This window comes from Fusarium falciforme, chromosome 4 (genome assembly GCF_026873545.1).
Source record: "Fusarium falciforme chromosome 4, complete sequence".
In the NCBI taxonomy this organism is placed as follows: domain Eukaryota; kingdom Fungi; phylum Ascomycota; class Sordariomycetes; order Hypocreales; family Nectriaceae; genus Fusarium; species Fusarium falciforme.
Genome location: NC_070547.1, coordinates 1081529 through 1549955, shown reverse-complemented (window position 1 = coordinate 1549955; position 468427 = coordinate 1081529). Strand labels below are relative to the sequence as shown.

Here is a 468427-nt window from a genome sequence, read left to right as displayed (position 1 = left end):
CAAATAAAAAAGGGGGTGTCGTCGGGCAACAACAAAAAGAAACCTCGAGAGCCTCGCTTCACTTCTTCCATCTGGCGTGAGCCTTTCCGTGCGCCGGGCAGTTGTGGAAAAGAAAGCCAAACCGAACCCCTCCACGTTTTGCTTTTGTCTTGTCCAAATGGCCAATGTCGAGAGAGAAAAAGAAGGAGAAAGAAAAAATGGGGTAAAGAGGCCATCTCGAATAAATCCATCTCGCTTGGTGCTGTTGTAGTCGTTCAAAGGGCTTGCTCATTTTCTCCCCTGTGTCGTGTAGATGCTACTTGGTTTACCGAAGCCTCCTGAAGATGAAATAAAGGCCGCGAATGGATGTGTGATATGTGTGAGTCGACCGGGATAAGAGGCAAGGAGAGAGGCAACGATGCCAGCTTTCGAATGACAGCCGCCATATTTGGGGGTATGAGAAATGTTTGAGAGTAAGTAAATAGATGCAGGGGAAAATAATACATGATTATTGTGGATCAAAGAGAAGCTCGATGGGATTTGCACGCTCTCTTGTCTTGTTGGTTTCGCTGTCAGATAACATGGCCTGCCACATCCATCTCCATAGAATGGACAGATGGATGGACTAAACTGAGCACACATCGTATGCAAGGTTGCGAGCAAAAGTGTCTTGGTAAACAAACGCCCTCTCTCCTCCATGATGCGAGTTACCGGAAGCCCTGCTTGGCCTACTGTGCAATGCTCTCCGGGCTCATCATGCCGATGGTGTCGTCCTTGTCCGTCTGGCTGGCGTTGCCCTGGCTCTGAGTGCTGTCCCGCCTTTCCATGCTGGGGGCGAGGGCGAGCACCGCAGGGTTGGGCGCTGTGCCGGTTGTCACCGTCATCGACTTCTTCTTGCCGGGAGTATTGGAGGCTGCCCCCTTGTCGGGCGAGGCATTGGCCTTGGCCTCGGCTGCTGCCGCCTCCATCTTCTTCTTCTTCTTGGCGAGCGCCATCTGCTCCTTTGGAGACCGCTTCTGGGCCGTGACGATCTTTCCGCTTGCACCCAGACGAGGGCGAGGCTTCTTCTGCTTGGTTGGAAGGTCTTCATCCTCCACGAGAGGCTGATCGCCATTAGCGTGCAGCTTAGCCAGGAAGAAGTTCTTGACCAGTCCGATCTGGTCCTGAATGTTCTCCTTGGTGACTGGGTCTGAAGCCGACAATGGATCAAAGAGATCGGTTGTTGCCTCGCCAGTCGTCTGGGTTTGCATCTGGTACTGGTTGCGCACCCGGGTCTGCAGTAGGTGCAGGGGCACAGAGATCATATCAAGTCCCATCTCCTTGTCCAGACCCAGAGCTCGGAAGCCAAAGAAGTCTTCGCCCAGATCTTCAGCAAAGTCGCCGCTAACGAATTGCTCACTGCCATCCTTGAAGGCACCCACTCCGTCAGCGCCCGCATCCTGAGATAGGGCGGGGCGGAGTAGATCTGTGAGATGAATCTTCATCCTCTCGTGAAGACCGCCTAGCTTGGAGCTGAGTCTATCGATATCATCCCTGGCGTAGGCTTCCAAGGAGGCGATGTCGTGGCCGTTCTCATCCAAGGTGTGCAGGATCACCTCCTCTGGGGTGAACCGGGGTTGGAATTTGGACCCTTCTGCGGCCGATGCTGCCTTCTTCTCTGACTGGTTATAGACGTTGAATGTTCGGATCAGCTTTTGGAAGTAATCAGATGCGACCCCAGTGAAGGTGTCAATGGCAGAAGGTTGGAGCTCCTCGAAGCCAGTGTGGTAAAGAATCTTGGCAATGGAACGCTTGAGTGCATTCTGGCAAGTCTCGGGCGCCATTACAGGACCATCGTCAGATATGAAATGCGGTTCAATGTCCTGCTCGACAAAGGGGTCCGAGTTGGACTTGGGGAATTGGTTCGTGTACACCTAAGCGTCATTAGTAGAGCCCATTGTTGCAAGTCAGAAGGATCTTACCTGAGTCTGGACTTGCATCTGCTTGATCACCGAAATCCTTGTTGCCAGTTTTCTTGTTTCCTGGATTTGGTGGATGTTCTCGTCCATCTTCTTGGTTAAGCGACTCTGCGGCGCAACGAAACCCCCAGCGGGAACCAGGCGGAGGAAGTCCTCGTGTTGATTAATGACTTGCCCTTCTCCATCCTCAATCCACTGGAGTTTTGGGTGAATGTCGGGGATGTTGCTCTGGGCATCGTAATAGTCTGGGATCACCTTCTCCGCCTCCTCCTCAATCTCCTCAGCTAGGGTCTCGGTTGGTTTCGTCGCCCCGTCCTTTGTGGCCACGGCGGCTGAGTTTGCTTGGGCATTTGTGATGATGCCCTGTGCCTCCGCCTCTCTCTGGCGCTTCAGGAACCGTCGCATCCCATTCTTGGTACGGACCAATGCAGGAGCCTCGACGTTGAACTTGTTGTCCTTGAAGAGTTGGTATCGCTCCTTGGCCACCAGAGCTCGGTCTTTCTTAGTCGTTTGTTTCCAGACCTTGTACTCTTCGTCCTCGTATGCTTGCTCAGCAGCCTCTCCAAACGCCGAGTTCAAAGCCATTCCGTTGAGACTCGGCCCGTCAATATCCATGGCATCGGCGTTGCTTGCGATTCCCGAGTGGCCGTTAATACCGCCTGGTGTGATTGATCCAGCGATAGGAGTGGCGAACCCGTTACTTCCGTCTACTTCAGAGCCCTCCCTGACCTTTCCGAGAAGACCGTTCACTTGTAATATGGGTTTTTGATCAATGGCTGGTGTATCTTCCTTCTCGTTGTGTGCTTTTCGGGCCTTGGTTGTCCCCTTTGAGCCGGCTTTGCGGCCGCGCGATGACATGATGGGCTCATCGTCAGAGTCGTCTCCGCCGTCGTCATCACCGCCGTTCTGTTTTCGCCGCTCCTCAGCTTCAACTTCGGCCCGGGAGCGGATGACAAGGTCGGGAATTAGGGGGATGAGCTTCTCTGCCTCCTTTCTCATTCCATTCGCCATACGTCGTAACGGGTGGTTCATGTCCTGATTGAACTTCAGGCAGTTGTCCCAGATCAGGTTAAGATCCACGACGAATTCGGCCTTGGACTTGTATGTTAGACTCTTCAACTTCTTGGTCATGGTACCGAGGTCCATGGGGTTCTTGATGACTGGAAAACGTTAGCGGCGCGGGGGCGTGGTTGGGCTTGGTGCCTCACAGTTGTAGTAGTTTGGGGCATCTCGCTTGTTGACCCTGTTCAGGAAGGGAGTTGAGTATTCGGTATGCGCCTTGAGCTCCGTCAAGACCTTTTCTAGGGCCTCGTAGAGCTCTTCCTGGTTCACATTCTCCTCACTAGCCCATTTACTCCGATTCTTGCGGACCTCATTCATGAGAAGTCTCAATTCTGCATCAGAGGCTCGAACTTGGTCTCGCTTCATATCTATCCGGGCGATGAGATGCTTCAGGGTGAGACTGGAAGCGCCGAGATTCGCGCTGCTGAGGGAACCTTGATTCGGGGCATGGTTGTGGCTGTGATTTGGGTGGTGGTTGTGATCCATTTCAGCTTGGAGTTGCTTCTCGGAGTCTTCCAGTTGCTGCTGCTCAAGCATAGCCGCACGGTCATTTTCGAGAGTATGAAATATGGTGTGGAAGCTCCTCCTCGCTGCCTCTTCGGTGGCTGTGCGAGCCTCTTCCAATTTCTTGATGGCATCTTCGCCGGGCTTATCTTTGGACTTGTCGCCCTGCTTGCCGGGTGATGTCACCGAGTGAACTGGCGAGCTCCCTGATTTCGAGGGGGAGAGCAGCGTGTTGGCGGCGGCGGCGGAAGACTGCGGCTTGGGCGCGGGTTGCGCGGGCTCATCCTCGTCTTCGTCATCGTCCTCGTAGTCATCCTCATCGATGGCTCGCTTTGCCTTCTTGAGCGGAGGCTCTTTGATGGGCTCGTGATCGGTCGCGGGAGGGATAATGGTGGCGGAGGCGGCCGGCAGGCGGCGGAGAGCGTTGATCGCGGCATAGTTGTATGAGCCATCTTCGCCAAAGAGCAGCGCGACCTTGTCCTCGGTCTTGCGATACAGATCGGCGAAGAGGGCGCGTCGATTCTCTTCCTCGATATCAAGTGGTGCCTCAGGCATCAATGTGACCGAGTTATCGACGGGGGTCTGCGTGCGCGCAGGAACATCATCGAGATGCGGTAGACTTCTATTGCTGTTTGCATGTTGTAAGGAGGGAGGATGCCAGACGGACTGGCCGTTGGGGAGCGACATGATGGGCCCGGGGCGATGGAAGCGACGACGGGGCGCGAGTCGCCATGCGCAACGAGATGCGCTCGCGTGCGGCCGGACCGAGGGCGATTGGGAGGATCAAGACTGCATGGGACAAAAGAGCGACATCGACAGAGATGGCGGGCCGAGTTTCGCGACGAATAGTCAAGGGGAAGGCGTTGTTTTGATGGATCGCGATGGGCCGTTTTGTCGTCTGTTCAAGAGGTGAGGTTGAGGATTTGGGGGGAGGCTTGCACCTTTCCCGAAGCGGAGACTTTTCCTTGACTGAGCTGGCCGCTGGCGCGCGCTGGACTGGTAGGCTGCTAGGCCTCTTCAGGCGGGCTTCCAGGGCGGTTGTGCTGACTTTCGCGGGGGCTCGCGGGGGAAAGGTACTGGTACCGAGGACCTGGAGAGGCCGATTCAGGAGGACGCCTGCCAAGACACACTGCTGTAGGGCGATTGACGCTGTGAAAACAGACCTCGGCCTGTTGAATCACTGCTCCGTATCTGTTTCTTGACGCGTTTAAACGACACTCGGCACGGTCTCCCCTCAGGTCCTTTGTCCGGGACGTACCCCGTCTTCCGTGACTGGGGCTCCGTTTCGGGGCCGATGATGTACAAGGACCTCCGCTGTCTTTGTCATCTGGGTCATTGGAACAATCACGTGAGACGCGCACAGGGTCTGCTCTTCCAGCACCTTGTTGGTATTGATGGTGAAGACTGTTTGGGTTGCCCAGCGTCCATTTATCCTATCCTGGATAATTTGGGTTCAACACTACCTATTGTCTTCATTCATGCTTCTCCAAACAATCAACTATGCTCGATTCTCAACGTCTTCCCCCCGGATGCAGCCCACATACGCAGCAGCTTGACCCCAAGAAACCAAGCCAGCTTTCTTCCACCCCAGATCATCTTCAACCAGTCACACACGAGATTGGGAGCATGGGGAAGTGCCTTGCAGTGGGATGGGGTCAATGAGATCACCAGCACCAGTATGAAAAGGCACCAAATTGCCAAGTAAAAACGGAGCTACTGCGCCTGGGGCTGCCACGGCTTGCATCAAGTTCCCGCGTTGTCGACCCCATTTGTTACCTTTCAATTGGTACCTTTGTTGCGATCCCTGTCGTTCTGGACCTGCACCGCCACATGGCCTGACGCAAGCCACACATACAATGTGGCAGCTCCCTTGTTCTGTGCCTGGTCACAGCTCCTGATCCCAGCCTCTCCGCCAACGGAATAGCTGTCGTAACCTCGCCCTTACGTCCCTCCACCTTCATTCTCGAAGAGTTGCTTCAGTCAACCACGCGCTACCTATCCAGTCGGGCGTCAACTTCAATCAGAACACTTTTCAGTGCACAAGACTGACGTGCTCCAACGTCACGCCTCGGCTTTGCTCAAACTCTACCTTCTTCAGCTCCAGTTACCCACCATGAGAATACGACTTCCCTTTGCAGGTACGTCATCACCACATGTTCGTGCTGATTCTCTGCTGGGGTTGGGCTCGATTGTCCTCTCCCGATCGTGAATCCGGCGTGGACTAGGAATGGCTTGTATGAAACTGACAGCCCCCTAGGCGCATTCGTGTTGCTATTATTTATCGCCGCCTACGCCGGCTTGACAACGGTTCAGCTCGGCCAATATGTCAACGACAAAGTGCTCCATTTTTTCACTCTATTCCTCCTCACGACCGTTTTCTACTGGGTTGTCGACACCAGCCGCCGGCGTACCTTGAACATGACTCTGGTCGTATGCACTCTCGTGCTCGGCGTCGGCTCCGAATTTGTACAGGGCTTCCTTGACAATGGCCGGGAATTCGACTTGTATGGTATTGTTGCAAATATCTTTGGAAGCTTTGCTGGTCTTGGTCTCTGCACCTGGTACCATAAGCGCATGCTCGAGCGAAAGAGACAACGCAGACGGTACACTGCCGTCCCAGGCGAGGACCAGGGTGATGTCGAGCTTGGGGAGGGCCACGAGACTGGCGTCGTCGAGGCCCCTAGCCGGTCTCGAACTTTGGAGGAGGAGGTTGACAACTGGGATGAGAACCAGATTGATGATGACTGGGGTGAGGAGGAGAGCCCCGAGGCCCACACTGCCGCCCAAGGTGGTGATAAAAGCGCTGAAACTGGCGACTTAGGAGAAGGGAAGAAGCGGACGGACTAAAGTGGTTACTTCCTTGATGATTTAGTCCTGGTGGATGCGCTTTTACTCATGATTGCGCTGGATCATGCTACACGAGTTTATGTCGATTGGGTCGCACGTCATCTGCTTGTTTGAAGACTTTCTTGACAGGCGTTGGTGGTAGCTCATAAGAAATAGCGGGTTTATTTTCGGTTAGGGGAATGGGCTGAGAATGGAGCTTCATTGCATTCATCTATTGTTACCAACATTGAATCATTTGGCGAAGAACGTCGAGAGACAATACTCTAGAGACAGGGGTGGAAAACCACCTCTCGGAGACTGTAGGCCTGACAATCGTTGCTCACAAGCCTGCTGAATCGTTTCCCAATAATCCATCCCATGAAGTGAAGCTGTTTTCTATTCCCAGCTGGGGCACGGGAGCGGGTATTTGGCGCAGTAGACTTGCTATGTGGTATTGAGGATATTCAACAAACTCTCTGTCGTTATCGATCCAAAAATTGAACAATGAAATATTGAGATAGAAGAATAGAATACGAGTAGAGTGTAGCTAGGCACCCAGAAACAGACCCATGAGCTCCATGAGAATACCCCTCCTCACCGCTCACCCCGGTGAACCCCACCTCGGTCAATCCCCCACTGACGAAATGTCACCTTGTCGCAAAACCCACCTGTGCTCGCCCAACAACAGCTTTCCATACCTCGTCCTGTTCTCGACGGGTCCATACCAGCAACATGGCGACACAAGGCAAGGCGGCGGCGTCAAGGTGAGCGCACAAAGGAGCTGCATGTCTTGATTCCCCCGCAACCGCTGACTCTGAACAGTAAAGATGCTACGCCCACCAATCCGCGGGGCATCCCCTACGCCCCGTTCGTCGATAAGGTCGAGGACTACGTCACCACCCGAGAAGACGTCGAACCTACCCTGCGAAGCTTCCAAGAAATGATCTCGTAAGTTCTCGACGATCCGGACGGACAGAGAAGCCAGAGGGCACTCGCAGGTCTTGGGGGGCCCAGGCGTGGAGATGGGACAGGTGCTGACGGTGGACGGCGGGCAGCAAGTACCAGTTTATGGAGATGAACCTGCAGAAGCGGATGGGGGGCCTCAAGGAGAAAATTCCCGACATTCAGAAGACTCTCGACTCAGTCAAATTCCTCAAGCTAAGAAAGGTTTGGACTGCGCGACTGCTTCAAGATACCCCCAACTGACAGGCGGCGTAGGAGGATGATGAGCCGATAGAGACGACATTTGAGCTTAACGACACGCTGTATTCGAAGGCGAATATCCCCGCGACTGAGGAGGTCTACATCTGGCTTGGGGTACAGTTACACATGTGATAGGTGTGCGTGAATGAGGCTGACTCGGTTTAGGCCAACGTGATGCTGTCATATCCTATAGATGAGGCTGAGACGCTGCTGGGCTCGAAGCTGTCGACGGCGAAGCTGAGCTTGTCGAACTGCGAGGAGGATTTGGACTTTCTTCGTGAACAGATCACGGTACGTATATTTACACATGCACTTCTAGATTCCACAGTACAGTTGCTAATTAAGTACTTGTAGACCATGGAGGTCGCCATTGCTAGAGTATACAACTGGGAGGTGGTCCAGAAACGAAAGGACAAGGCCGAGGAGGAAAAGGAGAGCAAGAAGAACAAGGAGTCGCAAGATAACTGAGAGAGAAAAGCACTCAAGGCTGGTCCCTGGTGTATCTACGGAAAGCCATATCATACAAAAGTAGAAGCAAAAAAGGAAAAGGAAAAGTGACTTTACCTTGTTTCTTTTGGACTGGGGAGCTATGAGATGAATTGGAAGAGGTCTGCAAATGAAAAGGCAGGTTTCTGGTGAATCTATATGAAACCAACACATAAACGAACATAAAACCTGAACCCCAATAAAGGAACTCTACTTATTCCCTGTTTCACCCTTCTCAGCCGAGGGCCGTCTCGTGAGGTCGAGTGATGGAGCTTGACTTCCATCGTCAGGATTGGTTGGCAATTAAAGTTGGGACCTGGTAATCCAATAACCCCGATTGGCGCATGCAAATTGTTCAACATCCCGCCGCCGACTTGTTTCCGTCAATAGATCCCGGATTACACGAACAGACAGCCCGGTCTCGCTCGTCCTATCCCCTCCGATACAAAATTTCCGGCTTCGGAGACATGAGGGAGAAATGCTGAGAAGCGCCACTCGGGAGTTGAGGCGAGGGTGGCAGGTGTCGCAAAATGTGACAATCCACGCCAAGGTACGTCCGAGATCCTTGCTCGGTAGAGCGTTGCGCTGATAGGAATTGCTCGTAGATTGCTTGTTCCCTACATCCGAATGCGACTCGCCGATATGTGTCGACGTCGGAAAGTATCGAGTCTGAGATACTCAGCGGCCGTCGAACTTGGGATCACCGCCCCATCGCTGGGTTGAGGCAACAGCTCGCCGCCGAGAAGAAGCGCGAAGGTATCGATCAACTGGAAGACCAGGAGCACCATGAATCAAACCGAGCGCAGAGGACTCGTCGAACCGGGCCGGTATTCGAGCAGAACTACCTGCGTCACAAAGTCGAACGGAGACTGAAGATGCAGAAAGGATGGAGCGATCAGAGTCCAGCTGTTCTCCTCCGTCAGTATCTTGCTGCCGAACGACCGAACCGGAGCATGCAGCGACAAGTTGCCGTGATCCGCAGCATGCGCCTACCGATTGTCCTGATTCAGATGGACCTGTATCAACAGGTCGAGGCCGATCCAGAAAACAACGAGGACATTGCCGACTTACTGCCTCCGAAGGAACAATGGGACAATTTGATGAGCGTCCTTCATCACAACGGGCATACAGAAGAGAATCTGAACAAGTATATGAACATTCTCTTTGCCGAGAGTGATGAAGAGAGGTGCCGGCTATTCTTGGAGGATGATCAGCCGAAGCCCACCTTTATCCTCAGCTATCTCTTGAGGCTGAGCTCCTCTTTCACTGAAATTTCGACTCTGGACGGCATTATTCAATACGTCAAGAAGCGATTAAGGGACACAACCGACAAGATTGAGCCCACATCTGCCGTGAAGAAGTACGCTGGCCGGGCAGCGACGGCCATGAGGAAGTTTGCACCAGAGGACTTCACGCAGATTATGGAAAGGTTGGCTTTTCACTGTCGACGAATAGAGCCGAGGCGGTTGATGGAATTGGCCGATGCCGCGGCGGATTTCATCATGCGTTACGAAGCCAAGTCTGGAAACCCCAAAGAGACGTATCACGCTCAATGCAAGTTTTTCAACATGGCGCTCAATGCTGTGGCTGGACGTACGGGCTCTGGGCCACAGCGTAAGTCAATACCCTACGCTTACATTTGGGAGGCCCAGCGGATTCTATTGGGCATGTCCGGGGGCCTCCCGGCCGCCCTGTTGGTGGACAGGACGGGATTCAAGGCAATCAGAGCGGTGCTGGCCGGAATGCCCAAGAACAGGGACGAGGTTCACAGCGCAAGACGTCATTCACAGGCTTGGCCGCCTTATCTACAACCGGGAGACGGTATGGACGAGGTGATGGAGCCAGATGACAGCTGGACCCGAGTGGTTCGGGCAGGAATGATGATGCAGGAAGCTGGTTTTCCTAAGGGCGAAGTTGATTTTGCACTCGATGTTCTGCAAGGCATGGCCCATGATGGGACACCTACAATCCAGCAGCGGAGGCAGCTTGCCCCAGATCGCGACCTCGCTGCCTGGGCGGCCTCTATCAAGGCAACACGAAACGCACATGAGGCATGGGAGAGATTCAGACACCCCCCAAAGCCTGATATGAAACCAGGTCTGGACGAATACGCTGCCATGTTTCAGAGGCTCTTTGCTCGCGAAGCCGACCCTGATTCAAGTAGTCTACCAGGAGACACTACGCTCAACTATCCCACGCAAGAGGAAGCCAACTTGACGGAGCTCGAAAAGTCTCGGCTGCAACCCCCGACACCAGCGGAGCTTTACGGGATGATGAGACGTCAGAAGCTCAGGCCAGACGAACAGTGTCTCACGGTTCTGGTGGCGAATGCTCACAGTCTCGATGAGGCCCATGAGTATCTGCTTGATGCCAGCACTCCACAACAGAACTATGCGAACCTGACATCGCCCAGCCCGATAGCTGATGCACTCAAGACCATTCCCCTCCCCGTCTTCTCGGCATACATTGATGTCTGCTCCAAAAATGCCAGCTACAGAGGTCGGAATATGCTACGTGCCATCAGATTGGCAGAGGCCCGTCTCAGTCGTAAAAACCAGAACTGGGCCTCGTATATTTGGGCGCCAATCCTGAAGAACTTGGGTCAGCATCACTATGGCCTGAAGCTTAGCCTCGAAGCCCAGCTTCGATTGCTGCTGCACCTTGTGGATCGCATTGAATCTACGCATGGCATGACGCTTCTCCTGTTCAACCGGTTCACGCTAACCCTGCGCAAGATCTTGCGACGGGAGGTGGAGAATCTGTCGGCGGCTGTGGAAACAAATAGTGCTGACCTGAGCGCGCTCGCCGTTCTCTACGACATTGGCGCTGAGGAGGCGGGCGTTGCGCCTAGAAAGGTGAGCCCGGTGTGGGATGACTCGGCACTGTCCCTGATCAGGTCGGCTGGTTCACGAATAAAGGCCTTCTTCTACGGCCTAGTGCTCCAGGAGCAAGACAGGGTGCGGCAGGGGGAGATTACCGATGTGTCGCTTCTCGATGGCATGAGAGCACGTCGAGATCCCGTGATGGCGCCGTACGCCCACGACCTGATGCTGGCGCTGGCCTTTGCGGGAGAGTTTGAGGAGATGGCCGAGGTGATGAAATGGCTCATCCGAGAATGGAGCCCTACAAGGCTGCGGGAGGAAATGGAAGATCTGGACGAGATGCCCCGCGATCTGGATATGCTCGAGACGCTGTGTGTGTTCCGCGCGTTTGCGGAGCCCATGATAACACAGACGAAGCTAGACGCGGTACTAACCGACTTCAACGCACACGGGGTGTATTGGGAGTGGCCGGACGATGCAACGGTGGAAGGGTACCTAGACGGACGGCATCACAGCAACTCTAATCGGGAGCTGAGTGAGGTTCTCCGATGGATACGGCGAAGAAGGACGACGCGGCGGGCGGAGAATGAGGGCTGGGCCATGGACATTGGCGACCTAGAGGTGGACTGGACAGAGACCAAGCGAGAGGCTCTGGATCCACAGCACCTGAAAGACCTTGGGAAAAAGGCCTATAGGTCTGATTAGGCGACATGGTGGAGGCGCAATCGGTGCAGACGGTGTGGCTGTTACTAGAATACCTGGAGAACTGTACGCTGGGAGCATCTGAACGGTGGCATATAGACGCGGGTGGCGTTTCTGACGTGTAAAAATACTGTACGAAATGAACTGAACTGAAATGAGCATGAGGAAAGCAAGCAGTGCATCCATGGAATGGAACCAAGCAAGGGCTGAAACAACGGCAGAGCAGAAGAAGAAACGACATGTTCGTGTCTTTAGTAGCTTCAATGCTAAAAGACTCAGCCTCGACTGGGTAATTTGGGTCGACGGTGAAGGGCCTCGGGCGGCTATGGCAGTTTGCGGCGACGGATGGAGTCAGGCCAAGCTTTTCGGGGACGACAAGCTCGACATCCGTAACCATTCAGGGTATGCATCCAGGATCAGGGAACCAAAAGGGGAATTGATTGGGTTGATCCGGTCCAGACCGTGCAGGCCAGCGTGTTAGCCACAGAGCCACAAATGGGTCGACTGGCCCGAATAAGGCCTGACCTTTCTTCTTTTCTGGCTAATGTTTGAGGGGCCATCGTATCTGCTCGGGTGAGGGCATCATCAGGCATGCGACAGGTGGGAGTAATCGATTGGGCTGGGGTTGTGCAGAGCCGCCCGCAACGCAGGTACAGTGGGGAAGGCATGATTGGCCGACAGCGCACGCCGACCGCTGGCCGCTACCGGAAGGGCCCTAATGTAGGTACCCTGGTACCTGGTAAAACCCACGCTAGCGGCAGGGGTGCCAATTATAGCGAGCCGCGCGTGTGGGGTCAGGGAAGTTGCGAAACAGCGCGCTTAAGCTTTCAAGGCAGGAGCCCTACACGTGATTGGCCCAGAGTCGTCGGACAGTTTCATTGTTGTCCCTAGGAACCCCAGGCTCTCCCTGGCTCTGTTTTGGGTTGGGCGCCTCGTGAGACTGGCGACTGGACGGGCGAGATGGACTGGCCACCAAGTGGCATGGGGGAAGCTTCTCGCTGCACGATACGATGAGATGGTATCCGACGCCCCATGAGACGAGTTTTGCTGCCGCCGTTGTCGTGATGCTGGGCGATGTGTCTTGGCCCGGGGGGTCAGGGCCAGGTCACAGCGCAGGGCAGGGCAGCAGAGCGGGCATACATACCTCACTAACACCTCGAGATATTCTCTGAATGGTTTCCTTTCAATCTTCTTTTTCCTCTGTTTCCTTTTGTGTCATTATTTCCTATCTCTCTGTGCAACTCTCTTTCATCTATCTCTTGTTCAACATCTCTCTTTCACGACCCGTTGACATCATCAATCTCTCTTTCACGGCTGTTTCGAAAAAAAGTTTCCTTTCTTTGGTGTATCAGCTTCCTTTGTCATCCGCTGTGACAAGTTGTCCTCCTTTGATCGATTCGAGAACAAAACCGTTTTACACTTAATTGGCCCCGGGGAAGGAGGAAGCAAAAAAGAGGTCGAAAAGGCCTTTGGTGTCACTTGCGAATCTTGGATCTTATACCCTCCGAAACGAAACGAAACTTGACCTCACGATCGAACGAACTACACGGCCGAACCTTTTTTTCGATTTGACCAATACGTTCCTTTTCTTTTTTACACACTCTCTCATATCTTCCCCCCGACTGTCCGTATAATACTCTACGAAATGCGGTACAACAGGAATGGGCTCGTGGTAGCCCTGTCCTTTCTTCTAGCTGCTCAGTCCACCCAGGCTGGCCCTATCTGGACTGGCAGAATGTACGTGGAACTCGTTTGTTGAGAACACTGCGTTTCTAACTACATCGGCAGAGCCCGAAGAGCTCCTGGAGCTTTCCTAGATATTCGAAATGAAAACACACAAGCTGCCCCTACTGCGGCTGACCATGGGTATGTATTCATTGCTGTGAAAGTGTGGAGCATCATGACTTACACGAGGTTTCTAGCTCCGATGGCTCAGGCCAAGACAGCGAGTCGACCCCGCGACCCATCTTCTCGACTCTGGACTCAGATGTAAACATCCCTCAGTCCTTCGTCTCTCAGTCTCCGAACGGCGAGAAGGATGCCGAGGGCCCTGCCGAGCCTGTCGAGGTTATCCCCATCGACCAGACCACCGACGCTCCCGCGCCTACGACAGTTGCTGAGGAGACTTCAGAAAAGTCTGTGGAGCAGCCTGCTTTTACTCAGAACCCCTCCGAGGCCATCGTGACGACTTCTATTGTTCCCAAGGAGCCCGCGTCCGACCCACAGACGTCTTATGCCCCAGCGGTAACGTCTTCTGCTGCGCCTGAGGAGCCCGCCAGTAGCGCACAGGAATCTTCTCCGGCGATTCTGACGACTTCTATTGTACCTCAGGAGCCTGCATCCGACTCACAAGAGTCTTCTGCCCCGGCTGTGACTTCTTCGGCCGTGGTTGAGGAGCCAGCTGGCAACACGCAAGAGTCTTCCCCTGCGATCGTGACAACCTCTATTGTGCCCAAGCAGCCCGAGTCGGAATCTCAACAGCCTTCCGCTCCCGCCGAGACGACTTCAGCAGCGCCTGAGGAGCCTGTGTCCAACACACAAGCCTCTTCTGTCCCGATCCTGACAACCTCGATCGTGCCCAAGGAGCCCATCAACACTCAGCCCGCCTCTTCTTCTGCCGAGGAGCCTAACTATACCACATCTGTCCCGGCCGAGAATGAAACGACGAGCAAGGCTGAGACTTCCAGCCAAATGGCTCCTGGCTCTGAGCCCGCTGTGGGTGAGACCACCGCAGCCGCAGAGGTTCCCACCATGTCTGCCCAGAAGCCCGAGGCCACAGGCACCGAGAGCCTTCAGTCGAGCATCGACCTCGGAGACATGAAGCCCTCGTCTGAAGTCAAGACTGAGTCTGCTCCAGCTGAGAAGACAACAGCCCCTGAGGTGCCTTCCGCTCCTGCTACCTCGAGCGCACCAGCCAAGGAGCAAACCGAATCGGAGCCGCTGTTTAACACGGTGCCTCCTCCTGAGCAGGCAACTTCTGCCGCCGAGACGTCTCAGGCTTATGCTCCCAGCTCTACTGCCGCAGCCTCTACTGAGTCCATCGCCAAGCCCAGCGAGCCCACCCCTGCCTTCTCCACGGTCGTGCCCCCTGGAAGCTCGGCAGTTGAGTCTGAGCCCGCTACTGCTACTACTAGTGTTGTTTCCGTGGTTGAGCCCAAGGAACCCGGTGTTCCAACTTCATCTGCCGCTCCAGCTCAGCCCGAAACACCTGCCACTACTTCTGAAGCAGCCCAGCCCAGCAGCCAAGCCCCCACGTCTCAGCCGGCGGAACCCAACAACCCTGTCCCAACTTCTGAGGCCAAGGCTTCAACTGCTCCGGCTGAGACCTCGGTGGTTCAGCAGCCTGACACTCCAGCTCCGAGCTCGCAGCCAGCACAGCCCGAGAACCCTGCTCCGACTTCTGAGGCTCAACAGCCTAGTGCTCCAGTCCCTACCTCTGTTGCTCAGGAGCAACCTGATGCCCCGGCTTCATCCTCGGTGGCCGCTCAGCCTGGAGTTCCTGATTCCAACACTCAGCCCGCCGCTGCTCCTCCTACCAGCACCGTGGTCGTCTCGGACCCATCCTCCCCCGAGACTTCATCGGCGAACAAGATCGTTCCTACTGGCGAGCCTGACCCAGCGGTGCCGACCGTTAACCCCGGTGGTATCCCCACGGGAACCAGTACCATCCCCGCCGCTGCCTACGCCAGCAACGTAGTCAAGGCACGGGAGTACAATGAGAACTTCGCCGGTCTGACCCCTGAGTCCGCCTGTATGGCTGGCCAGGCTGCTTGCATTAACGGTCAGATCGCCGTCTGCAACAGCGCCGGTGCCTACGACCTCCGGGCCTGCGGAAATGCCGAGGAGAAGTGCTTTGCTCTGCCCATGTCCAACGTCCCTGATGGTGTCAGAATCGCCTGCGAGGACCCGACTCTAGCGGGAAAGATCCTGGGTGGAAGCCCCAGCACTGGTGGCGGTAACAGTGAGAACGGCCAGCCGAGTAATGGAAACGACGAGGGGCTGCCAGCAACTACATCGGCGGCTCAGCAGAAGCCTAACCCTCCCGTGGTGACGGTCACTACTATCGTCACTATCGACGATGGCGCTCCCCAGCCGACCACTGAGCCTGCCGCCCAGCAGCCTTCTCAGCCCGCTCAGGAACAGCCAAGCCAGCCTGCCAACGAGCAACCTGCTCAGCCTGCTCCCGTACAGACGGAGTTTCCTATCAACCATGTGTCAAACCAGCCTGTTCAGGAGCAACCTGCTCAGCCAACTCAACCTGTTCAGGAACAGCCTAGCCAGCCCGTTCAAGAGCAGCCCGTCTCTCAACAACCTACACAGCCTGCCCAGGAACAACCGGCTCAACCCACTCAACCCGTTGCTGAGCAGCCGTCCCAGCCTGCCCAGCCAGCCCCTGAGCAGCCCAGTCAGCCATCTCAAGAACAGCCTGTCTCCCAGCAGCCCACTCAGCCGGCTCAAGAGCAACCTGTTCAACAGCCAACGCAACCCGTTGCTGAGCAGCCTTCTCAGCCAGCTCAAGAACAGCCGGCCCAGCCGGAGCAGCCAACTCAACCTGCTCAGGAACAACCTGTTCAACCCACCCAACCAGTTGCTGAACAGCCGACTCAGCCGGCCCAGGAGCAGCCCGTTCAACCTACTCAGCCAGCTCAGGAACAACCAGTTCAGCCTACTCAGCCGATCCCTGAGCAGCCGACCCAGCCCGCTCAAGAACAACCACCCACCTCTGCTCCCGTTGTTGAGCAGCCCACTGCCGCCCCCTTGCCCGGCACGACCCTCACAAAGTCTATCAAGAAGCCCGGCGACACCCAGCCAACCTCTGCTCCCTCCAGCGATGAGCCCACGCCCATCGAACTCATCCCCATCGACGGCCTGGAAAGTAGCGCAGCTCCGGCCCCGGCGGCCACGGAAGCAGCTAATGCCGGCGATGCTCAAGAGAAGGACAAGAGCAAGAGCAAGAGCCCCGAGAAGGGCCAGGAGAAGGTCGCCATCACCAGGACCGGCGACGACGCCCACGCCACCACCATCATGGTCGACGGCGTCCCCACCGTGTCCGTGTACTTTACCGTGACGGTGACGGAAAAGGACCAGCCTACTGCCACGGTCACCGAGAAGGAGACGGTGACGCTGGTGATTAGCGCATAGACGAGTGGAACAATCTCTGGAAGATTGTTCTCTCTTTTTAGGTATTGTGGTAATGAAGTTGAAAGTTGCAATGTTTTGATATATATCTCAGCGGCTTTAGGTTTGGTTCTTTGTATAATTGAGGAGGTTTGAAATAGTATTGAACAAGAAGAAAAAAAAATTAACAAAAGAACAACGACTCGGTCTATTCCTTCCGAAGCTGAAATAATTAGTTTGTACCTTACTCTGCAAGGAAGCGAAGAAAAAAGCATCGACTAGAATTCTTGATCACATCGCAAACAGCTTAATACATATCCTTGACCTGTTCACACACTCGTTCTTTGTCAATATCAATGATATTAACGGGCAAAACATGTTTGATTCCAATCTTTGCATCATGGAGACCTCCAGTACGAGATGGTAATTCTATGCTAATCGTCATGAACCCGTGAACCTCGGTTCCTGTACAATCTCCTCGCCTATTCCTACAAAATAACCCATCACCTCTTCCCAGAAGAGGCCTTCTTCTATAAGCGCAATGCGGCAAGATGGGAAACCGTTGCGCCCGCTGCGATACATATATATATGTTAAAAAAGACCAGAGACCTCCCAAGCATGCAACACCGAAGATATCATGATTCAAGGACCAGCTCAAACTGGATCATCATCCCACAACTCCTGCTAATTACCGCAATAAACCCCAGACCGTATAACGCCTGCCGCCCTCGAAGCCAAGTTTGGCCACCCTTCAGCTACTTGGCAACCCCAATCGCCAGGTTGTTGCTGCTTTGCTTGGGGTCCGGTAGTGAATCATCGATGAACGGATCGCCTACCTCGAGCCTCTTAGCTGCGGGCTCATTGCCCTCATCATCAACGCCGTATTTGTCCTGCCATAGCTTCCGCATGACCTGATAGATGAACAAGAACTGAGGCTTGCCCTGAACCATTCCCACACGTTGTTCTCGGAGGCTATCAACCGTTTCATAAACTAGATCAGGCCCTTCAGTGGGCTCATCGTAATTTTGAAACGTGCCCAGTTCGAGTTCGCGCATGAGGTGTTCGAGGGTGATGAAAGTACCGGTTCGGCCCACACCAGCACTGCAATGAATGATGCGCGGGTTGGTGGGTGCGCTGAGCTCCCGAGATAGCCGCATGAGCTCAAAGAAGCCGTCGAGATCTTCAAGTTCGGGCACGCCAAAGTCAGGCCATAACCGGTAGAGCAGGTGCCATACGACTCGGGGCTCATCTTCGTCCTTCAGCTGCAAGAGTAGCTTGCGCTTCTCAATGGCACCATCCGCAAGCTCTTCATATGAGTCGTACGTAACCTCGCCCTGCCAGTCATCGCCCCATGCATCATGCTCGTTCAGAATCAAAGTTGGCTGGTCTTCGTTGTCGGGAAAGTATGGGTGACACTTGATGACTCCGCCCTCGCACATGGTGGTCAGCTGCACGATCACGGCAGGCGACGCCATCTGCTCAGCGATCATACGCCAGACGTATTCGATGGATGGCGGGGTCGGACCCTGCATGGCGATATAGCGGAGTGGCTCCCGGCTCGGGTCCGAGGGTGAGGTGAGGACGATCTCGGAGGCATTGACGTAGTCGAGCTCGTTCGCAGGGACTTGCAACCTAATACGGTTGTGATTCCACGGTTTGATGTTGATGTAACGGTCCATGACACCCTTCTCTTCCACATCGAGTTGCTTGAAGTGTCCCCATTTGAAATCCTCGTCCGCTTCGTTTCTGCTGCCTTCAAGCACTCGATCACGTTCGGCCCACGTCAATTCCTGGAACTTGAAATCGATATCTGACAAGGTTCAGTACTTGTATCAATGCGTATAACACCAAAAATTACATACCCTGCATCGAAGAATCCAAGAAGGCAGGAATCCGGGGCCCGGTGCCATCCTGCTTGCTCAGCACAACACCTTCCGCCGTGGCGGGCCGGCTCTTTATGCCGTCGTGGTTGACGACGGCCGGAGGAGGACTGGAAGGCAACTCGACGGGAGGACTATCGCGGGCTCGCTTGGTCGAGCCGCGCAGACGGAAATTTCGGAAGGCAGCCCTCTTGGAGAGCTTTGCTGGCGGCTTCTGGGTCTGAATCTGCAGTCCTTGCTGTTGCAGCTGAAGGTTTGCGGCCTGAAGCTCGGAACTGGCGATGCTATCGACGGTATCGCTGCTTGAGCGCTCGACGGCAGTCTCGATCGTGGGGTTCTTGGGTTTGCGCCGGAACTTGGGAATCCTGTCCATGGCGCCGAGAGTCGGAGCGGACGGATGCGACGTCCTTGATGAAAAGGTGCGCAAGACGCCAGGAGCAGGACTTGACAATGTCGCGAATCGGAGTCTGGGTCGGGGTCGAGATGATCGAGGTGCCGGGAGCAAAGGAGAAGAAGATTTGCGCGCAAGAAGGGGAAAAGCGTCGGGTCCCTCTCGCCGGTGGAGGTCGGGCAGGGATCGGATCCGCGTCAATGAGGAGGGGGCAAAGACGGTGCTTGAGTAGTAATCTTGAACTTGGGCCGAACGTTTGATAGTGGCGTAATCGTCGGCGAAACGGAGGTGGGCGAGCAGAGAATCAAACGTGATTAAGGAACGGAGAGGAAGGGCAAGGGAGGAAACAAGAGGGGGGAGAAGAGGGAGAAGAAGGAGAGGAGAAGAAAGGGAAGAAAAAGAAGAACAAGAATGACAGCGGCGGAACGGACGAGGTGAGTCGCGATGGTGGTCGAGATTCTCACTGCCCGATGCGGCGCCAACGAAGACGGGCCCACGAACAGCAGAAGCAGCAGCAGCAGCACCAACAGTCACAGCGGCGGCAACACCTGCAACAGAAACGTGACCGTGGCCGCGACCGTGAACGTGGGGAAGGAGTCGTCTGTGCCTTTGCCTACACCCGTCCCTGCGCCTGTTCCAAGAATACATCCGATCCTCGCCTCTTGTGGAGACCAGGTTACCGGGCGAATCTGGTCATGGGTAAGGTTGGGCCTGTAGATGATGTGTTCTGCAGAAAATGACTTCCTGTTTATTGTTCTGCGTACTACTATGTCTCGCGGCACGTGCCCTGCCACCCGATCCCGTGGTTCTGGGCAGGCACGACTTGTCTGATCATGCAGACCAGACCAACATGATGAGAGGCAAGAGCGCCTTCCGAAACTGATGCCGTCTTCGGGAATTGGGATAGGTACGAAATACCGAAGGTACGTTGGTAGAATTATTTGTGGCTCCTGCTTGCCTGTTTTGCTGCTGTACCACCGTAGGGCAGGGCCGGGGATAATTTTAGGCGCGAGCTGTCTAAAAGTAGTTCTATTTTAGGCTCGGGGGACCCTTTCTCATCATTTCCGATTCTTATTAACGTGGATATCCAAGACTTCAAGTGGCCTCTTACTAAACGACTCGACTCCTTTCTTGCCGATTACATGATATTCGCGATCCCGTCGCCACCTGCGCATCACGTCCACCTGAACTTGGCCACTCGTGCTTGCGTGGCCAGTGAGACTCGTGTTGGCCCAAGTTCCCTTGGAAATGTCGGATCACCCCCCTGTTTAACTTTCGGTTCGCTGGCCCTCGCGGCAGTTTCAAGAGGTTGCGTGCGCGGGGTGATCAAAAATAGGTGCAGACGTGCGGAATCCTATCGATCTGGATCCTTGATGGCGTTCTCTTTCTCAACCGTGCTGGCTGCATTCCCTTGATAGGTTCGTAGTGTCCACCACGGATCAGGTCCATCTATGGTGAGACATGTCAACGGGTGCCTCGTGACCATTCCTTCAACATGCGTGCATCACGAATGTCCAATATCCATACTCAGATGAGCTGGTGTGTCAATTTCAAGGCATATTGTGCCAAGTTTTGTACAGAAGAGTTGGATCGTTGCAAATCCGTCCCCAACGCCCCATTCGTGTCCTCAGCCCAGGACTTACAAGTACATGATTAGATATCTTAAAATACAACAGATCGATCCTTCTCGTCAGCAGGATCTCATAGCCTCCTCGCCACAGACTGTTTTGCTTTCTTAGACAGCAGAGTACACACCAGTCACATACTTGCCACACTCAATCTTCTGCTCCAGAGACACCTTGCGGCCCTTGCCTCCATCCAGGCGAATCGTCGTTCGAGGTGTTACGCACAGTCGGTGGAAGTCAGGGCTGTTGTCCTTGCGTGCCTCTGGCGCGCTGTCCAACGCCCCGATATACGCGGGTGCGTTCAAATTGGTTCGCTTGCCCGTGCCCAGCTGATAGTGTTCGTTTCCGCCCCAGAACATGACGTCGGATCCCCAGTTGGTTGCGTTGGCGCTCGCTGAGCCTGAAACGGACGTCTCGGTGACGTTGTCCATGGTGACTGAACAGTGCGTAGAGCCCACGGATAGAGACTTGAGTTTGATGGGGCTCATCTTGTTCGTCTTCTCGTCAAACTCGAACAAGGACGAGAGGCTCTTCACCTTGGTCGGCTTAGCTGACACATGCGACCACCGTCCTGTACCTAATGTGCCATAAACTCCCTGGCCACAAGCCCACAGGTCTGCAGTCAACAAGGGAAGCCTCTTGCTCGGGGCGAGGGCTTTCAAGTTGGTAGGCGTCTCTGTTGCCTTTGCGTCCACAGTGAAGAAGGTGTTGTTTCCGCCTGCAGCGATACTCTTGACTGTTGGGACAAGTCCACTGCTGCTGTAGAGTGTGTTGACAGGCATCATGACTGGCGTGTCGGAAATCAAGAGTCCATGGTCGGTATCAATTCCAAGCTGCCCAAAGGAGTTGTCACCAAATGTGAAGATGCGCCCAAGTTTGTCCAGAATGACCGAATGGTAATCGCCAGTGGCAACCTGAGCCACATCAAAACCTCTCAGAGTGATAACTTCATGGGGTTGATCATATGGACCCTTGGGTCGGTTGCCCCAGCTCAATCCAGGGACACCCATCTGACCTTTGGAAGGAAACTCGAGAGCACTGGACGCAGCAGAGAAGACACGGCCCTTGGATGTGAGCATAAGGCAGTGCTCCAGACCGCTGCTAATGTCGGTCACGGACTCTCCGTAAGAAAGACCAGATGGCGTCAGATTTCGAAAGTTGATTCTCTCCTTTCCACCACTGGATCCCCAGATGGACCAAGAACTCTTCTGCTGTTCCTCCTTGAGACCACCTTCCTGGTCATCACGAGAAGAGGGAATAGAGTAGACCTTGCCATTGCGAGATAGGGCAATGATTCGATCCAAAGAGACGTCGATCTTGACAAGGTCCTTTCCTGTGAGGGTAGGAACAGGAGAGGGGTCCTCTTTGTTGTAACCCAGTCCCCATTGAACTAGATCACCCTTCTCCGTGACAGCCGCGCCGAAAGCTGAGGTGAGCTTCAGATCCCGGAGTACTTGGTCATCGAAATAGGCAATTCGGTGAGGTAGCTTCACATATTTATCATTCGACTTGGGGTCGATGACCTTGCCGATGTTGGAACCCCATGCGTAGACGCCAGGATGTTCCCAGCTATGCTTGACTTGGAGGTGCTGCGAGCTAATGAGATCTCGGTTCTCCTCCTTGGAACGGGCCTTCTTGCGAGGCTTTTCAAACTCGACATCGGCTTTGGTGGGAACCTTCTTAACCGGAGTCTCGGAAGGCGAAGCAAATTGCTCCTTGAGCTTGGGATAGTAGTAAGCTCCGGCAGCTGCCGCACCAAAGATGGCTGCGAATCCAACAAATTTACCTCCACGGCGCCGAGGACCCCGGGGGACATTGCTGGTGTGACGAACCCATTGGTGTTGAGTTGTGGCGATGGACTGGGGACGAAGGGCAGCTCGCCGAAGAGCAGTCTGAGAAGCGTTCATGTTGGGAACGCTTAACAATAGACGATCAACTCAATGCAACTCGTGAACTCTTTTCGTGAAAGGGACAAGTTGCACTGAAATTGTCGTCAGTGAAATCGACTGTTAATCGAAGGGTAAAAAGGTTGTGAGGTCATAGAGCTGAAGCTCTAACCGTACTGGAGGTCAGCAAAATTCTGTGGACTGTGGCAGGTCGAGGTCATCGAAGCCACAAGGGGCTTCAGCCACAGATTCAAGCACGCGCCACTGCAGGGACTAGCGGGGCGCACGGACATCCCCACGCCGTCCCGCCATGCCATGCCATCGGCGCCTCGGAGCTCACGCCTCCGACTTGAACTCCAACGCCTGCTGCGTGGCTTCTAGAAGACCCCAGCGAATCTCGACGTTTGAGCTCAAGGGAGCTCTATCGACACCATGTACGAGGATTCGTGGTACAGTATCATGCCCGACCTCGGCGGTCGGGGTCATTCGAGTAGCCACAGTCAGAGTCATGGACACCGTCGAAAGGAGTCGCTGCTCCAACAGCCCAATGTACGTCTCCCTCGTATCGGATTCGCACCCCCACCATGTTGGTGAAGCTCACAAGATGGTTACAGGAACCTGGACAGATATCCGAGGTCGTAGCGCCAATGCCCAATGTTTACGAAGAGATCGAGAACACCAACACGCCCCCAGAACCTACCGTCATCCGTCGAGCGAGCTCGTACTCGGACTTATATCGAGTGGCGCAAGAACAACTGTCCAAGGATGGAAGGCCACGACACAAGAAGACGAATAAAAATAATCGAGCATGGGAGGCTTTGCTGCTCCCCGACTCTAGTGTCGAGGCAGAATTGCATGAGCCAAAAGGTCTCGAGTCATACGATGAACAATTACTCGACGCCAGCCAACAAGAATACCTGTATGGAATTGCGTTACGACCGCACCTTGACCTAGACTGTTCTGACTGCGTTTAGGTTGTATCGCGATCAGCTTACCTTGACGGAACGACACTTGGACGGACTCATCGAAGATGCCAATGCGACACTCAAGCTCCTTACCTCCCTCTCGAACTCGTTTGGATCCGTCGAGGCTCAAACGTCAACGTTCCAAGCACAATGTGAAGATCTCCTAAAAGAACAACGAAGATTGGAGGAATTGGCTGATGAAGTCGGAACCGATCTGCATTACTATGCCTACCTCGATGATGCGACAAGGCGCCTCAATGCCCCCGGCGCCAGTCGGCTGGTGGATGATGCCTCATTTGGTGAGATGGTTGAGAACATTGACGCGTGCATTGTCTTTATGGAGAAACATGTAAGGGTTTTATATCTAAGTTGAATCGCCGAAACTAACACGCCTTCAGGAGACATACCGCGATCGCGATACCTACCTTGCCCGATACACTGCGCTTCTCACAAAGGCACTTCACCTGCTCGAACACGGCTACAAGAACACATTGGAAAGGGTCTCGTCTGAGATTGGCCGCCAAATTACTGGTACAAAATCCGAGTCTGCTCGCCATGCTCTCGCCTATGGTCGTTTCCAAGAGATGATGCTCGACTCTTTCGGCTTGATTCCTAATGTGCGACAAATTGTGCGGCGCGCATATGATTTCTACGGCCAGCGGAATGAATCTTGCACCCACTTTGAGACGTATGCGAATACTGCCAACAACATATTCTACACGCATCTGGTGACCAGAGATCGTGATCTCAAAGCAATGGCGCAGTCTGATATTGAGGAATTTCACAAAGAGGTCAAGGACCTCTCAGCTGAGACGGCATCACGCAACTTCATCAAACAATGCTTTGAGCGCATGTACAACGAGGAGAGTCTGTTTATGAAACTCTTTGACGTGGAACCTATGTGGAACCAAGCAACGGACTCGGTTTTCCAGTCCATCAAGACCACCAACACATCCATCATGCATCCCGGCAATTTGACGCCATTGGTGACGAACCTTCAAACGGTGCTACAGACAGCACCACTGGAGACTACCTGCAATGTGGTTGGGTTGCTTGCTAATGAATACTTTGGAGCCGATTTGGATGATATCGAATCTCCCTACTTCATCAAATGCAAACAGTACACTTCGCAACTCCTGGCGCATCATCTCTGGACATTAACAGACAATGCTTTTGAAGCAGAGGTTACAAAATCAATCACAAGGGCTCCAGTTCAGGATGCCTCGCTGAAGATTGGCCCTGTAGTGGGCGGTGTGGCGTCTTCAAACGCCCACCCCTTGGTGAAGCAGGCCATTAAGCTTCTTGGCATGTATGAACATTGCATGCCCAAGGAGAGAGCGGTATGTTTTTCAGCTGATACCTCTTGGACCCGACTAACAATGCTATAGGCTAAGAACAGCTCAGTTGTCTTCAAGATTGTGCGAGAGACGATCCAGGTGCTCCAACGCGCGGAGACCAGGATAAAGTCTTTAAAGTCAGGCACCGATCCTGACCTATTCATGGTCAAGAACTTGCTCATTATAAAGAATGAACTTGTTTCTCTAGAGATTGGCGATATCAGGAATCATGCTTCTTCTATGCAGCACTTCACCCATATCTGGGACACACTCAGCCCTCAAAATTGGGTTGGATTCATTTCAAACATTATCGGTGGTGGTCTGTGGTCACGGGGTACTCCCTCGGTAACTGCCAAGACATTGACAGCTGAGGACATGAACGAGCAGCTGGATGAGTTGTTGCGACATTCAATCTATGCCTTCACACAGCGCTGGGGTACTTTGATGAGCGACTCACAGAACCGGAAACCTGGAGTCAAGCCGATCGCCAAGGTGGAGACTGAGCTGGAGAACATCCTCCAGACGGCATTCAGCAACCAGCCCGAGGTGGTAGGCAAGCTGATGGAGGCGATTGAGCAGCATGCGCAGGCGCAGAATGATGCGAGAGACGAGAAGCAGGGCGTGAGACGGTACTAAAAGAGATGGGGGAGCTGTGATGAGCATAGAAGCGAGTGCTGCTTATTCTACGAATCTAGACCAGCAATGTATTGGGTTTCATGGAGGATCAACCTCGACGATCTCGAATTATAAAGAAGAGCTCCGTGATATTCTCAGTACAACGGCTTGCAACGGAGCCGTCCCGGCTGCATGCGGCTCTGTCAGGATAAGGCCCCGAGATCCGGTCTTAAACCCCGATTTCGGGGCCACCTTCCTAATTCGCCAGTGCCGACTTCCAGCCCTCCTTCCCCACCATCTCCATCTGGAAGAAGAAACGTTAGGAAGGTACCTCGAGCGCGGGGGCGCCAATGAACTGGATGCATCCCGGAGCAGACTCCGATAGAGTGTAGAAACAGACAAGAAGAAGTTCTAGACCACGGCCTCGCTCCGAGATCTGCTTGTACCACGGTATCTGGTCGCCGAGACCTGCAACAACTCGGGGCCCGATAGTCCGGTCGCCGGTAACGGGGCTTTGTAATCCTAGCACGTCATTTGCCGGGCGCCCTCCGCAACAACCCCAGATTGTGTCCCGTCGCTATCAGCGCCTTCTCGCTATCTTTTCTCCTCCTTTTTCGCAATCTCTTCAGGGTCCTACAAGCTTACTGTCCTTTTCTCACGTCTCTCTTGTTGATTTTCCCCTCTTGCGATTGCCAATTGCTTCCGAGAAAAGTCCCTGCGCAAAGAGGTCGGCATTTAAGGCCGGAGTTGTTCTTTTTTTCTCCGTGTGCGACCGCAAAGATGGACGCCCTCGAGTTGGAGGTGGCCAAGCAGAGCAGCGGCATTCAGACGGCCAAGGACCTGTTCTCTGGTGCCGTGGGAGGAATTGCGCAGGTCTTGATCGGTGAGTCTCTTATCAATGCAGCCGCGAACATGCTGCGAACTGCGCACCACATGGGCCAGAAGCTGGCTCGAGCGAGAGATGCGATCTGAGATGCCCAAGAGATGCATTGTCAAGTTCAATCGCTAACGGGTGCGTTAAACAGGCCAGCCCTTTGACATTGTCAAGGTCCGACTCCAAACCACAACTCAGTACTCGTCCGCCCTCAACGCCGCCACCTCCATCTACCGCAATGAGGGCGCCCTCGCCTTCTACAAGGGCACGCTGACCCCGCTCATCGGTATCGGCGCCTGCGTGTCGGTCCAGTTCGGAGCCTTCAACGGCGCCAAGCGCTGGTTCCAAGAACGCAACGGCGGCGCTGACCTGTCCTACGGCCAGTACGGCGCTGCGGGTGCTTTCGCCGGCGTTGCGAACTCGGTCCTCTCAGGCCCTATCGAGCACATTCGTATTCGTCTCCAGAGCCAGCCCCACGGAGCTGGTCGCCTGTACGATGGCCCCGGCGACTGCATCCGAAAGGTCGGCGCCCACGACGGTGTCCTGCGCGGCATCTACCGCGGCCAGGCCGTCACCATCTGGCGAGAGGCCTTTGCCTACGGCGCCTGGTTCACTGCCTTCGAGTACATGATGAACAAGGACGCCGCCCGCAACAAGATCGACCGCAAGGACATCCCCGCCTACAAGATCGCCTTTTACGGTGGCCTCGCCGGTGAGGTCCTCTGGCTCGCCAGCTACCCCTTCGACGTGATCAAGAGCAAGATGCAGACCGATGGCTTCGGCCCCAACCAGCGCTACACCACTATGCGCGACTGCTTCTCCAATACATGGCGCGCCGAGGGTGCTCGCGGCTTCTGGAAGGGTATTGGACCTACCCTGCTGAGGGCCATGCCTGTGAGCGCGGGTACCTTTGCTGTTGTCGAGATGACCATGCGGGCTCTCAACTAAAAAAGGAGACGTGTAAAAAAGGAGTAGGATTCTGCTTGGTGACTTTTAATGCGACAAAATGGGACAGGAAACGGCGATTAGATCAACATTGACGAGCGCTGGTGAGATATCATAGAGGGTTTTCAACATGACCAGTTGGCGATACGGAACGGTAGATGATGACCTAGGCAAACGGGTTCAAGCCTTTGCTTTTATTTCAACGTTTTGGACAAGTTGTATGGAGCGGCTAGGTTGACTTTCGATATCTGGGATAAAGATATAATGACAAGTCTAGCATGATGACCCTTCGAGAATCTATTGAAGAATCGGTATTGTCTGTTATACCCAATTAATCTATTCATCACCATCCTACATTCTCATTGTTCTCGACACGCCGCTGCAGGATGTTTCTTGCGTTGTGTGGTGTCAACTCGTTGAGTCCAAGTTCTTCGAGCACCTTACGTGCCTCGTCACTATCTGTGAAGACGCGATCGCTGGCTTCCTTGAGCGTGAGACCGCCTCCTTCGCTGGCCTCGACGGGGAGACTCAACAGCCTCATTCCCTCTGTCAAGCTGTCGAGAGTAGATGAACCACCGGGAATGTACCGCTCAACAACGGCAACCAAGGCATCGCCATCACGACGGAACTGGGTTGCTCCATAGGTGGTGAAGTTCTGTCGAAGAAGGACACTCTGCCACAGGTGATCTTGGATCTTGTTGAGAGCGTCACGCCAAACGCGGCGGAAGGCAGCAGCGGAGAGGGGCTTAGCCAAGAAGTCCAAGTTTCGTTGGAGGATACGAAGTGGTTCGTCGAGTTCCTGAGTGATGGCCATCTCGTCTATGCCGTGTTAGATGGGCTTCAAAGCGAGATTGAGAAAAACATACCAAGAATAGCCGCCTCACCGACGGTTGTCCATTGAACACGAGTCGTGTAGGCCCGGAACGCCTTCCCGTGAGACTCGGCCAGAGCGCCGACGAGAAGTTCCTCGGCAGCCTTGCGGCGCATGCTATACGCTGCGACTGTCTCGTCAAACAGGGCCCCGTCCTCATTATTCTGTCCTACAGCCGTAGAGGTGCGGTCCTTAACATCTTCATAGCTCATAGTGCTTGTGATGTTGCTCTTTCGTTGAGCCGCGCGAGTCTGCAGTTCATCCCACAATGAGACGAAGAACTAGATTTGTTAGAACCACATGGTAGCAAGGGTGGTGTTGCAGCCTACCTCTTCATTACTCCAGTCTTTCAATGTGTTGACAATATGATCGGCACTACCAATCACCTTGCAGAGCACCTCAAAACTACCCGTTCCTTCAAGAACTGCAAGATCCTCCTTATTCCCACCAAGAGTTCGGCCAAGGGTCGAAGACATGGTCTGGTATGCTTGAAGAGCGTCCCTGAGACGGCTATGGTAGCCGTCTAGAATTTCAAGCTGTATGCCGATCAAGAAGCGGATTTTGTGCTTGAAGCTGCGCACCCTCTCGTACTGACTGGTCACGGATCGCAGAAGGTCTGTGACTTGCACAGAAGCGTATGTTGGCTTCATCTTCCCTTGAACCGCATAGTCGTAGTCAATATTTCGGGCGTCTTGTGATTCCATGATAGTATGGAATCGTTCCAGAGCAAAGTCCTTCTCAGCATTGAACCAGGTGTCAAAGTGCTCATCCAAGATGTGCGCCGACAGGCCAGGCCAACCGTTCTCCGCATCATCACCATCATAGTTGAACTTGGAACGAACGCTATCGTCAAAGTTCATCAGTTGGGATATGAAGCTGCTCAAAAAGGCCGGGCTTTTGACAGCCTCAGCTGCCACAACAGACGTCTTTTCCTTCAACACAGGCAGCACCGATGTAATGAGTGCAGAAACAGGATCGATATAGGCCAGGTTGGTGGCCACTGAAGTATCCTGAAACTTGGCCGTGAGTAGATATCCAAGATTGTCCCGGAAAAAGTCTTCCCATTTTTCAATAAGGGCGAGGAACCAAGGTAGACAGTGTGTGCCGAACGCCTGGGGGCTGCTCGTAGCCTTGTCGCTGAGAAAGTGGAAACGAAACTCGGAGACAAAGATGGATGTCATGGTATCGAACGGCAATAGCGACACAAGACCCTTGCTATACTCAATCTCGGGAAGTTGAAGATCCAGGAGCTTCTCGAAGCAGTTGATCCACTCGTCATCCATCTCGGACTGGGGATCAACCTTGGGCCATTTCCTCTGTTTCAGGATAGCCTCGAGCTCTGCTGACATGGTACTCTTCATCTCGTTCCAGAGAGATTCGGTTACCTTCTCGACATAGTCGACGAGGTGCAATCCCTCCTGACCAGGTAGGCCTCGCAACTTGTGCGCAAGCTGCTTTAGGTTGATGTATGGCCCCAATGCAGCCTTGGGACTTTGAGGCAGATGAGACCGTGCTTCGGAACGGAACTTTTCGACATCTTGGAGGAGGTAAAGATACTTCTGTGCCAGCTCAACCATCTGAAGCTTTTTCATGGGCGCTTGAAGCCGGCCAATAGCCTGATTCGGAGCATCCGAGGCAGCGGTGATCTTGACACGGACATCGATGCTGTCTTGAAGTTGCTGAAATTCTTCAATGCGGGCGAGAAGAGAGCTCTGGCGGTCATCGGCTGTGCGTCGAGTTTCCTCAAGCTCCTTAACGGCGGTGTCCAGCTGGGATTGCAACTGGTTGCGCTGTAGCTCCACGTTGGCCAGTAGTGTATCGAGGTTTTCCAGGTCCGTGGTTGACTGAAGCTTATCGTCCAGGAAGTCCTCGACTCGTATGTCGAGCGACGTGCCCTGGTTATTTGCAGCTGCGGTGGCCATTTTGATCATGCATGTGTCGTATTCATGAAGTCCATTCATCGCGCGACGTTGCTACTACAGAGGATGACGTGGGGAGAGCTAGCCCCGCGGTACCCGATAACTACATGTGGCGGATAAACGCATCTCAGCATCTTGTTTCTTGTGGAAGCTGTCAAGCAACCAGCATGAACTGTTTCATTTTTTTTTTAAAAGGAAGGGATGGACAATTGATTAGATGCGATGGCGATCGATGTGGAAATCAACTGGTTTCACTCGTCGAAATCGGGTAATGAGGTGGAAGCAAGTAGATTGCGAGATCGGGGCGTGGCTGATAGACTTTTTGTTCGGTGGCTGGGGCGTTGTGCCATGAGAGCTGTCATGATGACTTGCATCTCAGCTCACTCATTACTCGATCTCGAACCGGTTGAGCCGGAGAAAAAGAGTTGCACATCTCGCCGATCTTGTCAATTTTCTGTAGCACAAGCTCGTCACGAATAGATCTCCAATATCAGAAGGCGGTCTGGAAAAGGAGCCGCCATGAAGGACTCGTCATCTCGTCAACGGCTTCGCGGCTTCGGGAGGCAGCAGCCAAGCAGCAGCCAAAGCTACTAGACTGCTACGGCGGAGATTTTTTCAAGCCTCGCTTACTTGGAGCAAACGGGGCAAATGAATCAGGCACATTAGCAAGGGACACGGAGTGCCGAGGTAGATATACAGGCGCAGGGAGGCCCAAGAGGAAACAGACAGCGAATCAATGCTCAGCACGCACGTCGACACCAGGTGCATGAGGCCCTCCCCCTCTCTCCCCGTATCCAGAGAGCTCGAATCTGCAGCAGCAGTAATTAATTACACGGGTGAGGCAGAGCTCGCCAGCCAGGCCCGAAACGGCGCCAAATCGTCATGACAACCGCATAGAGATCAAGACCCGCTGCTGCTGGCCGTAATCCTTGGCCAACATAGGAAGGAAGCTGGGCAGTCTCTGGGCGCGGCCAGGACCTCCAGGGGGGCCAAGGAGCAAACAAGGTGGTAGACGAGCCGAAGCGACTACGTAAGATCAGAGATGGTAAGGGGTCCAGGGATCAAGCCTCCATCCAGGGACGAAGCGCCCCAGGCAGGGACGAACACCATTGATTGAAGACCGAGCTTGGGAGGGGGGGCAGCTCAGCAGGCTTCTGCAGGTCCAGCTTCTGCTCCGGAGGCTCCAGGGTCTCGGGGACTAAAAAAACGTGAAGCCTTGCCTGAAGCAGCATGACCCCGGCCTCTACGGCGCCGGTGTGCGGGTTGCCCGGTGCCCGTAGATGTCCGCACGGACCTTGAAGTGGCCCCACCTCGTCGCGACGTCACGTCACCCTGCCAACGAGGGCCCGTAAATACGTGGCGGGAAAGAGCTCCCATCTGACTCGTCGACTTCCCCAAAAAGTCAAGAGGTTGGTCAAAACCTACTGCATACCCAACCTCACCCAATTCCTCTCTCCCAGCCATCGCATATTCGCCCAATTCCTCGGTACCATACTATACTGACTAGGACTGGAACTAACTGACTGACTCTCCTTTCTTTCTCCCTTTTCTCCCAAAGGGATCGCATCACCTTTGGAGAGGATTAAGAAACTTCCAAGTATTGACCCTCGTTTGCAGAAAGTGTGAACTGATCTCAAGGCTCTTATTTGTGTTGCTCACCGAAAGGCAACTCTCTTTTAACAAAAAAAACCTACTTCCCCCAACGAACGTCTCACCTCTAGGGCCCGACTTTCGCTCGCTGTTTCTTCCATCGTCGTCTCAGCCCTCTCGCGCATTCCAGCGTCGACACTTCGAAAGACATCGACCCGTCGCTCCCGCATTCCACCATCGACAGCATCTCGCCTGCTCTCCCGAGACAGCTCGAACTTCGCCGGTACTGACCCAGTGGAGGAAGTTGACGGAATAGAGGACCAGCGGCAGACTGTCCTGGCAGAAAGAGCAAGGAAACCACAGGGACCTCAGATTCTCGCGCTGAAAGGCGGCTCTTGCGCGACTTAAACATCGTTCCCTAATCGGGGACGAAGAGCTATCTCCGTTTTGACTTGCAAGACACACCATCTTGAGGGAGGAACGGTACATCACCACAAACAATGGGCTCCAGCAGCGAGACGAGCACCAGCTCGTCCTCGGCGCCGCCCAAGGTGCGAGTTGGCTGGTATAGTGAGTGATTTCCATCCCCAGACAGACACCAGCCCGGCTGGAATGTCGGTGTCTCGCAAGCACATGGCTAACTGAACCTCGCTAGGTGCACTGCCATTTCTCGGCTACCATCATGTTTTGATGATTCTCATCGCCATCGCCATTATCCTACTATGTGAGTCTCACCAGCGTTAGAATCCAAGACAACGCTAACCGTGCATAGCACTACTACTCGCCGGCTGTTCATCATCGTCTCCGCTCATCCCTGACATCTTCCTACTATCCATCTACTACAAGTCCTATACCGCAAAGCCCGACACAGCTCAAGTCGACTACAACGTGCACACAGCTATCGAGAACATCGCCGGTGACGCCCGACTCCAAGCGCGAGTTGGCTACTTTGGTATCTGCATCAACCCCGATGGCGGTTCATGGCTGTGCAGCAACAATGCGACTGCTCTTGCGAAGGAGGTCGATGTCGATCAAGACCCTCTCAACCTTATCTGGCTGGCTGCTCAGTTCAAGGACATGATTGTCTTTCCCTACCTGATGTGAGTTTTTAACCTGGTATTCTTCAGAAGTCGTAAACTGACTGGTTCTCAGTATTATCGCCATCATCTTCGCCTTTGTCTGCCTCCTGCTCCTCGCCACTTTCCCCGGCTGGCATGAGGAGGTCGACTCCGAGGGCTCTGATCGCGAAGTCAAGCCCTTCCCGTCTCGCCCTGTCTCGCAGATCGCGCTCGCTTTGATCTTTATCGCCGCCATCTTCGTCCTCGTTTCCGTGCTATGGCAGCACACAGCATCCGTTGCCGCATCAGTCATCGCACAAGACTTTGGTAACGGCGCGGTGAAGAGTGGCGTTGGAACCAGTGCCATGGTACTGGGCTGGTTCTCATTCGCACTCCTCATCGTGGTAACAATCGGTCTACTCATCATGATCCTCAGTATCAGCGTCCTGAGTTCGATGGTATAGGATACATCGCATAGTGTGGAATCAACGCGAACGATTGAGGATTGAGTGGCCTAAAGAGGAACGAACGAACGAATGTACATAGGTCGACAGTACATCATCTGGCACGACTACCCACGGTAAGATCAAAGACGGGTAAACGGGCGAACGGCATCGGCATCGGCGTTTCAGGAAATGATTTGTTTTCGAAAATGATAAGCGATCGGTGGTAATATTTGGTCTTTCAACCTCGGCTTGGGCGGTATATACACGGCACCGCACCATGACGCTTTGCTCGGTTGGCAGGGACTCGTTTTCGGATTAATCGAAGGATGGTCCTTGAAAACAAGGGCCCTATGGCCGAGACTTGTCATTTTTATACCTGTCCTCCGAGCAGACGAAGCGAACGAGACATGGATTTTTGTTCGCATATAGACCGCACCATACAGAGAAGAAGGATGGATCTTGGAGACAAGAGACGACGGAGATGAACGCGCCATGAGAAATTTTTAACTATCGGGGACCACGACAAGGCAAGGATGCGACACGAATCAACAAGAGACATGTATCTCGACGCGCCAGGACAGGAGGATGGGAAACGTTCATAAGCATGTATTATCAAGACAGTGTTTGACGCGCGTGCGAAATTGAGAATTGGGTCTGATTTGATGATTTGGTGTGTTCTTTAAACATGCATTGAGTTTCAATGTGAAGAATCTAGAGATGACGTGATGTGATGTTGTGTTGAAGGTATTCAGGAGGATTAATGGGATGAAGCGTGAAAGTTGAAGAGTCAGTTCTTAGATAGATGGTTAGTTCCAAATTGTCAAAATGTTTATCAATATAGGTATCCAACTTGTCCAAGGACTATCACATCATCATTAGTTCGTCGTGACATGAAATCATGTACCCACCCACAACCTCTTGATACTTAGACCCGCAGCTCTCAAGCTCATCCATATAGCATTTCATTCGTGATGCATCCTCAGGATTCAACAACTCTTGCTAAATACCAGCATGAGTTAACACACAAAAGATTGACTGTCTGTACAGTCCTGAACGCCTCCCCCCCTCATATTACTATCAGGGCCGTTCTATAGAAAAGGAATTGTTTGTCCTACTAGGTTGGTTAACATTTGTCGATTCCTGGTCGAATCCTCTGGGCTGTGTCATGGGTTGTTCTTTATACTGTTCCGAAGGCAGTCCCCTTGACTGACTAGCTGTTCGACCATGCCTATTCTCAGATGGTGCAGATTGCCTCCGCAGAGATGTCTTGGGGAACGAATCTGTAGTCGCCGAGAGTTCGATGGGTATCGTATTCAGCTGCTTCACGAATTGAACAACTCGGTTCTTGCCGTCGCTCGCGGGCCTGACGACAGGTACTATCTGATACGGCGAACTGTCCAGCTCGGCTATCGGCTGCTGCCCCCAGCCGGTGCCGTCCATGGACATGGTGGATCTTGTGCATGTCTGAGGGGGGGAGGATACAGTTGTTGAGGAGGAGTTGGCCCATGCGAAGCGTGCTGGGAGGGTTGTTGAAGATGTGTTTTGGTGTTGTGTGACGCCGTAGGTGTATACGGGGAGCGTAGACGCTGATGCTCTGTTGTTCAAGGGCGGCGGCGGGCTTTGAGAGGCAAAGGAGGAAACTGAAGGTGTGTAGCCGATGCTCGCCCGTTGGCTGCGATCAGGGCCCATGTCTGATATGCCATCGTTGGTGTTGTAGAACGAAGGACGATGGTTCGACCCAGCCTGTACTGGTGTAATCGCCCCTGGACGTGTTGTCCTGTCCATGGGGTTAGAAGATGCTGTAACTGGTCGATTGGGCGGGGCTGCCGTGTAGGGATATCGTGGAGATGTTATATCGGGAGAGACTAATGTGTCTCTGAGGAGGTTCGCCAAACCGGTCATGTCCTCAGAGATGTATCGGGGGCCCGAGATTTGCTGCGGTCTTGATGAAGCCGAGTGGTTCATACCCATGGGGAGAATCTCTGGCGCTGAAGAGTCAGGGGCGAGGCCAATCCTGCGTGTTGAGGGCATGGGCGAACTCGGTGGCTCAGTCTGATACCCTTGGTGCTGGTCGAGAGTCATGGGAGGCGGCGAGGCTGGTACTGGGGTTAGGCTTTGGGGAATCGGGGGTAGAGGCTTTGCTTCTGTCGCGAGTTAGATTGAGTCGTTCGTGGTGTTTCCGTCTTCAACTCACCAACTGATTTATCCCCAAGTATATCCCCCAGGAGCGCAATATTGTCAAACACGGGAGCCTCCTTCTGCACAACACATCTTTCCCTTTCCTTTGAAACTTCAGGAACAGGAGAAAGCATGGCGATATTCCTCAAAAAGTTGAGCTCCGCGAGCACAGCGTCATGATGCCGACTAACAATAGGTTCCAAGTTCCTAAACTCGCCCGAGTCGACAAGCAACCACGCAACACGACTCGCCAGCGGCGTCCTCCCGCTGTGAGCTTCAGGTCTGCACCTCTCGACGATGGTGCATGCCTCCTCGAGCCCCGCCTGGGCAGCCTCGATGATGGAGTGGACGCGGGCGAGGACGAGGGGGCGACGCTCCAGACGGGGGAGGCACTCGTTTCGTAGCTCAATTAGATGCTGGAGGTCTTTGTTACAGGTCCGCACGAGCTCGAGGCTTCTGCGGACGTCGCTGGGGACCTGGCCTTGGTCGAGGGTCCAGGCGACAAAGTTGTATGTTGCGTGGAAGGGGTTCGGCATTGTTGGGTTCAAAGCCAGGGGGGATAGCCCCTTGTTAGGTTCAAGTTCTAATTTTCTGGCTTGATGTGAGACAGGTATGTAGATGGAGAGTATTGTCACTTTCAAAGATTCGAGTATATTTGATTTGAGTGCTTATACTTGACGGACGCAAGCATCTAGTCTACGCTCTCCCATTTCCACCAAGTGAGAACTGTAAAGACGACAGCGGAAGGGGGGAATGGGCTAGTCCGTGAAAAAAGAGCGAGACTTTGCACATTTACCATCCAATACAAGAAAAGAAACAAGGCGGTGGCTGAGTTGCATATACATGAGTACATGTATATCCCAGAAATTAGAATCAGTCCTACGAGGTGGGACCCCGTTTTTCAACAGAGTTTTGAGTGGTCATAAGACTGTCAACAGAGTATTGAGAGACGAACAGAGTGTCAACAGACTGTTGGTCACTCAAATCTCTGTTGAAAAACGGGGTCCCACCTCGTAGGCAGACTCAGGATCGGGGAGAGTCACCCGGCATTGGTGATTCGGCAGCTCAGCTCGAGGACAAGCTCTCGAGTCTAACGTAGTATTTCCTGCAGTCGAATCACCCTACTTTCAACTCACCTAGGTAGAGTGACATGGGGAGATAGACGTTGGTGGCGGCGGTCAGGTAGGTATGCATCCATGGGATAGCGCCCAGGGCTGAAAAGACCAAGACAACATCAGTGGAGACAACACGGGATAACCCATTGGGCGTCTGTGTTACATGACTAGGCTTTTTTCTACAGTGCGCAGTTGTGACTGTTCAGCTCATTGGTTGACGTTGAAGCTATCACCAAATCACAGTACCCGCATTAGGAAAGACAGTATTAGTTAGTTAGATACAGCCAGAGCCCTACAGCAACAATCTGGAAACAAGTCAAGGGCTACCCCTCTCATATCGGCATGGTGACAACTGCCACAACCTCCCTTGGAGACCTGTACCTAGTTCCATCACTATGACTCAATTTCTCCAGCCCGGGACACACCACAACCCTGCGGCTCTGCTTGTCACTAAAGACAAACCTCCAGTCACTAGGCTGAGACAACAAAATGTAGCCGAGCTTGGTGCATTCTAAAATCACAGCCTGCAGATGACTTGTCTGCTCCTGGCTCCCCGCGGCGTCCTGGGGCGCAAAGAAACGCAGGAAGCTGTTAAGCTCATTGGCCAGACCGCCAGCCTGCTGTGAAGCCTCCGCCACCGGCACGGGGAGAGGCGTTCGGTCTGCGGGGGTAGGGTGAAGGAGCAAGGTTGACAGGCTGCGCCATTTGGACAGCGCGAGGGATGTCGCTGAAGGAAGACAATGCGTCAGCCACTTACTACAGATCACACCAGAGGGAGGGCTCTTCTTACCTGGAGCTGTGCCGTTGCTTTCGGCTGAGGGGATCGTGCTGAGGAATTCTCTAACGACTGGTGGTAGCATCGCCATGTTACTTCCCGAGCTGAAGTCGAGACTACTGAAGATGACATGTGACAAAACATGGCGTAAACCAACCGGGCGGCTGCTAGGCTCCAGACACAACGCAACAACAGTCATTTCATCGAGACCTGAGGCGGCTGGGGAGTAACCGATGTGAACGAGGCTCTGGGCCAGTGTTTGCGCGTCGAGATGAACTGGAGAGCGATGGTAGTGGCTCTCGACGTGCTGGTAGAGAAGCTCTGACAGGGCGTGCAGTTCTCCTTCAATCTGCTTGTCGGGAATCGTGTCCAGGAGGAACTGGTTGAGGTCGACGTCGTTCTTGGAGGGCGTAACGGTCACCATCACGTCCTTCTTTGGCTCAATGCCTCCATTGCTGACCTGGTGGAAGTTTGCCTGAGACTGTCTCCGGCGTCGTCGGAAGAGGAGGAACATCGCAGCGGCACCAAGAGCGATGCCGGCGACGATGCAGGCTATAGCGATGCCCGCAACCGCACCGCCAGCGAGTCTGTTGTCGTTCCCATCTTTTGCCGGGGCTGATGTCGATGTTGATGTTGGATTACTCGCGGAGTTCGTTTCCAAGCTCGTCTTGGGCGGAACTCCGTCTGCATCAGCTTCTGAAGATGATGTAGCTATCGACGACTCCGTTGACGACACTTTCGCGCTTGCATCGCTTTGGCTTGCTGGTGTCGAAGTATCTGCTGGAGCGCTAGAGAGGAATACCCATATGGTTTCTATTGCTGTAAGGGTTGTTGTCTGAATCTGGTTATCTTCAGTGTGCCATTCCTGTGCTGTCTGGCCCGAAGACACCACGGTGTACCCCCAGACCACTCCACTGGAAGTGGTCTGGGCACCAACAGTCGGGCTTGCAGCCTCTGGTTTCTTTTCTGAAGATGATCTCTTCTCTAAAAACACCATTGTTAAGTTAAGGCCGATTCACGAAACCAGAATCTGGAGGAGGAAGAGATTCGAACGTGTTCAGGAAGAGATGAGAGAAACAGGAGTAAACTTGAAACGAATGGACTGTATGGAATCTCTGCCACAAAAGGGGCTTGATGGGATAGGATATAAGTAAGAAAGCAAAGAACAGCGGGAAGAGACTGAAGACAACCCGGGCCTCTACCAATCTTAACAAACAGCAACAAGCAGCCCTCGCATGAAAATCCAAACTCTGCCCCGTCTCCTCATGGAGCTGAAAAGCCCCCTTGCAAGCCACCACACCGGCAAACAAATGCAATGCGAGTCTCGACACCAGGCTGAGCAAGGGTTGTCTCACCATGATAATGCCGCTGGTCACTGCCAAGCCATCCCGCAAGAGGGGGTGTGAGTGTGTGTGTGGTAAGGCCCGCCAGCCTCGTTAGGCTTCTCGTCAAGGAACTCGGCTGTGAGCTTCTCCTTCGTCCTCTGACTCTTTTGTCAGGACAAGCAGACCTGACAGAGTCGTGCAAAGATGGAGGAGCAACCAGACTTGGCCATCTCGGTCGATCTGGGAACCACCTTCACAGGTAACTCCCCAATGTCTCCCCCATGAGGTCAACTCAAGCTCACTGTCCAAGGTGTTGCCTGGATGAGGCGAGGAGCTCCCATCCAGATCGTCAGCGACTGGCCCGGTAGCGACGACCGAGGTGATCGCAAGGTGCCGACGACGCTGATATACAACGCCGACGGGAGCATATCATCCTGGGGCTTCATGTGCGCCGACGACGACGACACTTCACCGGCCAAGACGCGCCGCGACTTCTTCAAGATCTTCCTCGATCCGGACATGCTCGCCGGTGCTCAGCAGCAGGGTCTGTCCAACGCGCCTCGCAGCGTCGACGAGGCTCGCCAATTCGTAAGCGACTACCTCGGAAAGGTATACGCTCATCTCAAGGACAGCATTGAGATGCGCATGGGTATCAAACACGTTGGGGGTTGGAAGCCAATGGCTGTGACCTTTCTGTTCAGTGTACCGACCACTTGGACGAGCATGGCCATCACCAATGTCTTCAAGGGCGCCATCCACGACGCCGGCTTTGGTATCGAGGGTCCGCGACACTCGGCTCTTGTAGATCTCACAGAATCCGAGGCCGCAGCCGTTGCGACTCTCAAGACCGGCGCCATCGACCTCAAAACAAACAACATCTTCCTAACCGTAGACGCAGGTGGTGGAACAACAGACCTAGCCCTCATGCGCGTCACTTCGACAGATGCCAACTTCCCGCGAATGTCCCCAGTTGCCGCTGTCAGCGGCGTGGGCGTAGGCTCATCCCTCATCGACCGTGCCTTTGCCAGACTCGTAGCCCAGCGGCTAGCTGCAAATCCAGACTTCAAACTACCCGTCGACTTTGCAGTGCGAATGGCCCGAAGCCCCGGCTTCAAGAGTGTCAAGCACAAGTTTGGCGAGCGGGTGTACATGCAGCAGGTATACAAGATCCTCATGGAGGGCGTGGGATTTGACGTCAACCATGCTGGTCTCCAAATCGAGAATGGACGGATGCTATTTTCCTTGTCAGGTCTCCTTTCAATGAGGGACGAGTTGGTGGCTAATACGAACCAGTCAAGAAATCCAGGCCCTATTTGACGTCCAAATCGAAGCCATCACCAGGCGGATAAGAGAGCGGCTCGACTGGCTTGCAGAAAAGGGGCATAGGGAACAAGTGGTAAGACCCATATATCTAGCTCTCAACCATAGTTGACACCATAATAGGAGTATATCATCCTCTCGGGAGGCCTAGGGAGCTCAGCGTACGTGCGCGAGATGCTCCAACAACATCTAACAAGCCTCCAACACCCGAACGCCCGCAACATCATAGTTATCCCCTCACAAGAGCCACAACTCGCCGTTGCCCGTGGCGTCCTTGAAAACAAGAGGCAGATGATGGAACCGGGCAACAAGTCTGTCCTCTCAAATTGGATTGCCCGCGCAAGTTACGGCGTCATAGTCCAAGAGGTGTACTCGCCAGCCAAGCACTTTGACGAGGACGTCCGGGTAGATCCTTTTGAAAGAGGCAAGAAGTGGGCAATAAATCAGATCCAGTGGTTGATCAAGAAGGTATGTGCAGCCTGCTCGACTGCTTCCAAGACTTGACATGTTGACATATATCAGGGGGACAAGGTCAGCCCTGATACTCCCATAGTCCATAGCTTCGAGATCAGGTTGAAGGAGGGAGACACGACAAGAGCTTGGAACGCCGAAATTGTCGTCTCTAACAACGAATCAGACTGGCTACCCCGAAGCCTCAGGCAAGGTACGTCGACTCATAGCCAAGAGGCCAAAGTCTGTCCGCAACTGACATGTGCAGCCGGGGCAATGAGGCTCTGCTCGGTAAGGAGTAACCTCGCCGGTATCCAACAGCACCAGCTCGTTCTCAAGGAGAAGCGAGGAACCTGCTTCCGTCGTGGTGTCAAGTTCTACATCTGCCGCTTCGACGTCCGTGTTATCGTAGCCCCAGCAGATCTCAGGTTCGAGCTATGGTTTGGCGGCACAAAGTTCTCGGGCAATCATCAGCCCATCGCTGTCCAGTGGAACGCTGCAGGGGAGCAAATGTAGAGCGGTTGAAGTTGTAACAGGCACACAAGAGAGGTCATTCCCATCAATGATAGACAGGTTGCTGACACGACACTCCCCGGCTGCCTTCGAATAAATGACATTACTATACCCAGTTCGGTTGCCTTTCTAACCATACTATAACATCCCATCCATTTTCCTAAACGCCGTGGTGCTTGGTCATATGGTACCTTTCCCAGTAATTAGTACAACCTGTCAGCACTCCCCTTCCTCGCAATCATGACGGCAACACCTCCAAAAACATGGCATTCATTCCTCCCAACAAGTTTCCAAAAACACGCATCGAGCGCTTAGGATGGCCTCTTGAAAGGATGGGCCTCGGTGTTGAGCACCCACTCGTCAAGGCTGATGAGACTGGGCTCGGAGAAGAGGAGTAGGTAATACTTGAGAGTTTCGGAAATCCAGAAGCTCTCCATCTCGTCCTTCAAGCCGGGCTCTGAATTGTTCAGCACGTCCTCAATAGCACTGTTGGCAAACTCGGTCCGAGTCGCCGTGACCGTGGCCTGGAACATCTTCCAACCCTTGTCCATCCACGTAGTGTCGCCTGTAATACGGTACATATACCAAACAGACTCGATTGCCTCAGGTCTGCATCAATGTTAGTCACATGTCAAACAAGCTGAAAGCGAACTATAACTTACCGGAGGATATACGACTTGTTGATAATGTCGGTGTATCCTGGGGGAAGCTTCTCCCTCTCGAGCTTGGCCTTGACGAACTCCTCGTGAGACAGGGGCTTCTCTGGTGGTTGGTTGTTAGGGGCTGCGACTTGCTCGGCATGCCTGTTCGCAAAGCTGTCTGGCACGCTAGGGGGTTGTCCACCCGTGGTGCTCGCTCCTTCTTGCGCGGCCTCCGGCTTCTTGTCTGATTCGGCCTGGCTTGGTTCCTTCTTTTCAGTCTGTTCCGTCTCGTCTTTGTTCAGACCCAACTTCGCCTTAAGAGAGTCGGGAAGCTCTGATCCAAACTCCGAGTCGTCCTCTTCCATTGATCGGTCCAGCTCAGGCATGGGGATACCAGCTCTCTTGACGGGCTTCGAGGGTCCCTCCCCAGCAGCTGGAGCACCCTCGGCCTTGACAACGGGCTCAGAGCCAGTGCTCAGGTCATCCGGTCTGTGTGGCTGCTCTTCCGGCTTCTCAGCTACCGCATTCTCCTTGGGCTGGGGAACCAGGGGATCAGTAGCCTTCTTGACTTCCTTAGGCTGGGGAATCAAGGGCTCAGCTCCAATACTGAGGTCAACCGACTCCTCAGCTGCCTTGGCCTTGGGGACCACGGCCTCAGAGTCAGCTGCTTTAGCACCCTCGGGTGCAGCCTTGCCTGGGATCAGGGGCTCTGGGACAACCTCTTTAGCAACTTCAGGGGCAGCCTTCTCAACGAGCTTTTGCTGCTCCTCACCCTTCTCCCACTTGGTGAGTTGGTTCTGGCGCCATTCCAAGGACGGGTCAAGGTCCTCATACCATGTCGATTCATTGAATGGACACTTCTCCAGCGCGGGGCATGCAACCAGGTGAGCGTATTCGGGCATGAGGCCAGTAGGAGTGGACTGGTAAGCCCATACGCAGCCATCAGTCAGCTTCTTGGCCTTGTCGATGTCGCCATCACGTCCAAAAATCTTGCCACCCAGTCCGTACATGCCACCGATGAAGCATGTAAGATGCGTCATTTCATATGACTTGGACCACTCGCTGTCGCCCTTCTTAGAAGTGGTCATCTTTCCAGTGAAGAAGACGTCCCAACCATCCTCCTTGACCATGGGGCGGTAAAGTAGCCACTCATTGATCGCATCAATGGTATCCTCATAGAGCTTGCGGTACTTGGGCTCAAGGCCGTTCAGGAGAAGATATTGCTATCTCCAGTCAGCTTATAGTTGTTACAGCTTAAATATGCCGCTTACCTTGGCGAAGTACTCGTAAGCCGAGTCCTGTGCGCCTCCCATGTGAAATTGGCCATATGCATAGGAACCAGGAACAAGACCTTGAGGCTCGCACTCCCAGTTCAATGAAGTCCCGTCGGCAGCGAGAGGCGGGGGCTGGTTAGTAACAGGCTTGGACTCCTCCTGCTCCTCGGCCTTGTATGGCTCACCAAGCACAGGGAGCGCGGGGGGCGCATCACGGCGACGCAGCTTATCTTCCCAGCGGCTATCCGCCTGGGGCAGTTGTGCGGGGGTTACTGCATCAGCCTGCTGCTTATCATCCCCAGGGATGAAGCCTTGAGGTTGCTTGGTCAGGTCGGCACCCTCAACTTGCCCCTGTGCCTCCTTACTGAGTGTCTGCTTCAGAGTAGCCGCTGTCTTGTTGCATCCCGAGGCATTGATTTTCTCGGGGAAAAGACCCGGAATCTCGGTGCCGTCCTCCTGCATCTTGACGAGGGCGTTGGTAATGCGGGCAACGGCATCATAGTATTTGGCCTCGCCCGTGAGTTGGGCGAGACGTGTGAACTCCATCGAGAGTGATGCAAGCTCTGCAATGCTGACGGCGCTGGCGCGGTGAGGCTGAGACGAGTAAGGAGCACGCCACCGGTAATAGAGAAGAGGCATGCGGTTGGGTGTGTCAAAGGCGCCCATGAGAATTTCGGCAAGCTCAACGGCCTTGTCAAGCAAGATCTTGTAGTTGCCGTTCGGACCGCCGCTGACATCGTAGGCGCCGATAAGTCCTCCTAGGTAACGAATTGTGGTCTCGAAAACGGGGATATCGTTGCGATCGGTGTAAGTGAAGTCAATCTTGGCAACGGCATTGGCGGCCTCATCAAACTCCTCCTTCATATCGGCGATCCAGAGGGTATCGAGCGAGTCAACGAGGGTTGCACCCCAACCACCAAAGGTCTCACGGAACCCCATGGACAGAGGCAAGAGCTCATCATGCATAAAGGCATACTTGCGATAACCGGCCCAAGCACGCACCAGTTCCGCCTTGACACGCTGTCTTCGCTCGAGACGGACCTTCCTGGTTCCTTCATCCTCGAGTTGGAAGTCAAACTGGATCCTGTGCATGTCGGGGGCTGTGCCAGTCGGAATGGGGATGATGGACTCGGCGGGGAGAGGGAAGTTCTCCTTGGGCTTGGTCCAGTGAATCTTGGAACCATCAACGTTGACGCGAGGCTGGTCTGGGTTATCGGCTGTAACGGGCGGGTCCTTGACCTGTAAGGTAGGTATCTCAGGAGCGGTCTGTTCCTCAGGCTTCTTGACTCCTTCGGTGCCGGCATTGGCTTGACCTTGGGCGTTTTCTTGGGCAGGCTTCTCGGTATCGGGAACGGTCTTTTCAGCTTCGGGAAGAGTCTTGCCAGCAGCCTCGACCTTTTCGTTGATAGCCTCAATGCTCTCGGGGATAGTCTTGTCCGTCTCAACCTTTTCAGGCAGGTTGCTATCTCCCTGGGGCACGGCGGGCTTCGGGATAGAATCCGAGTCCTTGCCCTCAGAGTTTGGCAGCTCTACCACCGGCGGTACAACGGCGGGCTCAAAAGCTTCTTTAGAGCCTTCAACTGGCGGTGGCTGAGCGACTGGAGGCGGCACTGGAGGCTGTTGTATCGCATTGTATTCGGCCGATCGTGCCCACGAATTCTGGAGGAATCGATAGAGGATGAAAACCAGGAAGATGGAGATTATGGTGTAGAAGCGACCACGTCGACGTAGCGGAAGCATTGCGGCGGATCGCGGCTCGCCGAGGCGAGGCTTTTCGAGGCTTGTGTCGACGTGGGAGAGAAGAGTCGAGATGGGGTGTCTCGAGGGTAGAGAAGGGGTTCGTTGGTCGGAAGTTCGTGTATTACACTGGGAGCAGCATGCCGTAGCTATAGGTCCTCAATATGCTTCCCCCCTGTACTATAAGCAAGCAAAGATGCAACAAGACAGAGACTAGCTAGAGACCTCGAAAGAATGATGGCAGAAAGAGGCTAAAGCGAAGATGAAGGAACGGCGCAAGGGACAGAGAGGGAGAGTGGTCGCGTCTGCTGCAGGACGGTTAAGTCAGATTGGATCTAGAGCCAACGAGGGAAGGCAGTTGATTCTTGGCAAAAGAGGGACGGACGTCTTTTTGCAGGCGCTGGTTGGTTGAATGGCCCGAAGCAGCCCCCTATTCCTGCGCTAGCATTAGCATCCTCTAGCAGGGGCTTCCCGTGCCTGGGACGTTTAGGGGGGTCGCAGATGGATCAGCAAACGTTTTTGCAGCAGCAGAAACGCTAAACCTAGCAAAAGGATAAATTTAGAGGTGGTATTCCGTTGTTATGGTTATTTGAAAGGAATGAGGTCGCAGCCAGGTACGGACGGATAATTGACAAGTATTTGATCCGGTTACGATACTTGCAAGTAGTACACGTGCACAGGACTCGAGCACCTCGTGTTACACCAAGGAACACCAGAGGTCAATGTGTTAGCCAAACAACAAACAATAAAGTGAATAAGCGGGCATTTTGTGTTTCTGTTTCCTCTAGGTGCCTCATAGTCTATTCACAACCGTCTCGACTCCATATTATCGTCCACAAACGCATCATGTTCCTGCAGACGCGCAACCTCTCCACTCTCAAGTGCTGCAGTCCCCTATTCCCGACGTCAACTTGGACCTCAAACTCCACTCGCTGCCAGCAATCCAGGGGGTCTGAATCTCTGGCCCTGGAGCCATGCCTAAACGGGCATTCCGACCATTTAGTCCGTGCCTCTTTGTCGACGCCATTGCCGCGCAGTTCTTGGCGCGTGCCTCTGTTGAAGATGCTTCTGAAGGTTCTGAATCAACGCTGTGCCGGTAGACCGAGACATTCGTCGAGTTCATGGTGAGGCTTGAGAGGCTGAGATATAGGGGTCTTCGCAACCTATCAAGAACCTATCTGCCGCAAGGAGAGAATGCTATCATCCGATCTTGGCCAATGAATACAGCCATCCCGCAACCGATGCAAATGTCTAAGCCTCAACTCCCTCTGCCAAGCCCAGGAGGACCACTGCTGTAGACCAGTCTATGACATCCAAATATGGTCTTCGACACAAGTCATGACAACTACATATAACCGTTGGAACAAGCCAGCAAAGAGGATGGGCAAAGCTCCTCTTTCCCATTACTGCTCCACCGCCAGCAACATAGGCCTGTACTAGTGGGCCTCGGACCTCAACAACAACAACAGCCTAAATCATCTCCCCTGTGGCTTAGTTGGCTAAAGCGTCCGACTGTTATTACCAGACAATCGGGAGATCGGAAGTTCGAGCCTTCCCGGGGGAGTTATTCAGCTCAAGTTCATTTTTTGCGGATGGCCACTATTTTTGGTGTTTTGCCTCGAGCCTCCAGATGCTGTTCACCATCGCCAGAGCTTGCGCGAGCCAGCACTAGGCAGCTGGCAAGTCTAAACTTTTGCCCTAGTCTAGCACAGTCGACCGTTAGCTTGGTCAATGCGGGCAGGATGTCGCCTAAGCTGTTGATGTGCGTTCGTCTTGGGTGTGTTGAGTACCCTATACTGAAACGGAGTCCCATTGCAACTCGACATATCAACCCATAGGATAAAGAGCCAATCGTGTAATGCCTGGGTTGCCATGCTCTGAAATCAGGCGGAATTTGTGCCGGTACTTGGCAGAACAGGTGGTACATTGCAGAGTCGAGATGGCATGAGAAACGGGGGGTTCAATAGGTGAGAAACGAGACAAAGCACTACCCGCATGGCAATAACATGAAATGGAGACGACAGCAAACAGGTCTCTACGACATTCAACATTCAATTAGCTTCGTTTCATTCAAGCACACGGGGAATCGGTGTTAGGCCAGCTCAGCGAATACTTGGCTGAAGCAACGACCTGAGCCCGAATGTCAACATGTAGACTGAGATTCACCTGGGAGCATCAGGGACGAATGTCTCGCATATATGAAAGGCAAGTCAGCCATCCCTCGTGTGACCATGGGATTGACACGACCATTGAGTAAGATGGGTTGCTTATGAACTGTCTTGGTGGCGTCTTGGTGAGAAGTCTAGTTTCAACAGGACTTTTTGTTTGCAGCCAAACGCCGTCCAAACACTGTCCAAACACAGACCAGAAAACCCTTTCATCTGCTCAAGGCTTGCCTGTTGTCAGTTCGGTCAATTGTCCAACCTGGTTGACGCAGCATGTTGCCTGTCCCGGCTCCGAAACTCAGCGCGACAACCAACCTACCTCGCAAGGCTTCATCTTCTCAGCCATGGCAAACGCAGAGGAACACTGTGTAAAACAAGAACTAGGCTGCGTCTCTAAAGTCTCTACGGAAAAGTGTAATTAGACTGTCTCTGGCAAAAAGGAATCAGTCTACGAGAACTGCAAAAATCAACTCCCCGAGGTGGGCTCGAACCACCAACCTCCTGATTAACAGTCAGACGCGCTAGCCAATTGCGCCATCGGGGAGATGCTTTATTTGTTGTTGAAGGGTGGTGTGTTACCAGGGGCTATGATGTGTGTGTGTGTGTGTGTGGGGAGACAGGGCGATCTGACCGCAACTCACACATCTGGTTTGAAACCTTCTGCAGTGGATTATGCATTATGTAGGGCATAAAATCATTTCATAAACTCTTAAGTCGTCTGGGCAATTGGTAAAGTCTAACTTTGTTCCGCCCAACGTCGCGATTGGCTTTGATCAGAACTCAATAGTGTCGGATAGTTCTGTTTTAGCCAGGTAAACTCATACGAAGCCAGTGAACCCGTTTGCGTCTTCGCAAATGAGAGCCCAGTTGTTTCGTTATGGTCATGGCTGGTTCGCTCTGTTAACCAAATTGAGATGATCCCCGGATTTGCGAGAGCGGAGCTGGCAATTGTAACGTTTCTCTGCATGCCAAGCTAAGAAACAATCGCCATTGAGAAAATGGAGAGAGCTGTAATTAAAGAGACGTGCCAAACAGCTAGAAAAGGAGATAAAGGATCATGTTACTGCTTGATTTGCTTATACCATGATAAAAGATTGTCCACCCTCTCGGGCCCGTCTCTGGTCTGGCTGGCTGAAACTGACAAAAGCTGAGCTGAGCTGAGTGCTAAAATGGTGACATGGAGAATGGCGCACACGCTACGGAAATAACCCTGCGAGAGCCCCCAGTCTTGACCTTCGATCCGAAAGGATTGCCGAATTGCGTGGCCCATGGGAATTTGGTGGTTTTAATGTCACCCTGTAGTTAGCACCCAGATCCATTATCATGTCACATTCTTTTTCCGAGTTATTCCTCTTTTCCGTCCTTATCAACCATCTCTCACGTCAATTTCGGTAGCGCTGTTGCCCTCTTGAAGCCAGCTTGAGCCATGGCAACCTCGAGCCCCCAGGAGCAGAGGGTTGCAGTCATTGGCCTTGGTGCGTACAGATCGTCGTCTTTATCGAACCCCCACTGATTTTTGAGTTCTCGCTTCCCAGGGGCCATGGGGATCGTCACTGTCAAGAACCTGCTAGAGGAAGGGTTCAACGTCACTGGCTTCGACCGCAATGGCTATGTTGGAGGGCTTTGGCATTTTACTGAGGATGAAGACACATTGAGTGTGCTTGAATGTAAGTTTACCACCCAATTGCAAGCTGTGGTGGAGGTTCTGAAAGATTCTAGCAACTATTGTAAACGTCTCTATCGCTCGGGTTAGTAACGCCGCCTGTTCTTATGGTAGTCCAAGCAGAGATCTTACAATGCCTAGGGTTGCTATACAGATTTTCCCTTTCAAAAGGGCATGTATTATTCTGCATGTACATACAAGTCTCTCTTGGGCTGACTTTTCTAGGAACACCTCCCTTCTGCTCCGCAAAACAGGTCAACGAGTATCTCGAGAATTATGTCGACCATTTCAACCTACAACCTCATTTGCGGCTGAACACAGCAGTCAAGTACGTCGCAAGAGAGGAAGAATCCAACAGATGGCGACTAGACTTTGAACTTGCGCCCTCAGAGCACTTCGACAAAGTCGTCATCGCCACAGGGCCGCATCTGAACCCTGTCATGCCTGAGATCAATGGATCGAGCTTGTTCGCGGGAATGATCCTTCACTCAAAATCATTCAAGAGGTAAGCATAAACTCACCACTTTTCAGTATTGAAAAACCTCGATATCTAATGACATATAGGCCTGAAGCATTTACTGGCAAAAAAGTCGTTGTTCTGGGACTTGGCAACACGGGAAGCGATATCGCTGACATATTGGTCGGACACGCCTCGAGCATATACATCTCCCATAACCATGGTGCCATCGTCGTAAGTCCTCTACTCTTTCATCCCTCAAGCTCAGCTCTTACATACTGCCAAGCTTCCCCGTGATATCGACAAGGTCACCGGATCCAAAGGCTTCACTCATCGATTCTCAATCATTGTCGGCTTCCTCGAGAGATGGTGTCCATCCCTTTCGGAAGCTCTCTTTAACCGCAAGGCCAAGTCAATTATGAGCAAAGCCTTTGGCGATGTTGATCCCGCTTGGAGACTAGACCCAGCACCCTCCGTCAAAGTGACAAACCCAGTAGTCTCGGACACATTGATCAACAGACTACGTGCTGGGGATATCCAAACAATTCCTGGAATCAAGAAGGTCACAGGTCCAAAGGAGTTGGAGCTGACAGATGGGCAAGTGGTGGAAGCTGATGCCATCATTTGCTGCACGGGATACAAGTACGGCTTCGACATTCTGGACCCTCAGGTAGACCCCTCCGACAAGCCGGCCATAGCCTGGCTCAAGGCTTGGGGATCCAAGGGCCGTCCCTTGCCGCGTCTGTACCAAAACGTGTTCTCCCTCAAGCAACCGGACTCTCTCGCGTTCCTTGGTTGTGCTTGGTTCATCACTAGCGCATTCTGTCTGGCTGACTTGACGAGCATGTGTATTGCTCAGGTATGGGCCGGACACTCCAAGTTACCACCGCAGCCTGAAATGCATCGCTGGATGGACCAACAAGAACAGCGTATCAGTAGGCTCGCGCAACGAGGGACAGTTATCCCAGCCTCGGTGCCTGCACGGGAGTGGCTAGTTTGGGCTGACCGAACAGCCGGCATGGGTGTGGAGGAGCATCTTGGATGGGGATGGAAGGGATGGTTGTTCTGGTGGAGGGAAAGGCCTCTCTGGAAGATGCTAATGGATGGACCGCAGACCGCAGCAGCATGGAGACTCTTTGATGGGAAGCGGAAGAAGTGGGTTGGAGCAAGGGCTGAAATTGAGAGGGCAAACGAGGTTGGTGAGTTTGACAAGGAGAAATAGACATGATGTGTGCGGCTGTCACTTGTTGCATGAGATAGCATGGCATCAGTTCTGGCTACGCTTAGCTTTTGAAGCTTGATCGCCTTGGCCGGATAATGAACTATTTAATATTGCGGCGTCGCTTTTTGTCGAAGACATTGGCATCTGATCTGATCACTTATGGAAGTCCTTATGTTGTTCACTTTGCTTCTAGCTGATGAGTAGATTTCAACCTTGAAAACCTACCGAATTCATGCTAACATTGAAGTATCGAATTCTTGTAGTGCCATAACTCTGGAATTGGAAGAGCTGAAATTGAGTCATGTGCGTCGTCGACCTCAGGCTTCGTCTCCGCCAAACCACCATAGGACACATCTTGACGACAGGATCCCAACCAATGAGATCACAGAATTGGCTCAATCCCCTGTGGCTTAGTTGGCTAAAGCGTCCGACTGTTACTTGCAGACAATCGGGAGATCGGAAGTTCGAGCCTTCCCGGGGGAGCACATGTGCTCAAATCATATTTTTGCATGGCGATACAAAGTGTTACTCGCTCATTCGTCCGAGCTGTTCCTCTGCTCCTTTCCGTGACCATTGATCCAGGACACAATGTTTAGTTGCGTTGGGTGGATTTGGTGGACATTCTTTTTGTGCTCCCCGTTTGGTGTGGATGCCCTCACGCCCCGCTGGAATTGCCGCAAGCCCTGAATTGGTGAATAATGAACCCTCCAAAGATGAAGTCTAGTTAGTCGAGTTCAGCGATGGCTTCGACCTAGTTTAAAAGAATTTGATTCTGGTCTGCTTTGACAGAAATTAGCTTCTTCGTAAGAGCAAGACTGGAACGAGTCCATATCGGTATACTCAGGGACGACTACCGCAGCTTAGAAAAGGTATGGAAAACTTGTATAGCATCTGAATAACAACTTGGTCTCAAAATATAAATCGACCGACCCTTTACAACATACAGTCAACCGTTGCAGCGTTTAACCGCGAACCCTGCCATGAATCCTGTGTAGGTGTGTGCTCAAGGCTTTACCAGGGCGGGCTCTTAGATAGAATCGTAAGAGGTTCACTACTTATCAAGGAGTTGCCAGAAACTTTTGCATCAATGTGTACGAGAAATGATATGGGTTAAGCTCTCGCCCTGCATATCCATGTTCAACGTGTTCCCGCCTAAAGCTTATGTGGAAGTTATGGGATGTGAACTTTCCCGTCTGATTTATGCTGTAAAGTCCAAGAGGGACTGGTATAAACTGACGGCTTCCGTCACGGTTGCCATTGTTTACTTTGCGCCCAACACTTCAACCTCTCATCTTGAGGCCAACCTCAGAAACAACTACGGCATATTCCTATCACAACTACTCACACCACTGCTCATTTAGAGGTCTTAAAACCAGACATCATGCCTTGCTCTCAGGTTCCTCACGGATTATTTCTTGACAACGAAATCGAGGCTCATGATCCAGTCTGTGAGCCCCGAATGTTCCAGTCATGGATGGAATGCCGGCAGGCTGAAGGACCCTTAACCCCCTATCCTCCCGAGATTCGTTTTGCTCAGAGCTTTGGAGATCCAGTTCGACAATGGGCTAGGTACATCACCTGTACCGAACTCATCAAGTTCCTGGACCGCTCACGAAGCAGCCGTCGGAGTGCATGCGATTGTCTCAACACATGTAACTGCTGTAACCACCAAAAGAAGCGAGGCACCGAATTCTACATCCGAAGCAACGAAGCCGAGTTTGTGAGGATCCAAGGTTCCCCCAAGCTGCTATCTATCAAGTCCCAGGTCGAGATCCCTGGGCATGGGAGTTTTGTCCGCCAACAGAGCTGGATAGACCCGCCAGCCGAACCCCCCTCGATTAATGGATGGAAGAGAGTCAACCGGGAGATATCTCCCATATACAAGATTTGGTTTCCCATTTCTATCACCATGGTCGAAAAGGCGCCTAAGCGCGGATACTTGGAAGAGATTTGGTTTTCTTCGATTGGAAAACCACGGTCTATGTGTGGCTCTGTCATTCGCAAGACGAGTCACTATGGGATATGCATCATTCGCCGCGATCGAGATCTTGACCTTGGCAAGCTGGTATTGGTTATCGAGAACCCAGGTGGCCGTCTCTGGGCATGCTGTTGCACCTTGGTCTGTCATGGATTCGAGAGAGGCAAGTCAGCCATGAAGGGTCTTCTCTGGGGCAATCAGATTGTTAAAAAGCTGTCGGAAGAGCTTAATTAGACATATTTGAATGCACGATGACATCAACCACTGCTTCCACCTGTCGAGCTTACACGAGCTAGAATGATGAGCATGGGACCTGTTCTTCAAAAATATCATGCTACTATGGATAACCTGGGGGCACCCCGAGTTCTAGCGAAGGATCAACTGGCTACTTGCTCATACGATATTTCTAGAAAAGATCGGCATCAACCTAAAGCATCAAAAGACCCTGAATCATTCCTCATGCAGCCGGCCCACATGGCTGTTGGAGTAGGGTGGACCCCTGAAGGGGTTTTTCGTATTCAGGATAAGTTTTCGGAACGACGATCTTCTTGTTGGTTGGAGGCGTTAGCTTCTAGAAAATGAAGGCCTTTTAAAATAGAAAGGTTGCGCGTCATGACGGAAGATGCGGTTGTGGGTTTGAGGGTGGACGGGTATATCAGTGAGTCCCTTGTCGTCCATTTTGATCTCTCATCTATGCTCGACATCAACACACAAGACTCCTCTCTCATCTCACAACTTGGATAACCTATTTCATAAAAACTCTATTTATCATTGCATTGTCAGTCACCAGAATGACCCGCCAATGGCATCCCAGAGCTGTCGCTCAAGCCACCCTCCGCGGCCTCCAATTTATCTTCGCCGTCATCAGCGCAGCACTCTACGGCGCCGACCTTGCCAACTGGTCCGCAACCAACACACATGCCCACGCAAGCTGGATCTATGCCGAGGTTGCCGCAGTTCTAGCTGCCCTCAGTTCAATGGCTCAGTGGTGGCTCGCCCTTCCCCGTCCTGGAGCCGTGGCCTGGGACTGTGTGATCAGCCTCCTTTGGCTTGTCACTATCGTAGTGTTTGCCCAAAACATCTCCAACAGTGCGGATATTGAGCAAAAGTTTTCGATCAACAGAATCAAAGCCGCCGTAATGATTGATGCTGTCAATTTGGCCCTCTGGCTGGCTTCAGTCGTGGAAGCTTGTTGGTGTTGTGGTAGACGACAACAGCAGAAACAACCCACAACCGAGGAAGCCATGGAAGAGATGGATATTTCCGAGAAGAAGGATACCAACGATGAACAGAATGTCACCAAAGAGAGGGATGCGAAAGCGGCACTTGATCCGCCACCATATGTCAAAGTATGATATTGGATCAACGTGATAGGGACGCAAGATGTTGCAGGGGACGGAGCCAAAATACAAGCAGAAGTGGAATCCTGATATTTAAGTCTGTTCTGTTTAACTTGTTTATACGCTGGTGTGAAACTCCAATGATTACATGACTTTATGCCCTTTGCTTGGACACTTCTAGAGGCCATTCTAGCCACCCGAACAAGTCTGGACTGAGTAATCCCCGTATTGCATCAAGAAGATGCGCCGCCCACCCATCCATATACCAAGATCGTGTCATCGTGTTAAACAAAGGGACGTAGTACGCCAATAAGAGAAGAGCCGGCGGTGCTTTCCGCTGAAGACACCCAACAAAGAGATCCTGCAGGCGGTAGAACCACCCAAATACAAGCTTATTTGTCATTGGGCCGTTATAGCCTCCATCCACATCACCATAGTTGGCTTCGTAAATTTCGCAGAGTGACTTGTGGGCCCTCAGAAATAAGACGGTATCCGGTGTTTCGTTGGATGCAATCCATACCCGCAGCTTCTCGAGAGGCTCGATCCACTGGAGGTGAGGGAATCCTTTGACGAGATACTCGGGTCTTGGGTCCTCCGGTTCTGGATCAGCGCCGCCGCCAAGGGGGGACATAAGCCCCGTGAATAATGTCGCGGGCTCAATGGATTGTCGAATCAATCTCACGCCGTGTATTAATGGTAACCACCGCTGTGCGGCGACATCTCCCACGCTGCAGAGGAGGAGGTCTTCAGGGCCAGTAGGTCCTGCTGCAAAGGTACAATAACAAACAAGTACGGAAGCGACATATAGGGCACCGCAGTTTGTCTCGTTTAGGTTGGACAAAGTCTTGTTGAGCTCGGTCAATCCCAGCTCCGCGTGTTGCGCGGCGAGGGTGCGATTCCGAGCATGGCGTTCTGTCCCCTTGGGTTCTAGATAACCAAGGTGGTAGCCGGCTAGAGAATACGCAAGATGGAGAACAAAGTGGTATGATAGACCGATCTGGGGAACATTCCGTGCCCAGAAAACAGCAATGCTCTTCTGAGGGTCATCAGAATCGTGCAGCGTCCCAGCGGTGTGGGTAATGAAGTGGAATAGGAATTCAGCATCGGCAACGTTCAAAGGACACGCTATTGACGTTGAAGCTGTTGAAGACGACGCCGAAGTCGCGGCGGCGGATGGGGGAGAAGTCCCGGCTCGCTCCGGTGGATGTGGGAGCGGTCTCGTCAGGGCGGCCCAATCTTTTCGTGGCCGGCCCGGACCACGGCGTGGCGTCGTGGAGGACTCTCCTTGGACGGCACTGGAGTCGGGAGGCGACCTTGACGATGACGGATCCTCGCCAGCTGGTGGCAAGGGAGCGAAATCGCAAGGGATACCGAAGCGCACGCAGTTGGCGCAAGCGGGCTTCACCTCGTCACACTGGCTTGGTCAGCATCGAACTGTAGTTGGATGGCTCGGAAGTCGTGGGTGGGTGCCAAACCGAAGGAGACGAACCTTTACTTTCCTCCTTTTACAGTTGAAGCAGCCATTTCTCGACTTGCGGTGAGGTCTTCTAGCCAGCTTAGAGACCCTTGCAGAGGAGAGGCTCTCGGGACCAGACGGTTGAGGCGTCATGGGCTCCCGCGCGACACCCTGAAGGATGTATCGGTGAATGATAGCTTCAGGAGATGCAGCCAAGGCTACCGAGATGCCTGATGCTGATACACCGGCCCTCTGGTATGCTGTTTGGCCAGATTTCGTGATTTGAGTATCTTCCCGAGAAGCCGGGGATGTCTCAGAGGTGCCCGGCGGAAGCGCCGGACTGCTTCACCTTGGCGACCCCGAGAGATCAAGACAAAGAGTCGATATCTTTTGGCTCCAGGATGATACTGACAACTCAAGACTCGGGATCAGAGTGCCGAAGACGGGCGTCGTGAGATGCAGGGGATGGTCGGGTTGTCTGTCTGTTAGTTCAGCCACGACCGGCACCTCGGGTATTCCAGAACAAAGACCGAAGGTGTGGGTCAGATATTGAGGATCTTGCGAGATCTATGATACAGCGTAATGCAGATCCTATCAAGGGCAAGCGTAAAGAGGACGAGACAGGCTCTTGTCAAGTTATGAGGCCGGTCAGTTTATGTGAAAGTGAAATGAAATGGGGATTGGTTGAGCGAGGGGAGTACTAAGTCGGCGGAGTTAACGGGCGTGGGTTTTTCGGATTTGCTGGAGCGAAAAATGTCCGATTTGCGACGGGAGCGCGCTAATCCTCATTCAGCGACGGCTACGACGATGCCAGTGAGATGGAAGCCGATGATGGGCTGCAAGCACGCGACGAGGGTTGTGGGGTTTAAATGAGCTTACGAAGCGATTCGCAAGCTGCTTGTTTTCCGCTTCCGACCGTCGTCATGTAAATCGCGACCCTTTTCCCCCCCGTACCTATAAATGACCACTGCCCCTGATTCTGCAAGACAAGACGACTATCCCATCTATTTTAGAACTCGAAGTCAAGAATGCTTACACACCAATTACCGCTGACTAACGATGAACTGCATGTTAGCGCCAGATTCATCAAACAAAGCCCCATCGCATGACGAATATTCTTATTAATTCTCCGACACTCGTTTTTTTTTTCGTCCTGAGGTTATTTTCCCCTTGAGTTCGGAGGTTTGGAACCTGGTTCGAAGACGTGATGAACTCTTTATGCGTTTTCTCGGTTCCGGCGCCCCGCTGCTCTTGACAAGATGGTTCTTCAACTCAAACTGTCCACGATCGCTTAGAGATTTACCCAATTCCGCATGACGACTGAACAGATCAAAGCTCAATTTCATTCTGTCACCCTCTCGAATGGCATGTCGCTCTCGCATTCGAATTCGGAACCACGGACCGCATCGGCTGATGTTCGGGTTCTTGGGAAACCCCGGGGCCGGAAGGTGGGGGAGTCGAGACGAGACCGCTCATCGCGCCCTCATGACCTTTGTTAGAGAAGGTACCTAAACGACTTGGAGTGGCAGTTGTCTTCTCATTCTTCCAACTCTCGAGACTCACGTAGATCCAACTGTTCTTATCGCAGATTTTTGTGCAGAAATACTCCCACTTATTGGGTTCGACCTATATCCGGCTGACTAACAAGGATCCAAGTATCCCTGTCATTCATCTAGACTAAATGGTCACAGTGCCTTGAACGTCATCGTCAAGCATTGCCCCAGCTAGCTTGGTTTGTCCCCCAAATTCCCCCCTTCGACTTGCCCAACCTCCCTCTCTCGCTCTCGACAAAGCGGTCGATACTGGACGAGCCATGTCTTCGTTCCGTTTACTCATCGAGGACGGTCAGTTCCGCGATAGCCATGGCCGTCAAGTCGTGCTTCGCGGCATCAACGTTGCTGGCGATTCGAAGCTCCCCAGCGAACCCGATCAACCTTCTCACGTCGGCACCGACTTCTTCGACGGCGATAATGTCACCTTTCACCAGCGGCCGTTCCCAAAGGAGGACGCGCGAATGCATTTTGCGCGACTGAAGCGCTACGGCTTCAATACCATTCGCTACATCTTCACGTGGGAGGCGATCGAGGCGGCTGGGCCTGGACACTACGATGAGGAGTTTATCCAGCACACGATTGATATCCTGAGGATAGCCAAAGAGTATGGGTTCTACATATTCATGGATCCCCATCAAGATGTCTGGTCTCGATTTACAGGCGGCTCCGGCGCTCCCTTGTGGACTCTCTACGCTTGTGGACTCAACCCCCAGAGCTTTGCTGCGACCGAGGCGGCTATCGTTCAAAACACGTATCCCAACCCCGACGAGTTCCCCAAGATGATTTGGTCGACAAACTACTACCGACTTGCTGCCGGCACCATCTTCACATTGTACTTTGCTGGCAAAGACTTTGCTCCGAAGTGCATCATCGATGGCGTCAACATTCAGGATTATCTCCAGAATCATTTCATGAATGCCTGCGGCCATCTGGCGCAACGGATACACGAGGCTGGTGATCTTGAGAATGATGTTGTCATTGGTTGGGAGAGCATGAACGAGCCCAACAAGGGTATGACGGGCTATCAGGATCTCAGCGTGATCCCCAAGGAGCATCCATTAAAGAAGGGAACTTGCCCAACGATGTGGCAGACCTTCCTCACTGGCATGGGCCGTGCTTGCGAGGTTGACACATGGGACATGGGAGGACTTGGCCCTTACAAGACTGGAACCAAGCTCGTTGATCCTCACGGCGAGATTGCGTGGCTGCCCGCCGACTATGACGACTCAAGATACGGATGGAAGCGTGATCCAGGCTGGAAACTCGGCGAATGTATCTGGGCGCAGCATGGCGTTTGGGATATGGAGACAGACACGCTTCTCCGGAAAGATTACTTTGCCAAGAACCCACGTAGCGGCAAGACCATTGACTATCCCGAGTTTACCAACACCTACTTTATGGATTGTTGGCGCAGATATGTCAAGACATGCCGAGGAATCCACAAGGACTGCATAATGCTCATGCAGTTCCCCACCCTGGAGCTGCCACCTGAGATCAAGGGAACTGAGGACGACGACCCGAGAATGGCCTTTACTCCTCACTATTACGATGGTATCACCCTCATGACGAAGCATTGGAATAGTACCTGGAACGTCGACGTGGTGGGTGTGTTGCGAGGCAAGTATTGGCATCCAGCACTGGCTATCAGAATCGGAGAGACGGCAATTCGCAATTGTCTCAAGGAGCAACTTGCGACACTCAGGAAAGAGGGTCTTGACCGCACTGGAAATCATCCTTGTGTGTTGACAGAGTTTGGCATTCCATATGATATGGACGATAAGAAGGCATACAAGACCGGTGACTACTCTAGCCAGTCAGCAGCTCTGGATGCCAACTACTTTGCCGTTGAGGGGGCAGGGCTTGAGGGCCATTGCCTGTGGGTGTACTGTGCGAGGAACGAACACCAGCGAGGAGATTTCTGGAACGGCGAGGACTTGTCGATCCTGTCGTTAGACGACAAACCTCTGCCGGAATCACCTGTACCAGACTTTTCTCAGTCATCGTTGAACCTCGTCAAAACGGCGACCACAAACGCCACCAACAATGCCAGCAAAGACGTGGCTGACGACCGGACTGTCACACCTGATAACCTCAAGCGAACACTCACAAACCCGTCAATCAGCTCGGCGCCTTCTACAAAGGATCCTCAGCTGACCAATGCCCCCGGATACCGTGCCGCCGAAGCTTTTGTGCGCCCTACCCCTACAGTAGTTTATGGCGATGTTCTCTCGTCTGGGTTCAATCTGCGACAATGCACATATGAGCTCAAGTTGAAGGCACCAAAGGATGCGCCCGATGAGGCGCCCACTGTTGTGTTCCTGCCGGAGTATCACTTCCCCAAGGACCAATGTGAGGTGGCTGTGTCATCTGGCAAGTGGGAGTTGAGCACGGATGATGATGAAGGAACAACGTTACAGAGGCTCAAGTGGTGGCACGCAGAGGGAGAGCAGAGCCTCAAGATCTCAGGCCTGGTGCGAAAGCACAATGTTCCTGTGGGCTCTGATGAGGAGGCAGGGTATCTGGAACAGTGCCAGCAGGGCTATGGATACAATTTTGGAAGCTGTAGCGTTATGTAACGCTTTAAGAGGAGGAGCAAAGGGTTGGTTACCGCAATTCGGGCTTGGGCATAGGTAATTGATAGCATCTTGAGATGCATATGGAGTTTGGGTTTGAACAAGAGGAGGAATTACACATGACTACACAGGTTGATAAAGCAACGTTAGAGATACTGTTCCTCAGATGCAATCCACTAAGACATTGGGAAATTAGCGATACGATTTCAAGACCGGATACGAAGAGAGATGCCGATCCATGGGTTAACGATGGAGGGCGCCAGCAAGGTCTGAAGTGTATGTAGCCAGCCCACTACAGTACTGTATCTCGGTCTACATCACGGACTTGGCCCTCGGTAGACTCCCTGCTTATGTTGCGGACCTCCTAGTGTGACGCCACCACGAATTGCAAACCAATTGCTCGGTCGGCGGGCAATGGCATGGTCATGGTCTGTGGAGAAGGCCAGGACCCAATGTCTTGGGTTGCAGAGTGGCCCCCCGGCTTTGAGACGACTTGAATCTGGGTCAGCGGCCCCTCGTATTTGTCTGACTTGACTTTGTGCCCTGGAACCGATCCAGGGGGGCTTGCGTCAGTTAAGGGTTAAAGGCTGAGCCGAGCCTGGGCTGAGAACTGCTGGAGGCGACGCGGAGCAAGGGGCTCGCTGCCTTATCTAGGCTGTGTCGGAGTCGGACAATGAATGGCGAGGTTGAGTTCATAGTTAAAACGTCACACCCGAGGCTTTGCTCACATGTGTGCGTTCCTCTCCTGCGGAGCACCTCACGATCCCATCTGTTGTATGCCTCTCAACCTCGAGCAACCCCCGTCAGCAAACGGCCGTACAACTGGCGGCCCCCCTCTGAGAGACAGTTGGACGGACCCGATTCGCCAGGGACCCCCCCCTCCACCAAGTCGCACAGCTAGCACACGTCTGCGAGTGCTCTCTATCACACCCTGCCCACGCACCATCCCAACTGTCGCCAAGCGCTAGGCGCCTGCGGGCGAGCGAGACGGAGCAGTGGCCGAGTTCCTTTGAGGGGACGTGAGGAGGAGGATAAGGGCTTGAAAGAATCGCCAATGCCACGGGGCCGAGCGCCCTCGCCCTCCATTCTGTCGGTGGTACAGCACATTGGGCTCTTGAGTTTGCGACTTATATCCAAGCCATTACACGGGGTGACTCGGAGGATAAGCAGGCCGGCCGCAGATCTGCTGCTACTGTGCGGTAGGTAAGGCATCCATCCATCTCTTGGTATCGATCCTTATCCCCGTCCGCCGAGCAACACCAACACACCATCAACACCCGACTCAATCAACAACAAAAAACAACAATCCTCAATCCACTCCTCCAGCGCCTATCCTGGCCAGGCCCGGCCCAGCCCTGGTATCCTTGTCTATCCGACCCACTCAACTCCACGCCATGTTACTCCACCGCAGGCACAAGCCATGAATAGCGATAGCTTGCGACGGGTTTCCCGTCCCGCTGCCAATTTCGACCTGCCACCGGCTCCGGGTCAGGCTCAGGCACAGGCACAGGCACAGGCACAGGCCCTTCATCCTCAACCTCCAGCGACGACGACGACACCAGCGGCTACAGCAGCAGCGTCTCACCAGGCTCTGGCAAAGGCCAGACTCCAGTCCTTCTCGCGGCCCAGCCTTCAGGACCTCGCCCTCGTCGACGGCTCCTCCACCGACCATACTCCCGCCTATGCCCTCTCGTCGACGGCTCCGTCCTCCTTCTCGTACCCTCCCGCTGTCGCCCCGGCCGTGAGCTCGACCCCCCGGCCGCTGGGCTCATCCTCCTCCGAGCTGCCGACGACCTCCGCACCCGCCCACTTCCTCCACCCCGTCTCATCTGCCTCGAGCTTACGTCCCCGAGCGTCGACCGCCAGCGCTTCCTCCTCCTTGCATACGCCTCCGTCTCTGCCACGAATTCACACGTCGCCGTCCCTCTTTGATCCTCAGATCTCTGCCCATTTTGTTCCTCGAGGCGGGCTGCCCCCCGCGCCGCCCAACATGTATCCGGCTGGCCAGAGACATGTCTCGGGCGCCGATCCCACGAGGCCATTCCAGGTCCCTCCGCCGCCGCCGCCCATGGGAGGTCCGAATGCCGGCCAGATGGGAACCATGATGAACCTGCCGCCTCCGCCGCCTCGCTATCCCGCCGCGCCAGGCGCCTCCGGCGTAATGATCCCCCCACCTCCCGGTCCGCCTCCGGCGAGTGCCCTCGGCCAGCAGCCCCCGTGGCACGGCGCATTTGGGCGCATGTACGACGGGCGGCCTGGCTTCAACATCCCGCCGCCGCCGCCTGGCCAGCACCAGCCGTACAACCCCAAGTTGCACGCCCAGATCGCCGCTGGGCAGACGGTTTCTATCCCTCCTCCGCCCCCGCCGACTGAGGCCATGAGTGCGACCTACATTCCGCAAGGCGACACGTACGGAGAGGGCGTTGGTATCCCCGCCTTTGGTCTGGAAGACGGAACCCTGACTGCCAACTCGCAGACATCATGGCCAGTCACGACGCCTCAAAGCGGAACTGACACAAATGCCACTACCCCCATGGATGGCCTGCACTCGGCCACCAACTCGCAGCCGCGTGGTGCTTCCAACTCGTCCAACGCGACTGCCATCCCACCGGAGGTTGCTTCCCAGTGGCCCCTCGATACCGTCCTGATCTGGCTGGCCAAGAACCAGTTCTCCAAGGACTGGCAGGAGACCTTCAAGGCCCTCAACTTGCAGGGGACACAATTCCTTGAGCTCGGCAGCGGTCACGGCGGCCGCGGCAACTTTGGCATGATGCATCAGCAAGTATATCCTAGACTCGCCCAGGAGTGCACCAACAGCGGCACCGGCTGGGACCAGCCCCGTGAGCGCGAAGAGGGCAAGAGAATGCGACGGCTCATCAGGAGCATTGTGACGGGCCGACCAGCTGATACGTCAAAGATTTCGAGCTCCCACGGCCACAAAGAGTCCCTCAATGGCGGACATGGGAACAACTTACCAAGTGCTGGAACTGACCCCATGGACTCGCCCAACGTTTGTTCCCCTGATTGGCTTGTAATTGTTCCGTACTGACTTCTTTGCAGACGCCTCTTACGGCACCTGGCCCTGGCTTTAGCACTCGGCGCTTCTCGCAGACGAGGGCGACGACAATGCCTAATAGCATTAGCAGCACCAATATCGCCGCAGATTCAAATCATCGAAATATTCTAAAGCATGTCGATACAGACGGTGCTCGTCGCCACAGCCCCAACGTCAGCGAGTCGGGCGAGGGAGCAACATTCCGTGGAGCTGCCGCACGATCAGCGAGCCCCAATGGCAGTCCTGGCATTCCACCGGCGCTATTCACATCTTCAACTACACCCGTACTCTCACAGTCCCCGAACACAATCAAAGCAGGGCATCGATCGCGGAGCAGTCTGGATTCTGTTTCGTCAAGTGCCGCCATCTATGGATCGGGAGTCCCCCCCGATGCTGCGACCATGCTTAGCCGAGGCATGAATTTGGGAGATATGGTTCATGGTGGTCGAAGTCACGATATTCGGTCTCGTCAGTCTCCTCTGGAAGCAGGAGAGAGGTCAGCAGGCGGTGAGACACCAGCTTCAGCCAAAGACTCCAAGAGCTTCCTCAGTTTCCTGTCAAGAAAGAAGAGGCAAAATCCCGAAGAGATGGACTCTCCAACTTCGCCTCAAGGTACCATGAAGCCCATGGGATTGGGGGTCCGAGGAATGAATGGCAGCGATACCAACCTAGATCATCCAGGGACGGGCTTTGGGCCTGATGATAGAAACGGCCACATGGTACATCAACGACCAAGACGAATTAACCCCGTCAGAACGTATGTTTTGGCTACTATGGACTATTGGAACTTCAGAATGTGCGACATTACTGAGGCGGAGTCGGCTGCAGAGGTCCGACAAGTCATCTGCATGCATCTGGGTCTGGGCGACTTTGAGAACTCTTATATCTACCTCACTGAAGTTGGAAAGTTTGACCACATGGATCCTCTGGACGATCAGAGTCTTCTGACGGTGAAGAGAGTCAAGGGTGATCCTCTTGGAACACTAAAGTTTTTCGTTACTCCGCCTGGAGTACCCCCTGCTAACAGCCTGAATGTGGCCGCAGATGTTCCAGCCTCGCTGGCCCCTGGCTACCTTGCCCCAGGAACATCACCCGATGATACGCAACGAAATAGCAGGCAGCGATCTAGCTCATCACCGCCGACGTCTCGGTCCAACACGCTGACAGATGACAAGATCGACGAGAAGACTGAGAAGACTCTCGCACAGGAGGCAAGCACCTACAGGGCTGAGATGGAGAGGAAGCAGCGTGAGTATCTCGCCAAGAGGAAGTTGGCTGCAAAGGGCAGCCCATCTGAGTCGATTGGTCCAGGTATTGTCGGCAGAAATGTCGACTTTGACCAACCTCGAGAATCGCCGTACGAAGACAAGCGCCCTGATCAACTATTCCCTCAAAGAAGACCCCCGGCGCCGCCCAGCGACCCATCTGCCACACTAATTAAGGCCAATTCCTTGAGTAAGAAGACAGGCCAGGGCCTACGATCATCCAGCAGCAGCCTCGAGGGCTATCCTACGCCTAGACACCCGCCGATGGTCACTGGAGAGAGCGAGATGACGGAGAAGGGCAAAAAGGCCAAGCTTGTGCCCCAAGCGACCGCTGGCATTGGCATTGGAGCAGCGCTCGCAGGTATGGGAAGGAACCTGAGCGCGATTGGACAGTCCAATGTCAAGAATAATCGTGGTGTATCTCCCAACCGGATGTCGACACAGCCAATCCCCGGAGGTAAGGATAACAACTCTAGCGTTGATTTCTTTCAGCACAACATGGGTCGAAGCAGTCGTGGTTCGGTAGCGACGCCAGGTTCTGTAACCTGGAGCAAGGGGAACATGCCTTTTGTCGTACCAGACTACTCACCCAGCGAAACGCCCCCGCCCGGCGATAAGCCAGCAGGTGTATCAGAAGCTAAGTTATATGAAACAGTGCCAAGGGCATCATCCCCGGCAGAGATGAGCCCCAGCTCGATGCGGACGAGGACGACATTCCCCCAGAGGTCACCGCCGCAGCCGCAGCAACCACAGCGACGCCCGTCGCATGGCCCTGACACAGAGTTTGAGGACTCTGACGTTCAATTCTCCAAGCCTGCAGCACCGCCACCACCGGCTGATGACGACAGTGGAGACGACTCTGATGATGGTCTCTTTGCGATCCCTCTGGCCAGCAGAAATAAGGGCAAACCTGCTGGTAATGGCGCTGTAAACGGCCATAGTCAGAAGCCCAGCCTAACCGTGGAAACATCGCGTGCAAAGAAGCACCGGTCTGTGACCATTTTGTCCCCCACAGTCTCTTACGGCCCAACATCAGAAGGCAGCGAAGACCGTGGCCGCAAGCCCACAACCCCTCGATCTGAGGGCTGGGAATCTGAGGAGAAGGAAAGCAAACTCGGTCGGCGGAAGTCGTTCATTGAGAAGGACGTCTGGGCTAACCGCCCTCCGACGGATGCCCTTATCAACAACCTCGACGACTTCTTCCCCAACCTTGATCTCGATCAACCCGTACTGGAGGATGGCGCCGAGGGAGGGATGCCCCCGTCGCCTATCGCTGAGGGAACTGAGAGTAGTGACCCAGGCACAGCTCAAGCTCCGTTGCCAGGAGCACCAGAACCCCCAACACAACCACCGCCTGCCATACCCCCGGCCCGACAGCCATCCCTATACAACGAGAACGACACGTTGGGCTCTGACGAATCAACCCTCAAGGCCTTGGATCAGCAGCGACCGACATCGGTGGCACAGAGGAGTCTCCGACGGTCTGGTGGCCTCGGCCGCATGAAGTCTATCCGAGAAGTAGCTCGTGGAGCTCACGAAGCTAACAAGAGGTCCAACTCGACAAACCTGGGACAGGCGTCAGGCAACATTATGCGCCGGAAGAGTACAAAGATGTTCAACGCCAACATTGTGCAAATTCGACCAGACAGGCGTGGCAGCGTAATCATGCCGCAGATCCCCCAGGAGACGGCACCAAAGCGACAAACAACGTTTAGGTGGTTCAAGGGTCAGCTTATTGGAAAGGGTACCTATGGTCGCGTGTACCTCGGTATGAATGCCACCACTGGAGAGTTCTTGGCTGTCAAGGAAGTTGAGGTGAATCCCAAGGCCGCTGCAGGAGACAAGAACAGGATGAAGGAGCTTGTCGCAGCTCTTGACCAGGAAATCGACACCATGCAACATCTGGATCACGTCAACATTGTGCAGTATCTTGGTTGCGAGCGCAAGGAGACAAGCATCAGCATCTTCCTTGAGTATATTTCTGGTGGCAGCATTGGATCGTGTCTTCGCAAGCACGGCAAGTTTGAGGAGTCTGTTGTGTCTTCACTGACGCGGCAGACACTGTCCGGTCTGGCATATCTGCATCGCGAAGGTATTTTGCATCGCGATTTGAAGGCCGACAACATCTTGCTGGACTTGGACGGAACGTGCAAGATCAGTGACTTTGGTATCTCGAAGAAGACGGACAACATCTATGGCAACGACAAGACAAACTCGATGCAGGGCTCAGTCTTCTGGATGGCGCCCGAGGTGATCCAGTCTCAAGGCGAGGGCTACAGTGCCAAGGTCGACATTTGGAGTCTGGGCTGTGTGGTGTTGGAGATGTTTGCGGGCAAACGGCCATGGGCCAAAGAAGAGGCGGTTGGTGCCATTTACAAGCTTGCCAACGGCGAGAGGCCACCAATTCCCGAGGACATTCAGGATACTCTTGGCCCATTGGCCGTGGCATTCATGATGGATTGTTTCCAAGTGTGAGTACTCTTTGGCAAATACGGGAAGCGTCAGCTAACAATTTTACCAGAAATCCTTTTGATCGTCCTACAGCGGATGTGCTCCTATCTCAACATCCCTTCTGCGAACTGGATCCCAATTACAATTTCTACGACACGGTGTTGTATGCCAAGATCAAGTCATTCAAGTGAGCTAGTCATAGACTTGCCGGCCTGTTTCAAAGATGGGTTTTTGCCAGTCTCGAAGCATTGGTTGTTTCCTGCTGCTACTGCTACTGCTTTGCACTGTATGTATGTGTTTGACGGTGGAATTGGATTGATTGTACGCTTTTCAAGAGAGCGACGGCGCACGCATGGGGAAATGGGCTTGAATTCTGGCCGGTGGCGTTGTTTATTTTGTCAAGATAGCTACAACTGGGGGGTAATGAAATGAATTGATTGTATGACTTGTCATGATGGTGAAGCTCTTTTAAGTCTTCTGTGGCCAACTTTGTGACGAGAAGGTGAACTTGTGTTTCTGAGATCCAACGTGAATTCATTACTAGCTTCCATAATATGCATGGTAGAAGCTTAACCAAGGCCAATGTAAATCCGCATGGGGCCAATAGACTTAATTCTATCCCAACCATGTTATCTGTCTCGTGATACTTGTGACGGAGGTTAATGGTGTTTGTGGTTGTGCTGGTGGGGGTGGAGCTGGCTGGAAACGGTGTATCTTCGGTTATCGATATGCAGCAAAATGACATAATACTCTCAGCTGTAGGGCGATGCCAACCGTTGTCCACCTTCAACAGCATCTCATATCCTGCCCTTTCACTTTCAGTCCCTCCCTTCAACCTCTGTTACAAACTGTTATAAAGAATATTAAATCCCGTGGAAATATCGCCTATGAGACTCATCATTAGATAAGCACGCCTGCCTGATCATCACACCCTGAACCTCACGAATCGACCGTGGTGGGGTTACTCCCACAGACAACACAGCCTGGGCAATCATGTCGGGAACCAAGGCAGCTCTCAAAGCAATCAACGATGCTATTCGCCAGCAAAAGTTTGAAGATGCTGTGACCAAGGCCCGAGAGCTTATAGAGAAGGACTCGAAGAATTATCAAGGGTGAGCGAGGACCTAATAGCTACCCCGCCATGAGTAGCGTACGCTGACCTCTATTTCAAGGCACATCTTCCTGGCATTTGCTTTGGACAAGAAGGACAGACTCGATGAGGCTCAAGAGACCTATCGCTCTGCGACATGGCTTCGTCCCCAGGAGGCACAAGCTTGGCAGGGCCTGATCAAGCTGTTTGAGAAGCAGAACGCCAAGAAGCTGGTCGATTACCAGCAGGCTGTCGTCAACCTGGCCCAGATCTACCACGGTGCCGATGATCTGTACAAGGCCCAAGACGTGGTGGACAAGTTTGTCGACTTTGCTCGTGTTCACGGCGACGAGCTGCAGTACGCCGACGCTCTCTGGATACAGCTTCCCGAGAGCCCCCTCTACGGCATTCTCGAGGGCCGATTCCCGCATCCCGCAAAGACTTACGAGACCATTGCGCACCTGATCGAAAAGTTCGAGAAGCATCGGATAAACACCCTCATTGGAGAACGCCGGACAAAACTGGGCGCAAAGCTATCCGAGGTCACCATCGAGGCCAAGCGAGAGGTCTACAGCCAGAGCAAGCTCGAACACGTCTACCGTCAGCTTATCAACTGGACAAGCGACGATGATCTCAGAAGGACGTATGAGGAGAAGCTCTTGCAGCTTTGCTACGACCGACTGCTCGTTGCGCCAGCTGGTGCTGAAAAGGACCAAGAGCGCGAGAAGGTGGTTGACATTGCCAATGGCATGGTTGCTATTAAGCACCCCTACAGACTTGCCTGGGATATCGCGATAGAGTGGCAGGACAAGAAGGAGACCAAGGAGTGGGATGTTGACATCCTGAGGGCGTATTGCTCATTCTTCCCCGAGAGCGACCTTTACAAGGTTATCACGAGCTTCCTGACGAGTCCCATCTCGCCTTTTCCTCCAGAAAAGCCCCAGGAGAAAGCAGCACCAGATGGTACCGGGTCCGATGAGAGCGAAGATGACGAGGATGGCGGAGTGCCTACCCTTGTTGTTCCCCTGACCGATGAGGACCGTCTGAACATGATGACAGAAGGCATCACCACTGCCGACTCTGTTTTTGCCTATCGGCTAGTTGGCCAGTATTTGCTTCACATTGGAGAATATGAGAGTACTGTCGAACTGATGCGAAAGGCGCTGGCCCTCCTTGTCAAGGAGCGCAAGAAGACAGGGCTATCGTTTACCCACACTGAAGATGCCTATTACCTCTCGCTTGGTACAGCCTTGGTGTACTACCAATCCCCGCGGCATCATCAGGAAGCAAAGAACCTCTTCGACAAGGTTCTCGAGCGAGACACTACTTCTACTTCTGCCCTGATTGGTGTTGGCCTCATTTACGAAGAAGAGGAGGAATACGACCAGGCCATTGACTTCCTTAGTCGTGCATTGAAACGCGATGAGGCCAACATTCGAGTCAAGTCGGAAGCCGCCTGGGTCAAGGCGCTCAAGGGAGATTGGCAAACAGCGAAAGAAGAGCTGCAGGAGTGTCTTGAGCCCCTAGAAAAGCAAGGAACGGCCTCGAAGGAGTTGCTGGGCGAGACTCAGCATCGTCTGGGAGTTTGTATTTGGAACATCGACCCAAGCAAGGCGGCGCGGAAACAACGCAAGGGGGAGTGCGCGTATGCCTACTGGCTGAGTGCACTCAACAATAACCTCAGCCACGCGCCATCATACACATATCTCGGTGTCTTTTACGCCGACTATGCCAAGGACAAGAACAGATCGCGGCGGTGTTTCCAAAAGGCACTGGAGCTTTCACACGCCGAGGTGGTTGCAGCTGAGCGATTGGCTCGGTCCTTTGCGGATGACGGAGACTGGGATAGAGTTGAACTGGTCGCTCGCCGCATTGTTGAATCGGGCAAGGTGAAGCCACCGCCTGGATCTAAGAGAAAGGGTATCAGTTGGCCATTTGCGGCCCTGGGAGTGGCCGAGCTGAACAAGCAAGACTTTCACAAGGCCATTGTGTCATTCCAGGCGGCGCTTCGTATCACCCCCGAGGACTACCACTCTTGGGTTGGTCTTGGAGAGAGTTATCACAACTCTGGTCGTCATATCGCTGCCACCAAGGCCATTCTGAACGCCCAGAGGCTCGAGGAGGAGACTGAGGCGGACATCTCAGGGGACACCTGGTTCACAAAGTACATGCTTGCCAACATCAAGCGAGAACTCGGCGAATACGACGAGTCCATCTCTCTGTACAAGGCGGTTATAGAGACACATCCCGACGAGGAGGGTGTCATTATTGCTCTGATGCAGACAATGGTGGACAATGCTCTTACGTCAGTTGAGAAGGGGTTGTTTGGAAAGGCAACTCAACTTGCTATTGACACAATCGAGTTTGCCAAGGCGACCGAGGGCGGCGTGCTCGAGACGTTCAACTTTTGGAAGGCCGTGGCTGATGCTTGCTCGGTCTTTTCGTTAGTACAGAGCCGTACCAAGGACTTTCCCACTCAGTCTATCCGAGAACTGCTTGAAGGCAGCTCGCAAGAGGCTTACGAGATCTTTGCGAGCGTGGACAAGGTGGGCACTGAGGTGGTGTTTGCCAAGGGCCTGTATGCAGATGATGAGCAACCAGGTGTCGACCTCACTCGATGCATCCACGCTACAATCTTGTGCCACAAGCAAGGCGTGCACATCTCATCCAACGACCGTCACGCTCAGGCAGTGGCCTACTACAACCTTGGATGGGCAGAGCACCGTGCCCACGTCTGCCTCCCCTCAGAACTTAGGAAGAAGTCTAGCAACTACGTCAAGGCTGCGGTGAGGTGCTTCAAGCGCGCCATCGAACTGGAGGCTGGAAACTCGGAGTTCTGGAATGCTTTGGGTGTTGTGACGAGTGAGATCAACCCTTCGGTGTCTCAGCATGCCTTTGCGAGAAGTCTCTATCTCAATGAGAGGAGCCCTGTGGCCTGGACAAACCTGGGAACATTGGCTCTCTTGTCTGGGGATATTCAACTGGCCAATGAGGTCTTTACACGAGCTCAGTCAACAGATCCTGACTACGCACATGCTTGGCTGGGACAGGGTTTCGTGGCTCTCTTACATGGCGATGCGAAGGAAGCTCGAGGACTATTCACTCATGCCATGGAGATTGCCGACTCATCCTCTGAACCGACTCGACGGCATTACTCGAGCTCCATGTTTGACCACATCCTCACGGTGACTCCCAACGACCTCAACGTGGCGAACCTCATCCAGCCCCTCTTTGCGCTCAACCAGTTCCAGAGCCTCAAACCGCAGGACTTGGCCTTTGGACACCTAGCAACCCTCCTTCAGGAACGTACACACGAGAGTGGACGGGCTGTCGACACGCTTGAAAAGATCTCTTCGACTATCGAGGCTGACTATGAGAGCACCGAGTCGTCTGAGAGCCTTGCTAAGTTTGCTCTGGCCAAGACTGATCTGGCGAGAGCTTACCTTGCGGCTGGCTCTTATGAAAAGGCTATCGAGTGTGGTGAGCTGGCGCTTGGTCTTAGCAGCGAGGAGGCAGAGAACGAGCTTTCCAGTGAGCAGCGTAAAAAGGCACGACTTTCTGCTCACTTGACAGTTGGTCTCGCGCAGTACTTTGACAGTCAGTTCGACGAGGCTGTCTTGTGCTTCGAGTCTGCTCTGGAAGAGTCAGATGGGAACCCTGACGCAGTTTGTCTGTTGGCCCAGGTTCTCTGGGCTCAAGGATCCGAGGCCTCGCGAGATAGGGCACGGGAAGCATTGTTTGAGGTGATTGAGAGCCGGCCTGATCATGTTCAGTCGGTGCTCCTCCTTGGTGTCATTGCCCTGCTCGACAATGATGAGGATAGTCTCGAGGCAGTTGTGGAAGAACTACATGGCCTCCGCACAAACGACAAGGTGACGGCTTCAGAGCAGTCCAAGATTGGCCAAGTACTACGTGCAATCGCCACGCTCGGTGAGGGCAAGACAGAAGACGACATGAAGACTCAGATCCAGACGGACATTATGCTGTACCCTGACCTGCCCCACGGCTGGGCTGCTCTGGCAGAATCTGCGGGAGACGAACACGCGGCGCAGATGGCGCTCAAGGTCGCAGCCAGGGGTATTCCTCCATGGGGCCTACTCGAGGCCCAGGATCTAGCCGAGGCGTATGCTGGAACTGAAACTGCTGGTGATGCTCAGACGGCCGCGGCGCTGGCGCCTTGGGAGCAAAGTGGATGGAACTCGCTGGCCGTCGCAACTGAAGGAATCTAAAGAAAGGAGTTGGTCTAGATGGTGTACGAAGAAACGATGATGAAAGATGTTATGGATAGCGGGAAAGAGTCATGTCTTGTCATGTAGGAAAGGGGTTATCTACCTGTATAACGCCAAACACATCGTCCCAAGACCTTTCATGACGGTTGTGGTTGCTCATTTTGTCTGATCTCCTCCTTCAGCCTCGCCAATCTTCCATCCGCCCACGTCTTTTGCCATGCTTCGATCTTGCCGCCTAGCAAGACGCATTTCTCGGGCTCGAGCAGGACAACTCCACGAGCGAGTACCGTTCCAGCCTTGAGGAGCATCTTTTCGCCAATTTGTGTCTTTCCAACGCCGATTCCGTCGATACGCTTCAGTTCAAGGGCGTATAGCTTGACACCCTTGCAATCCTGCAACACGAGTCTATGCGTCGCCTTCTTACTCGCAGTCCTCGCGTTGGCGACTGCTGCTGTCGTTGGACGCTGCTGAGTCTGCTGAGTCTCAGGGTTATCGTCGTCTTCTGCAGTGACGCGCACAACCTCTCTCCCGCGCGTCGTCTCTCCCCTCGCAATAGCCTCTATCTCCTCGACCTGCTCCCACCGACTCAGCGAGATGTTCTCCACGTCTAGAACCTGCACGTGCACAGGCCTCGGGAGACGACGCTCGCGTGATTCCGGCAAGTCTGCATCTTGTGGTAGACTCTGTAATGAGGCCGTGTTTATGAGGGTGCTGTTGGTGATGTCTGCTGCTAGGAGGCGGGCCTTTGCCGTAGCTACAAGAGAAGGCAGTGGAGGTGGAGGAGACCTTGCTGTGATGAGGGAGTTTAGAAAGGTTGTAGATGGGTATGGGAGATTCTGAGCCAGTATAGAAGCTCTAAGCTGCCCGTTGAGGTCCATTTTTAACGCTGTCGAGACTCGAGGTTGCACCATCGCCAAGTTAATCTGTGGTGTTTTTGCAGCCTCGCTGAACAATGACGTTCCAGGCGGCTGAAAGTGGACCCGCCCCTATAACTTAGCGCCTCGACCCCCTGCATCGTCCACTGAAGGCCTCCACCGTGTCCCCCCAAGCATCTCAGCCTCAGCCTTGTCCCGTACATCCCCCTCGAACGTTTAGATCTAGACAGCTTCAAAGTGAGGGCATCGCCAACTATCGATTCATTCACCGTCAGTCAAAAATGTCCACCATCGCTTCTCCCCGCGAACCTCCCCGCAGGACACCTACATCATCTACACGTCCATCCTTCGAGACAACCCGGTCGGCCATCGCATCCCCCGTCCTCGGCCAGGCGCCCGCGTTCACTCCTCAACCGCGCAAGACCTCCTCCAACCGAGCTGCCCTTAGAGAGTACTACAATCTAAGGGCACAGGCCCCACGAATCGAGATACCAGACTCGGAAGTGCCGGCCAGCGAACTCGACGGACCCGACTTTGACCCCGAGGAGCATGTCAGCAAGGTTGTCGCAGGAAGCAGTCTCGAGGAGCTGCTGAGGCTGTACACGCGCGTCGTAGGCGAGGTGCGGGCGCTCGATGCGGAGAAGAAGGCGCTGGTCTATGATAATTACAGCAAGCTGATTACAGCGACCGAGACTATCCGCAAGGCACATCTCCCCGTTACCATTGCGATACTGCAGGCATGCTGACTTGGACCCCTTAGATGCGAGCGAATATGGACCCCTTAAACCCAATGGCATCAACTCTCGACCCGGCCATTGCCCAGATCTACAGCCAAGCATCCTCCATACGAGATGCCCTCCGCGAGACAGTCCCAGCACCAGATTCGGATCAAGGCAAGAAGCGTGAGACAGAGGCGAGGCAGCAGCGCACAAGGGAGCTGGCAGCACAGGTCCTAGCGACGCCAGAGAGGATACGCAATCTAGTCAAGGAGGGCAAGATTGCGCAGGCGCGGAGAGAATGGGTCATGCCGAGAAAGTTGCTAGAGTCATGGAAAGAGAAGGGAATCGGCGGGAGCGACGTCGACGAGTGCATCCGAGAAGGCGATGAAGCCCTGAAGCAACCAGAGCTCAAGAGCAGCACCCCGAGTCCGAGGATATCAAGAGACGAGCACCTGTCCAGGGACGGACGACTATCGAGGGACAGTCGAGCTTCCAGGGATGAACGGTGATATATGACGGATCGAATATACCCAATGCTTTTAATAGTAATCTTCGCATCACCTAACGCCCAACCATGAGATGTCAACTCCAACCGCCTCGCCTCTAATATGACACAACGCATGGTATCTTGAGAACCGCCTCTCGCATCACTTTGATTCAAGATCGTTCACGTCCAGAATGGTAAACGGATCCTTGTCATACTCGCTCGTCACCACTTCGGCTTCGGGCACTGATTTCCTCAACTGCTCCTCCAGCAAGGGCCCAAGTACCTCCTTAAGGTATCCGCGCTCGGAATTGCTGTGGAACACCTGGACGAGGGTGCGGCCCTGCTGGATGGCCCGCAGCGCAGAGTGATGGCTCGTCTCACCCGTCACCAGCAGGTCAACGTCGGCCTTCTTTAGAACGTCATAGCCGCTACCGGCACAAACGCCGAAACTCTTGACCTTGGTGGAGTTGGCTTCGGCACCCACGGGCGAGGCCACCATCAAGTGCTGGAGGCCGCCGAGCTTATCGGCAAGGCGGATGAGGATCTCGGGGAGTGCCACCTCCTTCTCGAAGCGGCCGATGGCACCGTAACCCGCGCCCTCATGGGTCTGGGGCGCAGTCTTGCAGGGGATGGCAACGGACCGCTCTGAGTTGTGTGGCCCAGCGACGATGTTAGCGAGCCACGTGTTGAGGCCCTCGGGAGCGGCATCGACTGCCGTGTGGGGGCAGTAGACGGCGATGCCAGCCTTGGCCAGGTGGAGGAGGGTCGCCTGCTGAGGGTCGTTGTTGGTGATGGACTTGAGACCGCCGAAAATGAAGGGGTCTGCGCAGTGTTAACAAGGTTCAGAAACATGGAGAGGTAGCGTACGGTAGCTGACAATGACGCTCACGCTCTGGGCAATGGCATCAACGGCAACTTGAAAGGTCAAGTCGTTTGTCACCAAGACACGGGGACTCCTTTTCTTGGCGTCTGTCTCCGAGTTGCCAACAAGTAGGCCAACATTGTCCCAAGCTCCGTCAGCCAGCTCTTCGGGGTACCTGATATCTATCAGTATGTCGAACCTTGACGGTGAAGAGAGGGGCCCTACAGCTTCTGCATGGAATCCACAACAAGCTTAGTGAAGGTGGATGGCTCAACCTGCCAAGCACCCCAAGCTCTAGAGTCAGGCATTTTGGGTAAGGGTGAGTCGGGATGTTGGTGAGATGAAGTTGGATCACGGCAAGAGGAGCAGGATCTGCTCAAGGTCTTCAGAGGCGTGAACCGGGTTGAGAATACGGGTCTAGCAGATGCTGAAGATGAAGATGTTGAGCGGAGAAGAAGCAGTTGACGATTCAATCTCAGAACAGAGCCTCTCATAGTAGAACAAGCTCGTGAACAGCAGAGAGAAGGTGTTACTGGTCAGTATATCAGCTCCTGCCTCATGCAGCTTGCACCAAAAAGCAAAGGGTCCAATGAGCTCATACCGTGCCAATTGGTGAGAAACACACACTGTTCGATCAAGTGGTCGGTGCACCCGTCCCAGGTGCCGAGAAACTCTACCTTACCCCACGATGATATCTAATCAATCAATCTTTCATCGCCAACAGCTCTGACTCCTCTCTCCCACACGCTCCTTTTTTAAACCCTTCAACTCTCAAACACATATACAAACATGTCGCAAATCACAGACGAGACTATGCGTGAGGCTATCAAGGAGCGCCTCGGTGCTGTCCACGTTGAAGTTACAGACATGTCTGGTTAGTAAACCTGCCCAAGCAACCCCTCCATGGTTTACCCCTCCACGCGCCTCTCCCAACGTCGCATCGATAGCCCGATCCCGGAGGATTCAAGTTAACCCGAAAGACAGGCGGCTGCGGACAAGCCTTCAACTCGCTCATCGTCTCCTCCCAGTTCCAGGGCCTCAACTCCCTCAAGCGCCATCGCCTCGTCAATGCCGCCCTAAAGGAAGAGATCGCCAACATCCACGCCTGGACCGCAAAGTGTCAGACCCCGGACGAGTACGCCAAGACCAACGAGGCCAACGACGTCGAGATGCAGTGATATACCAAATATGGACTTGGGCTTTACGAGGAAAAAAAGAAAAAAGGGCTCGCGACACGAATGAGCAAGAATCACACGAGGTTGAGGTAACGAGATATCCGTACAGGGGGGGCCGTCTTAAGGCATGCCGCCGTACACACTACGAGGAGGAACAAATTCATCGACTTGATAATTAGAGGCTCTTTATTTGGCAAGCGTTCAACGCGATAACAAGACGATTTGGCTGGTCATCTCATCTCTTTTGCGCCAGCACCATGTGTCAATGTTCTTTTCCCACCCAAGGGCTTCTCCAACTCCTTTATGAACTAACAGACAGACGTCTCCGACATACCACTCTTCTACAGGAGGCCTAGCAAATCATCGCTGTCCTTCTTGGGCTGCTGCGGCGCCCCGCCGTGGGCCTGCTGCAGCTGCATCGCTGCCGGAAGAGGCTCGCTGGTGGCGGCACCTCCAAAGTTCAAGCCCTCGAATCCGTTCATCAGATCGTTCATGCCGGTGCTCGGTCCAGCAGCAGGCGCGGCGCCGCTGCTTGAAGGTGCTGGTGCATCAAACATGCTCATCATGTCTGCCATAGCACCAGAGGGACCACCAGATGCTGGGCTTGCCACACGGTCAGGGGTTGCAGATGCGCTGTTCTGTTCCTGAGACGCAGGCGCCGCGCCGTCAAAATCGATATCCAGTAGGTTCTCAATGTTGTTCTGAGATGCGCCGCTGCCAGAGCCATTGGCCGCAGCAGCAGCAACGGATGCCGCGATGGGGTTATCGGCGGCGTTTTGCCGTTGCTCCTGGATGGCAGCCCGCTGGATTTCGTCGGCGCCGAAACGGCCCTTGCCAACAAATGACTCGGGAGGCTTGTGGTATACTGAGGCGAGAGTCGATAGCTCAGTGAGAAGCTGCTCCAACAGAGCAGGGGGGAGGGTGGTCATGGTGGTTGTGATGGTGGGCTTCTGAGACAAAACGATGTTCTAACAGTTATTAGCAATTGCACAAACTCTTCACTCCTCAAGTCCCTTACCTTGGCAATCTCTGGGTCCGAAGACAGCAGACGCCAGTACACATACGCTCTGTCGCGGATATCGGGGTTATCGTTCTCCGCTGTAGCCGCCTGGAGCACCTTTTGCACAAGAGCTTGGTTGCTGCCAGGCTTCTTCAGGAAGAGCTTGACCACAGCTGTCAATATTTGGAGTTGTGTCTGCGTGCTCAGTCAGCGTCTGTCTCTAGGCTTTCTAGTCAACGTTACTCACCTGTGTGAACTCCTCCATGAACGACTCGACGAAGCTCTCTAGGATCTCGTCGGCATTGTTGATCTTCTCAGCATATTCACCAACAATCCAGATCAGCGAACCACGGGCGTTGGGCTCATCCAGCTCATCAATGTACTGGCACAGCGTGGGGATCACACCCTCGTAGCCAGGGTACTTGCGCAGGATATCCTTAATGACGACAACGACCTCCTGAACCACATAGTTGACCTTGGTTGAGATGAGGTCCTCGAGAGCGGCCACGCACTTCTCGCTGGCGCTCTCGATCTTGATGGCCACCTGACCGATAGCCTTGACGGCTCTTCGGACAAAGTCCATGTCAACTTCCAGGGCATACTCCTTCAACTCGGCAAGCAGCTGCTCGTAGTTGCTCTCGTTTGCTATCCTCACCATAATCTCCAGCTTCTGGAGCTTGACATATGGTGGGTCAGTGTACTTGCAGAAGAAGACACGCATCTCCTTGCTCAGGATATCGGGCTTGGCTTGGAGGAGGAGATCGATATTTCGCAGAGCGACATACTGAACCTCGGGTGCCGAAGCAACCAGGGTGACTATACATATGTCAGTCAAAATTCCAATAGGGCATTGCGGTAGACATACCCAGTGGAGGGGCCATCTTCTTGAGGTATGACCTCACGAGCTCAGGGTTAAGCGCCTGCATATGGATGAAAACAACCTTGACCGCAGCAAGAACCACACTAGGGTTGACATGCTGGAACTGAGGTGCCACACGCTCACAGATGTGCTCCGACTCCTTCTGGTCCGTCGCCCCGTAGTTGGCCAGAGTAGTCAGGATGGTAACTCGTCCCCATTCGGTACATTCGTTAAGAGCCATGAGCAGCTTCTTCAGGGTCACAGGTGTAACGACCAATGCCCTCGTCTCGGGCGCTGTCTCGGTGATCTCAGACAGGGCCGTCACCGAGTTTGCGACGACCATGGGGTTGGGGTCACCAATCAGCTCCTGGAGCATCTCCAAAAAGCCGTTTTCGATGCACATCTGCGGGTTGAGATCGAAGAGCTTGGCGACGCAGATGGCGGCCGTCTTGCGCACGTATGGTGATTCGTCCCGTAGCGTCTTCCTCAGGGGCTCCTCCATGTAATCCACCATCTTGTCTACTCTGATGCATCCCATCGTTCGGATCGCCAATGCTCGTATCAGTGGATTCGGATCTTCAGAGTCTTGGACAAAGGTATTAACGGCGAGAATGCATAGGTCGGGATGCGACTTGGCGTAGTTCCTAAGTCCTCCTGTTAGCTCCTAACCCCACGAACACAATCCCAACGAAGCTCAAGCAAGGCCCAGCAGTTGAGTTGTCAAGATTCATCCACCTACATCAAATAGAGATATACAAGCTTCTTCTGGTCGAGGTCGCCCGTTGCAATGTTCTTGAGCACGTCGGGGAAGAGAGCCGAAACATCCTTGCCAAGCGTCATGGCCATGATGGTCTTTTGGATCGACTCCTTGCGCTCGTAGGCATACTGCGAGACCAGGCCGGCGCGCAGCTCAAAGGTCTCGCCCTTGCGAGGCACGGCAAAGGCGCCGCGGATGCGATTCACCGCCATCGTCGAGGGAGTTCAAGGATCGTCGAGGGGCACGTGGCGGAAGAGATAGCTGGGGGAGGACGGGGTTCTGACGTCCAGAAGGCGGCGGTGACAACGGGGGTCGAATTCGATAAGGCGAGTGTTTCCTTTTAGCTGTCCTGAAGCGCAAAAGGCCGCATCCGCCGACGATGCTGCGTATCGGAGGATGCGTAAAAGATGGGAGGCGTCGTCGTCGGGGAAAGGCGACGTAAGAAAGGAGTTCGATGACCGGGTATGGTTGAGGCAGACGCAACTGTCACTGAAGATGGACGCCAAGGCCACGACGGGAGGATGTGGACGGGCTGCCACCCACTGAGTCGCAGCCTGGGCCCTGCCGCTCAGTGGACATAGTGGCACTGCCAACTCAGGTTCCCCCTAACTCTAAATTGCCGCCTGATTTCCGTTCCCGTGCAGCGTGGCTTCTATCGCTAACAATTATTTTTAGCCGCACACGGCTTAGTCACCTCCCGACATCGCCAACTCGAGAATCCAGTATCTACATCATCACAAGAGACCCTTGGCTGGGCTCTCCATGTGTTGATAGAAAAATAAACGGCCTTGGTTAGCTCCCGGTAACAGTCTCGAGTTCTCTTTAGTTCTGTCCGAGAAGATGCAGATGCGCTGAAGCAACACACCCCCTAAAATGGTGAGCAACCTCTGTTCACACTCCAGCTTGCACCTCTCACAGCTCAATAGGCCAGTCTACCAAACCTCCGTCGCCTCTTCATCGAGGCTCGAACTGATGATGAGGAGAGAGAAATCTCTCGAAAGGCGGTGAGTTGAGCTGAAAATTATGATGGAAAGGCACTCACATTAACAGTTCTACAACGCTGTCCTCTTCATGGGATCAGTCGCCATCTTTAGTCTGATTGCTCAAAAGCTCAATGCTGGCAAATAGCCTTACATATGGCACTCATCGAGGTATATAAAATTGCATGGTTGGGGCAGCCATCATGGTCAATTCAAGACTTCTTTGTCGCTCACTCTTCAACCTCGTCTGCCTCTTCCACTTCCTCAGCCCCGTTATTATTCTCTTTCGTTGACGAAGCCTTTGCTTCCTGTTTCCGAAACAGTCCAGCCAAGAAATCATTTGTGCTCGCCTCCTCCAGGCTCTTGTCCTCTCTCTTTTTCAAGAACCTCGGAAACCGCAGACTCAGCCCTCTCTCTTCACTGACTAAACCAATTGCTGCTGTATAAGTCGGACTGAGCGTGATATCTGCAAACGCCATCTCCCATACCTCCTGAGGCTCAAACCAGACATCTGGTCTTGGGCCTGAGTACTCCACAAAGCTCGGTTGTTGTGATCTTGTATTCTTTGGCTCCCCGCTCTCCTCTCCATCATCGTAAAACTCTCTGTTGGCCTTGTAAAAGGCATCCGTGAAACCAGACATGCACTTGCATACGGCTTCCAAGGCTCCCGTCTCCTCATTGCGACAAGCCATGAGAATAGGCGACCACCACTTCGATTTGCGACCCTGTCCATGCCAAGCAGCAACGGGGATGAGGTCAAGAGTGTCGAAACTGGAACTGTAGTCCTTTTTGACCTTGAGCCACGAATCAAGTCGCTTGTCTGGTTCATACGTAGCCAATAGTGGCTTTCGGCGAGACTTTGTCTTTGTTTCCCCTCCGTTCTCACCAGAAGTGTTCTTTGGTTTGGCCTTTCCCTTCGCTTTAACTTTTGATGCCGGCTTCTCAGCTTTTTCGGGCTCCTGCTCCTCAGCATCTCCAGCATATGGTAATGCAAGCAGGTTATCCAAAATCTTGACCATTATTCCCTCACACTTGTTCTCCGTTGCAGATTTGAAGAAATCGAGGACAGTTTCTGAGTCTACTGACGTAGCATCAAGGCTCTTTACCCAAGTAAAGTGGTGAGGAACCTCTTTGAAGAGTGACCGCAGAAGCTCCCGTCGTTCTCGAAATGGACGGTCCAGCAATGGCTGACCATTCAGATACATGAGATCAAACGAAAACAGACACACGTCAATAGTGATGCTCCCGATGGCAACTTCCTTCCTGGCTCGGTTGGTTAGAGTCTGGAAGTTCTTGAGCTCCCCGGTTGCTCGATCGACAGCCACCACTTCGCCTTCCATAATAAAGCTGTCGACACCCTCACCACGGATCTTTGGCATCAACTCAACCAAGTCGGGGTACTTGTCTGTCATCAGCTCCAGATGCCGAGAGAAAATTGTGACTTTTCCATGTTCGTCGCAGTGAATCTGAGCTCGCTGTCCATCATATTTGTATTCACAAGCAAAATCTCTTCCCTGTAGTTTTGTGAGCATCTCAGCCAGGTCCCGTGTGATGCTTCCCAGCATAGGTCTGAGTGGGATGTGTAGAGCAATGCCACAACGAATCAACAGCTCTTCTGAGATGCCAATCTCGAGGAGAACTGGTACTAGGTCATCGTAGTTGGGACGCCTGGCGAAGCAAGCCTTGACGAGTTCTTCACCTCGGCCCCAGATCTCAGCCAATTCCTCCTTCTTGAGCTTTGACAACTCAGATGCTGATCTGAGGGGGAAATCTGTTTCCGGAGGGCGCGAAAGAAGAAAGGCCCTTGAGAGGGCGATAAGCATTGTTGTTTTGACTGCCCCAATACGCAACTGGACTCTTGTTAACAAACGCGGTAATGCTAGCAGCTCTGGATTCGTGCTCTTACATGCTGACATAGAGTTCGCACAATGAATCGGCTCTCTTCTCCGCCACGGGCATCCTGGAGCAGCCGATCCACCAGTCTTTGCTTTACTTCTCCGCTACCTTGCCCTTGGCTGTTGGCGATCTTGACCAGAGACTGATACACAGCCTTGATTGTTAACGGCTTTGGCTTCCTTAGAGTGAAACTCTGTTTCCTCTTTGCTTCGAAAGCCACGTCTCCAGCGTCGCCGTGTTTGTCATAGATGGCTTTGAGCGACTTGCTATCAAGTCCGCAAACGTTCCGCAACGCTTTCGATATGGCGGACCCGCCCAAGCCCAGCTCTAGGGAGATGTATGGAGGCGATATTGAATTAGTCGCCAGCCAGACCTATGGGAGTGAGCGATATTCTGAAATCGGGGCTATTTGAGCTTACCGCTGGCAGTAGGCTTGTCGGATCCCCTTCTATCAGCACTCTCAGACAATTGACCAGCGTGTCCACGATCTTTATGCGGCTTGTTGTTCCGCTAATCAAGACGAAGCAGCGAGTAAGCAGAGCGTAGGAGGCGTTGCCGCCTTCTGATGCCCAATGTTCTTTGAGCTGGGGGATATACTTGGATGGCTCAAAAGTGAGAGGGGACTCGTCTAGGGGGATCGATGTTGAAACTGTATCCTCGGCCATGCCAGCAGACTGCAGACCGAGTGTAGGTTTCTTCGGGTCTCCGGATGCACTGGGCTTGAGCATTGTCGGAAGTGCTTTTGGTGGCTTCAACTCTGAAACAGCAGGACTTTCGTCTCTGGATCTTGACCCATTCTGTTCGCTTGGTGTTGAACGAGTTCCCGTCTGGTCAGCCTGTCGTTCATTCGCAACTTCTTGATCCCATTCAGCCTGAAGTTTTCTGGCCAGTTCCTCGTCCGTAAGATTCTCTGGGGCATCTCTCGCTGCCTCATCTTTATCCTGAGCCTCTGGGGTTTTATCAGAAGCAGAACCATTCTGTCTTTGCTTGGAAAAGAAGTATTCCAGCCCTCGTGCAGGCACAGCTGACTGAGTGCCATTGTTCAACTTGCGCTTCTTGGTCGGGCTCGGCATGGTGATTATCAGCGCTCGATATTAAAGATTAAATAGTAAATATCTTGGCCAGCGGAAGAAACAACCAAAGATCGTCCAAGATGCATCCATTCACGTTCATCAACTCCAACGCCAGGCACGCGCACCTCTATGACGACGGCACACGCGAAGCCACGTGACGTCCACTCCCGCTCCTCGAATCTCAGGAACCAGCCCCGCGACTCGACGCTAAACCCTTTTGGCACCCACAAACGAGTCCCTCACACAAACCATCGAAATCTTTCCTCTGCCCCACCATCGCGAGAACCTCCCCCCGACATCCCCCTCTTAACGACCCCCCCTCTTCACTCGCCCATCATGAACGGAGAAGACCCGCCTGAGCGACCCAACGAGATCGCCGACATCATCAACGGCCTCGAGCGATACAACCCCGAGGCTGTCGGCGCTCTCGAGACGTACCTGCAGGACCAATGCGAGCAAAAGTTCACTGACTGCAATGCCAACCGGACGCTGCTGAAGCTGTGAGTGCCCGACTTTGATATGTGTTTGCCCTGGGTTATATGATGACTGCTTTGTCAACGTTTCCTATTACCTGACTTATGGCGGGTTGAATCAACTTGGCCACAAATGAAGTCACCTATAGTGTATCTGAATATCCAACGCCTCATCCCCAGCTGTCACTCTCACCCCTGCCAAATTGAGGCTAACCTCTATCTCAGCTACCAGCTCAACCCCGACCGCATCAAGGATGAGGTCATCACCAACATCCTGGTCAAGACCATGACCCAGTTCCCCTCGTCGCAGTTCTCTCTCGCCCTCCACCTCATCAACCCCTCATCCGTCGTCACTGGCGACCTCGGCGAGGCCATCACCAAGCTCCGCTCCCTCAACGGCGAGCTCGAGGGTGCTCAGTACGCCCGCTTCTGGGCCGACCTCGACGACGACATGGTTGCCGACCTGATCGCCGACATCCCCGACTTTGAGGACCTCATCCGCCACCGCATCGCCCACCTCGTCTCACAAGCCTTCCGCGAGCTCAAGCTCAGCCACCTCGAGTCGTGGCTGGGTCTCGATAACGAGGAGGCGACTAAGAAGTTCGTCACCGAGGTTGCTGGCTGGTCTGTTGAGGACGACGGTACCGTCAAGGTGCCCTCGAACCCTGACAATGAGGCCAAGAAGGCCGAGATCCGCGAGGACGTGTCCGTGGAGCAGTTCTCCAGGGTGCTCCGGCGGGCATGGGAAGACACCGTTTAGGGTTTCGGTTGCAGCGTGTGTGAAAGGGTTCCTGCGCACCTCCTCGTCGATGGACCTGGCATGAACTAACGATTTCATGATGCGGGATGGCAGGAAGGGCAGGCAGGAATGGCTTGGCTAGGCTAGCATGGCAGCATGGAGGGGGTTACAAAATCTAGGCGTTTAATCGGACATGAACATGTTATTGCTAAGCATCCAAGGATCTAGAGCATCCATAGAACTTTGCGATCTGTTGGAATACCCTTGCTCGGGCTCACATACGAAACGAAAGTGGCTACCGCCGTCTATTGTGCTTTTGATCCCTTGGCTTACTCACTAGGCATATCCAAACATTTACTTGCCCTTGGACAACTCCTCCCACTGTACGCCAGCCCACTCTTCTACATATCCAGGCTCTCCCACCGGTGTGCCACGCGGCGAGCAGTCCTTCTCGCACACGCCCACGATAATAGTCCCCCATTCCATACCCTCCAGGCTCAGATCATCCGCCTCCAGCTCAGCGATGGCATTCGGTGTCAGTTGGACTTCAAACACCCTCCTGGCGGTACAGTTGTTGCACCGAGGAATAGCACCCTTTGTCAGAGCCTCGCCAACAGCGTCCTTCTTGGAGTAAAGCAGCGGCGTGCCCGCAAACTCATAACGGATAACCTGATCCGGGTTCTGCGCCAGACGGTCCGCAAACTTCTGGAAGGTGGCGTCCATGGAGGACTCGAAGGCCTCACGATCCAGCACAGAGGGCTCCGCAGCGTCAGCATCCTCAAGTCGAGCGTTGGTCGGGACCTTGCTAGGCGTGGGGTCGAGTGTCTCGTAATCTGCGTCGGCGAGGTAGAGGGTGGGATAAGGCTTTGTCCGGGCGTCCAGCGCGGGCCAGGGTTCAGCGGCGGGAGGAGGTGTTGCCGGTGCGTCCTTGATGTTGAGGGACTCGGCAAAGGTCTTTGTGAGTGTGGTGGTGGCTGGTTCTGGTGATGCAGGCTTTGCGGGCTGTGAAGAAGAGGAAGAGAAAGGGTTCGCTGGCGCCCCGGAACTAAAGGGGTTGCTTGAGGAGCTGAAGGGATTCGCGCCGCCGCTGGAGAAGGGGTTTGCGCCAGAGGCACTTCCAAGGCCCTTGGCTCCAAACAGCGTCTCTCCCAAGCCGGGACCCTTGTTCTCCGGTTCCTTTGTCTCTTCCTTCTTCTCCTCCTTGGGCTCTTGCTTAGGTGCTTCCTCCTTCCATACTCTCACACCGCGCAAGGCGCGAATGCTGCCCTCCTTGCGCCGACAGGTCTCTCGACGACAGGCAAAGACATAAAGACGTCGCTCGTGCTCGGGGAATCGCTCAGGTAGTTCGCCGTTAAGCTGAAGGATCAGGGCCATGAGGTCCTTGCAGACCTTGCATCGTGCATAGGCTGCGCTGGGTGCGCTCTCGGGGTTTAGCCATTCCTAGCTACCAGTTAGTCTGGCAAAGGTATACACATCTATTACACGGCGCCCAAGTACGTACAGGATGGCCACCGAGTTTGCTGATGGTGTCTTCCTCGGCATCCTTGGAGGCATACCCCAGGAGGACATTCGTCTCCTCAAACTCGCCGCCGTCCGAGGAATCGGAATCGTATGAAGCCATAGTTGTGATATTGGGTTGTTGCTGGGCTGTGATGGCGGGGTCAAGATTTTTTTTTCTTGGAGTTGACGTTGAATGCGGGGCTTAGCGTGGTGTACATACAACCCCTGATAACAGACATACACGCACTCTTGCAAGAGAGATATTGGATCACGGCAGTTGAAATATTAAGGACGCAAGTCGTAATCATGTCAATTACGCCCCAGAGCCTTTTGTCTAGCCTCTTTTTAACGTGGTATCTCCTACATGTGATCACTAGGTCCATCCATGCCAGGCCCCGGTCCACCTGCTCTGCCCATCTGTCGAGCCTTCAACAACTCGTCGCACAGAAGAAGGTTGGATGCGATACTAGAGCTGGAGGCGATGCAGTTTCGGAGGACTCGGTAGGAATCAAAGACGCCGGCCAGCTCGGGGTCCATGGGCGCTCCAGTCTCAAGGTCCAGGCCAACGACGGCGCCGTCAGCGTGCTCGTCCTGCATATCCGCAACTATAATACCATTAGCCACTATTCATGCCTCAATAAAAGACAAGCACTTACGAGCATCCTGAATGTCAAGACCGGCGTTGGCAGCCAGGGTCTTGGGAATAATAAGGAGAGCATCAGCGAAAGCCTCGACTCCCCACTTGGCCTTGCCCTTGACTGACTTGCCAAAGGCATCGCTCTTCAGGTGGGCAGCGCAGGCAACCTGGAAGGCACCAGCTCCGGGAACAACCGACTTGTCAACAATCATGTTGTAAACACTTCGCAGACCATCTCTCACGGCGTCTGTCACCTGGGCGATGGTGTGCTGGTTGGGTCCCTTGATCATGAGGGTCACCGACTTGGGATCCTTGACCTCCTCGACAAAGGTGTACTTCTCCTCTCCAAGGGTCTGCTCGTAGACGAGACCGGCCCAGCCCAGAACATCCTCAGACAGGTCGTCAACGCTGTTCTGAGCAACACCACCGCACACGAGCTGAAGACGCTCCATGTTCCTTCGCTTGGCTCGTCGAAGAGCAAGAATGTTGTTCTTGGCGAGTACGTCGAGAGACAAGGGGTCAATGCCCTTCTGGTTGATAACGACAAAGTTCTTTGAGCCGTCGGTACCGCACAGCTCCTGCTTGAGCTCGACAATCTTCTTCAGCTTGGCATCGACGAATCGGCGCTCGCTCTCGACAAGCTTGTCGCGCTGCTCAGCGCTCGAGTAGAAGAATCCAGAGTTAATCTCGGACTTCTCGTACTCCAGGCTGACGTTGAGGGTCAGGATGTAGCAGTTCTCGAGTCGCTTCGGCATATCGGGGTGTCGGGCACCGTGGTCGAGGGCCAATCCACGGATCAGCCGGGTGTCGGAGGCTGTTCGGTGCTGCATCTTCATAATCTCAACCATGTGCAGATCGGGCTTCGCGGGCTCCTGGTAGATGGCGAGGACGGCGTCGACGATATCGTAAGTGAGCTTGGCGGCCAGGGTGGCGTTGAGCTTAGTGGCGAGCGATGTTCGCGCGACGCTGATGAGGAGTTCTCGGTCAACCTCCTTGGGGAGCTTGAAGGAATCGAGGAACTGCGACGTTGAGCTACAGTCTTGAGAGTGCGATCGCAGGACTCACCTTCAAGGCCTCGATCTTGGCAACCTCAAAACCATCGGTGATAATACGAGGGTGCAGTCCCTCAGAGATGTATCGGTCTGCCTGCTTCAGGAGCTCGCCCACCAACATCACGACAGAGGTGGTTCCGTCACCGCAAATGTCGTCCTGCGCAGTCGCTGCTCGGGCAATCATGACGGCGGTGGGATTTTGTATTTGCATCTCTCGGAGAAGAACGTTGCCATCCTTGGTCAGCTTGATCTGTGGCTATCGGTGAGTAAAGGGGTCGTTTTTGAGGGGCACTTGGATAGGCAACGGTACCTGTCCCGCACCGTCGACAAGCCTGCAAAGGAGTCAGCCAGAGCGCAGAAAAAGTGACATGAGTGGCGCTCACATCTTGATGGTGCCCCGGGGGCCCAGGTTAGACTTGAGGACATCTTGAAGACCTTCACCGGCACTGATGTTGACCTTGAGAGCTTCGCCCCTCCTCTGCGACAACGGGGTTAGCAGGCGGCGAGGCCACTTGTCTGCGGGGGGTATAACAGGAACGCACTCGGGACTCGGCCTTGGGGTTGAGAAGCTGCGCAGCCGACATAGTTGAGATCGGGGCGCTCGATGCACGCGGATACTATGTCGAGAAGTACGAGGTCGGGGGGAGAGGTTGAGATAGTGGGAGGTTTGCGATTTCGTAATCCCACAAGCTGGAGCGAGCAGCTGTGCTATTGCCTGTGCGTGCTAGGCTGGACATTTTTTCTGCCCCTCCAGAGGGTGAAGGCGGTGTAAGGTGAAGGCACCGAGGGGCACGGGCTCGGTGAGGGGCCAATCATATAGGAGTATTTGGCTTGCTCCAGACTCACCGAGGGTGTATAGGAACTTACAAGAGCATTGCACCTGGTAACATCCATGGGAGTCTAATACTCTTCTTCATCTACATGTACATTTATCGCAAGTGAACTAGCTATACAAGCATTACAAACAGCAATTACACGGAATAAAGGACTCTGGACCTCAGTACCCATCATAGGAGCAGGCAGCTTTGGAGACACTGGTGCCACCCTGCTGGATAGCTTCATTCTATGGGTTCATCATTGGCGCGACTATTTTCGTGTACAAATGATGTGAACAAACTGCCCGCTCATATCAGATCAGAGTGAAAGAGAAGAAAAAGAAGGAGCCAAAAGTTGAGAAACGCCGAGCTTATATACCCAGAAAAATCAAGCTTTCAAGGTGCTACTGCAGCAAGTATCAACGGTCCTAACAGTGGCGGGTGTTAAACTCAATGCCCAGCAAAGGACGTGGAAATGGAGACATCAAGAGACTCGTGCTCAATACACCCACTACCTATTCACACTTCACTCCAATTGCTCCTATCATCTCGATACAATATCACTCCCATACTCCATGCTTTTCACATCATATCTCATCACGAGTACCCCTCCCCCTCAACACCATCTCACAACCACCGCAACTCCTAAGACTCATCACACTCCCCACGGTGCTTCCTCCAGTCCTTCTTCTGGCACTCTCCTGAACAATACTTGACCCTCTGGCAGCGCATACACTTCTTCAGCGTCACGCTATCACTCTCGGGCTTTCCGCAGTTTCTGCATCGCTCCTTTGGCGAAGTTACTTGTTCCATGCTGGGCATCTCAGAAGCATCAATGACCTCTTCAACGAAAGGAACCGCATACGTCGGACTGATTGCAACACGGACGGCATTGGGAGCCGCGCTGTCCCACTCAGGGAGAGACATAAAGTCCTTGGGGAGGCGACCGTTACCGCACGAGCAGATGACCTGCTCGCCATCCTTCAGGCTCAACGGGATGGTGGCCCCCTTTCTCTTGTACTCGCACTTACGGCCGTGGGGCCAAGTTCGGCATCGCTCCACGAACGACGGCAGAACATTCTTCCAAAGGGCCAGCTCAGCGTCATTCACAGTGATTGAGGCACACTCGAGCGTTCGAAGTATCAAAAGGAAGGCTTCCATCCGACCAGACTCAACGAGGTCCATGGTGAAGGGGATGATGGCAGCATCGAGAACGACCGAAGCAGCGTCTCCATCGAGCCTAATGGCGGACACAAAGACCAACATGTGAATGCCTCCTCGATCGGGGTGGGTGATGGCAAACAGACCTGTCTGGCCTCCCTGAAGACCCGAGGCGAGCATGAACATGGTAAAGATTGATTCCTTCAGGTTGACAACTGGGTTATCCGAAATTCCGCTGTCGTCTCTAACCTCGCGCAGATGCTTCTCTCGGGTCGAGAATTGCAGAGAGGTGAGCGTGGTCATCCAACGTGTCTTCTCCTTGTTCCGCAGATCAATGATTGGAAGATTGTCGAGGTTGAAATGCGGTGTGTTGAGGGTAGCTGGGACACCAGAGGAAGATATTTCCACAGGGTAGACAAGATTAAAGAGCTCTTCAGATACCGCAGGCTCAGCCAACGGTGCAATCACTTCGATGTAGCCCGTGGTTCGAGCTACGCGTGACCTGATACCCGTCTTGGTTACGGGCACTGGGAACTTCACAGGGCACACCAGCTTGTTCTTCCCAAAGACGATGTCGATGACGAAAGGGTTCTCCTGGAGCAGCTCAATAGGAACCTTTTCCTTCAGGAGCGTCTTACCCTTGGTCGATGTGATGTCCAAGTGGCCAGTAATAGTGGTGATCTTAGACTCGGAAGGTGCAACATCAACCATGAGCTTCGTCGTCTTATCATTCTGGCCCGGGTTCGCTTCCTTGTCAAGAGGCTTGAGAGCACTGCAAATCAATGGGTAACCGGTTTGTCCAGGCAGGTACTTCGTCACAAAGACTTGAGATCTGTCATCCAGCTGCGTCTCAAAGACAGTCATGTTCATGCCGAGAATTGGTCCAAAGATCACGGAGTTCTGACCGGTCGGTGGGACACAGACGCCAGCCAAGGCTGTGTTGGGCTCATTTTGCAGCGTCGACGTGGGTACGTAGAAGGATGCGATCAAAGGGGAGTCGCCTGCCCAGCCATCCTTGTCTGGTTCGACAGTGACCTGGAAGTCATCCTCGTTGGGCAGCTTAGACGTCTTGATGTTCCCAAACACAATATGGATGTCTCCAAAGATGTTCTGCCATGCCTCGGGCGCGTCATGACTCGACCTAACCGATCCGACAAGTGGTGGCGACGCGAGTCTAAGCTGTTCGTTGTCGTGCTTATACAGCCGAGCAATTTGGCTTCTCGGGACCACCACGGTGACGGCAACCGCTGGAGGAAGAGACTTCCAGAGGTTGAATGTTCCGTTCTCTGGCAGCTTCCTGTTTTCCTGTAGCATCCAGGGCTCGGTGTTGACTCCGTGAAGGTGAAGCTGAAGGCACAGGTCCTGCATGCCGTTGCTGGCCAGGTAGAATCTGTGATCCTGGGCAATCGTGTCGACCAAAGTTGAACACATAGTCGGCCAGTCTGTAGCAACTCGGTTCATCACAACCTTGATAAAGGCAGCAAAGCTTGTACGGATAAAGTGCGTGTAAGTACTGATCCGACTCTGGGCGTTCTCCAGGGCCTTGGAGACATTCTCGGCCTCAAACATGTAGTCGTACAGCGGTGATAGAAGCTTGACAAGCTGCTTCGCTTCGATGTGCAGCTTACCATGACGCACCTGGCCAGAGAACTGGGTATCGCGCTTCCAGGCAAGTCGACTTCGGACCTGGGTATCCCTCTGAGCCCCTTTGTTCATGAGACCCAGGAATACCTCATCGACGTGCGATTCGGCCTTGGCGTTGGTCCAGTACTGAACCGGGCTGAAGCCAAGCAGAAGCGAGATAGTAGGTGCATGTCCACAGATGAGCTGCTGAAAGGCATTTTGAAGGGTGCCTTGTCGCTTGATCAACAACTCAGTGAATAGGGTCGCCCACGGCTCATCCTTGAGCAGAGGGCCCGCTGCGATGAGAAGATTCAGGGCACCGATATGATCACTCAGGTTCGAGGTGTCGATCATATCGAAGGTCTTGGGTCCTGGGCCAGCTTTGCCATATTCCTTGATATCCAAGGTCAACGGACGGGCGTCCCAGACTCGTCGGTAGAGGTTAGCCGACTTTCCAGCTGCAGCTGCGGTCTGCAAGCTGTGGCAGAGAGTCAGGGCATCCGAAATAGCAAAGCGAATAACAACGTTCTTCCTAAAGTCAGACTTGAACGCGGCGATCCACTCGTTGAACTGAGTTCGGGCAGCAGCCGTAGCAGGGAACCCCTCGACGGGGTTCTGAGGCTTTAGCGGCGATGACTCGGTGAGAGGAGCATAGCCCGTAGCTAGGTGGAAGCCCAGAATCGGGTCAGTCCCGTAATGCAAGAGCTGGTCCTCTGAAAGGAGCGAGGCAAGCAGCGGGTTCGGAGTATTCTCATCGGCTCCTTTGGGCGTAACAGTGCCGTCCTTCCAATACTGCTGAGACATCTCCCAGAGCTTGGGTCCAGCCTGCAGAGAGAGGGGAGCAGCAGAACGCATAGCGGTGATGTTTATGCCCTCCTCACCGAGCATCCCATCACGACAGTCCCGAGAGGGCTGGACCTTCTCCTCAAACGCCTTCCAGTAGGTGCCGGCCTGGCACTTCTCTGCAGCATCTTTGATGACGATCCATACGCGGCGGGCATCCCTGAGAGTGTCGGCATCGCAAAACTTGATGGCTCTGCCGTAGATGTTCTTGTTCCAGTCCTCGAGGTTCTTCGACATGGAGACCAACTTGGTGGCTTGCTGGAGCACAGAAGCAGCCGTCTCACTATCCACGAAGAGATGATAATAAGCATCCCATAGCTTGTCACTGCTCAATTTACAATCTCCGTCAAGGAGAAAGGAAAGAAGAAAGACATTGCGAGCTGTGTGTTGTCAGCGGCTGCCATGTGTCATGATACAGGGTAGCCAACTCACCGACGATCTTGTCATCATAATCACAGCAAGTAAAGTCGAGCTTTCTCGATGCTAGCTTCTATCAGTACGACTAGGATCTCATGGATCTCGAATAATACTCACGAAGCCCTTTCTCCGTGTATGCGGTATACAAGATGTTGCGCAAGTCACCGCAGCCTAAGGACAAGATGGTGGCATCTTGGCCTTGGGGCACACATCTCGTCAGGCTGGTTGCCGGGGTGTTGCCAGCGGCGTAAAAGAAGCCGATCTTGTTGGCGACGGTAGGAGTCAGCATGATGTGTGTTTCTTAGAGCCCTGCCATGCCAATCTGAAAAGGAAGCTAAAGATAGGATGTGCAATGTGGTTCTAGGTGTGAGTGATTGTTGTTGTGGAGAGAGGCGTTCAAAGCTGCTTCATGGTGGAGAAGTGTAGGCTACTTACTAGTCAGCTTGATGAGCGGCAACACGCCTTGCATATGAGAGCAAACAGATAAATAAACGTCCGGTTTTAATGAAAGGGGAACAGATAGTGAGTGAGTAGTTTGTATATTGACAATTGATAAAGGCTCGGAATTATCGCAAAGTATTCACATTCATATTCACATATGCAATTGACAAAAGATGAATAGCAGAATTACGCGTCTCTTGAACTATAACCAAGTCTTCACTTGTTCAAATCAAATCATTGTCGTCAATAATGTTTCCATTCAAATGCCATTTACCCAAGAGCATTCACCAATCAACTCCATTCTCGGCCGTGTCGAGACCATATTTTCCCTTTGAAACCCAATGATTCCCATGACACCCAATTAACTCCATCCGTCCTCCCATTTCTATACCTTATTCCTTTCCCTTCCCCTCCTCATCCTCCTCCGTTCAGATTACTCCTCCTAGTGTACAAGAGGCACGTAGGCCATGTCCAAAAACTCCGTTTTATGTCCTCCCGTGATGAACCCCAGATATGATGACCAGACCAGTACATGAGCGTCGTCAACACATGGTGTAGATGAAAAGTGAAAAGTACAGGGCGAATTAGCTTGAGAAGAAGAAAAGACGCACGTGACAAGACGGGTTATGAAGTGCCAAAGAAGTCATCGCCATTGTTCATAAACAGGTCGTTGTTGTCAAGGTCTTCCTCAAGCTTGCTCATCATCAGCATCTCCGGGTCGCGGTATAGCGACACGCAGTCGTTGTCGTCGTTGGAGAACTGAAGGAGCGCATCGTGGTCTTGCTCGCTCATGACCAGGGGAAGGGTGTCGGCCATGGCAGCCGATGTCATCAGGGTGCTGGTTCCGGAGAGTGTGGACAGGTCATCCGTGTTGAGAGTGTTGTCGACATCAAAGAAGCCCTGCGACTGCAGTGGCGGTGATGAGGACTGCGACAGTGCAGGGGGTGTGTTGGATCGGCTTGCGTTGCTCTTGGCAGGAGATCCCCCGTTCGCTGGGGTGCTCTCCATGACTTCTCCAGGGGAGACGTAGTTGTTCGGGGGGGTGTTTTCCATCAGGGCTTCGGGGGAGACGTAAGAGTGTGCGCTGACGGCCGAGGGAGAAGAGGCATAGTCGTTCACGTTCATCGTCGCGGTGGGGAGGGAGGACATGGGGGCTGAGGACATGGAAGCAGACGACATGTGAGCAAGGGTCTGGGTTTGCGAGCTCATTCCAATGTCCATCATGGCGTCGTCAAGCATGTCCAGGTCGTTCTCGGGCGAGTTGACAACAGAGCTGTCAGAGTAGGCCGAGAACGACGATGTTGAGCTGATGGACATGTTCTTCTTGCGAGTTCGGGTCGACTTCTCGATACGGGCCTCCATATCGGGGCGGCGGTTCTTGGGGGGCCTGCCTCGCTTGGCGCTCTTTCGCACGATGCCATCAAAGGCACCAATGCACATGCCTCGTTGGCGATGTCGAGTCAGGGCGTCGTGGCGGGCAAATGTGTTGCCGCACTCGCAAGGGTAGGGCTTGATGCCCGTGTGAATCTTGGCGTGCCGCTTGAGATCGTGCTGGCGAACGAAGCACTTCTTGCAGGTCGGGCACTGGTATTGGCGATCGTTGAGATGAGTCTGGACGTGCGACTTGATGTTCTCCTTGCGACCAAAGTCCTTGCCGCATCCCTCAAACAGACAGTACCATCGGCCATTCTTGGCGTCAGGGCCGCTGATGTGCTGGCTGATTTCTTCTTGGCTGACTCCTGTCTCCGTCTTGGTATCCTCAATGTTGATACTGGCGATGCTGGCGGCGCTTGCTTGGCTTGCCACGGAGTCTGTTCGGCGATGATGAGGGGATTGGCGGCGGGATGGCGTCTGCATGGGAATGGCGGAGAGAGTGTGAGCGTTGAGAGGGTAGGGTCGCAAGTCAGGCTTGTTGTCAAGAGACGTGTTGTCAAATGGCATAAAGTGTGTCGTCTGGGGAGTGTTGGGGGTGGTTCGCTGGGGGAACTGCTGGTCCACGGGGAGGCCGTTGGGCGCATCCCTATCGAACGAAGCCTCAATCTTCAAGAACTCGTCATTGAAGTTGCTCATGCTCATCAAGTCGCGCGAGTTGAGAGGAATCGAGAAGGAATCAGCCCCGGAAATGGGGTTCGGCTGTGCCGAACGAGACGGAGTCTGCTCAGACTGTTGTCTTATGTCCTGGAAGATGTTCTGGACTCTGGGATTTCCTCCTCGATTCCTCACGGGCTTGACCGTCTCCTCCATCGACTCATCATAGCCGTTGGCGAAGCGGTTGGGGCGGGGCTCGTCCTTGACGGTCGGGTCCTGGGGGGTTTCGATCGGTGTCGGGGGGAGGTAGCCTTCCTCCATGTCAGCCTCGTTGCGCAGTGGCATTGCCCAGCCGAGAGACTGACTCTGTAGGTTCTGGTTCGGGGGAGTCATGGGCCGCGGGAGGCCGTCTACGTTCAAGTCGAACCTGTCGGCGCGGTCCATGAGGTCATTGCTCATGCGCCTCGAGTTCCTCCGCGTGCTCGAGGTGTCTCCCTCCGAGACCCAGCCCGGGGCCGAGGGGCTTTCGGCAAAGTTGGCAAAGGTGGGAGTGGAAAAGGCACTGCTATTGTCAAAGACATCAAAACCCTTACCTGCTGACATATTGTCGGCGTAGGCCGCTTGGCCCCTGCCCAATAGCGCATCGAGTTCTGGGTTGTAGGACTGGAAGGACATGGAGCTGGGGTCAAACGGTTCAAACGACTGGGCCTGCTGCGAGGTGAGGTAACTTTCACTTGCATTTGCTGCTGCTGTCAGGTTTGTGTAGGGGTTCTGATGGGAGCCAGCGCGGGCTCGGAACTGTTCTTGAGTATAGTTCACTAGTCCTGCATTGTTAGTATTTGTACTCACGTAGGCTTGCCGTGTTGCCGGCGATGCCATGTTGTGATGTCCTCGGATATCGAGGCTGAGGCCCCGTCGGTGGCCTTGGGTTGCTTGTCGGACGTTTCGCGGGAGTCTGTTTGGGACGTTGGCGCCTTCGAAGCCATTGGGCGTTGAGTTCTGACGACGGTGCTGCCTTATCTGGGCGTGACACGCCGAGTGATCGGACCGCATATTGTCGAAAGGAATGGATTCGGATCAAAGATCTCGTTGGTCGGAACGTGTCCGTTGGGAACCTGGAGGTTCGAAGCTGGGCATTGTTAGATGACCCCTTTTCAGTTCCCTCTGCAACTTACTTTACTTCACGCAAGCAAGCAATGAATGCCGAGCTTGGGAAAGCGTTTGGTCGTGCTCGGTCGAGTGAATAGCCTCGGTCGACTTGTATATCGATGAAATGCGTTGCAACACCGTTTTCAGGTGATGGATTGTTTGTAGATGGATCTCTTTTTGCTCTTGCTCGCGATGAGATGGGATATGAGAAGCTTTGCTTCCCTCGATGTGGTAGCTGTGATGCTAGAGATGGAGATGGAGAGCAAGAGTGGGTTCGTAGGCCAGAGTAGTAGGCCAGGAAGCTCTGGGAGGGATAAGAGACCATGTTGAATGTTTTGACGGTTTCCACGGTAACAAGTCCATCGGACGACCTACTGTCAGCAGGGATCCATTGGTAGCCCAACATGGAAGCTGTGAGACAGGAGTGACCAATCAGAAGCCTTGTCCAACTTGTGCTGTAGTGGATTTGTGCAGCTGAGGACCCCTGTAATGGGGATCAGGACTGGAGCTCTTCCCTGTATAAACTTGAGGAGAACATCTAAATGCACAGTACGGAGTATAGCACTCAATCTATCTGCATCACCGGGAGTACCAAGCAGTTTGCTTCATCGCACAAAGACTCGAGCTTTCACGACGGGCGGGAAGCTCCCAAGCGCGTGCGTGGCGCTCAACACCAAGGTGCTATTCACTACCTAACTAACGGACACGGGAAGCAGGGATCTCTTTACTGCGCTAAAATGAAATGGAACCCTCATCACAATCACTTATCCTATGGCATCTAACAAAGCTCAGCTGGTCATCTTGAAACCCCAGACGCTTCCCATCCGCGGCAGCCATCGCTCGACCGCTCATCCAAGCGCCGTCCCCCCATGACACGGCGCTTGCTGAAGATGCCCTGCCCTGCGCTGCCCCGTGAGAAGCTAACATTCCAGTGCCGCTCGGAAGAGGCATCCACGGATCCTTGCGTCCCTCTTATCCATGGATATCGTGACGACTTGTTTCAGGCTCGTCATCGCTACCTAGTCAGGGTGTCTCAGCTGCGGGAGCCCCTCTTGTTGCATGCCAGGCAATCTCGCATGGTGGGCAAGGATGTTGCTGCCCAGAGGCCTGCCGCCTGCATTCCATATCGCTCTTCGCCTGCCACGTTGGACGGGTACTGCCCGCCTGAACTCGTTGTCTGGGTTTCCATCTCTTGGCGATGCGCCTAGGTAGCTGAGACCTGACGTCTTGTTCTCGCCCGAGTTGGCTAAACGCTAATTGACAAAGAGTGTTGCTGGGTGTTAAGATAATCGCCCGCCTATGTATACGAAACAGATATGTGCCACCCGTTCTCGCACGTGTTCTATGTATTCTTGTGAAATGTATCTTACATCATCCTCAAGAGCTGTCGGCTGTAGATTGTATTTACTCTCCGAGATGCAATCTGAGTTTTGTTTACTTTCTTTTCCACACACTAAACTTAGCTTTCGTCATCTTTTCCCCTTCCCGAGCTTCCGCTACTGCCTGAGAAACTTTGCTCCTCTCTTCAGGTAGCGTGGGGATTCGGCAACGAGTTTGTGGATCTCATGTAACAGCCACTGCCGAACCATATTTCGGTTGATGCCGGCGATGCCGTTGATAGTCACATGATTGAACAGGAAGACTTCTATATCTAGATCCATGTGCAGTCGTTCATCACCGTATGGCTCTTTTTGCTGGTTTTGGTGGATGATGAGAGCATCAATCAGCGGTAGAAGGTCGAGGACGTTGCCCCTCTGGTATTCTTACATTGGATGGATCCATCTTGACACCCATGTGTCAAGTTATTCGTTACACTAGGGTTTATAAACACCTCGTTCATTGTATCTGTTGAATCTAGGCAGACACGCTCTGGGGTCTGCTTTCGGTTGTTGTTATTGAGTGCTCTCAAGCGTCTGGTTTACACGATAGGAGGTGGCTTGGGGGCTCACGTTGTGTGTCTGTCTCGGTAACATTCCTCATCTCGGTGAGCCTCGACACAACTCGACGTCAATACTCGGCAATCCTAGGCAGCAACGAATCGGCCTGGGAGGGAAGAGTCTTCAATTCTCTGATGACCTCCATCGACTGCCTCGCCGTCACGAAGTTTTTGTTTCTATGGGGTTGCAATTTAGAGAGAGACTGGCGAACCAATATTTGGAAGCTTGTGCCTCTTCAAGACATCTCTTTGTGGTCTGTAGTTAATGAAGCTTTGTTGTATTGCAGTTGGCTTATGTCAGAATGAGAGGTTCCACATGGACGCTTCTGACGTTCTCGTTACCTAGACGAGAAATACTACGGGAGATCGCATAAGAGACTTTGCGAAATGAGACGATGCTGGGGTTAAGACGAAGGCAAGAAAGTCACCATCCGAGCCTCTGGTGTTTGGTGCTGTGGCCGTAGGTGACGGCGCGGCGTGTGATAGCAGTGCCGTTTAGGCTCTATCACTACACTCATCTGTCTAAGCATGGCTAAAGAGACCAGGAAGCTCACAACACAGCTAACATCCATAACAAACTATCTAGATGAGGAGGTCGTGCTGTGGGATGGCATTGATGAGGAGAGGGGAGTAGCCAAGAACCCATCCGAACTTCTCAGCTGTGTGCCGAGCTCGGGTAAGTCTAGTCTGGCCCTGATCGCATGAACTCTTCGCTGGCTGATATGCACAGCTAGACTGCCCGCATGTTATGGGATCTCTACTATTGCCGTCTGAACAGACCTGTAGTTCATCGGGGAGGGCCCATCATGTCAAGCCAAGATTCATGCAAACCAGGGCCCGTGCTATATTGCGTCGACTCTTATAAGACGGAATGGGATGGACGACGAATGGGCTTGCAGGACAAGAGTGACAAGGGCTGACCCACAAGAAGCGATATGCGGGATAAGCTGCACCAACATTAAAAACTTTTTGATGGAAGGGCATGAAGAACAAGGAAACAACTGCCTGTAGTGATGTTTCCTGTAGTGACCTATACTTGCCGGTGATACTGATACCTGAGGAGCGAATGGTGCGGGCACGTGCTTGGCCAATGATCAGCCAAAGTCAATAAAGCTCACCGGACAACCAAGACCAGGGGTCGGTGAACTGGGCCTACCAGGTTCTAGGTTATCCATCCAGTCTTGACATTTCCAACCCGAGGGTCACCCCATTTCACGCCCGCCCGCACAATATCTCTGGTGCTGCGATTGGCCAGGCGCCTTTATAATTTTCTCTTTCTCGACTGCCGCCTCCGCCTGGCAGAGAGATATCCGAATACATCGTTAGGTGCCCCTTCGTCTGCCGCCCGCCGACCCCTCCGCATCGAGCCACTCCCGGCCGTGACAACGAGCCCGACTCCTTGTTGACCACCCTCGACTCACCCGTCGCCATGTCGGGAAACACATACAGAGGCACTCCCACCCGCAACCAGGGCCGCGGATCCGCGCCTTTCGGCAACAGCCCCGGCGGTTCCAGCATTCCTCGTCCCGTCCTCGAAACTGCTCAGGCCGAGACAAGCTCTTCCCTCAGTGCGAGTCGCCAGAAGCAGTCCAAGCGTGATGAGGTGCGTCACCATATATACCTCTTTGCCAGGATACTATGTGATGGTCGATTCAATGGCACGATCCCACTTTCGAGCCCGTCTTTGGAGCGCTCCTGCTGCCCACGAGCTCGAGGGTTGCCCGAGCCAAATACACCTCACTTCACCGTAACTTGCATCTGCACCACCGATCTCTAACCTCCAGTACAGGCGATCCGAAAAAAGCTCGAAAATGACCTGTCCAAGAAGAAGCACCTCACGAGCCGAGCTCGACACACCCGAAAAGCTCCCCCGGGAACCGTCCTCGCACTCAAGCCCAGCCCCGCCCTCCAGATCAAGCCCGCGACCACTGTATCTGAGGCCGCTCAGTTGATGGCCGCCAAGCGAGAGGACTGCGTTTTGGTTACCGACGATGACGACCGAATTGCCGGTATCTTCACTGCCAAGGATCTTGCCTTCCGTGTTGTGGGAGCTGGTGCAAAGGCCTCGGCCATCACCATCGCCGAGATCATGACCAAGAACCCTCTGTGCGCTCGAACCGACACTAGCGCCACCGATGCCCTGGACCTCATGGTTCGCAAGGGTTTCCGACATCTGCCAGTTATGGACGAGAACCAGGACATTTCGGGTGTGCTGGACATCACCAAGTGCTTCTACGATGCCATGGAGAAGCTTGAGCGCGCTTACTCGTCCTCGCGAAAACTCTACGATGCCCTCGAGGGTGTTCAGTCTGAGCTGGGTTCTACTCAACCCCAGCAGATTATCCAATACGTTGAGGCTCTGCGCAGCAAGATGTCCGGGCCTACTCTGGAGACGGTCCTCAACGGCGTCCCCCCCACCACCGTCAGCGTGCGAACCTCGGTCAAGGAAGCTGCTCAGCTCATGAAGGAGAACCGCACCACCGCCGTGCTGGTCCAAGATCAGGGTGCCATTACCGGCATCTTCACCAGCAAGGATGTCGTGCTTCGAGTTATCGCGCCTGGTCTGGACCCGGCCAATTGCAGTGTTGTGCGTGTCATGACTCCTCACCCCGATTTTGCCCCAATGGACATGACCCTCCAGGCGGCGCTGCGGAAGATGCACGGTAAGTCGCTCAAACAGGGGTATGAAGCATAAACTGACGGTTTCATAGATGGCCACTACCTGAACTTGCCAGTCATGAACGATGGAGGCGAGATTGTCGGTATGGTCGACGTTCTCAAGCTCACCTACGCCACTCTGGACCAGATCAATGCCATGTCGAATACCAACGATGAGGGGCCTGCGTGGAACAAGTTTTGGCTTTCGCTCGACGCTGAGACCGAATCTATGATGTCCGGAGAGGGTAGCGCCAGCCTTCAGCACACAAATCTGGGCTCGCGCCTCACTTCGCCTGACGTAGCCCGGGATCGCATCGGCGATAGCCTCGCCCCAGGAGACTCGGCATCTCACATTGGCCTCGAGTCGCCTCCTCGCTCGCTTCTGCATGACGGTGTCGAGACTCGACTCCCCGAGGAGCGCCCATTCCCCTTCAAGTTCAAGGCTCCCTCTGGCCGGGTGCACCGTGTCAAGGTCATCGCTACGGAGGGCATGGATGCCTTTGTTGCGGCTGTGGCTGCAAAGCTAGGCGCCGAGGCGGACGGCATTGGTGGTGTCCCTCCTGTGGAGGAGGGAAAGATTACCGGTCCGGGCTTTGCGCTCAGCTTTATCGACGACGACGGAGACTCGATTTCCATCACTACTGACAACGACCTGCTGGAGGCGGTTCTTCTCACTCGCCAAGCCCACCGAGACAAGGTTGACCTCTTCGTTCATGACCCTGAGAAGCCCCCAGTTTCGGAACCCGCCGAGGTGCCCACACCTTCGATTTCCACTGGTGCCGGCCTTCGAGAACGTCGCAAGTGGTGGCCTGATGAGGACGAGGACGAGGAGGATGAGGAGGATGAGGATGATGACGCCGGATCTACCGTGCGGAGACCACGGAGAGCCCGGACGGCTCCGGCGCCATCTATCCAGGAACAGGTCATCGCTGGCGTGCCCAACGAGTTACTTTTGCCCGGTGCTATCGCCATGTTGGCCGTTGCTATCGTGGGCGTCTTTACCATCTCTAGGCTCACCAGCCGGTAAAGAGATCCGGTGCACGCACTCTCCTAACGACATGATGAAGATGGGGGCTGAAGACTGTAGATATTTAGTAGAGATTACCCTTGCAAGTCTAATCCAGAACATTCCCTTTGTAAATTACTTAAATGTCTCCATTGATTGGACGATGCTGTAACGTCCAATTCTTGCCGAGGTGGTGGTTGTGAGTTGAGATGGCAGGGGTTTGGTTGTTGGAGTGCGGGCTCGGAAAATCTCGCACGCCGGACCTTAAGCCATGGCCAAATTTTGGCTGTCGTCGAACGACCATCACGACTACCGAGTAACCTCTAATCCGTCGCCATGATCCTGAGAAACGCCGCCGTGCGGCAGGGTGAGCCAATTGGCCTCTGCGGACCTCAAGTAACCATCTGACATGCTCTAGGCCGCCGCACATTGGCTTCTCCCATCTCCAGGTCCCTCCTGCGGCAGTTGTCGACCGATGTTACGACCGAGACTCAGACGGACCAGACCTGGAAGATCCCCCAGTCTGCCACCGGACCTCCCAAGATTGTCTCGGCCGCACGAAAGAAGCAGAGGGTTGTGCAGGATGGCATCATGTCTCTCGGAACAGACTCTGCGCATGAGCACAAGGGCGCCGTGTGGACGACACCCCACAAGAACTCGAACTCAGCGACACCTGCCCCGCCGGCTCAGCAGTACGCCGAATTCAAACGTATACAGGCCAACACGCGGAGCCTGGGATCGAGGGTTGAGAAGCGGTACATCCCGTCTGAGCTGGTCAACAACCCCCCCGGACCTGAGGATATTACTCTGGAGCTGCTGATGGCCTCGCAAACGCACATGGGTCACAGCACTTCTCTTTGGAACCCCGCCAACTCGCGATACATCTACGGCGTACGTCAGGGCATTCACATTATTTCCCTCGAGACGACTGCGGCGCACCTTCGTCGAGCGGCTCGTGTGGTGGATGAGGTTGCGTACCAAGGCGGCCTGATCCTCTTCGTGGGCACCCGCAAGGGACAGATGGAGATTGTCACCAAGGCCGCCGAGATGGCTGGTGCCTGCCACCTGTTTACCAAGTGGACGCCTGGAGCCATCACGAACCGAGATGTGATTCTGAAGATGGCCGGAACCAAGGTGGTGGACGAGAAGGACCAGGAGCTTGACGGCTTTGAGAAGTATAGAGGTTCGGCTCGCCCGCTGATGCCGGATCTGGTTGTGTGCTTGAACCCCCTGGAGAACTACACGCTTCTTTACGAGTGCGGTCTGAAGAGCATCCCCACGATTGGTGTTATTGACACCAACGCGGACCCCTCATGGGTGACTTATACCATTCCCGCCAACGACGACAGGTAACGTTTCTTTTAATCCGGCCATCCGATGATACTAACAGTGCATAGTCTGCGAGCCATGGCTGTTGTTGGTGGTGTTCTGGGCCGAGCCGGCCAGAGGGGACAGCAGCGACGTGTCGAGGACGCCAAGAAGGGCAGAGTCCCCTGGCACAACCCTCATGATATCGTCCAGTACATGCAGCGGGAGAACAAGGCGGCTATTGCTGAGCGCAAGTCCGTCATGGGCCGGATGCAGCACAACATTGAGGGATTCAGCGAGGAGGAACAGAAGATTCTGCGCGAGCAGTTCTACGAGGAGGACATTCAGGTTTCTGAGGAGGACATGGTCGACATGATGGGCGAGGCTGCTCTAGGAAGCCCCAAGGAGGCCGAGTCGACGCACGGCGCCAGACTGGAAAGCATTGAGCAGCAGCTAGCGAGTCTCAAGGAGGAGGCGACGGCGATCGAGTCTGCTGTCAAGATTCCTGCTGAGGCCAAGGTCGAGTCAACACACGGCGCGAGGTTGGCAGACATTGAGCAGCAATTGGCAGGTCTCAAGGAGGAGGCGACAACCATTGAGTCCTTTGTAAAGACAGCTCCCGTCGAGACTGCGGCCGAGCCGACGCACGGCGTCAAGCTAGCGGGCATCGAGGAGCAGTTGGCGGGAGTCAAGCAGGCTGCCACGGCTATCGAGGCTGAGATCACGGGCAGCAAGAAGGAGTAAAGTAGAAAAGCTGTGTACAATATTTCAGATGTATAATAGCGTATGAGTGGGCATGTATACAAAATGATGTAAGCTGATGTGAAATGCACGTACGAATGATAGCTTTGCTCCAACCCATGGCGTAAGTGATGGACGACCTTGGTGGGATGTCTTGAAGGGAGGCCGATGACGGCGGGCAACTCGGATAAACGACGGGCCTGGCACCTTGACAACAACGGGCAGGAGCGGGTTTCGGTGGCTTCCTGCAGGTGCCCCGCGATTGGATTCTGGAGGCAGGCGGGGTCCGGGAGGTACCTGCCAATGCCAATCCATGCCAAATCTCGGCCTCCACTGCCTGGGCTGGGCTGGCCGCGCATTTCCCCTCACCAAAGAACATTTCAGCACAGTCACGTCGGATTCACAGCACATCACAGCACGCACCGCGCAGCGACGACGGGCACAATCCAGCACAGGCACAGGCGCAGTCACGGTCACGGGCACAGCGGAGCACCCAACGGCTGCAGGCAACGCCCAGCGAATACCAGGGCAGCCAAGGTCCATAGCGATAGCGGAAACACGCCCACAACGAGAACCCCCCCCAGCCGATAAGCAGCGGGGGCAGGTCCAGCGCTAGAAAGCCAAAGCATACAGCGCACCACAGTGGGCACCCTTGGCCGTTGCTGGCTGCTCTACGGGCACCTGGAGCGTGAGATAGCGTTCGGTGCGAAATCGGGGTCTGGGGCTCGCAGTGCCGACTCATATCCACCGAGTCGCCCATAGTGGCTTGGCCTTGAGGTTGGAATATTAAATTGGGCTGGCCTTGCTCTCACTGCAGTTGGTATGTGCTTTGTCCTTTGCTTTCTGCACTTTCAGTTTGGTTGGTGGGTGTTTGTGTAAAGCGACAGCGGCTCTGAGCAGCACAAGCGATAGTGAACGATTCTCAGAATTGATATGCTAACTGATCATCCCTAGGACAACAAGGGAATTTCCTCTTTCCAACTGCATTCTCACTCTTCTCTTTGGTTTTCTCACTGGTACACAAGGGCTGTGACCCTCCCACCACCAAAATGCCGGCCATGCTCGATGATCCGGCGAGCCCCACTATCTACCGGGTCTCAGGCCAACCCCCGTACCCGGATCCGAACAGTCCCGGCTTCCCGGCCGATATCGTGCCCCGGCAGGTCACCCTCCGAGACCGTCAGACCGTCGCCACCATTGTCCCCTTTGCGTCAAGGCACCAGGTCCCGGAGTCGCTGCTCGCGTACTTGTGTGACCAGATCAACAAGGAGATTGAGGGCGGCGATACGTACCCCATGATGGAGCCGTTCGCCGCCGACAAGTTCGCTGCTTACTGGTTCCAGAACTTTGGTGCCATTATGCTTCTTGGAAACGTCGAGCGGGCCGAGGATGTAGTCGAGGGCAAGGACTGGTCCCGGGAATGCCTGGGAAGCTTCTACATCAAGCCCAACTACCCTGGCCGCAGCAGCCATGTGTGCAATGCTGGCTTCCTCGTCACTGACGCTTCGCGTAACCGTGGTGTCGGTCGTCTGATGGGTGAGGCGTACTTGGACTGGGCTCCACGCCTCGGCTACACCTACAGCGTCTTCAATCTCGTCTACGAGACCAATGTGGCCTCGTGCCGCATCTGGGACGCCCTGGGCTTCAAGCGCATCGGACGGGTCAAGGGGTGCGGCAACCTGAGGAGCTATCCGGGACAGCTCATCGACGCCATCATCTACGGGCGGGATCTGGCTCCGCGTGAAAGCGAGGAACTCGTGAGTGAAGAGCGTTTCGACAAGATCAAGTTCTACCTCAAGTACGGCGAGTACCCGAACGGCGCTGACCGAGCCGAAAAAAGCAGGCTCCGCAGCGCGGCGACGCACTATAAGCTCCTCGACGGCGACAAGCTCATGCTCAAGGATAAGGAGGTGATATCCGACCCGGCCCGCCAGTTTGAGATTGCCCGTCGTGTTCATAACCAGCAACACGGGGGCATCAACAAGACCACCGCCACCATTGCTGAGAAGTACCACTGGAGCCGCATCAAGGAGACGGTTAGCGACGTCATCCGAAGTTGCGTCGATTGCAAGGAGTTGGGCAAGACACCTAATCCAGGTGGTGCAAGGAAGTCTGCGTCTGCGAATAACCATGGTGCTGGACGAAGATCGGGTGCCGGCGCAGTTGGTGGGAGTGATCCTCAAATACAAGCAGCGAGTCCGCCGAGTCAAGTGCTGCCGCTACAAGATCATAGCATGATGTCGACGCTATCACAGCAACCAAGTCCAGATCATACTCCAAGTCCTTATGCTAACCCTGCCGACATCTCTCTCATCGCGCCCCCTCACTCTCTACAGGGCAACTCGATCGACCATACGCTTCACTCACACCAGCATCATCATACACTTCCTCAACAGCATCATCCTGCTCACCATCAACATAATCCACATCAACATCCGCACCATAACCCCATGCTACAGGATCCTCCCGGCCACCACTCTCACGACCACTCCGTCTACCAGCCCATCGACCCGCAAATCATCAACCAGGCCTCACCGCATGACCTCGCGCCTTTTGACCAGTACCACTCACCAGCTGACTTTCAAGCCTTGCTCAACGCTACCGAGGACGTCGTACCTACCGAACCTGACGCAGTCGATCGTGATCTTGAGATGCTGATAGAGCACCAGGATGACGACGACGTTGTGGACGGGACGGTGAGCATGAGTGGCATAGGCATGGGTGTCGGGACAGGGACGGATGATAGGCTGGAACACAAGGAGAGGAGCTTGTATGATGTTGGGTTTGGGGGAACAGGGGGTTAAGACAATGAATGGGTTTGCGGTGTTATTCGTCAAGGCATAAAACGGAGCGGGCGAGTTTTGGATATCTTCTTTTCTCATGAGCATGATTTTTGTACGCCAGAGGTATTAAGAAAAAAAGCGAAATACCCTTTGACACGACTATGCACTGCTCAGTCACGCAGGCAGGAAATGACAGGTTATCAAGGACTTTTGGGTATCCATTCCCTTCAAGTGTCATGATGCTTCTGCAATGCTGTCAGATGGAGGACAGTCAATTTTCCAGAGGTCAGATATCGTAAGTCTAGGTATCATACAGATCCTCCAACCCCCAGCCACGACAACACCACCAAACCCGCTTTCCATTTCTATGTTCCAGGATTGTTTTTATGTTCCCCTCATGACTGTCCTATGTTTCTCTTTAGGGCCTTGAGCAGGTTTACCTTCTAGGCATTCCCCGTCCACGGCCCCTGAGAGCTCGCTGCGCGGCACCGGGCGGTAGCTGACCAGGAGCCTGGGGCTTGGCGCTCTCCTCGTTGCGGATGGTCTCGTCGACTCCGAGGATGAGGCAGCTGGCCTCGGTGGCGGCCTGGATGGCGTTGATCTTGACCAGGGCGGGCTCCCACACGAAGCGCTCCATCATGTCGGCAACACCCTCGTTCTGGAAATCGACACCAGCCCATGTCTTGCCCTTTCGGTGCTCCACGCGGAGCTTGTTGAGGATGTCGGTAGCATCGAAGCCAGCGTTGTCGCAGAGCTGGCGGGGGATAATCTCGAGGGCCTTGGCAAAGGACTTGATGATGGCTTGTTGCTTGTGGGGGATGTTCTTGTCGGCAAACTGGTGAAGGTAGGCTGACACCTCCATCTCGGCGGCACCACCACCACCGACAATCAGGTGGTTTCGGATCGCTCGCTTGACAATCATGATGGCGTCGTGCAGAGATCGCTCAACCTCGGCGATGAACTGCTCCGCACCACCACGGAGGACCAGAGTGCAGGTCTTGGCCTCGGGGCAATCCTCGAAGAAGTTGAAGCGCTCACCGCCGATCTGGCGCTCCTCAAACTTGCCGCAGGTTCCCAGATGCTCAGGCAGAATGTCAGAGCATGTCGACTGAACCACAGCGCCGGTAGCCTGCACCACGCGCTCCATATCCTCAGCAGCGACACGACCGGCGCAGAAGATATCTCGGTCGGCAAAGAACTGGGTAGCCAAGTCACCAATGGGCAGCTTGCTCAGCACCACCTTGGCACCCGTCTGGTGAACCGCCTCGAGCTTCTTGTAGATAATCTGCCACTCCGCGTCCACGATAGCCTGGTATTCGGAAACCTGCTCCACACGGACCTCGGCGTTGTCCTTCTCGGCCTTGAGCTCCAGCTCGACGTTGAGGCAGACGATCTTGGGTTGCTCGAAGGACTTTGGTTGTTGCTCGAAACCGGCGTAGGAAAAGGTCTTCTTGAAGGCGACACCGTTGATGAAGAGGGAGTCAGTAAGCGAACCACCGGGGATCTTCTTGATGCCGATAAGCTTCTCGTTAAGGTCGTCTTGGTCGAGGGACAGGACGGCGTCGACAACCACTGTAGCCACATTAGCCTGATATTCGAACCTGCAGCCTCATATTCGTACTCTTGGTGAAGAAAGGAGTATTCCGCTTGATCAGCTTGCTAGTCATGGCAGTCGAGGCCAGCTTGGCCAAGGTATCGCGGCGGTTGCCCTCGTTGGTGCTAACAGCAACCTCCTTGACCTTGTTGACGGCCATCTGCGACGCTCTCCGCAGACCCTTGATGATGATCTGAGAGCTGACACCCTGCTCGACGTGCTCCTTGACCTCCTTGAGGATCTCACCGGCGAGAACCACGACTGAGGTGGTTCCGTCGCCCACCTCAGCGTCTTGCGATCGGGCGATATCGACGAGAATTCGAGCGGCGGGGTGGACAATGTCGAGGAGCTTTGCGGTGTCAGTCAGGGCTTGGTGTATCATGGAGCGCATCGCACCTTCATGACGGTCGCGCCATCGTTGGTAATGGTCTGCCTGCCATTCTCATCAACCATCAACAGGTCGCCTCCGTAGGGACCCAAAGTGGACTTGATGGTGGCCTGGACAGCGAGACAGGCATTAATGTTGGAGACGATCTGTCCCTTGCCCTGGGAGGTATCGGTTCCTGTTGCAAAGCGCCATAGTCAGCGAACTATCCGTGTATTGCGTGGCGGTCTGGCATCTCCTCTCGGGGGTGCTTCTCCCCTGGATTTCGACTTCGAGGGGTGAATGTCCCTGAAGCGGGCGGGCGGTGGGGTAAAACGGACCTTCCTTGAGGACGATGATCGTCGGCGTTTGGCCTCCGAAAGACATTTTGGAGGATGGGATGCGGTCGGAATCGGTAGATGATGGTTCTTCTCCGTCCAAGAAATTATAGAGGACTGCAGGAGAGGGTTTTGGGGTGGAGGAGGTCGACGGGGTTCAGAGTGGGAAGGAGCTGTGATGGAAGCTTCCAAAAAAATGTGGCAGCCTTCTTTCTCATCATGTCCTTGCCCCAGTCGTGCACGGGCCATCTTTATAGGAGTCAAGGGTCCCGTCGTGTGTCCAATCAACCACTTCAACCAGAACTTCAACTCGACAATAAAAGAGACTTGTAACTCGAAAATGAGAACATTTTCTTGAAAGTCGGTCTTGCTGAATATTGGCGGCTTTGTTATATGATTTTGAAAGTTCACTGGCCTGCGAATGAAAGGACCAGTGTATGCCCTCACATCCACGGAGCGAGTATGTGTACCTACACGGTTCTCAAAGCCAATACCAATGAAGGCTCAGTGCCACTCCTAAAGACAATGAGATAAGTTATCAATAGCTTAACGTGCCTACAGCTGCCTTGAAGTGGATTTGCAGATTACAACTGCTGTACAATGACGCCCCTGACACCTCGTTGATTGGTGGAGTGCAGCATCTACAATTCAATGATGAGAGCAAAGAAAACGTTTCATTTTCTTTCTCACCTGCACCCATTTTCAGACACATCTATACCTCACTACGAAGACCCTTGGCCCGGTTTCTATTGTGTATCAACACTTGTGAGCATCTTAGGCCCGGCCCTCGACACTCGGCACTTGAGGTACAGGGTTGCCAACTTGGTAGCACCCCATGTAAGTCTCGACCAGGATAGACTTGCCCATTCATCAAGTGACAAGTGAAAATTCTGAATATTGAATCAGGAACCAAGATTGGGATTGCTCTGATTTAGGCTAGCCATCTCGTCCATTGTGGAGAATGGGTTTTGGACGTTCATGAGAGCAGTGTGCTCGAAGTCTGCAGCAAGATCGTCCGCTTTTCCTGTTGCATTTGTATAAATTATACATTATTTCATTACTGCCAGTATCCATGATATACTGTAGATTGGTAACCCAACCCGGCCCGATTCAACCCCATGTCCCTCAACCCCATGTCCTGTTAAGCCTTATTCTCTCGAGATCGTCCTTTATCTGCCTGTCCCTTGCCAGGCGCAGCATCAAACTTGCTCTTCCACACATCCTCTTGGTTAAACATGGCAACGCACTCGGCGGCGCTCGGCTTGCCGTATTCGGGGTCAGCACCTCCGTCCAGTAACACCTGGACACAATGGAGTCAACAAAATTCCCTTGATCAAATGCATTCAAAACTTGGATCAGATGACATTAGACTTACTTGAATGACTTCGTCTTCCTTCTTGAATACTGCACCGGCAAGAGGACTCTGGCCTCGGTCGTTCAAACGGTTCGGATCGGCACCGTGCTGGATGAGAAGGTGAACGAGGTCAGCGTGACCGTGGTATGCTGCAAGCATGAGCTAATATTGTTAGTCTTGAATATTGTCTGTGCTTCTCAGGGAATATGAGCTTGGCTGTCCTACCAGGGTGTCGCCTTTGTCGTTGGTGAGGTTCGGGGGCAGTCCTGCCGGTAGAGCTTGCTGGAAGACTGCCACATCGCCTATCCGAGCCGAGTCATACATCTTGGTCGCAAACTCGATCATATCCGGGGTGAGGGGATCTGAACGAGCGGGCTGGTTCGAAGGATCGCTCATCGTTGCGGTTGGGGTTATAGGAAAGCTGCTTGGTGTGTTCACTCGACCAACGTCGGGTTTCTGAGTCGAGAGTGAGGTGGCGAACTTTGATATAGCAAAGGTATGCTGGTCTCTTTATCCTTTCAAGCCTTTGCCGACTTGAGTGTCATCGGTTTGAACGGAAGTGAGATGGAGTTGAGAAGTTCAAGTATGACGTACGTGAAGTAGCCACGAAGGGTCGGCCCGGCATCTTCATCCGTGCGTTGGGACATTTATCACTTATGACCATCAAGAAATACATGTCAAATACTTTAAAAAAAAATGATCAATTCAGTTGTATCGGCTGTGCTAAGATCAATTTCCAGCCATTTGGAACGCTTGAATGCAGACTTCCATCATGTTACGCCAGTCCCAACCTTTCTCGGAGAGTGACCCCAAACCAAGCTCTTACAGAGAGAAAGCACAAATTTACCAAAGAAATCGTAAATCCATCTATCAACACAATTTCTTCGAATCGAATGCCCCAGATAAAACCCCATAGAAGAGTCGACATAAAATGAAAGGGTCGCCGCGGCATATCATTGTACAGTGGGCAATTCATGGCTCAAGGGCCGCTTGGTATCATCATCTCCCCCGCCCTCACCGAAAACGCCGTGGAAAAAAAAGAGGTAGCATCGATCTCATCCTTTCTGCATACTCTCATCAGCCGACAGATGAAGCTGCGCCGCCGAGAACCTACCGTGAAACAATCTGCCGTGTCGGAAATACTCGTATTTGTTTAGTTGCCTTCAGCGTAGATAGTCGGTGATTCCATCGCCCTCACCATTGTCGGGCTCGTTTGGGACTGGCGGGTCCGGTTTGGGTGTCTCAGGGCGATGGGGGATATCGAAGCTCGGGCGCATAATGATTGTGTCAATCTCTTTTTGTGAAACCTTTTTCAATCTCTATTTTTTTCTCGAATCTTTTTTTTCGATCTGAATGATTATTATTAAAGATGCAAACAGACAGATTCCCGACCGTGGGTGGGAGCGAGGCGTGGACGGATTATATGTAAGTCTGCCGGTGGCGGGAGCGCGTTACGTCAGGCTTCCGTGGGCTGCTCAACTCGACGTCTCGGTATTGGATGGGGGCGAAGGGATGAGCGTCGAGTGAGGGATCGTTGGATTGATACAGAGGCACAACATGTGGTTTTTGGAGGGGAAGCATTCCATCTCCACGCTGTCTGTGAAGGGAAAGGGTTGCTGTTGGGCAGCGCAGGTGCCGATCAGGCGATTCTAGAACTGCATCGTGGGATACGACCATCAGGGTTACAGCAGCAGCAGCAACGAGAAGACAGAGACATGGTTGCGTGCGTTGTGATAGATGCTGTACTGGCAGCTGTGGCCTTGTGGGGATAGATTGTGCTTTTTCTAGATCTGTTATGCTTGTTTTGAACCGACGTCAAGGTAGGTTACGTAGGTACGCGACAGAGATCTTGGCGATGGGGAAACACGATCTGGCTGAATCTCGCCTAACTTACTGCTGTCGACGCAGATGAGGCGGAGAAGGGCATTGATGATGCATGATGGATGATACATGTCCAACCTAGGTTGACACGAGATATATCATCAGAGGCGACGTACAAGGTCCGTTAAAGTAAACGTGTCCTACCGTTATCGGTCCTCCTCGTCGAGTCGTGCTACTTTTGCCGTATAGTACCCATCACGGTCTATCCATTCTTACAACGCCGTGAGCCATCCAAGGAGGAAGCGAGCCGCAAATTCCCCATCCAGAAACCAGAACCGCACAAGTCAAAGTTTCGAGAGCAGGGATGAAGGGTCCTCGCAACCCTGGCGTCTTGTCACCAAGGATTGGCGCTTGAGAGGATTCAAGTTAGGTTTTTAGGTGCAGAAGGCGGATCGGCATCTTCAACGGTCGCAGAACCCCCGACACCGACAGACAGCACGGGCTTTCAGCTGTCACGACCGCTCCACACCAGAGTGGCGGCGGCGCCTGGGGGAGGACATGGAAGAGCGCGTGCATGGCATGGCATGGCTGACGTCTGCGGGCTGGGGGCTTTTTTTCAAAACACCGCATTCGGCAGGGGAAGAGGAAACAAAGAAATGGGGTTTGGGGAATTGCCCATGGCTACGGTTCCGCGTCTGGGGAGTGGGCTTGTTCTGCTCTGCTGTTGGTGGCTGGGCGTGGGATGGAGGGTGTGATGGATGGGATGGAATGCTTCCAAGATTCTGCTTCTGCTGTTGCTGCGAGACCGAGCATAGCATCCATGAGTGAGGGGTAGCTACTTTCCTACCACGTAAGTATCTACCACGTTACGGACAGCCCTCTCGCACATGGGTATTCCGGATGGATCGCATCGAATTTTGCCTCGAGAGCTCTGCCGCCGGTCGTGTTTCCCTCCAAGGGAAGCTCTGCTGCCCCTCATCGGGGATCGGAGCGCCGAAAGACGTAATATCAGATCAGGGCTGGACGTGGAACTAGAACTAGACCTGTAGAGCCCCCGTCCCGTCATCATTGCTCTAGCTGCTGGTGCTGCAGCATCAGACAAGCGAGCGAGGGTTTAACGGCGGATAAAAAGGCCAGAACCCAAAGGTTCCCCCCCTCAACCCCTGGAGGGTGTGCATGAAGAGTGTTCACTCGTATGAGGATGTACAACTGTATCTACATAGGTTACTACCCCGGGAAGCTCGGGGCCCATGTTGATCGTTTCCCGAGACATGAGATGTGATGTCTGAGCTTTGCAGAGCAACTGCCAGAAAAAAACAGTAAAAAACGAATGACGGCGTCATCGTGGCTTAGAGTCAATTGGGATTGCTCCCAGTAAGAGGAGAAGGAAACAAAAGAGACTCGAGACACGGTCCCGGAAATCGAGGAGAGGGTGTCATTGACCCGAAGAATGCAACCTGGGTGAGGCATTGGGCTGAAGCAGCAACAATCTGGTGGCACAGCTAACATATCATATTTCACAAGCTGGGCCACGCTCGTTCCGTCCTCTCTTGGGAGACCGAATCCAATCGGCTGGTCAACGGCCAATTCTGTCTCAGACCAGCCCACCCACAGAGAGATTTGACCAAGGAGAAGGGCGACTGGCTATCTGTTCATAGAAAAAAAAGTGAGATGATGAATTGAAAGATAGCAATAAAAAAAAAACAGGCTCGTACAGTCAAAGCTAGGGTCAAAGTATCATGACGCCGCCTTCACCTCGGGCTGAGCATCAGATGTTGGATCATGGCGAGCCGCTAGGGCGCTGGTCGATGGGTACCTGGCGGGGAGTTGCGCGCGTTAGCGGGGTACCCGGTCCGCAAGGCAGAATTGTGTGCTCGGGGTAGGTACCGCGCTGACTTCGACCAAGTAGCGCCGGCATTGACAGCCGGCAAAACCGCAAGCGGGTCTCCACCTCCGTCGGCGGCCGGCCGTCGCCGCCTCAGGCAAGGCAGGCAAGGCCCCCAATCACGACAAGCTTGACCAGCTTGGGGATGGGTTTGTCAGATGTCAACCATCCGAACGTCTTCTCACGCTGCTTCCTTGATGAAAAAAAATCAATCGACGGCGACGGACGACATCGAATAAGGCCCGACTAGGGTTCAACATGCCACCTCCCCCTACAGTAGCGCGCCCAACCACGGGCGAGACAACGGCCATGCGCCGCGCCGCACCGACCGCAGAGCACCGAAGCGCAACGCATCATGACAATTACTCTGACTCTGATGCTATGCAGGCCCTCGTTTCCCCTAGCTAGCCAAGGGAAGACGTCGCCCGTCGACCCGTCGATTCGACATCGGTGTCGGGCCTCTCCCTCTTGGACACGGACGGCAGGCAGTGGGGCATGGCGTTCGTCCTTGAAAGACTATCTGGATCAGACCACCTCTGTCAACCACCATCGCCAACCAAGCAGCTGCCAGCAAGCTCCCCTAGCTACCCACCACACGCAATGCCGTCCTTCTTCTCCCAGAGTGACGACCACTTGCAGCCCACCTGCCGCCCATTGTCCGGCCCGTCTTCCTGGACGGCCGACGTCCTCCCCGTCCGTCGGTAGGGTAGGGTACGGTACGTTGCTCTGACGAGCCTCCCCCACGCACGCCACCATCTCGCTTTCGGCCAGGAGAGCATAACTCGTCACAATTGCACGCCGATGGGCAATTACATACACGCCCTGTTGACTTCCAAAGCTTCTCGTTCCAACCAATGCAACCCGTCTGCTGATCCATCATCCTGCCAACGGCCGCTGTTGTTCCTTGTCTGTTTCTGCTGCCCGTACCCAGCCCAGACCCAGACCCAGGCTTGCGGCAGAAGCCCTGTGTGTGCCTCACTCTACCCTTCTCTGTTCACCGCACTCCCCGTTATACTCTGTAGACCTCTCCTCCTCCTGGTGATTCCTTGGCAACCCCTCCAGCTCCTGCTCCCGTATAAGAAGTCTCCGGAGCCTGTTGAGCTCTCGACCCTTTCCTTTGTTCTCTTCTCTTCTCATCTCTTATGCAAGAGTTCAACCATAACCACAACTTCAACAATTGTCTCTTACAACAACTTCCCAATGGCTGAGGTCAAGTCTATCCAGCCCTTTGGCATCGCCCGCTCTACTATCAAGGGCACCCCGCTCTCCGAGGAGGAGATTTCCCAGTACAATGACTTCTTCAAGGCCAGTTGCTACCTGTCCCTGGGTATGATCTACCTGAAGGAGAACCCCCTCCTGCGAGAACCTCTCAAGCCTGAGCACCTCAAGCTTCGACTGCTCGGTCACTTTGGCTCTGCTCCCGGCCAGATCTTCACATGGATGCACTTCAACCGTCTTATCAAGAAGTACGATCTTGACAGCATCTTCATCTCTGGCCCTGGCCACGGTGCCCCCGCTGTCCTCTCTCAGTCCTATCTCGAGGGCGTCTACACCGAGGTGTACCCCGACAAGACCCTCGACACCGAGGGTCTCCAGAAGTTCTTCAAGAGCTTCTCCTTCCCCGGCGGCATTGGCTCTCATGCTACCCCCGAAACCCCAGGATCCCTCCACGAGGGTGGCGAGCTGGGTTACTCAGTGTCCCACGCGTTCGGTGCTGTCTACGACAACCCCGACCTGATTGCTCTTACCATGGTCGGTGATGGTGAGGCTGAGACTGGTCCCCTTGCCACTGCCTGGCACAGCAACAAGTTCCTCAACCCCATTGTCGATGGTGCTGTCCTCCCTGTCCTTCACCTTAACGGCTACAAGATCAACAACCCCACTGTCCTTGCCCGAATTTCTCACAAGGAGCTTGAGAACCTCTTCCTCGGCTACGGCTGGCAGCCATACTTTGTCGAGGGTGACGATATCGAGTCCATGCACCAGGCCATGGCCACTACTCTCGAGCACTGTGTCAACGAGATCAAGAAGTTCCAGAAGCAGGCCCGTGACAGCGGCGAGGCCTTCCGCCCCATGTGGCCCATGATCGTCCTCCGAAGCCCCAAGGGCTGGACCGCCCCCCGCAAGGTTGACGAGAACTACCTCGAGGGTTACTGGCGTGCTCACCAGGTCCCCATCACCGACCCCGCCACCAACCCTGCTCACCTCAAGCTTCTTGAGGACTGGATGCGGAGCTACGAGCCCGAGCGTCTCTTTGACGAGGCTGGTGCTCCTATTCCTGCTCTCCGCGCGCTCACCCCCGTGGGCAACCGACGAATGAGCGCCAACCCGGTTGCCAACGGCGGTCTGCTCAGGAAGCCCCTGAGGATGCCCGACTTCCGGGACTATGCCATCAAGGTCGACAGCCCCGGCAATGTCAACAACGCAAGCATGACCAACATGGCCGTGTTCCTCAGGGACGTTATCGCCCAGAACCAGAACAACTTCCGTCTGTTTGGCCCTGATGAGACTGAGTCCAACAAGCTCGGAGGCGTCTACGCTGCCGGCAAGAAGGTCTGGATGGGTGAGTACTTTGAGGAGGATGAGAACGGCGGCAACCTGGCCAAGTCCGGCCGTGTCATGGAGATGCTCTCTGAGCACAACTGCGAGGGTTGGCTCGAGGGTTACATCCTGAGTGGTCGCCACGGTCTGCTCAACAGCTACGAGCCTTTCATCCATGTCATTGACTCCATGGTCAACCAGGTATGTGAACATGACGTCCATGTATAGATTCTCACTAACAACATGTGCAGCACTGCAAATGGATCGAGAAGTGTCTTGAGGTTGAGTGGCGCGCCAAGGTCGCCTCTCTTAACATTCTCCTGACTGCCGTCGTCTGGCGTCAGGACCACAACGGTTTCACTCACCAAGATCCTGGCTTCCTCGATGTTGTTGCCAACAAGAGCCCCGAGGTTGTCCGCATCTACCTGCCCCCTGATGGAAACTGTCTGCTTTCCGGTACGTGTTGACTCGCCCTTGATATTGGATCCCCCCTTCTAACACGCTATAGTCATGGACCACTGCCTGCGCTCCGTCAACTATGTCAACGTTGTCGTCTCTGATAAGCAGGAGCATCTCCAGTATCTGCCCATGGACCAGGCCATCGAGCACTGCACCAAGGGTATTGGCATCTGGCCTCAGTTCTCTACCGATGCCGGCCACGAGCCCGACCTCGTCATGGCTTCTTGCGGTGACATCAGCACACACGAGTCCCTGGCCGCCATCGACCTGCTGCTCGAGCACTTCCCCGAGCTCAAGATCCGATGCGTCAACGTCGTGGATCTGTTCAAGCTGATCCACCACACCGACCACCCCCACGGCCTGCCCGACGCGGAGTGGACCAGCCTCTTCACCGATGACAAGCCTGTCATCTTCAACTTCCACAGCTACCCCTGGATGGTGCACCGTCTGACCTACAAGCGTCCCGGCAGCCTCAACCTGCACGTCCGCGGCTACAAGGAGAAGGGCAACATCGACACCCCTCTCGAGCTGGCCATCCGCAACCAGACCGACCGCTTCAGCTTGGCCATCGATGCCATCGACCGCATGCCCCAGCTGAAGAACCGCGGTGCTGCTGCCCGCCAGTCCCTCCTCAACGCCCAGATCCAGGCCCGCAACGAGGCCTTCGAGACGGGCATGGACCCCCCCTTCCTCAAGAACTGGACCTGGAAGCGCAACGGTCTGTGGAAGAAGATTGGCGACGGCCTCGCCTCACGATAGATGGGGATATTACATTGGTCTAGAGAAAACAAGGCAGCGATCATTCGCTGAAACTTAGACATTCTAGAATTTTGGTGGGATAGACCAGGAGGATGGATTCTAACTGAGACGAACGGTGGAGGAACAGGGCGTTTGTTATGAGGGCGGTTTATCGTGTCACGAAGAGTTTCTTTTGATGTCATTTTCTTTTCCCTCTTTTAAGGAATCTCTATTATATATAAATGAAGCGTGAATGAATTTTCCTCTCTTTTTTTTAACGAAATGGTCCAATCATGAACTTGACCTTGCCGCTCTCTTCATATGATACTGCACGATATTGAGTTCTGGAATCTCAGACTCGTCGACAACTTGGAACCCAAACTTTTCGTATAACCCCTTGCCTTCAGGGGAGCTGTTGAGATATGCCATCCATCCTTCCTCGTCTGCCTTATCAACACCAAACTGCATCAGCGCTGATCCAACGCCACGTCGCTGTGCTTCCTTGGCCGTGGCGATAGTACTCAGAAACCAGTACGACTCTCCCGCCGCGTGCTTGTATGTAGCGTCGGCATTGGCCTGGAACAAACGCACAGCAAGGGCCGGGTCTCCTGAGGAAGGGTAGTCAGACTCGGAGAGGATTGCCCTTGTGGACGGAGCGGCGGGCCGGCGGACCCAACGGGCCCAGCCGAGGACGGAGCCGGAGTCAGACTCGGCGATGACGACGTGATTGCCCGGGGCCCCGATTTGGGACCGGAGCTTGTCGGCGGTCCAGGCTTGGACGTCTGGTGATGTGGACGGGAAGCAGCGTTGGGAGAAGAGGCTGGGGGAAAAGGCGGAGAAGTAGACTGATAGCATAGAGGAGAGGTCTTCTTCGGTGGCCGGGCGGATAGTGATGGAGGCCATGATTGCGTCTTGAGTTTGGCGTTGAGAGGTTTAGATTGCGATGTTGTAAGTGGATTGTCAGAGTTGAAGATCAGCCATTCAGTGTTGGATGAGTCATGCCGAGAGAAGGAGTATCAAGTATTCATCACGAACCTACACGATATCTCACGTCCAAGAATGTTGAAGTTGTAAACTTGCAGGCACAAAGACCCTAGAATAGACACGGCTTGTATCTCACATTGATTCTCACATCTGTAGTACCGACATATATCTCGACTATGCCAGGCTTCTGCCTGACAGACGCCCTCAAATTATTCCCATAGTTGAACCCAAGCCCCGAACGCCTATCCCTTTACCCTTCCAATTCCATTTCCCTAAGTCGTCCCTAGTATCGACGCACATTACAGAGCCTTGACCGACTGAAAGAACGGGTTGGCCTGAAGATCTGCATTCGCTCCGACGAGCTCCTTGAGCGCCGCCACTTGCTCCTCGCGGCTCATGTTGCCCTGCTTCACCTTGTCCTTCCACTCCACCAGCACCCGCTTCAGCATAGCACTACCCTGTTCCACGTCCTCCTTGCTGTACTGCAGCGCAAGGTCCTCGTGCTTGGTCGTAAAGTCCTCGAGCTCATCCGCCTTGCGCTTCGCCATACGCACCACCTTGTCCGGGAATCTCACCAGCTCGGCGACGTGGATGCCGAAGCTCTGGTCGCACACGCCCGGAGCCACCTTGTACAGCAGCGTCACCTCCCGTTTAGCGTCAGCCTCGGAGACTGCACCGTCAGTGCCGCCGATGTGCGCTGTCACATGGAGGTTCTGTACCTGGGGGTACTGGTCCGCCAGGGCTGTGAGTTCGTGGAAATGTGTGGCAAACATGGCCGAGCAGCCAATCTCCTTAACAATGTGCTCCGAGATGGCCCATGCCAGACCAAATCCGTCGTACGTCGACGTACCACGGCCGAGCTCATCGATAATGATCAGGGAGTCCGCGGTGGCCGACTTGAGGATGTTGGCCGTCTCCAGCATCTCGGCCATGAATGTCGAGACGCCCTTGAGCTGTGAATCACTGGCACCAACACGAGCCAAGATTGAGTCATAGATGGTAAGTTCGGCCTCACTACAGGGCACGAAGCATCCCACTTGAGCCATGAGAGCAATGACGCCCGTTTGTCGGATGTATGTCGACTTGCCACCCATGTTGGGGCCAGTGATGATAAGGAACGACGACTTGTCGCGAGTAAGCTCGATATCATTGGTGATAAACTGGACATCATCCTGCAGCTCCATGCAGGGGTGTCGGGCTTCCTTCAAAATTGTTTGGCCCTCGCCGCGGGCATGAATCTTGGGTCGCACATACGATTCAGGGGCATGAACCGCAGCGTGTCCGAGCGAGACGATAACGTCGAGGTGAGCAAGTACACCGGCAAGGCGCTCTAGAACTGGGCAGTACGATGAGGCGACCTGGACTACCTCGTGAACAAGACTGCTCTGGGTCCTGTTGTAGTTTTGTGATAGTTGGTCATGCTCCCGGCGGTATGCCTGCATCTTCTTGGTGGTAAAGTAGACGCCGTTCTTCTGTGTAGAGCACTCCTGGTAGCCGGACTTGTTTCGAATGCAGCCAGCCTCCTGTCGGGTGAGGCGCATGCATACACCGTGGACCTTGTGGTTGGTCTCAAGGAAGATCTTCTTGTCAGGCTCCTGACCGAGGTCCCTTGCTGAGGACAAAAACTCAGCCCGGATATCCGAGTCGAGTTGATCGAGCTTCTTGCGGATGATGCGCAAGCCCTTGTCAAAGTCGGCCTTGATGATGTACTCATGGCGATCCAGAGCATCCAGGTCGACTGTCTGCTCAACCATGTCTTGCAACTTGCCCAGACTATCTGACAGGTCACGAAGCTTGGTGGTGTAAGCCTCATCAAGAGGATCCTTGTAGTTTTCGTCCATGACACCTTCGAATGTACCAATGAAGCCAGGGAGACGGATCACAACCTGATACGCACGGACAACGTCTTCCAAGTTTGCCTTGCCGCGCTGGAATCGCTTGGACAGTCGGTAGAGATCGGGGATGGAGCGCAGATGCTCCTCTTGTAGGGTCTGGCGGAGCTCGGTGTCGACGTAGAAGGCCTCCACCAGTTGCTGACGCTTCTCGATTTCTTGCTTGCTCATCAGGGGCTGCTTCAGCCATTGGGCCAAAAGCCGGCTGCCCACCGGGGTCTTGCAGTGGTTGAGAACGCCATAGACGCTCATGGTTTTAGAGCCATCCCGCGGGCCTGGCATGAGATTGAGAGCCTTGAGAGCAGCAGCATCCAACTTCATGAACTGAGCCAGATCATGCTGGTAGAGCTGGTACTGGCCAAAGTTGGATGGATCTTGGAGTACGCCGAGGTACTTGATAAGAGAAGCGGCTGAACCCATGGCCAGCTTGAGGTCTGTCTGGGGGAGGAGAGTAGCTGATCGCTCGTCTTTCAGTAGACGAGCGAGATCCTGCTCGATATCTCGGGTGCCAAAGTCGCCGCTTGGCCGCTCAGCAATGGCCACACCGCAGTTATCAATGATCTTCTTCAACTTGGCCAGCTCGGGGTCCTTCTCCTTTTCACTCTTGTCGATTTGAACCAGGCACTCCCGGACACCAAGCTGGATAAGGAGAGCCTCAAAGTTGGAGTACAGGTCGTTGTCAAGGAACTCGCTGACTCCCAACTCTCGAACACTAGCATCGGCAAAGCAGACACCAATGTTGCGGGCTTCAGAAGCCTTGGCTGAGATCTTGACCGCGAGAATCATTGGTGCAGACTCAATTTGTCCACCCAAGTCATCCTCGACATCTTGCAGGTTGCCAGGGGATGCTTGCTTGACACACTTCCAGTTCATTCGTCCACTGGCGCTCTGCCAGATTTCTATCCGCTTGCCCAGTTTGAGCAAGGCTTCTCGGAGGAATTGTCGGAACACGGTCATGGTCATTGTTACTGAGGGGAGTCCAGTGTGATCGTTTCGGCCGAGCTGTCGTACAACGGAGGTGGTCTTGTATACCTGTGATTGTCGAGTTAGAAGGGTCGAGAATAGTGGCAGTGTCGGCGTACGGTTTTGGCAATAAACATGGCATCTTCGCCGTGGGAAGTGTACCAGTCACCTCGATCAAAAATACGGATTGTATCATCGTTGACTGATGGTAGTGACTTGAAGAAGCGGATGAAGCCGCCTTCGTCGTCGAGCTAGGCACCGATGGATTAGCAAGAGAACGGCCATGATGATCAAGACAGAACCAACCTTCAATTCAGGTCGCGAAGCCATGATGATATCGTCGCCGGCTGCACGGAAATGGATCGAATCAAGTGTAAAACTCCTGGTCAAGATGTAGAGATGAAGCAACGAGCTAAAGGACTTAACGACGTTGATCGAGTGGCGCTTGTCGCGTCGCTAGCTCCTGACATTGGCCGGGAGACGCGTTTTTGGCGCCTCTCAATTAAAGTCCTGACGCGAAAATGCGCTAACGGATTTGTGCATGAACTGCATAAGTTGTGGTATCTGCATAAAGGTGCCGCGGGGTCACCTGACAGTCTTGTGCCCCCTCAAGATGCAAGCCATCGGGAGGCTTGCGAGGCTGCATCGTCGTTAACACTCGTGTGCATTTCTATGTCTTCCACGATGAATTGATGATATTACTTGAGGACAGCACTCAGCCTCCTGACCGTCTCCTCGAGCCATCATGCGTCCGTCGGGGGAAGCAAAGCAAAAAAGTTGAACAATGCCAGACATAAAGTTACGACTTGGCACAAACGAGGCTGATGACAGGAATGAGGATGTGTAATGAAACACAGAAATATTCGACTCTGGATCATGGCGCCCAATAGAAGGCAAAATCATCCTCAACTATCATCAGCCTCTCCCTCATCAGCCAGCCACGACTCTCCGCGCGGGATACGTACAGGACATCGAGATCTCATTTGACTAGCGCCCGACGGCCCGTGAGATTCGAGTCTTTCCTGGAGCACCGACATTTCCCCGATGCCGTCAACATACCTGGGCAAGGATGTGGAGGACAGGATAGGATGGGACGAGATGATATGGGGGATGGGGAATCTCGTATGCTTCCACGATACTTTGCCCTTTGTCCGTGGGCGGACATGTTCTAACGAGTGGTTTAGCTGGCATCCCACGCTGCATGAATCCCTCTCGAGTGGGAGGATAGACTCTCATCCTCGAACTATGCCGTTCAAACGTTGTCTAGCGCGACCGCCTTCGATCGACGCCGCACACACACAAAGACGGCATTTTTTTAACCTTGTTTTTGGCATATACCATGTGGGGTTAAACTCGAGTTTCTGCTGACAGTAGCTGGAGTTCCTTATCAAATAAAGAGTCCATGGGTATGGGCACGCGCCATTTTAATCACAAAGATGTGCCTCACAACAAGAGATACGACCGACGAGATATTACGACACAAAGAAACTAGCAGAGCGGGAGAGCGCGGGAAACATGCTTAATCCTTGAAAGACAATGAGCACGCCGTGGGAGAATGCTTGAATTACAGAGGCTCTTCTTGGTCAGCGCCCTAGCAAGCGTCTTGGCGACAGGGTTTCTTCTGTCCATCAAGGTCCTCAAACAAAGGCCGGTCTTGCCCAGAAAGGAAACCTCCCGCCCGCCCTCAGCGATCCACGGACATGCGCAGGGTGTCTACGGTGCGCAGGCCCATCCCGTAGGCCACGCTCGAGGCCATCAAGGTCCTCAACAACGCCTCACAGCCTTCTAACCACCCCCCGGCTTAGCACCACTATCCACTCTTTTCGCACGTTTGGGCTATTGGCAATGAGACGACCCTCACTGAAAGAAAAGTCTGAGACAATGTCTCTTTTCCCTCTCTCTCTCCGTCTTTCTCAAAACCACCTACTCGCCCAGGACGGCTCGACAACCCTTTTGGCCTCCCTTCCCTTCCAGATCCTCCAACCACCAGGCCCTGCTCGCTCTCTCGGATCTTGCTTGCCGACCAGACCAGATCCTTCAACCCTAACGCATCTAGAAGCCGTTTCAAGTTCTTCGTCCCATAGGAGCCGTCGCCTTCACTCTGCAACTCGTCCGCATACGCAACCACACGCTACGCAACCTTGCTGCAGAAGAATTAAGCTTAATTATTGCTTCTTCAGTTGGCTCATCCATTCCTTCCACGCGTCTTTCGCTTCTACCCCCCTTGTGGCCGGATCCTATCTCGTCTCGTCTACTGAGAACCTCTTTGGCACTTCCTCTCCCACGACATGTACACTCCCGTGTCGTCCCTCGCCAAATGGGGCATACTCGTCTCTACTGCAGCATCTGCCGCTGCCAACCTGGCCCCCAGAGCTACCAGTGCCCCTACGACAACTGCAAGCGAGCCTAAGGTCACTGCCATTACCGGCTGTCATCTCCACGCATCTGATCTGTTGGTCCCCCTGCTCTCAGACATAGTGCCCCTGGCTCGGAACTAACACAACTCGTGCAGTTACTGCTTCGCTGGTGAGACAGAGTACCTCGTGGACATCAAGGTCACCGCTACCACGGATGTCCCCTCCAAGTACACAGACTGCCATAGCCATGGCTCTGAAATGTAAGCATCAAAGCGTGTCATCCTATTGGACTATACTAATCCTTGTTCCCATAGGTACTGCGTAGACTCTGATGGAGAAGATGTTGCTGTCCAGGCCGAGGGTGCTGAGTCTGAAGAGGACCATGATCATGAGGAGGAAGGCCATGAGCACACCGAAGAAGAGGGCCATGATCACGAAGAGACTGAGGAGGGTCACGAACATGAGGAAGAGGAGACCGCTGAGGCCGACGAGAACGAGCACTGCCATTTCCATGCTGGCGTTGAGTAAGTCAACTCTAACATTTGATCCGCGGCATGGCTAACAACTCCTTCCAGGCACTGCACAGGCGGCAGCCACAGTGAATCCGAGTCTAGCGAAGCTGGATCTTCATCTTCGTCCTCGTCTTCATGCCAGCCTCGCCGGAGAGACTACAACATTGGCCTGCGTGTCGGTCTGCTCTTTGTCATCCTTGCCACGAGCGCCATTGGTGTCTTTGGTCCTATCCTGCTACACAAGATGATGCCCACCAAGCTCAACCTAGTGCTTATTGTCCTGAAGCAGTTTGGCACGGGAATCATCATCTCGACTGCCTTTGTTCACGTACGTTACTTCAGCCTCGTTAATTGACTTGTAATCAGCAAACTAACGTTGGCTCTAGCTCTTCACCCACGCGTTCCTCATGTTCAGCAATGAGTGTATCGGCGAGCTCGGCTATGAGGCCACCACTTCCGCCATTGTCATGGCCGGTCTGTTCCTATCCTTCCTCGTTGAGTACATTGGTCATCGCGTCGTCCTCGCCAAGGCCAAGGCGTCAGCCGCACTCTCCTCGACTGAGAGGAAGAGTGTCTTTCTCTCGACCGAAGTGCTCAGCATCCTTGTCATGGAGGCTGGTATCATCTTCCACTCTCTTTGTAAGTTGATCGTCATCCCATACATCTGACATGCCGGCTTATAAGCTCCAGTGATTGGTTTGACTCTCGTTGTGTCTGGCGACGAGTACTTCATCACCCTCTTCATCGTCATTCTCTTCCACCAAATGTTCGAAGGCATTGCCCTGGGAAGCCGTATCGCCACCATCGGAACAGCAGCCGATGCCCAAGTCGTCACAGCCGCTCGTCCCTCCCAGGAGACCTCTTCCGCTCAGGACTCGGACAAGGCTCCCTGCCCTGCCGAAACTACCTCTTGCGAAGAAGTGGCTCCCCCTACTGGTCTCACTCTGAGGAAGAAGCTTGGTCTCGCTGCCCTCTTCGCCTTCACCACTCCCATCGGAATGGCCATTGGCATTGGTGTTTTGCAGCAGTTCAACGGAAATGACAAGTCTACTATCATCGCCATTGGCACCCTCGACGCCCTCTCTGCTGGTATCCTTGTCTGGGTCGGCCTTGTCGAGATGTGGGCCGCCGACTGGATGACGGGCAACCATGGCCAAAAGGCTGAGCTTGCTGATGCCGACATCCTCACCACCGTCCTTGCCTTCACTGGCTTGGTCGCTGGTCTGGTGGTGATGAGCCTTCTCGGCAAGTGGGCATAGACGGGAGAAATATATGGTGTGTTTCAAGAATGCATGATAATGAACAACATGTCTGGTTTCAGGCGTTTTGGTTGGGGGTTCATGGGCATCACGGAGTTTAGGTTTCAAGAGTCAGCTAGGGGCTGCTCAAGGTGTGCAAAATCGGTTTTAACGACGGTTTCAATCGCTTGTCGCAAGCGGGCTCCAAGGTTTAGAAAGGAGTTGTTGACATGAAATACACACACACACATATATATATGATATGATGAATCGTTCACTCAAGCGTTCAGCATTACTGTAGTCATCAGTGATAATTGTGGAATGATCAAATATTAATACGAATACTAGACTTTTTCCAGCCTCCATCCCTATCTTCTCTTCGTCGAGGGCCTTTAATGCGTCCCCAAGCCCAGTCTCCCCGTGTCTCAACGTCTGGGTCGTCGGTAGATCTGGGTCGAGTTGCTCGTGCCATTGTATGGCAGCACCTGTATGTTATCCACCTCTCTATACATGATGTCCCAGTGGTCCGAGATGTTGGGGTTTCCGTATGGTCTCAGAGCCGCGAACCGCATCCTTCATCATTCGTTAGCTCATGGCCTTGGTCGATCCACGGATCGTAGGGACGTAAAAGACTCACGTGTAGTTTCCAGGGGAAATGCGTGTCCCGTTGGCGAGCTTACCAAACCACCAGAAGATACGAAATCCTCGAGGCTCGCGTCGTAGAGGAAATGCGACTGTGTCATCTGGGTCGTTGACATCAGGGTCATAGAACCAGAACTGCTCAGCGTCGCGCATGGTCGTCGCGGAACCGACATATCCACGCTCGCCAACCACCGGCGGATAGTGCCAGAAAGACTCTGACCAGTCCCTTTCAAATATCTATGCTGGTATTAGCATCGCCATGGTACGAGGTCTCTCAAGATACATACATCCCAGCGGAGGTTGTCGCAGGCGTATGAGAGCCTGGCTCCTAGCTCGACAAAATCGTTCGGGTTTTTGTCAATGTTGAATGACCATCTAGCGAGCTTTCATCAGCAAAGTAAGGTGTCAGAGGGGAATAAACATACGCCCAATCTCTATCCATGTCAGTGATGAAGGGTTCTCTGATAAACATGTTATCAAAAGCCTTTTCAGTATCGTATGCTGCCCCTATCCAAACCAGCAGGTCAGTTCAGCTCAGTCAGGTCGAGAGCCAAAACAAACCTCCATATGGAATAGACAACTTCTCTCCGTGATCAGACGTAATGCAGACTTTGCCGCTATACAGAGGAAGGTAGTCGTCGTCGACGTCAGGGAGCGCAAAAGATACACTAGATATTGTCAGAACATGCGCCTAGTCGTTGGTTTCAGTAGTTACCTCAACTCTCTCGTCTCGCCAGGCTCGACAAACACCGCATGAGGAAGCCTCACTGGCGGCACAATGTTGCGAGGCTCGACAGCATAGAGAAGCGCAATCCCATAGTCTCTGTCAAGAATGTTGAACCCAGCTTGTGGCTCCAGTTTGAACGTGTACCTGTGTCCCTTCTTGTCGTTATTGGTAATGTTGAAGGTCCATCGGGGTTTGAACAGTTCGGTATCCCTGAGCGCAAACGGTTCATAATCGAGTTGGGTGTCGTAGTGTAGAACCTTCCATGCATCAACCAGTCCGGTGCCGACTTGGAATGGCGATGCCCTGAACTTGGGGATCAGGCGGTTGTTGACGAAAGGGAGGCTGCTTCCACTCGAAGCGATGCGATCATGGAGCATCTTGGCGAAGCCTGCTCCATGAAACTCACGGCCGCCATACTCTCCGATGTACAAGGCCGCAAGTCCGGCGATGTATGGTGCCGCCATGGATGTTCCACTCAACTCATCATAGCTATGGTCCAACACTGTGCTCACAATCGTGAAGCCCGGGGCAGTAATGTCAGGCTTGATGAGGAGCTCATTGGTCGGCCCCCATGTCGTAAAGTAGACAGGTACCGGGCCGTAGTCGTCACCACTTCGGTTGCTGTTTGGCTGAGTTGAAACATGAGCAGCTGCAACGGCGAGAACACCATGACCCGTAGCTCCGCTACTAGCGTAAAAAGGGCCAATCTCTCCTTCGTTTCCAGCTGAGGCTACCACGACGATGCCCTTGTCCACCAGCCGGCTTGCCAGCACAGCCCATGGGTTGTCACTCCAGCCATTGGGCTTTCCAATGCTTGAGGTAATAATATCGGCCTTGAAAGTTGTCAGCGAAGCACTCGGTTGAGATCAAACAAGACTCACACCAGCACTGTAGGCATCACACAAGGCCTGCATGATTGTCTCCTCGTCGGTCTCCCAAGGGTCCTATAACAAGTCAGTCACAGGCTCAACAGTGCCGTCGAAAAGGAGATTCACGTCAGAGAAGACTTTGTAGATGAGAAGCTCAGCATCAGGGGCAACTCCAGTGAGCCTATGAAAAGAATCAGTATGACTAAATGCTTGCGATTTGCGTCGATAGCAAACTGAAGCTTACCACTCATTGTCAGCAGCAATGATGCCAGCCACATGAGTTCCATGACCTTCGTAATCCATGGGATCGGTGTCGGGCACTTTCGGATACTTCTTCTGGTTGTGAGTGTCCCCTAATTGCATCATCAGCGCCTATCAACAAAAACTCGGTCCATCCTCAAACTTACAATCAGCTCCGACCAAGTCATAGCCTCCTCTGATCTTGCATCCAGGGCCAAAACAGCCTCCAAGCTAGGACTTGTCAGCGCATGGCAGACGGGGGGTGAAGATGAGACAAGCCATACCGCTTTGTGTGTGTAGTCGATGCCAGTGTCGATTATCGCGACAGTGGCTCCTTTGCCTCGTATGCCAGCAGCATGGAGTTTGTCGACACCTGTTGAATAATGGACCGTGTAGTTTTTCCTGAGTTTGGACGGTCCATAGGTTGACTTCTCGACTCGGGGTCTTTGCATTGTACGGGCAGCCCACACGTTCACAACTCCCTCCATCCGGCGCAAAGAGTCGACATTGTCAGAATCAGTCTCGATTACCATACCGCTAAAGACATCACTACACTCGAACTCCTTGAAAGCATGCCTTCCTGGGCCAGCTTTCGATAGAAATTGGTGCGTCAATGTGGAGAGGCCTCGATGCTGGTAGCAGTGTGAGCTTCAACTTGACCAGAAGGATGGAATGAAATACAGGCTCAACTTCAACGATGAACTTCTGAGTTCCACCAGTCCTCACTCGGCCGGTTGCATTGGGGTCAGGGGCAGGTCCCGGAAGTCTGTGGGCATTGACAACAGCTGAGGCGGCAAAGAACGCCTGCAACAGGATAGAAGACTTCATGGTAGCCAGCGTCTGTCGATGAGATGATCAGTCAACATGACCATAGGGGCTCGCGTCTTTTATGTAGGTCATCCGTCCCATCCCGGATTCTTAGGCTTGGTGCATCCCCGGAGGATTGATCAACGCGGATAAGTCCCGGAGAACTGCATCGTAAATGGTACAACTCGTGTCCGGTTAGCAGGACGGCAAGAGACATCCGTGCAATTTTGCTGGGTACGGTTAAGCTGTGTACGAGTTTGAGGCTCTTGTGAGACAGTTTTGGGTCTTGTTACCGTCCTCTCACAATGTGCATGATGCACTTGCATCTTGTCAGGGGTAGCATAGTGAACCGGACCTCGACTGCTCTGTGTTTTCCACCGCGGACAGAAAGAGAATAGCCGACAACAGAGTTGTTTTCCCGATACAATTTGTTTTCCCGGAGATCCCCTGAGCCAAGATCAGGAAAGGGGCAGGTCTATCCGAGCAGTGGATCAAGAAACAGTGAGAGGCCGTCGGATTATTTAGCAAACTCAGTTTGATATAAATCAAGACATCCGGCTTGCCGTTGTCGGTTCATAGGCGTGTGACGCAAACCACTCCTTGAGCCTTGCCGCTCAATGTAGCAAGCCGCCTACAATGACGAGCCGAGAACGATGCCGTTACAATCTCAAATCTGTGCAACCAGGATAGCGACACTCGCGGAGATTCGGTAGTCAACGGAATGGGGTCCTTTTGGCATCCCAGGACGGTAAAGGTCTCGCCTGTTGGAGCACGGAAATGGTGCACATCAAAGGGAAGCCGTGATCCAAGGTACAGGGAGAGATGATAAAGTACAGTATGATCAAGAGGACGACATATTTGTGCCTTTCTTGGCTAGCGGCAGTTCTCATCCCGAAACGCTTGGCAATGTTGTAGAGGACTAACTGAAATAGAATCATGGAGATATCAAGAATGAGGTGATCAAGTCTAGGTATCCATTCATTGTGCCTGCCCAGAGTCGTTGGATCTCACATCTCACATTGATCTCACGTCAATGCAGTGCCGATGCAGGCACGGGACATATTGGGAAGGGACGAAGGACGTTGTCTGCGTCGTCTCATGTGACACGACCACTCGGCCAGTTGATCTGTTTGACGACATGACATATTGGGCATCAGGGTCAGATCGGCATTGAGAAACGTGACAAGCAGGTACGGATGCATTTGCATTTGCACTTGCAGCAATTAAAGACGGCGTCCGCGCGGACGTGTCAGGCCACCAGCCGTACCGCTAGCTCTATGACGGCTTGTTGGCCCAGCATCTGAGTGCAATCAATGCATGGCCGTTGGATTCGCGAATTGTGATGGTGATGGACAGCCCTGGTTAATGAGGTCGACGCGATAGCGCGTCCAACATGCGCTGAAGAGAAGCTAACAGGTGATAGTCTTTATTAGCCAGAAGCAGGTTCGGTTCGAGTCGTTAGTGGACGGAGGACGAGCCGGGTCCATGTCCGTGCCTGGCGATCTCTCAGCCGATGACCTGACTCGCACTGCAGGGAGCGAGTGGTATCCAGGCCAGCCACAAAGAAGATCTTGTGAGTGACAGGCAGCTCATCTGCAGCGCACTGTTGCCCCCTTCGGAAATAGTCAGAGAGTAGACTGTCTGTAGAGCGAGAAACAGAGTTTAAAGCAAGGGCATCAGTCAGTCATGCTAGCTCATGGCTTGACCCCGTTATGGAAGCCGGCCGTCTTCTAGCAAAACAGCCAAGGCTGCAAGGCTCCTCTCTCGGTAGGCTCATGTCATGGACAGACACAGAGGGATCGGATAACTTACTCGAGATTTGAAAGAGGGGAAAGATGGTCAGTGTTGCACGTGGGAGGCTGGGATCGCCTGACTCTGGAAAGGGAAAGGGTCTCTTCTGCAAGAGCATGAGCCATGGTTGCAGCACGCAAGTGAGGCCATACCCGATGCAGCATGTGCGATGAACCATGCGCTGGCCGCTGGGGGGACAAGGGGCCCCGGGGGCCAGAGGGAAAAGCTACCAGCATCATGTATTATTATTCCCTGAGGATGAGATTCCTCGACGGTGGAAGGCCAGAGCGTCTGTGCGTTCAAGGGGTAAAGAGGGGGAGAAGAAACTTGTCTGCCCGTTGAAGACATCTGCTTGGTAACCATGATCAAGCTGGAACGTAAATAGCATTGCTTCGTGTTCAGAGTTTTGACAGCTCTCGCCTGACGTAATGAGACTGTGTGGCAGATGGAAGACAAATCTTGATTGATCCATCTAAAATCTCATATTGACTCGACAGCAGCAGCCACAGCCACGACACGACACATCTCGTGAATTATTTCTGGCAGCAGACAAACCATCCATCGTCTCATCTCATCCGCTGACGGGGGATCACCATACAGTTGGAGGCTTCTGTGGGTACTGACTCGCCGTAACCATGTGGTCTTTTTTTTCCCTCTCTCGCGTGGAAGCCCTCAAGCCCTCCTCCCGCTGTCCATTCCTCCTCCCAGGAACCAACAGACCCTTCCGCAGACTCCATGGGAGATGGAACCTTGGAACTTTTCAGTTGGTGTGCCCCCTGCGTCAACCCGCCAACGCCAAAACATGGCGGCGTCCCAATTAGCGCTTCCGGGCGCTGGGCCTCAGGGGTGGCTCCAGCTTGCGCCGGCTGGTGGGTAGCGTTAGGTGGGCGCTATCCCGAATACGGCCCGTGGTCGCCACGCTTTCGTGAGCTGTGGAGAGTGAGAAAAGCTTCTCAGCGATTACGAGTTGAGCAGAGGAGGATGGATCCTTGACAGATGGGACGAACGAACGAGAGTGAGCTGGGACACGCGCGCGCGAGGCAATGCAGGTTTTATTTTATTTTAATTATTTGTCTGCTGAGTGCAGGTTTTGCAGCGTGGCATCGTCAGAGAGGGCTGATGGTTGTAATTATAGCAATAGACTCGTATACTCAGTAGCGAGTTCTGACTGTTGTATGCTTGCACTCTGGTGATGGATTGATTCCATCTTTGCACCAATGCTGGGTAAGCCTCTTCTAGACCTCCAGGCCTTCCTTGCCCTTTCCTCTCTGGTCCAATACCCCGACATCCACTGCTCCGGGCCCAGGTTCCTCCCAGCCTCACTACGGCTTCCATCCCTATGTAGGTTGCATCTTCCACGCACGCACGCACTCTTCCTCTGCCCACGATGCATCCCATGGACGCATCCTCAACGGGCGGGTCCCACGTTTTGGTTGCAGAAATTCCGAGCCTCTCAGCGACTGCTCGACTCAACGCATGGAACGTCCTGCAGCTCGACTCGCATGGCACCCATGACACCCCATGGATGAGAAGACCCAGCCTAGCCTCTCAAGGCCCAGTCAGCGGCCCCCGTAACCCATCGAGGATCCCACCCGAACCCACCTTCCGGGTCTCCCCCTGCTTGGCCTCATGCCCTCCTCCCCGGCGCCGACCCAAGAAGCCAACCTCGCGGCCGCGGACGCGGAGAGAGGCTAGCAGGAGTTGTCTGTAGCGCCTAAAGAGCCTGAAGATGGATGGACGGGACCTGGACCGTCTCCTCTCCAGTTGCCCCCCGGGCCCCATGCCCCCTAACCTGCTACTGCACTCGGTAGGTCACTGACCCCCTGGCCCCCTGCCTTCCATGCCCTGCACTGGCTTGCCTTGCCCCCAGCACGTCTTATCATCCATTCCACTTCCTCCCTCTCGTCTCGACCTCTCACTCTCTCCTCGCAACCCTTCTTCTACCCCCCGTCGCCCACTCCCGTCCACTCATTCATTTGATCTGATCTCCTTCTTGGACCTCGACAAGGAAACAACATTCCAGGCGATTTGCTTCCTTTTGCTCAAGACGTCCTCCCCATACTTTCTTTTTAATACTGCACCCTCCCAGCCAACCAATCACCAATAACAAGTCGCTTGTCGCAACGCAACAAAACAAAAGCCAGTCAAAGCGCTCTCGTCAACGCGAAAGCATCCATCAGCTCAAAACCGGCCCGCCCCCTTTCCGGACAAGGTCAAGACAAGACAATTCAAGACACCTGTCCCGAGACGAAACATACCTGCAAAGAAATCGACACGAAACGCACGCACTGCACTGCACGGCATTGACTTGGTCTGCGGTACTTGGTCTCTAATCTCCACATATTCCTCAGCGACGATCCCCCCAACCTCCCTCGACGCGCACGCCTTGACCGAGATATCCGATATCTTGAAACAGTCGCCCAGTCATTAACACGGGCTCTCTCTCGACATTGAACTCAACCTCTTCAACTTACACCTTTTCAAACCAACCGCAACAATGGGCAAGAGTCTTATGGACAAGATCCAGGCCAAGCTGGAGCTCTTCCGTCTGGAGCAACGCTACACCCGCCGCCGTCACCGACGTTCCACCTTTGTCTCCAACGCCGTCTACGTTGACGGCGAGTACGTCTACCAGACTCCCAACAGCACTGGCTCCTCGTCGGGGTCCTCCAACATGGACGCTCTCCACGGCGACAAGGCCGGCAACAGCTCCTCGTCCACGCCCACCACTGGCACCCTCGAGGGCGGCCACTTCCCTTCGGAGTTCCAAGCGCCCCAGCAGCAGCAACCACAGCCGACGAGCGCTGAGCGCAAGCGTCTAAACCGCTTCAGCTCCATCCCACACTTTGGCGGATCATCCTTCAACAAGGAGATGCCCAGCATCCAAGAGCGAAGGAGCAGCATGATCCGATGAACGAGTCACGGACAATAAAGATGAAAAAAAGAAAAGAAACCACAAAAAAACATATCATCAAATTCATGCAACCCTCTCTGTACGACTGACGGGATCTGGCGCAAAGCAAACGATGAGGAGCTTAGGCGTGATTCAGGCGCAGGCGTAGCATGGAAGGCGCAACAAAAGCGTGAGCATGGACGCGACATGAGATGAGATGGACGGATGGAACTTGACGGATACCCCCTTTCTTTGAGGCTTCTTGACGGCGACAGGAGAGTCGTCGACGTCTTTGGTCTCGAGAAACCATTTTTACCACTTTTTTTTTTTTTGGATCAGCAGAAACGTTTCAGCTGGTCCTTTTAACGACTTGACACCTTGGTTACAATTTTTTTCCCCAGTCCCGCCTGCTTCTCCCTCTCCCTCCAGCTGAGCACTCTGATGAGACAACTTGCTGGACATTCAGAAGAGGAACAGCAGAGCTTTACAGTTGGACGTGCCGACGGTATCACCGAACCTACTTAATTTTCCTTGTGGGCGTTGTTTTTTATCTTTGTCTTATTCTACCTACCTACCATACCATTCTTGCTCCGTTTCCCCATGGATGTAGGGAAACGGCATGGCTTGGGTATCTATCTATCTTAGAGCTGACGGGCAACTGTCGGGCGCTGCTGCAAACCTGTACATAGCATCAAAAATGCACATGCAGGCGGGGGTTCGGGTTGGGGTTCATGAGGAAATGGACTTTGGCTGTGTGTGGACATTTCCACCCAATGAATTACAAGAACCATCATGTTCAACCTTGTTTTCACGGATATGTGCTGTCACCGAAGTGATGTGATGCGTCTGAGTCGAAGAGGTATGACGTGCTTGACAGTACGGTGATACAGTAGATGATTTCCCCGTCCACGATAAAGTCAAATTGGTGGTTGTCGTCGATACGAGATTCCATCGAGATTTCTCCAACGGCGTGGTCTTGTCCCGTCTGATCAACGCCACCGACCGTTGGACCCGAGCCTTGTTTACAGTACAATATCCGGGATCCAGCCACCCAGTGCGTTGTGGTGGGTGTGAAATGAAAGTCAAAGTCACTTGTGATCCAGGGCAGACATGCGTCGTCAGCGTACATGACGTACCTACCAGTCGTGTCTAGCTTGGTCCAAGGGCACCCAGAAGGATACTGCTAGTGAGTAACTTGAGCCTTCACCGGAGCTTGCAGGTTCATCATTTTTGTAAGTGAATGACTAGATACCTTTTCCACTTTTCTGTAAATGAATAGAAACGTATAGGCAGCTTGTTGTAAATTAAGTAATATTACGTCTTTCAATATTAAAATTGCTTCTATACAGAAGACTTGAGCCCCTTCGCTTTGACACAAAGAAGCAAACCTAATCAAGCTCAAGTAATTAGGTAGCTCACCACCTGAGGTCTATTCAAGATTGCGTGGGTCCGAGTGACGATCTCATCCTGCCTTGCATCTTTCGGGTCAGCAAAAGAAAACATGATCACGACACACGAGACAACGGGGGAAAATCTCACTTCATCACTCCACACACACAGAGAGAGACAAGTCATCGGCGACTTTTTCATCCTTGGAACCAACAAGGCTCGGCAGTCATGGGAGCTAAAAATAACGGGCCGCAGTCTTTGTTGTATTTTGTATGCAAGTCATTGGTGAGCTCATCCTCCAACCCTATAGCATGGATGCCAAGCCATGGATCACAGATTATGAGCTGACAATCCTACATAGTCAAGATACGAGTTACACAGCTTTCTACGATTTACAAGGAATTCATTCCGATGCATCCACGCAGTGCGACCTTTCAGATGGGAATCCGAATAAAGCATTAAACACCTATATCGACGGCTGCATACAACAGCCGTCATGCAACCACCCAGTATACAAAATCAACCTCAACAAGCAAAACTCCTCAAAACGCCCTGCCATGCATGCCGCTCGCTTTCCAATGCACCAGTCCAACCGAACAGGGTATACGGTATCAAACCAGAAGCATCAATCCATCCCCTAGACGCCGCACCACGCCTAAGCCACCAATCCCTCGTACGCCCTCTCGACAGTCCGGCTTCCCATGCCTGGCACTGTCCTCAGCTGCGCAAGACTCTCGATCCGGCCACCGGCCTCGTCTCCGTCCACCAGGTCGAGGTAGTCTACCAGGTCACGGGCCTTCTTGGCACCGAAGCCGACGAGGCTTCGGATCTGGGTGAGGTCGCGCGAGTTGACAATGTCAAGGAGCTGCTGCGTGCGAGGAGACGCAGGGCCTTCATCGTCACCAGAGAGGAGGGACTTTGTGTTCAGAGCCTTCACCTTGAGCTTGCGAGACTTGGACTTGGTGCGGGCAACCTCCTCCTCGTCCACATCAGCCTCGGCCGTCTCATAGTCGCCATCGGCATCATCGTAGACCGGCCTTCGCTTCCTGCGAGGAGACTCTCGATGCTCAGAACCCGAGTGAGAACCCCCATTCAACCGTGTCCGTAGCCTCTCAATCTTGCCGATGAGCTTCGCCTGTCCTGGGAAGAAGGGCAGAGCCATCTCGTACATCTTGAGGGCGGCCGCATCCTCACCCCGTTCCTTGTGCTGCCGGGCAGCCAGCAGGAACCTCAGTCCATCCGACTTGGCGTCGTCCCGCCACTCCTCGCTGTCAATTCGCCTCTCCAAAGCCTCCAGACGCTTTTGAACCGCCTCGCTAATCTCAGGCTGGACTTGAGGTGGCGGTTGAGCATCCTTTTCAGCCGCGACACGGGCGGCGAGGATCTCGCTGACCTTCTTCTCAACCATGGCCTCGATCTGAGCCGCAGACACCGTGATGGATGCCGGGGCTGTTGGCCTTGAGATCTTACTAGGCCTTACGAGAGTCTCATTCTCAGAGGGTCGCTTGGTTGGGTTGGTCCGGCGAGACAGGTTGGAGCTCACCAGAGGACGAGTGGCAGGTGCCGGCTTCGTCTTGTCCGTGTAGACACTAAAGGCCTTGACGGGCTTGTTGGCCTCAGCAGCCTTGTTGGCCTCGGCGGTCTTGGTAGCGATATTCCCATTGTGAACGTTGTGGACATTGGCAAGAGGTCGCAACGGCTGACGCTGAACATTGGAGCCAGACAAGTTGGAGTTCGTCCTAGGAACTTGCTTGTAGACAATCTCGTTCTCGATCTCCCGGACTTCGATGCGCTTCGCGCGGGAGCTGACGTTGAGGCTGCTAAGGGTATCGAGGTGGTAGCTTCGCAGAGGGGCGAGGTTCAGAATCATGACTGTGATGCCATTGTTCTGACCCAAGGACAAGATGCGCGTCATCTTGGACTCCCGGTACGGAATTCTTCGGTCACCGCGTCCGATGGCATCGATGCACTGGCTCAGAACGAAGAGACTCTTGTTGATGGCGGCGGATTCCACCAGCCTCTCCTTTCCATTGTCAGTGCGACGGTTGTCCTCAGATCCAGCCAAGTCAATGGCTGACGCCGTGCTCTCCCGAACCATGTCTCCGGTCGTCTGCGTCAGCTTGACGCGGAGGATAGCGTGGCTACGACTGCTGTGGGCATTGAGCTTGGTGGCCGCCGTGACGCGGTTGTTGTTGGCCTCGATGTACATCTTCTCAAAGTCCTTGAGGTCCTCGCATGCTCGCTCCGACAGACCGACAACGACCGTCCTGCCATTGGCCTCAGCTCGCAGCGGCAGCCCAGTAGGCGTCCGCTTCTCAGGAGGCTCCAGGAGGTCGTAGACCTTGTCGTTGTAGATCTCGTAGTACGACAGGGCAACCTGGACGGTTGTCTCACCCTGCGAGTCCTTCATGATCTTCTTGCCTCTCCTGAACACATTGCTGAGCAGCCGGGGAATCACCCCTCGGTCGGCCAGCTTCAGACCGCCTCGCATCGTGTGCGTCTTTCCCGTTCCGGTGACACCGTAGGCGAATATCGTGACATCGTAGCCTTGGAAAAGGGACTTGAGGTGTGGCGCCACTGCTCAAGTCAACACACGACACGATACAAGCAAAAACAAACTGTGAAACTTTTTAGAGCGCACCTTCGGCAGTAAACAGACCCTCCTGGTTGACGTTCTGGTCGTAGACGCCATTGAAGGCGAACGAGAACTCCTCGCCATTGTTCTTTGGGTTGGGGATCTTGACAATGGTGTTTGGCGCGCCAGGCTCCGCGCTGTCTGCCCTGACAATGATCTCCTTCTCGAGCTCCTTCTCGAGGAGCGGCCGTATCCTGGCTACAACGCGGACACTCATGGCTTCGGGTGGATTGGTCGACAGGGACGGGTGCGGGTGGGTGATAGCGTAAGGTGGTATAAGGAAGCAAGGAAGAAGCAGAGCTTGTTTTGAGATGGGCGGTTGTCAGCCTACGGATCTGGCCGCATGGGAAGATTAGTGAAGATTGCTATTGCTAGGATCCTTCGCACGTCCGTTGCGGTCAGCGTTGACATGCTGGGGTAGCAACCTCGCTTGCAATATACACTACGGTTGGCACGACAACATGTTCACGTGACGCGGGAAAAGCCGCTAGCATCATTCAGAGTTGGGCATGGGATATGCTTCACATGAGATATACCCAGCTCTTGCGAGCTCATATCCCACCACAATGCGAGGCCAATTGCCGCTGCTAAGGACGGCGCGCGGCCTGCGACTCCTGCGGCCGACGCTGCCACCGCCGTCGTACGTCTGCACCCAGTGCCGGGCGATCCAGATCAGGGCCGCACCGAGCACCGAGACGCCCAAGGCCGGCGCTGATGCTTTCGGAGCTCTGGAGACGAGGGATCCTGCCGGTATGCCACGCCATTGAGGTGCTATGCAGTAAAATTTCTAACCGGAATCGGCTGCAGATGCTCGATTCGAGGTTCTCGGCGCTCCATATTCGCTGCTGTCGGTGACGCTGTCGGCGTCGCAGAAGCTGTACACTCGGAGGGGCACACTGGTTGCTGTCGCCGGCAAGCCTGATAGTGTAGGCAATTACCTCCCGGGAAGAGAGTAGAATGGCTGCTAACTATCCCCAGGCTCAATCCACGCTGTCAATTCTGAATCCCGCTACACGAGCCTTCCTCGGAGTCCCGTTCCTTTATCAGCGCATCTCGGCTACGACGCCCATCACGGCATTGATCGCAACCAAGTCGCCCACGACCACTTTTACGGTTCTTCACCTCGATGGAACGACAGACTGGATGGTTTCTCAGCGGAATGCGCTACTCGCCTGGACCGGACACACACTCTCTCCCTCGGCGCGCCTCCAGACCGGACTCACGCTGGCGCATTGGGGTAACACCCATTTGACCGGACGAGGACTCGCCGCCCTGTCAGCGCCGGGACAGATCTACGAGCTCACGTTGAAGGAGGGCGAGGAGTTTGTGGCGCATCCCGGCAGTGTTGTTGCCTACACGGTGGGAAGACACCCCCCGCAGCCTTTCCGGTTCAAGAGCAACAGCCTGAGGATCCAGGTCCCTTCGCTGTCGAGGTGGATCCCGGAAGCCGAGTGGATGAAGACTGTCCGCAGCTCGGAGGCTTACAAGTTCTTGGCACGGGCGCTCTACAGCTTGCGCACGGCGACTCGGAGGACCATCTGGGGCGACCGGCTGTTTCTGCAGTTCCACGGGCCGAGCCGGATCCTCATGTCGAGCCGAGGGGTACGCGCCTCTGACGTGCTCACCAATAGACAGGTGGATGAGATTGCTGATGCTCCTGCCGGTGTGCTTGCGCAGGCGTTGGAGCTGACCAACAAGCCGAAGCTGTCAGACGGATCTGCGTCCAAGACTTCTTCTGTCGAGTCTGCCAAGCAGGGTGAGGCGACAGGTATTCATGTTACACCAGCTGAGAAGGATGGCAGGGTCAAGTTTGAGGATGACAAGGACCTCAAGGAGTTTATCCGATGAGAGGAAGAGAGAGTAGAAAAGTAACAAGTGATATTGAGGGTACGAGAAAGGAGGCAGGCATACAAGCAAGGCCTTTGATATCATCTGCCATGTACCATTACCGATTCATAGAGAATAAGCCCATTGCATGTGTATCAATATCAAAAGGTCATGATGACTTGCGGATTAGGGTAAATGGACTGTCTTGCAGCTTTGGGGATCCTGGTTGATGCAGCTGCAGTTTTGATGACGTTATCTTGTTACCCACTCGAGGATAAGAAGAAAAGTCTCCAAGGAGATAAAAAGTTGCCGAAATTATTAATCTGCAAGTGAGAGAGAGAAGACAATCAGTGAGAGTGAGGATGGCCTTTGAAGCATTCGGCGTATTCAGGTTCCCCACTCGGATCCGAGCGGGCTATTTCGCCCGGAACACGGATACGTACCTACCACGTTCATGACCGACTCCTGTATCAAAAAGAAAGACAAGCGTAGTTTTTTTTATTGTTTTGTAAGCTTCAGAGATTATGCAATGGAGCATCTCTTTGCGTGAGGCATTCTATTGGTTGATCTTCGCACGTTTCTGGCCTAGTTTCCTTCTTCGCGACTCGGCCTTTCGCTCTTTGCTGTTGGAGCCGAGAGTTGTTTTCAGCCCTACAGAGGATTTTCTGGCATGTAGTTTTTGGTGGTAAAGAGCTCTGGTCTGAGTGCTCAGAGCCTCTGTTCGATGATTGCTTTGTGTTTATTCGTCAATAAAGAGCCTTTGTCTGTACACTTGACCACGTATCTACTCTTCTCCCCGGGCTTTAAACACACCACGTCCTTAAACCCGAAGCCATGAAGCGGAATTACACCCATCACTTCATCAAGTAAACCCGATCGAGTCATAGATGGGGGGTGGAGAGAACCCAGGAGACGATTCCCCGGCCCTTGGAGTTAACTTCTGGCCGAGCCGAGCGGGAGATGGGTGTCCCACTACCCACCCCCGGCTCCACGGCGATCCTGGGGTCTGGGTCCTCGCGTAAGGTGTGCGAGACCGAGAGTTGGATTGTGAATTGTTGATATATATCTTTGTTTCGCCTCGTCAAGGCTTGGTTTGGTGTGTTGATCTCATGCCATCTCATCTCATCACTGGCATCTCGAGTTGACATCTGCCAGACTAATCGGATTATAAACAACAAACACAACCAAATTCAGCTCCTCCAACTACACATTGACTCCTTCTTCTCTCCTTACAAAATAGCAGCCATGCCCGGCTCGACAATCTCATCGTCCTCCGAGACGGTCAACGAAAAATCCTCTGTCAAAAACACCGAAAAGCCAGACCCCCAACCCTACGCCAGCACATCCCTCCAAATCATCCCCTCCCAAAATGACGACGCCAACGCAAACGTCCACCCAGAGCCCTCCAACGCGGCCGAGGCCGACATCGAAAAGGCCCAGAAAGCTCCTCCAGGTCCACCTCCCGGCATGGCACCCGCCGACTTCCCGGATGGCGGACTAGAGGCTTGGCTTGTCGTCTTTGGAGGGTGGTGTTCGCTGTTTTGCACGTTTGGACTTATCAACTGTGTTGGCGTCTTTCAAAAGTATTACCTTTCTGGTCCTCTCAGGGGTTACAGTAGCTCTACCGTGAGCTGGATTCTATCAGTCGAGGTCTTTTTCATGATCTTTTGTGGTGCAATTGTATGACCTCCTCTCCCCTTGCTCTTATATCTTGCTAACTCTTTCAGTTCGGCCGTCTCTTCGATGTCTATGGCCCCAAGTACCTCCTCTACCTTGGTACCATCGCCTACGTCTTCGGCCTCATGATGGTATCCCTCTCGACGTCGTATTACCAAATATTTCTCTCGCAGTCCATCATGGCCGCTATCGGCTCCAGCGCCGTCTTCAACGCCAGCATGTCGTCCCTCGTCACTTGGTTCTTCCGTCGTCGCGCCGCCGCCTTTGGCATCATGGTCTCTGGCTCGTCCCTTGGTGGTGTCGTCCTGCCCATCATGATGGACAAGATGATCAAGGAGGTTGGATTCCCTTGGATGATGCGCACCATGGCCTTCATGTTCCTCTTCCTGCTCGGCATCTCGTGTCTCACTGTCAAGTCCCGTCTGCCGCCTCGTCCGAAGCCATTCGTTTTTATGGAGTACATCAACGGCCTTCGAGAGCCTCGCATGGCCATTACAGTCATTGGATTCTTCTTCTTCATGTGGGGAATGTTCCTCCCCTTCAACTATGTGCTCCTCCAGGCTGAGGCTGCGGGAATGTCTCCGACCCTGATCCCCTACCTGCTGCCTATCCTGAACGCTGTGAGGTGAGTTGTCCTGAGTGCTATCGACTGTAAGCCTTTACTAACTCAATCTTAGCATCCTGGGCCGAATCATTCCTGGCATCATCGCCGACAAGCTTGGTCGATACAACGTCATGATCTTCATTACCTTCATCTCGGGTCTCTTCTGTCTCTGCATCTGGATCCCCGTTAAGGACACTGCTGGCATCCTCGTCTTTGCCATCATCTTTGGCTTCTCTTCTGGTGGTTACATCAGCTTGGCGCCTACACTCATCGCTCAAATCTCCGACATTCGTCAGATTGGCACACGCGTTGGTGCTGCTTTCGCCCTCCAGTCTTTCGGTGCTTTGACGGGTAGCCCCATTGGTGGCGCCATCGTCTCGGCCCAGAATGGCGACTATCTGGGTCTGCAGCTGTTTTGCGGAGTTGCCATGCTCATCGGCTGTGTTGCGGTTGTCGCTGCTCGCTACGTGCAGGTCGGCCTCAAGATGGTCAAGATTTGATCACTCCTCATTTCTTGGACATACACAAAATGGAGAAGTCTTTAATGGTCATTGTTGGACGGAGGAATAGGTTGTATATGGTTCGGAAGAACACAGCACGGCGCTGGTTTTGGTTACACATGTGTCATGAAAACAAAATAGGCTTGGAAAGGGAGGGCTAGATACCCAGTACAGGATAGAGACGGGCAAGTTGATTCTTGCATATAATATGATGGAATACATGTTAGAATATGAGTGCACCAGTGACTATGCTTTTGGTTGTTGTAGCTGGACAGACAGGAGGTTGATATGGCATTTAACATGTTGAAGCTATCATCAAAGTCAGCAAAGAACTACAAAGAGTTGCTGATGTAAATGGATAGAGCAAGAAATGAATTCTCAGGATGTAGATATTGTGAGCGTTGGAATCATTAAAATTCATAAACAGCCTCTGACTCGGTAGATCATCACAGAACAGGGGGAAGTGAAAGGGAACAAGGAATCAAGTTAATACATACCAATTCACGAGACCAGGGCAGCTTATGACTGCAGATAGAAAACTAGAGAAACTTTACTGGTCAGCAACAAAGACAACCATAATGATGAACATTTCAAGTGTTGGGGTGGGGGTAGGTGATCAGGATGTAGATATTGTGAGCGTTGTAATCATTAATTCATAAACAGCCTCTGACTCGATGAATCATCATAACAAGGGGATGTAAATAGAAAAGAATAAAGATGGAACATACCATGATCCAAGAGTTCAGACTCTTGTAGCTGCGAGTGTACAGTCAAGAAAGACACCTGAACTGGGTCAGCAACTGCCAAAGACAGCAATCAAAACGGCTAATTGGAAGTGTGGGTGCTCAGGATGTAGATATTGACGAGTGTTGTAATCATTAAGATCATAAACAGCCTCTGACTCCTTGAATCATCATAGCAGGGAGGGGAATGGTAATGTTGAAGGGGGTGTCGGGATATGTAAACGTACCTTGGAAGCAACCTGTCTTGTCCAAGCGTGAGCAGGCACAGTCTCAGAGCCGCACATGGAACAAAACAAAACTCCAATTCTCTAGTGTAGCACCTCTTCTTCGCCCAGAAGAGTTATGTACAATCGCTTCCGTCCCGCTCGCCCGCTTGCCGTGTTCATTGGCTACCGGCAATAGTCGCGTTGACGGGGTTAACCTCGAATCCGTACTTCTCCTTGAGGCGCTCTGCCCTCCGCTCGTCGTATCCGGGGGGTTGGATACCTGCTGCTGTGAGAATGGGACCATGGCTACCGTCGTGCGCGACTTACCTCGGCCCTCGCCAATCTCCGAGATGGTCTGCTCAAGCGGCAATCGAGTTGTTCGTCGGGCCGTCTCCTTGCGCTCGAAAGTATTGTCCTCCTTCTTGAAGGTGTCGTATCGGTTGCCAAGGTAGTAGAACATGCCCTGGAAAACACCAATGGACGCACCCAGGCCCATGACGACGGGCATTCGCCTCGCTGCTGCGTGTCAGATGTAACTCCTCGTATGAATTGAATATTGAGAACCGTACAGGGAAGACCCAGGACAGCACCCATCATGAAACCACCAAAGCCGGCCGACCAGGGATCGTTCTCCTCGCGGAGGTTCATGGCGGTTCGGGAAAAGAAGACGTAGGCGGCGGGAGCGGCAGCTAGACGACCCAATTAGCACCCCAGATGGACCAATTGACAGGCTCAAGGCGTGGAATGCATACTGGCGAGGCCAATGATGGGGGCGCCGCGGGTAAAGACGCTCAGGGCGCCGACGTTTGTCTTTGCCAGGGCGTTGCGGATCGAGGCGATGAAGAGACCACTGGCACCGCCGATGAGGCCGGCCTTGGCGGTGTCGTCGAGGACATCGTAGGGCTTGAAGACGGTGGAGGGCTCGAAGTGAGCCCGGGGAGTCGCGCTCTTCGGGTGCTCCATGGCGGTTCTGGCAGGCGTCGCTGGCGTCGCTGAGGGGATGCGGGAGCTGTTTTGGTTCTTTGGCCTGAGGTTGAAGCCGAGCTCCCAAGTCTGGAGGATTCAAGAGTGCCTCCACTGAAACACGTGATGTTGGTCATTCAATTGCCTTGTCATGATTGGTCAGATGTCAAGGAGCGAATTTGCAGAGGCCCGTCGGTACGTACCTATGACAGTGCCCCACCATCAACGACCTCAGTGAGAAAAATCCGCCATCAAGACAGACTCACTGAGTTTGTCTCTTGCTAAATTCAAATCGAGTTTTCTGACTCGTTTATCAAGGTCTTTATATATGCTTTGAAAGACTGTAACTTTTTTCAAACGTTTCATATGTTTTTTTTTTTCGCGAAAGAAACCCCCTGAACTCCAACATACGACAATTGCAGCCTTTGAAAAGCTCCCGTCTAAGAGGATTGATTGTAGCTCTTACACGTCACTCAAGCTGCCGAACCTACTTCAGGCCTCGCAAACCCAGAACATCAGATTCCTCAGCTTGAGCTTGTTTTCTCTACGGAAACTTGCTCAATCTTTTATAAACTCCCCTGGAGCCTTTGGACGATATTCGACTTGAACAGTATTTCAGGCTTGTTTCTCACTTGGAGGATATAAAATATCTGCCATGGACACAGATTCAACAGAGAGGCCTCTCATGGATCAAGATGCCAAGGAAGTGAGCGACGACACCAAGACCGCCGCACCCTCAGAAGCCTCAGTCCTTCCTCAAAAGCGACCGGCCGAAGATGACACTCCCCCCATGTCCAAGAACGCCCTCAAGCGCCTGAGGAAACAGCAAGAATGGGAGGCCGGCAAGGAGGACCGCAAGCAGAAGCGCAAGGAGAACCGCCAGGCCCGCCGCGTCCGCAAGCGCGAGGAAAAGGCCGCCCTCGTCGCCCAGGGCATCGACCCGGACGCCCAGAAGACCCAGAAGCCCCCCTCGGTCAGCGTCCCCGTCTCGCTCATCTTTGACTGCGACTTTGAGCAGTACATGATGGACAAAGAGCTCGTGTCGCTCGGGAGCCAGATCACCAGGTCGTACTCGGAGAACAAGAATGCTCGCTTCCGCACGCACATGTTTGTTTCTGGGTGGAACGGGAAGCTGGCTGCGCGTTTCCATGAGGTGCTTGAGGACAAGCACAAGAACTGGAAGGGCATTGACTTCCTCGAAGGGGATTTTATTGCTTGCGCCGAAGAGGCGCGTAAGAAGATGCAAGAAAACGGCGGCAAGATGATCGACCCCCTGCAAAAGAGCCTTGACGAAAAGGTCCCCTGGGAGAGGGACGAGAGGGACCCCTTCCCCATGCCCGACCCTGAGCCTGAGCCGCGAGAAGAGTACAAGGACATTGTGTACCTGTCCTCCGACTCTCCGTACACGCTCGAGCGGCTCGAGCCCAACACGAGCTACGTCATCGGCGGGCTCGTCGACAAGAACCGCGAAAAGGGACTGTGCTACAAGCGGGCGCGGCAGCTTGGCATCCGGACCGCTCGGCTGCCCATCGGCCAGTACATGGTGATGGCGAGCCGGCAGGTGCTCGCGACGAACCACGTCGTCGAGATCATGCTCAAGTGGCTCGAGTACGAGAACTGGGGTGATGCATTCCTTAGTGTCATCCCCAAACGGAAGGGAGGACAGCTGAGGCAGCAGGAGGGTGCTTCAGGGGAGGTGGACGAAGATGAGGGCGAGGAGGGTGAGGGTGAAGCTCAAGAGCCTGTCCCTGAAGTTGAGACCGAAGAAGCTGCTTCAAAACCATAGAGCCTATATTATACCATGTGCGCCAGCCAATTTACATAAATACCAAGTCTACCGCATGTGTATAGCGTCATGACGTCCATCCAGCCATTCATATCTGCTCAAAACTCCATACTGGTATCCTCGCGCTCCCGCTTCACCTTGACATCCTTCTCATCCTTCATTAGCCCATTGACAAAATGTCTAAACTGCTCGATATACGGCTTCAAGCTTGTCTTTTCCCAATCCGCCGTGCTTTTGTTGGCCTCCTCATCCTCATCACCCTTCCAGGCGTCAATCTCTGCCAGAAGGCCTTGAACCGTAGGTACGCCTAGGGGATCAAAGTCCTCGAGGTTCTTGGTGTTGATGGGTACACAAACGCGACCGGTGCCGGGGTGAACGACAAAGGGACTCTTGAGCAAATGGTTGAGTTTCTTGCTGACTTCGATATCCAGTCGAGGATAGGTGTACTCCAGGACAATGTCCTGCTTGGCTTCCAGGAGTTGCCTGGCGTCGAGGTTCTTGCTGGCGCCCGACTTGGCCACGGCATCAATGTCGGCCCATTTTGACGCCGAGGCACGGCCAGGGGCAGCGTCCCACTTTCTTCGGAGAGACTCGTTGAGGTTTTGGTTGGGGAGGAGTTGTAGCAACTTCTCGGCTTGTTCAGTAGAAGCCCAAGGGTCTTGCACATCCAGGACATCCTCTTGGAAGTGAGTCTTGAGAATCTCCAAACTTCGCCTAAAAGGTGTCAGTAGACATTCTTCCAGTGGTCAAGGTTAGACTTACGCCAAGTGAGGGTGTAGCGGCCTCCTCACATTAACCTTCTTCCCACTCTGAGCACCTCCCTTGACCACCTCGAGATAACCTGCAATCGCCCTCCTCTTCTGATCATCCATGCTCCGAACCTTCTTGTCGCACACCCAAGCGTGGGCACCTCTTCGACCAGAGTACACCCACATGATGTGCTTGAAGCCAAAGTCCTCCCGCAGCGCGGCGTCGAGGACCTTGATCGCCATGGTCATGAACTGCCAGCACTTGTTGCAGATGTTGGCCTTGTCGCAGCACGTTCGCACATCGTCGTAGTCTGTCAAATCGATATCGAAGCAGAGTTCCTTGGCGAGGGGTTTGAAACCAGACGACTTGACGAGGGTCTTGCGGTCGCGGGGGTTGGTGGTGTAGACGGGGCCGATTTCGAAACGTGAGGGCATCAACCGTAGGACGTCCTTGCGAAGCCTGCCGATACAGCGTTAGAGCAGAAGTCTCAGTGGTAGTAGATAACATACATGTCGGCTGTAGGGAAAGATTGGTATCGAAGATAGGCATCGTTCGAAAGGGTAAAGGCGAATTCTCGGTTGCCAAAGTCGTTGGTAGGTGTCGGGCTGTGGTTGAGCCACTGAAAGAGGTATCGCCAGGGGAATAGTCGCTGGTAGAAACTGCGCATGACTTCTGGGTCTGAAGCCCTCATGGACATGACATCACTGGCCAACAGTTAGTATGCCTCGTCAGGGCTTAAGAACATTGATGCGCTCACGCTGGCCCTGAAGCAACCTGGGAGCTCTCCTGTGGAGGCGCAGAGCTAGGGAACTCATCATCCGAATCCACATCTTCAAACAGATCCTCGAGCTGCTTGACATCCTTCTTGGTGTCTTCAGCATCGGCCATGTTGGCATCAGCTTCCGGTGCTGGCGGCGCTGTTCCATTGGAGATACCCGCCTCCTCCACCGGCTCGTCCTTAACGTTGGCTGGAGATGACATGGCAGGCTGCTTGGATAAATTGAGATCTCGGCTCCTCTTCGACGTCTTTCGCTGTCCGAGTCGACCAATATCGTACCAAATTGAGATTCCAGGCGGCGTTGCTCGTCGTCGTAGTGATGCTAGGAAGATTATGTGGGCGAGGGGTGGAACGCGCCGGGACGCGTCTTTTCGCGTAAAGCGATTTCCACATTGGGCATAGGTACGTACCTCGCGCTTCCATTGATCTGCCACAACATGGAACGTTCAACTCGCCATCTTTTGGAGTTGACAAGTTGAATTAGTGTCTCTCTGACCTACGGCAGGTTAGAAGCTTTGGTAGCTTTGGATCAAATTACATAGTATTACGGATTGTCTAGAGCAACTCGATTGTACAGGGGATTCAGCTTGAGAAGGAACAGCTCGGGCAGCAGATCAACTACATTCATTTATCAAAGGTCCAAGGCTTTTGTCCAGTCTATTCACGGGTATTGTCCAATTATGTAAATCCGCTTCTCTATATATCTACTCAACCTCCTCGATCTTCTTGATCACTTCGCCACCCAATCTCGCAATCTCCAATAGCACCGCCTTGCGGTTTACCTCGACAACGTCGTCATCCTCACCGGCAACCTTGTTAAAGTTGTATGGCAGACCAACGCGGAACTTTTGCTGTTGCAGCTTCGGGTTCCAGATGGCGCCAATGACAGCGTCGTCATCCTCGCCATTGTTCGTCCCCCGGAAGAACACGAGTGTGTCCTCGTACGCACGCTGTAGCTCCTGTATGAGAACATCGACGGGATGAGCTCGGATAGGTAGAGGTGCGCGACCCGTGCGATCATCGAGGTTCTTGAATTGGGAGTGGCGGCGGGCAGATGGGTCAGAAGCAGCTTCCCGGAGAATGGAGCGAATGGCCTTGCGGGAGAGGTGTAAGAGAACATCATAGTCCTCAAGGGAGGTGTCAAAGAGCTGAGAGACATCAAGATGGTATCCCTCATCCTTAACAAGTTTGCAAGCAGCCTTGGCAAGGCGTGTCATGCGCGAGGCGATGAGCTTGGAGGGGCCGTTGCGAGTGTACGCAAGGCCAGAAGGATCATTGGAGGTGGCGACGATCATGACGGTGTGGTTCATGTTAGGGTCTCGCTTCCGCCATGTTTCAAGCTCTTTGTGAATCGTGGAACGATCATCGTTGGTCAGCTCCTCAGCCGAGTCGACAATCAAGGGCTCATCACGCCAGTCCCAGCGGGAGAGGAAGGTCAGAGTTCGTAGGAAGCCAGTCGAAACACTTGAGGGTGCCCGCCAGGGGTAAGGCTGGAGGAAGACGTGCAGAACAAAGAGTTCAATAAGCTCCTCACTGATGTGACCCGAAAGCTTGTGGCAGTTGAACCAGTGCTTAACCAAGCGAATGGTCTGCGATAGAGAGTGAAGTCTTGTGCAGAAAGTCGAGATGGTTTGCGTATGAATAGGCAGGGTTGTGAAAAGCCAGTTAAACCTGGCGAAAGCAGCTTCTGACTCTTCGCGAACATGCTGGTCCAGAGTCTTGTTCTTGATCTGGCGCTCCAACAGGGTCTCCTCCAGGTCGCAGTGAATTCTCAGCCGGAAGGATGCGCCAGAGTCATACACGATATCGAGGTAAGCCAGGTTTTCAATGCCGATCTCCTGGTTCTCTCTACCGAGATAGGTCGTAATGTTGTCTTTGGCAGCAGTGAGTCGCCTGTCAAAGTCTAGAAGGAACTCAATCTTAGCCTCCTGGATCGCGATGAGGTTCTCTGGCCATCGGCTTGAGGCCTCGAAATAGAGGTTCACATCGATAGGCTCAATAGTTCCCTGGTGGAACCCAGGCATCGGGGCGTCGATCGAGGCATAGCGGGCGGCTGGCGAAACTGGTGAAAGCTGCCGAATCTGCAGTGGCAGGTCCTCTAGATTCCGGATATCGTGCTCGAGGGTCTGGAACGCCCGTCGAGCAGCATCAAATGCCTCCTTATCCATGTGAGACAAGGTTATGACGTTGGAGAAGCCGGCGCCAAAGGGAGTAATCTCTTCCTTGACAATCTTGAGGTATCGCTTCAAGATATGGGCAGTAATCTCCTCACAAATCTGAAAAGGAACCTTGCTTGTCCATTCAATACACTCAAGGATACTTCCATCTTTGAACCTGCGCAGCTCAGCCTTCTCACCCCAGAATTGCCGGAATCGCGCAGCTTCCTTTTGCTCCTCTGCGGGAGGACCATGCTCCATTTGGCGAGACATCTGAGCAAATTCAAACATGACCCCAAAAAGGACCTTGTCCGAATCTGAAGGGTGGAAGGAGTTCAGTGACCAGCCCTTTCTCGAGGGCAGCTGGAAATGCACGAGCTGGGCCCGAGTGCCATAGGCCTTCTTGAGAATCTTGTGCGCCTCCAGGCTGAAATCCCAGGCAGGCCCTCTTCGGTCAGGGGACTTGGAGGCCGTGGAAATATCCTGAGCCTTGATCTCGAATATGGCGTCAAAGGTCTGTAGAGGTGCATCCGACTTGACAATAAATGTCGGCTCAAACTTGTCGGCAGCTTCGTCGGCGAGAAGATCGGTGGTCGACTTGGCGTGCATCTGCAAAAGACTTGCTGACCAGGGGCTCATCTTGGACAGAACATTAAGCTCTCGTACCGGGTCGTACATGACCGGGCCAGACTCTTTGACAGTATCGGGGCTTATCTTGGAAGATCCAAAAACAAAGGCCTTCTTGTTGAAGTCGGTGGTTGAAAGGAACTGAACAGCAGCCTTGAACAACTCGGTGCTGCTCAACGACGTCGACAGTGCTGCTTGACCGTTTCGCCCGCCCATTTGAAGCAAGAGAGCGATCATTACCGACCACTCAAAATGTCCAAAGCCACCCTGAGATACGGAGCTTCCAAAACCTCTTTGCTGCAGCCAGATCCTGCCGAGGACACAGGCATCAGGGAACGCTGGGCACTCGTTCTTGGCGTGTGTGAGAACTCGCAGGTATGAGATGAATGTCTCCTCTGCCTTGAGGGTAGAGTTGTAGAAGGGGGTGCTCAATTGGGTCTTCTTGTCGTCGATTTCGCCGCTCTTGTTGTTGTTCGAGGCCGGGAGGAGCTTTGACTTGGGGAAGAGTCCATCAGGGGCGCAAGGAATAACTCGAATGACATAGGGTGACTTTGGTGCCTTTGCCTTTTTCTTAGAAGCCTTGCCCTTTGATTCCTTGGGCTCCTCCTCTTCCTCGGGCTTGGGTCGGAGAGTGAGCACGGGCAGGAGAGGATTCTCATTGAGAAGTTCAAAACCAAGGTCCATCTCTGTACCCAACTCTTTCTTGACGTGCGCAGCGACATAGGCAATGTAGTAGGCTCGGCGGTAAAAGTATCGCATGCTTGTGTAGTCCTTTTCCTGGAACATGGCCTTGGGCATCTGGATGACCATGTCGATGCCGAATTGGGCCTGGGTCTTGATCATGGTCTTTGCGACGTAGCTGCCGACGACATTGTACTGAGCCGGTTTGGCAAATGATAGCTTGTAAGGCGCATCCTTGGCGGGTCTCGGCTCGGGATAGGGAACGACGACGCGGTGTTTCTTCTCGAAGCTGGCTGTAGCTTCAGCAATCTGGAAAATGTGTTAGTTCTAAACCCGTCAATAGGTTTGAGTGAACGAACAGGCACAGCATCGTGAGGAGGTGCAGAGTCGATAACCTCCTTCAAGCGATGCAGATGCGCATCAACACCCTTCAATGCCTTGGCATAGTCGAGTTTTGCTTCCTTGAGAAGCTCATCGGTTTGGAGGACGAAGGTGCTGGTAGTTGAGACTCGCGCCGAGCTCCTGGCCTCAAAGTCGATGAGACCATCGTGTCTCAGACCGGAGCCGGAATGATCGAGCTTACGCCGTTTCGAACTAGACTCCATGATGAAGGAGGTTGTTGCGCCGGCCGAATAAGGCGGTTTCCGTCAAAGAATCGTTGGTGTTGAGACTGCCACTATTTGTCTGCTTGGGTCTGGCAGGTAATTTTTTTTCCTCCGTCTCGCGCATGCGGGGCGATAAGATCCCAATCGGGCTTATCAGAGTGCTTATCGACGATAGGCAGGTACGTACCGCAACGCAACCAGAAAGGAAAGTGCCTGAGAGTCCCTGCAGCCACAGCCAAGGATGGGATGGGAACCTCTCACGGCGCGTCATTTCTTAGAAAAACGCTGATCTCCATCGGAACCGAAACTAGGATTATTATCGTCGAGTCTCAAAGTCCCTTACTTTACGGATCCGATTATCACCTCTTCTGCTCAGAGTAAATACGCGACCGGCGTCTGCCCCTGCGCTTGCAATATGCAGCTACCGGCTCCTGGAATCACATGAGCCATCACATCAAGCAGCCCTTGCTTCCATTAGCTAAACTGTCAAACATAGACGTGCAACGCCTTGCAGCACGCTCAGGCCCAGTCGTGATCCACCTGAAGGCCGCTTCTGTGCCGTCCTCGTCTCGATTGGGAGGGATCGCCAGCCGTGGGAGCCATTTGGGACCTGAGACATTGTCAGCCTGGGCTATTCACAACCAGACAAGTTCATTTTCACAAGCAACCGACCTCGTCTAAACAATGCGGGTAAATTAGATACAGTCGTCTGTTGAGACAGCGGCTGGGTCATCTTGCGGGTCGCCGGGGACTTTTCCCTTTGTTTACCATTCCAGCAAAAAGTGATAAAGCTCTCACCGGCATCGATAACAACAACTACACGAGGACAGGCAGCAGAACTAGGAAGCGGGATAGAACAGCTCCCCCAGACATACATGCAGATGGCGTCAAGGCTCAGAAAGCAAAGAAAAGAAGAGAGGAGAAAAAGCACGCAGCTGTCGCGTCAGTTTCCTACATACATGTGCCTGGCCTAGCCTGCTGCAGGTTTCTTCCGCCCTTGACGTCTTTGGCTCTTGAATCGGCCCTGACGCAGAACCACTTCGCGTTTTGGGTTCTTGTGTGTGTTTTGATGTCTCGCCCTCTCCTTGCTTCAACCTCCATACCACTTACCCGGAGTTGGCCTGGATGCACAGACGCCAAGGTTCCGCTTCCTGAGTCTCAGTCTCCAAGTTCTTTGCTTTTGGCAGCACGCGGGCTGTAGGGAGGAAGCTGGCAACACCCTGGCTCCGGCTATAAGAGCAAGGCGGTCCTTACCAGGATCCGTGGTGAGGCTTCTCAGCTGAAGTCACCTTTCGGCCACGGACTGGTTCGGCTTTGCTTGTTCTCAGCTCGCCTTGTCACGTCACTTACTTATCTTGAAGTTTGTCTTAGACTGTTGCCTCACGGCCTTTCGCCTTGCCTCTTTGACGGCTACTCGAGATATTCATCGATAGAGTCCTGAGTTTCAGACAAGTCAGCATTATTTCGTTGGTGTCATTTCTTCTTCATCAACTCAACCATGGACTCCTTCACGAACCAGCCATCGCCATTTTCTCTATCATCATCAGCCATGGATGTAGATGCCTCTCGAAGGACACCCTCGCCAGTACCATCTCTAGGCCACGATTCGCTCAACACCCCCACAGCAGAGATGACCACGCCACCAACCTTTTCCTCCGCTTTTGCAGTCGTCAAGGGTAGTGAGCCAGCAGGCAGACTATCCATCATGGAGCAACCAGATATGAGGAACCCTGTAAATGGCTGGGCATCCCCTTCGTTCCCAAGAGAGCCGTTCTGTGGGATCGACTCCAATGACAGTTATTATGGGTTCGATGAGTCTCGGGAGTTGACCGACTTGGACACTGAGCCTCAGTACCTTCCCACACCACCTCGTCAGAAGCCTAGACTCCCGGTCATCGGCGGTACCCCAGACTTTCTCATCCTGTACTGCTTCAACATTCAACGGGCAGTAGACTTCTACTCCCGTTGCTTCGGATGGAAGTTCTATGGCGACATGAACGCAAGAGAGATTGATGACCCCAGCAAGCGACAGTGGGGGTCATCCTTCTTCGACGTGCAGCCCATGAACTTTTTCAACTCGAGCGAAGACAAGGGCCATCTCAAGATCACGGGTGCCTTGGTCCAAATGAGAACCACGCCCGACAGCCAAGCCCGGCTCGAGCATAAGCGGCAGATGGCCAGGTTTGGCGCCGCTACACCGACGTGCCACCTCCGGGTCCCCGATCTCGGCGCCGCTGAGGAGTTGATCGAGCAGAACTTTGGCGAGGTCAAGCACTTGCGATATGGCATCCGACAGTTCATCATGGACGTTGGAGAGTTTATCGACACGGAGGGAAACCTGGTAGGGCTTATTTCTCTACACCCGGAAAATGCCAATGCCGCTTAGACGGTGGCAGGTTGAGTTGACAGTGGGGGATAAAGGAATACCCGGTGTTTTGTTTTGTTTTCTCGTGACGTTCAGAACGAACGATCATTTTGCCAAAATTGTATCGACACGGAGTCATTGCGTAAAAGCATCTGGGGGTTGGGGAGTTAACTGGCGTTTTGGAAATATCATGGTCACATGGGAGAAAGGCGTTGACGCGGAAGTTGAACAAACCACACACACACACAAGGATTATTCGGTTCGGAAAGCGGACGGAACGGGGAACGGACATTACACAGAGTGTCAGTTGAGAGAAATAGTACTAATAGGACTTGATTTCCGCCGAGATCAACGGTGACTGAAGACCGAGCTGCTTGACCTCCGAAACACGTCCAACTAGTCATTTCCAGCAAAGTGCTCTGTCGAAAACCATCATGAGAACTCCCGAAACGAATAGCCGGCCAGTGCGGAAAACCCATTACCCGCCAAGAACAGCGGTCCGATCCCCCACCAACAGCTTGCCCCGGACTTGAACCCCCGCTGGCCGCTAGTTGAATGGGCGTCCAGCCCATCGGCATCATTCAATCATCCTCGGGCTGGACAGTTGGTTGGAGAGAGGTGCATCCACTTCCCGCTGCACAAGCTGGCCACTACCCGGCAGCCGTTGCGTCGACGGGGACGTTTTGGCAGTCGACGGAAGCGGCCCCGAATGCCGAGTTTCGCTTCCGAAGTTTCCATGCCGTGCGGATGCGAGAGGGGAGCGGAATCCATGCTCCTGCCCAGGTAGCCTAGGTCCCTGGTTGTATGTTTAAAACTCCGTGAAAGCTGCGGCCAGCGCCGGCCTTAATAAACGGGAATCCCCCGCCAACGGCCCGCGTCCATCCATTACCATCGTCATTGTCGGCTTAAGCTTGTCAAGGGTCTTGTCTCGTCTTATTACTTCCTTGCTGTTGCTGCTCGCGAAGTGAATACCGGTGCATGAAGCGCAATTGATCGCTCATAGCTGTAATTGCTGTTCGAGACGACTACGACCCATAGCCGACAGCAGGGATTCATCCTGAAGCTATTCCCGCCTTACCCTTGACCTCTACCCCTCCATCCTCATCCTCTCATAAACTCACAAGATGCCTTCCGCCGCTTTCCGGTTAAGGACTCTCCGAGCTTTTGCTCGAAATGCTTCTAATGTAGGTTTTCCCATGCCTATGTGAATTGTGAGCTCCTGAAGCAGTACTGACACCTTCAAGCCCAATGCTGTCCTCACGCGATCCTTCTCGGCCACCGCTCGCCGCGCCGAGATCAACAAGGTCTTCCCCTCCGCGAAGGAGGCCCTCAAGGACATGAAGCCCAACACGACACTCCTCTGCGGTGGCTTCGGTCTCTGCGGTGTGCCCGACTCGCTCATCAACGAGGTCATGAACAAGCCCGAGATCACTGGCCTCACAGCTGTGTCAAACAACGCCGGTACCGACAACTCGGGTCTCGGCCAGCTTCTGAAGACGAAGCAGATCCGCAAGATGATTGCCAGCTACATTGGCGAGAACAAGACTTTTGAGACCATGTACCTCACCGGCGATGTCGAGCTTGAGCTGACCCCCCAGGGTACCCTCGCTGAGCGATGCGCCGCTGGTGGTAAGGGAGTGCCCGCCTTCTATACCCCCGCCGCTTTTGGAACCGTTGTCCAGACTGGCGATCTTCCCCTCCGAAACAATCCCGATGGCTCCCCCGCCGAGTACTCGTACCCCAAGGACGTCAAGGTCTTCAAGGGCAAGTCATACCTCCTCGAGCACAGCATTGACGGCGACTATGCCTTCGTCAAGGCTTACAAGGCCGACAAGCTCGGCAACTGCCAGTTCCGCCTCGCTGCGCACAACTTTAACGGTGCCATGGGCCGCAACGCCAAGATGACCATTGTCGAGGCCGAGCACATCGTTGAGCCCGGCGAGATCCCTCCCGAGGCCGTCCACCTGCCCGGTATCTACGTCAAGCGTGTCATCCAGAGCACCGAGGAGAAGGCTATTGAGAAGTACACCTGGGCCAAGGACGAGAACGACCCTGCGGCCGCAAAGGCCCTCGGCACCGGCGACACTGCGGCCAAGCGAGAGCGCATCGTGCGTCGCGCTGCCAAGGAGTTCAAGAACGGCATGTACGCCAACCTGGGTATCGGTATGCCCATGCTCGCTCCCGGCTTTGTCGGCCCCGAGGTCGAGGTGCAGCTCCAGTCCGAGAACGGTATCCTGGGCTTGGGTCCCTACCCCAAGAAGGGTGATGAGGACGCCGACCTGATCAACGCTGGCAAGGAGACTGTGACGCTCAAGCCTGGTGCGGCCGTGTTTGGCAGCGAGGAGAGCTTCGGCATGATCCGCAGCGGACGCATCAACCTCACCATCCTGGGTGCCATGCAGGTCAGCAGTACTGGTGATCTCGCCAACTGGATGCTTCCAGGCAAGGTCAAGGGCTTCGGCGGTGCCATGGATCTCGTCAGCAACCCCAGCGAGACCAAGGTTGTGGTAACGATGGAGCACACAGACAAGAAGGGTAACCCCAAGATTGTCAAGCAGTGCGCATTCCCCTTGACTGGCCGGGCGTGCGTGTCGAGAATCATCACCGAGCTTGTAAGTGAACCCGGGTCTGCGTTTACTGTGACACGATGCTAACTGTGACCCAGGGTGTCTTTGATGTCGACTTTGCCCACGGCCTGACCCTTATCGAGATTGCCGATGGCGTCACCGTCGACGAGATCAAGAGCAAGACGGAAGCTCCCTTCACCGTGGCCGAGGACCTCAAGCCCATGCTGTAGAGGGTGTATATGAGTAGAGACGTTGCAATTGGATACCACGAGCATGTTTTTGGATAAATGCCAGCTGAAGAAGAATTACCCGGGTGCATTAAAAATATTGGAAGCTTCAGCGTTGAGATGAGGTGAATGGCTTGAAACCATGGCATCACAGGGCGGCCGTTGTTGAATGGCGTCGGTTGTTCCTGCATGAGGCTCCTAAAAAAGGAAATGGAAGGAACCGACGTTTATAGTCAAAGTCGGGATCTCCGCCATGGATGAGATCAATTAGACGAGTAAAATGAACAAAAATGAGAAAAAATTGGCAATGTGATTGATTGATCTGTTCAAGTATCATCTATTATAAATCAAGGCCGACGTGGTCGTGGCAGTGATGCTGCAAGGGCCTGACTGAGACTGATAATCAATCCACCACCTCAGCACCAAATAATCCGACCACTTGCACCTCCTCATTCACCATCTTTCTAACCCAGCTCCGCCCATCTCCCTCGGCATAATCCCATGGTTTCTTGAAATACCTTATTCCATCATGGCTGCTACGTTTGACCAAGAAACAGGCCAGGTCTTCAAGGAATGGGTTCTGTCGCGCGACTCGCTCACTGAGGCGGATCGAGACGCGGCAGACTGGAGCCGTCGCCGCCGGTATCCCGCCGTTACCGCCCGCGGCGTCCGGGGGCCTCGGTCCTTGGCAAACATGGTCATCAAGGTCGTTGCCGATAACATCGGCTCAGTGGGTTCGGTGGCAGACCTCGAGGATCTTCCACCGCGTCTGTTGTGGCGCATATGGCGGTTCCTCGAGGCGAGGTGAGTGGCGGATATCTCGGGACAGCCAAGATATGGAAGAAACTGACAGTTTATCAGAGGTGAATGCCTTCACGCCTGGAAACTCTTCTCCAAGCTGTTTCTAGAGGCAGAAGATGACAAGACTCTAAGTCTTTATCGCTTCCGTCAACATATCTGCCGTCCTGGGAATGACCTCACCCGCTACACTGTGCCCTTGACGGCACCACCCACCGACTTCGTCACCCACCTCGTTCTTACAGGCGGATGCTCCTTCAACACACATGACTTGCTTTGCCTTGCCGATATGCCCAATCTCGGCGCCCTTGAGCTCATCCAACCCGCTGATGAGCTCCGCACCATCTTTCCGCAAGTCTCGGACCGCCTGGTCCGGGGGTGGACCGAGAAGTCCGACCCGTTCCCGTTGCTGCGCATACTCCGCATATGGGGCGATCAGTCCACTACCAAGAAGTCGTTGCAGTGGGTGTCGCAATTCCCTTCGCTCGCGCTGTACGATGTCATGGGTGCAAGGGAGGACTGGAAACAGAGCGAAGAGGCTGCGTTGGAGCATGGCTGGGAGCAGGCCCCAAAGGTGTCTGGGCTGGAGGACTCGCTATTACGTTACCTGATGCTATTTGCGCCGTTGGAGGAGACGCGGACGCATCGTCTCAGTGACCTTGCTGCAAGGATCGACAACGACCTCGTCTCGCTATGTGGCGATTCTAGATGTGCCGTAAAGTTCGTTCAAGACCGTCAAGCACCGCCGCTTCTCGACTACCTCACCGACATGGCAAAGGTGAGAACACCTTCGTGGGATACTCATGCTGCATCTAGTGAGGCTCGGGCATGTCATGGCGTGGCCTTTGAGCCTTGGGCGTTCTGGCTCTACTCATTTCTCGGTCAGCTCAGCTCAGACCGAGACCTACACGCTCGCGGCGCCCTACCACCCCAAAAAGCTGTTGCTGGCCCCTTCATTCTGCCTTCGCGGCCGTTCGCGTGTCTTCACCTAGGACATAGCACTCGCGGATCCGGTATCAACACTCGACCGTCATATGTAAGCCGGGGGTTGTTCGCGACGGGGCAGTACACATTCACACGAGACTCTGTTATCCGAGGAGATAATCCAAAGCCAAAGCCGATTCCTAAGAAGGGTCCAAGCCTGGTCGCCTCGGAGCGAGCGGCTCCTGTGCTGGCGCTGCGGAAGCATAAGAAGAGGAGACTGGAAGATGTCTTGCAAGCCATGTCGAAGTAAGAGAGGACAGAGGTGTTTTCAAATTGATATTTGTATGACGTGACAAATATTGGGCTTACGAGGAGTTGGTTATACTTTGTCGGTACGGACCCTGATTGCAGATGACTCTAATCTAATCCATCCGCTGACAATCACGAACGACATAGGCTCGGCAGTGTTTCTGTTGGAAACTCGATGAATGTCTCATCCAAAGACTGCCACGTCCAGGTGTATTTCGATGTCGTTCATGGGTATACCCATTCCTGTTGGTTGTGAATATGAGAACGAGGTTCATTCCCAGGATCTTTGGATGGAGGTCTATCTCAACTCTGACTCTGAAACTCAGTTTGAGTTATAACACGAACAGAAATCATTGAGATTAAGCACTCCTGCGCCTCACTGCGCATGACCGACAGAGGAAAAGCTTAACAACGGGCTGTTCTCAGATGGATCTGAGTTGATGGTCGTTTCCTCGTAAACAGATCCAACACTTCGATTACAACAAGGCACTGCTCGAAACATCCTTCCCCAACAGATACAGACACCTTTATAAAGGCAGGAACCTTGGAACTCCTTCTTACCTACTCTTTCTTGCACCCTTCGCCCACCGAGCCACCAAGACTTGGATCTTCACACAGAACTGAGGAACTATACATTCCATCACGTCTTTTACACAATCACCATCTATTCCTTGCCGCATTATATTCCGGGATATAGCTACCTACACCATGGCAAACAATACCGACTCCAATAACGACGAACCTCTCGCCAGCATCGTCTTCCCTGGCCCTTATGCTGCAACATTCTACTTCAACAATGATTTGGCTGAAGAGCCTGACTACTTCTTATCGAGTGACGGTGGCTACTTGACGGACGAGTCCGATATATCTGAAGAAGAAGAACTTCCCCCGGCGAGTTATATGTCGGAATTTCCGGCCGTGGAGGGCAACCCATGGCCCGCCTTGAGCCCCGCGAGCACCCCTAGCTTGACCTCGTCCATGCAGACACAGATATCCTCGGAGGATCATGAACAGTCCCCAAAAAATCAAACCGACATTTCTGAGCCTCGCTTTACTCACGTGGGATCCGCAAGTCCGGAAATAGAGGTGAACACTGACGGGTATGTCCCGTTGGCCGAACCATCGGAGGGCGTTGTCGACGACGGGACAAACCAGACTTTTGGGGCATCCGAAACCCAATCAACTACCGAAAAGCGTTCACTAGCACACTTTATCAATTTTGTTGACTGGAAAAACCCAGTAACTTTTGAAGATTTCGTCAAGCTCAGCCCGCAACACAGGTCCGAGATCAGGGCAATCCAGTGGGATTCGCAACTCTGGTTCAATACCATATTTGAGAGAGGCACTCCAAAGTACAATCAGGAGCTGGCAAAGTGGCGAGCCGCACGTCTCCGTCACATCACTGGCGTGCCGATGGATCAGGACCAGGCCGACGAGGTCGGTTATGTCATGTTCCGAGTATCTGAGATTGCAGCTGCGAGAGAGAGAGAAAGACGACGACGGGAGCGACAAGCGGTCGAGCCAAAGTAGGAGAGTGCTTCGATTGAATTTTGAATATGGAAGAGAGCATATGATTGTTTCAGTAGAGGGTTTACTTTTGGGCTGGAGGATAGGTTGTGTTGATTGAGTGTTTGACTACCTAATCGTGTACACCATGACGATGGAGGCAATAGGATTGCCTTTGCCTATGGATATGCGTTGGGTTGGAATGACTGAATTCTTGGACCAAGACTAGGATTACAGGGCAGAATTTGAGTTGTCATTGCTTCTCGGTCTTGTTGAAAAATGGTTGGATGTTGAACAAGACAATGTATCCGTGACGATGAATTCCGATTAGAAACCCATGTTCGCGACAAGTCGTGTGGATCTTGGTGACAGCACCATGGTGGAAGAACATCAAGAGAGAACATCCATGGAAGTCAACCGACGCGACATGGGCTGGAGACGGATGCCCAGTAGCTCATGAGTTGGGAATATTGTTCAAGACGCGCCGAGGCGCGTGACTAAGAAAGTCTGCATCACACAGCCTTGATGCCGTGTCGTGGCAAGGCCCACGAGCTTTGCTTAGAGGCAAGCAAACAGACAGTAGGCGGCAATCAGCCATCTACGAGTGAATTCTACGTTGGACATTGCCTCCAAACCAAGGTCATTGGCGAAAGGCATGTGCCGCATCAAAATTTCTCCCCCCCAACGCGCAGCCGAAGCCGCAAAACAGGGCAGAGGGTAAGTCAGCGACGTAATATTCTCTTTCCTCCAGTTTCCCCTCCGTTGCATCCATTGAAATGAAAGCCAGAGTGAATTTGAAGGATTTCAGTTTTCTAGTAGGTTGAAGAAGAAAGGAAAGAAAAGTTCAAAAGAGAGGTCGGTTCGTGGTGGTTTTGTTCTGTGCGGCGGGTGGGGTGCGGCGGAGCGCGGAGAATTGATATGCCGTGATTGCTTGGGGGTGGGTTTGCTGAGGAAGCGAAATGGGGGAGAGATCATGAAGTTGCATAGCATACATTCTAACAATGTCATGAACTTGATCTTTAACTAGAATTATTAATTTCATCATTTATGCTTCAAAATGGATAGTTTCACTGACTATTCCCCAAAATACCGCCATGAACGGACTGCCAGTGTTTCAATTGCAGCATGAAACCACCAAATGAATGGTTCCAACAGAGTCCAACAGCGACAGAACTTGGCTCTTCCAGGAAGGTACTTATCTATGCGCCAGCGGTGAGTCAAGGATCCAGGTTTCTTCTTGTGCTCTGCAGCACATCACGTCTCGTGTCGTGTGCCTGATGGACAGGAATGGCACATCGACATTCGTTGAAAGCACGCATGCCCCTCTCCAGAGCGGATCAAACCACGACAAACAGGGGCACTCCCATTCGCGCAGCGGCTCTGGAGATGGTGGATTTTCCATTGATGGTCCCTACCGGACCTCTTACGGGGCTTGTTCACAGTGGGCTCGTTAGGCTGCTCTGCCTCTGCCAACAGTCAGCTCACATCCATTAGGGGTTCCGTGATGCTCTTTGGCTCAGGTTGCATCTGAGTTGAGTCACACTCTGGGTTCACATTGCTTTTAGGAGGTTTCTCCGGACTGGGTTTCTTTCGTGTTTCTTTCACATTGTGTATGTCTCTTGGCCTGCCTATCTTGTGATACCTATCCAACTGTTTTCTTCCACCATCGACCTTTTCACCTCCTCGCGAATCTCTCCCATCCCTGTCACACCTGCTTTATCAAGTGACGCATTGTCACTCCCGACCCTGATCAATCCCTGATCGGCAAACATCCGACCCCTTGATCTTGCCTCCTTTCACGCACATCCGTCCATAGGTATTAAAACTGGAAGCTGCCGTCATTAGCTACCCCGCTACCCCGCCTCCAGTCAACTTTGATCAGCAAACAAACACCAACATCGACACCCAACAACTCCAAGAACAATAGACTTGGCGCTTTCATTAGCAACTGACGTCGCCGTTTAAAGCTTCGTACACGACTACAAGTTATCGATACTAGCACCCGACACTCTCTCATCCTTCACCTATATCATTCGAATTGCCTAAGATGGCTGGTGGTCCTGGAACGAGCTCTCGCGGTCGCGGAGGAAAGTTTCGAAAGCCCGCTCGAGGAGGTGAGTTTGTTTGGCCTTTCCTCCTTCACTGTCTACTTCTCTTGACCTAGCGAATCTAACCACGATCCAGGTGGCAAGAAATTTTCGCGAGACATTCGTCCCGTTGACGCCGATGGCAACGAGATCAGCATGTGGAGCGTTGACGCCAAACGCAAGGACGACGATGACGACGACGACGACGACAGCGAAGATGACGAGACCACCGAAGACGAGACTACCGAAGAAGAGGATAGCGACGATGACGACGACGCTCCTGGTCCTTCTGCGGCACCAGCCCAGGAACTATCACGCGAAGACCGCAAGGCTGAGAAAAAGGCCCGCAAAGAGGCAGCCATAGCCAAGCAGAGAGCTAAGACTGTCGAGGTTGGCGACATGCCTTCGAGCGACGACGATGACGACGACGACAGCGAAGAGGATAGTGAGGACGATGACGATATGCCCGCCAACCCCAATCACTCTAAGAAGGCTCGCAACCAGACCAAGGCGGGTGTCGAAGAGATCACAGAGGGGGTCAGTAACATGGCTGCCCCGAGTCGACGTGAGCGCGAGGCTCTGGAGGCGGCTGCCGCAAAGGAGAGACATATGCGCCTGACAGCTCAGGGCAAGACAGACGAGGCCAAGGCTGATCTGGCCCGTCTCAAGGCCATTCGCGAGCAGCGCGCTCTCGATGCTGCCCGAAGACAGGTGAGTCTTTTAATCCCGCCATTTTGGCCTCATCAGCCTACCTACGATTCATTACTAACTTGGTGATAGGCTGAGCGTGAAGAGAAGGAAGCACTGGAAAAGGCCAAGAAGGCCGAGTTCGAGGCCAAGGAAGCTCGTCGGAAGGAAACGGCCGCCAAGAAGGGAAAGAAGAAATGAAGCACGGCCTGAAAGCTGCGATGGCGATGATGCGTGACTGAAGAAGGCCTTTTGGTTGGTTATCAGCTGGTTCCCGTTTGGCATTGCGTTGCATTGGATTGCGGCATTCATGGCATTGATGCATGGGTTGCCGATGCTACATGGTGATCGGCTCGCTTTTCTAAAAGCGTATAGCGACATGAAATGATGACTATCTTTTTTCTCGCATGATTTTGGTTGCTGAAAGGTGACATATGAGACTAATTATAAGATGATGGAAGTTGGCGAATGCTTGGCACAAATACCAGAGTTGGAAGAGTTGACGTTGTTACTCTTCTCCCTTAACGCCAATATGGAAAGGTTTGCAGATAACCACTAACAAGCGTCTATCTTGATTTTGGGGAGAGGTCTTAGACTGGTTCAATAGAGCCATCATAGTCAATGTTCCAGTCTTGGTGGTGCTCTGATATGTCCACTCAGGGTGAGATGCATAGAGGCGGCACGAATTGGTAGCAAGGGCATAAAGATGCTTGTAGTCTTTAATACCCATAGCAAATATTATTATAATATTATTATTCCGGCTAGGTATTAAGACATTATTGATGTATTTCCGTCTTAACATATACTCATTTCAATGTCGTTAATGTTGGCGATTGGTTTAAGCGCTTGGGATGGATGACTTGACAGTTGGATGTCAGCGGTTGCTATGGAAGAGATCCTCATACCTAGGTATACCGGAAAGAACAGTAGTCATCGGCCCTCGCCATCTTCCATGATTGTAACCATCATAGATCTTCTGCTCAAGACCCCTGAAGGCTATCCCCGTCTGTGTCGAGGCGGAGGCGGCAGTAAGCTAAAGTACAGGGGTGGAGTAGGCGGCTGTGGTTCCCCACAAAGCCCGTTTGGACCAAAGCGGAAGGGACTGGACAGAGAAAAAAAAATCACTACAGTCCCCAAAAAAATCGACGTCGGCCAAATCGCCTTCCGAGCTTTCTCTCCAACCTCACGAACCACCACGACGAGCATCGCAGGGACCCAACCAGGATACCCTCACCGCTCTATCGTCTCCTCCAAAAATACAGTCGACATAGCGGATACACGTCCTCACCATGGCCGAATCTTCGCTGCAGGTCCGTCCTCACAGTTGCCCTCGTGCCCCGCCTGTCGCCAGCCAAACATGAAGGCACGGCAAGCATGGCAATAGGAAGCCGTGAAGCTGACCCAAGCTCTATAGGATCGCCTGCGCGACCATGCAAAGGCCTTTGATGGCCTCTTGAGTCTTATCCCGGCCAAGATGTACTATGGCGAAGACACAAGTGTACGTTTCTGACTTCGGAACCAACCTCTCCCCGCCCCCAGACTAGAGAAAACCACACCACCTGTCATCCACTGCGCAGCCTGCGGACGAGGCTAATTCATCTCCTCTAGAACCAATGGAGCAAGAAGAAGCAGACAAAGCAAGAGGCCGCCGCCGCTCGTCGCGGAAAGCTGGACCCTGACAGCGAGCTTAACAGAAACGCTAAGGAAGTTATGGATGAGCGCGCAAAGAACAAGCGCAAGCTACGCGAGATGCAACAAGAAGACGATGGCGATGACGAAGGTGAGTGGGAGGACTACGATCCCGTCCCCGGCGTCGACAGCGAGAAGCCCGGCGAGGGCCTCAAGACAAAGACCGAAGGCAACAAGAAGCAGAAGCTCGACGACGACGACGACGACGTAGATGCCAAGACCGCTCCCGAGGCGACATCCTCCAAGCTTTCAAGAAAAGAGGAAAAGAAGGCTGCCAAGAAGGAAAAGAAGAAGGAGAAGAAGGCTGAGAAGAAGTCCAAGAAGTCAGAAGCCACCGACGCAGACAATGAGGCGCCCGCCCCTACGCCCAAATCACAGAAGCAAGCCAAGAAGCAAGCGAAGAGTCCTGCCGCCAAGGCCCAGAAACAAAAGGAGGTGGACGAGACATCAGTTCAAGGTGACGGTGAGGTTGAGCCCATGGATATCTCGGGGCTGGAAAAAGACGACGAGGCTACCGACAACTCCATGCCCGAATCTGAGCCACACTCTCCCACTTTTGACTCCTCGACAACTGCCCCCGGGGCTCCTGCTGAGCCTGTCAGCGCAACCACATCCGTCTCATCCACCATCCCTCCCTCCGAGAAGCCCAAGCACATCAAGATCCCCGCCGACACCGAGGCCCTCCGCGCACGGCTAGCGGCCAAAATTGAGGCCCTTCGCGCCGCCCGAAAAGCTGACGGCCCTGACGGCAAGCCCATCCGCACACGCCAGGAACTCATCGAGTCGCGGCGGAGGAAGCAGGAGCTTCGCAAGGCCCATAAGCAGGAGCTGCGCAAGCAGGCTAGGCTGGAGGAACAGCGGAAGCGCGAGGAGGCTCTGGCGTCCAGCTCCCCCGGTGTCCGAAGCCCTGCTGTTGAGCTCGACGAGAACTCCAGCAACTTTACCTTTGGCCGCGTGGCCTTTGGCGATGGCGCCAAGCTCTCGCACGACCTCAGCTACGTCCTCAACCAGGGCAAGAAGAAGGGCCCTTCAGATGCCAAGACGGCCCTTATCAAGGTGCAGAACCAGAAGAAGCGCCTTCAGGAGCTTGACCCCGAGAAGCGTGCCGACATTGAGGAGAAGGATGCTTGGCTGACGGCCCGCCGCCGTGCCGAGGGCGAGAAGATCCGCGACGATGAGGCGCTTCTGAAGCGCGCTGTCAAGCGCAAGGAGACGGCCAAGAAGAAGAGTGAGAAGGCCTGGCGCGAGCGGTCTGACGGTGTCAAGCTTGCGCAGAAGGAGCGCCAGCGCAAGCGAGAGGACAACCTGCGTAAACGTCGTGACGACAAGCTTCTTGGAAAGGCTGGCAAGAAGAAGAAGAAGCCTGCTGTCGGAGCCAAGAAGAAGGGTCGTCCTGGATTTGAGGGAAGCCTGGGCGTCGGTGGACGAAAGAAGTGAAGCTCAGGGATGACAAGTCAAAACATAATGCCAACGAGAAGGACGAAAGGGGTTGAAGAAAAGCAAGATTGATTATGCTTTGTTTATTCTCAAGACACGGCGCTGGAGGAGTCCCGGTCGGCAAAAAGCAAAAAAGGGGACGGATTGATGCATCAAAGGAGCGGCGCGCAGAGATTCATCTTTGTAAGGCAAGGCCTTGCATATAGCACATAGTGGACGTTTTCCCCTTTGATCAACATGAATGAGAGAGCGTGCCTTGAACGCGCCGTTTAATGCAGAATGAATCTTTGCCTTGGTGTGCAAACTCCCTCTTCTCAAGATCCCATCCATCCATCATCCCATGTTCTCATATCTCTCGCTCACACCCCGTCTCGAAACATCACAATCACCACTGAAAAGAAAGACACCACAGAATCCACTCTTTCAGACAAAAGACGCCCGTGTTCCATGAGAGAGAGAGCATATCTGCCCCCTTTTGTTTTTCTTCTCATTACAACAGTTTACCAGCGGAAACCCCCTCCTCCCTCCCTCCTCCTCCCACCACCCCCCAAAAAAAATCAACGGCAAACAACACGGCTTTGGCTTTAGTACGCTTCACGTATCGTATCAACCTATGGGCTCCCCTTCCTTTGCCTTCCTGAAACACACATACATACACAAACACTGTCATTTCCGTCCCTCTTCTTTTTGTTTCCCAAAAACAACGGAAGAATAGATGAGTCTCGACCAAGATAAAAAAAAAAAAGAAGAACAAAAAAAGACATTAAAAAAAAAGGGCATGGGGGCCGGGAGTATGCGGGCCACCACCAACACCACCAGTAAAACATCCATGACAGGCCCTTCAGCAATGAATGGCAGAGCAGTTGAGCCGAGTCCTCGGCGTGCCCTGGTCAAGAGAAAGCTGCGCCCTGGTCCCGTTGCGCCAAAGTCAAGACCCCGGAATTTCCTTCGATTGCTCCATATGGTAGGTGATGTAGGTTCGTGGGTCCTCGCCATACTCCCCCTGACAGGAGTGGCGAGGCTGTTGTCGTCAATTCGTGAGAACGATAGAGGCGGGTGAGGTCGGCGGAACGGAGGCCTCGAGAGAAAGGGTTTGGCTTGGCCTGAGCGCAAATCGGAAGTTGGTTGGGTGTTACCAAGGCGTGATGCTCAATGATGGCGACACGCATGTGGCCTAGATGAGCACGTCTATAGGAGGGAATCGAGTCGGGTGAAGACGCTCAAACAGGCCGCAACAACCTCGAGTTGAAGCTCCTTGTCCTTGCCGCTGTTGACCTCCTGTGACAGTGTTAGCTCTGCGGTGCGTGCGAGTCAAGAATAACCTACATCTGCAATCGCCTGGGGTAGGTTGGCTCCAATGCCATTCTGTACAGCCTTCTTGCCAAACGGCCACTGGCTGTAGTCAGCAAGCAGATCATCTGTCTGCGCAAAGGCCCTCTCGCGGGCCTCGTGGCCAAGGGTTGACAAGGCGTTCTCGAGGACGTTAGCGGCGTAGGCGGCGCAAACCATGGCGATGCTGCGTGTGTAACGGAACTCGAGCGACTCGGGGAGGAACTGGCTACCGTTGAGGACGACGGTTCGTTGGGTGAGGATGTTGCGGACGCGGCGACGGATCTCCTCCTTGGCGCCACCATCGGCAACGGGGTGGGTGGCCATGTCAAAGAGCAGGAAGTTGCGCTTCTCGGTGCGAAGGATTCCCTTGTCGACGAGGCCCTTGGCAAGGCGCTCTCGGACCTGCTTGAGCTGGTATCCGATCTTCATCAGGTTCCATGTCTCGCCTGCATGGCAAAGAAAGGGGTCGTTAGCGAGGAGAATTCGAGACTCGTCAGCCAGGGCAGGGCTATTTACCGCTCATCAGGTCAATCCAGGTTGCGACGCTCATCTTTTCGCTCTGCTTCATCATCTTGAGGGCTTCGTCGAGGAGGACCTCGCCGGTGAGGGTGTCATCTATGACTTCAATGTTGCGGTCTGCGAGAGGGAATCGTCGCCTGGAAGCATCCTTCTCCATTGCGATGCGACCACGGAAGGCGAGCTCGATGACGATGCATCCTCGGAGGGCGTAGGAAATGTTGTCGTTCCAGAAAGAGAGGTAGCCCTAAAGAATTGTGGTCAGGGTTTTGTTTCCGAGGCAAAACAGGACAGCTGCCCTGAAGCATTTTTGGTGCATGTGCCTACCTGCTTATCCTTGAGACCAAGCAGCAGAACCTCCTCCATAAGGGTGAGCTTGGGCTGCTTGCTTCGCTCAGCGCTCTCGCTAATATCTCGAGGGTCGAATGCGATCTTGTGGCCATTCTCGGTGTTCTCGTAGCTCGTCTCGGGGCCGCTGTCCCTGGTGTTGGGGGTGCTCGTTCTGGGGCCAGAACCGTTGCTGGCGTCTCCCTCAGCTGAGGGACCTGCGCCGCCCGCACCACGGCGTCGCGTCAATCCCGATGACATGTCGAAGAGGATGGATGGATGGGGTATTTGACAGTGGGAGGAAGAGGAACCGAGCCGAGTCGAGTCGGAGCGAGCGAGGCTATTCGGGAGAAGTGGTTTGTCGAGGCGACGTTGAAGGGGCAATCTGATGGCCGGGAACTTGATTGACTGGCCTGGGCTGGGCTGAATGGGGTGGGTTGGCGCGCCCAAGAATTAGGGGTTTTGGACTGGGTCTGTCTGTTAGCTCTGGAAGCCACCCAGCCAGTGACAGTTAAGCAGGTAGACAAAGGGGGCCCTAGCACAGCACGAAACGGCAAGCCGAGGGCAGAGGAGGAAGCTGTTTTGGCCTGTCTCGTCTTGTTTGAATGCTCCTTGCCTTGCCAATGTCAATGTCGCGGCGAGAAAAATACTGACTGACCTGGCTTCTTGGGGGACGCTAGAGCAGGGGTTGGTTGGTTGATTGTCGCTTCTCAGCCGACGATGATCCGTAGTAACGGGACAAGCTTCAACGGCTTCTAACGGGTTGGGCGAGTGCTAGTAAGAGGAAGAACAGCAGGCTTGGCGGTGGTGAGCAAAAAAAGAGTACAGAGTGCACCTCGGTCTAGAAGCTGAAGCCTGATGAGATGGTGTATTTGCTCAAGGCAGAGCCAAGGTACATACACGCTGGCGGCCGGCGAGGGGGATTTTCCGCATCAGCGCAGGGCGTGATAGGACGCCTGCCTGTGAGTGACATCTTGAAGGAAGGGAGCAGGAACGAGGCCGAGGATAATGCAGGGAAGGAGACGAGGGAATACGAGATATTGAGTCTTTTTTGAGCCGTCTATCAACTTTAAACACGAATGCCCTCATTTACACGATTTTTTACACCATTCCCAAGGCATCTCACAAGGCCAAGAGCTTGAATCTTAAGTCGCGTGAAGGGATCTAGACTGTGACAGCTCGCACACGACTCTACCTGTAACATCCAGGAACAGCAATCGCCGAGTCCAGACCAGGCTGCGGATAGATTGATTGACCTTGCGCAGGATTCTCCTCTCAGAGGGAGGGCACAGTCAGCATTCCCCCTCTGCGTAAATAGTCGGCTCCCCACCTACAGCTCCAAGCCTCCCTTTATCTCAGCCTCATTCCCCAATACATCCTGCCAGCTTGGCTCTCCGGAGCTCTCTCATGTTCCCCTCTAAACGCAAGCTGTTTCACCGCCCTACGTGCACGGTACGTACCTCAGCACGTAGCATGGCCCCATCAGGAAAGGACTGGAGCCAGGATTCTCCGCACGTGCCACCCACTCGCCGCAATGCGCTAATCTGAGCTCTTAGAAAGCCACGAAGCCAAGAAACACCACCACACACAATTTCAACTTCATCTCATCAAATTCACCTCAAGCCATCCATTGACCTCACTGAGATGGTGACCAGGACATGTTCAGCATGCTTCAAATGCCCTAATTTCTAATCCCTAGGTATAATACGGTGCTCACTACTAGAAAACCTCCTCCAATGTCCACCCTGTCGACCGATATTCTCTACAAACCTTGATTCAACGATTCGAGGCCCTAAACCAATTCGCGAGCCACATCCGCCGTTACTACATCGAATTATCCTTCCATCGACATGACGGAGTAATTCCAAGGGTGTAAATGGAACTCTTGGCTCCCGTCATTGCCCCTGATCGCGCTTAGCCCTGCCTCCTGAAGTCAGGGGTGCCTGGGCAGATTGGGTTATTTGGATATCAAGTTGTGGCATGACACACCACATCGGAATCATGTCAAGTGACCATGTCTCCTCGCGCTCATGATGATCCTATCAAGCCTATCAGACATATTAACTGGTTGGAATTACTCGGAAAAGGTCGGCGTGCCTCCTGGTATGGTCATTGACTTGAGATCCTGTCGTCTGTCCATTTTAAATGGCCGATCAAGGACAGTACGTTGTCGAGTTTGGCCTGGACTGACACCCCTTCCCCTTTGGGCAGCTTTCGCTTCGAGTACGGGTCATCCGCTGTGGCGCCTTGGGCATAGGCGGTGATGCCGCCCGTGTGTTGGTCGACAGGGTGCGCAACTGTCAGCCAGCTGCCCGCCAGCCAACCCCGCTCCAACGCAGCTACCTTTATCATTCAAAACCCCGGAGCATCTGACAACAGCGGACAGGTCGGTCGGTAACTGGCCTAGCAGTAGAGCTTGTGGTTTGGAACCAGCTACCCGACGGGGTAGGCTGCCCAAGTCATGAGTTCGAACCTAGGTCGGAGCCGGGCGCCGTTCTCATAAACACCGCCAGCCCCTGGACTGAGCCGGCTAAGGACCACCGGGGACGCCCGCCTTAGACGGACAGCTTTCGAGGCTGGACTCCGGTGAAAACAAATACTTCGCGAAAGCAAGGGCGCGCTGTAGTCTCGACGCTGAGTGAGAGCGGGAGCAGGGCGAATAATTTCTTTTTTGGTGTTTTCATCAAACCTGATATTCGCATTTTGTTTCCCTTCTCCTTTTTGTATTTACCAGCTTTGCGCCTGTCTCCTTTTCGGCTGCTTTTCGATATCCATGCCGCCCTGTTTTGGCGATATTCTCTACATAGTTGGATAGTGTATAATACAATGCGACTCCGCCTGCCACCCTCGCTCAAGATGGAATTGGTCCAACGCTCTTCTTCCAAAGCTCATCAAAGTTAATGTTCTGGGCCTCAAACAGCTCCCGGATTCTCTTGGCCGCAGCCTCCTGCTTCTCAGGTCCAAAGCCGCCAGGCTGCGTCGCCTCGTATTGCACAATCTCAATCCAGCGATAGAACAAATCCTCCTTCCCAAGCTCCACAAGCGCATCCCTAAAGGCGAAGACCTGGCGGCGTCGCTCGTCCTCGCTCGAGGCAGCGGGACCTCGCGGATCGTAGGACATCCAGCCAAAGTCGGGGTGGTGCACCAGAACAACGCTCTTGAAGGCATCCAGGGCGATTTCCTTCTTGTCGACCATACGGTGAGCCAGGATCATGCGCGCCCAGTCGAGGTCCCACTGGCCGTTCATGAGGAGGTAGCCAGTCTTTTGCTCCTGGAGCATGGGAGATGTCGCCTGTTGGATGTAGGCAAAGAGGATCTTCTGAGAATCCTCATCGGCGAAGAGATCCTTGATGACCTGGTCCCATTCCCTGCTGCGGCGCACGTAGATCTCCTTTGCGCGGAAGCCCACCTGCCATCTCCACTGGCAAGGATTTCCACGAACCTGTCCGGCGACGAACTCGACGGGCCAGGGCCAGACGAAAATAAGGAGGATAAAGTCGACCATCATGGTAAAGGCGCGTCTACCAATCTCCCAAGAAATCTCGGACCATGTCGAGTCAGCCGTATTCAAGGTCGTCTCATTGTCATGACCAAGGCCCGTCATGATGAGCTTCCAGTACCAGGGGACGATCCAGTACATGCGCAGGACAAAGAGCAAGACGACGACGATGTTCATGCCGACAGGAACCATAAAGATCTTGCGCTTCAGGTCGGCGGGCTTGGAGTCGACGTGGGTGATGTAGACATGCTTCTCCGAGAGGGAGCTGATGAAGGGCTCCAGGACTTCCGGGGGCCTCTTGAAAGGAGAAGGGGGTGCGCCATCCTTTGGCGAGGAATTGGCGGGTTTTGACTTGGCCGCTCTCTTATTCGGAGCCATATTGGATGGTCTTTGGCTCTGGACTGAGCGTTGGAGGTTGGAGTTGTTTGGAGTTAAAGAGAGTGTGGGTGTTAAAGAGTTGTGAGATGTGTTGTCTAGAGATGAGCGATGGTGGTCCACAAAAATGTCAGGACAGACCTTGTCATGTCCAACAGGTGTCTCTTGCCCATGCGCGCATCAATTGAGCCGGGCCAAGTTTCAAAAACTGCATACCACATATATGAACCTGTATAGCTCAAAAACATTTAATTTTGTAATTTTACCTCTTGTTTTGACCAATTCATTACCATCCATCGAAATCACCTGCTCGCTATTGGTGTCGTGGATGTGGCGGACAATCCCAACGCCGACGCCGCTGGGTGTGGCTGAAAAAAAGCCGGGTCTGCTTCTGCCGAGCCGATGATGAATGGCACTCGAGCTCGAGATCTGAGCACTACCCACCATCACGCCAAATGTCGAGACAGACTTGCCCCCAGTCTGTCAATCCCTTATCGTGGCAATGTTAAGAGCCCGTGCCTTGCAGGTGAATACATTGGATGGTCTCTCAATTGCCAATTGTCTAATTCAGTTCTAGGGACGCGGTAATTCCTTCGTTTGCGCCTACTGCCGTCTCAAGCTTTCGCCGAGGGAAGCACAGCTTAGAGATCGCCATGTATCAACTTCTATAATACCAGCCGGGGCACCGGGGCTATTACCATGCCATTCTACGCAGTCTCTGGGCGTGCGAGCCCTCTCAACGAGCTCCCCGCTTCATCGGCCGGACGATAAAGGATCCCCTCCCAAGCCGGGAGCCTTCCCGGGCAGTGGTTTTCCTGGAGGATTCGGGGCTGGGGTAGGGTCTTTTGGCTCTTTTGGAGTCGCCAAATCAACACCAGACACTGCCAAACCCACCTCGCTTCTCCCCCATGAGCTCGAGGCTCGTAGCAAGATGGGACTCACCCCCAAGAAGCCGGCTCCCGTCGCAAAGATCCCTGATCCTCCCCAGACAGCCTTGGCAAGCCAGGAGCATGACAGCAAGAAGAAGAAGAAGAAGAACAAGAAGCAGAAGCGCCAAAACAAAGCTGAAGACAGGGCAGAGAATAGGGCTGCCCTTTCGTCGGCTCTTGCAGAGGCTTTCAAGACGGACCGTACCCCCGCTCCAGTGGCGACGCCCAAGGCTTGGTCCAGCAACGAGCCTGAAAAACCAGCTGCTCCAGCTACGCCTGCAGCCCCTGCCTGGGGGGCTTTCAGCTCTCGCAAGATTGACACGCGATTACCAACTCGCGAGCCACAGTCACAGGCCAAGCCAGTAGAGAAGCAACTGCCAAAGGCACCTGTAACGCCTGAGAGGCCCACCGGGGAGGCCGCTTGGGGGGAGATGAAGCGTGCCGCGCGAACGACAAGCGACAGCACTGAGGAGAAAGGAGGCGATTTCTGGGACGCACTCGAGACTAGAGTCAGCGGCTTCCGTGGCAAGCCCAGCACTGCCTCTAAATCTAGCAGCCAGCAGGCTTCGCCTGATGCAGTCCAGGATTTCTGGTCCCAGGATCTTCAAACGCCGCAGGAGCAGCAACCGAGGCGCAAGTCCCGTTTCGAGGTCGAGGATGAGGTTGATGATCGACGAGGCAAGAAGGGCAAGCGTCCTAAGAATGTGCGACAGCAGCAGGATGATGACGATGACTGGGACGAGGATTCCATTCGCCGATGGGAGTTGAGGCAGCGAAAGAAGGCTGAAAAGGACGCCAAGAAGCGTCTCGAGGAAGAAGCCAATAATGCGCCAGTGCCCATCTTCCTCCCCGAGTACATCAGCGTGGCCAACCTAGCCCAGGCACTCCAGATTCGAAATGCAGATTTTCTGCATGACCTCGAGACCATGGGCTTTGAGGAGCTCACCAACGACACCATCATGACTGGTGACACGGCAGCTCTCGTTGCGCAGGAGTATGGATTTGATCCCACCGTCGACACTGGTTCTCAGCGAGATCTACGGCCTCGGCCTGCGGCAGAGGACCCATCCTCGTTACCTAGTCGTCCTCCTGTGGTCACCATCATGGGCCACGTCGATCACGGAAAGACAACTCTCCTTGACTGGTTACGCAAGTCGTCAATTGCTGCTCAGGAACATGGTGGCATCACACAGCACATTGGTGCCTTTGTGGTTCAGATGTCCTCTGGAAAGCAAATCACATTCCTCGACACTCCAGGTCACGCAGCTTTCTTGTCCATGCGTCAACGAGGTGCCAATGTCACCGATATCGTTGTGTTGGTTGTAGCCGCTGACGATAGTGTCATGCCTCAGACGATCGAGGCCCTGAAGCACGCTACAGCTGCCAAGGTACCCATCATTGTCGCCATCAACAAGATCGACAAGGAGGACGCCCGGGTCGAACAGGTCAAGCTCGATCTCTCCCGCAATGGAGTCGAGCTTGAGGAGTTTGGAGGCGATGTTCAGGTCGTCCCAGTCAGTGGCAAGACCGGTAAGGGTATGGAAGATCTTGAGGAGAACATTGTCACACTGTCCGAAATCCTCGACGTTCGCGCAGAGACCGACGGTATGGCTGAGGGTTGGATCCTCGAGTCCAGCGTCAAGCAGACTGGCAAGGTCGCTTCGGTGCTCGTCAAGCGAGGAACATTGCGTCTTGGTGACTACATTGTAGCCGGTAAGACGTGGGCCAAGGTTCGTGGCCTTCGCAACGAAGCTGGTGTTGAGATACCTGAGGCACCGCCCGGAACCCCTGTCCAGGTCCTCGGCTGGCGTGATCTTCCTGAGGCTGGTGAACAGGTCATTCAGGCTCCTGATGAGGGCAAGGCCAAGACGGCGGTCGAATATCGCCAGGAGATGGCCGAGAGAGAGGAGAGCTCCCAGCAGCTCGCTGAGCAGGAGCATCGCCAGCGCGAGAAGGCCGCTGCGGAGGAGGCAGCCGCTGCAGCAGAGGCCGAGGGCATCGAGGCGGAACCTAGCGAGTCAGAGCCTGGCATCATATTCCAGAACTTCATCGTCAAGGCCGACGTGGCCGGCTCAGTGGAGGCGGTATGCGGCACCGTTCAGGAGCTGGGCAGCAACGAAGTCCAGTCCAAGATCCTACGATCCTCTGTCGGCCTCATCTCCGAGTACGACGTCGACCACGCGGCCGCGTCCAAGAGTATCATTATCAACTTCAACAACACCATCCTCCCCCACATCCGCCACCGCGCAGACGAGGCGGGCGTGCGCATCATCGACCACAGCGTCATCTACCACGTGGTGGACGACGTCAAGGCCGCCCTCTCGGACCTCCTGCCCTACAAGATCTCGCACAAGGTCCTGGGCGAGGCCGACGTGCTGCAGCTGTTTACCATCAACATCAAGAAGCGTGTGCAGAAGACCATTGCCGGCTGCAAGATTCGCAACGGATCCATCAAGCGTACCTCGATGGTCAAGGTGATCCGAGCCGGCGAGGTCGTTTATGAAGGTCAGTCTTTGCCCCTATTGAACCCCTTTCCTCTCGTCTTGCCTTTTAGGAAGTTCCAACTTGGAGTATCTGTTCCTGTGCTAACTCATTTCTAGGCAAAATCGACACGCTCAAGCACGTCAAGAAGGACGTCATGGAAATGGGCAAGGGCACCGAGTGCGGTATCGGCTTCGAAGACTTCCAGGACCTCGAGATCGACGACCAGATCCAGACATACGAGGTCCTCAAGGAGAAGCGCACATTGTAACAAGAGTGTAAAAAAGTGTAGTGTACGAAATCACAAAAGTAGAGAGACTCTTCCCTAGAGGAGGGGGCATGTATGACTAGTTAAATGAAGCATGGTCTGATGAAGGGAATTAGGGGGGTCATGTATGAAAAGGGGAGTATGGATGGATGGAGGCGATATATGTCACAATCTCAATATTTATGTAAAGATGTCGAGATTAATAGATCATGATTCATATTTCCAACTTTTATGCCTACATTTTCATGTTCTCGTAAATCACACTAAACATTGACTTCGTTTTGTGATCTCATCGAACCCATCTCAGCTCACCAACCCATCCCCTTTTTCTCTCACACCTCCCCATATCACCGTCTATACGGCGCCCCGACAGCATTCGAGGAAAAGGTCCTCGTAGTGACCGTGGCCTGTGAACGCTCCTTCTCCAGCTTCGCCAAGCCGATACGGTCCGTCACGGGAGTAGCCTCAATGATGTTGTCAAACTCGTCATCCTCATCCTCGTCGCTGTCGCCATTGTCCGAGTCTGGCTGCACATCCGTGGCAGGCTTGAACTGTTGCTGCTGTTGATGAGGGTTCGGGATGGTGGCGGGCTTCTTGTCGTCGTCTTGGTTGGGGTTTGTAAAGGTCTTTGAGGCGAGGACCTTGCGACGGATCTCGGCCATTGCGTCTTCGTCATCCGAGTCGTCGGATATTGCATAACGGTCCTTTTCTTCCTCCTCTTCCTCTTCTTGTGCGCTCGGCTTCTGTGGTTTCTCGCCCAGGTATATGCCATCTATGCTATCCTCGTCGTCCTTGTCGGAGCCTTCTTCATCATCATCATCCTCTTCCTCGTCGTCGTCGGAAGGATCCATGCGTCTTCGGTTAGTGTTTCCGGTGGCCCAAATATCATCGTTACCCTCTTCCCTGCTCTCGGTGTATTCCCTCTCCAGCTGCTCCATCCACTCCTCCTCAGTCTTCTTCACACTGGCCTCGTCGGTACATGCGGCATAGCGCTTGAGCAGGCTGGAGTTGATTTCGAGGAATGACGGTCCGTACGAAAAAGGCTCTAGAATCTGCTCCGCCCAGTCCGCGTGTCCACAGATATAAAAAGCTGCCGCGAGAGCCTCGACACAGTTCAACCGCCAGGGCTTGCCGTAGTTGACGGTGTTCGCAGCGACGAGATAAGGCAGCAAGCGCTCACACTTTCCTCCAACCTTGTTCCACTGAACCTCCTTCGTCCTCGCCCAAGAGCACTCGACAACTGCAGCGCCATATTGGTCCATGAGCTCGCGGTCGGCGGGGGAGACGACGTGCTTGCCGTTGGGGGTGATGATGACGCCGTTGTGGCGCTGGCCGAGGTGGAGGTCGCGCATCATGCCGAGCTTCATGAGCTTCTTTCCGGAGCAGCGCTTGGGGTCGCAGTGGCCGAGGTCCCAGCAGGCGGCCTTGAAGGCTGGACGTGACGAAGGACCATCTCCGTCATTGTTGCGGGGTGCTCGAGGGCGCGGGGGACCATGACCTCCCTTCTTTCCCTTGGGGTTGAAGTCTTTCTTGTGACGGACCATGATCGATGTTTTATGATTATGCTACTCGGGAGTTGATGGCGTGAGGTAGGTAGCCGTTGGGTGCTGATCCAAGGTGGGAATGGATGTCGTGACGATATTTATTTTATTTTTTACTTTTCCCCAAGATTCTTTCTGTATTGGGCTTCGGCCTCTAGAATCATGGCGGGGTTCAATGGAGGGGCAAATCTAATGGGCTGCAGCACGTCAGGGGTCCCTAGCACCCGACGGGAAGCTCTTTCAGCGCCAAGGTCCCCTGGAAGCCCGCTGTAATTGGTATCAATTGTCGGAACGGAACATTCAACGCACCGATGCCTTGCAGCCACTCTCCGCTCTCCACTCTACCTACGGCGGAAGCCACAGTGCCACGTTCTCAGCACATCATGTCCATCCACGGTCCAGGTCCACGTTGGGTGCCTCTTTAGCGCAAGCTGTCAGTCTCTCAATAACCCCCTTGTTTGTTGGCTTCAAGCCGGGTCGACTCGAGTCCTGCAACCACGTCGACAGCTACAGGCTCCAGCTACGGTCATAGGGTTAGCAGCTTCAACCTGTTCATTCCCTTGTTACCACTCCTTCAACTTCAGGCTTCCATTTCAACAGCCTGATCCACATCCCATCGGCCTCGAGCTCTATACCCTGCCTTCCTCCCCCCCGCCGGCTTCCATCCGCCTGACGACCAGCTCACTCTCGTATTCGAATTGTGTCGTACCGTCTGGCCAGCGCGCGCAATCCGATCCGCCTGCTCGAATAGCTTCCGCATACATATCGCCTCTTCAACGCCAGCTATATACCATGGAAGCCGCCTCTGCTCGCGCCGGAGCTCGCGACCGCTGGGGGGAATATGCTGGTTCCGGCCGCACCCCCTCACAGCTGCAGCGCTTTATACAGGCGGCCTGCAGTCCCGAGAACTACGAGCCCAATCTCGCCCTCAACCTCGAGATCTCGGACCTCATCAACTCCAAAAAGGGCAGCGCTCCTCGTGAGGCCGCCACTGCCATTGTTGGATACATCAACAACCGCAACCCCAACGTTGCCCTGCTGGCCCTCGGCTTGCTCGATATCTGCGTCAAGAACTGCGGATACCCCTTCCATCTGCAGATCGGCACTAAAGAATTTCTCAATGAGCTTGTCAGGAGGTTTCCGGAACGGCCCCCGATTCGGCCGACCCGTGTGCAGGCCAAGATACTCGAGGCGATTGAAGAGTGGCGAGGAACGATATGCGAGACGAGTCGATACAAGGAGGATTTGGGCTTCATCAGGGACATGCACCGGTTGCTGAGTTATAAGGGTTATGTCTTTCCCGAAGTGCGGAGAGAAGATGCTGCTGTTCTTAACCCCAGTGATGTAAGTGACCAATCACCCAAATCAGCTATACCTCATGCTCACTCTGCCTATTAGAATTTAAAATCCGCCGAGGAGATGGAAGAAGAGGAGCGCGAAGCGCAATCGGCCAAGCTTCAAGAGCTCATTCGACGGGGAACCCCTGAGGATCTCCAAGAGGCCAACCGTCTCATGAAGATCATGGCTGGTTATGATACGCGATCCAAGACAGACTACCGCGCAAAGGCTGCCGAGGAGGTCGGCAAGATCCAGGCCAAGGCGCGGTTACTGGAGGAGCGGTTGGAGGCCTTCCAGGAGGGCGATAAGATGCAGGAGGGCGATGTCTTTAGCGAGTTGGCCGCTGCCCTTCAGAGCGCCCAACCCAAGATCCAGAAGATGTGTGAGGAAGAGTCGGATGACCACGAGGCTGTGGCCAAACTCTTGGAGATTAATGACAGCATACATCGGACGGTGGAGCGGTATAAGTTGATGAAGAAGGGCGACTTGGCGGGTGCGGCCAAGGTTGCTGCTGGCGCTCCTCCTCCCTCCACTTCAGGGGCTGCGGCAGCTTCATCGAGCGCGGCCAACGAACTATCGCTCATCGACTTTGACGGCGACGCGTCCAATGGCAATGGCGCCCAGTCGAGCAGCACCCCTGCACCAGCTTCTGGTGCTGCTGGTATCGAGAATGATCTCCTTGGACTGGATATTGGGGGAGATTCAGGCAGTTTTGGACAGGGCGGCGGCATCGCTCTCGGATTCGGTGCAAATCAGAGTAAGTCTTGGCTTCAAAGCAACGATAACCCACTACATCGGACTGCTAACCACCATCTCAGACATCCCCGGCCCTGCTCTGCTCTCTTCCCTTACCCAGGACAACTCGGCAAAGGGTCCTGTGTCAACACCAACTCCTCCCCCTTTCTCGCAATTCGCCTCCTTCTCACAGCCCGTGTCCCAGTCAGCTACACCACAGCCCTCTCTATTTCAGCAGTCTGCCCACGCGCCTCCGCCCCAGCCCGCCTCTGATCCTTTTGCTGCCCTCGGCGGCGGCCTCTCTAGCTCGCAGCGGGCTTCTCCCGCGCCGCCGCAGGCTCCAGCCGCTTCCAATGACGATGACGAATGGAGCTTCTCTTCGGCGCTGCCTCCTGAGCCTGCCAAGCCCAAGGAGCACCAGGCAACCGTCAGCAACACGAACCTCCGTATCGAGCTTCGTGCCACCCGGTCACCTGCCACCGCTAACGCCATCAATATCGTATTTGCCTTTTCCAACAACATAGCCCAACCCATCAGCGAGCTCCACTTTCAGCTTGCTGTGACCAAGGTATGTGTACTCCTATCGTCCCTCCAGAATACCAAGCTAACCCGATACTAGGGCTACGAGCTTCAACTTAAGCCTCAGACTGGGCGTGACCTCGCCCCCAAGCAGGCCCGGGGCATCACCCAAGAAGTCCAGGTCTGGCACGCGGGCAACCACGCCCAAAAGGTTACCTCGGCCAAGCTCCGATGGCGGGCCTCTTACAAGGTCGGCGATCAGCAGGCCAACGAGATGGGTGAGGTGTCCGAGTTTACTCTGGCATAGAAGAGCTTCTTTCTTGAGAGTTGAGCATATGGTTTGGAGACCTTGAGATGGTTGAAATAGCAGAAAGGGGTTGCAGAGAATAACAGGAGGAGTGATTGGTTTACTTTGGTGATGAAACGTAAGGGGATGAGCATAGGACAAAGAGAAAAAGCGACTTGGCGGATGCATGTGCTTGCAGAGAAGGCCCTTGCTGTCTCTTTTGTGTGTGCTCTGAGGCTATGTATCAGCGGTAATCTAGCCAAGATACTTGAAGAGGAGTTCAATTAGTACCAACTAGACCAGGTTGGTTGATTTATTCAAGCCATGACAAGAATTGGTTGCATAAACTCTATCAATATAGTTATCAAAGCGCACAAGAGGAGTATCTTCAACCTCGCTAACATGTTCACATAGAGTGCGTCACAACATGTCACGCAACGTGCTTCATTATCAACCGTCTGTCGTCTTGTCATCTTCACATTCATTCAACTCAACGCCTACTCTAAACACATCTGTCTAGCCCCTGGGAATAAGCCTCCTCGCTTGGGAGACTGTGTGGCTCACAGTGACGCCTCATCGCCGTTCGTCCTTCCAAAAGGAGCCCGAACCCCATTCCTTCTAAGATCCCCCCATCCTTTCTTCACTTCGTGCCTTTCTTGCCATGTTGCATCGATCCATCCACAACCCAGTGAACGCCGTGATTCCGAGACCTGGTAGGTTTCTCCCTTCATACATGTGAAATCCCACACGCGCCGATTCTCCAACAATTCAAAAACTCGAAAGAAAAGAAAAAGAGGGGGCCATGCCGGGCCAGCCATGCTTCGCAAAGCAGGAATATGAAAACAAAGAAAAGAAAAGAAGAGAAGGCGGAATCAAGTCTGAAGTGAGGTATCGAGGATGCCTGTACAGGGCAGCGAGCCAAGGCCAGGGCCCTTTCATTAAGGTCGCGCCTTGAAAGTGAGAAGCTATGCGGCTTCGTCGTTGCGTAATTCGTTTGGTGCCATATTCAATGCCCTCTAAGCGCCCAATTCGCTGACGGCAAATGAGGGAGTGGTCGGGTTGAGTGAGTAGCCGTGAGTCGGGGTCTTAGCCAGCTGCGCCATGCTCTCACGCTCGGCCTTTTCGCGTTCGCGCTGCGCCTTTTCCTGCTTGGTGATGCGAGGCTTTCGTGTCACTGAGCCTCCGCGAGATCCAGGGCCTCCTCCGCGGCCACTGCCAGCTCCGCCTCTAGTTGACGCTCCTCTACCGCCACCTCGGCTGCCTCGTCCACCACGTCCACGCTTAGGAGGACCTTCGTGACTGTGATTTGTTAGTAACTGGTCAACATTGGCTGCTTTTGGAAATACATACCCAGCTGCGGGCTTCTCAACCTCAGGCACCAGGGGTCCAGAGTAGACAAAGAATCCGTCACGGCTGGCCGCCGCCTGGGCCTCCCACAGAAGCTCCGAGTCATCCACAAAGTCGTCGTCAACGTCATACTGATCCTCCTTGAAGTTACGCTTCTTCTTAGGCTTGGCCTGGGCGTCGGGGCCGCTGGTGCCACCGTTGTCGGGGTTGCTAGCCTCGGCGTCGGAGAGATCAACGGACATTTCATCACCCGATTCGCGGCCAGATTCCGCCTTTTCCAGGGAGGCGGCTGCAGCGGCAATTCGAGCCTTGCGGTCCCGGTTGGCTGCCAGGCGAGGGTGGAGCGCGTCCCATCCGTATCGTTCCTCAGCCATGCGCATAAAGTTGACATAGCGATTTGTCTCTCCAGCCTGGATCGGGACGCTGAGGACAATAGTTGGGGCCTGGAGTTCTTCACCAGGCTTCGCTCGCCCAAAGTCAAGAATAGATCGACCCTCGCTTTCCTGCATGTCGTCGAGGTTATCGGTCTTGGGAGTTGAAACTCCGGTATGAGGTTTCTGCTTCGGAGATGACCGCTTGATAGGGCCGTTAGAGATGGTTGTAAAATTAGACTCTTTAATAACTGGGCGCTGGACAGGTGGTGGTGGTGGAGGCGGGTCCTTCTTGGCCTCCTGGGCAAGTGATCGTGATGATGGCGTAGGTGTAGAAATTGCCTGGGGTTCCTTTGAGGGGGATGATGGTTGTGAGGGCTCTTGTGCTTGGAAACGGGGCTGATTCGAAGCCGGTTGGAATGAGCTACGAGAATCACCGCCGCCGAGTAAGCTCGCAATGGTTGGGGAGCGATTTGGCATTTGAGAAGGAGCTCGAGGAGAACCAGAAGCAGAGCCGTAAGGGTTGTGAGAAACCATTGTCTCGCGAACGGGATCGTAATTTCCACGGATAGGATCGTAACTCTGGCCGCTGGTGCGAACAGGCATCGAGGTGGAATTGTTTGATTGGGGCTGTGGTTGGGACGACGGTCGCTCGGCCGGAGGATCCGAGTTCAAAATGCTTTGCATAGAACCAAAGTGCTCTCGTTTGGGAATCTTGGGCGAATAGCGCTGGTCGGTCTGGTGGGCGGAAGCCGGTTGCTGGTGATGTTGAGCGGGTGATGAGGCTGACACGTTTGAGACATCCGAAACACGTGGCTGACGGGAAGCAGAAGATGCAGCAGCAGCCAGGGACTTTGAATCGGCAGCAATCTCGTTGTCGGCATCGGCAGGCGCAATCTTGCGTTTGCGCTGCATTGGAGGTGCATTGGGATCGCGCGGCTTGCGAGGCTTACGAGCAGCCTTGGCGATTTCGTTGCCATCCGAGTTTCTAGGTTTCACAATGGTTCCCGGCTTGCGGCCGGGCTTCTTTCTGGGGACACCTGCAGCCGTCAATTGCACCCACTGATTGTCGACTAGAGCGTATCTCCTGGGAGGCCCGGTACCCGATTGAGGTGGCAGGGGAAGCGGGGGCCGGCCTTGTCCATGGCTCCGGCCGATGTGTTGATATTGTCCGTCGCTTGAAACAACAACGATCTCGTCATATTCTTGGGGTACGCGACTGTCCGAAGCTTGTCGCGATGGGGAGCCAGGCTCTGAGAGGGAGCCTGAGGGCGGCGATGACAGCTCGCCGGCTGACGAGTCGTATCGCGACATGGACGTGTCGGCAGCTGTCGCGGCCATGCCGAGGCAAGGATGGGAAACGAACGACGTTTAATAGTCCAGGGTCTTGAAATCGTCCGAAAGATGAATGCACCGCGTGCGAATGTTGAAAAGGGCTCCTGTAATCGTGGGGAGCAAAAAGAGAAGAAAAAATCGCTTATTACCCGTGGAGGAAATAAGAATCACGCATGCGCTGCAAAGAGGAAATCGAACAAGGCGTCGCGCGCAAACGGGCAAGGCTGTGATTCAAACCACCAAAGGTTGAATGAAAAGGCGGCGAATAGCGGTGGGCGTACGTGGTACGGTACACGCTAGGTCGCGCGGAGCTGCACCAAAAGATCTGGTACAGGTACAGGTACAGCGAATAGAATTGCTTCCAAGCTTGGGTGCGCGGGTCTCGCCAGAAACTGGTTGCAGGCGGGAAAAAAAAAAGCGTGACGGAGCGTAACGGAGCGAAACGGGCTGTGAGTGGCCAGAAGCGGCAGGCGGGTGCGGGCGGTGGAGCTGTCCGGATCTCTGAATAGCCTCACGACGTTTGAGTTGGGCCACAACCAAAACGGGCGATGCGGGTTGCGCGGGCGAAAAGGGGGCTCGGACGCGGGGGAGGAATCGATTCGAGGCGGGCGAGTGATGCTGCAGCACCGGGCGCAACAGATGCTGGTGATTCGGTGATAATTACGATAGGAAAAGGATGTCGAATTGATGAATTTGAGCAAATCCCATGTGTCGTCGTTGGGGGAAAATGGCGGGTGGTGGAGGATTGCGGGTTGAGAGAGGAAGAAGGAGAAGGAAAAAGGGAGGAGAAATGAGATGGGGATGGCTACCTTTTTTTTCGGGGCGACAACAACATTTCTTATTTTTCTGGCGGGAAGGAGAAAAACGGGGCAGGCCAGCAGCTTCTACAAGAGAGCTGCTAACTTTGAATGCTACGACTCCGGCACGACACGACGCACGAGGGGAAACGAGGGGGCGGACCAGCATCATCTGGCAACAAGGGAAATTCCATTATTAAACGCCGATTAGACCAACCGAGGGTGCCCTCATGAGACTAACAGTCAGTCAGTCTAGGCTGGGCGTGGACAACACCATAGGCCGGACGTCACGGGCTTGCCGCAGTCATTCGGGCCAAACCACCACAAGGGGGGGCGAGACCAGGCAGGAAATCACTTTGATACGGCTTCGGATGCGAGGGAATTCGTCACCAGAAGCCTCGAAACGGGGGGGAAGGTCGTAGGGGGGGCGTCAGCCAAGTAATTGGACGGGGCTCGTGGATGGGGTCAAGAGTCAATCAAGAGAGCAACAGGACACGACGGGCAGCCGGGCTAGGCGGGAAAAGGCGAGACGAGAGCCCAGAGCCAGAGGAAACCGAAAGACAAGACGCAAGGCAATGCTTTTGAACGGGACGGGACCTGATAGAGAAAACACTCGACGAGACAAGACGGCTTTGACGCACGGATAGAGGTACAAGAGGTACGAGCCGGTGCAGAGCCAAGCCCTCCCACCTCAGATTCCCAAGCGTCCATGTGCAACATCGGAGGGGGAGACCAGGGGGCCCAGGGGGACCAGCAGCCTTCTGCGAGCTGTGGGTGAACGCAGGTCAGCGGTCTAGCGTGGGGAAACACCAGGAATAAATCACCTCGCAAGTACCTCTTTGTATCCCGGGACGTGCTTCCACCTCCAAACTGTGGCAGCATGAGTGGGTACTTGTACCTTGCGCCTGTGACCCTTCTTTTTTCGTGTTCCCTCCGGGGTCAGCCTTCAATGAACCCACCCGCCGTGTCCATCATCCCTGGGAGGCGCGCGCCGGCCCCCTGCAGCGCCTTTTCGCTTGTGGGCTTGGGATGGAAGAGGTTGTGTGTGGGTGGACCGTCTCGTCCGGGAACCAAACGTTGAACCAAGCTTAGGCGCGCTACGTCGACAGGGATTTAACGCGGCTGCAGCCACTCAGCCACATGTTTGTTTTTTTCGGGAAGGTCATATGTGGCTGTGAGGTCCAGTTTTCCTGTCCAAACCGCTAATGCAAGGCGAGCTGGCAAACAGTGAGCTCAAAAGTACAGTTCTCTTTTGAATCTTGCGTTTGAAAATTCACGCTGCTAATTCCTCTCCGCATCTGTTGTGCGAGAATCACCTGTCCCTGCTGTCGCTCGCTGATTGACCACCCATGCAGGGGTCACAGCACCCAATCGGCACTTTTCGCATACGTATCAGGTGCCCCGTGCTTCCCTGACCAGAGAGATCTTATCTGTTGCGCGACCAAGGGGGGCTGTCGGATAAAAAGCAAAGCTCTGGGCGTAATGAAAAAGCCAAGGACGTCTGATGGCCTTGGACGGTGCCGATACTAATAGCTCGAGTAATGTCTTTGAATCAGGAAATTACGTTCCACCTGCCTGGGTGATTAAGGTTCCCCCATGGGCCACACCAATTACTCAAATTTCGTAACTCGAGAACAGTGAAAAAGTATATTGATCTACCTGACTGTCTAGTATGATCTACTAGGGCATATTTATACACTCCATTCAGAGTTTTCAACATTTTCAACCCAATGTGGCGGCGGAACATTTTCAACCCAAAGTGCACAGTATTGAAATTGCCAGCCGCGCACGGGTTCTGGAATTTTGAAAAGAAGGAGGATCGATCGGCGCTAATGCACCCACCCCAGCATCAATCTGTGGCGGTGCAACATGCTTCCGTCCGGGGCTTGCTATTTTAATCCCCGTTTAAAGCGTTTTTGGCATCCAAAGAAAAGACGATATTAACGAACTCCGTTACACGTTATATACTCGTTTCAAATTAACATCTGCCATCTATCTTCTGGCTGTTCTCTGTGTTGTGTGCTGCCATTTTTCATTCATCCTTCCGTAATTATGGCGGCTTGCTAAATTGGGACTCGCGTTTCAGAGCCAAACCTTGACCACGATAATTCCAGCTCCGTTTTACCGTCTCATATCGCATGACATTTGGCGAGTAATGATGCGAGAAACACCCAACCCCGCTCAAATAGGAAGCTCCGAGTGCATTTTGCGCTCAAATCAGGCTCCTCGTGCTCCCCCAGAGCCACCTCTCATGTGCTATTCCTGCCTGCACATTTCGTTGTTCCTTTGGAATTCTCCAATCTCACACAATTTCACGTGGCACTCAGCGCGGATAATCCGCCCAAACATTTTGAAAATGTGGGGTCGCGTCAGTCCGTGCCCCACTCTAGATTCTCCGCGGTGCCTCCACCGAAAAAAGACGTCAAGATCAAATCAGGATTGTTAAGCTTGGCTTTTGCGACCTGACAAAGACTGCACAACACCATGGATCCTACACTCTTAATCGGTGATATTGTCGAGCGCGACTCTAGCGATAAGAAGCCTGTCGAGTTCTCCGATCAACCCATCTCATCTACCGGGTTCCCGCAACACAAACGACGATGGAGGACGTCTGCCTTCAAACAGCAGCGCGCCGCCGAGGCAGCCGGCCAGACACCCGGCGCCCGGTCACAGCCCCAGGCCCGACCTGAGGTGAACAAAAATCAAGATTCGACTGCGAATATGGGCTTCGAGGAGGTTGAGAAGAAGCGCATCGATCAGGAGAACCGTCAGAAGCTCGCCGGCATGAGCCCCGCCGAGATCGCCCAGGCGCAAAACGATATCATGAACGGACTGAATCCTGCTCTCATCCAACGGCTATTGCAGCGAGCCAATATCGATGAGCCGGCTGGTCCATCGCCGTTCGATCCCCCGCCCTCCGAAACACCACAGGCGCCTGAGCCTCCACCCGAGATCAAAATCGAGGATACATCTAAGACCATGGCACCATCTGTTACAGAAGATGCGGTGCAAGGCGCAAAATCTACAAAGGAGCCAGGCTCAGAAAATAAGGCATCCCCATCACCCGCGGTCTCAACAAAGAAGATCGCAGACGACTACGATGAGGACCAAGCCCCAACCCAGATACCCCCCGATATTTTCCCAATCACCGATCTGCCCAAGTCGGTTCACTTCCCAGCTCCTCCAAGCCTTCCTGATGTCGATCCTTCCGATCCCGACTTTTTGGCTACACTGCATGAGAAATACTTCCCTAACCTCCCAGCCGATCCAAGCAAGCTCGCCTGGATGGCTCCTATCCCCACCCAGGACAGCCCAGCAGACAAAGACTCTTCCTATTACCCACACCCTGAAATCGCGGTATCGGCTTTCCGATTTGACTTTCGGGGTCGATTCTTATCCCCACGGGTCAGTCGATCTATTCCCTCATCTAAGGGCCTTCATCATCATGGAGAAGCCCCAGAGGCTGCAGGATACACCATTGCGGAGCTAGCGCGGCTCGCCAGAAGTGCAGTCCCAGCACAAAGATGCATGGCATTCCAAACACTTGGAAGAATTCTGTACCGGCTTGGAAATGGAGAGTGGGGAAAAACTGAAGACGATCCCATCGCCATGGGGGTGTGGAACTCAGTTAAGCAGGGTCGGGTATTGCAGAGTCTGATGGAGGCGGCTATGGGTGAGGGCGGCCATAGAGGCAGCCGCGCATATGCAACTGAGGCTCTATGGCTTTTTGAAAAGGGTGGATGGAAAGAAAAGTATAAGGGAAGGTGAGAGGACAGGCGCATGAACAACGTGGCTCGATTCACGGATGATAGTTTGCGGCTTGCATGGACAAACGCATACCCCTTACAGCTGCTATCACCCAAGAGATGGACATATCGTATACAGCAGTCAAACAGATACGCAGGTCACGTGATTGGAAGAATCCACGATATCAATGGCTCGTTGGTTTAGCAAAATAGCCGGAGAATTGGCGTCAGGGGCTGCATGCTTGGTTGAGCAATGGATGACTTGACTGGTGCCACGTAGCAATGATACATGACAATGAGATCTAGAAAGGCGTCCAGTGTGATGGCATTTGTTTGTGTCGAGGCAGGATCACGGGGCTCAAGGGGTGATGAAATGAGAGTTGGGCTGCCGGAAGCCAATCCTGTTATCTGTCCATGGATGTTAACCGAGTTGTTGAGAAATGACAACGGGTTGTGTAGGCGTGTCAGTGTAAAATCTCGTATAGTTTTGCACCAAGCTTACTTGGCCGTGGAAGAGCAGACAAAGACTGGTCAGAGTCTTTCAGCCACGCTGCAAGGGGAGTAAGCACTGGTAATAAATAGCCCATTATGTGAGAAGGCGAAAGCGTGGTGACGTGATACATGCAATGAATCGTGTGGGAGGAAATTGAGCTGAGAATGAGTCGTGAGAACAAGCCCGAGAAGTTAATATTACCAAGATTTTTAAATGGAATTTTAAAGTATGGAATTAAAGTGTCCATCCTATTCCGGTTACTTGGCAACGAACTCTCGACTTAACCCTGATCCACTGGTGTTAATTGTTAGTTATGGTTTACAACGTATCCCAGATCAAGGATCAGGCATCAATTGAGATGCTCAGAATGGACACCCCGAAAAGAGGCCTCAAAGCGCGAGCTGATATCCACTCAGCGATTGGCTTCTGTCAATTAAATCTGGGGCATGTGCCCTCCCTGTAAGGGCCACCTGAAGTCCAGTTCGTTCGTTCGTTTGTTCTTCTGCAGAGGTTGCAGCGCAGTTGTGGAGAAGAGATCCATCCATTGGAGTGCCGAGGCTGAGTCAAGAAGCGACGGCGGGAAAGGAGAGAGACCACAAAAGGGTGAGTTGTCGGGGTAGTGTGGCGTGTGTGGCTTGTTGTGGGACAGACAGGCAGGCAGTCTTTTTGAGTGCGAGCGGTGCAGGGGGAAAAAGGGTAAAGCAAAAAAAAAAAGGACAAGAAAAAAAAAACATATTTCGCCTGGTGGCCACCGCCGCCTTCTTCCTCCTCTCTTCTTGTTTCCCTCCAGCCCAAAACATCACGGCCCTGCCGCGCCAATTCCTCCCTCCCCTCCCCTTGGGTGACTTGCCGTCTTCTCTTCATCTCCCTCCCGGCCTCAAATCTGTTCTTGTCGTCTTTTTTGTCTCCTCTGTTCGCTCGCAGGTTCAGGCTTCGCTTTGCTACGCAATCGCATTCCACGCTTGTGACGCACCCGCTGCCTCTTCCCCCGCCTACGCCGCCGCCGCCCTTTGTTGTGTTGTCCTGCTTTGCTCGCGACGATACTCAAACAACCGCCGCCCTCGACAACATACATCTTTCTTGTTGCTTCCGCGAATCACCGCTGCTGCACCTCTCCCGTAATCGCGATACAAACTTTCAGGCGGCAACTTGGTCTGCTCTTTGCTGCGCAGAACCCAGCCCAACGCTGTCCGTTTAGCTTTTTCGCTCCGCGCTGCTCGCCCAATCCCACCAGCACCTGAGCCCAAGCAAGCTTCGCCCCACGATTGCGATAAACACTTCGGTGCCCTCCCGCGACTACAAGAACTTTGGACAAAGAGAGAGTGTGTCAATCTACATCTCCTCCCCCCGACAAGACATTTGATCAACCGGCCACAAGACCCCGCAAGACACGAGACACTGTGACTTTGACTAGCCATGGCGTCTCCGCTGCAGTTTGCCTACCGAACCCAGAAGACCATCGGCGTCTTTGACGCTGCGCCCGTCTACGAGCCTCTCGCTGGGTTCACCAAGCCCGAGGGCAACCTCCGGTGCTGTGCCTACTCTCCCTGTGGCCGCTTCTTCGGCTGGGCGTCCCCCGACGCCGTCACCGTCGTCGACGCCTCCACTGGCTCGCAGGTCCTCTCCCTCCCCATCCAGAACGTCTACGAGCTCGGTTTCTCTCCTCGTGGCACCTTTGTCATCACTTGGGAGCGCCCTGCCAAGGACGAGAACGGTGATGCGACCAAGAACCTCAAGGTCTGGCGTGTCGTAGAGGAAGGTGTCGCCGCCGCCGACAAGCAGCCCCTCGGCCGCTTCGTCCAGAAGCAACAGGGAGGCTGGAATCTCCAGTACACGGCTGATGAGAAGTACTGCGCTCGCCTCGTCACCAACGAGGTGCAGTTCTACGAGAGCCACGACCTCATCAAGGTCTGGAACAAGCTCCGAGTTGAGGGGGCTGCTAACTTCGCCCTCGCTCCCGGTAGCCAGAACCATGCCGTCGCAGTCTTTGTTCCCGAGCGCAAGGTGAGCTGACATTGACCACACCGCTAGGTATCCCACTAACATGTCCCCAGGGCCAACCCGCCGCTGTCAAAGTCTTCAACGTCCCTCTGTTCACCAACCCCATCTCTCAGAAGACTTTCTTCAAGGGTGACAAGGTCCAACTGAAGTGGAACAAGCACGGCTCCAGCCTCCTGGTGCTGGCACAGACCGACGTCGACCGCTCCGGTAAGAGCTACTACGGCGAGACCACGCTGTATCTGCTCAGCACCACCGGCGCTTTCGACGCTCGCGTGTCCTTGGACAAGGATGGTCCTATCCATGATGTATCGTGGTCGCCAAACTCGAAAGAGTTCGGTGTTGTATATGGCTACATGCCGGCCAAGGCCACCATCTTCAACCACCGGGCCGTTGCGACGCACTCCTTCCCGATCAGCCCCCGAAACACCATTACTTTCTCGCCGACCGGTCGATTTGTTCTGGTTGCAGGTTTCGGTAACCTTGCTGGTCAGATTGATGTGTACGATCTCGAGAAGGACTTCCGCAAGATCACCACCATTGAGAGCGGAAACCCCAGCGTGTGCGAATGGAGCCCCGACAGCCGTTACATCATGACGGCCACGACCTCGCCGCGACTGCGCGTGGACAATGGTGTCAAGCTGTGGCACGTCAGCGGTGGCATCATGTACCACGAGGACATGGTCGAGCTGTACAATGTTGTCTGGAGGCCCCAGGCCCCCGAGAACATTGCTCCGGGTGATCCTCTCACCCCCATCCCCACTCCTCACGCCTCTGCCACGGCGTACCTGGGCACGGTCAAGACCCCCAGTAAGCCAGCTGGTGCTTACCGTCCCCCCGGTGCTCGTGGCTTGGCTACGCCTCTTCACTTCAAGCGTGAGGATGAGGGCGGTGCTGCCCATGTCGTGAGCAACGGCTTGCCCAACATTGGCCCCAACGGCTTTGGCCGCCCGCGCCGTGCTGTGCCTGGAGCCGACTTTGCTGAGCCAGCCCCTACAGTCGTGAGGACTGTTCCGGGTGCTGAGCCCGTGGGCGATGAGAACTCGTCCAAGTCAAAGAACAAGAAGAAGCGTAACAAGAAGAACAACCAGGGAGAGGGCCGACCTCAGGGCGAACCTAACGGCGGAGCCAGCTTGGCTCCCCCTCCCCGTGATCGCGGTGCTGGTTCGGGCAGCGAGGGTCGCAGCCCTGAGCGCCGCGGCCACAGCAACCACCGAAGCCAGTCCCGAAACAACCAGGGCCGCAGCCGCAGCAACACTCACCGCGGAAACGGAAACGGAAACGGTCATGGCAACGGACACCAGGGACCTCAGCAGCAGGCCCCCAACAACGGTGCCCCCGCCGCCGATGCCGCCCAGAACCCCAATGCCAAGAAGATTCGCAGTCTTCAGAAGAAGGTCCGAGCCATTGAGGACCTCGAGATGCGCCTGGCTGGTGGAGAGAAGCTGGAGGATACTCAGCTTAAGAAGATCAACACCAAGTCCTCGGTTCTTAAGGAGTTGGAGCAGTTGGAGAAGGATAACTAAATGCAAGGCCATGTTGACTGGGGAGGGCTCTGAGCACTTCTCCTGTTGAGCGTGCCATGTATCGTTTATGGGGAGGTTTTCAGCGAGTGTTGAAGGTACCTACACTCTCTAGGATTGGTATCAGGATCTACAATGTTGGACAACTATGCGGCGTGGATAGGCCAGCTTGTGTTTGTCCTTACGATGAGGGTCTATCGGGGACATTAAAAGTCGGTCCATTTACTTATGGTGAGGCTTGTGCCGGCGTACCGCGATCGGATGGTGGGTAAAACAGGAAGAACAATCAACAACTTGCCTACAATACAGGCTTATTTACTTTCACATGGCGTTTCGTTGTGTCGTTGAGGACGGGTGGTCGGTTGGCTTAGTTGCAGACGTGTTTGTGGGTGAACTTTTGAATTGTTTGTAAGAATATTGGTGACTATTCGGATAAGATTCGCTGCTCAGTCTACGTGCTTGTTCCCTCTCATGTCTTTCAACCCTCGAGTGCTTCTCATGATGCTGTGTTGCAGCTACCCTACAGTGCGGCTGTTAGTTCCTCCTATGGCTACACATGTCCAGTATCCATGAACCACTTGGCATATCGTCAATGTTCTACCTCTAGTACTCGTTCATCCCTTCTTAATCTGAATGAAAGCAGGCGAGTCGACGGGCTGCTCATGCGGAACAACCTCCATGCTTAGGTTGGTGTGCCATAACACTAGGACGCACCGTTGAGGTGCAAAGTCACCAATTGATCTGATATCACGAGTAAAGCCTGTGACCAAAGGAACTGAGGTCGGAGGGCCAGATACACCAGGAGATTTTATAACCTCAACATCTGAGTCTTGGCTGATGGTCTCTTCACGATGGCATGTAACATGATCCTCAAACATCACCGGCCAGAAAATGGTCAAGTCTGGCTCTATGACGCTCAACAGCGAGCTAGTTTTCCAACATACGCCTCGTTCGAGGCCCGGTTAGCTCAATCGGTAGAGCGTGAGACTCTTACTAGAGTACACAATCTCAAGGTTGCGGGTTCGACCCCCGCATCGGGCTGTTCCTATATGAATGATTGAGAATTTCTTTTTTGCATGTGCTTTCTTTTTTGCCCCGTAAGATGTCAGCTTGAGATGCAGACCCTCGACATCGGCATCGATGTATCCCTTCTTTTGCTACTTGTATCGATCATTCTTTGATAAGCTGGACTGGTTGTTGAGTTTCGCTCCTTCCTCGGAGATTATCAACACGAGGAGTAAAGTAGCATCCAGGTCGGGCTGATAGTTCAGGCAAGAACTTCTCAAGTGCTTGCCTTCCGTTTAACATTTATTGCCAACCAGACGGCTCAGATATATCCCCCCCCTCACTTTTGAAACAAATACAACATCGATGGTATCATTAACTTTTTATCCTCCAACTTTCCATTTGTGCCCCTTTTCCGTTTTCCTGTTTGTTATCCATCTCTTATTGCTCGAGCGCCTTGTTATCTTGCCCCGAAGCATCCGCCACAGCCAAAACACCCTCCTCATTCTGCTTGTCACCTTCATCCTCTTGTTTCTTCCTTTCCAATCTTCTCTGGTGCTTCGCCCTCTTGGCGTCAAGTCGATCCTGCTCCTCCCTCAGAGCTCGAATTGCCGGACTCTTTGCCCGAATCTTGGCACCGTACCGCCAGAACACAAACGGAATCGGGATCATGGCCACTTCGAGAAGTCCAAGAAGTGTTCCAGCCCACTGAGGAGTCATGGCTGCGTACATCTTGGGCCCAGCCAGGGGCAAGACACCGCCTGCGATACTTCGGATAACGGCATTTCCGGCGAGGGCGCTGGCGGCATAGATCGAATATGCGCCGGCCAGGTAATTCGAGCCATAGATGAAGCATAGGGTGTTACCCGCGCCAAAAGGCACACCAAAGGCGATGGGAATGGCCCAATGGATGCTGTTGGGAAGACAGGTCCAGGAAAACACGAGCTGACCGAGAGGTGTTAGGACGGCACCAATAGCCATGACCAAAGCTGTGGCTTCCGGATGGGGCCTGTCAGTCACTGGATCTCGAGGCTGAGAGTTGATCAAGCGACGGAGGAGAGGTTCGGCGAAAATGGCAAGCATGGTTCCAACGCCGATGCCAACAAACGCCAGACCCGACATGCCAGCGTTCCAGCCGCGGTGCTGGCGGAAGACGATCGGATAGGCGACGAAACAGAGATACAAGATGGCATAAATCAGAGAGATCCTGCGCATCGGTTAGAGTTGTCGATCACAGTCGGGGACTGAGACAGTGGATGATCACTGTCTCAAACTCAACTTCACTCACCAGACGTCCATGAACCACAAGATAGGTTCAGTTGCGACCAACTTGAAGGGTCGGCTCATGTTGATCTTGATCAAATGCCACGTGGAAACTTTCTGGTCATACTGGCACCACCATCGGGGATCGTCGTTTTCCTTTCGTAGGCGAGCTGCCTTTCGCTTCAGGATGGCAGGGTGATAGGTTTCCTTGACCGTTGCCATCATGAGGACACCGGCGCCGCCCAGGATCAAGACGATCCAGTTGTCCCATCGCCAACCAAGATACTGGTAAACAAAACCACCAATGATAGGGCCGGTGGATGGTCCATTGAGAGGTGCGATCGACCACATGGACATGGCAGCTGCAAGGTACTCGGGATCTGAGATATCGACAATACTTCCGGGGCTATTGGAGATCATTGCGGCTCCAAAGAGTGCGCTTATTGACCGAATTAGTCGACCATTCAACACCGATGCGACAGGAAAGCCACTCACCCAAAGAATCGCACAACAATGATTTCTGTCAGCGAAGTTGCCAGGGCGCAAGGCAGAATAAGCAGCGCCCAAATACTCAAGCAGACCAAGTACACCATTTGACGACCATAAAGTTCACTTAGTGGCGCAACAATCAAGCTACCAACGGCAAGACCAAGCAGATACGTCGTCAGACCCAAAGTGGTGGTGGTGGTAGTTGACCCATACTCCTCAACTAGGCCTGGGATGGAGGCCGTATAACACGTGCTATACAGGACCACGACCCAGGTAGAGTATGAGACGGCAACGATAATCCAGGCGCGATACCATTTTGACCAATTCCTTGGGTTCTCGGGATCGCCCTCCTCAAAGAAGACCTCAAAGTCGGGTGGTCGGGATGCGGCGCTGGCGATGCTGGTGCCAGTTCGGGTGTAGGTGATGGGTTCACGCGCCGCTCGCTCTGCCTCGGTTTCGAGATCTGGTGTCAGAGCATGTTCCAGGGCCTCAAACACGTCTGAATCATGTGAGCGCCTGGATGCTGTGCTGCGCGGACGGCTGCGACGTGTCTCGGTTGTCTTGATGGGTTCCAAGACCGGCGACGTAGCTGTTGAAGAAGAACACGATGTTTCTGCGTCAACATCTGGCGACGCCTTCTCAAGATCCTTGGTCATGATGGGTGGGAAATTGCTGCTCTGGGCTACGTCTTGGCAGAAGGAGATGGCAAAATTCACTAGGGATTGTCGTCATGCCTCGAGCCAAGACGGCTTCTGTTCTGGGCGGAAGAGAAGTCCAGGAACTCGCGACAACCGCAACAAGGGCAACAGAACAGAAAGAGCGCGAAAGAGTTCCCGGCAGGACAAAGAAACAATTTAGGAGGCACCGAACGGATTGATAACTGGGAGCGGCGATGGGTACCCTCCCTCCTCCCTGTTGGCCGACCGATGCGGCACCGATGCCGAGAACCCATCGTTGGTTCACCTTTTCAGGCGGACGTAGCACCGGACATAGCAGCAGGTCAGCGGCCTGGCCTTCGAAAGTGGAGAGCATCAAATTCTTTCGACGGCGTATCAACGCCATGTGGAGCTACAGGTGGGCGAGCAAGGTCTGGCGAGCGAGGATCAGAGATTCAATCCGTTGCACTGAGTCCCTGCCCCACGTGCGGAAGCGGATATCCCTGGCTCTGGAGTAAGATAAGGGGAGAGTGCGGAATAGGGGCCGGGAGCTCTGTGCCGGTTCAAGGCTGTTTTGCCTCGTTGATGCCCGACTCAAAGAGAAGAGGATCAAGCCAGCATCACGCGGGCAGGTTCATGTTCAAGCTTGAAGGGTAAAAGAGTTGCAGCTCTGGCAGCCAAGAAGAAGCTGCCCCGCCGTCATGTCCGGTCTCTTTACGGGCAGAGGCGTGCCGATCAGCCATGCAGAGAAGCACGTTGTGCACCGTCAGCCTGCGCTATCTTTGACCGAGTCGGTGCCGAAGTCCGCTTTCGGCCGGGTCTACGAACCGTGGCTGATGGCTGGACGATGAGGTGCGACCAACGACAGGGGACAGTTGTGACGACATTAACGGCGACATGTTGATTCACAGGGCGCAAGTGACAAGACAAGATAAGGCTCTATTGTAATTACAGGACGAAAAACAACAACAAGTCGATGAGCTCTGCATAGATAAGAAAGGAGGCTATCAATGAGGCTCTTGTTTCGGAGCCAGACAAAGTCCCGAAAGGCATTGAAGCTCCGGGCCGTGTGGGCATTCCCGGCCCCACCACGTCCGGCCGGCATTTCAACGTCGAGGTCAAGGTCAACTGGTTGGCTAGGTTGTTGAGGTGAGTTCGCATACGGCTGTCGTCCTCTTTAAGTTGCTGGTAGGGCTACCAAAATTGGGGAAATCTGGGGGGTCTCGATGTCGACTCCCGTCTCGACTCCACTGCATGGCACCACTTGTGGATGGCGACCAGCCTCGGTTCCGGCAATGCCGGGGTTGGTTCAGGATAGCATCAAGGATATCACGTTTTCAGAGGCACAGTGCATTTTCCATGGCCGGCGGGAGATGATTCCTGAGCTAAGACCCGTTGAGTTTATCCTGGATGCCCAGATGTGGCGATGGCCTCATCGCCCTTCCCAGATTGACTCCCATTGAACCGTATGATTAACATTAAGTATAGTATCTACTGTTACATGATAGCTAACCGAAGCACAGATTAATACCGGCTAACTTATTCAGCCTCTTTGTCCTTTTTCTGAAGACCTTTCTTCTCATTCATAACTTCCTTGGCACCCTCGGGCCACCAGATCATACACGCAATCAACACGCCTTCGCCTCCTTTTTCCTTCTTCCCCTGGGCGTTGACCTTGCCCTTTCCGAGTCTGATGTCCTCTATGTGCTCGAATCCATGCTTGATGAACTGGCTCATCGAGTATCGTGATGTTGCTTCCAGCCACACGGGCTTGCCCACCTCCCTGGCATGTTCCTGGAGGTGTTTGGTCTGAGCGCTCAGAAGACCTTGTTTGCGGTAAGTTGGCTCGGTTGCAGTGAGAATAATGTAAAAGCACTCGCGGATTTGCGACTTGGGGAGGCACTTAAGCTTGACCTTGTCGACTTGTGTGAGATATTGGAGCAGGAGACGCTGTCATGAGATGTCAGTCTCTTGTTGACACAACCATGCTTGTTTCTCGCGCACAAGGGCGTGATATGGGCAACATTTACTCACAAGAGTTGGTCTTAATCCACCAGACAAGGTAGCAGGAATACCGCCGCACTTGATGATAGTCGACAGCCCGTCATAATCCTGCCCCGGCTCTGATACCACCATCATGGAGCGCCAATCGTCGGCATTAAGAATATACCCTCCGCACACGAGGCCAGACTTGACGACGGGTTTGAAAAACACCTCTAGACGTTTTTGCCGCGCATCGACGTCAGGCTCTTCAGAAAAGATCCACGCGAATAGAGGGTCATCGCGGAATGCTGGGGTGGCGATCTTGTGAGCGCGCAGTACAGCCTCTTCATCGCCTTTTAATCTGTCAGTTACAAGCATCTTGGGGGGGAGTTGAGGTGTGTACCTTTGCGATGAACCCTGATATTTGCTGTAGACTCGGCCATTTGTGCTACGCAATTGAAGGGCTTCTCGAATCTCTCGCAATCAATTGGAGTTGGCAAGAGGAAAGTATGTCGAGATTAAATAATTAGAAAATAAAAATACCAACGCCAATGGCGCCAAATCTTACTCATTGTAGAGGCCAACCAGCTATTTATTTAATGAAACATGCATACTTGGAGAGATTAGGGGGGTTATGTCTATCGCGGTCTAGTCCAAGCGCAACGTACGACCTGTTGCAGTTACAAGTAAATTGGCTCCCCAAGTATTTCTGCACTGCCAACACACAGCACGTCATTTGCCAGGTAGAATAAGTTCTGCATCCTTTGTCAAGTTTGAAAGATGAGGCCTTGTAGGACATCATGGTGAGACACTTGCGTCAAGTGGATATCAATCAATCATTGGTTCAGGCACCAGATAATCAAGTGAAATCAAGTGACTCATTAACACGATAAGTATGACAGACAACTCCAAAGTAATACATGATGCTCTCTCTCGGCTCATATTATATGCATTCTTTCGACGTTTTCCCTTAGTTAGGTATCAATCAGTCAGTCAGTTGGTCCATGTTTTCCTCCTTCCCAAGACGCCTCGCAACCCAGGTCTCAAGCAAGACCCCTTTCTCCCAGAGTCGTGTAATTCCTCGCCCATCATGAGGGCATCGTGTAACAAGGACGCCGATTCGCGTCTCGTCTTGTTGTCTTAAGGACAAAAAACAGATAGTGTATGCTTCCCCTCCCCAACGTTCAGGGGCTGAGCAGAAAACCGCCAGTGGCGATAGACTACTTCTAATAGTAATTCTGCAGATCTGAGCCGTTATTCGCGCCGTATCCTCCCATAGGGCGTCCCTGCTGCGCTGCAGGGCCTCGAGGTGGTTGCTGGTTCCATCCTCCGCTGGGTCCTGTGGGAGCTGAAGCTGGTGGTCCGTTCTGGCTGGGCGCCTGGTAGGCATCGTCATAATCCACCTGTGGACCATAGCCGCCCTGCTGGTTCTTGGGTTCCACATCGTCCAGCGATCGATAGTTGTAACCGCCGCCTCGGCCACGTCCTCCCCGTCCTCCTCTTGCGTTGCCTCGGTAGCTACGGTTCAAGTTGCCACGCCCTCGGCCTCCTCGGCCGCCAGTGTGGTAGCCTCTGGACTCGTTGCGTCCACCATAGTGGCCGTGGGTGTTTCTCTGGTTCCAGTCGTCTTCGCCCGTGTGCTTCCGCTTCGACGCCTTGTTGGCAAACAGGCTCTCGTACTCGTCTTCCCGCGGGTCGTCCTGCTCGATACGGAGTATCACCTTCTCGCCAACCACCGTCTCAAAGTCAAATGTCTTGTCTGGTGACAGAGGCTGCCAGTTCTGGATCTTGCCAGCATCAATCGGCTTGGCCCCCTTCCTCAGTGCTAGTACAACGAGCGGACTGGGGTTGTCGGTGTGAAACTTGGCGTGCTGGGGGATAGGTCGTAGCTGTGCCGCCCAGATACTATTCTCGAAGCAGCCTGTGCCTACCACCTCCCATCTCATCTTGCTGCCCATGCCGCCCACCTTGTCCAGAATACTGGCAGGGCAGGGTCGGGGGCAGATGAGGATGTTGTTGCCGTGATATTTGAGTTCATGCTGGGGCATGTTCTGGGGTATTTGGGCGAGCTTGATCAGTCTCTTGGTGTCTTCGGGTCCAATCATGTATCCGGTAAAAAACACAGTCTTCTTAATCCTGAGCCTGTTTTGACTTGACGAAGCCCCCTGCTTCGAGATAGTTTCATTGTGGATGTTGATCATGTGCTGCACCTCGGCCACCTCTACCACGGGGTCCAGCGTCGCTGCGGTATCGGCCACCTGGACAACTTCGGCCACCAGGGGCCCTCGTGTAGGCGACACGTTTTGTCGGCGGTTGTATTCGGCAAAGAAGTCGCGGAAGCCCTTGGTGTGCTTGGGACGGTCCTCGTACACCCGAATGTCCCCCGCATGCTTGTACGTCTCCATCAGTGCCTCGAGGAAGAGCTGCTTGAAGTGCATGGTGCTCTGGAATCGCTGGTTTGTCGGGCTGACCTGGGGCTTGAGGCCCATCATGTCAAACTCGAGCCCCTTGGCTGTCACCATCTTCCTGATCAGCTCAGCGAATCCCCGTTCAGAGCGGCCTGTCAGCAGGACGCAGAGGGCATCCTTCTGCTTGATGCTTAGCCTGACGAGCTCGACAATGGTTTCGTTCCACCATCCATCCCACGCGCGCTTCTCTTCCGTTTCGATGCCCTCTCCGGTGGCGGCGAGGATTCGGCTGTCGTGCCACCAGCCGCCGTTGACAAACTTTTCTTGATTCGACAATGTTCCAATCGTGTATCCATTCCAGAGCTGCGGGTTCGGTAGGGGGGTTTTGAAGACTGTGATGGGTTAGGAAGGGCGAGAATTGGAGCATCTAGGGCACTCACGGGTGTTGTCAAAGTCGTAGACGTGGAGAGACTTGATCTTGTCGATTGCTACAGATAATCAGCACCCGTTTTTAACGAGATATCTCTATCTATGCAAGGGGCGCATCAAACAAACCTGGCAACGGATGGGTCAGGACAGACCATCGACCCAAGGCGGTAGCTGTGAATTGCGACGCGGCGGCGGCAGCGGCAGGGCCATGGTATGCGCTGTAGGCCGAGGCCATGGCGCCGGGCACGCTGGGTCTCTGTAGGGTAGCAGCGGCTGCAGCGGACATGCACCTGGAGGACCAGAATCGATGGCGATGGAGAGGGGTCGGCGCGAGTAAAGATGTCGTGCTCTTGCTTGATGTTGTAGTCGAGGTCCAAGTTTGTTGGCGCTGCCGCAGCAGCTGGTGAAGCGACAAGCCGCGCCAGTGGGGCACCACAGCGGCAAGAGCAGTGACCCAGGCGGTTGCCCGCTGTCTGGCCTGAGGCTTCAGCGCTTCTATAGGCGACAGACGCCCCATGTCCAGGCCTGGCAGGCGCTCTAGGTATTCAATGTCAGTCAAACCCAACAGCGAAATCTCTAGCTTTTTATCACGAGTCAAAACAGTTGCATGCAATGTGAGGGGAAGGAAAGAAAAGAGGCAACCTTACTCGAAGCTGTCCCGATTATTTTACTTGCCTTCCGTACTTACCCCTCACGATTGGCATTCGCTGCTGCACTCTTCTCCTCCTGTCTCTGTCTCTCCTCTCTCCAGCCTCAGCATGGCGTCGTCTAGCGCCATCCGCTTCGTCACAGGCACCAAAAAGTCTCCCCTCGGCTCCCTGCATCTCCAGCTCCACGTCAAGCCCGGCGCCAGCAAGAACCGCGAGGGCGTCATCGCCATCACCGACGATGCCATCGAGCTCTGCGTTGCCGCCCAGGCCCGCGAGGGTGAAGCCAACAAGGCCGTCGTACAGGTTCTCAGCTCGGTCCTAGGGGTGCCAAAGTCGAGCCTACAGCTGACACACGGTCTCAAGTCACGCGACAAGACTGTTGTATTGAATGGCTTCAAGGGCGATGGAGAAGATTATGCAAGGACTGTTCGCGAGTTGCTCGATAAGGCCTTGGAAGAATGATTCAGCCCAAATTCAGCAGCAATTGATCACCTTGATACCATGGAGGCACAAGATTTACCTGTTGTCGAGAGTCTTACACAAGCCTACTACTTTAATCTTACAATCATGGTCCAGATCATGTTTGGTCCTTCCTGTCACCTTGGAGTCAAATTGGAACAGCCCGATCTTGCCTACTTTCACTCCAACACTTATTCGCAGATGGCATGAATATATCTGCAGCGAGATTCTCATCATATGACACTATGCAGCTCCAACACATGCATGTTTGGCCGAGATGGCAGGTTCCTCGCCCCATTTTCCGTCAGCGACATAGTCCCTGTTCTGAGCCTGCCCTTCAACAATCACAGGACAAGCCCCGTTGGCTCAGTGGTAAAGCGTATCACTAGTAATGATAAGATCACTGGTTCGATTCCAGTACGGGGCATGTGATTCAACAAATATCTCCTCCAAGAGACTCATTTTTTGCTCGACGGAGTACCTCTTCTTGAGAAGCGGTGATTCCGCCAGTTCCTTTTTGGTGTTTCGGCTGTGGCTGCGGTTACGTGCATGTGCATACAACACTTGCATACTCAATTTAAAGTTGCTGTTCTGGAAGGTTGGCGGCTGTCACTGAGAACAGTCACGGAAGGAATCCAAGAGGCGTGATAGAAAATTGGGGGGGTGAAAGCTCACGTTTCGTGGAAGCAGGTTGATGTTTCCTGATCGAGTTGCCTTCCTTTGCAGGTCCATCCGAGTTGTGAAGGAGGCAAGTGCGCCTTCGCGAACATCAGCATCCTCAATGGTCCTGGCCGAGCAGCATTCAAAACCTACACCCTAACACAACCCACGAAAACACATCAATTTTTAAATTACAATGCCCATCAAATCCATCTTTTCCATGAGCATCGAGATCTCTCAGCGTTCGATCGATCGCGTGTTTCCTACCCTGGACCACGCGAGGCGGGACAGTGGAATCAAACTAACAGGATGGAGACCTGCGCCGTTATGACTCTCTTAATAAATCATGTGCGGTTATGGCGGGATCCGGAGTTTTCTCTCATATATGTCCAGTGAGCCGGAGTTGGAATTACGACCCCTGAGCGTTGAAAAGCCAGTCTCACATCAACGACACCTAACCTCGAGGGCCCTTCACGACCTTCCCCGAGCAATTCAACCAAAGCTCGTGGAAAAGAAACACCAAGAGAGAGTTCCCACCGCCCTTGTTCGCTTATCGGACATCCAGACCGCGGTATCGAGCCCTACAACATCGAGTCCCAGTGATTGACAACTTCTCGCCCTAGCCGCCCTATAGTGCAGATCCCTCTTTCATTCTGGCATCAATATGCCCACGCCGGTCTCCCATTAGGTCAGGTCCCCATTGGGTCAGGTCCCCCAGTGCTCAACTCCCGCGCTTTGCGTCATCCTCACCACCTCGAAGCGAGCCCCCCAAGTGGTGTTGTCACCAGCCTCAGCAAAGTCCCCTCACCGACCTCGATGCTGGGAGTGACTCTCCTGTGGCTGAAATGCCCTCAAGTTGCCTGAACGGGCAGCCTGCTGGCCAAACTGGAGAATGTCATTGGCGGCTGGCTGCAGACTGCAAGGGCGGGAGCCTGTGCTGCGAGGTAAATTGAACCCCTTCTCTGCTTCAGCAGATGGTGGCCTTTCCCAGATGCCACTCACATGCAGATATCACTCACTCATGCAACAGCATCGCAGCACGCTCCGATTCCGACACTCGACGCAGCCAGAACGCTCCAGTCCCCTCTCTCCATCAGGAGAGACCCGATACCAAACAGACAAGTACCTCGAGGCCGCCGGGCCGCCTGAACTCGGACAGTAGCTTCGCGCCGGGACTTTGGCGAGCCGACGATCACCCCAAGCTAGAGACGCAAGCCGGTCTAATCCAATAAAGAAGCATGTTGTGGCCGCTGATAAAGAGTGACTTGTGGCTCGAGACTTGTCGATCCCCCTCACAACCTTTGCACACGCCCCCTCGAAAGCCCCAGTCACTGTCGGTAAACCTTGCAGACTTCTGAAAGCGTCGTTTCTTTGACGCGATATTGCCACAGACGGAGGAACGATCCCCTGTGGCTCATCACGTCTTTTTGACAGTGGCGAGAGAGCTCGAGCACACCACGCATGCCACATGGTCCAGAACCACCCCCTCCAAATGTCTCATCCGGGCCGTTGAAAGACCCTTGCCGAGCTGAGAGGGTCCCTGAGAGGGTGGGAAGCGAATGAAGCTGGTTCTGTCGATCGCGTCGAGGTCCCCTGAGGCGCGAGCTGTCGAACCTCGATTGTGGCTAGTGACGAAGGGTTACACGATCATGACTGCCCCCTCCTTCTCAGGCATCGCACAAGCGATAATGCCCCCCGTGCATTGACGATGATGATGACAGCGGAAAAGAGATGCCGCCCGAGCTGGGAACTCTGAAAGGATGGACAAAGTCTCGGCTGCATGCGATCGGCGATGATCGAGACTTATCCGTCATGTGGTTTTTTGGTAGGTGATCCGTAGATGCCGCCAATTCCGTGCCGAGAAGTCGGTTCGAAACGGCCAAGCCAACAGGCAAGCATACGACCAATTGACGGTCCAGGAAAGTTCGGGATGAATTGCATTGGATCCTCTATGCGCAATCATGGAGTCTCTCTCTTCATCACGCCGAGATAAGAGTCTCGATGCGTCTCTGATGTCCGCCCGGACAACGCATCGAATTGATCAAGGTAAACAAACAACAAATCACAAGCCAAAACGCTTCCAACACACATTCCTTATGAAACATGGCCTATCCATGCACAAGACGTCAATCATTTGATGCTCCCCAATCTCATTTCCTAATCGAGACGAGCTGAACTCCTCACGAGCCACAACGTTAATCAAACCCTACGCATCCCGTCCCGCGATGCGATGCAACCCCAGAGCACAGCCACAGCCACAGGCGCTGACGCGCAAGCCCCTCGCCACACGCCACATCTAATGTGCTGCACTGTTCGCTAGAGGCTAAGCTCGGCATTTGTGACAATTATACTCGGCGTATCAGTATCAGTACCAGCCACGCCCTACAGCACAACCCAAACCATCTCGGAAGACGGCTCCAAAGAGGCCCTTCGACTGCAGAGCCGTCTTGAGCCATGTCCTCCCACGCAGTATGCTGTGTCTCCCGTAAAACCTCTGGCATCCGAGAGCCGCCGGATCGAAAGCTCCGGAGATTCGACTGGGGCCAGGGTGTTCGTCCTTTAATTCTCGGGCCCCTTGGTATTGGGTACACCGTACACCAAGAGAAAAGGCTAAGACGCGAAGCCTCATCTGACGAGGCGTCTCGACAACGAAGCACCAGCCACCTCGAGACAGCCTGCGATCGAGCAAACCCCATTCGTCCACGATGCGCAATAAACAGTAGCAGCATGCAGTATCCTAGGACTTTCTGATCATGAAGCGAATCCGCTGTCCACCACGCACCTGGACCGGGTGGGAGACTGCCTGGTCACGGGGCCTCGGCATCCAGCAATGGCGCCATCCTCAACCACACTAGCCAAGACGCTGGAGTAGCGAATAGCGGCCGTTTCGCGTCAAGGCTTGGGCCGCCACTTGAACCAGGACCCTCAGACTGTCTCTGCAATCTCCACCGTTTGAATCATGACCATGTGGGGTCTCCGTAGTTACAGAGAGAGACAGAGAGAATGAGAGGGGTGTTTCTTCAGACACCTTGAAAAAGTATGGGTATTGTATATGCCATAGTATATACATACATGTCGTCGCATCAACAACACCAACAGCGTCGATGCTCCTTTCCGTTTCCTCGTCCTATCCCATTTCCGCCTGCATTACTTCGTAAGTCCCCATTTTCGTGTACGTTGGGACTGGTGTGGTGTGGTGTGGTGTGGTGTGTGCATGTACGCTGCGTGTGCTTCTTGGGTGTGATTCAAGTTGCCAAAAATTATTATAGTGGTAAAAAGGCCTCGTTGCATCCGACCTGTGTTTCGAGTCGACGGAATAATGAGGATGTTGGCTGCCAAATAGGCAAAGAACGGTGTCCACAAGAGTCATGGAAACTGACAAAGGGGAACCAGATAGGGGCAAAGGTGGCGGATGTGATCCCTTGTGTGTTGCAGCAAGAGCGGTAATCGTGATAACCACAACCCTCTGCCCGGATAACTCAAACGTTCCTCGTGAACAAAACCAAGACGAGACTGCAAGAGTAGAAGCAAAGAAAGCAAAACAAACACTCGCCTCCCAAAATCTTCTCACAGAAAAAACCGGTGGTATCATTTTTGAAGAAGAATAAAAAGAAGAAGTCGTCAACGCCTCAGAGCCACAATCCCTTTCCATGTATGTATGTGATCGTGAGCCCAACCTGGTGACAGGCTGGGGAACCAAGCAAAACAGTGCAATCCCCAGTCTAGACCCAAGCCCTCATTTGCTGCGAAGCCGTCATACGCAAAAGACAAACCGACAGCAAAGAAACAGATAGAGAGAAAAGAAATAAAAAGAAATTAAAAGCTGAGGCGGAGAATGTAACCGCTTGTTGCCTTGTCGTTGGAAGTCTCGGGACTGTCGTCGGCAGAGTCAACTGCCATTTCCCACTCCCTCTTTACTGCGCCAGGCTGTTCAATAACCTCTTCGATTTCGAGAGTCATGTCCTGGCCCTCCTTGAGCTCTTGAACCACATCGTCGTCCATCTCGACTTCTAGACCGTTCTGAATCGTGTGGATCGTACGGAGAATTTGCGACGAGTCGAAGCCCCACTTGGCTGCAATTCTGTTGTTCAACTCCTGGAGCGTGCGCTGCATCAGGTAGATAGCTCGATGATAATCCGGCTTTCCGGATTCGTCCTGGGTCCGTCGAAGGATATAGAAACACGCAATGGGCTTTGGGCTTCGTTCTTGAGGGGGCCGATAGGATGCGTCGACACCCAATGCCTCGATCCAGCCGCTCAGGCTACCGTCATCATCGCCCTTGTTGATCCTGGTGGGTTGTTCCGAGCCCTTGCGTGACATGTCACCTCCCGCGACCGAGTCAAAGCCCTGCCATGGGCCGCCTGGGCCGATACCAGAAGCCTGCGACGCTAGAGAAAGTGAGCTAGGCGAGGGGGAGATCATGGAACCAGCGAGAGAGCTTCGCCCGCTCCGAGCCTGCCAATTGGGGCCGTCGCGGCCTTCAGGCCTAGTCAGGGGCGAGACGTCTCCTGGTAGCGATACCGGGTGCAAATCGGGATCGTCTAGTTCCTCGCCTCGAAGGAACAGGACACTGACGGGTCGTGTGCTGGTAAACATGTCCTGTAGAGTCTGTAGTTTGAAGTGGAGATCCTCTTCCATGGACATTCTTCCACTATTGCCGCCCCCAGCGGAGCTGGCCGAGGACATCGACCACGTTCGCTTGTGTTTCTGCACCTTTCCTGGGCGCTGATCTCCCATCTTTGCAGCACCGCTTGAGCGCTTCCGCTTTCCAAAGTCCTTCAATCCACTCTCGGCCTGCGCAATTTGCTGCTTAAGCTTGTCGATAGACTTCTTGACATGCGCAACGTCGTTGGATAGCTTTCGTTCTGCTCCATGGTCGCGGAAGAGCTTGACCTTGCAGTAGCAGATATCGGGATTCGCGTCAGCGGTTGGCTGCGAGGGGTCGCAGGGAACGGGGTGGGTTTTGACGCAGAGCCTCACAGGAATACCCTTGACACCCTTCGAGTGGCTGAAGTCGGTAGAAAGAAAGTTGAAACGGACCGCAATGTTGACTTCGGGGGGGCCGTTGATTCCAGGGGTCCAAGTGACGCAAAATCCGTCAAAGGAAGACGACTCTAGTTCCACTCGAGTCCTCTTGTCGTCACCTTCAGCTGGCTGCCCCGCCTCAACGTACTCAACTGCCTGGAGTTTCCCTCCTCTTTGGTGCGCCTCGTTGGTGCCTCTGCCCTCCTTCCAAAGACCCCAGCACACACCTGGACGCTGTCGCTGCTGGTCGTCTTCGAATGAAACACGGACAAATGTGCGGTATTTGGTTCCAGGTGCCACGGGCATGGTGGCATTAGTGTCGGCGACGGACAAGGAGTATGCCTGTCCCTTGTTGAGATAAGTGACAGGAATTTCGTCTGAATGCTTGATCATGGCCGTGGGAGCGTTGAGTGTTGAGTGAAATCGAAACTTCTCGGCCGAGGGAGGTAGCGGATGGGTCATGGGACTGGAGAACTGGTGCGACTGTAGGCCAACTAATGGGGTTGTCTTCTGAAGGGTGGTCCCAATAGATGACATGCGTTCTTCAGAAGGGTCCGAGTCCATAGGCGACCCATCCTGATCCATCGTCTCATATCCAGTGTCCTGGTGGACGAAAGTGGACGGCGCAAAGGCAGGCTGCGGCGGGGGCGCCTGAATAAACGGGTTGAAGTGGTGAAACTGATGCGGTTGCAAAGCCTGGAAACCTGTCATGTCCATAACTGCTTGGCTTGGGCCAGGTTGCATCCCATCCCCAGATGTTGGCATGGACAGCGGCGTGTTGAGGCCCATACCGAGTCCCAGTGTCGGAGTATGCAAATCGCCAGCTTGAGGGTGGAATAGGGTGTTTGTGCCTCCAGGTGTGGGCGTGTAATAGCCAGGCGGCGCATTGGCGAAGTTGGCGAAGGACATGGAGTTGGGATCTAGAAGTGAGGGAGTAAATCTCCACGGGTCATTCGTCGCCCGAGGAGTAGGATCTTGGTCGCGAAATGCATCTTGGCCAATACCCTGGGTTCTGTTGTAGGAAGCTAGATTAGCGACACTGCTTAAGAGTCCAAAGGCAGTCCCGAGCTGAAATGTTGCGCGGGGCTTGTTGGCGGGGCCAGGATACTCGTGAAGTTGCTCAAGGACCATGACATACCTTTCAGGTGGAGGCGCCGTAGGAGCAAGAGTATTATCGGCACCAACGGTCTGCGATATAACTGGCGCGGCGGCCGAGGTGCTAACTGCCGCGACCTCGGGGAACTGCTGTCGGAAGTTGGCAAGCAGCTCATCCCCCGGCTTCTGAGAGCTTGTTCTGTAGAAGTGCTATGTTAGCATGCTGCCAAACGAGCAAGATGGTGACATGTAAGATGATGTAGTGGCTTTCAAGTCTGCACCCGGAAATCGCAAAGGCGCGCAAGTCGGCACAGCGCTGGGCAGCGTACCTTTGTCGAAACATGTTAAAATGGGCGTAGCTGGGCCGGCCCAGGACAGCAATGCCCGATTGTTGTCAGCGCAGCGACGAGGACCAAGGTGTATTTCGGTTCGGATGGTCAGTGATGGCGCAGTCTCGCGACAATCACTTATATGCGCAAAAGGTGAGGAGGAACGTCAATGTCAGTCGCCGACGCTGTTCATTGATTCAAATGCGTGGATTCTGCAGCGTTGCGAGGGCGGGTGGGTGGTGGGCGTCGCTTGTTCGAAGTTGGAGGTTAGGAAGCGCTATTCGCGGGAACCGCTAGGTGTGTTGCGGCGGCGATACAAGCCCAAGCTTGATATGAGCCAGCTGTTCTGAGCGAGTGGTGACAGACAGTGGTTGAGTCTTGCGAGGCAGAGAGCAATAAAGTAAAAAAACAGAAGAAGTGCGTGAAGTCGTGGGATATGCTAGCGGGTGGTGTAGGTAGTAATTGGAAAGGGTCAGGTAAGCTAGAAGAAGGTAAGGGTATATTGGATGTGGTGGGGACCTGTCGTCAGTCCCGCCGAAGGAGGACGAGGGCGAACAACTCGACGGAGAAGATCTGACTTTGAAGGCCAGGCCACAGGTACCTCGTACCCAAGTCCCAAAGCCCGGGGCGCCGAGGCGGTGTCGTGGATCGAGTGGTCAAAGTTGAAGTGGGTGATGGGAGGAGGGTGAGTGGGAGAGGGTGGTGTGTACGCAGAGATGTCGAGTGCCTGTGCCGCACGGCTTTGTGCTTGGAGCCAGACACCAGGGAGTGGTGCGATGCCGATGCGACGCGACGCGACGATCCAAAGTGATGCCGAGATGGATGTTTATTGTTTTGGAGTTCAAGGGCGAAGAAAGGTTGTTATAGCCGCTGTTCCAGCGCCGTCTGTCCGCGCTGGGTGTGTTGCGATGGAGGCCAGGTCGGGAAGACTTGTGAGATGGGGGATTCGTCCAGAGGTCCTAGCGACGGTTGTGGGTTGTGCAGGTATGGTATAGGTCCTCGGTCCCAAGCCCCAATCCGATGTGCTCTGGAGTGGAGGAGGAATCGGGGGCGATAATAGCTTGCCCGCAGTGCCGGGATGCCGCCTGAGTGAGGGATGGGATGGGATGGTGAAATGGCTCCCCGTTGTCTTGGGTGAAATGCCGTTGTGTGGCTTCTGTCTGCAATGTCGCGGCAGCAGCGATATCCCGTGTAATATGGATCCTGAGCTGGGAGGCCTGAGCTGAGGCGTGATTTTAAAGGTTGGCCATCAATAGACTATCGCTGCCACTCCCGAAGGGGCTCGTGGAGGTCCCCTCTCTGGAGGATGGACTTCTTTGTTGCTCACCACTGTCTACGCTGCACTCAGTCAGAAGGACATCCACCCATCCATCGATTATCGGGAGCCTGTGGGGTCATAATGATGGAGGCAAACAAGCAAGGGGGGACCCTGGCCTTAGCAGGTGTCTTCTCATCAGCCAGGGTCAAGGGTCGGCGGGCACTCGAATCCCTGTGCGTGCTAGAGGTGCGCAGGCAGTGGGGAAGACGGAAGGACGAAGAGGCTCGTCGATATCGAAATTGTTAGTGCGGGACAAACGGCCAGAGCCCTTCTCGCCTCCGGGTGTTAGGGCGACGCCCCTTCTGACTCCCATCTTGTCGCTGTTCCTCTCCCTGTCTGGTTTGCCGAGGAGGCATGTGGCTTGTGACGAGGGAGGACCGGCGTCGCGGGCAAATGAGAGACAGCGCCGCAGACGTTGAGACTCGGGGCACCGGTCAGAATCAGTCATGGCCAGTGGGTGGATGGATGGATGGACAAAATTGAGTTGAAGGCCAAAATGGCGTTTGATGCTGGAGAGTGGCTCCGACTGACGCCTGAGCCACACTTTCACCTTCCTCGAGCACTCCCCGAATGGCACTCTCAGTGGAAAGAACCACCCCCAGAAAAAAACTCCCGTCCTTTCCCCGGGCGGACCATCCTCCTGCTGCTGCTTCTCCCAAAAGCAGAGCCCAGGTGGCCCTAGCTCGGGATACAACAGCGGTAACCCTTACGCAGGAACGCCAGCGTCGTGGGATGTGGAGGCCCTGAGTCCACAGCAACTCACTAGCTGGATCGGATCTTTACTCTGTCATCGGCTCTTCAGCCCAAGAGCACCTCTGGCAATCGGCTGTCCAGCCCAAAATCACCCCTCATCGAAAGTTGCATCGCCAGCTGCCTGTCCCATCGGGGCCCGGGGATGGAGCCATTGTTTGAGACTGCTCAGGCGCCACGGCCGAATGGCCCTTGAAGCTCCTTACGGATGAGACTACAGATGCCAGCAAATTAACATGACGGGACTAATGACAACCGGCCGAGAAGGAGGGGAAAAAAAGAAGAGGCTCCATCCCTTTCATCCCAAGCATTGTGGTGGTGATGCCTCATCTCCCGCTTCCCGCCGACGACGCGCTGTGATGCCTCTGCCGCCGGCCCCTGTTGCCTCTTTGATCCCTCGTCCTCATTGGCCCGGTCCGACCCCGTTCAGCAAAACAGCGCGATAGGGTCAGAAGCATCCATCCATGAGCAGCAGCAACATGGCATCCATTTTGGCATGGCACAAGCGGCATGACGGATGGGAGCGCATCCGTCCCTCTCATCTGCAGCATCCACGGACCGAAAAATGACCTCTGTGTCTAGGCCTTCCCCTTTGGGGCCAGCCACCTGACCAGGGCTGTCATTCACCATAACATCCCATGGCCTATGGCGAGATATTGACCCTTGAGTGGGCTTGTTGTGCCCGCTACAGTGGAAGGGAGAACTGTTTTCTGCCACTGCGGTCGATCAAAGGTGACATTCCCAAGCTGAAATCAGTCCTGCTCTCCGTGTGGCTGTGCCGAACCTTTCTTGCCGGACCATCAATCGCCAATGACAGCCCGTCAAGGCAATTTCGCCCACGCGGAGCGCGCTTGTACACGCCGCTGCCGAACTGCCTGAATCGACCCAGCGGCACGCCGAGGGCATCTGGTCGAGCTTATCCGCCCGCTGGCTTCAAGAAGAAGGGACATAGGCCGTCACAATCGAACCATTTCTCTCTAACCGCTTGTCCCAATTCAGCCTGGGACTAGCGACGTTGGGAATGCGTTTCGTGAGAGCCATGCACTGCATCAGAAGCGGTCGCCGAGGTCCGTCTTTGAGCATTGCTGACGTTGTTCTGTTGACCTTCTCCGCCATTTCCCGTCAGTGATCTTCACACCCTGCTCCGGTCTGAGTGCCGACAAGTAGGTACTCTGCGTTCTGAGGCTGGGGTGTCGTCTCTCTGAGCATCCATTCCCGTCTTGTCCATGTTGACCTCCAGATGGACCACGACCTGTGTGGCTCCAGACACCGCCTCACAAAGGGAGGGGACGAAGCCACATCGGATCTACCACTCGGAAGGGATCACGAAACCTTAATCTTTGATGCTCAAAGCTCCTTCTTTTAATATGTGTCAACCAATACGGTAGACCAGCCCTGGAACACCATTTGCGCTGATCATTCGAAAGGCAAGCCACCGTTGGTGTGACTCGACTGTAGCGGCATGTGTGGCTTGACGCGTGGCTAGTATTGCGTGGCTTGTCGCCCCTGCCAGTTGAAGTGGAAGAGGCAGTCGCTGATGTTGAACCTTCAATTCTCTTCAATCATTCACTTCTCGTCATGATTGCTACTGTCATCCGTCATAGTCAGGAATAACATTACTGACTGTCCTCCTCTTTGTTGGTGGCCAATTTCCACATGCTCGAATGCATCCTTGCCCCCAATGGCACCTTGTCCCGGATCATCAACTCCATTCGGAGTCTGAGCCGCCGCGGTTGTTACTAAATCGACTGACTATGAACAAATGGCAAAGCAAGCAGCTGGATCCGAGAAAATGAAGTCAATTAGGTGGACGTCGTCTGATACTACACCTATTCTCGTCTTGAGGATCGCATATCACACCAGGGCGATTCAATGATCTCGAGCACAGGGTTGTTCGACAGCCAGATGCTGGAATGGAGAGGACTTTGTCGCATCGACCTGCCTGATTCTGGGCGCAAAAAGAAAAGGTTGAGATTGGACGGAGAAACAGTACGTCTCTTGAAACACCACGAAACTCTTCGAGTCCTGACAATTCCAGAATAAAACCTTTCGGACGCACTACCTCCTCTCATACGGATCCACGGCGGCTACATGGCTTGGGATCTACCGAATCAAGCCTGCTGTATTCCAATTGGCGCCGACTACTCGATTCGTCTTGTTTTAGACGAAGTGAGCATCGATGCAGAGTTTCTCCTCCAAAGGTGTGGTGACGGAGCTGTATATGCCAGGGCAACCCTGCCAGTCCCATCTATGACCATCTCGGAGGGCAACCTAACCCCGGTCGAGTCCCCATGGCATAAGAGAATTGCATGTTCAGCTTTGGGGTGTACGACGTACGGATGCAGGACCATGCCGTTTCGAGGCTCGTGCGGAAGACGGTCTGCTTCTAGCGGAGAGGACATATTATGCATTAAGCCAAGGTGCAGGCTTTGTATTAGAATCGCTGATGAAGGTCTGACACTCGGCCCAAGCATTGAGCTCCGGACCTCACCGGCAAGCGCTTTTGCGGCACATACAAGCCCTCAACCCAAACCCCAACGCAGAAGTCGACTTGCATGCCGCATACGTCACTGTCACCTTTGATGCGCTGGAGAAAGCTCAACTGCGGGCCCCCGGCCTTGGCGCTTCGACGACTCGGGGTGGATTTTTCACGCTTGTCCACCTACACCGTTCTTCTACCTCTGCCACCCATGGCGCCTAGAAGATTCCCTCGGGCTTTTGCGACTCGGGTATTCCACGCAGTCTTCGGGCAGATTAGCACGCTATGTAACGCAACCTCGCATCGACAGAAATTTGCTCCAAAAGATCTTTATGGGTTAGAAGGCTGCTGGCAACAGTTTGACATATGAACTCTCTTTCTTTGTCATGGCTGACCAGATGAAGATGGGCCATGCCGTCGACACGCGGGGTATTAGTTAGGCGTTGGTTCACGGCAAATAGTTGCTCGTCACCGAGCTGCCTGCCTCGCACAAAGCCGTCAATGTCGATCAAAGCCTTCGATGCAGTGTCACTCAACTACCCCACAGATGACAACTGGCTCGTGATGACCTGCAGCGCTTGGGGTTGGTTAGTGTGAGACAGTCGCACTTGAAGATTGTTTCACAACATGATCTGAGAGTACGGATAATTGCCGAGTCCTCTGTCTACAGGATGTACGAAGCTGGGTATCGATTGCTGGATACTACAAGCCCAGGTTCAAGCTTTCATGACGAGAGGCTCTATCAGACGCGCGCCGTGCCTTTTGCCGCGGGTTCTAGGAGCACCCTGGTCAATAGCTGAGCGGACATGGCACCAAATTCGTCGCGCTACAGTACATGCCCCAACATGTAGTCCACCATCACGAGAACCCGAGCCCCAGCCACACCCCAACCGCAAAGAGGCCGATGATGTCATCGCAGCTCTTCGGAATCCTTCCACGTCAGTCTACCCACGAGGCTGAAACTCTTGAGAGCACGCATCTTTCCGCCATCTAGGCTCGAGACGGAATAGCTCTGGGGTCGTTGAGGAGTAGGATACCGAGCATTTGCAAGGGTTCATGCATACCATGCCAGAACAAGGGAAAAGAACAACCACGGTTGACCGAGACTAGTCGACGTGGCATCCCTTTGTCCATTAAGACGCAAGATAGTCCAACGGTCCAATTCCGAAACGGAAAGATGCGGTCTGAGAAGTTATCTGAAGCAAATCAACAACGAGTGCCGCCATGGTGGCGTCGCTCTGAAACGATGTGTGCCGTCATCCCGCCTGCTGATCTCCTCACCTGGTGGATGGCCATCACGAACATGACTGTGTTGGGAGGCTTTGACGTCATCGATGGAGGTGTAGGGCTTTGGCCCCTAAGGGCTGAATGGTCCAATTCTCGAGATATCAGAGTACATGTTCGCCAAGGCTTAGCCCAGCTGCAGTGATGTGATAGCAGGGGTCGGCCCCAAGACGCTCGTCTTCCGGCATCTTTTGGCGTGCCGGCTGAATCCGCGTGCCGAACAATTGGTGGAAGTTCACCAAGGCTCTTGGATTCGCTCATAATAACGTTTCCAAGATAGTCAGGGACCTCGCACTTCAGTTGGAGCCCGCAGACAAGCGCATATACGCAAGCTGACCCTTACCCGCGGCGCGCGGTTCCTCAAGGTATTGGCGGACTCGGGTTTGGGGCAATGAGAGGATTGGGAATGCTGCTTCTCACCCATCCATCCACCGGCGGGAACATCCATTATGGAAGTATAAGCCCTGCGGTAATCCTACCGGGATTCATCACACCCTGCAAAACCGGGGGGAGATGCATCTCTGGGATGAGCCCCTGGCGATGGCGAACCCCTACTTCGGACGATGGAGCTTTGCTAGAACAAGTCCGTGATTATATGGCCTTGTGTGATGGATGAAGCACGCTCCAAGTTGAGGAGAGGTCTATTTCTGAGTCGATAACTCGCAAGCAGTACTCGAAAGAGCCTACGCTTGCTCCAACTTGGGAGGCCTTGAAAAGCTTATTACCACATGCTGCAGAATGAGAGCAAGGCCAGCGAGGCCAGCCCTCATATCTCCTTGTGTGTATTTAGTTGTTAAAAGGCGACATGGCTTTGATCAGAGGACTTCAGTCAACTATCACTTTCAGCATCACCATTCACATAGGGACCATGCAGATGCCGCATGTTGGCTAGTCATTTGCTTTGGATACTTAGTTGTGCACACTCACCTCACACTGCGGTTGAAGCCACACCCCTCCCCTCCCGTGCCTGGGTTGTTCTGTCAATCTTCTCATGTACAACACTATCACCAGCAAAGATGAGGTTGTTGAGAATGCCATCCTTACTGCAGCAAGCCACATTCGCCACCTCGTATTGCCAGCGATATCTCGACAATCTTAACACTGTGGTCGCAACAAAACTCATGATGATCAAGGGCCCCTGATTCAGGGTCTTCTTTCAGAAGCTGTCGTCGCTACAGGGCTCAAAGTATGGTTGGGACTGTCATTCCCAAGAGGGCACCGGCTTGGATGATCACTACATCATCGCACATCCAACCCATGCACATCTGGCATCGTCTCTGCACCACATTCAGCAACATGACGTGGAAATGGCTTTTGGAGAATGCCCACCTTCTCCACGTCGCCGGCCCCCTGACTGATTCTTTTTTTTCTCCCGCGTGTTAGGGCTGCGAGGCTGGTGGTGAGGCGGGTAGATCGTTGCTGCGAAGGGTATCCCAGCGCCGGCAAGCGAAGCGATGGCGCGTCGTCGGTGAGGCAAGCGGAGCGGAGACGATGGATCAAGATAAGGGACGATGATCAAATATTTTTGGAACTCCCATTTTTATCTCCAATATGACCATCTTGGTGCAGATCAGCCTTGGTTCGGGGTTGGCCGGTCATGGTTGCAGTGCGTTTGTGATAGTAGCATGGATGGCCATGGCCTGCAACCTTGACCAAGAGTTTGGTAGTGCTACCGCAACGACGGATCCTGTTGAGCTGAGAATAGCCTCAGGTGCATTCTATAATTCACAATAAGATGTGCGCTAGATACGAGCCTGGTGGTAGCCGACCTGCCACATCTAGTAGAGACTACAGCTTCATGGACTTGCCGAAGATGACCAAGACTAGGATTCTAGAGATGGCCTCCCTACTCTAGCCGAATGGCACCGAGCCCGTAGAGCTGGCACATACTACGTTAGGCTTAACTGAGCTTCATCATGGTTTACTATTCAACGTTGCAGTGATGGCATCTTACCGTCTTGCGCAATTACATGACTCAGATCATCCAGCGTCGAGCTGACGACGATGGTTGATACTATCGCTGATACTATTTTTGGGCTGAAAAGGGGTAGTTCAGCAAGAGGTGATATTCGTCTACCTTGAGGGTCGCGGAATGGGCATCGTTGTGATACAGAGCATACACGTAGACCTTGGAGTCTTACTCCTCCCTCTCTTTGTGTGTTGGTGATAGGACCATCAGCTTGACGATAGTCCACGCACGATCAGTGAGTTATGGTAGGCAACTCAATACGTTCTAAACCCTTTGACCGTAATTAATTAAAGTTGAGTAAACCAAATGGCTGCTGAGCCATGTTCTCGTGGGTTGAGGCAAGCTGTCGGGTAGTTGCAAACTTGAGGGTAGCACATAGTTGTGGATAGAAGATGAATAGTCAACTGAGACCAGTGATGACTCTATCATTTCATCGCGCGATTGAAATATATGCATTTCCACTTATAAACACAACAGACTCATGACACGCTGCCTGAAACCGGATCATATCAGAGGGGAACTCTTGATGACAACTCGGACACTGCTCAAGTACCTCGATGTACGACATTGCATCCAGCATTCTCTGACCCAGCATGCATAGGAGGCTGAACTTGAGCCTAAGATCATATCTGCCTTGATGGACTGGCATTGGTAACGTAAATACTTGTGAATAGACTTGCGTGGCGCTTGCTATGGCTTTGACGTACGAGAGAAACCCAATACTATAGACAATAAGGACCTCTTGTACATCAACATCGTTTCTCCTTGTTCCTCCTTGAAAGGATGACCCTCTTATTGATGATTGGTTTCAAAGTTAGGGAAACAACTAAAGATTATTGTTGAATGGTTTCGCGGGACCAAGCATTCATGGAACATGACCCAAGCTCCTTCCATGACAAATCAAGGCAAACCAGCAAGGGAAATACAGTTATCAGCATAGCAATGCAGCAGAGCAAACTGTCGCTTGCCGTATTGGCTCAGATGATGTCTACATGTTGAGCTCAAGGTGTCTCTGGCTTATGGGGATAAACCTTGGCGGTTGGACAATATCACACTCACGGCTATTACCCTTTTGTGACAGACAACTTGACTCGAATCATTTTACTTTGTTCTTTTAAACTCCCATATCCTTATGGATATATACAAAAGCATCCGTCTATTCATCATCGCTCTCGTCGTCGTCGTCTTCCTCCTCTGCATTCTCCAGCCACTCGACCAGCACCCGACACTTCTCCTTCAGGGCCACCATGCCCTCGCCGTCATCGGAACGCTCATCTCCCCACCATCCCATGATACCCTCTTCCTCGAGGATGTCGGCGGTGTACAGCTGCTGGAGGAGGGCGGCGAGCACGACGCCAACCCGGGATTGGTCGGGCCCGTGTGCGTGTGCGAGAGCCTTCTGCAGCGCAAGAATGAACTCTACTTGCTCGGCCTGGTTGTCATCCTCTTCACCACCGATACCAACCTCATTGATAAAGGTGATGGCGCCGCGGCGCGCGGTGAGAGCTCGTCCAGCGGCCTTGTTAGGGTCGAGAGCGCCGAACTCGGGTGTGAGCAGCTCAGCCGCGTGACGGGCAAAGGCAGTGGCGACAGCACGACGCATCATGGCGTCTGAGGCGTCGTTGGCAAGACGAAGACCCATGAACTCGAGCTTTGCCGAGTCGAAATCACCAGACTCAGCTCGGAGAGCGTCGAGCAGACCATGGACTGCATCGTTGTGGAATGACATCTTCTCGCCAGCCTCGTCTGAAGCGAATGATGAGAGCCGCGATCGGGTCGAGGTACCAATGGAAAGGTGGCCTTGGTCGAGGCTGTCCTCAGAAATTTCAGAAGAGAGGGTTGAGACGGATGAGGTGGAGATGTTGAACTCTGCGAGGGAGTAGAGGAGAGACTTCTGAAGCAGGGCCGGGTCCTCATCGTCGAGTTCCTCGTCTTCGGGGTCGGTAAAGGGAGCGGCGTTGGTACCAGAGCCGAGGAGTTTGGTGTCAGGGGTAACGGGGTGGCCCTCAGAGTCTACACATGAGATGGTGACGCTCTTGGACAGGATCGTGTCGTCGCTGACTTTGACGCCGAAGGAAATCAAGCTGCCAGCGGGTATCGAAGAGTTCTTTCCGATGGTAGCGGCGTCTGCCACGACTGATCGCGATATCCTTGCACCATCCTCGATGGTAGCGTCATTCCAGACGAAGCAGTCCTCCAAAACCACGTTGGCCCCAATCTTGCAGTCCCTGCCAATGATGCTGTTGATAATCTTGCTCCCTGACCCGATGGTGCTGTTTCCGCCGAGGATTGTGTTGGAGACTGTGGCGTCGTTTGCATAGAAGGCGCCGTGCTCAGCTACCACACCGTTAATATGGCGCTGATACGTCTGCTTGGGAACGACGTTGCATTCTGGGATGAATGGGTACGTCCACCGGTCGAGAACGTCGCGGCTAATGGCGTCGTATAGTTGCAGGTTGCTTGCCCGCGCGGCGTAGCCCTCTTCCAAGATCTCTGTGTAAATCATCTTGCCGTTCAGCTCCCAGTCCTTGAGCACACCGTGCAAGAAGTTCTTTCGAGGAAGTTCGTAGTCGAAGCTTTCCGACCAGAGGGCGAGAACTTCGGGAGTACAGATGTCGATCTGTGCATCAATGAGGTCGGCTCGGATCTCGAATTCAGTCGACAGCTCATCCACCACAGCCGGGTCCAGGGCCATATACCGGTCACTCGTCAGGGGGTTCATTTCGTCGTAGTGAAGACATCGGTTCGTCTTGGTGTCAACCACAAAAATTGGTGTGATTCCGTTAGTCTTTGTTCGATGGTCCTCCAGTCCTCCACTTCGCAAAACCATGGTCATGATGTTGGCCGCGCTGGTTTCTCTTCTCTTGCGATGCGCTGCGAGGGCACCGTCAAGCATGATGTTCGAGACTAGATCTCCGTTTACCAGGATAAAATCGCCGTCGACAAGTGATCGCTTGTCCATGTCACGGAGGACGTCACCAACTGATCGCGCATCCGAGACTCGGACGAATTGAAGGACGGAGAAGGGGCATGTTCGCGCGGCGGTCGACCATCTGGAGCGGCTGATGTAGTCTTCGACTTGGTCGGTATGGGCACCACAGTAGATGTATACTTCGTTGACGCCATTCATAGCCAGGAACTCGAGGGTGTATTCGATGAGAGGGGTGTTGGCAAGTGGGAGAAGACACTGGGCAAATGGTGTCAGCTTGAGTATGGAGAACAAAGCTCAATTCAAGGTCCCTCACTCTTGGCTTCTCGGTCGAAAAGGGTCTGTATCTATCCTGGAACGAGTCGGCGAGAACCTGGGAAGCACATTGTGAGCTCGAGTTGCGCCAAACCGATACCCCGCGATGTCACATACAACCGCCTGGAGAACATCCTCGCTCTTGCTCTCGGCGCCGCCAGACTTGGCAGACTTCTTGCCCTTGCCCTTGTGCGACATGTTGTCGATGCGTTGAACGCTGCTTGACGTGATGTGGGCGTGAGTTGTGAAGACGAGGAAGAAGGCTCGACGTGGGGCTTGCGGGTGACTCAATGGCCCTGAGCCTCAATGCAACGCACGGGAAATTCTTCACCGAGGTGAGCTCACCGAATCCTCGGTGTGTGCGGGGTGATTTGCTGAGGTAAGCGTTCAGGGGATGCTACAGTGCGACAGTGCGACAGTGCGTGCAGCCGTTGGCCCCGCACGGCCCGTGGCGGAACTCTCCCTCAGACGATGAGCTTCGATAGACTTTGGTGAGCATTCCAGCTCTCGTGAACTTCCTTGTCATCAGGTACAACCGACTCATCATTTCTACAGTATGCGGCAAACTCTCCCCTCGCGGCTCGCTACAGTAATCGTGATTGATTCTGTCAAATACGGTGCCATTGGCCTTTACTGCGGTCCTACCTGCCGGTTCGGGGCATGCCTCCCAATTAAGCTCTGACTTGTGCCGATCAACATTTTATTGGCCCGGGAAGAAAAAAAGGGTTGACAGTTGTGTGACCAGCTGACAGTTGACGGCGCCGTCGTGAAGCCAACCTTTTTTCGCCTGAGCCTCGTGGCAGCTAAACAAGAATCGACAGCCTTAGACGGACGCATGGGACGGACCCCTCGCCAGGCACGACGGGGCTTCTCGAACCAGCAGAGATGGGTGTCGTCTCGGTTCCGGGAGGCGGCCGAGCCCGGTTGGGGGGACTAATACTAATCATTAATCATTGCTGGCTCGCAGGGTAGTCCGACGAGTTTCGGATGCTTGCTTTTTCTTTTTCGGTGTGTGGTTTGGGAGACAGAGACATGCCTGTGCTGTGCGGTGCTGGAGACGCACAGAATCTCACCTCAGTCAGCATTAACAAGTCTTGGAGCTGGAATTGTCTGACCTTTTTAACCTCCTTGAAAAGGCCGTTTCCCCGACGAGGATGTTTCCGAGACAAAAATGTTCCGAATTGTGACGAAACCTTGGAATACCAGACAGACAGTTCCCGCTCTGGCTGCTGTACGAGGCCGAGCGTGCCGACAGAGCAACGGCTGATGGTCTCAGGTCAAGTCATGATTGCGTGGTCTGGCGTCGAATCCGCCCTCTGTTGTTTCTTTGTTTCCTTTGTTTTTCCCTATCACATGTCTCACTCGTAGATTTTTGTCTCCCTGGCGATCCTTGCGTTGTGACTGGCAGCTAAAGTTCAAGCTGAAGTTCCAGGGCACTTTGGAGGAGGGACAGCAGCCCATTGACCCCGCAATCTTGAAGGGACCAGTTCAGAATGTCCTTTACAATCATTGAATGTGCTGTCCTGATGCCGGGTTTGGACTCATTGCCGCAATTTGCTGCTCAAAGTCTTGCCACTGTATTCGGCGGCCAGAGGTACCTGCTTGGTGCAGTGCGCAAATACAGTTCGCGCCAGAGCTGCCCCATCCGATCTGCACTGTATTTCCGTCCTTCCTTCCAAATCTGCACCTGACCAACGGCCAGGGCCAGGGCCACGGTCCCGTCAAGCTCCATCCAGCTCGCTTGTCTCTTCTTCCTCAAAATCCGCTTATCTCTTCATGACAAGAAGGCTTCCAAACATGCTCCAAAGGTCCTCTATGCGAGGTCCTCCGACACACTATCCGACCTAGCAACCACTCAGAGAACCCAGCTAAGCGAGTTATGCCCCGGCCGTCAGGCGGCATGTGAGGAGAAGATCTTGCCTGCAGACCTGGGCTAGCAAACCACAAAGCCACACCCCTTGCCTAGCCCGCTCCCGCGCACCAAATTGCCTCCAAGGATGTTCTCTCACCTTTGGTCGATCACTCTCCCGGTTAGATCCGCTGAATGAGATCTGAGAGCCTGCTCCCTCGCCTACTCTCCCAGTCACAGTGTCCATTCCAGGCGAACGGAGCCTACGGCGGATGCTACCATGGAGCCAGCTTGGGTTGGTGGACAGAACAGATGACCGAGTCGGATCGTTGGTTGTACTCAGCCATCATGACTCCTGCTTCAATATTGACTACTACAGGCGTAGTCAATTACTGACAGTCGCCCCGTTTTCTCAACAAGCTCCTAGCCCAGACAGCCGTTGTCTTCGTATTTTCTTCTAGCGCCGAGCCTATGGAAGGTCCATTGTCGTGAAAGGGATTCGGTCCCTTGTGCTAGGTCTGATATGGTCCCCTTTCCTGCATTATGGAGCTTTCTCCTCTCGGTACTTGGATCCCTCCAATCTTTCCCGCCTTTTCTCACCTTAGGATGTTTGAGTGGATGCACTATCGACTCTGGGCCAAATCAACAAGCCGCATTCTCGAAACGGACCCTTGGTTTGACACTGATATCTGGGAGTCTCACGACTGCGTTAGCCCCCTCAAACTCAGACCGAAGCCATGGCTCGATAAAAAGCAAGAGGATACCTCCTTTATGGCAGCATCTGAAGAACAGCGCGCGACGGATCTGGGAGATGAGCAAGAGTCAAGACCGATGCAACATCACGCTGGGTTCTTGACTCTAGTGACTCGAGTTAACGTCCATAGCGGACCAATGACCCAAACAACCGGGTCTGGAACTCAATCGTGGGTTGCGACATGCATCCCGCATCGATCGAAGAGGGGAATTGGCTAGCATTCCTCGGGATGAAAGGAATCACAGCCAGGAACGTGGCTCCACGAGCTGGGCGGTCCAAGGGCACAGCTCGACAGCCTTCGTATCGACCATCACCCCGGCCTGGGTGGGTGTTTTCCAGGTTTCGAGCAGCAGGCGTTGAAGGGTCCGCGACAACCCACACCTGTCTCCCTGCATAGCGCAGCATGGCATGGACACGGGAGACAGACTCGACTTTGAGAGCCAAAGAGGGTCTGCATCATGTGTCACTGCGCGTCCATCCTTGAGGGTGCGGCGGTTGGATGAGCGACACTGGAGTGGGTGAAACCAGGCAGACAAAATTGTCTGCTCTCGGGACAAATGTGATGCCGGAAACAATCGGGGTCCAAGCCGAGGGACATGACAGGATAAGACAGGACAGGACAGGACAGGACAGAAAGGACAATTCGACGGACGCGTTACCTTACGGGCACGCCGTGGGATCCGAGGCTTGGAGCTGAAGACGATGGAAATGGCGACCTCGCTGTTCTTTTTGCGCAATAACGAGCAGCGTGGCGCCGAGACCAGGACGGTAGCGGATGGATATGCTTCCAGGGCTTCCCATCTCAACAACTGAAAGTCTTCACAAACTAATAATGTCTAAGCAGCTACGGTGGGCAATGGTGGACGCCACCCAGTTGAGTCCGGGGCGATCTTCAGTGCAACCAGCCAACCAGAGACAATGGTCAGCGCGCGATGGTCCAAAACTATGGATTTTGGCCCCGTCAAGGCGACACCCCAGCGACGGCCGCCAAACTTGTTCGCGCAATAAGGCTCCATTCCCAGAGAGATGCTTGCTCGACGCTAGCCGTCCTCGGAAGGGACCCTCCGACTCAAGCCTTTCCCTCCTTTGCTGCCGCTCCGCTGGGCGTCCTATGCGCCTCGCCTTGCTCACAGCACAGGCCCCAGGGGGCCCCCCAGCGACCCCTGGTCAAGCCGAAGTGGGAATGGGAAGTGCCAAATCTGCTCGCCTCTCGAGGTCTTGCCTGGGCTTGAGCATGGGCTGGCTCTGGCTGGGGGCTGCTGAGTGAGTGTCCACGAGAGTCGCCGTCCACTTGGAAGAGAGGGGGGCTGTACGAAGCACTGTGCCATGCCCACTCGACAGGGCGATGAGATAGGTCACAACAACCCCCCCAGCTGCCCAGCCCAGCCCGGCGCATCCCATCCCATCCCATCCCATCCTGGGACAGCCAGCCAAGCTCAGGCTGTTCTGTTCCACTCACGCCTGTGCCCACACGCACGCCCAACTTTGATGCTGCTGAGATACAACTCAGGCCCTGTCCCCGTTCCCCATTCTCCATCTCCATCTCCGTCCTCCGTTTCCTGTCCTTGTTCTTGCCATTGCGACGGCCCTCCTGCATCGCAGCCTCAACCTCTCGGCGACGAGACCCCCAGCAGGCGCCTCACCTTTGCAGCGCTTTGCCACAGCTTCTCTGCACTGCACTGCCCTGCCCCGTCCTTTCGCCTTCGCGGCCAGCGCGCGTCGAGACTGTCGATCTTGAACCCCATCGATCCTCGTCACCGGTCCTTGCGGCCATCACCGCTCGCCCTCTAGCGTGTTCCAATTTATCGCCTTCGCCAACAGACAACCACCGACTTTCCTCGACCTCTTTTCTACTCTCGATTGGATAACGACGGACGGCGATTCGGCTCGGCTCAACGGGTACCTCGACTGGCGACTCGACTCTTAACCGAAGTATCTGGTCAACAACCGTCATCTATATTGAGAGCATCACATCGCGCACGATCATCAACAACCCCATCGCATCGAAACCATGTCCGGCGGAGATGTAACCCCAACCCCTGGGGTTGGTGGCAGCAATGCCAGCGAATTTGTGAGTGAACGGGATGGCGACATGTCTACTGGACGGCAACTAATACTCCTTTTCTAGGTTCGCAAGCTGTATCGGTATGGCTACAATCACAGCGTCCTTCTATGAATAATACTGACCAAGTTAAGAATGCTTGAGGATCCAGCACATCAAGATGTTGCTCGATGGGGCAAGGACGGCGATACATTTGTGGTTGTCGAGGTATGCCATGCCGTCCATATATCTGCACGCGATCTTGGTGACGAAACGCTAACAGACTTAGAATGAAAAATTCACTCGTTCCATTCTTCCCAAGCATTTCAAGCACAGCAACATGGCGAGCTTTGTCCGCCAGCTGAACAAGTACGATTTTCACAAAGTCCGGCAGACGAATGACAGCGGATCCGCCTCAAATGGCGCCAACGTGAGTGCTAGCTGTTCACTGAAGGATTCATCCCTCGCGCTAACCATGCGCGCAGACGCTCGAGTTTAAGCATCCCAACTTTAGAGTCGGTAGCAAAGATGACCTGGATAACATCCGCCGAAAAGCGCCAGCTCCTCGTAGGACCCAGGCGACGGAGGATTTCACAACTAGCCACCACATCAGTGTTATGAATGAGCAACTCACGGCCACGCAGCAACAAGTGCAGCAGCTCCAGGAACTCTTTACCGAGGTCTCCCAGACCAACCGACTGCTTGTAAACGAGGTCTTGACGCTGCAAAAGATGTTGAACGCGCAGAAGCAGTCTCAGTACGAGATGCTCAACTTCCTCTCCACCTCTGGCAATCGCCACCAGCAGCAGTCGATGCACCTCAACGTTGGCACCTCACCTCTGGATGGCTCAGATGAGTCGGCGCCTGAGCTGCGACGAGCCCGCGAGCTCCTGTCCAGCGTCACACCGGATCAGATTGCTGACCGAGAGCTTGAGCGTCTCCAGGGCGTGTATGGATCTCCGGCTGACTCGGCGGTTGTGATTCCGCAGGCGTCCATGCCCATGATGCACGATCCCATGAACGATATCAACCGATATCCCGTGTACCCTGTCGGCCAGACGGTCGGCATTGACCCCTTCCACTCGGACCACATCCACAAGATCCCCTACGCGATCCCCAATGATTCGAGTGGCAATGCCATGCAGGAAGTGCCCGCTCCCCAACCCATCAGCGCTCAGTCCCAAACAAGCTCCAACTCTTCTAGCAACTCCGCCTTGATGTGGGCGTCGAGGAAGCCACGGATTCTCCTCGTCGAGGACGACCCGACCTGCGCCAAGATTGGTATCAAGTTCCTCAAGTCGATGGGATGCGAAGTCGAGCATGCTGTATGTGACTCTGATTCTCGATATTGCCCTTTGGCTGAACCTGACTGACTGTTGAAATAGCAAAACGGTGCCGAGGCGTATAGCAGGGTTACCAGTGTTGGCCGCGATCATTTCGACATGATCTTTATGGATATCATCATGCCCAGACTGGACGGTGTTTCGACAACCATGTACATTCGACAGGACTGCCCGGCGATTCCCATCGTAGCTATGACTTCCAACATCCGGTCAGACGAAGTCCACTGCTATTTCGAGCATGGTAAGCATAGATCGGAATGAGGCTTTCGGCAGACATGGGCTAATAAAGGTTGCGAACAGGCATGAACGGAGTTTTGGCCAAGCCATTCACCAAGAGTGGGATGCAGAAGATTGTCGAGAATCACTTGAGCTATCTCCTCAAGAATTACGACCCTTCAACCCAACAAGAGTCCGGCTCGGGATACGTGGTGGGCGGTGCAGGATACATGAACCCTCCCAACAACCTGACGACGCCCGGCGGAACAACGTTCAAGTTCGAGACAACTCCCACGCCCCCTGCGACCGGCTCGACGTGGTCGCCCGGGCAGATGCCTCAGGCTTCGCCTATGACGACAGGAATGGATCAGGGATACGGCATGGTGAACGGAGCCAACTACGGCCTGACACCGGCCAGCGCAACCCGAGCCAACTTTCCTGGAGGCATCTCGCAAGGCGCGCCGAGCCAGGGGCGCATGGATGGCCAAAGTCCGCCAGAAAAGCGACAGCGCACCTACGTGTAAGCGTTTGTTTCGGATGGGTTGCGTCGTTTGATCTTTGTCGAAGTGTACATGCAGCACACATGACTACATGATGAGGAGTATGGCGTTTGAGGCGCGAATGGCATGAACCATGACCGTCGTGGGCCGATGTGTCTGGTTAGGTCTGATCTCTGGGGAGAAAGAGTTTGTCGTAGCTGCTGTGATTCAGAGAAGAAAGTCTCTTGATTCGTTCGGGTCATGACGATGGCATTTAGCAAAGAGGAGGATATGAATTTGGGATTATTTGACTGCTAGCGGCGGGTCGGCGAGTTGCCCGTCTGCGAGCAAGTGACGGACGGCGCGTATATGGATCGATTTTCTGGGTATATGCCTGATGACACTTGTTTGATACCTGCGTATAATATCATTATATTACCATTTGAGGGGCTGTTTGCCAGCCCTGATGGATTCAAAGACGGATTGACATTGAGATGAGCAAAAGATGAGCCGTGAAAGGCGAAGCAAGATTGCCATGGTGTGTCAAAATGTCGAATTCCTCGAACAGTCGGATAGGCCAATACCTGGGTTGTTTAGTGTTGGTCGACGGATATACACAAGAGTTGACAGAACAGGAGGGTTGCAAGGAACGGATCGGACGGACGGTCGCAACGATATATACCTGCCACCCGTCGCAGTACGTAGCAGTTTAGCAACGGTCCCTTTGCCTTTTTTCCCAGGATTGTCCAGGTGTGGCACAGGGAGGTGCAGGTCCATCGAGTTCTGGACCGTCACGACGGGTGGGGTTGGTGATGGATGTTTAGACATGTGGATTTCCGTGGCACCCGCTTCGCTGCTCGCCAAGAAAGAGGGAATTTAACTGATTGCGTAGGCAGTTGCTAACTAATCGGCTCGGTAGCTACTCCTCTGCACCAGTAGTTTGTAGTTCCGCCGTTGGACGGGTGCTATCAACGGCTCTGCCTGTTCGCTTGGCTGGACCGTTGCATGATGGGCCGTGAACTGTAATCTTCTCCGTCTGGGCCCCGGTTCTCGGCTGTCGGCTTTGCCCATGCTGACAATTGTATGGATGAACCCTGTCTTCTGATCCATCTATTGTTCCGTGAAATACGTGTCTTGTTGGTGAACCTCAGAGTGACATCCAGGCTGTTGACACATCCCAAGTGGCTTATTTGTATGACCCCGAAACCACCCCCCAAGTCAACACAACCAAACCTCCAAAGAGGAGAAATGCAATGAATCGGGTGGTGGCAGTGCAAACAAACAATCAACAACGCGACCCTCCATCATGTTGATCCCCCTGGATCCTCCTGGGTTGGGGTGTCGTCGACTCTGCTTTGGTTTCGAAGCTAGAAGTTCTAGACACAGGACTACCGAGAGGCCAAGACGTGCGGAAATGGGGAAATGACGTCGACTGCGTCATCATAATCGTCCGAGAACCCTGCTAGCATGAGCTCTAGATGCTCCTCCTGCATCTCAAGGGCTGTCTCTTCCTGTTCCAGGCTGGGGTCTTTTCCTTCTTGACAACTCTGGCGTCCAGTCGGTCATGGCCAGGCGGAAAGGGTCGGGTGCTTTTGCTTTGGTGCAACACACACACATAAGCCCAACATAGCGTTTGGTCTAAGGCTAGTCGAGACCCTGGACCTGAGGGTAACGCAAGTGTATCCCCAGGGAGGGTGATATGTCACCACGACCCGAGGATTTGACCGTGACGGCATGGTAGCATGGCCTAGAACCACAACTCAGTATGCGCGGTAAGCGTTGCAGGGATGAGCCAATTCCATTCTCCTCAGGCTTCGTATAACATCAGCTGGTTTCCAGCTCTGGGCTTGATGCTCGTGAGCTGGTCTCTCCACAGATGTAAGGGGGGGCTCATGGTCCTGCGTGAAACGGTCTGGTCCTTTCCTTTGAGATTCTAGAAGAATAAGCCGTTGCCCACACGTCATCAACGTTCAAGATCAAAGACATTTCCATCCGCGGATCGGGATTCAGACATGCCTGGGCTGGTCCAGTCCGGTCGTACCGAGAGTGCGAGGTGTTGGATCTCGGCTCCCTCCTTTCAAGCAATCCAGCCTGGCTTTGAACATGTCCTAAGATGATGTTCTGTCCCTCGCTTGCCGACCCAGCTCCTGCGATGGAAGCAAAGCTCGACAAGCTTTTGCTCTTCGTTGCGTGCGGGAGGTCAAGCCCAAGTGGAGATTCATCATGCGGCTGAGGAGCTGACAAGCATGAATCACCTCATCCTAGCCCTTTACACGGCCAAACCCTCTCTCTCAGCAACAACACTCAGAACAGCCAATGCCCCAAATGAGTCAATGCTGCCATAGGGCTGAATGCCCCCGGTTGTCAGTGGACGTGCCCAACTTGACCAGACAAGGGCATGAAACGCTCGGGTTTGCAGCAAAAGACTAGCTACTGCATCCATCAACATACTCATGAGCTCTCGAATAGTCGCCTCGCCATAGCCGCGTCTTGTCGCAGCACAATGCCTCTTTTGGATGTGCTCCGTTGCAGCTGCTCCATCTGCTTACTCCGTGCAGGGAAGAACTGCATCTGCACGGAGACTTCTGTCCAGATTAGGTTGCAAGCTGCGCTGGGCTGAACGATATTTTTAGTTGCAGTGTCGTAGGGCTGGTTGTGAGCTGATGCCCTGGTGTTGATTCTTTAAAGGTTTCTGGCGTCGGTTCGTGCTTTCTGCAAGCCAGTCTTCTCAACCCGCCGTCGAAGCAAGCCACCAACTTGAGCAGTCGTCGTCTCCATGGCTGGCCACAGCAATCTCGTCCAGGCCATGGCCCTCCTGGTCCTGGGCCTTTCGATGCTCGTCACCCCAGCCTCTGCCTCGTGGAGCAACCCGATGGAACACTTCTACTCCACCTACAACCGCGGCCTGCAAGAAATCATCCACAACAACTGCTCCGAGACGTACGCCCTATATCTTCAGGATCGCCGCAATGAGTCCAACGTCAGCCCGGGCCTCCGTATGTTTAAGAACGACGTAACCATGACCAGGGAGATGGTTGAGTGCATCTTCGATCATACCCCCGAGTTCATCAAGTCCAAGATGTCTGCCGCTGCCATCGTCCTCGGCCTTGCACCCACAATCATCGCGACTCTCGGCGTCAGGCCGCAGGAGACTGCCATGGTGTCGGTTATTGGTCGTCGCCATTTGCTTGCCTTTGCCCTCGCCGTCGGCTCGCCTGCCCTCAACGCCTACCGATCGTCCGAGTATAATTCCATCATCGACAGTCTCAGGGAAAGATCACGCCAGCGGCCAGACGCCATGCGACGGCTTGACCCGTTCATCACGGCCATATCCTACTGCCTCGCTGGTGCTTCCATCGCAAACATCGCAGAACTGACTTATCGACTTGGAGCCGGAACCATCTTCATAGTACTCCCCGATTCCGAATACCTGGCTCTTCTCTGGGCCTTTCTCGGCGCCTTCATCCACTTCATGGCTGGTATAGCGCTGCGAATGCGAGTGTCTTCCGAGGTTAAGTCGGTCGATGAGGAGATGACGCGGGGCTCCTGGCCAGTGAGTGTGGCCAAGGGTCAGATCGACCTCATGGCCCGACGTTCCAGGATCATCTTCACCGTTCACCCCGAGTCGCTGAGCTTCTTCTCCATGTCCCTCATAACCACCATATCCACAGCCTGCCACATCATATTTGGCACTATGGTCTTCTCCAGTATCCAGTTCGTGTCAATCAACGACAGCTTGTCCATTGTGGCACGCCTGATGGCTAGTGCCATCGTGTGCCGTATTATCGTGACATATGAGCTGCTCGTTCTTCGAGAGTCGGTAGAGGAAGCTGTTGATCCGACAGTTACCGCAACATCGAAACACGTCTTTAGCTCCAAGTAAGGGCATCTGGGAGTGCCTTTCAGTCGCGGTGCAAGATGAAGGCCGAGAAGGGGTCATGTGAGAAAGCAAGGCGGTAATCAGTGCAGGAAAAGAGAAAACGCAATTACGAGAGAACATGAATTAATGATGGAGGAGAGAAGTTGAAACAAACTTGAGGTTATCTCCAAGGATTATGTAAGAGGCAGAATCCGGGTGCAGGTGCTGCGCCTCTTCCCTTCCCTACTTATTTATGTTGATACGAAATGGAAGGTACAGACTTGCATCTACCTGGGTAGGTAATCTTCTCTACCAACCCCAGGTATATTTCGATGGCTTTAGAACCTGAACTCAGTTATGCTTGTCGTATAGATAGTATTGTGTGGTATCAACAAGATACCCATACAAGGAGAACACCCCCAATCGACTTATCATGAGATTGAACAATGACCTCAAGAACACCCATCTTAAGAAATTGTACTATTCAACATAATCTGTCCCTAATCAAACGCCGTGCCATGGTATAGATGCATATATACAACTCATAGTCCCCCCCTCGTCGTTACCTATTCCTTCCCTGGCAGCGCAAGTTACAGTCGAGCAACCAACCCATCGATTTTCAAACTATTTCTGGCCCATACAAATAACCCATTACTTCGTTCGTTTACCTCTTCTCGCTCTTCTCTACCTGCAGTGTTGAAAACGAGCAGTACTTGTCCTTGATGGCCACAACCTCGTACGTACCCTCCTGGCTCGCCTTGACCACCTTGCTATGCTCGTACGAAACATCGTGTCTCGTCTCGAGGACAGAGCTGCGCTGGCCCTTCTTGGCGTTGGTGCTACGAGTGTACGTGAATTCGAAAGGAGGTGTGCCCCAGAACTCGAACAGAATGTCCACCTCATTGCCCTCGTGGATGTCCACGCGGGACTGCTTGCCGCGGCTGATCTGGACGCTGGGCATCGGGTGAATCGTCTTGGGGATGTTGACGGCGGCGCGGCATTCGCTGGCCTTGTCCGAGATGCTAGTGATCGTAAACTCGCCGGGCTTCTCAGCGATACGGCGGAAGTTGGTTGTCTGAGACTTGGCGTTCCATTTACCGTTGAAGTCGTAGGTGATATCGAAAGGAGGAGTTCCAGAGAGTGTGTAAGCGATACGCTCACCGACGCAGTAGTCGCGTCGGGACTCGAGGGGATAGATCGATGGCGCCTCGAAGAGCTGAATCTGAACCGAAGGTCCGCCAATCTCGTACTTGCGTTGGCAGCCACGGGCGTCGCGGACGGTACGAACGCGGACCTGCTGTGTGCCAAGACGGAGGTGCTGACGGGGAATTCTCATGCCATACGAGTTAGAGTCGATAGAGGGGATGCGGTAGGTCTCAGGAGGAGAACCAGCCTGGTGCTTGATCTCAACTTCGACGTAGAAGGGGGCAACACCGGTGAGGGTGAGCGGAATCTTGTCTTCCTGCTCCTGCTCCTCCATGCAATACTTGAACGACTGCCCGGGCTTCGTGAAGACAGCTGAGGGCTTGGCATTGACCCGCTGCTGGATGATGAGAGGGCTGAAGTTCTTGTCGCTGTTGTAGAGATTATCCGCAAGAGCCGAGAACCTGTACGTGTAGTCGCCGGCCTTGAGAGTGTCCATTGAGATGGCTGCCTTCGAGAGGGCAGCATCGAATTCCTTCCTGCTGATGGCGCTGGAACCTTGGAATGACTTGTGCCTGACCTCATACTGCACATGATAAGGAGGTGATCCTGCAATATGTTAGAAAACTGGGCCAGAACATGAGCAAAGTCGACTTACCTTTGAGGTTGACCTCGAAACCGTCGATATCTCCTTCACAGACGTCCTGCTTGACAAATAGACCATCGCTGGGGCTAATGCTCGCCGACTCGACGAGGGAAATCTCGGGCCGCGGGAACCAATCCACCTCGAACTTGGATGCAGAGGGTTCGACAGATCCAGGACACTGATTATCACGAACCTCAATCAGCTCGTAGGTACCTCGAGTCCTGACGAGCAGGAAGTCGTTGGCGCTCTTTGCCTGCTTGGTAATCACCTCGCCTGAGCCGTCGAGGTTCCTGTACTGGATGTTGAAAGGGGGTTCTCCCTGGAGACGCAGAGGCAGGCGCAGCGGTGTGTCTTCGACGGCCATGATCTTTTGCTTGTGCTCAACAAAGCCGAAGGCAGCCCTGGGCTGTTGTCGTCGGACTGCGATCTTGACCTGATCCTGAAGGAAGGTTCGGCAGCCACGTGTATCCTGGACGCTGCTCAAGGCAAGGATGTACTCTCCACCCTTGCTCAGTGTCGCCGTCTTGATCTTGAAGGTGTTCTCCTCAATACCCGTAACTCGTTCCGACTTTCGCTTTCCGTCATGGACAATCTCCCACTCCAGATTGAAGGGGGCGTCACCATAGAGAACCACATCAAGCTCAACCTCGGAGTCCAAGCAGGCGCTGATGGTCTTGCTAGAGCTAGCAATCATGGCCGAGGCCGCAGGCTTGACAACCTGCTCCAAGACCTTGTCATCGCCACTGAGAGGCAGATTTTGATAGATAGCATCGTCGATAGACTTGAAGACATACTTGTGGCGACCCGCCATCTTGGGTACCAACTCCAGTTGAGATCGAAGTCCCGAGACACGATGGACCTGTCTGTCAACATGCCCATCGGTGACGACATCGTACCGGACAACAAAAGGAGGAGTACCAACGAGATCCAGATCCACTCGGAGTCCGATAGAGTTGCCGGCACATTTGTCGGGAATGTCCTCTGAGCGGATAGAGAGAGAGGGCTCCAGAGGGTTCAGAAGGAGGCAGGAAGAGGGCTCATGAACCTCCCCCTTGCAAGCTCCGCTGGACACAGACTTCAAAGTGTACAGACCGGGCTCTGAGACCAAGGGCTTGTCCTTGCCATCTCTAGCCGAGTAGCTTCCAACCGACACCTCGTCTCCATGGTCTCCGCTGTTGGTGAGGGAATCAATGGGGGAAAACTCCCAAGTGATCTCATACGAGGTGTCATCGTTGGGACCAGCCATGGAGAAGCTAACAGGAAGCCTAGCGGTGTTTCCTTTGGCAACCTTGACGGGGTTGCGCAAATCACAACCATCCAGACGGGCCTTGGGACGCTCCTTGACCTTGAAATGGCGGGTCAGGGCCTTTGACTTGGACTTTTCGCCTTGATCATTAGTTTCAGCATACTTGACCACGTTGTTAAAGGCGTCGTGGACCTCATCAACCGAATATTCCCAATCGCCCGAGGATGTCATTGATTCGTTGAGGCCGACAGTGACCTTGCGTGGGCTGACCCACGAGATGTCGTCTGGATCCTCTGGAACAAGACCTGAGGAGGCGCCAAGAAGCGGCGAAGAGAAGCCATCAGGTTGGAGATGCTGAAAGTGGAAGCTGTGATCCTTGCCATTGATTGTACGGCTGTACAGAATCTTCAGAGGAGGCGTGCCGTATACGTCCAGTGCGAGGTTGGAAAGGTCCTGGATACAACGCTCGTTGTCTTCAGAAGCTCTAATTCTGGCTTGGGGACAGGGCACGACGTATGTATCCTTGATGGTCCGCTGAACTTCAAGCTTGTACTCATCCAAAACCTTTCCAAGTCGGTAGACGCCTGGCTTCTTAACCGGGTAGTCCCACTGAAAGCCAGAAGTGGTCTGGTCGGCGGTGTGCTCTCGAATTTGCTTGGCCACCTTGCCGACTTCACGATGCGAAATCTTGATCGTCTCTTCTTTGTTTGTGTCGAGGTCGATTCGGATCAGCTCGATTTCGGCAGGGATGGTGGCGTTGAAATAAATCGGCAAGGACGCAACATTCCGAGGCTTGGTGGTCAAGCAGAATGGCTTTCCCTCAGGATTGAGGACAGCGGAACCCTCAGGCAAGATGTTGATGATTTGCTTTCCCATAATGAGGGAGTGGTTGTTGAGGATGCTCGACACCTTGACACCGCGCTCGGAGATGGAGATTTCACGGTCGTAGAGGACTTTGACGAAGCCGAGGAGCCACGATTGCCACGGGATCTAGATGCACGAATTAGTCTTGAAACAATCAAACCGTGACCTAGGCAACTTACCGGAATATTAAACATGAGCATATAGTTGAGTACAAGGTGTAGAGAAAAGACGGTGGTGACAACGGGCTGCGAGAGCTCGAGCCATGGTATCCTGAGCTCTGGAACACCGAAAAGAAATGCAAAGTCGATAAAGATCCATTTTAGGAATAGGAACCAAGAAGTATCACCATCCTCGAGAACCTGGAGCCAGTCGTAGAGCTTCCACGCCCACAGAAGGACGTAAACACCAAAGGCATAGAGTCGTTGCTGGGGGGCATCGAGAACGGTCAAGGGGATGACAGGCTGGCTCGCGGCGGCGTGCGCTTGGACATTTTCGGGGGCGAGAGGCAGAGCGGGAGACCTCGGTGCCTTTGCAGAAGATGTCGAGCCGGTCGAGGTAGGAGTCTGCTGTTGATCGTGATATCGTCGAGCGGTGGTAGCTGGGGTAGCTGGAAACCCAGACCGCAGGCGGGGAGTCGATGCGCTCATGGCATTCGCATTCCGGGGAGTAAAGAGGCAGCGACTAAAAGAGAAGCATGGAAAGGCAAGCGAAGTCGCAGCCTGGGCGATCGGGGCGCAAGAGGACGACGGATTTGTTGCGCGTCGTGGAGGTTGAAGAAGCGCGGGTGCGTTGTTGGCAGTCGATGTTTTGAATGTAGTTTTCACGGGCGGACAATGGAAATTCCTTTGAGAGCCTATGGGACCTCCAGCTAATGCGTCACGTCGAGACGCGCCTAGCTAAGGTACCTCTGAGCTAAGGCACCAGCAGTGCCTGGCAGGGGTACCCAAGTCCAGCTTCAGGGCCATGCACCTGATGAAATGGAGACCAAGGAAACACGACGTCAAAGTAAAAATGAAAAATTAAGTATAGATATATACTTTGTTTTTTCATTTCTTCTTCACGGATTATCAAAAAAGCCCATGGCGAAATCATACCTACCTACCTAGGCACCTGTTCCTCACCTTAGGTACCTAGGTAGGTACAGTGAAGGTACTGGCGATCAGATGTACCTGCATATCGACCCTTCAGGCACAGGTTACTCATGAGATAGATAAGATGAAAGCTCCATAAAGAACTCATAAATACTTGGCATTGAAGCCTTTTTAGGTGAGAGATTGAGTATCTCGTCGGTAAGTCAGGTACCGGCCGTTTTTGCTGCAGCCCTTGTCCCCCAGTTGATTGGCTGGCCACCTGCAAGCTCGCGCTCGAAACAACAAATATTCTCATGTGATTGGACCAAGCCATGGCGTTTCCACGCTCAGACCAAGCAAACGGGCAAGCTCCCTTCAACGTCCAGGAGGTGCTGCTCATTCTCTTAATCATGATCGCGTGCCACGGCAGAGCTTCCAGTATATGATATCCCCTAACTAACACCGCTGTTGGTATCATCTTCATGCCGCGACATCGTTTCAGTCTTGTTCGCGCCTCGTCCCTATGCAGATCAAACATCCTTATCATCGCAAAGGAGCTGAAGCTCACCTGAGCTATACACAAGCTGGAAGTATAAGACCAAGCTCAAACGGGGCCAGCTTGAGAGTGTCCTAGACATAACAATTGTAAGTTAAATTTTCCACTTTCTCATTTCATGATGATTCGAGGTGGATGCCACCACCTTTTGTGTCGTGTGTGACACTTGCCTTATCGCTGTGAGAGCCTTGCGGTTGATTGATTGAATGCCTGGGGTTTCGGGCGGCGACTTGACCACCCCGACATGCAAACGAATGGATAACGACGGGAGCTGCCTCGATATGAATTATTCGAAAGAGTATGGCGTACAAGCATCAAACAAAGAACCTGAAAGCCGCCTCGCTCGGTACCAAAGCACCCTCCATGTGCTACTTCACGACGGTGCCAGCTTCCACTCCGCTACCGATCTCTTGTCCTCACTCTCCCAGCGAACATCTACTGCGCGAAATGACCATGGAGCATGAGACACAAACTGACAAGTCGCCGCAGTGCAAAGACTCTCAACCAAGTCCCCCTCCTCCGCGTCGGTCTTGGCGTCTTGCCGCGAAGCCTCTAAAGGCTGCCGACGCGCCAGGGACGATGGGCGAACTGAGGCGAAACCCAAAGCGCAAGGCTAGCGAGGCCGCCAACGAGGTGAATCATGCCATCAGCAAGGAATCTGGGCAATTACTCCTCAATGAGGCGCTGGCGCCGCTATCTCAGGAGGACATCCAAGAGTGGGAGGGGTGGATAGCCCTCGAGTCGGAGCCGGTAAGTGCCTGGTGTCCTTTGGTGCGCTCAGAAATCTGACCTTTTAGGCCTTTTTCAACATCATTCTACGAGATCTCGGTGTCAAGGACGTCAAGGCGCAAGAGATTTTCACAATTGATCAAGATTCTCTCGCGCTTCTACCGCAAGTTTGCCCCGTCACACTACCCCTCCCAACTCCCGCTCATCATCTGCAGGCAGCCAGTATACGGCTTAGTCTTTCTCTTTCAATATGTCCCTGGATACGATCAGGTAAACGAAGAGGAGGATATAAGTGACGTGTGGTTCGCAAACCAAGTAAGTCGATGCCTACCTCCTGCCTCAGCCGTGGTCTCACATTGGACAGACAACCGACAATGCGTGTGCGACCGTCGCCATGCTGAACATCGTCATGAACGCCGACGGTCTTGATCTCGGTGACAAGCTACAAGATTTCAAGGAATCAACTAGAAACCTCAACACTGCCCTCCGTGGCCGTCAGCTCAGCAAGAATACCTTCATCCGCACCATCCATAACTCCTTTACCCGTCGCATGGATCACCTTAACGCCGATCTGTGCTTGGAAAATGAGGTTTCCGAAGCCAAGACCACAAAGACAAGAAAGCGTGCGGCGCCACGGAAAGGGAAGAGAGCACCCACCAGAAAGAAGAAGGTCAAGTCAGACTATGGGTTCCATTTCATCGCCTATGTTCCTGCGGGCGGATACGTCTGGGAGCTTGATGGCCTTCAAAGTAAACCGAACAGGCTGGGTAAGTATCTTTAAGCAGAGCTCATTACAATAGCCATTCGCTTACCTTTCCCGCCTAGATCATGTACCTGAAGGCGGCGACTGGACTACTGTAGCAAGGCCCCAAATCGAAGGCCGGATGCTACAATACGAAGAGAACCAGCTCTCCTTCAACCTCCTCGCACTTTGCCGAAGCCCCCTTTCCGCACACACGCAAACCATTGCGCGCGCCGCTGCATCTCTTCACCATCTTCACACCCAAATGCAATCAGACTCTACCTTTTCAGACCTCACCTCCGCCGAGTCAAATCCTCTCGACATTAGAGATGAGAGCCGCCTTGCCGAGTTCAATCTCAAGCCGAAGGACATCACCAACTTGGACATTCCCGAAGACTTGCGGGCGAAAATCAAGCTGCCAGACTTCGACACCAGTGCTGCTTATGAGCTGTATCAGGAACTTGTCATAGAAGTCAAGGCCGCGATGGGCGAGTATCGCGCAGAACTGATGTCCAAAGCGGATGACGAACAACGTGTCAAGGGCCGCAAGAAAGACTTTGGCCCTGCCCTGCACAAGTGGATGACCAAGCTTGCCGAGAAGGGCGTGTTGGAGGACGTCATCAAGGCATCATGAGGTTATTGTAAAGGGTCCATGCTGGCATCACGTATTGGAACTCACTGTACTGGACTCATTTTGGAAGATTCTTGGCCATGGCTTCGGCGGACACGGGGTTGTCCAGTAACGAATAAATGCATGTCGAACAACTTGATCACGTCTCAAACTAGAAGAAAACATGCCAATTTCAATCATTATATACCATGAAATAAATCCCCCAGCCTCGCTTTTGTGAGTTGAATCAAACGCCAAATCATCCCTTTTTCCAACGCCAGCCAAGCTCCCTCGATGCGTCTAAGATGAGACCCCCCTTGTCGCTGGACACCGTACAAACATGCTGAAGGAGAGAAATGAGGAAATGGGACAAGCAAACGGGGGCGCGAAAGGGGGAGAACCTGGTCTTCTCAGTCGTCGGGATACTGCTCCGTGATGTTGGACACGAAGCTGCACGTATCGGCGTCAAATCTCTTGAAGAACTTGCCAGCTTGCGGGAAGAGGCTCTTGGGGACCTCGTTGGGGTCTTGGATGAGGACGATGTTGTCTTCAGCGACAACGTGCCTCTCGGGTCCTGATGTGCGGCTATTGTCACGTCAGGTCAAGCACACCACAGCAGAACAACATCAGGGTCATGACTTACACGCATGTGTAAAACGTCCGGTTGCGAGGACGCACCAGGTTCGGTAGTTCTGTATCGCTGTTATCGTCGAGCGTCTCGTCAATGGCCACGGTGTGTGGCATGGGCAGTCTTCGCGTACCCTGGTCGGTCCAACCGTTGACAGCACCGATCCAGCCGTACCGCCGGTGTTTGAAGACTTGCCCGATCTTGTAGAGCACCGGCTGCTTCCTCCCTCCATTCCTGCGCAGGACCGGGGGCGCAAGCTCGTCCAGCTCGTCGATGAGACCAAGCACCTCACGCGGGTTGTCCCATCTGCGGGGATTGTTCCTCATAAATCTCTCGCGGAAGGGACCAAAGCGATCGTACCGGGGGAAGATGTACTTCTCAACCAGCCAGGCGTCTTCGCACCAACTCTTGGCGAACCGATTCAGGAAGGGCTCCAAAGCTTCATCCCACTCAAAGGCGTCAGCCGGCGTAAGGAGGAGGGACGCCCACAGCGCCGAGTAGAGAGCGGCGTCGATGTTGGTGCTGTCGTTGCCCGTGATGAGCTGTGTGAGCCCAGGATCAGCCTGGTCTCGGGCCTCCATCACCCGGGCAGCCGTAGCCCTGATGTTTCGTGCCGTCCGCGTCGCAATGGCAATAGGACTCACGGGAGCCAGGAAGACATCGGTGCTCGTCTGCCATCCCAGCCGAGCAAGCATGGCCTGCAGGTCGGCCATTGGCACCTCCTCGCTCGAGCCATAAGGGTCAAGGTACATCCTTTCCAGGGGCACATTGGGCTGAGAAACAGGGGCGCCTTCCAAAGTTTTGCCCTGCTCCGCAAAGACTATAGCGTGAACGTGAGTTGGGAACGCGCAGCATTCGGCATGCAGGCCCAGCCTCCGAGCAATACAACAGAAGATGGCGCTGGAGATGATGGGGATGGAGTCATGATCCTCATGGCGTAGTGCCTGGCCGATAAGACAGTTCCTCAGGTTTCGGTAACGCTCGGGGTGCTGCAAACCTGTGAGGTTGTTGATACGAAGCCAGCGGTTTAGTGCTAACGCTTTTTGCCGCGTTGTCAAGACATCAATATCTGGCCTACTGTTGCGGAATTCGGCAGCCTTGGAATCAAGGATGCGGCCAATCTGATACATCTCATTAATACAGAAGCTTGAAGGAAGAAAATGCAACCACATACATCGTCAATATCGCCTGGCTGGTCATGCAGCACAAATAAATCAAAGGCACCTAGTACTCGTTCGAGATCGAAGCCCGAAGGATGGGTACCAGGATCTACACTTGCCATTTGTATTTTGTGCCATTCCTCAACAGCGAGGCTTCTATGGATGCTATCCAAGAGCGCTCCGCTGTAGTATCTGTTATACGAATGTCAGCGTCATGTGGAGTTTCACTCATGACCCGTCAGGCTCTCACCGTCGCGCCAGATGATCATCAATGGAATCATCCGCGTCGCACTGCTCTAGCAGAAAGTCTTTGGCGTCATAGCCAAGTCTGCAGACTTTCTCGAATCTCCTTAGCCGGCCAACTTTGGTGGCGAGGATCTCATCCAAAAGACGGTTAATCTGAGCATTTCGACACTTGCGAATGATGAACAGCTTCTTCCACGGGGTAGCGGGCGCCCTATCCCTGAGCCGCTGATGGAAGCGATGCTCTGGGTGCCAGAATTTGAAGTTGCTCTGGCAATGATATCTCCATAGAAGAGGCTCATTGGCCAGCCGCCTCAGACGATGCGAGATGAGCTGAAAACTGGCGAGGGTATCTTCGGGTGAAATGTAATAGAGCAGATGCTGTATTATTTCATCTGGGACTTGCGAAAAAGACATGGCGGCGCTGTCGATGAGGCAATCTCTAGGGGATATATGGAGCGGTAGGCGGTGAAGTGGTGCGATGGGACACGAAAAAAAAGCAAGACCCTTGCAGGGGAAAGAAGCCTGGGTTCGCTGGCAGGTGTGAGGGAGATTGCTGACTTAGGGGGTACCTCTCTGATATCGAGTCCAAAGAAAACCGCGAGCTGGCCTGTCGATCAACAGCACGAATATGTCATTGCGCCTCCCCTGGCCCTCAAAAACGCCCTCTCACCTCATCCGGTTGCACGATGTTATCATTGTTTGCTGGCTCGGGTGGGGCGGAAGCAATATATTTACCGGGGGTATGACGATATCGGAGCCTGCTTCCTTTGTGCGGGGATCTAATATTCAGCACGACGAAGATGGGGTTGAATGAGCCGGTAAAACATGATGATTGGCTTGAATGAATAGTAGGTTGTTTACGAATTCAAGCCAATCAGAGTCCCAATGGCAGTAGACACGATTAGAGTGTTCAAGCACCAACTTCAATCCTGTCCAAGACCTCATAGAACACTCAATGGCTGCTTTCGGGTCTTGGAATCAAAAGCAAGGCCATACAATACCAAATTACAGCCAATGCCAACAGTCTCTCACTTACAAGACCTTTGCAATAGGGAAGAAAGGCACCTTGTCAACAAATTTTGATTGCCACCGTGCTTGCGTTGTTCCATGCCAAACAGGTCTCGGTGAAACACCTTCTTGTCTAAAAATCATGTTCCTTTTGAAGCGAATATTATGAAGCCTTATTGAGGCCCCAGAAGAGGCTTCATACACTAACAGACATTACGCAGCAGTAACACGGGAGCAAGACAAGCTAAAATTTATCTCCAAGCTTCAGGTATATAATGGCCCCCATGTTAATAAGGTTTGCAGTTGCAGAAAACTACACCGCGATGGTCTCAGCAAAGTATCCTTAAAATCAACTACTTTAAGAGATGAAAGATGAAATCCTCCTCCAATTGTCGAGAACTAACAACCCGAGCATTTACTACTTGCACTGTCCTCGGACAAGGAAACAAGACCCACATATTGAACTCTATCCAATCAGATATCAATTAGCCTTTCCTCCAACCCCACTCCCGGATTTGTTTTCGTTCTAGTCCGAAAAGGGATACAAAGTAAACAACAACGCGCCTGGTCTAAAGAGGTCGGCTCGAAACCAGCGCGTTCTCCACATCTTCTTTGCTTGCACCAGCCCAGCCCAGCCCAGCCCACGAGCGTATCTTGATCCTTCTTTATCACCAACAATAACTCCAACTGCGAAACGAGACGAGGCGAAGCGATACTCTTTACGCTCTACACAGAGCGACCGCTTATCATCTCTGGCATGATCTGCCTCAATCCTACGCAGCATTTCTAGAGCTCAACCGCAATCCACACATTACCGCCATCATGCCCGACTTTGGCGGCGGCGCGCTCGACACCCCGCGAACAAACATTGGGGATGCGACCTACCTCAGTCGACAGCCCGACTTTGCCGATATTTCACAAGAGGCGTCTTTCCAGTCACCAGCCAAGGAGGGCAACCTCCTCCAACAACTTCGCAATGGCCGCTCCAACGGAATCAACCTTCGCACCCCGCGTCAGAGAGGACCCTTGGCCGACCGCAGAAATCTTCCTCCCAGCGTCGGAGGCGCCGAGTTTACACCTTTACTCAAGTCGGCCACGAGAAACAGTGTGCGACGATTCGGAAAAGAGAATGGCAACAACGTACCGAACACGCCTTCATTAGACAGAATCGATGAGGGCGACCTCACTGCTGTCCCACGCGGGGACACGTCCATGTACACAGGGTCGCGCAATCAGTCCTACATGGAAAACACAATCCCCGAGATCGACACCACCAGCGCTGCCTCGACCCCATTGGCGATTCCTCGGAGGAGAGGAGGCGATAAGGGCCCTCTCCAAGACGGCAACCAGCTGTCGCTTCGGGAACAAGAGAATGTTATTGACAGGATCGAGAAGGAGAACTTTGGTCTCAAGCTCAAGATTCACTTCCTCGAGGAGGCGCTTCGGAAAGCAGGGCCTGGCTTTAGCGAAGCCGCCCTCAAGGAGAACACCGAGCTCAAGGTCGACAAGGTCACGATGCAGAGAGAGCTCCACAAATACAAAAAGCATTTGACGACTGCCGAAAAGGACCTCGAGAGTTACCGCCAGCAGATGCTGGAACTTCAGGACAAGGCCAAACGAAAATACAGCGATCAGAGCCAGCAAGCAGAGATGGACAAGCTACGACAGCTAATAGATGATCGTGAAGCAGACATTGAAGATCTTCAGCGTCAGCTTGACCAACAACAAGGGAACAACGACCAGGTCGAGAAGTTGCAGGACGACATCGGGGACCTGGAAGCGGATCTCCAGGAGAAGGATCGATTGCTTACCGAACGAGAGGACGAAGTGGAGGATCTCAAGGAAAAGATGGAGAGCCTCAAGGACCAGGTGGATGAAGCGGAGCAAAAGGCCAAGGATGCCCAGCGCAAGATGCTGACTCTGGAGGAAAAGTCCCAGCACAACGACCAGGTCGAAAAGTTGCAGGACGACATCGGTGATTTGGAAGCGGATCTCCAGGAGAAGGACCGACTACTTACCGAACGAGAAGATGAAGTGGAGGATCTTAAGGAAAAGATGGAGAGTCTCAGGGATCAGGTGGCCGAAGCAGAGAAGAAGGTCAAGGATACTCAGCGCAAGATGCTGGCGCTGGAGAGCAAGGCTGATCATAGCGATGAGTTGAAGGACGCTCAACGCAAACTGATGGCCCTAGAGGAAAAGGCTCATGACAACGATCAGCTAAAGGATGAGCTCAAGGACGCCAAGGAGACGATTCAAGGTCTCAAACAGAGCATGAAAGAAAACCTGGACCGGTCGAATCGGGAGTCCCAACATCTTCAGAGGCAACTTGAGGATGTCCAAGAACAGAAGACAACGCTCGAAACAAAGCTGAAGGACTTGAGGAAGCAGGCTGAGGAGATGGTGGAGCAACACGAGATGGATCTCGACGAACTACGACACCAGCTTGCAGATGCCGAGAAGCAAAAGTCTATGCTCAAGAAGGTCCTCGAGGAGGCTACCGGCCCAGAGTCCCAGCGTCTTCAGAGACAACTTGAGGATCTTCAAGAGCAGAAGTCGACGCTCGAAGCAACGCTGAGGGAGTCCAGGAAGCAAGCCAAGGATGTGACAGCGCAACGCGACTTGGAGATCGATGAACTCAGACATCAGCTCGCAGATACCGAGGACCAAAAGTTGGAGCTCGAGGCAGCGCTGAAGGAATCGAGGAAGCAGATCAAGGAGATGGCGGCACAACATGACCTGGATCTCGATGAACTGGAACATGAGCTTGCGGATTACAAGGACCAGAAGTTAGAGCTCGAAGCAGCGTTGTCGGACTCCAGGAAGCGGGTCGATGAGTTGATAACGCAACACGAACTGGATCTTGAAGAACTGAAGCATCAGCTTGCCGGTACCGAGGACCAGATGCTTGAAGCAGCGATGAAGGACTCAAGGAAGCAAACCAAGGAGATGCTGGCGCGACACGAACTGGAACTCGAGAAGCTCAAACATCAGCTCACGGACGCCGAGGACCAGAAGTCGATGCTGGAAAAGTTCCTCGAGGATACCAGGCAGCAGGCCCGAGAGGCTCGAGACACTGCGGCACAAGACAAGCGAGCCCTCCTTGAATTAAAGCATCAACTTGCAGATATCGAAGACGAGAAGTTAGAGCTTGAAAGGCTTCTCAAGGATGCTGGCAAGCAGCAGACTCAAGAGATGTCAACGCAGCACAAGCGAACTCTCGACCAACTAAAGCGTCAGCTCGCCGATGCTGAGGAGCAGAAGTCGGAGCTTGAGAAGCTCCTCAGAGACGCTGGGCAACAACGGTCTCACGATATGACAACGCAACACAAGCGGACTCTCGATGAGTTGAGGCGACAGCTTGCAGATAGCGAGGAGCAGAAGCTCGAGCTCGAGAGGCTTCTCAAGGACGCCGGGAAGCAGCAAGCTCAGGAGATAGCGACACAGCACCGACGAACTCTGGATGAACTGAAACGCCAGCTTATGGATACCGAGGACCAAAGGTTAGAGCTCGAAAAGCTTCTCGAGGATGCTGGAAAGCAGCAGGCTCAAGAGATGGCGACGCAACACAAGCGGGCTCTTGACCTACTAAAACGCCAGCTCGCCGATGCCGAGGAGCAGAAGCTGGAGCTTGAAAAGCTTCTCAAGGATGCCGGACAACAACAGGCTCAAGACATCGCGACCCAGCATAAGCGAGCTCTCCTTGAACTAAAGCACCAGCTTGCAGACAGCGAGGAGCAGAAGTCGGAGCTTGAGAAGTTCCTCGAGGATGCCGAGCGTCAGGCCCAAGAGGCAGCAACACAACACCGCCGGGCTCTCAACGAGCTAAAACATCAACTTGCAGACACAGTGGCGCAACACGAAATAGATCTCGACGAGGCCGGACACCAGGCTCGAGAGATAGCGACGCAACGCGAGCGGGCTCTCAACCAACTGAAACGCCAGCTTGCCGATACGGTGGCGCAACACGAACGGGATCTCGAGGAGCTGAAGCATCAGCTTGCGGATGCTGAGGACCAGAAGATGGTGCTTGAAGAGTTCCTCGAAGATGCCGAGCAGCAAGCTCAAGAGGTGGCAACACAACACGAGAGAGCTCTCCTTGAACTAAAGCATCAGATCAGCAAGGTAGAGCGAGAACGCAATACCGCGGCGGCACAACAGACGGACACCTTGTTGAACAAGCAAGATCGACAGGTACGGAAGATCAAGGCGGAAATGGAGAACCTGGAGCACGACGTCCTCCAGCAACAGGAGCTCATCGACAACCTCAGCGCTTCAGAGGCCTCACTCCGCCGCAAGCTTGAGCGAGCGCGCAGCGAACGAGCCGCCTTCCGCATGAGCGCCGAGAAGCTGCAGAAGGACCTCGAGCGCATCAAGGCCACAGCCGTCGCCGCCAAAGCCGAGGCTTCGGAGCGACGACGCTCGGCGGACCTCAAGACCCAGGAGACCATCGACGGGGCGGACCAGGCTCTGGAGACAGTTATCCGGGCGGCCGAGAGTGCAGAGGAGCGTCACAAGAAGGAGCTGCGAGGCGTCGTGATGCAGATGGAGTGGATGCAGGCCCGTTTCAAGCGAGAGGCTTCCCTACGAGCTGATGCTGCGTACGCGAAGAAGTTCCTCCAACTACAGCTTGACATTGCCAACGCTTGGTACGTTTTTCCCCTACTCCCCTCTTTAACTCGGTATATCTTGCTAACTTTCTCCCAGCAACAAAGCTCAGCTTCGAGAACTCGAGGATATCCGGGTCAACCTTCTCGGCAACAAGAAGGCTCTCTCCCTGCCCAGCCACGCCACTTCTTCTACATCAACCACCAAACCCACTCTCCGAACATTCCTCGTCATGGCACGCTTCATCGCCCGTGCCCGGTTGGCAGCGAAGGATTGGGCAAAGCAGGAGACTGTCCGAAAGAAGCTCGTGGCCGCCAAGGAGGAGCAGCGCAAGGTAAAGCGGTCCCGTCAGCTCAAGGTTGTCAGGGCCGAGGCATAAGGACACAACTACACATATTCTGTCAAGTTAAGGAACGGCAAGAGGAAAAGCGAAATTGCATTGCATTGCATGGGCGAGGGTGTTTCAAGGTGGAATAGGAGGAATTCTGTCTTATCAGTTTGTTTGTTTCTGAGCGAGTCCGTGATAGGGAATGGATTTGGGCGGTTTGGGTACGGGTGTTGTTATGGATACCAACGTGGGACGTTTGGGGACAAAGCGAATTAGAGCATCAAAGAGGCACAGGCACAGTATGAATGAATTAATATTTTGATTCATTCAAAAAAATGTTGGAGTCTTTTTTTTTTCATCCATCGCTGTACGAGAACCGAACCATATAAACATGCAGCCAAGAACCCACAAGATGACATCCAGCACTTTGTCATCTTGAGAAACACATCAAACAAGTCATCAGAAAAAAAAAACACAACTAACAGAACACCCAAGCTTTGCAAACAGCCGCCCATCGTTAAACCCCCCTCGGGCCTCATATTCCAAGACGTCGCTCAGCCAGCCTTTGTCCAACCAGTCAATCCCCTCCATTGTTAAACACCATGCATGATAAAGATGATGAACCCTTGGGCTCTTTTAGCCCCTTGGAATTAGGAAAAGAGTCAGGTAAGAGTATATAGGATTCTTATGGCTCATGGTTACTCCTAGCTTAGGGCTGCGATACATTGGGATGCTACTAGGCAGGGAAACGCCCTATCCGTTACATGACGAACAGCAGGTTCGTGTCTGGACCACATTAGCTCACGAACACTAGAGAGGGGTTTGAGTCAGACATACCGAGAGGATGACTGCAAGACAGCTGAGGCTTCTGGGTGTAGCGTGTTGAGAGCTCGTCGCGAATGCTGTTGAGGAGCTGGACGTAGCTCTGCTGAGGGTTCTTCTTAAGCGCCGTAACAAAGGCCCAGGACATGGCGCCAGTGGCCTGAGAAGCGATGGTAGCATCGGCACTGTAAGTATGGTTAGCAATTTGCTGCTGCTGGCACGAAATAAAGGTGAAAAGAAATGCTCAAAGGCCTGCCGACCCAACGTAGCCCATCGCCCCAGATGCCAAATTACAGACTCGCAAGGAGGCTGTACTTTGACATCTGGGGCGTGCCCGAGAATATGAAAATCATTAAAAGCTAAATACATCAAAGTCCAGTCTGAGAACGCCTTGCGCCATCGCTGACATGAATAACCGGGAAACCTGTCCCAGAAACAACAAGAGTGAAAACAAAACCATGAACAGAAGACAGATGATCAAGCCGGGATCATCTGGTAGGTAGAGTATGATTGAGGAAAAGGGAGCACCCACGAAGTCTGATCGTCCTTGCTGCCAGACCACATGACAACGTCGGCGGGAGACGTCTTTGTCCGGAGGGCGCGGTCTCGGGCATCGTCGCCGTTGGCGGCCTTCTTGATGAAGCCAAAGATGTTGCTGGCGACGCCGCCCAAGTCGCCTTGGCTGTACGAGGAGATAACGCCGAGGAGACCCTGGCCGGCTTCCTTGGCCAGGTTGGGCTCCTTGAGGATGCCCTGTGTCGAGTAGATGTAGGGAAGGTCGAGGGCGGTACCGGAATGGCACGAGTCGAAGATGGCTGTCAAGCGAACACCGGACTGAAGGGGACGAACCATGATGCGGTGCATCTCGTCGTCGGTAATGTGGCCCGTCTGTCGGAAGTCGACGGGGTAAATGACCTCATCGTAACCATCGTCTTCGTCGCCGTCGAGATCCTTTGTCTGTCCACCATGACCTGCGATTGACTGTCAGCAAGGTGGAGGGCCTCAGCCGCCACAGAGAGACTTACCTGAGTAGTGGAAGAACAACGAATCGTTGGGTCGGGCGTCCTTGACTAGCCAGTGCATGGCGCGCAAGATGTTTTGTTTGGTTGGCTGGCTCATGGGGTTCTGCTGATCATCTGTAAGGATCACCATGTCCTCCCGCTTGTAGCCAAAGTGCTCGGAAAGGTAAGCAGTCATGTTGCGGACGTCATTGATACAGCCACGCAGCTGGCCGCGCTGGCCAAAGTAGTTGATTCCGATCAACAGGGCTTTTCTCCTGCCGGTGCAGTTGGAGTATCTGAAGGCATAGCTGTTGGGGGCGCCGTGGCCGAACTGCTGAGGCGCTGAGGGAGGAGGAGGAGGGCCGCCGCTGCCGCCTAAAGACTTGTTAACAATCTAATCGAGTCGCAGCCGGACATTGGGGGGGATGAAAGACGCACCAGGTCGTGTTTGGTAGTTGGGCTGAGGTGGGTGCTGCTGGTACTGGCCATACTGCGGCTGCTGAGGAGGGGGTTGCTGGTAGTATTGTTGCTGGGGAGGCGGTTGTTGGTGGTAGCCGTAGGGCGGCTGGGGAGAAGGCTGGCCTTGCGGATAGCCGCCGTAGGAGGGTTGTTGTCTATCGAGGAAGCTTAGTTAGCGGGCAATGTTTGCAACAGAGACGGGAAGAGGCATCGTGATCGACAGGCGAGAATGCGGGGGATGGGGGCATTTTTTGGGCAGCGTCAGAGATGGGAAATGGAGAGTCGCACGGGTAATAATTGCCCTGGTATTGAGGCTGCGGCGGGCCGTAGCGGCCAGAGTTGTAGCCCGGGTATCCCGACATGTCAGGGCTGGAGAGGATAGAGTCGGTGCTGGAGGAGAGATGCGATTGAGGATTGAAGCTGTCGAGGGCGGATATCACGGCGCGGTTTGTCGGTCGATTGTCAGGCTCAGACTCGGGTTCGGGTTTGGTGGAGGTTGAGAAAAGAGTGCCGTCGAAGACGAAGGACGGGGTCCTGGCAAGCTCAGCCTACCGTGCTGTACCTAGACAGGACAGGACAGGCGCCAAGAGGACGGGAAACGGCAAAAGGCGTGGTACTTTGCCTAGGACCGGATCTTGGCGTGGTGGTGAGGTACCCTTGGCTGGTCTGGGCTGGGCCTTGGCTGGGGTGGGCACGCGCGTGGAACCCCGTGAGCAGCGGGTGCGTGCGTGCGTACGTGATGCGACTTGACGCTGCTGCTGATGGATGCTTGCGGGGCAGTTGCAGCCAGAGGAGAAGAGCCGAGGCGTGTCAAAAGGGTCCAAAGACCAAGGGTCCGGCGTAGGTAGGTATGGAAACTTTGCTCGAGGCAGCTAGAGCTATCGAGACACTGGCTGCTAGGTGTGGTGCACGGCCGTCCTTTGAAGCTGAAGGCGGGGGAGACAAGACAGTTGATGATGGATGGATGGGACGAGAGAGGATGAAGGATGAGATCGAGGAGGGTCCAGAATGTTTAAGAGCAGAAGCAGCGTCCAAAGCCAAGAAGTGAGTTGTAGTAAACAGAGAGTAAAAAGTGAATAAGCCAGGGGGGGGATGAGGATAGGTGGATGAGTGATGAGGGGACGGGGAAGGGGGGGTGTGGTTGCAGATTTGGCGTCGACCTGATTATCCGGCCAGTCTGACGGGCGTCTAAGAGGCAGGTAAGGTTTATCCCAGGCTGGCCTCGGTTTTGTAAAAGATGCTGCAACTCCGGCAGCAGATGGATGGATATCGGATCTCAGCAAAAAGGCCGAGACGAGACAGCGTTCAGTTCAGTTCAGCCCTTTGATGCTGAGAAATGCCGTAACCCGAAAGATGGAACTTTCTGGTGGGTTTTTTTGTTTTGGTCTCTTTGTTGGGGGTGTGTGTAATGATGACCAGAGGCGATTGCTTGATTATGTGAGGAAAGACCCTGCAACCAGCGCGTCGAGTCTTGTTGTTGTAGTCAAGCTGCTGAAGAATGAGAAGAAAGAAAAAAAAGAGAAGGATCTCGATGCCCTTTTTAGATCCAATATATTCCACATCAATAACACATGAAGTCCTCTCCTTCTCTCTCTCTCCCTGCCCTGCCCGCCGCCGGGTTTGACAGCTTGGCAATGGAGGCACAGTTCAAGCGCCAGCCGACACCCAAAGAGGAAATACGGCCGGATCCCCATCGCTGGGAAGCGCCTCACCCCGCCAGCTGATGGAGCAGCTGCTGCTGCTGCAAGAGTCCAAAAGAACGGTGACGGTGGCGGTGGACAATACCTACAGTAGCTACAGCACAGCACGTAACTTAGGCGATAAACTTCGTCTCGTCTCGTCCCGCCGCCGGGAGCACCATCTAATCTGGGAAACCGGCACAGCCCTAAACGGTCTCCGTTACGGTTCAGCGCTCGTCTCCAGGCTGTGCAGGGATAGGCCTCCATCTAAAGAGTTCACTCTTGTTGACGCAAGACCTGCTTTTTTTTTATCCGACCCGACCGACTGGGCCCCGGCCGTGATGCTCAAGTCTGTTCGCTGTCGTCGGCCAAGCACGGATGAGACGGTTGCGTGACGTGATTCTAGTTCTTGGCCCATGTAATCCGATCCAATCCGTATTCTCTCTTGCAGACAGACTGGTACACAGTCACAGACATACGCATGCGCTCGACTCGTGTTCTGTCGTTCTTCTTGTTGTTGCTTTTTTGCACGTCAAAAATTCAGGCACAACGTCAAATCTCGTCTCAATCTGAATGGTTCCTTAGTTGGCTGCCGTTATAGACAGGGTCGGGCTCAGCTCTACCGATCTACAACTACGAGATTCCCATTTCAGGCCATATACACGCTCCCCCAACGTAGCATCCGTTAAGATTGCGGCTCTTGCTTGCTTTTTGCCAACCTAATTGCCGGTGTCGCGACCGTCGTCTCAAACCTCCGTGTCCGTCGCGCAACGCCAAGTCCGCTCGCCAAGTTCCCAAACTCCACACAGCCGAGACCGCCCCAGGGAGAAATCTTGATCTCTTGACAGAGGCAAAGACAATGCCCCCCCGTGGTGGCTTTGTCCTCGCCGTTGGAACCCAAACACCCCCATCTTGATCGACTCGCAGATTTTTATTCTGCTGCCTTCTTCAATTGATTGTGAATGTTGCAGAGGGTATCCCAGCAGCAGCGGACGACATTCCCAATTCATCTACAGCACGGGAGACCCGAACGGCACTGCCAACGGTTGCCATAGAGCTGCATCGTGATCCCGGGGGCATTCATTCGTATCATGATGCTTCAGGAAGAAGATTTGCATCACCGTCCTATTGCCCTACACCCCCTTCCCAACCCGCACACCCACCCGGTACGCCGGTAACTCGAGGGAAGGGGCCTGTCTGGAAATGACCGTCATCTCATGACGGCCTATGAAGACGCAGTGCAACATGGAAAAGCCATCTCGGTTGACAGACATCTGCTTCCCCCCCTGTTCACCTGGATAAGACGTCAACTTCCCCCATCCCTGCCCCCAGTATGTACGTAGCCCTTCAAGCACGCAGATCCAATCCGTAACCGCTGAATTATGTCTTCTTCGTGCCTGAGATGGACTCTTTCTTGTCTTGCGCGTCTACAACATCAAACCCCTGTCAGGCTGAGTCTGCAAGCTTCCGGCGCGCTTCCCTAGCCGGCGCAACGGCGATCCCGATGCGGCTTGTGGACCAGGGTAGGTTTTTTTGCTGGAGTAGTGATGCAAGTGTGCTTGAACAACAACACCAGATAGTAAACACGTATGTAGCTAATATCACATCTGCTTTGGGGCGCAAGCTTCTGCCAGGACGGAGATGGATTCCAAATTTGCGAATTGCGAATTCCGCAGCAACTCTTGGCTCTTGACAAGCATTAACACGTGGATAGATCAAGATGAGGGTCGTCTTGCGCCATCTCCGAAGCCCTCGCTTCTCCAACCAACGACAACAGACCCGGGGAAGGGAAAAAAAAGTCTGAAGCGAAAAGCACGGCCGGAATTGCGCGCCCAGGCGTGGAGAAGCAGGGGATACGTATCAAAAAACTCCAGGTCAAGGGTAGCGGCGTTGGCGTTCACGTTGACTGTTGCGACTCTGAAAGATAAAAAAGATGCAGAAGATGGCTGAAATTTTCCGATAGCCTCCCCGCCCACGGCACGAAGATCATCCAAAATAGGTTAGCACGACGGGCAAGCCGAGAGCTGAATAGGGCTCTACGACATGGTCTCTAGCCAATGGGGAGCTCTAGAGTGAGACTCAGCCGCCGGCGAAAAGCGGGGTGGGGAAGAGCTAGGGCCATGTGTGGGGCACTCCCGTGGCTTGATCCAGCAGAAGGAAGCTCGGGCCATGTCCCAAAGCAAGTGTGGCTGTGTGGCTTGTGACCGTTTTCGATATTCTGGGTCCGACTTGGAGGGAACGCTTTCCCCATTGTTGATGTGTTTGGGTTACTCGGAACCGTGTGGTTGGGACCTCGAGGGCCGAAAATGGATCAAGCAGTCAAATATCATCCAGGATGTTGGGACCAGAGTTGGACATGTAAGTGCCTTCCCCAGATAATACTGAGCCACGTATACACACACTCTCACTGTCTCTCTCTAAGTCACAAATCTCCACCAACACCTTCACATATCATCTCAAACCCAAATACTTACCCTTCATCTCTTACTTCCCCGTCTCATCTCCGGGCTCCCTCAAAGCCAAGACCTTCGAGCACATACCAGCCATCCTCGAATCTAGCACCAAACTAGAAACCTCCTCCGTGCCCAATGCCACGCGGGCCTCCATCCTGAATAAGGTAGCCCTGCACCGGCACCAATGCAGCCACGCGTGCCCACCAACAGAACAACACCAACACCAGCGCAACGACCCCCAGATTCGCGACCTGACCTCAGCTTTGAGGCCATGCACACGCCCTATGAGGCGGGCTGTTCTCATGTAGGTCCTCACCCCCTTGTGGCCCGCCTTACCCGCCAATCTGGCACGCTGCGGGAGCCAAGTTCTCAACGCATGGTGTCATCCCTGAGGCTCTTTATCTCCTCCACGTCCCCATCTGAGTCAAGATCCGCCCCTGTGGCATGCTGAATCGGACCTGACCGGCATTGCGTCAAATATCTTGTCCTCCTCTCAGCGTCTCGGAGTGTCTCATCTCTCTGCGTCTCCCTGCAGAATCATCACATCATGCGATTCAACCCTCGTGGCCAGAGTGGCTGTCCAGTTTGACCGCCCATCCCACGCCCTGCATCGTCTTCTGTTCCCAAGTGCCCGTTTCCTTTAGTTCCCGGCTTCCTTCTGACCCGCGGCTGTGGTCCCCGGAACCCGTGCTGCGGTGTCATGTACTTGGACCCAACTTGATCAACACTAAGACACTGCATCTAGAAGCACACATGCCCCCTTTTGTCCAAGTGTCTGATGACGTGCCGAACGCTGCAAGGGACACACGGCTCAGCCCCGTCCAGTCTGGGGATGATATGTTGCTTCGTCATTATTGGTCCAGTGTGCTGACTCCATCACACGACTCGTCTCATCATCATGATTCTCAGATTGGGTATCAATTCTGACATGGACTTGCTGATCTTGATTCGTATCGATAATAAGTAGTTTCGTACAGGTAGACTAAATATACCCCAAGAGTCTTTTTCGCCGTGCTGTGTTTTCTCATCTTCTCATGCTGGGCTTCAAGTAGTAAACAGACGCCCTCCAAAATGGTGTAGAACAAATGGCTCACATCCAACTCGAAATGTAGCCTGACAGGTTTCAAGCGTTGGTCATACTGACATCCTCATCAGATCCGGTTTCCTTCCTCATCTGATAAGCCATCATCCCCCACACTAGCTTCAGAGCTTCCAGCCGTTGCTTGATATCAAACAGGTCGTACCAGGGGCTCCTCCACGCCTCCACCTTACCCCAGCTGCGCTTGGACGGGTCTAGCTCGCGAGCTCCATCCAGAGCCTCAAGCAGGCGGTTGGGTACCCTCACTCGAAGGATAGAGACATGGTGAAACAGTGAGCTCACCACAAAGATGTCGTCGTAGTCTGCGCCCTGTCTTCGGCCGATAGCCTCATACTGGGCCTTCTTATCCCAGGTCGAAGATGGAGGTCGCACCATGCGATAGTTGTCATAGATACTCATGTTCTTGCGAGGCTTCTTGGAGACGGGCAAGCCATTCTCATCACTGGGCTTGACGTCTTTGTCACCCTGAACCGAGTCCTTCTCGATCTCACGTCCAATGGGTCCTCCGGGACCGCCTCCCCAGCGCTTTTCAGTCGTCCACCATTGTCCATCTCCGAACCGCTTCTCCGTTTTGCCTTCGCGTGCGCGGTGTTGCGCCGTGATCAGCGCGGCCACGATTTCTCGCGCAAGGTCCAGAGACTGGGCGGTTTCGGGGTCCGGCACGGTAAAGTCGGTGGTCCCTCTAGCACTGACACTGGCTACTGGTCCATGAACAACACCTGCACGGGCAGCTTCACGGGTGGTTGGGCTCTGGAACACAAAAAGACAGCCAGAGGGGCAGTAGGTCTTGCGAGAAGGTGTTCCTTCAGGCGAGCTCAGGTGAAGACGTGGCTCGGTTCGCGATGGCGAGACGTTGCAACCAAAGTCATAGGCAACAAGCTTGACGAATGCCGTCATAAGGTTGTTGCGGTAGTCAGGGGGCATACTAGAGCCAGCGCTGGTCCGGTAATAGGAGGGCCCGGTATCCTCCTTGGGGGTCACTTGTTTCGCATCACCCGAGCTCGCCCCTCCGTCAGTGACCTCCGGGGAGGCTTCAGGAGACAGCGGCAGTGCAGGAGGCTGGGTAGGGTCGTCCCAAAAGGAGGTGAAGGCCTCAAGACAGCGGAAGAACTCGTATGCATTTCCCAGGCGAGCCTGCTGCTTTCCCTTGGGCACAGGTAGTCTCCGCACAGTTCGAAAAGCGTCTTCGTTGATGCTCGACAGCTCCTTTTTGCGCTCAAGATAAACCTGACACCCAGGAGAGAGGTTGCCGTTCCTGATGGGCCTGCGAGTAGATGCATTCTTGTCCCGAGCCTCATCGAGAGAGAGTCTATCCCACTCATCAAAATCGGGGATATACGAAGGGTCAGGCACCAGGTCGGTGGGTTTCGCATCGAGATTCAGGTTAAGACCAATGGCGGAAAAGCCATGGGCGCCGAGAGCGGCAGTTGTTCGACCCGTGTTCTGAAGCAGAGAAGAGAGAGCCGAGGCGGCGTCGACGGGGTCGTCATCGTGGGCGAAAGGCTGAAAGCGAGGGAGAGTGACGGGCGTAGGAGGTGGAACGTCCTTTGGATCTATCTTATTCTTTGACGGGATACCGGCTGACACGAGTTTAGCCAGGGTCTATCAAGGTGGAGGCACAAGGTAAAGAAAGTGTGGGGGAGGGGCAGACGACAAAACAGGGCGAAGCTTGGTGGAGGTGAAGTGAGGGGGAATGCGGTGTTTTGAGGGCATGGCATGGTCAAGAGAATCGTGGCGAGGTGAAAATCGCAAGAATTGGGGAAATGTCAAAGGAGAGAGGATCAATGAGCAAGAGGAAGCTATTCACTGCTTACCAAAGGAGGCGAAGTTGCCAAACATGGCTGCGGATGAAAGTAGTGGCGCTGCTAACGATGTAAGGTACCGCAGCAGCAGATGCTAAGCAAGCACAATGAACGACGTCGGCGTCAGTGAGAGACGGGGCCACGGCCAAGCCAAGGTACCACGAGGCACAACGAGACACACAGTGGTCGGAGACTACTCGTCAGGAGCTGGAGCTATGGGGAGGGAGGCTTAGACGTGTAGAGGGCCTCAAGGTGCGCCAGACAGAGCTCGTTCGTTGATTGATGCGTGGGAGGGAGAGAGAGTCAAGCGGGGGAAGAGGTCAGGTTGGAGCACGACGTGCAGCAGCCCGCGAAGTGATGGGGCAGCGATAAGACGGTGTAGATAGCAGTATTCGACAGGTAAAGATACAGAGACTATGCCTGCAGAAAGGACAAGGGGAACGGCCGTCCCACGATTCCAAACAGACACAAAGTGATGCCAGAAGCTCAATCGAACAACGGCATTGAGTGGATGGATGAGATGGGAGGGAGGGGGAGCTCTCAAGTTCGCTCGGTCGTTCTGTGGCGGTCGGTCAAGTCGGTCCACGCGGGAGCAGCCGCGGGGTTGGGAGGAGAGACAGCAAAGACAAGGCAAGGCAAGCGAGCAACCAACAGAGTCGTAGCGGAGACGGGCGAGTCAAGGATGGAGCTCTTGATTGATTGATGGTTGATGAGTGGATGGATGGAGGTGATGGAGTGATGGAGTGGAGGCCATGATGTGCAAGGTACCTGAAGCCACGCCGCTTTTAGGTAGCGGACCTCCACTATCACAGACAAGCGTCGCTGTCTGGTGAGCTCTAATTGGGTGACGGTCCGTTGCATAAATCCAGGGTTCACAAGTCGACATGGATAGCTTCACATTTACAACACCTATGTACACTTGAAGTCTTTTCTCGTTTGCAACTTCAATTGAGCTTTCAACTGTAATCATAGATAGAAACCGTTTGAAGGTGGCTGCATATAGGTAGGGGAATATGCAAACACCCGATGGTGTCACGTGAATCCGGTCCGGGTGTTGCGTTAACTAAACGGCCTTACATAGAAATGGAGAGAAGACCAAGACCACACAAAAGAGAAGATTATCTCTTCTCAGCTTTTCCTCGAGACTATTTCACAGTCGCCCCAATCTTCCCTTATCAGCATACCAAAAATCTCTCGTCCTCCCACAGATCCAAGCAGAAGCCATGGGTCAACAGTTGTCGGTCCATCGTTTCCGCTTTCTCTCCTTCGACAAAGGCCTGTCTCTACTCTTGATGGAAACCTTCCACCCTTTCCAAGAGGTACCCGCAGGCGCCGCCCTCCCGAAGCTTCAGCCGACTTGCTAGATCGCCTCCCAGCCGAGCTTCTCCATCTGACCCTCACGCATCTCGATATCCGGAGCTTGATCGACTTCAGGCTCACCAACAGAAGAGCCGCCGAGATGGTCGACTACCTCCCCCAATTCAGAGCCGTTTCCGCACATGCGCGAAATGCATTGCGAGGTATCCTTGCCATTGGAACTGGCCGCTGGATAACATGCGCGACTCTCTACGAGAAAATCTGCACATCCAAGTGCGACTGTTGTGGTGGCCAGGGCGGATACCTCTACCTCGTCACTTGCAAACGAGTCTGTTTCCGGTGCTTGTCGTTGAGCAGATTCTATCACTCACTACCCTTAGGCACGGCTGCCTCTGCCTTTAACTTGGACGTGTCTATACTGTGTACACCTCCCCATATGACGGCTCTTCCAGGCACCTATGCACCAAACGAAACGATTACTGAACCCCTTGTACTGGTTGACTTCGACTCTGCCGCAGCTGCCGGCATCCGAGTTCATGGGGGCCGTAAAAACCTGGTTCATCATAAAGCCCTCCGTTGCCGAGACCATCTTGTGCTATTGGGTCTCGGTCGCGGCTTCGTTGCCGAGGGCGCCAGGTCAGTGGCATTTGCGGCCGCCTCTCGCGTTCCGTGGTTCAACAAGAAGACCCGGAAATTCGAAAACCTGTCATTCTGCGATGATTACCTGCAGCATCCGGAGCGGCCCGACGGGAAACCACGGTCCAGTTGGCGATTACAGTACACAGGGGAGTCTCTTGCGGACCATCGGAAGACCTGCAGATTCCAAGGACTCAGGCTTCGGTCTGGAACTCTTATACAGAGACGCTAGGTCAAGGATGTAAGTGGATGTCTCAAGAGAGCTGTAAGCAGGTGGACTAATACTCGGAGAAGGGAAGTACCGTTTACTTGATTTTAATACGGTCCCTTGGAGTTTGGAATGGCTGGGCTGGTATTGCGACATGCGAGGCAAGGGGATGGATGTCCAAAGCAAGGCGTTAAGGTGGTCTACCTAGGCAGATCTCTCCTGATCTCGAGGAGAATGAAATTGGATTCCGACTTGTGAACTGTAAGCCATGCTGCTTGGTTTGAATTGATTATGTCTAGGTATGAACAACTTTGCGAGGATTGCTTTACCAGCATGAACAGAGTGCTGCCGACAAGTGGCAAATGTCTTTCACTCCACTCACATGCACAAGCCATGTAACTTTCGGAAAATTGACTACTATGTCTAATCTAGTTATCTATCTAGCTTGTAGTCATTTACTTGGCAACAAGTTTCGCTATGATTCATGGCGGCATCGCCTCGAATACACTCGCACTCACCTACCCTAGATCTCCCATGATGCCGTGATGTGCGGTTGTTGCAAAGTTCATGGATGGGAACCTGTTAAGTAACAGAGCTCAATATCTAACCAAATAATTGAACCAATGATTTATGCCAGCGATCAAGTGTTACGGGATGCATTGGTACTGCTTGGTTGCTTGGTCAGGGGTGTATCACGACTTGCTTAAAACAGACCAGGCACCCGCCCCGTAAAGAAATGCGCGGCAATCTGGGAAAATTGTTGCAATGATGGCTTAAGAAACTGTATGGCATCAAAGTTTAAGGTGCCAAAAGCAAGAGATGCTGGATGCTGGAGCTCGAAAGGAGGGGATCGGTAGAGAGAGGGCAGAAGAAAGGGGGGAACAACCCACATAGCTTGCAGGCCAAATAGAGCCCTCGCATCTCAAAAAGGCCAGAAATACTCCGAATAGGGCCCACAGCGGAAGAAAGTACGAATGACACCCTGGAGACAAGTGGTGGTGTTGACGTTGCATGCTGCAAAGTTGGGCCAACATCCCTCGGTCCCTCGGCTTGATGTTGAGCCTGAACACAACCCTCGTGATTTTAAGGCTACAAAAACGATTTTTAGATTTGATCACGATGGATCAATACTTCTCCTCCGTGATTGATGTATGCCTTTTGGTACGGTTTCAGAAACGTGAAGTGTCAGAAGTACATCCCGTTCATCAGATGCTGCGTTAATCTGCACCACAATGGATATAGGGACAGAATAGGGGCACTAGTTGTGTACAAGACGGAAAAATTATTGTGATCAGCGAGGATACGGTATTCCGAGAATGTGATAGATTGACCAATGCCAAGTTGAACTGCTTCATGTGCGCCCCGTGTATCGCTCACTCAACTTACACTCGGCTCTCAGTTATTACCACACACTTCGGGAAACGAGGTCAAAGTGCTCGCCCCCAATGGTAAATCACTCATCTTACGCCATCCTCGATGAGATGGAAACACTGATGACGTACTCAAACAGCATGTTTTAGAGAAACTTGTCACAGGTGTTGGATAATTCGTCAACTTGGCTGACATGGACTTGGCCCACCCTACAACACCAATTGCGTTTGCCAAGTCAGTTTCAGTGCCATCTCGAATTCATGCACTCCCATGCCTCATCACGTGGAACTAAGACCGAGGCGAGAAGCGCAAAAGTTTGCGTTTCGTTAATCGTACGCAGGATGGCCGTGGTTAACAACAGATTTAAGTTTAGCTGGTGAGTTGTGGCGACATGTGGACCGGGATGGCAGGGGGGACCAGGCTAGGAACAAGGGTGAAGCCGGAGGGGGACACTCGAGCGGATGAACTGATGTGAGCCAGGATGCAGGGAGGAGCATGATGGAGAGGGGAGGGGCAGTGGCATAAGGATTCAATGCAAGATGGATGAAGTCTTATGAAGGTTAATCAATCTGGCGGGAGCGAGGCAGAGATGAGGATCTTGATGGCTGTTGATAATAGGCTGAGCCGATATGGTCTAAGAGGAGGATTTCTTGGGACATCAAGATGAATCACGAGTAATTTCGGGCGAGGACGGAAGTGAGTGAATGTCTTAGAAGATGATAAAGAAGCACAACTGTTTATGTTGTTGATGCCAATGCCGGCCAAGCTCCCAAAGAGGAGTGCTTTTCAGGTACGGCATGCAGGTACGCGACAAGCGAGATGGGAGACGAGATTTTTTCCACCTGAACTGCCCGTCATCACTCTGTTCTAGTGCGCGGAAGAAAAAGAAGACCGTGATTTGTTTCGTGGGATATTTTTCCGTCTGTCGTTCTAGCGGGTCTATCTTTGGTGTTTCTCAGGACCACCAACCATTATGCCCATGGGTTTAAGCCTCCATCCCCAGCTTGGCAGGTACGTACCTCCTGCCTACCGTAAGTACGCAGCTAGAGCGTGTCAGTCGTCTCAGGTGGCTGACGGCAGCGCCTCCCAAGAAGGAAAAGGCGGGCACAAACAGAGAAGGCACCAATAACGGTTGCCCCACTCTGCAGGTGCCTACGGTAGGCGCTGGGTCTCTCCCTCAGGTTCTGGTCGGGTCTTCACTCTCTCTTTTTTTCCATCAACAACAACTTTGGGCGTATAAGGGGCCAACCATCATCACCGTAACCGTTCCCGGTCGCATCACCGAGGCCATACGTACATATTCAGCTGTGGCGCGTAGAAAGAAGAAATGCGAGAGACGGACAGAGACAGCGGGTTCTCCTCTGATATCGTCCACCGTCGCAGATATCGACATGGTCGTCATACATGTTTCCCCTCAGCAGCAGCAGCTACAGCTTCGCCTCGCCTCCTCCGTGACAAACATGACCACGTTCTGGCTTCCGTCCCAGAACTCTGGGACCGCTAACCTAGCTCCTCAAGGCATGGCCCCTCGGCTACTAGTCCCAAGCAAGCATGGGCGACAACGTGGGGACGGCATCGTGCTTCAGATCTGTCGCAGGACAGGGAACTACCCCTTGCCTCTCACCAAAGCTCCCCTTGCTTGTCGACCCCTGCTCCACGCCACCCGGAGAGCTTTTCTGTGGTAGCTCCCGTCCGGCTTGTCGCCCGATGCCGCCTCTCGTTCTACTTGGAGTCAGGTAAAACGCTGGAATGGCATAGCCCCCCCTTTGGGTTGCGTTGTTCGTTGTTTAGGGTGCCATCCCCCCTCTAGTCGACCTCAGCGACGTTTCACTCTCTCATTCTCTCTCTTTGTCTGTCTCTCCCTCTGTTTGTGTTTCTTCTCCGTGTCTCTGTCTCTCCTTGTATCTTTGTTTTGCGTTCTCTCTCTACAATTTCTCTTGCTGTCTCTCACTCACCCAGTCTTTCCTTGTTACGGCTCTCACTCTCTCGTCGAGCCGTCATCGTACCTATTCTCTCTCATTCGCATCGAAACTCGACAGGTGACAGGATCATCCACCTATATGAAGATCTAAAGAGCGAGGTGGCCATCGAGGCCCTATGTCAATTTTTGCTCATCCTGCAACTGTCCAGCTTCGTTTCGTGCTAGACTAAGCTTCTGGCACTTTCTCACACTCCGCGACTGGCATCGCGAATATTCTTTCTGGTCGATCATGTTAGGCCTCCGGGCTGGAACTGTGTTGAACTTCATCCTTGGAAGGCAGTATGCCGGCATACCACAACAGATCGACGTTACCGAAACCGCTTCACTTGTCGAAAGGGCCCCGGTGGTCATCACCGAGACCGTCATGGAGTCCTTGACCGTTGTTGTCCCAAAGACAACAACCGTACAGGTTACTTATCATGTTCCAATTAATGCATCGACGAGCGCCACGGCCGACCCGAGCGTCACCCTGCCATTTGCTTCAACAGCGATACTTAACGCCACATCCTCCACTTCTGATCCCGCGCAGGATACCCCTCTCTTCGCCATCAATCCATCGTTGATCCTCTCCGAGAGTCAGGAGAGTGTGCCAGTTCACACTACTGCGGTTGAAGGAGATTTGCCCGGGACGAGTGACGCGAACGAGACGGCGGCCCCTATTGAGACCGCAACCACCGAGGAGGCTTCTGCTGAGCCCACTGCTGAGCCAACCTCCGAGCCAACTTCCGAGCCAACTTCTGAACAGGCTTCTGAACCGATTCCTGAAGTGACTTCCGAAGCGGCACCCACGGAGACACCGGAAGAGGCTCGGTTGGTGAGCGGACAGGACTCTACCTCATCCGAGGTCCTCCTCTTCGACACCGCGTCGTTGACTTTCACGGGCCCTCCTGGCCGATCCACAACTCTTCAGACTAGATCGGGGACTACGACTGCCGCCTCTGTTCCCGGATCGACTCAATCTTCTGATGGGTTTACCCCTGATGACAGTGAGACGGGTATCACTGACCCCCGACCATCGTACACTACGGCAACCCTGCCTGGTGGTCTCATCACGACTATTGGACTCGACGCGACGGCTGGCAATGATCAAGCCTCAGAGACCGGCGGTGCTGACGTTATCAGCAAGGAGTCCAATGACACTGCTACCACGCCCGTCGTTGTGGGCAGTGTTGTCGGATCTGTGATGGGATTGTCCATGCTGGTGTTCCTCTTCTGGTTCTTGAGACGACGTACAACGAGACGCCGCAGGAGCACACTTTTGACTCCTCTCGGCATCCCCCCGGGCGCGCCTGGTGGCATGGGTGGCGAGAAGTACGAGATTGACAACAACTCTCTGGGCCCTACCCCTCGATCCACCAAGCTTGCGGCCGCTGTGACGGCAAACGCAAAGAAGTTTGGACATAAAATCAGGCTGTCAATGAACGGTTCTCCCGGTGTCAACATGAACCGAGGAAACTCGCAGTTCCTCGACTCTAACCCGTCCCACAGCCGAAGCGCATCCGTGGGACCCTACCCCAGCAGCCGAGGAGACTCGTCCCAGGGACACCAAGGATGGTGGTCGCGACTTATCCTTGAGTCTAGCGCCGAGAACCTTGAGGCCCAAGAGATTTCGGAGAAGGAGCGTGGGACGACACGAACACCGAGCCCGAACCCCTTTTCGGATGCCAACACCATGGCTGCCGTTCCTCCAGCCAACCCCTTTGCTAGTGCTCGAGACTCTCTGATGCCTTCTCCGTTGGCTCCTGGACGTTCGCCGCCTCAGCGACCACCTCGCCCGGACGATCCATTCTCGGATTCGAACTCGGTTGCGCCTCTTGCTCCTACCCACCTGCCACCGGCCACATATGTGACGGATGTGCGGAGATCCAGGGGCCCTTCGATGGCGCGCAACCTTACACCTCCTGGGCCAAATGGGTCACCCAACCTCGAGCTTCCCACCTCCCGCGAGGCGTGGCGCGACAACATCCACTCGAACCCCTTCGACTTGGAGCTTGATGGACGACATGTGCCCAGCGTCAGCAACATTCATCCCCTGCCGCCGCGGTACACAGCTGCCAGCTCCTTCTACGGCACGCAAAAACGGGCTACAACACACTCTCGCGCCGAGAGCTTCACCTCGCGATACACCAGCGGAGTGAGCATGCTCGACGAGTGGCCTGTTCCGCCTACCGACTCGAGATATAGCGGAGCGGGCTACCCGCCCTACCGACATTCTCGGGGCGAGAGCGACAGCGTCCTGGGCCGCCAAAGCGTGGGCCAGGCAATCTAAGCCTTGGCTGAGCATGCCACATCATGCGGGGCGAGTTTTCATTTCGTTGTTGTCTCGACGCGGGGATAAGCGTGACGGTTCTCGGAGGGTGTCACTCGCCCGCTGCATAGAAAAGAAAAAGTTGGGGAAGATACCTATTTAGATGGATACCAAAACAGGGTTGATATTTGGCATTGGATGTCAGCGTTTGTGCTTACGATACCACAGAACTACGTTTTCTTTTTTGTCTAGAACAAGGCACATTTGTACATGTTGCTATGGAAGGAAGTGACGAAGTCCATTAGAAGAACTTTGTGTGCATTGCTATGCCCCGTCGAGAATTTAATGATAGAGCGTATTAATGCAGATGTTTGTGCCCCGAATTGGGTCTGTGCATACTTTGGTGATTGTCAAGTGTTTCGAATTGATTGGCTTGGTAGTGTTGATCAAGATCTGGTAGTGTTGTATCGGTTTCCAGGTAAGCTGTTCCCATCACATGGAGCCAGCTCTTGTATTCATATATGGATGCCTGTCTAAACCGTCATCCCATCTCCCAATGGCCGACACATGGGCATGTACAGTGAAGACGGGTACGTGGCCTTCTCCTGAGATATGGCCCATTTGGTAAAAGCAAGCCATGGGGGAAGACGAGAATATCAACATGGGTTATCATAATGGCTCTATATATAGAGGGGATCCTTGACCAAGTGCCCTAGGAATCTAGACCAGTCGAATCCAGGGGCGAGAGTCATTAATACCTATAGTCGTTATTGCCAAGTCATAAATGGAGAGGTTAGTTGGAATTGAGAAGTGTGTGGTCATAGAATGGACAGGTTTCTTGACATGGAATGAAAAGAATTCTCGGCAGATGCTTAGACACTGGCAAGCAAAGTTGCCAATAACCCCCAGTTCTTTAACTTTAATTATCCTTGACTCACCTTTACGTCGTGGATCCCTCAGGTGACTCTCACCGGAGGTTTGTTTCTGTTGCAGTAGTTGGTACTGTTCGTCATGTCTACCACTGTTGGCTCTCCCCTATGACAGGCTACCCGTCAGTCTCGGTAAGGAGGCATCGCACCAAGTCAAATAGTCTGTGGGGGAGGGTAATGATGAAACATATGAAAAATACATCAAGAACTTGCCGATTGACTCATGACCGAAGAGCACTTTGGGGGCAAGGTTAGATGAAAACACCACTTCAGTGTAAGAATAGAGTTCTGGACAGCCATTGGAGAAGCAACATGTACCGAATATGAATATCTATAATAAGCCCCTTTTTGTTACATCAGATTCATCACCATCTACATCTCTCTCTCGTATGACTCTGACGAGTCGCGGTGGGAGGAAGTCATGGTGATGATTGGGAATGAGCTCCTTGAGAGGAATCTGGACTTTATTGAGGTTCATCTTGAGCATAATGTTGGATGGGGACTGGGATGGGGCGAGGAGTTTGGTGATGCTTACCTCCATACCTATCCAAGACAAGTACTGAGAATAGGGGCTAACATTGAACAGACAAACAATTCGCTGGCGTAGACGCACAATACCACTGTCGTCATATGGTCTACAAATCGAGGACCTTTGGCCCTAGGAAACTCGCAAAGGCTACGGGTTTACCTATGCCATACGCGCGTTTGAAGGGATGAAGAAGTGAAATTATCTAATGGGGTCTGGGGTCAGATGCTTAGAAGCACGTAGGCAAGCCGTCATTTTGACATGCATCTATTCCTTGTCTATCAGGCATTGCGACCCAGGTAGTGTGAGCGCTCCTTGATAGAAATGGCAACTTTATCCAAGTCTCATCACATCTTGTCCTTATCCCACAGCCTACGAGTGATCTAAACCCCTCTCCAACCTTTGTTTGGACCAACCCCATCACTACCTTTCCCACCTCCAATCCTTAGTACGAAAGATATGTCTTCTTAGGCCGTTCTATTTCGCTTTGCTACCTATTGGTCACCCTTCGTTTCAGAGGATATATGTCGACAGGCGGCCCGTAGTGGAGTATCGTATCTGCCGAGCTGGAATGCCTCGTCGGACCCGGAGCAAGTGAAGATGGTCGGTAGAACACAGCCTTACCTTCCAAACTGGATGATCAAGGGAAGATAGCCATGTTGCAGCATTTCTGCCTTGCGGGCGGGGTGATTGCCTTGGCGTTTAATCGGAACGAATCAGGACGAGTATGCCATGACCAAATCAGGCTGTCGGCTTGTTGAGGCAAGACATGAAGCAAGTCGATATTCAGCTGCGCCCGGATTCTGAGCCTGGCACTGCCACGTAGCTCTGCATCAGTCAGCGCCCGTGGTGGCTTGAAACATTCTCCTTTCATAAAGATCCAGCTCTTTTCCTTCAGCCGTCGCCATCGTTTGAACCTCTTTGCTTGGACAACCTCCGCAACACGTCAATGATTGCCACAACCTCCATCTCACCACCATGCATCTTTTGAATACAACTTCATTAAAACTTGAATACTTTGTGGGCCACGAAATCCCCAAGCACGCCATTCTGTCTCACAGATGGGAAGCTGAGGAGATCCTGTTCGAAGACGTCCAGACCGACCGGTGGCCTCAAAAGAAAGGCATTGACAAGGTCAAGAGAGCTTGCCTACGAGCCAAGGACGATGGTTTCGAGTACATCTGGATCGACACCTGCTGTATAGATAAAAGCAGCAGCGCCGAACTCTCCGAGGCTATCAATTCGATGTTTAAATGGTACCATGGTTCCCAAGTATGTTATGCATACTTGTGTGATGTTTCTATCGACGAGACGGAGACTTTTGCCAAGAGTGAATGGTTCACTCGAGGATGGACACTGCAAGAACTTATCGCCCCCCAACAAGTCCATTTCTTTGACAGTCAGTGGAAAAAGATCGGGGACCGCCTGTCCTTGCTCGACTCTATCGTCAAGGTAACAGGTATTGATCGACGAGTCCTTGGTCGAGGACAACACCACCGATGTTGTGAGGGCTACGAAAACCGGCGCTACAAAGGGTTTTGTCGATGCGTGATGAACACCAGCTCCGGGGCATTTCGTCAGCTACTTTCGTCATTCAGCGTGGCCACACGCATGTCATGGGCAAGCAGACGAGTTACGAAACGTGTGGAGGACCAAGCGTATGCCCTCCTAGGATTGTTCAACGTGAATATGCCCCTTCTGTACGGCGAGGGAACGAAAGCATTTCGGCGCCTTCAAGAAGAGATTATCCGGACTTCCAATGACCAGTCTATCCTCGCTAGCGACTTCTCGCTTTGTTTCTTCTTGGGTGCCACGATCCGTGGGGGAGGATTGGATGTGATGGACGACGCATTTGGCCACTTGTTTCCATCTCAGCCACGTGCATTCATGTCTGCCGCTGATCTGGAACGGCCAAGTGCATTCTCGAAATACCTGTCCATGACACTCACGAATCACCGTCTAAACATCGACTTGCAGATGTGTCCTTGCTCGTGGCAAGACGAACGAATACGTTGGCTGAAGACGGGGTGGCTAGGAATCCTGGACTGTGTCTATTCAGACGACTACCTGCCCCGGCCCGCGATCCTCCTGGACAGGCTGAGCTCCGCAGAAGACGACCAAGACGTCTTCATACGGATATTAATGTATCACAACGCTTCGGTTAGAATATCTCCGGTCGCGCTGCTAGACGCAAATAAAGATGTTGGAATTTCCAAAAGGGGACTGAAGGTATGGTTCAACCCAAGCCACATCAAGATGATGAATATCGATCTGTTGTTACAAGCTCCCACGCAAGCACAAGGAATGCGGACGCCCGCCATAAGGATCAACCCAGTTATTGGAGGTCACGATGACATGACATATCGGATCCGGACATCGTTTCCAGAGCTGGAAGAAACACCAAAAGGCCACATCCGCGATGTAACATTCTCGAATACCCAAGAAATAGGCGCAAACAGGTCTGGGATTCTCGCTATCCATGATGGGTCGAGGCACGGATTCTTCGTCGCATACGGCTTTTTAGAGCACACAATTACAAACCCGGAGGCACGGGATTCTCCCGAGTTTGGTCCCTGGTGTCGACTGTTGAAGTGGCGTCGAGTCGTCCCTGATGGAGAGTTTATCCCGAAAGATGACGAGTCCGCCAATGCCCTTAAAGACATTGTTCAGTTCAACAACTCCTCGCGTAACAATCTCCCGGAATCAGGCGATGATGTCCATCCTCATGACTCTATGGACTGGCCCGGAAGACCTGGTCTACGAGCCCAGGTAGCGATGACGCCGAACACGTTCCTGGGACAGACGGTGTACAAGCTGGATATTTCTGTTTGGAGAATTGACGGATCGTCAGAAACGCAAGGCTCAGGTCATGGTGGGAGAGGTTCCCACAAGAGGTCATCGCGGCGTCGATAAATCGGCTATCAGAACTGCCAGATATAATTCCAGATTCAGCTGTTTCTCAAGGTCTACACTCAATCACGTAGCATAGGCAGCGTCTGTAATCTGGCCTGCCACTCAATTCCGCTTCAAACCTCAAGGGCTTGACAAGTTTTGCCTCTCCTGTAATTCGTCCAACCATCTAACACGATGCCGCCCCCAGAGTGGCCTGACACGACCATGACATCATGCCATTGGCCTACACTTCTCTCTTACTGATTGGACGTTTTAAATGGCCTGCAGGGTCTCCCGTCCCTCCCTTTGGCGCGAGAAAATCGCGTTCTACGCGCTGGAGCTGCGACCTGCGCGCGTAAATTGCTCGTCGCACGCGCGCATAACCCGACCCGACGCGGACTGGTCCCCCAACTTCATGCGTGGCCCCCTTTCACAGGGCAAGTTTACTGTAGCATGCGCGTCGTTTCACGGGTGGTCAATTGCACGAGTATGCGTATTACACAAAATGTACTGAAAAAAGTATCAACAAGTTTTCATTTTCTGATCGAATGAAAAAGTGAATAAGTAATAAAAAGTAGTAGTCACATTGTCCATGAGCCGTCCGAGTTACCATCTAATCTGCCCTGGCCTTTTTTTACTCTCCCGAACCAACCACAACCAGAACCGAATTTCGTCTTTGTGTAGAATAATGCAGGCTTGAGCCTGTCACGTAGTCCTCCATCACATCTCGATCGAGGATGAAACAAGAAACCAACCTCCTGGCCTCGAAAATGGGCCGGGGGCCACCTTGGTCAGCCCAACCGTCTCGGGAGGACCATCTTTCATGCCGCTTGAGTCTATAACGCCGTCGCCAAGGGAAAAAGAAATAGATACAGAACCTTGTACACCTCAACTGCCAGTAGTAAAACAATCCAGACAATAGTTGAAAAAGGAAAAAATGTGCGTGCGCGCGTGCTGCTGTAATATGTGTCGTCATGGTATCATGTACACGAGGAAATCAGATGTCGATGCCCAGACCCTCCAAGCTCTCAAAGGGCAAGACGTCGTCCAAGGGGTTGCCGATTGGTGACTAGTCAAACGTCAATCGCCTCTGGGTCACGCTGACGGGTGTCCTAGTTGCCGTGAGGGTGACGGGCGTCTTCCAGGGCTTTTGTGCTGGGCTGGGTGTGATGTTGACAAAGTCGGCAAAGTCAAACGCTTGGCTTGGGGTGGTTGGGAACAGGTTGCCCCCACCGGGCGTCATCATCATCGACGAGGGCAGATCCATCTTACTGTTCTTCTGCGGGGGAGTCGAAGGAGGATCCATCCGTGTCCTGGTGGACGTCTTGACGGCTGGTGATGGCGAGGCTGCCAGGTAGAGAAGTAGATCTGCGCCCTCCTCGCCCGTCTTGCCACCGTTGGCGCCTGGCCCGGCGTTGCCCTTGGCCCGTCTGCTGCCGAGGGTTCGGGACCTCATGGGTGGCGTGCGAGGAGGAGAGGACCGGATGCTGGCGTGGTTGAACGAGTGAGCCGGCAGGAGGTCGTCGTCGTCATCGGAGGGGGCAGCAAAGTTGGGTGATGTCAGCTCACGGCTCATGAGACGCTGCTGGAAAAAGGAGACGTCTGGACCAGCCGACGTGGTGAAGTGCTGCTGCCGGCGAGGCTTGATGGGAGAAGAATGGGCCAGCTGGTGCGAGTTCTTCCACGAGGTGTGAGCGCCAAACGACTTGTGAGCGGTGGGAGAGGCCCGGAATCGCTTGCTCGGGCTCGAAGAGGCGTCGGCAAAGGTGGCATAGTATGTGCGCTTGCGGTGTCCGGTGCTGCCGTTGCTGGAGCCTACTGCATCCGAGAACAGGGGCGCCTTGAGGGGGGAGCTCATGAGGGCTCGGGAGGGATACGGGAGGTCGGATGCGCTGGAGGATGAGTCGGAGAGGAGGTCACCAGGCTCGGCGAGGCGCTTCCGTCGCATCTCCTCCTCGACTTTGGGCTCGATGGAGTCGAGAGTGAGGTCCTCCCAGCCATGCTTGGTCTTGAACTGGGCGAGGGCGAGTCGGTTCTGGAGTCGGCGTGCGATCTAGAAGTGGGGGAAGAGAGTGTCAGTCAGTCCAGCGACTCACTCACGGGAACAGTATGACTGATTGCGTCTGCGCAAGATGCGAAATGAAAGAAAAAACTCACCTTGCTCACTTCTGCACGCTTGAGCACGCAGTCGACGACATCTTCAGGCTGCTTCTTCCAAGGCGACGACATGGCGGACGCTCGCACTGCTCTTTGCACACTCTGCTGCTAGGGGCAACCGCCGTTTGAAATCTGCACTGCACCTCTCTCTGATCCTCCAAAAAATACTGGCGTCCTGGTTTTTAATTCCGATCCCGAGTTATATATAATGAAAAAAAAATTGTTCTTTTTGCTGGTCAGTTTCCGAGAGTGAATGCGCAGTCAAAGTTGGTGGTGGTGAATGAGTGAAGGAAAGTCGAGGCCAAGTTTGGTGGTGGTATGGAGCGTTCAAAAGGTTGAGATGGAGATGGAGGGTGCGTGAAGAATCCAAGTTCAAGGAGACGGCAGGGGAACCTAACCTGAAGGTCCAGGTCGGCTCGAGTACAGCTCAGCGCAGTGCAAGCCCGCTAAACTGACCAGAGGTGGGCTGCAGCCGTAGGCACCCTGCCCTGTAAGCTCGATGGATTGGGTGAGAGGAAGAGGGGCTCGTGCCGCCTCGGCCGGGTAACCAGTTGCAGGGGGGGACGAGACGAGAGGGGGAGACTGTTCGTTTCTTTGTTCGTTCGTTCGTTTGCTGTTAGTGAGCTCAGCTGGAATCTTGGTTTCGGGAACCGACAGGGACAGGAGAATGCATGAGTAGACCGAGGGATAGACATGAGCTGAGATTGCACTCATTGGACGACGTCCACGTGTAAATAAACGTGAGGTGTTCGTTGAGAAAGGGGAACCTCTCTCGCTCAACGGTGAACTATGGATTTACTCGGCAACTGAAAAGAAGAAAAACCCATCACGATAGTATCAATGTTAATCAGATCCGGCAATTCAACTGGCTGCTCTGTGTCCGTCTCCATTCACTCGCTCATCACTGGGGCACCAAAAAATTCACGGTATCCATTCCTCATTCCTCTGGAAACGACACTCACACCGGTGGCCTGCTAGGCGCTGTCGGCTCCCGATCTGCCCTGGGAGATTTTTAATTAAAAGAGGCCCATGCCTAAAAAAACAGTACTTATGCACGCACTTTGCACAGCAACCACGTCCAGTCCAATCGCTTAACAGGGCCGCCGCTGCCGGGCCAGCAGCAGCCCCAGCTGGCGTTTTGTCATAGGGCTCTGAGGTTCCAAGTGCCTCATACTGAGCACATCTCTGCTCATTTGATAGGTCGTCGTGGGCTGTGGACGAACTGCAGAAAAATGTTGGTGGATGCCTTCAGGGCTTTGACAATGACAATGACAATTGATGCCACTTTGGTCAGCGTTGAGTTTGATTGGCCTGTGGCTGTTCAAGGGTTGACCAAACTCGGTGCTGACGCTTCAGCTGGCTGGCTGAAGTTGGGAAAGATGCACCATGACTGGTTCATTGTGTAGAGCTGAATAACTCGTCTCCTTATTGTTCTCCACCAGTTCGCCAAGGGAGATTGATACTTAATAACCATCTCGGTTCCCTCTTGGACGCAGGATCGAGCTCAATTGATCCATGAATGTAGAAACAATAGCTCCCAGCAGCTGCTCTCGTCAATCAGGGCAGAGTTGCACTATCGCGACGAGCTACCCCAAAAGAGACAAGGTGGCCGTGACCAAGGTCTGGACCTTGTCGGGCTGGAAATTACCTGGACGATAGCTCTCGGCACTTTATCAGCGCAGGACCATCAAGGATCTGTGTGTTTCATAACTTGTTCTCTAAGTAAGTGAGGCTAGATAATATCGTGATTGCGAACTGCTAAAGGGGAGAGTCGGCGGCGAAGATCCAGACACACTTGATCAATTGCTACAAGACCCTGAGAGTTTCCAGAGCATCACGAGCCCTGAGCCAAAAACCTAAAATCCCACATTCACTCATTTCAATTGGAAGATCAATCGCACAATTGAGAAACAGACTTCAAGGGGGAACCGAAACGTGACTTTCCAACACCACGAGAAACGGATGCGGTAACTCAACTCGATCGGAGACGGAGTCGACGCCGAAGAAAGCTCAATCCTGGCCTGATTTTTAAGAGCACTGCTGAGCTGGCAGTTTAGCTGTCTGGAAATGTATGACGTCTCTCGAAGCTACACCCTTGTCGTACTACTCCGTAGTTGCATCGCCGTTGCTCCTTGGAGTGGAGGACGAGATAAGTCTCAAACAACGATTTCGAGTTCACCAAGCAACCAGAGAGTGAGTCTTGGGTGAGACAAGTCAAATCGTCTTGTTTCAAAACCAGACCCAGGCGTCTGGCAAATCCCAAGACTTTAAACATCCCACGTTATTCCCACAAAACACGAGCCCCGATCATCGTCGTCAGTCCGTCATCATTATCCACACCCAGCCAACATGCTTAACTAGGCAACTATTTACAATACAGCGGACATGCCGCTGGAAAACCCCATCTCCCAATGGATGCAGAAGCAAGGTTGGGATGGGCGCTTGCTGTCGCACCTTGACGATCTGCCCCTGGCAAATCGGGATGTGGATTGGGTCGGTATCTGGCCTATGCCGATGTGGATGGGAAGGTGTCTGCGTTGTCTACGTACTGCGCGCGCAAATATAGAAACAAGGAAGTTATTTCTGATATCTGATTGGCGTCGCCGTGAACTCCCTTCATCTACAAGATGGAGTCTTGATCCATCAAGAACAGGGAAATATGAAACGGGAGAAGACGAGGTGCTTCGAGAAGACATCTAACCAACGCTCTTTACTCGGCACATCCCATCGCATGGACATGCCGACCGCCATTCTCGGACCTCAGATAAAAAACACGGAATCTTGTTGGATGGACGTCGGCGCCGGCGCGGGCTATTCCCGCCCGGGATGAGACGGAGGGCGACGTCATGGACCATGGTGGTCCATACCAGACCAGTTGGCGGCGGGCAACAACTATCAAGATGCGACAGTCTTTTGGTGGACTCACCGGGATCACTCTAGACCTTCTCCCGCTGGATGCGGCCGGGTCGACTATCGAGCTCCACCCGTTGTCCACTGTAGCGCGTCGTGTGCCTATTTCCATCCGGGCTTGATCGTGATCCTCCTGGAAGAGTTGCTCCATGAATGTCTGCCCGAGCAAGGATTAGCTATCAGTGCCAGTCGGCGTATCTTGTCAGTGCCGTGCCAGCTGGTGAGCTGTTCGAGCAGCTATGTCCTAGTTCTTGATGATCCGTTTCACCTGTTCCTGGCATCTCTTCTCTCTCTCTCTATTTATCTCGTACGGACTTGGACTTTGCAAATATCCAATCCATACCTGTCCCCCCTCCACGCGGCCACCACCCCTCCATCCTCCTGCCCCAAGCGGTCTCCACCGAAGAAGCCTCCACAATCTCCAACTTTGCTTGAGTTCCCCTGCTACTGTTCCATCCATCCACCACCCATCTCGCGCATCACCTAACATTAGCAGGCACCGCGGCCCTGCAACCCACCTCTTCCCAGCGGACCCCCCGGGCGAAGCTCCAACGCACTCTCGGCGATTTAGCCTGGTCCCGTCGCCGTGCTGTCGTGTCGTCCGGCCCTCCATCCGCCATCCGTCATCCGTCATCACATATTTCTCCATATCAATCCTGGATATCCATCCAGGGGGTGGTCGGGGAGACAGGTTAGGTAGGTTGAGTGAGGGTTATCTTTCCAAGGCAGCGCGAAGAGTGGATTTTGTTTAATAAATCTTTTCTCCTCTCGAGTCCCTTTTTTAATTCCCCTTCATCCATCTTTTGGGTCTTTCCTTTTTTATTTATTTTTTTCGGTCCCTCTCTTGTCATATCCCATTATTGGCAGGAGCAAGCAACCTCCGACCGTCAACATTCGACGACGGCTTCTATCCCACGCACCCCCCCGCGAGACCTCACTCCACTTGCGCCTGCGTCAACCACACACCCCCCCGTTCGTTCATCTAAGCCGGACTACTACCTACAATACGAGCTCCTACTTCCGTCCCTCTACCACCTACCACCAAGTCTCGGTAATACAACCCTTCATTCCCTCGTTCCCCCGTCTCTTGTCCTCCCTCGATTACTCGACTCGACTTTGTTTCATCATCATACCGAATCCTCTCCTCGACGGCCATCGAAATCTTGCCTTGCTGAGGATAGGTCCAAGTCGCCGGCGACCATGGCTCCGTCTTTCCTCAGCAGTCTACGCCGCCGCTCGAGGGCCAGTTTCCGCACCGATCGTTCTACAGATACGTCAAGCGATGGCGCTGGAAGCCAGGGAACGTCACCTTCGAGCGGTTCCCTTACGCCGCCCTCTCTCGACCACCAGTCAGATCCCGCTCTGCACCTGCAAGTCAAAGATCAGCAGCAACAGCAACAGGTCCAGCGCCGAAAGTCCCAGATCACCCAGAGCCAAAGCATGCAAATTGTCCCACCGCGACCTCCCCTGTCAGCACACTCGAACCGCGGCAGCGTCTCGGGCATGTCCGGACTCGGTGCGCCTGTCAACGGAAAACAGAACTTGCCAGTGTCGCCGTATGCTCCGAGGTTGACCAACATTGCTGAAAACGCATGGGTATGTCTTTGACCATCTTTCACTCTCGTCCTCGTGTCCAATTGGCTTCTCCGTGCGCTCGGAGGCGCAAGCCATAGCTTCAGGGGTCCAAGTAGTACAAGGATGATGCTGCCAAGACCTCCAAGAAGCTTCGCTGCAAGTCATTGTTGACAGCTGCTAACTCGGCACAGGTTTACCAAAAAGTTCTTCTAGTATACGGCACGATTGGCGATCCTGCCCATCATGCGCTCGACGGAACCCTCAATGTCTGCCGCCTCGACGACAATTTCCCCGCGATCAGCTGGCCCGTCTGCAGCTCACATTTCAAGGCTTTGGTCTACCTTCAACCAGGCGCAAACAAACTACGATTCGAGTTCTCAAGTCCCAAGCTCGCAAACAGCAACAGCTCCAATCCGATTCACGCCTCCTACTTGACCGTCCACATGCTCCCGACAACCAACTCTCCGCCATTGCAACTTGCCATCGTGCTCGCCAAGGACTCCCCAGGAACCTTTGACGCTTCGCCCGCGCGCGCTGAGAGGGAAGGGAATGGGTTGGAGACCGCTGTCAAGAAGTTCAGGATGGCAGCCTACCTGTGGCAGGCATTCACGTCGGAGCAGATGTGGCGGAATAAGCTTGGGCGACGAGCTTTCCGGTTCGATGAAGAGTGGATGACAGGCACCGCCAACTATCGAGACCGAGAGAATGGTGTTATGCGATCCGAGGCGAGAGTCCATATTATCCGATGCGACAAGACTGTTGCCGAGCTCCGAGATCTCAACAAGGCCCAGCAGAACGAAAAGGCTACCCAGAAGGATGCGCTGTTTGGAATCGCCTCGGAGGCTGTAAAGAAGCACTTCAACCCTCTCCCCGGCCAAAAGCTCTATGTTTCGGCTCTACTTTTGGACGCACACTGGGACAAGGGCGCAAAGACCGTGACGGGTCATGCCGCCCTTGGAGGCGGAGATGGCGATCTACAACTGGCAATTTTTGGGTCTCACTGTCTGCAGAGCTATCCCACGAGTTTCGAGGAGGTTGTTCCAGCCTTCACTGACTGCACACCCACCGACACCAACTATGTGGCCAACGACTGCAACGAGGCCGGCAGCTCCTGGGAGGCTGCCAACATTGGAATCGGTGCGCATCTCCATGAGACGGGTCACCTCTTTGGGTGCCCCCACCAAGAGAGTGGTGTCATGTTGCGAGATTACGTTGTTCTCAACCGCACCTTTGTTGCCCGCGAAGCGTACTGTACCAGAACCAAGTCCAAGGGGGGCCTGGCAATGCAAACTGATGAGTGTGGGTGGCACCGCCTCGATTGCCTGCGCTTCCGGGCTCATCCAGCTTTCCGTCTTCCGAATGATGCCCCGATGAACCCCGATGGCAGCGTCCAGGCCTTCCCGGTCGAAAATGGCAACGTCCTTGTCATGGCGGCTACCGGCATCTACTTTGTAGAGATCTTTGCTGAAGGCGACGACGTGTGCCACTCCTGGATTGAGTATCCGACCGACCAAGGAGCACCTTCGCGACAGGTGACACTGAGCGAACAGGAGCTTCGTGCCAGAATGCCCGAGAATAAGAGAAAGGGTCGCTTCAGAATCTCGATCAAATCGTACGGAGGCGGATCGTTGGATATTGATGACTTTAAGGCGTTTGCGTCAAAAGAATCGTCCGTCAAGCTGTCGAATGGAAAGACTGCATTCCGAAGCAAGAAGCTCGGATCCTCAAAGATGGATGGGAGTCAGCCTGCGGAGGTCATCTTCACCAGCGCTGTGAAGCAGGATCGTATCCTTTCGCGGGTGATTGTCTACCACGGAATGGCGCTAGATGGGTTGGAGTTTGTCTATGATGATGAGTCGACTCAGGTGTTTGGTAAGAAGGGTGGTAAGAAGGGAGGCGATGTTTTTGAATTCGGTAAGACCCCTTTTTGCATTGTATAATTCGAAACCACCTAACCGTATCCCTCAGATGTCCGCCGTGGCGAGTACATTAGCGGTTTCGTCGTGCGGTCCGGCTTCTGGATTGACGGCATCCAAATTCTGACAAGCCTGGGTCGGAAGTCGCCCGTGTATGGCAATGCAAATGGCGGAGATTCGTAAGTGCCCTGCTGCCATTGGCCTTTCAAGACTAACGCATGATCCAGACACACTTTGATACCCCCCCGAGGATACACCATCTGCGGCGTTTCAGGCTCATGTGGCCAGTGGCTTGATGGTTTCTCAGTTCTTATCACACGATGAACGAAACATCAAACGCTCTCTTTTGTAATTTCGCACACGCAACAACATGGAGGAAGAGCCCAAAAGCCGATGGAAAGGCACTAATTGGGCGTTGACTTGAGTAGCATGATGAGGAGCTTGGCGACCATGACCATTGGGCTGGTCCATACTTGGGTGCCGAGACACGAATATTCATCTTCCGGCGACTAAAAACACGCCGCAGGCACTAGGGAGGGCATTGGTCTTGACCCGGAGTTTGGAGTACACATCTTGTCTATTGCCTCTCACGAGGCGGCACGCCACGGTAGGATATACATAACCAGGTATGGAGGGACGGGCACATATTATACCAGCGAGGTCGTCCTGAATTCATACATGTATGAAATGAATTGCTGAGTTTGCGATCAAAGCAGCTCTCTTTTGTTTATATTCCTGCTGTGATGATGGTAAACTTGTATGCCACGATGCTTGTGAAGATGGTAGCTGCATCACTGACTTGCTGTAGCCACAATAAGATATTGCAGCAACACATCGACTTTACGGTGAGAGCAAACGTCTGTGCGAGTGTGTGAGCATGAGCTTTACATATGATCAGCTTTCGATATCAAGTGTCGGTAAGAGCCCTTTAAAGGCCAAAGTTATGCCAAGATACGCACGCCCCGATGGAGACGCAAATGTGACGCTGAATTGCCGCCTTTGTCGATGCATGTGACCGTGGCCGATGACTTGCAGCCGGGGATGACCAGCTCCAAAACGTTGAGCCGTCCAAGCTGCGGAATCACGTGAAAAGGGCATTGGGACACTAAGCAGAACTGGGAGTAGCGCCCACATTGATGACGGCATCCCCACCCAAGCAAGGCAAGAAGTTGGCTGTGCTGAGTAGCAAACCCGCAACGGCAACCGCGACCAGAAGGCCTCCTCAACGTCAACCATCTCCATCCGTCTCGTATCCCCGTTGGGAAAGCCTCTTTTTTTTTCTTCCTTCTCTACCACAGCCTCCCAACGCCACAGAACTTGCCAGACTATTGCATTACGCGGCCGTATCCATACCGACATTACTTTTCACTGCTCTGGAGACCTCTTTGTTTTTTTCTTTTCCTGTTGACACCGCTGCTTTCAAGACAGAGCTTGACCTCAGTTGCGATTGCATTGCCATACTCGACGCCAAGAGCTCGACATCGCGACAGTTCTCACCCCGAGCCGTCGGTTCTACTCAACTTCTCAAACCCCGCTCCCATCTACAGCTGTGGCCATAGGTCGCCGCAGAATGTCTAGGCGGAGCAGCACGATGGCGTCGAACTCGAACGGAAACATCCCCAAGGACAGCCCGTCCTCCAACCCAGGTGAGTTTCAGTCTGCCATGGTCTCGTGAGCAGGCAAAGGAGTGATTAATGAGCTTCGCGAATCTGACAATGCCTCGATGTATAGCAATGGACAAGCAAAAGATGCTTCTGTCTGCCGATGTTGGACACTTTTCCCTCGTGCGCGCCATGCACCTTGCCGACTTGATCACCCTCCTGAACGGTATGCGCTCCCTCGATGCTACGCGGCACAATTGATCTTCCTAAATGATCTGAGCGGGAAAGCAGATGGCTAACTGAGCGATTTATAGGTGGTTGCGGTGTCATGTCCATCTTCACGTCGCTACGATACTGCCTCGGCGATCCCAGCGTACACGACAACATTTGGCTTGCGCTCGCCTTCCTCCCGTTCGGCCTGTTCTTCGACTTTCTCGATGGAAAGGTGGCTCGTTGGAGGAAGAAGAGCAGCTTGATGGGCCAGGAGCTGGACTCTCTCGCTGACTTGGTATGTCTGCCTCCTTGTGTGACTTGTGACGTCAAAGTTCTGACGCGACGCTCTTGGTTAGATCTCCTTCGGTGTCGCCCCAGCTATGGTGGCCTTTACTCTTGGCTTCCGCACCGTTGCCGACACGGTCGGCCTCACCTTTTTCGTTCTGTGCGGTCTCACTCGCCTCGCGCGCTTCAACGTGACCGTGGCTGTCCTGCCCAAGGACGCTTCTGGCAAGAGCCAGTACTTTGAGGGAACCCCGATCCCTACCTCGCTTGGCATGGATGCCATCATGGCGTACTGGCTCTCGCAGGGCTGGATCCACGACAACCTGCCTTTTGGCACCTGGTTCCAGGGCTCTGCTCTTGAGTTCCATCCCGCCGTCATCCTGTTCATGATCCATGGCTGCCTCATGACCAGCAAGACGATCCGCATACCCAAGCCCTAAAGGATGGTCAAAGAGACCGTTCAACACGGGATAACAGCGATGACATCATTACGAGATAGGAATAAGCGGGAAGGGTGGGAATCGGTGGAGCAACGGGGTGAACATTTTCATTTCTGGCTTTGGGAACCCTATCATGACGATGGCTCATGATTGGGGAGAAACAGAGACAAATCGGATACGGAAAGGATAAAAACAGAAAAGCGGAGGAAACACGGGGGAAGAAACATGATATCTCATGAGACTGAGCGATATACTTGGACAGGGCATGACTAACGCTTCTCATTGAACAAAGGTAGTTAAAGATACCCATACATTCCTTGATCTGTGGCTATCGTCTTGTTAAATTCAACATGTGGCTTTTATTGTTCTGTATGTGCCAAGGTTGCGAGATTACAGCTCTGCTGTAGAAACAGGGATATATGTATGTCAGCAAGCTGAATAGCTGCCGGCGTTGCCAAGCAGACTTGAAGATGACAGCCTCATGCAGGTGAGTCGTCTGGACCTCGAGAAGAATAATCTTGCTGGTCTGGGCCATCTGACAGGAGGCCTTGCTCCGAGTTGCCGGTCCTTAGAGATGGTGCAAGATGAGAGATGATGAGAGCCTGAGATCTACGTCTTACGACACGCTCGTGGCATAGCACAGAGTTTGTTGTTTCCTCTTTTGCGAGTCTCACCCGGGGAGCTGAGAGAATTAAATATGAGAGCCTGATTGGTTTCCAATGTGCAACAAGCCAACAACATCTCTGGCGTGAAGCCTATGTCTGAAACACGCGGCATGAGGCGCAGAGACCATTCGTCAGATCGGTCTTGAATGTGTGCCAGAGCTTGGAGCTAGTGATTTTTGACTCCTCCCTTCCATAATGGTCCTTCCGCAGACCGGGTCATGGGTAAGGACTGATAGAGGATGAGGCTGTGTTGGAGATGGGATGGCGTGCGGCTGTGTGAGGGTGGATGTGGGGTTGACAGACTGGGGGGCCCTTGAGGGGCCATGCTTACGCTTATTATGAGCGGGAAATGAGGTAGTAATCGTAAATGTCGGCCAATGACGCCTTTATTGGAAGAATATCTGAGCAGAGGTGGTGATGCTGTGAATTGTTGTTTTGAGGATGAGGGAGGAAGTGTCGTCGGACCTTCCTTCCCATTTGTGGCGATAGGCGATCTCAACGACTGTTGGTCGCAACCGCCCGCGCCTTCTTGTCCTCCTCCACCATCACCACCACCTTTTCACTCATCACCAACAAGCCATTGAGCGACGAGCCAACCAGATGCGAGAATTGTGCAGTGGTAGTACCCTCACAACCGCCGGGAGCAGCTGCAGCGCGAGCATGAGCGCGCACATCGATGGCGCATCTTTGCAGCAGGAAGCAGCAATTCCTTTGGGGCCGACCCCTCCCGTCGCTTGTACACTCGAGATTCGATGTGCCTCAGGGCTAAGCAAGCCTAGATCCTGGCAGAGAAGAGTCCTACAGGCGGGGAGAGATGGAGAAAAAAGAGAATGACCAACAAGAGAAGTGGAGAGAGTCATGATCCTCTTGCTCAACAAACCCCGGCATTTGGGGTCTGAGTGAACTATTTCTGGCTCGCTCACAGTGAGAGTCCCCATCCTTCATCTCGGTTCATCGCAACTAGGCCCTGGGCCTAGCAGCGGAGTGAGGAGCCAAGAGTCAGCCCTGGCGGCTCAGACGCGGCGGCGCCTCAGTCCCGAATGGGTGGATGGTCTGGTCTGGGCATTTGATCGTTTCCGCCTTGCAAGCGCTGGATTCTTAATACCCATGGCGTCCGCCGCAGTCCTTGCTTGCTTGTCTTTGACGAGTCGATTCCATCTTCTAGAACCTTTTTCACGCTCGCTCTGTGGACTCTGATTCAGTCATGATGCTTCTGCTGCGGCTTCCCTTCTGTTGTTAATGCACCCTCCTCATTGATCCTCTTCAGTTCGCCCAACCAAAAGCTCACAGACCTGAGGCTATGAATGTCGATCGGTGCTGACGCTCGTCCTTTGTTGCTGACTGCTGCCCCCCCTCATTCACCCTCCCTCACGATGGAGCCTCTCAGGAGTCTGGAGAGGCAGGACTCGGAGAAGTCAGAGGCTCGCCGCGAGCACCTCCGCGTCAATGCCGCTGTTCAGAATGTCACTGACACAATGATCGCCGTGACCGAGTCCTTTCGTCACCACTACCAACAGCAGTATGGTGGCTACGCTCCCCCGGCCCCGGCGCCGACTTACACACACTCTCGAAGCTCGTCCAACACCAGCGAATCAACCGAGCGCCTGCTAGATGTAGATCCCATAAGGCACATGAGCGTGTCTGACATGTCCCCGTCTTCGATATCTCCCTATCAAACCAGCCCTGTGCCCAACGTGCTTGTCCCAGGACGTTCACCAGACGCCGAGTCGGATTCTCTCCTCGAGACAGACATGTACACGGAGATGACACAAACCACAGGGCCAGCTCCCGAAGACTTGATTCGCCTTGCAACACCGAATCTACCTGCTCGGCTGGATACACCTCACACGCCTCCTCCTCGCTTCAGTATCCCAGTTAACCTCTCAGAACGCCAACCTCACACCTCCCCACCTCAGCTTGCAACGGACTTTTCAGTCAACCATGGAGGACTTGTCAACGCTGCTAGACGCTTCGAGGCGTTTAGATCGACTACTCAGCACCATCAATACATGGCTCTTAGACCCGATGTCGGTACCGAAACGCAACCTCTCGGCACAACCACCCTCATCCGCGCAGGCACCGATGTCGAATCTCCAGTATCCAAAAGCGGCGTACGGAGGAAACCCCTGACCCGAGGTGCCAAGCCGATCGAGTTCAACTACGCCACCAACGAAACTCTCTTTGTTGCCGTCATCTGCATGGCCCAGGTGCTGGCGTTTGCTGGCCTTGCTCAGACCTTGGTGCCTGCTCGAAGAATTAGCGAGTCCTTTTCAGAGTCGGAGCGTACTACAGGACACCTCGCGTGGTACTCGGCAGCATATGCCCTTGGCTTTGGGGCAACGACTCTTCTCGGTAATCGGCTCGGAAGTGTTTGTGGTCAGAGGCAGACATTTATCCTGGGCTATCTCTGGTTCGCCCTGTGGAGTCTCCTTGCTGGACTGAGTGTATACGTTCAAAGGAACGGCGATTCGGGGACCGTCTATTTTTGTGTCTGCCGTGGTATGCAAGGAATTGGTCCAGCATTGATCACTCCCAACGGTCAGGCCATGCTCCAGCGTGCTTATCCGCCTGGTCCTCGAAAGACGCTCGCCATGGGCTTGTTCGACGCTGCTGTACCTTTGGGCTTGGTTCTTGGTTCAGTCATGACAGGACTCTTTGCCGGGTTTGGGTCTTGGTCCTGGGCGTTCTACTCACTGGCAGCGGTGTGTCTAGCGCTGGGAGTTTCCAGTGGTCTCCTTATTCCGTCCAAGAGGGTTTTGGTTCACGACTTTGAGGGCAACCTCTGGAAACGACTCGACATTCTAGGTCTGGTGTTTGGCGTTGCTGCCCTGGTTCTTTTCTGTGTTGGTTGGAACCAGGCGCCTATTGTAACATTTGAAAGCCCGGAGCCATATATCCTCATCTTTGCTGGCCTCATCCTCATCCCGCTTTTCACCTTTTTCGAAACACAGGCGAGTCATCCTCTGGTTCCCGTCAAATCGATGCACATACCGTCATGCTTCACTCTTGGCTTTGTGGCGGCGAGCTGGGCAGCCTTTGGAGTTTGGATTTGGTATTTCACCCAATTCATGGAAGTCCTGGGTGGCTGGACACCTCTACTTGTGGGAGCGGGGCTGGTTCCCGTGCTTGTTGTCGGAGTCGTCGTTGGGTTCATGTGTTGCCCCTTTGTGAACCACGACTTGACGGCTCACCTGGCCATGGCGGTGGCGGCAGTTTTCACGCTGATTGGCTCTGCCCTGATGGCTACGGCTTCAGAGAAACAGTCTTACTGGGTCAATCCCTTCATAAGCACCATCTTTATGGGCGCGGGGATTGTCCTGGTGCTCCCCGCCTCTGTTACTGGCCTGACTCGGAGTGTTCCGCAAGGACAACCCGGACTCGCAAGTAGTCTCAGTACGACGTGGGCAGCATTCAGCTTTGCTGTGAGTTTGGGCATGGCGGGTGCTGTGGAGATGGGGAACAGCAATCGAGGTACTTATCCTCGGGAAGGGTACAGAGATGCGCAGTATCTTGGTTTGGGGATGAGCGGGTTGAGCCTTGTATTGGCCTTGGGCCTTCTCTGTGCTGCTTGTTTAAGGCGTTGAATGGATAACTAATTGGTATGTCAAGGTGCTAGGGAGGAATTGTTGTTAGTTTTTATACCCCGGCGAGCGTCGATAGTTGTAGTCGTCATACACAGCACAATCATGCAAAGATGCAAGACAAGACACGAGTGAGCGTAAAGGTTGCCCGTCTTTGTTTTCTCTCTCCTCTTCCTTCTTGAATCCTCTGCGTCTGTACAGAATCCCAATGCCGCGCGATGAGCGCACATTTGTAGGATCGGATATAAGAGCCAGCGGGGGAAAAACCAGAACCAAGCAAGAACGACAACAACAACAATTGGAAATAAGACCGTATAACGCCAGAAGAATACACTTGTTTCCCTTCTTTCTTCCCCTCCCTTTCCATTTCTTTCCAACAACACCTTCGTGGGTCGCGTTTTTGTGTCGGGGCTCGAAACTCTCAAGGAGGTTGGTGATTTATAAGTGTCGTTTATCGGCCGCCTCGGCTGAAACCACCACGTCCTCGACCACCGCCGAAGCCGCTGCCACCCCGGGAGAAACCGCCGCTGCCACCGCGACCACCTCCTCGGCCACCGAAGCCACCTCGAGAACCACCCCGAGGGCCACCACGGCCACCGCCAAAGCCACCACGACCACCTCCGCGAGCACCGAAACCACCACGTCCGCCACCACGGGGACCGCCGCGACCACCGCCGGCGCGCTTGACCTTGGGAGCACCGGGCGGGGGCTTGGGCTTGGGGAGGAACTTGTCGAGGGGCAGGAGCTTCTCGGAGCCGATGTAGAACTTGTCGCCCTCCTTGAACGAGGTGGCCTGGATGCCCTCGGTGGGCTTGATGGTGAAGAAGACCTGGTTGATGGGGCCGAGGACCTCGTCGACCTTGCCGACGGCCGTCTTGTTCTCGAGGAAGATTTGCGCGTTGAAGTGAGGCACCTTGGGATTGATGGACTCGCAGACCATTTCGCCTTCGCACGCGTGCATGAACTTGCCCATTTCTAACAAATGATCAGTACTTGATACTCAGAAGGAGGAGGGGAGGTTACACACCGAGGATCTGAGCAGGAGGACCCATGTCTCGCTGCTGGAAACCTCCACGGCCTGAGAACATTACACGTTAGCAACTTGTCATCCCGACCTCGAATTCAACCCTTTGACTCCAATTCCTTCACACAACGTTTCCCCCTCTTGTCACTTCCTTCCCAAGTACCCTCAACCCAGATATCGTCTTAGAAAAAAGAACAAGAGGGACATACCGCCTCCGCGACCGCCAAAGCCGCTACCGCCCCGACCTCGCGAACCGCCTCGGAAAGACATGATGGCGCGTTGGTTCTTCTTTCTTGTTGAATTAAAAATCCGGGTCGCCAATTGAAGCTGTGTAACTCGCGCGCGACTCGATCGCCCTCGCTCGCTTGGTGTTGCTGGAAAACCTCGTAGGAAGTGGTTCGCGATGGGATCGTTTGCTTCCAACTTTTTTTTCCAGTGTGAAATTTTCAGAAAGGAAACGCCTTGTTCCCACCGAAGGTCTGGCGGGAAGCTAGCTTGGAGCACGCCGATTGGTGGGAGGGTGCATTTTCGGATCATCAGTTTTGCCGGGTGGCTGGTGTGTGAGGTACGTACCTACAACACCAGCCTCGACTTGATGCTCAAGGTCACTTTCATCACTCACAACTTCATGATAATGTGTCAATTTTCACCAATTCATTTCAGACTACGAAACTCGCTAATAGATCCGAATCAAATACTCAAAATTCATTGCCTAACGAGGGATATACAAAGCACACGTCTCGTAGCGAACGCCTCCTGTCCCTCAACGAGACTACTTGCCCCATCCATGACCATTGTTTTGAAACTGCATGTCTTCCTTGCCATATACACACTCCGACCAAAAGGAAATCGAGTAACAAAATACCCACACGAAAGAGAACCCCAGTAGCACCAGTCCACCTCACGCAAAAGTGCTCTTAGGATAACCACCAGGAATGTGCAGGTTGGAAATTGTGTTGTGGCTCTCAGTGCGGTTGTTGCCAGAAGGTCGCACAGGGGGTATATCGTCCTCGTCGTCTGTTCGAAGAAGCACCGAGTCGGGCTCCGTAAACACCGATTCCGGCTTGTTAGTAGAAGGCTGGGACTCGCCAGCAGCGCCGCCATCCAGTCTGGGGAATCCTTCTCCAACTGTCATCAGGTGGTAGTTGGTTGCTTTGGCACCACCGTTGGTGTGATCATCCCAGCCTGGCTGCTGGTTGGAAGACGCCTCCCGCTCATATGACGTAGAGTCGTTATAGGATGTCTGGTTGTAAGTTGAGGTCTGAGGACCAAGGACGTATCCATTGTTATCTTGCTCCCGTGGCTCTTCATGAGTGTTGCCCTGCAAGTCGTACGGCGGCTTGTTGTTGTCGCGATCCTCCTTACCCTGAGGAATCACGATGGGAACAAAACGGGTATCGTCTTGGTTCTCCTCGACGTATTCCGACAGCCCCACGGGATACTGTGGATAAGGCGGCTGGGGCTTCGGCTCATGAATCGTGGTCGGTTCAACCGGGGCCTGCTGGACGGGCTCGCTCGTGTAAGGGTTGACACCATCGTAGTGTGCCTTTTGGCTGGCAATGGCAGCATTTGAGGGCATCTCGTCCAGAGGCGTCTGGTGCACAGCTCCATAGCCCAGACCATTCTCCCGGTTCTGTTCAGAGTTTCCAGCTGCCGATCCAACCAAGGCCCCCGTCACAATCGGCGGCAAGGAGTCCTTGTGGTTGTCCTGGAACCCGGAGCTTACACTAGAAGGCGAATGAGAGGCCTGTAAGCCACGTTGCGCATTGACTTGGATATCAGATGGGAACCGCCCACCTGCTTGAGATCGCCGGGGGGTCGTATCGTGTTGCCTCGGTCCCGGGTTGGTAAAGGATTCGGTGTCGGCCGTGAAGGGCTCCTCGTCTTCCTCGTCGACCAGTCCATCGCTACTAACTGACCGTCGGGATGATCGGCTAAGGCTCCTAGAATGGCTGCGCACAAATTGGCTGCGCTCCTCGGGCGTCTTCTCCGTGAGCGCCTTGATATCCTCGTACCAGGCCATCATGGTATCGTGGCTCTCGGCGCGGAAGACCCAGGTGTGTCCACGGTGCATGCCGCCCGTCTGGCGGCCCTTGAGAATGAACTTGTTGGAAGAGCCCTCTCCGTTCGAGTGAGATCCTAGTTTCTGTTCTGGGAGGTATAGAGACATGACGGGGGCTTGCGCCTTATCCGCCGATTTGAACTCGTGGAGGTGAGTCGCAGAAAGTACATACCTGGCATATATTAGCAGAGCCCTCATTTTCAACACACTAGACTTACCAGCCGGCTGTATAGCTCTTGAGATATTTGCTCTTTCGCTCCAGCAATCCGGCGCGGATCTCCTGCGCCGCCTCGTGGTCCTGTCCGGGATAGTGAATCTGGTCCGCCGTCCTGAGAGGGATTGTCGGGTCGACGAATTTCTCGTCGTGGGTAACAAAGTGCATCCATTCGTGGTCCTTGGGCATGGAAATTGGGCCGTCTCGAAGCTCGCCAATGACGTTGTACGAGTTGTCGGCCTCACGCTTGAGGATGCCAGCGTAGGCATTATAGGCCTTCTGGATCTCTCCAACAACAATTGACTCTAGCTCTCGGCCTGAGTTCTCCAGGTTGAGATATGCCTGGTGCAAGTAATTCTCCTCGTCAATCTGCCGTTCCACCTGACGGTCGACAGCCAAGCGGAGTAAGTATGGGTCTTGTTTGCCGGTCGTCAACGACTCATCAAGCTCATTCCGCCCCAAGACATCGCCAAGAGTCTTGACTGCCTTGCGAGTGTGGTCCATCTCTTTTTCAACCGAATTCTTGAAGTCACCCGAGAGGTTCTTAATTTCTTTGATCTTCTGCTGAAGATCGCTTCGCAATCCAGTCAGGGCGAGAATCACGTCATCTTCAATCTCCTTGGCCTTGTTGGCTTCGAGAACAGCGTTCTTGTTGTAGACTCGCAGAGATTGGAGCGCATCATCAATACCCGCCGATTGAAGGAAGCCGGGCGGTGCTGAAATGTTGTTGGAAACATTAGCCAGCTTGATGAGAGATTTGGAGCGGTGCTCATAGTGTGTCTGAATCTCACGAAAGTATGCGATGAGATCCTTGAGCACCTTTCTCCAGTTCTGAAACCGGTTTGCGAGCGCATCGGTCGGGTTGCCAGATGTGGGAACCGGGCAGTGGAAAGCACTGTGCGCCTCGTCGGGATCTGACGTAGATTGCAAGGCGAGACTCTTGACGCTGCCAGCCCTCATGCTACGACGGCTGTTGCTACGCTTGAGGCTCCCATTGCGGCGCAGCGAGTTCTTCTTCTTGAGAGTGTTGGAGCGCACAGGGAGCGCTTGGTCGTCGCCAGCATTGAAGCTGTGCACCGAGTTGGCGCGCTGCATGCTTGCGCCGTTGTGAGGATAATCAAGAAGGACAGAAGGTCCACGCTGTGCGGCTCCCCATTCCTCGGTGAAGCGACCCTGTTGTTGCGACAGCTGCTGCGGCGCGTGTGTAGAATTCGAGAGGTGGTAGTCGTCGTCGTATTGTGGATGAGGTTGCGTGTTTGCGTTGGCGGCCGTGTTGAGGGCGGTTGCGCGCTGGTATGAGGCCGAGGAGGATTCAGGAGAAGAATCTTGACCGTAAGAGTATGAATAGTAAGGACTCTGGGCAGAGGCCGGATGATGTGGAAGAGATGAAGGTTGACCTTGGGATTGGGAGTGTGGTAGATCCATGGCAGAGGTGGCGCTGTTATCCCTCCTGCTCCCAAGTAGCTAGCAGCACAGGACTAGTGAGGGTGTAGAAAAAGGACGGACGGGATGAACCACGAGGAGACCGAGATGGAAGGGCGAGGAACCTAGACAGTCAGTAGATGCGCGGTGTGGAGGAGAGTACTTTGCACTGCAGCGGAGCATGAGCATGCAGCTGGGCCGGGCTGGTTGCTGGGCGAAGAGGACGGGATGGACGCAACCAAAATCAGGGTGTAAACTTGCAGGTTACGTTACGGGCGGCGGGATGATGGTGTTGACGCAATGGGCGCACAATGGCCGCCGACGGCGCACGTCGACACCCAGCGAGCTAGCCCCAGAAGGGACGTCGCTCGAGTCCAGAAGTGAGACTAGTGGTTCCCAGAAGCCCACCTCACCGTCGTCTGTTCCAGTGTGGAGGGGGCCTGAGACAACGATGATGATGATGAAGATGCGACGTACAGTATCTTGATTGATCGATTGATTGAGACGAGAGATGAGATTCGAGTCAGCGGGTAATGGGCTGAAGATCAGGGTCTGTTCGTTGCAGGGAGGAAGCGTGAACGTGGAGGAGGACAAATCGACACAAGACGGGATGCAATGAATCTCGACCTCGGTGTAGGTTTCAAGAGCTGGATGTCTGTTTATGGATCCAGCTGAGGACGATATAATTAGCAGACGCCAAGAATAGGACGGTACCAAGACGACCGAGCTGAGGAGAGGTACTGGAGGTGTGCCGGTGACAGCTTGGGCGGCAATGTATGATGTTAGTGATGGTCGTTGCGATGGTTTGTTTAGGGCAGGACAGGACGATGATGCAGATGTTCAGACAAAGCCAGCAAGGGTTAGGGGCCGGTTCCCTGAGTGAAGTTGCCCGCCAAGAGCTCATCACTTACACCAAATGGGCTCATCCAGCGGCGGTACTTGGTAGGTACATCTTCTGACAGCACCCAGACCCCCGAGTTCTTGGCAGACAGGCAGCAAAAGACCCCTACACATCTGTCAATACTAGCACTTCAAAGGTACTTCTTTGTACCTTTCCCACTCGCAAACACCTGCTGCTTGCAGCCAGTTTCTTCCCCTTCCCCCACCTCCACTTCCCACCATGACGTCGCCGACGCCACTCCAAGAACATTTCCCCCTTTGGTGATGCCTTCAGACCTGCAAAGACCAAACGATGATCGTCATCTTCCCCCAGAGTCTTACGGTCCCCGGTTTTGACTGTTTCTGCTGTTTTTGCTCAACCACGCGCCGGACGCACACGGCTCCGCCTGGGCCCGCGTCACGTTCCTGCGTTAATGTTCATTATCCCTCGGCATCGCCGTCTCCCAGATCTGCAGCTTGTTGCTTCATCGACTCGTTAATCACCTGGATGTCTCCGGCAAGTGGATTCTCCCTGGGCTTAGCGCTCTGTCGTCCTTACAGTACAGCCGGATCCGGCTCGGCACTCCTCTGGGCTGAGTACCCGTATCTTTGAGTTCCTGGGCAAGACGCTGTGCAAACCTTGGGCTAGTTACATCCGAGTGTCTTGAGCTGTCCATCTGGTATCACGGAGTCGCACAATCCCCTCAATGATGCCATCGTCACATGTCATTGTGAGACGCAATTTCTTCTGTCAACTCCTTTGTTACCAAGGAGCTTCTTCTCACGGGCCTATCCATTCACCAGCTCAGTATAGATAGTCTCGACACACTAGAGTAATGAGGCCGCCGGCGTTTATACTTGGCAATCTCCCCGAATAATCCCAAAACGCCGTGCCTGATGCTTTGTGCCCAACAAAGTGAAAGCTCCACAACGCCGTCGTCAAACCAACAGTTCCCTAGCGTCATGATCTTGATCGGTGCTCTCCACTACATACAGATCTTTCCCCAATAGTCTTCTGTAACTCTTGTTTTCCTGGTCATAAGTTGTGTTTGCAAGAACGGGTTCACGCCTCCTGCTCTGGAACGGCCTCTGTGGCCGGCTCTGCAGGGGGTTTTTCGACCGCCTTCATCTTCCCTCGTCGTCTTGGAGGCGGCGCTTTGGGAGGAGTCTTCTTCTGGCCCCCGTTGACAAACTTTTGCGCGAACGGGACTCCATGTCGATGCTTTGGTACTGCTGGTAGAGGCTTCTTAGGCCTAGATGCCATCGTGACGCCCTCCTCTGAGCCGTCGGCGTCCGCTCCTTCGCCTGCACGGCTCGGCGTCTGCACACCGGGCTTCTCCTTAACTGCTGCCACGTCGCTTACGCTGATACTACTCGCGGTGTCGGAGCGCGACAGACTGATGCCCAAAAACCTGCGTGCCACCTCTGCCTCACCGGACCCTTGTGTGGGCGATTCCACCTCTTCAATCCATTTAACCTTTGAAACACGATCGACCAGGCGCAATGTAGTCTCGTCAGCTGGCGCAAAATGCACATTATGCGAGCCTCGAAGGATGTTTAGCACCCGAAGTATCTCGTCCTGCTTGTAGTGTGGCGGCTGGCTCAGTTGGGTGTGCGCCAACAACGGATACAGGACTCGTAGGTAGGTATGCCTCAAAGACATCTTCTCGTCCGGCAGGTCCATGAGGTTTCGAATGATGACGTCGAGGAGCACCCTCAGATCGTTTGTGTAAAAGTATTCGTATGTCGCCTTGTTTGTGAACAGGAGATACAACAGCTTCAAGATAAGCAACTGTAACGAAGTCTCCGTTTCTCGGTTTAGAAGCAGGATAATATTCTCTCCAAAAGCCCTGAAGAACGGTCCATGTAGACTCAGGCATTTGACAATTCTGTTGGTCAAGGGTGAGGACGGATCGTTGGCGGTATCGGTCGAAGCGAGCATATACTGTTCGTTCAAGACAAGCTGTTTCCATGTTAGTCGCCACTGCACGCTAGTATGATGTTCCGCTACTCACCAAAACTCTTATCGTAGGATAGTGGTAGGGATCATGAACATCGTCAGACACCTCCTCAATCAAGCGGAACAGGTAGTGGACAAAGCCATCGTCGACCGCCTGCAAGTCATCGACTCGAAGCCGCTCCATACGCGACATCTCGTACATGAGCTGCAGCAAAAGTCGATGCAAACGCGGATCCGCGTCTCGACGGCCATTGATGAGCTCAAGGAGGCGGGGGAAGCACGCCTCGCCCACCATGCGGGGAAACATGGTCTCGTCCTGGCAACCATCGAGCAGGAGGAAGCAGGCGATGGCGTGGAGCGGTCCGATCTCGTCCTCCTGGAGGAGGCTGTAGATGATCTGGGTGCGGACGTATTCCTTGTTGGTCTGGAACAGATCGCTGGCGAGGAGCATCTGGGCACAGGTGATGATCTCATCCTGAGACTCGCAGAAGTGGTCGCGGAGGCGGGTGGTCAGTTCTACCCAGGTGCGCAGGGCATCATCGATCGTTTCGTGGCTTTCGCACTTGCTCGAGACGCATTTTCCGAGTTCTGCGAGCACATGGTGTCAGTCCGCTTCGCTGCAGGCCAGTTATTCGGCGGCAGATGCGCGCCGCCATCCAAACCCACCAGTCCAGAGCTGTTCTTCATCCTCAGGAGAGAGAGGAGCGTCGTCGAAATCTGCCATAATCCTCGATTTTCTGTGGGCACAACCGCCAATGCATCGGGTCCTGCTGCCGAGGCTGGATCCGCAGTTGCTATCGACGGGCGAGTTTACGCTGGATAGACGACGAGTCGACGGGCCAACTGACAATGGCTTCTTGGGGCAGTCGCAGGCGCAGGCGCAGGCGCAACGGTCATCTCCTAGCACGGGATGGAATAGATCGAGCTGCGAAAGGAAGTTCGTGTTCCAGAATCGAGGTGGCGGGGTCGGGATGGATTACTGTGGCCGACTGTCACTACAGCAGCCGTTGTGCCGTGACCTCATCTGGGGCCTGTTGGAAGTTGGCTTGGCGGAACCACCTAACATCCATTCAGAGAATGATAAACTGTCTGCGTGCGCTGAATTTCTTATTGGTGTGGCTGGTGTAGTTGCCGCACCGCCACACCTCTCTAGGTGCCAAATTCGGTATCTCCAACACCACAGCGAATCAATCCAAGGCCGATACAGATACTCATGAATCTCCCTGAGCCTCGTCCCCTAATGGTGCATTCAGCGCATGCGAGGGTATCAGACTGTCAATCAAATGTTCTATACCCTTCTTGGTGACCAAGAATACTCCCAAACGCCAAACCAAAAGACCGCACATGGCTACTCTTGTGTAAACCAACAGAGTGTCGAGTAGCTCACTCTATGAACCCGCCCCCTTATCCTTGTCCGTCTCTTCATCATCGTCGTAGATCTTGACCTTGGCTGCATATTCGTTGATGTTGCTGATGACATTGTTTGTGATTGTGTTACCCTTCCCACCAGCCACCAGCAGCACCAGCTCGTTCAAGTTGTGTCGCCCCAGAATGTCGACGTGGTCAGCCGTCCGAGGCCCTCCTCGTGGGTTAAAACGCTCCGGTTCGTGAGGCATCTCGACTACCGTGACCTTGACCCCTGCTGGGTTGTAGCGCTTCATATGCCAACCACGATTGCACATGTAGCCTGCGCTGATGAGATTCACTGTGCCGTCTCCCTCTCCCAGAATCACGCCGTGGTCTACTTCACCCTCAGTGTAGCCTGTGTCGATTGTGATGTTGAGATTTGTCATCAGAGGCTGGTCGGGGGGGCGGTAGTAATACGCTCGCTCGGTGGGTTTGCCAACACCATAGAAGCAGTAGATCTTCAAGCTGGGTGCAAGAGGTAGCCGGGTCTCGAGAGGGTTAATCCATTTCTTGGGGTCCAACTCGTTGGCTTCAACCTCAGCGATGGTGTGAGCCACACCATGTGAATAGCTTCCCTTGATCTGATCCTGGTACCAGTCCTCAGTCGTGTTGAGCAGGTACGATAAGGAATCCTCAACTGTGAAGTTACGGTCGGGGGTTGTCCAGTTTGAGCCAGCCCTGAAGTTCAACAATGATCCATATGAAAAGTTCTGGCCAGGCAAGTCATCGGGCGCCCAAGTCAGGTTGCCCCAGATGGCATCGCCGCCAAGGGGCAACATAGACGAGAGTCCTGGCATGCCGCGGAAGATCTCGGTTCTCTCCTCCTTGCTGAGGAACTTTTCCAGCCCATACATGGCAAATGGATTCAGCTGGGCTGTGTCTCGCATCTCGCCAGAGAGGACGGCAGTCAGATCCTTGACTGCGCCGAGCATGCATCCACTGATGTTGATCCAGGAGTCGATGTGATGCTCAACCCAATCTTGACCGCCACGGCCGCCCTGCTCTGACTGCACCCAATGGAAGAAGTAGTAGAGAACCTGACTCCCCATGCTGTGCGACGCGAGCACAACCTTTCTGTTATCAACAGAGACAGCAATTTCAATATACGACTTGAGTCGGGTAAAGTATCGATCCCGAACCTCGAGATTAGGATAAGACAAACGCCAATCATAAGAGGCTGTGAAAGAGTTCGTTGGATCGTAGCCGATGGAAGCAAGATTCTCAAAAATCTTGTTCCAGATCCAGTAACCGGTAATGAAGAAGTCAGTCGCATCAAATCCCTGGGCGGCGCGTAACTTGACCAAGGGTGGATCAAGACCTGTCCTCTTGTCGAGCATGACGTGCTTCTTCCAGACCTCCTTGTCCATGACAAGAGCTTTCATCATGGTCCAGCTGCCCCAGAGTCGCTTCCTGAAGTAGGGCCTTGAGATGTTGGCCGTTCCCCACGACTCGAGTCCAGTAGAAATGACCCCGGGAATCATGATCATGGGGTGGTACGCTTCCAGGCCCTCAGCGCGAGCCTTTGTGCCAACAGAAAAGGACTCATATGTCTCGGCAAACTCGCGCTCGCCTTGGATAAGATCGCGCATGTCCTTGACCAAGCCGGCGGGGAGCGCATCCAGCAGGCTGTCCATGGACAATTCGGTGAACTCGGGGAACTCGATAAGGTCATTGCTTGAAGCGAAGAAGCCGGCGGCGATGATGCCGAACAAGCTACCAAGCAGGAAAATGAAGGTATTACGGCGCTTGCGGGTCTTGGGGACGACGTGCTCGACGACATGGACGTGGGTGGCTGGGTTAGGCGTAGGGCTGTCGTCCCTTGAGGTGTCGTCGCTATCGGCGGCCTTGGTCTCTTGGACATTGCGACGTCGCAGAGTAGTCGCCATGATGTCGAGTAGGGAGCGGGCCTCTTGAGAGGCACCGTCTGGTTCAATCTCTTGTGGGTGAGCGAAATGAAGAGAAGAGAACCTGGGAGTGCTGGTGTTTTAAGAATCGCACGTAGCTATGACGCCCATGTGGGCGCGCGCTTTAAAACAAAAACCGGGGGCCGCGAGGTCCGAAGGGTACAGTATTGTCGGCAGCAGCTGTAAGGGAGCTTCGGATGAGACGATTGACGCCAACAAAATACTCTGAAAGAAATGGCCCCTGAATGATAAACGGACAAAGTCAATGGCAACGTGGTAACATTTGCGCCTCGTCAAGAGTCGCGTCTGGTCTTTCACATGAAAGGTCCAAGCAGAGAGACATGCTAGTCGTGCCTGATAGGCAGGCACCTGACGTCAAAGTCAAGGCATGAGGCAGGAGGCACGAGACTTCAAGGCCTTAAATTACAGGGGTTCCTGACGAGTCAAAGCTCTTCAGAAGCTCCCTTGCTCTGAGATGCTCCCTCCACCATCCATCCCAAAGCTTGGACAGCCTCCCTTCGCTTGGGGTTGTACTGCATCCAGAGTCGAGACCCGGCCCGGTAGCTGTGGTCATGGAGCAATCGGCCCTAAACGACCCCCGAAACCTCCGAATCGCGATTGGTTCCAGCGCTTACTGAGCGGACCGCCCACGCCGCCCCCACCCGCCATCCGCGCCGGACTCCGGTGCCATGAGCTGTGCCCGTGGCCTCAGGTCGGGTTGCATTCTGGGCTTGCCCCGCCCCCTCCACACTGTTGAGAGCTGAGAGAGCTCTTTAGAGGGCCCAAAGAGGAACAGCTAGGTGTTCTGTCCGCTGCAGAGTCCCCTGCCGACTACCAACTGCCCTGCGCGCCTTGCCCTCGTGGTCATGCACCAGAGGAATGCGGCTTGCTGCTGGCCGGCAACGCAGCCCAGCCCAGCCCACGCGCGATGACATCCATCCACAATTGCCCTGCCTGCTGAGTCTGGGATGTCCACCAATGCCTTGTTTGTAAGAAATCGCCACCTCAGCCTGAACCCCCAAACCCTCAAATCTCAACCACCCTCCCACATGTTGTGACTCTTGCCGGCCTCTGAAGACTCACTCTTATTTACCCCTCCTCCGCAAGCACAGACCGATACCGGCTCAGCTCCATCTTTCTGCCCCTCACTAAAGACTTTGGATCTGGTCTCATTTCGACATCCGAGATCTCAACAACCTCAAGACAAGGACATCAACAAATTCCCGCTGCAGACTCACCGACCGAACAAGCACCGGTCTAATACCTCTTCTCCACCCAGAGACCCTTCTTTCCCATGGACCTTACCCAAATTGACAACCTCCCTGGCGAACTGCGCTACGTCCAATACGAACATGCTCTCGAGGCCCAATATCTGCCCGCCATCCGCGCCCTCATCTCCAAGGACTTGAGTGAGCCCTACAGCATCTATGTCTACCGCTATTTTCTGTGCCAGTGGGCACACCTCTGCTTCATGGTCAGACCTCTCTCCGCCCACGTTAATGACTAGCTCTCTAACAATATTCTCCAGGCACTGAACCCCGTTGATTCATCTCTCATCGGCGTCATCATCTGCAAGCTGGAAATTCATGCTTCTCACTCCAACCCTACACGGCGGGGCTACATCGCCATGCTGGCTGTTGCCTCCGACTTCCGTGGCCATGGCATCGCCACGACTCTCGTCAAAAAGGCCATTGACGCCATGACCAAGCGCAACGCCGACGAGATTGTTCTCGAAACCGAGGAGACCAACGTCCCCGCCATGCGTCTGTATGAGCAGCTTGGCTTCCTGCGGTCTAAGAAATTGCACCGTTACTATCTCAACGGAAACAGCGCGTATCGACTTGTCTTACCGCTTAAGTATATCGATCCCGACGCCAGCCCGAATGATCTCGATATTCTCGACATGCACGCGTAGCATTTTACGAACTTATGAGTGCGATCTGTTTGCTTGTATTTGTATCATGCGCTTTGTACGGCTCTTTGGCTCTGCTTGACACAGGCTCACACGGAAGCATTGGGGATCAGGTTGGCGCAGAATCAAGGATGGCATATCAGCGAAGCGTAGGATCAGCTTCAGCGTCTTGACAGCTGGCGTTTGGTCTTTCTTGTTGGTTTTCACGATATTATGATTTCATGGATGTCTTTACACAATGTACCCCGATTTTCAGAAAGCCATGCCCTAGGTTTCATATCTTTACTCCTCCTTCGCTCCCATCTGAGCCATCTGCTCAGCTTTTGAATATGTCATTTGAGCTATAGATGGACGCTTTTAGGCCCCAAATGTTCCCAGAAGATATTCCGATGTAGGTGTACGCATCTATGCATGTGAGTAAGCTTCGACCTTCCAGCAGGCAACAGTGACTCACCTGGCTTGTAGTAGATTGGCCGTCCTCGAGCCTCTACCAATCTGAGCTCTCTCAGCTTTTGGAGAACCCGGCCAACATCAGCCTTGTCTGCGAAATCGGTCGTGTACACGCAGATGAGTCGATCCCTGCGAGAATCCTCGTCGACAGGCTTGGGGCCAACCTTTGCGGCAATGCCGAGTTCGTTGTTGGCTGTTGCCTTGGCCACTATGTCCCATACGTCGTTGACCTCTGCTGGAGGGCAAAAGAGCATCCACTAGGTCGGTTAGTGAGGCCTAGGTGAGTGTTTCCCTGTTGACGTACCTTGCCTGCGCGGACTTTGGCGGCGTGTGCCAGCTGCAGTATGTCCTCTGCCGCACTCTTCTTTTCCTTGTTGGCCTCTCGCTCCTGTACCGAAATGGGTACATTCCTCGGGATGCCTTGTATAAACCTGGAGGCAATTTGGAGTCTCTCGTGCCCGCCCTCTATGACAAGGGCTGTTCTGCTTCCCTCTTCCTCAGGGGCCTCGTCCTCATTACCCTTGCTAAGCTGGTTCTGGGCCATGGCCTTTTCCACTCGCGGGATGTAGGGGTTGCAGATGAAGATCCAGGGGGTTTCCTCTGACAGTTCTGTCGTCTTGGGAGGTAGTCGAACAAGAAACTCGTCCACGGTCTCTGTGAGCTGCCAGGCGTAGGGAACACCGGCATAAGGGTTGTGAAGATGCGAGGTGTCACCGACGAGGGTGCTGCGAGGGACAGCCCTCCCGGGGTTTTCTTGCTGCTGAAACATCCAGGCGTCGACGTCGAAGTCCTGGACACGTTGCTGGAGGTTCATGACGGTTTCCTCGTCACCTATATCAGGTAAGTTGATGTCTGATGGTTGAGAAAGGATGAGGTTACCGTAGAAATCAGAATCATCGGAGATATCCATGATGTCGAATTTATAGGAGTGGCCGGATAGGCAGAGATGATATAGCTGCCTAAGGATTACAGGGTTTGATACTAGGTGAGTAAAGATGCCTAGGGGCAAGTGTTTTCCCTTAGGAAGTGCCGGAAAGAGTGGAGCTGGCTTGAAAGGATGCTGAAAAATAGAGAAAAAAGAGAAACAAGAGGATATCAGCGCTGGAAGATGTTTTAATGAGGCTGGCAGTGTTGATTGCGTGTTGACGTAGGTAAAGGAGGAGGCGCCTCTTGACAAGGAAGTCGCAGAAGCAAGTTCGCGTTTACTTATGACGGGGATAGAGACGCTAGGGAGCCGGCAGTTGAAGGAGCTCTTTGATGTTGGCAGCAGAGGACCAGCAAACAAACAAATTTTGAAAAAACAGATCAATTGGTAAGCTTGAGATTGCCACAGGATGATAGAGTCAGTTTTATCTTTACAAATCCCCCATGTCTTCGTGCCGCGTCCCTTCAAACGCGAACCGGAGGAGCTTGACCAGCTCCGACCCCGGCAGACGGCAAGCCACCCGTTTGCCCCGCCGCGGATAGACTCCATCCGTTCGCCGTTGATTTGCTTTGCTCTGCTTTGACGAAAAACCTTGTCTCTTTTTCGACATACCAAAGTACCAGCCTTTCGCTTACTCAAATGGGGGGAATGGGAATAATGGGCGACCTGAACCTTGTTTCCTCAAAGGTCTCGCTGACTTTGGACCTTCCACCGAGCTGTATCCAGTTTTGCCCGGCGCATCCAGAGTTCTTTGTCGTGGGGACGTATAATCTTCAAAAGGATGATACGCAAGAGGCTCAAGGGGAAGACGATGAGTCTGTAGCTGCAGCCAAGACTCCTCAGAGTCGGAATGGCAGTTTGCTTGTTTTTAAGCTAAATGGTACGGAGCTGTAAGTGCTGCTCTGACCCTGTCAACGGACAAGCTTACAATGGTCTAGTGACCTAGTTCAAACCGTCTCACAACCATCGGCCATATTGGACCTTCGATTTCACCCTTCTAAAGAGTCTGGGGATATCCTAGCCGTGGTATCAAGCACAGGGACACTTGCGGTCTTCAAGTTGGACCCTACTCAGAATGCTTCATCGCCTCTGGAACACATTGCGACCAGCCGATGTGACGATATTGGAGAGGACGTCTTGTTCCTGCAATGCAACTGGCATCCTGTCATACCGAGATTGATAGGAGTCACTACTTCTACTAGCTCTGCGAGATTGTTACGTCTGGACGACAACTTTTGCATCACTGAGCAGTATGCCGACCTGAACATCCCCAACTCTCTGGAGGCGTGGTGCATCGCCTTTTCTCCAGGGACAGCCGGGTCGGATCATGAAAAGGCCCAGGTAACGGCATACTGTGGCGGAGACGACTCTATGCTTCGCTATACATCATGCGTCTGGGACACAAAGGACCCGGATTCACCTTGCGAGGAACCTTATCCTCCCATGACGATCAAAGGAACCCATACCGCAGGCGTCACAGCGATCCTGCCGCTTCCCCTGTTTGTGAAAGACCATGGAAGAGTGGTTGTGACGGGAAGTTATGATGACCACTTGCGCGTCTTCATCATCCACGATCTTCACGATACCTTTGGAATGAAGAGAGTTGAGCTGGTGCTGGAGGAGAACCTCGGAGGCGGAGTCTGGCGGCTTGACTTGGTGAGTATCAAAGAGAACTCAGGGTCTATCAAAGTGCGGATCCTCGCATCATGCATGCACGCAGGTGCCAGGTTGATAGACCTGGAGGTCAAAAAAGAACAGGAGTGGACTTGTACTGTGCTTGCAAGATTTGAGGAGCACAAGAGCATGAACTACGGGAGCGATTTTGTGCGAGAGGAGGGTGCTGGAGACGGGCTGCGGTGCGTGTCTACCAGCTTCTATGACAAGTTGCTTTGTCTTTGGGAATATGTGCCGCAGTCATGAGGTATATAAGATTAAGAAGTGTCAAAGAGTTCCTTGAATATTCATTGGTGGTTGAGTGAGTGTGATAACAGACTGTTCTGCCACGTGCAAGAACGAGCTGTTAACCAGTCAGGTTTCAGTAGCGCATGAATTTCCTCAGAATCAGCATCCTTGCATGTCAACCAATGCAATCGCTGATTATCTTGCTTGTTCTAGATTCCTTTCAACCGTGTTTCACGGGGATGGATGAAATGCACGCTTGACAACCACAAGCCGGTGGACAAAATCAGTCATATGAGTGACGATCAAATGCCCCCTCACGGGCGACGCGGGGTTGAAAATGGAGCCTGTTGGAGTCTTGGATCGGGCTCGTCGTCCCATCCCTCTCAGCCTTGCAGCCTCTGAATCGGCCCCCCTGCAAGACAAACCTGAACCTGGAAACTGCCTGGAAGAAGGGGCGAAGGGGGCCCCAGGGAGCTGGGCCACAGGGACATGCATCTGGAAGCTGGCTTGGGGGTGGAAGAAAAAGATGGTCACTCGTGGTGAGGCGGGATGCACCACGTTGCAGACAAGGCGGTGATGAGGACGCAGGGGCGTAGATTAAAGATGAGGCAAACGATGGTGACACAGCTTTAATCTTTCTCTTGCACCTTCTTTCACTTCTTTCCCACTCATTCACGTTTCTTTGTTGCGTTGACCTTTGACCGTCATTCGCTCAGCTGTCCCTTGTATTTTGTCCAGCCCCCCTGTCGTGCCCCGCCGCCATTTTTAGGTCCAGCGCTGGACGGCCTGTCGCTTTCGGCTCTCTCACTCAACCTGAGCTTTTGAATTTTAGCCCAACACTTCTTCCTCTCTCCGGCAAAGCACAGCACCATCTATCGTCAAGACAGCTTTGGTCAGCAACTTTGATCTCAACCTCCCTCTCTCTTTTTTTTTTACCAACTGCCCTCGCTCTACGAGTTTGCTTCGAATCTCCATTGGCTTCTGTCATTTCTTGCGTCATTCACTCCGCTTTTGCTTGATTGCTTGCTTTTAATCATCTTGGTACCCCGTCCGTCTTGCTCTCCCGCATCCACTTCACTTCGGTTACTGTCGCAAACATCCTCGAACGGCGAGCAGCAAACAGCAAACAATCTCCTTCGACTGCCTCATGATCTCGGCCCGAATCAACCCGTGAATCTTCTCTAAGGGCCCTTTGCGTAGATCGCGCGCGCTTCTTCCTCTGCGCCTCGCTGCTTCCGTGTAGTGCATCGCAACCCGCCCATCCCATCGAGCGATCGACCGCCCGCGTATCGGCGACAAACGATAACGAGATGGAGGCCAACGGTAGCTCCCTGCCGTCGGCCAGAGCTGGCGGTGACTCTGAGGTTCTCACCAAGATACACCAGGCCCTCGAGGTCGTCCACAGCCCGTACTCGACCAACGATGCCCGTCGCCAGGCCCAGTCCTTCCTCGAGGAGGTCAAGGACATACCCGAAGCCCCCATGCAAGGCTACAACCTCGCCTCGGACAAATCGCAGTCCCCCGTCGTCCGACACTACGCCCTCTCCCTCCTCGAGCATGCTATAAGATACCGCTGGACATCATACAACCAGGAGCAGGCAGACGCCGTGCGGCGCTGGGTCCTGAACCTCGGTCAGGCTGTGTCAAGAGAGGACCCGTCATATCTGAGGAACAAGACTGCCCAACTCTGGGTCGAGATCGCCAAGCGATGCTGGGGCGCCGAGTGGATGGATATGGACGCCATGCTCTACCAGCTGTGGGAGATTCCTGACTCGTCGGTGCACAAGGAGCTCGTCATGTTTGTCCTCGAGAACCTCTCTGACGAGGTCTTTACGGGCGATGACTCGGTAGTTGCCCTCCGAGAAGGAGTACTCAGCAAGGCGTGCGTCGAGATCTTCACCCCTACCGCGGTACTGGTCGAAGCATTTCCCAATCGACAACCTGGGCCACCCGTGCGACATGGCGATGATGGTTGGCTCACTCGCCTGTCCGGCTTCCTGGACTGGTGCCTCAATGCGGCGCCAAAGGACAACGACGAAGTCAAGTCATGCATACTCAAGGGCTTTTCCGTGTTCCTGTCCCTGATGCCGTGGGCCATCCCGAAAGCAGTGTCTGCTGCTCGATGTGTTGAGGTTATGTGCGCTGGTCTCGCCTCGAGCCAGGTAGCTATCCAAAAGGTACGACAACACCACATTTTATTTGAGATGCTGGTCGCTAACTGAGTCGCAGGCCGCCCTTGAAGCCCTTCACGCATTGTACTGCAGAACAAACTTTTCAGACAGCGAGTTCCGAGACTTGGTTGCCCCCATGTACAGTCGCGCATCCATTGAACTGTGTCAGCGCCTCTTTGAATGGTCGGCTGTAGACCCGGAGGATATTGATGAGGACAAATACCAAACCCTCAAGAAGCTATCCGAGGTATGTAAGATGGCTATCAACCTAGGCGCTCACTAACAATCATTATAGATGCTCTCCTGTCTTGGAGACTACTTTCACCGAAAGTTCTCGAGCCTCCCCCCTGAAGCTGCGAAGCAAGAATTCCTACAGCTCCTGGTTCAGGTGGTACAGCACCAGAGCTTGATGGTATCGATCCCAGTCCTCGTAACTTGGACACGACTCCTCAGCATGCGCTCAATCGGCCCCAGCGAGCTTGTCTCTCCATTGATCGGACCACTTTTGGAGATTTGCAGCTCAAGACTGGTCCGATATGAGAACTTGCCCGAGGATACGCAAGAGCCAACATTCCTCTTCCTCATGGAGGACACCGATACTATCCCAGAACGACACGCTTTCCTTGGAAACTACCGCAGATATAGTTCTCAGGTCATCGAGGCCATCGTGCAGTTGAAGCTTGTCGATGCGATCTCACACATCCTCGGCCGCACAGAGGAATTGCTACAACACCTCTATGACGGACAACCTCCTTTAGACAAACAGACGTACTTCAAGCATTCGATGCCGGTTCTGCGAGTTGATTCTCAATTCACGGTTATTGAGGCAACCCTCAAGGGTTACGCCAAGTGGCGCAAGAACCGCCCAGCAGAGCATCAACAACAGGGACCAGAGCTGGAGGCGAATCTGGAGACCTGGTGCAACAAGCTGCTGGAGATGAGCTTCGAGGACCCCATGATCCGGAAACGTACCTTGCAATTGCTCGTCTACTTTTCTACGACTGCACTAAACAAGAACGCCACCTTCATGCTCAAGGTTTTGGAGCATATCTTGCTTACCTGGCCTGCTCTTCAGCCAGAGTACCGCGCTTTCAATGATGCTATCAAAGATTTGCAAGGAGAGAGTATGGTAGAGTTGCAGAGGCTGGCGTCAGAAATGCCAGACCATCTTTTGGTGAGACACTCGGACAATCCTCCAGAGGCGTGCTAACCTCCATCCCAGGGTGTTTATGATCAAATCGAGAACAGAGTGAACGAAATGATGTCATCAGGATCTCTTGATGAGAAGCGCTCCATAGCGTACAAGAGCTTTCTCTTCATTATCATGTGAGTCGTCATGGAAACTAGGCGGCTAGTCCATAGCAAGACTGACAATATTGCAGACACCGAGCCACGAGCGTAGATACTCAGGCCAAGATCCAAAAACTTCGAGAGTTCATTGATCCCGTCAAGGCGCAGTGGCAAAACGAGAACGTGCGAACCGCTCTTAAATCGTACAGCAACTTCTGCGAGCTGCTGGGGTTGGACAAGGCTCAGAACTACCTGGCCAGCCGACGTGCGCATGAGATTTCTGACTGGGGCTCACGCGAGCTCGATTCAGAGGGTTTGGCGCTTCAGAACGAGCTTGAGGAGCGTTTGAAGCTTCTCCCACTTCGATCGACCAAGTCTTTCCTCGCATTCTCAGTCGAGCGACTCGACAAGTCATCAGCCGCCTTCAAGGCGTCGTATGCCCTTTGGCAGGAAGGCTTCTCCAACATCCTGGCAGACCTTCTCGAGTTCCTGAGCTTTGCGCATGCCTCGCACAACCCAGATAACTGGGCAGGCTTGCCCCTCGAGATGCGACCGATGGTCAACCGAGTTCTGAGCGATCGATTTTGGCAGGCTGGCATCTCAGAAGGAAGCAAAGACGACTTTTACGCGCGGGTTATGGACAAGAAGAACACGATCGAGGGTCTTGCCTCGACGATCCGCGGGTCGGTTCGATTCGTCCGAGAAACTGCCTATGCCATCATCTACTGCATGAGCCGACTGGAGAGGCAGTTCTATGGATTCGAAGGTCTCTCGGCACCGCTATCCAAGGCTCTCTTTGCTGATTCGGTCTGGCTGTCTACGCACCAGCAGAGCAATCTTCTAAACTTGGTGCGGTACTTGGTTGATGATTGCCCCGTCGACTACCGAGAGCATTTCCTCCCACAACTCCTGGCAGCGTGCTTCCAGCAAATGGATGCCAAGATCAACGGCGAGTGGGAAAAGATGGAGCGCCAGCAGCAGGTGGCAGCAGATGGCGAGGCGGGCTTGAAGGAGGAGATGAAGGCAGAGAGCATCCTACGCCAGGTGACATATACAGCAGTGTTGATGGTGGCTGACTTTTTGGACCCAACCAAGCTCAGTAAGTTTTCATCTCGATGGGCCGCGATCAACCAAACTAACTGTTTCTCAGACGGTCCCCTGATGGGATATTCGGAGACAGCAGGCGATGAGGCAGAGCCAGAGCCTGAGTCTAACTACCCAACTCTTCGACGATTCTGCCTTATCCACCAGCAGGTGGTGGAGCCGCTGCTTGTCTTCTGCACTCATGGCATTCGGATGCGAGATACACGCTGCTGCAGTATGATTCTGCGACTGTTCATCTCGCTGGTTCCCGAGTTTCATCTTGTGGATGGCCAAGTGCCCAAGTCGGTGGTGCAGAGCCCGCTTGACGGACAGCTGGCTGGGGATAAGTTCCCCATCCCTCCTTCGATCTCCAACGCTATCCGTGAATACATCTCACTGGATGTGCTCAAGGCGTGTATCACGTCATTCCACGAGCCATACTTTGTCGAGCTCCAGAAGGAGCTTGCCGCGCTGATCGCAGCCATCGTGGTCTTCTACAGCCCGATCACGACATCACCTAGAGATGTGCTACTATCGTTGCCCAATGTCAACCCGGCAGACCTGGATCGGCTCTCGGCTTACATGGCCAAGCCCGCATCACACGCACGACAGCAACGAGCGTTGGTGCTTGACCTCCTGAAGGACCTCAAGGGGGTCAGCGTTTCGGAGATGGGCAAGCTGCCCAAGAGCAGCGGATTTGGGGGATCGAGCCGCAAACGAAGCGGCCGAAGCAAGATGGCACAGCAGTTCATGGTTGAGCCGCAGTCGGGGCCAGGGGCGACCAGATCAGGGATGGAGGTGGCACGTAAGACGACGCCGGATGGACTGGAGGGGGTTTCCAATCTGTTTGAGGGATAGAGCCTGGATGATGAGCAGTAATTGGGGCCCCCAAGAGGACAGGGAGAAGTTACAAGGGGAGGAGGTTCGTAAAGGAGAAGAGAAACAGTGGCAGCCAAGTCGATTACTTTTCCCGCCAGTCACTGTACGGTCGCGCGATTGGGAGTACTATCTAGAGGCGTCGAGGAGGACAGAACCATGAATTGGGATGGGTCATTGGGAGTACTTAGAGCGAGCATAGGTTAGGTTAGGGAATAGGACTTGACATGTTTCTGGATGAGTTGGACTGTCGGTTCCAAGACGAGCAAGACATGGCGTTCAAACTTGACTCACATGTTGAGGGGTGATTATGACAGCTCAGGTTCATGTCCGGGTCGATGAGGGCATCATGGGCTGGTTCAGCCATGAGTGTGCCGGGCCGGTGACAGGTACAACATGTCATGACGATCCCTCCTGCAAGACCCGCCGGCACCTCTGGCCGTTCCGTTTCCGGATAGCTAGGCAGGGTCCAGGTCCATCCAAGCCAAGCATTTAAGCCCCAAACTACATGTGACGTCGCCGTTCGTGGAGGGTGTCTCCGGGGAAGCAAGCCGGGGGGGTGGTGACCAGGGCCAACAGCCTACAGATCAAGAGACAGGAGGAGGGCTTGCATGCAAGTGGCAATGGGAAATGAAAAGACAAAAAGGAGGCTGTGAAAGGTCTAGCTCGATGGTGGCAACTGACAGAATGCAAGACGCTGGAATCAGGCAATTTTGTCAAGGTCACATGTTTTTTTTTTCTTCTCTCTTATGTATGCGAAACGAAAAACCCGGGGACCGGAGCTTGGTGAGGCCAGCGACCGGGCCGTGACTCGCACACCGGCACATATATTCCATCATTCTCCGTCCTTTCTTCTCCCGTTGATCCTCTTTTTCTCGTTTCTGGACATTGAATCCCGGGATATATTGAGGACCGGCACATTGGTATCTACACGCTTTTGTCCCGTCAGCTGCAGACGCATTACTCCAATCATGCAGGGTCGAAATATGACGGCTCATGACCGGCATCCTTCGGCGTCAAAGGCAAAGCCGCAGCCAAGAGTCAACAAAAGCCCGAGAAGAGCGACAAGAGCGTATGTATATCAGATCTACATCTCCTCAATCCATTCAAAACTCACATATTTAGATGCGACGACTGCCGCCGTCTTAAAGAAAAATGCATCGGCACCGTCCCCTGCGACAGATGCAAGAAATCAGGCCGCTCATGTCAGTTCAGCAATAGCTTCAGGAGAACTCGCGTTTCTCGTGCGGCATCTACGAGCAAGACTTGCCCTGGAAACCGTGCTGCCGCCGCTGCCGATTCATCTGCCTTTTTCGAGATTGAGAGGATCCAGGCCCTTGAGCAGATTGCCCGGTACTATACGAGTTTGGAGCAGTGCAGCTTGGAGAATTTGAAGGAGGTTATTGGGAACTTTGCCCAGGATGAAGGAGGGTTAGTAGATGTTGAGGTTGATGATGGGAGTAGTGATGGGAGGGAGGATGCTATGGATGCTCTGACTCCGGCTTCGAGCGGTAAGTGGTCATGATACGACTATACCATGGGAACATAAGCTCATATCATGCAAGTACATGCAGAATTCTCACATTCTGACTTTTCCCGTCGAGTACAGCAAAAAGTCAGGGATGAACTCGACGATCCCAACTACGAGGTACGTCTACCCAGCTCCACAAAGGAACAAATATCAACATCTCGATCATACAGTGTCCAAGCCCAGAAACCGCAGTAGAAGAATCAAATCCTTCTACCCACCTCCTATCCAGAGACGCCGTCGTCCTAGAAGCCGTCTCGCTCTTCCCGCCCGCCCACTCGGCCCTCATCCTGCTCAACGTGTTTTTTGAATTTGCTCAGACAAACTACTTTTACGTCGATGAAGAAACTCTACGGCAGAGGCTGGACCAGTTTTACTCTTCATCTGCACGGGTGGGTATAAACGACGCTCCCTGGGTGTGCACCGCTCTCATGGTGTTTGCCCTCGGGATGCAGTTTGCCCACCTGTATCAGCCATCGTCGAGGAGTTCTTGTGGGGGTCTCATGAGGGAGGCTTACAGCGTTTGTCAGACAATGGATGATGCGCTCGCGTTGACGTTTTACCGCAAGGCGTCCAACATGATTCCCGACATTCTTGCCATGGCTTCGCTCGAGAGCATACAGGCTTTTCTTCTTTTGGGCATCTATGTGCTGCCCGTGGATCCTGCTGGCTTGTCCTGCACATACTTCGGAATCGCTATTAAAGTTGCTACGCAGAGTAATATGCATCATAAGAGCGGCGATGAACTGTCCGCACGGGAGGCTGAGTTGAGGAAGAGAGTTTGGTGGACAGCATACACACTGGAAAGGTATGTCAAAGTTGTTAACCTACACTACAATGGGGACTGATATTCAACAGACGGATCTGCATTCTTCATGGAAAGCCAGTTTCGATCTCAAGGCTCGACATCGACGCCAACCTACCGACTGACTTGACGGAGCTGCAGCCCAAGGAGAGAGTCAACCCTTTTCAAAACAATCTTGCCATGTTGAAGTTGACGATTTTCATGGAGGATGCGCGAGACGGAATGTGAGTATCCCACTTGTGTAAGATGAGCATCCAGGGGCTAATCAACAGCAGACTGGCTTTGAAAAACAGCGACAAGACGCAACGAGTCAAGGCCTTCCAAAACATAATCAAGGTCAAGGAGAGACTGCAGAATTACTGGCACAGTCTCCCCGACGAAACCTACTGCCGCGACCTCACCTCTGGAAGTCCCCTATTCCGGTCCAACATCCACCTCGCCCTCTCTTACCACCTCGTCCACATCTCCATCGGTCGGTCCTTCATCTTTGATGAGTCGAATATCAAAACAAAGGACGCAGAGTGGCTTGGGTTGCGCAAGGAGCTGGTTGATGACTGTGTTGCTAGTGCTGTTGCTGTCATTGACCTTTGCCAGATTCTTCAGGACAGGGGAAGTCTTTCCAAGTCGTCATACACAGAGTTTAGCTCATGCTGCGCTGCTGTCCTGGCCCTGGTAGCCAAGGCCGTGTCCGACAAGAGCGGCCAGCTACAGGACGCCAGCAAGAGGGGAATGGAACTCCTGAGAAACATGTCCACGGGAGTCTTTTCAACAAGCTGCGAGAAGCGCGCCGTCGAAGGTCTCGAGGCAGCGTTTAACAGGTTGAATCACAAAGAGGACGAGCCCGCCAAGTGTGACGAGGCTGGATACATGCAGTTTCGGAACTGGGTCGCCATGCAGCAGATTCTTCCCGGAGAAGCACTTCAACTGCCGAAGCAGGATAATCCCATGATGAATCTGTTCGGAGCGTCGTCGGCTGGTAGTCAATACTCAGCCAAGACGAATGGCTGTGCGCTGCCTGGATATGCAGAGTTGAGTTCTCTGCCGGATCTTGGGGAGTGGTTTGATCATGGGTTTGGACAGGGCGTTTGAAGGAAAGGGGGTTTGTTCTTATATGGGCTTCACGACACTTATCACGACATATATATGATGGCAGGCGCGTTCTTATTTTCGGGGAGTTATCTATTATTTAGGGTATCTTTATCCTAATTTCTATTGTTTAGATTATCCTCTTCCTTACCTCCTGGGTAGACTGTGAATCAGTGTCACTGCAGCCCCTCCCCTTAAGCTTCGCGCTCCTCTTCTTCTCTCTCTTTCATCTTCTCTCGTTCTCATCTTCTCTCCTTTTCATCCTCTCCACCTTTCATTGGCCCAGCCCAGCCCAACCCAGGCGAGGCCAGCCCTCAAGATGTTGACGAAATTGTCACCAGAAGTTCTCCATCTGGTGGCTCGGCAGGTAGGAGTCCCAAAAAACACGTCTGTGAATACAATGTCTAATCACAGTCTACAGCTGCCCGGGGCTGACCTCAAGTCGTTGTCGTTGGTTTCCCACGACATCCGCAGGGCAGTCATCCGGTCTCTATGGAGTCCGATCACCATCCACTCGTCAAACGAGACCAAGCTCTACGATATCATCACCGAGGGGTTCCTAGACCCATGCATCCCCCATGCAACCCAGCTTCGCTTCGCCGCGCCCTTTCAGATCGGCCATTACTTCCGGTGTCCAGATCGCATCGGCGAAAATACGGAAGAGAACGATTTTGACAACGGTAACGAAGAACAAGAAGACGACTCTGCCGGCGAAACGCAAGGGCATGAGATGACGGGACCACTTGCCTTCGAACGTCTCAGCCAACGGGCAAGTTCCTTCATGGGCAAGTTTAAACAGGACAGCCTGCGAAGTTTTAGGTGAGGCCTCATACACCGACTTTATACCGCGAATCCTTTAGACAACTAGCTGACTATAAAACTAGTTGGGGCATGGGATGCTGTGTCCCTGAAACGATCCTTGGGGAAAATGGACTTCTCCCACGCATGCACCCGTCTCTCAAGTCTCTCAGGATTATCACCGACCCTACCTGCGATTTCCATCAACCAGACCTTTCCCCTTTCGAAACCTCAAGAGTATCTGCTGGAAAGGGCCACACAACAACAGCCATCGCCTATTGGAGACCGTCATCAAGAACAACGCCAATCATCTTAGCAGCCTGGAGCTGGACTTGCCGGGCTGGTGGAAGAAGACACCCCCTTCACCCGTCTACGTTGAAGCACCAGCAGGTGATGACAACTCAGGCTACTTTGGCAACACTCTGAAGCTGCATGAGCACACCACCCAGCCAGTATTTCAAAATCTCACCACACTTGCGCTCGTGCATGCACCTCTCGGGCCAGCTATGGTGGACATGATCGACTTTGAAGTCCTCCGATCACTGACTCTCAGACTGTGTCTGGGCTGGGGAGCTTTCACCCAACGCATCGTGAAGATGCGATTCCCGATAAAGTTGAAGGCACTCGAGCTGCACCATGACGACTCCGCCTCATTTAAACATACACGGATTGAAGTGGACGAGCAGAATCCCAATGTCTCCCGCATCATACACGAACCTAAACCTGGGCAATCTGAAGTGGAAGAGTTCATTGATGTTTGTGAAGGGCTTGAGGAGCTTTTTCTGAATCTCCCGAAGCCGGATCACGCCCGGTCACTCTGGAAACACATTGCTCGTCATGAAGCATCGCTAAAACGCCTTGTGGTTCACCACAGGACACGCTATTGCAACCAATCGGCTGAGTACTGGAGGAAGGTTGACTTGCCGAGTCTAGGGCTGACCGAGCACGGGAATGAGAACAGACCTTATCACCCACCCTCACAAAACCCCCTTGGGGAGCTCAAGCTCGAGTGTATCAGCTTGTGTTGTTTTCCAGAGCTAGCAGTAAGAGAAATCCAGCACTTCAGTGAACCAAACACTAATATGTTTTATAGAAATTTATGCTGGAAAGTTCGTTGAGCCTCCCTGCACTGGGTCTTCCTTCGTTGAGTCTCTCTTCGTTGAAACTCATCCACATCCGACAGACAGGCACCGACCTCCAGGTATTCGGCAGCATGGCTGTTGACCTTGGCTTTCGCCTCGACACGTACGAAGCGAACAACCGGGGCGAAGACTATGAGTATGACTTTGACATTCCCAATTTCAAAGACTTTACCAGGATCGAGGAGCCGGAACCTCAGACTCTCGATCCGAGAGAGATGCAGGATACATTTCGGTGGCTTGGGGAGTGGGCATTTGGACCAGGGGGGCCTCCTATGCTCGAGGTGGTTGCATACGGAGACTTTGCTCATGAGGGTCGAGCCAATCCAGAGAATCTTTTCCTCTGCTCCGGTCCAGGAGGGTTTCGAGTAGTACCCAGAGACGGCTACGAGTGGATGAGCATAGTCGACAAGTACCGCAATGTTCTGGAGACTTGTCCAACCAAGCCACTGCTCACATGGGCTCATGAGTCGTTGTTTGATGAGTGATGATGGGGTAGGTTTCGAGTTGGTTTCTTGCTCAGAAGACCTACGCCCTGACAACTAACAGGCAGTTGTCATCAGCGGTTCCATCACAGAGATCTACAAGAGATCTGCATGCAGCAGCTCGAGGAGAGCAATTCTTATGGGTGTCGTGACCCCCGCTTGTGCCGGTGTCATTGGCAGGGCGTCGGAGGTGAAGGACCGGCACAAAATCACCGGCAACGCTAGTTGACCGGCATCGTCAACGCGGGAAAGGGGATTTGGACTTTATCTCAAGATATATTTGCTGAATAAATTGCTGAAATTGGAATCAATTCAACGTTTTGACTTGCAGTGCTTCCGGGACTGACAATGGAACCCCAACAAGCTGATCACCTCCCAAGTCTCAGGCCCCTTGGTGAGCAACTCACAGCCTTGCAGCACATGGTACCATCATCTAACATGAATCTGGGATTTAGGGCTTGCAGAACAGTACTCGACTGCGCGTAGCCATCTTGGCATTTATGTCAACGTCTGCGTGACGGCAACTTATTCCAACCGCCATGGGCAAAACCTGCCAGATGCGCTCTATCGCGGTGTGGCTGCTGTCATGGCGAAGCATCCCATCCTGTCTGCGGTACCTGTAGACACGGTGACTACACCACGATTCATCCGTTTGCCTCTTCTCAATCTCAAGGAAGTTGTCACTTTCATTGAGAAGCCGGGGTACACACCTGGAGCAACTTCAGATCCTACCCTGGACGAATTGGTCCAAAGCCAGCATAACCTCTCTTTCAAGCATGACAACTCGTTGGTTCCTTTCTGGAGGATCACCGTTCTCGGAAATCACAGGGATTCTTCGTGGTTCTCTCTGTGTCTCTGTTTTCATCATTCGCTGCTGGATACGCAGAGCGCAGTCATCATCCACCAAGACCTGGAGTTCTCTCTGGCCACCAATGACAAGGGTGCTGCGATGGAGATGGTAGAAGGATCTCGGCATACATTGCTTCCTCCTCTAGAGTCAATGGCTGACCTTCCAACTTCCCCTGACTATGTCCGTGGCCAGCAAAGCCTCGGCGAGCCACCCCAGAATTGGTGGAGCGGAAAGCCGCAAACTCTTCCCGTTCAGACGAGATTCTCTTCTGTTTGGATCCCCTCAGCTTCATTTACTTCTCTGCGGCAAAAATGCAAGGAGCAAGGCGTCACATTGACAGCGGCCCTCATGTCGCTGATCGCCGGGGCCTTCTTCCGCGTCCTCCCCTCGGAATACAGCGTTGTCCAAGGAGACTGCGCCGTCTCTCTACGGCGCTTTTTGCCAGATTATATAGACCAACGCTCGGCGGGATGCTACGTCGGGTCCCTGAGCGAGGTCTATAACAGAGAATCCCAGTCTATATGGAGGGACGCCAAGCGCACAAAGAAGACAATCAACGAAACCCTGCAATTAAGAGGCGCCGACATGCCGGTGGGATACCTCAAGCATGTACCGGACATTGTTGGGTGGCTGACTGGCAAGATCGGGAAGAGAAGGTGGGCTGCGTGGGAGTTGAGCAACGTTGGGGGGTTTGACGATGCGCCTGGCTTGAAGAGTGAGGATCGTCAGATTCAGAGCGTCATGTTTAGTCAAAGTGCGAGTGCCTGCTCGGGAGCTATCAAGGTCAGCGCGGCGTCGGGGAGGGATGGTAGACTCGGCCTGGGTTTTACGTGGCAGGAGGGTGTTGTAGGTGACGAAGTGGTGAAGGAGCTGATTCAGAGCCTGGTTGATCTAATTCAGGAGATTACTTCTTAACTCTACAAGCTATAGTCAGAAAATTGATAAGATGGCCAGTAGACTGCCAAGTGTCAAGCAAACGAAAAAAGGGAACTAAAGCGATAGAATGAACTTGGCCATGGTATCATCGACGAGACCCAGATGTGAAGATTTCGATGAAAGGGGAGAGTGCGAGTGGATGAAATGACATCTGACAAGTTATATGAAGGAGAATATGACGACAACAGGCCGGGGCTACAAAGCGTTGGGGACTTACATATTAGCTAGGCACTCCTCCGTCATTCAAAGCAGCAGAGTTGTCGGGCCGGCCTCTCAAGTCTCGTTCACGCGCATCACCAAGGGCAGTATATAGTTAGTTAACATGTATGAATTGATCTCTTCTCCACTATTTACCAGCAAGCTCCTTGTCCAACGCATCCGCCATATCCCCAAGCGTATCAAACCTCCAGTTATACACAGGATTCTCTCGGTTACCCATCACGGCCCCAGGTCTCTCAATCCAGCTCGACTTGATGTCCATCTTCTTGGCCGGCTGGTGGTCGTGGAATTGGCTTTGCGCCGTCTGCAGGACCTGCGCCTTGGGGATGCCGAACTTGGCCTCGGCCTCGCGCAGCATGTACTCAAAGTTGCGCGGGTCGGGCTTGTAGCTACCCACGTCCTGCGCCGTGATGATCAGATCAAAGGGGACACCCTGCAACGGGCCTGAGTTGCTGCCTGAGAAGGACTCGCGGTCGACGTTGGAGAGCACTACGAGCTTGTAGTGCTTCCCGAGCCGTCGAAGCGCCTCGACCGTGTCCGGGAACGCGGGCCAGGTACCGATGGAGTTGCCAAAGGCCTTGTCCTGTTCGGCGCTGGGCTTGGGGAAGCCGAGACGCTCGGCGATCTGCGGGTGGATGGTGGTGAGAAGCTCCGAGTACTTCATGTCGGGCGTCTTCACCTGCTGGGCGCTCTCCAGCTCGTGGTGGATGGTGAGGAGGTGCTCTCGTGAAAAGGAGGCATTGTTGGCTTCGAGGAGGGGCTTGAGGCCATTGAGAACACCGGTCTCCCAGTCGATGAGGGTGCCATAGACATCAAAGGAGAGGAGGCGGGAGTCTGATAGACGGCTCATTGTGGTGACTTTGTGGGTCGACTGAAGTGTGCAATTAAGTGATAATGAGATGATTTGAGATGAAGTTGTGGTCTGACAAAAGCAACCTATGCAGATACAATATATACTGAGAGCACGCCCTGCAGTTGACAACAGTCCGGAGAGGAGAACCTCACGTGCAGAGTCCGGAGGTGAGACATTCCGGTGCCGGTCGACACGTCCGAATGGGGAAGCCGGCCGGCACGCGCCGAATGTGGGGTAACTGATGCCGGGATCAGGTACGGGGAGCCGGTTGGTGATGCCGGCAGCGTCAAATTCAACACCACCGGAACATGATCTGGATATTAGATTTTGATTCTGGTATCTTCCATGGTCTGGAGATACTCTGGGGGGTTGTGCTTGGAGCTGGTAGTGGACGACCGGAAAATAAGCTGGCTATTGTTTTGCACCCTCAGTATCGAGCCGGTTGTCTTCTGTCACTCTGCTTCAAGTCGTATCAATTTTCGGTATGGAAGCATTCATACACAAAGATTGAGTATCGAATACTATGACCATCAGTGAGTGTGTTGAGAGGAAAATGAAACAATCGTTGGGCTTCGGACACTTCCCTACGTCGAAGTGTAAAGGCGGAATACACCAACTTACATGCTTTATCAGTTTCCAAATGTCACTCCGACAGGACCGGAAATCTTCTTATCTATCCACATGACATTCTTGTCGCTCTGCCCTCACGTCCCAGCTGCCTCCATGGCTTCAAGATTTAGCAACTGGAGCGAGCAACAGCTAGATTCTTGGCACGATAGCGAACACCACTGTGTACGCGTTTGCGATTGGTATTCGCAATTGTGAGAAGCACTACCGCAGGCAGACCAAGGGGCCATTCGGTTCTCAATCGCGACGCGGTTTGGGGAGAAGCCTGGGAGACGCTGCAGCCCAACTCGACCGGGCGTTGTCAAGCCGACTGGTGAGCTCGAAAAGGGCTGAGTATTTATGAAGTTCTCAGGGGGTATCATTTCGTCTGTTGCTACCTCAGCGCGGAGGTCACTGCATTACCTGGTCGGCGCCAGCCCCCGAGAGTGGGAGTGTAGAGCGAGCCCCGTCCAGAAACCTCACCAGATCGAGATCTTATTGCGTAACTCCACAAGGGTGCTAAACTAGGAGATGCAAGTGTCGACGGCAGTTCAACTAGTAGAAAATACCGTAAATATCCGTTATCGTAATGTGACCTGAGGCAACTTTCAATTGCGAAATACTCTGGATGAAGGATGCATAAGGAGGGTGACAGTGCAGACCAGGAGCTGAGATGACCATCCCCTGCGAGGCTTACCATCTCCCACTAGGCACGAACAGACCTCAACTTGATCGCGTCAGCGCCCTCAACAAAAGACTACTCGCGCTCGGCATCGATAGCACTGCCGAGTAGTTAGTCCCCACGACCCTAGCACCGAGGGATCCGAGGACCGAGCCACAGACGCCGTTGCCGCCATCGAGCAGCCTCTTGTATCGAATAGGATCCCGGTCGAGTCGATCATCAGGTGATTTTTGGCGTCCGAGTACGAGTAACCCAGAAGAGGCCATCCACGATCTGCGAGGTCTCTGGACTTCTGCACCTCGACGCTGCCTCCTGACTTGATAAGCATAAAGAACTAGATATTGTCAGGGTTCCTATGACTCGTAGCAGCCTTAGCACCGTTACAAAGGTGCTGCAGGGCGGGAATCAGTCTCGTAAAGGTGGGTACAGAATTGGGAAGCTCCCTTGGGGCGGTAGCTTGGAAGCCAAGATGAAGAGCTCGGCCCTTTGGTGTTGTATCGTAACCACGCCGTCTAGTCGGAACGGGCCTCGAGGCATTGGCGGCTCAGTCAGATCCATCTGTGGCCAAAGCAACATGTCTGTGATACATCATCCATCGAGATCCATTGCTTGTCAGTTGTGACATTCGGTGCCCGTCAAACTGGCTGACCGGGTCCGGATTTACGGATAAGTGACGCTGGGGGATCTTCAAGCAGCGTCTCATCGAAGGCAGTGAGTGCATGGATTAGCTTGGAATTGCAAGGTGGTGTTGGGATGTGAAGGAGGAGTGTCACCGTTGAGATCCAGTGAACAAAGCTCTGCTGATCGACAAATCGGCTTATGCCCATTTCAAGGGCGTAGAACCAATCTGTCGCTTGTGGGCTTGGTTATCAAATCACAAAACCTTTGCCGTTTGCTCAACAGCTCGGTGGTTGGGGAGCAATTTTCAATGCCAAGGGCTGAGGCATGACCGGCAAGTACTAGCACCTAGAAGCATTGCCTTGCCCACTGATAACCGCCAATCCTTCTACTGGAACCAGTTGCTTCTTGTTGTTGCCTCTAGTTGATGATTATCACGAGGCGCACGAGTTTGGCGGGTGAGAAATGCGTCGTCTCGATATTGAAGCAAAATATCGATAGTGCCCTCCCTCAGCCAGTGGCCTGCAAGCGGGCGGTCACACTCTGGACCAGCCTGTCAGCGGCCTGACTCCGCGCCACTGGCCCTCGGCAGGGAATACTGTGCCGTTGAGATTGCTTGACTCATGCGACTGAGCACCACAAGAGCAGCAGGGTTCAGAGAGAAGTCATGACAGAGCCAGGATCTTCACAGAAACGCCAGAGCTGCATCCACTGGCGTCAAATCCTGGCCCAGAACAGTTGAGCAACGCGCAACTCGGAGAATATGCGGGGATGCTAATTTCCCTTCCGGCGGATCCTGTGGAGACCAGAGAGGCGCTCGAAACGAGGGCGGCGATCATCAGGCACAAATGTTTCTAAAATAGTGCGCCTTCTGGCTGTCCATGTCCGTGGGAGGCATGTTGGCGGAAGATGCCGTGGATGGAGGCTTACAAACCTTCCAAGACCGCGTTTCTGGAGTGCAGATGGGGATCGCGGGCGCGGGAATGCCAGGGGCAACAAGCAGTTGGACGCATGTCTTGAACTGAGACGCCAGACTGCCTGGGGAGACAGACACGCTTTGAACATGGACGCACGCCACCGCCCCAGCTATGTGCTTGCGAGTGCATGCGAGCGTGACGGAAACCAGGCATTTGTATGGCTGGCCCGGCTGTTATTGGTTTGCAAAGTCCATCGTCCGGTGTTGAAGGAATGTGGGCTTGGGGTTTGTTGGTCCGAGGTAGATAGGACATGGGGAAAGCTTGTGCCCTCAGCCCTGGCCCACAGATGGGGAGCAGAGGGGAAGCCTGGAAAGCTGTCATAGGGTCGGCAGACGGACCTGGAGAGCCCTGAAAAGTTCAGAGGGTCGACAAATGTCTAAGACTGAGAAACGGAACAGAGCGGATCGATGGTGTGAAACCTTCAACGGCGACGAGGCGTCGACGACCGAGACAGTCAAACCCCTGGATATCTCAACTCAGTTAGCCGCAATTACCAAAACAAGCAGCCATCAGGCGACTTTGGTAGACCCTAACAAAGAGGCGTCGCGTACTAGGCCAGATGGATGCTCGCCCGGATGCTGGGTTCGGGATGTCCTCACGTCAAGGAGGGAACAAAGGAAGCCCCCGGTCCACCATCCGAGAGACCCCGGAAAGCGGGCCAGCCCTATCGACCCCGAGTTATTCGTCTGGTGCCTTTTGTTTCCTGTCAGGTCTGCCTGGCTACCAGGTTCAGGGACGACTGCCGGACAATCAATCAATCCTTTTTGTCGATGCAGTATGTACCGTATCGTACACACCGTGGTCATGCGGATTCGGGACCGCAGCCGCGAAAGGCACGTTCCCCGGAGACTCTCTCGTCCCTTGTTCCTTGGAGGATGGGGATAAGGGTCGCAGAATAGAGAAGTCTGGCCGAGGGAAGCGCCTCGCACTGTGTCGATACAGTGGTCTATCGGTGTTTGGAAAAGGTAGGAGACCTGGTCGGCCAAGCTAATGCAAAGGAAGCTTAATAGAGGAGTCCCGTGACCTGGAGCATGATACCCATCTGTATCTTGGGAAGGTGCGTATCATCAGTCGGAAGCCATAGAGACCGAGTTATGAATTGTGCAAAAAAGCAACGATCTTTTGTGAGGCTGCCGTACTTCCTATTTGGGACTCTAGGTCGACAGGGAGGTCAACTAGTGTAGTTGTCTCTTACGACTAACTTTCTCCTACCAACAACACTTAACTTCTATAGCAACTGCAGATGCCAATGCGAGCAATCACTTGCATCTCGTCCGAGCTGTTTTAGCCTCATGTTTCAAGGCGTCGTCACCCGGCATGCAGCCGAGCCGACCGTCTTCGGCCGGCAGTCTCTCGCCTCCTTTCAAGCCCGTCCATCCATCGACTCCATCATCCCCAGAGCTCGAGCTTCTGTCGTCTATCCTTGTCATGGATCCAAGCAATCCCGGCGGCCCATCAGCGGCCCATGCGCCTGGCCATACCTACATCAGCCGAGCCAAGGTCTCATCGCCGAGGCTGCGACGACTCAGGCACAACCTAAACACGGTGCACTAGACCCTTGGCATACCGTGTCGAGACCGGGACAGGTCCTCCTCGGAACTAGCAGCTGGACGGACATAGGTTCCAAGCTTCCCTCCACCAGGGGCCCCCCCGGGCACCCAAAACGGTCTGCCAGGCCTGTAACGCCCCTGCAAGCCCGCCCAAGCCCCAGCCTCCTGAATGGAGCCCAGGCCAGGCCAGGATGGGCAAGACGAGACACCTTCGACAGTGGACGCCTCGTGGCTTGCTCGCTGCATCACGACGACGGGGACGGTTTCCCACGTCCCGCTTCCCGTTCTCTCGCTTCAAACACGAACCAACTCTCTGCTTCATCTGCTACGCACCAAGACCTACATCTCTTACTTCTCGCCGTTTCCCCCTCTGCCGAAGAGTTGGTTCATCCTGAAAACCGCTGGGATCCATCCATCCATCCATCGTCGACCGTTGAGAGCGGGGCCTCACCGAGCTGCATCGCATCGCATATCCTTCGCCTCGCCTAGCATCCTTCAAGACGTGACAAGAAGGAAAAAGCAATTCTTGTTCCTCTTGGGCACTCGCTCTCGGCATTCGCTCGCACACCACACGGCACAGCACGACACAGAGAGGCACACGACGACTGCCATTGACGGATCAGCAAACTCAACTTTCACAAGCTTGGCCTGTCTCATCACTGTCATCACCTCCGCCCCCTTGTCCTCCCCTCCTCTCCCACTCTAGGTTCCACGACGAACCCGCTGTCGTCTGTCTAAGGCGAAGCAAACATATCCATCATCGTCACTCCTCTTGTGTTAAAGTGCCTGGACATCTCTGCTTCCCATCTTCCCCTTCCTCTTGTCTACTTTCGTTATCGGGGCTACTCTCCTACTTATATACTGAAACAACTCCTTGATACCATCGCAACAAACTCCCATCTGGGCTTCTGAAGCCACTTGCGAGTCAGCGCTTGTGTCAAGTTGTTATCCTTCGTCTCTGACAGCCGAAGCTCCCGCTCATTTTCGAGACTGACTCGACTTCTACCTCAGCCTCTTTGGCGCTGACGACGACGACGATCAGTCGGCTCGTGTTGCAACTGTCGGCCTCCATCGCAGTATCAATCAATCTCGCTACTTGAACCAACTCACGGCTGGCCGTCTTTCCTGTTAAGGACCTCGCTCTCTCTGACCCCGTATGCAACCTCGCGTCTTCGTACGCCCATCCCCGTGGTTCTCGTCTACTCTGTCCTCCCAGGAGGCCGTTGGACAGCCAGTCCGTTCACAGTAACCGACTTCGATCCCGCCCCTTCTCTGTCGCCAGCTTTGCATCTTTCAGCAACTCTGCCAACTGTGCCGTGATCTCTTGTTGGGCCGCGCCTCGGTCCTCATCACCATCTCTCGCCATGGTTTATTGCGGCAAGCCCTCGAGGGGCTGCCAGATGTGCAGGGCCCGTAGAATCAAGGTATGTTTAGTCCTTGCCGCTCCTCAGCAGACAATGTTTGCTTGACTCAACCCTCGCCATCCTCCTGGAGGCGCCTCTGATGCACCGACTCACGCCCCACAGTGCGATGAGACGAAACCGACCTGCAACCAATGCGCCAAATCGAGGAGACAATGCCCGGGCTACAAAGATGAGTTCGACCTCGTCTTCCGCAACGAGACCCAAGCCACCGAGAGGCGGGCTCGAAAGGCCAACAAGAAGGCCATGACTCAGAAGCAGGGCAAGGCCACCAGTTCTCGGGATGCCCCCAAAACCTCGACCACCACCAAGCCGAGTCCTGACCAGTCCATCATAACCACACTTCAGCTCCCCGTGGACCAGCAGGCTACGTGTCACTTCTTGTCCAACTTTGTTCTTCTCCCCTCCCACGACAGCACCCGAGGATGGATGGAGTTTGTCGTTCCGCTACTCAAGGCTGAGAAGCCCGCTCCTCATTTCAAGCTAGCATTTGACGCCTGCGCCGTCGCCTCTCTCGGAAACCGCGTAGGACCTGGGAGCAATTTCGAGAGCGAAGCTCTCGGTCATTACACCAAAGCCCTCGCCGCCACATTCACCGCTCTGAAAGACCCCGAGGCTCGCAAGGAGGATTCCACCCTGGCCGCCGTTCTCTTGCTAGGGCTGTTTGAGAATATTACCGCGAAGCAGTTGGGCATGCTGGCATGGGGCTCTCACATCGAAGGAGCCATTCAGCTGGTCAAGGCCAGAGACAAGAAGCAGTCCCGAACCAAGACAGGGTTGGCACTTTTTGTAGCCACAAGGACGCAAATGGTAACTTGGATGCTTATCGCCCCCTCTTTGAAAGGTTGCTAACCAGCCCCTTAGATTATCCACACATTGAGCACAGGCAAGGCTCCTATCATGGGCGTCGAGTGGTGGATCACAGACGGCATCAAGAACCGATACGGAGCCGAGTGCCAGCGACTCAACATTCGGACAGCAGAGCTCAGGGCCGAGGTCAACCGCTTGATGACAACCCTGTCTCGGAGCCCCGAGAACGTGGAGCTGCTACTAGACATGATCCGGCGCTGCCAGACTCTGGATCAGCACCATGTCAACTGGATCAACGAACTTCCCGAGTACTTCAGATTCAAGGCTGTTGCTTGGGAGGATCATGTCCCTAACGGCAACTATGCCCTGGCAGAGGTGTTCCCGGGGCGAGTGGACGCGTACCAAGACCTGTGGGTCGTCAGCGTTTGGAATCTTATGCGATGCTCCCGGATCATCCTGGCATCGCTGATCGTGCGCTGTGCCGCGTGGGTATGCTCGCCCGTGGATTATCGAACGACGCCCGAGTACGCGACAGCGGCCAGGGCATGTGTCGACATGATCACGGATATCATCGCTTCGGTCCCCTACCAGCTCGGTTGGTTCTCCAAGCGCAAGGAGCTCCTCGAGCGGGCCAACCTGTCTGCGTTTGGCTGCGGAGAGGAGGATGCCCTCAAGGGATTGCCCGGATACTTCCTTACATGGCCCCTGACATGCGTCCAGGGTCAGGACTACACGACTGACGCTCAGAGGGCATGGGTCAAGGGTCGACTACAGTTCATTGGCAACCAGCTCGGGGTGAGATATGCCAACATTCTCAATCAGGTAAGAGACCCTCGTCGATCCTTTTTAACCTCAGAACTTTGTTTTTTTTTCCTCTCCATATTTCTTCTTTCCGCCCTATCTTTGGCGTATTTTCTTTTTTGTCTTTACTTTTTTGTTTGAACTTCAGGGCTGACAAGTTCGGCAACTCCCTAGCTCAACCTCCGTGTCCCATCCATGCTCATCCGCCGGGATGGTCTAATGGCCAACCCCTACCCGATGGCGCACAACTTTGAGAAGCTGCTGTCGGCGAGGTCGGCCCCGCCCTCGGCTGGGTACTCGATGAACCCCATCCAGCAGCGGGAGGCGATGCACAAGGAGCAGGTGGAGCGGGAGAAGACAGAGCTCCTTACAAAGGCCATGGGGAGCTTGGATAAGCTCGATGAGACGGTGGCCGAGGGGTTCCTGCACCTGAAGAGTGGTGCAGCACTGAAGGGTGGTTCATCCGCACCGCGTCAACAGTAATCTGGGTTTTGCTGGCTCATCCCGGTCTTTGACAACAGTATTGTCTTGTCCAGGTCATGTTGGACCTCCCAGGTGCTGTTGCTGATTATTCACAATCTTGACAGTCATGTACAGTCATTGGCATCTAGTTTCAAGAGACGACTTTGAATGAAGCTTTGGGCTGGAGCGCGCAAGGACTTGGCGGGGAAAGTAAGGGAGTTTTCACACGGCATTCTAGCCATGTTGCGTTTAGGTATTGGCGTTCAAAAATGATCCCCCTTCTTCATACCGATTCGTCTTGCCCATTGATGTTGTGATACCCCATGACCGTTAGAGGCATGACGTAGGTAGCTCGAGACACTCGGCTGGAGTGTATAAATCGTGCACATGGATCGTCAAAATGGTCGTCAAATGAACTGTTGTCGATTCTCGGCCGGCCATGACTGTACATGTGAAAAAAGCATATTGAACAAAAAACCGCGGGACGAAGCCCAGCACCCGATGTGTCAAAAAGCATTTGCAGTTATTCCCAAACGACTCCACCGTTCGTCGTGTTAGTCCCGTGCTCGGATATCTGACAGATTAGATTGCCGGAACTGTTCCTTGACATCCATTGAATCCCCGTCGTTACTGTGTTGGACCGAGATGCCGTGATTTTCGTCTGGAATATTCGCATCGTCGGCGGAAATGGTATAAGTGGTATAAAACGATGGACCCTCACTTTTGCTTCTTACTGTTCATGGTGTCAGCCAAAAACTCAAAAAAGTAGACCACCCTCCGCATGCAGACAGGTCTCGGTCCCAGCAGCCCGGCTCGGCGCACCTCTGATCGTCCTTGGTGGTGCCCAGATTCCAGGCCTTGACGACCCAGCTCTGGGTGGCGTCGACGTAGTTCTCCGTCTTGATCTGCTTGACCCCGACCTTGACGCCGTCCTTTGTGAAGACGACGTTCTTCTTGCCCATGCGCTCCGACGCAGCGTCCTGCATCTTGGCGACGCTGATATAGACCTGGTAGCCGACCCAACCGCCGACGCCCAGGAGGGCGAAGACAATAAGGAGGGGGAGGACCTGGCTGCGAAAGGGGGTCAGCGCGATCGCGATTGGGAAGAGAGTAGGACAGGGTGGCGTACCTGAGGGTTGAGGGTTGCTTGGCCATGTTTGCGAATTCTTTGGGTAGAGAGTGTAGCTTTCTTTTTTTTTCGCGCTTCGTGATCGTCGCGAAGTCCAAGCTTCGTCAAAGAGAGAAATCGAAACCGTGTGATTAAAAGTCGTCGAGAGGGAGGAGGAGAAGAGTAGTCGTCGCAGCGATCAACGCGGTGGAGAGACGAGGTTTATTGTTTGCAAGAAGAAAAGAGGCCGCCGAAAGGGGTCGCGCAGAAGATGGGGGGGGAAGGAAAGAAAAAAGAGGGCTTGAGGGGAGGGGAGCTGAAGGGGAAGGGAAGGGATGGAGAAGCATGTGGTAGTTGTACTGCCCTGCCCTGCGCGTACCTTCCCTTGGCCGTTCGTGATGAAAAAAGGGTCCAGTTCCGGCCAAGTCCTGCAGAGGACAAGGGGCGGCTCCAACTCCTCCCCTCCATCAGCTCGGGGGGGCTACCCACCTGTAACCTTAGTGGGCGATGCGCTAGAACGTAGGGGGTTAATGGCCCTGTTGATGTTACGATCCGTCGAATGGAACCTTGGAATTTGAGATGATTGACAGAATACTCGAGGACTGGGAGAAGCCATGATGGGGTTGAAAATATGTGAATAAGTGATGGAATTGAGCCCGTTCAAAGACAAGACATGATTCTTAATCACAATGTGAAGCTCCACGTTCAGTGACTTCATGTCACCATTGATGCTCATAAAACCACCTGCAGATTCAATGCGAAACCGCGGTGGAAGGTGTTTCCTTCAGCCCTCCTGGATGGATTTGCCGGCTAAGCCACTCGGCCCGCAGCGACGGGTGCCGTGCGATCCATCCATGGGGGGGCTGTGCCTCGCCTAGAAGATGGGATGAGATGGAAATTTGTCTGGACGGATCCGAAAATGGATGTCTTGTCTTGCTCCCCTCTCTCTAGCTTGTCGTCCAACCTCGTGGCACCCTAGGGGAGAAGCATCACGGGGAAGCCTTTAGAGACACGGCCTCGACTTTTGTTTTGGTGGCTGTTGACTCTTTCAGCCAAAGTTTCACCATGGCCGAGATCTCGAACACTCGCTGTCCGCTTTGGTTGGTGTACAGGTGGCTGTGCTGTACTGTGGTGCGCTTGTGCAGCTTGCATGTTCTGCAGCCGTCGATCATGGACCTCGAGTGTTTAGCTTATGCCTGTCATGTTCAACAGGGATGCTTTTCAATTGGACACATGACATATTGAACTCGGGTAGAAAGGAGACAAGGTTCGTTTCCAAACCCAACACAGCTCAGCTTGAGCTGAGGCAGTGCTGAGTAGATAGGCTCTATGCCGTCTGGGTATCAACTCCGAATACTGTGAGCTGAGTCTAGCACCACCAATGAGATTGTCCTTTTCACCATGGCATGTCTAGACGCAGGACGTTTCGCTGCGATCCAATATAGTTTTGTGAATGACCTCGTATGGATGTCTCTGAGAAATCTCGATTCGGGACCCCCTAACCTGCTTCGCTTTTTGTTGAGAGCCTTCCTCGATAAAGTGTCGTCCGCATGAGACGCGTGATCACTCTTCTACAGCAGGACGAAAGGCTATATTCATTTCCCGAATCGGATTGCGCATTTATTTGAGGCTCTTCCCCTTCCCGATTAATGTGCTGTCTCTACTGTATTGCTCCAATCTTCAGAATGAGCCGTCATACCTCTACCAATCCACTCGTACATCTACATCTCCAATCTGCCCAGGTATGAAGAGTCTATCCAATCCATGGTTCGATCGATCATTTATTCTTTGAAGATTGGCCATTATCACAGAACTCTTGACGAAATCTACGCTCCAACCAGGAACAAGACATCAGATGGGCATCCCTACCGCACTGCTCGGCAGGCTGCGAACACTTAAGAGAAGGCTCTCTAAAGTTGAAAAGAGGCAGTGGAGTCTTTTCGATCTCTCAGACGATGCGCTCCTTAGGATCTACAATTTCCTTGGACCGGTGGATCGCGTATCCTTTGCACTTTCGTCCCGCCGTCTATATACGGCTGTGTCAAAGCCAGGGGACAAATTCATGGTGTACGGAGACGATCGGCTCGAAACCTTGCAGCGCTTTGAACGAGAAGGCGTCTACCCCTTGAGTATCCTCTGCGCGCTGTGTGAGGGCTTCCACCGCCCCCGGCTGACCAACGAGTGGGATGCAGAAGAGGCAACCTGGGCTTGTGTTCGGTCTGGAGACGATCAGGTGTATGGACAGACTACCTGCAATCTGTTCCCGACCTATGTGCACTTTGACCTTATCGCCGCCATCACTCGCAGCTGGCAGCACAATCTAGGGTCTTACAGCCCACAGCTCCTCGAGTCCACTACCCACTCTACAGACCCGGCGGCCGCAAACGCTCAGATCACCTGCAACATACATCCAAAAGTCATCGACGGCCGCTTGATTGTCAAGATTGAAAAGATCCTCTCCACAGGATATCGGCTGACCGGTGCACTCAATGGTCTCCCTAACCTCATCTGGCTGCTGACGATAGACGAGGGCCTGGCTGGCTGCTGTCCTCACATCTGATGGACCAATCTTCATCCATTCGTGTTTAAGCCAGACATTGGAGATCGCGCAGAGATACAGAAGTTCGCCTGCTTGTGGAAACACCCAGGAGAGTGTTGGGCAAACCAGAAATTACATCCCCAGCCTGCCAGGTGCCTGGGAGAGGAGAGGCGAGAATTGTCCAAGATCTGGGGCTGCCGCTGCTGCGACACTGATATGACTATAAGCTTCCGGTATTTTGAGTCTGATGACATCAAGCTGGTCACTCTCACGGCGTGGAAAGATGTCGGCCGCGGGATGAGCATCAACGATCCTGCTTGGAAGTCCCATAGTGTCGCCCCCGGGACTTCGAGCCGCCAATGCGAGATAGGGAGTCTATACCACCTATTCGAAGGAAAGAAGGGGAGCAAGGTTTCGATCCCATACATGCCCGAGTTCAAGAAAACAATGCTTGAGGGGTCATATAGGTCACAGGAGCAGCTTCCCGCCAGCTTTACAACCTGAATGTCACAACAAAGGACAGTCTCGATAAGACTCCCATCGGGCTATCTAGAGCTTTCACAGTTTTTGAGGACATAATTGAAACAAGAAGCCAGCCTTTCCAAGAAGGCATGCCCTAAAATGGAACAGCTATAACGTTAAGGCCTTGTCACCCTGCCATAGCTCTGTTGAGGTTGACCAATGTTCCCCCAGAATAGTATTTTAATTTTACGTCTCAGAGTCAGGCAGTTAAGAAGTGCGAAACCCACATCATCCCATCCGGATAGCATCCATGGATCTCAAAGTCAACCACAGATGTCACGCACTGCCCGAGACCTAAGCTCCCTGTGCAGGTAGGCAGTTACGGCCATAGCAGACTCCATCAAAAAGATCTCTTATGAGAAAAGATAGTCTCGTCCGTTCCTGTCATATAGAAGGACACAACATTTATAGGTAGCTCTTGACAAAGACTATCCAGAATGTATATAAGGCAAGTAGAATGGGTAGATATGTATTTGCTCATATATCAGAGAGAACACCCCCTTAGACGAGGTTCAAGATAACAAAACCAAACCATCATCTCAAACTACGATGTCTGCCCCTGGCCTGACCAATTCTCGCCTCCACCGTCGCAACCGCGCCGGCTCAATTCCGTATGGGAGTCGAACAATTGCGAACAAACACCTATAGTCGATGCAAATGATGGTCCAAGTGCCTGAGTCTGGGATAGGAAAGGGTCATATTATGGGAAAGGGCCATATTATGCAGATCCGATCGACTCTGAGTCGTATTCGAAATGAAAGAAGATAACCCGGTGAGAGCACTGGAGTTAAAAACGATCGCTCATCAGATAGCGGAGCATTAGCATGCGTGATGCCATGCGTCTGCTACACCCTAGGTTGGGAAAGTCTCGCTTATTCTCTCTCGCTCTCCTCTTCCATCTTTACCTGGTTCGAGTCCAGTCCCACGACTCTCTTGTCATGCTCTCATGTCAGCTCCCGACACCTATTCTAGAACCCGTTGAAGGATATCTTCCTCGACACCTTCTTCATTTTACAGTCTCCATAAGTTCCTACGCTTTCATAAGCGAAGAGAAAATAGTAGCGATACATCACCATCGTTTAAACACCCTCCGATCTGTTGGGGCGTTTTATGGGACCAAGGTCCAAGATTCGGTTTGCCCTCTGAAAGTGATTAAGGTAAGATACCCTCATTGCCCCGCCCAAACAAGATGAGTTTTTGTGTATGTACCAAGCCAGGTGCCTGATAAACCCCGTCCATGGCCATTTTTTCCCAGCTCGCTGGCGATGTAGGAGTGAGCTAGGACCGGGTGTGCAGTGTTCAGACATCCGTGCCTTGACGTCGATGTACATGATGAAGCCAAGTTCAAAATTAGAACACGCCTGGAGACTCTGGTACTCCTTGCTGCACGCCATATAATCGTGAAACTACGCCAACAAAGACAGGCCCCATTGTCATCTTGATCCAGGTACTAGAGGCAATAGGCAAGTGGAGGGCTCTGGTATTTGATCAGCTTAATGGATTGCCACTGCAGACAAATTGTACGGAGAATTTGGGATATTGAACCAATCCCGTCACCAGTTAGCGATGTTCAACATTATCGGGTCATGTTTGCTTCGCGAATGCATCAAATGTTGACTCGAGAAACAATGCACCCCACACAGGTGGAAGATGATTGCTACAAATTAGATAAGTAAAGGTAAGAAGCTAAACAATTAGACTTAAATTCTCATAAAATATAGTCATAAGTTTTGCAAAATTGAGGTTAAGTTTAGATTATGTTTTGATAAATGATCGAAGATGCGAGTACAGAGTACAATGTAGACAGAAGTTGGTGTTTTTCCTGTGTCCTCGAACCCGTCCAAGTCCCACTTGGGTTCACTGTTTTGTGGCTGGTACCTCTCAAAGCTGCGACCCAGCCACACCACCGCTCAATCACCTCTCCAAGCTTCAAATCCAACAGCTCCATGATCAAGACGAATGTGTCTAAATCTCATATGTTGCTGCCTGCAGGAATGACTCTAAAACTCAAGACACTAAAATACCCTTAAAATGAGTCATTTCGTCACATGGAACCTGTCCTTTTGATCTTGTTGTCCTTTTGGCCTCGTCTTCTGTGGCATCTGATAGCGTGGCTCAGGCACCAACCGCAAACCGCCCCTCCTCTTGGCAGGTTCCTTGGCGTTCTGTGGCGGTGTCCAATCCGCACCTGGAAGAGGCCAGACTATCCCAGCTCTGAGCTCATCAACCGTCTTCATCTCCATCCTTCCCAGTCCAACATCTTACCCTCGACTGGGACATCTGGCTCTGGAGTCCCTATCGCCTTGATCTCTCGTCCTCGTATTCATATCTGCTGGAGACCTTGTGCGCAGCAGCTCCTTCCCAACCGACCACCCACCGATTGACCGATCCCTTCATACCTCGGGTGCGCCGCAGCTCCCTTCGCCGCTCAATCATGTCGATGCCTCCTCCTGGCGATGGCTTCGGCGGCTACGCAGGCCAGCAGTATGGCCAATACGCCGCCGAAGAACAGCAGCCTCAACAAGGCTATGAAGATCAAGCCGCCGCCCAGCAGCCGCAGCAGCACGAAGCCGCCCACCACAAGAAGAAGAAGCGAGGATATGCGGCCCAGGCATTCGAGGTTGGTACTGGCGCCAACGCCGTCGCCGGTGGCCAGACCCAGAGCGCTCCCCAACAATACGGCGCTCCTGCTGCTCAGGCTGCTCCTGGCTATGGAGGTTACCAAGCCGAGCCTCAAGCTGCCGCTCCCCAAGGCTACCCAAGCTATGGAGCACAGCAACCCGCCGCTCAGGCTCCTCAGTACGGTTATCAAGCTCCCGATCAAGGCTATCCAGCACCCGGCGCTGGTCAGCCCGCGCCTGGTATCGGTGGTATCACCCAGGGTATGGGCAACATGAGCGTTGGAGGACAGCCTCAACAACAACAGTCCGCCCAGCAGGCTCGCCCTGCTGTTCTCAACCAGCTGTACCCTACCGATCTCCTCAGCCAGCCCTTCAATGTCTCGGAGCTCGACCTTCCTCCGCCCCCGATCGTTCTCCCCCCTAACGTAAGTGGGCAAACTGTTGCGGCGGGATAATGAACCTAGCGGCTAACCTGCGTGCACTAGACGAGCGTGACCCCATCTCCCAACGCCAACTGCTCCCCGCGATACTTCCGATCTACGCTCAACGCTGTTCCCACCACCCACTCTCTCCTCAAGAAGTCTAAGCTGCCCCTCGCTCTTGTTATCCAGCCTTATGGCTCTCTTCACGACGACGAGGACCCCGTACCCATTGTTCAGGATCAGGTCATCTCGCGCTGCCGACGATGCAGAACATATATCAATCCTTATGTCACCTTTTTGGACCAGGGTCACCGTTGGAGGTGCAACATGTGTAACCTCACCAACGACGTCCCCCAGGCTTTCGATTGGGATGCTGCTGCCCAGCAGGCTGTTGACCGATGGCAGCGACCCGAGCTGAACCACGCTGTTGTCGAGTTCGTTGCGCCTCAGGAGTACATGGTTCGCCCACCCCAGCCTCTCATCTACCTGTTCTGCTTCGATGTCAGCTACGCTGCCGTTTCGACCGGCCTCCTGGCCACCGCGGCCCGAACCATCTTAGACAGCCTCAACAGGATACCAAATGCCGATCGCCGCACGCGCCTGGGTTTCTTGGCTGTCGATTCTAGCCTCCACTACTTCTCGGTTCCCAAGGACTCTGACGAGAATGCCGAGCCCAGCATGCTGGTCGTCAGCGACCTCGATGAGCCCTTCCTCCCTATCCCCACCGACCTCCTGGTTCCCCTGACAGAGAGTCGCCAGAGTGTTGAGAGGTTCCTGCAGAAGTTGCCCGATATGTTCCAGAACAACCAGAGCAACGGCTCGTGTATGGGATCCGCCCTCCGCGCTGCTCACAAGCTCATCTCAACCCTTGGTGGTAAGATTGTCGTCCTGAGCGCATCTCTTCCCAACATGGGCGTCGGCAAGCTTGAGATGCGAGAGGATAAGAAGTTGCTTGGTACATCCAAGGAGGGCGGTCTCCTGCAGACTGCTAACAGCTTCTACAAGAGCTTCGCTGTGGAGTGTTCAAAGAGCCAGGTGTCCATCGACATGTTCCTCTTCTCCTCCCAATACCAGGATGTTGCTTCTCTGAGCAACCTTCCCCGATACACTGGTGGTCAGACCTGGTTCTACCCTGGCTGGCACGGCTCACGACCTGAGGATGCTCTCAAGTTTGCCTCAGAGTTCAGTGACTACCTGTCATCCGAGATCGGTCTGGAGGCTGTTCTCCGAGTCCGTGCCACCAGCGGTCTGCGGATGAATACCTTCTACGGCAACTTTTTCAACCGAAGCTCTGATCTCTGCGCTTTCCCTGCCTTCCCTCGCGACCAGTGCTACGTGGTTGAGGTGGCGATTGATGAGAACCTCACCAAGAACGTCATCTGTCTCCAAGCTGCCGTCCTGCACACGACATGCAATGGCGAGCGCCGCATTCGTGTCATGACTCTGGCTCTCCCTACAACAACAAACCTCTCGGACATGTATGCCTCTGCTGATCAGTGTGCCATCACCACCTACTTCAGTCATAAGGCGGTTGAGCGAGCACTCTCGAGCGGTCTTGATGCTGCCCGAGATGCTCTGCAGGGCAAGATCACAGAGCTTCTGCAGACGTTCAAGAAGGAGCTCGCAGGAGGCAGCATGGGCGGCGGTCTGCAGTTCCCTGCCAACCTGCGTGGCCTTCCCCTTCTGTTCCTTGGTCTGATCAAGAACGTGGGTCTTCGCAAGTCATCCCAGATCCCCTCCGACATCAGGTCGGCGGCCCTCTGCCTCCTGTCAACACTTCCTGTGCCTCTTCTGATGCGAAGCATTTACCCTCGGCTGTACTCTCTACACGACATGCCAGAGAATGCAGGAACACCTGATGAGCAGACTGGCCAGATTGTGCTCCCTCCTGCGCAGAACCTGTCGTCAGAACGACTTGTCCCTTACGGTTTGTACCTGATCGACGATGGGCAGACCCAGTTCCTGTGGGTCGGCCGAGACGCGGTGCCACAGCTGGTTCAGGATGTGTTTGGAGTGGAAGATCGAAGCCAGCTCCAGGTCGGCAAGGGTCGCGTGCCAGAGCTGGACAGCGATTTCAACGAGCGTGTGCGGGCTGTGATCCAGAAGAGCCGGGATCACAAGTCACTGGGTGTCGGCAGCATCACACTGCCCCACCTCTACATTGTGCGGGAGGATGGAGAACCCAGTCTGAAGATATGGGCCCAGACGCTGCTTGTGGAGGACCGAGCCGACCAGGGCGTGAGCGCAGCGCAGTGGCTGGGCATGTTGAGAGAAAAGGTGAGTTGGTGACAAGGACTACAAGATGGGCAGACTGAAAGCTAACCACGATGCGTGCAGGTTGTTCAGTAAATCAACCGGGTCAAAGTCATACCCCTGTAGACGGACAGATGGATTGGAGCAGTCCTTGTAATACCGAGATGAGGAGGGATTCATGTTGGGAAGTTGGGAGTCGGGGTCTTGGGGATGGCTGGCTGCTTGAACAACAGAGAGAAGGGGGAACGAATGATGGATGTCTATTAGAGAATGGATTCTTTTGTGCGCAACGTATGCGATGACTGTGAATGACTGGAGGTGAAGCTGAAGCTAGTTGCCGTCATGCCATGAAACTGGCGTATGATGATGGAGCATGGCAGTTGGTTCAAAGATGGAAATACGACCTGGGACAGCAACAATCAAGCTCGCCCAGTCAATGCACGTGTCCCAGACTACCTTGGACAGGCCAAGAAAGCCCAGAGCCATTCAAGGCTTGAAGCTGGAATGCGCGATTGATGCAGAGTATTTTTAGAAGCCCAGCATTCCAAGAAGGGAACCTAGACAGACTGAGAGGCCAGAGGGCCACCCGGATTCTTGGGGCAAACCATGGCCAGGGAGATGGCGGCCCGCAGATGGGCAGCTCCCCGTGAATTCTGATACAGGCACCAGACACCACCACGCCTGTCGCATGCAGGCAGTACAGCAAGATACAAGGGGCTCGCGATCCAATGATGAAACGCGGCAGCGGTGGTGGGTGTGAAACACACGCGGCTGGCAGCTGATGCAGCCAATAAGGGGAGGGATTAGGCGCCGGGGCTTCTGAGAGGTTATTTTAGGACGAGTTGAGAGGTGGTATCAATCTTGCGAGTGTCTTGTGCCTTGATGGTCGAACCACTCGAGATTATCATGAGCGTCGTTGATGGGCGAATGGGCAGAGTAAAGTTCGGAAACGGCTCAAAACAGCCGCGAGAGAGGCTGGATATTGACCGTGACTGGAGGGCCTCGATACCCTTGTGGCAGGTTTCGCTTCCCAGTCAGATGGTGAAACGCATGAAGAATAGCTGTCGGTGTATGTGCATGTGGTAACCGGGACTCTTTGTGCGACCAGGATTGCTTACCGTCGGCGCTCCACCGAAAACCGGGCAGTGCAAAAAAAAAAAAACGAGTCAGGAATGGATTCTGGATGCTCCATATCAAGCCAAGATTAGGTGCTTTGGCAATGTTTCGACGTCCATGTTGCTATAGCTCAACCCCAGGAAGAGAAAAGGCCAGCCAGCCATGCGCAAGGGCCGGCGGCCGCCCTTGCTCGCAGTTTTGACAGGAGTCTTGGCGTCAATGGGAAAGTGGAATTTGATGTCATCTTGCAGGCCTTGTCGGGTGTCGTCTCAGAAGAGGCGTGGTGGTGTTGATGCTATCTTTGTTTCCGGGGAGCTGGGGGGCCTTCCATCCATCCTTCGGTAGGGCAGTCAGTGGACGAGTTTGAAACGGTGAGCGGACGCCACACCTTTTAGCTACAACCAACTTGAGCCCCCCTGGAGGTGAGCGAATGGGTACAGTGGTGTACATGACAGTTAGCGTCTACCTGCATTCTACCTGGGTCAATGCACCGGTGCGGGCGAGGTGCAAGTACAGCAAAGTACCTGCAGCCCACACCTGTCTTGCTGTCCGTCCCGCCCGTTGCCGTACGGGAGCTTCAAAGTCCATCCATCCACCCATTCCATCCCCCCCTCTCTTCCCCTTCCTCCTCCCTACATCCACTTAAAGCTTGCAAAGGGCCACCGCATTTACCATTGTTCGCTTCTGGCCCTGCAATATCCGACGCTGACGGCGACGATAGCATCTTCTTCTTTCTTTTTTACCACATTCCTTTTCCTGTGCTGCGCTATCCTGTCTTGTCTTGCCTTTATCGTTCCAGATTGGAACTACTTCGCTTCATCCCGGCGGGGCTCTAAAGAGGTACGTGCCTGTTTCTTATTACCCCTCCTGACGATCATTACACCCAGTCAGTAAGGTATCCGGCGGCCGGTCTAGGCGGCCAGAGGCAGGAACCAAGATGGCGACCCCAGCAAGCTTCTCCAAGCCAGAGAGAGGGTTCGTTTCGTCTTGAGATCCGAGCTCTCCTTGTCTCAACCTCTTGGCGTCCGCAATCCTCTCTCGAGCTCCAGGACAGAGCCATCTAGACCGGCGCAGGGCGGCCTCTTACTTTCCCTCAGGTGTTGCCTCTGTCGAAGCCACCGCCCGATCGGCCTGGGATGTCCATCTGGGACTGACCCCGCTGTGAGCGAGCATGTGGTGCTTCCTAGCCGCCCAGCGCTGGCTTCATCACATCTGGCACGCAATCAATCACTCACGGTATCGTTCAGTCAGCAGCCTGACGGACGTCCACTGGAAAGTGGACAGATCAGATGACGGGAAGCCCCGTTTACTACCTTAATTGTCCTGGTCTCTTCTTCTGTTGCCGCAGGCTTGTTCCGCCTTTTCAACTCCTTCCCCCGTCACGTCTTGATTCAGTCTGACTCGTCTCGACTTGTCTCGTTCTGCCCTTGGAATATCACTCGTCGCTTACCTTGCCTTGCCTTGCCTACCCGACTCTGAACTTGCCGAAATACCTTGTCCGTTCCTTGACACTGACATTTCTGGGCGCCCGCTCACAGACCATCTCTGGCGACCAGATTCGGAGCCATTCTCCGTAGCAACTTAAGCCCGTGTCGCGATCCCCCCTACCTATACTCACCGTTCGCGACGGCGAGCCGACTGAAACCTGGGCCATCGCCACGACGCTAGCTGTCTACGGTCCTCGACCGCCCCCGTTTGTGCCCCGCGCCGCCGCGGCCTATTTGAAGAAGCACGGCCCGAGCGGAGCTGAATCCCACGTTTGCTACCTCGCTTGACTAGAGCGCCGTTGCGACCCTACTGCGAACGAGAACATCTTGGACCCTTTTTCTCTTCTTCATCCGCCTTTCCCCTCGCCACGCCAGCGGGATATAAACCGACAGCTTCCAGCCCGACAGATTCGTGCGTCAGACGTTTCTCATCAATCAACAAGCTTGCGAGTGTACTGGGTGGATCTCAGTGCCCAACCCCTCAATCCTCCTCATTGACCAGAGCGCGAACAAAGGAGACTTGGCTGGTCCCTTTCTTTGGCCTTCGCAGTAATATTTCGACACCTCCGGCGACCGCGCAACCTCAACGCGACGTCCGTTACAAAGACTTTTCATCCCTCAGTTTATCTTCCACAACATCCAACGCAACCATGTCCCGATCGAACCCCCCTAACCCCACGGGGTCACGCAAGATCTCTTTCAACGTCAGTGAGCAGTACGACATCCAAGATGTTGTAGGCGAGGGTGCATATGGTGTGGTCTGGTATGTTTCTTTTCGGCTCTTGCGCCAAATAATGCTAGGCATGTTGCTAACGGCTCGACCAGCTCCGCCATTCACAAGCCTTCTGGCCAAAAGGTGGCCATCAAGAAGATCACACCCTTCGATCACTCCATGTTCTGTCTAAGAACGCTGCGCGAGATGAAGCTGCTGCGATACTTCAACCACGAGAATATCATCTCCATCCTCGATATCCAGAAGCCCCGAAATTACGAGTCATTTAACGAAGTCTACCTCATCCAGGTGCGAATGCCTGCGCTTTGTCGCAAAAGGAGTGGAAACGACTAACAAAGTAATGCAGGAGCTCATGGAGACGGATATGCATAGAGTGATCCGCACCCAGGACCTGTCGGACGACCACTGCCAGTACTTCATCTACCAGACGCTCCGCGCGCTCAAGGCCATGCACTCGGCCAACGTGCTGCACCGTGATCTCAAGCCTTCGAACCTTCTGCTCAACGCCAACTGCGACTTGAAGGTGTGCGATTTCGGTCTTGCGCGATCTGCGGCTTCGCAAGAGGACAACTCGGGATTCATGACCGAATATGTCGCGACTCGATGGTACCGCGCACCCGAGATTATGTTGACTTTCAAGGAGTACACTAAGGCCATTGACGTGTGGTCTGTTGGCTGCATTCTGGCCGAGATGCTCAGCGGCAAGCCTCTTTTCCCTGGCAAGGACTGTAAGTGATTGGAAGTGAAGCCTTTGGAGTGTTATCTAACGCTTTGCCAGACCACCACCAGTTGACGCTTATCCTGGACGTGCTGGGCACGCCCACGATGGAGGACTACTATGGAATCAAGTCGCGCCGTGCTCGAGAATACATCCGATCTCTGCCTTTCAAGAAGAAGGTGCCGTTCCGAACGCTATTCCCCAAGACTTCGGACCTCGCTCTCGACCTGCTCGAGAAGCTCCTCGCATTCAACCCGGTTAAGCGCATCACAGTGGAGGAGGCTCTGAAGCACCCATACCTCGAGCCCTACCATGACCCTGAGGACGAGCCCACAGCGCCCCCGATCCCCGAGGAGTTCTTTGACTTTGACAAGCACAAGGACAACCTCAGCAAGGAGCAGCTGAAGCAGCTCATCTACCAGGAGATTATGAGGTAAACGTACCTACCAATGGCGAGGATATGTTTTCGTATCTGGGATCTGGGATCCAGATTGCCTCGAAGGGAGGAACTTGATATCATGGCTATTGGGCAGGCATTGTGGCAATCATGACACTGTAGTGACTGGGACATATGGATGAATAGCATGGCGGCAGGTTTGGAGATGGTAGATAGACATACCCAAACACAGGCGCGCACACAATCACCTCTCTGGTATTATCCTGCATGGCATGGGCTTGGCGTGTGCCGGGTGAGGTGCTGGTGGTGGCAACATGGAGGGAGGACAGAGAGGGATGGAGGCGAGAAGGGACGGAGAAGATTACGATAAAGTGCATACTGAAACCATTTTCCTTTTATTAGTCATGTTTAGTTATATCCAAAAGAAGAAGTTCCATCATGACGGTTGATAATGAGTCGAGGGGAGTACAGCACGTGTCGCAGGCTGGGCTGTGAAGGGGCAACGGTCTAGACCACGGCTGTGGCACGCTTGAATAGGCGTTGATGCAGGGCGGATTATTGATGATGATGATGGCAACCGGCGCCATTGGCCAGATGAAGCTAGCACGTTAGGTAATGAGGCTCCCATGTTCATGACCATCAGCATGTTTGGCCTTGCCAGCGTGTACAAGGACGAGGCGTCAGCTGGTGGCCAAGGCGACATGATAGTCGAGACTCGAAGATTTGATGTTGATGGCATCAAGAATTCCTGCCCAACTATCCGTAGGTAGGTAGAAAAAGGGAGGTATTCAGTGTCTGCGTCAGACACATACACTATCAGGCGGTCTTGGTCTTTCCTTCCAGGTTGTCTTGTTTGGCGCCCGGGGCTGACCCCGCTATATCAAGCTCCACTAGCTCCCCCAAAGTAGGTGCGTCACGGCCACCTAACGTGTCGTCCATACCTTCTGTGTCTGGCTACCTATCGTTGACTCTTGGATCTTTCTTCTGGAGCCCGCCAGTTCCCTCGAATGTCTCAGATCCAAACAGATCGATTCTGTTCATCAGCCAACTCTTCCCGTCGACCCTCGACATCCAACCTTTTTCTGCTTTATTCAATGTTTCGACCAACTCTTCAAACCTTGATCTAGGTTCTCTTTCTCCACACATTATCTATACGGTATACCTACCCACCCACCCACCTTTGTCCTGCTTCTACCCCAAACATCATGAGCTCTTCGGACCGCAACGACTCCCCCGAGACTCCCGACTCTTCTGGCGCTGGCACACCCTCCAACTCGAACCGAGCCTCTGCCTCGTACATCTCCAACATGTGGACCGGCCTCATCCGTCGCTTCTCCAGCGATTTCCCCAGCCAGGCCGACACCGCCTACGATGAGGACCCCAAGCACCAACAGAACGGCAAGGACGGCATCAACGGTGTCTTCACCCCCGTGCGCCGCACCGCTAGTCCTCTGCGCCCACCACCCCTCGACCCTCTTATTCTCCACGGCTACCGCGAGAGCACGCCCGTCTCGGCCAAGCTGCTGACGGGCGCCGTCGCTGAGGAGATCCGCGCCATGATCCCCGAACGGCTGCGCATCGTCGACGACTGGCACCTCATCTATAGCCTCGAGCAGGATGGCGCGAGCCTGGCGACGCTGTACCAGAGGTGCCGGCAGTACGAGGGCAAGCGAGCGGGCTTTGTCCTGATTGTCAAGGATCTTGAAGGCGGGGTGAGTATACTTGAAACCAAACAATGGCATGACATGACGTTGTTCCTCTAACACGGTGCAGATCTTTGGCGCATACCTATCCGAATATCCTCACCCGGCGCACTCGTACTTTGGAAACGGCGAGTGCTTCCTCTGGCGCGCCTCAACTCTTGCGCCGCTTCCTCTTCCACCCTCAGCCGACACGACAGACGTCAACACGCGGAACACGACGCTCGCCCCGCCGGCTTCGTCAGAGGGTACCACGCCCACGGGCTCGCGTGCGCCGTCCCCCGCGCCGAGTGAGGCAGTTCGGTTCAAGGCGTTCCCCTATAGCGGGCTAAACGACTTTTGCATGAACTGCGAGACGGGCTTCCTGAGCGTCGGGTCCGGCGGCGGACACTACGGGCTCTGGTTGGACAACGGGCTCGAAGTCGGGCACAGCTCCCGGTGCGAGACGTTTGGCAACGAGCCGCTGAGCGATGAAGGAACCAAGTTTGGCGTCATTGGCGTCGAACTTTGGGTCATGGGGGTGTAAGTGCATGATCCCATGCTGTTTTTCGTTACTGGTTTGCACGGCGCTTGGTGTTGTTTTTCCTGGGTGATGAATGGATGGATGGTTGTCTCTCCTTAAAGAAAAAGATGGATGTGTTGCACGACAGGTGAGAAATATCGAGGCTTGGGAGCCGCGCAACAACTTGTTGGGTACATACGGAGGGAGGCTTGGGCAACAAACAAAAAAGACACGGGGTGGATGAGTAGACTTAATGATACCCGGAGCTGACACTCCCGACTCTTTCTGCTGATCTCGCGGTTGTCATGATGTGACATGACTTGTTGAGCTTCTCACGGGTGTTCAAGGCATGAGGAGGGGGGTTTATGCTTTGATATTGGCACAGTATCAACTTTGATTCCTAGTCATAAACTCTTGGATTCCGTCTAATACGCCCTGCGGCGTCGGTGACTCGGCGCACACGTCGGGCTCAAAGCCAAACGACTTGAGATGGTCTCTTGTCGTAGGCCCAATCGTCGCGACATACGTCTTGCCATCCCGCACGCTCCCCTCGCGCACCTTGCCCGTCTTCGGGTCCAACACGCCCATGACCCGGAGCAGGCTATCGCACCCCGTCGGCGAGAAGACGACCACCCACCGTGCGGGCGCATCGTGCGTCTCGGAGAGCACGCGATCTAGGTCGACGGGGAAGCTCTCCATGACGCCTGTTCCGTAGACGACCGTCTCGTCGACTGCGATGCGCTCGCCGTCCGGCAGCCCAGGGTCCTGCAGCGTCTTGGGGATGATGTCCCGTCGAGTCTCGCCGACGAGGAACAGCACGGGGGGCAACGACGGTCGTCCGGCGTGCCATTCGCGGTAGTGAGAGAGGATATAAGGGGCGAGGGTCGCGCCGTTGCCCGTGTGGCTGCCGAAGACGCTCAGGGGAGGATCCTGCGGGACGGCGGCGAGGGCGCGGGTCGTCGCGGGGCCGACGCTGTAAACGGGGATGTGCTGGAGGTGAGGCCACGAGGTCGGGGGGTCATTTGTGATACTATCCTTTTCTGAATATCAATCAGCATGTGCGATTCTACTCAGTGAAAGTCAATTGACTTGTTCTTAAGACGCACCATCCTTGCCGTCCTGCACCAGCTTCACAAACGCCTCAACTGCGCGCTGTGATGTAAAGATCAAGCCGCCATACTCGTGATGCTCCTTGTTTCCAATCCGTCCCTCGCGGAGTACCTCGGCAACCTTTTTCATGCCCTCATCTTGGAATTGGTGCAGCAGCACGGGGACAAACTGCGGCGCAAAGGAAGCTCCGGTGGCGCTCGTCTCGGAGAAGAGGTCCTCGTATGAATCGCCGGGGCTTGACCTCGTCTTGAGCAGGAGGACCGGCACCTTGTCGGAAGATGTCATGTTGACGTAGGGACCGGAAGAGGGAGTGTCAATGGCGAGGCTGAGGGATCATGAATCGGAACTCGGAGCGAGGACTGATCAGCAACTTTTTGGAGGGACGGGGAGGAGGGGCACTTGGAGGGAAAAGGTGGGCATGGCGTCACTGGCGGGCATTTTTGATAGTGGATGCCGGGAGTGAGGACGGGCGCTAGTGACTAATTGGGGCTAGTGTCTCGCTGCTTCAACCGTCGGTATGCAGACATGGGGTGGAAGAGTATTGTAAAACCTTTGATGAATTTGTGAAGCTTTTTATTTATATTGTTTGATGAGGATTCACTGAAATTTCGGTGCTAAATCGCCTATCGCAGTTGGTCCCCTGGCATTGTAAAGGGTTACCTCGGTAAGAATCGAATAATGGTATCACCAAAGTCGAACGTCTATCCCGTATACGCAGTACGCGGGAGAAATGTGGGAGCGGACATTCAATGCCAGCTTGGTGATTCAACACACACTCGTGATTAATATCAGCACGAGAAAAATACAAGAATGCAAGTGACTATTTAAAAGATGTTTAAAAAACTCTTTGTGTAAAGATGTAATTAGCTTAGAAGGATCTCTATAAGAACTTTCCTTTGCTTTAGATCGCTTTCTCCTTCTTTATGATTGATGTTGTAGAAAAAGGGGAAATAAACTGATGAGCATCTACGAAGAATATCCAGGTACTTAGATTTAGTGGTGCATCGAATTGCCAAGTTGGTACGTCAAACATCCGCTCTCATCGACATCCTCCAACTCGGTCACAAAGTAAGGTCGCCCGGCATACTTCCAAACATCCCAAAGAGAGATGGATCCAAAGCCATGTCCTCAAAAGGGTCGCGATGGCCCGGCGCGATTACTCCTGGAATATTTTTGAAAAGATCTACCCCAGCATTAGCATGGTCAGATATCACGGAGGGCAATATTGCTAGGGCAGCATCGATGCACGCCTTGCTAGATTTGGCGTTTTCTTCTCCAGAAGAGCTTTTCACAAAGGCTCGTCGGTGCAGGAGATAGACAGCCTTGTGTATCAAAATGTCCAAGAACATACGATACAGTATCGTGATGGGGTTGTCGGCAATCGATGCCTCGAGCGTTTTGTGCTTTAGCCATGCCGGTATAGGTTCGACGGTTTCTTCAAGCTTGGTGCTTAGTGCAGAAATTGTGGCGGCCAAGGGCAGTCCTCCTTCTGTTGCATCGTATATCTCGGCCGCCAGTGTGATGATGCGGTGTCTTTGGATGATGTATAGCAGCGAGCTGGGCTCTGTCAGTGGCCGCTCGTCTGGAGCTTCGTCATGCTCGAGGCTTATGTCTCCGTCAAGCAAGTGGGCAGGAGGGTGTGTATCACACTGGGAGTCCTTGATGATTCGTGGCAGTCCAACTTGTGTGCTGGTGAAGAAATCCATATCGTAGAGCGTCATCCATATCCTTCGTCTGAGCTCTGCTTGTAATGGTCGAATAGTTGGCCAGTGAGCTGGGTCTCGGTGCAGTCCCATGCGCATGGCAACTTGGATGACGACGCCCATTAGGACTCAGGTGCCGACATACGTATCGACACTGGCATTCTGATCAAGAGCGAAGTGCAAGGTCAGTGTTTCAATCGTGTATTTGCTTGACCGCAGATAATCCCCAGCAACCAAGCAGTGGATGGTAAGGGTTCGATACGTCTCCAACGTGTCCTGGGATTCACTCGCGGACAAGCCAGAGGCTCTGATATCTTGTTGCTGGAGGAATATCGAGATGCCCATGATGCTAAACAAGAGGCCTATCCACATTATCGGGGCTGTTGAGAGATTGGCCCAAAAGTTTGTGTACTGAGCAGAGTAAGTGAGTATACTTCAGGGTATGGCACCTGACTCTCACCTCAGCGAGGAACGTGTTTCGATGCAGAATGACTGATGGCGCTGGTTAATTAATGAGTATATATATATATACATTGAAACTCACCTGGGGCAAAGTCAAACGTGTTGAAGAAGTGCGAAACGTGTCTGTCAATCACCTTGCGGGGCGGCATCATGGCTAGAATCTGCTCTCTCGGGAGACAGGCGACACTCGTCAGGAGAGACATTCTCGTGGTCGGTAATGCCATATCATCAATAAGTAAAGTCGATCCCGGGCTCATTGAACTGTCCGAGAAATCGTCAGATAGTTCGTCTTTGAGCTGTCGAATCTGCCAACCATCAGTACCAAACTCATCAAGTCCACTGCGTCAGCACACACATCGTCTAAAATCGTAGCCCAATGAGAACTACCGATGTAAATAGCATTGCCATCTTCGAGACTCAATTTTCCAATGCTTGCTGCTGTATGCCCATCGGAAGACGTTCCTTGAGTCGCGGCGTCTTTAAGGGCGTGTGACACTGGGACACCGGCCAAGGGTGTCTGTGAACTCTGCGCTGCCATCTCAGTAACGAGACTTTCTATGCGGGCAACCCTCTAACGAGCATTTCGGCTCCGTTCATGAGGCCTATAGTCAACGGCATCTTTGCGTTCTTCCTCTGAAGAGTTATAAATGCATTCCGCACCACGCCGTAGGCATGCGCTGCAGGGAGACTATCTATTGCACCGAAGCCTACGACAACAGTTGTCAGTTGACGGGTCCGTCATCTGAGGTTCAACTTACTTGCGGCCGCGACAGAAGTTGCAGCTCAGTATAGGCTTATCCCTTCTCCTGCTTTGGTACGCCGATTGGGAAATCATTGCTGTGGTGGTGTTGACGGAAAGATGTGGGGGATTATGGGACGCGTGAAGGTAACTACCGTGCCGGGTACGGAAATAGAGGCGCTTCGCACAGTGGGAAGCATGAGAACTTGGAATGACGACCATGACCGAATACACACCTTAGCTAAGAAGTTAGCTGAGGGTTAGACGGGTAATCAGAAGAGACTATATGAGAGCTCTTGACGGCCTTAGATTGTTTACCCTAAATCTAAGGTTGCGATTAATTCAAGATACGAAAAACCAGTGATGAGACTCTAGTTAGGGTATGTAGCCATTTGAATAATATCTTCAAATCTTCCTCAGTTACACGTCCTACTCTTTTCAACCAATGTGTAAATGCGACTGTTGATCGGCTTGTCCTTTCAACACCGGAGGGACGGAGGGTAAGTGGGTCCAATATCCGGAGGGTCACGGCGGAGGACCCGAGACGGACGGTCGGACAGTCATCATGTAAGCTCATTGGTCAATGGTGTTACAACCAAACCATTGCGACGACTGTCCGCGATGGAATCATGACTTTAATGCCCGCCCATGAACATTTATAAACCAAGTCAGTCAGCCCATAGACACATTATGCCCACCAATCTAAAATTCCTTTCATCCTTTGCTTTAGTGCCCAAAATGATGCCAACAGAGAAAGTCGACGTGGTCTACCCTTCGGGTGTCAGGCTTATGCTGCTCATGACATCCGTCTTTATTGGCATGTTTCTAGTAGCACTGGTACGTCAAACATAATGAAGCTCATTTTTATGAACGTCTATCCACTAACCTACTTATAGGACAAACTCATTATCTCGACCGCCATCCCCGTCATCACCAACGAGTTCCATTCGGCCAACGATATTGGCTGGTATGGCACGGCCTATCTTCTCAACAACTGCGCCTTCTTGCTTGTGTTTGGAAAGATGTATACATTTCTGGACGTCAAGGCTACTTTCATGGCAGCCGCCGTGTTGTTCGAGGTGGGCTCCGCCATCTGTGGCGCGGCACCCAACTCGATCGCCTTCATCATCGGTAGGGCCATTGCGGGCCTGGGCGCCGGGGGTATACAGTCCGTGGTTGTAAGTCTTCATCCTTCTCGCTTATCATACTTACTCACATATCAACTGGCTAGCTTGTGATAATCGTCTATGCCGTCCCACTCCAGAAACGGCCCATGTATCAAGGTCTCTTTGGAGCCGTGTATGGGATCTCCTCCATAATCGGCCCACTGGTCGGTGGTGCTTTCGCCACAAACGTTACTTGGAGATGGTGTTTCTATCTCAATCTCCCCTTGGGGGGCGTGGTGCTGGTGTGTGTCTTCTTTCTGCTTCACATCCCTGAGCGTTCCACCACGGCAGACACCTTGCGCCAAAAGCTACAACAGCTCAACATCGAGGGACTATTGGCTCTCCTTCCTGGTGTGGTTTGTCTCTGCCTGGCACTCCAATGGGGAGGGTTCACCTTAGATGTAAGTCCAAGTCCCAGGTCAAGCCAACCGAGCTGACTATCGATACCAGTGGAGCAACGGCAAGATCATTGCATTGCTTATCGTCTCTTTCACGCTGTTGATCGCCTTCATCTTGATCCAAATATGGAAACCGGCACAGGCAACGGTGCCACCACACATATTCATCCAGCGAAGCATCGCCGGTGGGTTCTGGGTGAGCTGCTGCGTCGGAGCACACCAGACACTGCTCATTTATTTCCTACCTATCTGGTTCCAGGCAATCAAAGGTGATTCGGCCGTCGAAAGCGGCATCCACCTCTTGCCTATGGTGCTCTCGCTTGTTGTTGCGTCGATCCTCACGGGAGTGCTGACCACCCGTGTCGGATACTACATGTCATTCTTGATCTTGGGCATCTGCATCGCCGCTATTGGTGCTGGAGTTCTCGCTTGCCTTCACGTCGACGCATCGGCGGGTCAATGGATCGGATACCAGGTCTTGTACGGCTTCGGTCTGGGCGCTTGTTTCCAGGCGCCTAACATGGCTGCGCAGACGGTGTTACCTCGGAATGAGGTCTCCATCGGGGCTTCGCTCATGCTTTTCGCCCAGACGCTCTTTGGCGCCATCTTTGTGTCTGTCGGTCAGAACGTTCTTAATGGCGAGCTAGCTAAGCGCCTGGCCAAGTTCTCAAGTATCGCTCCTCAGCAGATCGAATCTGCTGGGGTGACCAGTCTCTTTGAGATGATTCCGGACAAGTATCATGGGGCAGCTCTGCAGGCCTACAATAGCTCGTTGAGTGTCTGTTTCCGGGTCGCGCTCATAATGGCCTGTCTTGCCATTCTCGGTGGTCTTGCTATGGAATGGCGCAGCGTCAAAAAAGAAATGAGGGAAGAGATTGATGACGGCATCGAAATGAGGACTGTTGAAGTATAAACTGCCGGGTAGTTGAGGATCTCGGACAGGTTTTGGATGTAAATATGAAGGAGGGACTTGATGGTCGTTATTTCATACATATTAGAATAAGTGTATTATTAGACAATTTTAGGCAGAACATGCAAAAATTAGTAGACTGTTATCCCAGTATTTACCCATCTTCAATAGCCATGCTAAAGTGAAGTGAGATTCAATCTGCAAAGGGTCGTCAAGGAGTGAAACAATAAGTCAGATGACCGGGAACCCGCCAGCCCCACTTTAAGCCACAACACCAAGGACCACGATCATAACGATCACTCATATCATAACGAAGAGAGCTAATAATTAGCTAATTTAAGCAAATTAGTAATATAAATAGATCAGATGATAAGAAAATTAGCTCCTTAATAAGCCTCCTTTTCCTGCTCTTGCCCCATTAGGCTCCTTGTTGCATATACCTCCTTTAGCTCACACACAACCTGATGAGGTGGTTTCTCAACCTTCCGTCTCTTTGCAACACGTGATTGGCTCACACGAGCTTCTAATTGGTCGGCTCGATCTGATTCCATTACCCTTTTGAGGGTCTCTCTCTCTAGCCCCTTGCCAATCGTGCGGCAAAAAAGCCTCCTAGTTGGGGTCAATTCCTCAACGTGGAAGGCAGCCCTTGCAAGGTCAGCCACATCTTCGGTCCGCTTGGGCGTATGAAAGAGATAATTCAGGCTCCTGATTTGCTGCTTGTGGGGTCAAATTACCTTCTTCGGCAGCTTGAGCCTCTTCTTCGTCCGGTATCACGTACGGGCTCGAGAGAGGTTTTTGAATATCGATTGGCCACAGGCCTGATCCTCGCTAGCCACTCTTGATATTGGCTTCCGTAAATGCAGCGGCCCGAGCCTTATAATAACATCGAAGGAAGGTTGCCTTTGCCGTTGGGCCTTCTTCAACCAATGAGGCCACAAGAGAGAGCTCATTTCGGTAATTCCTCTTAAGATTGCAAAAGCATGATAGGTCAAGAGGCTGAAGGATATGTGATGTGTGTGCCGGCAAGTGACAGGGGTGTATATTCGCTCTGAAGCAACCAAAGATGAAAGCCTCAGATAGGTGACTATCGTGCCCATCTAGGAAAAGGAGCCTCTTCTCATTAGCTTCTTCCGGTTCGGTACACGGGATGAAGGCCTTCTCGAGCCACTCATGGCCAATCACGTTATTAGTTCAGCCCTTTGGAGATGCCGTAAAGAACTAATTGCTCAAAAAGGAAGGATCCTCTGGAAACCACTGTTGTTGAGGCTCTTGACCTTTGAAGATAACCAAAGGGGGAAGGGTCCGGCCATCCGCACTTATACACTCAGTAATAGTAACCCAATTGCGTAACTTAGGGTCCTTTTTGATTGCTTTCCTTCTCTCTGATCGGCCGACCACTAGGCCGTTGAGCCCGACTCCTTAGAAGATGCCAATTTCATCCATATTCCAACGATAACAGCATCGGATAATGACGACCTCTGGGTCCTTCAATTGATCAAACTAAGACCGGATGATAACTGCTTTCGAGCCTCCAATTCACTTAGCTTCAATTCGAGCCGCACGGAGCGTTTTAATTCGTTGGTTGCGGGCTATGAACCTTTCAATCCAATGCTTGCCAAGCGGCCTCGAGTCTCCTTGAGCCTCAAGCACACGCTGCACTAATTGCCTAATTTGGAAATGCGTCAACGGGGTTCCAAGGGCATCTTGGACTCTCAGCCAATCACAGATCTGCTTTTCAAAGGAATGAGAAAGCCGCTGTTGGCCCTCATGAGCCTTTCCTTTTGGCTCCTTTCCGGCAAGTCGGTCCCGGAGGGAAGATCGAGGAACTGAGTGTTGATTGGCTGCTTTGATGACTGATATGCCGTTTTTGACCTTCTGAATTGCCTCATTGAGGTCTTCATCCGTATATTGAGGCATTCTGATTGGCTAGAATAGCTTCAATTTGATATAAAGATCGTTATAAGTGATCAATTTGATGAGGGTTATGGTGTTGAAGGGAAAAGCGGGGTTGGCGGGTTCCCGGTCATCTGACTTAGACATCTGCCAATACATAATTTTATGCTAATGCATATCCACATGTCACCCCACGCTCAAAAGTGGCAGGCGGGAGCACCTTATTTCTTATCGATAAGGTCTTGGCGATGGAGCCATCGCCATTGACGTCTTCTGATGGCCTATTTTCGTTCCTGGACCGGCTTCTCGGGAGGGCTGACAAATTGGCGTCACACCACGACAAGGCCAGGACCCGCGGCCTTTAAGCTCTTTTTCTTTTAAGTCCCTCTTTTTCTCTTTCCTCCTGTGGTTTATCTGTTTACCTGTGCGAGCGGCTATCGATACGTCCCCTACTTCTGGTTGCACCAAAGCTCCGGCCTTCGGTCCCTTTAATCTTGTTGCACCACTCGCCACACCCGCCCACATCTCGCGACAGGAACTCCGTGGCGCCATGGCAGAAGAGCCTAGAGATACACGGGACGACAAGTCCTCGGCGGTTACGTCCGCTGCCCCTGGCGCGCTGGCCCCTGCGCAGGGAGGAGGCTCTGCTGAGCCGCCCAAGAGGATCCCCAGGGGAGTGGTCCTGGGCCCGGATGGCAAACCGTGAGTCAACGACGCCCGCTATATCCCCGGCACCAGGACTCCCTCTCGTGTCATATCTTTGTGTCTCTGGAATCGAACTATTCGCTAACCGTGCTATCTCTCTCACCCCATGCAGATGTCGGAATTGCACGTCTTTCGCCGCGTGGGCCGCCCAGACAAAGGACACTCTCAAGCACGGCGCTGCACGGACACCGACGGCGACACAAGGGCCTCCGGCCGACTGCCCTCCGGACGTCGAGACACTTGGCCGGAGCACGTGGACTCTGCTGCACTCGATCGCGGCTCAGTACCCGGAGCAGCCGTCCAGGGGCCAGCAGTCGGACCTGCTCAGCTTCGTGGGCCTGTTCTCCAAGTTGTACCCGTGCTGGGTGTGCGCCGAGGACTTTCAGGGCTATCTACATCGCGACGCGCCCAAGGTTGGTAGCAGGGACGAGTTTGGCAAGTGGCTGTGCGGCGCACACAATGAGGTGAACCGCAAGCTTGGCAAGCCCGAGTTTGACTGCTCCAAGTGGGAGGAGAGATGGCGGACTGGCTGGAAGGACGGCCGCTGCGATTGAGCTGAGGCTACAAAATTTCGGAGCTCGACCCGAGAGAAGCTCGGACGGTGTGAGCTGAGGCTACGAGGCTGGATCGCCGGCCGGGCCGGTGGATTCAGGGTCCAGGACGGTGATGTGATTTTTTTTGGGGAGCCTCGGTGTGCGGTGTACGATATTGGTCTGAGATCAAGGGAAGGGTGTCCCTTCGGGGATGCACACCGGTTGGTTTGTGTACTTTGTATGATGACTCCCCGGAGAAGACGTGGTCGAGGTGGATACAGCCAATTCCTTGAGAAAAAGAGTGGGATATTCTAGAGAGGAGGATAAAAGAGGCCAGCATCGGGAATCAGGACATGGCAAGGACATGCATGGCCGATGTTGACATTGACGACATGACGGGACAAGATGGTTACACAGCAGGGGCGTCGAATGGATAGAATCTCTTCTCACGATATGTATGATATCAGATACAAACAGCTCCCTTGTATAATACACAGTGTACATGCCGATGGACGTACCTATAGAAGGGTTCCCGGGCAGAACTTCTAGAAGGGAACTAGAACAGGGTCTATATCTAAGCATGTATCGAGGTCCTGTCTTGTAGACCGTAGCAGCAGGTCTCCCTCGTTCGCCGCACCTAAAAGGAACCGTATCAAATCTCCGTGCTGTTCGGCTCGCAGCTCCGGTGGAAGCATGGACGAGGAAGACCCAGCCCTGCCAGACCACCAGGCCGTAGCGAAGAGCCAGAAAGAAACGTCGTTTTTCTCCCAAAGAACCGTGTGCCCCCTACCCTACCCGCCTGCCCGTGTGTGTCTATCCCTGCTCCATTCGGTGTTCCCCCTTTGGCCGGTGACGAGGCCACACCGCGATAAGGATGATCTGACAAGGCCTTGTAAACACACACGGCACCGTCTACTGAACTACCGGGCCGCCTTACTGCTGGGTCCCCCCCTGGTGCAACGAGCGGGCGCTGCAGCTTTCAATCTCTGGTTACCTTACCCTGCAAACCAGTCCCCATCTCGCATGCCCGTCAGTCTCTCTTGTCTCGGGTCCCAATCCCTGCGATGACGGGTTCTGTAACGCGATGTCTGGTCGACCCTCGTAACCTCATACCGACGGCAAGAAGCGGCAAGGAGAGGAAAGAAGAGGTTTTGAGAGTCAAGAGGTTGGCCTTGTTTTTTTTTTTTTTTAATTGCTTTCGCAGTTGAATGTCCGTTTCTCGAGACACAATATGCCACCACCAAAGGGCCTTTTACGGATACGATATCCCTGCCTCAGCCCGCAAGCCCCCCCTCTCTTTGCTACGCAGCTGCGAATAGGTGCCTCATTTTTGTTACATAGGTAGTATGCGTAGGTTGTTGTCGTCTCTTGTCCCATCAATGCTCGGAACGACATGCCGCCACCATCTCTTGAGTCAATGCTCACGGGAAGGGTGAATGCTACGGTCTCATGCAAGATGCCCTGCTGCTGCTCACTGCCGGAGCTGGCAAAGCCATCGGCCAGGCGCGCATCGTACCCTACAGTACCCGTAAGCCAACTGGATGGTCTCGCCATGGTCGTCATAGCCGTTGGCAAAGAGCGCACTTGGACCCCCGTTCCCAATTGCCGCATCTTGCTTGGTTGGGCCTCGACTGCTTCTGGCCTCTGCTGCATCTCGTTTGCTGCGGTGTTCCGGCAAAAACAACGCCATGGGTTCGTAAATATCCATCCAGTGAGACCCATCGCCGTCCCGTCGGATATAATCATTTATGGCATGGTCCCGGCCCGCGCTCGGCCACACAGAGAATGTGGTCCGGCCTAGCCGAGAAAGAGTCAACAGCATCAGGGATCTCACATCACATCGGAGCTGCCCTGTATACCGCAAGATGGGATCGCGGCTGGTTTGCTTCTTGTTTGCTTTGGCTCTGGGCCCTTGTTCCTTGCCCTGCCCTGTCCGGCATCCCACCTCCCATGGAATGGATGCTGCCACATCTATACAGTACTCGAGAGCTCGTACAACTTGCGACACCTACAAACGTGCCATGGCATTTCTGGTTTAGAACCTGCATCGAAAAAAAAGATATGGAGACCTGAGCTGTCTCGATCATCCCCCTACAGCATGGCCCTAGTCTAGTCTGCCCGATTGAGGGACCCGTCAGAGGAAAGCTTGCATCATATGATTATTGTGCTGTAGAAAAAAACCTGAGAGGCGTCGGTGGCATTACATCACCATGGCTGAAACGCTCACCACTGGCTCGAGGGGGTTCTCACCTCGCTCTTTCGGGTGCCCGCCCGGGAGCGAGCGATGGAGCGATCACTCGAGAACAGCCGTAAATGTCATGTCGGACCTGGACCTGATCCCTAACCCTCATTCATGCCGCTGTGCTGCGTCCCCTGCTGGCTCCGATTGCGCTCATATCATGATGGTCTTATTTTTGGCAGCCAAATCAGATTCAAGGATCGAATGCGTATACGCCCGCTCTTTCGAGGTGTGGATGGATTGGATGGATGGGATGTCCTTACTCAACCTTCTACAGTAGCTGTTGGCTGCTGCTTTCGTCTGCCAGAACCAGAGTATAAACATCTCACGTCCCCTCCTCCCGGATCCAGCTTCTTTCCCATCTCCATTCTTATCAACCTGCATTCCATCCATCACATTGTCTTGGTTTCAATCACCCAGACACCCACATCTTCCATATAAAGCTTGGCTAGCTTCACCTACCTACCCCTCCAGCACCGAGCTTATCAGCTATCGCCTCCATCATCAATTCCTCTAGATCTTCAGCAACCACCATCCAATCTACCCCATCATGAGTGAAGATCAGGTCCAGGGCCTCAAGCAGCCCATCGACGTCGCCGAGTACCTCTTCAAGCGACTCCACGAGGTCGGTGTCCGCTCCGTCCACGGTGTTCCAGGCGATTACAACCTCGTTGCCCTCGACTATCTTCCCGATTGTGGTCTCAAGTGGGTCGGCAGCGTCAACGAGCTCAATGCTGGTGAGTCCTCATTATGACTTCATCCTGATTCCCCTCAGTCACTAACGTCTCTCTCCAGCCTATGCCGCCGATGGCTACGCCCGAGTCTCCAAGATTGCTGCTCTCATCACCACCTTTGGTGTTGGTGAGCTTTCCGCCATCAATGGCCTCGCCGGTTCCTTCTCCGAGCACATCCCCGTCGTCCACATCGTTGGCTGCCCTTCCACTATCTCCCAGCGCGACCAGATGCTTCTCCACCACACTCTCGGCAATGGCGACTTCGACGTCTTCGCCAACATGAGCTCTCAGATCTCCTGCAACATGGCCAAGCTCACCAAGCCTTCCGAGATTGCTGAGCAGATTGATAGCGCTCTCCGCGCTTGCTGGCTCCAGTCCCGCCCCGTCTACATCATGCTCCCCACCGATATGGTTCAGGAAAAGATTGAGGGTGCTCGCCTCGAGACCCCCATCGACATGGCAGAGCCTGAGAACGACCCCGAGAGCGAGGACTTTGTCGTCGAGGAGGTCCTCAAGGCCATGTACGCTGCTACCCGTCCTGTCATCCTGGTTGATGCTTGTGCCATCCGTCATCGTGTCGTCGAGGAGGTGCATCAGCTCATCGACAAGCTCGAGCTCCCCGTCTTTGTCACCCCCATGGGCAAGGGCGCTGTGAACGAAGATCACCCCAACTATGGTGGTGTCTTTGCTGGTGAGGGATCTCATCCTCCCCGAGTCAAGCAGATCGTCGAGGAATCGGATCTGCTCATCACCGTTGGCGCTCTCAAGAGTGACTTCAACACTGCCGGTTTCTCCTACAGAACCTCCCAGCTCAACTCTGTCGACTTCCACAGCACTTACTGCAAGATCCGATATTCCACCTACCCTGGTGTTGCCATGAGGGGCGTCCTGCGCAAGGTCATTGACAAGGTTGACCCTGCTTCCATGCCTGCGCCTTCCATCCCCGAGGTTGTCAACGAGGTCGAGGAGAACTTTGACAGCTCTGAGACCATCACCCAGGCTTGGTTCTGGCCTCGCATTGGCGAGTTCCTCATCCCCAAGGATATCATCGTGACCGAGACCGGAACTTCCAACTTCGGTATCTGGGATACCAGATTCCCTCCCAACGTCACTGCTCTCAGCCAGGTTCTCTGGGGCAGCATCGGCTGGTCCGTTGGTGCTTGCCAGGGTGCTGCACTTGCAGCCAAGGATCTTGGAAACGGCAGACGAACAATTCTCTTTGTCGGTGATGGATCCTTCCAGCTGACTGCTCAGGAACTGAGCACCATGATCCGACATGGCCTCAAGCCCACAATGTAAGTTGACGTCTAGCTCCTCTCATAAAGTATTGAAAACTGACGCTAACTCTTCCAATAGCTTCGTCATCTGCAACGATGGTTTCACGATTGAGCGTTTCATCCACGGCATGAATGCCGAGTACAACGACATCAACGAGTGGAAGTACAAGGAGTTGGTCAGAGTGTTTGGCGGTGAGAAGACCTGCAAGACATTCACCATCAAGACCAAGGACGAGCTCAACGACCTCCTGGTCGACGAGGAGTTCAAGGCCGCCGACTGCCTCCAGTTCGTTGAGCTCTACATGCCCCGGGAGGATGCTCCCCGTGCCCTGATCATGACGGCAGAGGCCAGCGCCAAGAACAACGCGAAGAAATAAACCTGACGGATAGAATGGTTTTGGAAAATGTTCCTGGTGAACAGAATAAATGGGTTGGAGGGAGACAGACAGTGCCCGGCCACTTGGTCAGGCCCTGGTCTGGGTTAATGGTAATGGCTGATTGGTGCGGTGCGCATTATAGAATGGCGGTTTGCTGAGCAGGTCTTTGCCTGAAATTGTAAAAGCGAATATTATTATGAGAATTGATCAGTTTTCAGTTTTTGAGTGTTGATGATCAAGTTTGTGAGCTGAGCTGAAAGGTCGTGTGATGAGGAGAGCTGAAGTAGGACGCGGATACACGTGATACGCTGGCACGTCGCGTTGAAAATCTCCATGTATCCACGTCCCTTTCACCTTACTAACACCAAAGTTTGCTTCAACATCCTCGCTCCAACACAACTCGATCAGTTTCAAGACCAATTGATCTATCTTCATTGAATTCCATTTCACAACATTATGAGTGACGGGGCAAACAAGCGGAAGCAAGGACCTGGGGGGAGCGGTCCGGCCAACAAGAAGAGCAAGGTAGGCCAGATGAACCGATCCATCCCACCATCAATCCCCTTTCTCCCACTCCTAGGATCCAAATCCCGTTTAGGTTACGAATGATTTGTCAGGATGAAAGTACTGATCATCTTCATAGGGAGGCAGCGCTGGCAAGTGGCAGACGCCACACCAAAAGGCCAAACAAACTGAAAAGGTGGAGTTGGGAAGAACTTTGGAGATCAACGATGCCGGGATCTGGGTCACATACGCCAGGGGCATGAAGGGCAAAGCTATGCGGGAATTCAGGGCCCTTTGTGACGAGGTATGTGACTCGTGCTCGTGCATGTTCCGTGTCTATCATGGCCCGGCGCACTCAACTGACTTGGGTTACTGCAGTATGGCGAATCACTGTTTGGGATAAAGCCTCCGGCTGAAGATGGTGAGGGTGAGGAGGAAGACGAGGAGCCCAAGGACATTGAGGCTTCTATCCAGCAGGAATTGGCCGGCATGGGTGCCAAGAAGCCCAAGACGAAGCAGTTCTTTACGCCCATATCAACTAACCTCGACTGCGTCTTCTTCATGAAGCTCCAGAAGCCCGCTGAGCCCCTCGAGATGGTCAAGCGGATTTGCCAGGATGCCAAGGATTGCCCGGACCCAAGACAGCGCAAGGTCAAGTACATCAACCGCCTCACACCCGTCTTTGATACAGACAGGGCAACCGACAAAGGCATCGAGCGCGTGGCGCGGACGGTCATGGCTCCATTCTTTGAGCTCAAGAGCGAGTCAGGAGAGGATACAACCGAGAAGGCGGCCGCTTCGCAGGATGATGGTGAGGGGCCTGCATCCTGCACGGTAAGGAACAGCCATGATTCGCGGGGATGCTTTGCGTGAAGCTGATCAGGTTCTGCCTCCAGTACGCCATCAGACATACCATCCGGAACCACACCGCTTTCAAGTCGAGCGTCGTCATCAAGATGATTGCGGATCTGGTGAGCCCCAAGCACAAGGTCAACCTGACAAGCCCCGACAAGGTGGTATTGGTCGAGATTTTCCAGGTAAGCGGCCCTCGCGTATTGGACCTATGGCTGCATCAAGAAAGCTGACTAGCGTTGAGACGTTCTGCGGAGTCTCGGTTGTCGATGGTAAGCAGTGGGAGGAGCTCAGGCGTTACAATATAAACGAACTGTACAAGTTGATCCCTCAGAAGGAGGAGGAGTCCGCAGGAGCCGAAGGAGCCGCCCCTGCCGAGTCGACGTAGGCTCCGGATGGCTCTCGTTGGGCACGGTTGGCAGGCATGTAACTTTGCGAACCGAGTGCGATCAACGTGCAAGATGAGTAGAAACCCTTTAATTACGGCAACACAACAAGAACCGACCGGGCGTAGCGGTCAGACGGGGTTGGTTGAAAGCCAGCATGTCATTGACCCATCAAGTATTCCATGGCTGTCCACAATGGCATCCCAAAAAGCCATGCTGGCCCGGCCGCGCTTCTGCATGAGTTCATTGGGGGTCACGACAGCCTCCAACAGGGAACACCGGTGCCCCCGACGACAGGGTTCCGTACCCGAGGGAAATAAAGGTCATACGCTGTCACACAAAGGATCGGTACCGGTTGGCTCTCTGGGGCGGGAACGGACATTGGTGAATAGATTGGCAGGCTATTGCCGCCAGAGCTCGTCAAAGACACGACAGAAAAGACAATATGTTTTTCAGCACTCAATATCAACGCCGACCAATCTGCAGAGTATGAGCCTCATGGGGACACACCCCTAGCTACTAAGCCCTGTGCGGCTCGGGTGAAGGCTTGACCGAGATGCAGCTCTAAGAGTATCCGTAGGAGCTTGGCCAGATTAACTTTTCGAAGACTCCCGGCTCGGTTACTGAGGAGTGGGACACGGGATGTGTCACTGAGGACGAAACCAAAGATGTGAAATGACTCTGGTCGAAAGGAATGAGGGTGGAGGGGATGAGTTGAATGCACCCAACAGAGGAATTGGATCCAGAAAGGCTGTTATACGTGCATTGCATCCAACACACGACGCCTTCCAACGAGAAACATGTGAGACTCGGTAGCTAAAACCCGGAGAAATTCCGTGCGGCCCGCATACGGGACGGGTGGTGTTGTTCGGGCCCGAAGACACGGGGCTTGAAGGCTTCGACTGGGATGTTTTGCTCCGTTGGTCTTCGAGGATGCCATTCAGAGTCCTTTTGATCGAGCTTGACTTGAAGCGGTAGCCATGTCCGCCGTGGCTGGGGGGCCACGACTGGAGACCAGGGGGCTCCACGTCTGGCTGCGAGAAAGAAAAGAACCTGCGGTGACGAAAGAGGCGACGTTCGAAAACCGTCCAGGATTGGAAAGGCGAGAGAAACAAGACGGGGTCCCGAGGAGAAGGCGAAAGAAGAAGAGAAGGGGAAGAAAGCCACAGAAAACACCACACGAGCGAGGTTGCTGGGATGCAGGGTTTCGCGGAATGCGCGCTCAAGTCAGCTTCGCTTGCGGCAGCCAATCATAAATTTCCCGACTCGCTTCTCGATGCACGCCAGAGGCCATCCGTCCCCCATGTGGGATGGTTAAGGTCCATCAGGCATCCAGCTCTTTCTTCTCCAGTTGCAGGGGGGGCCAGGTCGTGCTGCAGCAGATCAGGAGCGTTTTGGTTGTGGCGCAAGAGGCGATGTGACGCTTCTCGAATGCCCTTCCTCATGGTCTTGCCGTTCTCTAGAAGGGGGTTTTCTTGGATGTTTGATGAAAGGGCTTCAATTGACGTCGGGCTGAGCCAGACCAGAATGGGAATTGGCCTCATGGCGGAGCCGGATCAGTTCCCGGTCCGTGACCCTGCCGTCGATCACGCCTAAAGAGACTACGCTACGTAGCGTAACCAAGTGATGGTTCGTTCGTTTCTTGTTGGTTGACCAAGCGAAAGCGAAGCGATAGGTTCTGGTTCTGCAACAGAAGACGGATACAGCACAGAGCCGCTCGGTTGGGTTCAAGGCTGAAGGGGAGGGGGCGTGAAGGTCCCGTCGTCTAGCCTGTCAGATCAGGCCAGGCCAGTCAACCTATGCATCTGCATCTGCATCTGCATTTGCAGTTCGCCCGTTGTATGCTGTGCCTTCTCTTCGGCCGTGTTCCGCTTCCTCTCTCCGACCCCCATGGAGAGAGGCGTTCCTGGGGCCTCTTTTTCCCCCAATATTTTTTCAATAACAGCAACGCAACTCTCGCTAGCCCGGTTCAGGTTCTAGCCCGCTCCCCCTTGAGTCGACCCTTTGCAAACGCCTCTCGCCTCGGCTTGGCCGTTCCGAGGATAGCAGGCGATTCGTCCTGTCTGTCTTTCCTATGCCGGGCTCCTACATGTCATCATCATCTCTCGTGCGCCTCTGCAAACGAGACTACCCGCTGCTATATCGTCGTCTATTGACGCCCCCCCTGGAGACAGCCAGCGACCGGTGAGCTCAGCCATGCATCCTGGGCTGGGCCCCAGAGTTTTTAATGGATGGGATGCTTTACTACTCTCCGTTCCTGAACAGGCACGTCGTCACGTTCTACTGTAAGTTAGTTGGCGCTCGCCTATATCGACCATTTGCATGTCCCGTTGCGCCCCCCCGCCAGCCCAGTCCAGTCATCGGTTCTCCATTCCGCCCTTCTTGATCAGTCTGTCTACTGGACTGGACTGTCCAGAACCAGACCAGACCAACCCAACCCAGCCCAGCCAGCCCTGTCATGGCTTCGAGGGCTCATGCGCCGTCTCGCTTCTGTCTCGCCCGTCATGAGTGAGTTTCCTTCTCTTACCGGCGGTGACATTGCCCCCCTGTCCCCGTGATAACTTTGCCTTCCCCGTATAGCAAATCCTCATTTCGCTGTTGGTTCCAAACATCAAACGCACCTATATACCCACCCACTGACAGTACACCCACTGATATGCGTCTTGCCCCATCTCGACAACTCCTCCTTGTCTAGCCTCTACCTCCCTACGCACGAGGCGTTCCCAAGAACCGAAGCCAACTTGCATCGCGGGAGCTAACACGTCGTTCAATCGACCCACCGCCTCGCATCTTGGAGTGTGTGGGCGGCATTGTCGTCATATCCCTTTCCGCGTCCCTGTTGTATCCATCCCATCCCATTCTCGCCCGCTCTCGGGTTCTTATGGGTGACTAGTACTTATCATTCTATTTATCCTCACTCTTTTCCCCGGTCTCCTTCCTCTTGGGTCGTAATCGAATACTTGGCGCAGCAAAAGACAAGGGCTCTTGCAAGCGTTCGAGACCCCCAACACCACCACGGCCACTTCTCTCGACCAGAACACCTCTTTTTTGTCCCAGTGTTGCAAGCCTATCCTTGTCAGGCATGCACCGAAGACATAGTCCATCCTCGAATCTCCCCACAGCAGGCTGTTGAATCGGTCAAGGGGTCAAGCATCCATTCCCGCAGGGCAACCCCATCTCTTGCAGCAGCAGCAGCAGCAGCTGGCGTTTGAGTAGCTCTCAGCCCCTTCCCCATTAATTCACTCCCAAACTACCTCTTTCTTATATATCCTCTTCCCCATGACTCGACCGTCGTACCAATGCACCGTTCGGGACGACGGCAGTCTGACCCCCTCGTCCCAGTACGTTGCGCAAACCTGCAACCTTGTGCGCGACAATATCCCCCGTTCGGCCCGAGACTTCTTTTCTGTTGATCCCTCTACCGCTTCTTCCTCTGCTCCCAAATCCATGGCGGCTGCTCCGCCCGAGAAGTCAGTCCTCTCGCTCCTCAACGGCATCAGCCCTCGCTTGTCGGTCCAGGAGCTGGAGGTTGTCCCCTCGGCTCGACTACAACGCCTGTACAATGTCAAGGTCACCGAGGGACCCAGCCTCTTACTGGCTCTGCCTCCCCCTACTGTCATGCGACTGCTACGTTCAGAAAAGTCCTCTATCGGTTCTGAGGCTGCCGTGTTAAAGTGGCTTTCTGCTGTCGCCAGGGAGAAGAAGACAAGTCCAGCATCAGGCCCTAGGGAAACACTAGGCAGGGCCACAGGGGACTCATCAAGCAGTGAACGGACGACCCATTCTCTCTCAGGATATCTACCCATACTAGTCCGGCACGAATCAACAGGTGGCGGTCTGGCAGTCGAGTACAACCTCAGTCGACCATCACGGGGTGTAGTAGTGTCTGCCCTCTCAAAACCTCTAACTCACCGCGAACGGAGGATTGTGGACTTTCAAGTTGGTCAACTACTCCGTCGGATATCAACGCAGATCTCACCAACGAGGAGATTTGGCATCGCCGCCGATGTGCTGTCGGTACCGCCTTCGGTCGTTCACAATCCAGCGAGACGCCTTGAGGGCGGGTTACACGAGTCGAGGGGTGCTGAATCCTGGAGGGTGGCATTTCACAACTTAATGGAGGCTATCCTGCGAGACGGGGAGGACTTGACTATTATGCTCAATTATAGTACTGTCCGACGACACTTTTACCGTTTCGAACACCTACTTGACGCAGTGACGAAGCCGAGACTGGTTGTCTTGGATGCTGGGGAGGATTCGAATACGCTGGTGATACGGCCAGGTGATGGGGCCAACGGGAGTCAAGCAAAACTAATATCGGTACGGAAAATTCCAGGGGGTCCGGAGCAGGGAGAGAATACATCGAGAGACGACAGGGCGGTCGAATCGGACGATGAAGACGAAAGGGAGGAGTGTACAATCAGCAAGGGGCAGATCGAGGTGACAGGCTTACGACAATGGAGCGATTGTATATTTGGAGACCCCCTTCTCGCCTCAGTCTTCAGCAAACGACCACGACCTTCGCAGGACTTTTGGCGTGGATTCGACAAACCACTCCCAGGAGATGAAAGGGATCCAACCCTCATCGAGGACACACCCAACGCCCACATCCGCCTCCTTCTGTACGAGTGCTACCACGCCGTCGTCTCGCTCGTGGGCGAGTTCTACCGGCCGCAGAACGACGGCGGGAAGCGCGAGCTGGCTGCGCGAAAACACCTCGGCGGCGTGTTGGCTCGGCTGGAGGAGCTGGACGATTCAGGGGGTCAGCGGCGCAGGCGCATGAGCGGCGAGATGTCGCCAGCCAAGAGGCCGCGGTCTGGAGAGGATGAAGATGATAGTGATGACTAACGCTGGTTCGTCTTGGGATATTGGAAATATTGAGGCGTTCGTGGTGGGTGGGAAATACACATACGACAGGTTCCGGGTCATGATGCAGCGATTCCATGTAGAACTCACGCCCCAGAGCGGAGGGGCCAGTATAGAAGACCAAATGAGTTAAATTCACTTTTTAATGCCTTATCCTCATGCCCTTCCTTTTCCCTTTACTGTTCGGCTATCGACATCTTTATCCGCGTCTTGACCATTCTCATCGTCTTCATCTCGCGGCAGCTGGAACCCCATCATGCCCAGAAGATTTCCCGTCGGGCCAGCCATACCCGCCTGGCTCTTGAAGCTCTCGAGGAGGTTCTTTGCCAGGTTGTAGTCAATGTCGACGTCCTCCTCGCTATCCTCGTCCTCCTCAGCCACGTCTGGCAAGGGGGTCAATCGACTGCTTTCACCGGATTTTGGGCTCTTGTCCTTCAGCCGAGGGCGTTTCTCCTTGGCTGGGTCGAGTTTCAAAGCGCCATGTGAGTTAAGCTCGGCCTCAAACTCTGTCGTGAGTTTCCGAATCTCTTCGTCTTCTACCTCGTCGTCGCCAGAGCTCTTGGGTGCGGACTTGGGAGACTCCTTGGGTGATTCCTTCTTGCCTGGGGTTGGAGTTGAAGATGGCAAACCCATCATTTCCCTCATCATCCGGGAAAACTCCTCCTCATCGAAGCTGACCTCTTTGTCCTCGGCATCACTGTCTTCATCCGAAAATTCATCGTCGTCATCGTCGTCAAAGTCCATCTCATCGAGTTCCGCGCCTTCCACCCCCGCCGAGTCATCATTCAGGAATGCTTCGAAGCGAGAGACGATCTTGCGTAGGTCAGACTGCGTATTCACGTCGCCAAAGCCTGATTTTTCGCCCTCCTTGGCTGCTCCTCGCTTTCCATCAAGCTCCTTTTCGAAATCCTCATAGTTGATGTCCATCCAGGCTTCACTGTCATCACGAGTGGCGTCTCCCCAGGACTTGATATCCTGATCCGTAGGAAGAACATCGTCACCGTCCTCTTCGAGGTCTTCGAGGACGATTGCCAGTTCTCTCACGACCCTACTCTTGCTCTTTTCCGCTTTGGCGGCCAGCATTTCGAATCCACATGTAAGCTTCATTCCGATATCGAGCCGGGCTGTGATTTTGTCCGCCTCGCCTGAAGGGGCCTCCTTCTGGGCTTTCTGGATAATGTCTTGCCATGTCGGTGGCGCATCGAAGCGCTGGGAACGCAGTTGCGCGAAGAGCACCTTACTAAATCGCACCGATACTGTTATGAGATCCCGAGGCGGAAACACGGGTGGTTCAGTAGGTGAGATGATGCGCTTGAGTGCGATGGGATCTCGGAGGTAAAAGGCCTCCACAGCGGGGGCCACGGACTTTGGAAGTGAATGTAGAACGTATGCCAGCTTCCTGGGTATTGTGACGAGGGAGTGATGAATCGATTCGGTGATCTGTGCTGGGTACTTCTCCAGCCTGTAGAAAGCCTCGGCCTCAACGAATGCTGAGTGAACGAGAGCATCTGGTTTCGTCTTTAGAGCCTCAATCGCGTCAGGAAGCGTGAGGTTTCGGGGCTTGAGGTTTTTTTCATTCTTGACCGGGATGATCAACAACTTTCCGTCATGAATCCAGGTTCGATTGTTGTCGATCTCCGGGTTGAGCCACCTGGGCAGCACATTGGCTGCTTCAACGAGGAGGAACTCGCCGTCTGTGTCAAAGACTCTGATCCAGAGTTTCGGGTGTGACTTGGTGAGTTCTCTCAGGATGTAGACAATTAGCCACTCGTCTTCGACAGCGTCACCGTAGTCTGTGATGCCGTGAAGATACACCAACCCTAGCAAGGATTAGCTAGCCAGTCCAGTGACTTCGGGTGTGGCGTAGGCCCTTGCCTTGCTCATTCTTGAGGGTGAGGTTAAACTCGTCCTTTTGCCAGATGTAATCCTCTGTAAGTGAGGTGGCGAGGTCTATAGCCGACTTTCTCACGGCTTCGATTTGTGAGAGTTGTCTCCGAGTCTCCAGTTGAGGGTCCAACACGAAGAGGAGATACTCTACACAGTTGTCGGGAAGTTGATTGACGAGTCCCGCCTGATCCCCCCCCTCAGAGGCAGTCCCTCCCTCAAAGACCGCCGATTTCGAAGACATATTGAGTCAAACTTGAAATGTCAAGATTACGCCCACTTTAAGCTCTTAACTACAGGGTAAGGTATGCTGCTCGAGAGAGCTTGCTGCGTCACTCAGTTACATGAGCGCTAGTCCTAATTAGGAACAAAGAAAAGAAAGCCCCCCACCTTCACGACACGTCCAGGCTCAACGCGTAGAGTGTAACTTCCCTCAACGGATGCTGGAAGGTACCTCCTTCTTTGCTCATTCACCTCTGGGAAGTGGACAACGACTCCCCCCCATTAATAGTTAATCAAGGTCGCGCGTGCACAAAAACGATATTTTCCTCATACAAAGTTCTTCAGCTAGCGATCAATCCAATTCATCAATCTCCCGGTGCCCCGGGAATCGCAAGGCCGTGCGCATCGCATCGCATCGCAACCATGGCACCCACCAAACGACCACGACCACTTGCCGGGCAGGATGAGGACGATATCGTCGAAGTCCGGCAGGCGCGCTCACATCTCCGACCAGAGGAAGCCGTAAGATTCCATCCCAAACTCCTAGTACATCCGTCTGACCAGGACTGCCGCACAGAGGAAGCGCGCACGAGTTTCCCTCGACGACCGAAGAAGAACGGAACCAACGCCCCAGCTCGACGATGTATCGAGCTCCGAAAGCGATGAGGAAGAGACCCGAGGTCTTCCAGACTCTCCACCACAGACTCAGTATGAACTCATGCGAGATGCCGGCTTCAGGCATCTGCAGCACACCGATTGGGATGATCAGCAGGCGACACAGAAACTGGCAAAGAGAGGCACCACACTCGGCAACAATATGGTATCCGAGAGCGGCATCGTCGAGAGCATCACTTGTTACAACTTCATGTGCCACGAGAGACTGCATGTCGAGCTTGGGCCACTTATCAACTTTATCGTCGGTGAGAACGGCAGCGGGAAAAGTGCCGTTCTCACTGCTCTGACACTGTGCCTCGGTGGCAAAGCCAGTGATACCAATCGAGGAGGCAGCCTAAAGTCATTCGTGAAGGAGGGCCGTGAACAAGGTAGCTTGGTTGTCAAGATCAAGAATGCAGGATCGGACGCCTACCAACCCGACATCTATGGCGAGAGCATCATCGTCGAGCGTCACTTTTCTAAAGCCGGTAGTAGTGGATTCAAGATCAAGAGCGCCACTGGCCGAATCATCTCTACCAAGAAGCAAGAAGTGGAGGAGATCTCCGAGTGGTATGCACTACAGATCGGCAACCCTTTGACGGTCCTATCCCAAGACAACGCACGCCAGTTCCTCAACGCAGCATCCCCAGCCCAAAAATACAAGTATTTCGTCTCCGGCGTCCAACTGGAACAGCTGGATAACGACTACAAGATGTCACAGGATACCCTCGACAAGACTCTGATTCTCAGAGAGGATCTGACTTCCAAGATTGAGTATGTCAAGAAAGAGATGGAGGAGGCTGAGCGGCTTGCCGAAACCGCCCGAAAGAACGAAAGCCTACGTGAGAAAGGACGGCACTACAGAAACCAGCTAGTCTGGTCCCAAGTTGTGGAGCAGGAGAGACTGCTTGAGCAGCGTGAAGCCGAGATCGTGAAACGAGATGAGCAAATCGAGGAGGCCAAGAAGTACTGTGAAGAGATGACTGCTGCCCTCGAAACGGTGGATGAGAAACTCGAGAAAGTCAAGCAGGCTAAGGAGGTGCTTGAGCAAGACCGAGATACCTTTGAAGGACGAATCGCCAGGGCTGAGGCTGCATTCCAACAAGCCTCGAAGGATGAGTCCGAGTTGCTTCGAGAGGAGCGCGATGCTCATCAACGCCTCAGAACGGTCAACGAAGACATCAAGGCCGTCAACCGAAAGATAGTGGAGGAGGAACGTCGTCTGGGCCAATCAACAGGCACTGCTCGTGCGCAGAAGGATGCCGAGCTTGCGGAGGAGACAAAGAAGGAGAAGCTTGTCAAGGAACACTTGGAGGAGGCTCACCAGAAAGTGCCTGACCTCCAAAACAAGCTCAACGAAATCGAAAATAGCTTGAAGAAGCTGGCACACACCAAGGATTTGAAGCGAAAAGAGATTGTTTCAGTTGAGCACCAGGTCCGGGAACTCCAGACGACATCCAGTGGGCGGCATGGTGGCTACGATAGGGACATCACCAACCTCGTGAAAACGATTGCGAACGACAGTGGCTTCGAGCAGAAGCCTATTGGGCCTATTGGTGCCCACATCCGATTGTCCAAGCCTGAATGGTCTGGCATTCTCGAGAGAACTCTGGGAGATGGCCTCAATGCATTTGTTGTCAGGAGCAAACCCGACCAGACAAGGCTCTCTAGTATCATGCGTCGACTCGGAATGAGGAAGCAGCCCCCAATCTGGATCGCGTATGGAGGCAGGATTGACACAAGCAGTCAGGAGCCAGACCCCCAGTTTGATACTATCCTGAGAGTGCTCCAGTTCGAGGATGACATTATCAGATCGCAACTCATCATCAACAACCAGATCGAGAAGATTATTCTTGTCCGAGAGCGCGTGGAGGCCGAAAGGGTTATGGTTGATAATACCCCCCCCCGTAATGTGGCTGCTTGTATCTGCTTCCACGACGGAAGAGGCAAGCGAGGATGGGGATTGAGAATGACGAACCGAAACGGCTCTATCGGCACGAGCCCAGTCCAGCCAAGTAACGCGCGTCCCAGGATGCAGTCAGACTCGGCTCGACAGGTCGAAATGCAACAAGAGAATCTGAAGCAGCTGGGCTTGGAACTTGCCGAGATTAGTCGCGATGACCGCCAAACCCAACAGGCGGCTCAGCGATGTAAGACTGACCTCCAAACTCAACGGAGTGAGATCCGGAAACTCGAGAACGATCTCCGCTACGCACAGGCTGCCATCGAACGCATCTCTATGGAACTCGACGCGTTCGAGGGTGTCGATGATCGACTGAACATCCTGCGTGCTGAGCTTGACAAGAAAACAACGGAAAAGGACGAAATCGGAAACCAGTATGGCACCATGAGACTGGCAAGAAGTGATCTGAACGCGAAGAAAGAGAAGGCTAGATTGAAGCTCGAAGAGGAGAAGAATGAACAAGACGACTTCCAAAGCCGGGTCAACAAAGCGCAGGAGAAGATCAACTCGGCCGAGGGCATGAGGCGTGTAGCCGTTGCCAACAAGAATGATGCCTTTGAGCGAGTCGACATTGCAAAGAACGAGCGACGGCGTGCCGAGGAGAGGCGAGACGCCAAGGCCGAAGAAGTTGCAGACTTTACTCGACAGGCTTCCGAGATAGCAGAGCGTGTGCACATCCCCGATGGTGAGACACATAACAGTATCGAGGTCAAGTATAAGAAGGTCCGCGAGCAGCTCAAGGAGCGCGAGAAGCGTCTTGGAGCGACAGATGCCGAGATCTACGAGCGTGCTGCGGAAGCTCGCACGCGATATGAAGATGTCATGAGGCAGACCCGGGACGTGGACGACACCATCTCATCCCTCAAGCGAGCCATCGAACACCGACTCCATCTCTGGCGCCAGTTCCAGCGACAGATCAGTGCTCGCATTCGCATTCAGTTCAACTATCTCCTCAGCGAGCGCGGCTTCCGTGGCAAGATTGATCTGGATCACCGGGCCCGCAAGGTCCTTATCCAGGTTGAGCCCGACGAGACACGAAAGAGCTCTGCTGGAAGAAACACCAAGACTCTGTCCGGTGGCGAAAAGTCCTTCTCGTCCATCTGCATGCTTCTCTCAGTATGGGAGGCCATTGGTTCCCCGATTCGCTGCCTGGACGAGTTTGACGTCTTCATGGACAATGTGAATCGTGCCATTAGCACAAACATGCTGGCAAGTGGACATAGGCAGGAAGAACGTACAACAAAGACTGGTAGCTAATGTGATTGTTAACTAGGTGGACGCCGCTCGCCGCTCAGTCTCACGACAGTATATCCTCATTACGCCCAATGCCATTGAGGGCCGGGCTCGCTTGGACAAGGATGTCAAGATCATTCGGTATGCCATCCCTTTCTATAGACGAGACGTCTGCTAACAATACTCCAATAGACTTACAGATCCTCGCCAACGAACACTTGACGAGTATACATAGAACATCTAACGAGTTGTGTTTTGGGAGTTAGGGTCATTTCGAGGCGCTTAGAAGGGGCATTAAAAGGACGGCTCAGGCAATGGGGTGTTTTATAGTGATACCAGACGCAGGCGGGATGGGTATTTCACGGATTGGACTTGATAGCATAGCGGGCTCTCGTCAAGACGTCAATGTTTGATGATGAATGCGGTTGTACATGGCTCATACACTATCATACAGGCGATTCTACGGTTTTCTCTCTTTTTACACAATGAACCCATATTGATCCTAGATGCGGACTCCCTTGCTCCTTAGCACGTTGACGCCCGCGTTGAATGTGAACCCAGCCCACTGGCCAAAGGACCCGACGAGGCTGCCGAGTGACTTGACCTCGCCTAGCCTTCGCTGGAGGAATTGTCTCGTCTCAATGAAGTCGGGGGATCGGTCGTTGGTCATGAATAACTCGCTCGTGCTGTAAATCATGGAGAGGCTCGCGCGCTTCGAGTACCATGAGGGGTCGACGGCCTTGTCGCCAGACAGGAACCAGATCTCGTCCGAGAGCTTGGCAAGCTCCTTGAGGGAGGCGGGGACGTAGCTTGGCTGAGCCATGATGGCCAGGGCCTGCGAGACAGTTGTGAGTATTTATGTCATGTATAATTGCATGGTGTCCATTTCCAGATCGACCTACCTCTTGCCAACGATCCAAGACCTCCTTGTTACCCATGAGTCGCTCCCATGTCAAAGCTTCCACCTTCGTCGCAATTCCAGACTGGTCGTTCTCGGGAAAAAGCTCCTTGCTGCGGGCTGCCAGCGCCTCGCGCTGTGTAGCAAGGTGATATCGGATCAGGCCAAAGGCACCGTCGGGGATGACACTGGCACTGATGTCGAGATAACCCGCGTCTCGAGCGCCGAGTCCAAGGGTCTTTTGGGAGAAGCCATGCTCGGGAATGTGCTTGTACGCAGCAGAGAGAATGGCCTTCTCGGCATCGCCAAAAGTACCGGGAGGCGGCGGGTGGTCGTATGAGTGGAAGGGTCGCTGGGCGAGGCGATGAGGCAGTCTCGAGGCGCGCAGGACTGAGGCCCTGGGGACGATTCGAGCGGACGCCGACATGGTGGTTACGGCCAGAGTCGATTACGGACACGGATCAATGGCTCCGAGGGAGCAATGGCGGCGCGGCGAGGGACGGACGAGATTCGGCGAGGCTGTGGATCGTCCGTTTTGGAGATTCTGCGAGTTTGATGCTGCCATTGTCTCGATGCGGTTTTCTCCAATAGCAGCGGCGGAAGGCTCGGGGTGGGGCGAGGCCGAGGAGCTCGGGCCAGACCCGGCTCTGCGGTGCTTCCATTCTCGGGGTCCGCATTTGCGTCCCGGACTCCGTAGGTACCTGACCAATGTACCTCCCACTTCAGACCCGGCGGCCGATTCCAGGCACCGCATACAGTGCGCGTCTCGCTCCATCTTGCTTAGCTAGCACATGGTCTGTTGAGCGATGGATGGAAAGCCCCTCTGCTCAACATTTGCATGATCCAGGCGTGCTTGCTCCTGGAATCGCATGATGAGTCGAGGACCAGGAAACGTCGCGCTAACAGATAACTCCCCGAGGACTGCTGACGTTCTCTTACTCAACAAAGCCCGTGGCCCACGGATTGCGCTCTAAAATCGACGGCGCCCGCAGGCGTCATGGTGATGGCGGGGTCCATGTTGGTGTCGTGCTTACGGCCAAACTGTTGCGTTTCCATTCCTGCATTCCCAATGGTCGAGGAACCGTATGTACGGAGCCGGCTCTGGTCTGGTCTGGTCTGATCTGATATTCCTGTACGCGGAACACCATCGAGGCCCTCGTGTCCTCGGGCCGTGTCTTGCTGATATGCGAATGTGCATGTACCAGGGCCGTGGTCGATGAACCATGCCAGGCCGCAACAGTCACGCCCACGGACCTGCGAAACTCTCTGACCTGCCCATCCTGCTCCTCCAGACGAAGGTCGCGGCATGACTATAAGTAGTTGCTCCACATCAACTGCTGCCAAAGGTCTGAGCGTCGCTAGACCCATCGTCCAGGATCCGCCGGCAACCTTGATGATCGGACTTGATTGAAGCGGGAGATGCAAAAATCACTGTGCTATCACAACAGTTGACAGAAATACTGACACAGTCTCATTGCAAGAAACCTGATAAGCTGGGCTAGTGTTTGTATCGTCTAGTCCTGGTGCGTAGTTAATATCCGCAATTCTCAAGGTCTGGTGCCATTTGTTAGTGGGATTTCGCGGTGCCAAGACCCAAGATCGAGAACCTTGATTGTCAAACGATATCTCGAGTCCGGACATTGATCCGTGGTCCGGCCCAGTACGGAGCAGGCTTGGAACCAGCGATTGTCCCCCCGGCAAGACCAGTTTCTGGCGTGCTAGTTGCAGGACTGTACGTGGTACCTGGCAATTCCGGTGCGCTCTGTTCCGGTAATGGAGGTCACATCGACGTGCATACGTACTGTGAGGTGCCCCGGCGTAGCCAGCAGAATTTGCCTTGCAAGGAGCAGCCTGTCTTGAAACCTGTCAATCCTCTCCCCCTCAACCTGCAGTGGCTTGAGCGTAGTCTATCTGCCCCTCAATATAAAATCTTGTACAGGAACATGTTGACAGGTTCTCATCCGCCATGCCATGTTTCCTACCTGCACCCCGTCCATACCTGGCTTAGAGCCTGTGATGAGACATGGGAACCTGTTCCGTGATCCGTTAAAGAGGGGTTAGACATGACCAAGCGGCGGGCCATTGGTTGGCTTCTTCCGCAATGTCGAGTGATGGCTGTCGTGTAACGGCGAGCTTTTTGTAACGGAATCAAGGTGAAGGGAACACAGGCCAATCATGCTTCTTGAATGGGAGCCCTTTCAGCTGTGCAGGCCGTGTCCGATTCGAGGCAAACGCAGACACAGTTTTGAAAGTGCCCGGTGGACTGTCCGGCCAGGCTCTTCCCTGGCCATGGTCTCTTCTCCCCTGCAGTGTTCCAGTGCGGGCTTGATGCCAGTGATACCGAGGAAGCATGGGACATGGGACACATGGGGGTGAGTGCCTGGCAGGGATCTACTAGGCTAGCTGCCACCGCGGTAAAGTCGGGTCGGGGAGATGGATGGCAGAGGCTGAGTGCCAAAGAGACGATCTTTACTTGGTAATGTCGTCTGCAACGCGCCCGGTAAACGCATGGCTGGATTGACAATGCCATGCGAGCAGCTGGGCGATCAAAAAGTGCCGTCTTGTGTGTGCGCGCGTGTGTGTACACGGACCTGCCATGGGATGCAGAGGGTGGGTTGCAAAGGAAGCATGCCAATGTACGAGGTGCGGGATGTGGATTCGAGCTGCAGATCCGGAGAGAATCAGAGTCGTCCAAGTTGAGGCGCCTTGACTCTTTGTTCCTGGCGCTTGTCAAAGCTGATCCGTGTTGGGTTGTCACCGTTGCAGGATATGAGCCGCTGCCACCGAGTTAATCGCCATCTAATAGCCATCTAAGGCAAAGGCTTGCGGGATGATGAAACTCAGATGCAGTGCCAACCACAGATACTGAACTCGATGAGTTCAATGGCTTTGACTCTGGTACGTAGCACAAACATGTGTGTGAACCCTGAGCAGATGCGGACAAGGGGGTTTGCCTGCACTAATATCTGCCCGCTTTGAGCGCCTTGCAGTCCTGGTCCACCGGGACAGCCAAGGACCATTCCCTGGCTGGTGCAGTTGGTGTTGACGGTGTCCCGCGATCCAAGAGACAACCAACTGCCGTGTTCGTTCGGACGACATAGACTTGTATTGCCTGAAAAAGATGCTCAAGTAGATGAATGGGTGCCAGTGGGAGAACATGTTCATGCCAAAGGGATGTGCCCCGAGAAGGAGATAGAGGCCTTCCTTGGCTGGGGGAAGTGAGCTGGTTACCCGTCCAGCTTATTGTGTAAGCGGCGTGAGAGGACTGCTTAGTCGCCAGCCTCACCTCATCATGAAAGCGGGCTTGCCTGGAATCATCACGGCTGGTCCATGTCATTTGAGGTCGAGCCCGAGCGAAGAATTGTGCAGAGTGATATTCAATGGATGGATGATGGGGATGGGATACGAAAGCAGGGCTGTTGGATGAGACTCGAGAAGGAAGCCAGCAGCCCTAGTGCAAGGCAAGTAACCAGGGTATGTGCCTTCCTTGCTGTCGAGCGGAAGTCTCAGTGCGATGGGACTCAGCCTGAGGCCTAAACTTTGTTGTAACGGGACTGTCAACCTTGATTTGGATACCAGAGTGAGATCTGTCAGTAAGAGCATATGGCAATGGTGTTTCTACGTTGATGCCCGCAGTCTCACGATCCAATGCCGGCCGTGGTGGTACATCCGAGATACATGGATACCTCCTGCTCTATGATATGAGTGTCTGAGTGCTAATAATGTCCGGTTATCATGCTCATGCCCGGTAAGCTCACAGTGGATCCCATCGCGCCCTTCCCCCTGGCTCCATCCCTGCGCCGCCTTCCCATTCGCCGCCTGGTTTCTTCCCATCGCATCAACGCGTTCTTTTCTTTTTTACGACCGCAGAGCCTGGGAAGTCAGCACCAAGCACACGGCCACCAGAGCCACGTTCGCCATCCCTCCACCGTCCTCGCCGTCCTCTTACCGTTCCTCTCCCATCCTATCCCATCCATCGCTCGCTCCAGCTGTCTGGATCTCGCCGACCCCCAAAAGGACACTGTACCAACGCCCCAGAGGTTGCGGGAGCCGACAAAAAAACCAACCCCATACCATCCATCCATCCCCAGCGAGCGACCCGCGTGTTGCACGCCCAGCCCAGGTTTTTCAGCCAGCCAGCCTGGACCCAAGCAAGCCCACGCGTGTGCCGTGAATCACTCGGTGCTGCAGGTTGCTGCTTGTGTTTTATGCGACTGCTGCTGCTGCTGCCATCCTTTGGTTGACCGTGGACCCGTGGCTTGTTTTTGGTCTCGCCCGAGTTTTCTGCTGCCCCCATAGCTACCTAACCTGCCCGTCCGTCCCTCGCTGTCCTTACCACGACGTGGACACTGTCGACCCTCCGTCTCCGCTTACCTCCGCCGCAACCTACCTCTCTCAGAACCGGTCGCGCCCGTCGTTCGTCACCCGAACTCGCACCCGTCACTCACCCATAACGCGACAAGGAGACCACCCACCCCCAACCAAGTAGGAGGTTTCTGTCCTGTACGTCCGGACGTACACACACGCACGCACGCACGCAATAGAACACACAGTCACAATGGGTATGTTCGTTGGCTTTTTCTTGATCCCCCCCTCTGCGCCTGCCTTGTCTGCCTTTCCATCCATCCCGGCTCGCGACGCTGCTGCCACAAACGCGCGTCTGTCTGCGCCTGTCTAGCAACGTGTGTCGTCGTCGACGGCTTGATGCGCATCTGCACTTCTCCTCGGCCACGGCCTCTCGAGGCTGGGCGGCTTGAGCCTGCTGCGGTCGCCTTGCCTCAGCCTATCTCCCGAGCCTGAATTGAGCCCAATTCACCCCATGCCTGAGCTTCCTTACTCCCAAGCCTGAACACGACAGAGCTTACGCCTGACTTCGGGCCTGGCTGGTTGCTGCTGTGCTGTGTCTGTCTTGCTGCTTGCTGTATCTGCGCCTGCACCCGCACTCCTCGGAGTGTCTTCATCAATCAATGTGATACCACCTCTTGCTTGATGCAGCCTCGGAGCGTCCCCATTCCACTCCGACAAGCTCTTCGTGCCGCCTCTTCTTTTTCGCGTCGCCTTTCCTCATCCACTGCATTATCAAACCCCCCTTACGTGCATCACTCCGCCAAGGTCCACACCACGCTGCCACCACCCCTCCACTACAGCCCGAGTGCTCTGCCTTCTTCGACCAAGCTACCCTCACTCCCTGTTATTTCAACCACTCTCTCCTCTTCCTCGCCCTTTTCGCCGTTTGCGCGTCTTTCACAGAGGTTCTATCCTTTCTTCGGTTTCTTCAATTCTAACGCTCACCTTTCAACAGCTGACACAGGAGATACCTACCGGCCCGTGAGTAAACCTACTATTCCTTAAGCTTCCCTTCCGCTGCCTTATCTTCCCGCTTTGCACCTGTCTCTTGCCGCTGGAGCTGCGCGCAAACGCTGTCTTCCCGTTGCCGAGCAAGTGCGGCCCCCCGCGCGATTGCACCACGGCCTCTCGCTGCTTCTGGTCTGGGGCTGCCTGGGCTGGGCTCCCCGCTTCGCACGGGAACCCAGATCGCTGCTCTCGATATCTAAGGCAAGCTCTCGGTCGGCTCCGCTCATCCGAGATCGGCCTTCGCGCGACGCGCTTCACTTTCTTGTGCTGTCGTTATTGCGTGCGCAAATCATCTCGTCTGCAAGAGTCCTGCTGCCGCTGTTGCTCTTTCCCCCCGCGTTCGCAGACGGTGATTCACAGACGTTTTGCGCGCGCAGCCTTGTTTTACCCGAGACAGCCATACCCCTCTTCTTTCAATGCTCCAACACGGCCAACCTGCCTCAACGCAATCCAGCTTTGGCATGGAATCGCCTCATTTTGTCCCTGCTCCTACTGACACTCATCAGCGCGAGAGGTCACGATCTCCTCGCAGACGTTCCAGAAGCCCCGAACGGACACACCGACGCCGGTCCTACTCCCCCCGCAGCCGATCAGCCAGCCGGGACGATTATCGACGAAACCGTGATCGCTCGCCCATGACTAGCACAGGCGCCCCAGGCGGAGGACCAAGTGCAGGATACAGTGGACAGGCTCCCCATCGATCATACGAGGAACGAGCCGCAGCTCGAGAACAAATGATGAACAACATTCGCGAATCCTCCCAGCAGGACCGCCGAGTCTACGTCGGCAACCTTTCGTACGATGTCAAGTGGCACCATCTGAAGGACTTCATGAGACAGGGTGAGGCTTTCAATGCCGCGGATCGCCGGTGGAAAACGTGGGACTGACGAGATGGCCATCTAGCTGGAGAGGTGCTCTTTGCCGACGTGCTATTGCTTCCAAACGGAATGTCGAAGGTGGGCTTCATCGCGTAGTCTTTTTTTGGTTGGCTTTCCTTTGTGGTTTTCTCCCTCTTAGCCTTTATGGATGGTTGGGTTGACGGGTTGGGACGCTGTCCTGGGTTGATTGTAGGGATGCGGGTAAGTCTCATCGTTCCCGGCGGCTCCGGACTGTGCTAACAATTGGCAGAATTGTGGAATATGCTACACGGGAGCAAGCCCAACAGGCTGTTGCCCAACTGAGCAACCAGAACCTCATGGGTCGCCTAGTCTACGTGCGTGAAGTAAGTGTCGACATTCTCGATGCGAAGATGATATGAAGCTGACAATGAGACTCAAGGACCGTGAGGCTGAGCCTCGGTTTATCGGAGCAACTGGCGGCAACCGCGGCGGCTTCGGCGGTGGCATGCCTGGCGGCGGCGGATTCAACCCCGGATACGGCGGCGGTGCGCCTGGCGGCGGCGGTCGTCAGATCTACGTGGCCAACGTTTGTTCCTCCCAAATTCTAGCGCGGCTCGTGAATGATTGTTGACTCCATATAGCTCCCCTTCAATGTAGGCTGGCAAGATCTCAAGGACCTCTTCCGACAAGCTGGTATGTGCCCCGTTGCTTCCACATTTGAGTCCATCATGTGCCGGGCTCGTAGTCTAACCTTTGTCTAGCCCGAAATGGTGCCGTGATTCGCGCCGACGTCCACATTGGACCTGACGGTCGTCCCAAGGGATCTGGCATTGTTGTTTTCGAGAGCCCCGACGATGCTCGCAACGCCATTCAGCAATTCAACGGCTACGACTGGCAGGGCCGAGTCCTTGAGGTTCGCGAGGACCGATATGCCGGCAGCGGTCCTGGCATGGGCTTCGGCGGCCGCGGCGGCTATGGCGGAATGCGAGGTGGATTTGGCGGAGGCTTTGGTGGCCGTGGAGGATTTGGCGGGGGCCGTGGAGGCTTCGGCGGCGGCTTCGGCGGCCGAGGTGGCTTCGGTGGCGGCGCAGGCGGTCCCGGCTTTGAGCCCCCTGCCAGCTCCGTCCCTCCTAACCCCTTCACTGACTTCGCTACTACTGGTACTGAACGCAGTGAGACCATCTATGTCCGCAACGTAAGGCTACCATTCGATCATCACCTGGTTTGGTCACCTCGCTAACTTGGCATAGCTACCCTGGTCGACTAGCAACGACGATTTGGTTGAGCTCTTCACCACCATCGGCAAGGTGGAGCAGGCCGAGATCCAGTATGAGCCCAGTGGCCGTTCCCGCGGCACTGGTGTTGTCCGCTTCGACACTGCCGAGACGGCCGAGACAGCCATTGCCAAGTTCCAGGGCTACCAGTATGGTGGCCGTCCCCTGAACCTCAGCTTCGTCAAGTACCTAAACCAGGGTGGTAACGATGTCATGGATACGGACCCGCATGGAGGCTTGACCCAGGATCAGATCATGTAAGAGGGCGGTGGTGCATGTCCACCGGAACTGGGCGTCGGGCGGCTATGGCGCTCCCAAGCGATGACGGTTGAACATTTCTTTTCCGGCAGAGGTGACAATCGTCTCCCTTTGCTTCGTTGCTTCTCTACTGGAATCGTTCTTTCTTTTGGTCCCATTTCTTTTTTTCACGCTGGCAACAAAAGTTGGAGGTTCTCGACGCCAGGGTCTTTGCGTACGGATACGCGGTCGAACTCTACCTCGAGGATGGATCGACGCTTTTAATATGTTGAGGGACAACTGGCGAGGAGGTTTAAGGGATTCACTCACTGAACAGCACGACCGATTTGACCCCTCCTCGAAATGTTGACGACGGCGCCAGCGGCATCCAGGAAGCAGGGGTTGTTCTGTTCGTTGAGTGAATTGAAGGGGCGACACCTTGGGGCGGAGCCCTCACAGATGGTCCTACCCTACCTAGAATGTAACTCGAGTAACTATCTGATGGTATTCAAGAATGATGGCAGGTGGTTTTGGTGAAAGGGGAGAGCGTAGGATATGTGCGGACGTGCGTAGCATCTCGGGGCGCATGGCAGTTTGTCGGGCCGGGTGAGCGATTCTAGTGAAGGTTGTGCATGTCCATCATGGCTGGACGATGATTGCCGGCGTTGAGGAGTAATCTGGCCTTGTCTTTGTGCACTATAAGTAACGAGGACGAGGATGGTGACTGGTGAAGGTCATGGCCTCGGCGTTGGTAGTAATAACGACGGTGAACATTTTCATCTTTGGAATGAGAGGTTGATGCTCCACGCAGCGCATCATGAAGTGCTTTGGGGCCATGCGCAAAAGGGTAGATGCATTCAGTATGACGCAACTCAGTCCTTTCATGAGGCGCTGTCTGTGGGCTTGCGCAAGTGCGCCTTGCTGCATCTGATGACCTTGTGAAGGGTGATTATTTCCAGTCGAATAGGAGGAGGATGCCATAGAAGCTTACTTGTTCTCAGAACCAAACTCAATTCCGCCGAATGGCTGTCAAGCATATGCAAGTGAAAGTTGATATCTTGATGACATTCATGGCTGTTGGAACTGCATCTGAGATGAGAGGCGGTCACTCATCGGGCATCAACGAGAAGAACATCTGGGAGCCATGAGAACTCCCATCATCAGACAGGACGTTTTGGGAAACGGGGTATCGAGATCGGCAAGTGAATCAGCCAAGATAGGCGGGAAGGAACATGATCACTGAGGCCAACAGCTCAGAAGAGGCCGAAGAGGTTCGGAGCAGTGATCAAGCTCAACGGCCAAGTATGAACGCTTGGTAAGCGTTAATGAGTGTTTGTTTCGCACGGCAACTCTGTCTGGCATATCTACCATCGTACCAAGCCGGATGCAAGAGTTGCCGTCCTCCTCACGGCCGTCGATCGACATCTGCCAAGGACTTTGGCTTGTCCGATTTCATTCCTCCACTTGGACGACTAGATAGACTTGCCGACTAACAAGGTAATCCCACACGTCCTTGTTTGACAAGCGGGCCACGCGGCACCAGGGAAAACGTCCAATGGCAAACTGCCGTGGTCTCGATCAAGACCCAATTAAGCTTCGAAATAAGCTTGTCTTAAGGTGGCTGTCCCACCTCGGGACCTCGCACATCCGCAGCGTCCCCCTACCGACGCCAAGACAGAGATCGACTTGCAATGTTTTAGGGCTTTCCTCTGCCTCATACCCAAGAGCCAGTCTTGCGGAAGTATGCGCCGCCGTGCAAGGGCGTTGGCTGGGCTGACGGAGGTGGTTGATGCCAAGGTTAGCCCTGTGCTACGTCGGGAGCCGTGTCCTTTCGCAGCATCAGCATTCTTCTTCTTCCGTGGAAGTCTTGAGGAGAAAGAAGTAGGATCCTCGGGATATGGATGCTAGCAGTGGCTGTGAGCATTTGTTAGCTCCAATACCAAGGCGCTTGTGAAAGTCAGGGAGGTGCCCGTGATGGTGTTTTTGGTGAATGTCTCTTCTGCAAAGGGGCGGTATAGCAATACTGTTTCCGACGATAGAATGAATACCTGCGTGAGAGAGATGATGGTAGCGCGGCTTGCGCAGGTGGATTATCGGTCTTGGCGTTGCTCGCAGTTCGGAATCTCTTCCTCTGGCTCTGTATGGTTGGAGATGTGGATCGAAGGCTTGCTTTTGGGGTTCAGCATAGTCCTGGACTAAGATTGCGATGACGTTTGTTGAAAGGTTGCTTTGATACCGCTCGTATACTTCAGAGGTGTTGTCAGTAGCTATATAAGAGGTGTGAACTGGCATTGATTGCTCTGTCATCCTCATCAAGCATTAGCTCTCAGACCAAGATCACCACAATAACACAACCTCGTACTCATCCTTCTACTCAAGCCAATCACTCCTCTGAGACAAGATGAAGTTCTCCCTCCTCACCGTCGCCCTCGCCACTCTGGCAGCCGCCTCGCCCATGCCAGAGAATGAGCAACACGAGAAGCGAATCCTGGGCCTCTTCAAGCCTAAGCCCGCTGTCCCATTCACATTCACCTCGACCTGGGAGGTCAAGGCCACGCCCGGAGAGGTCGTCGACAGCGAGAACAAGTTCACCGGTGGTCTGGCCAACAGCTGGGGTCTCTTCAAGTTCGGTATCAACTCGCAGGAGGACATCATCTGCTACAACATTACCCTCTATGGATTCCGCGGAGAGTATCAGTCTCCTGCCAACACGGCCACTCACATCCACGAGGCCGCCAGGGGCAAGTCAGGCCCTCCTCGGTAAGTCTACACGGGCACCCTTCACGGAACTGAGAGAAACTAACATGGCGTGCGTTCTAGCATTGCCTTCCCCAACCCCGTCGGCGATGGCAGCTGCCGCACCTCTATCGGCTGCCTCCAGGGCCCGTTCCGTACAGGAGTCATCCAGAACGGCAAGGACACTGGCGAGGGATTCACGCTCAAGCAGATTGAGAAGAATCCTGCCATGTTCTTTGCCGACACGCACTCCAGCCTTGCTGTTCCTGGAGCTTTCCGAGGACAACTCAACACTGGCCGCCGCTCCTAGAGCTCTGCTCTCTGGCACGCACTGGTAATTTCTAATGAGGGAGTCGGGTAGCAGAAGTCTTGTTTTTCATGCTACCGTAGCCTTTACCTGTTACATTATTTTAATCCATTTCAACGTTACGCATACATCCTCTTCCAATGTGATCCATCACTGTAGCCGGGAACAACTGTTGAGATGGTAACTAAATGTTGGTACGATGCTTGTTCTTTGCCAGGGTTCCCAGCTTGGTCATTTGCAGCGAAGGGAGAAGATTAGGGATTTGCCTCTTGCAGTGGGAAAGGCGAGTGATCTTGGCAGAACATCTATTGGCAAAGTAATCGACTGCACTCTTAACGTGACTGCTCCGTGATGCATCCCTGGGAAAGCACTCTGTGCATCAATGGTGCTGCCATGCCCCTGGAGGGCTACTCTCGCCTTACAGTGAGGTTAATTCACCCATGCATTGTAGAGGACTGATTATAAAGTGTTTTGGTGGTTGCGGGGGTATCGCACATGATTTCATTAGTCCATGGCATATCATATAACCCTTCTTTGCTTGGTCCGATGATTTCTCCTTTCAAAAACCTCAAGTTTAAGCCGCAGCCTTCTTCTTCTTTGCCTTTGCCTTCTTCTTGCTCCGGTCCCTGGGCTTCAAGGCTGTCATGCCCGCCTTGCATACGTCCGCGTACCGCACGTAAAATGCCTCCAGGTCCTCGGGATTCACGACAGTCGTGAGCTTGATCTTCTTGGCGCGCTCCTTCTTCCCCTTGGCGTTGGTTGCCCGGATGATGAGAGGGAGAGGCTTGCCGGGGTGCAGGTCTGGTGAGGGCTCCTCCTCCGAGGGAGCGGGGATGTCCTGACCGTAGGTCACTGGCCAAGGTTTAGCAGGCATATCTGAAGCTCGTCTTTGAAAGTCACTTACGGCGTTTCTGGCTCAGGACGACGGCGCCATGATCACTGCCCTTGCGGTGGTCAAAAAGCTCAGCCAACTTGGCGAAGAACTGTCATGTGTTGTCAGAACCATGGCCTCATTAGAGCACTGCGCGGCTAGCCTGAGCGAGTCTGCGACTATGGGGAAGATAATCATACCTCATCATGGCTAATACGAGGTTCGGCCATGGTAAAGAGAAGTGAGCCGTGGCCAACAAAGGATAGTGAAGAGTGAATGTTGAACGACGTTGATGAGTTTCGGCCTTGTGCCCCACCATACGCTCTGAGGACTTCCTACGCAGTACGTAGTACCAATATGTGGCGCACTGTGTCAAGGAGAAGGAATATACAAAATATGCACCGCTGTCGCCACCAAACATGGTATCCAAGACCCACTGATTCCTTCTTCTCGGTACCACTTCGGCAAAGGCCGGATGCTTCTCATAGATGTATTATTGAAGCTTGAATCAGTTCTACCTAACTTACTGCTGTGTTATTGCTGTTCTCCTCCTCTGAAGAGCCTCATTATGGGGCCTTTTGATGAAGCGGCCTTGAGGTAAGAAGGACTCATGGACTTAACCATGCAAGTCAAGACAAAACAAAACAAGAATCGACACGACAATCTTTGTACATCAAATAATGTTCTGACTATAGAGTATCTATTACATTATTTTAAAATTCTTTATGTAAAATATCTGATCATATAACACTGGATATTTAACAAGAGGTAGACGTGCTGCGCTATTCTGGTGTCTCTTCTACAGCCTTTGAACCAGCTTCCAATATTGGTGTTGAAGTTGGCCCTGCGTCGCGCGCCCCACCTCATGCATTGAGTGGGGGGCAGCCTCTGAGCTCCTTGGTGCTTCTCAACTTTATTTTTTTTTTACAGAGAGAAAAAGTTGCGCCTCTCTTAGCATCATCATGACTACTTTCTCCATACTCCCACCTTCCTTCTCTCAGCATCATCGTAAAAATTTCCTTTAGCCTCCTCCTCGTATTGACTTATAATCATCACCGCACTTTCTCCGTCCTCCTCTCATTCTTTCCTTAGCATCATCATAACAACGTACCTTCCTCACCCTAATCGTCGTCTTCACCACCTCGCCGTTGGCAGAACACACCATGGAGCGCCTTTCAAAGTCCGCCCGTGAGCGGCTCGCCCAAGATGACGCAGAGATCAAGATGTATGAGCGAAAACTGGGCATCAAGGGGCGCAAATCCTCTCGCAAGGATGACGACGGTCTTGGGGAATTGCTGGGCGAAGACATGGACATGGACCAGAGTGACGAAGACTCAAAACGAAAGAGGGATGAGTACGAGACGTGGCTAGCCTCAAAGAGAAGGAAGTCAACACATCAGGGTAAGTTGGAGTTACAGACTACAAAGACGCAGACGCTAACTGGGAGCAGCCTCGGCGGATGACGATCTCGACCTGATGGATGAGGACGACGAGGACGACGAAGATGAAGAAGATGACGAGGGCGACGAAGACGATGAGGACGAAGATGGCGCAGATTTCGAAAACGATTCCTTCGGGGGCTTTAGTGACGATGAAGACGACGAGGAGGACGACGAGGAGGAAAACGATGAAGACAATGAGACCCCAGCTCAACCACGCCAACGCGAAAACCCTTACATCGCACCCACGACTGGAGTCACGGTTGCAAAATACGTCCCCCCTTCGCTTCGCAGGGCTACAGGCTCCGAAGAAGAGAACAAAAACCGACTACGAAAACTGGTTCAAGGTTTGATCAACCGACTGACAGACGACAACATCCTCTCTATTGTGCAGTCTGTCGAGGATCTATACCAAAAGAATGCCCGCGGTGACGTGACCGACATCATCACCGACGTTGTCATGGCGCAAATCTGTAATCCACAGAGCTTGACAGACCAGTTCTTGGTCACCACAGGTGGATTTTTGGCCGCTGTTTATCGGATCATTGGATCGAGTTTTGGTGGACATCTAATACGTCGGATGGTGGTTGACTTTAACGCCCATTATGAACAGGCCAGCAAGGACGTTAGCCCCGAGTCACCGATCCAGAAGGAACCTTCGAATATCCTATCCCTCCTCGCTCAGCTGTACTTTTTTGAGGTGGTCAGCTGCAAAATAATGTTCGATTACATGGAGAGGCTTTTGGGCGACCTCACAGAAATCAACGTCGAGTTGCTTCTGCGCATTTGTCGTATGGCGGGCCAACTTCTGAGGCGAGACGATCCGCAAGCGCTTAAGCACGTCTCTACCGCCCTCAACCAGTCTATTTCCAAGTCGGGCTACGACAACGTGTCGGTTCGCACAAAGATCATGGCCGACACTATCACCGATCTGAACAAACACAAAAAGAAGGCACGAGGCTTGGACTCCTCTGTCGTGTCGGAACGCGTGCAGCGTGTAAAGAAACGGTTGGGTGAGCTCAAGTCTCAATCGCGAAGGCTTGATGGTCTTGCGCCCATGGGTATGGGCCTCGTGGATATCGAGGGTGCAGATACAAGGGGCGAATGGTGGCTGGTTGGAGCCAGCGTTCCTGAAACCCTCCTCGATAAGAGTCGGAAGGGATCTGCTGCGGCGGCGGTAGATGCCGACTATGAATCGAGTGATTCTGAGGACATGGATATTGTCCTTCCAGACTTTCCTAAAAAGGCTCGGGAACAGGGTCTCAGGGGCAACGCGCAAATTGCCATCTTCACAGCTCTTATGACGGCATCAAACTATGAGCATGGCTACAAGCAGTTCGTCAACCTCCGACTTAAGAAGAACGATCAATTAGAGATTGCAAAGGTGCTGGTACAATGCGTGGGCAGCGAGATGGAGTACAACCCTTACTATGCACTTGTGGGAAGGCAAGCATGTTCAAGCAACAGCCGAATTAGATTCGCGATCCAGGACCGTCTTTGGAAGATATTCAGAAGCCTCGGCGAATCTCTTTTCGGAGAGGGCGCAGAAGAAGACGAGACGGCGGATGGCGAGCGGATGAAGGACGAGAGACGCCTTGGCAACATTGCGAATTTCTACGCGTCCCTCGTTGATGATGGAGTGTTGAGCATTGCTATCCTCAAACCCGTGGAGCTGCCTGAGGCGAACCGCTGGACCTCAGTGTTTGTGCAGTTATTCATCATTGCGCTCCTCAAGACATGTCGAAGTCGAGGCAACAGCGCCAAGGAGGATGCCAAGGTGGAGAAGATCTTTGGCGGTGCCCGAGAGCTGCCGGGCTTAGCAGCCGGAATCCATTGGATGCTACGGAAGAAGGTCCGGAAGACAAAGTTGGCCAGTGCCAAGGCGTTGAAGAAGCTGGAGGGCGTTCGGGAGAAGGCACAGGCTATTGTGCAAGCTGTAACAGTAGAGGGATGATTTCTCAAACAACCAAGACCGTTGTCTAGACATCAACGGATAGATATGATACCATTGCCTCGACATCGGACTGGCTGTCCAATTCCGATAAGGATGTTTCGCTACTCGGTAGAGCCCCCGGTATCAAGCGGCTCCATCCTCCGTAAACCGTCTATCGACGACGGCGGTGACGTCGATATCCCGAGGGCAATCAACCTCCGAAACCGGGTAGTAACGGGATACGCCGGGTTGTCGGTGATCGGAGGTTGTCCTTCCATGACGGCGGGCCAGTCGTTGGGGGGGCAATTGAGAGGTTTTGGGGAGGCGTTTCGGGGTTCGTTGGGACGAAATGCCCGAAATCCCAGGCATTGATTAGCCGACTTGATAGCTCCAGAGTTTGAAGGTGCACGGGACGTGCTGAGACGCTACAATCAGCAATGGACGGTCTCTCGGCCGGAGATACATGTCCAGGGGGCGGTGTTTTTTTTACAGAGCACGCGCAGCAGGTGAAGGGTGCTGTAAGTGGCCCCCTCACCGAGAAGCCAGCCAGTAGAGTGTACGTACCTGGCCACCCTCTCGGCTGGTCTGGGAAAAAAATTACCTGATGGGCGGGCTTCCCTTTGCCGAAGCTCCCTGTGTCTGTCCAGTGCCTGTGCGCCCGGCCGCCAAACTTGGACAGCGGGCGAGCTTTGTTGCGGCAACGATCCTCTCCCTCAACCTCAACTTCGCCCTTACCTCTTGTCGACTTTTTCCTCCTCCTCCTCCACAACCTATCCCCATTGCCTCTCCACACAACCTCCTCCAAGATGCTTTCCAGTCGCTTAATATCACGAGCCGTTGCTCGCCCTGCCTTCCAAAAGTCTACGTGAGTTTGCAGCGTCTTCTGGCGTCCTTGTAGAAGCTCCTAAAAACTGGCTTCTGTTGGGTCACCGACGAGGGGAAAAATGGCTCGTTGACTAACACTCGCTCTTCTTGCCTGACAGCCTCCCCGCCGTCGTCTCCTCGTCCTCTCTGTCGCGATGGAGCCGTGGATATGCCTCTGCATCTGGTGTGTTACCTCCGAGCTCGTCGGAGCTGGACCCGAACAGCTGTCGCTGACTGGAATTTCGCAGAGGAGAAGGATCTCGTCATCATCGGTGGCGGCGTGGCCGGCTACGTCGCTGCTATCAAGGCTGGCCAGGAGGGCATGAAGGTCGGTCGATTATCCTAGACCCGAGCTCCCAGCTCGGTACTCGGGCGAATGGGCAAGCGAACGGAACGGAATGGGCTGACAAGATCTCTTTCCCCCCGGTGTAGGTGACATGCATTGAGAAGCGCGGCACCCTTGGCGGTACCTGCTTGAACGTCGGCTGTATCCCCTCAAAATCGCTCCTCAACAACTCGCACCTCTACCACCAGATCCTCCACGACACCAAGAACCGCGGTATCGAGGTCGGCGATGTCAAGCTCAACCTGGCCAACTTCATGAAGGCCAAGGAGACTTCCGTCTCCGGCCTGACCAAGGGTATCGAGTTCCTCTTCAAGAAGAACGGCGTCGAGTACATCAAGGGCACCGGCTCTTTCGTCAACGAGAACGAGATCAAGGTCGACCTCAACGAGGGCGGCGAGACCAGTGTTCGCGGCAAGAACATCCTCATCGCCACCGGTTCCGAGGCCACCCCCTTCCCCGGTCTTGAGATTGACGAGAAGCGCGTCATCACCAGCACCGGTGCCATCGCCCTGGAGGAGATCCCCAAGACCATGACCGTCATTGGTGGTGGTATCATTGGTCTTGAGATGGCCTCCGTCTGGTCGCGACTTGGCACCAAGGTCACCATTGTCGAGTTCCTCGGCCAGATCGGTGGCCCCGGCATGGACACTGAGATCGCCAAGGCTGCCCAGAAGCTTCTCAAGAAGCAGGGTATGGAGTTCAAGCTCAACACCAAGGTCGTCAGCGGTGACAAGTCTGGTGAGCTGGTGAAGCTCGAGATCGATGCCGCCAAGGGTGGCAAGCCCGAGACCGTACGTACTAAAGATGTCTCTGACATAGGTCTGATACTAACAAGTCTGTAGATTGAGTCTGATGTCGTCCTCGTCGCCATCGGCCGACGACCTTACGTTGGTGGCCTCGGCCTCGAGAACATTGGCCTCGACACCGATGAGCGCGGCCGTGTTATCATCGACTCCGAGTACCGAACCAAGATCCCCCACATCCGATGTGTCGGTGATGTCACCTTCGGCCCCATGCTTGCCCACAAGGCCGAGGAGGAGGCTGTTGCTGTCGTCGAGTACATCAAGAAGGGTTACGGCCACGTTAACTACGGCGCCATCCCCTCGGTCATGTACACCCACCCCGAGGTCGCCTGGGTTGGCCAAAGCGAGCAGGACCTTAAGAGCCAGAACATCCCCTACCGAGTCGGCACCTTCCCCTTCGCTGCCAACTCCCGAGCCAAGACTAACCTCGACACTGACGGCCTGGTCAAGATGCTTGCCGACCCTGAGACTGACCGTCTCCTCGGTGTTCACATCATCGGCCCTAACGCCGGTGAGATGATTGCTGAGGGTACCCTGGCTCTGGAGTACGGCGCGTCCACTGAAGACATTGCCCGAACCTGCCACGCTCACCCCACGCTCGCCGAGGCTTTCAAGGAGGCCGCCATGAACACTCACTCCCAGGCTATCCACTTCTAAGCTCTGGCATGATGGATGGGGGTTGGTCGTATAGGTAGCTGACTGCCAATGGCAGCATCAGCAGGACTCCTTCGCGTCCCTTGCGGCGGGAGACGGACACTCTTGAAATGCATAGACAGCATAGGGCGTCTGTAGTCGCCGATAGCATGAACAAAAAATAACAAAGGGCCAAAGAGGCGGGACTGCGTGAGCGGGATAGAGCCGAGGCGTCTCGGACTCTGGATTGTGTAAACTAGTAATATTTTCGCTTTATCCAAGCATGATGAATGGAAACCACGAGACAGAACCAGTGGGCTGTGCTTAGACAACTTGTCCCTCTTGTGAAACAATTGAAGGTTAGAAACTGTTTATGTCATATGAAGAGAGCATGCTTTCGCCCCCTATTGCGTTTGACAGGGAGCCAGGGACAGTCGTTCTGAAGGAGCAGCCTTGGTGGCCTTCCACTCTTGGGGTTGCTCCGTGAGGTTCCTTGAATGTCGCGTTGATATTGGATCAAAGACAGCTGCTTTTACCGCCAATTCCTCATCGTATGTTCAAGCAGAGTTATAAACCCGGAATACAACCTCAACGGCAATCAGCCTCTGTATTTGATACTCTGTTCCGAACCAGGGAGTCTACTCTTTAACAGATGGCACCGGATCCAAGAGGTTCCGAAGGGGCTCATGTCGGCCCGCATGTCAGCCAAATCAGCCCATCTCGAGGGTAAAGCCGTGGATTTAACTGGCAGCACCCCACAGAACGGCAGATCCAGCAGTCGGGTTGGCCAATTGGAGTAGGGCGAGTTGAAGTTTGATCAGAGGAGTGTACAATGAGGGAGGATGGAAGCATTGCTGCCAGCTGAATTGGCAACTGGCATGCAATTGTCGCCTGCATGCTTCTCCATATATCACTCTCACAACCTCCAATTGATGCTCAGAGGTTTTGTATATGTGTACTTCCATATCCGTAACGGACTTTTAGACGGAGTCCGAGGCGCTTACCTACCTGCTCCGCGGCACTCACCGGGGAAGCTTGGGTTGCGTTCCAATCCAATTGGGACAACGATTTGCTTTTCGGCATGCGCATCTCGTCAGGGTTCAACTCATGAAAACAGCAGCCTGGCGGCGATTGCGCGTCTCAATCAAACATCGAGTTCCCTGAAACAGCTGTCTATCCAATTGACATGGAACGAATCTGGGTGCCTGGCCCGGGAGATTGAAGATGTGTAAGATGGAGGCTCGTGTTCGTAGTTTAAGGGCGCTGTCACATGGAGGGGAGGCTCTTTCAGGGACCCGGAACTTAGGTGCCCCACGCCCTGTGGCGGGGTGTGTGCCCCCTGCGCCCCGCCGTTGCAGGTGCCAGCTTGCTGTGCTTGCCCAGTTTTCCAGCATTTCGTAGGGGAAGGAGCGAGGGGGATCGGGCCATCCTGCGCCACCCGCCCTCTCCACCACTGCCGGCGCTGGAACTCGACACGCACCTCAACGAAAATGGGAAAGATGCGGTGAATTGAGCCGCTGTTGATTTGCAGCAACCTCGATTTTCCATCTACCCCGGGAGCCCCCCTTCTTTTTAAACTTGCGATCTCCTCCCACCTCTTTCTTTCTTTAGACGGTCGTTAGTCTTGGATAGGCTATACATTTTTTTTTTTTTTTTAGACTAGGAGCCAATTGTTGCAAGCAATTCCTTTCTGCGTGCTTCTCTGCTTTTTGTTCTTTTGTTCTGGGCTATCTGGCTTCCTCTCTGTCGCTTCCATCCATCTTATCGCGATGGCTCCCAGCACCATCGTTACGGGCCTGCCCCCGCCGGCTGGCAAGGGACCCAGCAGGGAGCTGAAGCTTATGAGTCGAGACGAGATCGAAGCCTTGATCGCAGAAGGTCGCAAGATCGTCATCTTTCACCAGCAGGTTCTCAAGGTTGATCCATGGCTGCCATATCATCCTGGTGGTGATAAGTCCATGCTTCACATGGTTGGAAGGGATGCCTCCGATGAGATGGATTCGTACGTCGACCTCCCCATCGCCAATTGACAATTGGTTCACAGCATTGATATTGAGACTGACTGCGTTGTGTCCTGTAGCCTTCACTCATTCGAAGCCCGTCAGCAGATGTTGCGCTACCGCATCGGTCGCATTGAAGGTCCCTGGACCAACTTTGTGCCCCCTATCCAGGGCGGCACCTTCCGCACGCGCGAAGAGATTGAGAAGGCCGCCGAGGACCACGAAGCTCACAAGGATACTTCATCAAGCGCACCCTCTTCCCGTGTGCCCTCCCCAGTCTTCGATGACGACGACACCCAAGGCCTCCGACAGCGACCCAGTAGCAAGGATAAGAAGGGGGCTAGGGCGCCCTCGGTATCGTCAGCTTCAACAGTGGACGAAACGGAGATGGATGGCATGTCGTACCTGGATACCATCACTCGGGAGCACATCTCCCTCGACCTCGACAAGTACCCGACCCCTGACGAGGAGACTCAGGCTCATATCAACGTCAAGTATCGCGAACTTCACCAACAGATCTACGATGAGGGGCTTTATGATTGCAACTATTGGGCGTACGGAAGGGAATGTTGTCGCTACTTTGGCTTGTTCACTGGGTCGATGCTTTGTCTTCGCTATGAATGGTATACTCTCAGCGCTTTTCTGATGGGTGCCATGTGGCATCAGCTCGTGTTTACGGCCCACGACGCTGGCCACATGGGCATCACTCACAACTTTCACGTCGATACCTGCATTGGTATCATGATTGCCGACTTTATTGGAGGTCTGTCCATGGGCTGGTGGAAGCGCAACCACAACGTCCACCACATCGTCACCAACGCCCCTGAGCACGACCCGGATATCGAGCACATGCCTCTCTTTGCCGTCTCTCACCGTTTCCTCGGAAGCTTGACATCCACCTACTATGAGCGAGTCATGAGCTACGATGCTGTGGCAAAGGTCCTCCTACGAATCCAGTCCTGGACTTACTATCCCTTCCTTGCATTTGGTCGCTTCAACCTGTACCGCTTGTCTTGGGACTTTCTCATCATGCGCCGTGGCCCAACCAAGGGCCCCGCGTGGTGGCATTGGTGGCTCGAGGTTGCTGGCCAGATCTTCTTCTGGATCTGGTTCGGCTACGGCATTATCTACAAGACACTGCCTGACAACTGGACGCGTTTCGTCTATATCATGGTCAGTCACATCACTCAGTCGCCGCTCCACCTTCAGATCGTGCTGTCTCACTTTGCCATGAGCACCGCCGATCTGGGACCTCAGGAGTCGTTTGCCCAGAAGATGCTGCGAACAACCATGGACGTTGACTGCCCTGAGTGGCTCGACTTCTTCCACGGTGGCCTTCAGTTCCAGGTCATCCACCATCTCTTCCCCCGTGTGCCTCGACACAACCTACGCGCCACGCAGAAGCTGGTGCAGGAGTTCTGCAACGAGGTCAACATCCCGTATGCGCTGTATGGATTCGCCAACAGCAACAAGCAGGTCATTGGAAGGCTGTCTGAGGTGTCGAGGCAGGCTGCGATCCTGGCAAAGTGCCAGCAGACCATCACTCGCAGCGGTGACTTTTCCGGTCATGGACATGGCCATCACCACTAGGTGAATCAAGACGTAGACTGGACTTTGGCTGTATATATTAACCAGTCTATGCTTCCTTGCGAACGGCTTTGACCAAAAGTTTAGATTTCTAGCCCAACTACTTTGTCGATGTTGGGCTTTGCTGGATAGATGAATTGATGAGGATATGATCAAACAACCGGCAATGACCCCCTGTGAAGGCGATCGTGATGAACAGCTGTCGATTGATTTGATGGACATTGTACGGCAATTTAAAAGCCTGGGTCGGAAGTAACCCTCGTCTTGTGCGATTCAAAGGCGGCCACCGGTTTCTTAGAGCAGTTCTTGAGAGTGAGACAAGACCGGACTTTAAGGCGTTCTGGACTTGCTTGTGCAATCAACAGTAAGACTCATATCTGAACGACAATGCCAGTGATTGCATCGGCATATGCATAAAGGAAGCACTATGATTAGCATCATCGGGATGGACGCCGCATCGATGGTCGACTGTCAGATAGCCGGCCCTCCATGAACCCCCCTTGATGATCCCCGTGACGGCTCCCGCGCCTGTTCGTTCGTCGAGTGGTGGACTGGGTGCGGGAGATGGGCGGTTTTGAGGCTTCAACGGTCCGCGCATGAGACCGGGCTTGCCGCCCATCACATGGGCGCGCCGTGGTAGCCTGAGTGACGTCGATGTGTCGCACGCAAGGCGATGGGGGGTGGGCTCGGAAGCCTGGAGTGTCGTGTGTGGGTGGACGCATGCGGGTTTTCGGGTGCGGCATGTGGTTTCTTTCACTGTGTTTTTTGTAGTTGTATTTGTCTTTGTCGCTGCCCTGGGCATCATGGACGGGAGATGAGCCGGAAGCGGGAGGTCTTGAATCTGGACTTGGAGTAGAGAAGAGGGGTTGAGATGGATGGTGAAAGAGGTTGGTGCCATCAGAAACGGGTCTATAGATGGAGCTGTCTGTTCGAGTCACCAAGTGACTCTTTGCTTACTCATAACTATAGCTGTCTATATATCCTAATCTCAAGCTTCATCCAGTTCTGACGTCGTGCAACTGAAGCCCGGAAGTTGGAAGCGTTCGTGCGTCACAGGCACAAGTCTAGAGGTGGGCACCTAAGGTCAAGAGTGTCCGTGGCTCGTGGGGCATCAGTGGGGTTTGGACTCCCTGACGGCTCCTGCCTTACAGTGCGTGTCGCCCAAGCGGTGGCTCACCTACTCTCATCCGAAACGAACCAACCAACCTGGAACCTAATCTTTTCGACTACAGCTCTCTCTTCAACTTGAACCATCTATCCTTCTATCGCTCCCCGTCCTCCAAACGCTCTTTCATCGGAAGGTCACGTACGGGCACGTTCTCTAAACCCCAGGTCGCAGGTCACCGTCGTCGCGTTTGAGCGGACGATGTGAAAGAGCTGCAGCTATGGATGCCAACATACAGCGGGCCCTGAATGATAAGCTCTACGACAAGCGCAAGATTGGCGCCCTCGAGTATGTGCCGCCCCCCTTTCAACCCCGGTTGTCACCTTGGGCTTTGGATATCTCGTGGTTCAGTTTGGCCAGCTTGTCTTGTCAAGCTCCGCTTCTCTTTTCCTGTGGGAGAATACGCCATAGCCCAACTCGCTACCTACCCCCTGTCATAGTACTTGACCGTTGACCACCGCCTTACAGCCTTGAGCGCGTCATCCGGGAGCTCGTGAGCGTAAAAGACTATCAGCGCGTTCACGATATTCTCGAGCAGCTCTGCAATGACTACGCCTACGCGGTACACCAGCCGCATGCGAGGAACGGTGGTTTGATCGGCTTGGCAGCCGCTGCCATTGCACTAGGTCCAGTATGTTTCAACCCCCTCGACGCTGACCACTATATACCTGCCGTCCATATTGGCAAGCCTAAAAGAATATGCATCACTGTGTCTTACTTTTTTTTCGTCTGTCTAACCTCAACTCCAGGAACTTCCTCGGTATCTGGCCAAGATCGTCCCCCCTGTGTTAGCTTGCTTCACCGATCAGGATGCTAGGGTGAGGTACTATGCCTGTGAGGCTATGTATAATATCGCCAAGGTTGCAAAGGGTGAGATTCTGGTCTATTTTAATAGCATCTTTGATCAGCTCTGCAAGGTACGCACCCTTTTTTCAAGGTGGTCAATAAGTTCACGGCAAGCTTACATGATTCCCCTCTCTTCTAGCTCGGCGCGGATTCAGAGCTGTCTGTCAAGAATGGTGCAGAGTTGCTGGACCGCCTAATTAAAGACATCGTATCCGAGTCTGCTTCTTCCTATGTGTCGATTTTGGAGGCACCCCCCAGCTTTGACGGCGATGACAAGGTGTCATTGACCGACGACACTCACTTACCAACAGCCTTCTCCCTCACACGGTTTATTCCCCTACTGAAAGAACGCATTTGGGTCCTCAACCCCTTTACCCGCCAATTCCTTGTCGGCTGGATCACTCTCCTTGATTCTATCCCTGATCTCGAGCTCGTCACATTTTTGCCCGACTTTCTTGGAGGCCTCCTTAAGTTCTTGTCAGACCAGAACGCAGATGTGCGGGCTGCCACTCAGACTTGTCTGGATAAGTTCCTCAATGAGATCAAGCGCATCTCTCGCATCAAGAAGGGAATTCTGGAGAGCAAGAGGTCCAAGGAAGGTGCCAAGCGGAAAAGGCAGGATTCCTTCGACAGCGAGTCCATCAACCCAGAGCTCGAGGAAGGGGATGAGATTGACTCGGAGGCTGCCAACGACGATGACGAAGATAGCAGCGGGGAGGACTGGATCCCAGGCCAAGACGTCGAGATCAATTACAAGGAGATCCTAGAGATCCTGACAGCTACACTGGATTCCCCCTTAGGTTGGTTGACTCTCCTCTCCTTGTGGTACTAGAACGACCCTTTCCGCTATTGCTAACACCCCAACAGAAGAGGATTGCCTCCTAGAATCCCTGCGATGGGTTGTGCAGTTTCTAGACATTTGTCCCGAGGAGGTTCTACCTTTCACGCCCAAGATCCTTGCCCATATGCTCCCGGCGATGGCCAGTACCAAAGAAACAATCCACCAAGCAGCGACAAGAGTCAACACCTGCTTGATGGACTATGTTGTCTCACTCTCAGACGACTCTGAGTTGAGTCGCCCGAATCCGGTCCAGGCTCATCACTTTTCAGCCCCAAGACTTCCTATTCCCGGAGAGAAGGTCGATGGAAGCAATAGCAATCGAGTGTCCCTGTCGAGCTCTCGAGATCTTGACCTTCGAAGCCCAACCCCAGGCCAAGGCCGCTCAATATCAACTCCAGCCAACATCAACGCGACCCAGACGCAAGCTGACCTAGATTACGCCGCGGCCGTCAACTCACTGACCCTACTTTTCCTCAACGATCATGAAGCAACTCGAGTGGCTGCCCTGACATGGCTTATCATGCTACACAGGAAAGCTCCCAGAAAGGTCTTGGCCTTCAACGATGGCACGTTTCCTGCGTTGCTCAAGACACTGTCTGATCCCTCGGATGCGGTGGTCACCAAGGACTTGCAACTCCTGTCACAGATCTCTCGGAACACAGAAGACGACTACTTTGCCAATTTCATGGTCAATCTTCTGCAGCTCTTCTCCACGGACCGCAAGCTTCTCGAGACCAGGGGCAACCTCATCATTCGTCAACTATGCTTGAGCCTGAGCCCAGAGAGGATATACAGGACTCTGGCAGACTGCATTGAGAAGGAGGAAGATGTCGAGTTTGCAAGCATAATGGTGCAGAACCTCAACAACAATCTCATCACAGCTCCTCAGTTGGCCGATGTTCGAAAGAGACTACGGAATTTGGAGACGAAGGTACGTGAATACTGTAGATAATGTGCCTGGTAACAAGACTAACAAAGTTCTTAGGACGGCCAGACACTTTTCGTGGCATTGTTCAGATCATGGTGTTACAACGCTGTAGCTACCTTTTCTTTATGCTTGCTAGCCCAGGCATACGAACAAGCATACAATTTGCTACAGATTTTGTGCGTCAAAGGCCCTGTCCCGGAAACCTGGATGATACTAACGACTTGTCTGTAGTGGTGAATTGGATATGACAGTCAATATGCTTATTCAGGTTGACAAACTAGTCCAGTTGATCGAGTCACCAGTCTTTACCTGTAAGTTTGCACATCGAGTATATGGTAATCGACAAGCTAACTAGTTGTCTAGATCTCCGCCTGCAGTTGTTAGAGCCAGAGAAGTATCCGTACTTGTACAAGTGCATGTACGGCATCTTGATGCTTCTTCCGCAATCCTCGGCGTTTGCCGCTCTGAAGAACCGTCTCAATAGCGTCAGCTCTATTGGTTATCTACACGTGGCGCCTCGAACGTGAGTTACATGTTGATTTCTTCTACCTTACTAGTAGTGGATGCCAATGTTATGGCATCCGCAAGCCCCTTATCCCACCCTAACTACCTCTATCATGCTAACCAGTATCTAGATCGACAAGTTCGAGTACGTCTAATTTCGACAGGGCGAACCGGCTCAAGAGCAGGGAAGATGGCAACATTCGATGGGTTGAACTCTTGGAGAAGTTCCGTAGCGTCCAGGAACGAGCTCGACGGGCGCAGAGGCAAAACATGGACGGAGAGGAGATACCATCCATGGGAGTGAGTGAACTTCGCATCGGTGACGGCTCAATGGACCCCAAAGGGAAGGATACGCGCGCCGCGGCACCTCAGAAGGAGCCGACGCCCGCTCCACCGGTGCCAGTCAAGAGGACGACGTTGGGCAGGCAGTTTGGGCGACTGGGTGGCGCGGTGGCAGGGAAAGGCCGACGAAACCAATAGCGACCGGTTTGATTTTGGAGGCGCAGCGCATCTGCTTGGGTTTTCATCATGTCGGGACCAGAACGATCCACCGCACGGCGTTTCGAGGCTCGTTAATGTATAGTATCTAAGAAGCAATGGCAACAAACTTCAGCGTCGTCTCTTCACAGGGCTCTCGCGTTCCACCAGGCCCTCAAAGACAGCATCACGTTGGGATGTGATGGAACGAAGTTGACCTCGAAGGTCTTCAAGCTCGGATCTTGCCATATCAGGGTTGCTGGGTAGACCCTGGAAGGAGGCCAATTGTAGATCAAGCTCCTTTTTGCGAGCTAGCACAGCAAGATATTCTTGCTCATCACGGGCAAGGTCAGCGATGGTGGGATGGGAAGAATCAGTGCTAGCAGCAAGGGCGGCGACACGATCCTGTAGCTCAGGTAGCTTGGCAGATAGCGCCTTGACTTTGCGCTGGATTTCTAGGTTCTGCTTGGCCAGTTGGATTGGGGGCTGATAGTCGTCGTTTTGAAGCTCGCGCAAGAGATCATTTATACGGGCCGCCTCGGCATCAATGTGTTGATGGAGAATCTCGACGCGAGCCTTCATCTGCTCCGTGTCATATATGGTCGATTGCAGCTCGCACATGCGACGGCCCAACGTCTCGGGCTCTGGAAAGGCGACGCCGAGTTGGAGGGCCATATGTGCCATGGCGTCGAGGGCGGTATGCCCGTCGGGGGGTAGGTTGTGCTGCACGGCGTCGAGCAAGCCTTCTCTTAGAGGTCGTGTACCATTGCTGGCTTTGGATTCGGATTCTTTAAGCTCTTGCAGGGCAGCAGCCTCAGATTTGGCAAGTAAGCTGCGCTCTTCGTCGGCGGCTTCGTTGGTGGAGGCGAGGGCTAGGAGAGCTTTGAGTGTGTCGTTGTTGCGCTCGAAGGAAGGCACGGGGCGCGGGTGAAACTTGGAGGAGAGCCAGGCGTCGACGTAGGACCAGTCCCGGGCGGTGGAGGCGGCGATACGAGCGACGGAGGGAGAGAAGATGGCGGAATCCTGACCGAGGAGATGATGGTGGGCCATCGTGTCGGTGGTCTTTTGGAAGGAAGAACAAGGTGGTTCTTTGTTTGAATTTAGAATTGCTGCGTGTTGACAAGAGGAGCTATTGCGGTGTATCACCAGGTTTGTTAATCGGGCAACCCTTTGGTGTTGAGATGAAAGAGAGGCTGCAGTTGCAGTGCAGGTGCAGAGAGTGTGACGCCACAAGCGACCTGGCTGCAGGCGCTGACTGGCTTGTCAGCCAGCGGCAACCTTGCACCTGGCGGCCCCTAAACGCAGGCAAGGACACGGTCCCTGGGCCCTGTCTCGGCCCCGCCAAATGGGTAGCGCCCGCCGCTAATTCCAACAGGAACTCGGAGGCTGCGCCGCATTCCATGTTGAGCCTGCTAGCGTGGTACTTGTGGCCACGTGTAGCTGTCGGCGGGTGGCCGGGTATCTGATTGACAGAGGAACCCCGGAATGTCAAAAGGACAGCGTGGGCCCTTCAGCCTCGAACGTCGCCCATCCCCGGCCGGGCTGATGCAGTTTCTATTTACTTGGCCTTGTTGGTGAGTCGACCAACTTGTCCTCTTTCTTTCTCTCTGTCTTTTGTCGTTGGCGTCGTCTGCTTCACCTATTTGCATTCTTTAGAGAAGCTCGCCTACCCGCAGCCTACGCAATCGTTGCCGACGTATTAATTTATCGCCGGTCATTGCGTCAACCACTTGGAAGCACCACCGTCGCTAACATCATCGTTTTCGATTTGTCCCTCGATTCCTGCACCGACAATTCGCCTCGACAACAGCAACCGACATGTATCTCAATCTCGCGGTAGTGGCCTTGGCCGCTACTACTCTGCTCGCTCCCGCAGCCGCTCTCTCGCCTCAGGATGTCCCGGCCGATCTCCCAGTCTCGCATCTGCTCTCCTCGGCCCAGGAGCATCTGTCCCGCGGCGAGACGAGCGAGGCCCTGATCTACTACGACGCCGCCATCGCTCGCGACCCAACAAACTACCTGACCCTCTTCAAGAGGGCCACGGCCTACCTTTCCATCGGCAGGACCACGCAGGCGACCGACGACTTCAACAGGGTGCTGACCCTCAAGCCTGGGTTTGAGGGTGCCCATTTGCAGCTTGCCCGGCTCCGGGGAAGGTCCGGCGACTGGGACATCGCGAAGAACGAGTACCGCTCTGCCGGCCTGGCACCCGACTCCGCGGAGGTGAAGGAGCTCGAGGAGGCGAAACTGGCTGCGGCACTGGCGACTATGGCTGAGAAGGCCCAGAAGTGGGAAGAGTGTGTCAAAGCCTCCAGCAATGCTATTAAAATTGCCAGTCGCTCCGCTCACCTTCGTGAGCTCCGAGCCCACTGCCGCTTCGAGCACGGCGATGTTGAGGAGGGTCTCAGCGATCTGCGACATGTGCTGCATCTGAGGCCCGGAGACATCTCTCCCCATGTCGTCATCTCGGCAACCTCGTTTTACGGCCTGGGCGATATGGAGAGTGGTATCGGGCAGATCAAGAAGTGTCTTCAGTCCGACCCAGACTCCAAGGTCTGCAAGAAGCTGCACAAGCAGGAGAAGAAGGTTGAGAAGGCGTACAAGAAGATCCAGGGCCAACTGAGCCGGGGACAGCCCACTACGGCAGGAAGGTCGTTGGTCGGCACTGCTGACGAGCCCGGTCTGCTTCCCGAAGTTCGCAAGCAGATGGAGGCGCTGGTTGAGAATAAGAGCATCCCCAAGACGGCTCGATCACCACTAGTAGAGGAGTTGGTTGAGTTGACTTGTCAAGCGTACACCGAGGTGAGCATCTAGCCCCCTTTAACCTATCAACGTTGCTAATCTGTCATTGCAGTCGAGCCACAGGGATGCCGCCAAGTACTGCGAGGAATCACTCAAGCTGAACGCCGACTCCTTCTGGGGTATGCTTCACCACGCCAAGATCCAGCTCAAGAAGGAACTGTACGAGGCTGCCATCGAGACCCTCCAGAAGGCCTCTGAGCTGCGCCCCGATCGTCGAGACAAGGTCAACCCCATCCTCGAAAAAGCACAGATTGCCCTCAAGCGCAGCAAGTCCAAGGACTACTACAAGGTCCTCGGCGTGGCCAACGACGCCGACGAGCGCCAGATCAAGTCAGCCTACCGCAAGCAGTCCAAGATCTTCCACCCGGACAAGGCAGCCAAGCAGGGCATCCCCAAGGAGGAGGCCGAGAAGAAGATGGCGAGCATCAATGAGGCGTATGAGGTGCTCAGCGATCCGGAGCTGCGCGCGCGCTTCGATCGGGGTGATGACCCCAACTCGCAGGAGAGGCCTGGAGGTTTTGGACAAGGCAATCCCTTTGGAAACGGTCATCAGTTCATGTTCCAGCAGGGCGGAGGTCCCAACATCAAGTTCCAGTACGGAGGTTTTGGTTTTTAGAGCAACTACACATGTCCAGTAGGACGGGCGTTTTCGACAAGGAGAAAAAGATGCGAGCCAAGACGGGGGAGAATCGAACCGACGGGATAATTCTTACGTGGGTTCGCTCTGCCCAAGATCAAGAGTGGGAGAAGCTCCACTGGCGCATCTGGTGTTTATGGTGTCGGAGTTTTTTTCTTCTTCTTCATCGTTCATAGGACTGCAAATACAAAGCCACACAGAGCTATACGCAACAGCGGAATCAATCCCAAGAAAAGTTGACAAATCTTGCTGCTTACCATCCACCCGGAGATCTGTGAGTCGGACATCAACGGCCTAGCGTTGAATCTTGGGATAGTGGCGTTTTGCCTCCCGGACGTCGGTACCACCGAAGTCGGCGCCGAAGCGACATCGCTGCCGATGATCGCTACATGTGACGATGAGTGTATTCCAAATAGAGTCACAATGCCGCCGGTACAACATTCATTCACTGGACCAGAAAGATTTGAGGGCATATTCAAAAAGGCCAATGCCGACCAAAGCGCCTTGCAAGGTGAGTGCGCACTGCTGTATCTTGACATCAAATATTACCAGTAACATATCATGACACTCCCTCCACCATCTCATCTAGCCTCCAAGAGCAAAGACGTGCCTCTTTTCCTTCCCTTCCATGCCCCTCCTTTTCCATAATGCCGTCAATGCCCCTGTTTGTCGTGTAAGATTTGGAGATTTTTTTTTTTATATACACGTCCGACGCCGATGACCAGATATGCCCTTGGCAGCTTCTCTGAGAAGGGCTTCTGGTGGTCCGTCTGCGCAGATGCTCATAAGATGGCAGAGCATAGCCCAGTTTTGGCAAGCGTCGGATAGAAAACAATGTGTGTCCAAGGGTATATCGGGTTGTTGTCGTTGCCGTCTCCGTCTCCGTGATTTGTCGGCCGTTTTTTTCTTTCACTTTATTCCCCGGCAATGGATGTCATAGCCGTGAGGCTTCGGCTCCGATTCGACTTCCGCACGCCTTGTTCCGGTCGTTCCCCGGTTGACTTTTCTATGTTGAAAGGGGGAAGAACTTCTCAAGAAGAATCGTTTCGCTTGATGAAGTAGGCCCTATTGTCAAGATGATTAGTATATATCCAAGGTATACCCAGGTCGTTGCAACTTACTTGGAAAACTCATATGCCGACCAGCAGATGGCAGTACTGGGCATGGTGGTAACGACACGAGGCCGCACACCCTTGAAGAAACCCAAGAAACCCGCCCGCTTATACAACAATCGGCAACCACCCACGAAACTGTTTACACTCCTCACTTCGGGATCGGTAGAGGTACCACGGGTCTGAAGCATGGTCTTAATGACGTCCATGGGGGTCGTAAGACCAGCGGCAAAACCACCAGCCACGGCACCAGCCAAGCAGTGGGTCAAGGGATCGTATGTCTTTTCGGGGTTCATGGCGGTAGAAATAGACTCATAGGCGAGGAATTGGAGGGCGGTGAAGGGCACGGTCATGGACAGGGTGGTCGGGTAGGAGATGTAGAAGGCGCCCAAGCCCTCAGTCTTGTAGACGTACTTGGCGCAGTCGACCATGGATCGGTACATCTTGCTCGAGTTCTGGATCTGCATACGCTGCTTGATGACTACAAAAAGCCGTTAGTGATTGAATGGGGGGTTCTACAGTAGTGTAACATACCATCAAAAGGGTTCATGAAGGCATCGCTAGCAATTGTAGCGGCAGCACCGCTAGTGGCTGCGGGGAACTGGAGTCAGAAATGGACACATCTAGTCACTCGGACATGAGAGCAACTTACCGGCAGCAAGAGGATGGTGAACACCAGCTTGGTTTCCGCCCATAGCATGCTTGACGGCCTCGTATGTGGCAAAGTAAACGGCGTGTGCAGGACCTGGATGTTTTTAGCCATTGCCGGTTACGAAAGTATGTGTGGGATATAGACTCACCAGCGCCGACTATAACACTGGACATGCCGCGCCATAAGCTGAAGAAACCCTCAGTCCGGGCAATTTGGAAGGTATTGCGAATGACGCCCGAGTAGGCCGGTGTGGTGCTGGGGTTGAGGATTTGCATTCGTGTCTGTGGGTGGTCGTGTCAGGATAATGATCTGCAGGGTCGCCAGCTTGTAAGAACGTACCTTGATCGCATCAATGGGGTACATGACAGTGTGCTCCTGAACAAAGCATCGTTAGCTCGGTCGTGGATATTCTACTCGGCCAAGGGAAGACATACGGCTATGCCGGCGAAGGCACCTGCTGCCATGTTCTGCAGCAGGGAGAAATTGGGCGGAAGGGATTCATAGCTGTGCAGAGGAGGGACGGTCAGCTTCAGGGATCTCGGAATGACCTCAGCGAGGCATTGGGAGCTCACTCGTAATCTTCGACTGGCTCTGCACTTGGCTGGGCCATGGCGGCCACAGCTTCCGATGCTCCGCCGAAGGGCTTGGTCTCGAGGGCCGCCAGGTTGGCGACTGGGAGGGGTATCGGGGCAATTGCGCTTGGGGAGAGGCCGCGATCAGGTCTTGCCGGAGGGTGAGCCGGCAACGAGACGCTGGAGAGAGGATGGCAGCAAAATTCGAGGTCGCGCTGCGGGCGGTCGCGGTAGTAATCGACGGCGATGACGGTCTAGATAAGGCGCAGGGGCAAAAAATGCGGCTCCAACTCGCTTGGACCGACGGGGCCGAGGGAAGACGACGTCGTTATATCTCGGTCTTTTCGCAGAAAGGGGATCTCGTATCAATCGTCGAAAAGTCACTTCGCAGTGACGGTCGTATGCCAGAAAGAAGAAAACCAAAGCCAAGCGGAGGCGATGGAGCAAAAGAATCGGCAGAGGATGGTATGGTCTGGTCTGTGGTCCGGGCTGAACGACGGAAGGCGGAAAAAAAAGTCCAAGTTAGTGACAGAAACGTCCTCTAAAGCTGTTATCTAGAAAAATTTCCTGGGGGTGGACGGCTCCGTTTACGGCCTCGGAGTCCGGGCAGGAGCTATGTACGCAGTACCTACCTACCTTGGCACAACTGGGCGGCGGCGGCAGGTGCTACTGGACCTGTGGTGTCCTTGCCCGTCCTTTGTGTAGATGTGGAGGCGGGCTACAGAGGTACCTAGGCAGGCAGCTAAGGCAGCTCGGCGGGCCGGGTCAGATGCAACGGGGGCACGGCGGTAGGTACCCTCCCGCCAGGATTGTATGACAAGATACTTTGGGTGCTCGTTTCTCCGTGAGATCTCCTGGGACTCAACTGGCTGGTGGCCCCGCGGAAGTGCTCCGTCCATGCAGTAGAGTCATTCTCTCAAAGATACCCTGCGTCGAGAGAAGGGTTTGAGTTTCGCACCAGCACCGAGGCACATTTCACCGTTGAGATCTATCTCAAATACCTACCTATTCACTTCTTCTTCAACTGGCCACGAGGCGAGTCAGTTTGCTTCACCCGTCATCCCAAAGACAAGGATCAACACCCACGCTATCCACCCGCCTTCTTCATCAGGTGCCAACCCAGCCTCCCGGAGACCCTGCCAGTTTAGCAGGCCCTATATCGATCCTGGTTGCAGTGGCCTTCCCAGGGCTCTTCTAGCTGGAGCTCTACCCTCTCAGCCCGCGCACACGCGCCTTGGCCGCACAACGGCCACGCTAGACCGACCTGTGGCCACTCAAAGACCTGCCTTGGGCATCTCGGTACTCATGGCTGTACGTAAACTCGGTCAATTTGCTTGTTCGATGTGGGCCAGACGGCCGACAGTCTCATATCTTGAGACGGGTTGCCAGCCGCCTGCCGCCCGTCCGGTGGGCATTGATATCTCGAGACAAAGAGAGTACTTGACTGGAGGGCAAGTAGATGTCGGTCACTTTCTTAATCCAAGCACAATCACAAACAAAGTGAAGGAGCAAAAAGAGAAGCTTGAGCCTGTGGACAACGCGGCCGCCCACAAAACCCTGCCTTTCTCACCCATGGCCCAAGTAACTCCACCAACAAACAAGAATGATATCGCGATGTTCCCGGATTGGAGAAACACGAGACAATGCAGGCCATTTCCAGGCAACCTCTTCTAACACGTCAATAATCATGCTTTGCTGGAACAACGGCTCAGCCATCCGCGGAGTAACTTGTACTCAACGCCCAAAAAAACAGGTCCCTGAATGTCCAAAAACACGCCCATCGTAATCATCGGTTGTCTCTTTGACTGTCTCCGCCCTACAGACGAGACGACCTCTCACAGACCGAAAACCAAGATGCAAAAAAAGAAAATTCAAGGGAAAAAAAAAAAAAAAAACGAAAACTCGCGCAAACATCAAGGTGTCGGCCCCATCCAAAGCCACATGTAGCCCCGGAGAGCTGAAAGCCTCCCCTCACCAGGATTGGACGGTGAGGGTGTAAATGCACAGCCCGGCTGCCAAGGGCGGAGGCCATCTGAACAGGGGTCGTGCTCCGTGAAATTAGGTTATCAATCAGTACGGGATCACAATCAATCTCTCTCCATCCCACCCAGACCCCAAGCCCAAGCAAGGGAATAATCCAACCACTGACTGCCATCCCCGAGGGGCCGGCTACTTATCTGCCGCACGCCACACGCGGGTATTCATCAGTGAGGTGACTGAGCGCATGGGTCTGGTCTGGAATCTTTGTTCTTTTTTCCACGTCAATTCCACGAAATCCAAGCTTTTCCATCCCTTGCGCGGTTTGACCCGACATGCTGGTTCCGTTCTCATGATCAAACCTCAGAAAAGTAGCGTCGTGTCCGTCCATGATCTGCCCCCTTTCTCATCTGACCTAAGTTTCCACCACACCATCGCTTTCTTTTTACCCGTTCAATCTTGGGCTCTGTTCTACGTAATCCTCACTTGATTTCCACCGTCTCGGCCTCGGCGTTGCAACATTCAAGTCGCCGACCTCGGTCTCAAAAGACCGAGCCCCTTCGTTTCGCCGGTCAAGGCCGCGCTGTGTTGTTGCCCACACCTCAATGACACTCCCGGATTTGCGACTCGGAGCCGAACCCGCAGTCTGGATTATTCTCGGTGTATGTACTTGGGCGGATTTGTCACTTATGCGCGTGGACATATTCAACCTTGCTTCGAGACTCCTTGGTCAGACAAGCCAACCGTCAGATGATATAATCTTCATCACCAATGCAGACTCAATTCAACGTGTACCTATGCCACTCTTCCTCGCCCATTGGATATCATATTCCTGTCTCCAGAAAAACGCCATCTGCAACCCGGTAAGCCAGTGTAGCCCTGTAGCCCTGGCCAGAGTGGAAACATGATCAAGGTCCCACGGCCCCATGTAAGAAGCAAGTGTGCAATCAAAACAGCGCATCTACGCAAAAAACCAAAAATCGACAGCGACTTGCATTCCTTTCTCCTCAGGAAGCAAGATACCCAGGAGGGGAGATCTTTCAGCAAGCGACTTGATGCGCCGGCCCGTCCCAGATCAGAAATAACAGTAATATGACTCCCTATAACCAAGCATTATTGACTGGATGTTGACACCCAGATTCAAACCATGCCGCCGCCTCTGCGAGGCCTCTGCGGTTGGTGTAGTTGATAGATCAGACCCAGAACTCCGGCCTCAGCCTCGTCTGTGTTGGCTGCGCTGTTCTCCCGGCTCACCCCTTTCGCCGGGGACGTCTCCCATGTGGACTCGCCCAGCATACCACCTGGCTCATACAATTCATCATCTTCTCCAGGACGTCTCATGCTGCTGCCTTCTGTCTCCTCAATGATCTGGCTCTCCCCGCGGTATCCGCCCCGTGGATGCCTTGACCAGTACAGACTACGCGCAGTGGTGTTGCCCCCCCCAGGCTGGTGATGCTGATCTAGGAGCACGGACGCCATCGGCGAGGGTTGAGGCATCGCGGCCCCCGCTCGCGGTCCTCGCCCGGCAGGAGCCCGACTTCGAGCCCGTCCCGTTTCCGTCCGACCCATGTGCGAGCCCTGCATATCTGCCGCCAGCGTCGGAGAGTTGAGCCCTGGGAACGCTGGAGGAGGATGGAATTGTGGCCGAGAACCAGGTGGCAGGTGTCCTGGAATTCCCGTCTTGGGGTTGATGACGTAGTTGTCGATGAAACCGTAGTATGATGCGGCCATCTTGCCGTGCTTCGTGGAGTAATAGTCCTCGCGGACGTCTTGATGAGCTGCTTGTTGTCCGGTATTGCCAGGGCCTTTCTGAAAGTCGAACACCGCAAACGAGCACACATAACCCAATCCATCGACATGAATGGTGAACTCACGGAAGAAGTCGACGATTTGGTCGCTGCACTTGGGTAGCGAGAAGAGGAGCAGCATGGGTGTTGTAATGATGCCCATCACTTCTTCTAGGAAGATGACCACTTTCATCTTGTAGAGTTCCGAAAATTCTTGCTTCACCTCGAAGCTGTGAAGTCTCCCCTGCCAGTGGTCTGGCATGTAGTGTGTGTACTCGATAACATTCCGCAGAGCATACTCAGGATTAAAAACCAAGGTTTCCTCGGATACCATACCACGCGTTATCGCCCAGACTGCTCCAAAGACACCCAGGTAGAAGAGCACGGGTCGGTCCTTGGTAATCTCAAAGTTGAGGAAAAGCTCGGAATCCAGAATAGATCCAAGTGCTAGAATGGCGGTAATTGCTCCTGACATGAAAGCTATGCTTCTTGCGATGTCTTCCGTCATCCGCTTGGGGAACTGGTCGATGTATCGAGTCGCGAAGGGATATGACATGTGCAATCTCTCGTAGAATATGTGTGGAAGCTCGTTGAATTCGCGAAACTTCCACTCTGCGAGAGATGTGTACTTGCGCGCGGCCGCTTGCTTGGGGTCCTTTTGATATTCCTGCAAACGGGGTTAGCTCTGCCAAGATGCGATTCCAAGGCGAGGCAACATACATAGTAATACGTGAAGAAGTAGACAACCATGACATAGGCCAAGACAACTGGCGCAAACACAAGGTTAAGAACACCGGCAAAAAGAAGGCGCTGCTTCAGTTTCTGGCTCAGCAAACGCCTCCGGTCTGAACGTAGAAAGTCTTGCTGGACTTGGCCCAGCTCGTTAAAGGCCATGTCGAGGATGCAGTAATGCAGGTACCACTCCATTGTCTTGGAAAACAGTTGCCGACCGCGTAGGAACGGAACTGGCAAGGACAAATTCAGTATGTCCTTGTTAATCATGGCAATGAGATAGTTTTCCTTTCGCATTAGACGGTTGGCGATGTCGTGTGCGTCCAGCCTCTCCTTGGACTGGCTGCCAATAAACTGCTGTAATCTTGCAGGGACGTTCCTCGCCGTCTTCGGGTTCTGGTCGCGCAAAGCCATGATCCGAGCGACGACGTCTTGCCAGGATACTGTCTGCATATCCTGCTCCGGAATCTCCAGTAGGTGAATATAAAACTCCCTGATGTGAATGAGACGGGGTATCTCTGCGCAGTACTGCACACACTTCCAGATAAAGAAGAAGGCATAGAGCCAAATTCCAAAACTCCAGAGTCCAGATATTTTCCGTGTACATTGCGGAACGACAACTTCACTCAACGATCGACTCTTGGGAATCTGAGAATAATCAACACACTGGCCCAGAAATGTCAGTAACACCGCGACGAAGAGTGTCTCCCTGTAGCACCTCGTCAGCCTCAACATTTTCATCAGTGCGAGACAATTGGCTTACAGAATCCACAGCGCGTTACCACACAATATGCACCACAGCCCGCCCCCTTCGTAGTAGTCATAAACGTCCCGCATAAAGCTGTCCAGATTTGAGGTGTTAACCCATCGCCAGAGTGCCTTCTCTTTTGGGTTATTCAATATCGTTCCTCTGGCCACGGGGAGTGGCTGCGGCCCCGTGGGTGTCCCATAACGGTCGTCGGGGTGTAGGGGCTGCTGCGCGGTTGCCGCCTCCCACTGAGCTCTTGACCTTGCTGACGACGGCCCTGCCGTTGATGGGATCCGATTGTTGGCTGGCCGACCTGATCGCCTTGGTGTCGTTGGTGGTATATTGTCGGTTTCGTTCGGCTCTACCAAGAGGGACGCAGGAACGTCATTATCGACCTCATCGTCGTTCAAATGCCATCTCGGAGTCGGCCCACTAGGACTTCGCATAGGTTGGGGTACAGCTCTGCCTTTTCCCTTCGGGTCCACGGCCGCGCTTTCTACTGTCATGCGGCTATCGCTAATACCGAGCTCTTCGGCCGGGAAGCCATCAAAACGGTGCCCGAGATTCTCTTCATCAAGACCAGGGTCGTATTCGTCATCGTCTCGGGAACGCAGCTGTTCGTAAAATGACCGGCTCTCCCTCGTAGGGGACTTGAGACGGGAGAAGATATTGGAAGTCATGGTGGCCCTTGGGGCAATGAATCACCGATGATGTTCGGTGGGCATGTCGCCCTGGTATCGCGATAGAGGTCGGCACAAGGCAAGTTGAGGCACGATATCAATGAAATCGGAGGTGGAAAGAAAGTAGTTATCAAGGGTCGAGAACTCCGGCGGTGCTGGATAAACAGAGTCGAAGATGAAGCAGCCTCGAAGGTAAAAAGCTAGATTCCTCGTCCTGGAAACCGTCAGCGTTGTTATCGAGAGCCAAATGGTCACGAGCCAGGTGACCCGGATAAGCGTGACCGAGAGCACATGCCTGTACCGAACACCAGACGAAACCGAGAATCTTGTAAAAGCAGGCTCAGGGCAGACCTAGCAAAGAGTTCACTGTGAGATCTTGAAACAAAACAGCAGGCGACCGCTCCTCACGCAGTCTAATGAATGAATTGGGGCTTCGAACGCCTCCAGGCATCACAGTCGCAGGTATGACGCTACAAAGCGGTGACGGGGTTCTGCCGGACAATGACCGATCAGGCCCCACAACTTGCGCCACACCGCCTGCCCATTCCAGGCCTCACTCACACTCACGACACCGTTGCACTCAGGATGTCTCTTACATGCGAAGCCCATGCTATTCATTTGTTCATCCCTCACGGATCCGGGTCACTGTCCTTCACTTTGATTTGTTTTCAGTGAAATCATTTGATTTGTCTTAATCGCGGCCCCGAAATGAGGTAGCATCTGTCGAACATTCAGTCGTTCAGCTCAGGTGACTAGAAGGATCCCGAACACATCTCGCAAGATGTCTTCAGATCGCCCCTGGTCTCTAAAGACCCTTCCTTTGAGGGACTCCTCTAGTGCAGGACTTGTCTCTCCAGACAGTTATCCCCAAACTCCATCAACCCCAAAAAGTTTAACTCCTCTTGCATCGAAAGTTACAAGTGTCTTGTCGACGACACACTCTGATAGTGAGTTCAGGGATGCTCTCTCTCTTCTTGATCAACGAGGAATTCAAAATGATGCCGAAACTCGCCGACGAGTACGGCTGGACCTGCAAAAAGAAGTTATCGACAGCAACGGAGAAGTCATCGCCGAGTTTGGTCGTGTCGCTGAGGTGGGTTTATTCCATCTCTAAGTAAGAAGATTAATACTAACATACTTATAGCAACTCCGACGCATCAAGACAACCATCGACAAGCTAAACAGCGGCTATGAGGACATGAAAAGCCAGGTTGTTGCAGCTCACGAGCAAACAACGCCAGCACTCTCCGAAGCATCATCACTTCTCGAGCAAAGGAGACAGGTCGAGGTCAAGCAGGACCTTCTAGGCGCTTTCAGGAAGCATTTCATCATGTCTGAGAGTGAGATCGCGGCCTTAACCATGACAGCCGAACCGGTCGATGACCGTTTCTTTGAAGCATTGGGTAAAGCGAAGAAGATTAGCAAAGACTGTGAGATCTTGCTTGGCTTTGAAAAACAAACTTTGGGGTTGGAGTTGATGGAGCAAACGTCAAAGAACATCAACCTTGGCTTCCAGAAACTTTACAAGTGGATACAACGAGAGTTCAAGACGCTGAACCTTGAAAACCTACAGATGAACTCGTCAATTCGACGGGCCCTCAGAGTGCTTGCTGAAAGGCCTTCTCTATTCCAGAACTGCCTGGATTTCTTCTCCGAAGCACGAGAACGAATCCTTTCCGACTCATTCTATGTCGCCCTGACTGGAAGCTCCCCGTCAGGGACTGAGGATCCTTCAGTCAAGCCCATCGATATGACTGCACATGACCCTCTGCGGTACGTGGGTGACATGCTGGCCTGGATCCATTCAGCAACGGTCAGCGAGCGTGAGGCACTGGAGGTATTGTTCGTCGCCGAGGGTGAGGAGCTTGCAAAGGGATTGAAATCCGGTCGAGATGCTGAAATTTGGCGCCTTATCGCGGAAGATGACGAGGTTGAGGCCGACTTCAACGCTTTGAAGGCGTTGAATGATTTGGTGGACCGCGACATTTCTGGCGCAGCTCGTGTGCTTCGCCAACGGATGGAACAAGTGATCCAATCGAACGAAGAGACAATCCCAGCCTACAAGCTCGCGAATCTCGTCAACTTCTACCGCATCACATTCCAGAAGACTCTTGGTCCAAATACCAACTTGGTGGAGCTGGTCGAGGGTCTTGAGACGGAGGCTCTTCGCCAGTTCCGGGCATTGGTTAGGGATCACATTGCCACTTTGCAGGGAGAGTTTCAGCATGCTCCTTCAGACCTTGGGCCCCCTGCTTTCCTACAAGACTCATTGAAGCAACTCAAGGCTATCAGCAAGACCTATGACTCTTCTCTGTCTGCTTCGGAGGATCGCGAGAGCGAGTTTGAGAATGTGTTGGCGGAAGCTTTTGAGCCTTTTATGGCAGGGTGTGAGAATATGGCCAAGGTTATGAAGGATCAAAAAGGTGCCATCTTTCTCATCAACTGCATATCATCTGCAACAGCATGTTTAGAGCCGTTCGAGTTCACCCGACGAAGGACCCAACAGCTTCGGGGCAAATCAGAGGAGGAGGCCAAAAAACTAGTCGTCAGCCAGTACAACTTCTTCCGAAAAGGGTCCGGCCTTGACCCGATCTTCTCATTTCTAGAAGAGAACAAGGACAAAGATGCTGGTCCGCTGGACGAAAAACTACTTGGCCAGGCGAGCCAAACCCTGGATGACTTCCTACCATCCGCGCTCATGGATGCTATGGAGAACCTGAAGCACCTTCAGGACTCGAAACTGGCTCGACAAGTCACTGAGGAGGCTGCAGAACAATTCTGTAACGACTTCGAGGAGCTTGAAGAAGTGATTCTGGAGGAAGACGAGGACTCTGCGAATTCGGATGACGATGAGGAAGAGGGGCGGCTTCGATCCGTATTTCCCAGAACCACAGCCGAGATACGTGTATTATTGTCATAAAATGGCAGCAGATGGGTGGCGTGTATCCAAAGGGCCTAGATTTCCATCACTCTCTTACACAAATGCCCCCATAATAATGGTACGGTCAAGCCGCCTGCTGGCATTCAGACGATTAGCTGCATCTCTTGCAGGCGAGCCAGGCTCCATAAAGGTTTCCAGATTTGGCTGCCACGCAAGCAACAACGGTGAATTTCTATGCGTGATATTCTTTGAAACATTTCAGCACTTGCAGCATGGTTTTGTCTCATTTCAACATGGCACGTCGAGAACAGGAATTAGTAGAACTTTGTCATTTCCGGACGAGGCTGGCAACGAGCAATAAGTACCCCGCCACGACAGATTGCGACGGGGGTGGGCAGTGCGAGCGAGACTACGTCACCGCCTGCCCGACTTACTTGCTCTGCCATGTACGAAGTACAACGACCAACTCCATCACGTTTCAACCATCACGGACACGAGAAGGCTCCTGATCGCCAGTCTCAACCACACCCAGCCCCTGGAAACACCCCGACCCGATCACGAAGCGCGATTTCCCCAGCCCAACTCATTTGGCTGACAAAGCTCGGGATTTCCGTCAAGCACGTACCCACCGTTCGGCATCTGTCCCAGAGCCTGCTTTCGACAACGACAAACATCAAAAACAGTCGGCGGACTGAGCGCAACGAGGGCTACGCTCTGGGCTACTATGGTATTGCCCTGCCGCCGGAGCCATGTTACGGAACAAGGCCCTGGCTGTGCTGCAGAAAACCTACGATGATAGCTACCTGAGTTGTTCGACTGCCGTCTACTATGAAAGCCAGGTACGACCGAAAGTTTGGTGTTTTTGACTTTTCGGTATTTTTAACTTTGCTCTAACAATGGCTGGCGAGTTCAGGGAAGTGAGGCCGAGGCCATGCGGCACTGGAGGAGTGCCCTCGACCAGATCTACGATTATCATGCGAACCGAGCACCTCCATCATATAGCGTGCGCACCGATACCGAGAAGGCGCTGCAGGACGCCCTGAGAGAGTTGGAACTGCAATGCAAGGAGCGGATCGATCTTCTTGAGGCGCTGCGTGTGTCGCGGCAGGAAGAGACACTATCACCACCACCGCCCAGTGGCAAGTTGATTAAACGACCTAGCCTTCCAGACAACGACAGAGGCCGGGGATCCATAGGACAAGGCACGATACCCGCTGTACAATACTCTGAACTATCGCGACCGTCACTTCCACATCGTCCATCGCAACCCCGACGCACTTCATCGGAGCAGGCTATCGTGGATGGACCCAGCGCATATCTCGACCCAAACGCATCCTCGTCATCGCTGCCACGATCATCGTCGCCCAACGCCCCGAATCTACCCCCAAGGCCGAATAAGACATTGCGATCACCAAGTCCCGAAAAGCATACCATGAGAACCACCCTGCGTTCGGGAAGGCCAGGCGACAGGCCCATCAAAACTCGCAAAACCCCAAGGCCTGTGGCTGAAGGGCCAAGCAAGGCTGCGACTTTGGCATGGAGCGCTCTCGGTTCCAAGGACAGACTTCTAAGGAGCAGTCAGCCTGAGGCGGGTCCTGCGACTCCAAGCCCAAGCTCTCGCGCTTCCTTGGAACAAGTTCGCAGGCCAGCCCCAGTGCAATGGGACAGTCATTCAAGAAGGCTAGTGGTACCCAGGGAGAATGATTTCAATGGGGAGTCTTCGAGCTCCACGCGTCATTCTGACGAGTACTGCTATGCACGTCCATCCATGTTGTCCGTTACTGCGGCATCAAGCGCTCTCAATTCACTATCCTATCAGGATCTGCCCTCCCCAGACAACTACACAAGTCGGTCCGAACGATTTACGAGCAGCCGAGACAATATCGGGGTGTCGTCATCACCCCGTAAAGTGTCTAAACACGAGGTGGCAAACGGCGTTGAAACCGCTGACGATTCCGGAGAGACATCGGAGAGAAGAAGTGTCTCGGATGCATATCCGAGTAGAAGTCCAGCACCGAAGAGATCCGGGAGGGCTTTGAAACCGCCAAAACCAAACCCAGAGAAAAGGGAACGATCACGACGACGTGAGCGGAAAACGCGGCATGTCTCGACGTCGAGCGCGTCGGCGGATGACACAGGTCGATCCGTCTCAAGGTCAAGACGAGCAAAGGCAAAAGAGACAGCCACTGAGACGGATACCCAAGAAGGCTCCTCAGATGGGGCTCAATCTGGGAAAAGCTCCGACGAGATGACGGAGTGGAAAAAGAAGAAGGCAAAGATTTTGAAGAATCTGCCTCCTGGCGTTGACGAGGACGCAGCCAAACAAATCCTTAACGACATCGTTGTGCAGGGAGATGAAGTCCATTGGAGCGATGTGGCCGGTCTGGAGATAGCGAAAAACGCTCTTCGCGAGACAGTTGTATACCCGTTCTTGAGACCAGATCTTTTCATGGGGCTTCGAGAACCGGCAAGGGGCATGTTGCTATTCGGGCCACCAGGAACTGGAAAGACGATGCTTGCCAGAGCTGTTGCGACTGAGTCCAAGTCGACATTCTTCTCGATTTCTGCTAGCAGTTTGACGAGCAAATATCTGGGAGAGTCTGAAAAGCTTGTACGAGCTCTCTTCGGGCTCGCTCGGACCTTGGCGCCCAGCATCATCTTCGTCGACGAGATTGACTCGCTCTTATCTCAGCGAACAGGATCCGGAGAGCATGAGGCCACTACGAGAATCAAGACCGAGTTTCTCATCCAGTGGAGCGACCTACAGCGAGCAGCTGCGGGTAGAGAAACTAGTGACAAAGAAAAGGAAAAGGGGGATGCCAACCGGGTTTTGGTGCTGGCTGCAACCAACCTACCATGGGCTATTGATGAAGCAGCTCGAAGACGATTTGTTAGACGCCAGTACATCCCCCTTCCCGAGCCAACAACTCGGGAGACGCAACTCCGAACGCTCTTGGGCGAACAAAAACATGACTTGTCGAATGAGGATATCCTCAAACTAGTAGACCTAACAGATGGTGAGTAGAAGTTTCTCGACACAGTTGGACGCTAGCTAATACTCAGTGACTTCCAGGCTTCTCAGGTTCAGACATCACCGCACTAGCCAAGGATGCAGCCATGGGACCTCTACGATCTCTGGGAGAGGCCTTGTTGCACATGACGATGGATGAGATTCGGCCAATACAGCTGATCGATTTTGAGGCGAGTTTATCGACAATCCGTCCCAGCGTTAGTAAGGCTGGATTAAAAGAGTATGAAGATTGGGCAAGAGAGTTTGGAGAACGGGGTGGTTGAACTGCTTTCCGGCCTTGTATACAACATGTATCTTAGACGTGTGGGTAGACCACGCTCGCATGGGAATGGCGCAGTCGCGGGCAACGTTGGATTCCACGATGCGCACGTCACGGCCGAAGGATATGGGCGTTAGTGTTCTGATCAGGCTGAATGTCTACTATGTCATTTTATATGGTACACTTGTTTTAGCAACGGCTCTCCGTCGCATGACCACTCCTCATCCAATGTCATTTATCGTACAGGGCGTGATTTTTCGCCCGCTACTCCCATCCTGGCTCTGATCTCATACCCGCAGCCATGCCTGAGTTATACATTTCTCTCATCAGGCCGAGTTCCGATATCCCGACGTAACTCGCAACATCAACATTTCGGCCGTTTAGTCGACATCGCTCGCTGAAGTCTGGGGTTTGCGTTGTTGCTGGGCTTCCTCCCAAGCCTTACGCTTCACCTCCTTCTTCTCAAGTTCCAATCTCTTCTCCTCTTGTCGCGTATCCTCCTCGGCTTGTCTCCTGGCTGCCCTCCGCTCGTCCTTGGCGGCCTTCTTGGCTTCACGCTCTGCTATCCTTTCCTCCAAACTTGGCACGGGTGGGCGCTCCTCAATGGGGGTACCGTAGGGAGCAATAATGTGCTTGATGACGTGGCGCTTATGTTGGGAAGTCGGCCAGCCGGGGACAATAGCGACAACATCGCCGGTTCGGAGAGAGGAGTTGGGGTCGTGGACGAGGTAGTGCTTGGGGTCGGCAAACCACTAAGGAAGATAGTCAGCAAAACATCACTCAGACGCACAGAGGCTATGAATAGTAACCAGGAAAGCTCACCTTGTTGACAATCTTGTTCCACTTCTGACCTCCAACTCGGACCTTGACAGTCTTTTCCATGAGACCAGCCGAAACGACGACGCCGTGAAGCTCGTGCGTCACGCGGCGCGCGGCCTTGGCGACTTGAGAAGACATGGCTTGAGGGACTCGTATATCGAATAAATGTCGAGTCAATCCTTTCGAGGGCCAGAGGCGTAGCCGAATCCCTCAATTGCTGGTCTCCAGAGCGAGATGTCGTTTTGATAGCTCGCACCAGGAATGGAAGGCTGTTCTAAAATTTGGCAGCCAATAAGCTTCGAGGCTGTGCGGATGATAGCGCTTATGTAACCCAAAAGCGCAAAGCCGAGGGCGCAGATGTGATTGGACGAGGCTCTCACGAGACCTCAGCAGTTCACACGTGCTAGGAACAAGGGAGCGAATTGTCCCAAGGATATTGCGACCGCACACACAATTTTAACTCTGGCTCTTCTCAGTCAGACTTCCTAAACGACATTTCCATAATTACAACAAATCGAGCATTCCAAGACTCTCAATTCGTTATTCCTCTCATCTTCTAAGCCCATAGTCAGACTTGAGGCACGTGCCCCCCACCATTCGGAGAGTGAACCGCCGACAGCCGGCGATCCGGAGGCTTGGAGAACGAACTCTAGGCTCAATTAGTGTGGGGTCCGTCTTCCTCTTAGCAGGTAAGATTTTGTCAAGGGTTCAACAAAATCGATTCATAGGTACTCTCCCGCCTCCTCCCTCTCTTCTTTCCTCTCTTCCACATTTACTCCAACTATATATTTGCTCTACCTCGCCACCTCGTCGTCTTGTCTCAGTCACTCCCACTAACACTTCTTGAGTCATCATCGGGCAAACCATTATCCATCTTACCTCCCAATTCACCTTCATACCTCTCAACCAACATGTCTTCTCCCGAGCGTCGAACTGGAGTGAAGCGGCCTAGTAAGTGCTCAACACACCGCTGGGTTCAAAGGCCACTGCTAACATGTTCCCATCAGGAACCCAATCTCTTCCTCCTCCTGCACTCCCCCAACTGGTCGCGGAACAGAACACGCCTATCCCGCCCACCGACAAAGACTCCCAGCGTCTCATCGTCGTCCTGTCCAATGCCAGTCTAGAGACGTACAAGGCGTCGCACGGCGGCACCGGCCGCAATGGCATGCACCGCGAGGACAAGTACTCGTTGCTCAACAGCGACGAGCACATCGGTGTCATGCGCAAGATGAATCGGGATATCAGTGATGCCCGACCCGATATCACCCACCAGGTTTCAACTCTGGCTCCCTGAGTCGGCATTCAACATGCTGACCTTTTCTTAGTGTTTGCTGACCCTGCTCGACTCGCCCATCAACAAGGCTGGAAAGCTCCAGATCTACATCCACACTGCCAAGGGCGTGCTGATTGAGGTTTCGCCCTCAGTCCGTATCCCCCGAACCTTCAAGCGATTCGCTGGTCTCATGGTGCAGCTTCTTCACCGGCTGTCCATCCGCTCCACCAACTCCAACGAGAAGCTGCTGCGTGTGATCCAGAACCCAATCACCGACCACCTTCCCCCCAACTGCCGCAAGGTGACGCTGAGCTTCGACTCGGAGCTTGTGCGAGTCCGTGAGTATGTCGAGAGTGTTGGCCCCAAGGAGAGCATCTGCGTATTTGTGGGTGCCATGGCCAAGGGTGAGGACAACTTTGCCGACTCGCTCGTGGACGAGAAGATCTCCATCAGCAACTACTCTCTGTCCGCCAGTGTAGCCTGCAGCAAGTTCTGCCACGCGGCTGAGGATGTCTGGGACATCATGTAAGAACGAGTTGCGAATGAGGCGGCCTGGGGGCCGGATGCTGCGATAGACGCCAAATGTCGGCTCGCCCTGCGGCGATACAACATCGTCGTTGGGGCGGGACGGCAGGGCGCTGACTTGGAATGCCTGGGGTGTTCGCTGTCGCTTGTTTTTGCAACCAAAACATGGGGCGTTCAACAACGGGTCCAAGACGTGAATGTCGTCTTGATGGGTCATTTCAACCTGGCCCATTCCTTCCTCTTGTCCTTTTTGCACTGTTTCTTTGCATGTCTGCCCTGTTTTTTCCTCCCCTTTTGCATGATGCTTGTTTTGTCTGGATGAAGATCTGAGCTGCTAGACCTGGGTACTTGCACGATCTAACCACACAGCATTTCAATGGACGAAGCACCTGGAAGTCTACATCGCCTATCTTGGCTTTCAGATGCGGGGACGGGCTTGCGTTGAGAGCTGGGGTTATGGCGGATGGCGGTGGTTTAACACGTGAGGCGCATTCATGATTCGGCTTGATTTACAATCATGGCTGATGCGTACTCCGCGAGCCCGTGACGGAAGGGCAGACAAGATGCAAGACAGTTGAAGGGCAAAAGTCATCTGATGGAGGAGGCAATATACCATCTGAAGGTACTACTCAAGTAGTAATGAAGTGCACACTTCCATGTTACACAAACGCATATCATATTATGAACCAACGTCGAGGTATGAGGCCAGCCAAGTGAAGTCCGCTCCAGCCGCGAATACGCGGCTGGCCCAAAACGGCCGGTGTAGCACCAAGTCGCCCCGCACAATGGTCGCGTGGGCGCGCCGACCTTTGGGGTGAGAGTGTGGGAGGGGATGAAGTGATGGACGCATGAGACATGGATACAGGGCTTCGAGCTCAAGGGTTATGCCGTGATACTGACGATGCCGAGGTCTGGTCTGCCTTGTTTGTAGCCAAAAGAAGAAAGAAAAATCGTAATACTCCTGCCACGACAGGCTTGCTTAGGGCCTTGGGCTCTCTCGCCCAGTCTGTCGATGGTGGATCTTGGGATTCGACGCTTACTGGGCCTCGCGAGGTTCGCATATCCAGCTCCTACGGGATGGTCATCGAATAAAATACCCCCACGCGAGCGTGAGGTGTGAAGGACAGAGAATCCGACCCTCATTCGATGAAGAGAAGAAGGGGCTAGTCAGTGAAGCGACCAGAGGAGGCTGGTGAGGCGGCCATGTCTGGTCTGGATTTTACGATGTGGCCGGCAGGCCCAAAGACCCTAGACGCGTCGTGTCTGTTGCGCGATGGCATTCCCTGAGGTGGCTCTTGTCCTCTTGTCGAGAAAGCCACTCTAATGGGCCAGGCCAAGCGCAGAGAGGCCTTATCCTATCCAATGTGAGGGTTGATAAGGTAGCCGAGGGCCCGGGGTTGGCCGGTGCAGGCCGGGGGTGGAGGCCCCGGTGGATGCCCGGTGGAGCGAGCCGGGCGGCCGTGAGTCCAGCCGTTGTGCTTGACGTGGTCACGCATCAACGACCGAGAGTCATTGGATCAGTTCGCACGAGCTATTCTCCGATGATCGTACATAGTACACCATCTTGTGCTGTCGAGTACGTACTGCGTGTAGCATATCATATCCCCCCAATGCATCAGGGCTGGACATTAGGTAGGGAGGTGGTTAGTGCTGGCTTGATCCGGCCGCGGGCATGCGGTCCTCCTCGTCATGATCGGAATGTGAGCAAAAGGAGGGGCAGAAAGAGGGGTATGAGGGGGGAACGGTATCAGAGCCATGACTCTGGAGTAGTCTGGCTGCATGATCACGAGAAGAGACAAGGCAGAGTTGTATCGCGGAGGCGGTTTTATCAGATGTGAGGGAATTCCAGGCCATGGCAGGTTGGAGGGTTTTGGAGCTCTGGATCATCCGAATTCGTCTGTCCATCCATCCATCCCATCGTCTGGTCCAATGCCTTTCGCCGCCCACCCAACCACCCTCTAATGGCACGATGCCCCCTCCAGCTGCAGGTACCGAGTCGGGACAAGTCGCTCCTGGGCGCTGTACATGAGATTTCATCTATTTTCGCAGTGTATCGTGATTGATACACAGTCCTCTGCTTCTTTGACCTTGAAGAGAGCAAACAGGAAGCAACTCGAGGAGCAAACAGGGAAGCAAATGCTTGCCAGGATACAAAACTTGAAGGGTTCAGGGGTGATCATGGGCGGGTGCTGCCGGATGGCGCGGGGCTAGCGAGCGGGCTGTTAACTCAAGGTACATACCCACCCACACTGAGCCCAAGGCCCTCAGGTACCAGTCAGGATTGCACAAGTGCACAATTCCAGAGGGTTTCGGTGCGTGCTTGCAGTGCACAATGCCCTATTTCCTGGTTCTTGCTCGGGGCTAGCCACGCACTCGTCTCCAGGTACCTCCCCTCCAGCGTGATGTGATGCGATGTGATGCAAGGCCCATGCTCACGCCAGGGGGCACCTCTTTCTGGCCCCTCTATGGATGGATTCGGTAGAGCGCGAGAGGGTCAGATGTCAACGAGTCACAGAGCCACAGTCACAAGAGATGCAGAATGGGGATGTTATGAGACGCGGCGGGAAGGCTGGCTGAGACACGCACGCATTGGATCGCATCAGCTCCAGCTCCAACACCGTCTGGCAGCGGCAGTTACAGCGACCTAGCATTAGCTGGGTACATCAGCAGCAGCTCAGTGATCAGTGGGAGTGGCCAACAGCACGTAGCCCGCCATGGGTCCCGCCCTCACGACACCCTCTGTCTCTCGGTTCTTCTCTCACTCTTCCCCCAACCTTTCTCCCTCTCCCGTCTCCCCCCGACTCTTCTCTCCTCTTCACAGAGTCTCTAGAGTCTCTAGTCCACAGCTCCCCTGAGCAATTGCTCCGTCAATTGCTCCTATCATCTCGCAGCGACAAACATTCAATCCTCGTCACTCACAAACTACCTAACACAGAGACGAACCCTCGCTCGGACTGGATACCCAGGCATATCCATCCTAACATCTGGACCTACCTAAACTAGGGCATCTAACATACAATCGTCCGTAACCTGGCGCATACACCAGGCACATAAGGCCCTTTGCACTTCTCCCCTACATATACACCCGGGACGACAGGAATTTCTGGACAAACTCGGGGACTGGTTGATCGATACTGCGGACCCTCGTCTCCCTTTTCAGCGTCTTGCACCCTTGATCAATCCAATCTCAGTCAGGTTGGGTGTCAAAGGAGTCATAACAATTGCCCGACAAGCAAGCGAACGACGGACAGCTCAGCATCTGCCCAAGGCAAGCTCCGAATTACGGATCCATCCTTATTTTTGGTTCCCTTCACGGCCTATAGCGTCAGTTGCCAAGTCATTCACCTCGGGGCACCGATTGGGGACAGCTTGATTCTTGCATCTCGCCTCTCAATCCCTACCCTCTCATTCTCGACCGCCTTCTCTCGCCTACTCCGCCACTTCGCCCGACCACTTTCTTCTCCTGACTCTCCGGTCTACTTAGCACCTCTTTGCCTCATTCTTATTACGGATATTCCCTTGTACTTTGCCAGTTTTCTAATCTGCCTTTTTTTTTCCGACTCTCCGGTCCTCGGTTTCTTCTCTTTTGTTGTTTGTTACTCATCCTCCTTCAGCCCTGCCTTGACCGATATTCCGTCTCCCCACCAGGCCCCCCTCCCTGTTCAGCCAGTCAAGCAGGAGCAGTCCATCATTTTTTCCCTTCGACTTTCAAGCCTTTCAAGGTTCCATCAAATTCAATCCGGCCAAGGCACCCGAGCGGATACCTGAAAGCAGGCAACCGATCGAGTCCTGGCTGTTTTTCGGACTCTATAAGAGATCATGACACTACCTTTTGTTGAGGTGTCGCACCTGGCATCGTCGTCGTCCTTCTACTCGGCCATCCTCGCAACCCTTGGTCTTCGCTTCCTGGCCGCCGACCGCGAACAGACTTCGTCGATTGGAACCATCACCTACGGAATCCCGGGTGGAAATGTCAAGTCTGGGAGCAAACAACGCAAAGCCCTAACCGACGGACGTGGTGACGAACAACAGGGCGGCCAGCCAGTGCTGCAGATCCGCGAGGTTACCCATCCTTTTGAGCCTGTCAAGCTCTCGACATTGGTCCTCGCCGCCCCATCCCCGGCTGCAGTAGTCGAATTCCACGACGCTGCTCTCACCGCAGAACCGTGGCTGTACATCGAAAACAATGATGACCGAGCCTATCCCGGCGGTCACAGCCTGAAGCCTCGCTTGGGCCTCGACGGCGGTGAGACCCCAACGCGAGCAACTGTTCGCGACCTTGACGGCAACACCATCCAGGTCGTCTACATGCAACCCATGTCCCCTCGCGACCACTTTGGCCGTGTTCTCGAATGGACCTACAACGGATCCACACATTACACTCATTCGCAAAGCACCTATACTCATTCGAAAAGTACCTATACTCGAACTCGCTCCAAGTCCCATTCCCATGCCATCACGGAGGCCCGTTCTTCCTCATCTTCTATCTCTAACAATCAATCGCCCTTTCAGCCTCGCCAGTCACCCTCCAAACACGGCCCTAACACTGTTACCGCTGCCGAGATGACTCAACGAGCTGCTGACCGAGACGAGACGGATCCTGTGTCGGTTTCCCCTCGTCAGAGCTCCAACAACAACGGCCTTAGCACCACTACTGTTGTCGGTGCCCTCCTGGGCGTGGCTGCAGGTGCAGCCCTTACTTACGGCTTTGTGAGCAACGCGGCCAAGGAACGAGAACGCAAACCCCGACAGGATTTCGAGCCTCCCAATCTACCACGCCGTTCTACCTTTCCCGAAAAGGCACCATCAGTTCACAAAATGCATCAGGAAGAACGCCGAACGGTATACGGCGATTATCCTCCAAGGACGTCTCTTCGTGGCGGCGAGTACCCTCAAAAGGCCCTCCCATCCCGGGCAGCCAGCGCTTACGAGGGCATGCCATACCCAGACGGATACCCTTTCCGGCAACCCATGTATAAAGAGGACTATGCACCCCGAAAGATGTCTCATCCGGATGATTATCCACCAAGGAGGCTTGGTTACATCGAAGACGAGAGCAGCGAGGAGTCTGAAGACGAGCGGCCCCCTCCTGTGCAGTATCTGACAGAATATCCTCATGAAGAAAACCCCTGGGCCGAGCCTTCCCGCGCCAGGAGCAGGAGCAGAGCCCGAAGTGTCGCCAAAAGTACCGCCAAGAGTACCGCCAAGAGTACCGCCAAGAGTACCGCCAAGAGTACCGCCAGGAGTATCGCCGCAAAGAGCACTGCTGCGAAGAGCACTACCGCAAAGAGCACCGCCAGGAGCGTTGCTCATTCTCGGGCCCGGTCCCCAAGCCGGGCTCCAGATGAGGAGGAATACGAGACGCGCAGCCGACACCCATCGAGGCGTCCCTCAGTTGAAGAGGTTGACGAGGTTTATGAGAGTCGCACTCGTCGTTCATCCAGAGCTCCCCATGACGATGGATTTGATAGACGGAGTCGACGTGCGTCACGACCTCCCCCCGACGATGGTTTTGACACTCGAAGCCGACGTTCATCACGGCCTCCCCCCGACGATGGTTTTGAGACACGAACTCGTCGGTCCTCGAGACCCCCTGTGACAGAAAAGGCGCGGAGCGTCCGCAGCCGCAGCGAAGCGCCTACCAGCCGCAAGTCGGTCGTGCTGGCTGATGATCACCGCAGCCATGCGGGGTCTCGTCACAGCGGCGTGCCCAAGTCGTCGCACTCACGCTCCCGTCGAGCGACGTATGACGACGAGCGCAGCTATGTCTCCGCCCGGTCACGTCCATCCTCACGAGCGCCTCGACGAGGTCATCGACCCGAGGTCGAGACGGAGATTCCTGAGGCACCCGAAGTGCCTGAGGCGCCTGAAGTGCCACGACCTTTTGATCGGCCCATGCCACGAGCTCCCGACTACACGACCACTAGAGCTCCCGACCCTTACCAAGTACCACGAGGCCGTATTATTCATGAACACTCACGATATCCTCTCGCTGATGAGGCACCACGAGCTCACAAGGTTTACGAAGTTCCTGAAGTTCCTGAGGTCCCCGAGGTCCCCGAGATCCCTGAGATCCCTGAGATCCCAGATATCATGCCGAGGAGTCGGGCTGCCAGCAAATACGGTGTGCCCCGGATGGCCACCGGGCGCGAATACCCTAATACGGGCTATTCAAGCAAGGCCCAGAGCTACATGTCCGCCAAGGACATTGCTCTCCCCATGAGCGGCGTGGGCAGCAGTCATGCAGCATGGGAAGATGACGTTGTCAGCGTTGCTCCGAGTGACAGCATCAGCTGCATCGGAAGCAAGATGAGCCGACGCCGCAAAGTACGATAAACGGAAGATTGACGATGACGAGCATTAGACATGAGAAATGGTTAGACGACAGATATTATGAGTTTGAAAGATGGATAGAGTGTGAACCATGACTGACATGGGACGAGGTTGGTTCAACAGCACGAGATGAGTCGAGACTGATAACATTTTGGTTATGATACCGGCATGAGAATTGTAATGGCTTTCGCAACGAAGGAGGCTTGGATTCCATCTCTAACGCAATTTTTTCTTGAGTTTTCTGGGAGGCGTTTGGGAAGTTGATCATCATCTACGGCGCCATGGCATTCATTGCAGCATTCCATTTGTTGGTTAGATGAAGGGAGGATATGTGGTTGGCTATTCTGTCGTTTCTAGACCAGGATGATTTGAACGAGGAGCTGCAGCTTTGAGAAGACTGGATACAACAAAGACGCACGCACACGCTCAAGAGAGAGAGAGATCTATCAGATCAGCAGATAACTTACATGTCAGAGACACCACGCTCAGCAGCAGCATCAGCAGCATGATGATATACAGAAGAGACACGCACAGAGTGCCAGTCCGGCGGCCTATTGCCGTGTCAGCAACCGTCCCCCTATCAAGTTTCGCATGCCTGTCCTGTCCTGCATCGTCTGCAAGATGCAACCCACTCCGTGACACTCGACACTGCCCTGATCCAACATCGCTGGTGTTGGATGTGGGGGTCAATGTGGACGGCGTCGCATAGTACATGCTAATTAGTCGATAGCATCTCATAAGTCCACGTACCCAAGGAGATCCCACCCCTCCTCCACAAATTGGTCACCGATGAAGCGGATTTTTCCCACGGTTAAATCCCTCGATGAATGGGGAGAGCATCAGGGAGCAGAGAGGCAAAAGAGACGAGCAGGGCCAGAATTACTAAACCAAGGCACCTCCGCTTCTCTACAAGAGCGCTTGTCCCGCCTCGAAGCTAAAGTGGATGGCTCGCCCACAAACAAGCCTTTTGCCGTAGCCGCTTTTGTCACTACTACCTCGATACTACTGCAAGACTCACACACTCCGATTCTCGGCCACTTTTTTCACATCCCTACCACAACGGCGCCGCCTCAAATCGTGAGAAGCAAAAAAAAGTCGATTCGCCGCATTCAACTCACACTCTGTCCCAACGTCCAGTGTAACACTTTCTAAAGCACAAGTCTCGAGTGAGATATATCGATATTTCAGATCTTGGACGACTTTTTGTGTAAAAATTCTTCGCCATGCCTGTGATTGAACTCGGCGAGTCTATTCCTCCCGACACGGCGCATGTGAGTTCAGCAAGACGTGCTCAACGTGCATATTTCATTATAGATGGGCTGACCTGATACGTGTAGGCCGTCAGCGTCTCTCTACCTACTTGGAAAGCCAACGTCGGATATGAGGAAGGTGAAGAATGGGTTGTTGGCCGCATGACAACAGGCTACCCTCGGTGAGCCAATCTCCTGACTCACCTCAAGTCGACCTCTGACCATTGACTTACACCATTGTTCAATATAGCTTCTTCGTCCACCGGGGTATTCAAGCCTTTGCAAAGGACATCGTCGCTCGCCATGGGCGACCTGGTCAGCAGGCCATGCTCTTCCCCACGCCTAGAGTGGCGAAGCGCTGTCTCGAGTTCATCCGTCAACGTGCCTCTCCTGAGATCGCGCGCCAGGTTGATACCATTGACTTTACTCTGGACAGATCCAAGGAGCTTTCTCCTCAGCTGAAGAAGCTGTCTTCCACCATCTCAGCCGTCCTCTACCCTCAGGAGGCGTTTCCCATTGCCAAGCAGTACTGGCAGCACACTGGTGATGGTACCTCTAGCAGACGTGCCGAGTTTTGTCACAGGCTTTTCCAGGATGAATTCTTGGTCCCAGTTGCGGCTGTGCAGACTCCTCCTGAGACTGCTAGCAGGCCTTTCCGCGGCCCCAAGCGCTATCAGCGCCCCGGCTCTGTCGACGGTGTCGTGTCGCATATCCCCAAGCCGCCCTCTCCTCCAGCTCCCGTCGAGTCTCTGGAGAGCTCACGCTTCCTCGAGGAGCGCTTCGGCAGGAACCTCGAACTCTCCATGGTTGAGCGCGCCAAGTCGGCCATCCGCAGGCGCATCGCCGGTGCCATGGCGCACGACGTTGACCTCCACAACGGCCCCCTGCCTGCCATGACGGACAACACCCGCGGCATCAAGACCCTCGAGGAGGCCGATGTCTACTTATACCCCGCCGGCATGAACGCCATCTTCAACGCCCACCGCGCCCTGCTCAAGGCGAGAGAGCCGGCCAAGAGCATCAACTTTGGCTTCCCCTACGTCGACACCCTCAAGATCTTGGAAAAGTTCGGCCCTGGCTGTCTCTTTTACGGACATGCTTCTGCTGCAGACCTAGACGACCTCGAGAGCAGGTTGAAGAATGGAGAGCGCTTCCTCGGCCTCTTCTGCGAGTTCCCTGGAAACCCCCTCCTTACATGTCCGGACCTTGCGCGAATCCGGAAGCTCGCCGACGAGTACGACTTTGCCGTGGTGATCGACGAGACGATAGGCACGTTTGCAAATATCAACGTCTTGCCCGTCGCCGATATCGTCGTCAGCAGTCTTACAAAGATCTTTTCTGGAGACTCCAACGTCATGGGTGGAAGTGCCATCCTCAACCCGGAGAGCAAGTACTACCGTGCCCTCAAGACGGCCATGGAGCAGGACTACGAGGACACATACTGGCCCGAGGACGTCATCTTCATGGAGAGGAACAGCCGAGACTTCGAATCGCGCGTAGAGCGTACCAATGCCAATTCAGAAGCTATCTGCGAGGTGCTACGAACGCATCCCGTCGTAAAGAGCATCTATTACCCCAAGTATAACGACTCGAAGCCTCACTACGAGGCCGTCCGCCTTCCCAACGGGGGTTACGGCGGTTTGCTCTCCATCGTATTCCACCACAAGGCCCAGGCCCAGGCCTTCTTTGACGCCCTGCCCCTTGCCAAGGGACCCAGCTTGGGAACCAACTTTACGCTGTGCTCGCCATACGCGCTGCTCGCTCATTACCAAGAGCTGGACTGGGCTGCGCAGTTTGGTGTTGATCCCGATCTTGTCCGCGTCAGCGTCGGTCTAGAGGAGACGGCAGAACTTGAGAATATTTTCCTGGGTGCCCTGAAAGCGGCTGAGGCTGTCCCAGTGTCGAGCTCATGATGAAACGAGACTGTTGTGGATGATAGTCCTGCTCTCCTCCCATGACTCATCCTGTCTATATTACCCAAATTACCCAATTATGGATTGTCATACAATCTGAGTTGTCTATGCCGGGATCTAGTCATGTCAGTCTGATGTTGGCAGCTGGGAGATTGGGATAAAAAGCAAAAAGATCAATGACTTACGTTTATTTATTGTGCTACCGTGATTAGTTTGACCTTTGTCAATCGAATTAATTCCAACCGCTAAACGCTATCATGAAAGGTGCCAATCACAGTGTCATGGGATGAGTCGTGCCACACCCCTGGCACCTCACATTATGGTGCATTCCTGGTGAACGTAACCAGGTCCGTAGTCCTCGATTCCACGCTCAATTTCGTTGGCTCGCTGCTTCTCCTTGACTTCCTTGGCGAAGTACTTCTTCATATACTTTTGAAGCTCGAAGTCAAGGTGGTCAGCGGAGGCCTTCAGAACGACATCGGCTCTGCACAGTGGGCAGTGCCTTTCCTTTCGACGCTGGATCTTTATGATGCAGCGAATGCAAAAAACGTGTTGGCAATCAAGGCGGATAGGCATGTATGCTACCGAAAAGCACACCGGACAGAGGTAGTCGTTCAACTGAGGGACCACAGAGACGAGCTCTTGAGACATCTTTGCGCAGACATCCTTGGAAATGCTGCCTGCCAGAAGCTTGTCGGAGTGTACTACAGTAGGGAACTTCCTCGATACGCCCAGAGCCGTACGTTTATCAAACTCTGAAACAAGGTCAGTATTGTGTATGGTATTAGAGGGAGAGGGCCCAACTCACTCTTGAGAATCTTGGCCACGGCAGTCTTGTTGAGCTCCTGGAATTGCAAATTCTTGAGGAGAGAAGCGTTCAGGTTGATGAAACGTGTATAGGCCGCTTGACTCTCTGCGAGTTTGAACCCTTTGGCAATCCCCTCCTTTTCAACTTGATTCTGGAACCACTGCAGCTGCTTCAGGGCCACCTGGCTGGTTCGGGAACCGTGATCCTGCTCGTGGGTGGCGAAGAAGATCTCTGCATCTAGGTAGAGCTCGAAGATTTGCCGCCATCGTGCGAGGTCAGTCTTGGAGAACCGTTTGGGCTTTGCGACTTGCTCAACTTCCTTGCCGAGGGCGACGATCTCGGAGGTCATATTCTTCTCTTCCTCAGCTTGTAGGGCGTCGAGATTGGTCACATCGCTTTGCAGCATATCAAAAAACTCGGCATCGAAAACAAGAGGGACTTCAATGATTTCGTAGGTTCCATCATCCTTCTCGGTCGGGGGAGTGGTTGAGTCCGATGCCGGAGCTTGGACCTGTGCGCCGCTCGAGATTTCGGTCGTAGGTTCAGCAGAGGATTCCACAGCGTTCTTGGTGGTAGGCTTCTCGGCGGTCTCATCGACAGGTTTGTCGGCGGGGGAGATGGCAAGTCTCTCAGCTGTGTCGTCGGCGAGCTTGTCGACAGTCTCTGCAACAGACGGAGGGCTGGCCTCAACCAGGGTATCAGAGTTTTCGGACTTGGGTAGGCTCGTCACGGACTCAGTGTCGGATTTCGTCTCTGATTCGGCGGGTGGCCGAGCGCCCTTGGGGAGATTTGCGGCGATCTTGTTGAGGAACTCCCGCGAGTTGGGTGCTAGCGAGGCATCGACTGGCACGCCATCTTGAAGATGGAGCTGGACGGTGAGCTTGGGTCGGAGATGAGAGTCGGAGCCACCTATGCGCAATCAGTTTCCGATGCATAACCGTTGCACCTGCTGGAGGCACGAAATGCATAAGGTTGCGGGAATAGGCCTACCGTTGAGCTTATACTTCAGGGCCACGGGAGATGCTGTGTCGGGCTTGAGAAGTTCGCGCAATGTCTCTGGATCAAGACCCAGTTCGTGCAGTTCTCGCGCGACCTTTTTGAGACATTTCTTGAGCTGGCTGTAGGGGATGGCATTGTCGACCCAATGAGGTGGAAAATCTGCATCAGATCAGTCAGTTTGGAGCTGTCGCACAAGTGGGTGAATATCGCTGGAGTTGTGCGCTGGAAAAGCAGACAAAGAGCTGAGAACTAGCTACTGTCAAAGAGCTAAGCGAGATGGTGAAACATACCCTGAGTCCGCAGGATCTCCTTAAAGTCGTGAGCAAACTTCATCGTGTTGACGCTGCTGGTAGGGCCAAAATGTTAGGGTGCTTGCATGAGGAGCACGCGACCAGTTGCGATATTGGGGAGTTGGTGGCAAAAAGAACAAGAATAGAAGAAGGAGACGTGACGCTAGAAGCAAGACTTGAAGAACAGTGAAAGGCAAAAGGCAAAAGGCAAAAGTGATATATCACTCAGAAGGGGGGCACGAAAAGAAAAAGAAGAGGAACAGTGACGAAAATGCGCCGTGTGAATGGGTTTGTTGCAAGAGTGGTCTCGTGGATGGAAAATATCGATGTCGACGAGGGTACTTGGCTGGATTCAGACATGCCCAGACAAAGGTTGGTACCAATTTTAGCGAATGACCTCTTTCTCGCGGTGGGAACGGCGAGGAACGGGTAGGGATTAATGGGAGGCTAGCAGCCTGAGTGGGCTCTCGGCAATCTCGTGCCGGCGACGGTAGAGGCGTCAACCAGGACATGAATCAGATGGTTCGACCGTTCGAGAAGGTTGCCGACCATTTTCGTTGACCGAGGCCAAAGGCGACGCCGAGACCCAGGTCGTTCGATGGGGTCTTTGGGCTGCTTGCCTTGGTTCGAGACCTGGTGATTGGCTCGACACGGTTCTAGGATACCTCCCGTCCATGGTTCATCAGCCAAATGAGGCCAAGGAGGAAGAGGAGAGGCCAAGTTCATCAAAATGATGATGCCAGAGACAGAGGAGATTATCAACGAGAGCTCTGGATAGTCCGTGCTCTCTCTAGCTCGTCGATCGACCTTGCAGCCCCTTCTGTTCCTCTCAACCTCGTGTGCGCAATGCGTCCCTTAATTGGCAGGGACCATGTAACGCTAGAGCTTTGATGGGTACTGGGCCACCGAGCATCTTGCATGGAACACAAGAAAACGACAATGCGCAAATATCCTTGTGTAGATATCTGTTGTGAATCCGCATTGTGTTAGTCCAGTCCTCTGTGGCGTGGATGCTTCGTGTGGGAATGCCTGCAACCGTGGTTAGTCATATCCGATGAGTCGATATGAGTAACTAAAAGCAGGTCTGAATCATCCGGCAAAAGTCCACTCAGTCCAACGAATAAGCTTACTGATCTGTCAGTTAATTAACATGTCCTTCTAGAAACATGTGTCGCCAAGCAAGGGCGGAGTTGGATCCTGCGGGGAACAACCGTAGCCTGCAAAACAATTTCTTCAATAAAAATCTCCAGATTCTGCCCCGCGATGCCCCTCCTTCGTCACACAGCTTGAGAAACCTCTGCTAAGAAATAAACTACCGCCAGACCCCAATAGATTCACATTTGGCTTCTTGGGAAAATTCACATACACTCGCCTATACTTTACATAAGGAGCCATGGGGGCACAGCAGTCCTCGGAGCAGTCTGACGCTTCAGGCGCCGCTCCCGTTGCAAAGACATGCTACTACGATCTACTTGGCGTTGAACGTTCAGCAACCGACGATGAGTACTTCTTCCCATCTAGTCTCCTGGTTTTCTTATAGCCTGGCGAGACTGGCCTCGACTAACATATTTCTTCAGGATCAAGCGAGCTTACCGTCGAAAGGCTCTCGAGCTTCACCCCGATCGCAACTTCAACGACGTCGAGGAGGCCACCCGTCGCTTCGCCGAGGTCCAGTCCGCATACGAGATCCTATCCGACCCCCAGGAGAGGGCATGGTACGACTCGCATCGCGATGCCATTCTGAGCGGTCAGGATGGCGACGGCGCAGATGGCAATCCAGCAACGTTCCGCAATGTGCGACTTACCTCAGCCGAGGAGATTATGAGCTTGATCCGCAAGTTCAATGCCGCTGTACCCTTTGACGACGAACCCACGGGATTCTATGGAATCTGCAGGGAGACTTTTGAACATCTAGCTCTTGAGGAGGAGGCGGCTGCCGAAAACGAAGACGTCGATATCCGAGAATACCCAACATTTGGCTCTTCTGACGACGACTATGAGACAGTCGTGAAGCCCTTCTACAATGCTTGGTCTGGCTTCTCCACTGCCAAATCCTTCTCTTGGAAGGACAAATACCGCCTATCCGACGCCCCCGACCGCCGTGTTCGTCGCCTGATGGAAAAGGAAAACAAGAAGATGCGCGATGATGCCATTCGCGAGTTCAACGACGCTGTAAACTTTCTCGTGAGCTTCGTGCGGAAGCGTGATCCTCGGTATCTGCCCAATTCGCAATCCCACGCCGAACGCCAGGCTTCCCTACGGAACGCCGCCGCCGCACAAGCCGCGCGGTCGCGTGCTGCAAATCAAGAGCGCATGGCTGAGTACGAAGTCCCCGAGTGGGCTAAGTCTCGGTCGTCCGACAACGGTGTCGCAGAGGGGAGTTTCTCTGAGTCTGAAGAGGAGGAGATCGTGGAGATTCTTGAGTGCGTCGTGTGCAATAAGTCGTTCAAGAGCGAGAAACAGATGGAGGCCCATGAAAGGAGCAAGAAACACATTAAGGCTGTCCAACAGCTCAAGCGACAAATGAAGCGCGAAGGCGTCGAATTGCAACTTGAGGAGGTTGATGCCACGCCTGCGCCGGAGGCAGCCGAAGAGGGCAAGCATGATCCAATTCCGGAAGAAAAGGTGAACGGGGACTCGGACAATTCAGAGACATTAGCCGGGAAGAGGTCAACCCCCTCCAAAGGCAAACACCAAGATCCGAGCCCAGCGGAGTCTGCCGATGTGTCTGATGATGGCGACTATGCGCCCCGAGATGTGGTCGAAGAAAGGCTTACGTCCTCCAAGGCAACCCAAGAGGCAGTGAATGACCCTGATGAAGAACTCTCTGCTGCTGCCAAGGACCTTTCCGTTGATGAGCCCTCGCAAGGCAAGAAGATAGGAAAGGCCAAGGCCAAACGCGCCAAGAAAGCTGCGGCAGCCCAAGCCCAGCAGGATGAAGGGGTATGAGCATCACTCCGGTCTAGATTGACACTGGCTAACACCTTGTCACAGCAAAAATGCGGAGTCTGCGGGGAGATCTTCTCTTCCAGGACAAAGCTCTTCACACACATTCGCGACGAAGGCCATGCCTCGTTGAAACCAGCAACCGGAGGAGGCCAAAGGAAAAAACGCTGAACGTCTTGACAACAAATACACCCAACTGTGTTCCCACGCCTGCGGCTAAACGCGACAAGAACGATGATTTCGTCTCGATGGATTACTGCCGTGCACAAAACAGAAACCGGGACCTGGGAATGGTATAAGGTGGTTCGTTCGAATTCGTATTCATCTATCCCTAGTATAACTCCCAATCCGGCCGCCTATTCAATGGCAAAGCAGCAAACACAACCAAGACGCCAACCAACCCAACCAAACTAGGCCTCATGAATGGTGTCCGCATCATCATCATCACTCAGCGTCTCCACCTCATCAATCGCACCCTCCCGACCCTCACTGGAGCCTCCAAGAAGCGCGCTTCGATCCGCTACGTGGATAATCGACTTGCCCTGGACGTGCTTGACACATCGCTTCCAATTCTGCCAGTCATCCTCGCTTCGGATCAAAAATCCTATCAACATGCTCGGATCCATCTCGCGAACATGGATGCGACGTAGTCGGGAAGTGTGACAGGATGCGATCTCCTCGTCGGTGTAGTCGTCTGGGTTCTCGTGGTAGGGGAGTGCGGGTCTGGTATGGTGGGGGTCAAGGTAGAACAAGAACGAACCTTGTGCCCCAACAAAGTAGTGTGATGAGGATGGGCGGCCGCTAGATACGGGTTATCGGCAAGTTCATATCATGGGGATTCATGAGGCTTACCCTGCAATTCCTACAGACTGTGGCATTTGAAGGGATGCAATGAGGGCTTCCCAGTAGACAGGCGTTATCTTGTCGATTCCCAGACGAGTTCCAACAAGAATGAGTGTGGGATGAAAAGCTTCCCCCTCTGGCTTCGCAATCTTCATAAACTCGTCCTCATAAACGTCGGGGCCGTCGCCTGTTGAGTATACTCGAAGTGAGGATTCGTGCGAGTTCGCAAGCGCTCTGGTGGAACGTTAGTTAGTGAACAGCGAGAGAGCTTGGGTTTGTTCTGGGGACTTACTGGATGCACCGGGCAGTTGCTGACGGGCCGAACCACTCGCCTGGGTACTTGCCACACGCACTGGCACCGTGACGGACGAAGCTATGTAGGGAGTAGGGGGCGTTGGGGTGGTCGGCAAACAGTTTTATGATTTCACGTTCTTCGTGTGGTGATTGTCCTCGGCGCCAGTCTGATGATAGGTGAGCTGGGTGTTGGCACTGTACGGCTAACGTGTTTCCTTACCTCTGCCCAGACGAATCATGCCTATGGTATTTGCAAGCAGGCTCTGACCTGATCGAATCATGCAGCCCCATCCACTGTCAGAAGAGAAAGGGCTCTGGTCGCCCAGCTGGCTCTTCAACCTCATCGATAGCGAGAGGGAGGAAGTGGCTTGTGGGTTGGTCGATCGAGGGATGGGCTCGAATTCGGACCTATACGTCATCCAGATCCTCGACTCGAAATCGGCCATGAATTGTGGCGGCCAGCCGTTGTCTTTTGTCGGATCATCATATGCTAGCGATGATGAGAAGCTGCTCGATATCGATTCCGGTGGGGTTTCGGGTGCGTTGACTGGTGGGACGGGCGGTCGACTGGTATCTTGAGCCTCTGCGTCTGGCTTGGGCGCCGGGGGGGGTGTCTGGGGGCTGCGGTTGTCGTTCCTGGTGCTTTTGCTGTCACTGAGCTTGTATGAGTGTCCGAGGCACCACACGGGCTGGTCGTGGGCGACATCGTTGGTCGGCTCGGGGTCCCAGAACATCTGCACTATACGCCGATAGCGCCCGAGGTCGACGTTGGCCATGGCGGCTTCCATGGCGGCTGTAACCTGTGCGACTGTGTCAAGCTGGCATCTACAGGTGTCGGTGTCGATACTGGAGTGGGCTGGAATCCGATCGGGAGCCTAGTATGAAGAGTGTTGTGTAATGAAGGGAGACGATGGCGACTTGAGATGGATAACGAAGCTGCTGGCGAAGGCAGCAAATGGGTCTTGGGTCTGGCTGTGTGGGGAGTCAGCTGGGGCCGGCGGCGGCGGGGGAAGCGGCGGCTTGTGACTCCTCAAGGCCGCCTGAGGTGGTGGTTCCGGATGAGGTGGAGCCCCACAGGCAACAGGTGCAAAGGAATCTTGTGCACGGACCATCCGACGCGATGTGAGAAATCGAGAGCGATGGAGATGATAATGGTCGGTCTGGGGCACGGTTGATGTCAATATGCCTTTTTTATGTGTTTTTTCGTACTTGTCTCGCTGCCTGACGCGAGATTCGACACGTGTTTGTTGCTATTTATCCGTGTTTTTTTTTTATTATGTCTACATTTACAAAGGTTATGTTGAAGCTCACACAAGTGATATTAGAGAGTTCAAGTGATTTCATCATCGAAGTTAGCAAATTTTACGAAAACACCACGCGGTCCGATTAAGACAGAGGAAATCACAGGAAAACAGATAAAACAGTCAAATAACTCATCCATCAAGAGTGAAAAGGCTATGGAACCCCCCAACTACCTAAGAATCAGGCGCACAAACCCGAGCTGGAGGCTCCCAACAATTACCCTACACCTGAGCTATACACGCACTCATTGAAGTGACGTACCATAGCTGTAGTCTCCACCTGCTGATCCCCGCTTCGCTGCAAGCACCGGCCCCACCAAGCACCCCTGCTGCACGAGAACGTTTCCATGACTCTCATCGCCTGGGACAACTCCACAGCCCTTTGGAAAAGCCAATCAAAGAGCGTCACAGGCTGAGATACCCACCGCGGGGTGACTCTTTTTGCTGCCAACAACATAGCTTTTTGCCAGCATCCACTGCGTGAGACTTTTTACACAAATGCTCCGTGCTGGAGGCTCATACATCTACGACCAAACCGCCACCCGCTCCATCGACTGCGAGGAGCCTTCACAATGCCGGCGATTGATCCATAGTTCGCCATGCCGAAAAATAAGAAGGGAGCTTCTACGCCTCGTGGCGCAAAGGGTGCCCGAGGCGGACGAGGAGGTCGCGGAGGTCGAGGAGCATCTCGCGGACGCGGCAACTATTCTCCTGCGCCTACCCGAGTGAACTTCATCAGAGAAGAGACCACCGGTAACCAGCCCAACACACTGCCGGGCAGACACCCCGGGCCCGAGGAATGTGTCACGGCCAGCTTACTGACAGTACCGCAGCTGGGTTTACACTTGCGGACGAAGCTCGACAGACTTCCCAGCATGACCCTTCCAGATGGAATAACTTGCGCATGCGTCCCGTCAAGTTTGTCAGTGCTGGGCCAACTGAACCGTTGAAACTACTCGACGTGCTGCTTGACGAAGAAAACGATGAAGTCGAAGAACCTGCCACCACGGCGTCGCCTGAAACCAACACCCAACGAGACATGCAAGTCGATACACAATATGAGTCCGACAACGAGATTGACAACCACGGCGAGAGAGGCGGGCATGAAGCGGACGTGGAAGAGGACTCAGACGAAGATGATCATTTTATCGGACCCGACGAACTCGAAGAAGCTATTCAAGCCCAAGTAGAGCCCGACAATGAAACCCCGGAGGAACCATCGTTCTTCTTTGATCTGAAAGGAGACCAATCACAGCCCAGGCTTCAGCAGGGCTCAGTCAAGATCCCAGAGCGACCGTCTTCAAGAAGCAGCAGCTCGAGCGAGGAGGTTATCCTGTTTAAGGGTCGCGCAGCCCCACGAAAGCCTCTGCAGACGGAAGAGATCAGCATGGCTCAAATGCAGACCGAGATACGGGTCGTCGAGCAAACAATCATCACTGAGTCGGCAGCAGCATCGTCACCCGCACCCGAACTAAGCGTGGAGCCACCGAATAGCAAGAAACTCTCTAAGAAGGAGAAGAAGCAGAAACAGCGCGACAAGAGAAACGCACGAAGACAACTCCAGGAGGAGGAAGATGCCATCCTCGCCGACTATATTGCCAACATGAAGGAAAACAGCGACGACGAATATTTCCGACAACTCATCAACGGCGGAAGCGACTCTGACGATGCCGAAGAGGATGCTTCTGACTCACCTATCGCAACATCCAAACAGCAACGCGCCTCCTCCAAGCAAAAGGCTCCGGAGACAAGCGACTCAGATGAAGACCAAGAGGAGGATTTGTCCGAAGAAGACGACGAGGACAACGAAGTACCCAGTGAAATCGACGATGAGACGCTGGCAAGACTTATTGCCGGCCAAGAATTGAGCCAGGACTTGGGCATGGAGGACGTCAATTTTGGCGATTCATCGAGCGATTCGGACTCTTCCAATGACAAGGCCAAGAAGCGACAGCAGGTGATTGATGACGATGTTGATCTGATGGATTGGGAACGACCCAGCTTGCGACGACGCAAAGGCAAGGGCGCAAAGGCGCAGATCACCTTCAATTTATCCGACTCGGAATTGGAGGCGCAACTCCAAGCCGCCTGGAAAACTGACCGACAAAAGAAGTCGGAACGTAAGAAGCAGCGAGAGGAGTTGCGCGCGCTTGGGATGCTCGGAAAGAAGGCCAACCCCGACGATCTTCGTATCAAATACCCGGATGGCATGAACATGGAGCAGGTTGCAGAAGAGCTACGAACGTTCCTCGTTAGCTCTGATGAGCAGTGAGTCTGTCCTCCATATCCCGCCAGTCGTCTGCTGACCACTTCCTAGACTTGCGCTGCCACCCATGGACAACCATGCCCGAAAGATGATCCATGAGCTGGCCAATAAATTCAAAATCAAGTCCAAGTCGACGGGCAAGGGAGACCAGCGGAGACCGACTCTCTATCGTACAGGTCGCACGCTTCCCTACGTAGCAGTGACATTCGACCAAGCCATTAATCGCGTCAACCGGCGATACTTCCCTCGACTCGACATGAAAGGTAAAAAGTCGAATCGGCTCCCACCTGTCCGTGGCGGCGCAAGTGTTGCAGCTGCGACCTATCAAGATGGTGAGATCGTCGGTGGCTCAGCGCCAGAGCTTGGTGTTGAGAATCGCGGTCGCGCGATGCTGGAAAAGATGGGGTGGAGTTCTGGTACGGCGCTGGGTGCCATGAACAACAAGGGAATTCTGCAACCTGTCACGCACGCGATGAAGCGGTCAAAGGCCGGACTCGGCTAGATATTGATTCGATACGCGAACATCAGGAAGGACTGGAGCTGTGAGCTGAAAATCGGACAACACCTGTAACACTATGCAAATAGAAGGGGGCTTTCAAGTGCACGAATTCATGTTATCGAGACCCTATTCTCGATGTTTATTGTACAACCGCGAACCCCGTTGCCCGTGTGTGAAGACATTGCCCCCAGTGAAAAACAAAACCATCCGTAACGCATTATGAGGCTCCTAAAAACAGGGCCAGATGCCCATGAAACCTCGGAGTCATGACACCCTGATGCCACGCGTGAAAAACCAATTGACCAAAACAAACAAGCAAGTCAAGCCACTTATTTCGTCGAGGAGGAGTACTTGGTGACGGCCTTGGTACCCTCAGAGACAGCGTGCTTGGCAAGCTCACCGGGGAGGATCAGGCGGACAGAGGTCTGGATCTCTCGGGAAGAGATGGTGGACTTCTTGTTGTAGGCAGCCAGCTTGGAAGCCTCAGAAGCAACGCGCTCAAAAATATCTGAGTTGAAGTTAGGACAATGGGCTTGCAGACGCGACAGGATGGACCAAAACATACCGTTGACGAACGAGTTGAGGATAGACATGGCACGGTTGGAGATACCAGTGTCAGGGTGGACCTGCTTGAGGACTGAAGATGCAGGTTAGTTGACGCGTTTGGAAAAGACGTAACGCGCGAAAAGGCGCGAATGGGATTGGAACTCACCCTTGTAGATGTAAGAAGAGTAAGTCTCCTTGCGGGTCTTGGAGCGCTTCTTCTTGTCACCAGAAGCAGCGGTCTTCTTGCCGGCATCCTTCTTCTCGGGAGCCTTGGAGGCAGTGGCGGGGGCCTTGGAGGCGGGCTTCTTGTCGGCGGCCTTGGGAGGCATTTTGAAAGATGTGAGATCGGAGAAAAAAAGACTGAAGAGTCGATGAGTGTGGTTGAGTTGGATGTGCGAGAACGCGAGCGTGTGTTGCGGGCGAAGAGAGCTGGTGGTGATGGAAAGTGATGGCGAGACAGGAAGATCGGGGGGTGGGTAGGCTTTTTGTAGCTGGGCGCGCGTCGGTGCAAGCGGGTTACTGATTGCCTTGGGGGGCGTGCGCACGCGTGCCTGCTAGCGGGAGAGGTTGGCAGGGTGGAGGTGATCTGGGCGTTGCTGGTCGCGCCTGCGTGCCCCTCTTTTTTTTTAATCCCCTTGAACTGCTGGAAAATAAAAAATGGTCGAGTGTCCTATTTTTTGATTGGCCGGATTTGCGCGACAGCCAACATGTTGCTCTCTTTCTCTTTTCTGATGTGAGAGCGAGACGCAGTCGCCCCACTGGCTTCTCTTTTCGTCATCCTGAGGAAGCACCGCTTCTGGTCCGCCTTCCGTGATCTCGCGCGCCGCTGGCTTCTTCTGCCAAACCAGCCACGATCTCCGACTCCGTCTTCATCATCCTTCCTCGGCCTGCCGACTGGGTCAATCTTCTCCCACTCTTTTACTTCTTTCCTTCTACACATCACACATTCTTGACTTGTACTTCCGTAGCATGCTCTCTTCACTCAGAGTCATCTTGATGTTGTCTAGAATCTGTATTGAACCCGTTGTGCTGTCCCAAAAACTCGCGCAACTATCGCCATTTTTGCATCGTGAATGAGGATCGTAGGACCTTCAGGATCTAAGCTCGTACTTCCACTGGCGTCTCCCCATCCCTGCTCGAGGTCGACGCGCCCCGGGAACGCGTCCGTTTTATCTCAGATGCTCCGCGCATGTCCCGTCACGGCCGTGACAGATGACCGCTCGCCCTCCGGTGTTGACGCTCTGCTGGCCAGTCTCCGTCCCGTCTCTCGCTCTCCACATTCTCCAGAGTCTGGAGCTCCGAGTCCGAGTCTCGCAGGGCTGCCGCTTCCGTTGACTGCCGGAACTGAGAGATCTCTTGGAGATCCGATCCGGAGCATCGGGGTTCAATTGTGGACCATATGCACATAATATCTACGTCACAGTACCCTGAAATGGGGTTGTTCAGGTCAAATGAGGTCCTATATACGTCCAAGATGGGATACTGAAGCCAAAATATGACTCTACAAGGCTTGAACATGTATCAAACCTCATAGAAAAATACCCAAAATATGTAGGCATCCTACAAACACCAAATAAAATGGAAGTGAAAGAGGATCAAGACCAAACAAAGGTTCAAAGTCAGACCAAAGGTTTGACTGAACCCAGAGACCCAACTCAATCAAACCAAGTGGGCAAGCCCAAATGCCTTGGACATCTCCCACGAAAGAAATCACGCAAAACGAGTCGACCAAGCAACAAACCTGGCTCAGACAAGCGAGAAGAGATGAACCAGAAAAAAGTGCAAGACTCGGGGTGTCCAAGAGTACTGGAAAAGAATGCTGATTTCAGACGTTCAACCTCCCTCCAATGAACAAATGGCTTCGAGCAGAGATTTCAGCACGCGAGCAGAAATGAGGAGCAAAGGTGAAAAATCGTGCGAGGCGGACGTCGGGGGTGAAGGAGGATACCCAGAAAGACGCGGGTGGGTGATTTTGGGCCTGGTGGCACGGGCGCGTTGGGGGGGAGGAGGCCGGTTTTATTATTTCGCCGTGCCAGTGAGGCAGGCGTGGCAGGTGTGCCTGTTTTTTTATTTTATTCGGTACGCCCATTTTCGCCTGATCAGGTTAGCGCTAAATCGCGCGCGCTCGCCCCGTGGGTGATCTGGGATCAGAGCTCTGACGCGCGAAAAGTACTTAACCTCTACCTCCCCCGCCAACTTCGACTCTCTCATCAACTTCTAGCAATTGTCATCACCACCACGCTCTCCGACTCTTCCAATCGTCGCAAAGTCTTATCAGACTCAATCACCTCTTTTTCACCTCAACCACCCCAAACAACCACTTTTCAAAATGACTGGCGGCGGCAAGTCTGGCGGCAAGGCCTCTGGTTCCAAGAACGCGCAATCGTGAGTCTTCCCCGTTTTCCCAGATTGCCACGCCAACCTGGTCGCGTTTTGAAGCTATTCATCACGCGTCTTCAACCTTGTTCTTTGATCTCGAAGCTTACACATGTTTTCCACAGGCGTTCTTCCAAGGCTGGTCTCGCGTTCCCTGTTGGTCGTGTCCACCGTCTTCTCCGAAAGGGCAACTACGCTCAGCGTGTCGGTGCCGGTGCCCCCGTGTACCTCGCTGCCGTCCTTGAGTACCTCGCTGCCGAAATCCTCGAGTTGGCTGGCAACGCTGCCCGCGACAACAAGAAGACCCGTATCATCCCCCGTCATCTCCAGCTCGCCATCCGAAACGATGAGGAGTTGAACAAGCTTCTGGGTCACGTCACCATCGCCCAGGGTGGTGTTCTTCCCAACATTCACCAGAGTACGTCACATTCACTCATTTGCATTCCACTGCTGACACGTTTCTTCCAGACCTTCTGCCCAAGAAGACTGTTAAGGGTGGCAAGAACGCGAGCCAAGAGCTGTAAGCGAATCGTTGGTTTGTGTTTTCTTGCGATGGTCGGTTGTTTGGGTTGTCATGACAAAGGGGTCACGGTTCAGGGTTCACACGGTTGCTTTTTTATCACTTTATTCGCGCGTTAGGGTTGTACAATAATCCCCCACGGCATGGTCATGAATAAGAAGACTTCAAAGATCAACCCTGTTCTCCCTGTGGCATCTTGATACTAATAGCGAACTGTTCTGCATTTGTAATTTCTCATCTTAGCGACCTTGCGATTTCCAACAACTAATCGATCTCTTCGAATTATTCACAACTCCTCGTGTCTCCGGTTTGTCATAGGGAGTAAAGCACTGCACCCATGTTATTTCGCCTCCATGTTGCCGGCGAGACGGAAGTTGAGTATTGCAGATGAACTAGCATTAAACATGGCGAAAAGCGACAACGGCTCCGGCGGAAAATCGATCGATCGTAGATGTCTGTCTGTTAATTTCGGGAATGCGTCTCGATATCGCGACCACCGTGCGTAGAACTCGAGTGACCAAAACTTTCTTTGATTCGTGCTACAATTCGTTCTTCTGACCCATCCATGCCCTCTATATACAGATATCTTCTCGTGCAACCCAAGTAGTCCGGCCGTGGTTTTAATGTCTGTTGACGGGGTGGGGGGGAGCTGTCGTTTTGTCAGTATCAATCTGATTCCTCCACAGGGGTAGGGGTTAGCGACTCACGGTCGAGGATAGGCGATGGCAGGTTTCGCTCGAACTTTGAGCCTGTGAGTCGTCGTTAGCAGCTTGCGTAGAGCCGTTGTTGGCCAATGGGCAAGCATACCTCCGGGAGCAGTCGGGGGCGTATAGGGATCGGGGTGCTTCCAGCTCTCCAGTAGCTTCTCTGTCTCGCTCAATAGAGCCTGTATGCCATTGTCAGCCCGTAATCGTCCTCCGGCAGCCAATTGTCGTCTCACTCTTTGGTGTCTCGGATCAGTCACATTGCGGTTGGCCTCGAACAGTGAGCGAATATAGAGAGCCTGGCCACGCCACAAGTGTCGGTGGACGGCCCAATCCAGCGCCAGCTTCAATGAGCGGCGGTAGAGGGATCTGAAGGCCAAATAGGTCAGCATGTATAGCTCGAGGGGCTCGACAGTCGTGTGCTCGGCCGTTCGGATGGGTTTGTGGTTACTGACAGAGCAGCTCGTCGCGTCGACATGGTGGATGAGGTGCTGAGGGTACGCGAGGCCGGGCCCAGTCGAGAAAGACTCCTCGCTAGGGTGCAATTGATCGGGTTTCGCGGGGTATCTCGCCGACTGGCGCTCGCACGATGGAATCCGGTGTTGACCTGTCGTCTTGGGTGAGGTTGTGTTGCGACGAAGAATGCCGACAATGACGGCAAAGTGATTGGTGCCTTGTGGCCTCGTTCCGGGGAATTGCCGACCAGATTGAGCCTACCCTATACATCTTGTTGTTACATAGATTTGGCATTCTTGTGCTCATTTCTTATTGTAGGGCTCTCATGTTCTCAAATATGCATTTTTGCGATTGTTCGGATCAAATGGATATGATTTTGGTTGATTTTGCGCCATGGTTGTGGTGTTCTGTATTTTCTGAAGATTTCTTCAAATGTCACCTCTTCATGCTGGCACTAGGGAGACTACTTTCTGGCTCGGGGTTTGGAATATGGCATAATTCATCCCACGAGCCCCTACGACACAGATTTTTGCCTTCAAAGACTACAGATATCTACCTTATCTTAAGACGAAAGATTTCCACACCACTTCTATCAAAGTACTGACAGAGAAACGTCGTCGAGCTCGAATTGAGCCTCGGAGCTGTCAAAACCCCACGTTGGATTGACTCCCGAAAGCTCCGTCTCCTGGATTGGAATTAGTTTTTGGCTGCTTCTTAGTGGTCGAGCCTTCTGGACCCATAATTCGCACCAGCCCCGCCCATTTCATCACCAGCCACCCTTCCATGTCTGGTGCCAAGCCACACCAGCCACTGACCAGCCCATATTTGCGAGCAGACACCAGCTCTTATCGCGATCTGAATAGATTAGATTGTGATAACTTGTGATAAGCACATTGTCAAACGTGAAGAGGAGGGACAGACGGTCACCAAGGACACTTGTGACGATTGAGATGTGCCCTACTTTCCATTAAGAGTTGTCTGGGAAACGGGGGAGATTTTGGAAGTTTCGACGTTTTCGGCGTATCAGGCTGGGACCGGCGCATTGGTATTGGAACAGGCACAACCACACAGCCTACTAAGAGTCGTGTTGAGGGGTATTGTATGACACAAACACGACTGAGGAATATCGAACTGGCTGATGCCCTATGGCTTGAAGCGTATCTTCCGTGCCGCGCCTGTAAATCTAGAAGACCGAGCCGAATTTGATGCTCCCCTGGCTCAGGTTCAGACAAGTCGAAACAGGCACAGCTTACTGCAGGCAATGCGCTGTCACAACGCGTTGCGACTAGAGACGATGTTATAATGAACTGTCATTTGCACGCAATTACAATTGAGTCGACAACCTCAGTGCGGGATTTTTCACATAATAAAGTATGGCAACTGAACGCACTCCATCGTGAATGAACCGTGACTCGTGATACTCACTCATCAAGGGCAGTCCATGTAGACGCGACTCACCCGCTCAATCAACCAAATGTTGAGAAACACACTGCAGAGATCCAAAACAGAGCCCGAGAGCAGGCGAAGCCCACTGATCATCAAGAAAGAACTGCAAGGCGAGACAACCATAGTTTGGCTCATTTTGTTCAAGAGATGTCCGAAGGTGCATATATATGACTGGAAGCAACATAAATTGTTATATAACTTGTCAAAGAATCTGGTTAAATCGGTAATAGTAAGTATTCCATATAACTAAGAACATATATACTATTCTCCGAGGGGAAAGTGGACTATCCTTGAATAACATTGTTTGTAGTGTTGCGAGCAAGCGGCTTGCAACCTCAAATGCAATGCACAGGACGGCACCTATGATGCCCTCATAGGTATGTAAAACGCCCCCTCAGCGCCTGTATTTCGCCGACGACTTAAAAGTTTGGCTGTATCTGGTTGACGCTTGTTCATAGGTTCCTCCGTTTCACAACACCACTTACAACTGTGCTCGGCTTTGACTTCCAATATGGTGACCCTCTCTGCTTGGTGCCCACGCTTTTCGAACTCGTTCAACCATTGAGCCATCTATAGGACACAGGCACGGAGTCTAAATTTGCCGGCAAAGCCACCAATAATGGAGTTTCTCTTGGGCACTGGTTAGATATTATCTTCCCAACCTTGGCAAACAAGACAAGACAGGCGGCCAGTGAAAGTGTTCTATCCATAGAGGTATGACAATGAAACCAAGCGCTTTGCACTCATCACAAAAAGAAAGGAACAATTAGTAACGCCGTAGTTATCCTGTTCTACCTCAAAGACTGGTCAAATATTTCTTTCCAAAAGAAACAACTATATCTAACTCTGGGTGATAGTTTTCCAATGTTAAAAAGCGCGGTCTAGTGTTGACCCAATCGACTGAGACTTCTTCTTGAAGAACTCAATGGTTGCAATGGCGCGCTTTGCTACCCCTTCCTTGGTAAACTCAAACTTCTCAAACAGAACATCGGCAGGGGCAGAAGCGCCGAAGGTGTCAATACCAAACTGCTGATGAGTCCATCGCTGCCAACCCACCGTGCTCAGTGCCTCGACGGAGAGAGATGGCACACCAGAACCAAGAACAGATCGTTTGTAGTCCTCTGACTGCATCGAATACTTCCCAGCATGGAAGTGATACGACAAGTGCCTTCAATCCATGCTGCTCGCTCAGGTATTCCGCAGTTTCAACGCACAAGGCTACCTCGGATCCTGTTCCGGCGAGGGTGATATCAGCAGAGCTATCAGCCTCACTCACAACATAGCCACCCCGTGAAGCTTTCTCAACCGAGGAGCCCCGAGGCTGAGGAAGATTCTGTCGAAAAAGAGCCAGAATACTCGGTGTACTCATCGATTTCAACGAGACAAGATAAGTGGCACTTGTTTCGTTTCTGTCGGCAGGTCATCAGACTGAGCAGTTTTGGCATCGCACGGAAGTGCACCAATGTCTCGATGGACTGGCGTGTAGGTCCATCTTGTCCCAGCGCGATAGAATCGTGAGTAGCCATCCAGATGACCCGAAGACGCGACAAGGCAGACAGGCGGACAGCACCAGCAGTATAAGAGACAAAGTTGAGAAAGGTGCCGCCATACGGCAAGACTGTCTCGTAAGCTACAAGGCCGTTCATGATGGCGCCCATAGCATGTTCCCGTACGCCATAACGGAGATAGCGTCCTGAATAATCACCAGGAACGTCCTCCAAGCCCGGGGCTTGGAAGTCAACTGCGGATGCCCACCGCGTGAGGTTGGACGGTGTCAAATCTGACGAGCCTCCAATCAATTCGGGGACAATCGCATGTATCTTGGACAAGACAGTTTCGGAAAGCTTCCGGGTTGCCACCGCCGGATCTGAAGGAGAAAATGAAGGGAGGGCAGCCTCCCAACCTTGTGGCAAGGTACCAGTAGGCCTTCTCTGCAGGTCTGCGTGTAGTTCGGGGAATTGGTCGGCGTACTTGGCCATGAGGCGGTCCCAAGCTCGTTTGGCAGCCAAGCCTTCTGCTGCCCGGTTTTTATATGCTTTGTAAACCTCTTCTGGGACGTGGAAAACCTCATCAGCATGGAAACCCCATTTGACTTGAGCTGCTTGATATTGTCGGCCTTGAGTGGGTTTCCATGTACGCCATGAGTGCCTTCTTCGAGAGAAAGCCAATAGTGGTTCTCAACTTGATGATAGAAGGTCTTGTCGTCTCCTCCTTGCACTGTTGAATGGCAGCCTCGATCGTGGCCAGATCTGTGTTTCCGTCTTCAACCACAACCACGTGCCAACCGTATGACTCATAACGCTTAACGGCATCCTCGGTGAAGGAGAAGTTAATGTTTCCGTCAATAGTGATCCGGTTGTCATCATAGATACAGATCAGGTTACCGAGTTGCAAGTGCCCGGCGAGGGAAGAGGCCTCAGAAACAACGCCTTCTTGTAGGCAGCCGTGTCCGAGAAAGCAGTATATGAAATTGTCGACAATGCTAAAGCCGGGACGGTTGAAAACTGCTGGCGTGTGTGTTTGGGCAATAGCGAGGCCCACGGCGTTAGCAATTCCCTGCCCAAGCGGCCCAGTCGTTACTTCAACACCTGGAGTTTCGAAGTTTTCAGGGTGACCAGGAGTAATGCTACCAAGTTGCTAAAGTTGCCGCAGTTAGCGTGTGCAGTAAGATCAGTGGATCTTGAGGACTTACTCGAAAGTTTTAAGGTCGTCCATTGTGATTTCATAACCGCGGAGATGGAGCATGATGTACTGGAGAATACAGGCGTGGCCATTCCTACAGCAAAGGTTAGAAAACGAATTCCATCAGAGTCAGCTTCATGGATCTTACGAGAGTACGAAGCGATCGCGGTTTAGCCAGCCAGGATGCGCAGGACTGCCTCTCAAAAACCTAGAAAATAGCATATGGGCTACAGGAGCCATTCCCCTAGTTCGATACGTTAGCTCTAGGTTCGGGAACGACGCTTGAACGACCTCGAGGCGTAAACCTACATGGGAGCTCCAGGATGACCCGACTTGCTGTTGAAGGTTGCATCGGCCTATTGATAGTTAGGATACTTTCCATCCATGTCGTCTGAAGCCCAGCTTGTATAAGCTCTGAGCCATCAAGCACTGCAACTTGACACACTTACTGCCAAGAGGCGGATGGCCTTGATGGCCCTCTCGTCGTCGTCTTTGAACGTCATGGTGAGGATGTTGCTTTGAACTGATTCGGTTGAGAGTTCAAAACCGTCGAGGTGGATTGTCACAGAGAACAAGTATCGAGAAAGCTGGGGCAATAGAGCTAAATATTTAAATTTAAATCATTGGAGCTGCTTCTATTAGCTCACTGCATCCATCCGTAACAGGACTTGCGTTCTTTCTGAGCTATGTCATGAGTCTCATTGCATTGTGGTTTGTTTATTACGAGCTAACATTGAGAGAGCTGGAGTCGCAGAATGAAACCCCAAGACCCACAGAATTCAACTTGGCAGCAATTGGAGGCTTTGCGTATTGATGAACTACGAAGCCATGACGGTCCGAGTCATGCCCGGAGGCGATGGATGACTTACAGTAGTAGTCCACTCGGCCCGTGTCAAGGCCGACAGCAAGGAAAACGGACTTGAGAATGCCTTGGACTCCGACAGGTCAACACCACGAACCAGCCGATCCGGGCCGGCGGTAGGACAGGCGAGAGTGAAGTGGTTACAGTCGAAAGAACCATGATGTAATCAACAAGAGCATGGCTGCCAGGTGGTTGGTTCAGAAAGTTACCCATATCACTGCCCTGGTGCTAATCAATAATACGCTCCCTGCGACACGTCCGAGGTCTCAAGCCACTCTGATTTCCTCATCGTCCGAGTCTGTCCGGTCGAGTTCTTCCTTCACGAAGGCTTTTTTCTGGTCGGGGCCTGTCGCTAGTCTTGCTTTGCAAGCTTGTGGACCTTCCGATTTGACTTTGAAGCATCGTCTCCGAACCTGGCTCGTCTCTTTGCCGCTGCTTCGCGTTGGGCTACGAGGTTAAAGAAAGAATCTGGAATTGACGATGTGGACATCGTGCTCGAATCAACCAGCAGCGAGTCATCTCTTTGGACGACAATGTGCGTATTGGCAAAAGGTGGGACTCTGGTCCAAGCTGGGATGAGCAAGCCATTCGTGAACCCGCCCCTACTGGCCATGTGCGACAAGGAAAGGTCGATCAAGATGTCTTTCAGCTACGGCCAAGAGACTGGAACAGCACTGAAGCTGTTGACCTCCAGACAGACGTGTATCCGTCAAGGCTCTCATCAGAGTGCGGCTGAGGCTTGGGGGTTGACGAGGGAATCAGTATCAAGAATCTCATTCAAGGGGTTTGGGGTTAAATGACCCAAAAGACCTCTCCTCCAATTATTTTATGGATAATTCTGTTCTTTTGATGCACTTCCACATCGCTCCTCTATGGAAAGCTTAGCCGCTTGGCAGCATCTTGCAACAGATCCATGATAGTCAAAGTTGAGTAGCGGAAGTCGTAGAACTCGACCGGGAGAACACATTATGAAACTGGGCTTCGGTGTTCCGCTACCACTGTTCTTATTATTGTTTCGCACATACTTGCCAGAGGCCATTTGCTGCCACAAGTGTGAAGCGTAAAGGCAAGTGTGTGGAGGTTGGCGGAAACATTTGCATCCAAGGCTTTCCAATATGCTTGACACGATTGCAAATCAGAAGAGCTGCGCAAGGTTAAACGGAATATTGAAAGTAAACTTAGTGACGTAAAAGCGAGCTGCTACAAATATACAAAGGATCAGGTAGGGAGACTCATCCAGCAACCGAATCGCCTCAATCCTCCGCACCTTGGCGGTCAAATTCTCGCAGGCGTACACACATCGAGTCGGGGCGAATGACCACTGATTGCATTATCAGCATGGGTTCCTCTCTTAACAGCAGGATGATGATACGGAAAGAGCTACAGGTTCATATTCCCTATTTACGTCTTTCGGTAGAGGCGCCATCTGTTGCAGCAATGTGATGAGTGCTCTAATTTGCCATTTGTGTCAGCCTTTCCAATCGATTCAAGGAAACTTTTAGAAGGAGGCTATACGTGTTGAGAAGGCAGTTTGTCAGTGTGAAAAAGGGTTCCATCTCGCCTCTCGGGACGTGGTCCTGTTCGTAATTGATGAGCTGGAAAACAGTTGCAACAAATTCCTCGCGCCAGTTTGTGAGCCGTCCATCAATCCTCTGAGCTTCTGACTGCCAGTCGAGTCTCTGTTCTAATCTTGAGAGTACATAGGGCTTCTTAAGAAATTCGCGAACTACTCCAAGCTCTTCAACCGCAAGCGCGATGCAAAGGGAAAACCCAGACGAGTACTGAGGTCCGGTCGAGGCAGGCTGATCTTGTGGTACTGCCAAAGAAGACCATAATGATTCCATGCAGGGAAGTCTTGTTGACAGTCGTGGGTCCAGATGGGTATAGTGGTTGGGGAGTCGAACAGTCAATGTGCCGTCGAGCATTTCAGTCATCCAAAACGCTCGAATAACCTCCTCCTGTTCAATACTGTCTATTGGAGCAGAATGTCTAGGTAATGGCATGGTCGACAGGTAGACACCTGCGGTATCTGCAAGGGAAGCTTGCGGGCGGGGGTGCAGGAACAATCTGTCACAGCTTAGCACTTTTCACCCCAATATCAAACTCGGAAACATTTGCGTGTTTCCATATCTCTTGCAAACTGCTATCATATTCCAACATTGTGCCATATTGCCTGATGCAAAGAAGGAACTACATAGAATCAGAAGGCCTTGAATGGATTGCAATGAAGCTGTTGCCATCCCCTGAAGCAAAACCTGATCTTGAAGATGGCTGATGACATCGTGCCCCAATATCGCTCCCCCACCTTCATTCAAGGCGACTACAACCATTATGGCCTTCCATACCAGCGTATATCTTGATAAGGTATGTTCAGAAACCTCATGAAGAGAAGGCCGATGAAGGATGGGGAACCACTGATGATACTTTTGGAACCATGCCCTAACGCATACATTGGCGGCTGGATATAGTGAAAACTCTCCGGACGTCAGGCCCTCCTGCCAGTCCATGGTGGAGTGAGCTGTTAGTGTAGCAGCGTGGCCACCATCGCTGGTTGGCGCAGCTTGTTCATTCGTCTCGGTTATGGTTGCCGAGTCGTCGACCTGAATAGGGTCACTATGATTCGAATGGACCGACGGGACCGAGGGGGCAAGAAATGGATCCGTGAATGGCATAGGACTCGACTTTTCCAGATGAGTCTCGATCTTGTTCAGACGGTTCTGAACGTCCTCTGAGGGTCATATAAGTCTGATGGGCAAGAGTAGAAACAAGGGTATGGTGGTATCATGGAACCTACCTAACTGGCGCTCTAGTTGGGATACGTAACCGGCTTTGAGCCCCGGCTGATGCTGCCTCGACTTGTACTGGCACTCGAAGTCATGCTTGGCACACAGGCCACACCGAGGCCGTTGTCGATCACACGCGACCTTGCGAGAACGGCATACCAAGCAACTGCATTATTGGTTAGAGACGGTAACTCGGTCACGATTCATGGTTCGGACATGAACTCACGCAAGCCGGGGTTCCTTCTGCGGCGTTGGAGTTGAGGCCATACTCAAGTGAGACCGAGGTATAACAGCCAGATGGTGTTCTTTCTTGTCCAAGACGGTTCGCACCCCGAGGGTGTGAGGGAGTTGTCCCACAAGAGCAAGGATCCTCTCATTTGCCACTTACTCCTCACCTCCTCCGCAGTCGAATCCCGGTCCGAGTTGTTCATACTATACCTGGGGTACTTTTCCCGGACCTTCGAAATGCCGAACGACCTCTGGTTGCGACAACTCAAAAGAGCACAAGGGAGGAGGGTTTGGGCCGTGCACTGATACAGTTCTTTTTTCAACCACGGCCTCAATTGTACGTCCCCTTTATCTCGGAATCGGTCCACTATCATGACGGTAGACAAGGAGTCATTCCCTGGCAATGCTTCTACTCTTGACCGTTTGGTCGCCAAGGTTATTGGTAAGTCCCGACCACTGTTTGCCTTCCATAGACAAAACAAGCGGGAGGAAACAGCCTCTCTCTTGTGCCCTGACTAAAACTTCTTTCCTGTCACTTAGCGAAATTCCAATCATGCCCCAGCGACAAGCGCGGCTTGATCTCGATCTCGGGTGTTCCAGGATCTGGCAAGTCAACATTGGCTAGAGCTGTCGCAGATCGCGTCCAGGAGTCGATGCCGAAAGCCAGCTCAGCTATCATGGTTCCTATGGATGGCTATCATCTGTATAGATCCCAATTAGCCGCCATGCCTAATTTTGCTGAGGCAATTCATCGCCGGGGGGCCGCATTCACCTTCGACGCCGATCGATTCTATAAGCTTGTTCAAGCTCTTGCTGAGCCAATCACGTCTTCAACGCCAACCATCTACGCGCCCAGCTTCGACCACGCAGTCAAAGACCCCGTGGAGAACGACATTGCTATCCCTGTGGATGCCCGTGTAATCATATTTGAGGGGCTTTACCTCAGTCTTGATCGGGAGCCATGGAGTTCGGCAGCCGGATTGATGGATGAACTCTGGTTCTTGGACGTCGATTGTGAGATCGGTAGGGTGAGGTTGGTGAAGCGCCATGTAGCTTCAGGTAATGTGCTGGATCTTGCGGCAGCGGAGGAACGAGTAGCCACCACAGATATGCCCAACGCAGACGATGTTATAAACAACAGACTGCCGATAGACGAGTTTATTCATTCCTATGATAGAGAAAATTTAGACTTTTGTCATGTTAAACTTTCAAATGGTCTGAGTTTATGTAGTCGATAGTGACTATTGACCAGACTTCGTTTTGTATCTTCTTCCCAAGTATCGCATGCTGTCGCTGTAGATGTCGCATCCTCTGGCGAGTGATATCCTCATAGTTCCATTGTAACTAAGCCCCCAGTAACACTTGAGAGTTCTTCTATAACTCTGCTCTGGTACATAAGTGAATCAGAGGGTGCTAAATCGGTAACGAACAAAATGGCTATCGCCAAAGAGGTTCACATGACGTAAAAAAAAAAAAAAAAAAAAAGAACAGCTAAAGGTCTCTCAAGCATTCGACATAGTATCAGTTCACTAGGTTTTAATACCGTCATGGATTGATAACTGTGTCTTCTGTTGTTGTGGCTGATGGTCATTACAATGATAACAATAATCATAGTCCGTCGAAACATCATAGAGATAACAACAAAGTAAATTCCAAACAATAAACAAAGCGGTTGCATTTTACAATAACCCGACCGAACTATTTTTAAGGTTCTGCATCACATGGACTGGAGGCTGTTATACACTTGACGATGTTTCTGTTGGATAGAATAATCCTTGATCCATCGGCGACAGACTACCTATATATTTGTTCAACTATTCCTCCTAAAATTGCCAGCAATTGAGTTTCCAGAACCATATCGCAACTAAATTAGCTGCTTGTGGTGCCTCAAACTAGCAAAGGAGTCTTTTCACCCCACTTAGGCGTGGACAGCGTCTCCAACTCTCTTGTTCATTCCAATTTCGGATGGCATTTCGGTTCCTGGACTCTGCATATTGAGGTTTTCATCCTGAACAATGTTGTGGGCCTTGGCGCCATCAATGATACCAACTTTGAAGATCACAAAAGCCGCGGGAATGATGCAGGCCGCGAAGAAGGACATGTTGACAGCAACAGCTCCAGAAAGTGGGAAGGATGAGATCGAGTTGATACCATAGGAGATGGCCTGTCCTGCACTCTCGATACCGCGGATAATGGCACTGAGACGCACAAGATCTGCACCGTTCTTGTTGACAAAACCAGCCAGTACAAGTAGTCGTACATGAGGTTGAAGCCGACAAGCATCAGGATGTAGACGCAGACTCCCTGGCCAAAGCCGTCATCCGTCCAGTCGAAGACCGGCTTTGTCTTTATACCCTCGTATCTCTTTGTCATAATCATTGCGTAGATGTAGAGAGCTGCTTCGAAGGCAGAGATAACGATGAAAGCGCTCACGGTACGCGTGTTGAGAGTTGGCTTGCGCCAGTCGAGCCAAAAGCCAAGGGCGAAGTTGCAGATGATGACACAGCCGCTTGCAACAAGCGAGGACAGGGCTCGGGATCGGACGGTAAAGTAGGTGGTATTGTAGGTCGAGAAGAAGGCTTCGGAGAAGACGCTCTGGAACATCATGGGCAACAAGAGCAGAATCTCCTTGCGGCAGAGAACCTCCTACGTTGTGCGTAGTTCGCGGGATAGCTTCTGCGGAATATCGATGGTGACAGGGGTATGGTCGGCGAGCTGCACCTTGTGAGGCGGAGAAAGAAGAGACGCGACGAAAGGGCCGAGGACCTGGATCGAGATGAACACCAAGTAAGTTTCGACGCTAATGTGCCCAGCTTCACGGTGTGTGGCGTTGACACCGAGGGTCACAGCACCACCAACCATCTGACCGACAATGCGACTCGCAAGCCAGTAAGCTAGGTACTTGCACCTGCGATTCTTCTCAGGGTAGGCCAGAACAATAGGTCCTTCGGTCAACCAGAAGATGCCCGACGTGATGCCGTCAATGGCGCAGGCCGCCATGAGGAACCGAGTGTTGCCGTACTTGACGGTACAATAGACGCTCGCGGCATAGAGAGGGAAACCCATCATACCGAAAGCAAAGCCCCATCGCAGTCCGATTTTGGCGATGAGGGTATTACCAAAGATACAGACGACGAGTTGGAGACAGAAGATGACTGAGTTGGCAGCATTGACATAGTACGGATCGGCTGAGCCAGCACCGCCTAAGCCATTCATAGCAGCTCAGAGTCCTGGGGCAATGAAGGCGCAGGCTGCAGCAACAGAGACATTGAAGATGGTGGTGTGATACCAGGTTCGGCGACCAAGAAGAGGGCCGTTCGCCTCGGTATCTGAAGGTTGGCTCATGGTGGTAGAAGTGTGGTTGAGAATGGGGATGATTGATAGACAAGAGAGAAGTTGAATGTATTGGAATGGAAAGAAGTCAGATTATGGAAGGGTTCTTCGTGGTCTTTGTATCCTCAATTCAACGGCGAATAGAGGTGAAGATTCTAAGACTAGAATACTCTACCCCATCTGGGGAACCTTCGACCCTGCGGGGAACTATTTGACTCTTGTTTTCATCCTGAAAAACATCACGTTAGTCCCAATTTTTGTGGAGAAGGTGAGAACACCCAGCTGATCCTGACTCAACCTACGGCCCGTGTCGATGCCGTCGGCCATTGACCATCCATTCCCTCGGGCTACTGATTCATGGTACCGAGTGCGGTTGGGCCAAGTTAGCTTTCAGCGGGGTCCAGAAGACTGGGTGTTGGCCGGACCGTCGTTCATTTGAACCCCATCGATTATGGTGTTGTTGATCGGATCCGGTGATAATAAAAAGTTTAATAACTTATTAATTAACTGATTTTATAATTAGCCCTTATTAAATATATAATATATAAGGATATTTAAAGTTAGTTAGTTATTACTAAAGGCATAGTAATAACCCGCCATGGTTATATAACCTAAGAGGCCCTATAACCTAATTTAGCTAAAGCCTCTGTAAGGATTTAGTAAGTTAAAGTTATTAGATTAAGACCTATATAATAGCTCAGAAGGTAGTTATATGCCCTTAATAGCTAGTTAGGTAATCTCTAGTTTTATAGCAAACTAGGCCTAGTTAAGAAATATTATAACTTAATATATACCTATTATATATATAGTAGGACCTATTACCCTCCTAGCTAATTAATAAGTAATTACTCTTAGTATTAAAATAATTATTATAATTACTTTCCTAATTATTATAATTACTTATATAATTATTAAAATTAAGATATATAAATAAAGTAATTAAGGCTAATACCTTAAGTATATAAAAAATATTTATTTTACTTTTTTATCTAATAATTACCTTAGCTATTAATATAACTTAGTTATATTTAATACCCTTAAGTATATTACTAAATATAACTTATACTCTTATTACTTAGACTATGCCTAGTACTCTCTACTAATATAAACCTAGCATAACTAGTTTATCTCTTAGGAAATATATAATTATTATAAGAAAGCTATATCGCGGCCTAAAAGAGAAAAAAGAAATTATTATTAAGAATAATAATAAAAGTAATATATATTAATTAAGGTAATTTATATTATAACTTAACTTTATATTACTTAAAATAAGGATTAAAATATCTTAATTTATATCTTAGTAATTTTAATAATAAGACCTTTATACCTAAAGCTAAAAGTCTTAATAAGCTTAAATTAATAAGATTTATTTATATAATTATTAATAGCTTTAATAATATATTAAAGCTAGGTCTATTTATAATAAATAACTTATATCTTAATTAACTAAAGAGATTAAAATCCCCTTTATTTAATAACTCTCTCTTTTAATATTAACTTTTTAATTATAATTCTTAATTAATTAAAGAAATTAAAATTACTTTTATTATTTTTATAAGAAAAAGTTTAAGTATAATTAATAATTAATTAATTAATAAATAATATATTAAAAAAGTTATAATAGCTTTTTATAAAGACTTTTAATTAAATAATTAAAATAATAGAATTAATACTTATTAATATATCTTTTAATATAATTAAAATAACTTTAATAAAAAGATTTATAAGCTTTATAAGAATATAAAAAATATTTATAATAAACTATAAGTAATAATATTAAATAAAAGCCTTAAAAATATTAATATAAATATATAATATAATAATTTATTATTAAGTAAACTTTTAATCTTTAATTATATTATATATTTTTTATTTAGCTTTTTTTTATTTAATTATAATATTAATAAAAAGTTTAATTTCTTTAAAAAAAAAGCTTTTTTTATTAAAAGCTTTTAAAAAGAATTAGAAAAAAAGAAATATCTTATTAATAAAAATATTAAGTTTCTTAAAGACATAAAAAATAATACCTAATATAAGGTATAAATTATAATATTTATAATAATTATAAAGATTTTTTATATTATTAAATAAAAAAATTAAAAAAGTCTTATAGCTAGCTAAGATCTAATTATATAGCTATAAATATAAGTATATTAAGAAATAAAAGTTATTAATATTATAGGTTTTAAAGGGATTAATTCTTAGAATTAATATTAAAGTTTTATAAACCTAAAAAAAAATTAATACTAAGGCTTAGCGCTAGACTTAAAAGTAAATAAAAGTTTATAGGTTTATATAAGGATATAAGTAGCTATTAAATCTACTAACTAATTAGCATAACCCTGGCTAGTTATTATATATATAGAGACCTCCTAAAAGCTCTATAGCTAAGCTATTATAAAAGGCTTAGTAAATTAAAGTCTTATATATAATAAAGACCTACCTTTAATTTTTAATTTTATCTTAATTTAGCTATTAAGGCCTATTATTTTATAATTCTTTAACTTTTTCTTAATAAATAATTAATATAAAATTAAAATAAAAAGGTTAAAAAAACCTTATTATTCTTTAAGATAGCTATTTACTTTATAGGTTATTATTAAGGGTAATTTAAGAAATATCTTATTAAACTTTTTTAATTTAAAAGACCTTAAAAAATTAATTTAAGAGATTAAAAGATATTATAATTTATTATTACTTATAAGCTAATTTTATAATAATTTATTTTTAATAAATAAAATAAATATTATAAATTTCCTTAATATAAGCTAATAATAAATATTAAAATTAATATAATTAATAAGATTTTATATAAAAAAAGATATTTTATTAAGAAAAAAATAAAGATTAATCTTAATAATTTTTATTTTATTTTTATTTTTAGCCTTAATCTTATTAAATAAATTAAGAAAAAGCTATAAATATAAAAAAAAAAAAAATAAAAAAATAAATAAAAAAAATAAAAAAATTTTTTTTTATTAAAGATTTTAAAATATTTTATAAATTAATTAGCTAATATTTAGCTAAGAAATTATAAAAAGCTATTTAAATATAATTATAAGATTTTAATCTAAGAAGCTATTATTATTAATATTAATAATTAGCTTAAAGTAATTAATATAAGTAATTAATTTTATATAAAAATAATATTAAAATAATAAATTAAATAAATAATAAATTAAATAAATAATAAATAAATTTATTTATTTATTATAAATTAATTAATATAATTATATTATAGGCTTAATAAAAAATCTTATATAAGAAAAATTTAAAGTATTTATATAAAAATAATATATTAACTTAAAGCTCTAAGAAAAATAATTAAAAGATTAACTTATAACTATAAGCTAAAAGCCTAATAAGGTATTAATATAATACTTTATTTATTAATATATATTTATAAGAGCTTATTAAAAAAATAAAAAAAATAATAAGGCTATAATTTATTATTTTTTTTTATAATTTATATAATATATTAAAAAAAAAACTTAAGAGGTAAAAGTATTTTTTATAAAAAGCTTATTATATTATATAAGAAACTAAATACCTTTAGATTTAAATTATTAATTAAAATAATTATCTTAAAAAGAAATAACTCTAAGATAATATTAAATAGCTAAATAAAAGGTATTATTTTTTTAATAATTTAAGCTATAAAAAAAGCTTTAAAAAAAATTCTTTTAATAAGTATTTCTTATATCTTATATTAAAATAAAATTATTATAATATAAGTAATTTAGCTATATTTATATTAGTGCTATATAAAGAATAAAAAAGAAATAAGCTATTACTAAGATATAATAAATATAGCTATTAGGGCTATAAGACCTAAGAATATTATACTAGGATATATATTAATAATAATACCTTTTTATAAATTAAACCTCCCTTAGAAATAAAGCTAGATTATTAATAAAAATTAATAAAGTTAAAGTCTAAAAGCTTAATTTATTAAAAAATTAAAGAAAATAAAAATTAAACCTAAACCTTTATTCTTACCTATATAAAAATAAGTATTAATTAAAAAAGTAATTATAGCCTTTATATTAATTCTTTAAGGTATAATTAAAAGAGAAATTAAGGTTTTTATAGATATTAATATAAGGATTAATATTATTAATATAAAGCTTACATAAAAGCTTAGCCTTAAGTTAATAAGAGATTATATAGCCCTTAGGCTTAAGTCCTTTAAAGAAAAAAAAATATACCTAAGAAATACTTAATTTTTTTTATTAATTTATATAATAAATTATAAAGAATATAATAAATATTAACTAAGTTAAAACTTAAAAATAGTTTATATAATATTATTTTATTATAATTATTAATAAAATAAAATAATATAATAATTAATTATATTATTAATAAATAATATTAAGAGTTACTTAATATATTAAAGTAGTTATATATTAAGGTATAAGTTATATAATAAATTTTAATTATTATTATTTTTATTATATTTATTTTAAGAAATTAATCTTAATTTTATAATTAATTTATTTAAAAATATATATAATAATAATAAGAGCTATAATATTATATTAATTATTATATATTATATAATAATATATATAATATTTATTTTAATTATAAAAAACTAAAGGCTATAGGCTTAGTAATATTATTATATAAATATATAAAAAATTACTTTAATATACTTAAAGGTAGTATAAATAATAAAAGTAAACTTATTATTAATAAATTTTAGGTAAATTTAATAAAAAAAGATAAAATTTTATTAATTATTTATTATTTATTATTTATAAATAAATAAATAAATAAAATAAATATATTAAACCTTAGAGAAATACCTAAGAGTATATATAAGAAATAAGCTTACTTATTAAGTAATATATTTCTTAGAGGCTATTTTTATATATACTAATAATTAATATTTAATAATTAAGGTCTTTTTTAATAAGGTATTATATAAATATTACCTAAGGTATATTAAATATATCCCCTTAGAGGTAAAAATAAATATTATAGGTATTATTAAGTATTTAGAGATATTTAGCTAGGTATATAAGCTAATAAGAAATTATTAATATTATATATTAAAATCTTAATTTAAATATTATAATATAAAATATAAGCTATAGGTATATTATTAAAAATAATATATTAAAGTATTTATAAAAAACTAGAAGTTTAAATATTTTAAATTAGGCCTAAGATTTATTAAAATAAAAATCCTCATAAGGTATAATAATTAAGCCTATATTATAAAGCTATTAAAAAGCTATTAATATATATATAGTATATTTTATATATTATTTTTTAAATTATAAAATAATTAATTAAATAATGTTATAATATTAAAAGCTTTATTAAAGCTTAAAGCTAAGTTTAATAAATAAAAATAATAAATTATAAGCTTATTAATTATTTATTTTATTAAATAAAAAAATTAATTAATAAAGTATAATACTTAAGAGCTTAATTAGTATTTAAAAAATATAAAAGTAATAATTAAAAAATATTATAAAATTATAAAAAGAAATTATAAAAAATAAAATAATAATTAATTAATATTTAGCTAAAATATTTATAAGAAAATAAAAATATTAAGTATAAAAAAAACTTAAATAAAAAAAATAAATAATAAAAATTATAATTTGATAAGATTAAAAGAAAATAAGTATTATTAAGCTACTATTAAGTATAAATTAAAAATTAAAAATTATAAATTATAAAAAATAAAAACTATAATTATAAATAATTACTTTAGGGTTAAAATAATTAATATTAAACTTATTATTATTAATAAGCCTAGGGTTTATTAAGCCCTTACCCTTAGCCTTATCCTTACTATAAGTAAAAGCATAAATAATACATGCTCTTTTAAGAGTAAGAGAAATAAATAATAAGTTATTATTAAAGCTATTATTATTATTATTATTATTATTATTATTATTATTATTATTATTATTATTATTATTATTATTATTATTATTATTATTATTATTATTATTATTATTATTATTATTATTATTATTATTATTATTATTATTATTATTAAGGCATTTTATATTATAAGAAATAAAAGAAATATTAATATATATTATAATATAAATAATACTAAAAGTATTAATTATAATATTAATAAAAATATATATAATAAGTAACTAAGGTAAATTATAATAAAAGAAATAAGCTTTTTCTTTATTAAAAATAATTATAATCTTAGTACATTAAAGGTAAATTAATATATAATAAAGAAAATAAAACTTAATATTTCTATAAATATAAATAAGCTAAGTAATATTAATAAGATTATAAATCTTAGTCTTATTAATATATACTTAGGCCTATATATTAAGTTAATAAAAAATATAAAATAAAAAAAAAAGATATATATTTATAAAAATATAAATAAATTAAAGCCTATAAATAAAAATAAGCTTAGTAAGCTAATAACTAATTATTATATAATTATTGATATTCTTTGCCAAGGTAATATATTAATTCTTAATATTATTTTAGGTAATATTATAATTATTAAGAGTAATAATATAATATTAAATAGTAATATAAGAGGTTATTACGTTAATATTTATTAAAGGGTTAATATTATTTAAGTAATATTCTTAGAAGGTAATATAAAAGTTTTAATATTATTATGTAATATTAAAGAGTTTATTAAAAATCTAAGCTAGAAATTAATACTATAAAATTAATAAATTAGTTAAATAAACTTATAATATTATATCTCTAAGTATAATAATTATAATAAATATAAATAATATTATTAATATTAATAATATATATTAAGTAAATATATTTATAAATATAAATAATTAAAATATAAATAATTATTAGCTTATTAATTAATAAAATTAATATTATTATTAAAAATATAATAAAGCCTAAAATTATAAGTAATAATATTAAAAATAAATATTATAAAAAAAATTAATATATTATTAAGGGGGAATAAGATATATAAAAAAACCTTTATAAAAAAATAAGATATTATTATAATAAAAAAATTAAAATAAAATATATTAAGTAATAAATATTTTGTATTTAATAAATATTAATAAACTAAAATAAAAATAAGGCTTTAATAAAGCTAATAATATTAAAAGATTAATAAAATATTTTAATTATTTATATTATATATTTATAATAAAAAGAAAATAAAGATTAATCTTAAATATTTAAGGTAATATAATAAAAAGCTTTTATTAAGGCTTTATTTATAAACTAAGGAACTTAAAGGAATTATTTAAAGCTTTTTTATTTACTTAAAGATCTTAAAGACTAAGATCTTTAGAAGAGAGGTAATTATAAGGATATAAGGTAGCTATTAAATCTGCTAATTAATTAAGCTAACCTTAGCTAATTATTATATATATAGAGACCTCCTAAAAGCTCTATAGCTAAGCTATTATAAAAGGCTTAATAAGTTAAAGTCTTATATATAATAGAGACTTACCTTTAATTTATAATTTTACCCTAATCTAGCTATTAAGGCCTACTATCTTATAAAGTCCCCTATAGTAGATAGTATATATAGCACGCATCTGGGTTGTAAGGCGCGTTATAGCACTTATATGCCTTCTCTTTAAATTTTAGTTATGGTGGGAATTAAATATTTAATCTTATAGAAGTACTACGATTTATTACGCAAAAGAGCATATAGGCCCTAATAGCTTATACCGCTAGGCTATAGGCTAAAAGGTCTACCGCGCCTGTCTTAGTTAAGGGATCGCAGTATAATTAGGCCCTATAGGGCTAGGCCTTAGCTAGGGTCTTAATATTATATATTAATCTTATTATTAATTTAATCTTTTTTATTAAGCTAAAAAGATAAGGATTTTAATAAGATATAAGACTAAGTAAGAAATACGTAAGAAAGTTAGTGATTGCTTTCTTAAAGAAATAAAAGAAATCTGTTAGTAATAAGTCTTAAAATATTAAGAGATAGATTAATTATATTAGCTTAATTAAGCTGTACTTATAACTAATAATCAATTTTTTTTTCTATAAGAAAAAATATAAATATATATGTTATTTAATATATAGAGTACTTAAGAGAAACTCCTTTATATAATATTAGCACCTAAGATACCTAGGGCTAGAAGTTTTTTATTATTTTATAATTACCTTAAGGAGTATAAAACTATAATTAAATAACCCTTAGGGTTTATAAAGAATTACTATAGTTAAGTATAATATATATAATATAGCTAAGGCCTAGGAAATAATTTAAAAAACCCTAGAAAAGTAATAAAAAAAAACTAAGATAAAGAAATATATTACTATGGATTTTTACTTAATAATATAAAGTTATAAGAGATATATTTTTATTTAGATTTTTATAAATAAAGCCTTAGGTTATTTATAAGATTATTATATTATAAATTATTATATAAGTATTATGCTTTTAATAATTATTATCTTACTGTATATTACTTAAAATAAGGATTAAAATATCTTAGTTAATATTTTAATAGTTTTAATATTAAAAGCTTTATACTTAAAGCTAGAGATCTTAGTTAGCTTAAATTAATATAGTTTACCTATATAATTATTAATAGCTTTCATAATATATTAATACTAGTTTTATTTATAATAATTAACTTATATTTTAATTAATTAAATAGATTAAAATCTAACCCCTTTATATCATAACCTTATTAATTTAAAATATATTAGACTTGTAATATTTAATTATAATATTTTTTTATATTTAGTTTTTTTTGATTTAATAATAATATTATTATAAGAATTAATTATATTAAAAATAAAGCTTTTTTTTATTAAAAGCTCTTAAAAAGAGGCTAAAAAAAATAAGTTGTATTAATAAGAAAAACTAATTCCTTAGGGACTTAGAATATAACTAATATATGCCTTAGCTTATAACCCTTATTATAAGTATTAAAACTAAGAGGATTAAAAAAGTCTTATTATAGCTAGCTAGGACTTAGCTATATAGCTATAGGCATAACTATATTAGGAAATAAGGGTTACTAGTATTATAGGTTTTAGAGGGATTAATTCCTAGAGTTAGTATTAGAGTTTAAACCTAAAAATAATTAGCGCTAAGGCTTAGTGCTAGGCTTAGAGGTAAATAAAGGTCTATAAATTTAATTAATTAAATTTATCTAATATAATATATAATATATATATCTTAGCTTATATAAATATATTAATAATAATAATTTTTATAATAAAATTAATATTAAAAAATTAATAATATAAAACCCTATATTTAAATTAATATATTTTAAGCCTATTAATAAATTAACTTATTATTTTAATATAAATTATAATATACTTATATTTCTTAAGTAAAAATATAAAAAATAAGTAAAATTTATATTTAAAATACTTTTTAAAAATTTATATTTTATGTATTTATTATTTATATCTTAATTAAAATATATGTAATTTAATTAAGGCTAAAAGAGGCTATTTAAAGCTAAGTTAATAGATCAATTTTGAATTTTATTTATAATAATTGTTTTTTAATATATATAAAAGTTAATTATAATAAAAAGTTATATATAAGTAATTTATATAAAATTAAATAATATTATATTTATTTAACTTAAAATAAAATTAAATAAAAAGTATTTATAAGCTTAATTTTTATGAAATAATTTTTATTATAATATATTTAATAAGTAAGCTAGAAAGATAACTAAGCTATATATTTTTCTTAACCTATAAGATTAAAAGTATTATAAAAATAGTATAAAGTATTTAATTAATTACAATTATTTATTATATTTTTTTTTAAATATCTTAATTATTACTTAATAAATCCTTATATTATTATTAAATTAATTATAAATATTATAATATTAAACCCTTAATTATATTAGTTTTTCTTAATTATTATATCTTACTAATTTAGCTATTACTTATATATTAATATTTATTTAATTAATTAATTATTTTTCTTTTTTTATTATTATAATTCTTTTTTATATAATTAAGTTTTTTTTATTTTTTAATATTAATTAAATATTTTAGTTATTTCTTAAAAGTTTTTATTTTTAATAATTAATAAGATAACTTAATATATAATTATTTTATTTCTTTCTTAAGGGACCTTAGGGCTTTAAAAATTAACTCTAGGGAGCTATTTTATTACCTTTTAATTTATCTTTTAAGATAGTTAGACTAATATCTAGCCTTAAATATAATCCTTAGGGTCCTTAAGACTTAAGAAGTTAAGGGCTTAGCTTTTTTCTTAATAAATATTAAAATCTATAGATATATATATTAAGCTTTTTATTATAAAAGTTAGTATTAAAACTATTATTATTTATATATTTATATAAGCTAAGATATATATATTATATATTTTATATTAAATAATTTTAATTAATTAAATTTATAGACCTTTATTTACCTCTAAGTCTAGCACTAAGCCTTAATATTAACGTTTTTTAGGTTTAAACTCTAATGCTAACTCTAAGAATTAATCCCTCTAAAACCTATAATACTAGTAACCCTTATTTCCTAATATAGTTATGCCTATAGGTAAATAGCTCGGTCTTAGCTAGCTATAAGGTTTTTTTAATCCTCTTATTTAGTAATATAAAGAGTCTTTATAGTTATTATAAGTATTATAATTTATATCTTATATTAAGTATTATTTTTTAAGTCCTTAAAGAATTTAATATTTTTATTAATAAGATATTTCTTTTTTTATTATTTTTTTTAAGAGCTTTTAATAAAAAAAGATCGTTTTTAAAGAAATTAAACCTTTTAATAATATTATAATTATATAAAAAGAGGCTAAATAAAAGAATGATTAATATAATTAAAAATTATAAGTTTAATTAATAATAGATTATTATATTATATACTTATATTAATACTCTTAAGGCCTTTATCTAATATTATTACTTATAGCTTATTATAGGTACTTTTTATATCCTTATAAAGCTTATAAACCTTTTTACTAAGGTTATCTTAGTTATATTAAAAGGTATATTAATAGCTATTAGTTATATTACTTTAATTATTTAGTTAAAGGTCTTTATAGAAAGCTATTATAATCTCCTTAATATATTATTTATTAGTTAATTAGTTATTAATTAGTTAACTAATTAGTTACTTAATTAGTTAATTAAGTAGTTATAATTAAATCTCCTCTTATAAGGATAATAAAAGTAATTTTGACCTCCTTAAGTAATTAAGAACTATAATTAAAAGGTTAATATTAGAAGGGAGAGTTATTATATAAAGGGGTTAGATTTTAGTATCTTTAGTTAATTAAGACATAAGCTATTTATTATAAATAGAGCTAGCTTTAGTATATTATTAAAGCTATTAATAATTATATATATAAATCTTATTAATTTAAGCCTATTAAGACCTCTAGCTTTAGGTATAAAGTCCCTATCATTAAAATTACTAAGATATAGATTGAGATACTTTAATCCTTATTTTAGGTAATATAAAATCAAGTTATAATAATATTATTATTATTAAAAATAAAAATTAAATTTTTCTAAATTAATTCAGTAGTTTATTTTATTTAAAAAGCTGAGAAATTTAAGATTTAAATAACTTTGTTACTGAATTAGTAAAGAAAGCTATTAATAATAAAAATAGTTAAAAATAGCTAAAAGGTAAGAAAAGGGCTAATATCATTAAAGCGGAGTTTATTAAGTTAGAAAATAATAGTAATAGAAATAAGTATTTAAGTTAAATAGGAAATAAACTAGGTATCTTATAGTAATTATATAATATATATCTCTTTATATTAATTATATATATCTCTTTTTCTTAATATTATAGCTACTTCTTTTAGTTATTTGAAGCTTTTTTTATTTTAGTATTATACTACAAGTTAGATTAAAGCTTTTAGGACCTATAATATTATATTAATTTATATAGCCCTTAGTAAATAAAATAACCCTAGGGCAGGGTTGTGATTTAGTCAGTGATTAACTCACTAAATAATTAACTAAGCTAAGTTATGACTAAAAAGTTAGTGATTTCTTAATCTTAGTTTAACTGAAGTTATCTTATTTTTTTAACTAAGGATCTTAATTAAACTAAAGTTAAGGGCTTTTTATAACCAAGAATTTATAATTAAACTAAAAGTAATTAAAAAGTTCTAATTTTAATTACTTATTAATATAATAAATAAATAACCTTAATTTTTAATTATATAAACAGGTTATATAGTATCTCTATTTTATTCATATTATATTAAGATTTACCTTATATTTTTATCTAATTTATTAAGATTAGTATAATACTTTTAAAAATAGGTATTTTTAAGAAGCTTATTTAGAGCTCTTTAAAAATAATAAAGTTATGTATTTAATTATGCCTTATATTAATTAGTTAAAATTAATATAAAATATATTATAGCTAAATACTTATATAAATATATTTATAATAAGTTTCATACTATATAATACCTTCTTAATGGCCTTTTATAGCTATTCTTACTAATTTTTCCTAATATATAAATAACTAAAAGCTTAACTTTTAAGTCTAACTAAAAAGTCTTAGTCTTAATCTTAGTCTAACTAAGATTAAAATAGCCTAACTAAATTATATAGCTAACTAAGACTAAAGCAATTTAGTTATGGCCTTAACTAAGACTAAATAACTAAAGTTAGCCCTTGACTAAGAGTAAAGTGATTAAATTATAACGCTGCCCTAGGGTTATAATTCTCTTATATATAGAAAAACAAATATTATTTTATAAAAACCCTTATTTATCCTTATTAAGCCTTTATATTTAAATAACACTTTAAAAAATAACTTTTTATTATATTATTTTTCTTATATAATATATTAGAATCAAGGAAGTCTTAGTTTAACTAGAATGTCTTAATAAAAAGCTAAAACCAGGGTTATTATATCATACATATTCCTTATATCTTAAGTTCTATTATAGCTTTTTTTATTTATAAATATCAATCCTTTTTATTTAGCTTAGTTATAATATTTTTCCTCTAAGTACTCTCTTAAGAGTGAAATTAGAGGTTTTAAAAGATAGAATGTTTAGGTATTTCTTAGAAGGCTTATTAAGCTATATAAAATTTAAAGAAATGTTTTATAAAAAATAATATATATGATGTCTAAAAAGAAATTACTCATATAAGCCTCTTTAGCCTATATAGGTAAGTACTATTAGAATAAATAGTTTTTATATATAAGTAATGTATATAATAATTAAAGGTATAGCTTTTAAGTCTAATTAAGTAATCTTAGTCTTTATCTTAATGTAATAAAAAAATCTTAGCCTTACTCTTAGTTAAACTTAAAATAAAATAGCCTAAGTAAAGTTAGAGCTCTAACCAAGACTAAAGTAACCAGATTATAACCCTGCTAATAATAAGCTACTTATTATTACTTAATAGAGCTAACCTATAATAATATAAAAGGACCCAAATGTCTTAATAAATATAAAAAATATAAAAGGGGGAATTATTCCTATTTTATATAAAGATAAGGTCTATATATAAAACAGTAGGCCTTAATAGCTAGATTAGGGTAAAAATATAGATTAAAGGTAGGTTTCTATTATATATAAGACTTTAACTTACTAAGCCTTTAATAGTAACTTAGCTATAAATATTTTAGGAGGTCTCTCTATATATAATATCTAATTAGGGTTACCCTAATTAATTAATAGTTTTAATAGCAACCCTATATTTTTATATTTACCTCCTCTCTAGAGATCTTAGGCCTTAAGATCTTTAAGTAAATAAAATAGCTTTAAATACCTCTTTTAAGTTTTTTAGTTTATAAATAAAGCCCTAATAAAAGCTTTTTAATATATTGCCTTTAATAATTAAAGCTTAGTTTTTTTATTATAATATAAATAATTAAAAATACTTTATTAGTCTTTTAATATTATTAGCTTTAATATAAATTTATTTTTATTTTAGCTTATTAATATTTATTTAATAAATAATATTAATTACTTCATATAATTTATTTTAATTTTTTATTATAATAATATCTTTTTTTTTTTCTTAAGATTTCTCCTAAGATGTTATTTTTTTTATTATTATATTAACTTCTTTTTTATAATACTTACTCTTAATATTATTATTTATATCCTTAAGCCTTATCATACCTTTAATAACTTAATTAGCTTTTTTAAGTTATAACTAGGGGATTACTTTTATTTATTTATCTCTGTAAGATTTATATTAATAGCTACTTAATTTATATTATTAAGACTAACCCTATTATTTATATCGTTTATAATTATTATACCTTAGCGGTATAATATTATAAATTCTTTAAGTTAAGTTATTAATTTTATATTACTAAACTCTAGCCTAGATCCCTAATAAGTTATTAAGTATTACTTAATAATATTAAAACTTTTATATTACCCTCTAAGAATATTACTTGATATAAGCTACCTCTCTAATATATAATCCCCTTTTACTTCTTATATTAAGCTTTAATATATTATTATTACTCTTAATATTTATAATATTATATAAAATAATATTCAAGACTATATATTCACCCTACTAAGAATACTAATACTAAAATAATAGCTAATTATTAGCTCCCTAAGTCAGGGTTATGATTTAGTCAGTGAATTAATCACTGACTAAATGACTAAGTTTAGTCATAACTAAGAAGTCAGTGATTTTTTAGTCTTAATCTAACTAAAGTTAGCGTTTTTTTTTGACTAAAGATTTTTAGTTAGATTAAAGTCAAGGGCTATTTATAACTAAGAATTTTTAGTTAGACTAAAGAGTAACTAAGACTAAGACTAAGATTTTTTAGTTAGACTAAAAAGTCATTTTTTAGTTAAGGGGAAAAATTACTTATATTATATATAATTAATTAAATAAGCTTACTAAGCTTATATAAGGTATATTATAATAAAATATATACTTTTTATATTATATTAAATATTCTTTCTTAATTTTATATAGCTTAATAAGCCTTATATAGCCTTATTATATCCTGTATATTATAAAAGCTCTAATTTAACTCTAAGAGTATTTTATACTCTTATGAATTTTAATAGTTTTTAGAAGCTTACTAAGTAAAAATTAATATTACTATAGGGTAGCCTTACTTCTATAATATATATAAAAACTATAACCCTAGGGTTATAAGACTTAATTAGCGATATATAATTTATTTAAGATTTATATCTCTTAATAGCGCTAATTCGACTCTTATAAGAGTACTTTATACTTATTTAAAGTTTAATAATTTTTAGAAGCTTATTAAGCGAAAGATTATATCGCTATAAAATAGTCCTTTATTTATAGTATATATAAGAATTATAACCCTAGGGTTATAACTCTTAATTAGGGCTATATAATTTATTTAAAATTAATATCTCTTAAAAGCTCTAATTTAACTCTTAGAAGAGCCTTAAGATAGAAAATACTATAACTTAGCTAATAAGAGCCCTTTTTATTAATAAAAAACACTATAATATAAATTAACTTATAAAGAATCTATATTATATAATAGCCCTAACCCTAATAAGCTTTTTAAATTTATTTAATAAAAAAAAGATTTTTTTAGTAGAATAATTATTATTAAAGTAGTAATACTTAGGAAAAGTACTCCTTATGATTTTAATAACTTTTTAAAGCTTAGTAAGCAAAAATAGATATAAGTATAAAATAAACCTTAGATTCTAATATCTATAAAAAATATAACCCTAGGGTTATAACCCTTAATTAGGGCTATATAATTTATTTAAAATTAATATCTCTAAAAAGCTCTAATTCGACTCTTAGAAGAGTTTTAAGATAAAAAAAGCTATAAATAAGCTAAAAAAGATAGGTATAATAATTTAAAAAAAGATATATATATATACTATTAATATAAATAAGTATATATTATATAAGTAATATAAGGTAGTTATTTTTTTTCCTTATTTAATCTAAATATTTATTATCACTAATATTATCTTTAACCTTAATAAGCTCCTTTTTAGTAATATTAGCCCTTTCCTTCCCTTTTAGCTCTTTCTAACCCTCTTTATTATTAGTATCTTCATTAGCTAAATTACTAACTAAGCTATCTATATCCTAAATTTCCTAGCTTTTTAATAAAATTAGCTACCTAACTAATTTAGAAAAAATTTAATTTCTATTTTTAGTAATAATATTACTAGAAATAAAAAACACCCTTTCTATAGTAGCAGAAGTAGTAGAAATAGCTAAATAATGCCTAGCTAAAATAAATAAAATAAGAAACCTACTAGCATTTATTTTCTACCATAATAGAATATTATCCTAGTTATAGTTAATAAGGGTTAGGGTTAGGGATAAGGTTATAAATACCTCTCTTTTTATCCTATTTTTAGTTAAATATATATCATATTCCTCAGTCTCATCTAAATCATTCGCATATAACTCCTTATCAAAGTCTGCTTCTATATGCCCTGAAAAAGAAGGACTTCTATAAGTAAAACCGGCATTTAATTCATTAATAGACTAACTAGGCTCTAAATAGCCTTTTTCGGCCTTAACCCTATTATATATATTTTAATTAATATATATATAATAGAGAAGTAAAATAAATATTTTTAAAGGTATTTTAAATATAAATTTTACTTACTTTTCATATTCTTACTTAAAAAGAGTAATTATATCATTATCTATATTAAAATAATAATATAATTTCCTAGAAGGCTTAAAATAGGCTAATTTAAATTTAGGGTTTAATAGGGTTACAAGGATAAAAGCCCTATTTAATTAAAATTAGTATATATAGTTTATAATATTAAAAAAATTCCTTACTTATATTTTCATAAGTAAATAAAAGTAAGCTTTTTAGGGTAATATTTTTCTAGCTTTTCTATGCCTTTTAAGATAGCATTAAAATAACTAGCGCAATAACCCTATAAGTAAATTAATAATAAATATATAAATAAATATATAATAAATATATAATAAAATACTTACCTTATTAAGTAAATTTAACTTATTTATAAAGTCTTCTTTTAAATTATTAAGGTTATTATATAATTCATATATATATAATAACCCTTTAGGCATAATTAAATAAAATTAGCCTTATAGCTTAATTAAAGCTTTTAAAAAGACTTGAAAAATAGATTCTAAGTCTTTTAAAGCAGCCTAGTCTAAGTTATTAAAAGCAATAGCTTTTAATTCCTTATTAGAATCTACTTTAATAATAGAATTAATAGGCTCTTTTAAAATAAGAGCTAAATAAATCATATTATAAGCAGAATTCCAACGGGTTACATTATCTATATAATTAATTAGTATATTTTATAATAATTATTATAAAAAGAAAAAAAAGAGAGAATAATACCTAAAGGAATAGATTAAATATTAAAATCATAAGGTAAAGCTTCGCGGTCTTTTTCCCTTTTTATTCCTTCTAGGAATAGCTTTTTGATATTATTAGTATATTTTATAATAGTAATAATACGGCATAATCAGGTTACTAAGGCTATATATAAATTAGTAAAATATAATAAAATATAATAAATAATAGCTTTAATTTATACTTACTATTATAGCCCGGGGGGATAAATTCGGCTTCTTTTATATTTTCTTCTTCTTCTAAATTATCTTCTATAGATAAATTATCTATTTCATCAAATAAAGTAGAAAAATCAGTATTTAAATATTCCTTAAGAATATCTTACGTTATAAGGTTAAAAATATAACTAATACAGCGAATATCGTGTTTAAAATCCCTTCTATAGCTATTTTTAGCTATATTGCGAAAGGTATTTAAAAAACAATTATTATTCGCTGCATTATCGCGTATAATACTATAAATAAGCATTAGTTATTTTTTCTTATATAATAAAGCGTTTTTATATTTATATATTAATAATAATAACAATTATTATTATAAATAATTAGCTTTAAATAGATAATAAATAATACTTGCCTAAATATATTTCATATAGAAATAGCAGGAAATTCCTTTAAAGCAGAAAGGAATTGGTTATAAATATATAACCCAGTATGAGCTTCCTTTAGCTCATTAAAGCCTATTTATATTAGTATAAGGTTAAGGTTAAGGTTAGGGTTAAAGTTAGGATTATAATTACCAATAACCTTATATTCTAAATGAAAATCAAATGAAATATAAGATAAAATAATTCCGAAATAGGAATTTTGCCTATTAGAAGACCAAATATCAAAAATAATAGAAAAAGACCCTAAATTAGCTATATTTGCATCTAATTCGGAATTTAGACGAAATAAAGCTATATTAAAAGTCTCTTCTAAAAAGCTTTTAAAATTCCACCTATTAATAGTAGGTGATTGGCTATAAGGTAGTTAGTATATATTTTAAATAATAATAGAAAAATAAATAAAATACCTATTATAATAATATAATAGCTCTTAGAATGATTTACTATCAATAACCCGAAAAGATAGGTTATTTTGGATAATAAAGTGTAATATTTTCTCAAGACAGCCTTACTGAGAAAATAAGGGTTTTTAGCGTTTTTCCCTTATAATTATATTAAAAAAATCCAATTTAGGGTTAGGGTTATTTTCTATTATAAATATAATTAATTAGTATTATATTTATTATAAAATAGGAAATTAACTTACTTCTTTTTCGGGTTTTTTCTGATTTTTCACAATAAGTAATTTCAGAGTGTTTTTGCTTATAATGCCTTGCAAAATTAAAGGCTTAAAAGCTAGCTACTTTTATAATCTTTTTTTTATTATATCTAAAAATAATTAATATAAACCCTAATAATAACCCTAATAATTACTTACGTAGTACAATTTATAAGCATTTACCGTGGCTTATTTGGATATATAGGTAATAGAGTTTGTATAAGAAGCTGATTTTTTATAATATAAACTTTTAAATTTTCATAAGAAGGAAGTGAAAAATAGGGGTGATTTTCTTTATCTTTTAAAGAAGTAACAGAGGAAGAAATAGAGGACTAAATAGCATCAGAATCAGATAATTGGGATTAGCTTTGGTCTTCTGACCCAATATAGCTTGAAGTGGCCATTTTAGGGTAAGGGTTAGGGTAAGGGTTATATATATAATAAATAGGTAATTGATGTTATGATATTATAGATAGAAAAAAGGGGTTTTATAAGAGGAAATAGCTTATTATTATAGTTAAAATTAATTAGAAATTAGAAATAGATTTATAATAGATTAGAAATTAAAAAGATAGCTATAGAAATAGAAAGAAACCTATTAGAAATCAAAAGGAACCTTTTTAGCCAATAATAGCTCTAAATTCTATAAAATCAGCCTAATAACCCTCCGTGATTATTTAATATTTAATTATAAATTATTATATAAAAGAGAGGTAAAAATAGGCTATTCTAGTATAGGGTAAGCTACTATATTATCGAGTTATATAATCTAGAAAATGTTTTCTAGGTATATATTTTAGTTTATTTTATGCATAGCTAGCTTAAAGCTAGAAAAAAAGATAGTAAAGCTAATTAAGGGGTAAAGCGGGGTAAACTTAATATTATAAAAAGTCTTATTTTTATTATAAACATTCGAAAGTTTTATTAGGGTTAGGGTTATTATGTAATAGTTATTATTTATAATTTAAATTATAATATACTTTTTTTTATATATAAAAAGGGGTTTTTCTGGCCTAGTTATCGTATTTTCTATCTAAGTACTCTTCTAAGAGTCGAATTAGAGCTTTTAAGATATACCGGTTTTAAATAATTTATATAAGCTTAATTAAGGCTTCTAGCCCTAGGGTTATATTTTTTTCTAGATACTATAAATAAAGAACTATTTTATATTTATATCTATTTTTGCTTATTAAGCTTTAAAAAATTGTTAAAATCCTAAGGAGTAATTTTCCTTAGTATTACTACTCTAATAATAGTTATTCTATTAAAGAAATCTTGTTTTTATTATATAAATTTTGAAAGCTTATTAGGGTTAGTGTTATTACGTAATATATATTCTTTATAGGTTAATTTATATTATAGTCTTTTTTATTAATAAAAAGGGCTCTTATTAGCTTAGTTATATTATTTTCTATCTTATGGCTCTTCTAAGAGTTAAATTAGAGCTTTTAAGAGATATCGATTTTAAATAAATTATATAGCCCTAATTAAGGGTTATAACCCTAGGGTTATAATTTTTATAGATACTATAAATAAAGGATCATTTTATAGAAATATAACCTTTTACTTAATAAGCTTCTAAAAATTACTAAAATTCAAATAAGTATAAAGTATTCTTATAAGAGTTAAATTAGCGTTATTAAGAGATATAAATCTTAAATAAATTATATATTACTAATTAAGTCTTATAACCCTAGGGTTATAATTTTTATATATACTATAAAAATAGGGCTACCCTATAGTGATATAGACTTTTACTTAGTAAGCTTCTAAAAATTATTAAAATTTATAAGAGTATAAAATACTCTTAGAGTTAAATTAGAGCTTTTATAAGATATAGTATTTAATAAGGCTATATAAGGCTTATTAAGGTATAAAAAATTAAGAATAAATATATTATATAATATAAAAAGTATATATTTTATAATTATGTTATTAATATAAGCTTAATAAGCTTATATAATTTATTATATATAATATAAGTGATTTTTTTCCTTTGACTAAAGAATTAACTTTTTAGTCTAACTAAAAAATCTTAGTCTTAGTCTTAGTCTGACTAAGACTAAAATAGCCTGACTAAAGTTAGCCCTTGACTAAGACTAAGGTGACTAAAGTCAGCCCTTAACTAAGACTAAATGACTAAAGTTAGTGCTTGACTAAGACTAAAGTGACTAAATCACAACCCTGCCCTAAGTTAGCTTTTACCTAAGAATTATAATCTATCTATATTCTTATATCTATAAGTTATTTCTTATGTATTTTTAATTTATTCTTAACTTATTATATAGGCCTAAGTTTATATTAATCCTCCTAAGGTTTATAGTTTAATAAATATTATTTAGCTTATTTATACCTGTAATAATATTAAGCCTTATACCTTTTATTAAGCTTTATTTTACGTTATTTTTATTAAGATTATACTTATTATAAATATAAAAAAAGCTTATATTTTTTTATTATAACCTTTTTTAGCTATTAATTAATTAAATAAATACTATATATAATAATATTAGTTTTATTTTTATTTTTTTTATAGCTTATATTTATACTTTTTTTATCCCTTACGCTAATAAACATATTATTAATAATAAAGATAATGATAATTTATTAATAATTCCTTTTTTTATTAAAAAGGCCAAGATTATTAAAAAGGGTAAAGATAAAGCTATAGCGAAGCCTTAGCTTATTATTAATAATAGTATTATTATTAGTCTTTTTAACCCTTAAGTAATTAATTATAGTTATAATTTATTCTTTATAGCTTTTAGCTTATATTTAATAATAACCTAATAATTATTATTTTCTAATAATTTTATTCACTTATAATTTTCATTATTTATTTATTATTTATATCTTTTTAATAATTAATATATTTATTTTCTTATAGATATCTAGCTAAAAGATTAGCTATATATTATTTTATTTCTTATAATTCCTTTTAATTATTACTTTTATACTTTCCAAGTAATAATTAAGCTCTTAGGTATTATATTTTATTAATTAGCCTTTTTATTTACTAAAATAAAATACTACTTTATTAATAAGCTTATAATCTCTTACCCTTTTTACTTATTATTTATTAAGCTTAGCTTTAAGCTTTAATAAGACTTTAAGTATAATAATATTATTTAATTAATTATTTTATAATTTAAGAAATAATATATAAAATATACCATATATATATATATAGATTTTTAATAGGTTTATAATATAAGCTTATTTATTATACCTTATAAAGATTTTAACCTTAATATATCTTAGAGTTAATGTAAGGTATTAAAACTTTTAATTCCTTATAGATATTTGAATATATTATTCTTAGTAATATATTTATAGCTTATATCTTATATTATAATATTTAAATTAAGATTTTTAAATATAATCTTAATAGTCCCTTATTAACTTATATATTTAACTAAGTATCTCTAAGTACTTAATAATACCTTAGATATTTACTTATAGCTCCAAGGGAATATATTTAATATACCTTAGGTAATACTTATATAATACCTTATTAAGGGAAACCCTTATTATAAAGTATTAGGTATTATTATATATAAAGATAGCCTCTAAGAATTATATTACTTCATAATTAGGCTTATCTTTTATATATACTATTAGGTATTTCTCTAGGGTTTAATATATTTACTTTATAGATTTATCTTATTAGCGTATCTCTTAATTCTTTCAATAGTACTTTTATAATACCTATAGGGGCTTAATAATTAATAAAAATTAAATACTTCTCTAAGAGGCCTTATAAGTAATAACTTTAATATTTAAGGTTATTAATTATAACTAATAATTATTATTATTTTCTAATTTAATATTACTTTATATATTAGAGCTTTTATAATTAATAAGTAATAAGCTATTATTAAGAGTTTATTAATTAAATAAATATACCTAAGATTACCTTAATTAATATATTTATTTTAACCTTAATTAATCCTAATAAGTCTTAATAATAAAAAATAATTATAAGCTAAAAGATATATTCTAAGTTATTAAAGGTATTATTAGCTTTCATAGATTAATTAAAGTTTTTAGTTTTTTTTTTTTATTTTTATTACTTTTTAATTATTTTAGTAAAGGAGCTTTTTTTAAAACTTAAAAAAATAAAAAAGTTCTTTAATAAATAATTAATAAAAAATATATTAAGACTTATAAAAATTAGATATAAGATTAATTTAATTAAAGAGAAAGAACCTATATATAATTTACTATACCTTATAAAAATAATATAATATTAGGCCTTTTACGAATATATTATAAAGAACTTAAAGAATAAATATATATGATATTTTATAAATAAACTAGGACATTTAATACTTTTTATCTCTAAGAAGAATAAAAGGCTAAGGCTATATATAAATTATAGAGGGCTAAATAAGGCAATAATTAAGAATTATTTTATCTTTTTATATAGTAATAACTTATTAAATAGGCTTTAAAGAGCTAAATATATATCTAAAATTAATATTTTTAATACTTAATATAAAATTAAGGTTAATAAAAAAGATTATTAAAAGATTATTTTTTATATAAAATATAATTACTTTAAGTGTAATATTATATTATTTAAATTAAGAAATATATTAATTATTTTTTAAGTATATATTTATTAATTATTTATTAATTTATTTAATAAATATTATATTTTATATATAAATAATATTCTTATATACTCTTAGATTAAAAAAAAATATATTTATTATTTATAAAAGGTTTTATAATAACTTATCAAAATCTAGCTTTATAAAAAGCTATTTAAGTATAACTTCTATTAGAAAATATTTAATTTCTTAAATATATTATTATATAAGAAAATATCTAAGTAAAACTCTTATATATTAATTTAGTTAAGGAATAATTAATATTAACCTTTTATAAAAATAAATAAATCTTTTTAGGATTTTATAATCCTCATTGAAAATTTATTATATATTATTTAATAAAAATAAGGCCTTAAAGCTAAAAAAAAAGATATTAACGCCAAAATAAGGGGTAAAAAGGGGTAAACTTAATATTATAAAAAATCGTATGTTTATTATATTATCTTAAAAATTTTATTAGGGTTAGGGTTACTATATAATATATCCTCTTTATATTTTAAATTATATTATACCTTTTTTTATTTATATAACTAGTTTTTTTAGCTTAGTTATAGTATTTTTTAACTAAGTGGTCTTCTAAGAGTTAAATTAGAGCTTTTAAGAGATATTAGTTTTAAATAAAT

The 468427-nt window shown here is 51.8% G+C and overlaps 135 protein-coding genes and 4 pseudogenes across 139 annotated transcripts, besides 4 other annotated features; 77 read left to right on the top strand and 62 right to left on the bottom strand.

The window, feature by feature from the left end:
* Positions 1-707: 707 nt before the first annotated feature.
* On the bottom strand, positions 708-4190 carry NCS54_00523100 (SAGA complex protein; the record flags this gene model as incomplete). Its single annotated transcript, XM_053150743.1, has 3 exons — positions 708-1892; positions 1941-3097; positions 3146-4190. 3 exons carry the CDS (start codon positions 4188-4190, stop codon positions 708-710), a joined length of 3387 nt encoding a protein of 1128 aa, XP_053006718.1.
* Positions 4191-5460: 1270 nt separating this feature from the next.
* NCS54_00523000 (VanZ domain-containing protein) lies at positions 5461-6350 on the top strand (the record flags this gene model as incomplete). The annotated part of the gene is made up of 2 exons (XM_053150742.1): positions 5461-5641; positions 5761-6350. The coding sequence occupies exons 1-2, from the start codon at positions 5617-5619 to the stop codon at positions 6348-6350; spliced, it is 615 nt and encodes a 204-aa protein (XP_053006717.1). The 5' UTR covers positions 5461-5616.
* Positions 6351-7007: 657 nt separating this feature from the next.
* On the top strand, positions 7008-8000 carry NCS54_00522900 (Prefoldin subunit 3; the record flags this gene model as incomplete). The annotated part of the gene is made up of 6 exons (XM_053150741.1): positions 7008-7093; positions 7152-7277; positions 7385-7496; positions 7548-7646; positions 7698-7823; positions 7887-8000. Exons 1-6 carry the CDS (start codon positions 7062-7064, stop codon positions 7998-8000), a joined length of 609 nt encoding a protein of 202 aa, XP_053006716.1. The 5' UTR covers positions 7008-7061.
* A 442-nt stretch (positions 8001-8442) lies between these two features.
* NCS54_00522800 (Hypothetical protein) lies at positions 8443-11545 on the top strand (the record flags this gene model as incomplete). The annotated part of the gene is made up of 2 exons (XM_053150740.1): positions 8443-8568; positions 8624-11545. The coding sequence occupies exons 1-2, from the start codon at positions 8497-8499 to the stop codon at positions 11543-11545; spliced, it is 2994 nt and encodes a 997-aa protein (XP_053006715.1). The 5' UTR covers positions 8443-8496.
* A 1642-nt stretch (positions 11546-13187) lies between these two features.
* On the top strand, positions 13188-16684 carry NCS54_00522700 (Hypothetical protein; the record flags this gene model as incomplete). Its single annotated transcript, XM_053150739.1, has 3 exons — positions 13188-13279; positions 13331-13408; positions 13465-16684. The coding sequence occupies 3 exons, from the start codon at positions 13188-13190 to the stop codon at positions 16682-16684; spliced, it is 3390 nt and encodes a 1129-aa protein (XP_053006714.1).
* A 731-nt stretch (positions 16685-17415) lies between these two features.
* NCS54_00522600 (Hypothetical protein) lies at positions 17416-19579 on the bottom strand (the record flags this gene model as incomplete). Its single annotated transcript, XM_053150738.1, has 2 exons — positions 17416-18470; positions 18523-19579. The coding sequence occupies 2 exons, from the start codon at positions 19577-19579 to the stop codon at positions 17416-17418; spliced, it is 2112 nt and encodes a 703-aa protein (XP_053006713.1).
* A 1087-nt stretch (positions 19580-20666) lies between these two features.
* Positions 20667-22463, bottom strand: NCS54_00522500 (Hypothetical protein; the record flags this gene model as incomplete). The annotated part of the gene is made up of 1 exon (XM_053150737.1): positions 20667-22463. One exon carries the CDS (start codon positions 22461-22463, stop codon positions 20667-20669), a length of 1797 nt encoding a protein of 598 aa, XP_053006712.1.
* Positions 22464-22874: 411 nt separating this feature from the next.
* Positions 22875-25380, top strand: NCS54_00522400 (Conserved oligomeric Golgi complex subunit 3; the record flags this gene model as incomplete). The annotated part of the gene is made up of 5 exons (XM_053150736.1): positions 22875-22991; positions 23057-23361; positions 23417-23756; positions 23806-24747; positions 24796-25380. The coding sequence occupies 5 exons, from the start codon at positions 22875-22877 to the stop codon at positions 25378-25380; spliced, it is 2289 nt and encodes a 762-aa protein (XP_053006711.1).
* Positions 25381-25926: 546 nt separating this feature from the next.
* Positions 25927-27181, top strand: NCS54_00522300 (Hypothetical protein; the record flags this gene model as incomplete). Its single annotated transcript, XM_053150735.1, has 2 exons — positions 25927-26242; positions 26385-27181. The coding sequence occupies exons 1-2, from the start codon at positions 26140-26142 to the stop codon at positions 27179-27181; spliced, it is 900 nt and encodes a 299-aa protein (XP_053006710.1). The 5' UTR covers positions 25927-26139.
* Positions 27182-27521: 340 nt separating this feature from the next.
* Positions 27522-29971, bottom strand: NCS54_00522200 (Hypothetical protein; the record flags this gene model as incomplete). The annotated part of the gene is made up of 3 exons (XM_053150734.1): positions 27522-27997; positions 28045-28330; positions 28379-29971. 3 exons carry the CDS (start codon positions 29969-29971, stop codon positions 27522-27524), a joined length of 2355 nt encoding a protein of 784 aa, XP_053006709.1.
* Positions 29972-32058: 2087 nt separating this feature from the next.
* Positions 32059-33080, top strand: NCS54_00522100 (Hypothetical protein; the record flags this gene model as incomplete). Its single annotated transcript, XM_053150733.1, has 4 exons — positions 32059-32128; positions 32214-32282; positions 32331-32658; positions 32711-33080. 4 exons carry the CDS (start codon positions 32059-32061, stop codon positions 33078-33080), a joined length of 837 nt encoding a protein of 278 aa, XP_053006708.1.
* A 1059-nt stretch (positions 33081-34139) lies between these two features.
* Positions 34140-35776, bottom strand: NCS54_00522000 (Hypothetical protein; the record flags this gene model as incomplete). The annotated part of the gene is made up of 2 exons (XM_053150732.1): positions 34140-35206; positions 35257-35776. The coding sequence occupies 2 exons, from the start codon at positions 35774-35776 to the stop codon at positions 34140-34142; spliced, it is 1587 nt and encodes a 528-aa protein (XP_053006707.1).
* A 911-nt stretch (positions 35777-36687) lies between these two features.
* On the bottom strand, positions 36688-38127 carry NCS54_00521900 (Hypothetical protein; the record flags this gene model as incomplete). Its single annotated transcript, XM_053150731.1, has 2 exons — positions 36688-37082; positions 37146-38127. 2 exons carry the CDS (start codon positions 38125-38127, stop codon positions 36688-36690), a joined length of 1377 nt encoding a protein of 458 aa, XP_053006706.1.
* Positions 38128-38644: 517 nt separating this feature from the next.
* NCS54_00521800 (Hypothetical protein) lies at positions 38645-40741 on the top strand (the record flags this gene model as incomplete). The annotated part of the gene is made up of 6 exons (XM_053150730.1): positions 38645-38714; positions 38766-39699; positions 39749-39851; positions 39899-40243; positions 40298-40439; positions 40494-40741. Exons 1-6 carry the CDS (start codon positions 38660-38662, stop codon positions 40739-40741), a joined length of 1827 nt encoding a protein of 608 aa, XP_053006705.1. The 5' UTR covers positions 38645-38659.
* A 308-nt stretch (positions 40742-41049) lies between these two features.
* NCS54_00521700 (Alpha-1,2-Mannosidase) lies at positions 41050-44393 on the bottom strand (the record flags this gene model as incomplete). Its single annotated transcript, XM_053150729.1, has 3 exons — positions 41050-41347; positions 41401-42602; positions 42651-44393. The coding sequence occupies 3 exons, from the start codon at positions 44391-44393 to the stop codon at positions 41050-41052; spliced, it is 3243 nt and encodes a 1080-aa protein (XP_053006704.1).
* Positions 44394-47981: 3588 nt separating this feature from the next.
* Positions 47982-49897, top strand: NCS54_00521600 (Hypothetical protein; the record flags this gene model as incomplete). The annotated part of the gene is made up of 7 exons (XM_053150728.1): positions 47982-48030; positions 48091-48222; positions 48275-48303; positions 48360-48390; positions 48444-48723; positions 48783-48909; positions 48962-49897. The coding sequence occupies 7 exons, from the start codon at positions 47982-47984 to the stop codon at positions 49895-49897; spliced, it is 1584 nt and encodes a 527-aa protein (XP_053006703.1).
* Positions 49898-52666: 2769 nt separating this feature from the next.
* NCS54_00521500 (Hypothetical protein) lies at positions 52667-53230 on the top strand (the record flags this gene model as incomplete). Its single annotated transcript, XM_053150727.1, has 1 exon — positions 52667-53230. One exon carries the CDS (start codon positions 52667-52669, stop codon positions 53228-53230), a length of 564 nt encoding a protein of 187 aa, XP_053006702.1.
* A 139-nt stretch (positions 53231-53369) lies between these two features.
* NCS54_00521400 (Zn(2)-C6 fungal-type domain-containing protein) lies at positions 53370-54824 on the bottom strand (the record flags this gene model as incomplete). The annotated part of the gene is made up of 2 exons (XM_053150726.1): positions 53370-54629; positions 54705-54824. 2 exons carry the CDS (start codon positions 54822-54824, stop codon positions 53370-53372), a joined length of 1380 nt encoding a protein of 459 aa, XP_053006701.1.
* A 1660-nt stretch (positions 54825-56484) lies between these two features.
* Positions 56485-58800, top strand: NCS54_00521300 (Hypothetical protein; the record flags this gene model as incomplete). Its single annotated transcript, XM_053150725.1, has 1 exon — positions 56485-58800. One exon carries the CDS (start codon positions 56485-56487, stop codon positions 58798-58800), a length of 2316 nt encoding a protein of 771 aa, XP_053006700.1.
* A 1417-nt stretch (positions 58801-60217) lies between these two features.
* NCS54_00521200 (Protein kinase domain-containing protein) lies at positions 60218-65759 on the top strand (the record flags this gene model as incomplete). Its single annotated transcript, XM_053150724.1, has 3 exons — positions 60218-61807; positions 61858-65588; positions 65639-65759. The coding sequence occupies 3 exons, from the start codon at positions 60218-60220 to the stop codon at positions 65757-65759; spliced, it is 5442 nt and encodes a 1813-aa protein (XP_053006699.1).
* Positions 65760-66561: 802 nt separating this feature from the next.
* NCS54_00521100 (Hypothetical protein) lies at positions 66562-70887 on the top strand (the record flags this gene model as incomplete). Its single annotated transcript, XM_053150723.1, has 2 exons — positions 66562-66680; positions 66741-70887. The coding sequence occupies 2 exons, from the start codon at positions 66562-66564 to the stop codon at positions 70885-70887; spliced, it is 4266 nt and encodes a 1421-aa protein (XP_053006698.1).
* A 137-nt stretch (positions 70888-71024) lies between these two features.
* On the bottom strand, positions 71025-71765 carry NCS54_00521000 (DUF1767 domain-containing protein; the record flags this gene model as incomplete). The annotated part of the gene is made up of 1 exon (XM_053150722.1): positions 71025-71765. One exon carries the CDS (start codon positions 71763-71765, stop codon positions 71025-71027), a length of 741 nt encoding a protein of 246 aa, XP_053006697.1.
* Positions 71766-72043: 278 nt separating this feature from the next.
* Positions 72044-72990, top strand: NCS54_00520900 (Vacuolar protein sorting-associated protein 51-like protein; the record flags this gene model as incomplete). The annotated part of the gene is made up of 2 exons (XM_053150721.1): positions 72044-72466; positions 72523-72990. The coding sequence occupies 2 exons, from the start codon at positions 72044-72046 to the stop codon at positions 72988-72990; spliced, it is 891 nt and encodes a 296-aa protein (XP_053006696.1).
* Positions 72991-73128: 138 nt separating this feature from the next.
* Positions 73129-74360, bottom strand: NCS54_00520800 (Hypothetical protein; the record flags this gene model as incomplete). The annotated part of the gene is made up of 3 exons (XM_053150720.1): positions 74056-74360; positions 73836-74005; positions 73129-73790 (listed from the first exon to the last, which is right to left on the bottom strand). Exons 1-3 carry the CDS (start codon positions 74322-74324, stop codon positions 73129-73131), a joined length of 1101 nt encoding a protein of 366 aa, XP_053006695.1. The 5' UTR covers positions 74325-74360.
* A 259-nt stretch (positions 74361-74619) lies between these two features.
* Positions 74620-75008, top strand: NCS54_00520700 (Hypothetical protein; the record flags this gene model as incomplete). Its single annotated transcript, XM_053150719.1, has 2 exons — positions 74620-74704; positions 74815-75008. The coding sequence occupies 2 exons, from the start codon at positions 74620-74622 to the stop codon at positions 75006-75008; spliced, it is 279 nt and encodes a 92-aa protein (XP_053006694.1).
* Positions 75009-75346: 338 nt separating this feature from the next.
* NCS54_00520600 (AP complex subunit beta) lies at positions 75347-77833 on the bottom strand (the record flags this gene model as incomplete). Its single annotated transcript, XM_053150718.1, has 5 exons — positions 75347-75973; positions 76024-76200; positions 76253-76821; positions 76871-77508; positions 77604-77833. 5 exons carry the CDS (start codon positions 77831-77833, stop codon positions 75347-75349), a joined length of 2241 nt encoding a protein of 746 aa, XP_053006693.1.
* A 998-nt stretch (positions 77834-78831) lies between these two features.
* NCS54_00520500 (DNA ligase) lies at positions 78832-81570 on the bottom strand (the record flags this gene model as incomplete). The annotated part of the gene is made up of 3 exons (XM_053150717.1): positions 78832-80451; positions 80508-80870; positions 80917-81570. The coding sequence occupies 3 exons, from the start codon at positions 81568-81570 to the stop codon at positions 78832-78834; spliced, it is 2637 nt and encodes an 878-aa protein (XP_053006692.1).
* Positions 81571-81906: 336 nt separating this feature from the next.
* Positions 81907-82803, top strand: NCS54_00520400 (Eukaryotic translation initiation factor 3 subunit K; the record flags this gene model as incomplete). Its single annotated transcript, XM_053150716.1, has 2 exons — positions 81907-82070; positions 82269-82803. The coding sequence occupies 2 exons, from the start codon at positions 81907-81909 to the stop codon at positions 82801-82803; spliced, it is 699 nt and encodes a 232-aa protein (XP_053006691.1).
* A 333-nt stretch (positions 82804-83136) lies between these two features.
* Positions 83137-84433, bottom strand: NCS54_00520300 (PDCD2-C domain-containing protein; the record flags this gene model as incomplete). The annotated part of the gene is made up of 2 exons (XM_053150715.1): positions 84284-84433; positions 83137-84222 (listed from the first exon to the last, which is right to left on the bottom strand). The coding sequence occupies exons 1-2, from the start codon at positions 84401-84403 to the stop codon at positions 83137-83139; spliced, it is 1206 nt and encodes a 401-aa protein (XP_053006690.1). The 5' UTR covers positions 84404-84433.
* A 209-nt stretch (positions 84434-84642) lies between these two features.
* NCS54_00520200 (Hypothetical protein) lies at positions 84643-86555 on the bottom strand (the record flags this gene model as incomplete). Its single annotated transcript, XM_053150714.1, has 6 exons — positions 84643-84887; positions 84939-85938; positions 85985-86221; positions 86282-86303; positions 86355-86449; positions 86514-86555. 6 exons carry the CDS (start codon positions 86553-86555, stop codon positions 84643-84645), a joined length of 1641 nt encoding a protein of 546 aa, XP_053006689.1.
* An 876-nt stretch (positions 86556-87431) lies between these two features.
* On the bottom strand, positions 87432-91119 carry NCS54_00520100 (MYND-type zinc finger protein samB; the record flags this gene model as incomplete). Its single annotated transcript, XM_053150713.1, has 3 exons — positions 87432-90793; positions 90846-90896; positions 90948-91119. The coding sequence occupies 3 exons, from the start codon at positions 91117-91119 to the stop codon at positions 87432-87434; spliced, it is 3585 nt and encodes a 1194-aa protein (XP_053006688.1).
* Positions 91120-91895: 776 nt separating this feature from the next.
* Positions 91896-94352, bottom strand: NCS54_00520000 (Hypothetical protein; the record flags this gene model as incomplete). Its single annotated transcript, XM_053150712.1, has 1 exon — positions 91896-94352. The coding sequence occupies one exon, from the start codon at positions 94350-94352 to the stop codon at positions 91896-91898; it is 2457 nt and encodes an 818-aa protein (XP_053006687.1).
* Positions 94353-97711: 3359 nt separating this feature from the next.
* On the top strand, positions 97712-100069 carry NCS54_00519900 (annotated as a pseudogene). Its single transcript has 3 exons — positions 97712-97987; positions 98174-99047; positions 99096-100069.
* Positions 97712-100069: a sequence feature.
* Positions 100070-100384: 315 nt separating this feature from the next.
* Positions 100385-102100, top strand: NCS54_00519800 (Hypothetical protein; the record flags this gene model as incomplete). The annotated part of the gene is made up of 3 exons (XM_053150711.1): positions 100385-100415; positions 100467-101397; positions 101446-102100. 3 exons carry the CDS (start codon positions 100385-100387, stop codon positions 102098-102100), a joined length of 1617 nt encoding a protein of 538 aa, XP_053006686.1.
* Positions 102101-103146: 1046 nt separating this feature from the next.
* On the top strand, positions 103147-104901 carry NCS54_00519700 (N-acetyltransferase domain-containing protein; the record flags this gene model as incomplete). The annotated part of the gene is made up of 1 exon (XM_053150710.1): positions 103147-104901. One exon carries the CDS (start codon positions 103147-103149, stop codon positions 104899-104901), a length of 1755 nt encoding a protein of 584 aa, XP_053006685.1.
* A 415-nt stretch (positions 104902-105316) lies between these two features.
* NCS54_00519600 (T-complex protein 1 subunit eta) lies at positions 105317-107225 on the bottom strand (the record flags this gene model as incomplete). Its single annotated transcript, XM_053150709.1, has 4 exons — positions 105317-106452; positions 106502-106823; positions 106871-107037; positions 107180-107225. 4 exons carry the CDS (start codon positions 107223-107225, stop codon positions 105317-105319), a joined length of 1671 nt encoding a protein of 556 aa, XP_053006684.1.
* A 1092-nt stretch (positions 107226-108317) lies between these two features.
* NCS54_00519500 (Hypothetical protein) lies at positions 108318-108926 on the bottom strand (the record flags this gene model as incomplete). Its single annotated transcript, XM_053150708.1, has 3 exons — positions 108318-108476; positions 108552-108692; positions 108756-108926. The coding sequence occupies 3 exons, from the start codon at positions 108924-108926 to the stop codon at positions 108318-108320; spliced, it is 471 nt and encodes a 156-aa protein (XP_053006683.1).
* A 4474-nt stretch (positions 108927-113400) lies between these two features.
* Positions 113401-115995, top strand: NCS54_00519400 (Hypothetical protein; the record flags this gene model as incomplete). The annotated part of the gene is made up of 3 exons (XM_053150707.1): positions 113401-114978; positions 115029-115233; positions 115286-115995. Exons 1-3 carry the CDS (start codon positions 113437-113439, stop codon positions 115993-115995), a joined length of 2457 nt encoding a protein of 818 aa, XP_053006682.1. The 5' UTR covers positions 113401-113436.
* Positions 115996-116265: 270 nt separating this feature from the next.
* NCS54_00519300 (N-acetyltransferase domain-containing protein) lies at positions 116266-116877 on the bottom strand (the record flags this gene model as incomplete). The annotated part of the gene is made up of 1 exon (XM_053150706.1): positions 116266-116877. The coding sequence occupies one exon, from the start codon at positions 116875-116877 to the stop codon at positions 116266-116268; it is 612 nt and encodes a 203-aa protein (XP_053006681.1).
* A 380-nt stretch (positions 116878-117257) lies between these two features.
* On the bottom strand, positions 117258-120143 carry NCS54_00519200 (DNA mismatch repair protein msh-2; the record flags this gene model as incomplete). Its single annotated transcript, XM_053150705.1, has 3 exons — positions 117258-119882; positions 119933-120064; positions 120120-120143. 3 exons carry the CDS (start codon positions 120141-120143, stop codon positions 117258-117260), a joined length of 2781 nt encoding a protein of 926 aa, XP_053006680.1.
* Positions 120144-122101: 1958 nt separating this feature from the next.
* NCS54_00519100 (Hypothetical protein) lies at positions 122102-123941 on the top strand (the record flags this gene model as incomplete). The annotated part of the gene is made up of 6 exons (XM_053150704.1): positions 122102-122265; positions 122326-122430; positions 122485-122694; positions 122746-123010; positions 123069-123321; positions 123373-123941. The coding sequence occupies 6 exons, from the start codon at positions 122102-122104 to the stop codon at positions 123939-123941; spliced, it is 1566 nt and encodes a 521-aa protein (XP_053006679.1).
* A 404-nt stretch (positions 123942-124345) lies between these two features.
* On the bottom strand, positions 124346-127226 carry NCS54_00519000 (Peptidase-S8 domain-containing protein; the record flags this gene model as incomplete). The annotated part of the gene is made up of 12 exons (XM_053150703.1): positions 124346-124493; positions 124558-124799; positions 124850-124937; positions 124988-125069; positions 125124-125230; positions 125278-126122; positions 126171-126233; positions 126285-126339; positions 126403-126511; positions 126566-126629; positions 126683-127030; positions 127080-127226. 12 exons carry the CDS (start codon positions 127224-127226, stop codon positions 124346-124348), a joined length of 2298 nt encoding a protein of 765 aa, XP_053006678.1.
* Positions 127227-131493: 4267 nt separating this feature from the next.
* On the top strand, positions 131494-131910 carry NCS54_00518900 (Hypothetical protein; the record flags this gene model as incomplete). Its single annotated transcript, XM_053150702.1, has 1 exon — positions 131494-131910. One exon carries the CDS (start codon positions 131494-131496, stop codon positions 131908-131910), a length of 417 nt encoding a protein of 138 aa, XP_053006677.1.
* A 2023-nt stretch (positions 131911-133933) lies between these two features.
* Positions 133934-136130, bottom strand: NCS54_00518800 (Kinesin motor domain-containing protein; the record flags this gene model as incomplete). The annotated part of the gene is made up of 2 exons (XM_053150701.1): positions 133934-135855; positions 135920-136130. The coding sequence occupies 2 exons, from the start codon at positions 136128-136130 to the stop codon at positions 133934-133936; spliced, it is 2133 nt and encodes a 710-aa protein (XP_053006676.1).
* A 307-nt stretch (positions 136131-136437) lies between these two features.
* NCS54_00518700 (Altered inheritance of mitochondria protein 24, mitochondrial) lies at positions 136438-137761 on the top strand (the record flags this gene model as incomplete). The annotated part of the gene is made up of 3 exons (XM_053150700.1): positions 136438-136663; positions 136721-136839; positions 136892-137761. The coding sequence occupies exons 1-3, from the start codon at positions 136480-136482 to the stop codon at positions 137759-137761; spliced, it is 1173 nt and encodes a 390-aa protein (XP_053006675.1). The 5' UTR covers positions 136438-136479.
* Positions 137762-138985: 1224 nt separating this feature from the next.
* On the top strand, positions 138986-140521 carry NCS54_00518600 (MFS domain-containing protein; the record flags this gene model as incomplete). Its single annotated transcript, XM_053150699.1, has 3 exons — positions 138986-139420; positions 139468-140042; positions 140095-140521. 3 exons carry the CDS (start codon positions 138986-138988, stop codon positions 140519-140521), a joined length of 1437 nt encoding a protein of 478 aa, XP_053006674.1.
* Positions 140522-141646: 1125 nt separating this feature from the next.
* Positions 141647-142433, bottom strand: NCS54_00518500 (Hypothetical protein; the record flags this gene model as incomplete). The annotated part of the gene is made up of 4 exons (XM_053150698.1): positions 141647-141750; positions 141798-141986; positions 142040-142159; positions 142223-142433. 4 exons carry the CDS (start codon positions 142431-142433, stop codon positions 141647-141649), a joined length of 624 nt encoding a protein of 207 aa, XP_053006673.1.
* A 655-nt stretch (positions 142434-143088) lies between these two features.
* Positions 143089-144219, top strand: NCS54_00518400 (TRNA (guanine(9)-N1)-methyltransferase; the record flags this gene model as incomplete). The annotated part of the gene is made up of 1 exon (XM_053150697.1): positions 143089-144219. The coding sequence occupies one exon, from the start codon at positions 143089-143091 to the stop codon at positions 144217-144219; it is 1131 nt and encodes a 376-aa protein (XP_053006672.1).
* Positions 144220-144317: 98 nt separating this feature from the next.
* Positions 144318-145950, bottom strand: NCS54_00518300 (DNA primase; the record flags this gene model as incomplete). The annotated part of the gene is made up of 4 exons (XM_053150696.1): positions 144318-144933; positions 144982-145428; positions 145479-145673; positions 145727-145950. The coding sequence occupies 4 exons, from the start codon at positions 145948-145950 to the stop codon at positions 144318-144320; spliced, it is 1482 nt and encodes a 493-aa protein (XP_053006671.1).
* Positions 145951-146451: 501 nt separating this feature from the next.
* NCS54_00518200 (U3 small nucleolar RNA-associated protein 22) lies at positions 146452-149816 on the bottom strand (the record flags this gene model as incomplete). The annotated part of the gene is made up of 2 exons (XM_053150695.1): positions 146452-149520; positions 149571-149816. The coding sequence occupies 2 exons, from the start codon at positions 149814-149816 to the stop codon at positions 146452-146454; spliced, it is 3315 nt and encodes a 1104-aa protein (XP_053006670.1).
* A 1498-nt stretch (positions 149817-151314) lies between these two features.
* NCS54_00518100 (Hypothetical protein) lies at positions 151315-152202 on the top strand (the record flags this gene model as incomplete). Its single annotated transcript, XM_053150694.1, has 1 exon — positions 151315-152202. The coding sequence occupies one exon, from the start codon at positions 151315-151317 to the stop codon at positions 152200-152202; it is 888 nt and encodes a 295-aa protein (XP_053006669.1).
* A 1103-nt stretch (positions 152203-153305) lies between these two features.
* NCS54_00518000 (Succinyl-CoA:3-ketoacid-coenzyme A transferase) lies at positions 153306-154978 on the top strand (the record flags this gene model as incomplete). The annotated part of the gene is made up of 3 exons (XM_053150693.1): positions 153306-153365; positions 153426-154793; positions 154847-154978. 3 exons carry the CDS (start codon positions 153306-153308, stop codon positions 154976-154978), a joined length of 1560 nt encoding a protein of 519 aa, XP_053006668.1.
* A 526-nt stretch (positions 154979-155504) lies between these two features.
* Positions 155505-157007, top strand: NCS54_00517900 (Hypothetical protein; the record flags this gene model as incomplete). Its single annotated transcript, XM_053150692.1, has 2 exons — positions 155505-155779; positions 155837-157007. The coding sequence occupies 2 exons, from the start codon at positions 155505-155507 to the stop codon at positions 157005-157007; spliced, it is 1446 nt and encodes a 481-aa protein (XP_053006667.1).
* Positions 157008-157714: 707 nt separating this feature from the next.
* On the top strand, positions 157715-158536 carry NCS54_00517800 (Hypothetical protein; the record flags this gene model as incomplete). Its single annotated transcript, XM_053150691.1, has 1 exon — positions 157715-158536. The coding sequence occupies one exon, from the start codon at positions 157715-157717 to the stop codon at positions 158534-158536; it is 822 nt and encodes a 273-aa protein (XP_053006666.1).
* A 2023-nt stretch (positions 158537-160559) lies between these two features.
* Positions 160560-161487, top strand: NCS54_00517700 (PP28 domain-containing protein; the record flags this gene model as incomplete). The annotated part of the gene is made up of 3 exons (XM_053150690.1): positions 160560-160626; positions 160697-161310; positions 161380-161487. The coding sequence occupies 3 exons, from the start codon at positions 160560-160562 to the stop codon at positions 161485-161487; spliced, it is 789 nt and encodes a 262-aa protein (XP_053006665.1).
* A 1088-nt stretch (positions 161488-162575) lies between these two features.
* NCS54_00517600 (Hypothetical protein) lies at positions 162576-164412 on the top strand (the record flags this gene model as incomplete). Its single annotated transcript, XM_053150689.1, has 3 exons — positions 162576-162596; positions 162701-162784; positions 162895-164412. 3 exons carry the CDS (start codon positions 162576-162578, stop codon positions 164410-164412), a joined length of 1623 nt encoding a protein of 540 aa, XP_053006664.1.
* A 1188-nt stretch (positions 164413-165600) lies between these two features.
* Positions 165601-166848, bottom strand: NCS54_00517500 (Hypothetical protein; the record flags this gene model as incomplete). The annotated part of the gene is made up of 4 exons (XM_053150688.1): positions 165601-165690; positions 165739-166190; positions 166261-166507; positions 166588-166848. 4 exons carry the CDS (start codon positions 166846-166848, stop codon positions 165601-165603), a joined length of 1050 nt encoding a protein of 349 aa, XP_053006663.1.
* Positions 166849-169438: 2590 nt separating this feature from the next.
* NCS54_00517400 (Hypothetical protein) lies at positions 169439-170521 on the bottom strand (the record flags this gene model as incomplete). Its single annotated transcript, XM_053150687.1, has 1 exon — positions 169439-170521. The coding sequence occupies exon 1, from the start codon at positions 170462-170464 to the stop codon at positions 169439-169441; it is 1026 nt and encodes a 341-aa protein (XP_053006662.1). The 5' UTR covers positions 170465-170521.
* A 396-nt stretch (positions 170522-170917) lies between these two features.
* NCS54_00517300 (Tr-type G domain-containing protein) lies at positions 170918-174142 on the top strand (the record flags this gene model as incomplete). Its single annotated transcript, XM_053150686.1, has 3 exons — positions 170918-170987; positions 171039-173895; positions 173991-174142. Exons 1-3 carry the CDS (start codon positions 170964-170966, stop codon positions 174140-174142), a joined length of 3033 nt encoding a protein of 1010 aa, XP_053006661.1. The 5' UTR covers positions 170918-170963.
* A 344-nt stretch (positions 174143-174486) lies between these two features.
* Positions 174487-175683, bottom strand: NCS54_00517200 (18S rRNA aminocarboxypropyltransferase; the record flags this gene model as incomplete). The annotated part of the gene is made up of 1 exon (XM_053150685.1): positions 174487-175683. The coding sequence occupies one exon, from the start codon at positions 175681-175683 to the stop codon at positions 174487-174489; it is 1197 nt and encodes a 398-aa protein (XP_053006660.1).
* Positions 175684-176082: 399 nt separating this feature from the next.
* On the top strand, positions 176083-178579 carry NCS54_00517100 (Hypothetical protein; the record flags this gene model as incomplete). Its single annotated transcript, XM_053150684.1, has 4 exons — positions 176083-177024; positions 177079-177775; positions 177837-178321; positions 178373-178579. The coding sequence occupies exons 1-4, from the start codon at positions 176473-176475 to the stop codon at positions 178577-178579; spliced, it is 1941 nt and encodes a 646-aa protein (XP_053006659.1). The 5' UTR covers positions 176083-176472.
* A 995-nt stretch (positions 178580-179574) lies between these two features.
* On the bottom strand, positions 179575-181617 carry NCS54_00517000 (HUN domain-containing protein; the record flags this gene model as incomplete). The annotated part of the gene is made up of 2 exons (XM_053150683.1): positions 179575-179857; positions 179909-181617. The coding sequence occupies 2 exons, from the start codon at positions 181615-181617 to the stop codon at positions 179575-179577; spliced, it is 1992 nt and encodes a 663-aa protein (XP_053006658.1).
* Positions 181618-184892: 3275 nt separating this feature from the next.
* On the top strand, positions 184893-186176 carry NCS54_00516900 (Hypothetical protein; the record flags this gene model as incomplete). Its single annotated transcript, XM_053150682.1, has 1 exon — positions 184893-186176. The coding sequence occupies one exon, from the start codon at positions 184893-184895 to the stop codon at positions 186174-186176; it is 1284 nt and encodes a 427-aa protein (XP_053006657.1).
* A 1887-nt stretch (positions 186177-188063) lies between these two features.
* On the top strand, positions 188064-190171 carry NCS54_00516800 (Eukaryotic translation initiation factor 2A; the record flags this gene model as incomplete). Its single annotated transcript, XM_053150681.1, has 2 exons — positions 188064-188651; positions 188702-190171. The coding sequence occupies 2 exons, from the start codon at positions 188064-188066 to the stop codon at positions 190169-190171; spliced, it is 2058 nt and encodes a 685-aa protein (XP_053006656.1).
* Positions 190172-191614: 1443 nt separating this feature from the next.
* Positions 191615-193581, bottom strand: NCS54_00516700 (MFS domain-containing protein; the record flags this gene model as incomplete). Its single annotated transcript, XM_053150680.1, has 3 exons — positions 191615-192380; positions 192462-192875; positions 192932-193581. The coding sequence occupies 3 exons, from the start codon at positions 193579-193581 to the stop codon at positions 191615-191617; spliced, it is 1830 nt and encodes a 609-aa protein (XP_053006655.1).
* A 1539-nt stretch (positions 193582-195120) lies between these two features.
* On the bottom strand, positions 195121-196037 carry NCS54_00516600 (annotated as a pseudogene). The gene is made up of 3 exons: positions 195968-196037; positions 195616-195917; positions 195121-195531 (listed from the first exon to the last, which is right to left on the bottom strand).
* Positions 195121-196037: a sequence feature.
* Positions 196038-196790: 753 nt separating this feature from the next.
* Positions 196791-198999, bottom strand: NCS54_00516500 (Hypothetical protein; the record flags this gene model as incomplete). The annotated part of the gene is made up of 3 exons (XM_053150679.1): positions 196791-198364; positions 198413-198460; positions 198528-198999. 3 exons carry the CDS (start codon positions 198997-198999, stop codon positions 196791-196793), a joined length of 2094 nt encoding a protein of 697 aa, XP_053006654.1.
* On the top strand, positions 198995-199513 carry NCS54_00516400 (Hypothetical protein; the record flags this gene model as incomplete). Its single annotated transcript, XM_053150678.1, has 2 exons — positions 198995-199354; positions 199415-199513. Exons 1-2 carry the CDS (start codon positions 199160-199162, stop codon positions 199511-199513), a joined length of 294 nt encoding a protein of 97 aa, XP_053006653.1. The 5' UTR covers positions 198995-199159.
* A 4473-nt stretch (positions 199514-203986) lies between these two features.
* On the bottom strand, positions 203987-206633 carry NCS54_00516300 (CP2 domain-containing protein; the record flags this gene model as incomplete). Its single annotated transcript, XM_053150677.1, has 2 exons — positions 203987-206489; positions 206620-206633. 2 exons carry the CDS (start codon positions 206631-206633, stop codon positions 203987-203989), a joined length of 2517 nt encoding a protein of 838 aa, XP_053006652.1.
* Positions 206634-215575: 8942 nt separating this feature from the next.
* On the bottom strand, positions 215576-217882 carry NCS54_00516200 (annotated as a pseudogene). Its single transcript has 3 exons — positions 217781-217882; positions 217665-217721; positions 215576-217606 (listed from the first exon to the last, which is right to left on the bottom strand).
* Positions 215576-217882: a sequence feature.
* Positions 217883-222277: 4395 nt separating this feature from the next.
* Positions 222278-224390, top strand: NCS54_00516100 (Hypothetical protein; the record flags this gene model as incomplete). Its single annotated transcript, XM_053150676.1, has 7 exons — positions 222278-222337; positions 222395-222411; positions 222463-222535; positions 222597-222737; positions 222793-223632; positions 223693-223891; positions 223951-224390. 7 exons carry the CDS (start codon positions 222278-222280, stop codon positions 224388-224390), a joined length of 1770 nt encoding a protein of 589 aa, XP_053006651.1.
* A 2731-nt stretch (positions 224391-227121) lies between these two features.
* On the top strand, positions 227122-228228 carry NCS54_00516000 (Hypothetical protein; the record flags this gene model as incomplete). Its single annotated transcript, XM_053150675.1, has 1 exon — positions 227122-228228. The coding sequence occupies one exon, from the start codon at positions 227122-227124 to the stop codon at positions 228226-228228; it is 1107 nt and encodes a 368-aa protein (XP_053006650.1).
* Positions 228229-228868: 640 nt separating this feature from the next.
* On the bottom strand, positions 228869-232750 carry NCS54_00515900 (Hypothetical protein; the record flags this gene model as incomplete). Its single annotated transcript, XM_053150674.1, has 3 exons — positions 228869-229956; positions 230006-232229; positions 232283-232750. The coding sequence occupies 3 exons, from the start codon at positions 232748-232750 to the stop codon at positions 228869-228871; spliced, it is 3780 nt and encodes a 1259-aa protein (XP_053006649.1).
* A 1279-nt stretch (positions 232751-234029) lies between these two features.
* NCS54_00515800 (Ubiquitin carboxyl-terminal hydrolase) lies at positions 234030-235834 on the top strand (the record flags this gene model as incomplete). Its single annotated transcript, XM_053150673.1, has 5 exons — positions 234030-234479; positions 234527-234621; positions 234674-234773; positions 234823-235225; positions 235284-235834. 5 exons carry the CDS (start codon positions 234030-234032, stop codon positions 235832-235834), a joined length of 1599 nt encoding a protein of 532 aa, XP_053006648.1.
* Positions 235835-236220: 386 nt separating this feature from the next.
* On the bottom strand, positions 236221-238258 carry NCS54_00515700 (F-box domain-containing protein; the record flags this gene model as incomplete). Its single annotated transcript, XM_053150672.1, has 4 exons — positions 236221-236395; positions 236454-237559; positions 237613-237790; positions 237849-238258. 4 exons carry the CDS (start codon positions 238256-238258, stop codon positions 236221-236223), a joined length of 1869 nt encoding a protein of 622 aa, XP_053006647.1.
* Positions 238259-239674: 1416 nt separating this feature from the next.
* On the top strand, positions 239675-243836 carry NCS54_00515600 (Hypothetical protein; the record flags this gene model as incomplete). Its single annotated transcript, XM_053150671.1, has 2 exons — positions 239675-243498; positions 243557-243836. 2 exons carry the CDS (start codon positions 239675-239677, stop codon positions 243834-243836), a joined length of 4104 nt encoding a protein of 1367 aa, XP_053006646.1.
* Positions 243837-244545: 709 nt separating this feature from the next.
* Positions 244546-246429, bottom strand: NCS54_00515500 (Hypothetical protein; the record flags this gene model as incomplete). The annotated part of the gene is made up of 6 exons (XM_053150670.1): positions 244546-244571; positions 244623-244792; positions 245140-245578; positions 245633-245983; positions 246047-246222; positions 246356-246429. The coding sequence occupies 6 exons, from the start codon at positions 246427-246429 to the stop codon at positions 244546-244548; spliced, it is 1236 nt and encodes a 411-aa protein (XP_053006645.1).
* Positions 246430-251322: 4893 nt separating this feature from the next.
* NCS54_00515400 (Hypothetical protein) lies at positions 251323-253137 on the bottom strand (the record flags this gene model as incomplete). The annotated part of the gene is made up of 2 exons (XM_053150669.1): positions 251323-252878; positions 253113-253137. The coding sequence occupies 2 exons, from the start codon at positions 253135-253137 to the stop codon at positions 251323-251325; spliced, it is 1581 nt and encodes a 526-aa protein (XP_053006644.1).
* A 5705-nt stretch (positions 253138-258842) lies between these two features.
* On the top strand, positions 258843-260882 carry NCS54_00515300 (Hypothetical protein; the record flags this gene model as incomplete). Its single annotated transcript, XM_053150668.1, has 1 exon — positions 258843-260882. The coding sequence occupies one exon, from the start codon at positions 258843-258845 to the stop codon at positions 260880-260882; it is 2040 nt and encodes a 679-aa protein (XP_053006643.1).
* Positions 260883-263294: 2412 nt separating this feature from the next.
* On the top strand, positions 263295-265229 carry NCS54_00515200 (HET domain-containing protein; the record flags this gene model as incomplete). The annotated part of the gene is made up of 1 exon (XM_053150667.1): positions 263295-265229. One exon carries the CDS (start codon positions 263295-263297, stop codon positions 265227-265229), a length of 1935 nt encoding a protein of 644 aa, XP_053006642.1.
* A 1048-nt stretch (positions 265230-266277) lies between these two features.
* NCS54_00515100 (Hypothetical protein) lies at positions 266278-267437 on the bottom strand (the record flags this gene model as incomplete). Its single annotated transcript, XM_053150666.1, has 2 exons — positions 266278-267261; positions 267366-267437. 2 exons carry the CDS (start codon positions 267435-267437, stop codon positions 266278-266280), a joined length of 1056 nt encoding a protein of 351 aa, XP_053006641.1.
* Positions 267438-271475: 4038 nt separating this feature from the next.
* NCS54_00515000 (Jacalin-type lectin domain-containing protein) lies at positions 271476-274090 on the top strand (the record flags this gene model as incomplete). Its single annotated transcript, XM_053150665.1, has 4 exons — positions 271476-271871; positions 272042-273764; positions 273819-273945; positions 273994-274090. 4 exons carry the CDS (start codon positions 271476-271478, stop codon positions 274088-274090), a joined length of 2343 nt encoding a protein of 780 aa, XP_053006640.1.
* Positions 274091-275336: 1246 nt separating this feature from the next.
* On the top strand, positions 275337-276305 carry NCS54_00514900 (CDP-diacylglycerol--serine O-phosphatidyltransferase; the record flags this gene model as incomplete). The annotated part of the gene is made up of 4 exons (XM_053150664.1): positions 275337-275412; positions 275498-275593; positions 275682-275875; positions 275937-276305. 4 exons carry the CDS (start codon positions 275337-275339, stop codon positions 276303-276305), a joined length of 735 nt encoding a protein of 244 aa, XP_053006639.1.
* A 2038-nt stretch (positions 276306-278343) lies between these two features.
* NCS54_00514800 (MFS domain-containing protein) lies at positions 278344-280495 on the top strand (the record flags this gene model as incomplete). Its single annotated transcript, XM_053150663.1, has 2 exons — positions 278344-280392; positions 280460-280495. 2 exons carry the CDS (start codon positions 278344-278346, stop codon positions 280493-280495), a joined length of 2085 nt encoding a protein of 694 aa, XP_053006638.1.
* A 507-nt stretch (positions 280496-281002) lies between these two features.
* NCS54_00514700 (H/ACA ribonucleoprotein complex subunit) lies at positions 281003-282007 on the bottom strand (the record flags this gene model as incomplete). Its single annotated transcript, XM_053150662.1, has 3 exons — positions 281785-282007; positions 281579-281629; positions 281003-281526 (listed from the first exon to the last, which is right to left on the bottom strand). The coding sequence occupies exons 1-3, from the start codon at positions 281843-281845 to the stop codon at positions 281003-281005; spliced, it is 636 nt and encodes a 211-aa protein (XP_053006637.1). The 5' UTR covers positions 281846-282007.
* A 469-nt stretch (positions 282008-282476) lies between these two features.
* Positions 282477-285276, bottom strand: NCS54_00514600 (PH domain-containing protein; the record flags this gene model as incomplete). The annotated part of the gene is made up of 2 exons (XM_053150661.1): positions 282477-283809; positions 283856-285276. The coding sequence occupies 2 exons, from the start codon at positions 285274-285276 to the stop codon at positions 282477-282479; spliced, it is 2754 nt and encodes a 917-aa protein (XP_053006636.1).
* Positions 285277-287215: 1939 nt separating this feature from the next.
* On the bottom strand, positions 287216-288836 carry NCS54_00514500 (DUF2013 domain-containing protein; the record flags this gene model as incomplete). Its single annotated transcript, XM_053150660.1, has 3 exons — positions 287216-288115; positions 288168-288700; positions 288779-288836. The coding sequence occupies 3 exons, from the start codon at positions 288834-288836 to the stop codon at positions 287216-287218; spliced, it is 1491 nt and encodes a 496-aa protein (XP_053006635.1).
* Positions 288837-289500: 664 nt separating this feature from the next.
* Positions 289501-291405, bottom strand: NCS54_00514400 (Hypothetical protein; the record flags this gene model as incomplete). Its single annotated transcript, XM_053150659.1, has 1 exon — positions 289501-291405. The coding sequence occupies one exon, from the start codon at positions 291403-291405 to the stop codon at positions 289501-289503; it is 1905 nt and encodes a 634-aa protein (XP_053006634.1).
* Positions 291406-292717: 1312 nt separating this feature from the next.
* Positions 292718-293338, top strand: NCS54_00514300 (Hypothetical protein; the record flags this gene model as incomplete). The annotated part of the gene is made up of 2 exons (XM_053150658.1): positions 292718-292897; positions 292952-293338. 2 exons carry the CDS (start codon positions 292718-292720, stop codon positions 293336-293338), a joined length of 567 nt encoding a protein of 188 aa, XP_053006633.1.
* Positions 293339-293651: 313 nt separating this feature from the next.
* On the bottom strand, positions 293652-295090 carry NCS54_00514200 (Hypothetical protein; the record flags this gene model as incomplete). Its single annotated transcript, XM_053150657.1, has 4 exons — positions 294665-295090; positions 294090-294616; positions 293790-294042; positions 293652-293740 (listed from the first exon to the last, which is right to left on the bottom strand). Exons 1-4 carry the CDS (start codon positions 294693-294695, stop codon positions 293652-293654), a joined length of 900 nt encoding a protein of 299 aa, XP_053006632.1. The 5' UTR covers positions 294696-295090.
* A 265-nt stretch (positions 295091-295355) lies between these two features.
* NCS54_00514100 (Hypothetical protein) lies at positions 295356-296630 on the top strand (the record flags this gene model as incomplete). The annotated part of the gene is made up of 2 exons (XM_053150656.1): positions 295356-295600; positions 295649-296630. Exons 1-2 carry the CDS (start codon positions 295359-295361, stop codon positions 296628-296630), a joined length of 1224 nt encoding a protein of 407 aa, XP_053006631.1. The 5' UTR covers positions 295356-295358.
* A 1292-nt stretch (positions 296631-297922) lies between these two features.
* On the top strand, positions 297923-302014 carry NCS54_00514000 (Importin N-terminal domain-containing protein; the record flags this gene model as incomplete). The annotated part of the gene is made up of 6 exons (XM_053150655.1): positions 297923-298789; positions 298842-299030; positions 299079-299957; positions 300006-300109; positions 300166-301172; positions 301224-302014. 6 exons carry the CDS (start codon positions 297923-297925, stop codon positions 302012-302014), a joined length of 3837 nt encoding a protein of 1278 aa, XP_053006630.1.
* Positions 302015-303003: 989 nt separating this feature from the next.
* On the top strand, positions 303004-305454 carry NCS54_00513900 (Zn(2)-C6 fungal-type domain-containing protein; the record flags this gene model as incomplete). Its single annotated transcript, XM_053150654.1, has 6 exons — positions 303004-303104; positions 303158-303543; positions 303598-303680; positions 303734-304368; positions 304419-304589; positions 304641-305454. 6 exons carry the CDS (start codon positions 303004-303006, stop codon positions 305452-305454), a joined length of 2190 nt encoding a protein of 729 aa, XP_053006629.1.
* Positions 305455-305770: 316 nt separating this feature from the next.
* On the top strand, positions 305771-307876 carry NCS54_00513800 (Hypothetical protein; the record flags this gene model as incomplete). Its single annotated transcript, XM_053150653.1, has 4 exons — positions 305771-305818; positions 305873-306270; positions 306461-307292; positions 307343-307876. The coding sequence occupies 4 exons, from the start codon at positions 305771-305773 to the stop codon at positions 307874-307876; spliced, it is 1812 nt and encodes a 603-aa protein (XP_053006628.1).
* Positions 307877-308221: 345 nt separating this feature from the next.
* Positions 308222-309638, top strand: NCS54_00513700 (Hypothetical protein; the record flags this gene model as incomplete). The annotated part of the gene is made up of 2 exons (XM_053150652.1): positions 308222-308267; positions 308329-309638. 2 exons carry the CDS (start codon positions 308222-308224, stop codon positions 309636-309638), a joined length of 1356 nt encoding a protein of 451 aa, XP_053006627.1.
* A 367-nt stretch (positions 309639-310005) lies between these two features.
* NCS54_00513600 (Hypothetical protein) lies at positions 310006-310908 on the bottom strand (the record flags this gene model as incomplete). Its single annotated transcript, XM_053150651.1, has 1 exon — positions 310006-310908. The coding sequence occupies exon 1, from the start codon at positions 310726-310728 to the stop codon at positions 310006-310008; it is 723 nt and encodes a 240-aa protein (XP_053006626.1). The 5' UTR covers positions 310729-310908.
* Positions 310909-316528: 5620 nt separating this feature from the next.
* Positions 316529-318679, top strand: NCS54_00513500 (Zn(2)-C6 fungal-type domain-containing protein; the record flags this gene model as incomplete). The annotated part of the gene is made up of 4 exons (XM_053150650.1): positions 316529-316588; positions 316691-317395; positions 317450-318217; positions 318371-318679. 4 exons carry the CDS (start codon positions 316529-316531, stop codon positions 318677-318679), a joined length of 1842 nt encoding a protein of 613 aa, XP_053006625.1.
* Positions 318680-319375: 696 nt separating this feature from the next.
* Positions 319376-319813, bottom strand: NCS54_00513400 (Hypothetical protein; the record flags this gene model as incomplete). Its single annotated transcript, XM_053150649.1, has 3 exons — positions 319376-319391; positions 319448-319729; positions 319788-319813. 3 exons carry the CDS (start codon positions 319811-319813, stop codon positions 319376-319378), a joined length of 324 nt encoding a protein of 107 aa, XP_053006624.1.
* Positions 319814-325261: 5448 nt separating this feature from the next.
* NCS54_00513300 (Protein transport protein SEC24) lies at positions 325262-328219 on the top strand (the record flags this gene model as incomplete). Its single annotated transcript, XM_053150648.1, has 3 exons — positions 325262-325873; positions 325934-328147; positions 328208-328219. 3 exons carry the CDS (start codon positions 325262-325264, stop codon positions 328217-328219), a joined length of 2838 nt encoding a protein of 945 aa, XP_053006623.1.
* Positions 328220-331376: 3157 nt separating this feature from the next.
* NCS54_00513200 (Mitogen-activated protein kinase) lies at positions 331377-332614 on the top strand (the record flags this gene model as incomplete). The annotated part of the gene is made up of 4 exons (XM_053150647.1): positions 331377-331489; positions 331552-331747; positions 331806-332187; positions 332238-332614. 4 exons carry the CDS (start codon positions 331377-331379, stop codon positions 332612-332614), a joined length of 1068 nt encoding a protein of 355 aa, XP_053006622.1.
* Positions 332615-333779: 1165 nt separating this feature from the next.
* On the top strand, positions 333780-334800 carry NCS54_00513100 (Oxidation resistance protein 1; the record flags this gene model as incomplete). Its single annotated transcript, XM_053150646.1, has 2 exons — positions 333780-334286; positions 334348-334800. 2 exons carry the CDS (start codon positions 333780-333782, stop codon positions 334798-334800), a joined length of 960 nt encoding a protein of 319 aa, XP_053006621.1.
* Positions 334801-335163: 363 nt separating this feature from the next.
* On the bottom strand, positions 335164-336171 carry NCS54_00513000 (Uroporphyrinogen-III synthase; the record flags this gene model as incomplete). The annotated part of the gene is made up of 2 exons (XM_053150645.1): positions 335164-335816; positions 335883-336171. The coding sequence occupies 2 exons, from the start codon at positions 336169-336171 to the stop codon at positions 335164-335166; spliced, it is 942 nt and encodes a 313-aa protein (XP_053006620.1).
* A 776-nt stretch (positions 336172-336947) lies between these two features.
* NCS54_00512900 (Fungal-trans domain-containing protein) lies at positions 336948-337688 on the bottom strand (the record flags this gene model as incomplete). Its single annotated transcript, XM_053150644.1, has 1 exon — positions 336948-337688. The coding sequence occupies one exon, from the start codon at positions 337686-337688 to the stop codon at positions 336948-336950; it is 741 nt and encodes a 246-aa protein (XP_053006619.1).
* A 30-nt stretch (positions 337689-337718) lies between these two features.
* NCS54_00512800 (Fungal-trans domain-containing protein) lies at positions 337719-338589 on the bottom strand (the record flags this gene model as incomplete). The annotated part of the gene is made up of 4 exons (XM_053150643.1): positions 337719-338000; positions 338050-338081; positions 338134-338356; positions 338407-338589. 4 exons carry the CDS (start codon positions 338587-338589, stop codon positions 337719-337721), a joined length of 720 nt encoding a protein of 239 aa, XP_053006618.1.
* Positions 338590-339528: 939 nt separating this feature from the next.
* On the top strand, positions 339529-341267 carry NCS54_00512700 (MFS domain-containing protein; the record flags this gene model as incomplete). Its single annotated transcript, XM_053150642.1, has 4 exons — positions 339529-339627; positions 339687-339968; positions 340022-340357; positions 340407-341267. The coding sequence occupies 4 exons, from the start codon at positions 339529-339531 to the stop codon at positions 341265-341267; spliced, it is 1578 nt and encodes a 525-aa protein (XP_053006617.1).
* Positions 341268-343476: 2209 nt separating this feature from the next.
* Positions 343477-344416, top strand: NCS54_00512600 (Sulfhydryl oxidase; the record flags this gene model as incomplete). Its single annotated transcript, XM_053150641.1, has 2 exons — positions 343477-343859; positions 343975-344416. The coding sequence occupies exons 1-2, from the start codon at positions 343708-343710 to the stop codon at positions 344414-344416; spliced, it is 594 nt and encodes a 197-aa protein (XP_053006616.1). The 5' UTR covers positions 343477-343707.
* Positions 344417-347184: 2768 nt separating this feature from the next.
* NCS54_00512500 (Pyruvate decarboxylase) lies at positions 347185-349022 on the top strand (the record flags this gene model as incomplete). Its single annotated transcript, XM_053150640.1, has 3 exons — positions 347185-347371; positions 347430-348663; positions 348725-349022. 3 exons carry the CDS (start codon positions 347185-347187, stop codon positions 349020-349022), a joined length of 1719 nt encoding a protein of 572 aa, XP_053006615.1.
* A 456-nt stretch (positions 349023-349478) lies between these two features.
* On the top strand, positions 349479-350766 carry NCS54_00512400 (THUMP domain-containing protein; the record flags this gene model as incomplete). Its single annotated transcript, XM_053150639.1, has 5 exons — positions 349479-349547; positions 349666-349830; positions 349905-350360; positions 350423-350563; positions 350623-350766. 5 exons carry the CDS (start codon positions 349479-349481, stop codon positions 350764-350766), a joined length of 975 nt encoding a protein of 324 aa, XP_053006614.1.
* Positions 350767-354043: 3277 nt separating this feature from the next.
* Positions 354044-355612, top strand: NCS54_00512300 (Hypothetical protein; the record flags this gene model as incomplete). Its single annotated transcript, XM_053150638.1, has 1 exon — positions 354044-355612. The coding sequence occupies one exon, from the start codon at positions 354044-354046 to the stop codon at positions 355610-355612; it is 1569 nt and encodes a 522-aa protein (XP_053006613.1).
* A 174-nt stretch (positions 355613-355786) lies between these two features.
* On the bottom strand, positions 355787-357758 carry NCS54_00512200 (Hypothetical protein; the record flags this gene model as incomplete). The annotated part of the gene is made up of 2 exons (XM_053150637.1): positions 355787-357450; positions 357506-357758. 2 exons carry the CDS (start codon positions 357756-357758, stop codon positions 355787-355789), a joined length of 1917 nt encoding a protein of 638 aa, XP_053006612.1.
* Positions 357759-358054: 296 nt separating this feature from the next.
* On the top strand, positions 358055-361821 carry NCS54_00512100 (SMC-N domain-containing protein; the record flags this gene model as incomplete). Its single annotated transcript, XM_053150636.1, has 4 exons — positions 358055-358258; positions 358314-361562; positions 361627-361727; positions 361779-361821. Exons 1-4 carry the CDS (start codon positions 358160-358162, stop codon positions 361819-361821), a joined length of 3492 nt encoding a protein of 1163 aa, XP_053006611.1. The 5' UTR covers positions 358055-358159.
* Positions 361822-362088: 267 nt separating this feature from the next.
* On the bottom strand, positions 362089-362911 carry NCS54_00512000 (Ubiquinone biosynthesis protein; the record flags this gene model as incomplete). The annotated part of the gene is made up of 2 exons (XM_053150635.1): positions 362089-362421; positions 362489-362911. 2 exons carry the CDS (start codon positions 362909-362911, stop codon positions 362089-362091), a joined length of 756 nt encoding a protein of 251 aa, XP_053006610.1.
* Positions 362912-368300: 5389 nt separating this feature from the next.
* NCS54_00511900 (Hypothetical protein) lies at positions 368301-370213 on the top strand (the record flags this gene model as incomplete). Its single annotated transcript, XM_053150634.1, has 8 exons — positions 368301-368679; positions 368743-368795; positions 368911-368918; positions 368968-369061; positions 369118-369264; positions 369320-369371; positions 369440-369873; positions 369929-370213. The coding sequence occupies 8 exons, from the start codon at positions 368301-368303 to the stop codon at positions 370211-370213; spliced, it is 1452 nt and encodes a 483-aa protein (XP_053006609.1).
* A 2377-nt stretch (positions 370214-372590) lies between these two features.
* Positions 372591-373235, top strand: NCS54_00511800 (CHRD domain-containing protein; the record flags this gene model as incomplete). The annotated part of the gene is made up of 2 exons (XM_053150633.1): positions 372591-372949; positions 373010-373235. The coding sequence occupies 2 exons, from the start codon at positions 372591-372593 to the stop codon at positions 373233-373235; spliced, it is 585 nt and encodes a 194-aa protein (XP_053006608.1).
* A 571-nt stretch (positions 373236-373806) lies between these two features.
* NCS54_00511700 (Signal recognition particle subunit SRP14) lies at positions 373807-374333 on the bottom strand (the record flags this gene model as incomplete). Its single annotated transcript, XM_053150632.1, has 3 exons — positions 373807-374084; positions 374137-374215; positions 374304-374333. 3 exons carry the CDS (start codon positions 374331-374333, stop codon positions 373807-373809), a joined length of 387 nt encoding a protein of 128 aa, XP_053006607.1.
* A 933-nt stretch (positions 374334-375266) lies between these two features.
* On the top strand, positions 375267-377496 carry NCS54_00511600 (MI domain-containing protein; the record flags this gene model as incomplete). The annotated part of the gene is made up of 2 exons (XM_053150631.1): positions 375267-375504; positions 375554-377496. The coding sequence occupies 2 exons, from the start codon at positions 375267-375269 to the stop codon at positions 377494-377496; spliced, it is 2181 nt and encodes a 726-aa protein (XP_053006606.1).
* A 692-nt stretch (positions 377497-378188) lies between these two features.
* Positions 378189-380145, top strand: NCS54_00511500 (Dihydrolipoyl dehydrogenase; the record flags this gene model as incomplete). Its single annotated transcript, XM_053150630.1, has 5 exons — positions 378189-378340; positions 378459-378523; positions 378588-378667; positions 378772-379476; positions 379528-380145. Exons 1-5 carry the CDS (start codon positions 378282-378284, stop codon positions 380143-380145), a joined length of 1527 nt encoding a protein of 508 aa, XP_053006605.1. The 5' UTR covers positions 378189-378281.
* A 1745-nt stretch (positions 380146-381890) lies between these two features.
* On the top strand, positions 381891-383711 carry NCS54_00511400 (Delta 8-(E)-sphingolipid desaturase; the record flags this gene model as incomplete). The annotated part of the gene is made up of 2 exons (XM_053150629.1): positions 381891-382123; positions 382202-383711. 2 exons carry the CDS (start codon positions 381891-381893, stop codon positions 383709-383711), a joined length of 1743 nt encoding a protein of 580 aa, XP_053006604.1.
* Positions 383712-385093: 1382 nt separating this feature from the next.
* Positions 385094-388472, top strand: NCS54_00511300 (Hypothetical protein; the record flags this gene model as incomplete). The annotated part of the gene is made up of 9 exons (XM_053150628.1): positions 385094-385161; positions 385342-385504; positions 385623-385790; positions 385859-386519; positions 386587-387491; positions 387546-387664; positions 387720-387799; positions 387852-388011; positions 388124-388472. 9 exons carry the CDS (start codon positions 385094-385096, stop codon positions 388470-388472), a joined length of 2673 nt encoding a protein of 890 aa, XP_053006603.1.
* Positions 388473-388601: 129 nt separating this feature from the next.
* On the bottom strand, positions 388602-389519 carry NCS54_00511200 (Hypothetical protein; the record flags this gene model as incomplete). Its single annotated transcript, XM_053150627.1, has 1 exon — positions 388602-389519. The coding sequence occupies one exon, from the start codon at positions 389517-389519 to the stop codon at positions 388602-388604; it is 918 nt and encodes a 305-aa protein (XP_053006602.1).
* A 768-nt stretch (positions 389520-390287) lies between these two features.
* NCS54_00511100 (J domain-containing protein) lies at positions 390288-391887 on the top strand (the record flags this gene model as incomplete). Its single annotated transcript, XM_053150626.1, has 2 exons — positions 390288-391271; positions 391324-391887. 2 exons carry the CDS (start codon positions 390288-390290, stop codon positions 391885-391887), a joined length of 1548 nt encoding a protein of 515 aa, XP_053006601.1.
* A 1052-nt stretch (positions 391888-392939) lies between these two features.
* On the bottom strand, positions 392940-394282 carry NCS54_00511000 (Hypothetical protein; the record flags this gene model as incomplete). The annotated part of the gene is made up of 8 exons (XM_053150625.1): positions 392940-392973; positions 393030-393501; positions 393555-393611; positions 393673-393765; positions 393821-393953; positions 394012-394047; positions 394107-394176; positions 394245-394282. 8 exons carry the CDS (start codon positions 394280-394282, stop codon positions 392940-392942), a joined length of 933 nt encoding a protein of 310 aa, XP_053006600.1.
* Positions 394283-397361: 3079 nt separating this feature from the next.
* NCS54_00510900 (Autophagy-related protein 9) lies at positions 397362-400168 on the bottom strand (the record flags this gene model as incomplete). The annotated part of the gene is made up of 3 exons (XM_053150624.1): positions 397362-398675; positions 398729-399449; positions 399504-400168. The coding sequence occupies 3 exons, from the start codon at positions 400166-400168 to the stop codon at positions 397362-397364; spliced, it is 2700 nt and encodes an 899-aa protein (XP_053006599.1).
* A 781-nt stretch (positions 400169-400949) lies between these two features.
* NCS54_00510800 (Conserved oligomeric Golgi complex subunit 6) lies at positions 400950-403088 on the top strand (the record flags this gene model as incomplete). Its single annotated transcript, XM_053150623.1, has 2 exons — positions 400950-401261; positions 401313-403088. 2 exons carry the CDS (start codon positions 400950-400952, stop codon positions 403086-403088), a joined length of 2088 nt encoding a protein of 695 aa, XP_053006598.1.
* A 710-nt stretch (positions 403089-403798) lies between these two features.
* NCS54_00510700 (AAA domain-containing protein) lies at positions 403799-406343 on the top strand (the record flags this gene model as incomplete). Its single annotated transcript, XM_053150622.1, has 3 exons — positions 403799-403888; positions 403963-406066; positions 406123-406343. The coding sequence occupies 3 exons, from the start codon at positions 403799-403801 to the stop codon at positions 406341-406343; spliced, it is 2415 nt and encodes an 804-aa protein (XP_053006597.1).
* A 376-nt stretch (positions 406344-406719) lies between these two features.
* On the bottom strand, positions 406720-407296 carry NCS54_00510600 (Hypothetical protein; the record flags this gene model as incomplete). The annotated part of the gene is made up of 2 exons (XM_053150621.1): positions 406720-407091; positions 407162-407296. The coding sequence occupies 2 exons, from the start codon at positions 407294-407296 to the stop codon at positions 406720-406722; spliced, it is 507 nt and encodes a 168-aa protein (XP_053006596.1).
* Positions 407297-408069: 773 nt separating this feature from the next.
* NCS54_00510500 (Ribosomal RNA small subunit methyltransferase NEP1) lies at positions 408070-408963 on the top strand (the record flags this gene model as incomplete). The annotated part of the gene is made up of 3 exons (XM_053150620.1): positions 408070-408109; positions 408166-408434; positions 408487-408963. 3 exons carry the CDS (start codon positions 408070-408072, stop codon positions 408961-408963), a joined length of 786 nt encoding a protein of 261 aa, XP_053006595.1.
* A 3815-nt stretch (positions 408964-412778) lies between these two features.
* On the top strand, positions 412779-415295 carry NCS54_00510400 (Hypothetical protein; the record flags this gene model as incomplete). The annotated part of the gene is made up of 1 exon (XM_053150619.1): positions 412779-415295. One exon carries the CDS (start codon positions 412779-412781, stop codon positions 415293-415295), a length of 2517 nt encoding a protein of 838 aa, XP_053006594.1.
* Positions 415296-416515: 1220 nt separating this feature from the next.
* NCS54_00510300 (Hypothetical protein) lies at positions 416516-418455 on the top strand (the record flags this gene model as incomplete). The annotated part of the gene is made up of 3 exons (XM_053150618.1): positions 416516-416563; positions 416630-416724; positions 416793-418455. The coding sequence occupies 3 exons, from the start codon at positions 416516-416518 to the stop codon at positions 418453-418455; spliced, it is 1806 nt and encodes a 601-aa protein (XP_053006593.1).
* A 55-nt stretch (positions 418456-418510) lies between these two features.
* NCS54_00510200 (Hypothetical protein) lies at positions 418511-420595 on the bottom strand (the record flags this gene model as incomplete). Its single annotated transcript, XM_053150617.1, has 6 exons — positions 418511-418572; positions 418641-418654; positions 418772-419210; positions 419264-420172; positions 420254-420421; positions 420553-420595. The coding sequence occupies 6 exons, from the start codon at positions 420593-420595 to the stop codon at positions 418511-418513; spliced, it is 1635 nt and encodes a 544-aa protein (XP_053006592.1).
* Positions 420596-421945: 1350 nt separating this feature from the next.
* Positions 421946-423669, top strand: NCS54_00510100 (Hypothetical protein; the record flags this gene model as incomplete). The annotated part of the gene is made up of 3 exons (XM_053150616.1): positions 421946-422055; positions 422130-423495; positions 423547-423669. The coding sequence occupies 3 exons, from the start codon at positions 421946-421948 to the stop codon at positions 423667-423669; spliced, it is 1599 nt and encodes a 532-aa protein (XP_053006591.1).
* Positions 423670-423908: 239 nt separating this feature from the next.
* Positions 423909-425435, bottom strand: NCS54_00510000 (annotated as a pseudogene). Its single transcript has 4 exons — positions 424856-425435; positions 424634-424802; positions 424351-424575; positions 423909-424299 (listed from the first exon to the last, which is right to left on the bottom strand).
* Positions 423909-425435: a sequence feature.
* Positions 425436-426535: 1100 nt separating this feature from the next.
* Positions 426536-428704, top strand: NCS54_00509900 (Protein SQS1; the record flags this gene model as incomplete). Its single annotated transcript, XM_053150615.1, has 3 exons — positions 426536-426689; positions 426770-428204; positions 428254-428704. 3 exons carry the CDS (start codon positions 426536-426538, stop codon positions 428702-428704), a joined length of 2040 nt encoding a protein of 679 aa, XP_053006590.1.
* Positions 428705-429030: 326 nt separating this feature from the next.
* On the bottom strand, positions 429031-429690 carry NCS54_00509800 (Histone H2B; the record flags this gene model as incomplete). Its single annotated transcript, XM_053150614.1, has 3 exons — positions 429414-429690; positions 429267-429338; positions 429031-429209 (listed from the first exon to the last, which is right to left on the bottom strand). Exons 1-3 carry the CDS (start codon positions 429574-429576, stop codon positions 429031-429033), a joined length of 414 nt encoding a protein of 137 aa, XP_053006589.1. The 5' UTR covers positions 429577-429690.
* Positions 429691-431576: 1886 nt separating this feature from the next.
* NCS54_00509700 (Histone H2A) lies at positions 431577-432147 on the top strand (the record flags this gene model as incomplete). The annotated part of the gene is made up of 3 exons (XM_053150613.1): positions 431577-431632; positions 431749-432041; positions 432092-432147. The coding sequence occupies 3 exons, from the start codon at positions 431577-431579 to the stop codon at positions 432145-432147; spliced, it is 405 nt and encodes a 134-aa protein (XP_053006588.1).
* A 616-nt stretch (positions 432148-432763) lies between these two features.
* Positions 432764-433454, bottom strand: NCS54_00509600 (NADH dehydrogenase [ubiquinone] 1 beta subcomplex subunit 9; the record flags this gene model as incomplete). The annotated part of the gene is made up of 5 exons (XM_053150612.1): positions 433303-433454; positions 433084-433216; positions 432951-433029; positions 432851-432892; positions 432764-432792 (listed from the first exon to the last, which is right to left on the bottom strand). The coding sequence occupies exons 1-5, from the start codon at positions 433323-433325 to the stop codon at positions 432764-432766; spliced, it is 306 nt and encodes a 101-aa protein (XP_053006587.1). The 5' UTR covers positions 433326-433454.
* Positions 433455-435616: 2162 nt separating this feature from the next.
* Positions 435617-437934, bottom strand: NCS54_00509500 (Transketolase; the record flags this gene model as incomplete). The annotated part of the gene is made up of 7 exons (XM_053150611.1): positions 435617-435874; positions 436210-436799; positions 436843-437375; positions 437442-437525; positions 437580-437675; positions 437741-437787; positions 437881-437934. The coding sequence occupies 7 exons, from the start codon at positions 437932-437934 to the stop codon at positions 435617-435619; spliced, it is 1662 nt and encodes a 553-aa protein (XP_053006586.1).
* Positions 437935-441676: 3742 nt separating this feature from the next.
* Positions 441677-442603, top strand: NCS54_00509400 (PRK domain-containing protein; the record flags this gene model as incomplete). The annotated part of the gene is made up of 3 exons (XM_053150610.1): positions 441677-441746; positions 441845-442318; positions 442557-442603. 3 exons carry the CDS (start codon positions 441677-441679, stop codon positions 442601-442603), a joined length of 591 nt encoding a protein of 196 aa, XP_053006585.1.
* A 619-nt stretch (positions 442604-443222) lies between these two features.
* NCS54_00509300 (Hypothetical protein) lies at positions 443223-444520 on the bottom strand (the record flags this gene model as incomplete). The annotated part of the gene is made up of 3 exons (XM_053150609.1): positions 443223-443502; positions 443553-443950; positions 444002-444520. 3 exons carry the CDS (start codon positions 444518-444520, stop codon positions 443223-443225), a joined length of 1197 nt encoding a protein of 398 aa, XP_053006584.1.
* Between the last annotated feature and the right edge of the window lie 23907 nt (positions 444521-468427).